Source organism: Lissotriton helveticus, chromosome 7 (assembly GCF_964261635.1).
Source record: "Lissotriton helveticus chromosome 7, aLisHel1.1, whole genome shotgun sequence".
NCBI classification, from domain to species: Eukaryota; Metazoa; Chordata; class Amphibia; order Caudata; family Salamandridae; genus Lissotriton; species Lissotriton helveticus.
Genome location: NC_136068.1, coordinates 1,461,414,849 through 1,461,991,564, shown reverse-complemented (window position 1 = coordinate 1,461,991,564; position 576,716 = coordinate 1,461,414,849). Strand labels below are relative to the sequence as shown.

The 576,716-nt window shown below is 44.8% G+C and overlaps 1 protein-coding gene and 1 non-coding gene across 3 annotated transcripts; both read left to right on the top strand.

Moving 5' to 3' along the window:
• The first annotated feature begins 182,671 nt into the window (after positions 1-182,671).
• On the top strand, positions 182,672-539,644 carry LOC144767472 (CD209 antigen-like protein C). 2 transcript variants are annotated; one of them, XM_078650889.1, is made up of 7 exons: positions 182,672-182,982; positions 387,450-387,503; positions 390,086-390,196; positions 390,745-390,807; positions 436,178-436,329; positions 476,393-476,493; positions 538,103-539,644. In XM_078650889.1, the coding sequence occupies exons 1-7, from the start codon at positions 182,865-182,867 to the stop codon at positions 538,272-538,274; spliced, it is 771 nt and encodes a 256-aa protein (XP_078507015.1). In that variant the 5' UTR covers positions 182,672-182,864; the 3' UTR covers positions 538,275-539,644. The 2 variants fall into 2 exon arrangements, with proteins under 2 accessions (XP_078507015.1, XP_078507017.1); XM_078650891.1 differs by lacking the exon at positions 390,086-390,196.
• Positions 279,471-279,832, top strand: LOC144771293 (small Cajal body-specific RNA 2). Its single transcript, XR_013599236.1, has one exon.
• Positions 539,645-576,716: the final 37,072 nt, after the last annotated feature.

Here is a 576,716-nt window from a genome sequence, read left to right as displayed (position 1 = left end):
CGCACTGGCTATGGCTGCTGAGGCACCTGGCTCCTTACAGTGTAAACGCCCTGTATTATTACTAATTTCAATGCACGCAGGGGAATGGGGCAGCAAGCTTATCCTTGTGAAGTGTGAGTGGTTGATTGGTGAACGCACTGTGAAATTAGTAGGACCTGTTTCTCCGCAGGTTAGCCTAAAAAGCCCTTTTAAATGTGGACTTCACCTGCAACAAACACACTAAAAAATGTGTGCTACTGTGACAGCAATATTTGACAAATTGAATGGTGCCAAAAACGAGAAACATTTTTGGAAGGTGCGTGAGTCAAGAATGTAATAATTTAAAGAGAATGACAAAGACAATGTAAAAACATATAAAGAGCAGATTTGCATAAAATGCATGCTGCTGAATGACAATATTTGACAGAATGCCTGGTACAAAAAATGAAATAATTAGTTTAAAGTTTTCTGAGTGAAAAAAGTGAAAAACAACATAATATGTAAGCCTGGGCAAAGCACTACGCTATGCTCGCAAAGTTTGCACTACTTCGCACTACGCGAATGGCACGTAGCACAGTGCAAACACGCGTAGCGTAGTGCAGTGGTCATTTTTTGCTTGCTCGCAGTCCTCAACGTCAAGTTGCCGACCGCGAGCAAGCAAAATGACATCCTAGCGAGACTTTTTCCTCGCTCGCGATCAGCAATATCAAGTTGTCGATTGCAAGTGTGGAAAATAAACCTCCCGGCGAGCTTCTCAACGCGGGAAGGTCAGGTTTCTCATTGCAAGTGGACTTGTATGCTTGTGACCGCTCGCGATGAGAAACTACCAGTCCGAGTGAGACAGCTGCCGCTCAAGTAAAAATCTACTCGAGCGGCAGTAAAAAACTGCTCGCACTGTACAAGATGCCGTTTTCAATGATTGCACAGTGCAGACAATCATCCAGCACTGTGCAATCATCGTGAACAGCACACTACGCAGTTCGCGTAGAGCTATGCGTAGCTCACGAAGTGCACTTCGTGTAGCTACGCATAGCACTACTTCACAAACTACGCCCAGGGTTAATAATATGTGGACAGCCAATATGCTTAAAATGTGTGGTGCTGTCCCAACAATATTTCACAGAATTGTTTGGTAAAGAACGAAATAAGTACTTTAAAGGCATTGGAGGAAAATATTTGGAAAAGACCATGCAATCAGCAAACACACATAAAATGTGTGCTCCTGCCATGACAATTTTTCACAAAATGAAAGTACCAAAAAATGAAAATAATATTTGAAAGGCGTCTGAGGCATGAATGCAATAAATTAAAGAAAGGCTCAAAGTTAAAGCAAAAAACAGGCATAAATTAAGTGCTGCTTCCACGAAAATATTTCACAAAATGTGTTGTAAAAGGACCAGAGGGCGCATTTTTTTAAAGAAACCAAAATATACAGTCAGCACCCATGAAATGCATGATGCTGCCACAACAATGTTTCACAGATTACTTAGTGGAAAAATTAGATAAGTAGTTTAAAGGCATAAATGCATGGTTCAAAAAATTACATTACTAGTTGAAAGACGTCGGAGGCCAAGAACGTAACAAGCTGATTCAAAATGCGTGCAGACAGGACAAGAGAAATAACAAAATACAAGCACGCTCTAAATGCATGCAGCCAGGGAAAAATAACAAAATAGTAAACAGAAAACGCTATGCAACCTTAACCAAAAGAAAAAAAGTTCAAGTCTTCAAAGTGGATGGGAATGAGTATGTGGGCATCAAGAAACTGATAATAGAAATACAGAAGAGAGAAAAGGATACAACTAATAAAACGTAGGAAAATTAAAGCGGCAAGCACACTGACCAGTAAGGAAGAGAAGGTATATTTATTTTATTTTATTTTATTTATAAAGTTTTATATAGCACAAACAAGATCTCTACAATAGGTTTCCTAAGAACAGCACAAGCGCTGTGCAGGTGAAACCTAATGAGAGACCTAATTTGACAATTTTTGTGTACAATGTAGATTAAACAAATCTTAACAAAGATGAACATTGCAAAAAAGGTAATTTACTTTAATAAAATGTTATATGAGCATGTAATTGTTCATTTCACTCACTTCTGCATTTGTCGTGCTTTGATATTCAAGCCGCTTCATTAAGTAATTCTGTTAAGTTTTGTAAGGAAGCTCATGAAATCTTCCCAATTGCTCTATTAAGAACAAATCAGGAGACAAGACAACTGTGTGAAAAAAAATTCAACCTTATTATATGGCACAAATGTTGTGGCCCAGTGACACAATCTTTATTCAGGAGTTTTCTATGTTTTGCTGCCTGCCTTATTATTTACCATTCGTTGTGTCAACAAGCAGTGTGCGGTCTCTCTCTCTATCTTGGAAGGTTTGTCTTGCTCTAGCAGTATGTAGGAAAGTCTAGCTACATCTGCCAGCCTTGAGCATTGATCCTTTTGGATGTATGTCAGTACAACGCGATCTTTTGATCGCGGTACTTTACAACGCGGTTTTCACAACGCAAGTCGTTACAACGACTTGCGTAGGAGGGCGCTGGATTGAGTATTAATTTAATTTTCTATTCCAACTCCAGCCCACGTAACATTAGGGAAGGTGTTGGAATAGAAAATCAAACTATTCCTTAACCAAGAGGGCCATCCAGCGCAAGTCGTAGTAATGACTTGCGTTGTAGTGGCTGCGTCGTAAAGGTCGCAGGGTGTAAACACCGCGTTGTAAAGGATGTTTCCCATCCTTTCTGTCATCTAGTCATCGAAAGATAACCACCCAGTCAGGATTTCCCAACCAGGAGCAGCACCCCTGCTCTCCTACCCAGGATCAATTTTAAGCCTATTCCATTCCATCCTAACTACAAAGAACATGAGTCATTGCGTTCCTCTGCCCTCACGTTAAGCTACAGATCATGTCTTTTAGACCAGAAGAAAACACTAATTGGGGGTCTAAATATACCAGTTGTATTCGTGTGTGGCAATTATGTCCATTCATGCACAAATACCAAAATTCAGTAGCTGGTGTGAGTTGCTAAACCACATTGAAGCAATAAGGTGCTGAAGCCTTCTACAAACAAAAATACACCTGCAGATTCTGAGGCCATTAAGGAGTACAAAATGATGTACTGCAAGAAGGAGATGCACAGGCGGTGTGGCCTTTAAATGGGATGATATTAAGGGGCTACAGCTCCCCAGTAAATAAGATAATGCCCCAGAATAAGTGATGTATATTTATACAAATGGACAAAAATTACAAAGGGTGGTTGCACTGCTCAGCTTTAGTCCAAAAAGTCATATAATTTGACAAATAAATATATGAGAAGTTGTTGCAGTATGGTTCCGACCTGATTGGGTGTGCTGTGCTGCAGCTCTTGCGGGGACTGCTATTATGATCTGTCCGAATTGAGGAGATATCTGTTTAAACAGGACTATAGTAAATGCTCAGGACAGTGTAGTGAGGCTGACAGTGTAATGCATCACGTAGGCCACTGCTTGAGGTCACTGGGAAACGGCTGATCAAAGGTATGCACCCTTCCACTCACCTGACAAGATGACACCTTCTTCACACAAAATCGTGCACCTTAAGAAACTTAAGTGCTTATTTATGAGCCCCCTGCGCCCCTGGAGCCTCGCTTTTTTGTAACGTTCTGGCTTATCAGATTACAAAATCTTATCTGTCAGGTCACACAAGCACACTATATTTGGATATCGCTGGCCTCAAAGATATGGAGTAAGACAAGGCAGCGCAAATCGCTGTGTTTCCTTACTCTGTGCTCGGGAGGTATTACATGGGCGTTGCAGTGGGTTTTGCCACGGAACACCCATGGATTTTTACGCTGCCCCAGATTTACAAGATCATGTAAACATGAAAAGCAGTGATTTCTTGTCCCTTTTAAAATTCTTATCTTCAGAACCCTCTGGTGCATTTGTTGTTTACGTGTTCATAGATAAAAGATAAAAATACAATGGATTTTTATTGGGTTTTGTTTCTTTATTATTTGGTTGTTTTGGTACTTTTTAAGGCTTTCTACTTGTTCATTTGATAGACCCCGCTGCTCAGAGCCACAACTACCCAGGGTTGAACTAAGATTTTTCTTACGAATCTGATAATAATAAACCCACGACCCAGTACAGTTAGAGGGTTTATTATTTTGCCATTTATCTGTATGTGTACATATTTATTTTGTTATTTGTGAAAACATGAAGTTGTGAGGTATTTTCACATTTATGTAATCAATAAATGTGCAGTTATTCTTTGATACCTGATGGGTTTTAGCACTTTAAGCAGTCAAACATAACAAAATAATGCACCAACGTGAAAATATTAGCATTATAATACAAATATGTGTAAAAATATTGAGGAAATATCCTGCCATTTTCTAACTATTTAGACTGTCAGTCAGCTGAGCTGTTGGCTATAATTCATAAATGAGAGATAGGAGAGGCATTGGAAGGTAGCCCAATTTCCTGTATTTTTCCCCTAATAAAAATAAATACATTATTGTATCTGTATTTATCTGTACAAATCTGTAAAAATGGAAAACTGGGAGCCCTACATATAATAAACTGGTTTCCTCTCAGATGCACATTGCTTCAGCCAGGGGGACCAGTTGAACATTGCTTTGGGTGTGGAATCCTCTGATTGATAGGACTCTCCTTGCTGGGAACGACTAGGCTGCTTGGCTGGATGGCGTACATCTCCCCTATTCCCCTAGTGGCTGGTTAAAGGCACTTCCATTCAGTGATTGCGAGTGGCACCGATGCCCTGCTGGCCGGGACTGATGTCACTCCATCCTTCTTTTACTCCCCTCTCTAGAACTTCATATTATTGTGCATAACTGGGGACCATAGGCACAGTTGTGTTGCTGCCTTCCTAGAAGGGGTTGAGTAGTGAGATTACCTGCATCACTGGTTGTTGTTGGGGAGAACTTGACTGACAGTGGAGTAGGCACCTCTGAGAGCATATGATGTTTTTTTGTAGTGGACTTCAGTTGCTCTGCTATGCTCCAAAGCTCGAGATTTCCACTCCATTACAGCTTCCATATACAGTGGGGTAAACGCACAAAGACAGGGAGGAGGTACAGTTGGGAATGCCAACTGCAACAAGAACTACTAACCAGAATCTCGTCTGGTTGTTGTGTTTCCCTGCCTTTCTCAGCACCTTCCAACCCCAAATGGGCGCCTATCTCCACTCGCACAGTTCCTTTAATCCCAGCTCCGTTTGCAAGCATCCAGTTGAGATTGGCCATCTTACTCCTGTTTCCTCTTTTTACCCTTCTTTTTGCCGCTCTTGCTTATTTTCGTGCCGGTGCAGCCTATATCATTTCACCTTTCGTCCAACGGGCGCAAGTGTCTGCGAGAGGAGATCCACTGGGACGTGCTAGTGACTGGGGAATACGAGGCGAGCAAACAGCCCGGGGTTAAGACCCACTTGAAGGTAAGACCCTATGGGGTGGAGTGTTCTAGGTTCATGCAGAATTAGTTCATCAGACTCCAGAATGTGTATCCCAAATCGTGACAAGTTGTGGACGACTGAGCGCAACTGAGCCCATGGTATTATACTTCAGGAGGCCGAAAAAGCCTCAGCTCACATACCTGATTATTGTCAAATGCTTTTCTATCCTCAGTTAGGGCTAACGAACAGCTGGAGGGTCGAAGGGTTGAAATCAACAAGGGAAGAAGATATAAGTTTCTTAACTTCAACCTTATGATAACACCAGACTTTCTGTCCTTGCAAAGTTGACGATCTTTGCATAAACAACCATTCCAAGTGGTGCCTCTGTTCCCTAGTTGTGCCCGTTTATTTCTTGCTCTGTTCCCTGGTTGTGCCCGTTTTTTTCTTGCCTCTGTTCCCTGGTTGTGCCCGTTTTTTTCTTGTCTCTGTTCCCTGGTTGTGCCCGTTTTTTTCTTGCCTCTGTTCCCTGGTTGTGATAGTTTTTTCTTGCCTCTGTTCCCTGGGGCGTTACTGGGCAGAGGTGTGCGTGTGGTGAGGGGCAGTGGGTGCCCAGGGCATGGACGCCAGTGCACCGACTGGCCTGTGTCGCAGGGTTTCTGTTCTCACACAGAACTGTGCACAGAGGATTGGAACCTCGGCGAATTAGGGTGACCCAAAACTCACCTTAGTACCCAACAAACCCCATACCGAGCTAGCTACAGTGTCTCATTGGTCATATCAAACTCCCAATGTTTAGACAAACCAGAACATGAACGTACAGTACCTCAGGATACGTGGAACTCATGAACACTCTTTCGTTACTATCATTACAAACCAGAACATGGAGTAAAGAAGAACACATGTGCATTTGAAGTGTTCATTTACTAATGCAGTCTTCTCAGGCGCAGTCTCTTAGATAATACAAGCAAACATATTATCAGTAGCAAAATTACCAGCATAGTTACTAATCCATAAAAAGCGAATGGTGACAGCATGTTAACATGCTGTAAACGAATAAGAGTTAACAACACTTATATCTCACCCTCCCTAACACACATATTATATTATTTGCTAAGAAGGTCTCTTTGGGTTGGATTAGGGCAGGCCCATACCTTAGTTTCCTAGCATGAAGGAATCACATCAGCATACACCAGCTCTCTCTGCATGCGAACCGCATCAAGTGTGTGTTATGTGTTTTGAGCAAAGCAATATAAAACCCGCCTCAAGCCCAGAGTTGGCAGAAGCTGCACTTATGTTGTGACTATGAAGTCGTGAAGATCAGACCTCATAACAATTCTGTATCGTGTTGTTCTTGAAGCTTCAGCACTCTCTGTACAGACATAGTTTATCAAGTAAAGCTGATAGCGGAGCAATAACATATTATTCTCATGTAAACCACAATGAACTACTAGGTTGAAAGCTAAATCAACAATTAAGTATCGTGTGCAGAAGTTGCAAAAAGGAAAAATGGCGTTTAAACCTCTAATGAGCCTATGCTAACTTAACATGGTATAAAGATATCCAGGAGCTACATGACACCCCCCCATGATCCGGGAACGGACTGAATAAGATAACAGAAGTGCCATCTCATGAGAGCAGACTGCAACATTATATGAGCATGGTTCTCAAACTAATACATTAAAAAAAATTGCAAAACTTGCGAACAAAATTTAATGCTAAACAAATAGCCAAAAACTTTATAGTGGCTCAAGCCAATAGGCAAACGAAGATTAAAAAAAAACTCGACAGATAAGTCAATAAATGTCAATGATATGCTAGCACTCAGCACGTCAATAAACGAAAGTGTCTAGGACATAACTGTGTATGCAAAATAAGCAGCAACAGCCTCCAACAGGAAATCACCGTCTTCATCCGAAAACAGTTCAGCCATCCAATTTAAAAGTGGAAAAGAACATACGTGTTCTCCCAGCACCGGATCCTCTATCACCATCAGAGGACAGCTCGGTGGGTTTTCAAGAAAGCTCAGTTCCAAGAAATCCTGTGCTGCCGCCAGCATATTCCAGGGACCAATTAGTCCATGCATCACTGCTAAGGCCATAATCCTTTCGCCAGGACAAACCAACTCGTGAGTAATGATAGGACTCATCAGCTGATTAAAATCGACGTCAGGAGAAACCGGTCCGCAGAGACACAAATCAATGGCCCAATCGAAATCACAGGTCAGGCAGTGAAATACAGGCTGGACACAGGTGAAGTAGGAGAATCGAAAAGGTAATCCATATGCCGTGCTCAATATCGCTAACGGCAGTGTGCCATAATATTCAAACAGCGTCAGCAGCTGCTGGTCGGGGCCTTGCACAGGAAGGACATCCATATTTAAAGTTACAAAAAAACACTAGAGCGCCCGCTGCTAATGCAAGTAAAAATGGGAATCCACCAAACAAAGCTGAAAAAATAGAATGAAAGAAAGCAGGGACGACTCCAAAATCTTTTCAAAGGAAGTCACGAGACCACTGCTCACAGTTTTAAAAAAATGTGCCAGGCCCTTTGTGGAGGACGCGTTAAAGATAGTACGAACCATCTCGCTGAAATGCAAAGGCAAATCAGTATTCAAAAGGGCCTGAACCTCTGTACGGGTGTTGGCTATGTGAAGAACGAAAGTTTCACAAGCCGAACTCAAGGCCACCTCTTTCTGGGACAAAAGAGCCCTTATTCTTGCCATGCCGCTGAATTCTGCTCCCAAGGTTGGTATTTGTGGCCAGATGGAATACTCCCTATGTTCATGTGTGGGAGGATATAGAACATTTCTGCAGCAAATAACACGTTCACTTACTGTTACGATAAAAGGTATACCTTTTACTAACCCGCAACAGTCTTCATTATTTAGCATTAAATAACTACCATTCTCTAATAATGTAAACGTGGGGATGATAGCAGGAACTGGTGTGCCCTGCAAAACACAAGCCATATTCGGTCGGTCTTTGTTGCATGAACCGTGTAACTGTATGTGTCTACACATTAATGAATGATCTGGCGTCTCAGTACACTCCTCCCCATTCAGATAAACTTCTTGATCATCTTTGAAACATCTGTATGTGTATGGAAGCGACCAGATTTCATGAAGAAAACCGCTACCTAATGGTTCATAACGACCAATGGGTACATATTTCATACAATTTGAAAACTTATATAAAGCAAAAGGCAGCGTTATTAAACCGTGGATAAGCCACGTTGCAGCAGTGGCCTCTGCCACGGAAAAAGGTAAAGATTCTAACCTTTCGATATGTAACATAGAAAAGGAAGCATCACGCATTGAAAGCAAGCGTTGTTTGTCAGTCAAATTAAACGGTGCAAATAAAGAAGAAACGTTCATGTACGTCCAGGGAACCTTACCATTCTTCAGAGTCTGAAGGGTCCATGCAAATTGCATGATTGACCGTAATTGATTCTGACCATGGTACAATACTGACACTTCATCATGCACAATATCCACAACGGATGACACAATATTATCTAAAGTGTAAATTCGGGAGGAAAGCACGTTAATACTATTATCAACCACAGCAAGCACTTTCTCAAGATTTGCCTGATCAATAGCCCTAAGGCGTGTAGCAGCCTCAATCTGTGATGTTTTCCAAATTTCATTGTAAACTGCATATATCCACCTTTTTGACCTACCACTAGCCGGGCCTTTAATGAAATCATTTAAATCCACGTCTGCATTCAGCTTAGAAAGGTGACTTTTAACTGCAGGTAAAGTTGAATGTTTTAGCCAATTTTGACATAATTTGCCTACAGAATAAATTGTGACAGTGTGGACTAAGTCAAAACGGGGATCCGATCTAACACTTGTAAATCCGTCAGATAAACCTAAGAATCGATGCTGGCAAGAATCAGCACCACGGTGCCAAAGCAGCCAACCTTTTGGATCCAAACTGGAAACGTTAAAGGAAGAATTAAGGAGTAGGGTCTGTAATTCTCTAATGGACAACTGAGTAAAATTACTCCAACCATCATATTCCTCCAAATCCGGGATAGTAGGGGTGTTTAATTTTTTAGAAGTAGCCAATCCAAAGTATGTGGTCTGGGAAATTGTTTCATTCAAAAACAACATATGATTCGGGATGAGACATGCACGGTGCAACGCCTCAGTGCCTTGTACCTGCCAGGCTCTTGAACCCCAAACTGATTTAAGGTCTATTGTTTCTTTCCATAACTCGTAGCCTCCAGTAACTAATTGATCAAGGAAGGCCTTCGAATACAACAATTTAGTATCGGTAAGTCTAACCTTGGACATTGGCATTTTTATAAACTTAAAATAAAAGGACTCGGGATTGGATTGGTTAAAGTCAGTGAAATAAGTATACCTTTTCAGAAATGTTTCAGAACTGCCTTGCGCAGGCGCTGGGCAATGTTCCCACTGTGTAAAATTAACAGTATCCCTTCGGGATGATGTTTTGTGTAAGAAGTGATTGCCATAATGTTGGTAGCAAAATAAATCACCATAATTAGCAGATTCTAAATATAAATCCTCAGCATCAAAGGCAGCAAAGGCAGCATAGTATTGCAAATCAGAAAATAAACTTTCTACTGCATTAACATCCCAGTCATCAGAACGAATGTTTTGTTGCACCACATCCCCCATATTCACTCTAAGTACATTAGGAACATTAACGACTTCTGTTGGGCCATGAATTTGAAACCTAACTGCATCCCACACAATTCCATCAAGGACAGGCCATGCTGTGATGTTAACCAAAGTCAAGTCTCTTTTCACTCTGTGTGTAGAATGTGACGAGGAAAGTGGGGCCAATGTTCCATTCAGATGTGTAATGCATGTTCTTTCCTCGACATAGTGTCCATTGATGAGTCGAAAAAAATAAAACACAAAACCAATTGACATAAAAAGGTAAACTGAAAAAAGGACCAGCCAAATGTATGTCCAAGGGGGAATCAAAAAATGTTTTTTAAACAAGCTGGCATAAACTGCAATACGAGAGGGTTTCTTCGAGGCAAGGGAAACAGAGTCAAATGAAAATCTGGATTCCGTGGCTAAACGTGCTTGCAGGTCAGGCATGGACAAATCAGTGGGGTAGGTATAGTCTATCTCATCATTGTTAGTTCCGGGTAAAGTATTTAACAAAGGACTGGAAACAGCAGGTAACTCGATGGCCACTTCAGGTTCAATATTAGAAGCAGTGGGCATAACTGAATTTCTCACAATGGAAGGACAGGAAACAGCCGGTGTCATGCTAAGAAGAATCGGCCACTCTGTGTATCTTGACATTGTCAATTGAAATAAATCTGTTTTCCTTACGACCAGGAAGTGGTTGTAAAATGACTGTTCTTGTGCCCTTCACTCCAAGGACTGGAACCGGAGCTCGATAGGAAGGACCAAATTCTTTCTTGTTATCGATCTTCTCTCGAACCAGTTCTCCAACTTGGGGTAGCCAGCCGACTACCGGGATCTGCAACGCATCATCCGATGTGGAGGGCAAATGTTCCTTTGCAAGACTGTCTCTGGTCTTTTGTAGATTCTGTAAAACATTGCAATGTTCATCTGCGTCAAAGGAAGTGGCGCGAACCACACAGTCTAGACCGTCAAGGTCAGGGACGTACATCTTGATGCCAAAGAGCATTTCGTATGGGGTCCGCCCACCCAGAGACCTTCTAGGGAGATTATTAAGAGCACGCTGCACGCCATTGAGGTGGGCCAGCCAGTTTCTGCCAGTGCCTATAACTCGAGCTGTCAAAGACTGCTTTAAATCACGGTTCATTCGCTCCACTACACTGTTACCCTCAGGTCTGTAGGGAGACGAAAACTTGACTTGGACCCCCAACAAAGTCATGGCATCCTTATACGCCTTAGAGGCGAAAGCTGGACCCTGATCCGAATGGAAGGTACCACAGGCAAAAATCCCTATAAAGACACGCAAATCTCTAATGACAGTCCGTGAATCAGCGCTGCGATGGGGCCACACCCACACATAGCGTGTGCATGAGTCAACTGCTACTAAGATGTACTTATACGCAGTATCAGATGAAAAAGGACCGCAGTGATCTAAATAAACACAGCCCAGTGGTTTATTAGAAATGTACAACTGTGTCTGTGGCGGACGCGTAGCAGTTGAAGGTTTAATCTGCTGGCAAATGTCACAAAGAAGAACATAATCACGCGTCTGTTTGTACAGTCCCCGCCACCAGAAACATTGTTGTAATTGAGATACAGTGGCCGAGACGCCCGCATGCGCAGACGCCACACCTTCATGTGCCGCTGTAATCAAGTCTGCCCTGCGATCCGAGTTGGGAATCAGCCATTCCCCAACATCAGGAATTGTCACAAAAGGAACCTTTTCAGGACTTAAGTGGTATTTGTACTTTGAAGGGAATCCCGAAGGATGTTTACCTCCCTTCTCAGAGGCAGCAACTGCTGCCAAGATGTCGCTATCAATCTTGGTTTTGGATCTAGTAACTGCTGCAACTAAGTATGTAGATACTGCTGATTTCGCCGCTTCATCTGCAAGCGAGTTACCGACAGCGTGAACTCCCACGCGCTGGTGGCCAAGAGTATGAATTACATAAACGAGTGGTAACTTATCCTTAAGTTCCGCCACTCGAACCCAGATCATCTTATGTTTTATTGTGCTACCCTTGGAATCACGAAATTCATTCTGAATCCAAAAGAACAAGTTTTCATTGTAAGACTGGACACAGTAGTATGAATCACTTACAATGAGAGTAGTAACACTTGGATCTGCGTACTCCAACGCTAGTAAAAGAGCACGAAGCTCTGCCAATTGTGCGGTGCAGTCGCCCAGGGGCAAGGTGTGCACCTCACTGGAAACAAACTCATAGTTCAACATAGCACCGACCACAATGGCGCATGCGGAAACGTAGGCATGTTTAGAGCCATGCGCAACCTGCGCCGAACCATCAGTGTAAATGATGCAATGGAAGTCCTCCAAAAGCCGCATAGATAGAGGAGCAGGATGAACAAACTCATACTGCAAGTACTCTTGCGACCGTAATGAGGCGTCAAAAATAAACGTGACATCCGTAGACGTCAAGGACACAGCCCATTGAATCCACCGAGGGTGCAAAGCTTTTGAATTTGGTACACTGGCTTTCGTGACTGCCTCCAAATGAGGACAGGGTGTTACCACTAACATGCGTTTCCCCTGTGACAGAGCTCGTTCCTTAAGAATCGCCATCTGTACAGCAGTTAAAACCTTCTCCACAGTGGGAAACCGCAATTCAGCCGAAGTGTACAAGTGTGACTTGTAAGCAATAGGTACTGTGTCTCCTTCATTAAAAGTGAGGTACGTGAAACCCACCGTCCCAGGAATTATTCTTATTACCAGGTTGGTGTGGTTATCACGAGTCAGTAAGTATTTAGAAGCGAGCAGATCAGCCTGCAAGGACTGCAAGATGGCTGAGTGCTCAGGCAGCCAGCATGATTTTGAGAAAGTAGGTTGTATCAATGCATACAACGGCTTGATACGCTGGGCATATTCCGGAATGTATGTCCTTCCGAAATTTAAAAAGCCCAGTAAAGACTGTAATTTTTTCAGTGTCGTAGGAGCGCGCAACTGTGCGCATTTCTCCAAGAAGTGAGGAGCCAAACCTCTACCTTCATTGTTCAGCTCATAGCCGAGGAACAACACTGTGTGTTCTGCAATGTGCGATTTTGCAAAATTAAATTTGTAACCCATATCTGCAAAGTTACAAATAATCGAATTCACTCGACACAGATGCATCCAAATTTCGTCGTCTGTGAGATAAATGTCATCCACATACGAACAAGCATCTGGGTCGACTCTCTCTAATAGAGTGACTATTCGGGAGGTGAAAACACCAGGACTATTCTTGTAGCCCATCGGAAGACGCCGGAAGTGTTTTTGCACACCAGCGCTCGTAAAACTTGTCCATTGGGAGCTGAAGCTATCCAATCTGTGGGCATAGAAACCGTTGGAAATGTCAAGCGTTGTTTTGAAACGCTTACGCACGAGACTATCCACTAGGGCAGAGCTGTGAGTATTCTGTACTGCACAGTTACGGCAATGCGAGTTTAAATGCCGGTAATCCAATACCAAACGATATGATCCGTCAGGCTTGGTCACAGTAAAAAGAGGATTATTCATCGGTGACACACATGTTTCAATAACTCCCTGATATTCCAATTGTTCAAGGATCTCTGCGACGGAAGCTTTTGCCTCACGCCGAATGGGATATTGAGGTTGAGGCTGCGGCTGAGACCGCAACGGTATTTCGTGGCAGGGTGACAATTTATCCCAACCACATTGGTTACGGTACAGAGCCGGTGCGAGAGCCCGAGCCCACTCTTCTGCAAAATGCTGCGCATGCTCTTTCGAGACAGTGTTCGCGAAACTGGGGAGGATTACCTCCTCCCCTCGCGGCGCCGCGAGCACAAAAGGTGGGGGCCAGTCAGCCTCTGAAAGCAAAATATCATATGTAGAAGAAAGATTCTCCCAAAATACCCCTTTGACGGTACGCTGTATGTCACCTTCAATTAACAGGACAATTTCATAAAGTCTTTCAGGGGGAGCAAGTCTTGTATTGGCTGTTTCTATTACAACGTAGACATCAGTCGCTGTCACCCTCAGTAGTGGACGCAGCGCCTCTCTCACTATGGTAATCTCCGCCGCGCTGTCCAGCAAGGTCAGAGCCCACGTCAGATTCCGAAGCCGCGTTCTCACTATCTGTGGCATATCTATGCGCTGTTAAGGCCGCTACCTTCTTTTTCGCAAACTGTGGTCGCTTTTGCGCAGAATCCTCCTGCTTCGCTGCGCCGTCTGTCTGTCGGGGCTGGCCACGTCCTTGCTGGCCACCACGTCCCCGTCCGCCTCCTCCACCACCGGTCTTCGGGGCCGATGAGTCCTGAAAGGAATGAGGAGAGCGTTGATCAGAACGCTGAAATCGATCAGGTGATTTAATCATTGCGCGATCGCGCAAATCATAAACTTTCTCAGTCGGCGCAGGAACTTGTGGCGCAGGATAAGAATCCTGTGTCTGCTGTTGTTGCTTCCCCTGTTTCTGTTTCTGAGGCCAATTTTTTTTTGGGGACTTGGGTTGTACATCTGCCGCAGCAGACTGCACTTGTGGTTGTTTCTTCTCCTTGACCGCGAAATACTTCAAACCTTTACTTGTGCGACCAATCGTTTTATAAGCGGCCACTACAATTTTCGCCAACTGGCGGGGTTTTTCGGCATCGGGTATAGCTGCTAAAGCATTAAACACACTGAAAGTTCACTGCATCTCCTTTAACATTGGAGAGAATGAGGTCGCATACAATATCAAACGACCCACACAGGCGCATACCCAATTCAACAGCCGCCTCCGGTCCGTGATCATCCTGAACACGTTTTACGATCGCAGGCAACTGCGTCATCGAAGGGGTGCCAAAGCACCTCGTAAAGACTGCCGCAAATGTTTTCCCCCAGCTTTCACAGTCGACTAGTTCGGGAGCTAAATCCTTAGGTAAAGTAATCGTTAACATCCTATGTTTATCAGCAGGAGTAGAATTTGGGAACACAGCCTCCAGCTGGTCAAACTTCTCGGCAAGCCAAAAAGGAAAGTCATCCCTATCATCGGGACGCTTACCAAAAACCGAATTGACCATAACTGGATTCAATTTTAAACCGCCACGTTCCGTCTGAACGGCCGCACCCCCGGGTGGACCAGCCGGGAGATGACGACCTATGTATTGCACTAACGCTCGAATCACAGCAATCGCGACCACATGTAGTCTACGAACATCCACTAGGGGACAAGCGCCGTGATTCGGGTGCGGGGTAAAGCCCCCCCAAAGCAGGCCAATCAGTACCTGGAATGGAGAGTGGGCCTAACCTCGCAGCTGACAAAGAGTGGGGGAGGGCGCCATCAAACCAAACGCGATGCTGCCATTGATTAATAGGTATTTCCAGAGCCCTGTACGGAGTATATTCAGCCGGTACAGCGGCGGGTGTGTAGTGGAGGAACACTTGAGAATTTGCATCCACTTCCGGAAACGTAACCCAAGAGTAAAAGAGCTCATAGGGGAACGCCGGATCTGCACACACCACAAAAATCACAGCCATGCCCTCCAATGGGACAAGATAAGTCTGCAAGTGGTTGCGCACCGCAATACGACTATGTTGCGCAATGGCCACTGCCGCCATGATATCACCGGAAATACGGAAAAACAAAGAATACTTTGTAGCACAACTTGGTAGTAATTCAAAGAAACCGTTTTAGAAAGAATCAAGCTTGAAAAAGACCTATTTCCATAAATAGGTAGGTTTCACCGACACCCCGTTTTCCGGAAACGGAAGTGAAGGGGTTAAGGTTTGAACAATATACTACTCGAGTGTCATGATATAAGACCACCGAAAACGTTGGGCGCCATGTCGCAGGGTTTCTGTTCTCACACAGAACTGTGCACAGAGGATTGGAACCTCGGCGAATTAGGGTGACCCAAAACTCACCTTAGTACCCAACAAACCCCATACCGAGCTAGCTACAGTGTCTCATTGGTCATATCAAACTCCCAATGTTTAGACAAACCAGAACATGAACTTACAGTACCTCAGGATACGCGGAACTCATGAACACTCTTTCGTTACTATCATTACAAACCAGAACATGGAGTAAAGAAGAACACATGTGCATTTGAAATGTTTATTTACTAATGCAGTCTTCTCAGGCGCAGTATCTTAGATAATACAAGCAAACATATTATCAGTAGCAAAATTACCAGCATAGTTACTAATCCATAAAAAGCGAATGGTGACAGCATGTTAACATGCTGTAAACGAATAAGAGTTAACAACACTTATATCTCACCCTCCCTAACACACATATTATATTATTTGCTAAGAAGGTCTCTTTGGGTTGGAGTAGGGCGGGCCCATACCTTAGTTTCCTAGCATGAAGGAATCACATCAGCATACACCAGCTCTCTCTGCATGCGAACCGCATCAAGTGTGTGTTATGTGTTTTGAGCAAAGCAATATAAAACCCGCCTCAAGCCCAGAGTTGGCAGAAGCTGCACTTATGTTGTGACTATGAAGTTGTGAAGATCAGACCTCATAACAATTCTGTATCGTGTTGTTCTTGAAGCTTCAGCACTCTCTGTACAGACATAGTTTATCAAGTAAAGCTGATAGCGGAGCAATAACATATTATTCTCATGTAAACCACAATGAACTACTAGGTTGAAAGCTAAATCAACAATTAAGTATCGTGTGCAGAAGTTGCAAAAAGGAAAAATGGCGTTTAAACCTCTAATGAGCCTATGCTAACTTAACACGGTATAAAGATATCCAGGAGCTACATGACACCTGGACTGAGGGAAGCAAATGGTGAACTCTGGGAGTTGGTGGGGGCCTCGAATAACTCTGTGGCTTTGTGTGTGTGTGTGTGGCTCTTTGTGTGTGTTGGGCTCTGTGTGTGTGTTGGGCTCTGTGTGGCTTTGTGTGTATGTGTGGCTCTGTCTGTGTGTGTGTGGCTATGTCTGTGTGTGTGTGTTTGTGTGGCTCTGTCTGTGTGTGTGGCTTTGTGTGTGTGTGTGGCTCTGTCTGTGTGTGTGTGTGTGGCTCTGTCTGTGTGTGTGTGTGGCTCTGTCTGTGTGTGTGTGTGGCTCTGTCTGTGTGCCTCTGTGTGTGGCTCTGTGTCTGTGTGTGGCTCTGTGTGTGTGGCTCTGTGTGTGTGTGTGGCTGTGTGTGTGTGTGTGTGTGGCTCTGTGTTTGTGTGTGTGTGGCTCTGTCTGTGTGTGTGGCTCTGTCTGTGTGTGTGTGGCTCTGTGTGTGTGGGTGTGTGTGGCTCTGTGTGTTGCTCTGTGTGTGGGTGCATGTGGCTCTGTGTGTGGGTGGCTCTGTGTATGGGTGGCTCTGTGTGTGGCTCTGTGTGTGCGTGTGTGCAAATGCAATAGGTCTCGCATTTGCGAGAGATTAAGCTATTGGCATTGTAAATGACAATGCCATTGATTTATATGTTGTTTTTTTTTTAAATGTCGGGAGCAATGCCAATAGCTCTAACTTTAACAAAGACGAGACCATTGCATTGTAAATGCTTGTTGGGTCTTGTATTGAACTGATTAGCCAGGGCAGTCTATGTACATTATACTGTTGATTCGACCTTCTGAGTTGGCTGGGGGCTGTGTGGCATCTTGGCTCTTGTTTTCCCTGTCCTCCAAATCCCCCTGTTCTTTAGCATCATTAGACATAGGCACAAAGCAGGACACACCTGAGATGCAAATACCATATGCTGTTAAACTGTTTGGATTGTGTGCGACAGTGTGTTTGTCCTGGGTAGGATAAATTGGGTTATCTTGTTTGTCTTTATCTTGTTTTTGTGCTGACACAAATGTTTACCACTGGAGATAGCAGAACATTCCTAAAAGTGTTGGTGTGAGGGTGAAAAGCTGGTGAGTGTCGGTCGAGTTACACACGTGTCTTTCCATCGTAAGGATTAGTAGTAGCCCTAAACTTAGAGGGGCAGATTTACAAGCCCCTTGCGCCACGTTTACGCCGCCTTGCGTCACGCAACAGGGGCGTAAAGGTGGCGCATCCCTGCGAGGCATTTACAACGTGACGCATCTAGGGAGATGCGTCACCTCATAAAGCCCAGCGCCACAATGGGGGCGTTCCCACGCAGGGTGGGCGTTCCGGCGCCTGTGTGCCTCGCAAAAGTGCCTGCGTGAAATCTACAAGATTTCACGCAAGCACTTCTGCGACGCTGCTACGTCAATTCCTTACGCCTGCTTGAAGCAGGCGTAAGAACTGACGCAGCATGTTAAGTATTGGGCGGCCCTGAGCATTGCTGGAGTTGCGTCGTGCTTGCGACGCGACTCCAGCAATGCGCCGTCCGTACACCACATGATGCGTCACGCATCTGCCATTCCTTGCACCATGGTGTGCCGCATTGTAAATGCGGCGCATCTGTGGTGACGCAAGGAGGGAATTGCATGACGCATCGGTTCTGGCGCATCCCTGCTGATTTGCAGAGATGCGCCAGAAGATGTAAATATGCCACAGAGTATTTACCTGGAATGCTGGAGGGCTTAATTCCATGAGAAAGAGATTAAAGGGGCAAACTTACCTTATGTGTTGAAGGGTACATGTGACTTTTTTTGTAGAAGAAACACCTACAAAAGCTGAGAAACAGGCCTTACAAAAGTAGTGGCAAGGGTAGATATATTATACTGCGAATTTGGATCCTTCCTCATACTCTAATTCAGCCCGATCTCGAGATTGTTGACATGGAAGGTAGGTACATAGGAGCATATTTACAAGAAATGACACATTGCAGCACCAAGGCAGAGATGCGTCAACATTTCTTGTGTCTACATGAAAAATCCTTATGACGTCATGGATGCACCGTATTTACAATACGGGGTTCCACGGCGCAAAGTCCGAAGGATGCGTCAGATATTCTGACCTATTCATGGGAAGGATGCCGCAAGGTATCCAGCCCAGAAATAGTGCATTGCTGTAGTTGGTCAAAAAAGTTTCTTAACTACAGCAATGCATCAAAAAACAAGAGTTTTGACTGCCGCAAGCAGCCGACTGTATGGGGACCAATGTAATAGAATGTGAAAAAATGAAAAACTTGCCTTGCACTCGATTATGTTGGTCCTAGATGTTGCACATACAAGTGTGAATAGTGCACTTATGTTTTCTGACTATGTCTACATATGTGTGATTTGTCATTAATGGAATCTAATGTGCGATTTACTGTGTTACCTCCCTTATGTGTGCATTCACCTGTTCAGGGGATGTGACTTGATTGCAGATTACATTGTTTCATGTCACTTCAACTGGTCAAATTCCTCTGAAACAGCCAATGCGTGATTCCCACGCCTGGGTTTTGGAGACATAGGGGTATATTAAAAGAAAATAAGCATCACTGAACCAAGGCAGCGATGCGTCAAAATTTCATTCAACTGCATGAAAAATCCTTACAACACCATGGATGCGCCGCATTTACAATATAGGGCTCCAAGGTCCCAATGTTGCGTCAGAAATTGTGACATATACGTTTGATGAATGCCGCAAGGCATCCTGCTCAAAAGTGGCGTATTGCTGTAGTTGGGTTATAAAACGGATTCAACTACAACAATGCAGCAAAAAACAGAGGCGAGGCATCAGTTTTGACTGACGCATGTAGCCTACTGTATGGGGACCAATGTAATAGAATGAGAAAAGGTGAAAACTCACCTTTCACTCTATTACATTGGTCCTGGATGTCACACATATAAGTGGGTAGAGTGTACCATTTTGCCTATGTATGGGTGACATAAGTCGTTAATGGTCTTTATATTGTGATTTACTATGTTACTTACCTTATGTGTGAACTTACCTGTTGAGGGGATGTGACTTGATAGCAGATTACATTGTTTCAAGTCACTTCAGCCGGTCAAATTCCTCTGAAACAGCACATACATTATTCCTATGCCTGGGTTTTAGAGGCGTAGGAATTTTGACAAGTCTCAAGCGCAGCGGACCGCCTCCCTAAGATGTATCACTTTGCGAAAAGTCATTTTAGGCTGGGACATCTACCTTACATATATTAAAACAAACATGACACAGCCGATTACGAAGAAGGAGAAAACCAACGCAGACCAGCAAAAAATGAATAATGATGCAGCGGCAGTGCAAGCTCCTTGTCAATATTCCCCATAGTACTGGGGCACATTAGAGGGGAGGGAACCTCGCAGTTGTCAATATTTATGGGCGAACATTGAACAGCGGGCTTTTCTTAAGGTTTGGCACCTCCTATTATGGCCATAATGCATTACCTGCTGATTCAGGGGAGTGATTTTAATTGTATTGAGGATATTGCTTTGAATAGTTCACATCATCCCTCGTCCGCCTCTCTATTCCAGGGTCTGGCCCGGTTGTTTAGGGGTTGGATGTACTCGTTTTACTTGGGAATGCCTGACTTGCATGGACGGCTAGATGAGTTGTTATGTAATAACCGCTTCCATGGTAGAGTTATGCAAGTCGAGTTTCTTGCCAGAGCTCACTCCAACCATATCCTTCTTCTACTTGAAATAAAACATAGAAGCTCGTGATGACCCGGGTTTTCTAGCTTCCTTGGGTGACTACATACCTAACTTAGGGCCAGATGTAGGTAGGATTCATTTACCGATTTTTAATTACCGAATTTTACCGATTCGGTAATTAAGAATCGGTAAATATGAAGGGGGGACATGTAGGACCATCCACATGTTTTTTTTACCGAATCGGTAAAAATATGTATTTACCGATTCGGTAAATACCGACCGGTAATGCCTATTCATTCCTATGGGCTTTGAAGCCCATAGGAATGAATGGGCATTACCGATTCGGTATGTACCGAATCGGTAAATACCGAATTTCACAAGGGTGCAGGGGGTGTCACTTTGACACCCACTAGCACCCCCAAAACAGGTTTGGGTGCCATGTGGCAGGCAGACCTGCCCTAAGGGCAGGTCTGCCTGTCATATGGCACAGGTGTGCATGCACACATGTGCATGCACACCAGAATCAGTATTTTACCATCAAATTGATTTGATGGTAAAATACCGATTCTGTAAGGCTTGTGGGACTCAGAAGAGTCCCACCTACATATCAAATTTACCGAATCGGTAAAAATACTGATTCAGTATTTTACAGAATCGGTAAATTTACCGATCGGTAAATTTACCGAATCTGTAAAATATGTGGCCCTACATACCATTTCTCAAATACCGGTCAGTAACGGCCGAAAATACCGATTTTCGGCCGTTACCGACCGACCTACATCTGGCCCTATGTTACTGAAAATAGAGACACAGCTAAGGGCCCGATGTAGGTAAATCCCATTTACCGATTTTGAAATACCGAATTTTACCGATTCGGTATTTCAAAATCGGTAAATGGGATGTAGGTCCCAACATCTGGATTTGTTACCGAATCCTTAACAATTCTTTGATTACCGATTCGGTAAATACCGAATCGGTAATGCCCATTCATTCCTATGGGCTTTGAAGCCCATAGGAATGATTAGGCATTACCGATTCGGTATTTACCGAATCGGTAATTAAAGAATTCACAAGGGTGCAGGGGGTGTCACTTTGACACCCTCTAGCACCCCCAAAACGGGCATGTGTGCAATGTGGCACACAGACATGCCCTAAGGGCACGTCTGTCTGTCACATGGCACATGTGTACATGCACAGATGTGCATGTACACAGGAATCGGTTTTTTACCATGGATTTGTATTCCATGGTAAAATACCGATTCTGTAAGCCATGTGCTGATGGAACATAGGCTACCTACATTGCATTTTCGGTAATTTTACCGAATCGTTATCATTACCGAATCGGTAAATATTACCGATTCGGTAATGATAACGATTCGGTAAAATTACCGAAAATGTGCCCCTACATCTCGATAGCCCTTTACCGATCGGAAACGGCCGAAAATCGGTATTTTCGGCCGATTCCGATCGGTAAAGGGCTACCTACATCGGGCCCTTAGTCACTACTAATTGAATTGCAAGCATTTAAGAAAATAATTCTGGGTCACTCTATCTTTACATCAACGGAATTCCGGGCACAATTTAGTGATGAGATAATTAGCTAAGAAAAGCTCTTGAAGGAGTTGGAGAGAAAAAGGCAGTAACTGATCCAGATATGAGTAGTGGGTTGCAGAAGGAGAAAGAAAAAAAACCTATTTGAATTGACAGACCTGTTGAAAGGCTATGACTACCGCACTTACAATGCAAAGACACACGATGAGGGAGACAAAACTGGAAGTTGCTTGCATGGTCAGTTAAACCAGACAGGAAATGGTCCCCAATCCTCAAAATACACAGTGAGAAAGGTCAATTGGTTTACCAGGATGCTGAAATAAAAGAGATGTTTAAGGCTAACTACACACAATCATATACTTGGAGGGACATCTCAGTCGAATAATACATAAAAATGTGTTGGCTGTAAGACACGTAGACGACCAGACGACCAGACGCTTTGCCTAGGAGGGAATAGTAATCTTCAGGGAGTATGCGGTGCTACTATACAAGCCTTAGCGAGGGGGGAAGGTTACTAGTGGAGACGGCTGCCCATGCATGTTGGATGCAGTGTATGGGGCGGGGGTGTGGGGTTACCAAAGAAGCCGCCCGTTGCAAGTGGTGGATAACAAGTTTATAAAACGCCTGTTGATGATTCCTAGCAGTGCAGCCACCTCATTTTCTCACGAGACGTGGGGATGCAATATATAGATCACATCGGCGCTGTCCCCTTGCTTTTGTGGGCCAAAATCTGGGCCTCAGAAGAGTTACAGTTTTCCAGGGAGATCATCGAAGACTGTATTAACTGGGACAAGTCTCTGAGGATGCCTTGGCTTCGGTTTGTGAGGGATAGAGTACTTTGACACCTCGTCAAGCATCCCCATTAATGCGAAGGGCAAAATTAAAGAGGAGTATAGTGTCTGGGCGAAAATGCGCCATTTACAACTGGAAGTACTTGTCCCTAGCTGCCCTTTTATGAATAAAGAGCAATGTTACCTTTCCTTCACCATGAACAGCCAGATTTGTTTTCTTTTAACAAGATTCTGTCTTAGCACGTTGCACTTTTTGGTAGGGTTTCCTAAACAATCCGGGTGGACAGACAACCTTATTACTTGCCCATGCGACAATAGTACTACCTGGAGCACTTCGCACTTTATTCTTTTTTGTGCACTTTATAAAGAACCAAGGAGCAGATTTTTGGTGTCCTTGTTAAAGAACATTCACACATGTACATATTTAGAGGGCTTCAGATATTTGCAATCTTTGACTAATCCTGTTATTTGCACTGCAGTATTCAATTTTATCAAATCAGCAATGGGCATTAGGAAACAATGTGAAGTACGGTAACTAAGGAGGAATGAGGAAATTCATTTGATTTCTTTTATGTTAAATAGGAACTAAACTTGATGGTCATTACTTCATCTATGTACAATCATGTTTTAGCTTGTATAGGAACTTTTATCTTTTTTATAATATTTTTAAAGGACACAAGAATGTATTTTAAACTTGAATTGTGTATTTGAAATTTGAATTGTTTGTTTGTTGACACTTTTATGGCTGTGTGCCGAATAAAGTTAATTTGATTGATTGAGATGGCTGCCCATTGACTTCTATGCTACCTACAAAAACGATTTGACTCCAGTGCTGACCACAATATATAATGCAGCCAGAGACCATAGGGTCTCTCCTGACAATGGTGAATGAATCGCTAATTTGTATCTTATCAATAAACAAAATAGAGATGGAGATCTGGTAATGTCCTACAGGCCCTTAACTATCCTTATTGTGGATTACAAGATACTCAGCAAAATCCTGGTGCATCAAATGCCCCCTATCATTGGTGGGCTCATTCACCCCAATCAATCAGGCATTATCCCAAACTGTTGCAGGTACTAAGCGACCCTTCGGGGGGATTATCCCAAAACATTGGCATTGTTAATAAATATTGAAAAAGATTTTGATTCATTCCAGTGGGAATTTGTATATACAGTCATGGCCAACTTGGGTTTGGGCAGCAGATTTTTGCAATGGAAACATTTATTGTACACGGGCACAATAGCTCATATCAAAACTAGTAAGGTTATTTCAGAAAGGTGTCCAGTGAGTAGAGATATTGGTCAGTGCTGGCCACACTGACCTGTTTTGTTTGCCTCATGGCATGGACACTTTCTCCATAGAGAAGTAAGAATGTTGCCCCCCTGCCTGCGAGACATTATATCCCACATATACACTCTTTATTTATCCCAAGACCATTACAGTATGTGGTGCCATTCATTTAATTGTTTGTCTCCTATGGGGTGGGCCACCCCAGAGCTGTCTCTCCTAGCTGACAATGGGCATAATCGTAGGCGTGGTTTATTGCAGTGAACAGCTGGAGCTATTTAACTAAACTGTGCATATCAGATTGACTGGTATTTTGCATGTGACCAACCCAACATAAGCAAAACAGGCTTCCACAGTCATCGCTGTCAAGGAGCTGGGGAACCTGAGATACAGTTGCATCGGTCTCCGACGGAGTGCTGTGTTCAGCTATCCCAGCCAATCCTCACACTGCTTTTATGCTGTTTACTTTTATAAACAGCATAGAAGCTGTGAATGTATTGGCTAAGACGTGTGGCGCTCAGTTTCAGCGGACCTGGCATTCTCAAATGTTCAATACAGCCAAGCAGCACGGTGCAGATGGATTTTAAAGCAATGGCCCTCGGTGTGTAAAGGTGAAGATCAAACATCGACGTGAAATGGTTAGCCAGGGTATCTGTAATTGACACATTTCTCCTTTCCCATCCCCTTGTTTTAAATGACAGGCCAGTAATTTGTGATTTACCCGTAAAGCACTGCAGAAAGGCCCTGCTAAAAATCCACTTTACCTTCTATGTCTGCCTGAATCATGTGTTAAAAGGGCATCAAGGGGGGCATGGTCTCGACGCGAATGGCGTGAGACTTGTCTCGGGTGAGCTCCTGCAAGTTGCCCCCTTCAGCTGCTTGGAAAGCGGAGCCAGGGCATTATTGGTGTCGTAAATCGGGGCTGAGGCACCCCTGGAGAATGGGCGTGGATCGGGACTGATTTTATGAGGAGATGTGGCTCTTCCTCCACTTCTGCCAGCACTCGGCGATGGCCGCCGCCATCTTGTTGCCTGTGACCCAGGCTGCCTGCGCCTCTACCCACTAACGTCTGCCCCCCTGGCCTTACCGAGGTTGATGCAGCTCCACGGCGGACATCGGATCCTGAGTGGGACACCCTCGGAGCGGACTCAAGGCTGCCCTGGTGGTTACTTCAACGCCTGGGACTGCGACAGCCGCCATCTTGGGCCAGCTCTTTCTCCCGGAGTGAGCGGGGCGTGCTGACTTGCGGCCGCACCCGCTCATCATCGTAGCCCCTCATCGCCTGGGCTAGCAGACCCGGGGACCTTGAGGCGACCTGGAGAAGGGTCTGGCAACTTTTGGCCCTCAGAGGTGCTGAAAAGGGCCTGCAAGCCGCGGACCCCCTGGCCTAGTGGACTTGTGGCTGGGGGCGGAGAGGCTCTACACACTGCCTCATTTATGCCGCCTTTATCCTGGATCCTGGAGTGGCAGACTTACTGTGCAGGTGAGGGGCGGGGCTGCCCCTGCGCACTGTAGCCCGCCTGGCCTGGCTTGATTGGGCTGGGCCCTGCGCACCATCTCTCGGTCCTTTCCCCCTGCATGTGTTGCCGGCCACGTTGGTGCTGCCTGCGGCCCACCTTGCTGACACCCTGGGCCCCACTGTAGAAAGATCCCTGGGCGTTTGATCACTCGACGACCTTTGGGGGCTGGGGCCCATAGTGACTATACCCCCTATTGTTGGCGTGCCCTCCCCCAGCTCTTGCGCCCTGAGGCCGGACTCCCCTGGGCTTTTGTGCACCATCCTGTAACTTGTTGGACCCTCAGCCTGAGTGGGGGATACCGGGCCTGTGGGACTCCCCCGCTGGAGACCACTGCACAGGGGCAGACCCTCCCAGCAACCCCCCCTCTTTTGGAGGCCGAAATTGCCGGCTGTGGGTGTCTTTGCCGCCCATCACCATTTAGTGGCCCTGACGCCGCTACCTTCCTGCCATCTAACATACGGTGGCTTGTCATGGACCCCTAAACTATGGCCGTCTTCTTTGCGGCCCGCCTGTGATTGGGATCTCGGCGGCACCAGCCCCTGTGCGCAGGTTCTGTAGCAGCTGGCACACATGGTGTCAATATTTACAACAAGGGGTGGTGAGGAACAGAGTCTCTGAATTAAGCAGAATACTCTCACCCAGTCAAGAGATCAGGGCTAGATCCAACACCGTTTTTTTAGCTCATTGCACCATCCCAGTTTCAGAACCTGGCTGTATGCAAATTAGTCTGTCCCTGGCCCAGTGCATCATGGGCACAGGGCAGACCAGACTACAAAAGCCAATTCTTACACTGGGAAGGAAACAAGCTTCCGGGGACCGGTTTCTGGCATTACAGCCGTCTTCGGCCCGGCTTGCTTGAATCCTGATGGTGCAATGAGCAAGGGACTCATGTCTGAGTATACCCTTCCACGCTTAGGGTGGACAAAAATATTTACAACAAGGGGTGGTGAGGGACAGAGTCTCTGAATTAAGCAGAATACTCTCACCCAGTCAAGAGATCAGGGCTAGATCCAACACCGTTTTTTAGCTCATTGCACCATCCCAGTTTCAGAACCTGGCTGTATGCAAATTAGTCTGTCCCTGGCCCAGTGCATCATGGGAACAGGGCAGACCAGACTACAAAAGCCAATTTTTACACTGGGAAGGAAACAAGCTTCCGGGGACCGGTTTCTGGCATTACAGCCGTCTTCGGCCCGGCTTGCTTGAATCCTGATGGTGCAATGAGCAAGGGACTCATGTCTGAGTATACCCTTCCACGCTTAGGGTGGACAAAAATATTTACAACAAGGGGTGGTGAGGGACAGAGTCTCTGAATTAAGCAGAATACTCTCACCCAGTCAAGAGATCAGGGCTAGATCCAACACAGTTTTTTAGCTCATTGCACCATCCCAGTTTCAGAACCTGGCTGTATGCAAATTAGTCTGTCCCTGGCCCAGTGCATCATGGGAACAGGGCAGACCAGACTACAAAAGCCCATTCTTACACTGGGGAAGGAAACAAGCTTCCGGGGACCAGTTTCTGGCATTACAGCCGTCTTCGGCCCGGCTTGCTTGAATCCTGATGGTGCAATGAGCAAGGGACTCATGTCTGAGTATACCCTTCCACGCTTAGGGTGGACAAAAATATTTACAACAAGGGGTGGTGAGGGACAGAGTCTCTGAATTAAGCAGAATACTCTCACCCAGTCAAGAGATCAGGGCTAGATCCAACACCGTTTTTTAGCTCTTTGCACCATCCCAGTTTCAGAACCTGGCTGTATGCAAATTAGTCTGTCCCTGGCCCAGTGCATCATGGGAACAGGGCAGACCAGACTACAAAAGCCAATTCTTACACTGGGAAGGAAACAAGCTTCCGGGGACTGGTTTCTGGCATTACAGCCGTCTTCGGCTCGGCTTGCTTGAATCCTGATGGTGCAATGAGCAAGGGACTCTTGTCTGAGTATACCCTTCCACGCTTAGGGTGGACAAAAATATTTACAACAAGGGGTGGTGAGGGACAGAGTCTCTGAATTAAGCAGAATACTCCCACCCAGTCAAGAGATCAGGGCTAGATCCAACACCGTTTTTTAGCTCATTGCACCATCCCAGTTTCAGAACCTGGCTGTATGCAAATTAGTCTGTCCCTGGCCCAGTGCATCATGGGAACAGGGCAGACCAGACTACAAAAGCCAATTCTTACACCGGGAAGGAAACAAGCTTCCGGGGACCGGTTTCTGGCATTACAGCCGTCTTCGGCCCGGCTTGCTTGAATCCTGATGGTGCAATGAGCAAGGGACTCACATCTGAGTATACCCTTCCACGCTTAGGGTGGACAAAATTATTTACAAAAAGGGGTGGTGCCCTGTTCCCATGATGCACTGGGCCAGAGACAGACTAATTTGCATACAGCCAGGTTCTGAAACTGGGATGGTGCAATGAGATAAAAAAACGGTGTTGGATCTAGCCCTGATCTCTTGACTGGGTGAGAGTACTCTGCTTAATTCAGAGACTCTGTCCATCACCACCCCTTTTTGTAAATAATTTTGTCCACCCTAAGCGTGGAAGGGTATACTCAGATGTGAGTCCCTTGCTCATTGCACCATCAGGATTCAAGCAAGCCGGGACGAAGACGGCTGTAATGCCAGAAATCGGTCCCCGGAAGCTTGTTTCCTTCCCGGTGTAAGAATTGGCTTTTGTAGTCTGGTCTGCCCTGTTCCCATGATGCCCTGGGCCAGGGACAGACTAATTTGCATACAGCCAGGTTCTGAAACTGGGATGGTGCAATGAGATATAAAACGGTGTTGGATCTAGCCCTGATCTCTTGACTGGGTGAGAGTACTCTGCTTAATTCAGAGACTCTGTCCATCACCACCCCTTTTTGTAAATAATTTTGTCCACCCTAAGCGTGGAAGGGTATACTCAGATGTGAGTCCCTTGCTCATTGCACCATCAGGATTCAAGCAAGCCGGGCCGAAGACGGCTGTAATGCCAGAAACCAGTCCCCGGAAGCTTGTTTCCTTCCCGGTGTAAGAATTGGCTTTTGTAGTCTGGTCTGCCCTGTTCCCATGATGCACTGGGCCAGAGACAGACTAATTTGCATACAGCCAGGTTCTGAAACTGGGATGGTGCAATGAGATAAAAAACGGTGTTGGATCTAGCCCTGATCTCTTGACTGGGTGAGAGTACTCTGCTTAATTCAGAGACTCTGTCCATCACCACCCCTTTTTGTAAATACACATGGTGTCAAGGCACCTGTGGTGATACTGCCCTCTACAACACTGACTGTCTGCCTCCCCCCCATAGCCTATGGATTGCTGATTGCAGCGCCTTCTGCATTAGTTTGCACCTCATCGCCTGGAGGCCTCAGATACCCTTGGCTGATCCTCAACCCTACCCTCCACCTGCCTCTGCTTCTTCGACATGGCTCTGTCGGTGCTCTGAATTGAGAGGCAATGACGTGCACCAAACCGGGAAAGGAGCCTGTGGCGCCCCAGAAGGACAACCCGGTCGCTGCACTCTGGAACAAAATGAGCCCCATCGCCCCTGGTGCAATGGCGTCCCCGGCTGGTGACAATTCGGCACCAATCACACAATCCTTCATGGCAAACTTCATGGCTAAGCTCAAATCTGAAATCGTCTCCCTAAGCTCAGAAGTCCACTCCTGTGTCCGGGAACTCAGGAAGGAGGTCACAGACCTTGGAGAGAGAGTTGATGACCTTGAAAAGACAGTTTACACTCGAACAGTGGACCAAGAGCACCTCTGGCAGTGACTGGCCACCCTGGAGGAACAGCACATCGACATGCAATTAAAACAGGAAGATTTGGAAAACCGGAGCCACCGCAACAACCTCCACATAAGGGGGTTCCGGTTGGGGCGGAGGGTCCCGACATCATGACATTCGTGGCAAAACTCCTACAAGCATCTGGGACGATGATGACGCCTCCCCGGTGGCCCTCGACCAGGCACTCCGAGTCTTCCCGACATCCTGACCCGGGTCCACTTTTTTACAGAGAAGGAGGCGATCCTCAGGGCAGCGCACTCCAAACCTGAACTCGCCTATAAAGGGGCCACCATACAGATCTTTCAAGACCTTGCTCCTACCACATTGTGCAGACGTTGTGACTTTAAAACGGTAACAGACAAGTTGCCGAGCCTCAACATTCAGTACCAATGGGGTCATCCCTTTGCAATCTTTTTCCAGTGGGACTCTAAGCATCGGATGTTGCGATCCCTCCAAAAAGCAGCACAATTCCTGCACATCTCCCTCTCGCCATCATCAAGTCCGGCACGTTCATCCTCACGTGCCCCGGAACCGGCTAAACCATCTTGGTCCCAGGTGCATCGCCACAGGAGGGCATCACACGCAGGGGGGCAATCGGCTTCCCAAGCCAAACAGGAAATCATTCAGCATATCCGCTCCATGGAGGAGATGCCTTCCTCAGCGGACTCTCGCCCTTCCACACCATGACTGAACGTGCGTACATCCCAGCCTGCTATACTGTGACGCACCTTCGATATCCGAAGCCTGGAATTGATGGACTGCTGCCCCGTTCCATGTCTAGCGACCTCCCAGCTCCATACTTCAAAGGTCAGTGACACGGGCTCACCCTCTTTGCCCTCATGCTCTGAGTTTGAAAGATACCCCCCTGCTCCTGGGAGAGTGACTTCTCTGGAATGATCTGTGTCCTCTGGCCGCAATTACCCCCATACTGGAACAGGACACTGTTGCCCTGTTGGCCAACATTGTATTTTTTTACAGTATGTTGATACCTGACCTTCTTTGCCTCTTCCTCTCCTGTCTTTTCTTTTGTGCTTATCTTCCATCTCTCTCTCTACTCTCCTTGGTGGGCGGGGTGCACTTTATGGCCCTTCTCCTATTCTCAGGCTCTCTTTTCCCCTCTTTCCTCGCGACTCCTCTGTACGTCAGGTGGGGGTTTCCCCCATGACGGTCCCCCCTATTTAATGGAAGCAACATCCCTCTGCCCTTCTCACCTCATGCACCACAGCACTTTCTACATTGACGTGCTGGGGTGCTTCTGTCCCGACACAGACATGACTACTGTCCCTTGCCTGAAGAGCCTGTCCCTTAATGTTAAGGGACTTAACTCCCCTAACAAACGATGCCAGATTTGGAGCTACCTCCTGCAGCAAAACCCGGACGTCATCCTCCTGCAGGAAACTCACCTGTTGAAGGCTGATGTCCCCCGCATGATTCACACGTGCTATCCTCTCCAATTTTGGGCTACACCCTCACTAAAATGGCTGGAGTGGCTATACTTAGTAGAGCTGGTGTTAGACAGGGGCGTAAGACAGGGGGAATCCAAGGAAGCTCTGATGGTCGCTTTATTAAGGTAGGGGTCAAGATCGGGCATTGCTCCCATACAGTGTGTAATCTCTATACGCCCAATCAGGCACAGGACCCACATATACGGGCACTCTTGCGGGAACACACACAACCAGTGGACCCTTCATTAATCTTGGGGGGCGATTTTAGCATGGTGTGGGATGCTGCAATTGACCGCAGCGAGGCTTCATTTCAGGGGACGGGAGCTATATCCTCGGCCCTCAAAAGACAAATCTCGGATCTCGGTCTGCTACATTCTTGGTGCTACCACTCTCCTGACTTGCACAATTATTCTTACTATTTGCATGTACACTGCTACTTCTCGCGCATAGACCACATTTTTATCTCCCACGCCTTGATTGGTGAATCGCTCTCGGCCTCCATGTTCGACATATCTGTCTCAAATCATGCCCAACTTGAACTTCTCCTACGAGATCCGGCAACTTGCACCCCCGGGGCCCCACGTTGGCGTCTACCTCCGCATATCATTCGGGACCCAGTGGATGTAGAAAGCTTGTGAGATGCCATTAAATCCTATTTCACAACCAATGACATTCCCGAAACCTCTTTCCCTATAGTGTGGGACGCATTCAAGGCCAAGATCTGAGGCCACATCACATCCCTTGCCATTGCATGGGCATGGGAGGCGCGCCTCCTGGAATTCAACCTGTCTAGGGACATTAAGGGCCTTGAGCGGAAGGACAGGAGCACCCCTCTCTTGCAAGCAATCTTGGCTAAACGACTTGATCCTCTTTTACCCGGCCCTATCAAACCGGATTAGGTTGGCTTCATCCGCAACTGTCAGGGAGCGAACAATGTGCGTCGTGTTGCGCATCTTGTGGAGAAGGCCCACCACTGGAACATACTGGCATGTTTATTGTCGCTCGATGCGGAAAAAGAGTTTGACCGAGTGGACTGGGCCTTCCTCCGAGTGGTGTTGCATAAAATAGGTCTGGTTCCGCTCATGATAACTCGGATTATGTCTCCCTATATTTCCCCGCAGGCATCAGTACGGGTTAACGGTCAACTCACAAAACCCATACCTATACACAGAGGCACGCAGCAGGGATGTCCCCTCTCCCCCCTGTTGTTCGCCCTCATGGTAGAACCTCTGGCCATGATGATCCGACAGGCCCCTGAAGTTCATGGCATCCCTCTTGGGGGACAACAAAACAAAGTGGCACTCTATGCAGATGAGTTGATCCTTACGCTGTCCCGCCCACACACGTCTCTCCCGGCCTTAATCTCTCTGTTGCGATCCTTTGAACTGGCATCTGGCCTTCAAATTAACCATGAGAAGTCTTTGGCCTTGAACCTTACGATCCCAAGGGAGGAAATCCCTACACTCTAATCTCTCATTCCTTACAAGTGGGCTACCAGCTCCATTCGCTACCTGGGACTCAACTGACCCCATTCACTTGCTACTAGTCCAAAGTCACCTGCCGTGAATGCAGGCGGGCGAACTTAGAGGACATACGCACTTGGAAACGCCTTCACCCTCTTGTGGCTGGGCCGCCTGAACACCATCAAAATGACAGTACTCCGGAAACTTTTATATCTCTTTCAATGCCTCCCCAGTCCCAACCCACAACTTCAGATTCAAACTCTTCAGCGAGAAATCACAAGCTTTATATAGGGTGGACACATACCTCGTTTTTCCAACAATATCCTCATTTTCCCAAGGGACAGGGGCACCCTTGCGTGCCCTAACTTATTAGAATACTACTGGGCCTCCCACCTTCACTTCATCTCTGAGTGGACGGCGAGGGAAAGCAAAAAAGTATGGTTCCATATGGACAGGGTGGTAACTGGGTGAACCATTTGGGACCTCCCCTGGCTCCCGCTGGCCTCCCGTTTCCGCAGTGCCTATATTGCCCTTCCCAGCAGGACGAATCTGGACATATGGGTCAAAGTTACTGCTTCTAAAGGACTCACTACCTTTCCTTCCCCCCATCCCCCCATCGCGGGGAACGCATCTTTCCCGCCGGCTGTTAATCCCCTGGTGTTCTCGGCCTGGCTGGAGGGTGGATGCAGAACGATTTGGGGCCTGTTTTTAGGCGATATCTTCAAAACCTTTGAGCAATGCAAGGAAGAGTTCCGACTCTCAGAAGGAGCAAGACTCCAATACGCACAACTTCGCCACTGGATATTCACGTCCTCTCTAGCACAGGCTGCCACCGGGCGTTCACTCCTTTCGAACGCTTAGTGCGCTACTTTGATGAATCTAAGGGACTCATATCTCGGACCTACTAGATTTTACAGCATCCCCCACTCATGCATCTCCATCCGTACCAACGTCGCTGGCAATCGACAGCTCCCTCTGACATCACCTCAGCCCAATGGAGCCGCCTATGGCAAAATATCCTGAAGGTGTTCTGCAGCGTCTCTCAATGGGAAACGGCATATAAGCTAATGACGCAGTGGTATTATACCCCCCTTCGACTGCACAAGATGTTTCCGACCTCCTCCCCATATGCTCGAGATGGTGGGCCTGCACGCTCTTAACCCTATTTTGGAAAGAAGTCCGTAGTCATATTAGGACGGTGCTTGGCTTCCCCCTGCCTGACACCCCGGTCACAATTCTCCTTGGCATCAACAACCTTGGCCTGACAATCTGCACGCGCGCACCTGTAGTGATTGGCATATCGCTCTCCACAGGCTCGGTGCTGCAAAACAGCTCGTAGCCTTGTACAGGAAAAAAAACGGAATCTCTTTCCATTACCATTTAGTACATGCGTCTGTGGCACATAGTAACTATGGAAATACTTACTGTGCTCTTGCAATCTCGCGACACACACTTCACACAAATATAGCAGCCGTTGGTCACCTACCTTGGTAAAATGGAGCACGCACGCCTTCTGCCCCCAAAGCTCAGGGCTCCACACCTCTTTGAAGATGCTGTGTGCCCACCTGACTCTGATAGAGCTTCCACATATTCAGCCTGGTCCACTTCCTCGACCATCACAACACACCCTGACGGACAAGTTGACTGCCCTGCGCCTCGCCCTCGCCCCCACCCCGCCGTCCTACCTCTTTCTGCTACTATCTTGGGTCGCAACTCTTGGACCTCATGATTATTATGGTCGCCACCACTTGACCCTCCTTGCGTATTCTCAAACCCCCCCCCGCCCCCACAATAGCTACTTCTCGCTCTCTATTCTGTACGTCCGCTTTACTCTCATCCCAGCTACCTATCTCTTCTCTCTGTCATTCCTCGGGTTTTTCTTTCTTTTTCTTTTCTAAGTTGGGTTTGGGTCTTCTTGTTCTTACTGCCTAGAAGCTTCCTTGCTCACCATGTCTATTTTCAGACGCGGCCGGCCCGTCATGGGTTGTAGGCGACTTGCTGTGTAACATCTGCTTTGGTATTTAACATCTGCACTCTATATACCTCCCCTAAATTACGCGGCCGGCCCTGTAAAGGGTTGTAGGCAATGAGCTGTGGACAGGTAGACCCTCCCACTGGTTTTTCTCTCCAAAATAAAACCGACTTCAAACAAAAAGGCATCAAACCTGCACTCAGCTCTGTACATAAACTGCAACAAGAAATTATTGAAAGGAAAATGGATACAACTGTAACAACTCAGACAACAAACTTGTAGTTGTGTTGCACATCACCTCACAAGATGATTTCCAATTAAAAATGATTTTGAAATGTAACTGATGCTAATGTAAAGTTCTCCAATACCATTGTATCGAGTTAGCGCTCTATAAAAACTGTAAATGTTAAATGTCGTATACTTGTAAAGCGCACAGCTGCCCCAGCAAAGGGGCGTCCCGGCGCTGTATACCGCTGGGGAACCCGTCCTGGCTTTCCCTGTGGGATGGTCCCTACTGGGAATCCCAAAGGTGGAGCCAGGCATCCCCGGCGTTGATGGGGCCGTTGTGGAGATTAGGCAAGCTAATGCCCAGAGTTGCCGAGTGGGACCCCAGGTTAGAGAAGGCACCAAGGCGAGAATTGTCAAGTCCGCTGACCCTGGTCCACGACCCTGCCGCGTCGGGAATTGAACCCTGGTCCCGGGCCGACTTCTGCTCCCGGGTCTGCCGCTTCTAACCAGTGAGCCACACCACTCCACTATAATACTGTATAGTGTATAACACTGTAATAATGAGGCATGTTATTGCAGCAGCAGCACACATAGTATGCATGCCCCCTCACCATTTTCCAGAGTCAACAGCCACAATGCGTCACAGTGGAATGAGCCATTGGCCCTATGCTCCGACATGGGGAACTGTTATCAGGACCTCAATATGAATGGTTCACCACTGTATGTTTCACTTTACGCAGACAATATGTTACTTTATCTAGGGAGGAGCACTGACATAGAGGGAGATTTTGCTTCCCTGGAATAATTTGATAAAATATTAGGCCTCTGGGTGATCTGGGGCTAGTCCAATGCCAATCCACTGCATGCTGTCAAATGGGAGTCTAGCCCTCTTGAGAATGGGGCGATCTTCAATGGGAGCTGATTACGTTCAGATACATGGAGGTTGGTGTCTTTCACACTCGGGCAATATTAGACCAACTCTGTCCCCCCTATGTCAGTCGGTAGGTTTTTGTGCTCACACTTCCCTGGTCTGTGATCAGCAGAAGATTGCTCTCAAAAATGGAGTTTCTCCTATGACTGTTTTATTTCCTTGCTGCTCTTCCAATCCAGATACCCAGAACTGAGACATTGACGACGTGCTCCTAACTTTAATATGGGGACGCAGAGGTATAGAGCTGCAGTGGGGAAACTTAGACTCCCATCGGATGAGGGAGAGTTGGCGGTCCCTGATGTGTAGTTACATTACACTGAAACATAACGGTTAGCAAGATGGAGAGACATGGTGGGGTGTTACAGCATCGCTGGGATGGAAGCACACTTCTAGGACGTCCTTCTGAACTCTTTAAGTAGACCATTTAAGAAAGCGCAATTTGGTGGTGAGGAACTTTTAGTTGGGACAATACGATAAGTATCGGCTAAAGACCTACAGAGAATACATACAAGATTTCTTCACAGGTGAATTACCAATGACAGTTTGCTTGAAGTTACCTCATGAGGGTAGCTGGAGTGAAATGCCTAACTGGGGAGAGAGGGTTGACATTGGTAGGTGTCAAGTTTGAGAATGGACTGCTAGTAGTCTTTCAGAACTTGCAGGGTCTATGGGAATCCGGCGCAACATTTCCTCTTATATGGGGCACTGGTGGCTACAGTATGTAGATGGTGTAAGAGTGGGTTTTAGTCCCCATCACATAGCTGTTTGAAAGAACTTTGTGTGATTAACGCTGAACATAAAGCAATAACATGTGTATATAAAGCATTGCTCACACTATCTAAATGCGAGCTGTGTTACTGCTGGAACAGTGGGCTTCGGATATGCAGATACATATCACAGAGGAGGACTGGGGCTCTGACTGACCTTTGGGCTGTTCCTTGCACCTCCAGGAATGGCAGAAAGCTTATTCAGTATTATTATTTACACAGAATATATCAGTTGCGGCCGCCACAATAAAAATGTGGTGGAGTGGATGGAGGGAGCGTCGGAGGTGGAGAGTGAGGGGGTGGTTGGGGGGTTCTAATATAAAATTAATTCAAAATAAAAACTTACCTGGAGCTGCCTCCCGTGTCCTGCTCAGTCTCACCCTTCCTGGTCCCAGCAAGCACTGGACCATGTCACGGACTCCCACAATCCCCGCGCTGCTCTAACATGAGAGCAGCACAGGGATTAGTCTGAGCAGGCAGGAAAGACACCCTGCTCTTACCAGGGAGTCTGTGGGTTTTCTACTGCCCAGCTGCTCAATGCATCGCTTCAGTGTAATGTGAGGATTCTAACTTTTTTTGACATGGACTAGGACTGTCCTGAACTCACATCGAATTGGGAAACATTGATACGCTTTGTTAATGAATTCACTGCTAGAAGAAACCTTGCTAGAACCTCAGGGACCTGTCTTCTTGGTCTTTTTCCCCGTGTAAAGTGGAATGCTGTTTCTTCTAAATTTCTAGATTTAGCACTTCTATTGGCGCAAAATTGCCATGTGTTGGAAAGCCACTGGTGGGCTTCGTCTATGCGAAGAGCGCAAGGAGCTGATATAGTGGGCAGAATGAGAGGGGTCCATACTGAGACAAGAGGTAAAACATGGGCTGAGGTAGAAAGACTTTACACAGGCTTGGGACACGATGTTACAGAACTGCCCTCTGAAGGACGAAGATGTTCGGCACCTCCCGTCTGTTGAAAAGGTGGTAAGTGACTGACAACAAAAATGGATGACTTGCTCTCTAGCTGGCCGTTTGTGCTGCTCAGGGCAATAGTATACCTTGATGTGTAGTTTTGTAGCTCTCTGCCCTTCTTTCTCTGCACTGTTATTGCGATATAATAATACCGATGGACCTCCAGTGGCGTTTGGTTGTTGACAGTTGAAGTTATTTTCCCGTTATTTTTTGATTTTACTTCTTCCTTTTTAGGTCGAGCTTCCACGGCAGCGTGCAGGTAGGAGAGTATGGGAAACAAGCTGCCCCCACTCTCCGCCCATATTTTATATTGGTTTGTGTGTGTGTCCTTTGTAAATGCTGGCTTCTAATTCATAAGGAGGCTGGTTAGTCCCTCCTTAGTAAGGCTGTGTCGTCATTTGTAACCTCTCATGGCTACTGGCCCCTATACTTCCGTTCTTGCACGGTAAGCACTATGGGGCATATTAGCAAGAACGTCGTTAAAATTATCACCGTTTTAGTGGCAGGAAACTACCGCTAAAACGGCGATAATGGGCTTGCTAATATGCGTTATAGAATTCCAATAGAAGCCCAGGTTGGATGTGCAGAACATCTAACCTGGGCTTCTATTGGAAGCCCCGCTTAAACGGCGATAATTTTAACGATGTTCTTGCTAATATGCCCCTATGTTCTTTATTAAGTTTGTGGTTCTTGAGGCAACATGACGTGCTTTGTTTAGATTCAGCGCCCACAGCGCGCTTTCACTTTAAGCTGCCGGGTCGAGATGACCGTTTGTTTTCTCAGGAGCCCCCAGTCGGAAGGTAATTTTCGCCATGGTTTAGTGGGAAGTAAACTACAGCAGTACAGGGAAACGATTGGAGACACTTTCCAAATACAGTAGTTAAGAAATAAATAGTTGGATCGTCTGATTAGCAAGAATATGAGTAATTGTGACAGTAACCAACCAAGCTTTTTATCGAGTGCTTGGACCCTATTTCTAAGCTAATTCTGTGAAGTGGGGCTGCCTGATAAAATGCGGCTAACACAAGGGAAGCGGCCTGGGACTGTGAAACACATCAAAAGAGAATGTATATAGAAGTTATCTTTTTAGCTCAGCACAGCCACTTTGCGGCACTGGGGATTTAGTTGTTCCGCAGCAGGCACACTCTTGGAAGAAGGGGGAAGGTGCAGGGCGTCGGTTGGGTGGGGCTGTTGTGAGGATCTTTGCCAGAAGAAGTATGTAGTGCTTTCCTTATGCTTCTAGGAGCCAGCCCCTTCTTGAAGGTGCAGGTGGCGTATTCAGTGACACCTTTGTGTGAGATAAAAGCCTCATCAAAAAGGCCCAAATTGAGCTTTCTTTTAGAGGCTGCCAAAGTGAAAAGGCGAAGCACTAGCATAGTGCGCGCCGCCCTTATGGCGGTCGAGCCCGTCCCCGGGAGAAGGGAGGGGGAGTACCCCCTCCCCTATTTGCTTACAGCGGGGTGAACCGGAAGCACTTTAGTGCTTCCGGCTCACCCGGGCACATAACAGCAGGGACAGACCAGTTGAGACTGGTCTGGTCAGTGCCCCCTGTTAAAAGGGGGTGTGGGGAGCGGAACGTTCTCTTGTACCTACGCTCCCCACGGAAGCAGCACCCGGGCCCCCAGCGGCCCGTAATTCACTTCATTATAGCTATCCCAGGAGTTATTCAATGTCAATGCGATGTTTTGGTGAATTGATAATAAAAGTGTCAATATGTGTGAACTTGTCAAGAGCAGAATCAAGTAGGACGAAGTTATCCATTTGACGTATGTAAGGTTGTATACAAGTCAGTACATGTTATGTGATATCAGTTAAAAATGTCGTATTTAGTTGTGTCTCCGGTCAGGCGGTAAGGTCATGATTGGAAAGCACAGTCTTCGGTCCTTAGCGGTCAAACATGTAACTCCAGGGGCAGTGACAGCCGGTAGGTAGGCTGTCGGGGTGCGGGGACCGGGGGGAGTCTTTCTTCCCAGTGGGCCTGGGGCCACCCCCGCACGCGCATGCGCATCAGGGTGCAAGTATGCAGAGTTTCTGCAGCCCCCGTTATGGAGTTTAAGGCACTGGGCACAGGGGGAGCCCGGTGGAAAATATCTGTCCGATGAGCTGTACCCCCTGCGCAAGCCATGCAGAGTTTCTGCAGCCCCCGTTATGGAGTTTAAGGCACAGGGCGTAGGGGGGGCCGGTGGAAAAAGATCTGTCCGATAAGCTGTACCCTCTGCGCAAGCCGACTCCGACATAGTAATTTCTCGTAGTTTGCGGGGATCCGGAGGCTGCCAGTCATTGACCTTGCCGTAGGCTCTAGAGGGGACACGCAGAAAGTGTATATATGCATTGTTAGATTTACAGTAGGAGTGTCATGTGTATTAAAGTTGAGGTTAGCCATGTGACATCATCGGCTTAACAATGTATCTGGCCTTTCTGCGTAATTGAAAACAATGTAATAAATAATGTTTTTAATCTTGTAATAAATACGGCCGGGGGGGTTACTCCCCCCTACTCCAATAATTCCCAAATTGGTGTGGTCTCAATACTTAACTTGAAAGGGAGAGGGAGACTTCATCCGGGCACGGGATGGCCGTAGGTAACACAAGTAAAAAGAGGGGAATTGGGGGAGTGCCAGGCCATATGGTTAATTTCTCAGGTCTGGCCTCAAACGGTGTGAACTCAGTACACAGATAGATCCCATAATGTCTCCTCTGGTTTAATCTGTTTCTTGGCCATCAGTAGACATTTAAGAAGGTTTGTGAGGGTGAGGAGGGTCATTATTCATGGACCTCGATCACCAAAACGTCATGGTTAACGGAACTGAACTTATAGGCCCTTCGACCCCTGAATCACATAACATGAAATGACATCATATGGCCATTCAAGCCGATTACATAACTGGAAGCAGCATTGGGTGACCTTTTTTGCAAAACTAGATTGCAGCAAGTGCCATCATTAAGTAAGTGGAGGGTGGAACATTACTACCAGAGCATCTCACTGAAGTAGGAGGGATTCATTAAAAGCCTATACCACACAAAAAATACCACATATCCGGCTAAAACTGCATCTACGGATGCAATCAGCACTACAGGGAAAATAACTCTGTTTGATTTAGCAAGATTTACATTGAGTGATGACTATGAGTGTTTTCAACTTTTTTAATTCTTTCGTGAAATAGTTTATAATGTTTTATGAATGTCCAGCAGTGGGGTTATGTAAAAGTTACAGTTTTATTGTTTCAAACTGTTGATCTTAGCCAATGAGACTCGGAGATGTCTAGAGGCATGGTATGGTAAAATCCATATAATCTTTGACAGCTCATTACGTAAGGCACATTCGGACATGGCCAGGGTTGCCACTGGTAACCACTGCCAATTATCATAACAAGGAGCAGAGAAAGAGAACAGGTTCCATTGTCCAAAGCAAGACTTCGGTGTTCTCGTTACAGCTTTGACTAGACACCTATATCTCAGACAGGGGTTAATAGTGACTCCCTGTGCAACACTTTCTTTACTTAACTGCACTACATAACAAGGGCAATACACAGGGCTCAACTCTGACAACTGGTACCCTTTATTATGCGGAGCAACAATGCAGAACAAAACATGAAATATGTCTGCTAATCTAATTAGCAAGGACATACCCCTTCATCAGCTGGAGGCATGATTCCATGGCATATAAAGCCATAATGTGCCTTATTACTACTCCAGGGAGCTTTGTTTAATTTCTGAAATGGTTAGAGTGAGAACGAGATGTAAATTCATCTTTTGAAGTGAAATGCCTGCACTAAGAAACAAGGCCAAAGCAGAACTGTGTTTAAATCAATGGACATGATGTGTCACATAAGACATATGGGTTACAATGTGTAGGAGTCAGATGCCTTGATATCACTTGCATACTGTCTTACTTGGCTAGTCCCCCACTTCTTTTTTTTAGGACTTGTACCCTGATTATATCAGCAATTAGGAAAGTTCAAATGAAGCACTTTTTTGTAATTCTAAAGTGTGATGGAAACAAAGATTTTATTAGGTTCAAAACAATTCTGGACACTTACATAGGTGATGTGCAAATGATAAATATTTGCTGAAAACCTCCCGCCACACATTATCATTTTTGCACCAATTTTTTTTGCCTAGAGATGCAGTTTTACTGGTAAAAAAAAAATTGGTGCGATAAAAATCCCCGCAGCTCAGCGGTAAAATTTTGTCTCTAACCAAGTAATAGCGATAATTATCGCTATTGCTTGGTAATATGCCCCTACATTTCCCATTGAAATGGCCACTAAATGAGACAACATTTTACCGCTGAGCTGCGGGGATTTTTATCGCAAATCTTGGTATTACCAAGGTTTATCGCAAATGCGATAAAAAACGGCCGCAATGCATGAATATCGCTGAAAAGTCCACAATATTCATGCATTACCGAGCTAATGCTCTTAGCCATGTTATCCACCTCCCATTGGATAACATGGCTAAGAACTGCTCAGGGCAGGTGTTAGCTTTTGGAGATATTCGCGCTTAGCGCGAATATCTCCAAAAGTTGGTAATAGGAGATAGCAATGTTAGCGACTGTTTCCAGTCGCTAACATCTTGGCACGCCCACTTTGCATATCATTAGTGATAAATATCACTGACATGCAAAGTGGGGCCCAAGATGGTCGCTATCTCCTACTAGCTGTCGCTAACTGGTGTTAGCGACAGCTAGGTAATAGGGAGATAATTTTATCTCCGCTTTCTTGGCTTTTAAAGCCAAAAAAGCGGAGATATACCCCCTTGATAATATGCCCCATACTCTGTAAATGAGTGTGCTACCTCACCAATGCTCCTAAATGCACCACCAGCTATATACCACACCCTTACCCCTCTCCTGCTGATTGGAAATAGCACATTTACTACACTTTTTATTTTGTCTGACACTTGGATTTTTCACAGTCCCTATGACTGGTGATTTTACATTAATGGCAGCAACCCCACTCAGAAATTTTTACCAACACCTCTAGAGTAGAGTGTTGTTGAGCAGAGCTGAGAGAGCTAGGGTGGAGTGGCATAGAGTAGAGTGATGTAGAGCAGATAGGCATAGTGTAGTGGCGTAGAGTGAAATGGAGTGGCGTAGAGTAGAGTGGTGTAGAGTAGAGTGTCCTAGAGTGCTGTGGAGCGGCATAGAGTGGAGTGGAGTGGAGTAGAGTAGAGTGGCATAGAGTGAAGTGGTATAGAGTGGCATAGACTGGTGTGGAGCGGCATAGACTGGTGTGGAGCGGCATAGAGTGGTGTGAAGTAGAGTGGCATAGAGTACAGTGGTGTAGAGTCAATTGGTATAGAGGGGAGTGACATAAAGTCAAGAGATACAGTATGGTGTTGAGTGGCGTCGAGTGGAGTAGATCGCTATTAAGTGACATTGGGGCATATTAGCAAGAACCTCAATAAAATTATTGCCGTTTTAGCGGCGGGAAATTGCAGCTAAAACGGCGATAAGACGCCCAGGTTAGACGTCCTGCACATCTAACCTGGGCTTCTATTGGAATTGTATAACGCATATTAGCAAGTCCATTATCGCCGTTTTAGCGGCAGTTTTCTGCCGCTAAAATGGTGATAATTTTAATGAGGTTCTTGCTAATATGCCCCATTGTGTGGAGTCGAGTGGCATGGCATAGAGTAAAGTGGTGTAGAGGTGAGTGGTGTGGAGTGGTGTAGAGTAGAGTCGCATAGAGTAGAGTGCCGTAGAGTGGAATGGCATAGAGTAGAGTGGCTTAGAGTGGAGTATGGGGGTGTAGAGTAAAGAGGCATGGAGTTGAGTGGTGTAAAGTGGAGTATCATAGAACAGAGGGGAGTGGCATATAGCAGAGTGGCATTGAGTAGAGTAGTGTAGAGTGGAATGGAGTGGAGTGGCTTAGGGGCACATGCATCAACATTTCATTTTGCGATTCCTTATTTGCGAAAAATAAGAAATCGCAATTAAGGAATCGCAAAATTAAATGCATCAATAAAATCGCAATTTTTTAGCGAATCGGTAATATTCGCAATTTCTAACCGATTCGCATGAATTTCGAGAATCTTTATTTGCGAATTTTCACTTTGCGAATTCGCAAATTGCGAGTTACCCATATTGCTGCATTCCATGACATCACAACCTGGAAGCAAGGCCACTGATTGTACACACCTGTTCCCAGGGAGAGCTGGAGGAGAGGCAGTTGGCAGTTGGAGCACAGCTAGGAGCAACTGGAGCTGAGTCTGAGCCAGCAGCAAAAGGGGAAATGGCTTCAGAAAATGTTGGAGAAGAACTACAGGCTAGGAAAAGAAAGATTACATTTAGTGACCAGGAACTTGACATTTTGATTGAGGAAGTAACTATGAGGCAGGACCAGCTTTTTGGAAAACAATCATTGAAAGTGCCTGAAGCAGTGAAAAGAAAACTATGGCTTGCAATCCAAGCAAAAGTAAATGCTGTTGGGGTTGCCCACCATGACATTAACTGGTATGATCTGCGCAGCCGTGCAAAGGAAAGGATTGCCAAAAGGATGAAGGCAGCCAAGAGGACCGGCGGTGGACCATCCAGGGATAGGCCTAATACCCCCTTGAGGACTTGGTGAAAGGCACCCCTGCAGCAGAGGCAGTTGGTGTCATAGAAATTGACACCTCAGAGCATGTCGGCACATCTAAAGGTAAGAACACAACATGTGTTTTGCATGTAAATGTGAGTTTGAGTGACCGCTAAGGATGTCGTAGTTGCTAAGAAATTATCCCCCTTATGTAGAAATTGATATGTCTGAAATTGCAGTAACTAGAAACCCTTGTACTCACTGTGCTAATGCATCGTGGGAATTGTAGTCATTTAAAAATTTTAGTCTGAAGTACTTTGGCAATGAGTTTAAAAGTGAATATTGCACATTATTAATGTAAGATTAGGAGACATGTCATGCTGAATGTAGGTATTTATTTGTAATGTACTTGATTTTACACAGTCATAAGTGCAAATGAAAAAGTAACAGACTGTTTGCACTATTTCAATCATAGATACAGAACAGGACAGAAATGCAAATGAAGGGGCAGAGTTTCACAGTCAGGACTTTCAAGACACAGATGATTCAAATGCAGCCACATCTTCACCCACAATTGCACGTAGAAGTCATAGAAGCAGAGTGCGCCAACTGCAACAGTCAGAGAGTGAGGATGATGAAAATGTATCTGTCCTAGAACAACAGGCTGCTCCAACCCCAGCAACCCTAAACACACAGCAGAGCAGGCGGAGTAGGTTGCAACAGTTCTATAGGCGCAGGCCACGACCTTCACAGAATCAAACAGCAGAAGAAGATGAGAGGAACGCCAGTGTTGTAGAGGTTAAAATCCTTAAAGTCCAGCGCCTGAAAGTCAAAGACATACGTGTCATGAAGGGCAAAATTGTTAAAATCAGTCATGACATTGGTGCCATACACAACTGTCTACAGCACATGTCAAATGTGATTGAGAAAGGACAGAGAGCAACAGCTGAGAAACTGGACCGTGTGGCAACAGCAATGGAGACACTGTATACAACAGTACCTGCGCAGCAATTAGCAAGTGACCGTAGGCATCATAGGGCAATGAACCGTTTTTGCAACACTACAGATCAGCTTTCCAAATGTACAGTTGCCATGCAATTGGAGATATCACAATGTTGTAGAGATGTTGCCAGGGGCATGATGAAACTCATGAATGTAGTAGAGGGTATGCAAAGTCAAGTTGCAAGTGGGAGCCTACTACATGTTAGTGAGAGTGATGGGGGCTCAAATGTAAGTAGCCTACTTGTACCTTCTGTGCCTGGGGGATGCCGAAGCACCAGAAGACATGACATTGCAGAAAGCCCAACTTTGTTTGATGGAAAAAACACAGGAAAGGCACTAGGTGTGCGTGGACGCAAGAAGTAGGATATGACTTAATAACCTACATAGCTTTTGTACAAAGGACGTCTGAAGAAAATGAATTGCTATGGCTATGAACAGTAAATGAATTTAAATTTGCTGTCAACACACTGCATGCACTAAGATGTTCTAAGTACCCTGAATCCATGCTGAAAATTAAAAAATAAAAAGATTACATTTATGCAGAAAAATGTGTTGTGTCGTTCTTACCTCTATTAAAAGTAATGTTGAGTTATCTCTGCCCTTCTTCTTCTCCCCTCTGCTGCATCAGGTCCACGTAGTCTTGGTTGTGGTTGTTGAGGCTGGTTATCAATGTAAGGCAGTACATCCTCCTCCTCCAGTTCTATGCCTCTTCTAGTAGCTAAGTTGTGCAACATGGCACATGTTGCAACTATTTTGCAGCAAATATCAGGACAATATTGTAAAGCACCGCCAGTCTTATGTAGTATGCGAAACCGAGATTTAAGTACACCAAATGTTCTCTCAATCACGTTGCGGGTTGCTATGTGTGCATGGTTGTAGTGGTGTTCTTTCCGTGTTGCTGGATTCAGATAGGGTGTAAGAATGAATGACCTCACAGCGTATGCACTGTCACCTATGGAATAGGATGGAAGATACAAATTAGGAGCCCAATATGACAACATAGTACATAGATGTATAATAATTAAAGGGAATATATTTACCAAGCAAATATCCATCTCCAAATTCTCCAGCAAGCAGTCGTGTGTGGATGCCACTATGCCTAAAAATGTAAGAATCATGGGCACTCGCAGGGTAACTTGCAAATAAGTCAGTGATTATAGTTTTTGAATTGCATATTACCTGAATGTTAAGTGAATGGTAACATTTCCGGTTGCGGTAAATGTACTCATTTTCAGATGGAGGACAAATGGGGACATGCGTGCCATCTATACAGCCAATCACATGGGGAAAATGTGCCATGTTGTAAAAATCTAATTTTGTTTGTAGCAATTCCTGTGGTGTGCTGGGAAATGTAATGTGATGCCTTATCCTTTGCAACATGGCATTGAGGAAAGCATTAAAGAAACGCAAAAGGGAACTCTGGGACACACCTCCAGCACTAGCTATGACTCCCTGGAAGGACCCCGACGCAAGGAGGTGCAGGGAACACAAGACCTGTACATGGGTTGGTATGGCTTGTGTCCTGCGTGTATGTCTCTGCAAGATTGGGTCTAATTTATCTATCAAATCCAAGATTGAGTCAGCATTGAGTCTATACTTATCATATATTTCAGCTTCTGTCTGCCCTAGTAAGGTGACGCGAACTCTAAAAATCCTCTCATGTATCCTCCTTCTCCTCCTTGCTGCTGCTCTCAGCCTCAGCCTCCGTGCCACGACAAAGAGTGCTGCCATTGTGAGACATTTTTGGAGCCATTCTGGGGTCCCTTAAATACTATCCTGATGACTTTCACCTTCATTGATTTTTTCTCACATTTTACCACCTGGTCTGAGTTCTTCTAAATTTAAGAATTCTAATTTGCGAATTTTTAAGGAATCGCAAATTTCGAATTTTCATGCATGTACTTTTTTTGCCACAATTTGCGATTCCTTAAATTAGGAAAATTTTAAGAGATCGCAAAAATATTTGCGATTCCTTATATTGCAAAAACAAACAAAAATTATGATGCATCCCAAAATTTGAAACTGCACTCGCAAACAGGCGAATTTTGCGAATCGCACCATTTGCGAATGCAATTTACAATGATGCATGTGCCCCTTGGAGTTTAGTAGCACAGAGTGGAGTGGCATAGACTCGAGTGGAGTTGCATAGGGGGACGTGAAGTAGAGTGGCATAGAGTGGTGTAGAGTAAATTGGTATAGAGGGGAGTGACATCGAGTGAAGTTATACAGAGTGGTGTAGAGTAGAGTGGTGTAGAGCAAAGTGGTGTAGAGTGGCATAGAGTAGAGTGGCATTGAGTGGAGTGACGTGGAGTAGATTAGAGTCGCATAATGTAGAGTTGAGTGGTGTAGCATGGTCTAAAGTAGAGTGGCATAGAGTAGAGTACCATAAAGTAGAGTAGCATAAGGTAGAGCGGCTTGGAGTGACGAGGCATGGAGTAGCATAGAGTGGCATCATGTGAAATTGACCTGCATAGAGTGGCAAAGAGTAGAATCATGTAGAATTGCACTGAGAGGCATGGAGTGGAATGGAATAGAGCAGAGTGGCATAGAGTGGGGTAACGTTAAGCAAAGAGGAGTGGCATAGTGTAGAATAGAGTCGAGTGGCACAGAGTGGCATAGAGTAGAGTAGGTTGGGGTATGGAGTATAATAGAGTGGCATTGTGTGAAATGGAGTAGCGTAGGTTAGACTGGCATAGAGCGGAGTTGTGCAGAGTGGCATTCTGTGGAGTGGAATGGAGTAGAGGCGAGTGGAGTGGTGTATAGTGGCGCACAGTAAAGGGACATTGAGTATGAAGGGATGGAGTAGAGTGGCACAGAGTAGAGTGGTGAGGAGTAGAGTGGAGCGGCATAGAGGGACATAGAGTAGAGTGCTGTGGAGTTGCATGGAGTGGAATGGAGTAGTGTGGTGTAAGGTAGAGTGGCATAAAGTGGAGTGGCATAGTGTGGAGTGCTCTACAGTGACATTTTGTGGAGTCGATTGGCTGACGTAGAGTAGAGCGGTGAAGAGATGAGTGGTGTGGAGTGGTGAAGAGTAGAGTGGCTTAGAGTAGAGTAGTGTAGAGATGAGTGGGGGACATGAAGTAGCATAGAGTGGCATTATGTGGAATGGAGCACTGCAGAGTAGATTGGATTAACATAGACGGTCATTCGTTGGAGTGGAATGGAGTAGAGTTGAGTGGAGTGGCGTGGTGTGGAGTAGAGTGGCATAGACAAAATGTAAAATGTAAATGTAAATCCAGTATTTGTAAAGCGCGAACAGCTACCCGAAGATATCCCGGCGCTGGGGGCCGTCGGGAAGTTTAAGCAAGCTATTGCCCAGAGTCACATGGTGCTGGGCTGACCTGCAGCTGGTGCATGAACCATGAGCCCCAGATTCCAGCGTAAGTCGCATAGGCCGCCGCGCCACACCTCTTCCCTAGACAGGGGTTGAGTGGCGTAGAGTGGCATGGAGTAGAGTTGTGAGGAGCACAGTAGAGTGGCATAGAGTGCTGTAGAGTAGTGTAGAGTGGCGTTGAGTGGCATGGAGTTTAGTGGAGTGGCTTAGAGTGGTGTGTAGCATAGTGACATAAGGTGGAATGGCATAGAGTTGAGTAGAGTGAAGGGCTCTAGAGTGACATTGCGTGGAATTGAGTGGCTGTTGTAGAGTGATGTAGAGTTGAGTGGTTTGGAGTGGCATAGAGTGGAGTGGCTTAGAGTGGAGTGCTCTGGAGTGACATTGTGTGAAGTTGAATAGAGTGGCATACAGTAGAGTGGCGTAAAGTGGAGTGACATAGATTAGAGTGGATTAGAGTGGTGTAAATAAAGTGGCATAGAGTAGAGTGGCAGAAAGTAGAGTGGTGTGGCATAAAGAAGAGTGGGTGGGAGTGTCGTAGAGTGGAGTGGCGTAGAGTAGAGTAGTGTAAAGTGGAGGGAAGTGGTGTAGAGTGGTACAGAGTAGCATGGTATGGAGTAGCGTGGAATAGAGTGCCGCAGAATGGCATAGAGTAGAGAATCGCAGAGCAGAGTGGTGTAAAATAGAGCGGTATGGAATGGAATGGCGTGGAGTTGAGTGGGTTATAATGGAATAGCATAGAATGGAGTTTGAGGAGCTTAGAGTAGAGTGAAGTGGCTTTGAGTAGAGTGGAGTGGCATTGAGTGGCGTAGAGTAGAGTTAAGTGGCGTAGAGTGACAGAGCAGAGAGTAGAGTGGTATAGAGTGGCATAAAGTGGAGTGGAGTGGAGCAGAGTTGAATAGTGTAGAGTAAAATGGGGTAGAGTAGAACAGTTGTGGGTGAAAGTAACTAAAGTGTCAACGGAGAGAGCATATAGGGTGAAAGCAACATAAATAAGAAGCTTTATGGCTGGGTTAAAGGTAAAAATCACGTTGCACATCCAGTATTAATACTGAAACAGTTACACAATTTATAAAATACTGTGTTGTAAAAAGACGAGAAATAACACACATACTTGTTCCATACTCCAGTTTGGAGCTGACATAAGAAAGAAAAGGAAGCTTATGGGAGCTAAGCAATTGAAAGATTACAAATGACAGTGACAACAAAATCAACAACAAAATCAACCTATGGTGTACTGAGAGCGGGTTGTAAGCCCACTAAATTGTAAACAATAGGTCTTGCAGCACAACAAATGCACTGTGTAGACAAGATATAAACAATCAGGTCACTTGTTTTGGAGCAAGGCCTTACTGCTAGTGAACCATTAAATCTTCTAATGTGAAAGCACCTGCAGGTTGTACTAGTAAGGATAGGGGTGGAAGAGCCATGCGCACAAGTGGGCGAAAACTTTTCTCTGCAACTACAGAGGTCGCAAGCGAATTCCTCAGCGTCTGTGGTAGTTCTAACTATTTCTTTACTAAGAGGTGCACGGCAGAGCCGGCAGCATCGCCTCCTACACAAGGGCCGCGTTTGCTTGCTTTATCTGTGGTTTTGTGCTCAGTCAGGTACCACAGTCAGAAGGAGTTGCCACCACTTTTGCTTAGTGACACCCTTCCTGTGGCAGGAGCCTTTTCTTGGATAAGCCGCCGAGAGATTTCCTGGAGCCCCCCTGGTGTCCCCTGGTGTCCCCGGTGTTCCAGAGCTGCACTAGATGCTCTGTGCTTCAACTCAACCACAAAGCCACAAAGTGAGGTGAGTCCCGGGCCCTGAGATCGCGGGACCGTGAGCATGGCTGTCGTTAGAGGCAGCTGTTAAGTAAGAGCCGGGGGGCGGTAAGCCAGGAAGGGCTGACAAGGTCCGACTCTGCCCGAGGCCCGCTCCCGTGCGCTCTGCTCGCCTCATACCCCGCTTCTACTGTCTATCAGTGTCCCCCCATTTGAAGGGCCCAGGTCCCCCACAAAAGCTCCTTCTCAAAAGTGCAAGAAGCACTAGAACATTAGACCAGAAATCCTCAAAACTGCGGGCAGCAACACTACTTTAACTTCCTAACATTTCTTAACTCCTCCAACAACTAGAAGTGACACCTCTCCCTAAGAAATTAATCGCATCCCAGAATAGCCATTTATATACATAGATACAATTGCACATCGACAAAGCCATTTTAACATCTAGGACATTATTTTGCTGCTTTGTGGACTTTAAAGCTGCATTTGACAGGGTTCCCAGGGTGCAACTCTGGGAAAACCTGAGGCAGTGGGGAATTCCAGGCAAAATCCTGAACCCTATTATCCAATTACACACAAGTACCTGGGTTCGAGTGAAGTTAGGGTCCGGCACGCATCTCTCGCGAAAAATCATGACCTCAAGAGGAGTCAAGCAGGGATGCGTGCTGGCCCCCCTTCTCTTCAATCTTTTCATAGCAGACTTGCCAAGCACCCTAGACAAAGTGAACAGTCACCCGCCTAGGGTAGGAGGCACGCCACTATGTAACCTTTTATATGCCGACGACCTGGCCCTGTTTAGCCTCACAAGGGTAGGGTTACAAAGGCTTCTTGACTCACTGTTCCAATACACGACGACTAACCAACTAGAAGTAAATAAGAAAAAGACCCTGATTGTTCCCTTTGGCAAGAAACGTTATGGAGGTGGCGGCTGGTCACTAAACAAAACAAACCTCAGCACGGGTCAATCATACAAATACCTAGGCGTCTACATGGACTCTAGGGGTAATTTTGTAAAGCAGAGTAATGTGATTACAGCCAAAGCTACGGCACTAATGGTATCATTGACCAAGCTGTCGACGAAACTCTCAGGCCTAACTCTTCCCCCCCTATTAGAAGTTCTAAGAGCAAAGATTGGCCCCACATTATCATATGGTATAGAGACCTTCAAAGGTAAAATGAACACCGCCTTAAACAAAAACACAACAAGAATTTACAAAAAAGTACTGCATTTGCCAAGTTCTGCATCCCCTGCGCAGATCAGACTACAGTTGGGGCTAACAAATTACGATGCCCATAATCTTGGCACTTATCTAAAGCTCTGCCACAGACTAAGACAGGCCGAATCTGGCACACTAGAATTTCTAGTCTGGAAAGAGATTAACGAGAGTAACCCAGGAGGATCATTTGGCCGTCTTTTGAAGGATTATATCCACCAAATGTCAGCCGCTGACCTCTGGGCCCTCAACCCTAGCCAATCTGCCTTCAAAATTGCAATTAAAAAATGTGTGAGATCGATATCTCTCGCAACTGACAAAGCCCTCCTCACGAAACGCAGCCATTCTTGGGCAGTAGTTAACTCCTACAAACAAGTATCTGTAGCAACGTATTTTTCCACCACTTTTTCACTCCATCTAAAGCGCAGTTTCTTCGCCCTAAGAATGGGGGACTGGCGATTTCTTCAAAATCTACCCATCTGGCGATGTACGGAGGAGGACACAACCTGTAGAGGATGTGGGTCAGCGATAGAATCAATTTTGCACGTGGTCTGCATCTGCCCCACCTTTAACTCTCAACGCAGGCGCATGCTTAGGTCAGAATGGATCAGGTTGGGGGTTCGGACCTGTAGGCATGCCATCATTGCTGCTTTGTCCATGGACAATACTGTTTTAAACATAAAATTTGCTAAATTTATTCAACAAGCGTATCGCTGCCTTAATACAAAGAAAACAGCCACGGCCTTGCCACTGACTTTTTAGATTAAACAATGTACTGTAACAGAATCCCCAACGACCTGGAGGGTCGTAACACTAATCGAAACCCTGCAGCATGTACCCTTTATGGTTTGATTTTATAATTGAATACGATGGGAGATGTTTGAGACACCCCAGGTCATGTTTAACACAACAGTTTACATTTTTATTTTTTTTGCTCTTTATGTGTGCATTGGTTTCTCTTTTCAACTATTTTTCTCACAAAACTGTACACAATGTGATTTGGGAAACTTTTAAAGATATTGTTGTATATCTAAATAAAGATTATTATTATTATTATTATTATTATTACATGGAATGAGACTAATACATTTTTGTGTTTCAGATGTGGTAGTAACTCGTATTTTAAGGGTCACAAACATTATCAAGCTAAGAATGTTACACGTAGAATGTGCAGAAAGATAAATCATTTTGACAAAATGTGCTAGAGTGACAAGCGCAAACTTAATGTTTGTGAAAATGAGCGTTCTGAAAATGAAGTAGACAGGGTTTGTGGTGATCACCAAAATATGTTAATGGTTGTGTCAGAGATTGGAATTGTGAGTGGTGGTGCTGCTGAATATGCCAATCGTGGCATTGATGTAGGTGTTGGAGAAACAATTAAGCTACTGGGAGATTTAGGAGCCAGGATTACAATGATCATCACTGAAGAGCTGTTTTTGGAAACATAAAAGAACAGGCAGTTGGAGCCACCAGATAGATCTTGTGTGTCATATGAAGGACGTACGATTGAGCTTGCTGGTTATTTTGAGGACATTTTTAAATTCAAGGGAAAGAAGATCTCTGGTAATATGCATGTTGCTATGAAGGGCCTATGCATTCTGGGGTGGTTTCATCAAGGATTATTTAAAATGGTGTTGAGACCTGGTACTAGGGACCAAATTTCAGTAGTTTCCTTCAATACGGTTACTGAAGATTTGATCAAACTGTACACTGGTGTGTTTTCTAAGGATCTGGGCACCATCAAAGGATTTACCCATGAGATTATGGTGAAGGAAGGTGCCATATAGGTTAGGCATAAGTTACAGAGTGCACCTTTCAGCATCCGTAAGGATTTAGATAAAGAGCTTATAGGTTTGTGTGAAAAAATTGCCATTGAATTCCTAGAGTCTTCATTGTGGTTATATCTCTTGGTAATAGCACACAAAAGAAATGTTGAGCAAAGAATCTTTGTGGATCTTCGTCATCTTAAAAAGAGAATATGGGTTGATTTTCCTCACCTTGCCAAGATTACAGAACTGTTGACCATGGTAGCCTCAAAGTGGTTTCCTAAGTTGGATTTAGCAGCTGCATATCATCAAGTTGTACTTGAACCTTCATCCAGACATCTCCAGCATTTCTATCTCCCATTGATACATTTTAATACTGCAGAATGCCTTTTGGGTTGGCATTGGCAGCTGCAATCTTCCAAAGAATTATGGGACTGACTACAATGACTGAGACCGCCACCAACAGCCTGTCAGTGGAGGTCTCACCGCCATCGTAACAATGTTTTCCGCTCCCACATTAGGATGGCGGAAGGATAGTTGGTGGTCGGGAAGACTGACTGCCAAGCATCCGATGGGATCCTTGAGCACGCTGGTGCGTCGGAGGGGAATCATATCCCTACAACATTAGCAGTGTCTTCCAGGCACTACCAAAGAAATGATGATGTCCCTTTCTGCCTGCCTTTTCATGGCGGTTAACCCGCCATGAAAATGCAGATGATCAGGGAGTTTGGCAGCCCCTTGCTGGCCCCCTTCCCCTCTGGCCCTCTGATATTGGCACAGGGGTCACCTTTGGTGCCCCCCTACATATCCCTGTACCTTGTGGCAGGCACTGATTGGTGCCTGGTACCTAGTGCACGGATATGTCCGGTGTCCCTGTTTTGCATTACAGCGGGTGCTGCAGCCAGCAGCACCCGCCACAATGCAAAGTATAGGCATTGTGACCGCCGTGTTGGCAGTCGCATCATAATGCCTCTTAAGGGACCTCTGTAGTTTTTCAAGATGATATTTTTATCTATGCTACCTCTAGAGAACAGCTTTATTCCATTATAAAAAGGGGTTTAGGGATTATGCAAGAATGAGGCATAGTCTTAAAAGCAGAGAAGTGTCAATTTTGAGGGAAAATGGTTGAATATCTGGGACATCTTGTGTCTGAGAATGGTTGATGCCATTTTGGATGCTCCACCACCTGTTGACAAACAAGGTCTCAAGTTATTTCTTTGTCTTAGTGAATTCTATTCTAGGTTTATCACTGAGTATGTAACACATATTAAACCTTTGACGATGTTGTTGTAGAAAAATAATGTCTTAGCTTGGGACAAATCCTGTCAATGTGTCCTTGAATGGATCAAATCGCAATAGGCGGGGTCAAGAATTCTTAAACCGTATGATCCGGACCTTCCTTGTAGATGCGAACAATGTTGGTCTTGGTGCTTTGATAATGCCTGGTTTTGAGGGACACTGAAGTTAATTTTTCTGTGAATGAGGCTTCGACTTCATTACTTTTTATGGTTATAAAACTCCTTGATGACTTGCCTTATCCTTTTAATGTACAGCAGGGGGTACTTTATCCCTAATTTCCCACATACACTGCTCTCACGCTACTATTTCACTTGTTCTTTATTATACTCCCCACCTCTCTCTATCATCTGACACCTGCGACTCTCACTTTCCCTTTTATCTCTCTTTCCTGCAGTTCCCATCTCATGCACTCTACTGCTTGTCTTAACATCCTCAATCATATCTTATCTCTTAGACTTCTTTTCACACATATAGCCTCACCTTCTCAAACCCCTCTATCCTTAATATCCTCCTCTCTCTCACACACCCTCCCACCAACTAAGTATTTTTCTTTCATGTTCATATTTTCTCACTCTTTCTTCACTCACTCACTCTTCCCACCACAAATCCTTGCCTTTAACACATCTTTTGTCCCTTTCAATTTCTCTTCTTACTTACCCTGCCTTCAAACACTTTTTAGGTCGAGCATAAGCATACGCCCTCTTGTATACTTTAGTATACATCTCTGTGGGCCTAACGCCATTCCCAGGCTTCTCGTTTGTTGGTTTCAATGTCCTTTAAAAATCCTTGCTTTCTATTGGCCAGTCCGGCCTCTTTGTCCCTCCTTTTTCCTCCAAGGAGCAGAGACTTATTACAAAATTACTACCCTTTGTTCTATTGTTCTGCTCATGGGAGGGACTATTTTATTATGTTTTCAACCTCTTGTTACACTGTGGCTGCTCAGACCAGTAGCTGCTTACATTGTACAGACCCTCCAGGATATCGCGATTTCGCGGTTTGCCGCGAAATCGGCACTTTTGAAAAAATGCCGCGATTTTTACTAAGTGACCGCGAAATCGGCACTTATGTAGAAATCGCAGCATGTTTTCAAAAGATAATGAATGCCGCTTTATCCTGGAGGATCTGCAGAGCGATTAGCAAGCGAAATAATGCGCAGACGTGTGTTTATCTTCACCTGTCTCATATGATGGGTTATCTTCTACCAGCCCTGGGGGCTCATTGGCTGGTGACGGCTCTGGCGGGGTGTTGTCTCACTTCCAAGCGTTCGAGGAAGTGAAAGGTCAAAGGTTATTGGCCAGGAAAACTAAGCTGAAAGCACCGAAAAAACGTAGGTGGGTTTGGGGCACGAAAAGTTTTCCAAAAGACGGCTGAAAATCTCTGTTCATATTCCCGCAGCTCAGTCTGAGACAGAGACAGATGCTGTAGTTTTGTGAAAGAAAGGTTGCATTTAATGGTGGAAAACACAGGGGCTACAAACAGCAAACTCAGAAAAAAAACTCCCTCCATTAAACACCCGAACGCCCTCCCACTCCCACGCTTAGGCTTCAGAGCCCCTCACCCCTCCAGCTGCAACAAACCCTCAGACCTCAGTCTCCATTTGAACTTTCTCGGACCTCGTGGTCCCTCACTGATCAATTTCCCACTCAACCCCAGTGCTTAATTTGCGAAAAAATATGTGGAGAGGCTCTCGTCAGTAGGCTACTCCAGTTTGCACCCCACATTGCCCTCCCAGGCAGGACTAACACAATTACTAACACTCCTAACATTGTGACAATTCAATCTATTCCAGGCCGCCACTAGGGTGACCAACTGGCATGGGTGTAAATTCAGGACAGTGAGTGCAAAAATTCAGAATAAAGGGTCAAAATTCAGGACAAAAAGTCAGGACAGAAGGTCAGAAGTCAGGATGAAAATTTGGGACAAATTGTACGTTTTGCATACATCAGAGGAAGTCGAGCAATAGTGCATAAGTAAATAGGCAACCCACAAAAGCACAAGTGAAAATAAGTTTATATTAGGTTGAGAGAGCCTTGCACTCACTGCGTCTGTTGTGTATGCGAGTGTGTCACACCTACGTTTGAATGTTGTTAAATAACTTAAAAAAATAAGATATCTGTGTTTGTTGTAGGAAAAATGGCCAAATAAAATGCCGCAAAATTGCCGCTAAATTTCCATATTTGTGCTGCTAAATTTCCATTTTTGTGCCGCTAAATTTGCTAATCCATGCCGCTATATCCTGGGGGGTCTGATTGTATTGCAGCATTTATCCCTCCCACTTCCTTCCACGTGGCTGACATTCTTTTGTTCTCTGTCCAAAGACAGCTCAGAGGCTGGCTCGTTTACAGTTTGCTGGTAAACTGTGGAGTTAATGGGGCAGTTAATTTTCTCCTGTGGATGCTCAGCAATGCTTTTTCATGTGGGAGCACTTTTATTTTTGTCATGTGCAGCTTACAGAGGCAGTTCTGCTCTCTGCATGCGTATTTGGTTCTGCTCTTCTAGAAAAAAGACACACAGTGTTGCACGCGCTTCGTCAGAAGCATAAACTTGTTGTAACTTCCTTCTGTGTTTTGGTTTTCCTCCTGCAGGGTGCGGATGAACTGGTTTAATGTGACCCAGAGCACCATTTGTCATGTGTTTGCGCCTCAGAGGGAGGGCTCGGTTTTTGTATGCCTTTCTAGGATCTGCATGCTGCTAACTTCCTAAAGGAGGTTAACAAGAGGTCAAATGAAAGTGTACATCCAGTAGGACAATGACAACACACACTGCAGTGAGTAACACTGGGACCGTTAATTGTATGATATCTCGTGGGTGGAGTAAGAATAGTTCAGAAATCAGCTGCTCATTAGCACGTTGCGTTATATATTTAACATGCTCGGGTTTCAGCTGCCACTAGCCCAATGAGTTTGCATGATGTATTAAAAATTCTGTATAAAGATTGAAGATTTGCGTACATGTTAGCATCCCTCCATTTGTCCTTTTGCCTTCTCTCCATTCTGCCAGCCATCTCCTCCTCCATATCCCTTTTCCCATCTGCATCCCCCGCCTTGTCAATATGCGATCTCTTATTTCATCTCATCATCCTTGCTTTCTAAACCCCTCTCTTCCCTGATCGCATAGGAATGCTTGAATGCGGAGCAGACCTTGGAGGTGCAGTCTCTGTTTGCCTACAACAAGGTTGGCATTTGTTTAGAGCACCCTTACAAATCAGCATGAAGCCTGTTTTTTTCTCTTCTGTCCAAACAAAGTTTTCTTTTAGTTATAAACACTGGGCAAACGCAGTGAATAAAATGCCTTTCTGTGCTAGAAACCAAAGTTACAGACTGTTTTTACGCTCTCACATTTCAATGTTCCCTCTCTAAAAAAAAAAATTTAAATACAGTATTTGTAAAGCGCACAGCTACCGGGAGGTATCCCGGCACTGGGGGCCGTTGGGAAGATTGAGCGAGCTATTGCCCAGAGTCACATGGTGCTGGGCAGACCCCTGCCACCGACCCGGGGATCGAACCGTGATCCCCAGCGTCTAGTGTCAGTCGCCCTGGCCGCGGACCCACTCCTCTTCCCTATCATCAAAACGTTCTAAACAGGGGGCATATTATCAAGACAGGCGATAAAATTATCGCTGTTTTAGCTGCAGAAAACTGCCGCTAAAATGGTGATAATGGGCTTGATAATATGCTCTATGGAATTCCAATTGAAGCCCATGTTAAATGTGAAGGACATTTAACATGGGCTTCAATTGGAATTCCATAGAGCATAATATGCCCCATAGTTTTAAAAACAGCATTTTAGGCTACTTTGAAAGTGCAAGATCGGGGTAACTTTGCCATGCTGTTTTCCTTGTAATTTATTGCTATTCATGAGCAGGGTTGCTTTGTCTTGACGGATTTAATGGGTGCATCTCTGGATTAAGTGATTTCTGTTGTCTTCAGAGTCTGTTTGAAGGTTCCAATGGACAGAGCAAAATTTGATTATAGTTACCTCTATGGGATCGACTCAGCTATTTTGGCTTGGGGACATCGCACCCTACATGTTTTGCAAATACAATACTGCTGTTCAATTTTTTAGAAGTTTTTTTGGTATTACATAAGGTGCTAAACCATATGGGACTTCCAAATATCCTGCCTAAATGTTTCTTTTGAACACAGTCTACAAAACATGTTGAAGTCTATGTTCCACTGGTGTAATATTGTAGCAGTTTTAAATGTTTCTCATTATGTTACACTACATGGATGATGGGTGCCCAACAAGGGGCCTAAACGGCTGGATTCACCACAGAATTTCTGAACAACCACTATGTAAATGAAAGATGTTTTCAGTTTTTACATGCACTGAGAGAAGGTATTCAAGGAACTTCTGCTGTTTGAGTGTCTCCGAATATAACTCTGCACATGGCCATTCTTACCAAGTAAGTCCCTGTGTTGCAATAATTGTGACTTTCAAGACCACTTTTTGTGGACATGCACAGTGGATGTCAAATGATCACTCATATAGTACAATATTAAGCTAGTACTTTATGAGCCCCACCTCAGTATCACTCAGCACCAGTGCAGCTCCCCCAAACCACCACCTCAACACCACTTTAGCACCACCTTAGCACTCACCGCAGCACCAAGTCACCATCTGCTCATCACCTCTTCAGCGTCTCTCAGCACTACTTCAGCACCACTGCCGCACCACCTGAGCATCACTCAGCAGCACCTCGGCACCACCACAGCACCACCTCAGCACCAGTGCATCAGTTCAACACCTCCTCAGTCCCAACTCAGCACTACTGCAGCACCACCTCATCATCAGCAGAGCACCACTTCAGCACCATACAGCATCAATCCACACCACTTCAGCAGCACCACCTAAGCATTCCTCAGCAGCACCTGAGCAACATCACAATACCACCACAGCACCACCTCAGAACCAGCACAGTAACCACCTCTGCGTCACTCAGCCCCAGGGCAGCACCACCTCGGCACCAGAGCACCACCACCTCAAGGACTACTTCAGCACCAGCACAGCACCACCTCACAATCAGTGCAGCACCGCCTCAGCATCAGCTCACCAGCACAGAATCACTCAGAGTCAACACAGCATCACTCAGCATCAGCACAGCACGATCTCAGCACAGCACCACCTAGTATCAGTACGCCACTAACTCAGCACCAACGCAGCCCCACCACAGCATCAGCACAGCCCCACCTCAGTACAAGCGCAGCATCACCTCAGCAGCAACTCAGCACCAATACAGCACCACTTTTGCATTAGCACAACGCCACCTCAGCACCGTTGCAGAATCACCTCAGCGCCAGTGCAGCAGCAACTCAGCCTCACTCAACACCACCATAGCACGTGCACAGCACCATCTGAGCACCACCAAAGCATCACTCATCACCACCTTACAATCACTCAGTACCACATCCGCACATGCACACTACCACCTCAGTATCACTCAGTACCACCTTAGCACCAGTGCAGAACCACCTCAGCACCACTGCACTACAAAATGAAAAATTTCCTAGTAGTCACAACGGAAAGTTTCAATTCTATTAAGGACTCGGAGGCGAGGATTATGCTCTGCTTTCTTTATTTTCCAACACCAGCAGCTTTAACATTACAACAAAAAACTCTCTTTCCCAGGAGTGTTCACTGTTCTGGGGGCACTCTGCACACTGCACTGCTGAGGTTCTTACCTGAAGGCAGGCAGTTGCAGTAACGGTAAAAAGAAGTGCTGGACTCGTCTCTCCTTCCCGCCTCGTTCTGACGCCAGTGACTAGCACCGTTCGAGCAGAGGGCGTGGAAGGTCCGAGCCAGCTACTTCCGGTAGCTACGTGCAGCGCTCTAGTGGTTTGGATGCTGGGGGGGATATAAGGCACTGGATTCTGAGCTCCTGTGTGGTAAGTGGACAGTGGCAGTGTCCCTGCCGCTTTTACGGCGCGTTTACCGGCGCATGGGTGATTTTAATACCTTTTAAACTGCGAGAGCGGCGGAGCTCATTTTAAATCATTTCGGGGCACTGTGTGAGTGAGAGCGTGTTCGATCCCCCGTGTGCTGCTTCATTCTAACTCTCACTGGTGTTCACTGTTCTGGGGGCACTCTGCACACTGCACTGCTGAGGTTCTTACCTGAAGGCAGGCAGTTGCAGTAATGGTACAAAGAAGTGCTGGACTCGTCTCTCCTTCCCGCCTCGTTCTGACGCCGGTGACTAGCACAGTTCGAGCAGAGGGCGTGGAAGGTCCGAGCCAGCTACTTCCGGTAGCTACGTGCAGCGCTCTAGTGGTTTGGACCCTGGGGGCGATTTAAGGCGGATGTGCTATCGGCAGCGCAGCGAACGAGCGCAGCGGGCGTGACGAAGGCGCGCCAAAGTTGGTCCTAAGTTAAGCCCATCTGCGCCCGTCCGCGGCCGGTCGTGGACCAGGGCGATGCCCCCTGCCCCTTCGACGGGTCATCTACGCTGGAGCAGAGAGGACTTGCTGTCCCTCCGCAATTCATGCCGCAGCAGCGCATGCCTACATGGCATGAGGGCTGAGGAAAACACTGGCTGCAGGCACTGCCATTATACATATAATTGGGCCAATGCAGAAACTAATGAGTCTCACGATCTGGTCTGTGGTCTATTGAATGTTCGGTCCTTACGTAAACACAAACTAGACATATACGATCTCCTCAGTGAGAAGCAATGGGATCTAGTCTTCCTCACGGAAACATGGTTAGACTCGGACTGTACTCCAGAGGCCACTGAAGCCATTCCGGAAGGCTACTCCCTGCTGAGGCAAGACAGATTGATAGGGAAAGGTGGTGAGATAGCTATTGTAGCTAAACAGGGGCTTCATTGCCAGATGGAGCAGATTATGATTAAGGATAGTGAGGCGGGCGCATTCTCCATTTTGGTGAATGGAGGCTGTACAGTGAAGGGCCTTTTGATATACAGGCCGCCTGGCCCGGCTGCGAGATTTAGCGAAAGCCTGGTAGAAGGCATCACAGAGGCCGCATTGCGCACAGACAAGTTTCTGGTATTGGGTGACCTCAACCTACATCTAGATGACCCTGCGGACAGGACGGCCGGGGATTTCTGTCAAGAGATGAATGCACTTCAGCTTGAGCAGAAAGTTAACGATCCCACCCATCAACGGGGCCATTTACTGGACCCTATATTCGCCAACTGGGGACAGGTGGAGGCCCTGACCCCTGTACCTATCCCTTGGTCAGACCATCACCTGGTTCCCTTTCTGATTCATATTCAGGGAGCCAGGTTATTGGAGCAGTCTGTACCAAAACATCCTAGGCGTAGATGGGCTGCCTTCTCCCAAGCAAGGTTCAGCGAGGCACTTGTTTTGGGGGGCAACCCTGGGGGGGGGGGGGATGTGGAGGAAGCCAATACGAATTTAGATCAGCGTATTGCTGAGGCCCTGGACCATGTTGCCCCGCTAGTCCCGGCTGGAACGGGGGGCCGCGCTCAGAGAACGGCTCCTTGGTACAGCGAGGAAGTGCGGGCGGCCAAGGTCGCGTGTAAATGCGCAGAAAGACAGTGGAGGGTAGCCTTTGCCACTCAAGCTAAAGCTGAGTATGTAACCAGCAGCCGCATCTATCACAGACTTATTATGAAGGCTAAGACAACGTATTATGACATCAGGATTAAGGAAGCAGAAAACTCCATGAAGGAACTGTTTTTAATTTATAAAACACTTTCGACTGGGAAGCCTGTGGCAGTTCCAGAAGAACTCTGCACGGTGGACAGCTGCAATCGAATAGCAGAGTTTTTCGCTAATAATGGTGCAAAGATCTACTCTGCCTTTCCTAGCCAAGCTAGCAAAGGCCCTGAGTTTAAGGAGGAAGCTAGGATGAGGGGGGATCAACGGATGCTGACCACATTCACCACCCCGCCTACTGAGGCACTCATCCAACTTTGTCGGTCTATTAAGTCAGGCTCCCCTAGGGACCCCACTACGCCTAAACGTTTGGTGGGCAGTCTGCATGTACTAGAGCTGTACATCCGTCATCTCCTTGACATTTCTTTTGAGACCCATACTGTACCAAGTGCCTGGAAACGGGCGGTGGTCCTTCCCTTGCAAAAAAAAACTAATATTAGTTATGATAGATTAGAAAAACTCCGTCCCATCTCTCCCCTGCCATATTTGGCGAAGGTTGCGGAGAAAACTGTAAACCTTCAACTGATGAATTTTGTAGAAGAGGCTTCTCTGCTCCACGATTCTCAGTTTGGCTTCCGTCCTCGACACTCGACGGAGTCAGCACTTCTTATGGCAGTAGAGGCTTTACGACAGGGTGTGGATGAGGGCCAGACTATGGCTGTGATTCTTTTGGACCTAAGCGCTGCATTCGACACTGTAGCACATTCCATCTTGCTACAGTGTCTGAATGATGGAGGGGTATCAGGAGCAGCGCTTGGTTGGATCCAGTCTTTCCTAACAAGCAGATGCTATCAAGTCCGCCTAGGAGAATGCTACTCTAGGGAGATTACTTTGGGCCAGGGCGTGCCACAGGGCTCGTCCCTGAGCCCAACTTTGTTCAATCTTTATGTCTCCCCGCTGGCGGCGATAGTTGAAAGTCATGGTCTGTGCCTACTGTCCTATGCCGACAACACGCAGCTGGTCATCTCCCTCTCACGTAGGCCTGGTCTTGCGGCGGACAGTTTCAGAGTGTGCATGCAAGAACTGGCAACCTGGATGTCCGCCAACTGTCTGAAACTTAACGGTAGCAAGACCGAGGTACTCGTGGTGGGGGGTGAACCATCTGTTTGGTCGTCGGCATGGTGGCCGCTCTGTCTGGGAGAAACCCCTGTCCCCTGTCAGGAAGCAAGGAATCTCGGAGTGTGGCTTGAAGTTGACCTTGCCTTTGGCCCTCAGATTGGCCGGGTGGTGGGGGTATGCTTTGGAGTTCTGAAAACCCTGAGGAAGGTCTTGGACCTCCTACCCATCACAGCACGTCAGACACTTGTGCATGCCCTTGTCACCTCGCGCCTAGATTATGGCAATTTGCTGTATCTGGGGGCCACGGGAAAGGTCATTAATCGCCTTCAGGTGCTGCAAAATGCAGCTGCTCGCTTAGTTCTGAGGCTCCCTAGGAGATCTCCTTCTAAAGCAGCGCTCCAGGCCTTACATTGGCTTCCTGTTAGAAGAAGGGTGGAGTTTAAGGCTCTGTCTACGTGTCACCGTATTTTGAGTGGTAAAGCCCCTGCTCCGCTACAGAGTCTGGTCACTCGTTATGTGTCTCTACGGGAGCTGCGATCATCCCGTACAGGGCTATTGAAAGTTCCAAAAATAAAGAAGGCTCGCATGGGGGGGGGGGGGCAGGTCTTTTAGATATCTGGTCGCCAAGCAGTGGAATGCCCTGACGACAGAGCTACGTTTGGAATTATCAGAGTCCATTTTCAGAAGAAAACTTAAGACCTACTTATACAGGAGGTAGGCGACTGTGATGGCGGCTTGGACTGTTGACTCCATTTACCATAGCGCGGGGACACGCCGCGGCGCGTAACCAGGCGCTCTATAAATCTTCCTAATAATAATAATAATAATAGGAACCCCCGGGAAAGGGCAGTCCGATAGGTCAACCAATCAGCATCCACTCATGTCCTCAAGGTCCGGGAAATGCTGGGATATCTCCTCTTTCTTGACTGCGAACCACTCAGCTGTCAACGAAGTCCATTAGTCTGTTTTAGATGTTTCTGGTCCGGAAAGAGGTAAGAGAACAATGAATGAACCAGAACTTAAGCAACGTAAGGCTCACAAAGGTAAAATACCGACAAGGAGCAACATGATCAGAAAACACAAGAATAATACAGTTATACTTTGAATAGACAATAATTTTAACAGTAATATTGAGACCAATACTTATACCTTATGGCGTAATTGACACATAGGCCGGGTGGGAGAGAGTGACTGACTCCTCAGGAAAAAACTCTGGGAGGGAATAATCCTCGCCTCCGAGTCCTTAATAGAATTGAAACTTTCTGTCGTGACTACTAGGAAATTTTTCATTCTATGGCCGGACTGGAGGTGAGGATTATGCTCGTTCAAAGCTTGTCCACCACCAGGGAAGCCATGTCAACGACTGGTTTAAAATAAAATCTTTTAAACATTGAGTCTGAAGACCAGTCAGCGGCATTGAGAATATCCTCGAGACGAGCTCCGAGGGTAAATGCTTTGGAGGCCATCGTTTCCCTCACTAAGTGAGCACCGAAATGGTGGCAAAGAAGACACAGCCTTGAATGGTTTCCTGAGAGAGATCAGCAACTGGGTAACACCGTGAGGGAGATGTTCATCCGTCATGCTCTCATAAGCCTTGAGACAACGCACCACACATAACTTTGGGTGTTTATCAAAAGCTGGGTATGAAATTACCCTGGAGTCCGACTTGTTACGCCGAGAAACATGAAAAGTAACCCCTTGGGGGGAAAAAACCCGACCGGATAGGCCAAGAACCCGCACATCAGAAACCCTCCTGCAAGAGACCAAACAAAGTAGCATGGCCAACTTGGCGGAGAGTTGCTTGCGAGACAGGTATCTATTGGAAGGCCAGGACTTGAAGAGATGCAAAACTTTGTTAACATCCCACAGTTGTGAGTACCTAGGAAGGAGATGTAGGGATAGACAAATACCCCTTAACAATTTACACACAAAAGGGTGTTCCCCACGGCAGCACCCTGCACCGGGTCATGACCCGCCGAGATGGCTGATCGGTACGAATTTATGGTGTGATAAGCCAAGCCCTCTGTGGCGAGGGAAGCCAGGAAGTTCAGGACGTGGACCAGTTCGCACCCCAAGGGATCCTGACCCCGGCTAAGGCACCAACACACCCATCTGGACCAAGCCGAACGGTATCGCTTGTTGGTGCCGTCAGCCCATGCCGCTACCAAGATAGTCTGAGCTTCTTCCGATAAGCCTCTGAGTCTCCAACATTGCCGGAAATCCTCCAGGCCATGAGGGGCATCCGATTCTGCAGGACTAGCGGATGAGGCCCTCCTTGGGGATACCGAAGAATCATCTGATTGAGGGGTAAAAGGATTGGAGAATCCCAAGAAAGTTCCAGAAGAACGAAACCAAACTTGTGACCTCCAAAAAGGCGTGATCAGTACCACCGTCGCCTGCTGGCGGCGAACCTGCGCTGTGAGGAAAAGCGTACCCCGTCTCCAGGGACCAGTCCTGAAGGAAAGCGTCCGTCGCCGCCGCTAGAGGATCCGGTTTCCAACTGAAGAAACAGGGAAGTTGGTGGTCCAGGCGGGAAGCAAAGAGGTCCACGGAGAAGGGGCCCCAAAGTGCATTGAGCCTTTGGAAGACCCTGGGATCCAGAGGCTGACGTCCGACCATTCTTGGGAGCACCACATTGGCTGCTCCCGGAAGATACTCTGCCGTCATCGAGACACTGTTGTCCAAGCAAAAGGTCCAAAACTCCTTGGCCATGTCCGCCAGGACCTTGGACTTCGTGCCCCCAGGTGATTTATATAGCGGACTGCGGACACATTGTCCATTTTGAGAAGGACATGGCAGCTGATCCTGTCTTTGGTCCAGCATTTGGTGGCGAAAGAGCCGCAAGAAGTTCTAAACAATTGATGTGAAGGCGCTGTTCGGCCGCGGACCATTTTCCTCCGGTAAAGGAGTCCCCGCAATGAGCTCCCCAGCCCGGCCTGCTGGCGTCCGATTCTATAACGATGTCCGGGACTGAGCTAAAAATGGCCCTCCCGTTCCAGGCCTCCATATGGTCCAGCCACCACTGCATTTCCTGCCGCACCTCGTCCATAAGGGGAACGAGTTCCGAGTACTGCAAACCCCTCCTGAGGTGTGTGGCCTTCTACCGCTGGAGGGCCCTGTAATGCAGGGGCCCCGGAAAGATGGCCTGTATGGATGAGGAAAGAAGGCCCACCACTCTGACCACTTGCCGGAGAGAGGTGGCGGGACGAGCTAGCGTGCGCCTGAGCTCCCTGCGAATCTTAGAAACTTTCCTGGAGGGGAGACTTAACGTCGTTTTGACCAAGTCTATCACGAATCCCAGAAATTTCGTTTGCTGGGCAGGATGTTAGAGGGATATTTTCTCATTGATGACAAAACCTAAACTCTGCCGGAGATGCAATGTCGTCCGCAGTTGCTCCGCGAGCAAGGTGGGTGACTGAGCCAAGAGAAGGATGTCGTAGAGATAGATCGGGAGCGGACGCCCCGAGCCCTGAGGTATTCCACCACAGGCTTGAGTACCTTGGTGAAGCACCAAGGGGCTGAGGAGAGACCGAAAGATAGCATTGCGAACTCGTAAACCTGACCCTTCCACAGAAATTGCAGGAACCTGAGATGCGGGGGGGAAATCGGGACGGAAATGTAAGCGTCCTTTCGATCGAGGCACACCCTCCAGTCGTTTGGGCGCAGGAGGTCGCGCAGCAGGTGGATTTCCTCCATTTTGAAATGGCGGTAAACCAACCAGCTGTTGAACTCCTTTAGATGATAACCGGTCGCTGGCCGCTGGCCGCCTTGTCCACCAAAAAGACATTGCTCAAAAAACCGATGGGATGGAGGGAGGAGCACACTATCGCTCCCTTGCGGAGGAGGTCTTGAACTTCTGCGTCCACCAGAGCCGACTGAGCGGACGATAAAACCAGGGGCCGTGGACGGAAATCCTGTCTTGGGGTCCCGTAGGACTCTATGTGAAACCCTTTTATGGTCTGAAGCACCCACGAATCCGAAGTGATAGTTTCCTAATTGTGAGCGAACAAAGCCAACCTGCCCCCCACCCGCAAATGGGGGTAAGGAGAGAGACTCACCTGATTGATTTTGGCACTGGCCTCTGCCTCCTCCCCTGGCGCCTCAGCCTCTTCTGTTTCTGCGCGACTGGAAGAATTTCTGCTTTGGTTGGTCACCCACCTTCTTGAATCCTTTGTTGGGAGCTTGAGTGTAGAAGCGGCCGGTCGAGCGCCCCCGGCCACGACTGACCCCGACGAAAACCATTGGATTGAATACTCTTTTAATAGTGGCCTGCGCCTTGTCGAGGGAAGTGAAGGTGGCCACAAATTTTGTGAGCTCCTTCACAAAGGGCTCGCCGAAAAGCCCCCATCCGCTACTGCTTCCGCCTCCGAGGAGGCTAAGTCCCCTAACTTCGGGTCCACCTTAAGCAACAAGGAGCAATGCCTCTCTGTGGCCAGGGTGCAGTTTGCATTCCCCAGGAAGACAATAGCGCGCTGAGCCCAGCCAGAGACTGACTCTGGGGAAAGGGTAGTACCAGAGGCATTTGCCTCCTCCGCAAGAGCTAACATTTTTGTAAGAGGGCCACAGGCATCCAGGAGCTTGTCCTGACAAGCTTTCCAGGATCTAGTATCGATCCCCTTTTTGGGACCACATATATATTTCTAAAGAAAAGTGGCCATCCTAGCATCTATCTCGGGGGTGACCGCCACCTTGCCCGGTAGGGCATTCCGCCCGCAAGCAAGCCCTAACTTCTTTCTCTAAAGGCTTCCTCATTCTGCCAGCAACGAACTGCGTTATCTTCTCGCTCGGTGTCCACATAGATGAGCGAGGATGGACCAAATCCTCTGGGACAAGCATGTCAGCAGGACCTTCAGGGACATTCTGCCATGGGCGCCCGGGCTTGGAAGGGCCCGGTTCTTCAAGAGATTCATCAGGCGACTCATCGCCATCCTCATCGTCACCCTCCGGGGACACAGGACTTCCCTCATCTAAGGGCTCTACTTGCCACGGTCTCTTCTGCTTTACGTTTACGTGGTGGGGGTTGGCGTTCCCCAGAGGCGTAGGCACAAGCCACCTTCATTATGCGCTTTTCAAAAGGTCCCATGGCTGCAGCGACAGCTTGGTGGATGGAAGCATCCATAGCGACGCAAAAGGCATCATCCACTGGGAGAACCTGTAAGGTTTCCTCCTCGTAAAATTCCCCTTCCATGACAAAGATATTAAGCCAAACCAGCAAGCTAGGGGTATTTGGCGAACCTGAGGCTCTTACACTTTGGCAGAATGAAAAACGTCAAGAATTTTGGCCTTGTAGCAAGGATTTCTGGGTAATCAACCCCGGGGCCTCCACCCTCTAAATCAAAGGGGTCGCACTGCTGATGGAGCTCTTCTCCCCAAAGCAGTCACGTAGAGAAACAACCTGGGCTGGCCCCTGAAGATATCGACAGCCTTTAGATTTATTGCTGGCTCACTGGGCTAGAGTCCGACCCTCGTGCGGGCGTCAGGCTGCACTTCCAACACTGCTCCAGGTTCTGAGGGCTTTACGCTCGGTGGTGAGGCGGTGACAGGAACTTCCTGACAGAGAGCATTCCCGCCAAGCGAACAAGAGGAAAGAGACGAGCTGCGCGAGCGCCATCTAGCGGCCGCTGCCCACACAGAAACAAAAACGCAAATGGAGCAATGAGGACGCTCCCGCGGTAACCACGAGAAAACAACGATCGTGCTACTCAGGCGCAACAAACAAAATGAAGCTTAAAGCGGAATCGACACAGTACTCGCGCTGCGCACTCGCGCCTGGAATCACTCACAAGGCAATATGCATCGCGGCATAGCGCAAACAAGCAGACACATGGAAGGGAACACTGTGGGGCGCTATGACAGCAAAAAAAATACCATATAGCAATCAACAAATACCCACACACTGCCACAACTATAGAGGAGCAATGGGAGTTACTTATCTGCTGGTGAGCAGGAAAAGAAAGAGGAGATATCCCAGCATTCCCCAGACCTTGTGGACATGAGTGGATGCTGATTGGTTGACCTATCGGACTGCCCTTTCCGGGGGGGTTCCTGAGAAAGAGAGTTTTTGTTGTAATGTTAAAACTGCTGGTGTTGGAAAATAAAGAAAGCAGAGCATAATCCTCGCCTCCGGTCCTGTTATAGAATTCTGTTACACTTAATACAATTAAATTACTTCCCACATACTTCTACAGCACACCATTACACATATTCCCACTACACAACCCCACAACACACAATTCGCTATACATTTCCACAAAAAACAATTCCAGAACAACCCATCTCTGTGTCGCACTTCCACCAACCTTGTCATCTCTCCACAACACACCCGCTACCCCTCTCATCTCTCCCTCACACTCCCACTACCCCTTTCATTCTTGCAATCCCACTGCCCCTCTCATCCCTCCCTCACACTCCCTGTCTCTTGTCTGTAATGCCTGCTCACACATGCTGCCTTACGGTACCTCATTGCGCTGTGCACTAATCCAGAACTTGCCTCCTCCCAGCTGCCCCTCCCACTTGTCCCTCTCTCTCGTACCATCTCTCACCCCTCTCTCTTTCTCTATCACACACTCTTCTCATCCCGCCTCTCTCATGGCTTTAGGTCTTTGAGCACAATCTCTTTCCCAAGCCTTTTTAAGGTTTCAGTCCCTCAAATCCACTTCTCCTTCAAATGTCTTCTGTGTACACAGATGCTCCCTGTTTATGCACCTATAGACTGCTGTCCACTTTTTTCTCTCTTTCTCACACACTTTTTCTGCTCCTCTGTCTGGAGTTTATTTACCACTTCATATACAAACTACATATCCCTCTCTATCTCATTTTCTATCTATTCTCTCACCCCTATCTATTCACCATGCCACAAATTCCCCAAATTCTACCACACAATACCACCCCACACAATTCCACAACTAAGAATTTCAATCCAACCCACATAATTCCCCTCCACTTCATACCACACCACATACATCCACAACAGTCAAAACAAAAACACAAACGTAAAAGACATTGGCATTTACACAATGCCAATAGCTCAAAATCTCGCACAGGAGAGACCTATTGCATTGCAAATCCTTGTTTCCTTTCTGATAAACTAACCTTCTTTTCATGCTGACTTTCTTCTTTCATACCCCCATTTTCTTTCCCACACACTTTTATTGTCCTGTTCTCCTGTACTTACTTTTATTCATAAAGACATACCTATGCCAATGACAGCTGTGTTTCTTATGATGCCTATTACTAATACAAAAAATGCAAATGTTGACTGATCATTTTGAAACTGTCATTGCTGAAAGCAAAGCTATGATCCCCAATGAAGCAGTAGTGACTAGAGGCAACGCCAATGATGACTGTGGAGCAATGCCTATGCAGGAAAGTAGACATATGAGTGCTTTCAAGTGACGTCAAATAGTTTATTGAATGCCATACACCCTGGGGTTTTCCTGAAGCAAGCATGTGCATAACAGAAAGAGTTACCAGAGCCTAACCAATCATTAGAAAAAACAGTAGGTCTGGCATTGATAGGTTGACAATGTTTGTTTTTGTTTTGTTTTGAAAAGATATGTAATAGGCATTAAAAGCTCAAAAGTAATACAAAGGGAAAAAGCTGCATATGCATATGTTTCCTTAAATAAAATACAAATTGACCCAGAATTGTTTTTTAAAATAAAATACAAACACAAATAAAAGCAGAGATTGGCCTTACAGCCCTGGCATTAAAGTGGACTATGTTAATTGAGATGTGCACATGTACACAATTAAAATACGTGAGCTACATATAAATGAGCCACGGGCTCAAGTGGGATTTGAATTTATTTCTCACCAAAGAATGCCATAAACCCTACCCGACCATTTAAATGATTCCCAAAAGTCGCACCTATCAAATAAAATGCTAATTCATCTCAACAGCATTCATTGCAGACCCCATTGGGCTGGTAGTTCAGAAATTATGTCAACCTTGTCTGCAGATTCACACTACAAGGTGCTCTCACTGTCTTATGCCTCTGAAAGCAGAGCTGTCACTCTGGCCAGAAAGACCACACATTCCACAGGGTATGCACCCCAGGCATCTTTCACGTTACTCTGATCCTGCAGTTGTTTTCCTCTGAAAGCAGAGGGGATGTTGGAAAAACCACACGAGTTCACACCATTGGCAACACAGCCCGGGGTGAAATGCTAGCGCCTCCCAGGTGCAGCCCTTCAGGGGGCTCCTATTCATCCAGAGGCCTAGAAACCTACATAAGATCTAAGGGCCTCATTTATGAAAAGTGACGCATCGCTGCGTGAAAACAGCGATGCGTCACTTTTCACTGCGCTCTCCCTGCGACATGATTGATGCATCATATTTATAATATGACGCATCATGTCGCAAGGAGTTACAGAAACGTCAGTATTTCTGACGTATCTGTAGGCGCAAAAGTGACGCATTGCTGGAGTGTGTCTCAAAAGTGACGCAACTTCAGCAATGCTTCCTTTCACATGGGGAAAGCCCCATTTGAAAGGGCTTGCGTCAGTCTTACGCCTGCTGTGAGGCAGGCGCAAGATTTTGACGCAACAGCGTCCTAAATGTGACGCAGTAAAATCTCATAGATTTCACTGTGTCACTATTACGAGGCTTTTTGCGGGTGAACGCCCCCTCTTTACTTTACTTTACTTTATTTGCATTTGTATAGCGCATAAATCACCCGAAGGTCTCAGAGCGCTTGCAGAAGAAAAAGATAGAAAGCTCCCGGTTGCATAACCATGTAGCAGAGATACAGGGCTAGAACAGCCACGTCTTTAGTAGTTTTCGAAACCTGAGGTAGTCATGCTCAGTCCTAATCTGAAGGGGAAGGGAATTCCAGGTTTCAGGGGTTGCCTTACTGAAAGCCCTGTCACCATTCCTGACTGTGCGCACCCTCGGAATGGCGAGAAGAGATTTGCCGGAAGATCTTAGCATTCTTGCTGGTTTGTGGGCTTTTAGCTTATGTTCCAGGTATGCTGGACCGTGTCCATTGATGGATTTATGGACCAGGCAGCATAGTTTGAACTTGATGCGCTTTTGTACTGGGAGCCAGTGTAACACATGCAGGTATAATGTAGCGCAGGGGTTTACAAAGTGACGCATCTGCTTAGATGCGTCACTTTTGTAAATAGTGCGCATCAGGAGGCATGTTTTACGCCGACGATGCGTCACAAAAAGTGACGCATCGGAAGCGCAAAACTCACTCAAGGCCTCATAAATGAGGCCCTAAGCGTCTCAGGATCCCCTCGCCACCTACTGAAAGAGGGCCCCGTCAATTTGTGTTACTCTACTGGCACATCCATCATTCGGGTTAGTCTGATCCTGCAGTTTATGCTTCTCACAGCAGAGCTATCCCGCATGTTACAAAGGAGTGGCTCACATTTTTGTACAGACTTAGAAGCATCCCTCGAGAAGCACCCAGAATCGAATCACAACAAAAGGGGGTTTCCTCTATTTTCCATCCACCCACTTGTTGTGATGTTCTTGCAGCATGACCACAAGGAAGTGAAATAGGAAAGGTTGTGACAATATCTCCGTTGTGGTCTGACAGAGCGGCCAGGAGAACTGACAGCTTTCACGAAGTGCAGAGTCAGTCCTACAGATGTTTTCTAAACCATGCATTCCAGCATTTCCTGAGCGCTAAACTAACCAAGTGCAGTCTGCTCAGTGGCTCCCATGTCTCAGATGAACCAGTTACTTACTTCAGACCATTTACATGATAAAGGACATAAGATGGTGGCCCAATTCTCAAATTTACACATGGAACTCAAACTTACACATACAAATGTTTGCTTTTCAAGTGCAAATCACTTTTCCAATTCTGGGATGTTGGTTTTACGCTCCTTGATTTACTCACACTTAAATTTTCGTGAGTTGGCAGGGAATGGGCGATGTAAGTGGAAATGTAAGTGAGCTCTTGCACACCCACAAATGTAGATCCAGGCTTCCGAACCTGAACAGGGTTAGACAGGGCTTTAAGTGGGAAGAAAACCTGGGGGTTGCTCTAAAAGGAACGTGGCAACCCCCTTAAAGGAGTGTGCCCTACCCAATTAGGGGCGTGGTCTAACTCATGGCTAAAACACATTGCCAAATCTAATAGCTGTCGCATAGGTGTGAGCTATTGGCTTCACCAATGCTTGTTTGTTATACCACCATGTGTATTGGACTAACTATGCTCATGTGTGCAGTGAGTTTGCATGCATATTTAGGACTCCTTCTTGAAAGATATCATAGCAATCTGGGAGTTCAGCCAAATGGCACAAGTTCATGTATTCCTGGAAATGACTGATATGTGTTTGCCAGGCGTTCCTATCTGCTCTTAGCTATGTGACCGTTTGAATTAGTAACCAGGTCTTACTGCTGATAGGCAGGTGTTGTATACTGTCTACCAATGCCATCCTGCCTCTCCCGTAGAATGGTATGCTCCCAGAGGCAGTGATGATGCATTAGAATCTTCAAGAGAGCTTTGACAGTTGAAGAGTCGTCGTTGGTGAAGGTGCTTAATAAAGTGTACCTCTTACCTCAAGTGGACTTCGGCTCATCCTTAAGAAGACACTACAATTTTGACAGCAAACTAGTTGTGATGTGTTTTCAAGTAGCACCTTAACAAAGAAACAGCGTACTGTGATGTTTTTCCAGGCACTTTGGTATTTGTGGAGCGAGGCTGAAGCGAGGCTGTAGAAACACCTCATGCTTGTCCGAGGAGGATCTTTGGTGCTTTTTCTGCCTACAACCCTTTCCTACCTATTGCGGTCTGGGTCGTTACCGCTTTCTTGTGTCTCAAGTTGACAGAGGTTGTGGAGAACACCTGATGCAGCTTGGATCCTGAGGTGCTGTTCCATTTTACGGTTCTTAGGGCTAGCGGCTGTGTCTTGTGAACCTCCTGTGAAAAGCAGCCTCAAGCGAGCAGCACACTGGCAGAAAGCGTCTTCCAGTGAGCAGTTGAGTGCTTTCTCCTTCCCCGTTTGCTCGCATTGTGAAGTTCCCAGTAGGGAAGCAGCTTCCCGTGAGGAACTGTAGTGCTGCCTTTCCCTCTTGGTAACCTGTTGCATGAAGTGTTACGTCATTGTTGGAGGAGGATCTTCACCCACAAAGCTGTGTTGGTTTGTAAAAGCAGTTTGTTTGTTTTTCTTCACATAGTTGTGTAGGTTGAGTCAGCAGTTTCTTTACGGTGAGGCTGCACAGTAGTTGACTTATTGTAAGTGAAATTGCTCTCCCTCCCTTGCAGCTCCACCATTAAGTGAGGCCTTCCCCAGAGCCCCTGCACTCTCGAGTGTTGGTGTTCGAGGCCCTCCTCCACCTGCAGGTTTCACCTGCACCTCGTCCTTTGTGGTACAGTGGACCTCTGTCTCCATTCTCTTGCTCCACTTTTTCTCTCCTTTTTTTACTTTTTTTCCCTCACTTCTATCTCCCCCCTTCACTCTCCTTCTGGGTTTTAACCTCCATTTTCTGTTGTTTTTCCCTCATGTTAAGATCCCCCCTTTATTCTCCTGAGTCTTTCCTCCGTTTTTTACTCGCTTTGTACCCTCATCTCAATCTTCCCCTTTCACTCTCCTGTGTCCTCTGTGTCTTTCCTCCACTCTTTCTTGCACTTTTGCTGCTTTATTTGCTCTTTTCTGTCTCTTTTTGCCTTTTTCCTTTTGCCTTTTTTAGCCCGTTTTTCCCCGCGGCTGCTGCCCCACAGCCCCTCCTCCCAGCATGACCAGTGCGACTGGCCCAACCCAGCTCCCCTCCCCGCTCCCGCCTCCCAGCTGTCTAGCCCTCCCCAACCCCTACTTAATGAGGACCAATGAGGCGAGCAAGACCACAGACTCACTGTCAGTGAAATTGCTCTCCCTCCCTTGCAGCTCCACCATTAAGTGAGGCCTTCCCCTGAGCCCCTGCACTCTCGAGTGTTGGTGTTCGAGGCCCTCCTCCAACTGCAGGTTTCACCTGCGCCTCATCCTTGGTGGTCCAGTGGACCTTTGTCTCCATTCTCTTGCTCCGCTTTGTTTCTCCTTTTTTATTCGTTTTTTCCTTCACTTCTATCTCCCCCCTTCACTCTCCTTCTGGGTCTTAACCTCCATTTTCTGTCGTTTTCCCCTCATTTCAAGCTTCCCCCTTCATTCTCCTGTGTCTTTCCTCCGTTTTTCACTCTCATCTCTATCTCCCCTTTCACTCTCCTGTGTCCTCTCTGTCTTTCCTCCACTCTTTCTTGCACTTTTGCTGCCTTATTTGCACTTTTCTCTCTCTTTTTGCCTTTTTCCTTTTGCCTTTCTTAGCCCGTTTTTTCCTCGCAGCTGCTGCCCCCGTGGCCCCTCCGCCCCAGCACAAGCAGTACGACCGGCCCAAACCAACTTACCTCCCCACTCCTGCCTCCCAGCTGTCCAGCTCTCCCCGACCCCTACTTAATGGCGGCCACGGCGGGGACAGCCGAGCAAGACCACTGTCTCATTGTCAGTGAAATTGCTCTCCCTCACTTCCAGCTCCACCATTAAGTCAGGCCTTCCCCCAGCCCCTGCACTCGCGAGTGTTGGTGTTCGAGGCCCTCCTTCACCCGCAGGTTTCACCTGCGCCTCACCCTAGTGGTCCAGTGGACCACTGTCTCCATTCTCTTGCTCTCCTTTTTTACTTGTTTTTTCCCTCACTTCTATCTCCCCCCTTCACTCTCCTTCTGGGTCTTAATCTCCATTTCTGTTGTTTTCCCCTCATTTCAAGGTCCCCCTTCACTCTCCTGTGTCTTTCCTCCGTTTTTCACTTGTTTTGCTGCCTTATTTGCACTTTTCTCTCTCTTTTTGCCTTGTTCCTTTTGCCTTTTTTAGCCTGTTTTTCCCCGCCGCTGCTGCCCCCGCGGCCCCTCCCCCCCAGCACGACCAGCGCGACCGGCCCAATCCAGCTACCCTCCCCGGTCCCGCCTCCCAGCTGTCCAGCCCTCCCCGACCCCTACTTAATGGTGGACACTGCGGGGACAGGCGAGCAAGACCACTGACTCATTGTCAGTGAAATTGCTCTCCCTCCCTAGCAGCTCCACCATTAAGTGAGGCCTTCCCCCGAGCCCCTGCACTCTCGAGTATTGGTGTTTGAGGCCCTCCTCCACCCGTAGGTTTCACCTGCGCCTCATCCCTAGTGTTCCAGTGGACCTCTGTCTCCATTCTCTTGCTCCCCTTTTTCTCTCCCTTTTTACTCGTTTTTTCCCTCACTTCTATCGCCCCCCTTCACTCTCCTTCTGGGTCTTAACCTCCATTTTCTGTCGTTATCCCCTCATTTAAAGCTCCCCTCTTCACTCTCCTGTGTCTTTCCTCTGTTTTTCACTTGTTTTTTACCCTCATCTCAATCTCCCCCTTTCACTCTCCTGTGTCCTCTGTGTCTTTCCTCCACTCGTTCTTGCATTTTTGCTGCCTTATTTACACTTTTCTCTCTCTTTTTGCCTTTTTCCTTTTGTCTTTTTAGCCCGTTTTTCCCCGCCGCTGCTGCCCCTGATTCCCCTCCCCCCCCCCAGCACGAACAGTGGGACCGGCACAATCCAGCTCCCCTCCCCGCTCCCACCTCCCAGCTGTCGAGCCTTCCCCACACCCTACTTAATGGTGGCCGCCGCCGGGGCGCTAAAGACAAGTCTGTCTGCGCCCGTCTGCGACTCGACTGCGACCAGCGGCGGGAACCCTGGATCTCTGCACCGCCAACATTACGACCCAGCAGCACTCCACGCTCTCAACCCAGGCCGCAACAACAATGGCAAGCTACCATTACCAGCCGACACCCACGGACCCTTCAGCTGTCATCGCTGCCGGCACACCTGCAGCACCGCCAAGACCACTGACCCAGCGCAATCCGCCCGGAAGAACAAAACCGAACCGAAGACCCTGCAATGCATCCTCCTCAACGTCCGATCCCTCCAAAAACACCCCACTAAAATCTGGGACCTCCTCGACAGCACTACCCCCGGACGTAGCATTCTTTACTGAAACCTGTACCAACACCACCTATGGACCGGACATCGCCATCGCCATTCCCCAAGGATACAAGATCTCCAGGAAGGAGCACCCCGCCCACCCTGGAGGAGGAATCCCCATTGTCCACAAATCCATCCTCCGCCTGAGCACACTCCCCGGCGAGCCCACAGACCTGATGGAATACCTTCACTTCAAGATACTGGCCAGCCCTACCTCCACCCTCCATGGAACCCTCATCTACCGACCCTCTGGACCCCGTGGACTTTTCGCAAACTCCATCACAGACATCATCTCCCCGCATACCATCGGGACCACCAACTATACCCTTCTGGGAGACCTCAACTTCCACCTCGACAACCAACTGGACCAAAGCACCACATCCCTCCTGGACAACCTCCACAACATTGGGCTCCGCCAGATCATGATCAAGCCCACACACTCAGCAGGACACACCCTCGACCCCTTCTTCACAACAGGAAACTCCATCACCTTCAGCCCCACCATCGAACTCCCATGGACTGACCATCGATGCGTCTACTTCACCTTCAGAACACCCACCATCCACAGACACCAGCACCTGCTCCCACGAAGAAACTGGACCAGAATCACCAACGACCAGCTAACCTCATCACTCAGCAACTCCACCCCAACCATCGCAGAAAACGACGACGCCAACACCTCAGCCTGAAACCTGCACAGATGGATCTCCGACAGCGCCAACACCATAGCCCCCCTCAAGAAAAACAACAACACCCACGCCAAGAAAGCTAGATGGTTCACCACCGAACTTCGAGAGTCCAGACACACTTGCCGCCGCCTTGAAAAGGCCTGGAGTAACACCAAATCCACAGAAGCCCACAACAACTTCAGCGCAGCCTCCAACGCCCACCACCAACTCATCAGAAAAACGAGGAAAAAAGCGATTGAAGACGGTGGGCCAGATTCACAGAACTAATTTAAGACAAAATCCTAAACTTATTACCATTTTAGTATTCACAGAAGGCACATACTAATTTTGGTATTCACAGAAGGCACTTACTCGTTTTGGTATTCACAGAAGTTAGGAGTCCTAACTTTAGAAATCTTAAATGCCTTCTGAGAATACAGAAAGTCTTAAAGTTGTGATTTTTCTCAGTTTAGGAGTAGTAAAGTTAGGAGCCCTAACTTTAGGACTCCTAAATGGCTTCTGTGAATACCGAAAGTCTTAAAGTAACTCCTAAACTGAGAAAAATCCTAACTTTACGACTTTCGGTGTTGACTCTTTAATGGCGCTGTATTACTGTTTTAATGTTGACATGAGTCTTTGTACATTTTAGGATATCAACAGTGCAGGAATGTTACATTATTGACCTTGTAATTTGCTTTTAGACAAATGTTAAGAAATTCTAACTGGAGTGGGGTTTGTTCAAGTTGGTTGACAATTGTTTAATTGCCTTACATCTTATTTGCTATTGTACTATTTAAAACCTAGGAGGTGATACGAAATGCAGAATGTTACATCGCCAACGTTTTTTCTACCCTCTCCAGGAGAACCTTTGATTGGGTGGCCTAAATGGAAAAAGGTTTTTGGGAACTATGCACATTTGTGTGGCACTAATCTGAGTGTGGAGAGAACACATGTATTATTATTACATTATTTGGGGGTGGAAGGTCAGGAGGTCTTAGAAAATGTACCTGAGCTTTCGCATGCAGAAGCGTGTGATTTGAATTAGTTTAAAATATCTATAGCTACATTACATCGTCAATTTTTTCCATCGGTGAGTACTATTTTAGAATAGTACGATTTTGGTTTGAGGGGTCAGGGTCAGAATGAATCTGTAGAGGAGTTTGTTACCGCATTAAGGAAATTGGCTTCAAAATGCAATTTTGGGAGTGCAGTTGAAGAGAGCATTAGAGACCAGTTTGTGTTACGACAGTGACAACATATAAGAGGAATTATGGATGAAAAATGAACCTCCTCTTGAGGAAGTACTTATTGTTGCAAAACAGGTGGAGCACATGATGAAGTGTGTGGGAGAACTCAAGGCTGGGAAAGAGGTGAATACTTCAGAAAAAGGAAAACGTGACAGTACTTAATGCAGTCAAGTCTCAGAGTGTTCCTGAGGTGAAACAGTATTTTGAAGCCAAAAGTGTCAGGAGAGCACAGCAGAGCTTCAAAGTAACTTGTTTCAGATGTGGGTTTGAAAGTCATAGAGCTAATGATGAATCCTGTCCTGCTTTATCTGAAGTATGCAACTCATGTGGGATCAAGGGACACTTTAGTAAATGTTACAGAAACAAGTATAGAAAATACAACAGGAGCAGAAGCAAAAAATATGTCAGAAAATAGTGCTGCACTTTGAGGAATCTGACAAGTTGTTTCCTTCTGAAGTTGTAAGCTTTGATGGTAAGGACAGGTTAATTAAATTTGACTTATGTTCACATATCATTATTATATCTGAACAAATGTTCCTAAGGAAGTTTTTCAACAAAAAGGCACTCAATAAAATGGACATACAACCTAGAGATTATGGTGGATGCAAGATAAATATGTTAGGGTATTTAGAAACTGATATAGGTGTGTGTGGGAAATGTACATGTGGGAAAATATATGTTTCTTGCCATGGTGATGATCTCTTGGGTTGGGGCCATCAGAAACAATTGGGGGTTAGTTTACATCCAAATTAAATTCCACAAGTGGAAATTGATGAGATTGAATGTGGTCAACACAAATTTGTGAATGAATTTAATGAATTGTTTCAAAACAAACTTGGTAAGGTAGTTGGCTATAAACACAGGATCAAACTAAGACAATATGCAACTCCAGTGGTGGCTAAAGTGAGAAGGATTCCCATGCATTTACAGAAGGCTGTAGTTAATCAACTCAAGACATTGGTAGAGTGTGGGTACATTGAAGGAGTTGAAGCAACAGAATGGTTGGCTCCCATTGCTATTGCACGCAAGGGGAATGGTGACATTCACCTTTGTGTGGATTTGAGGGCAGTAAACAGGGATTTCCCTTGCCTAATATTCAGGAAATGATCACTACTTTTTCCGGTGCAAGAGTATTTAGCACGCTATATCTAATGTCTGCTTACCACCATATTGAATTACATGAGTGCTCACAGGATCTCACTACCTTTACAACTTCTTTTGGCATCTTTTGCTTCAAGATAATGTTTGGTTTAATTTTTGCTGCAGCAGTTTTTCAAAGGAGTATGTCGGATATCTTGCAAAAATAAACTGGCATTAAATGTTATCAGGATGACATAATTATTTTTGGATCTAACAATGATCAGCGAGTTTGTCAAGTGTTAAACACACTTCAAATGGCAGGTCTGACACTGAAAGCTGACAAGTGCAAGTTTGGGGTTAGTGAAGCCAGTTACTTAGGGTGCAAAGTTACTTCAACAAAGATCAGACCAAAAAAAGAACTCAAGGACACAATTAAAAGCTCTGCAGGAACCCAAATCCAAGGAGGACCTTTCTTCTTTTCTGGGAATGGTTGAATATTACAGTCGTTTCATCAAAGACTTTGCAAGTAAGACATTTAACATCAGGAAACTGTCAAAGAAAATGCTGATTTTGTGTGGGGAATTGAATGTTCTCAGGAATTTGCAAATGTTAAACAGGAGTTGAGCAATGCTCCTTCTCTTCAGTCTTTTAAAGCTTAGATTGTGATGTCGGGTTGGGAGCACTACTTATTCAAATGAAGGATGTCAAGGAGAATTTAATTGCATGCATTTCAATAACTCTCAGAGATGCAGAATGTAACTATTCTGTTATTGAGAGAGAATATTTTGCCTTGTTTTGGTCTGTTATGAGGTTTACACAATTTCTTTGGGGTATCAAATTTGGTGTACAGACAGACCTTAAATCTTTAGTTGAGGTTTTCACCAAGAAAGGTCTAGATTACATTTTGTCTTGTATACTGCAATGGATTGTGAGTTTGAAAGATTTTTGTTTTACTCTTCAGTACGTTCCAGGAGCAAGCAACTATTCAGCTGATTGTATGTCTAGACCTGTGGATAAGATTGATTTGCAGATTGACGGTGGTGATGAGTTGGATGAGGAATATGAAGTGAGTGCGTTTGAAGTGAGAGAAGTTACCACAGGTGAAGAAGAGTGGTGAACTGAGCTGGCGAAAGATGAAATCTTGTGTAAGGTTAGAAATATAGTGAACTTAGGAAGGAGGTGTAGAACGGAACTCAAGGACTGTGAGGAAGGATGGGAGAAAATTGTGGATGAACTTGCAGTGGATAAAGGATTTTTACTGAGAGGTAAAAGATTAATTCCACCTGACAAGTTTAGATCATGGATTTTACATTAGCTAATGAAGGCCACATGGGTATTGTTAAAACAAAAGGGAGACTTTGCAGAGATTTTTGGTGGCCTGGCCTTGATCATGATGTGGAACACATGGTCAGGGATTACACGCAGTTAATTTGTTGTGATAAAGGGTTGAAAACCAGTCAGGTGTCCATGGTCTGTAGAACACTCCCAAAATATCCGTGGGAGGAGGTAAAGATGGATATTATGGGACCAGTGAGAGGAGAGCATGCCACACCCTATGTTCTAGTTCTCATTGATCTGTACTCCAGATGGGTGAAAGTGTTGCATATTCATGACATTTCTTCCTCAACTGTGATAACAATTTTGGAATACATTTTTAGACAGGAACATTTTCCACGTTACATTTTAACAGAGAATGGTGTCGTTTTTTCATGAGAAATTGATTTTTTTTAAAGGTTGTGGTATCGTTCACAAAACATCTTCCTTGTATCATCCAGAGACCAATGGTGCTATTGAGAGTGTGATCAAAACACTTAAGGAAGGCATTCCATTGGCAAGTGTGAACAATTTAGACTGGAAGAATGAATTATCCTAGAGGTTATCTGGGTATTGCATGTCATCATACACAACCACCGGCAAATCCCCATTTGAATTGTTCAAAGGAAGGGCAACTCCTAGTGACAATAGATGTCATCTCGCTTTACACATCAATAGACCACGAAATTGGCATTAAGGCTATCCAATACTTCCTCCAACAACGTCCAATATCTGAATATCTGAATACCAACATTCGAAAATGCTGATACAAATGATCACAATGTGTCTCTACAACAACGTTTTCATATTTGACAAGAAGGTGTATGCGCAGTGCTGCGGGACCGCTATGGGCGTCTCTTTTTCCCCGAGCTACGCAAACCTCGTGATGGGGTGGTGGGAGAGATGCGTGGCTTGGGGAGAGGAGAACGACCACTACATGGCGGACGTAGCGCTGTGGCTGCGCTTCATTGATGACTTATTTCTCCTATGGAAGGGCACTGAAGATGGATTCAAGAAATTCACAACAATAATGTGGGCCTAAGATTTACATACAACTTAAGCGCAAAAGAAGTGGAATTCTTGGATACTAAAGTGTATGTCAAAAACAATAAAATCCAGACAACTACCCACCGGAAGAAAACTGCCACAAACAGTATACTACACGGCCAAAGCTTTCACCCGGTCAATTTGAAGAAAAGCATACCATATGGTGAACTCTTACGAATGAAAAGGAACTGTTCGGAAGAAAATGAAATGGAGAAAAAATTCTCAGAGACAAAAAAACGATTCATACAAAGAGGATCCAAGAAAATGGATATTGTGAGAGGAGAAGCCGCAGCCAGAAACTAAAATAGAACGGATTTACTAATGAAGAAAACAGATAACAAAAGTGACGATGAATCAACAACTACAGAAACTAAAAAACAAAAGAACAAGCACAAAGGAAAAAACACAACTAATGATGAACAACTACGCATGATAATAAGATACACCAGGGTAGAGGCAAGAAGTGCTGTGAATGCTGCGCTCTGCATGACTCTCCAGTAATCCCCCCTCATTAGTCTTTTTCTGCACCTCGTACCTGTTGGATGGCGGCGTTGGTGGTAGCGCATTGAGGACGCCGATATTGCTGCTTTTCTTCCGTGCGCAGAGCTCGGTGTCCTAGACAAGCGGTTTTCTGGCGTGGAGCGTGGCGTACGGGGCTCCTGGGGCTGTCGGCTGTCGGCAAAGTGGAGAGGCGGCCGGTGGCTGGAGTTGCTGAGGAGGCGGTCCTCGGAGTAAGCTGGGAGGGCTCGCCCGGTAACCGGCCAATACGCTGCAGCTGTGCGAGAATCAAGAGTCGAGTAGACTGGAAAGCTCGGCACACGCAAAGACGGGACATTGTTTGAAGGAGAGTTTTACCATTTGAAAATTACCAGTGGTAGCTGCTTGGTATTACATGGGCGGTGGTTAACGGACCTACAGAATACGGTGAGCTACGCTGGAGGGGGTGAAAAGAGACTTATTGCTGCTGCGGTAGTACATCCGCTAGATATGTTTAAAGCATAGGACTTCTTTGAAATTTACAAGTAGTGGAAACGCCCAACTGCTTTGAGGTTTAAGGAGAGTGCCCCTGCAGCCTCATTCGCATTTTCCCATTTCTGGCAGATTTAAATATAATGGCGAGGGGTAGAGGTGGCACGAGAAACCGAGGAGCAGCCGCTGCTTCATTCTCTATGAATACTCCAATAGTGGGGAACGCAGCAGGGAATGTCACAGAGAATACTGCTGATGATTCATTGCAGTGCTCCAGCGGAGATGAAACGCTGGGGTCAGCACCTAATGGTGGACAACCGAAGGGGATAAATAATATGCGACAGGGTGCTTCACCCATAGTAACAATCCCCAGTGCTCAACCGTCCCAAAAAAATGCCGCAACACTCTCAAGTAAAGGCCCACAAGACGGGGCAGTGAGACAGCGAGTTGTCCTGGCAATTTTTAATAAAAAAAATAACAAATCCAAGGTAGACGTATCTAATGTGGAATCTCATAATGTTCAAATGATGGCTGGACTCCAGAATGATCCGCAACAAACCCCGCTGCCAGATAATGATCTACTTGTAATTTCCCAGCTCGAAACAACAGAGGAAATTGAAATAGAAATAGTTAACATTGAAGATGGCGTTGTGAACATCATAGAGCCAAATATTAATCTGGAAGTTGAGGGTGGCAATGGTTCTGAATATGCTGGCTCGGACAGAAAGTTTTATTCAATGTCGGATCTGACCTCTCCATCAGACAAGGAAAATGAAGGAAATGATGAGGACAGCCTAAGCAATCTAGGAGATTGGGGGACAACGCCAGATGAAGAAGAACAGGATGGCTATGGACATGGTGTTACATGTGAGACAGTCAGGAAAATGCCAGAAGAGGCAGGAAATGAAAGCCAGAATCAAGGTTCCCCATGTGCCCAGTTCAATTTGGAGGAAGAGGAGATAAATGAAGATGCAGTCACCTTGGGTCTGATATATAAAAGCGTAATGGCTCATCGGAATTAGTCTAGGGCTGAAGGGCTGCGGACACAAGGAGCGGTGAAAAAGCTGCAGAATACTGTAAGGCGCCTAGTGAAAACTTGTACTGAGGTAACTACCAGGGTGACGGAGGTGGAACAACGAGTCTCCTCAGCTGAAGATAGCCTGGGAAAACATCAGTCAGCTATTGAAATACTACAAAAATCAAATTCGGACATAGACTGGAAACTTACTGACCTTGAGAATCGCGCTAGGCACAATAATTTACGCGTCCTGGGCATTCCGGAAGGTAAAGAGGGATCGGATCCCCGTAGGTTAATTATACAGCTGTTCAGTGAGGCCTTTCCGGAATTGAAATCCTGGAATTTTGAAATTGAAATCATTCGCGCACATAGATTTCCTTTTGTGAATCGTCGGCGGGACAATGGACAGAAAGCATACCCAAGGGCCATCTTGATCTGCTTAAATAACTTTCTTCTGAGAGAGGCTTTATATGATCTTGCACGTCCAGTGAAAAGGTGGAAGGCGGCTGGGTGTGAGTTTTTTGTTCGCCCAGACTTTTGCCCAACAACCGTTAATGAGAGATGGCAGATGCGGAAGTTAATGGCATCATTCCAGGCAAAAGGTGCTCAATGCTTTTTACTCAACCCAGCCAAATTGAAGACTATCTTTAGAGATCAAACGAGATACTTTACTTCTGGGTCTGAGGCTCAGGTATACTTGAACCAAATGGACAAACAAGCGAAAACCTAATCTCAAATAGAGAACCTTCTGAAATAGACTATAAAGGCTATAAAGGATATATCGCAAGTTTGAGAGGGAATTCAATTTGAGCCAAAAATGTAGGGGGGTGAACATGGGTGGTCAGGGGTGTAGGTGATATAACGTAATGTTGTTCTGCTCCTAAACTATAGGCTATAGCACATTAGGAGTTGTGTCCTCACATAGAAATTTTTTTTTTGTTTGTTTTTTTGGGGGTTTTTTCTTTTCTTTTAGGAGTCAGCATTGGGAATTTCAAATTGGTGTATTAAGTAGGCCATCGGTGCCCTGGGTTTAAGGCCCTTGACATTACTGAATACTACAAAGAAAAATATAAAGATAATTGAATGAGCAGATAGAGGTCGAGGACCTTTGATCATACATGTACGAGAGAAATACACTCATCTATGATAAGTCACAGACTCTTGCTGGCTCTAGAATGGTTATTTATGGAGGACATCCTAATGTGGTTACAAACAGCCTGAAGCAAGGCTGCTGATTATGAGTTTGGGAGGGGGAAAAAAAAGGGGGGGAGAGAAGGGGAGTCATGACACGCAGTGTAGGCACTTCTGCATCACTGAGGACACGGTCCTTAAGCCTCATGAAGGGTGGTGGCGAGGGTGGGAGGGTGGGTTCTGGTGGGGAGGGGTTAAGTGGGGGAGTGTGGAATTGGGGAGAAAAAAGAAAATAACACATGAGTTAGGGTTGAGAAGAAATTTGGATTTTGGTGATGTTGGGGAGCAATTGGTGAAATTTATTTGGAGCAAAGATGCAAAATCTGAAGCGGCGAAATGGCAGGTAGGGGTTTAAGGTTGGTACATTGAATTTCAGGGGGCTGAATGCACTGGAGAAAAGACGGAGAGTTACACAAGAGATACGGGCTCTACAATGTGACATCATATGCTTACAAGAGACCCATGTGGCTTGGTCAAAGAGACACCTGTTAACAGAACTTGGGCTCAATGTAATAGCTTGCACTAAATATCCAGGAGCGGCCAGAGGGGTCGCAATCCTTGCCAAGACTCATATAGTTACCACAGGGAGGGTGCAATCTGATAGGTTGGGACGCTGGGCGATAGCAGAATGTTTGGTTGGTAACATTAAAGTTACTGTGTGTGTTGTATATGGAGCAAACTTAGACGAAGCAGAAACTCTTAAGTTTTTTAAATGTGGAATTGGCAACTTGGCCCACACCACTGATTATGTGCGGTGATTTTAATATAAATCTAGCACCTAATGTGCTAAATAACGAGAAGGCGAGATATACAGGCAGGAAACCGAAAGTATTTAAAGCCTTACAGTCACTTCTGGGAGCACATGGATTGGTGGATGCTTGGTCCGCTCTGAGAAGCGGGTTGCCTGGGTATACTTTTTTTTCTTTTCCACATCGCATATTGGTTCGATTAGACTACTTTTTTGTTTCTATTTTTATGTTGAATGAGGCGGCAATCCAAGTTTATCCTAGAGTGACATCAGACCATGGGCCAGTCGTATTGACGCTCTCCAGTATCATTTCTAGTGAACGCCCACGACAGTTTTCTTTTGATCGCAAATTATTGTTTGAACAACTCTTTATTGAACATATGAAGGAGTGGATTGTATCTTTTTTCAACATTAATCGGGGGAGTAGTAATGTAGGGTGTGTGTGGGATTGTTTTAAGGCTGCTTTTCGTGGGGAGGCATTGAGTTGGGGTCTGTACAATCAAAAAATACAAGCGGCAGAAATAAAGTCATTGTATCAAGAGCTGATCACGGCCGAAGAGGCGCTTATGGCAGGGATACAGGCAGGGAGTAATATTGATGCAGAGATCAATGAAGTAGCGCGTCTGAAGGCAAGAATAAATCTGAGGTGGTCTCAGGAAGCAGCTAAAAAATTTCTTTCTAAAAGACAAAGTCACTATGAATATGGCGAGGCAAGTGGAAGATGCCTCGCCCAAAGATTAAGAGCAAAAGCGGCAGCCCAGCGGATTGATGAGATACTAGATCATAAAGGTGACCCTGTTAAGGATGAACAGGGCATCTTGGAGATATTTAGACAGTTTTATGAGCTACTTTATCAGGCGGATGTGTATAACAGTGATAATTCTGCATCTTTGACTAGTCAATATTGTATGAAAGATCTTTCGGAAGATGATAGGGTAATGTTAGATGCGCCTATTACTTTGGAGGAATTAGAATCAGCGGTAAACGGATTGGCACTGGGCAAGGCCACTGGCCCAGATAAATTACCCTTAGAAATATATTAAATGTTTTTCGCGCTCCTAAAAGGCGACCTTTTGGCAACGATGCTCGCAGCACAGAAAGGCTCTGCCCCCAAAACTTGGCAAGAAGCGACTATAGTGGTATTTCACAAAAAGGGCAAGCCACTTAATCTACCCGGATCATATCGCCCTATATCGCTACTAAATGTAGACGGTAACATTTACTCGAAGCTTTTAGCAAATAGGCTTTCTGGGATCATTTCGGGTCTTGTTTCAAAAATACAGCATGGGTTTATTCCTCAACGTAGTACAACGAATCATGTTAGAAGAGTGATAACATTACTTGATTATGCCACGGTAACCAGGGAACCCTTTTGTTTAATTTTATTGGACGCTGAAAAGGCTTTCGACCGTGTGGCTTGGTCTTTTTTGTGGGATAACTTGACGAGTCGCGGTTTCGGTCCTGGATTTATCAAATCAGTACAGGTTTTGTATCAGCAACCGGTAGCCCGGATCAGTACTATGGGCCTGGAATCGGCGGTAGTACAAATAGGTAGGGGGACTAGACAGGGGTGTCCCTGTTCCCCCTTACTATTTGCGCTATATATTGAGCCTTTTTTAAGAATGCTGGACTCCAGTGTTAATATAACTCCATTAAAGGTACATATATATCATGTTAAGGTGCTAGCATATGCTGACGACGTGGCAGTGGTCACGTCTAAACCCATCATGGCAATGCATGCTATAGAGCATCTGGCCCTAGAATTTGGTAAATCATCGGGTTATAAATTAAACTCAGCAAAAACCCAGCTACTTAGTATAAATATACCAAGCTACACTGATGTTAGATTATGTCAGGAGGTGGTATATCTGGGAGTCACGTTGCGAGCTAGTACAACTGCTTTAGTTAAAGGTAATTGGGATCAGCTCTTAGTTAGTGTTCGGAAAAAACTAGATCAGGCAGAATGTTTACATCTTTCATTAGTAGGTCGTTGTAACCTATTAAAAATGCTGATTCTGCCTCAAATTTTATATTTCTTCCGATGTATACCCCTAGAAGTCCCGAAGACCAGTTTGGAACAACTGCAGACAGTATGTATGCGTTTTATGTGGTCTGGAGGGAAGGCTAGAAGGGCTAGGCGTTTCATGATTCTCCCAAGAAATGTGGGAGGTTGGTCGGTTCCGGATTTCACACTTTATTATTATGCGTGTATGTTGCAAGGAATGGGAATTTTATTAACCGGCGAAGATCCAGCAATACCCGCAGATTCTCCATAGATCTATCAAATGTTGCTGGGGGTAAAAGTTAAAAACTGTTTATTTAAGTATCTTGAACAAAGCTACTACAAACGTACACGTTTTAAGACTATGACAGCTGCATATAAGGCTTGGCATACAGTTAGGAGGCTATTGGGTCTTGGGAGAATAACGTGGTACACCCCATTCTTATCGTTGTTTTTCCTACCTTTAGATGTCTGGGATAGAATTGTACTTAATTGGAGGGAGAAAGGCATTAGAGTGGTGGGGGATCTGTATGACGCTAGTTATTGTAAATCTTTTGAACAATTACGAGAACAATATTCTCTCCCTAGAGACCATTTTGCAAAATACCTACAGATTCGTAACTATTTAATGGGTTTGGGAGGTAACTTTAAGCCAAATTCTTTGATTGAAGACATTATGAAAGGGGTAAGAATTGGAGCATTATTTAAACAATTGTTAGACACTAAAAAAATAATCTAGAGCAGCAGAACAGTAAATGGTGTGCTAAACTAGGCAGACAGGACATTCAATTAGAAACTTCAATAGTTATGGCTAAAGAACTATTCTTGCCGGCAAAGTTGGTGGCTCAACATTTTAAATCAATCTATAATCTATATTATACCCCAGATAAGGTGTCTAAATGGTCGGGAGATGCAATAGGTAAATGCTTTCAGTGTGGGTTCACCTCAGCGGATGATGTTCATATCTTTTGTACATGCACTATGTTAGCTCCCTTGTTGTCTCAGATAGAAAAATGTGTCTCGGCAATTGTGGGTAGTCAGATACAATTATCAGCAACGCAGATATTATTGGGTGTTGAAATGGGCACAGTGAATACTAGCATCCCAAAGAAACATGCTAAACTCATTTTTTTAGTAACTGCAGTGTACAGGCTATGTATTGCATCTGCATGGTTGCAACAAGAACCGCCCGCTTTTGAAGCCTGGCGGGCTCGCTTTTTTTCGATACACAACATGGAGCATAGTCTCTATGCCTTAAAGAGCTCCCGCAGAAAGAAGATCGGGGAACAGATTTGGGGGTTAGTCACAAACTATCTCGAGATGTAAATGGGGGACCTATCTTAATTTTGTATAATCTCCTGATGGATTTAATGAAGATTGCCTCGTATATAATTCTGTTTATTCATATTTTTTTTCATGCTTCAAAATGTCAAGTGTTGGAGATCTACTGGATCGAAAAAAAAAAATGGTTTTCCCCTTTCGCCGTTTTTTTTTTTTGTGTTTCTGTATCAACCGACTCATGTGTTTCTGCATAAATAAATTAAAAAAAAAAGATAATAAGATACACCAAAGAAAGCAACAAAATCAGACAAATCATGATGAAGTACTGGCATGTATTGAGAAAAGACCCAGACATTGGAAAAAACATAGGAACATACCCTAAAATAACATACACAAGAGCACCAAACCTTGCTGATCATTTGGTTCAAAGCCACTACCAAAACAAAAAAACGAATTCTTGGCTAGATAACAGGCGGAGTGGTTTTACAAAAGGCCAAACATGCAAAGCGTGTAAAATCGGAAGGAATCTAAAGAATCTGCAAGATGCCGCTGGCAAGAACTTCATCATTAGGGAAACTATTACATGTGAGACATCATTTGTTGTATATTTGTTACAATGCAAATGCGGAAAAAGGTACATAGGAAGTACGACTTGTCCCCTGAAGAAGCGAATTTTGGAGCACGTCCGTGCCATAACGAATAGAGACCAAACATATGCCATGGCCAAACACATAGCGAGCCATGAAGGACAAACATGGCTGGACATAACATATTCGGGACTGGCAGCTGTCCCCGAACATGTACGAGGGGGTGACAGAAAACTCAAATTGAGGAGGTTGGAGTCCAAACTCATCATGAAATTCAAAACAAAACAACCGCTGGGACTGAATGGGGACGAGGAACTGTATGTTCATCTATGAACATGATGTGAAAATGTATTAGAAAGTCATTAATTTTTGTAAAAATTATTTTTTGTAGAAATATTTTCTGTAAGGATAATTCCGTTGAAAATTGAACTAACAGAGAATGAAAAGAAACAAAGGTGATAAAAGATGTGTAGTATGTTCAAAAATGATTAACTGCCAGAAATTCGAATTGTCTTTTCATAAAAATACCCTCATGAAAAAATGCTTGCTTGGTCAGCGGTGCAAAGGGCACTTAGCCCTAGAAACGAAAAAAAAACCAACACACAACATATGGCATAAAATGTAAATCACACAAGCCAATTAAATTGCTTAACATTATTTATCACATCTGATAAATAAAGTGCGAGGGGGCCACACACCGCGTAGCCAAATAAGCATCGAGTACATGGGGACACTCATCAAATAGGATGAAACATAGTCACAAAACATCTAATCATACAGTTGTAAATACACGAAATTAATATGGATCAATGTATGATGTAAATAGGACGGTGAACCAATATGTCCAATTGATTAAGTCTTCTAAATTCAAAATATCGATGAATTAGACTTGTAAATATCGAATTGTAAAATATGATACAAACACTAGAAACTACGTATCCCAGAATGCACTGTATGCCTGTTAGAGCTCTCCCTAGAGGGAGGACTAGGGCTGCGAGCTAGCTATCAGCAGCAGTGAGCTTTTGTTGAACCTGTGTGGTGAATAATTGATTTTAGATCGCGTTTTTTAAATCTGATCGATTTTAGTTCTGGGGGGGATTTTATTCTCAGAATAACGTGGGAATTTATTCAGGCACTCTGACACCCCTACACACGCTTTAATCTGCGCTCTCAGCCTCGCCCAGCCGTTTTACTCACCGGTTGAGGCGGCGGCGGGCGCCATCTTGGGTGTGGGCAGGGGCTGCGCTCTAGTCGCGCCGGCCTCCCGCCCTCCCAGATTATTTAACAAGGCTCCTCGCGCTGCTCGCTGCCTGTTAGAGCTCTCCCTAGAGGGAGGACTAGGGCTGCGAGCTAGCTATCAGCAGCAGTGAGCTTTTGTTGAACCTGTGTGGTGAATAATTGATTTTAGATCGCGTTTTTTAAATCTGATCGATTTTAGTTCTGGGGGGGATTTTATTCTCAGAATAACGTGGGAATTTATTCAGGCACTCTGACACCCCTACACACGCTTTAATCTGCGCTCTCAGCCTCGCCCAGCCGTTTTACTCACCGGTTGAGGCGGCGGCGGGCGCCATCTTGGGTGTGGGCAGGGGCTGCGCTCTAGTCGCGCCGGCCTCACGCCCTCCTCTTCACCTATAAAATGTGTGTAGGGACCAGACGGCGCAGCGGGCTGGCGCAGCGGGCGCGCCGGATGCGCGCCGAAGCCGCGCCTAAGCCAAGCCCGTCTGCGCCCGTCCGCGGCCGAACGGGGCCAGGGGCCTTGACCCCTGCATCTCGCGCGGGCTGCAGTCTGTCCTACACAAGTAAGAGGCTGAGAGACCTCTATCCCCCTGCTTGCACCGTATGTCCCCACACGATGGAGCCACTGGACCTAGGGCCGTGTCCTCATTGTTCATTTAGAGGAAGATGTGTAGTGCCCGAGGTCCCTGACCCGGAAGCGATTATTGCTAATGGGGGTCTTTTAAATTGTAGATCCATCAGCAAACATGCCCTCCAGCTGTGGGATCTCCTACAGGATGAGAACATGCATATACTATTCCTAACTGAAACCTGGTTAGGAGAACATTCGGACCCAGATATAGTGGCGACCATTCCGCCAGGCTATACACTTCACAGACTTGATAGAGGGAAAGGAAGAGGAGGTGGCATCGCCATCATTGTGAAACACCCTTTTGAGTGTGTCTTAAAACCAGTAATAACTGAAGACTGCGAAGCTGGCGAATTTACTATCAAACTGACTAAACATTAATCAATCTCGGGCATCCTTATATATCGACCTCCAGGTTCTCTGGGCAACTTCCGTAGTAGTCTACTAGAAGGGGTTGCTCAGACTGCAATTAAACACAACAAAGTGTTAGTGTTGGGTGATCTGAACCTCCACCTAGAGGATCCCTTACAGAAGGAGGCAGAAGATGTTCGTCTTGTTCTACAAGAACTACAGCTCAGTTTGTTAAGTGTTGCAGCTACACATCAAAGGGGTCATTGTCTGGACCCTATTTTTGCTAGCTGGGACACGATTAAAGCACTTACCCCTTGTCAGCTCCCCTGGACCGACCACTTCCTGGTTCCTTTCCAATGTTTTTACCAGCCTGGTGGGGCTATTGAGAAGGGGATGGGAAATATTATGAGACGCAAATGGAGACAGTACTCTCAGGAAAAATTCATAAACGCCATCCGCAAAGCACAACCATGGTGTGCTACGGATAGTGATCAGGCGAACAAGGAATTTAACCTACTTGTGACTGCCACCTTGGATGAGATAGCTCCCATGAGTAAGGGTAAAGCCAGAGAAGGCAGACAACGCACTGCCCTGTGGTTCACCCCTGAACTTCAGCAAATCAAGTCCAAGTTCAAAAAACTTGAAAGGAGCTGGAGGAGGAACCCGACTATACTAGCTAAGAACACCTACAGCTCTTCTCACCGAAGCTATCAGTATGCGGTACGTAGAGCCAAAGCCAAATATTTTCTTACACGCATTGAGGCGGCCGAGAGCTCCTCGCGTGAATTGTACAAAATATATAAAGAAATTTCCTCAGTCGCGGGCTCTAGTACCCTCACAAAGGTCTCCGTGGAAGGATGTAACAAAGTCGCGCACTTTTTTTCCAATAAAGTGAAAGCGATTTATGCCTCCTTCTCTCAACCCCCAGACAAGGGCACAGATTTTGAAGTGGGTAGCTCATTGGTATCCTTTGAGTCCCCACTACAAACTTTCAAGGTTCCCACAGCGGACAAGCTTATAAAGATATGCCGAAGAGTGAAGTCCGGTTCCCCCAACGATCCGGCCCCGGCCTGGGTCATCTCAGAGGGAGTGGCAGCCCTGGAACCTCACATTAGGCAGGTCCTTAAAACCTCCTTTTGCACTCAACAAGTCCCCAGGGAGTGGAAGAAGGCCATAGTACTGCCAATAAGGAAAAAACCTAATGTTAGCTTGGAGGTGCTGGAAAACCTCAGACCTATTTCCTTATTGCCGTACGTGGCGAAGGTGGCGGAGAAAGTGGTTAATGCTCAGCTCACGGAACACCTGGAGAGATGGAATCTACTTCATCCATCTCAGTCAGGGTTTAGGGTGGGCTATTCCACGGAGACTGCTCTCCTCCGAGCCACTGAGACGCTAAGAGCAGGGGCTGACGCAGGTCATACAATGGCCCTGATCATGCTCGACCTTAGTGCAGCTTTCGACACCGTAGCACATTCCATCTTGCTGCGGTGTCTGAAGGAAGCTGGGGTCGCTGGTCATGCGCTGTGCTGGCTACAGTCATTCCTCACGGAGAGATGTTTTCAGGTTCAGCATGGGACATGTCGTTCGGCGGAGATGCCATTAGATCAGGGAGTGCCTCAGGGCTCTGCTTTGAGCCCCACTCTTTTTAATCTTTATATGGCCTCTCTGGCTAAAGTGGTACAATCATTTGGGGTGGAATTGGTGTCGTACGCTGACGACACCCAGCTGTTGATCTCCCTATCGCAGAACACCTCCAACACCCCTACCAACTTCAAATCCTGCATGCAGGCACTGGGAGAGTGGATGGACTCCCATTGCTTAAAACTCAATGGTTCTAAAACAGAGGTGCTGGTGGTGGGGGGAAAAAGAGATAATTGGTCAGCTGAGTGGTGGCCTTCATGCTTGGGTCCCACTCCTACCCCCTGTGAGGAAGCGAAGAACTTGGGAATTTGGATGAATCCCTCCCTCACGTATGATGGCCACATTAGGCGTCTTGTGGGCAAATGTTTTGGAGTCCTAAAGACCCTAAATAAAACTTTAGACCTACTGCCCCTAGCGGCCAGAAGGACTTTAACACAGGCACTGGTGACCTCGCGGTTGGACTATGGAAACGTTCTGTTCCTGGGGGCAACCGAGGGCAGCCTGGGTCACCTCCAAGTCATCCAGAACTCCGCCGCCAGGCTGGTGTTGAGAAGACCTAGGAGAGCCAACTCGCAGAAGGCGCTGGATGCGCTTCATTGGCTGCCTGTGAAGAAACGGGTGCGGTTCAAGTGCCTCCTTTTCTGTCATCGAATTGTCTGGGATAGGTCGCCCGAATATTTAAAGGATCTAGTTAGCCGTTATGAACCCTCCAGGACCCTCCGGTCAGAGGGGACCGGACTGTTGACAGTCCCCAGGATTAGGAAGGCGAGAGTAGGTGGACGTTCTTTTGCGCTCCACGCAGCTCAACAATGGAATAAACTTCCTTTGGCCATGAGACTGGAGAGCAGTGAAGTTCGGTTTAGGGCCTTGCTGAAAACACACTTATACACTGATTTCAGAGTACCTGGAGTCTAACCACCTCCTCAGTGATTCTCAGACTGGCTTTCGCCCGGGTCAGGGCACAGACACCGCCCTTTTGGCGGTGACTGAAGAGGTGAGATGCATCTTGGATTCAGGGGGATCGGTAGCTCTGATCCTCCTGGATCTGAGTGCTGCATTCGATACCGTAGATCATGCAGTCCTGGCCCAACGCTTGGCCTTGCTGGGCTTTACAGGATCAGCCCTCAAATGGTTGCAGTCTTACCTGGAGGAGAGATCCTTCAGGATCTGGGAAAATGGGTCCATGTCTAAGGCCATCCCTCTCCAGTGTGGGGTGCCGCAGGGCTCCTCCCTCAGCCCCACACTGTTTAATGTCTACATGGCCCCGTTAGAGAAGGTGGTAGCCCCATTCGGGATTAAATCCATTAGCTACGCAGACGACACCCAGCTCGTCGTCTCGCTGTCACAACAAGGGGGCCGCCCGGCCGACCTCCCGGATTGTCTCACAGCCATTTCCTCCTGGATGTCTAGCTCGAAACTTAAGCTAAATGGAACTAAGACTGAGATCATGTTCCTAGGCAATAAATTCACCTCTCTGCCCCCTGAGATGTGGCCCGCTTGTATGGGAGATCTTCCTCCCCCCAAGCAAGAAATCAAAAGCCTAGGGATCTGGTTCGAACCCCAACTGACCTTCAAGACCCATGCGCAGAAGGTTGTAGGAGGGTGCTTCGGCCTGTTACGTGCAGCTCGGAAGGTTCTCCCCCTCCTTCCATTTCAATCCAGAAGGCTGCTAATCCAGGGTCTGATCCTGTCTAAACTGGATTATGGCAACTCCCTTTTCCTTGCTGCCCCCGTGCCACTATTAATACTCTTCAGCGAGCCCAGAACGCCGCAGCCAGGCTGCTGATGGGGGCGCCGAGACGGGCCTCAGCCAAACCACTGCTGAAAGCCCTGCACTGGCTCCCCATCCAAGAGCGGATCACTTTTAAGTCACTCTGCATCGCCCATAAAACTCTGCAGGGCTTGAGAGGACTGATCCGCCCCTACAAGCCGACCAGGGCCCTTCGCTCAGATAGAGAAAATCTGGCCATCATTCCAAGAGTGAGGAAGGCACGCACAGGAGGCCGCCGGTTCTCACTGAATGTGTCAAACAAATGGAATTCCCTTCCTAGAGAACTCCGAATGGAACCGAGTTACCTGAAATTCAGAAGAGCACTCAAAACCTTTCTCTTCCCTACCATCCCTTAACTCTGCCTCTCGCTTCAGTTCATTAAGTTCAGATTAGGATCAGCGCTGGGACGCTCCAGGGAAGCCATGCGCTCTATAAATCCAAATCAAATCAAATCAAATCACTGCATAGTCCACAGGATCTCTTTCATGCTGTTTCATTGTTAGCTTCAGCGCGGGGACATGCCGCGATGGCATTACTGAGCGCTTTACAAGCTCTTTATTATTATTATTATTATTATAAATACAGAAAGAGACAAGGGACAAACTGTAAAAAACTGCCGTGATCAAGAACTCATAGTTGGAAACGCGTAGGCGAACACAGTTTGAATAAACAACTTTGTAAATGGACTGCTGACTGGAGTGCCTTCACTTGTTTACTTGTGGAAAAATTTAAACGGGACATTGCCCTGGTCCCGGTGACGGCACCGACTGAAAAAGTGCTCCTTCTGTAAACAGGGCAATTTGTGGAACAATATATATATATATATATATATATATATATATATATATATATATATATATATATATATATATATAGGAGCAAATGAACATGGTGGGAACCACCACTTTACATCAAAAATATCTAAAATTAGAGATGTTGATGAGGAAAGAAATTTCTAAGTGGTGGGAGGCAGTCAAACTGGAGAAATCAGGAGGAAAGGAGAGTCCCACAGGGACTTAGAATCCTCATAGCCCCGTCGTATGAAGACCCAGATTCTGCATTAGCAGATGAATGGGCTGAAAACCTGATGGAATGTTCAAACTGGATGTTATCTATATTGATCAAATTTGCTTGAAAGGAGAGAGCATTGCTATTGAAAAGTATTGCGGATCTCAGGAATGAAATGGAAAAAGAAGAGACATATTTTCCAGTAAAATGGAGGAAATCTGCAAAAAGAGTGACAAGCATGAGGAAGAAATTGTGGCAAAGAAGGAGAGGAAGAGAAAATTGACTATCAAGCAGGAAGGGTGTTTACTTTTAGTCGCAAATATGACAATGTGAGACGAGGAGGAATACAGGGAAGTATAGATACTATCCAAACCATTGGAGAGGCTGATAGTGAATTAAGTGAGAGTGATATTTCTGAGGATGGCACACCATTAAGAAGCAGGAAGACGACAAAATCGACACATTTTTTGGAGGAATTCAGAATAATGAATGCAACATCAAATCAGCAGAATTGGCAGATTGACAGGGGTCGGGGAAAAGGGAGAGGCTGTGCAGGACGAGGAAGAGGAAGAAGAAAAGCTACAGGAGAAACAACATCATCCGCAAGCAAGTCAGGAGGGGCAAATGGTGGAAGAGAAGCAACAACCCCGGTGGGAGTAGAAACAAGGGGCCAGAAAAAACGTGGAAAATGACTGACTGCAGAAATGTGGTAAATCTCTCTTCACGTACTCTTAATAATGTGGAAAATTCTGTTTTACAGTTTGGCCTTTCTTTTTGTCCTACTTCTACCTTTTCTTACCCCCAGGAAAGAATTGATTTATTTTATTTCACTCGCAAATTGCGGTTACACAAGTGGAATAAGCTGAAAGTTAAAAATGTCTCAAAAGCAATGGAGGCTAAGGGGGCTTTTCCTGCAAATGAAACCATTAATGAGATTAACACCTTGATTGCATTAAAAGAGTTAGAATGTGACAGTATGGACCCTGGCCCCATTACTGCTCAAAGTCTAGGGTTTGCAGTTGGTTTAAGTTGTCCCGATAACTTTAAACCCAAATCTATATTTAACCCTATGTTGCCTCCATGCGGCATAGACACATTTGAAAACACTTGTCATTAATGATTTGAAAAGGTTGGCTAAAAAGAAGAAATGGTTTTCTGATAACTTGACCAAAGAACAGAGATTGGCCGTAAAGTCATTAAAATCTGATATGAATATATGAATATTGTTATCCACCAGTCGGATAAAGGTGGCAATGTTGTTTTAATGAATGTGACTGATTACATACAAGAAGGGTTAAGGCAATTGAATTCTGAGGACTGCTATGAACGGGTGACCAAAGATTCTGTTGATAGTTGTAATACCATCTTTTACAATATGTTGAAGGAGTGGCATTCCCAAGGTATTCTGGAGTGGGACGAGTATTCATTTCTGCTGAATCGTAACCCGAAAGTGGCCATCTTATACTTATTACCCAAATTGCATAAACATGCCACCTCCCCTCCTGGGAGACCTATTGTGTCTTCAATGGGTTCTCTCTTAGAGAAAACTTCCAAATACATTGACTATTATCTGCGACCTTATGTGGAAACCGTACCATCATATATTCAATATAGTAGGGATGTCTTAAGAAAGATCCAGAATGTACTATGGCAGAAAGGTCTCCTTTTGATCACGCTGGATGTCTGCAGCTTGTATACATCAATCAGACATACTGTGTGCAGGCTTGCAGACAGTTCCTTAGCTCTTGCTCCATTTAATTTTTTAATCAGAATGAAATGGTCTTGCAAATGATTCAATTTTGTCTGGAGGATAATTATTTTATTTGTAATGATGTTTTCTACAGATAGAAACAGGGGTCAGCTATGGGCACCTGTTTTGCTCCCAGTTACGCCAATCTTTTAATGGGTAGCTGGGAGTAGCAGGTTTCCAGAGTGCAGGAACAATACCGCAGCCATGTACAGTTATGGCTGTGGTATATTAATCATTTGGGAAGGGTCACAAAGGCAGGCTGAGGAATTCATTTCTGAACTCAATATGAATGATTACAATCTTAAATTTTAGGGAACAGTAAGCGATTGGAGGATTGAGTTCTTGGACGTTTGTGTGGAAGTAGTAGTTTATAAGCTGATCTCAAAACTTTACCGTAAAAGAACTGCGGTGAATACTCTTCTGCATGCAGAAAGTAACCATCCTAGCACTTTGATACACTGTAATCCCTATGGGGAATTTCTCCAGGCTCAGAGAAACTGTAGTACGGAAGTGGATTTTAATGCTGAATGTGAATGCATGACTAGAAGATTCTTGGAGCGGGGCTATGATTCTAATGTAATTGCACAAGCTCAGATCAAAGCGCCAAGCTCACACAGAATGAGCTATTAGATCCTGTGGAGAGGATAGAACCAGAAGATGACAGGGTCGTTAGATTTAGTTTTTACTTTTAACTCAGGCTCCTGGCAGGTACGACAATGTCTTAATAGGCATTGGAAAGTCTCCAAACAGACCCTGCACTAGAAGATGTGATCGGGGACTTTCCTAAGATCACATATAGAAAGGCAGACTCACTAAAGGACAAATTGTGTAGTAATGATATCTCATGCACAAAAGGCCCTGACAGAGGTGTGCAGGTTTTTTTTACTTGCATGTCATGCAAAGCTTGCAAATACAGCACAAACATCAAAAATGTGCACTATCCAATCACTGATACTGAAAGCCTGATAGACAAACATCTTACCTGCCTTTCAGATGACTGAGTTTATGTGCTGATATGTACATGCACAAAGAAATATGTGGGCAACACAATGTTTGCTGCAAAAAAATGTGTCCTAGAGCATATGAGGGCTATCCACAGTAAAGATAAGTTGTCTCTGGCGGCGAGGCACTTTGAAGAATTTCATAAAAGTAATCGCAACTTGTTGCGATTTTTTATCATTGATAGAGTGACTCCATCTACATGGGGTGGTGACAGAATCCGTAAATTACGCCAACTTGGTACATTATGGAACTGGACACTAAAATCCTAGGGGGGCTTAATTCAGAGGAAGAATTGTCCTGGCATTTAGGGGAATAGTTTACCTATATGATTGGGAAATCGATCAGGTCACCCCTAAGGATGTGTTTTTGGTCATCATGTATATAATGTGAATCTTCTATCTCCCTTTACAATGTTTCGAAACTGTAATTTAGATACTGTGTAAATAGTTATGAATTGTAAATAGTCTCTGACTTTGATGGCTCCGTATGGTTTTTAATTTGATTTTATTTCACTTGCACCAGTGTCACTAGTTGTAGTTTGTGGAAACTGTTTTGGCACTGTAAATTGAGTACAATATTTGTGTTTTCCATTTCTTTCTTTTTCCTGTCCAGGTGGAAGTACCGTGTGGAGATGAAGTCTAGTACATGATTATAAATTGTGAATAGAACCAGATTGCGGATCTGGATATGTAATAGATTTATGGATTAATCGATGGTTGAACATTGTGTTTGATATTTCCTTTTTTTTGTATTGAGAACATGTCTCCCCTTACCCATTTGGGAAATACTATATGTATATTATGGAGATAATTTATATTTCAGTTGTACCCTCTAGGGTTGAAATCTCTATATAATAGAATGAACCATGGTTCAATGCCTTCATTTTAAGGGAATGTGGCATGTTGAGGAATGTACATTTGGTTTTTTCAATCAACTTTATTAATTCGACAAATTTACCTTGCAAACACGATGGTACGAATTGTTTGAAGAAAATAATTCTTTTTACGCACTGGCAGTTCTTTTATGGAATAAGAAAGAGAACTATAAAAAGATTAATAGTATTGTGCCTTCATGCCTGAAGGGAAGAATCCGACTGTTTGGAGGTTGCCGAAGTAACCACTAGGTAATAAAATAAGGGTGAGAAAACGAGTTTTAAATAATTGACAATGTATGAGTTATCCATGAAGAGGATTTAATTTTCCCTACAATTGAATGTGATCCCTTCATGTTGTTGAAAATACGCATATACTTAGACAACTTCATGAAATGTATATAGTAAATTTGAGAACTTTCTACTTCTGATAAACTATAAGTATGTAGCTTACCACTCTAAGATGACCGACAGTTTCTTGTGTCACAATCCACTTTTTATGTTTACTTTTGCACTTTGCACGTAATCTGTAATGTTTGTTTATAAACTACTTTATATGTTGAGAATGTTACCCGTGAGCAAGGCGGTCCACGCCGAAACGCGTAGGGAATTTTCCTGGCTTGATGTGAAATAAATCTTTTGGAAGCAAAATCCTGATTGATGGTGGTTCTTCAAAAGGAGTGCACGTGTGCTGTTTGTGACATGGTGAAGCTTCACATATATATATATATATATATATATATATATATATATATCCATCACATTTTGCCCAAAAGTGAGAACGAGCCAGCAGCAGGGTAGCTTACGCCATGAATTTATTTCTAAATAGATTGCTCAGTCAGGGGTAACAGTTAGAATCCCAACGCATTTCAAAGTCTTGCAACTCCTTCTTCAGGGGAAAAGCACAGTGAAAGGGAACAACACTGCCCACAAACCTTTAAACGAATGCACTGATAAATACCACCCAGGTAGGCTCCATGAAAGGCATGCCGGTATTTGTAGTCCTGATAACGGGCTCAGTATTCCCCCAGTGGGGTCCGTAAACATTGTGCCAATAAAATAAATCCATAAAACTCCCAAGTGGGCCCCAGGCCGATACTGCCATTCATTTAGTTTTTCATTCTGCTGTGCCTTTACACCGACGTGAAGTTTCTTTCCGTCGACAGGCCCCACTCCACAGGTAGTGGCAAGTTCTCTGCGGCTGGACCACCGCATATGAATCCATCACATTTTGCCCAGTTAAAGAGTTGTCGTTGGTGAATTTGCATAATAAAGGGTACCTCTTACCTCAAGTTGACTCCGCTCATCCTTAAAAAGACACTACATCAGGTTTGTCATACAAACTTTGTTTGTAAGTGTTGTATAAGCGCTAGGTCCATGTATTTCTTCCAAATATTTGGGGAACGTGATAGTATTAGAGATGTCTTGTTAATGTGTTGTCCCACTTCCAGAATGTCTACACATTACACAATCCTGACACTTTGGCGTCAGTATAGTGCCATAGGTTCATTCTTCAGTATTAGAGCTGTCATTAGTTCACACGTGTGTAAATGGACTTGAGAAGCGCAGACCTATTTGCAGATTAGTGCTGGCCATAGGCAGGGCCCTGAGAGTGAGCTTCTTCACAATGAACTTGGAAACTGGGTGCTAGTGGGCTGAGTGCCGAAATGCACTACTGAGAAGTGAGCAAAATGAGCATGCATACATCCATGTGTATGCTCTCACTACAGTCCGCAAAAAAAACCCGACTGCCTAGGTCATAAAACAGAGCCTGATAGGGATCCGTTTCCCTTTTAAAAACTGCTGGTGCACAGCACTGGCAGGACCCGTCCCACTTAAAACCCTAGGTTTAGAGCTTCACTCATGTCAGTGGTGGGACTATATCGTTCGACATGGGAAAGGTGAAAGAAGCACCCCAATGTGGGGTGCAGAGAGAGGTGTGTATTCACAAGGAAGTGTTTTTCCCATGGGGATAAAAAAAGTTAGTAAACCCATTTGTACTGGGGCTGACAGTTTTCTCATGAAATCATTAGGCATACTTTCTAATGAGAACATGGAATTTCCTAAAGATATCTACGAAAATGCCTGGATTTCGAGACTTAGGCAGAGTTATCTAAATTACAAAAAGTCAGAGATGTGCTCCCACTCACTATCGGAAAGCTGCAGGTGAGAAATCCTGTCTTTTTTTGTGAATGAGTCTCATGAATGTGGTGCAGTCCCTAATTTCCTTTCTTTTTTGAGCCCCATTATTCTTTCTCTACATAGCTGCCCTCCAAGCCAGGAGGCAGATGGCCCTGTAAGTAAGACAATTTGTGCAAGGACCTAACCTAGCACCAGGGTTTGGTGTGGGACTAAGCTCTCATTCAGTGACAAATAAAGGTTGCATCACAATGACATGGTGGACAAAACAAAACCTTCATTAAAATGCATTGGGTTGGATGGATGAAAATGCATTAAGTTCCTGCATAAAATAAGTTTGGACCCTAAATGGGGTCTGTTAGACCTGGCATTTTTTGGGGTGGTTTCCCCTGACTTTTGGCCTTCTGACTTCCTGTTTTTACTGTATGCTGAACTTTGGTTTTGCTAGTTTTAGGACTCTGGCACTTTGTCACTGCTGACCATTGCTAAAGTGCATGTGCTCTGTCTCTAAAATGTAATAGCATTTGATTTATCCATGGTTGTCATATTTGAGTTACTAATATGTCCCTGGTACAGTGCACTACATGTGCCCAGGGCCTGCAAATCAAATGCTACTAGTGGGCCTGCAGCACTGATTGTGCCACCCATACGTGCAGCCCTTCAAACCTGTCTGAAGGCTGGCACTGCAGAGCCAATGTGTGCAGTTTTAAATTGCCATTTCGACCTAGCAAGTTGACCTACTTGTCAGGCCCAAACCTTCCCTTTTATTACAAATAGGTCAACCCTAAGGAAGGCTCTAGGTAGCCACATGGGCAGGGTGCAGTGTATTTGAAAGGTAGGACATGTACTGTGGAGTTTTACATGTCCTGGTAGTGAAAAACTGTTACATTTATTTTTCACTACAGCAATGCCTATCTTTCACATAGGTTAGCATTGGTGCTGCCTTGTAGCACTTTACAAGTGTAACTTCCAATTGGGAAAACATCGGAAGAGTAAGTTTGATGTCTCTGGACTCACAATTTAAAAACACATCTTTTGGTGAAGTTGGTTTTTAAATTGCAGGTCTGAAAATGGATGACACTTTTACAAAGTTGGCATTTTCAGTTTTTAACAATTCTGTGCCTCTGACTTTCCATAGAATACATGTCTGGGTTGAGTGACAGCTGGGCTTTGGGCATTCCCTCTAGGCAGTCACCCACAAAGGGAGCTGAGATGTGCCTTGCACATCTTGATGGCCCTACACCAGGCTGATGGGTCATCCTGAGCTAGAGTGAGAAGGAGGAGCTGACACTTACACCTGAATAGGGCTGTGCCTGTTCCAACACAAAGAGTTGCATACCGCACTGTAGTGTGTCTGGAGCAGGGCCTTGGGCATTATAAAAGACCTTTCTTTGAAGTATGCCTACTTCAACGGCAAAAATGGGTGTAGGTACTGGACCTCTGCACCGTATACTCAGAACACTGCTGGACTGAGAACATTCTGCAAGGAAGGAGAGATGTTGTGCTACCAGGAGAGACTCCCACTTTGTCGCTAGTTTTGATCTGTTGGTCTGCTGCCTGCTACTTCTTGCCTGGGAGAGTACGGGCTGGACTCTGTACATCCTGCATCTCTAAAGGTTCTCCAAAGGTTTGTTTCGGCTTGCCTCCTGTTAATCAAGCCTCAGAGACATCAAAGACTTCACCTGAATCTTGTTACCAGCACCTGGGCTCATTTGCTGAGAGTCCTGCTCTGCCATGTAGTGCCATGAGCATTTGGTGCTGCAACCAAAGAAACCAATGCATCAACACTGAAGCATAGTTCAGAATAGGCACATTCCTTGCAATCGGCGCATTGCCACTGATTGCATCGAAGCTCTCAAATCACTTCAGGTGCGTGGTTGTAGACACACATAGAACACTGACCAATTCCCAAAGAAGTATTCGTTGGGCACGGTCTTTTCAGCCATGGATACTACAAATCCCAGGCAACCTTGCGGGATTATGTTGATGTTGGGGCGACCAGAAGGAGCATTAACAGGCGTCCGTCTCCCTCACATTGTCTTTTTTTTTTTTATTAACATTTTACAACAATTTTACCCCCCACCCCGCGCCAGACAATGACTGTCATTTCTCGTTTACAGATGGTACATAATAAAATAATTTCATTTCTTACAAAATATGATATAAAATAACAGAATAGAAAAAAAGGATCCTGACTGGACATACCAACTAACACATTTAGACATTTGAAAAAGAAGGAAAAAAGAGGAACCTTAGACATAACATTAAGTATAACAGTCCATAAACCCAAAACCCCGACCACCCAACAAGGAAAAGGAAAAAGGGACCGATATGCACCTCTTCAGGACCTGCTACCTTACATTACCCCCTTATACATTTAACATCCTATCTTTCCAGTCGGCAATCGGCTTCCACAGCTGTAACCCAAATACTCTCCTTTTTTTCCCTTTCTCGCGTAGATAGCCTTCTCAAGGTTATGCATATGCAATAGCCTAGCCAGCCACTGCTGGAAAAGGGGAGCCAATTTATCTTTCCATGCAGTCGCTATAAAAAGACGTAGCACGCCCATTGCCACAAATATGAAGCCTCCTGCAGTGTGTTGTTGTACATTACAATCCTCTAGGCCTAATATTATTACATCAGGTGTTAGTTTCACTTTAAAAGCCAGAGATTTATCACAAAACATTTCGATACTATTTATGAGTGGTGAAAGGATTGGGCACCCTGCGAACATATGAATTATGTCCGCCTCCGAGCTATCACATCTCGGGCACCTTACCCCCTGTGTTCCTCCCCACTGGGCAATCCTAGCTGGGGTGTAGTAAAGTCTGTACAGAGTTTTGTAGTGTTGTGCTTGTAGTGACGCCTGACATAAGGTCTCATGCCCTAAGGTTAGTGATTGTGTGAATGTCCCCTCTGAAATTCCTAACGCCTCCATCCATTTAGTCTCATACTTCACTAGATCATCCCCTCTATGTTGTATCAATTCTGCGTACAGCCATTTAATTGTGCATGGCCGCTCTGCTTCGATCATCTGTAATATTGGGTTCCCCTTGAATCCCGCCTGGCCCCCACGTTTATTACCTAGAAAGCTTCTTACTTGTAAATACTTAAAGAAAGTCCTATTGCTGACCCCGAATTCCTGTTGAAGCTCCGTGAATTGGCGTACCCCTGATTCTCCCATTAAGTCTCCCATATTTCTAATACCTTGTCTGACCCATTCTTTAAAAATTACATCCGAGAAAATATCCGAAGGTAACGTTAAGTCCCCCGCTAATCTTGTATGTCCGTGAAGTCTCCCCAGACCAAAGCTTTTCTTAAATGCCTTCCAGATTTTATCGGTGGCTTCTAGTGTCTTAAACCTAGTTCGCTTGAAGTAACTTGGCTCCGAGTATCTCAAGAAAGCATTGTTGGTTTCGTCTCCCAAAATTAAACCATACACTTTAAAGACCCTGTGTGTAATTCCCCCTCTCCTTCCGTCCCTCCCAGCAAGCAGGTCATTTGTTGTAAAGCCGCAGCCCAATAATACATCCTGAGGTCTGGTAGAGTCCACCCGCCCTTATCGTGTGGTAGTGACATATATTTTAGTGCCCTTCTAGTCTTCCCTTGCGCCCACACGAAACGATTTACCAAATTTTCTAATTTCTTAAACCAGATCCAACTAAAGAACAGCGGGATTGTTCTAAACAAGTATAGCATTTTGGGCAACAGGTTCATTTTCACGTAGTTGACCCTACCAACAAGTGTCATGTGCAGATTGTGTACCCTATCCAGGTCTTTTTTCGTTTTTGTAATAATAGGGTTGATGTTAATTTCCACCAATTTTCCTAAATCTGATGTAATAGTGATACCCAAATATTTCCCTTCGTTAACCACCCGTGTGTCTGTACAATCCGTGTGTATATTTTTGATAATTTGCGTCTTACTTTTGTTCAATGCATATCCCGCTATTCGCCCAAACTGCTCCGCCTCTGATTCGATTTCCCTTATCGCCTCCATTGGGTTGGGTGTGATAACCGCTATATCGTCTGCGTATGCTAGAACCTTTATATCTCCCATCCTAGTGATTAGTGGTTCGATTTGTGCGTTTTGTTCTAACTTATGTATCAATGGGTCTATATACATTGCAAACAACAATGGTGAACAGGGACACCCCTGTCTTGTGCCCCTGGTGATGTTGAAGGGTTTCGTACGGCCTCTATTTATCCTGACACACGCTGTTGGGTTTGTATAAAGAGCTTGTATTACTTTAATAAACGTTTCGCCCACTCCCCCTCTTCTCAGAACAGCCCATAAGTACTCCCATGCCACCCTGTCGAATGCTTTCTCAGCGTCGAGTAGCAGGGTGGCCATTGGGTTTCCTTCCCCTTCCTGAATATCAAACAGTGTGATAATTTTCCTTACATGTATTGTGGTGTCTCTATGAGGTATAAACCCGTGTTGATTGACGCTAACCAATTGAGTAATTACCCTAGCGAATCTGACTGCCTGTATTTTTGAGAATATTTTTGTGTCAGCGTTGATTAGTGTAATGGGTCGATATGAACCAGGTTCTGTCGGGTCCTTCCCTTTTTTTAGTAAAATTACTATGTCTGCTCCCGCCCAACTACCTGGAATCGCCTGCCCTTGGTGTACTCCTTTGAAGGTTCTTGCTATCTCTTTGAATATTGAAGATAAGAATACTTTATAAAATTCTCCTGGAATCTGATCGGGTCCAGTTGCTTTCCCGTTTGGTAACCCCAATATGGCATTGTTTATCTCCTCATCGCTTATATCATTGTCCGGATACTCTCTGTCCTCTTCGCTGAGTGCTTTACCCGGGATGTTCTCTAGATAAAGCTCTATTTCCTCCCTATCTCGATCTAACTCCTCCTTATATAGCATGCTGTAGTAAACCCTGAATACCTCCGCTATTCCTTTATCATCAGTGATTATCTGGCCTGTTCCATCTTTAATTTCCTTGATTTCGCCTTTAGCTACTCTTTGTCTTGTCCGTGCTGCTAACGTGCGTCCTATTCTTTCACTAAATTCATAACTCCTTTCTCTCTGCACATCGAACAGTCTGGCGGCTTTGATCGCCACCTCTTCAAGAGCCGCTGCCCTAGCTACTGCTGCTTCTAATAGTCGTTCAGTGAGTCCCCGCTGCTCTATGGTAGCTAGCTCGAGGCGCATTTCTGCCAAAATCAGGGCGTTGTTCAGACGATCTCTCTCTATTTTTTCCCTCCTCTGTTTAGCAATGGAATAGCTAAGCGTCTCCCCTCTAACACAAGCCTTAAATGCGTCCCAAGCGTCCCAAGCGTTCCTGATGTTGGTACTCCCTCTATTAATATCCCAGAACGGTTTAATCCATGAATGCATATATGTAATATAATCATCATCCTTCAACAGCCCCCTTTCGAACGTCCATGGTCCCGCCACCTTCTTAAACCATTCTCCTTCTATTGTTAATTTTAAAGGGTTATGTTCTGATAGTATACGCGGTAATCTCTCAATTTCTGCATTGTTTAATAGTACCCGGGAAATAAAAAAATAATCTAGCCTGACGCATTTGCGGTGAGGCGCTGAAAAGAATGTATATCCGAGATCTGACGGTTTCTTGGCCCCCCACACATCGTACATTCCATTGTTTCTTGCTAAGCTCTGTATTGCCCTGCAGACTCTCTTCTTTCTTCCCTGATATTGCCCTGTTATATCTATATCTAGCCCCTTGGCCCCGTCGATATTAAAATCTCCTGCCAAGATAACCCGCTGCGCCCAGGATGGTAATTCAGTATCCAAAAAAAGAAACAACTCTGGGTCATCCTCGGTCGACCCGTAAACAGATCCTATAGTAACCCACTCCTCCCCTATAAAGCACTCAATCAGGGCACATCTCCCCCACTCATCCTCAAACTTCTTCCTCGTTTTAATGTCTGCGTGTTTGGTTAGTACAGCCACTCCTCTAATTCTCGCCCCTTGTTTTGAACGCGCTAAGACCCTTAAACCCAGTTGTTCCAGTAAAAATGACCTATTCCCTTCTACATGCGTCTCTTGTATACAGACAAAATCAGCCCCAGTATTTTTTAGCAGCAGTGCCAACCGCTGTCTTTTTAATCTGTCATTCAACCCACACACATTCATGGTAATAGTTTTTACGCTCACACTCATGGAGAACTATACAAACTTTCCCTACAACCTCTTACTCCTGTTATATTTTCTTTGCGAATATTAGAATCATTATGCAAGTTCACTTGTTTCAACTCTTCCCACTGTATTTGGTATGTATTTACACCTTCTTCTCCTTCTGCCTGTACTACAAGGACTTGCTGTGCTACTTGTACCATCTGTATTACCTGTTTCGTCTTTACCTGTTTCATCTTTATCTCTCCCTCACTGGCGCCCCCCTCCCCTGTCCACAGGCAACTAGGTCAATCCTGACCTATGTATGACTGGTTCCCAATCCCCTTGAGCGAAGCTGTCCCCCCCCACCCCCTGCCTATATAATAGATGCAGATGCAAAAAAGAACAACAAAGAGAAAGAAAGTGCATTTTAAAGAAGAAATCCCTCCAGGCTCCACCCAATCCCCTCTAGGAACTCCTTGCATAAAACATAACAGTATACCTCACAGAGCTAAATCCTGCTGAGCCTATACAAAGTGATATAGCCCTTCACCTCTTTAGATTCTCTTTAGCCCTATTCCCTATCCCCTATTCAATCCCTGTTCAATCCATATTCAATCCATATCAGTTACAGCCGTAAGCCCCCCATTTTTTTTTTGTCTTATCTATTTTCTCCTTTTCTCCTTTAACTCAGTCAGGAAGCTCTGTGCTTTAATTTCCGAGAAGAACATTCTCGTATGGCCCTCTAGTATTACTTTCAGCCTTGCGGGGAACAGGAGATATGCCTCGCATCCAACTTTCTGGAATGGATCTATCATTTGTCGCAATCTCCATCTCCTCTCCACCGTGGCGTGACAGAAATCCGGCCGGGCGAAAAAAGAGTTTCCTTTAAAAGCCCGATGGTCTTGTGGCCTAGCATTGTCCATAATTTCTTGTCTTGCCAGAAAGTTCCCTATGTATACCAACATACCTCTTGGTCTCTCACTCTGAGGGGCACCATAGGACTTCTTGATTGTCAGCGGAAATCTGTGTGCCCGTTGTACCTCGACGTCCCAGTTCCAAGTAGTGATTTCTGGAAATGATTCCTTTAATAACATGGCCACATAGGCCCTGGGATTCTGTTCCTCTACCCCCTCCGGAATCCCTAGAAACCTTATGTTGTTCCTCCTCTGCCTATTTTCCGCATCCTCTGCCTTCCATTGTAAGTCCTCATTGAATTTTTCCTGCGCCGTCTTAAACTCTTTCCACTGTGAGACCTCGTCCTCCAATTGTCCAGTTCTCTCCTCTACTTCCGTCATTCTACTAGCCATCTCTGCATATAACTTGTTTACTTTACACAATGACCCCTCAATTTTCTTACTTGTCCGTTTTGCTCTCTTAGCTTCGGCCCTCACCTCTTCCTGCATTTGCCTAAGAGTGGCATAAAGCATCTCCATGGTGGGGCCCTGACCTTGAGATTGAGATTGAGAGCCTGAGGGTCCATTATGTCGAGACCTAGCTCCCCCTTCATCCTGATACATCCTCGAGGTGGCCGAGTAGTCCCACACCAGTTTATTAGACCTCTCGGTAGACCTGGGACTAAGCCTTCTTTGCGTTTTCCTAGTGTTCTGTTGCTTTCTTCTTACAACTGTTTGCTTCTGAACACTATCGTCCGTGGAGGATCGGGTGTGACCTGTCTGACCTGACTCGGACTCGGTATCTGTCTCGGTTCCCTGTTCTGAGGTAGACACCTCCGTCTCTTCTATACTTGCATCTAAATCAGTTGTTTCAGAGCCAAGCAGATCCCCCTTATTTTTATGCACGTCCGTTACTTTGTCTGTTTCATCAGTTTCCTCATTCAGTGAAAAGAAAATGTCCTCTCCTGGAGTCCCTGGTAGTAGACTTGGCATTGGGTCTAGTATGCCCCCTGCCAGTGCTGGTGCCTTACCCCTTCCTTCAGGACTTTTGTTACTTAGAAGCGACTTGCTCTGCTCTCCTTTATCCAAGTTTATACCACTTGCAATGGCGTGGACATTCTCCCCCGTAGTGATTTCCGCAGCGCTATCTACACCCCCCCTCTGGTCATCTGCTTTCTCGTCATGGGGCATGATACAAGGATGAAGATCTACTGGATTGACTGCGGCTGCCAGGGTTTGACTGAGGGTGACCCCTGGGATAGTAGCGAGATTGTTGATCAGGGGTGCACTATTAGTATTAATAGGAGTGATCTCTCCTGAAGGACCTGATCCTGTTCCGCTGTTGTTTAAAGTATTGTTCTGATTATCAGGCCCAATCATGTTGCCATCAGGCTCCCTCACCCCAGTTATGCCGCCTGAGTTCTTGCCCTGTGTTGATAGTGTACTCGCCAATGCCAATGCCGGGTTTCCCCCCTCCAGACCTGCTCTTCCACACTCCACACTTGCCTCCACATTGGCAGCAATATCGGGCATGTCCTTACCGGGCTCTATTCCAAGCTGGATACCAGGTACACTTAACAGAGCTCCTGAGCCTGGCTCTGTAACGCCCTCCGACCTTTGTTCGCCCGCGCAGGGCCCGGCTTCTCTCGGAGCTTGCACTGGCCCGACTTGTTCTGTCTCTGCCGTCTCCTTCACCGCCTCCCCGGGAGCTGGATCTCGTGGCGATGGCGTCCTGTTGCCCTCCGCTTCAGCTGGGATTGGGGCCCTGCTTCTATCCGTTGATGCCTCCCTGCTAAAAGATTCAGCCAAGGTAGGCTGCCTTAGACCCCCTCTTCCTGCTCTGGGTGTAGACTCCTTCGCTGCCGTTTCTTTAGCCGCTGTCTCCGCTCTGAGTGCTTTCTTCTCAGCGCGTCCTGCATTAGCTGCTGCTGTCATCGCCTGGCGCTCTGCTCTCTGCTCAGCTTTGATTTCAGCCTCACGTTCCTTTTCTCTCCGTCTCAGCTCCCTCTTCTTGGTGGCTGAGTCCATCTCGGCGTCTGTGTCCAGGTTCTTGGTTCTGGCAGTTTGCTTTCTCGTCGCAATCTGCGAGGGCATTCTCTGTTCACGTTTTCCTGGTAGCGTTTTCCTTATATCCTCTGCCACAACCTCGGATCTCAGGTATATGGTAATGAACTTTAGCAGCCGTTCTACCAAGACCACTCGGTTGTAGATCCTCTGTTCCAACTGTAATAAGGTTACAGTGGTGGCCCCGTTATTTCCTATCTTAATCAGCATCTATGTAGGATTCAAAAACTCTCCGTCTGCATCTGCATATCCCTAATGTCTTTTCAAGGGAGGGGAGAGAGAAACCAGCCTCTCACTCAGCAGATCGGTCCGCGGCCATCTTGCCTCCTGTTCCTGATAGCATCATTTTTCGAAGCTCTCAAATCACTTCACATGCGTGGTTGTAGACACACATAGAACACTGACCAATTCCCAAAGAAGTATTCGTTGGGCACGGTCTTTTCAGCCATGGATACTACAAATCCCAGGCAACCTTGCGGGATTATGTTGATGTTGGGGCGACCAGAAGGAGCATTAACAGGCGTCCGTCTCCCTCACATTGTCAATCATTCCGTGACTTGGAGATTAGCGTGTTTGAAGGCTTTCTTGTTCCGCAGTCGTTGAAAGGGCTGGTAACGGTGCGGTTGCACCGCCATTGTTTATTCCAGATGCTGCAAACATACAAACCCACAAAGAGTTTGGGGGATTCACCGTGATGAACTTTGTTCGGCTTGTTCTCTTTCACCATCCAGCAGGAGAGGTCTTAACTTTGGTAATCTGCTGACTATTGAGATTTATTAAACAACTGAGTTCCTTCCTGCTGGTAAAATACACGTTGTTGTCTATTGCAGGTAGCAGGGGCTCAGTTGTCTTGTCAATTACATCTTTGAAATATTCCTTTTCCCATTGGCGAGTATTCATCCTTTACTCATGCGGGGAGAGGTAACTCTTAATTGCCTTTGATACCAGTATTCTAAAACTTCATGCCATTTTGAGAATCACTCCAGAAACGGCGTTTATAAGACGTGTAGTGTGTTATGAAGCAATAACACCCTACGCATTGTCATGTATGGTGTATTTAACTTGGTCTCCTTTACTTTCTATCGCCTTACTAACTAGGAAATGTAATTGAAATGTGGATGACTACCTCTGCCAGTCCCTGTGAAGCATGGCTAAGGCATTATTGGGTAGGTAGAAGTTAAGCACAAAGTTTCCAATATTGTGGTTAAACGAATGCTAATTGTATATTTTGAAAAGAACACCTATCCTAAGAGTAACAGTTATATACCTTTATTATTGTTGTTACAGCGTATACATTTCTCAGTGACATCTGAAACCCAACTGGTCACATCACTATGCTGCAGTGAGAGTGTATGTGTTCATGGTGTGCACCACTGTAAAGTTATTTTCCTATACAGGTAAATCAGGGATATGTGTACATTCCTATTCTTGAGAGTGAGAGAGATAGAGAGAGAGAGAGAGAGAGGAACAGATATAGAATAGTATACTTATGGTAAGTTTATCTTTTGTCTTATTTAGGTCAACTCCCCGCTGTCCCCATACTTCCCTTCTTTTGCTTGATCGCTTTACTGATCTGTGCTAATATAGCCTACTGACTTGATGCTATCAAGAGGTGGACATGTTTGAGCATCAATCTGACCCTGAGGAGGAAGTGAATCCAACAGAAGCCGTGGGCATGGCTCGTATAGTGCACGACCTTGACGTACAACGCAGCGCTGACCTTGCTGAACACAGTGCCTCTGCATCACCACTCCTGTGTGAGTCTAGAACAATGCATTGCCGACATCAGTGACACCCCGTCCCCAACTCTGATGCATTCCCAGCCCTGTGTGGCTTTGTGTTAATGACACAAAGCACTCTTGACCTCAATGCATCAATGACTTTGCCTGACTTCGGAACCGACGCATCGCCTGCGAAAGTGATGCATCACCTCGGTATTTCAAGGAATCGTCCCTGAGCATCGACACATCCAAGGTACTGTCAATGGGTCTGTATGACTCCTGTATGCATCCCACACTCCAACGCGGTTGCACTGAACTTTTTGATTTTCCCCAGTCAAGCGCAACCAGTTGGAGCTACATTTGTGAGCATTGCGAGCATTATTAAAAAATTATTTCTATACAGGATTTCTAAAGCACATTAGACTGCAAGGTATCAAAGCGCTATCAAACGAGAACAACAGGAGGACCAGTGTTAGCCCAGACCCTGCAAACCCTCAGTAATAGTCCCTAGGTGTGAGCCCAACCTGTAAAAAGCCAAGTTTTGAGTTGCTTCCAAAATGGTAGGTGCGAGCTCAGGCTCCTGATCTGTTCAGGAAGGGAGTCCCGCAGCCTGGCGGCTGCCACCGTGATAACGTTTTGCATTAAAAGTTGGCACACCTTTTATTTGCAAAACCTGATCTGCTTCCATATTCTAAAGGATCCTTTTCAGTGCTGCTTTGCTGTACACCAGTCATGCCACTCAATATTTGGCAGTGTGAGTAGAATTGAGGCTGGTGGGCACTGTGCAAGTCTAGGTCTGGTTGACAGTCTCAGGTGTGGGCATTGGTGGGCTTTGGAGGGCTTGAGAAATCACCACATTGTCAGTATACTTTTTAGGTTGAGTAACTTAACCCTATCCATGCTGATGATGGAACCGCTCCGTCATCAGCCGCGATGGCGCTGTGCTGATGACGGAGCGGTTCCGTCATGGCCCGGCCGCCGCGCCTGCGCGGCGCTGATTTCGTGCCTGCGCGGCACGTTCTATTAAGCGGGCGGTTCCATAACGGAACCGCTCCGTCATGAGCACAGCTCAACCGCGGCTGGTGACGGAGCGGTTCCGTCACCAGCATGCGCCCGCCGCGCGGCCCTCCCGCCCCCCTTAGCGCTGCGGCGGAATAGCCGCCGCAGCGATGTGGTTAATAAAGTTACTAGACCCACAAGGTTTCAAATTAACACTGTTTTCTTAAAGTAGAAGTAAACCATCTTAAGTATAGTTTTGAATTCATCAAAGGTATAGCAGACTTAACTTTCATTCTGTGGTGTAGTGGTGCTAAAATGGAGTCAGTGCCATGTACTGGGGTGCTTGGGACATTCAGTGCTAATATTTGACGGATTCTGCACCAGCAAAGCTGGGCTTTTAGAGGTGATTCTGACATTGCTTAGTTTGAAGTTGCCTGTGAAAGCCACCAGCACTCATGTTTTTGCACTCATGGTCTGCACTTATTTTACGCATCAGACATTTACGAGACAAGAGAAGGGAAAATACACAAAGCAGAAAGACAGAAAAAAATTCACCCAGGGAGATGGCATGAAACTGCGAGAGTAAAACAAAGGGGCAGGGAGTGCCTTGTCGTGAATTAAAGGGCATGAAGTGGATTTAAGTCCGAGCACCATGTAATACCACTGGCCGCGGGCTTCTGAGCAGAGTTTTGGGCACCGGCACTCACACTTGTAGAAATTAAGTCCTGAATCCTGACATGAAACTAAATGTGTATCAAAAAGAAGGACAGGAAGATTTTAGGTCCACTATACACTCTCCTAATGCACTCTCCTAATGCGTGAAACAAAAAACGAAAGTATACTGGTCTGTGTGTGATTCTAGAGAAACAATCTCTCTAGCTTTTAACAGGTCACTGGGGGAAAGTGCTCTTAGGGACAATTACCCTCACTCACTCTAGGTGACATGCTTCATCATCGGGCTTTGCTCCACGTCTGCCTGGTACTACAATGCCCTACGGGAACCACGAGAGGGCACTTTACGGAGGAAATTTTCGTAATTCACCAGATAGAGTGACCAGACATAAAAAGGTAAATCCAGTAAATGTGTTTGAAGATTGGAAAATAAGTGGGTTTTGTTTCATGTGACTAATTGTGCCTGGTGCAATTCATTTTCTTGAGTTTGTAGTCAGACATGTGACGTAATTGGAACCAGCAAAGCTGGCCTTTCAGAGGAACATTTGTCATATGGCAGATAGCTTCTTGCCTTCTACAGGAGTTCATGGCATGCGACGGCACCTAGCCTGCAAGTCTGTCAGAGATGTTACTGGCAGTTCTCTAGAGTCCATCCATTTTACCCCATGCAGATGTAAGTCCAACCAATCTAGACTTAAAGCCAGCAACACTTTGCCTACGGGGAATTATAGTTTTCATGCTAGTTGTGTGCCCACAAATCTCAGCATGTACAGTGCTAATAAGCCACCACTGGCTGCTTGTCACACTGGATATAGCATTACTGTCTAAGTAAATGTACTTTCTACTAATTTATACCTATTGTACAACTTGGAGATTTGCATTTTGCTGATTTCATCCGTGGAGTGATTTAATGTCTTCTCGGTGGATGTAACACAACTATACACAGGTATAAAGAGGTCAGTGATAGGCCACGGGCAGGTGGGTTTCAACATTTAGAAATCTGCATAATTTGTAGAAATTCAAAACGACACAGTCCTTGGTAAAGTAATTTACTCACCAATGGGGCTGTGAGAAGATGGGGACAGTTTTTGAAGCTTTTGGAATGAATAATCATGACTAGTGTGAGGAGTAGACATGGTCAGCAAAATCAGAAGCAGACAGTCGTGGGCTTTGAGGTGTAGGCAGGGATGGGCAGTGAGGATTGACAGTGGAGGGCAGTGTGAGTAGTAGGCATTGGCGTGCAGAAAGCTAGCTCGCCAGAAAAGAAAATGCACTCAATCTGTACAAACTAAACAAAAGGAACCATTGTTATGAGCAAGGGTCTCCCTTAACCTACCTCAGTCACGGGCCTCCTCACTTCCTCAGATGATCCCTTTGCCTCACTCACTATTCACCAACCTCATGCACGGACTTCTCTGCCTCTTTCACTAGAGTAGCTGCCTCACTCATTGCTATGTATGGACCGTTCCCTGATCTGACTGTCGCACTACGGGCCATCAAGATCCATATTTACTGCCACAAATATGCTGGTCAAAGCTGGTTAGTAGGCCTCGAATTTTTAAGTTGCATTGGCCTCCACTTTTACTAGTACTGTACAGCTGGGCATTGCCACGTATTCTACTTTTGTTTACTTGTTCCAGACACGTGCTCAATTAAGTGGAGCATATACTATTAACTGTGTGCATCTCTTAAAAATGCAACGTAGCTGTATGCATTATAACTTATGCCTTATAAGGCATTTTAATGTATTAGCATGTAACAGCCATACTTAATTTAAGAAAACGATCCCTTTAAAAACGAAGCTCTTCTCAAATCCTACAGTAACATGAAGCCAAAGAAGGGCTTGTTCGCATTTGCATTTTACAAACTAACCTGTAGCATGAAGTGAAAATTGGTTATTTACGAAATATATTATTATCTCCTGCATAACAAATCCATCACAGGCCCAGAAGAGGCAGGACTGCAACACCTTTAAATGATCCTCTCATCAGCAGAGCTCAGAGAGGGTAGTACCATCGCAGGTGGTTTCTGGGGCGAGAGGGAACAGGTAAGGACTGTCCGCAGAGCATCCACCTTTGGAGTGGCGTAGTCTTTCCTTTGTGTCGATGGTCCTCTCTCCTCGGGTGTATTTGACACTTTAGTGCTTCCATGCCTCTTTCACACGGTCGGATCACACCTCGGAGATGCTGTGGGAGGATGCACAATAGGGCCAGCACGATGGCCTACACACCGGAACAGGCCGATAAAATTTATGCCATGATACAGGAAGTAAGGACAATGGATGCTCATGGGGGCTCCATCAGCCAGCAATTAAAGCAATTAGAATACCTCACAAGACGTCAGTTGAATCAGAAAATGCACGCATCAACATTGGTGCAATACCATAAAGCTCAGCGAATTCCCCGGGGACTACGACTGTCAATTAAACCAATGTTGTTTAGGTTTAATTTGAATGCAAAATTCATGGAGAAGTGGTACAATATTCTCAATAAATGCTCACTAGACTTAATTCTCTTGATAGTCGAGGAACTTTCAAAGACAATTCGGGAGCTTGAAGAAGAGATTTCAATTCTGAAAACAGAACTTGAAACTAGGATGGAAGGTGATTCATGGCAAATGAGTATTGATGGATTAACACAGAAACTGGAGAAATACAGTAGGGAACTTCAGGAAGGTAAACTCAGGAAATACAAGCGTGACACCATTGACTATAAACTTAACGAAGTGTACACCTGGGCGGAGATCTATGCTCGTCGACAATATCATCCGAAGAAAGCTCGAACAATGGTGCATTCTTCAGAGGAGAGTTTAGTCACTGATAAGGAGACATCAATTACCCGAGGACCAGTTCAACTTACTGATCAAACCTTGGCAACAACAAGAGAAGGTATCCAACAACCTACTACCAGTGACAATGTGGCTTTTTTGTCCCAAACCCAGAATCAAGGATTACAGCCTACGGATCAACTAGGAGTTCTAGCATCAAGCGGAAAACCAGACGAGGAAACAATAGGAAAATCCCTAAGGAGCGGGAGGACAGTAATTTGATCATAAATATATCCTCAACAACTCTTACTCAACAACAAATAAGAGTTTTAAACAAGGGCATATCCTTTGTTCCTACAGTGAGAGCAAGTGAAATGGAATTGGAAGGAGCATTCTATCGCTTCATGAGAACATTAAGATTGAGACATTTTTTCAACAACATAGTGCCATCAGTAGCCACAGGGTACCAAGCTCCAGATAGATTTAGGTAAGCGGTCCCCTTATTTATCCATCTCTGATGGACTACATAATCTTATTCCGATGCTTATAATTTTCTATTTTTTCAGTTCACTGAACAGACTTACTTCCATTAGAGGTATGAAGAAACATCCCTTTATTACACACACCCCCATGACACATGATCAAGACAAAAAAACTTATTTGTTTCATTGTTTCTATTTCATTACAGATTAGCTCCTGATGAAGGCACAACTGTGTGCCGAAATGCATTGGGCATGAATATGTAAATTTAGTGCTATGAATTTTGTGTGGTCATAACATGAATTTGAGATGTTGATTTTCCTTAAAGCATTGAGTATAAAAAGATGATGCGTTCAATTGAATTTGGACTGTACTAAATTATATTACTGTGATGATTATGAATGAATCAGTATATGAATTAAATAACTGAAGTATAATTATGTCATTGTGTTAATATTGATTATTGTTTAAAGTGTTGGATAACACGTGGTGAACAGTGCGCAACTAGATGAGATTCATCTCACCTAAACTAGCGTGGGAGGATGGAAGGCACAAGATGGCTATGGTCACCCAAGAGTGTATCTCCTTCCTTCACCCAAACTTTCATAGTTCCTGTTCCTTTCACAGCCCATCAGCGCTATGCCCTCTTTTCACAACATCACAGCAAATCTGCATCAGAGGGCGGCAGAAAAGCTCCAAGGCCACCTCCATGCCAGTCATGCCTGAACCTAGTACCTCTATGCGTTCCCCTTGTTGTCCTAATTCCCCCCCACCCACCAGCCCTCCTGCTACCGTCAGACGTCTTCCGGTCAGTTCTGAGAGCTGCGTCATGAGACTCTTTGCCAGGTGCTCCAGTGACCTTGCCAGTTGCGAGGCCCTGGAGCTCAGTTCCCCTCTTGATGAGGTAGGCAGGATTGGTCCTGCCACCAAGTGGGTAGCGGACTGAGGCCAACAGCTGCCAGCTCTGCAGGCCACTTGCTGCTGCAGTCCCCAACTCAGACTATATAGCCAAGGACCTCTCGCTGATGCTCGGAGTCCAGCTGGCTGGAGAAGCCGCCCATTAGAAGGGACTATGACTTGCCACAGGAGAGCAGGTCTCTAGGCAGGGTAGAAGGTGGGCTGTGAGCAAGAGAGTTCTTCTGCGGTTTCGGATGAGAACTGATCTCCATCCATTCTTCCACCCATTGACACACTCCTCCATCATCATTCACGGATCTACAGACACTGATGCATTCTTATATCCAGTGGTGACCACGCACTCAGCAACATCCTTGCCACATTCATCAACTGCGCCCCTACCCGAATCCATCTATCAACTTACAAATGGACAAACCATGCATTCGTCCATGCAGCTATGTGCACACACTCAAATAGTCCCAACATCCACAGATCCATCTATCCACCCATCCATTGACCTGCCGAGCAATGTTGAAATATCTTGTCTGTGGCTCTTTCAATGTTGTTATTTGTGTATTGTGTTTTTATGTATCTTCTGCCTTTGTGTGCAGGGGTGTCTGTATGCTTGCTGCTCTGTGCCTTTGTAATCGTCCCTTGAAAATATTTCTTTTGAAAATATTTCTTGTATAAAAGAAGACGAAAGAAAAAATGCAATATATTGTTCATCGTGTTTATATATTTTAAGGGACGACACCGCCCCTCCTTTATTTTCCAATTGGGCCTCAAAACTTTCAACCCCGGACTTCCAAAAACATTCTATACTTTGGTAATCTCTCCATCTTGTGGTCTCGTGTCCTAGCTGAGGGTCTCCAACCTTTTCTGTACTGAGAGCTACTTATGTTCAATGAAACACATTGAGAACTACTTATATTATTAATGTGGTATAACGTCAATTCTTTTATTTGTCTGTTAACTCAACCAAGCAAAAGCTTTCTAATTTAATAAGCTGGGCTGCACACAGGTGAGCTACTCAGAGGTATCTGGAGAGCTACGGTCTATCATGAGCTACTGGTTGGAGACTCCAGTGGAGCAAACCGTACCGGAAATTCTAGCTCCATTGCTGGCTGCTTTAAATTTCAAAATGTTTATCACACTGCATCTTGTTACCCGGTGGTTTCCTGCATCTTTCTGTTAAGGTGGTTGTGTCATTTTCCAGCAAGTATACACCCTGCTAGTTAACTCGGGTTGGGGCGTTGGTTTTGCTTCTCTGTACCAGTTTCCATAGGTCCATTGAGAAGAGACTAGTTCTTGCATGAGACAAAGGAGATTTTAGCTGACTTTTTAACTAGAGTGCACTTGAACATAAGTCATGCGTCGCATGGAAGTCGGGCAAACAGGCAGTCGGTGCGTTGCTCTTGAATGGTCATCTTTCCCTGCATTGCTGCCCAGGAGGTGAAAGAGAAAGATGTCGGCTGCCTCCATTTACCAGGACCTAAAGTACCAAGACGGCAACGTCTACTCTGTGTTAGAAGATGTACCTCAAAAGCAGCAGCAGCCTTCTGGGAATGGGCCAACTTTTCAAGGTAAGACACTTGTGCTCAGAGTTGCTGCATTTCCTGCAAGGGAGCACTGAATGAAAAATGTGAGCGTCGTTTTGTGAGATGGGCAGTAAATAGTACAGCACCAGATTCATAGGAGTACCTGCCTATGGCAAAATCGGTAGGGTTTGAGCTAAATCTGGATGTGCAGCAGAACGCAGAGCCTCGTGCTGTGGCACATAGGATATTCTGGCTGTCCTAAGTAGACTGTGCACATTAGGTACATAGTTCAACATAAACTCCTATGGCCTTATTTACAAGCCCCTTGTGACACCAGTGATTCACTTTTTATGATGCTCCTGCAGAGCAGACAGCAGACCCGTGGCTTTTCATGCCCTCGTAGTTATAGTGTAAGGCAACGCAGCACAAGTGGCTACGTTGGCTTAAACTGCATCAGGGAGGGATTCCATGGGCATTGATGGATGGTCTCACGCAACCCTCATGGGTTGTGATGCATTCCCAGATTTACAAGGATCTGTAATTCTGGAAATGAATCAAAACTGTACCCCTCCCCAGGGCATACCGTTTTGACTCATTCCCAGGTGCACCACCCAGGTGCATACAGTAGGGTGGTGTTATGTGGTTCCAGTGGAGCAGTGCCACCCACACAACCACCAAGTGTATATTACTGTGTAAAAAGCAGGTCTCAAATGTACAAGGTGCTCCCCACCTCTGTGTCAGCAGTCCAGCTCTCTGAGCATCGCCTGCGACTCAGTGACGAGAAGCGGAAAAGGATTGCTAGGAAGGTTCGAAGAATTAATGAGGACCCAAGGTCATAGACTCCGCCCTCTTGTTGGAGGTAGTCCTGTGTTCCATGCAAGGAATGGAGGGTGTTGGAGCTTTACAGACACATATTGCCCTGCTATTGCCATTGCACATCTCCTCTTCTTGAGGGGAGTTGCAGCTTCTGACTGAAACTTGAAACCCCTTACTGCAGAAACCAATGGACTTTTATGAGTCTACCAAAGACCTGGGAGGGCCGATGCAGTATTGTTGGCCAGGACGGGCCTTGGGCTCCAGAGGCTATTAGACTCGTTAGGCACATTTATGGGTTCCCTGGATCTTAGGGTCAATAATTCAAAGTCACATGCCATGATTGTGGGTAAAAACCGGAGGGGCCTTAAATCTAAACGTTTTACTTGTAATGGTATGGAAATTTCCGGGGTATCTGTTTTTACATACCTTGGGGTTTTATTTGATGATAGAGGAACATGGGGCCCTCAACAGAAGCAAAAGGCTAATGTGGTGACGAGGTCAACATGTGCATTTATGGCCTTTGCAAAACGGCTGGGAGCGAGGCCTATGGAGGCCCTTTTAAATACATACAAGTCAAAATGCCTGGCCATAGCCTCATATGGTGCCTCACTATGGGGCTATATACCCCAGGAAAAGATTCAGGTGGCTGAGAATACATTTTTAAGATCCCTCCTGGCGGTCCCCAACTCAACCCCCACTTTTTCCATTCATTCTGAGGTGGGATAGGGTTATGTGAGTGATCAACTGAAGGTGGCCCCGTTGATTACCTGGGTTAGGACCTGGCTGAACCAGGAGATTACATTGAACCACCTAATTTTCAGAGAATGTGTGGCCCTAGAGAGGTTAGATAGGATACCTTGGTTAGTTTATATAAAGGCAATGTTTAGGAAACTTGGGCGCCCTGAACTTTATTGGTCCCCGGAGCTCATTAAGAAGGAAGATATAGTATGGACAAAGAAGAATGCTTTGGGTATGCTAGTTTTAGAACGAGAGGAAAGGGAATTGTTAAAACCCTGTGTCAGATCAAATTATGCTCTGCTGACAACCATGTCCCTAGAACCATATTTAAAAACTGTTACAATTCCGTTCCATCGGCATCTCCTAATTAGGTTTAGGTTTAACCTGATCCACTATTCTTTAGGACATTTTCCAGTGTGGGGTAAACCGGATTCCTCCCCACCATGCAGCTGTGATAACTTCTCCCAAAATACGTTGCATTTCATTATGTTCTGTGATCATTATGCTGAACCCCGTAAAACCTTTTTAAAGCCGCTACTGAGGGAGGCTGGGTTTATACAAGTTAGACCCGCACTGACTTATTTGCAACTATTAAGTAGCAGCCGAGTAATGTTTGGTGTTGCAAACTTTCTTGGAGCTGCAGTACGGAAGAAGGCTAAGAGAACAGTTATTTGTAATCCGCACGAATGAATTTGCCTTTTTAAGCTATTTACAAACTGTTTTTATATTTGTTTATTTTTTAACTGGTGAACCTTTTTAACTGTTCTTAAATTTACACATGTGTTGTATCTACAGGAATAAATGAATTGTTACATATTTGCTTTTACGATTTTAAATAATCGAATAAAGTATTTTTGACTGACTGACTGACTGACCTGGGAGGGCTCAATATTTAGACAAGATTTAACATTGCCCTCCATGGTGACTGCAAATCTGGAACTAAATATGGGCCAACCATATATTTCTGGGAACTGGGTAATCAATATTCTTAAATAACAATGGTTCTCTTGGAGGAAGCCTAAGCTCCCTTGGAAAAACTAAACAAAAAACACACACACACACACACACACCCACACACACACACACACAAACACACACACACACACACACACACACACATGAATGTAATAGCATTTAGCAGCATGTAGTAAAAAGAACCAAATCTAAAATATATATTTTAATGATTATACACTGAATGCTACAGTGAATGACAACATGAACGTGACATGTGAATAAAGGTGCACTAGGTGTATCTATAAAAAAAAAAGGTAGACATATTTCCAATACAATTTCAAATCATGACTCTTTTAGAGTAGAGTTTGAGTGAATGGCAATAAATAACAGTCTACATGTCAGAGTTTGTATATACAAAATATTTCAAAGGGGTCTTCATCAGGACTAGATGGCAACACCATGGAGCAAAAAAGAACTGGATCAATTATTTGGGTGAAATGACCACTGATACCTCAGTTCACAAACAATTCTCCTATTTTTAAGGATCTGTGCTAGGAACACTGATATTAATTGATAGGTCATGTTAAACCTAACAGCCTTTGGTGGTCAATATTTTGCTTTCCTCCTCCAATTTGCCTGACCTTGTTTTTGCTGGTTATGACTGCACACTTTGCCAGTGCTATAGTGCTTGTGCTCTCTCCCCTAAAACATGGCTCATTCCCAATTGGCATATTTAATTTACTTATAAGTACCTAGTAAAGTGCACTACATGTGCAAAGGGTCTGTAAATTAAATACTACTAGTGGGCCTGCAGAACATATTGTGCCATCCACCTAAGTAGCCCTCTAACCATAGCTCAGGCCTGCCATTGTAGAGCCTCAGTGTACAGTTCACACTGTCAGTTCTATTTGGCAAAATAAACTTCTTGTCAGGCCCAAATGTTCCCTCTTTATACACATATGTTATCTGTAAGAGAGACCCTGGACAACTTAGAGGGCAGGATGCTGTGTATTTAAAAGGCAAAACAACAGTTGATGGACAGAATGCAGAACAATGTCATACATTCACCACAGTACAGAGATCTGGGCCTAAATCCATCTTTTTTTGCACTCCACACCACCCCAGTTCAGACATGTGCGTCCGAGGAGCACATTGAGGTAGAGTGGTTCCGAGGTAGTTTCGATCAGTGGGTAAAGTCCTGAGCTCCGTCTCCCTCTGGGAGTGGAGGAGAGTAGGGGGTAGAGGGTGTGGATGAGGATGGGAATGTTGGAGCAATTGTCTGTTGGCAGCAAGGTGTCAGCTTGTGCACTTCGGATTTCAGTTTGGGAAGGTACGGTTGAGGTTTAAGTCTTTTAGGAGTCTTTTGAATTTTATGAAGGAGGAAGTAGTCCTGATGTCAACCGGGATGGAGTTCCATATTTTGGGTGCATTTCCTGCGAAAGAACGAGCTGCAGTTTTTTGCTTGCATGCTTTTGGAGGGATTAGTAGGAGGGTGTTGGAACTCCTAAGGTTTCTTGACTGGCCGGCTTTCTTGAGCTTGGAGGCCAGGTATTCTGGTTTCCCTGTGTGTAAGGCTTTGTAAGTAAGGCAGGCAGTTCTGAAGCTGGCACACAATTCCACTGGGAGCCATTTTTGTTCTCAGAGTGCGAGAGATAGGGGGTCATACTTTTTGACTCCGGTGACCATTCTGGCAGCCGCGTTGAGAGTTGTTTTCAGTGGGGCAAGGCGGGAGAGAGCTGTACCGGAGAGAACTGCATTCCAATAGTCCAGTCTAGATAACACGTGATTGGGTGGCTTGTTTGAGGTCCGTGGGCGGGATTAAAGGTTTGATTTTGTTGAGGAGCTTCAAATTAAGGAAGGCACTCTTGGCAGAGGTCTTAATGTGATTTGTCATGGTTAGTTTTTGGTCGAGGGTATTCCTAGCGATTTTACTGAGTTAGCCAGGGTGAGATTGCCGTTGAGAGCATCGATAGCTTTCAGCCACTCTGTGATTTGCGGGTTTTTATCTTTGTTGGAGATAAGGAGGATTTCGTTTTTTTCTTGATTGAGTTTAAGGTGGTTTGTGGCAAGCCATTGTTGAACTTCTTTGAGAGTGTTGTTGAGTCTTAGAATGTCATTAATGGAGGAGGTTTCCAGGTAGATCTGGGTGTCGTCAGCATATAGGTGGAAGGGTATGTTGGCTTTTTTTAGGATGATTGTGAGGGGTTCCATGTATATGTTGAACAGCTGAGGAGAGAGTACTGAGCCTTGGGGGACACCTCTGTTGACGGGGAGTGGGTCGGACATAAAGGATTTGATTTTTATCCTTTGGGAGCGACCGTGAAAGAAGGAAGAGAACCATTGAAGGACCACCTCGTCTGCACCTACTCGGTCTTTGAGAGTCCTGATGAGAAGATTGTGATCCACAGTGTCAAAGGCTGCCGAGAGGTCTAGGAGAATGAGCAGGCAACATTGGTCAGTGTCAAGGGATTTGAGGATCTCATCAACGATGTTAAGGATCGCAGTTTCAGTGCAACAGCCTTTTCTGAAGCCTGATTGGTGTTGGTCTAGCAGGTTGATATTGTCCAAGTGCCGATTCAGTTGCTGGAGAACGCATTTTTCGAAGAGTTTGGCTAGGAAGGGGAGATTGGAAACCGGTCTGAAGTTGTTCAGGTCGTTAGGGTCTAGGCCAGGCTTTTTGAGTACTGGTGTGACTTGGCCGACTTTGAGACAATCTGGTATGATGCCAGTTTTTAAGGAACTGTTTATGATTTTGCACCATCATGGTGCGAGGGAGAATTTCAGCTTTTTGGTCAGTTGAGAGGGTACAGGGTCGAGGATGTGTGAAGAGGGTTTGGAGGAGGAGATTAGATTGAGAATCTCAGCTTCAGGTACGAGGTCGAAGGTTCTCCAGGTTTTAGTGGGACGCGAGCTAGAGGTGATTTTGATTGCTGGGGCTGAGTTTTTAGAGGCGTGATTGAGGATGGTGCAGAGTGATTGCTCGATCTTGTTGATTTTTTCGTTGAAGAAGGTTGCGAAGTTGTCACATAGAACTTTGGAGGCCTGGACTGGGGTTGAAGAGGGTTTGGAGGTTTGCTGCTTGATGATGTTGAAGAGTTCTTTTGGCCTGTTTTTCGCATTGTCGAGGGCGGTGCAGAAGAAACTGTTTTTTTCCTTAATGATATGTTTTTTGTACACTCTTCTTGCAGTTTTGAGTTTTTCGCAGAGGTTAGAAGAGGGATCCTTTCTCCATAGACGTTCTGTGGCTCTAAGCTGCCTCCTTGCATTGTTAATGTCCTTGTTGAACCAGGATCTGGAGGGGATGTTCCTGGGTTTTTTCAGTTTCAGGGGGGCAAGTTGGTCTAGGATAGAGGACATGGTTGTGTTGAAGTGGGATGTGAGGTCTGTTGTGGAGAGACCAACCTGGGGGATGGGGAGGAGAGTGGTTATTTTTTCTTCCAGGTCAGCTATGTTGATCTGTGTTAGGTTTCTTGTCCATGTGTGGGGGTCTTGGATGGGAGGTTGGCGCATGATCGGTTGGGAGATGCGGAATAAGATTAAGTGGTGGTCTGACCAGTCGACAGGTAGGATGCGGTCTAATGTGATTAGGTTATGTTGGGCAATGATGACATCCAGAATTGCACCTTTGTTGTGGGTTTCTTCTGAGCAGTGCTGGGTGAGGTTGTTGCTCTGTAATAGTTCATTCAGGTTTTGTATTGGTGTGCTGTTTAAATCATTCCAGTTCATGTTGAGGTCTCCCAGAATTAGGTTGTTGCTGTCTCGGAGAGAGCAGTGGGCGACCAGGTCTGAGAAGTGTTCCATGAACGAGGGGGTGTTGCCAGGAGGTGGTATAGGAGATGACAGAGTAGTGAATTATTGTTACTGGTGATAATGTTGGTGGCTAGGCATTTGAATGAGTTGTAATTGAACATGTCATTTTCCTTCACAGATAGGTTGTTGTTGTGGATGATTGCTTGTCCCCGAACTTTCCGGTCTGACCTATCTTTGTTGATGATAGAGAAGCCTGGGGGTACAAGCATATCCATGATTGGAGGAGAGGTGTCGTTCAGCCAAGTCTCTGTGATGAAGGCTATATCAATGTCATGGTTGAGGATGGATTCTGCCACCTCTGTGGCATGTTTAGTAGCTGACCTGCAGTTAATGAGCATGCAGTTGGTATGGGGTGACTCTTCTTTTGGTTCCTTCGTGAGGGGGGTAGTCGGGATGTTGATGAGGGAGGGTGGGGGTCTAGGGGGTTTCCGGATGGGGTGATCACTTCTCAGACCAGTGATTACTTGGATCGAGGACTGGGGGATGTGCGAAGATGGGGTGGTGTACGAGGAGGCCAGCTCGGTCGCTTCGACAGACGACATGGCTTCCATAGTTCTATTGGGTCTTGCAGTTCGATTCGGGAGGGGAAGTGAGGTCCAGCTGGGCCGTGGAACCTTCAGAGTGGTTTTGGAAGAGAGGTTGGGGGTGAAAGGGGTCAAGTGGGGGTTTAAGGACGGCTTATGGCATGTGGCCAGGTTGCTTAGGATGACTTTCAGGTCCCGTATTATAGTAGCCACTTGGCTTTCAATCAGGGAGAGTCGGCGCCCTTTCTCTTCTTGAGGAGGAGTGGGGGGGATTTTGGTTTGGTCTTCACGGAGGGGTGAAGATCTGACAGCGTTTTGCTGACTTTTGGTGGTTGTTGTGTTGTCGGTCGGGGTTGTGGGATTGGAGGCAGGGTGGGTGGGGTCATGATGTGGTGGTTGGTTTCTTATAAGGGTGGGGGGTGCTTGGGAGACTTAGTTTGGGTATTGTGGTCGCCCGGTAATGCTCGAAGTGGGTTATGGCTGGGGGGGAGTTCAAGGTGCCGGACCAGTGGAGGAGGGGGCGTCTTGTTCTTGAGGGTAGAGGAGTGGGAGGTGTATCGAGATGGAGCGTGGGGGTTAGTGGAGGCGGGTGGGGGTATGGCATGGATGTTCTGGTGGGGGGACTGGTTGTCGAGGAAGGGGGGGTCGAGGAAGGGGGGGATCGATGGGAGGGGAGGCTGTGTGTGGGTGAGGGTTGTCCTCACAGAGGGAAAGAGGACATCGAATATCTCCAGGTTGATATTGTTGGCTTGAATCAAGACTGTGCCATTGGAGTAAATGGTCACAAAGGTGTTCCCACAGCGTGCCTTGCGGTTAGGGGTAGAGAAAGATAGTTTGCAGCTATGGGGAGTACTAATGGTTTTGGAGATGTGGAGTTGTGCTCTCAGGATGGAATTCCACTTGTCGGGGCTTTCCGTGTGAAAGATGTGGTCCATTTTTACTTGGCCTTTGGTGGAACAATGGTAAAGGTCAGCAAAGAGTGATTCGGGGAATTGCCTGATCAGTTTGTGTTTGAGGTTTTTTTCGCTTTGGGAGAGGTTGGGGGGGAGACTGATCAGGAAGGAGTTTGGGCTGTACGGTTTAACGTAGGGTGAGGTAAGGGGGTTGGGGAAGGTTGACATGGTGAAAGGCATGTCGTTTAAGACGTCGGTTGGGCTGATTCCTGTCGGGGTCTTTGCGAACTAGCGGCCACATGCATCAACCTATTTAGGAAGTGCAAACGGTGCGAATCGGTAAATTCGGCCGTTTGCACTTCCTAAATACGTTTTTGGGATGCATGAAACAATTTTTCCAAATTCGCTTTTTTTTTGCATTTCCTAAAAATGCAAATGCATTTAAGGAATCGCATTTGTGCGATTCCTTAAATGCAATGGATCCATTTTTAAAAAAATGCGAATTTTGAAATAGGAAGTGCAAATTAACACGAGGTTGACCCTCGTGTTAATTTGCGAAAATGTTTAAAAAAGCACAAAAATGCATTTTGGAAAGTGTCATGTTACACTGTGTGAAACATGCACTTTAAAATACATTTCAGGGGTGCAGGGGGTGTCCTTTGGACCCCCCCTCTGCACCCTTGCAATGCATCAACAAATTGCGAATTCCCAAAAAAAGAAATGCAAAACGGCATTGATTCCTAGGACCTCTAGGCCCATAGGAATCAATGTAATGCCATTCCTTAATTGCGATTCGCAATTAAGGAATCGCAAATTCTGAAAATTGAGAAATCCTAAAAAATGTTAGGATTTCTTGATGCATAGGATTTTGCAATTCCTAAATTGCGATTCCTTAATTTTCGCAATTTAGGAAATGCAAAATCCTACAATGATGCATGTGGGGGTAGGTGTGTTATGGTAGCAAAGGGGATAAGGGGTTGTAGTGGGGGACGGGGCTACCAGCGAGGTCGGACCGCTTCTGTGTGAGTTGTGTTGGGTGGATGCTCAATATGAGGCCCGAGGGGGTAGGGAGAGAGAGAAACGGAGAGGCTTGAGATGACCTGGTTTCTGATGTTGGAGTCTGAGATTATGGGCACCACCAGCCTTTAATAGGTGAGTGGATGAGAACTGAGCTGCAGCGGGGGGATGCAGCGGGCTGCCTTAATATCAATGCTGGCACTGGTGTTAGATGATTATGCGCCTGGCCGCAGTTAAGGGTTGGTCGGTGGCTTGTCTGAGGAGTTTACATGGGCGGGGGAGGTGCGATGTCTAAGTGGAAAGAAGTATCAGACAGGGGGGGGGCAATTTTTGGAGAAAGCGTAACTCTGGAGCGGCTTGCACTCCGGTTTTCTAATAGCTATTCCAAATTGTTGGCCGCTAGGAGGGGAATGATTTGTGCCTGGGGCTGTCTGGATACTTAGAGGCTGAGAGGTTACCTTAGGGAGTGTGCCTTTCGAATCCTTGGTTTCCTTGCTCATGAACTCAGAAGCTGTGTCTGCGGGGTGGCCATTTTAAGGGCAAGCAGTGCAGAGCTCTGAGGTGGCTCCCATCCAACTGGCAGCGGTCACCGTCATGCCAGCTTATTGGTTCTGGTCCAAAGCAGGATGCTCTTGAGTTAGATTGCAGTCCGTTCGCTGTGGGGGTATCTTCCACTCAGGAACTCGGGTGCTGTGTCGGCGAGGCGGTCATTTTAGGGGCAGGCAGTGAATAACTCAGCAGTGTCTACTATGCTGCTGCATGCGGACTCCATTATGTCAGCTATTGTGTCCTGGAGGGTTGGGGCTCTTTCTGGCCTGCAGCAGGATGCCTTTGCGCTCTTTGGAGAACGTTCGTAGGGAGTTATATCCAGCTCTGTCCTGAGTGCGTGGCCATTTCAGGGTCAGGCACTACGTGGCTTCGGTGCGAGCGGGGCGGCCATTTCAAGGGCAGGCAGTGCTGAGCTCTGCAGTGGCTCCGATGAGGCTGCCTGCGGTGCCCATTATGGCAGAATGAGTATTAGGAGGGGTCGAGGCTTTCTCTGGAGCATTGCAGGGAGATCCTGAGATGTCTGGAGTCCGTTATCAACAGCTTCCCATTAGCGCTGTCTCGAAAGGAGAGCATGGGACTCACGTCTGAGCATACCCATCCCACTCGGGGTGACAAATGCAAAAACAACAATTGATGAACAGAATGCCGAACAATGTCATACATTCACCCCAGTACAGAGATCTGGGCCTAAATCCATCGTTTTTTTGCACTCCACACCACCCCAGGTCTGACATGGCCATATGCAAATCAGCCTTGACCCTGTGCCTCATGGGAACAGTCCAGCCCGAACTGCCAAGCCATGTCTTTCCTGGACCGGAATCAAGCATCCAAGGACCGGTTCCTGGCTATCAGCCGGCATCAGCCTGGATAGCTTGACTCCAGTGGTGTGGAGAGCATGGGACTCACGTCTGAGCATACCCATCCCACTCGGGGTGACAAATGCAAAAACAACAATTGATGGACAGAATGCAGAACAATGTCATACATTCACCCCAGTACAGAGATCTGGGCCTAAATCCATCTTTTTTTGCACTCCACACCACTCCAGGCCAGACATGGCCATATGCAAATCAGCCTTGACCCTGTGCCTCATGGGAACAGTCCAGCCCGAACTGCCAAGCCATGTCTTTCCTGGACCGGAATCAAGCATCCAAGGACCGGTTTCTGGCTATCAGCCGTCATCAGCCTGGATAGCTTGACTCCAGTGGTGTGGAGAGCATGGGACTCACGTCTGAGCATACCCATCCCACTTGGGGTGACAAATGCAAAAACAACAATTGATGGACAGAATGCAGAACAATGTCATACATTCACCCCAGTACAGAGATCTGGGCCTAAATCCATCGTTTTTTTGCACTCCACACCACCCCAGGTCAGACATGGCCATAGGCAAATCAGCCTTGACCCCATGCCTCATGGGTCTCATGGGAACAGTCCAGCCCGAACCGCCAAGCCATGTATTTCCTGGACCGGAATCAAGCATCCAAGGACCGGTTTCTGGCTATCAGCCATCATCAGCCTGGATAGCTTGACTCCAGTGGTGTGGAGAGCGTGGGACTCACATCTGAGCATACCTATCCCACTCGGGGTGACAAATGCAAAAACAACAATTGATGGACAGAATGCAGAACAATGTCATACATTCACCCCAGTACAGAGATCTGGGCCTAAATCCATCGTTTTTTTGCACTCCACACCACCCCAGGTCTGACATGGCCATATGCAAATCAGCCTTGACCCTGTGCCTCATGGGAACAGTCCAGCCTGAACTGCCAAGCCATGTCTTTCCTGGACCGGAATCAAGCATCCAAGGACCGGTTTCTGGCTATCAGCCGTCATCAGCCTGGATAGTTTGACTCCAGTGGTGTGGAGAGCATGGGACTCACGTCTGAGCATACCCATCCCACTCGGGGTGACAAATGCAAAAACAACAATTGATGGACAGAATGCAGAACAATGTCATACATTCACCCCAGTACAGAGATCTGGGCCTAAATCCATCGTTTATTTGCACTCCACAACACCCCAGGTCAGACATGGCCATATGCAAATCAGCCTTGACCCTGTGCCTCATGGGAACAGTCCAGCCCGAACTGCCAAGCCATGTCTTTCCTGGACCGGAATCAAGCATCCAAGGACCGGTTTCTGGCTATCAGCCGTCATCAGCCTAGATAGCTTGACTCCAGTGGTTTGGAGAGCATGGGACTCACGTCTGAGCATACCCATCCCACTCGGGGTGACAAATGCAAAAACAACAATTGATGGACAGAATGCAGAACAATGTCATACATTCACCCCAGTACAGAGATCTGGACCTAAATCCATCTTTTTTTTGCACTCCACACCACCCCAGGTCAGACATGGCCATATGCAAATCAGCCTTGATCCTGTGCCTCATGGGAACAGTCCAGCCCGAACTGCCAAGCCATGTCTTTCCTGGACCGGAATCAAGCATCCAAGGACCGGTTTCTGGCTATCAGCCATCATCAGCCTGGATATCTTGACTCCAGTGGTGTGGAGAGCATGGGACTCACGTCTGAGCAGCTATTGCCTCCTGTTTTCCGGGCACCAGCTTCATACCACCGAGATTTTAAACTGTTCAGAAATATTTCAATGAATCGTTATAAGAGGACAGTAAGAATTGATGATGTGGACCAAACAGACACTAGTCTGCAGCAATATGTTGATTTTAATTTAGGTTTGTTTCCTTTTGTGGGTGTTGCATTAAATAGCAGGAAAATACAACGATTGACTAGAGTCGTGGAAGCTGTAACTAATCAAACTGCTATAGCTCTTGGAAATATTACTGAAGAGTTACAAATTGCTTGAATTGTAACTCTCCAAAATAGGATGGCATTAGATGTTATGTTAGCAGATAGAGGAGGTGCATGTAAAGTTATCGGTAGTAGTTGCTGTGTTTTTATCCCTGATAATTTGCCCTCAGTGTATGACGCATTTCTTAAACCGCATAAGATAGCTGCAGATATTCATACTAAAAATGGCACCTGGACTTTTGCTGGTTGGTTTTGGGCTCTAGTTTCTGCCTGGGGTTGGAAATTACTGACTATTCTCTGTATTGCAATTGCAGTGATTTTCACCTGTTGTATGTGTATCCACTGTGGCCCAATGCTATGTTCTATGTGCATAACTGCTTGTATACCATCCAAGAAGAATACTGTGAAAGCACAACACACGTTAGATAAAGAAATAGCTGATATGATGCGCATAGATGTACGGGATGAATGTTTAGATTATCCCAAAAGAGTTTATGTCTTTAGCTAATGCTAAAAGGGTCATCTGTTGTAATTTAACAGCGATTAGATTGAGCATTAGCGAAAGACATCTTAGTTTTAGCCGATATCTTGACATTTAACAGACTCCATTTTGTGTTCATGGCAGCCATTTTGTCTGCTGCATGCTACCTCATGCCGACCATGTGCTCTGTCCTATCTTCCTGTACATGGCACTTGAATCTGCCCAGCAACAGGCTATTATTAGCGTCCCTTTGCTGCTGACCGTTAGGGTGCACACCTGGTAGCGATTAGCTTTAGATTGGAATGTGTTAGTTGAACCCCCAAGACTGTTGGCTCCTCCCACTGATCGATTGTGCCTCTCAATATTACCTTATATGTACACAAAATGTGCTCTTATGCTTTGTACCGCCTTCTTCTGAGCCCCTGTGTGGGTATAAATAAACCATGCATTCTTAGCTCGATGTGCTACTTCTTGCAATGCCGAAGGGTACTGTTTGAACCGTAGCACCACCTCCTGAGGTGTAATAAATGTTACGTTTTCTATTTCCAGTTTCTGTGCCAACTTCTTTCTATTAGGTCTGAGGACTTCGTGCGGAGATGGGCGAACCCCTGGCACTAGCGGGTCTGGCTGAGGCCTGCACGACAGGACAAAGACTGTCTGTAAAGTAGTCCATTATGAAAATCCTTACTAGCTTGCCAGATACTTTCCAGTCTCCTACATTTAGATTTTTCCATCTTTAGCTCCAGCGTAAACCAGGGGGTTGAAGGCCGCCGTTGAGAAGTACCATACTTTTTTTATGGGATTACGGCGTCTAAAGCTGTTCCTAAGGCAGCATTGAAGGCCTCCAACATTTTGGAAACTTCCGTATTGTTCTTTACTGGTTCCATGGAGAAAGCCTTGTTAAAGGCTTCTAAAGAGATATTACGCCATGGCATGCGCAACTCTAGTTTTTGTCCTGCATATATAGCTGAGCTCATCTGACACGGCTGTTGGATGGAAAAATTAATCATGGAATGATCTGTCCATATGAGTGGGTCAGGATGGCTACAACTCAGCTGATCTGTGTCGGAAAAAATTAAGTCTAATGAGTGACCAGCCCAATGGGTTGGCCTTCGACTCTTTGAGTGAGTCCCATTAAGTCAAGGGAGAAGAGAAATGTATTTACTTCAGTGTTAGGAAGAGTTTCGCCATGAAAGTTAAAGTCCCCCATTAGAAGAAATGTATTTGATGCAAGCACATGTAAGGCTATATGTTCCACTAAAAGATCCATAAAATTGGCTCTGGGTCCTGGAGGACGATAAATTAGTGCTCCATACCAGCTATCTGTAGGAGATAGAGTGATCTTAAAAATTCTCAATTCTAAGCAATTGTTACTTAAAGTGGAGACCCGGTTCAATGAGAGATGATTTTTAAAAGCTATGGCTATGCCCCCTCCTGTTCCGTCCCTATCCAGATGTAGGAATTTATAATTCTCTGGGATAGCCACGTTTATCAGAAGATGATTTGAGGGATTTAGCCATGTTTCTGTGAAGAAAAATAATGACAGGGAGTGGAAAGTAATCATATCCCATATTTCAAAAGGATGTTCAGCTTGTGATCTTACATTACATAATATGCTGTTTAGACCGATAGTATACGGGTCGAAGCCCTTCCTTGGATCCAGGGTGCCAGCTACTATCAAATCACTTTGAAATCGGCAATGTTTACAGGCTACCAGGCCCTCCAACATACTTGGAAACTTCAGATTACAACATATATGGGTTTGGCGCTTGGCTTGTTCAAGAGTGAGTAGAGATTCAGCAGAGTATGATATGGAGGCTAGGTGACAGGTCTGCTCAGTACCTCTTCAGCGTCACTCAGCACTACCTCAGCACCACTCCAGCACCACCTGAGCATCACTCAGCAGCTGCTTGACACCAGTGCAGCACCACCTCAGCACCAGTTCATCAGTTCAACACCTCCTCAGCCCCAACCCAGCAGCACAGCAGCACCACCTCATCATCAGCAGAGCACCATTTCAGCACTAGTCAGCGTCAATCAGCAGCACTTCAGCTGCATTACTCAGCAGCACCATCACAATACCACCACAGCACCATCTCAGCACCAGCACATTAACCACCTCTACGTCACTCAGCCATAGCACAACACCACCTCAGCACCAAAGCACCACCACCTCAAAGACTACTGCAGCACCAGCACAGCACCACCTCACAACCAATACAGCACCACCTCAGCATCAGCACACAAGTACAGCATCACTCAGCGCCACCACAGCATCACAAAGAAAAACCTCAGCACCAGTGCAGCATCTCCTGAGCATCATGCAACATTGCCACAGCACCAAGTCAGCATCAGCACGGTCTCAGCACAGCACCACCTCGTTTCAGTGCACCACTAACTCAGCACCAACGCAGCCCCACCACAGCATCAGCACAGGCCCACCTCAGTACCAGCACAGCACCACCTCAGCAGCAGTGCGGCACCACCTCAGCAGCAACTCAGCACTAATACAGCACCACTTTAGCATTAGCGCAACACCACCTCAGCACCATTGCAACAACACCTCAGCACCAGTGCAGCACCAACTCAGCTTTAGTCACCACCACATGACCATGGGCACAGTACCACCTGAGCACCACCAAAGCATCACTCAGCACCACCTTATCCGCACAAGCACACCACCACCTCAGTATCACTCAGTACCACCTTAGCACCAGTGCAGAACCACCTCAGCACCAATGCACGTCAATATTCTGTTACAACTAACACAATTTAGTTACTATCCACATAATTCTACAGCACACCATCCCACACATTCCCACTTTACAACTCCATTCCACACAATTCCACGCCACACATTTCCAGAAAAAAACAATTCCAAAACAACCCCTCTCTCTGTCACACTTCCACCTTTCCTGTCATCTTTCCACAACACACCCACTACCTCTCTCATCTATCCCTCACACTCCCACTACTCCTTTCATCTCGCATTCCCACTGCCCCTCTCATCCCTCCATCAGACTCCCTGTCTCTTGTCTATAATACCTTCTCACACATGCTGCCTTCCGGTATCTCATTGCCCTGTGCACTAGTCTACATCATGGTTCCTCCCGGCTGCCTCTCCCACTTGTCCCTCTCTCTCGTACCATCTCTCACCCCTCTCTCTTGCTCACTTACACACTCTTCCCGCCTCTCTCATGTGGTTCACTTAAGGTCTTTGAGCACAATCTCTTTCCGGAACCTTTTCAAGGTTTCAGTCCTTCAAACCCAAGTTCTCCTCTTCTCCTTCTGGTGTCTTCTGTGTGCACAGATGCTCCCTCTTTATGTGTCAATGGCCTGCTGTCCACTTCTTTCTCTCTTTCTCAAAAACGCATTCTGCTCCTCTGTCTGGAGTTTATTAACCACTTCACACACAAATTTCCTATCCCTTTCTATCTCCTTTTCTATCTAGTCTCCCACCCCTATCTATTCACCATGCCACAAATTCCCCAAATTCCACCACACAAATACACTATACACCACACAATACCACCCCACACAATTCAAACACTAAGAATTTCAATCCAACCCACATAATTCCACTCCACTCCATACCACACCACATACATCCACAACGCTCCAAACAAAAACACATAGGTAAAAGACGTTACCATTTACTACGCAAATAGCTCTAACTCTCGCAAAGGTGAGACCTATTGCATTGCAAATGTTTATTTCCTTTCTGATAAGTTAACCTTCTTTTCATGCTGACTTGCTTCTTTCATACCCCCTTTTTCTTTCCCAAACACTTTTATTCTCCTGTTCTCCCGTACTTACTTTCATTTACAAAAACATACCTGTGCCAATGACAGCTTTGTTTCTTATGATGCCTCTTACTAATTTAAAAAAAAAAATGCAAATGTTGACCGATTATTTTCAAATGGCATTGCTGCAGTGATGGCTGGTGACATTTGAAAGTGGTGGGGGCATAAAAGGATTGCCGCACTGCACTGCGGCAAGTGAGCGAGCTTTAAAAAGGTGGTTCGGGGGGTTCTCCCCCTGAGAAAATTTTGAAAAAAGAGTGGACAAATGGTGCATTTGTAAGCAAATTTGAGGAAGCAGGAAGGTTGATAGAGCAATGCTGTTGTTTAAGTATTTATCATTTAAGGGGAGATGGGCGATGAATGGTCCGGGGAACCCACCTCTCAGATCGGAATAGAGTGATCAGTATGCCCAGACCTTGCACAACATGGTGGAATTCTGCCGAGTGTGATTGAGCATTTCTGGGTTTCTCGCATGGCTGATCGCTGTGCAAAGAAGTTGCTCGCTATGCCAGGGGGCTGCTCGCATGACTTCACATGATCCGCATGATAGGGCTGAGACCAGTGTGCCTGGAAGCTGCTGTGTTTTAGAGCGCTGCCTGTGCACAACATCCAGAGGCTATGAGATATGGCTAGAGTGTGCCCATGCCATGCTCGATTCACAAGCGTTCTACTGGATGTGCCAGAGTGTATCTTAGTGTGCAAGGAGATTACTCAGTAAGGGTGAACTTTCACAATTTTTCAAACTGCACCACTCACAGGCTAAACGGTGAACCCTCACAATATTCCAATACCATCTCTCACAAGATAAAGGATGAACTCTTACAATGTTCCACGTCCGTCTCTTATGCTAAAGGGTGAGACGTCATACCATTCCAGCTTCTCTCAGAACATTTCAATTCAAGTAACATCACACAGCCGTGCCCACTCCAAGGCTGCACACCCAACGCCTTAAAATATGACAATCTGCATAAACCAGAATCATTGAAGGAAAACAAAGCATATGACGGTACCACGTTAATCTTTGAATAAGTCTTTCTCTGGCAGCATCAATGGTGGTGTGGCACACACCCACACCATCAGTAACACTGCAGTATTCTCAGGCACAGAAAGAAATACAGACTGCTGTTCGCCAGCACATGCAGTAATGTCGCACACAGACACAGATCGTGCGGCAACCGTGTCAGTGGTGTGGCAGTGTCAACACAGCCAAAGGTGAAATGCCAGCCCCTCGAGGGGGCAGCCTCTCAGGAGGCTCCTATTTATTCAGAGGCCTAGAAACCTGCACCAGATATAAGCATCTCAGGGTCCCCTCGCCACCTCCTTCATTCGGGTTAGTCTGATCTTACAGTTTATGCTTCTGACAGCTGAGCTATCCGCGAGTTACACAAACATGGCCCCATTTTTGAACAGGCTTAGAAGCATCACTCGAGAAGCACCTAGAATCGAATCACAACAAAAGAGGATTTCCTCTATTTTCCATCCACCCACTTGTCTTAATGTTTTGCTTCATGACCAAAAGGATGTGAAATAGGAACTGTTGTGAAAATGTCTCCATTGTGGCCTGACAGAGCGACCAGGAGAACTGACAGCTTTCACGAAGTTCGGAGTCAGTCCTATAGATATTTTCTAAACCATACATTACAGCAGTTTGTGAGCGCTTAACTAACCGAGTGGAGTCTGCTCAGTGGCTCCCATGTCTCAGATGGACCAGTTACTTGCTTCAGATTATTTACGTGATAAAGCACATAAGATGGTGGCCCAATTCTCAAATTTTCGCATGGAGCTCAAACTTAGACATGCAAATGTTTGCTTTTCAAGTGCAAATCACGTTTCCAATTCAGGGTCGTTGGTTTTACGCTCCTTGAGTTACTCACTCAAACGTAGATCCCGTCTTCCCACCCTGGACAGGGTTAGCCAGGGCTTAAGGTGGGAAGTTGGTGCTCTAAAAGGGACGTGGCAATCCTTCTAAAGGAGTGTGGCCTACCCAATTAGTGGCGTGGTCTAACTCATGGTTAAAACACATTGCCAAATCCAATAGCTCTAGCATAGGTGTGAGCTTTTGGCTTTGCCAATGCTCTTTTGTTATACTACCATGTGTATTGGACTAACTATGCTTGTGTGTACAGTGAGCTTTCATGCTAATTTAGGACTCCTTCTTGGAAGATATCATAGCAATCTGGGAGTTCAGCCAAATGGCACATGTCCCTGTATTCCTGGAAATGACTGATAGGCGTGCCTCTGTGCTCTCATCTAGATGAACGTTTGCAATAGTAACCAGGTGTATTGCTGATAGGCAGGTTAGTCAAATAAACTTTGTAAGTGTTGTATAAGTGCGAGGCCCATGGATTTATTCAAAATATTTGGTGAATGTGATAGTAGTGGCGACGTTTTGTTCATGGTTTGTCCCACCTCCAGAATGTCTGCACATTCCTGACACTTTGGCGACAGTATATTGACATAAATGTATTCTTCAGTATTAGAGCTGCCATTACTTCACACGTGTGTAAATGGACTTGTGAAGCGCAGACCTATTTGCAGATGAGTGCTGGCCATGGGCAGGGCCCAGGGAGTGAGCTCCTTCACAATGAACGTGGGAACTGGGTGTTAGTGGGCTGAGTGCCAAAGTGCACTACTGAGGAGTGAACAAAATGAGCATGTGCACATTGATATGCATGCTCTCACTACACTCCGCAAAAAGAATGGACTGCCTGTGCTAGGCCATAAAACAGAGCCGGATAGGGATGCGATTTGAGGCCCCCTTTTAAAAATTACTGGTGCACACCACTGGCGGCACCTGGCCCACTTAAAGCCCTGGGGTTAGAGCTTCACTCATGTCAACGGTGGGAATACATCCCTCGACATGGGAAAAGTGAAAGAAGCACCCCATAACTGGTGGTGTGCAGAGAGAGGTGTGTCTTCACAAGGCAGTTTTCTTTCCATGGGGATGAAAAAAGTTAGTAAACACATTTGTACTGGGGCTGACAGTTTTCTCATGAAATCATTAGGGATAATTTCTAATGAGAGCATGGAATTTCCTAAATATATCTAGTAGAATGCCTGAAATCTGAGACTTAGGCAGAGTTATCTAAATTACAAAAAGTCGAACGTGTGCTCCCAGGCTCTGCCGGAAAGCTGCAGGTTCGGAATCTTGACTTTTTTTTTTTGAATGAGTTTCATGAATGTGGTGCAGTCCCCAATTTCCTTTCTTCATTGAGACCCATTATTCTTTATCTACATAGCTGTCCCACAGCCCAGGAGGAAGATGGCCCTGTATGTACGACGAGTTTAAATTTGCGCACGAAACAGTGGTGACAAATGAAGGTCACATCACAATGACATGGTGGACAATACAAAACCTTCATTAAAATGCATGGGGTTGGATGGATGAAAGTGTATTAGGTTCCTGAATAAAATAAGTTTGGACCCTAAATTGGGTCTTTTGGACCTGGCATTTTTTGGGATGGTTTCCCCTGACTTTTGGCCTTCTGACTTCCTGTTTTTACTGTATGCTGAATTTTGTTTTTGCTAGTTTTAGGACTCTGGCCCTTTTTCACTGCTGATCAGTGCTAAAGTACATGTGCTCTGACTCTACAATGTAAGGGCATTTGATTTCTCATTGATTGTATTATTTGTTTTACTAATAAATCCCTAATACAGTGCACTATATGTGCCTAGGCCCTGCAAATCAAATGTTACTAGTGGGCTTGCAGCACTGATTGTGCCACCCATATGAGTAGCCCTTCAAACCTTTCTCAAGTCTGCCACTGCAGAGCCTATCTGTGCAGTTTTAAACTGCCATTTCGACCTATCAAGTTGACCTACTCATCAGGCCCAAACCTTCCCGTTCATTACATATAAGTGAACCCTAAAGTATACCTTAGGTAGCCACTTGGAGGTCTTGTATCTCTCTCTCAGGACTCGATCTCCCAGCAACCCGCAAGGGTGACTGGAAACACTGGAGCTGGATTTCTCGGCAGGAGAAAAGACAGCGTCTCTCACAGTGCGTCAATGGGAGGGTTGGCTTCCTTCGGCACTCGTTACAGCAGGGCGTCGGGTAAGTAGATAGTCGATCTGCTCCAAACCACCGTGTGTTTTGCTAGGGCAGATGCTGGTATATTTATACCTGGAAGGTGCCGAGTTTGACGTAAGGTTGGACATAAGTCGTCACTAAGAACTCGCAGTTCTTTTAGGACTCCAGGAGTTCTTGGACAAATCAAAACAAAAGCAGGGGGAATTCCCGGGCTGCTGGAGGCTTGGTTTGTTTAAAGAACGCGTTGTACTTTCTAGGAGTCTATGGGAGTAGCCTTGCCGTATTTGGACTGTATTGGCTATGACTAAATATGGATACGATTCTTATGCCTTTATAAGGATATGATTTGTTATAACCACATAAGGGCATAAATCGGGAATATTTAAATAGGGTCCTAGATACGTTCACAACACCCACTCCACGTATAATGTCCATCATTACTAAATACTAAGCAATATTAAACATATAACTATGCATGTGTTTTCCATCCCACCCCAAAATACATAAAATGCACTTGAAATGGTATATACACGAAAAATTAGTAATATACTGTACGTTTTTAAGCAGTGATATCATTCTGATAATGCAAATATAGTACGTTTAAAACATTGGCTGAATGAATCACGAAAATTACATTCATGAAATGGCTCTTAATACAGAAGAGAAGGTCGAGACCATTTCATCACATATTTATACAAGATTGTACATGTGCTAGAGGCTGAATCAAAATATTGTCTCTAGAGTTTCAAAATAGAAGTCTTGTTTTCTAAGAATAGTTCTACTTTAAGCAGAGTATTGCGTGCCAAACAAAAGTAAATATTTTGGGAACAGGAACATTTTTTTTCGCTTTCAGGGCAAAAAATAGTTCCACAGATTTCTAGAAGCTCTGTTTTTAAAAATTGAAGGTCGAATTCAGTGTTCAGGGAACGCTGTGTGCTCAAAGTTATTCTCGTTGTTAGGAGAGAACATTAACTCAGATAGGGCTGCAAAGAATTCGTCTACAACAGTAGGGGAAAGTTTGACCAAGTTCGAAAAGGCAGAAATAGTGCAGACATGAGAGGCATTACTGTCGTCGGTGTTCAGATCAGCAATGGTCACAGAAGGTGGTACCTGTGTGCCGCTTTCATTTCGTACCTCACCGTCACCTAATCGTCATAATGAAGTCTCAACGAATGCCGTCATCAGAATAGGTAGCCGCTGGGGACAACACGTTGCATGAGCCGTTACCAAACCAAGCAAAGTATCGATATCCAAAGGTACTGCTGATGGTAGTGTGAGACAGATGTCCAACACGCATTCTTCTCCACAGAGCAGGCATTGTAGAACAGGTAGGATGCAATCTTGCCAGATTGGTCTGAACGAAAGAAACCAGGTAGTATTCAGATCTCTTAGCCGAGCCAAGCCGAGTACTTTAGTTATTCTTTCTCGGCATCTCATCGCAAGGATCGTTTCTTCCATGGTAGCCTGAGTTTTGTTTGTGGCTGGATTTGCCATATCGGAGCAGAAGGAACAAAAATACAATTCCTGCTACGAGTCCCAAGATGAGAGGCAGGCCGCCAAACACAGAGTGCACGAAATTCGGGAAGATGCTCAGGACTGCTTCAAAGGGTGCTAATAGTCCAGAAAAAACTGTCTTAAATACATGTGCGATGCCACTGGTATCAGACATGTTTAAAATTTGACCTAACATTTCTGCGAAATGCACGGGGCAATTGGTTGATAATAATGTATGTATCTCTGCCACTGTCCTTGCAACTTGCAGATCATACGTCTCTTTGGACGAGGTTAAAGGTACAGTTGTTTGTAAAAGAATGGATTTCATTCTGCTTAAAATATCAATTTGAATAGAAGAGATATTCAGAGAAGGCCATATTAGTGCCTCCTTGTCTGGTTTGCTGTTTGGATACAATACTTGCATACAGCAAATGACCCTGGAATTAACGCTCACGAGATAGGGTATGCCTGGCACCATGCCACAACAGCTGCGGTCACTTATTATAACGTAGCTGCCGTTGGAAAGCTGTCTGAAAAAAGGCTCGATTTGTGTTGCAGGGGTGCCGTGCAGTTGACATGAAAGGTTGTTTGATGAACCTTCGCAGGCTCCATGCAAGTTAATACCTTGACACAGAAGTGTACCGCTTAGTGATTTTTTTACAATTGTTGCCACTAAGAAATTCACTATAACATCTATGTGTATAAGGTAATTTCCAGGATGACTTGATGTATCCTTTACCCAACCTTTCATACAGGCCTACTGGTATATACTTTTGGCAATATTGAAACTGAAAAGTTGTTATCGAAATTGTAATTGTACCATGTATTATCCATTCAATGACAGGTCGTTCTGACATTGTCAATGGCAATTTTTCTAGTTTTTCAATGCTCAGTATCGTATAATCTGCTCCTTTTTGTGCCAAATAGATTTGTTTATCAGTAACGTTAAAGATAGAAAATAATGACGTTTTGTTGATTAGATGCCATGGCACGTAACCTGAACGCAGATTTTGCAACGTCCAGCCTAACTGTACAATAGAACATAATTGGGACTGGTCATGTTGTAACATTAGCATATCCTGTTCTATTATATCAATAGCAGATGATACAATGCTGTCCAGTGATAAATTCTGGAGGACAGAGTCGTTAACCCATTGTCCACTACAGACAGTGATTTTTCCAAATGAATACGATCAATTTCTCGTATTTTTTCAGCAGTTTCAATTTGCATTACTTTCGAAGCTTCGTTGTAAGCAGCGTATATACCGGCGTATATGAAACGTTTTTGACGCTGTTTGCGAGGTCCCAATATGAAATCTCGCAAGTCAGCACCTTCTTTAAGTAAAGTTAAGTGTTGCTTAATTTCAGGCAGTGTGGATCTCTGTAGCCATTCGAGGCAGAGTTTCCCTACACTGTATGTTGGAATTATCCCTGGATGTTGTCTCTGAGAATATCTTGGGTCTGGCCTGTTCTGTTTGAACCCCTGTCTTTTATTCAGGAATCTATCTTGACAGTTATTAGTGTCTGTGGGCCAGATCAACCATTTTCTCCAATCAGGATTTGTTCTGATTTGGTGTAAAATATGGGATACGTCTATCTCCGCATCTGTAGTGCTATTACTATCAGGCATTGGTTTTGGAATAGACGGTTTGTTTAAGTCTTTTATCTTGGCTAGGCCAAGATAGGTTGTTTGTTGAATGGTGTCATTCAGGAACATTATTTGTTCTGGGATCATGCAGGCTCTAAATAATGATTCTAGACCTTGTACCTGCCAATCTTTTGTACCCCAAATGGTTTTTGTTTCAATGTTGTTTTTCCAAAATTCAAAACCAAATGTAGACATTTTTTCATAACATTTTGTGGAATATATCAATTTAGTGTTTGTCAACATGTTTTTCATTCCTGTCTTATTTAACATTTTAAAATGAAACGTTTCTGGATCAGTGATGTTAAACTCTGAGAAGTATTGGAATTTCTCATAAAATGTTTTCGAGCTGTCCTTTGGCGGTGTGGGACAATGTTCCCATTGATTATAAGCAAAAACAATTCTAGGATTAGCAGATGTATGCAAATAGTGATGCCCATAATGGTTAAAGCAATACATTTCTTCATACTTTGATGAGCCTTCTAAATAATCATGTTCTGTAAATGTTGCTGACATTTCTAAATCTGACATCATATTATTAATATTTTCAAAGTTCCCAATCATCAGAGAAAGTACTTGGTGATAAAAAGTCACTTAATGAAACCTTGAACTGATGTGGATATTTCAAAATTTCATGCTACACCACCTGGTATAGGAATGGCTGTGATGTTCACTGATGATAGTTCTCTTTTTTCGATATGAGAAGATCTGTGAGGCTTTAGGACCAAGTTGATGTTCTGACTTGCTGTGTGCATTGTACTATATTATCCTTCAATGAATTTTCCCCAAATTAAAACAAAAATGAGCCATAGTAGGAGGAAAAGTACACCTAACACAATCCATAATTCAATCCATGGTGAAATCAGATATGTTTCTTTGAGTTGATGAAAGAGTTCAGTCATTTTTTCTTTGAAAGTTTTAGTTGCTGGCGTTTCTTCATGTTCACTTGGATCATCAGAAAAGTCATCGAAATTGATGAAGTAGCCAGATGCAGTTCTGTTAATTGTTGGAATTGCTTCTGGATTTTCATTTATCTTTGGATATGTATGTTCAGATGCTACATCATTGTAGACAGGTGTTTCTTGACGAACTGTTGCAATTTGGGTTTCAAGAGGCACAAGTTCCATGGCTTTGTTGCATAGTCCTTTTTTATTCACTGCAGATTGATCAAATGTGATTAGTCTCTCAATATGAACCTCTTGGATTGTAGCAAGGTTTGGTCTTCTGCTACTTCTTGGGAGTCCACTGGGCCTACTACTTATTATTGGCCACATGATTGTCGTTTTACCAGGTCGATTGATACAACTCTGTTCTCCTTTTTTACCAGCAAGGGGCGGTAGTACTACTCATCTTGTTCCGCTGATAGCTAAGACAGGTACTGCTTTTCTGTAAGAAGGGCCAAATTCTTTCTTCACCGCGATCTTTTCTCTGACCAGATCCCAAATCTTTGAAATCCAGACAGGTCTTGCTGGCACAGGTGTTTTTTCTTCAGTGGCCGTTGGCTTTAGCTTTATGTTACTTAGACTTCTTGTTTCATTCATGTCCTGTAAAACAGCCAAACGATCATTGATATCAAAGTTTTTTTGTTCTACCACTGAAGTCTGACAATCGAGGTCATGAATGATCATTTTAGTACCAAACAAAAGTTTGTACGGAGTGATAGCTCCTAGAGAATTTCTTGGCAGATTATTAAGACTACGTTGGACACTTGTTAGATGTTTGACCCACCCGTCACCCGAACCTAATACCCTCGCTGTTATAGATTGCTTAATGTCACGTTTTTTCTCTCCACTACCGCATCCACTACCGCATTTCCCTCAGGATGGAATGGACTAGAGTACCGCAATGCAATGCCCATGCTGGCCATGGCCTCCTTGTAAGCTCGAGAGCTAAACGCAGGACCCTGGTAAGAATGTAGCATGCCAATTGCGTATGTGCCGATAAAGACTCGCAAATATTTTAATACAGTTCTGGCATCAGCCGAGCGCTGGGGCCACATCTAATTGAATCTCGTCTTAATAATTATGGGATCGCATTTTTCCGTCTGGATGTTTGCGTATAGATAGCCTAATGCTTTCTAATAGAGGTGTCTGGGCTGGTGTCTGGTCCGGTTCACAACTGTGATCTCTGTTGCAGTCCTGACAATTCATTGCAAAGTTGTAAATTTGCACGCTCATCCCCGGCCACCAGTATTGTGATTGTACTTCTATTAGAGATTTCAAGATCTCTTGGTGCCTCAGACCCATTCCCATGTGTGCTTCTTGAATCAAGTAAGCTCACCGGTTCATGTTTGGAATTACCCTATCCCCCACTCCAGGGATTCGAGCAAACGGAACGGAGTTTGCATCAATTATGTATATATTTCCGAGTGGATAATTTAGAGGTAACGCCGCATAGTTGCCTTCCATTGAGGCTTTTACTGCTAGTGGCGTTTCTCCATCTATTTGTGTTTTAGAACGCTTTTTTGTAGCTACGGAAGCCGGTTTGACCACTGCCGCTGTGGCTCTGTTAGCCAATGAATTCCCCGCAACGTGAACGCCATCACGTTGATGACTCAGTGTATGTATCACGTGAGTCTTTTGTAGTTTTTTCTGCAAAATAACTACTTGTTCCCAAAGTTTTTTATGCTTTATTGTGGCACCTGTCTCATCTTTGTAACCATTTTTGATCCAGGTCTGCATGTCATTATTGTAAGACTGGACGCAGTAATGCAGATCGCACACTATTAGTGTGGGGAATTCGCGATCGGCATTTTCAAGCGCCATCTTTAAAGATCTTATTTCAGCTCGCTGAGCTGTACAGTTTCTGAGTGATTCAGTTTTAGTGACCATTGGTCTGAATTTACCTAAGCGCCAGGGACCTTTAACAATCACGCATGCTGCATTGTAAACTTGCTTTTTCACAACGTAGTGTTGTGCAAATCTGTCCATGTAGATTACACAGGTGTATTGTTCGAGAGGCAGAATTTCGATTGACAGAGGACATTCATGTTCGTATTCCAGATCTTTTAGTTTTTTCATTTTCGGATCAAATGCGTGTTTCACGTCTGTTGCAGCAAGAGAATTTTCCCATTGTATCCATTTTGGATCTAAAGCTTTAGCATTTGGAATGCTTGGTCCTGTTACTGCCTCAAGGGTTGATACTGCTGTTAAAACAGATATACTCTTCCCTTGGGCTAGGGCTCTTTCTTTTGCTATAGCAGTTTGAACCACAGTCAGATTTTTTTCAGTAGAACTGAATTTCATTTCAGCTTGTGTGTACAAGTGTGATTTATAAGCTATTGGCACCGTATTTTTTCCGCACGATGTTATTCATTAGTGCTGCACTGTGTGAGTTTTGTACTGCAAATGTTTTGCAACAGGAGTTTAGGTGTCTGTAGTCCAAAACTAGACGATATGAATCGTCTGGCTTGGAGACAGGAAACAAAGGATTGTTCATTTGTGAGGTGCATGTTTCAATCACCCCCTGATATTCAAGTTTATCTAAGATCTCCCTGACTTGTTTTTTAGCTTCTTGCTTAACAGGATACTGTCTTTGTGCAGTAGGTTGATTTTTTAACTGAATTTTATGGTGAGGAGAATCATCATCCCATTCTACATGATTTTTATATAATGCAGGTGCTTGGGCCACCTCCCATTTTCTAGCATATGTGTATTTTTTATGAATTGGAATGTGATTTAAGAAGGCAGGCATAATCATTTGTTCGCCATGTGGGCACTCCCTGACAAACTCTGGTGGCCAGTCTTTTTCTGCTAGTAGGATATCATATCCTTTGGATAGGTTATCCCAAAAGAGACCTTTTATTTTCCTAGTTTTGTCACCTTCTATACGTAATGTTATTTCATATAATTTATGGGGCACACTAACTCTGGTGTCTGCAGTTTCCACCTGAATGTATTTATTCGTGTCCACTGTCTCCAGAAGATTCATCAGGATCTTGCGAGCTATGGTCACTTCTGCTGCACTGTCTAGCATTGTCTGGGCCCATTCTCCGTTTTTCAGTTGTGTCCTCAGAATCCTCTGCATGTTTTATTTTAATACTAGCTACCTTCTTTTTGGGAAATTGTACGTTTTTACTTTGATGAGCAGGTTTCTTGTCTTTGGACTTGTCTCGCTCTTCTTTATGTTCTGACCGTCCTCTTCTTTCCGATTTCTGTGAGGAAGTCTGAAAAGATCGAGAGGGACGAGTATCATTATCTTGATATCTGTCAGGTTTTCTTAATTTATCCCTATCTCTAAGGTTGTAGCTTTTTTCAGAGGGCTCCCGTTGTGGAGACCTGCCCCCCGTTCTGGAGATCTATTTCTCCGTTGGGGAGACCTCCCTCTGGACTGGTACTGTTTTTCTCTGGGAGTGGTTTGTTTATTACCCTCCCACCTCTTTTTTGGAGTATTCAGATTATTCTTAATAAACATTTTTTCAGGATTTTCAGTTAGTTCTGGTTTTAGTGGTTTCCCACCCAAACTATCTCTACCTAATTCTTCATAGGATTTTTCAATTATTCTGGCAAGTTCAAAAGGTTGTTCTGCTATATCTGTTTCTTTCAATTTCTGGTGGATCGCCACAGATGCTGCTTCTCCTTTTATGTTGGCTAATAGTATAGCCGAGACCTGCTTAAAGTCTTTCAGTAATTTCATACCTAGAGTTAAAGCAGGCTCTGGACCATATTCATTTTGAATCTGTCTTAGTACGTCTGGTATAACCGCCATAGACGGAACACCATGTGTTTTTGTGTATATTGAAGCAAAGACTGTGCCCCAAGTGTCACAGTCCTCCACATGTGGTGCGATCCCCATTGGAAGGCAGATAGTCAGAATTCTGTGTTTCTCATTAGGTGTAGTATCAGGAAATACTGCTTCTATCTGAGTAATTTTTTGAGCTAACCAGAATGGAATTTGTTCCCGTTTTGCGGGTGATTTGCCAATGACTGATTGTATAGTCTGTGGTGTCATTTTATTTGTGTTCCCCTGGTGAGGGGTTTGCTGTGGAATTCTTTATGTTGGTTGGACTGTTAAAGTCCGCATGACATATTGGACCAATTGTCTATGTATTTTAATTAGTTGTTTTAGCTGAACTAAAAGTTCTCCGCTTGACATTCCATCAATGTCAGGATGTGGTGTGTAGCTGGCTAGAACCGGCCATGTGGCTCCTGGTCTACCTAGTGGACCGAGCCTGGTGAAGTGATTTTGATGTTTTAGGGCGCCATTAAACCAGAGCTGGTGCTCTTGGTATGTTAGTGGAATTTCAATGTCCTCGAAAGGAACTTATTCCGTTGGAGATTCCCCTATTTTGTAGTAGTGGAACTCGTGTGTCACAGCATGTGCTGCTGGAAAATGTATCCAGGAATAGAATACCTCTTTCTGCCGATATTCATGGGCCTCTATCACAAATATGACTTTACCACCTCTTGATGATACTCCATTTTTTATAAGTTTGTAAGTTACACTCTTCCTTACATTGACTGGGATGAGTATAGCCTCCGGGTCATCTTCCCGGAGACTTGTGTCTTCCACTAAAAGATGAGTTGCTAACGCTTCTCTTTCTCTTTCTTCTTCACTTTCCGTCATTTTGCTGACAGAAAGTTTGCAGATCAAGTTTCAAGGAAACAAAGATTAGGTGCACAATATTTTGGAATACTGTATCCTTCAACGTTGACTAAACCAAAAACTAATACATAGAATTCTCATCCTACTAAGTTTCAGGGGATATTACCCTTTCACCCACTCCAGACGTCTATTGGAGTATTTACGGGAGAAAGGGGTCTGTGTGAAAAAGCACGACTGAGTTACTCTAGCATCTAGCGTTAAATTATCGCCTTACCAAATGTTGGGCGCCATGTAGTGTAGTTCCCAATAGGCTCTGCGCATTGGAATAACATAAACGATAGTTTAGACGTAGGACTGAGGTCGACTAGGTCTCTATTGAATATGTTAGACTTAATTATGAATGCCAGCTAGCTCAGAGGTCACTAGAAACTTTCTCGAGTAAACAGGAAGGAGTTAACTTTCCTGAATAGACAAGAAGGGATTCGTTTCTGACAACCGCATAAACATGACAACTTTGCTCCCTCCAGAATAAGGAGTATATCTCCAGAGTCGCGGAAACAATAGATAACTATTTCACTCAGTCAATGATGCATACTAAGTTACACCAGAAGCGCCGAGAAATAGAGAGGCGGGCGTTTTCAATAAAAGTGGTTATTTATTAAACAGTCTTCTTTCCCATGCAAGAGAAGTGAGTTGCCACAATTGCAATACTTGTTATAAAGTAAAGTGCGTACAGTAAAAGGAGTATTATGAAATAATACTGTAAAAGCCTGGTACAGTTTCTAAGCCATACCATGTTTAAAATAGATAAAATATATACATTTATAAAACCATGACTAAACGTACTCAACAGGTGCTTCTAAGATACGCCTATCCGGGTGTACCTAACCTAAGCCTAGTATGTGGGAAGGAGTATATGAGCTGCAGTTTAAGTTAAGATAGTTTTGCCAAGAATCTGAATCAAGAATTCTCTGAGGATCTAATCAGCTCCGTACCTTGGTTAGAGAATGAAGGAGGTCTTGTATCTCGTTTCTCAGGACTCGATCTCCCAGCAACCTGCAAGGGTGACTGGAAACACTGGAGCAGGAGAAAAGACAGCGTCTCTCTCAGTGCGTCAATGGGATGGTCGGCTTCCTTCGGCACTTGCCACAGCAGGGCGTCGGGCAAGTGGATAGCTGATCTGCTCCAAACCACCGTGTGTTTGTTAGGGCAGCTGTTGGTATATTTATACCTGGAAGGTGCCAAGTTTGACGTAAGGTTGGACATAAGACGTCACTAAGAACTTACAGTTCTTTCAGGACTCCAGGAGTTCTTGGACAAATCAAAACAAAAGCAGGGGGAATTCCCAGGCTGGTGGAGGCTTGGTTTGTTTAAAGAATGCGTTGTACTTTCTAGGAGTCTATGGGAGTAGCCTTGCCGTATTTGGACTGCATTGGCTATGACTAAATATGGATACGATTCTTATGCCTTTATAAGGATATGATTTGTTATAACCACATAAGGGCATAAATCGGGAATGTTTAAATAGGGTCCTTGATACGTTCACAACAGTATTTTTGTCGTTTTGGTCTTGTTTTAATCAGATAAATATTGGCTATTTTTCTAAACTGGGTGTAGAGAAAGTTTTTGTTGTTTTCACTGTGTTACTATGTGCGCGTGCACAAATACTTTACACATTGCCTCGTTAGTTTAGCCAGACTGCTCTGTGCCAAGCTACCAGATGGTGAGCACAGGTACATTTTTAGTGTGTACTCCACTTACCCTTACTAGGACTGTAATTCCTGCTTGGACAGGGTACATATCCCTGCCAACCAGAAACCCAATTTCTAACAGGGTTACTTGAGAGCTCTGAATGTAGGACTTGGCAGCATAGCCCACTTCCTTACCCAGAAATTCTTTATTGCACCACTTCCCGAATACTGGAATCTACTGTGAATGGTAACCAGCAGGGCTGTCAGGCAGGACTTTGAGTGGGCTGCGTTTCTCCAGGTCTCATGCCAGTAGTAATATAAAATGGACTTTGGAACAGGTCCCTATATGGCCCTATATTCCTGTCCCTAACTTTGCTGGTAAAACATTGAGGATTTCTGAACAATTACTGTAAAAATGTTTAAGGTAATCTGTGTCAGTGATTTAGTTCCTGTTTATGTTTTGCATGTTCTACTTAGTTTTGCAACCTTTAAGAGTGTATGTTAGCTGTTACCAGGATGTTGTGTTTCTGTATTTCTTTGGGTAGCATATTACTCTTGTAGAGTACATACTTTCAACTTAGTGGCCTCAAGGTGTTTATAACAGACCATGAGTGAGAGCTCTGGAGTTGAAGCTGAAGGCACTGCAAGTTTCTCACAGTGCCTGCCAGTGGGTCAAAAAGGAGTACAGAATACATGGTCATCCAATCCTTGGACTCTCTGCAGAGCACACAGAGACAACCATTGACAAATCCAATAGTCCTGGCTCGTTTTAGGTGTATGTCAGTTATTGTGTTGCTTATCTGGATGCAATAAGAGACAACTTAGAGAGGCACCAACATACCGGTCTGGTGGCACTCTTGGAACTTAAAGAAATGTAGTTTACATTATAAGCCATGTCTATAATCACACAGACCACGCCCGTTTTAGAGACCCCCCTCCACCACCACTTTTTTCATCCCACCTACAGCCCTGCTGTCAGGCATGCACTTGAAGTGAAACGGAAGGCAGGCAGAGGGCAGCTGAGGATGTAGAGCCAATGCCCTAACAGGAACATAGCATGAAGAGAGAAAGAGATCTTAGAAGAGGAGGGATGAAGGAGAAAATGGAAAAAGAGAACAAAAATATGAGAGGGCTGAACAGAGTGAGAGTGGAAATATTGGAATATTGGAGTGAGAAAGAGAGGAAAGAGGGGAGGATAGAGGAAGTATAAATAAAATGGTAGTCCGAAATGATAAGCAGGGTAGGGAATAAGTTTATGTAGCTAGAGGGGAATGAGAGAGAGAGCAAATGAAAAGAAAAAAGTTTTATTATTATATAATGCAAGGGAAATTACTAGTTAGCTGTAAATGTTTTGCTCAAAATGACAATCTCAATTGGTGCATTGATTCCACACCAGATGAGAGGCCAAAGACAGACTAGCCAAAGTGTCTATGCTCTATCGTCAGCCTTTACACCACCTTAATGTATGTGTGAAAGCTGAGTGAGTAGGCATCAGTGCATTGTGTGAGGGGCATGCAAAAGTTGGCAGTGTGAGGAAAAGGCACTGGTGGACAGTGTAAGGGGCTGGTGCAGATGGCTGGTGATAAGAGCATGGCTGGCAGAAAGAGAGCAGTGCCAACTGTGTGGAAAGATGGCATTGGTGGCTAGGGTAAGGAGCAGGAATGGACAGTCGACAATGTGATGAGCATACATTTGTGAGCATTGCGAGCATTATTACAAAATTATTTCTATTTTAATATTTCTAAAGCACATTAGACCACAAGGTATCAAGCCGCTATCAAAGGAGGACAACAGGAGGACCAGTGTTAGTCCAGACCATGCAAACCCACCGTAATACTCCCTCGTCTTCAGCCCAACCTGTAAAAAGCCAAGTTTTGAGTTGCTTCCAAAACGGTAGGTGCGAGCTCAGGCTCCTGATCTGTTTAGGAAGGGAGTTCCACAGCCTGGTGGCTGGCACCATGATAATGTTTTACATTAAAGTTTGGACACCTTTTATTGGCAAAACCTGATCTGCTTCCTCACACGAAAGGATCCTTCTTCGGTGTTGCTTTGCTGTACACCAGTCATGCCACTCAATATTTGGCAGTGTGAGTAGAATTGCGGCTAGTGGGCACTGTGCGACTCTAGGTCCGGTTGCCGGTTGAAGACTGTTATATGTTGACAGTCTCAGGTGTGGGCATTGGGGGGCTTTGGAGGGCTTGAGATATCAGCACATTGTCTGTATACTTTCAGTTTGAGTAACTTAGTAAAGTTACTAGACCCACAAAGTTTCAAATGAACATTTTGTTCTTAAAGTAGGAGTAAACCATACATCTTAAGTATAGTTTTTAATTCATCAAAGGTTTTGCAGACTTATTTTTCATCATGCGGTGTAGTGGTGCTAAAATTGAGTCAGTGAGTTGTATGGGGGTGCATGGGACATTACTGACATTAGTAAACTCTTTTGTCCTATCAGATTCAGTGCTAACATTTGATGGATTCTGCCCCAGCAAAGCTGGGCATTTAGAGGTGATTCTGACTTTGCTTAATTTGAGCAGGAGGTTGCTGGTGAAGGCCACTAGCACTCGTGCTTTTGCACTCATGGTCTGCATTTATTTTACCACATAAGATGTTTACGAGACAAGAGAGCGGAAAATACACAAAGCAGAAACACAGAAAAAACGTCACACAGGGAGAAAGCATCAAACTGCAAGAGTAAGACAAAGGGGCAGGGAGTGCCTGGTCGTGAATTAAAGGGCATGAAGTGGATTTAAGACCAAGCACCCTGCAATATCACCAGCCACGGGCTTCTGAGTGGAGTTTTGGGCACTAGCACTTACTCATGTTGAAATGAAATCCTGAATCCTGACATGAGACTAAGGGGTATATTCTCAGGGACCGGCGATACCTACCGCAAACACCAGTTAGCAGCAGTTTTTTTATCGTCGCCTAACCCTGAATACTATCGACATGTTAGCGATGTATTACCAAGCTGTCGCTACATGGCAATAGTATCAGGGAACGGCGGTGAAAGCTGCAATGGCGATAGGAAATCCGGCGTTAGTGGGTGAAAACTACTGAAAGGCACATTAGCAGCAAAAAACTCATATTAGTCAGCCCAACATGAGTTTATTTTGTCTCTAATGCATAAAATAGCCTTCCATTGTAAAATAGGCATACAAACCAATAAACTGCAGAATGGAGCAGCCAGGGGCAAGTGCAGCACACATCAACAACCCCCTCAAGCCACACAACATCCAGGATGACCAGGGTGAGAGCCTGGATGCCTCGCAGGACCTGCACCTTGAGCCTGGATGCTTCGCTGGACCTGCAACTGCAGCCTGGATGCCTTGGTGGACCTGCGTCTGGAGCCTGGATGCCTCGCTGGACCTGCGTCTTGAGCCAGTCTTCCTCGCTGGTCCGGAGTCTGGAGGCTGGATGCCTCACTGAACCTGCGCCTGGAGGTTGGATGCCTCGCTGGACCTGCGTCTGGAGCCTCGATGCCTCGCTGGACGTGCATCTGGAGCCTGGAGTGAGATGTGGAGAAGCTATGGAGTCGATGAGCCGTGGCGGTAGATATTGAGGCACGACGATCGTTCGTACCTGGTAGGGAAGTCTGGCAGGTCGCATGGAGACACGATGCTGACCTGTGTGAGAAGACAACCTTGCGCACCTTGGAGCTGTCACTAGTAGAGGCACTCCTGCTCCCTAGCGTAGGGAAGTCTGCATCGCATACTATGATCCACCACTACAACGGGGTACACGGAGGGGATTATCAGTGGTGGGTGCCGCCTCTCTTCATCACAGGCCGGATGATGTCGCACTGGCCGGATGCTGTGGAAGGTGAGGCCCTAGAGCTGCACCGAACTTTTGTGGCGTGAGCACTGCAACTTCACGCCTAAGGGGGACCTGCTGCATCAACTGCATCGGGAGGTTCACCATTGGACTTGGTGGTGACTGCTGTACCCAGGCTCGTGAAATTGCTCCTGGCTGAGGCTCCTGCTGGCTGAGGCACAGATTTGGAGAGAGTGCAGTGGATGGTGCCACGTTGTCAATTTCCATGTAAAGACAAGGTGGGATGCATAGCGCAGCAGGCCTAGGGGTCGAGTCCCCCAGGCCTAGCACACGTAGATGATGCACCCCCAAGGTCAGCTCATCCGCTATGGCAGAAGAGGGTCGCCCCACTGCTTCCAAGCAGTGCAGAGGAGGAAAAATCATCACATGATGTAACCGAGCTATGTTTCCCTTGTGAGTGGGTGGGTAGGACTGCTCTAAGCACGGGGCAAGACATGGGTGGATTGGAATGCCCACTCAAGTGCGCAATGACTGTTTGGTCAGCCCACTCAGGCCACCCAAAGCAGTCATGCACACTTCCCTATTTCTAATGCAGGCTGCAATACAGTTTGCATGGAGAACATGTCCACCCCTCCAACCCCTGGCTGCATTTTGTCCCTTTGCCAAATACCAATCCCACCGCCGCATCGCAGTGTTGTGATTGGCTCAGGGGAGGGAGCCTGGCTACCTACTTCCTGTTCCTGGAAGCAGACGCTGGAGAGCAGAAACAACGAAGACACGGGACCTGGCTTCGAGGTAAGACTTCCCGTATTAAAATTTTTACAACACCCTCTCTCACACATATACCCACATCCACGCCCCATCCAGTTTTATTTCCAGCGTTTACCACCTCACAGTTATCCAGCCCCCCCAGAACTTCTCAATGGTGGCCGCTGTGCGCCTATGCACAGTGGGCATACCACCCGTGTGCCAGAGGCACATACGTGGTTACGAAGCATGCCATAACATCGCATTCCATTCCCATGAATACTAATACTAGGCACATTGCAACAGTGGAGTAGGGGTTGCTTAGCGGAGACATCAATATCACTATTCCCACATCAGTGAGTGCAACCCAAAATTAACCTTTGCACCTCAAGCCCATCCATGAACCCTGGAATTCCTGTTTGAGCCCCATAACACACCCAAAAATCACTTTCGACTCACCTGCATACCCCAATTTCAATATTATACCTCAAATGCACACCCCAATTTTAATATTATACGCCAAACACACCCCAAATTCCATATTTTACCCCGATACACACACCAATTTTCATATTTTACATCTGAAACCCATACCGAACAGAAAAAAAAATTACCCCATTTCTGACCTCACAATGCGTTGTAATCAAATGCCATGTAAAGGCACCTGTTTTGTCAGAGTTACGTTGTTGACGTTGTACTGCCTGCGTTGTAATGGTCGTCTCCCATGCCAAAGGCAACTCATAGGCTATGCCGTTTGCATTTGTCTGCCCCTGGACTGCGCTCTGCACTAATGAGCCTTACTCTTGGACACTCCACCACTAAGACGCCAGCACCCTCCTCGCCATCAGCCTTGGACTGCACCTCGCCCGCCAGTACCAAGCTCTGCTCCGGACCGGACATCGCCATCACCATCACTGACGGCTGCAGTATCGCCCACAAGGAGCACCCCGACCATCAAGAAGGAGGAATTGCCATCACCTACAGAAGCACATTCTGACAGACCACGCACTCTAATGGCCCAAGGGTGACCATGGACCTCCTCAACTCCCAGATTCAGACCAAGCCCAAGCACATCCTCTGCGGTACCCTCATGTGCTGGTCCCTCAGGCCATGGCCCCCCATTCTCCAACACCATTGTAGACCTCATTGCACCCCAGGGTCTACCATCCACTAACGACATCCTCTTCGGTGAACTCAAGTTCCACCTGGACAACCCCAGTGACCAGGACACCACCCCGTCCTGGGGAAGGTCCCCTACATCAATTGCAAGCAGCAAGTCACCTCAACAAGCCACATAGCAGGACACACGGTGGAGCACGTCACCTCCACCAGCGGGAACTTCAACTACAGCCACAAAACCGGAGTCTCCTGGTCGGACCATAATTGGTTACATTACGTCTTCAACTTGCCCACTGGATGCCACTGCCATCATCAGACCCCCTCGTAGAATTATCAAGGCCACCGAAGAATGTCTCGTCCACTCCCTTCACAAAAACACTCCACCAATGCTTCCAAACAATGATACTGCAGCATGCAACGGCCACTGATGGATCTCCAACAGTGCCGACATTTGAGCACCTCTTGTGAACGGCACTGCGTCAGTACCTTCCACCTGCCTGATGGCAGGCGTGAGGGTGATGCAGAGCCACAGAGATAGGCTGGCCCCATGCATTTCTGGAGTTGTATCATGGCTGTGACACGACTGCAGCAATGCGTGACTTTAGCGCAGACAGATACGCCAGGATTCCTGATGTATTTGTCATTAGTTGCATCATGAAGCTCTGTCCAGTGAATACAGTGCATCCATGCTGACACAGAAGGGCATAGTGAGAAGTTTTGCAACGCTGTCTTGTTGCAGCACTGCCACACTTTTCATGACTGGGGCCCAGGAATTCCCACTATCTTGTTGATGGTGCGCTTTCCTGCACTGTAGTTTTGTCTCAGGGCAGCGCTGCAACATTGCTTGCAGAGCTGTCCAGCACCAAAACATGCTGTGAAGTGGCCCCAAGCGTTATCCCCATTTTTAAGACCAGCTATTTTCTGGTCTTAAGTAACTGGCTCTAACTGCAGTTATAGCCATTTTTTTTGGTCTTCAGAAGTTCAAGGATCCCTCTGTGAATATGGAGTAGTGTTGTTTACGGACGTTTTTGCACGGCTCTTATGAACATTGGGGTGTGTGTTGGGGTAAAATATAGAATTTGGGGTGTGTTTGGGGTTTTTGAATGCCTCTCCTGCATATAATTATCGATAACAGTGGTAGCGATCTTTATAACGGACGTTTTCACCTAAAACCTGTTGCTAACAGCTGTTCGCAACTGCTTGGTTATAGGGCGAAAAATTATCGCCGCATTAGCGGTAGAAAAGTGCTGCTAACACGGCGATAAGACCTTGTCAATATGCCCCTAAATGTGTATCAAAAATAGGGACAGGGAGATTTAGATTTGAGGTCCAGTATACACTCCCCTAATGCATGCAACAAAAACTAAAGAATACTGTTCCGTGTGTGATTCTAGAGTAACAGTCTCACTAGCTTCTAATAGGTCACTGGGAGCAAGTGCTCTTAGAAATGCTTACCCTCACTCACCCTAGGCCTAGGGTGACATGCTTCATCATCGGGCTTTGTGCCTCATCGGCCTGGCACTGCAATGCCCCACAGAACCTGCGAGGGGGCACTTTACAGGAGATCTTTTTGTAATTCGCCAGATAAAGAGACCGGACATAAAAAGGTAAATCCAGTACATGTGTGTGAAGATTGGAAAATAAGTGGTTTTTGTTTCATGTGACTAATTGTGCCTGGTACAATTCATTTTCTTGAGCTTCTAGTCTGACATGTGATGTAATTTGATCCAGCATAGCTGGCCTTTCAGACGACAATTTGTCATATGGCAGATAGTTGCTTGCCTTCTACAGGAGTTCATGGCATGCGACAGCACCTAGCCAGAAAGTCTTTCAGAGATGGTCCTGACAGTTCACTACTGTACGGCCATTTTACCCCATGCAGATGTAAGCCCAACTAATCTAGACTTAAAGCCAACAACACTTTGCCTACAGGGAATTGTAGTTTTCATGCTAGTTTTGTGCCCATAAACCTCAGCATGTGCAGTACTAATAAACCACCACTGGCTGCGAGTCACACGGGACATGGCGTTATTGTCTAAGCAAATGCACTTTCTACTAACCTACACCTAATTTACAACTAGGAGATTTGAATTTTGCTGGTTTTATCCAGGGATTGATTTAATTTCTTCTTGGTGGATGTAACACAACTATACAGCGGTATACAGAGGCCAGTGCTAGGCCACGGGCAGGTGTGTCTCAGCATTTAAAAGTCTGCATAATTTGTAGAATTCAAAACGACGCAGTCTTTGGTAATGTAGTTTACTCAGCACTGGGGCTGTGAGAAGATGAGGACAATTTTTGAAACTTTTGGATTGAAAAATCATGAATAGCGTGAGGAGTAGACATGGTCAGCAGAATCAGAAGTAGACAGTGGTGGGCAGTGAGGAGTAGGCAGGTATGGGCAGTGAGGATTGACAGTGGAGGGCAGTGAGGAGTAGGCAGGGATGAGCATTGAGGAGCTGACAGTGGAGGGCAGTGAGGAGTAGGCAAGGATGTGCGTGAGGAGCTGACAGTGGAGGGCAGTGTGAGTAGTAGGCGTTGGCGTGCAGACAGTTAGCTCGCCAGAAATAAAATTGCACACAATCTGTACATACTGAACAAAAGGAACCATTGTTATGAGCAAGCGACCCATTCATTGGTCACACTGCATCAGTCATGGGTCACCTCGCTTCCTCAAATATCACCACACCTCACTCACTATTCACCTACCTCGCGTACAGACTATCCTGCCTCGTTCACTAGAGTAGCTGCCTCACTCATTGCTAAGTATGGACCACTCCCTGGACAGACTGTCTTACGGGCCATCAAGATTCAAATTTACTGCCACAAATATGCTGGTCAAGACTGGTTACTAGGCCTCATATTTTTAGGTTGCATTGGCCTCCACGTTTACTAGACCTGTACAGCCGGACATTGCCACGTATTCTACATTTGTTTACTTGTTCCAGGCACGTGCTCAATTAAGTGGCACATATACTATTAACTGTGTGCATTTCTTCTTATCTGGTTGTAGTAAGTTGTTGACGTGCAGGAAACTAACCTGAAGCATGCAGTGAAAATTGCTTTTGTACGAAACATATTATTATCTTCTACATACAAAATCCTCCACAAGCCCAGAGGAGGCAGGACTGCAACACCTTTAAATGATCCTCTCATCAGCAGAGCTCAGAGAGGGTAGTACCATCGCAGGTAGTTTCTGGGGCGGGAGGGAACAGGTAAGGACTGTCCACAGAGCATCCACCTTTGGAGTGGCGTAGTCTTTCCTTAGTGTCGATGGTCCTCTCTCCTCAGGTGTATTTGACACTTTATCGGTTCAATGCCTCTTTCACACTGTCCGATCACAGCTTGGAGATGCTGTGGGAGGATGGAAGGCTCAAGATGGCTTTAGTAACCTAGGAGTATATCTCTTTCCTTCACCCAAGGGGGGTTTAGGGGGCAGCCGAGCATCGCGAGGTCTGCCCCCGGGGCAGATTGGGAGGGGGTGGGGGCGAGATGGCAGCAGCCATTTTGTGGGTTTGGGCTGTCTGGGGAGTAGCCCAAAGGCAGCCCAATTTGAAATGCTAGCCCAAAGGTAGTTTAGGGTCCCCTGCGCTTGCCCAGCCACCATTTTAGGTTCTGGTGACCTGGTGGCTGGGAGCGCAGTAGCGCATGCTTTTTTGTCTCGCTTTATTGTGGGCCTTTGTCGTGTTTTTGCGGAGCGTAGTGATGGCTGCTGAAGATTTTATAGTATTGGAGGCCATCCGCCTGCTCAGTGAGACAGGGCGGATGGACTTACTGGTGGGCCCCCAGGGGGGGCGCGACCCGTGAGGAGCGCATCGGCGGGGTTGGCTGCGGCCAAGTTGGCCTGCTCGCCGCACCGTAAAAGTGCACGAGTGCAGGTGAGGGGGCAGGGCCATGCGGATGTCAGGAGCGCGGCCCTGGAAGTGGGGGAAGATGACTCGGGGAGGGCAGGGGTCCGTGGGAGAAAGTTGTGGAGGGGGAGCGCCAGGGGCGTCTCCCCGCAGGTGTCGCTCGCAGTAAATGACCGCCCAGCTGCTTCGGGGATGGTCGTGAGGGTGCCGGCAGTGGGGCCCGGGGCCGGCAGGGAGCATTCGTCGGACATCCGGGGGAGTGTGGGAGGCTGGCGGGCACGAGTCTGCGGCGGGGAGGCGCTAGGATCGCTTCCCCGTCCGGTGAGCAGAGTGCGGCTGGGGCGCGTTGGGGGCCGGGAACAGTGGCTGGCGGTATGTGCCGGGGGGGCGGAGAGCAGTCCCCCCCCCGGGCGCGAGGTGAGCGGGCGGGCCTGTCCTGTGCCGGGTTGGTGTCGGGCGGGGGAGTGGGGCCCACAGGGGGGGAGGGAGCTGCGAGCGGTCCCCAGGGAGGGAAAGCAGGAGGAAAGAGTGGACAAAAGGGGCGGAAGGAGAGCCCCTCCCCACCTGGTAGGCTGGCAGGCAGGGTGAGTGGCACTGGCGCGGGGTGGCAGTTGGGCCAGGCAGCTAGGGGGGCGGTGGGGGAGTGGTCACAAGGCCATAGCTGGATGGGGGGGCTCAAAGAGGTTTCCTTGGCAGAGGTGGGGGTGCAGGGGATAGGGAGTGGGGAAGCTGGGACGGGGGGTCGGGAGACAGGGCGGGCTGGAGCAGTCAGGGCTGGAGCAGTCAGGGGATTGGTCGCCACTGCGTCTTTCGGAGGGGAGTTTCTGGGACTGGGATGGCCTGGATGTTTTTGACTCCTGGACAGAGGGGGTCAGGGAGGCACAGGCCAGGGTACAGCAGGGGTGCAGGGGGTTGGAGTCCCTGGTGATAGGGGTGGGGATGGGGGTTGCGTAGGGGAGGTTGAAGGCTGGGGGATGGGGGGCTATGTCTGATGACGATAGGGTGGGAATTGGGGGGTTGGCTTGGAGCGATGTCGAGGAGGAGGATGAGATGCGGGGGAAGATATAGAGGTGGTTGGGGGGACTTGAGTGCCAGTGGCACGGGGGGTGGGGTGGCGGCAGGGGGGGGGGCAGGTGGCAGGCTGAGTGAGGGACCCAGCACACCAGTCTGGCCCTTTATTGTGCAGGAGGAGACGCGGTGCGGGGTTCCTGACTTGGCAGGGCTGAGGACAGCCCACCAGCACCAAGGCAAATGTAGGGCAGAGCCTCCTGTGATGAGCCCGGTACCGGCGGCGGATACCATCATGGCCGGCAGATGAAGGCCCGAGGCGAGTTCGCCAACCCCCACACCCACAGGGCCCCAGCGGCCTGGGGAGCATCGCCAGAGGAGGAGCGACGCGCATGTTGTTTTTAATCTTTCTGGCAGGGTGCAGTCGGCCCCGCGACAGGAAGGGGCTATGTGGCTAGTACTGTGCAGCTAGTCGAGGATGATGACAGCTTGGAGGATGGTGAGGGTGGAGGGGGGCCGAATAATGGTGTTACTAGTGTGTTTCAGATGTCACGGGGCCAGTGGGAGAGGATGGGCCGGACATCGTGCTGGAAGCTGAGAACAGCGTCCTTGGATCCGCGCAGTGGAGAGCGTCGTGTGGCCTCCTTGGTGTCAGGTACGCAAGCAGCGGCTGCCGCGGTGCGCTTGGTTTCGGTGGGGGTGGGGGATGGCGGATGGGGGAAGGGGCGGAATGGCTGCAATAGGGGAAGTATGTGTCCGACAAAGGGGTGGGGCCAGATGAGGTATTGGTGGAACCTTTGGGGAAGGAGCCGGGGGATGCCAAGAAGGCGGGCCCCAGGGGTCTGGGTTGGATGGAGCTAAAGGGAGTGTGGCTGCCGGGGCTGTGGGCGGGGCTGGAACGACAGGGATGGGCATGACGGGGGAGGATGTGGTGAAACCTGAAAGTAAAGAGCTAAAGATCAAGCAGCGGCTGTACATAGGGGTGACAAAGCCGTTGGGCACCCATTAGATGCTGGCGACAAAGGATCGCATTTGGAAGGGGGAGTACGTGGAGATCCTAAAACTCCTTCACCGGGAAGTGCGGGCGAAGGAGGGTTCGAAAAAAGAGGAGCATGAACTCCAGAAGAGGCCGAAGGTGCCTCTTACGATTGAAAATTGGACGGCAGTCTTTTTAATATTCGCTAGCTTATTTGCAAAAAGTTCCCAGAGCGGTCGGTGTCCTTGTTTAAAGACATGGACGTTATCAGGAAGGCCCAAATCACGGGAGGTGGATATGCATGGGCTCAGTACGATGAGGAGTTCAGGGCACGAATGGCTTGGGACCCGGAGGCGAAAAGGGGGGAGCTGGACACCGATTCATGGCAGCATACAATGGGGTGTTGGGGTTCAAGGGGGCCTGGTTTCTTCTGTCTAGTTCCCCGTTAGCGGTTTTTCTTAAAAGTGCCAAGTGCATATGCGAATTTATGGATGCTCCCTAGAGCTCGCTTTAAAAGGGGGCTGCCAACAGGAAACAGGTGCTTGGTTTCTTTATTGTTCCCTGGCCGTGTGTTTCCTGTTCCTGTGGTTCTACCTTGTTTCCCTTCCTTCGAGCTCCTTTCCAGCGGTCTTTTCTAGTGCTGGGTTTTGATCCCCTTTTTCCCCTGCTCCCTTGTTTTCCTATTCCCTTGGGCATTTCAGAACCCTTTATTGGGGACCTGTTTTTGATCTTCGGTGACGTTCTGGGATTCCCGGCTGCGTTTCTGTTGGAAGTTGAGAAGTACTGATGACACAGGACACAGCTGAAGCAAATACAACTCGTTTATTGGTCATCCACTCTCCTCACTGGAGAGCACCTCAACATTCTACAGTAAGCTTCACAGTGGGAGAACCCAACAGGGGTCAGGGAGGAGGGGTGGATGGAATGTACCAAACCAAGTTCTAACACATCTCCCTTCCTTATAATGAGTTCCACCAAGCATGCCAAAAGGTTACAGGTTCACAAAACAACTAGTCGTCTCCCCGAGGGGGATACCATTATTTACCTGCAGAGAAAAAGTTATGGCAGTACTTTTGCAATGTTGTCACAACTCCACCATTGACCATTTTCAAACTGAACAACATTTTTTAACACTTTGACAATCTTGCTAGGCGAATAGAACTTGCTGATATCAGTTCCCAATTTATTGTTCCTTCTGGCTTGCGCCATGTCCCCTACTTCCCACCTTTGGAACTTCACACCATGTTTCTTGTCATACCATTGTTTGTATTTAATTTGATGTTGTTTAACCTTCTCTCCTGCCTCCTCCCTGTCCACATTCCTGACTTCGCCCCAATTTAACCAACAGGGGTTAAACTTGGTACTAGGCTCCCTCCCACGTAAAGACACAAAAGGAGAGACCCCAGTTATTCTATTGGGCGACGTGTGGTAGGCCCACAGGCATTCCCTCAAACAATCCTCAACATCATGTCCATTTATGGTAGCCAGCTGGATATTCTCTTTGATAACCCTATTTGCCCTCTCCACCATGCCATTGGCTTTGGGGCAATAAAGCGCTGTGGTCTCATGTCTGATGCCAGACATTTCCAGAAAATTCTGCATTTCTTCGGAGGTGAATTGTACCCCATTGTCGGTAACTAAAGTGGAGGGGATACCCTCTTCACAAAACACCTCCTTGAGGAAAAGGATCACTGCTCTGGTGTTGATGTTATGCACAAATTTTTGCTTCACCAAGTGGGAGGTATAATCAATCAGAACTAACATGAACCTCTTTTGCGCCCCAAGGTTTTGCATAGGTCCGATGATGTCTAATGCTAGCTTATTCCATGGCTTGGTTGGAACCTCCACTGGAGACAAAGGTGACTTGTGTACTACTTTAGCCTTGTCACTTTTAGCGCATGCTCCACTCTCCTTGACAGTTTCCTCTGTCATGTTGTCCATTTTAGGAAACCAAAAGTTCGTTCTTACTCTTCCTTTTGTGGCGCTTCGCCCAAGGTGACCTTCGTGCGCCAAGTCTATGACTCTCTTCCGCAATCCCTTTGGTGGAATTACTCTGTTATTTCGGTAGACCTTTCCTTTAATGGCACTCAATTCATTCCGTACCTCCCAGTACCCTTCCAGCTCTGCTTCAACATCTCTTTTATTTTTGGGCCATCCTTTCTTGATCTGCTCCACTAACACCTTAAGTTCATTGTCTTCCTTCATACTCTCTTCCAACTCTTTCTCTGTGATGGCAGGAAAATCCATCATCATTATGGGGCTGTCCAGTGCTTCCTCAGGTCCCTCCTCCTCCGGTAACGGTGACCTCGAGAGGAAATCAGCAATGATATTTTCCTTGCCCGGCACGTGCTCGATTTTGAAATTATAATGTTCCAACCCCAAGATCCACCTGCTAATGCGTGGGGTGCAATTCTCCAACCCTTTCACAGAGAACACATACATGAGGGGCTTGTGATCCGTCCGTATAGTGAACCTCACACCCCATAGAAAAAACTTAAAATGCCTGACCGCCCAAAAACACGCCAGGGCTTCTCGTTCTATTACAGAGTAGTTTTTCTCTGGTGGAGAAAGGCTCCTAGACGCATAGGCAATCACCTTTTCTTCACTTCCATCCTTCTGGACTAGGGTGGCCCCCAATCCATAGTTCGATGCATCCGTTGCGAGGATGTTTCTTTTGGTCGGATCAAACGTACCTAGTGCTGGGGAGTTAATTAGATCATCCTTCAAAGTGTTGGCAACAGCTTCCTGCTCCTCGCTCCACGCAAATTCTTTGTCTTTTTTTAGCATTTCTCTCATGGGCTCGCACTTTGTCGCAAAATTGTCCACGTACTTTGACATGTACTCCATGAGTCCCAAAAAGGATTTGAGTTCTTCTTTGTTGCGCGGACTCGGCACTTCCTTCACTGCACGAATCAAACTTCCTTTAGGTCTGAAACCTTGTTCTGTGATGGAATGGCCCAGGTATTCGACTTGCTTCACCTTAATCCTGCACTTTTCTTTTTTTACAGTTAGGCCTGCATCCATGAGTTTTTTGAAAACCTGCCTTAGTACCTTGTCGTGCTCTTCTGAGTCTTTTCCATATACCAAGATGTCGTCTTGGAAGCACATAGTGTGTTCTACTCCTTCGAGGATCTTCTGCATGACTCTCTGAAAAATGGCCGCCGCTGACGCAAGGCCCAACGGCATTCTTTTAAACATAAAGGCTCCAAAAGGCGTAATAAACGCTGTGAGGGGCCTTGAGTCCGGATGCAATTCGATCTGGTGGTACGCCATGGATAGATCTACTACACTAAAATATCTTGCAGGGCCCATTGTGCTTAGCATCTCGTTTATGACTGGCAAAGGGTGTCTCTCCACCCAGATGCAGTCATTTAAACTGCGCAAATCCACACAGAGGCGGATGCCATCGCCACTGGATTTGGCCGCGAGAACAATAGGGGCCAACCACTCAGAGCACTCAACCGGTTGAATAATGTCCAAGTCGCACAACTTGCGCAGTTCGTTTTCTAGAGGCTCTTTCAGTTTGAGGGGCACGGTGCGCAAACCGTGCACCACAGGTTTGGCATTTTGTTTTAGCTTGATCCTATGTTGGAAGTTGTGCAGGCATCCTAGCTCCTCTATGAAAAGCTGGTTGAATTCCTCGTAGATTTTATCACTTCCCGGGAACTTTTCAGTAAGCAACACCTGTACTGCACTATTGGGGTCCAGAATAATCCCCAACTCCTTTTGATGAATCCATCCCAAAAGGTTTGAACCAGACTTGACCACATATATAGTTCCATGTGTTTTCCTATCTTTAAATTGTAGTTGCACCTCCTTCATCCCCAGTAGGGGTATACTGCCCTTATTGTATCCTGAAGGAGAGATATCAGGGTTCTTTAGATCACTAATCTTATTTTCCCCCATGGACACATAGTCATCTTTATTTATCAAGGTGAACGGAGAACAAGAATCAGCAAACATTTCAATGTGTTCATCGTCAATTAATACATCGCATTCAGGATAGATGGAATTCACAGTGTCATCAACATCTTTCACCTGTAAAATAAACTTTTCCAGTTTCTGTTCAATACATTTCACTTCCCTATTAGCACCTCTTTCAGTACATCTTTCATTCTCTCTAGAGTGTAATTCACCATCGCGGCACACCCTGGCAAAATGCCCCCTTCTATTGCATTTCTTGCAAGTGACATATCTGGCTGGGCATTGGAGAAAAGTGGCAAAATGGTTGTTACTGCCACACCGGTAACACTTTGGACCCTTCTCTCTGTGCTCTACCTTGGTACTGGCACCTTCCCTAAACTTCATCTTGTACACATCTATTCTCTCCTCTGCATCACTTATGGTAGCTACTATCTCCCCCTCTGGTTTCATTTCCTTAACACACCTTGCTGTATGTTCCACAGACTTCGCTATCTCAACAGCTTCCTTTAGCCCTGGATTCTTAGCCAACAGTTTCTCCTGGATGCGTGGATTATTAGTACACCTTACCAATTGATCTCTTATTAAAGAGTAAGTGAGATCCCCAAATTCGCAAAGCTGAGTCAGCCCCCACAATACTGCAATATAATTTTGTACTGACTCCTGTTTCCCCTGACATCTTTTAAAGAACTTATGGCGCTCCAGGACCACATTTATTCTATCCCCAAAATGCTTCTCTAATTTTTCCATGGTCTGCACAAACACATCCACTTCCCCCACCGCATTCTCATCTCGCTCTGGTACAGGTAAATTCTCATATACTTTACGCCCTTGCACACCCAGATTGTGTAGTAAGATATGCTGTTTCCTTATGGAGTTAAACCTCTGTCCCCCAATCGCTATAAGATAGGACTCAAACAGCTTCACCCATTCTTTCCAGCTTATCTCGGGTTCCCCTATGTCATTTAGGAAGGGCGGGGTTGGTTCATGCTTGCTGCTGCCATGGTGGGCCAGGAAAGTAGACAAAAATTCTTGCCACAACAGAGGAAATGCGGAGCAGAAACCCAAGAATTACTATGTGTCTTCCTTCTCTATTATGAATCAAACTTGACAGAAAAAGCACTGCACAACAAGTAAGTAGAATATATTGGTGAACTGAACACAGTCTGACCCTCGAACAACAGGGCGGAAATCTCAGTCAGAAACAAGCGCGGACAGTGCGTAGCTGTCACTGAAATCCTTTTCCTCACCTGACTCCTGTGGGAAAATTATTGCAGACTAAAATAATGGCAAGTCACTAAATTACCTCAGTTTACCAGCGGAAGGTTACACAAGTGTAGGCGCGCTCACAGCCTTGAAACCCGGCCCTCTGCGCAGGGTGCGCCGGTGAGACACAACACTTGGATGTTTACCTCAGGAAATGCGAGCTGACGGATAACATTGCTGGGCCCCGAATGTAAGTCTGTCTTGATGCTTCTGACAGGAAAGGGCAGGCTGTTATGCTCTGAGGCGTCGCGGATGTGAGACACTGCTCACGATACTTCCCGCTTTCCCACACAAGACGCAGGCGCTGAAGAAAAACACTGCTGGGCCCCGGAAACACTCTGTCACGGTGACTCACACAGGGTAGACGGGCTGGTACCCTCTGAGGCGTCGCTGGGCTGAGACACTGCTCGCGGATTCCGATCCCTCGCACAGCGTCTCTCCGCACTAGGCTGAAGGAGTAAAAGCTTTCAAGGCGCAGCAACTGTCCAGGCGCGCACAGCAGGCAAATTCCCTCACAGGCTCGCAGCACAGGTTTCAAAGAGCTTGATCGTGTGGAAAGCACCTTGGCAAGGATCACCGCCGGGAAGCTGCAGCGGTCACCACTAGACCTCTTCTGCCTACTCGAACACAGCTCGCACAGCCCTCTTCACCAACGAGGTACACATTAGGACAGGGCTTTATGAGGGTATACGCGTCAGGATACAGTTCATGCTCCCCTAAAAGCGACTTAGAGAGAGGCCCCCCTTCCCTCTTTTCTTGAACGATAGACTTAAAATCACAGGGAGAGTCAATTCCATTCACTGCTTCTTCACGATCCCACTCCAGGAATATAGATCGCTTTATCACTTGCCACTAAGCCTTACTTCCAAATTCTTTATTTCTTCTGTGGGAGAGAGCACACAAAGGGGAGATGACCACCACTGCCCCCTGCACAGTTCCGTCGCCAGTGTTGGAAGTTGAGAAGTACTGAGGACACAGGACACAGCTGAAGCGAGTACAACTCGTTTATTGGTCATCCACTCTCCTCACTGGAGAGCACCTCAACATTCTACAGTAAGCTTCACAGTGGGAGAACCCAACAGGGGTCAGGGAGGAGGGGTGGATGGAATGTACCAAACCAGGTTCTAACAGTTTCCTTTGAGTTTTAACGTCCCGTTATTATCCCTTTTTTGTATCTAAATCATCTTGTTATACGCTGTGTTTGGGTGGTTTCACGAAGGAGCTGAATAACGGCCGTTTTTGTGCTACCTTCGTGTTCTTTTTTAGATTCCACGGGTTTTTTGGGTGTCTTTCGTATTCCCTTTGATACCATTTTTCCCCTGTCCTTTTTGTCCTAAGAATTGTGAATTCCACCCCCTTAGTCATTCTTGGTGTTTCCCGAGGGGGCGTGGTTGGTCTGGGGTTACGCAAGAAACAACCAATACGATTGCAGTGGAAGAATTCGTGTTTCGTATCAAGCCACTCCCGTTTGTTATCTGGGGTAAGCAGGGAGGTCGGTGGTTCGTGTGTGTACTTGGCACTGGTAATAGTAGTAGGGGTGTGTTAAATCTTGTCTTTTTCTTTCATTTGAGCGGTCTCGTCTGTGTCAAGCTGTCAGCTGCCAGGAAGCCAGAGGAGACGAGTTGTGTTCCCCAAGACCTTGGGTTCCCTTGTTTGGTTACTCACCTTCTCCCGGTGTCGTGTTCTCCGCCATCCATTTTGATTGCGGGTGTTGGGGGTCACGGTGAGGGTAGAGGATTGGGACGTTCTTCACTCCTGCGGTGTTGGGCCGGTCGGCATCGGAACATGGAGCTGGCAGGGTCGGGTAGGACCATCTTTACAGCAAGCGGACTGCCTATAATTTACCAGCCCTTTCAGGGCCGCCCCACCCGAGGAGTGGTGGGGGCAGGGGCTAAGAACCAGTCCGGCGCCTCGGGAGCATGTTGGGACTAAAACAAAGGGGCGTGCACACGGGAACGTTGTTGTTTCCGCCACGAGTGTTCCAGCTGTGGGAAATATGGACATCTCCTGGTCAAGTGCTGTGGAGCTTCAGGGCAACAAAAAGGGGGACAACAGGGTCCGGCAGGTGGTGCGAGGACGGGGGAACAACAGCCAGCAGGGGCAGGTAGAGGTGATAAGGGGCCTGGGCACAAGAGCTCATACTCCGGTTAGGGTGGACTGGTTGGTGGCCGCTCTGCAGGATTATCCGGATGTGAGGGCCACCGCGCGGTTGCGGTCGGGGTTTCAGGAGGGGTTTCATCTGGGTTACGAGGGGCCGAGGCTGCAGAGGTGGGCAGACAATTTGAAGTCTGCCATAGAGCACCCAGAGGTGGTGCAGAGCAAGCTGGAAAAGGAGGTGTGCGAGGTCCACATGGCGGGACCCTTTGCGGATTGTCCATTGGCGGATCTAATTGTGTCTCCCATTGGGGTTGTGCCAAAAATGGAGAAAGGGCAGTTTCGCCTCATTCAGCATTTGTCATTGCCCGAAATTGGCTCTGTAAACGATAACATTGATGAGCGGGAGACCACGGTGTCTTATTCTTCCGTTGATTGTCCTTGGTGGTGATGACCGGCGCAACGGCACGGATTGCGAAGTGCGACATCAAGTCAGCTTTCCGGCTGCTTCCAGTTCATCGAGAGGATTGGGGCCTACTGGGGATACAGTTTGATGGGCGCTGGTATGTGGACAAAGCTTTGCCGATGGGCTGCTCTATGTCTTCCACACTACCTGGATGACTTCTTCTTGGTTGGCACCCCAGGCTCCGTGGCCTGCCAGGAGGCACTGGACAGGTTTCCGGAGCTCATGGGGGAGTTGGAGTGCCATTGGCACCGGAGAAGACAGTGGGGCCGTGCACGGTGCTGTCGTTCTTGGGGATTGAGCTGGACTCGGTGGCAATGGAGGCCCGTTTACCAGCGGAGAAAAAGCAGCATATGGTCGAGCTGCTGAGGTTATATTGGCACGACCCATAGTTACGGTGTTGGAAATCCAGGTGCTATTGGGCCACCTCAATCTTGCTTGCAGAGTGTTGCATGTGGTGAGGACTTTTTGTAGGAGGTTGGTCAGGGACTTGGCGGGGCGGAAGCCGCCGCATCATCACATACTGCTGCCTGCGGGGGTCCGGGAAGCCTTGCGGATGTGACAGTTCTTCTTGCAGAATTTCAACGGGATCCCCATGCAGAGGGGGGAAGACCTGGTCTGGGATGTCCAAATCTTTTTGGATGCAGCGGGGAGCGACGGTTTTGGACTGTACTGGCAGGGGAAATGGTGCGCGGAGAAGTGGCCCCCAGAATGGGCGGGGGGCAGGAGCATTGCGTTTCTCGAACTCTTCCCTTTGGTGGTGGCGGTCTCAATTTGGGGGGAACTGCTGGCCCACAGACGAGTGACTTTTCATGTGGACAACGTGGCGGTGGTGGAGGTGGTCAATCGGCAGTCACCCAGGGATGCGCAGGTGCTGAAGCTGCTGCGAGTGTTTGTGCTGGGCTGCTTGTGCTATGATATTGCTTTTAGCGCGGTGCATGTGCCTGGGGTCGACAATGACATAGCGGATGGTTTGTCTCGTTCGCAGTGGGGGAGATTCCATGGGTTAGCCAAGGACGTGGATCAGGACCCGACCGGCATCCCACCGCAGCTGTGGTGCGTAGGCAACTCAGGATGTTGCATCTGGTTTTAGGGTCTTGGCAGCTTCAACGAAGGTGACGTACATGGCAGCATGGGAGGATTTCTTGCCATCCGGGGCTAGATGGCGGGCCCTGGGGAGGGGGAGACAGGAGAAAGTGATACAGTTCATCCTGGGTTTAATCGACAAGGGGCTCACGCGGGTGACGATAGTGGGGAAACTGGCTGGGATCGCGTTTAAGGATAGACTCCTGTGGGGGTACGCACTATCGGCAGGGGAGCTCAGCTCTTGTATGTTGGAGGGTTGGGCACGAGAGTGTGGGAGAGGGTGCCGGGCCCGACAGTCTTATCTGCTGGAGTTTCTGGAAGGGGTCTTGGGGGCGTTGCCGGGGGTGTGCACTGATGAAGGGGAAACCTGCTTGTTTGCCACTTTGATGTCTTGGATGTTTGTGGGGGAATTTCGGGTATCTGAATTGCTGGGAGCAAATGGGGATGCTGGGGTTTTGTGGTGAGAGGTCTCTTTCCTAGAGTCCGAAGTGCACCTGTGGCTGAGGAAGTCTAAAGCGGACCAGAGGGGAGTAGGTCATTGGGTGTCATTGCTTTCGGTTGCCTCAGGAAGGAGATGCCCCGTGAGATGGGGGTTAAGGCTGAGGTCTGTGGCGCAGGTGGACGGGGCAGTTTTTAGGCATGCGGATGGGCGAAAGGTGTTGAGTACACTGCTGCTGGCGATATTGCGCAAGACATTAGATCGGCTGGGTTTGGATGGGGAGGCGCTTTGGCACCCATTCATTCCGGATTGGCCCGGCATAGGAGGCGCACAGACAAGGGTGGGGGAGAGGGTACATCATGCGGTTGGGCAGATGGTCGTCTGATTGCAACCGGCACTACGTGCATTGCGTTCCAAGCCAATGATCGCGCGCGCTGGATGTGTTGCTCCTGTACTTACTTTTGTTTCCCGTTTCAGGTTCGGTGGCGGGTCCCCTCGCCAGGGATACGGCAGTATGGATCGTGACAGATAAGTGTGTTCTGAGCACTCCAAATTAAACTAACGTTAATCTAGTTCTAATGATCCTTGTGCTGCACCTAATAGAGTATACCCTAATACTTTAAATTAAATATTGGAAATGTGGCTAGTCAACTGAACGTTAACTTAGGCTTAGCTGCGCACAACATAAATGAATTTTTTAATGATCTACCATTTATATTTCTTTCACTAATACAATTTTATTCCTGTTGATTCACAGTAAATTCCATCATGTTCTGCATGATACAGTTTGTTTTTTCAAACTTACATGTACAAAAACATTTTTTGAAAACACATCATTATGTACAGAAAACATCAATAATAGCTTAAGTTGTCAATTGCCTAATGCATTTCGGGACACGTAGGAGGTCCCTTCATCAGGGGCAACACTGGAAATAAAAGATAATATACAGGCAAATCAGTTAATGTAAAAACAATGGTAACATTTTAACATGTTCAAAAATAATGCATACTCAAAAAAAGGAGAATGGCCTTCACCAAAAGACCACCACAAGTGCAAAGTGTAAAAAAGGCAATACCTCACACCACTAATTTGAGGGCCACTCCCTCTGAAGGATCCTTAAGTCCTTTTCTCAACCGAGAGCGATGTCTGTATCCTACAACATGTATGTGAGTGTCTCTTAAGTTAACATGTTGAACTCACGAACAAAATCACAATGTGGCACTAATAAATTCTGTAATAATCATACCGTGTGTTTGTAACAGCAAGACACCTTTGTGATTTGCTGCGCCAGATTTTTTCACGTGTACTCTGTGTATTAAAAAGCTAATTAAACTCTATAATCCTCCCCAAACTACAAGGATAACATCACTGATTAATCATGCCACGCTTACCTGTTCGTTCTCACCCGTAACTCAAGAGCAACATTGTTTACTATAAGATCTTTTTACAAGTAACTGCTCAGTTCAATACGGTCATTGAGACCCCCCTGGGGTCAGAGTGCCCAACAGAGTACCCAACATATTTATCCAATATGTTTCTCTCTGCAGTAATTTTTTATTCATGTCAGTGCCTTCTTGGGTTGACACTACCTCATGTATTTGGAATCTCAGCTGTGCTATAGTATGATGTGTTTCTTGCCAATGTATTGCTAAACAATCACTCATAGAGAAGGCAATTGAAGAAGATTGGATAACGGATAGCATGGCGAAATATCTCATGGTTAAAAATCCAAAAAGACCAAAAATCTATATGTTGCCAAAAGTGCACAAGTCATTCCCGAGTGAAGCTAAAGTCGAGTCAGCACAAGTTAGGTCGGCATTCTGACAGCAGCAGAATTAAGAGAAGCAAAAATTAACAATAAAACGAAATTGTTAAGGCACAAAGCTAGAGTGATATAACTACTAGGGTATTGCCTTATGTACAGAGACACTATGAATAAGGAATAGTGGCAAAAGAAAGATAAAGAGTTAAAGAAAAGATAAGAAGGCAGTTTATGGGTGAAGCAATACTGAGACAGCACATGTAAATACTTACTCGCTCGAGGTTAGAGACTTTGGTTGCTGCTACTACAGGTCGCCTGCCACACCAGGAGGAAACGCTGACTAGGGGCAAAAAAACGGACCGGACAGCGGGACAGCGGGACTGCGAGGACCAGGTTGCTTAGCGACAGAGTCACCGGCCGCACCTGGGTCCTCTTCCCGCCTCGCCCCCCCTATTTAGACACGCCCACTGATGCACACGCGGGACGCGCGAGAGTGCGTCGGGCTAAGCCTGGGCAAAGGGCGGGCCGTCTGTGGCCGTCCGGGGCTGTCCAGAGCTGGGCTGGGCCACCCCCCTTACGTTTGTATTTTGTTTTACATTAATTTCACCTTGGACTCAGTAGTAAGACCTGTCGTGAACAATTAAGTTCATTACCGTGCCACAACATTGCTGTATTTAATATGACCATGAAATCAGCCAGGGTGGGAAATCGTTGGCGGGGGTACATCCACTTCTTTTAAAGATACTCTGGACAATTACATCACCAGGGCCGTCTCAGTCGTAGAATGAGAAATAGAGCAGGCTGAACGGCGTATATCCTCAGAGTGGCAAAACAAACGTTCCTCCCTTGGTGCCATACAGAAAGCTCTGTCCCCTTCTTTCCCACCCTCTGGCTCTGTATTACCACCAATAATTGGTATTCCGCGCCAACTCCAAGACCTTACTGAAAGTCTGGACAGTACGGGAGTTAGCACTTCTACCAATATCATAATTGATTCACCTACGGACAGCTCTTTTGAAGAGCAGCAAACGAGGTCCTAATAAACAAAAAGGTTCCAGAGCAAAAAATTCGAAACCATCATTACCCTTCAAAACTCCTAACAATGCCCCGCAAAGTAAGATGGAACTAAATCCCCTGCACACGTTACTGCCAGACGTTCCCATACAAAAACATTGAGCATTTGATGAAATCGTTACTGTTCCCCTCGTAAAGAGGGTCAAGCGCATAGCAGACCAATTAGAGTCCGTCCAAGCCACAGGTATTTCTAACATGAACTTACTCAGAGATCTATCTAAAAATAGGTATCCCCAGATCGCCTCGGACCTGGGGGATAAACCTAACTTTTGTGACCCTCCGTCTAGGGGACTGCCTCATCCAATAGACAAAGGTCCTACTCCTATTAGTCAACCCTTAAAGCAAGCTCCCCCTATCCCCATACCCAGAAAACCCCGGGAACCAGAGCAGCCTAACAAAAGTGCTCAGGTGCGTGATAATTTGGGGGGGAGGCGAACGGCGGTTAAAAACTATCGAGGGCACGTGCAACACGTAAACCTACCGCCGGAAGCAGAACCCTATATAATAGTATTAACCGGGGTTCCTGAGTTGAAGCAGGGTCAATTCGAAAACTACCAGATCCTGAAGAATAAGGTCACGCATTGGCTAAGTACCTACAGGCCATTACCCACAAGTATCGATGGTAAAATACTACATGTTAGGAGGTTACCATGGTTGGGCCAAAGACCTAAAGATGTACAAGGGGACTGCGTAATAATTAATTTTAAAGATTACAGGGCCACAAGCTTTATCAGAGACTGGTATAGTGATAGCTATGAGGAAGGTATATCAACAAGACCTCTAAGTTATTTTTAACCAAGACCTTTGGTCAAAATGAATCCCAAGAATGACACGGGCCTCACCTTTAACATAGCTACTACCAACCGCTTTATGGCTCTTTCGAGTTTAGAGGGGGTAGACTGACTTAATGTCAAGCCCAATAAGACCCAAAAGGTCCCTGCACCTGTACCTAGTGTAGGCACTGACGCTGTAGATGCACCTATATTGGATGTTCCTATCCTGGAAGTTTTTTCTTATAATCCCCCTTTAGTGTACAGCTCTAAATTACAGACTCGGGACCCAGGCATACTGGCGGCCAGTTCTCTTAACCCCTCACACAACCGCCCCTTCCGTGACAGTTCTCCAGCAACTGAAGCCCCTCAAGTTCCTTCCCCTTCCCTCACCACCGAACCACCAAGTTCTTTAATTATGCATGTGATATACTGGAACGTAGCAGGGTTGCGTGCAAAGATCGATCAACGCTCCTGGCTCGAATTAATTCATAAACACAACATAGTATGTCTTCAGGAGACTTGGTCGATCTCTCCTATTCACTTACAGGGTTACAAGACGTTTCACTCAAGTGCCCGTCCTTCCCCTTCAGGTAGACCGAAAGGAGGCCTTATTATTTATCTATCGAATGACCTCCCTCTAAATGAAATATCCGAATTGAAAGTAGCCGAGAACTACCAAATCATTAGAATTACGGTATATAAAGGGTCCCCGTACCTATTGGTTAACTTCTACAACAATTTGTCTCTACCAGAATCTATAATTATTCTTAACGAAATATCAGTGATTTTAACGGAATACCGTGCTAGATACCCTGTATCTTCCTTTAACGTGATTTGGGGCGGTGTTTTTAATATTTCTTTGTGTACAAATTATGAAAATGTAAAATGTGGCATTACTGACGAATGTGGGTGTCCTCTGACGCATTTCTCCCATTCTAGCCCTGGGAATAGTTTGAACGAACATCTTTTCTCCTTAGATCTGGGTTTTGCAAACGACCTGGTAGTCCCCTCTGTAGCTTTTTCTCCTACTTTCCATGGGAGAGGCTTAACGAGTGTTATAGACTTCATATTGTGTACCCATAACTCAAGAGCACAATTGTCTAATTTTGCAACGGCAGTGGATATTAGTAGCGACCATTATCCGATCAGTCTCACTGTTACAGGTCAGAGAACTTGTCAACAACCTAGGTTCCCTAGTCTGCTTAACCAGCAAGCTCTGACCATAGCCAAGTTGAATGGCTATTCAGTTAAATGGTCGAAAGTAGATCCGAACGTCCTGTCTGCCAGTATAATAAAAAGAGCACTCCCCCTATTACAAACATGTTTAGACCCAGAATCATCGAAGGATCTGATTCTTACCAGTTTTGCCGAAATTACCAAAATAATTAGAGAAGAATTATTCCGTAAGCAAAACTCAGATAAATCCCAAGTGATAAATTGGTTTAATCCCCAATGTCGAAAGGCGCTCTCATCCATAAAGGAGGCTCTTTGCAACCCTGTAAGAAATCCACTTGTAGTAAGAAAACTAAGGAAAGACTACAATCTGGCCATCAAGAACTGTAGACGGGAGATCAAAAAGAACCTCTGGGAAGAGCTCCATGAGAGTTGTCGCTCTAAAGTCTGCTCAGCTTTCTGGCGAGTAGTCAAATCCCCCTTTCTTTCAGATTCAGGTTCTACTCCCAGGTTAGAGGTGGCAGTGACAGCAGAGAGCTGGGTTAACCACTTCGCAAAAATCTTTACTGCAGATAAACTGAACGAGAACGTCAGCGGGAAAGCTGGCGATGGCGTCCCCCATAACTCTAATATTTACCCCATCCAGCTAACTTTTGAGCACAATGACATCATTACCGCTCTGTTAGCTTCTAAATCTGGAAAGGCGCCTGGTCCTGACGGGGTACCGTTAGATCTCTTTACTCATAACCAGGAGCTATGGTCCCCAGTTTTGACCCCGTTCTTGATGCTGCCATGTCCTTGGGGTTAATTGACTCATGGTCTACATCTATCCTGTTCCCCATTTTTAAAAAGGGAGATCATAACAACCCTGCATGCTATAGGCCCATATCCCTCCTTGATTCCCTAGGCAAAGTTGCAGGTCGGCTGGTCCTTGAGCGTCTGCAGGATTGGGCCATTGCCAACGAAATCATGACTGACTTGCAATATGGGTTCAGGGAGGGACTGGGAACCGTAGAGCAGGCGCTAAATCTCTCCCTTCTTATTGGAAAATACGTTGGGGCAAAGAATGGTAATCTACATCTAGTATATGTAGATTTGTCCGCAGCGTTTGACTGCGTGTCTCACTCAAAACTGTGGTTGATTCTCGCTGAACTGGGAGTTGACCCTCCTTTGGTCACCTTCCTGCGGGAGCTTTACTCTGACGCCTCGGCGAGAGTGAGATACGGGGTGTCCGGCGAACTCACTCCATCGTTTGCCGTCACTAGGGGAGTTAGACAGGGTTGTGTCCTGGCTCCCTTCCTTTTTACCTTATACACCAATGGCCTTGAGTCGGCCATGTTGGAAGGGAGCCAGGATTTACCCAGAATCGCCCATCGCCCTATACCCGCACTATTGTATGCGGACGATTCAGTGATCATGGCAAGAACCCCAATACAGCTGCAGCTCCTCCTTAATAACTACTGCACGTTCATGTCATCTTTGGACCTGATGGTCAATATTAAAAAGACCTTCGTAATGCACCTCGGCAAGCGGGTTAAGAACCCGAAATCGATTTTTATCACCAAAGACAAGCTAGAGTGCACTAGTACGTACCCTTATTTAGGTATCTTGTTTGATAATAAAATGTCCTGGAAAGAAGCCATGTGTAGTAAGTAATTACTGTTCTTACGTGCAACAACTGCTCTGGTAGCTTTCTCACGAAAGCTTGGTAAGCCCCCTCCCGAAGAACTTCTGAAAATATATTTTGCCAAATGCCACAGCGTGGCTGTTTATGGCGCGGGGGTGTGGGGCGATGCTGCTGCTGAAGCTCTTCAGCTGGTAGAGAACAGTTTTATTAGGTATATGCTGGCTATACCGAAAAGTGCCCCAACCTACGGTTGCCATATTGAGCTGGGCATGGACTACATTATGGATAACCTCAAAATCCAGCCCATCCTCTTATGGCACCGAGTTTGGATCACGGAACAGTGCAATTTGACCCGCTCACTCATTGTGGACTGTCTGGGCTTGGTCAATTGGAGAAAAATCCCTTGGTTGGCTTATGTGAGCAACTTTTTTAAGCATATAAATATGTCTATGTATTTCTCTGAGCCTTCATCACACTTAAGGGAACTGCGTTCATCTCAGGAAATCACTAAATCCACCAACATCCAGATCCTAAGCGTCCAAACTACAACAGGCGGTCCACCCTACCTGAAATATCATTTGAACGCATACGAAAAATACCTGTTGACTAGGTTTCGCTTTAATGTGTTCTTTCGTATTGTTTCTTTCCCGAAAAAACAAGATTGGTCAAAATCTATTACTAAGTGCCCATGTGACGAAACTTCGGAACAATCAACAATCCATGTTACGTTATTTTGCAGATTTTATGTGTTGCCTCGTAAGCGTTGGATTATCCCATTATTGTCATCTATGGGCTTGAGATCGTGTCGTCCAGCCTTTCTTGCCTTGCAATACTTAGATTCTAAATTTGTTGCCAAATCCGTAGCCTGTTTTCTTAAAGCATGTATAAAACATCGGCGCAATTTTGACTAAATCCGTCTTTGAATGCATTTGCACTTTATCAACAGTTTGTTTAAGATCCCGCCCCATTTCTTTTTTTAAAATGTATTCTCTTATAATGTCAATCATGTATTGTGGTATAACTTTTTCTGCTATATTACCCTTTCTTTTGAACTGTTTGTTGTTAATGTACTTTTTATGGTTCCTAAAAAATTATGGAAACCGAATAAAAGATATATGACTGACTGACTGACACTCACATACATGTTGTAGGATACGGACATCGCTCTCGGTTGATAAAAGGACTTAAGGATCATTCCGTGGGAGTGGCCCTCAAATTAGTGGTGTGAGTTATTGCCTTTTTTACACTTTGCACTTGTGGTGGTCTTTTGGTGAAGGCCATTCTCCTTTTTTTGAGTATGCATTATTTTTGAACATGTTAAAATGTTACCATCGTTTTTACATTAACTGATGTGCCTGTATATTATCTTTTATTTCAAGTGTTTCCCCTGATGAAGGGACCTCCTACGTGTCCCAAAATGCATTGGGCTATTGACAACTTAAGCTATTATTGATGTTTTCTGTACATAATGATGTGTTTTCAAAAACTGTTTTTGTACATGTAAGTTTGAAAAAACAAACTGTATCATGCAAAACATGATGGAATTTACTGTGAATCAACAGGAATGAAATTGTAATGGTAGATCATTAAAAAATTCATTTATGTTGTGCACAGCTAAGCCTAAGTTAACGTTCAGTTGACTAGCCACATTTCCAATATGGATCGTGAGCCATTCGTTTGTTAGAAGGGCCCAGGTGCAGGCACACTCCAGCTATTTTGGTGAAAATTTGTGTTTTAATCGTAATGTTTTTAATGTATGTTGGAAAGGGAAAGGGGGCATGCTTTGGCGAGAATTGATGGCAACACTCAATGGAATGTTGGAGGGGGGCAGGTGTCCTGATGTTTTAGTACTCCATTTAGGGGAAAACGACATGGTTCGAAAGACAGGGTTGGTATTGATGACGGCCATGAAGCCGGATTTGGAGGAGATCAAAAGGCAGTGGGCTGGTTGCACGGTGGTCTGGACCGAGTTTATGCCGCGCCAGGTGTGGAGAGGTGCAGTAAATCCTTGGGCGAGTGATAAAGCCCAGAAAAAGGTCAATGTCGAAATGGTTAGGTTTTGCAGGCATCTAGGTTTCTCGAGGATAAGGCATAGGGACATCCGGTACGATGCACCGGAGCTGTTTAGGGGTGACGGGGTTCACCTGTCACACCTTGGCATGGATCTTTACCTGTTGGAATTGAGGGAGGTGTTGTCCAGACTATTAGGAGTACTTTAGAGAGTGAGAGGTGTGTTACAGAATTGATGGGGCAATGACGGGGGGCAGGAAAAGAGGGAGGTGGTGTAGCCACCTATCCTCCCGCCTTTTCCTGGGTGGCGGAGTTGTTTTGGAAGTTGGCCAAGTTTGGCTGGAATTTGGTAGTTTAGCGTTAAGTTTGGAGAGTTGGTGAACAGGAGCGGGGAAATGTTAAGCAGGTTGGATGTTCACATTGGAGTTCGTTAGTTACAGTTGCAGGAAGACTGATAGGATGTTAGGTCTTTGGGAGGTTAGGAATTTCAAAGGTTATGGGATAAGATTGTGTGTTATTGTGTATTATTTAATGTATTGAAATGTATGTATTGTATGTTGCAGGGTGTTTTTTTTTTTATCATGTTGGGATCATAGGGGTAGGGGGAGGAAAAGGCAAGGGGTCAGGTAACTCGATGTTTAGAGAGGATTTCATTTTGTAAAGCAAAGTGCCAGTTTAAATAAAATTGTGATGTGCACCTGTTTCAATAAAGCGGCCTTTTACACATACAAATGGTTTTCGGTGTGGCTTGCCCCCTCATCCCTCCCAAACCTTCATAGTTCCTGTTCCTTTCACCGCCCATCAGCACTATGCCCTCTTTTCACAGCATCACAGCAAATCTGCAGAAGAGGGCGGCAGAAAAGCTCCAAGGCCACCTGCGTGCCAGTCATGACTCGCTGAGCCTCGTTCCTCTATTTTTCCCCTTGTTGCCCTAAGCCCTCCGCCATCCCCCCTCCATTGCAGTCAGATGTCTTACAGTTCAGTTATGAGAGCTGCGTCATGAGACTCTTTACCAGGTGCCCCAGGGACCTTGCTAGTTGCAATGCCCTGGAGCTCAGTTCCCCTCTTGATGAAGTGGGCAGGATTGGTCTTGCCACCAGGTGGGTAGCAGGCTGTGGCCAGTAGCTGCTGCAGCCCCGTAATCAGACTATATAGCCAAGAACCTCTAGCTGATGCTCGGAGTCCAGCTAGCTGGAGAAGCCACCCATTAGAAGAGACTAGACTTGCCATAGGAGAGCAGGTCTCTAGGCAGGGTAGAAGGTGGGCTGTGAGCAAGAAAGTTCTTCTGCGGTCACGGATGAGAACGGACATCCATCCATCCTTACACCCATTGACACACTCATCCATGATCATTCACGGATCCACAGACACTGATGCATTCTTGTATCCAGTGAAGAACACCCATTTATCCACCCAGCAGCATCCTTGCCACATTCATCAATTGCGCCCCTACCCGAATCCAACTATCAACTTAAAAACTGGACAAACCATGCATTCACGCATTCACCCATTCAACTATGTGCACACACTCAAATATTCAGTTTTTCATCAAGCATCGATAGTTGTCTACCCCCACACCCATACAATCGTCCATCTATTCACCCATCTCTTCCTATTAGTGCAACAGCCCACACGATGAATTCATTTCACTATCCACCCATATGTACCTGAACTATATATTAACCTATCTCATCAAAACATGCATCTAATCATATCTATGCATCATTTCATTCTACCCCGATGCATCTATCTACCCACACACATGTATTCACCAATCATTCCATTCACCTAAACCCAGATATTCATCCACTCTCATTAACACATTCATTCATTTACTTGGACGACCTATTTACCTATCCATACCTCCTTGTATGAACGTACATAAATCCCTCCGTCCCAACATCCATAGATCCATCCAACAACCCATCCATCGACCTGGCCAGCAATGTGGAAATATATTGTCTTTGCCTCTTTCAATGTTGCCATTTGTGTTTGTGTTTTTATGTATGTAGTTATGTCTTTGTGTGCAGGGGTGTCTGTATGCTCTCTTCTCTGTGCCTTGAAAATATGTATTGTATTAAAGAAGACGAAAGATAACATGCAATATATTGTTCATTGCGTTTACATATTTAAGCGCTCGTCACCGCTCCTCCTTTATTTTCCAATTGGTACTCAAAACTTTCTACCCCGGACTCCCCAAAACATTCTTTACTTTGCGAATCTCTCCATCTTGTGAGCTTCTGTCCTCGGGTTTAGACCGGAGCAACCCTGACAGATAATTCTGGCTCCACAGCTGGTGCTTCCTGGAAAGAGGGAAAACATACTGTTGCATGAGGCCGTGGCTCCAAATTTCGAGATGTTTACCGCACTGCATCTCGTTGCCCGGTGGTTTCCGGCATCCTTCCTCGTTAGGGTGGTTGTGTAATTTTTCAGCAAGCACACACCCTGCTATTTAACCGAGGTTTGGGGCTTTGGGTTTGCCTATCTGTGCCAAATTTTGACAGGTCGACTGAGAAGCGCCTATTGCCGCTGAGACATGGACATTTAACCTGACTTTTTAACGCGAGAGCATTTGAACTTAAGTCGTGCTTCGCTTTGGAGTCGGCACAGAGGCAGTCGGTGCGTTGCTTTTGAAGGATCCTCTTTCCCTGCATTGCTGCCCAAGAGTTGAAAGATGTCGGCTCCCTCCATTTACCAGGACTTAAACTACGAAGACAGCAACGTCTACTCCATGTTAGAAGATGTACCGCGAAAGCCGCAGCAGCCTTGCAGGAATGTGCCAACTTTACAAGGTAAGATTTGCTGCATTTCCTGCAAGGGAGCGCTGCATGAAAAATTGAAGCGCTGTGATGTGAGACGGGCAGACCATAGCGCAGCACCAGATTCATAGGAGTACCTGTCGATGGCAACATCTGCCGGGTTTGCGCTAAATATGGATGTGCCGCAGAACGCAGACTCTCGTGCTGTGGCACATATGAGATTCTGCGCTGTCCTGTGTAGACTATACACAGGAGGTACATAATTCAGCATAAACTCCTATGGCCTCATTTACAAGCCCCTTGCGCTGCTGGTGAGTCACTTTTTATGATGCTCCGCCAGAGCAGAGTGCAGACCCTGGCTTTTCATGGCCTTGTAGATATGGTATTAGGCAACGCAGGACAAGTGGCAACACAGCCTTACACTGGGCCAGGGAGACATTCCATGGGCATTTTGGTGGGTGTTCCCATGCAACACCCATGGGTTTTGACGCATTCCTAAATTTACAAGGGATCTTTACACCTGGGAATGCGTCAAACCTGTACTCCTCCCCAGGGGAGACATAACAAGGAGAAATATCATTATTTCTCCTAGTTATTTCCTCTTTCTATGTAAGCTGCCTTTTATATACACCTAGAAAGAGGAAAATGCCTCAATGGATTGTTTTTGGCAAGGAAAGCATCCCTTCCGGCACAAAAACAATCCTGCCTTCAACGTAGACACCACACCCTTGCACCAGGTGCAAGGGTTCCTGCATTGGCGCGCGGATGCTAATTGTGCACTGGCTAAAAGCACAGGAATGTTCTGTATCTTGTAAATAAGGTGCATTCCTGACCTTTTGATTTGACGTAGGGCAGCACAGCAAAAAGATTGGTCAATGTAAATGAGGCCCCTAGTTTAGGCACAAGCTCACGGATAAAATAAGTGCGATATGTGCTTTAGGTTAAAGCATCCATGTTTGTCTAACCTTTGAACAGGACGTACACCTTTCATCACAAATTCCTAGTGTAGGCACACGCTCAGGAACAAATATGTAAGATATGTGCTTTTCATGTTACATGTTAAGTATCGGGTGATATCCCACTTGACCCTACACTTGTGCCTACTCTTCTTTGACGCTAGGATTTGAGGCAACGCCAGGTCACGCTATTTTAGTAAATGTGCCTTTTCCTCCAAACCTAAGGTCTTTGCTTTGTCCAGCAGGCCCCATTGCATACGTTAGTGAGCGGTCAACTTTCAGTAGGAATTAACGTTTGAGCTTGAAAGCCAAATCTTTGCTGGCTCCAGTGGCTTGGTGGACTGATCCATCCACTCTAGGAGCCAATGTTTGATCTCATTGTCAGATCAAATCCCAGTGGTTCCACTTAGCCTTTCATCCTTCTGAAATTGATAAAATGAGTACTGTACTGTTATTCAGCACCAAGATACCCTTCTGGGTGAACGTGTGATTTACAAATTCACATGTGATGTTGCTGTTCTTTGGATGCTTTCTATTGCTGGGCGCCAGTGCAAACTCTTAGTAAATTGGGCTCTTCATTTTTTCATTTTTCATTTCTTTCCTAATTCTATATATTGGGAATATTTTGATGGTATTAAACAATTTGTAAATTAATTGAAAGCAGATCTCCTCGAACACATAGTTTCTGAATCACAGTGTTGAATGAAAACACTTTTCATATGAATGTTTTTATTGGAGATTGAATAAACGAATTAGGAAATAAATAATTTTAATGGTGCATGGGAAACCGCAGAAAAGTAGTGAGTAAAGGGGCATGGGAAGTTTAATAGTTAGTCTACTTCAACCCAGAACCATGCGCGCATTTTTAATGGATGGAAAAAAGTGGTCACGCACACAGAAATGTACAACTTGGGGCCTGATTCCGATGTCGGATGGAGCGGAGTCTAACACGTTTCACTCAGATTAATGAGTTTACTGAAGGCTTTGATTCAGTTGGAGTTGGACATATGAGAGAGGATACCCTTGCCAATAAATCAGTTAGTACACGAACAAATACATCTAAGACATATTAACATATTAATATTGGCTAACCTTTGCACATTATTCTCTCGGTAGCAGGCCTTTTCTGGACCAGCTGCTCCGTAAAGCAAATTTCAGTGTTACTAATCGGTTTTAACCTCCCTTTTGAAATCCAATCTTTTTCCAATCTTTTTCTTCGGTCCCTATAAGGAATTCTCAATGATCATATTTTGCCCTACTTCTAATTTCAGCCATCCATGGGCCCTCGCATCAAAAAGAAGCATTTTTCAACCAACCCAATTCAACCAACCCAAAACACCTGTTATTCTTCCAAAACTGTTTTGCCATATCTTCTTTAAGGTGGGCTCAATAAACACAATCTTTTCTGCTAGCGAGACGCCTATTTTCAAAGAAGATTAATCATCTATTCGATTCTAATTTACTGTTTTCAAATAGCCAATGTAAACACAAACATGTATTACACAATACATAGTACAGACGTGTATTGGGTGATGTTATGCCAAATGCGGTTCAAGGGGGAACAACACCACCCACAAAACTGCCAAGTTCGGGTTTCTGTGTAAAAAGCAGGCATCAAATGAACGCGGTGCTCTCCGCGTCTGTGCCAGCGTGCAGCCATCTTAGCAGTGCCTGGGACTCTGAGATGAGAAGCAGCACTTGGCTTGTCTAGGAAGGCTCGAAGGGTTCATGAGGACCCAAGGTCCTAGACTCCACCCGCTTGTTGTGGGTAGTCCTGTGTTCCATACAAAGAGAGTGTTGGAGCTGTGCGGATACATATTGCCCTGCTATTCCCACTGCAGTTCTCCACTACTTGAGGGAAGATGCAGCTTCTGAATAAAACTTGAAACCCCTTCCTGCAGGAACCAGTGGACTTTTTTGAGCCTACCAAGGACCTGGAAGGGGGGAGGGGGGTATCTCAATATTTAGGCAACATTTAACATTGACCTCCATGGTGACTGTGGGCCCAGAACTAAGGGGTCCATAACGATGTCAGGCGGATTGCCTCCGCCAGGCTGGCGGTGGCCACCGCCGGCCTGGCGGAGGCAATCCGCCCGACATCGCAAGCCCAAATGCCCCCAGCCATATTAGCGGTGAAAAACACCACCTGCCTATTTTCCGCCCCGGTCGCCTTGCGACCGCAGCGGGAAGGGAATAATATGGAGGCGGTTTCCAATGGACACCGCCAGCCATATTACGATGCTGAGGGAAAGGTGCCTTTCCGCGGCGGCAATGCCGCCACAGAAAGGCAGGTGGCGTTTGCTGTGGGGGCCCCCTGCGGGCTCCCCTGGTGTAGGCAGAGGTGGGGGATGACAGGGGGGGTACCTATGGTACCCCCCCACATTTGCATATGCAAAGCAACAGGCACCGCGCGGTGCCTGCCGCTTTGCATATGCAAATGCGAAAAAGCATTTTTAGCATTGTGGCGGGCGGTGCAGAGTGCACCGCCCACCACAATGCTAAAACTACAGGATGTGTCCGCCACTGTGGCGGGCACATCCTAATTCCCCCCACGGGACCCCCGCCCTTATGGCGGGCGGTCCCGTTCTCCGATAGGGTGGCGGGCGGACAATGTCCGCCCGTCATCCTAATGGGGCCCATAATATGAGGCAACCCTGTACTCCTGGGAACCTGTTTAATCAATATTCTGAAATAGCAATGGTTCCCTTGGAGGAAGCCTAAAACCTAAGCTCGCTTGGTGTAAACAATCAACAACACCCGAATATATGAAAATAATAGCATTTAGCAACACGTAGTTTAATGAACCAAATCCAAAATATATATCTCAATGATTATATATTGGGTGCTACAGTGAATGACACAGTGAACGTGGCACGTGAGTGATGGTGCACTAGGTGTAGATATCAAAAAGATAAAAGAAACACTGAAGACATATTTCCAATACAATTTTAAATCATGACTCTTTTAGAGTACAGTTTGAGTGAATGGCAATAAATAACAGTACATGTCATAACATCGATATATAAAATATTTCAAATGGGTCTTCATCATGACTAGATGGTAGCACCTTGAAGCAAAAAAGAACCAGATCAATTATTTGGGTGAATTAACCACTGGGTCCTCAGTTTACAGACAAGTATCCTCCTTTTAAGGATCAGTACTAGGAACACTGAGATTAATTGATAGGTCCTCTTAGACCTGACAGCCTCTAGTAGTCTTTGCCTCAATTTTTTGCCTTCCTCATCCAATTTTCCTGACCTTGTGTTTGCTGTTTAGAACGCTGCCCACTTTGCTAGTGGTACAGTGCTTGTGCTCTCTCACCTAAAATATAGCAACATTGGCTCATCCCAATTAGCATATTTAATTTACTTATAAGTCCCTAGTAAAGTGCACTACATGTGCACATGGTCTGTAAATTAAATACTATTAGTTGGCTTGCAGCACATATTGTGCCACCCACCTACATAGCCCTCTAACCATGGCTCAAGCCTAACATTGCAGAGCCCTGGTATAGAATTAACACTGCCAGTTCAACCTGGTAAAAAAACGTATTTCCAGGCCCAACCATTCTCTCTTTATACACATAAGTTATCCGTAAGGTAGGCCCTAGACAATCCAGAGGGCAGGAGGCAATGTATTTAAATAGCAGAACATGTGTTTCACATTTCCTGGTAGGGAAAAGCAGATCAAATTTGTTTACACTACTGCAAGGCCTATCTCTCCTAGAGGATATCAATGGGATTTCCTTATTACATTCAATAAGTGTAATTCCCAATTGGGAAGAGTTGATTCTTCAAGTTTGGTGTCCCTGGAATCACAATTTAAAATCCAAACTTATGATGAAGTCAGATTTTATATTGGAATTCTAAAAATGCCACTTTTAGCAAGTTGGCGTTTCTTACTTTAGCCATTTGGAGCCTGCTGCCTGTCTCTGATCCCAGTGACATCTGGCGACAGTTGGGTTAGTGTATTCCCCTAGACAGCCACTCACAATGGGAGCTTAGGTGTGACTTGATGGGCCATTCTGGCGAGATGGGAGGGAGGAGCTGCATCCAGCCTCAGTTGCACTTGAATAGGCTGTGTCCTGTCCTCACAAAAGATGCAGTGAAACTGGAGCCAGAGCAGGAAAGGATGACCTCTGTGCACTTCAAAGGAATGTTGTTGAAGTCTCCCACACTTCTGAGGCACAACTGAGCATAAGTAATGGACCTCAGACACTACCACTTGAATGAATGAATGAAAAAGACATTTATACAGCGCACGTTCCCCAGCGGCTTCTTGGCGCTTTGAGACTTACTGGCACAGACAATAGAGCAGGAGGAATTTAGTCAAATGCCTGTATAAAGAGCCACATCTTCAGGGCTCTCCTGAACACCTGGTAAGAGGTGATGTGGTGTAGGTCGGGCGGAAGGGAGTTCCACAGGCGAGGGGCTTGTGATGCGAATCTTAGGCCCCCAGTTCTCTTACGCTTGAACGCGCAGGGGGAGAGGAGATTGAGTCCAGCCGACCAAAGTGTTCGGGAGGGAGTGCATCGGTGAAGCAGAGCGCCAATGAAGGAGGGACCCTGATCGGTAAGGGCTAGGTAGGTGGTGCAGCCAATTTTAAAGAGACTGCGCTGAGCTACCGGCAGCCAATGTAGGCTTTTCAGGAGCGGTTTCACAGAGCAAGATTTGGGCTGCCGAAAGATCAGTCTGGCCGCCTGATTCTGGACAAGTTGGAGTTGCTGGGACTGGTAGAGGGGAATCCCGATGTAGAGGGAATTCGCATAATCAATGCGGGAGACTACTAACCCCAGAACGATATGGATCAGGGCCTCATGGGTAAGGGATCTGCTAATCTTCCTGATGCTGCGCAGAAGGAAGAAGCAAGCCGACAACACAGATTTGATTTGGTGCTTCATGGACAGATCATTACTGATGGTAACTCCGAGACTCTTAGCCATGTTCGCCGGGCAGGGGGCTCCTCCCAACGCGGAGGGCCAGAAACTGGGATTCCATGGATTATTCGAAGGTCCAGTGAGCACCAGCTCAGTCTTGTCTGGATTAAGCTTAAGCTGATAAGCATTCATCCAGCTGCTGATGAACACCATTGTGCTCGGAAAGTTCTCTATTGAGGAAGGGGAGGAGTCAATGTCGAAGATGAGCTGCATGTCATCTGCATAATTGAAAATGACCACTGATTTTTCCCTGAGTTTGGCAATCAGCAGGAGGATGTAAAGATTAAATAATAAGGGGGACAGGGAAGAGCCCTGGGGAACCCCACAAGTCCGGTCCTTCACCTTCGACATGAAGGAACCAAGACGAACTGCTTGCTTGCGGTCTTGCAGGAATGAGGTAAGCCACCTAAGCGGGGTGCCCCTGATGCCGGCGTTCTCGATCTGCTGAATAAGGATGGAATGATCAACGATATCGAACGCCGCCGACAAGTCCAGGAGCACCAGAGCCTGAGAGATGTTCCGGTCCGCTCCCTTCCTGAGTTCGTCATGGACTGCTACCATGACCGACTCCGTAGAGTGCTGAGGTCTAAATCCTGCCTGGTGCTGGTCCAGAAACCCGGAGCCTTCGATGAATGAGCCAAGACAACTGGAGACATGGGCCTCCAGTAGTTTGCCCAGGAAAGGAAGCAGGGATATCGGCCGAAAATTGCTGAGGGTGGCCGGGTACGCCCCTGGTTTTTTCAGAATAGGTGTGACAATGGCTGATTTGAAGGGGCTAGGAGCCATACCCTGGTTAAGAGAGTTATTAAGTAGGGAGAGAGGGACCGCAGGGAGGTCGACAAAGACCTTCCGAGCCGCATGGGCTGGGCAGCTATCAGAGGGAGAGCCAGAGCGGACTCTACAAAGGAGCGGGGGAAAGGTATCAGTGGTAACAGGGGGAAACTCCAACAGTGAAAGGGGGTTGCTAGGGGGGCTGCCTATGTTAAATCCTGGATCAGGGCTAGGGATCGTTGCTTTGATCAGATCTATCTTCTCAACAAAGTAATTGTTGAGAGAGTCGCAGAGGATCTGAGAGAGCAAAGGGGGCATTGTGACCCGGTCAGGTTTTACGAGCTCGTTAACTATTGTGAAAATCTCCCTTGATTTGTTAGAGGAGTTAAGAATTTTCTGCGAGAAATATTCCATTTTAGCAACGAGGAAGGCAGCTTTGTATTCGTTCAGTGCTGCCAAAAAGGTCAGCTTCCTGTCAGGACAGTAGTGAGCCCTCCACTTGCGCTCTGCTTGGCGTAGTGCAAGTTTCATGCTAGAGAGGTCAGAGGTGAACCAACGCTGAGCGTCGTGGGGGCGATTAGTCCTAAGTTTCTTTAATGGGGCAAAAGTGTCCCGGGCATCTGCCAACCAGTTGTGAATGTTCTCTGCCTGGACGTTGACAGACAGGGGAAGACCAGCCTCCCCCGTCAAAGGAGGAGTCGTAGTGGCAAGCGAAAGGGAGAGCAGAGGGAGGTCGCCTCGGCCCCAATTGCGAATTAGTGGATGGTTGCAGGGGCGTGTAATCATAGTAGAGGACTTGGGGACCGTAAAGGAAATGGAAAAATGGTCCGACCATACACATGGGGAGATCTGCACATCGAAGATGTCCTGATTCAGTGTCCAGACTTGGTCGAGAATATGTTCCTTAACATGGGTAGGTGCGTGAATAAACTGAGAGAAGTTGAGACCAACTAACAGGTCGGTAAACTCCCTAGAGTGGGCAATTTCGCGCAAAGCATTAGGCCAGAAGTTAAAGTCCCCAATTATGAGGATGATGGCGTGATTTATTGCAAGTTCAGCTATCATGCTACCAAAGTGATGCATGAAGTTGGGTGACTGACCTGGGGGACGGTAAAATAGAGCGATAGTAAGGGGGAGGGTTTCCAACTCTAGTTTAAAGAGAACATAGTCAGATGCAGGGATAGGAAGCATAGAAAGTGATTTGGATTTAAGGGAGTGAGAAATAATAGCAGCTACCCCCCTCCGATTTTACCCTGGGGACGATTCCAGGAGGATATAATAGCCGCCAGGGACCGCTGCCAAGATATCCGGAGAGGACTCTGACGTAAGCCAAGTCTCAGACAAAAGTATGTCAGGCCTAACTGTGTCGAGGAGATAGAATATCTCGACCTGATGTCTCACTAGAGATCTGGTATTGAGGTACCAGATAGACAGATGGTCCCGACTAGCACCCGGCCTGTCTGGAGGCAGAGTGATCGGTGAGGGGTCCTGGTCAGAGTCTCCAAGGGGCAGGGTGACAGTAACAGGGGAGTGAGGGGAGGGTTGCGCTGAGCTAGAACATGCAAGATTGTCTAGACCCAGCATAGGCATGGAAGGGTACACTTTGCCACGGAGAGCGAGCAATTCATCCGCCGACTACACCCAGGTAGAGGGCCGTCGAGCAGGGGGACTGGCCCCTGGACCCGGCCGTGCGCGGACGGGTGAAGACGGGCTTGCCTTAGGCACGCCCGCTGCGCGTCGTGGCCTGCATCGGGTTATAAGGAGGAGGAGGAGGTCAGAGCGCTAGACCGCTCACCTCCTTGCCCCGGAAGTGTGTAACCCCAGAGAGTGTCGCGGCCAATGGGCTCCCTCCACAACAATCGAGCTAGTAGTCAGCTCGTGGTGGAACGGGGAGTCCAGCGGCACAGGAAGGTAATGAGCAAATGCGGGCAAAGATTAATAATAGAGAACCAGCTCTAGGTCAGCTGCGAGCATCAAGTAAAAATACAGAGAGTCATTTTTAAATCAATTAAACCCAGATTCCCGAGCTAAGAATGGCAAGGCAGCTCTTAGTCAGCTGTGGACAGGCAATAAAATAGTTAAAATAGCAAGGCAGCTCTAAGTCAGCTGTGGACACGCAAGTTAAATACGACGAGCGATTTTTAAAAACAATTATTTCAAAATGCAAAATTCACATCACCACACTGCCGCAGCAGCAGCACTTCAGTGCACTTCTGAACCTGTGGATACTTTGCCAGAAAGAACGACGGCTGTGCTGTTGAAGGGCTGCCACTCTGCTGGACTCTTGCTTCGCTGGACTCCTGCTTTGTTGTGCTGATCTGTTGGCCTGCTGCCCTCCTGCTTTGGTAAAAAGGACTGGACCTGCATTACTTGTACCCGGAACCCAAAGTGACTGCAAGGGCTTGCTGGCTGGCCTCCTGATCTGAAATCTTAGGGTCATGAAAGACTTCCAATCAATCTGCTTCGGCACCCATACTCTGCCTTCTAAGTCTGCCGTGCCAAAGGTGCTGTCCCAGTCCTGTACCTTTGGAACTGGGCCTAAGGTTTATCTCCAGTGGGACCGAGGCATCCTCTGCAAAGCGATGCATCCCCAAGCAGAACCAACTCATCTACTCGGCTGAACGGTGCATTTTCGAGCAGAGCCAACACTTCGCCACTGTTGCGCGGATTGGACTTACCGCAAAAGGCTTGCATCACCGCAGCTTCCTGCATCTGGGACAGGCACATCGCCTCGAAAACCACAGGTGAGCGAAGATCTACCTGGTGCAACCTCCTCTCATACCTTGTCGATGGCAGCCTCAACAACAGTCTCCACATTGCAGCTTCACTGCTCATCAGAACCAACGTTGCACCTCGCATCCTCAGTACCAGAATTCACATCACTAGCCCTCCCGACAAGATCCTCGATGATGATGCATCAGCACTTTGCATCACAGTCTTGCTGCATCTTGGAACCGACGCATCGCCTTGGCTGCAAGAGGCACCTTCGATGCGGATCCATGTAAGTGCAACACACCCAGGTTAAGGTACTTTGTTTCAGTGGGCCTAAATGGACCCCTGTATCCAGACCACGGTCCATCACAGTAGGCTTGAGCGTTTGACTTTGTCCCGGTCTGGCGTGATATCCCACATAGTGCTTTGTGCTTCTAGGTTCTATTTTTACCTAAACCTTTGAAATTCAATATCTCAGTTTCTACTTGTTGGATGTTTGTTGTTTTGGTCTTGTTTTATTTATTACAGTACAATCTTACATTTTAATCTGGTGTGGAATCTTTATGTGTGTTGTTTTCATTGTTTTACTTTTTGAGGTGTTGCACAAATACTTTACACATTGCCTCTAAGATATGCCTGACTGCTCTGTACCAACCTACCAGAGAGTGAGCACAGGTTAATTTAGGATTTGCCTGCTTCTTACCCTGACTAGGATTGTGGTTGTTGCCCCAGTCAACCACCAACCCAATTTCTAACAGGTCCCAAGTTAAAACCACTGTCAAAATGATCAGTGTGAATATCGGGCACCAACACTGCCTCTTCAATCCACTACTAGACCTATGTCTTCATCCATCTTTACGATATGTGTATTTTTTCCTCTCTTGCTCTTGGTAAATAGCTGATGTGGAAAAATAAGTACTAGTCCCCAAAAATAAGTTCTGGTGACCCCCAACGGCAACCACCAACTCCAATTAAGCACTGCACATTACTGAAGCAAGAAAGGGAAAATAGAGAGAGAGCATTGATCAACGGCTCTCTTCTCTATCCTCGAAAAGCTATGATTTGGGCAAATACATACCTTCGTGCATATTCACTAGTTTTTGTTGCCTTATATTATCAGGTGCCGCTTGGTATTCTAATACTTTTCTGATATCTCATTTCACATACCAGGATTCTTTTAATTTGGTTTTCAGGTCATTCTATATATGCCTACCTCAATACAATTTACATATTTTATTTGTTCATGGGATTTTTTTTTTATTTTGTTGTTTTCTATTTAATAAAGCAGGGCTTTAAGAGTATGATGTTCTTACCCTTGGCATTGCTCATTTTGAAGGTTGTGACTCATGGATGAAGAGCCTTAAATATATGAAAGGTTATGTAAGAATGTGATCCTAAAGTTGGATCAAACATGAATAGGCACTATAATTCAATGTATTCTGACAGGCAGATAGACATCTCCTTTAACCTAATCTCACTGAAGCCACAGGATCATTCTTCATCTGTGTTCTGCTGCATGGCTTCAAAGTCATCAGTGATGACATATGTAATGGCGGAGGGCCTGTTCCAGAACCTTTTAATCAATCATACTGTGTTGTAGACAACCCCCCAATGCAGCTATTCTCGTGCATGTAAGGAAGTATTTAGAAAGCCACTTCAAATTCGAAGCTGAAAAACTGCAGTATACATAAATGCAACTATGCAGACACAAGAAAACACCTACAGACATCAGGTACACACAGACCAACACATCTATAAATATCCATGTCAAAATAACACACATACATGTACCCAGGTCCACAGGCCTACATGCATTTACACACACAAAACTAAAGGCAACCATTCCCATAGTTCACATGACATACTGTCACCTATACACACAGACCAAGGGAGGTGATATGTTATATTGGTTGCTTGTTAAGTGGTCCACTCTGCATGAAGGCTGTATAAAAATGCAATACATGATAGGAGAATGAAAATTAGGTTGTTAGAAATGGGGTTTCTGGTTGGCTAGGGTATACACCGAAGCTAGGCAGAATCCACCACTCTAGTCAGGATAAGAGAGTAACACACACAAAATAACCCCTGCTCATCCCCTTGGTAGCTTGACAGAGCAGTCAGGTTTATTCCAGAAGCAATATGTAAAGCATTTGCACAACACACACACACACACCAGTGACACACTAGGCTCAACACAAAAAGAGACTCCACATAAAGCGATATGAAAATATCCTTTGAATTATACACGAAACACATTAGCCACACTTTAGTTCACTTTGCCCTCAGGCAATGGTCATCACATCACATGTAATGCACTGGTCACAAATCACTTACATAAATTACTGTGCCACTAGGCATGTGTCATATTACATGTAGAATGCAAACAGAACAATTGATGGACAGAATGCACCCCAGTACTGGGCCTAAATTCATTGTTTTATTCCTCCCCATGCCATTCCAGTTGAACCCAGCCATATGAAAATCAGTCTTGACCCTGCACCCAATAAGAACAGTCCAGCCCAAACTGCCAGGTCAGGTTCTCCCTGGACTGGGAACATCAGCCAGGACAGCTTGACTGCAGTGGCATGGAGAGCGCTCCATCCATCATCTCTTTGTGTTTTCTTTGTTCACCCCAATTTGGCAGGGTATGCCCAGACGTGGGTGTCTTGCTCACTTTGCCACAGGATTCAAGGAAGCCTGGATGGTAAGGGGTTTTATCCTAAAACCGGTCCCAGGATGCTTGTTTCAGGTCCAGGGAAGACCTGATTTGACAGTTCGGGCTGGACTGTTCCCATGAGGCACAGGGTCAAGACTGATTTGCATATAGCTGGGTCTGAACTGGGGTGGCAAAGTGGGCTAAAGAACGATGATGGATTCCACCCAGATCTGTGACTGAGGGTGAGTGTTTGTTGAGTTCAGCACTCCGTCCATCATCTCTTTGTGTTTGCATAATATATGTAGATCGTATAAATCACTTTGCCATAAGGCAATTGTCATAAACACCACAATCAGTGCAGTACAGCACATACTTAGAAGTTGCACATGTCCTAAAACAGAAGTCACTTTGTTCAACATATGAGGCCCAAGATCACTTTGTTCCTCCATTCTTGTCCCAATATTATTTTGCCTGCGACAACCAGGCTGGTCTGGCTACCATGAAATTTGTCCACCTGGATTTTTCAGGAGCAGGAAAATGGCAGGAATTACTAAAAGACAAAGGAGGGGACAGAAAACTGCCTATATCTCCCTCTTGGGATTAGCCCCTCTGTGCTACAGACTCGGTAGCACACTGACCTGGTGCGCTAGAACTGGTTGGCAGATGTGGGTCAACGACCCATACATTACACATGGGTGTGGCGAGCCTACAGTGACCACGATGCCCACAGTGGTGTAATCATGGAGGAAACCTTCCTGTGCCCCTCCGTCATCAATACATGATATAGCCAGCTGCCCGCAATGGCACAGACCACTGCTCACCACGCCTGTGGTCTTCCTTTAGTTCGGTCCTTGCACTGCTTTGTTTTGAAACATCAGCTCCTCTGGAACAGCAACGGTACCTGGAATGAAGTGCCAGTTGATCCGCTCCCTGCTGGTCTTGTGCCCGTGGGGGAAAGGGGCTGGCCCAGCCTTCTTCATCAGCCCCGCCTCCCCAAAAGTCACTGGCAGAGCTCCTCTGCTGTTCCTGTGCGTCCTGCCCGGCTCTTAAGCGGCTGGGGCATGCACTACCAGTGCTTCAGTGTTGCCAGGGAAACCGAGATGGTCGCTCTGCTACTCTCAGCTCCTGCTGTGCTCAACGCCCATCCGGCAGCACCACAACCCCTTTACAGGTCTTCAGAAGCTCTTTTCCCTGTACTGTGAGTAGGATCCTGGTCAGCAGGTCTGGTTTCTCCTGCAAGACTGCGGCACCACACGCCGTGTAGTTCTCCCGTGCCGCCTCAGCAGCCCTCTCCCAGCACTCCATATTCAAGCTCTCCCCTCCCATGGCAACTTACAGCACACGCCCCCCTTATGTGTGGCACCAGGCAGTGATAAAAGTGTGCTTGAAAAGTCCTTTGGTATTACTCAACGGGAGTTAACAATTGTGAAACAGTTGGGACACACAGCAAGCATTAGCCACTTAAAAACAACACATTTTGAATGACACTGACAAAAGCAAATCAAAAGCAGGAGGTGGGTTGTGAGCCAACTGAGTGAATACAGCATGTCTGAAAGACATTGGAGTTGCCTTTGGCTCTCGGGGGAACCGACTGTGGTCCAGGACGAGTAGTAGTTCCAAGAAGGTTGCCACAGGTGCAGAGTATGATGCCTTTGCTTTGTGCAGATCTTGTTCTCACAAACACAGGTCTCTTCTTTGTCCTTTGTTGCAAGTCAGATCTGAACTTAGGTTATGGTGTCAGGGGTAGCCATACATATTATATTTAAAAGCATTAGCGGCATGTGTGTAAGTGGCCAATGGGCTGCTCGTCTCAGCAGCTAATTTGCCCCTGAGGTGAACACATCGGGGTGCGTGTCTACCCAGAACCCATTATTCTATCACTTTTACAAATGGGAGATGTCTTCCTCAGGCGTACAAACGAGGTAGCCCACCCTAGACGTGGGGTTAGCCTTCAGGTGCTTTACATCTCCTGCATAGCTAATTTTCCAGCCTGTCCAGGTGCAAATAAACCTGGCGCAGGGAAACACTGTTTCCTCCTTTGGTAGGAAGCCTGGTTGCATATCACAGGTGGTGAAGGTTTTGAGTCTCACCGCCTTGATGTGCCACTTCACTAACCATTCTGTCAGGGAGGTAGGTGTGACCTCCTTCCCGTCCAGGCCATTGTTTTTGATTCCTTGGAAAGTTGACATTTCATGGCAGGGAGTTAGATTCCTGTCTTGGCCAGCAGGTTCCAGTACACTCTCAGATTCATAACCATCAGCATTGGAGCAAAAAGTTGGGGGTGACCATACAAAAAGGGCACCTCAACAAACCGATATCAAATAAGCAGGTACACATGGGGGAAATGAAAGAATGCACAAATATATAGAAGGATATAGATGTTTATTTACATTTATTATATCTTTGTACTCTTCACTGCTAAAGTCAAATTTGAAGTAGAAGAGGGATTTGTGTCAATACCTAATCAATCCTTAGCCTCTTCTTAAAGAAAGCCCATTCTTAAAGAAATTCCATCTACAAGGTGTTGGAAAGCTTCACTGTCTGTGCCTATTCAATCACTGTCCTCTTTAGAATGATCACCTGTTTTAACAATCTACGTATATGTGTGGGGATTCATATACAGAGCACACGTAGCTGGGAAACAAAGTAACATTGAATGGAACAAACATGTCTTCAGTTTCCTCCTGAATAGCAGTATGGTTATAGCAAATCAGATAACAATAGGGGTTGTTTTAGCAGATCCTGGGTGAATAGATAGAGAAGGCCTGCCTTCAGGTCTTATATTTCCTTTTTTTCTTGTTTCCCATCTGGCAATGTCTAGGCTCCTAAAGCAACAATGTTTTCCAAAGTTGGCTAGTTTCTCTACTAGGTATGCTGTGAATTTGGTACTGAAGGCCTGCTCAGGTGAGGCAGCAGGTATTGGTAATGAAATGGCCTGAAAGGGGGAGACAGCAAAGTTCATTCACTATTGGAGTTTGAAAATTGTTTCTCCTTTTACTTGCAATTCACTCTACAATCAAATGGAAATGACTGGGTTAATATTTTGGAGGTACAAGCAGGTGACTGGTCATGCCAAGAATAAAAGTGCTCTAGTAGGTATTATTTATTTAAACCGATGCTGTTTACATGGCTAACATGCCTCCACTTAACTATTAATACATTTTCACCCAAATCCTCTGGGAAGTATACATTATAATAAAAAATATACATAAAATGCATTGTCTACATTCAAATCACATTAATACAGCAGACATGTTTCAAACTTTCATCCACCAAGGTCTGAAACTTTTTCTCATGTTGCCATTACCGGGGGGCCATGCCCCTCCCCCTCCCCCTCCCCCTCAAATAGTCTAGGTTGCAGGTCTACTCTAAAACACCTATAGTTTCAACAGAAACACTTTCTGCCCAGTGTGTGTAATTTTCACATTGTTTCAATCAGAAACACTGAATCATAACATAAATATTGAGCTAGGAGAAGTAGTGACCTCCAAAATTGTTATCTTGTTATAAAATTTAAAAAACTGTGCCAACATCTGAACATTATATCACTCAGAATATTAGGACGATGGTAAGAAAAAAGCATATTGTGTTAGACAGAGGTTCTAACTAAGCAGATTTTTCTGTCCTTTCTGTATGTCCTTACCTAAGTTGCCAAACTGCTATGTGGCAGCAGGACATCATATTTTCAGTGTTTCCCTTTTGCAAAACATGATGTCAAGTGTTTTGGTTCATGTGGTTTCAATGAAAAGAAGCCAGTACTACAAAAACAGGGGGCATATCTACAATAAAATGTTGGAACGTGGTGTTATTCCAAAATTGGTAATGGCCCGCTACGACATTTTTTAAATGCAGGGTTGCGCCGTATTTACAAAAATATGGCGCACCCCTGCGCTTCCCCTAGCGCTGACATTAAAAAAGCAGCCTAGCACCAGCACTGGCACCCTTGTGCCATGTTGCAAGGGTGCCTGTGCTGCAGGAGTGATTGTTTTTGTGCTTTAAGGGATACCTTCCTGCACATAAACAATCTTTAAAGGTGATTTGCTGTTTCTATGTGTGCTGCTGCAGCACACATAGAGAGAACAAAATATGCAGAGAAGCTAATAATTTCTGCTTGTATCGCCATCTGAAGACCAGGTGTTAACTGGTCTTAGTTTTTGGCACGGCTCCATCCTTGTAAATATGGGGCAGCATCAAAAAACAATGGGTGTTGTGGTGGAACACCCACAGTAACACCCATTGCCCGCCCCTTTGCCACAGCGAACTGCTGTAATAAGGGGCATACTTACAAGGTGGTGTTAAGCCAATTTAAGTGGCTTAATACCGCCTTGTAATTATGGGGTATACAGCAACGCCACAGGAGCATCAGAAAAAGTGATGCTCAGGTGGTTTTAGAGGCTTGTAGATATGCCCCAGGGTCCCTACTTTCATGGTTTGATATCTATTAACCGTAATACTGCGAAACATGGACAAAGCTGTTGCCATGCCTATCTTTTGCTGCAGAGCGCAATTGCTTAATGCACACTAACCAGGACTGGTTCCTGCAAATGTCAGGGTGAATATACCACGGTGCAAATTCCAGTGTGGTAACATATGCTGAACTCAGCCGGTCACTTATTAACTCATTGAGCCTTCCTTTATCCTAAATGAGTTGTGATAAATTCACATTTATTTGTTGATGCAATTTTATGTAGGTTGCAATCTATGCAAAGGGTTTGCTAATTATTATTTAGTATTATACATTTGGAAAACTGTAGTACTCTTATATTTGTTGCGTGACTTCTCTACGTACTAAAGAATATGGTATTTATTTTGTTTTATTTTTTGTAGCAGCTAACAACGTGTTGTAGAGTTTGGTAAGCACAAGTATTCTTACAACCTACTTACAACAAAAACGTCAGGTCATTTGAAAATAGTTAATTTGGTGAATGCATCTGCTGCACACCACACACTCAAACGGAAGGAAAAGATTAAAAAAAATAAGTACAAAAAGATTATACAATAGGATGAAAACAAACAATATGGAACATTAAAAATTAGAAAGTTATTTGAAACGCAATGGTGATCATGTACTGCATAGTGCCAAAACAGAAGGAAAAAGCATCTAGCGGCGTAATATTTGGTGGATTTTACCTTCAATTTAAACATTTTTGGAGTACAAATGAGGCATAACATACAATAGCACAGTACACAATTTTACACAGCTCTAATTCCACATTTACCACCACTATTTGCAAGTGGTAATGGTGATGTTTGTTTTGCTATCATTAGGGGTGTGCTATATTCGCTTAATTTGTTTTCATGTAATTTTGCAAAATGTAAACAAAATACATGAAATTGCGTACAGTTACGCAAAATGGAAATCCATTATTTAGTGCTATATTTTAGCCCAAAATGCATCCTACCGACACCAGGCCCTCCAGCAGACTGAACTACGGCAATGCTCTCTAAACAACGACAGCTCACCTCCTCTGACTTCAGTCCATGCAGAATGTTGCAGCCATACTCATCCTGATTCGCCCTAGATGAACCCACCTGACCCCTACCTCAGAGAACTCCATTGGCTCCCTGTAGAGAAAATATGCCGGTTCAAGCTGCTGACCCATGCATACAAGGGCCTACACAACTATGAGCTCGCACACTTGAACGCCCGCCTGAACTTCCATCAGCCCACCATACGCCTCCGCTCATCGTCCCTTCTCTAAACCTCACTCCCGCATCTGATGTAGCAGATGCGGAGGTTGCTTCTTCCCCTATCTAGCAGCAAAGACATGGAACGAGCTACCCTACGTACCTCAATAAGGACCTCCCCATCTCTTACAGAGTTCCAAAAGACCTAGATTTTGGCTAATCAATTGGACCCTGCCAGGGCCTGGGTACCCTTACAGGTGACATGAAGCGCTCTACAAATCTACTGTGTCATTAAATGTTTATTTTGTTTGTTTTCAAGGTTTGACGTTCCGATAACACATTGATGTCAAAATGCTATTAAGAATCTTAGTACTTAGTATAATATGGTAATGGGTGGATTTAGCTGAAGAAAACATTCATTGTACTGTGGTGGGTGAAAAATGAATAAAATAAATAGTTGATCACTGATACAAGCTGGAGTGGTTGATTGATGACCCTTCTGGAAGGGCAGGAAGGAATATTTAGGAGGATTAAATACAATGAATCCACCTATTAGTAGGCAGTCCTATTGAATGTTAAGGTGTTCAGACTATTGCTATCCTGCTGGAAGGAAAACATAATTCCCAAAATGGGATCCTGAAAGAAGTATGAGACTAGAGAATTTTATTTGCTGGCTAAGTGTTGGCAACATATGTGTGTAAAGCTAGAACATCTGGATGAGGGTGTCGGAAAAGTATTTCTGCGTGTTGCCATGATCTGGCATAGGTTGATTTTAAATGTAATGGTCACTCTTATTTAAAGTATTCAAGCTGGAAAGGACCTCAACAAAATGACGGACAACTCTCCAGACTGTTCGGTTTCTATTACAGGGCAGCAAGGCGAAAATTTGAAAAATAGGAAGAGAGTGGTTTCAACTCTTGAAACCTCATTATTATGTCGGATGGAATTCACCGACATGCCATTGGTGGCTGCCCACCCTACATCCATGGCAACAGTCCAACTGCTGGATTAAGATACCGATGGTCGGAGAGCAGCGGGTGAGAGGAAACACAGCCATCTCCGACAGGCTCATGAAGCCTGTCGGGGCAGCAGTCAGACAGTAATCCCTACAATGAAGGCAGTGGCTGTGCAGTCACCGCTGTTGGGATTACAATGTCCATTTGCCACAGCCTTTTCATGGTGGTCTCATCACCATGGAAAGGCTGTCAGAAAGGGATTTGGGGGCCCCTAACAGGGCCTCTGTCCCCCGTGGGACACCGCTATCTGGCCAGGGGACCACATGCGGTGCCCACCCCAAACATCCATGTGCCAGGCACCGCATGGTGTCTAGCACATGACACATGGATCTTTGCAAACATGTCTTTCTCTACTGTGGCTTGTGCTGCAGCCCTTCCCCGAGCCACAGCACAAGCTGCAATAGAAAACTGCATGTTTCCAACCGCCTTCTCAGCGGTTGTATCATAAAATGGCAGCTGTAACCGCCAACTACATGTCGGTGGGCCTTATCCCACAGCAATGGTGGTCAGACACTCGTCTGACCCCTATCGTAATAAGGCCTTGGGTCTGGAAAGCCAAACACCCTGACATGCAGGGTTACTCATATTTCTCTGCAGCTCACAAGACATATGTAAAGGTTGACCTCTTCCTTTTATGCTCATCAATTCCCAAGCCACATTCTCACCTCCCTAAACACTAGAGCAAACAGGAACACACCGCCCCAGCAAGAAAACAAACTCACCAGGATACAACTCACATTCTTAACCTACGGACATTCAGTAGAGCCTCTGTGATCGCTGAATTAGAAGGAACACCCTCTGGCAGTCTGCAGTACATTGTTACTATGTTGCATGTTCAGTTGCCCGTGTGAAACTGGGGGAAGTTTCTTCAGCTGCTGGATCCCAACAGTCAATTTAAACAGCCTCTAAGCAGTCAATCCTGGTGCTCGACCTTAGAACAGCCTAAATCGTATTACTCAGGGCACCCTTTAGCCCAGATTTCTGCTGCATCCTCCTTCTGCTAGATCAATTAGAACAGTTGAAACTGACACTAAAAAAAATAACAACTCCTCCCACATATAATAGGTGCTGGTTCCTTTCTCTATCTAATTATACCTGTAACAAACCATTTAGCGCACATAAATTCCATCATTTTCCCTCTCCCAACTAACTCACCCCTCTTTGTCTATAAACACACAGCCCTAGCACTCCAATACAGTCCTACACAGCACCGTCATGGTAAGATATGGTCCCAACTCACACTGCATACTATTTCCTCGGAATCTCTCCAAACATGCCATTAAAAACTGCAAACACAAACCAGTCAAATAATACCCATCAACACAAATAACTAACATGTATTACAGTCCAACACCCAAGGCCTTACTACGGACTTCATCTTCTACTCCAAGAAACCTGCCAAATAAAAATTAATTTTCCTACAGCAACTACACATAACCAACAAAATTACCATCCCATACTGATCCAAACTCACTATAGCCCCATCCCAAATGTTTGACAGTGAACTGTCCATATCCATAAATAGAAATGGAAACATCCCAAACCAAGCCACAGATCAGAACCTCTCCATTGTTGACCATCATTTCCCTATTCTCAGTTCCGCCATGACGTCCGCTCACAATCCCTTGTTACCTCCCCCTGTGGCGGATCCTCTGCTAAGGTGAAGGATCATCGCCCCTCTGCCATAGAGCAGCAAAAGAAAGGAAAAAATAAAATGCTAATAACTTTATGTTAATATCATTTTATCTTGTCCTGCTGCAGCAGCTTACGTGATGGGCGGGCCGGCGCTGCAGAGTGGTGGAAAACTCCTAAGTGCACAGTAACGGTTTGGTCAGTCCAGTCAAGCGGACTTTCCTGTTCTCCATGTAGGCTGCATTACAGCCTGCATAGAGAAAATGCCTACCCCTCCAGCCCCTTGCTGAACACCGTGTCACGGCGCTCAGGCTAATCACAATGTTGCATTGCAGTGTTGTGATTGACTGCAGGGAGCGTGGGAGCCCTGGTGTTTCCTGTTTTTCAAAAGAAGCCAGGAATAGGACGCAGGGGAAGTAGTGGCAGCCAGCCACAGGTCGGCTGGGAGGTAAGTATTTCTTAAAAAAATGTAATCATTCCCCCCACCCACCCCGCTGCTGCTTCTAGGCAGCAGTTGTGACTGTTCCCCTCCACAGAACACACTCTCTTCACCCAGTAGAACTTACCTCTTCCCACTCTCCTCACACCAACCCTAACTACACCCCTACATCTCCTTCATGTCTAATAACCACATTCCAAGAACTATCAGCCACCCCAAGGCCCACTTACCCTGCTCAATCAGACCAATCAATCACACCTGACTCTTCCCTATCCTAGAACCACATCAGGCAAGACCTAAACATAGACTTCATCTAGCCTATGATGATCGCCAGTCTACTCCGCTCTCTGTCACAGACCCTACTGCATCTCAACTGACCCCTTTAATGACCTCACTGGAACTTAAAATTAACACTATACTGCAAGAAATCACTTCAAAACAAAAGGACACTAAGATCCACACCAACTCACTTACAAATCACACATCTATGGGAACATGGATCATGCACCAAACTCTCACATAGACTCTTCTCATCCTACCTCCTGGTCAACTATCAGCTTCAGTTACTATCACCTCAAGCCTAGATGCACTACCTATGGCATGTTGCAGTTGGAAGCAGAAATGCTTAGCAACATATACGAGAATGTACCCAGCCAACACTGCTACCCCAGGATTTTGGTTATCCTTTGCACCAGTAGGGTCCCTCTACTAATTACCCTCCCAGGCCACCTGCCCAACTAACTACTATCCACCCCAATCAATCTGAACCGAGAACAGCACCCATGTTAAACTGCATGCTTATCAATTGTTGATCAGCAGTCAAGCATTCCAATGACTTAGCAGAAATTATTATACTACACAAAATTGAAATTTGCTTTCTAAATGAAACCTGTCTAAACGATCACTCATCCCCCATCACCGATCTCCTCACCAGGCTTCTCATTCATTCTCTGAGACCAGAAAGATAGGTAAATTAGCTATCATACACAAAAAAGATCTGAGCCTCAAACCCTTTAACACATCTGAATACTTTACCTTTAAATACTTAGGAGTCAATCATGCCTCCAAAGACTCTAACTCTATTAAATTCCATGCCATATATCACTCACCAGGTGAAAAAACAACAATTCATCGAGGATTTAACAGACAAATAACGCAAAACTTCCTGAAGGCCACCACTCACATTATACTCAACACTGCAAAAAGCAAGCTCACAATAAAGCTTCCACCCTCAATGTAGTCATTACTAATGGCAATACCATATCCCTCAATTCCATCCTAACTATCAACTGGACTGACCACCACCTAATACTATTGGATTTCAATGTCAACCAACCTAAGTTCCTTACCCAAACTACTCGTCCTAAGGGCTGGTAGAGGAACATGCACCGTATCCACTAATCACAGCTTGAATCCTTAATCAGCTACCAGATTCTACCCCCACCTGACCTCACCTCGCAGACGATCTCACCTTCCAAACATAACTGAAAAATAACTGAATTTCTTGACACTGTCGCCTGTTTAAAACTAAAAGCATCAAAAAGTATTGCTTCCAATTCCTGGGTCAATAAAGACCTTAACAAGGAGAGACGGCAACTTAGGCTGACTGAAAGAACCTGGACCCATCTCACTCTCCTCCGAGCTGAATGTTTAAAATGCAAAAAGCACATCTACAGAGAGAAATCCTCTTTCTTACAAGCCCGACTTGATCACTCTAGAAACAAATAAAAATGTTTTCAAAATCATCTAATTGAAAACCTCCTCTTTCCCACAACATTTCACAGATGACCCTGACAAGTGCTGTGAAGAGTTTGCCAAATTCTTCTCAGAATTAATGACAAACATCAAACTCTATCTAGACTTCTCCACTTCACCAATAATGGCCCTTCTTCCAAAAATGGTCCCCTCATAACCACACCTCCAACTATTGTTGATCTCCCAAATTCACCCCCTCAGTGAACCAATATACCAACAACATCCACATACAACTGAAAAACAATGCAACCTGGACCAAGTTTGAAATGATCCCAGAAAAAGAAGACACTGACATATTCTTATCCACAAAGCCAACATCACACCTCTCTGACCATCTTCCCTCCCCTCTTGTCAAAACGTACAGACACATCATCTCCCCAACATGGACTAAAATCATCAAATCCTCTTTATCCAATGGCTTTATGCCGGCCTCCCTTAAACTCTGCCAAGTCACCCCCCATCATCAAAAAAACAGATGACCTTAACAACTACAGATCTATAACTAATCTTCCTTTCCTTACCAAAACAATTGAAAAATGTGTGCTCTCCCAACTTAACAACCACATTGAAAAATTCGAACTTCACAACACCTTCAATCTGATTTCAGGAAAGGCTGCAGCACTGAAACTGCAATCGTAAACATCATTGATGTCTTACACAGAGTTGTAGAAGATTCCTAGATGTCTCAGTGGCCCTTGATACACTCAACCACAACATTCTCCTAAACACCGTCTCACAGCATGCAGGCATCAATGGTACTTCTTCAGTTGTTCGCCTCATACTTCGATCAACGATCCTGCCTAATCAAATTAAACAAATTGCACCTCATCAGCAGTATCTGTCCCACAAGGAGTTCCTCAAGGCTCAAATCTGCCCCCGTTTTGTTCAACCTCTATAATGGAACCCCTTACAGTGATCTTGAAACAGGCCAGAATTCCCTACCATCATTATGCAGATGACAGCCAACTCTACTTCAAAATCGCATCATCTATAGACTTTCAACACCTAAACAACACTCTCTCTGTGGTTCAATCCAGGCTGACCAACAATCACTTAAATCTCAACCCCAACAAAACAAAACCCCTCATATAACCAAAAGTAAAGTCCTACCCTATCCACAACTGGCTTAAATCATTTCTCCATAACAAACACCTGAACATGCAATCATAAAATAATTGACTTGCTCTGATGCACTTCTCTCAACCATCGAAGAGCCCAAATATCTCTATATCAGGAGATTTTTCTCACCTAATACTCCAATCTCTAAATCAACACTCCATCGCTGTCACCAAACATTTTCAACCATCTATGTTATATTATTTCTTGTATTACTACTATGTTTTTTACTTGTGTACTCCGTGTAAATGTTCTTGATGCAAACTGATTAAAGCAAGCACACTAATCAATTTGGGTCAAACTCCAAATAAAAAAAAAATAGGTTGCTGGTGACATGTCATGCTTTCCGAGTTATAATAACTGAGCAAATAAGCAATTTCTGTTGAATATTTATCTGTTTAATACTCACACAAATTTTACAAAGATTTCTAAAACTGTGTATCATATCCTATTTCGTTACAATAAAAACAATCTTTTACTAAAATAATGGTAGAACATAACATATATTTTAAATTCATTCTCCCATACATACACTCACAAAAATAATTTATGTACTTTTTTTTTTAAACCTGTAAATTCACTGACACAACAAAGGCTAAAGTAACACTATAGTTAGGTGAATTTGTCAGTTTGAACATTGGCATTCACTATTTTGTCTTTCTCTGAACAGTTGTGTACAGATTTAACACCATACTAATTGAGGGCTTCCTATATATCTGTGGTTGATTGGCAATGTGAACTATGCTACGTGCCATAGCAATTTATATAGCACTATGCGGTCAAACACATTTTGGTTGTGTATCAATGAAGTGATTTGAGATGTCAGCGATGGCATAGAACATGTGTATGTGTATATATATATATATATATATATATATATATATATATATATATATATATATATATATATATATACATATATTCACTGAAAAAAACATAGGTTTCAGGCCTTATATAGTTAGGATTTAGCATTTAAAAAACCTTTGAAATTCACTGAAAAAACCATAGGTTTCAGGCCTTATATAGTTAGGAATTAGCATTTAAAAAACCTTTAAAATTCACTCCAAAAACTATACGTTTTAGGGGTGTTATAGTTAGCTGGACATTTCACTCATACAAAACCATTGAAATTGCTCCTATAAAGTTAGTTGTACTAACTATATTTCGCGCACTCGCAATCCACTGCTGATAATGTCACATATTACATCATTCATGAAATGGTCAGTGACATCACTGATGACATCTCTGATGACATCATCCAGTGAATGTGGTTTGCTTCGTTATTTAAATATGCATTATATATATAGCAATTTGCATTGAAGAATGAGTGGATATATAAAAATAAATATTTGGATGGAGGAATTAGTATCAGTGTAATTGACTGTTTACTTGACCAATTTATAGTGTCTCACTAAATATAGTGGATAGTGACTAAACTGTTTGAATATCTGTATCACTTTGTCAGTTATTGTGTAAACTGGTCCTCCAGTTGGTTACTAGCTATGTGAAAGTCTATATTAGTTATTGATTAGTTAACTGAGTATTTGTATGGGAGAGTGAATGTGTGTGTGGTTCGGTGGGGGGTGTGTGACTGCCCAAAGATGTGTGAATAGTTGATTCACTAGATATATGAAGTTAAAACTACATGTTCTAACAGTTGTTTGGGTGAGTGAATATCTTTATGGGTGTGGTGATGAGCAAATATATTTCTCAATGGTACATGTCCTATAAACTAGAAAAATAAAAGGCAGTGAATGTGTCAGTTGTTCTATATAAATAAGTATACATAAGACTCAATGATTGTGTGAGTGACTGTATGGATAACTTTATACTTGTAATAATGATTTTATAATTCACTAAGTATGACTTACTATCTAAATGAATAGATGAAGTTGTGTTTGTATAAGTGTGTAGCTAAGTAAATATGTAAGTATGATTCATTGTTTGCATAAGTGAGTAGGATGACTTCATATGTGAATAGGATGTGTGCTGGTGTGTAATGTCGATTTAGATGTATAAGTATTTTTGATAGTGTTCTATTGTTCATTGACAGCATGTATGAGTGAATCTACAGGTAAGTGATTAGATGTGTGTATACATCTATGAATCACTGAGTGGGTTTTTAGATACTTGTATTGCTGTAACAATGGATTCAAATATGATACTCTGTATTTTACAAAGAGTGATGAAAGATTTTACTAGTGTATGAAAAGGTGTATGTGATTGTCACGTGGATGATGTCATCAGTGATGTCATCAGTGATGTCATTTGAGATGTCATCAGTGATGTCACTGACCATGTCATGAATGATGTAATATGTGACATCATCAGCAGTGGATTGCGGGTGCGCAAAATATAGTGAGTACAACTAACTATATAGGAGCAATTTTGATGGTTTTGTATGAGTGAAATGTCCAACTAACTAGAACACCCCTAAAACTTATAGTTTTTTGAGTAAATTTTAAAGGTTTTTTAAATGCTAATTCCTAACTATATAAGGCCTGAAACCTATGGTTTTTTCAGTGAATTTCAAAGGTTTTTTAAATGCTAATTCCTAACTATATAAGGCCTGAAACCTATGGTTTTTTCAGTGAATTTGCAAGGTTTTTTAAATGCTAATTCCTAACTATATAAGGCCTGAAACCTATGTTTTTTTCAGTGAATTTCAAAGGTTTTTTTAATGCTAATTCCTAACTATATAAGACCTGAAAGCCCACCAGGAATCTCCAGTATGCGCCAGGGGACTGCATTGCAGAGAGGTGTAATGAAGCCATGCCCCTTTTTACACCTCTCTACAACGCAGCCCCCGTGCATGTTTGAAGAGGGGGAACTAATTCCCCTTGCATACTGGGGGCCCCTGGGGGCCAACTAGCCCACCTGGAACCTCCAGTATGTGCCAGGGGCTGCTTTGCAGAGGTGTAATGAGGCTATGCCCTTTGTTACACCTCTCTGCAACACAGCCCCCTGCCGCGTTTGCAGAGGGGGAACTAATTCCCCTTGCATGCTGGGGGTCCCTGGGGGCCAACTAGCCCACCAGGAGCCTCCAGTATGCGCCAGGGGGCTGCATTGTAGAGAGGTGTAATGAGGCCACACCCTTTTTTACACCTCTGTGCAACGCAGTCCCCGTGCATGTTTGAAGAGGAGTAACTAATTCCCCTTGCATACTAGGGGTCCCTGTGGGCCAACTCGCCCACCTGGAACCTCCGGTATGCGCCAGGGGGCTGCATTGCACAAAGGGGGAATGAGGCTATGCCCCTTTTTACACCTCTCTGGAACGCAGGCCACTGGCGCGTTTGCAGAGGGGAGACTAATTCCCCTTGCATACTGGGGGTCCCTGGGTCATGTCTGCCCAAACGCCGATATTTCGAACGATTGAAAATGACTTTTCTTGAGAAACATTTGGATTTGGATTATCATGTCCTATTCTATGGAAGTTTTGAAAGACTGACTTTGAGGATGCTATAAATTACTCAAATCTGCCCGAATTGTGTGGGTAAAATTGATACCTAGTCACTTTGAATAAGAATGTACTTACGTCTCGTCTAACATTCGGAAGAAATATCTAGTTATATGACAACAGGATACCGACATAACTTGAAGGAAATAAGAACGCCCTGAAGAAGTTCTGTTGTACAGAACGAAACGTGTCGGCTGGCTGTGGTACATAAGCTTAAGGAAAATAAAAGCATTTGAATATACACCAAGATTCAGCGCTTCAATAAGGACTATAAATGATATGATTTGATTGGACTTATGGTGCAAGTGGTGCTGTGCCAAACTTTAGAATATTCTCCACTATTCTCTACTACTTACTCTCTACTACTCCACTACTCTCTAATACTCAATCTCTACTACTCATTCTCAACTACTCTACTACTCTCTACTACTCTCTCTCTACTACTCACTCCCTACTACTCACTCCCTACTAATCACTATCTACTACTCTCTACTACTCACTCTCTAGTACTCTCTACTACTCACTCTCTACTACTCTCTCTCTACTACTCACTCTTTACTACTCACTCTTTACTACTCACTTTCTACTTCTCACTCTCTACTACTCTACTACTCACTCTCTACTACTCTCTCTCTACTACTCACTCTCTACTACTCACTCTACTATTCACTCTCTACAACTCTCTACTACTCACTCTACTACTCACTCTACTACTCTCTACTACTCACTGTACTACTCACTCTCTACTACTCTCTACTATTCTCTCTCTCTGCTACTCACTCTCTACTACTCTCTACTACTCACTCGCTACTACTCAGTCTCTATTACTCTCTACTACTCACTCTTTACTACTCTCTACTACTCACTCTCTACAGCTCTCTACTACTCACTCTACTACTTACTCTCTACTACTCTCTATCACTCACTCTCTACTACTCACTCTCTACTACTCATTCTCAACTACTCTACTACTCTCTACTACTCTCTCTCTGCTACTCACTCCCTACTACTCACTCCCTACTAATCACTATCTACTACTCTCTACTACTCACTCTCTAGTACTCTCTACTACTCACTCTCTACTACTCTCTCTCTACTACTCACTCTTTACTACTCACTCTTTACTACTCACTTTCTACTTCTCACTCTCTACTACTCTACTACTCACTCTCTACTACTCTCTCTCTACTACTCTCTACTACTCACTCTCTACTACTCACTCTACTATTCACTCTCTACAACTCTCTACTACTCACTCTACTACTCACTCTACTACTCTCTACTACTCACTGTACTACTCACTCTCTACTACTCTCTACTATTCTCTCTCTCTGCTACTCACTCTCTACTACTCTCTACTACTCACTCGCTACTACTCAGTCTCTATTACTCTCTACTACTCACTCTTTACTACTCTCTACTACTCACTCTCTACAGCTCTCTACTACTCACTCTACTATTCACTCTACTACTCTCTACTACTCACTCTCTGCTACTCTCTCTACTGCTCTCTACTACTCTCTACTACTCACTCTCTACTCTCTATTACTCACTCTCTACCTCTAACTCTCTACCTCTACCTCTCTACCTCTACACCTCTACCTCTCTACCTCTCTCTACACGCACACTTATACACATATATATGCATATATATGCATATGCATATATATATATGTATGTGTATATATATATATACATACATATATAAACATATATAATCTGCATATCTATATAAATGCAAATATAAATGCATGCATACATATACATATATGCATACATATGCATGTTATTTACATGAAAGTTTTAAAAACACTAATAAAAGCAAAGCTAAAAAGCCACCTCATTACAAACAGAATGGCTTTAACTTAAACGAGGGCGAGATCTATTGCATTTTCAATGCTTGTTTACTTTGGTTCCATCAAGAAGGCATTCAGATGTGTCACACATTTGCCATAAATTCTGAATGTTAGCACTCTAGTTGATCATTAGATCACTGTAGTAAAGCTACTGCTCACCAAGGAAGTCTGCTGCTGGTATTCAAAGTGCATGTTTCAGTCTGCATGTCAGAATTTTTTTATGAAATAGAAGAAGATTTGAGAAGTCATTCAAAATGTGCCCTAATTTTTCTTTTTGAAGCACTAATCATACTTTCTATGGCAAAATGAACCCCCTCATTTTGTTCCTTTTTAAATTAAATGTTTTCAGACTTACCACTTTATTCCAATCAAGATGACTTCAGGTGTGCCATACCTTGCAATAAGTAGGACTGTTAGCACTCTAGTAGTTCTTTAGAACACTCTGGGACATTCTGTCATTGGGCTATACTTGGGCTACATTTGGTGATATTTGGGCTACATTTGGGCTCTTTTGTCTCTAGTGGCCATCTTGGGAGACTGCATGTCAGAATTTTTTAATGAAATTGAAGAGGATTTGAGAAGTCACTCAAAATGTGCCCTAATTTTTCTTTCTGCAGCCCTAATCATACTTTCTATGGCAAAATATACCCCCTCATTTTGTTCCTTGTTAAATTAAATGTTTTAAGAGTTACCACTTTATTCCAATCAAGATGGCTTCAGGTGTGCCATACCTTTGTAATAAGTAGGACTGTTAGCGCTCTAGTTGTTCTTTAGAACACTCTAGGAGGCTGCAGTAGAACACAAAGGAATCAACTGACAGTCTCTGTCCTTGTTGGATGTACATGTTTTACTGAGAATGTCAGACTTCATTCTCACATGACTGAGAAAGATAATGTGAATTTACAGAAAATATGCTTTCAGTTTAGCTTATAGATCCCCTTCCAAACCACTGTGGGAAAAGCATGAGATAATAGTTTTCTTTCAAAAATGATTCATGATTTCTCAGCAGAAGGCTTTTTCACATGGTAAAATCACCTTAGAACACACCACAATTCCTAAAATGAGTATGGTACCATCAACAAATGAGTTATAATGTAACTAAAGTCCTAAAACCCTCTATTAACTACAATGCTTTTTAATGAGGTGCTATCATGTATATTGGTCCCAAGATGGCTGCCAACACTTCTTGGATGAAGTGCTGACCACCAATCAGATCTCACGATTAGATGTGTGGTTAGGCTCCGCCCAGATATATATGTGTTTTTGAAGTAAATTTTCATAAAAACCACTGGAGCAATTATCACCAAATATAGCAAAGGCACTTCTGGGTACTAGTCCCTACAATTTTGCCAAGTTTGGTGTAACTCCGTTCAGCGGTTCGGGCTGTAGACTTGTCAGAACGTTCTATGGAAATTAACATGGGGAAAACATGTTTTGGGACCCCCCTTTTTTCTCAGCCCCCACTTCACGAATCCCCCCGAAACTTTCAAGGAAGGAGCACAGCGGAGCTGGCCACAATTTGGGAAAATTACACGCAAATTCCTCAACCGGCGCCAAAGTTATTCCCAATAGAATGTTGCGGATTTCCTATGGTAGCCAATCCTAACTTATATACCTACTGGCTATCGCCATATATATATATATATTAAAGCTCCAAGTTTGTCAGGCTGCAGCAAATCCCCTCAGACCTCCACACACTGCGGGATGTAGCCGACGCGTTTCGGAGAAAATTCATTTTTCACAGGCTGGTACCCGACCTGTGCCTTAGATGTGTAAGCTCGCTCGACTTTGGCAGAGAGTTTGAAATTTGGCAACTGCAAGTTTATTTTTAGCGAAGCCCCACCTCTGCTTTTGGACTGTGAAGCACGATGTATTATGGGACTAGTAGTCCCCAAAACATATGGTATGCTGCAACAATCCGGAGCAGGTGAGCCCGCCACCACTTGGAGGAGGAGCTATAAAGGAATCCCTGGGTGGGTCAAACGCTGCTAACGGACTAGGCATCTGAAGAAGGCATGAGCTGAAACCGGTAGTGCCACTGTCCTTTTAATAAATGAAGAATTACCTGCCAAACTTCGCTGTTGTCTCTAGTCTTCTTCGACACGGAGGGGTAAAGGCTTCCGAGGAGTGGAGAGGTTTTCACTGTGTATTAGCGCGGTTTCCTGTGACGCGCACTAGAGACCCTCTCGCAAGTGGCTGCAGATTGCACTGGAAAATCTTCGTTGGTGACTACGAGTCGTTAAAAGCCGCGGCCCGCCATTCAGTCGATCGAGGCTGAGGACACACCCGTGACATCAGCATGGAAGGTACGGATGGACGCCTGTACCCGACCTGTGCCTTAGATGCGTAAGCTCGCTCGACTTTGGCAGAGAGTTTGAAATTTGGCAACTGCAAGTTTATTTTTAGTGAAGCACCACCACTGCTTTTGGAATGTGAAGCACGATGTATTATGGGACTAGTAGTCCCCAAAACATATGGTATGCTGCAACAATCCGGAGCAGGTGAGCCCGCCACCACTTGGAGGAGGAGCTATAAAGGAATCCCTGGGTGGGTCAAACGCTGCTAACGGACTAGGCATCTGAAGAAGGCATGAGCTGAAACCGGTAGTGCCACTGTCCTTTTAATAAATGAAGAATTACCTGCCAAACTTCGCTGTTGTCTCTAGTCTTCTTCGACACGAAGGGGTAAAGGCTTCCGAGGAGTGGAGAGGTTTTGACTGTGTATTAGCGCGGTTTCCTGTGACGCGCACTAGAGACCCTCTCGCAAGTGGCTGCAGATTGCACTGGAAAATCTTGGTTGGTGACTACGAGTCGTTAAAAGCCGCGGCCCGCCATTCAGTCGATCAAGGCTGAGGACACACCCGTGACATCAGGCATGGAAGGTACGGATGGACGCCTGTACCCGACCTGTGCCTTAGATGTGTAAGCTCGCTCGACTTTGGCAGAGAGTTTGAAATTTGGCAACTGCAAGTTTATTTTTAGCTAAGCCCCACCACTGCTTTTGGACTGTGAAGCACGATGTATTATGGGACTAGTAGTCCCCAAAACTTATGGTATGCTGCAACAATCCGGAGCAGGTGAGCCCGCCACCACTTGGAGGAGGAGCTATAAAGGAATCCCTGGGTGGGTCAAACGCTGCTAACGGACTAGGCATCTGAAGAAGGCATGCGCTGAAACCGGTAGTGCCACTGTCCTTTTAATAAATGAAGAATTACCTGCCAAACTTCGCTGTTGTCTCTAGTCTTCTTCGACACGGAGGGGTAAAGGCTTCCGAGGAGTGGAGAGGTTTTGACTGTGTATTAGCGCGGTTTCCTGTGACGCGCACTAGAGACCCTCTCGCAAGTGGCTGCAGATTGCACTGGAAAATCTTGGTTGGTGACTACGAGTCGTTAAAAGCCGCGGCCCGCCATTCAGTCGATCGAGGCTGAGGACACACCCGTGACATCAGGCATGGAAGGTACGGATGGACGGCTGTACCCGACCTGTGCCTTAGATGTGTAAGCTCGCTCGACTTTGGCAGAGAGTTTGAAATTTGGCAACTGCAAGTTTATTTTTAGCGAAGCCCCACCACTGCTTTTGGACTGTGAAGCACGATGTATTATGGGACTAGTAGTCCCCAAAACTTATGGTATGCTGCAACAATCCGGAACAGGTGAGCCCGCCACCACTTGGAGGAGGAGCTATAAAGGAATCCCTGGGTGGGTCAAACGCTGCTAACGGACTACGCATCTGAAGAAGGCATGAGCTGAAACCGGTAGTGCCACTGTCGTTTTAATAAATGAAGAATTACCTGCCAAACTTCGACGTTGTCTCTAGTCTTCTTCGACACGGAGGGGTAAAGGCTTCCGAGGAGTGGAGAGGTTTTGACTGTGTATTAGCGCGGTTTCCTGTGACGCGCACTAGAGACCCTCTCGCAAGTGGCTGCAGATTGCACTGGAAAATCTTGGTTGGTGACTACGAGTCGTTAAAAGCCGCGGCCCGCCATTCAGTCGATCGAGGCTGAGGACACACCCGTGACATCCGGCATGGAAGGTACGGATGGACGCCTGTACCCGACCTGTGCCTTAGATGTGTAAGCTCGCTCGACTTTGGCAGAGAGTTTGAAATTTGGCAACTGCAAGTTTATTTTTAGCGAAGCCCCACCACTGCTTTTGGACTGTGAAGCACGATGTATTATGGGACTAGTAGTCCCCAAAACTTATGGTATGCTGCAACAATCCGGAGCAGGTGAGCCCGCCACCACTTGGAGGAGGAGCTATAAAGGAATCCCTGGGTGGGTCAAACGCTGCTAACGGACTAGGCATCTGAAGAAGGCATGAGCTGAAACCGGTAGTGCCACTGTCCTTTTAATAAATGAAGAATTACCTGCAAAACTTCGCTGTTGTCTCTAGTCTTCTTCGACACGGAGGGGTAAAGGCTTCCGAGGAGTGGAGAGGTTTTGACTATATATATATATATATATATATATATATATATATCACCTACTGGCAGCCGCCAGTAGGTAGTTATAGTTGGGACCTAGTTTCCAATGGACATCTGCAACATTCTATTTGGAATAACTTTGGCGCCGGTCGACGAATCTTCACGAAATTCTCCAAGAGAATGGCCTGCTCTGCTCCGCTCCGAAAGTTTGGGGGCGATTTGTCAAGCAGGGGCCGAGAAAAAAGGGGGGGTCACAAAATGTGTTTTCCCCATGCACTTTTTCAGTAGGGACCTTTAGACACGGCTACAGCCCGAACTGCTGAATGGAATTACACCAAATTTGGCAAAAATGTAGAGTGCGATTCGCAGATTACGCTTTTTGTTAAATGGTGTAAATCTGTTCAGTAGTTCCTGAGAAAATCAAAATCATAGATATATCTAGAGCTGAAGTACCATACTCTGTACCGTATTCTGTACCTTCCCGAGCACGAGCTGCATGCTAATTGGCTGTCAACTGTCTGTCAACACTCCAAACCAGGAAGTGTTAGCAGCCATCTTGTGCCTCGGTAGAACCGAGGCACAAGGAAAGCAGTGAAACAAACAAGCAAAACACGCAAAGGGGGCAGGGTAAAACACTCTGACCCCCTAGACCTGCTCAGGGGGTCCCACAAGGACCCCCAAGGCCCAAAAAATAATATTTTTTTAAAAAAATTATTGCGTATCCCCATAAAAAAAAACCCGGTCTGATTTTTTTTGTAATTAGCCCCCGGGGGGACCAAATACCGGGAGCATAATAAAAAAAGTGTGGGGGGGCCCCAAACCCCCCCACACTGCCACAGGGGCTGCCACCCCCCAGGGCACAGTAATTATATTAGCGGGGGCACATGGCCCCCCGCAGCCCCGGGGACCCCCACCCCCCGGGGCTTTGATACGAATGATGGGGGGCCCATGGCTTTATTACGAAGTATGCGGGGGGTCATGGCCCCCCGCAGCCCCGGGGACTTCCACCCCCCGGGGCTTCGATTTAAACTAAATTAAATTAAATTTAAATTAAAAAATCCTGTGTGTGGGGGGCTCAAGCCCCGCCCACATGCCCCGGGGCACTAATATTTAAAAAAGGGGGATCCGTGACGGAACCCCTAGCCCTGGGGACCACCACCCCCGGGGCTTTTAACAGGTGGGAGGTGATGTCATGAGTGATGTCACTGACCATGTCATAAGTGATATAATATGTGATGTCATCAGCAGTGCATTGCGGGCGCGCGAGTTATACTTAGCTGAACTAACTATAACGGGGGAATTTCAATGGTTTTGTATGAGTGAAATGTTCGGCTAACTATAACATGTATGAAACCTATGTTTTTTCAGTGAATTTCTAAGGTTTTTTAAAGGCTAATTCCTAACTCTAACGTGACTGAAACCTATGGTTTTTTCAGTGAATATATATATATATATATCGGAAAAATTCAACTCCCGCTACTTCCAACCTCCACACAGCGGTGGCGGTGGCGAAGAAGGAGACTCGGACCCCACAGGACTTCTGGCAAGATGTTTTTCTTACTTGCAACAACCCACGCACAAAGCGTTTCGGGTCACAGGAGACCTTGTTCACCTGCGGTTTTGCATTTCGCCATTGCATTTTTTTATATGTTTGGTAACCACCCACCTTCACCTCTCCAAGTCACATGATCATGGTAATGAAAAACAGACTCACTGTGTACTGCAGCTTTGTATAAAGGCCAAATACAGGTGTACCATGCCGGGTGTTTTAACAATCTTGTCAGTAAAAACACAGATTTAATATACACATTGGTGAAATCTTTGTTCACGAATACTAATTGTGTATATATAAATACATATATTATTCAGCTGAATAAATATTACCGGATCAATCCACATAAAATGTATATTTCCTTAGTTTTGAGTCTCTGTTATCATTGATAAAAAAGCTCATTCCTGGATTAATCTAGTATATAACATTGAAGTGAAGTGCATATGTGATAAACAGCAGAAGATTGGAAAATATTCCAATGTGCAAACTAGTGCCTAATGTGCAAAAAAAGCAAATATAAAATGCAAAACCATGTATACATAAAGACCAAGTTTTAGTATAATTACAATGCAAACATTTAAAAATATTGAGAACAGTAAAATTCCACTCAAGAAAAATACTATTAAAATAAATATTTTATAAAAAATTGCTTGCTTTAAAACTTCATTATACATAAAAACAGGTCTAAGTTGGGAACAAAAATGTTATTCTTAGTGGCGACAGATGGTACTAGACCAGTGCACTTATTTAATTATTTCAATATTATTGTGTTTTGCTGGTCTAGGGTTGCCAGAGAGAATCCTGAATAAATGTTTTTTCTTTATACTAATAACCTTCAGAGTATAACGCAATCGAATACAGGAAAACAAGAATGCACAAAATAGAAAGATCTTTACAAAAAGGTTGTGCATATCTTCTGTGTTGTTTAACCCATTAGGCTACTTCCTATCAAACTCCAGGATGATCTTAGTTTCTAATTGTCTCAGTTGGCGTTCCCTTTTACCACCCATTCTGGATTTTGGGATAGCATTGATCACGTAATAGGAAAGACAATTAATATCATTTGCATGAGTTTGTTTAAAATGCCGTGCCACTGGGTACGCGGGGTCACTGTGGAGAATAGCCCTTATATGCTGCAAAATTCTGACATGCACCTGCAGCTTCGTACTACCAATGTAATTAAGGCTGCAGGTGCATGTCAGAACCTATACAGCATATTCAGTTTCACAATTGTAGTTGCCCTGGATTGGAATTGGCGACTCACTAAATGGGGTGGAATAATATGTCATATTGCAGCCAAATTTACATGCTCTGCATGTTGCACATTTTCTAAATCCTTTCAGTGGTTGCAACCAGGTAGCAGCTTTTCGGATCTCAGGGGAGATCTTATCAAGAATAGTACCCATGGACTTCCCTTTTCTAAACGTAATCGTTGGGGTCTCTGCTAACACGGAACACACTGTCAGTCAGCACTATCGGCCAATGTTTGTTAATAATGACTCGTATTTTTCGTTCTTCATTACAAAAAGTTGTGATAAGTCTAAGGGTATCGATGTTTTTTGACCCAACAGTAGATTCTACTTCTTTCTCATTGTTATCATTTTTAAAGAGAGTGTGTCTGGGTCGTGAAATAGCTTTTGTAATTGCATCACTGATTATTTTGTGAGTGTACCCTCTGACTTTTAATCTTTCCACCATCTCGGTCTGGCACCTATTGAAATCTGCCTCATTGCTCATTGCTACATATACGCTTAAGTCTAAGTATTTCACCATAAGGTGTACTCGCAATCAGGTGTCTGGGGTGTGAACTGTTTACATGCAACGTAATGTTGCCAGTTATAGGTTTTCTATATAGGGTGCTTTTGAGTCTTCCTTCAATAATGTGAAGCCTCACATCTAAAAACTCAATCTGTGTCTTAGGAATGTGGGATGTAAATAATAACTTCATAGAGTTTTTGTTAATATCCTCAATGAATTGAAGGTCATCGATCTCATTACCTCTCCACAACATAAAGACATTATCTATGTATCTCAGGTATGTCACCACATGTGACTCAAATGATGCTTGGTTTGTTTTTTTGAGGGCCTGTTCCTCCCACCAGCCTACATGCAAGCATGCATAACTGGGAGAGAAACAGGCCCCCATCGCCACACCCCTCAGTTGTTTAAAAATATCTTTGTTAAAAAGAAAAAAGTTGTTATTAAGGCACCATGTGATGAGCTCTAAAATAACCTTTTTGTTTTCATAGAATTCACTGGTCCTGGTATCCAAAAAATGTTTCACTGCCCTTAATCCGTGAATATGGTCTATACTGGTGTATAATGATTCTATATCGATCAGATATAGATCATCTGTCCATGTCAAATGTTCTATTTTCTTAAGAAAATCACCAGTATCTCTGACATAACTAGGAAGGTCCTTTACTAGGTTCTGTAACAAGTAGTCAATATATTGACCAACCTGCTCACCTGCACTATTGATGGCAGATATAATTGGCCTGTCAGGGACAGGCATGACATTTTTATGTATTTAGGAATTAAGTATAACACAGGTAACACTGGAAATTCATTATACATAAACTTGTACTCTTCATTAGATATGAGGCCTTCCCTTCTCCATTGTGCCAACTGTTTTTGTAATATTATTTTAGCTGTATCGTATTCTTTTGTGCTGGATTTTATATAACAGTTTTCTTCATTTAATTGCCTTTGTGCTTCTTGAATGTAATCTTTTTTTGGCCACAGTAATAAGTTGCCCCCTTATCTGATTTCTTTATAACAACATCATGGTTTTCAACTAATTTTTTCATCGAATTATCATATACTTTTTTTCTAAAAAACACATTTCTCTGCTTTCTGTTTTTATTCACAGTATGATTTAATTTTTTCAAGTCATTGGTTACCATGTCATGGTATGTATCGATAGAGTCCTTAGGCATTAGCGGTACAAAACAAGATTTAGGTTTAAAGGGACTGATCCCAGCCCCTTTCTGTACATTATTGATTTTCCTCAGTCTTTCTTGTGTAGACACATCTATATCATTATGCGATATTTCAGAATCAGTTTGCTCATTTAACTCATGTAGTATGAGCAAATTTGGAATGTCAGAGTCTGCCAACATCGGGCCAATTTCGTCCTCTTGCCCTGCCATTTTTTCAACTGTTGTTTGCAAGTTTTTAACGCAAAGAATTTCTTCAGTTTAAGTTTCCTGATAAAGCAATACACAATAAATACGTGTGCGCGCGTAATTAAAACCGTCCCCTGGACAGAAATTCAACCCCAGGGCTAATAGCTGTTCCTCTGCTTTAGTTAGCTCCACTGTTGATAAATTGATGACACTACTATCATTTAGCGATGTTTTTCTGTCGTTGCGGTTTCTTTTTTATATTTTTGTTTCCACCTTTTGCGCATGTCCCGTCTACTGGCCTCTTTTGCTGCCTCGGCCGTAGTGTTTGCAGTCTTTCCTCCACTAAAAAATCAATGAAGCTCCTGACCCACACTCAGGTTTTCCTTGCAATGGGTCGGTCCAATTCCACACTTGATTCACTTGTTAACGATACTCTCTCTACACTGGAGGAATCATCGTTGACAACTGCATGAGTGGGTACATTGATTGTATTGCTCTTTATTTTCTCGCTGTATTGTTGCCTCCTTGCTATGTCAAACTTGCGGGCAAAAGTAAAAATGTGTCCGCCAGATCTCTAGCGAACTTGTGGGCCTTTCTAGACTTGATTTTGTCTTCATCTTTTTTTAATCTTTCTTTTATAGCCCTATACATATATATATATAGAAACAAATCCTGCCCATCCCAGTCCGGGAACAGCAGCAAACAGCTTGCAGGCACGGACCTCTTGCTTCCAGGCAAATGAATAACGACCTCCAAACAGTTTGTAGATTCAAAGCAGGAACGACAGTTTATTGCGGCATAAAATGTCTCAGGCAAGTGCCTTCCATAATGTGTTTCACTCCTCTAGGGAGCTTGGTCACATGATGTGTCCATTAACTTTGACCTTTTTAAAGTGAAAGCAGTGAATAACTTGCACTCCCGCCCTTAGAAACAGGGTACAGTTACAATATATGTATATATATGTATATATATATATATATACATATATATATATATATATATTACCTACTGGCGGTCGCCAGTAGGTATATATAGTTAGGATTTTTTCTCTATGGGTTTTTTGAAAATTCTATGTCTAATAACTTTGGCGTTTGTGGACGGAATTGGCTGAAATTTTCAGGAAAATGGCACATTTTGTTTCTGAGCAGCCCCTGGAAATTTGGGGGGGGTTCATCAAGGGGGGGCCGAGAAAAAAGGGGGGTCCCAAAACGTGTTTTTAACATTGAGTTTTCCATAGGGCGGTTGGCCTCACTTTTAGGCCGAACGGCTGAATGGATTTCCACGAAACTTGGCAAAATTGTAGGGACTGGTAGCCCGATGTGCCTTTGCTAGGTCTCAATATATGTGCTTCAGTGGATTTTGAGAAATTAACGTTCAAAAAAAGATATATATCTGTAACAGCGGACCAGGCAGCGCTCCGGTTCGCGGACTTTACGCGTTACGGAGCTTTGTGAAGCGAAGCTGATTGGTTCTCCGGCGTCTGTAAACATTCCAAACAGTCCGTAGCGGCCGCCATCTTGTCTCTCGGTAGGATCGAGAGACAAGAGGAGGCCAAAGCGAAGGGGCAAATGACCATAAGGGGGCATAGTAGATCCTCCCTGACCCTCTAGGTTTGATGTGGAGGTTTTAAAAGGGCCCGCGAGGCAAAAAAAAAATAAATAATAATAATCGAACGGCTGAATGGATTTGCACGAAACTTGGCAAAATTGTAGGGACTGGTAGCCCGATGTGCCTTTGCTAGGTCTCAATATATGTGCTTCAGTGGATTTTGAGAAATTAACGTTCAAAAAAAGATATATATCTGTAACAGCGCTCCGCTTCGCGTACTTTTCGCGTTACGGAGCTTTGCGAAGCTGATTGGTTCTCCGGCGTCTGTAAACATTGCAAACAGTCCGTAGCGGCCGCCATCTTGTCTCTCGGTAGGATCGAGAGACAAGAGGAGGCCAAAGCGAAGGGGCAAATGACCATAAGGGGGCATATTAGATCCTCCTTGACCTCTTAGGTTTGATGTGGAGGTTTTAAAAGGGCCCCGCGGGGCAAAAAAAATAATAATAATAATAATCGAACGGCTGAATGGATTTGCACGAAACTTGGCAAAATTGTAGGGACTGGTAGCTCGATGTGCCTTTGCTAGGTCTCAATATATGTGCTTCAGTGGATTTTGAGAAATTAACGTTCAAAAAAAGATATATATCTGTAACAGCGCTCCGCTTCGCGGAGATAAAATTATCTCTGTATTACCTAGCTGTTGCTAACACCAGTTAGCGACCGCTAGTAGGAGATAGCGACCATCTTGGGCCCCACTTTGCATGTGAGTGATATTTATCACTAATGACATGCAAAGTGGGCATGCCAAGATGTTAGCGACTGGAAACAGTCGCTAACATCGCTATCTCCTATTACCAACTTTTGGAAATATTCGCGATAAGCGCGAATATCTCCAAAAGCTACCACCTGCCCTGAGCAGTTCTTAGCCATGTTATCCAAAGGGAGGTGGATAACATGGCTAAGAGCATTAGCTCGGTAATGCATGAATATCGCTGAGTTTTCAGCGATATTAATGCATTGTGGTCGTTTTTTATCGTATTTGCGATAAACCTTGATAATAGCAAGGTTTATCTGCGATAATTTCTGACGATGCTTAGCAGTAAAAAATTCGTTGCTAAGCATCGTTAGGGATAAATATCGCTTAACTTTGGTAATATGCCCCAACGTCTGTTAACGTTCGATTCGAAGGAAATCAGGAAGTGTTGAAAAACATTGTCTGCGCCATCTTGCCTTTTTTCAAATGCCACACTTTTGTCGTGCACGGCAGTCATTTTAGATGCCTTGACCATACCCACTCCCTGCACGCTGTCGATCCTTAGCATGGCTCCCCACCCTCGCAAGCATCTCCCCCAGGCAGTGGTCACCCCCACTCTCTGTCTTATGCATGGGTAATAAACCTCCCCCCATCTGCGCTGCTCTTCCCTGAGAATCACACCCTGTGCCCGCCCGACACCTCCCTTTCTCCCTATTCACTACCGCACCCTCTGACACTCCTTTTCCTCTGTGTCCGATTGTCCAGGCCGGTCCTAGGCTATCAGCTAGCCCTGCAGATGTAGTTTATGGCCCCAGCTGTAAAGAATCACCCCTCTTCAAAGGAGTTATAGTAGATCAAGGCCCACACTTGATGAGATCCGTCACAGCAGACGCGTTCCTATTATCTGAAAACCATCCTGTATTGTGATTGGGGAGGGGACCGAGCCTGAAGCGGAAGATTCCAGGGATGACTCTTTGTACATCAAAGTTTTTACAATTATGTGTCACATTAAAAATATATAGCACTCCAACAAAGTAGTAAGATTATAAAACTTTAATAACTTATAAATATATACAACAAAACAAAAACAGTAATAACATATAAACATTTTTAGGGAAAAACAACGAAGTAGCGGTCGGCTGTGCGAATAGTCCCAACGCAGCACAACGTCCAGATTTCTGGACGGCACCCAGGTGATGTTGCCTGGGTGCCGCACTGATTTCGGCATCCGGCGTGGGGCGTCGCGGGGGGTGGGTCATCAGTAGCAAACTGTTGTGCGAATAGTTCCAAGGCAGCAGAACGATGGCACCAAGGTGATGTCCAGTAAGTTGCCGCACTGGTTTTGGTATCCTACAATGCTGCTCCGAATAACGGCGTGGGGCGCCCCGGGGGGGCGTGGGGGGGAGGCGGCGTGAACGGGCCTCTCCAGGTGGAGTCTCGTCTGTTGTAGTGGGGCGCCCCTTTACCGTTTCAGTTGCCATTCCGTCCGCTTTTGGTCCACTGTGTCAAAAGCCGCAATTCAGCTGAGTTGCGCCCACTCTTGCGGTGCAGCGATAGGCGGCTGTCACAGGACTCTCAAAATGGCGGCAGGCTGTTTCCTTTTTGGGCCTGGTCCACTGAAATGGCCCTGGGACACCTTGGAAATCGGACGCTTGTCTGCTAGGTCTTGGACCCCATTCTCGAAAGCGTCCCCTCCGCCTTGAGGATTCATCAAAAGATTTGGGGGCCCCCGACTCCTGCAGGCTTCTGGTGGGGAGCGGCTGCCATGATTGCTCGCGGAATGACCACGACGGAGCCACGAGATGGTGGTGCTTTCATGGTGACGCCAGCTTCAGTCTGAAACATCCAGAAACAAGGTGGGGCTTTCATCGTTTGGGAAAAAAAAAAAGTTTTCATCCAATGAAAAGTGTTATTTTTAGGTCATATGATCAAGCCTTCCATCATTAGGAAACCAAAAGTAAAATGAACCAATGAAAAGTTTTATAAACAAGTCACATGACCTGTTATGCGGCATAGGGTATAAAATGCGGAGAAAATACGTTGGCACGTGAGGCGGCGTCAGTAGCGGACCGATGTGCGAATAGGCCGAAGGCAACACAACGCGCCAAGATCCGGATGGCACCGAGGTGGTGTCCAGCAAGTTGCAGCACTGGTGTGGCCATCCTACAATGCTGAAAGTCGGCGTGGGGCGCCCCGTTGGCCTGTGAGTTCGCGTCAGTAGCGGACCGATGTGCGAATAGGCCGAAGGCAGCACAACGCGCCAAGATCCGGATGGCACCGAGGTGGTGTCTAGTAAGTTGCCGCACTGGTGTGGCCATCCTACAATGTTGAAAGTCGGCGTGGGGCGCCCCGTTGGCCTGTGAGATGGCGTCAGTAGCGGACCGATGTGCGAATGGGGCCAAAGGCAGCGCAACAATATTTTCTGAATAGAAGACACCACAAGGCGCTGAGATGCCAAGATCTGGATGGCACCGAGGTGCTGTCTAGCAAGTTGTGGCACTGGTGTGGCCATCCTACAATGGTAAAAGTCGGCGTGGGGCGCCCTGTTGGCCTGTGAGATGGTGTCAGTAGCGGACCGATGTGCGAATGGGGCCAAAGGCAGCGCAACAATATTTTCTGACTAGAAGACACCACAAGGCGCTGAGATGCCAAGATCCGGATGGCACCGAGGTGATGTCTAGCAAGTTGCTGTACTGGTGTGGCCATCCTACAATGCTGAAACTTGGCGTGGGGCGCCCCATTAGCCTGTGAGATGGCGTCAGTAGCGGACCGATGTGCGAATGGGGCCAAAGGCAGCGCAACAATATTTTCTGAAGAGAAGACACCACAAGGCGCTGAGATTCGGTTACCACCGAGGTGATGTCTAGCAAGTTGCCGCACTGGTGTGGCCATCCTACAATACTGCTCCGACTAACGGCGTGGGGTGCCCGAAGGGGGGGGGGGAGGCGGCGTGAACGGGCCTTCCTAGGTGGAGGCTAGTCTGCTGTAGTGGGGCGCCCCTTTACCGTTTCAGTTGCCATTCAGCTGAGTTTTGGCTGCTCTTGATGCTACAGCGACAGGCGGCTGCAACAGGACTCTCAAAATGGCGGCCTGTTCCTTGGATTTGGGCCTGGTCCACTAAAATGGCCCTGGGACACCTTAGAACTCGGACGCTCGATTTTTTTTTCCTTTCCTCTACATGCAAAAAAAGGTAAATGCCCGGTACGTTACACGCTTCGTCTGCCACGATGTACTCTCCAGAGGAACCGAACTATACCATGCATCGTCATATGGAGAGGTGGCACCAATTAATTATAGTGCTGCATAAAAGAGAGATTTGGAGGAGAACCCCCGACCTGCCAGTACATTCATCAAAGAAGTGGCACTGACAGCATCAGAGGCAAGGGAAACGGTCCCAAATATTTAGAAGAACTTTGGAAAGATTAAAATGACATGTTTAGATTGTGGCAAATTAATTTCATGTGGACAGATGAATGTTACTCTAATAAATACAGCATATGAACATCATCATAGTCGATGGTTGGTAGAGACATTTTGACTATATCCTGGACCTGCCCGTCCTCGCCCAAAATGGCGCCGGAATAAATGGGACTCGTAACTCCTTGTTGTGTACTGGTTGCAGAACCTTGAAATCACGAGATACGTATGCAGTTTTGAAGCACATGGCGGGCGGGGACGAGAATTGATTGAATATTTCGACATCCCTATTGATATTAAGTTCTGATGTGTTATTGATTACTGTACTATTGAAAGTTCGAATTAATGTCACCCATGGTACTTGCCCGCAAATGTATATCTAGATAATTTTATTGTAACTGGCCCTGTCGTATTTTAATTATAAAATGTACGTCCACCAATTCCGCAACTGTTAGACACCTTAGTTCTTGCAACCTAATGGCCCGCCCGTTACGTTCCTCTACAGTGTAAATGTCTACTCATCATATACGATTACAGTTTGCTCCGTGGCCGGCCCACGTGGTTATAGGCTCGTATTTGTATAATGAAATTTTCACAATAAAGGTTTTTAAAAGAAAACATGGTAGTAGTATATACATTGGTAAAGTTTTTAATAATAGTCACTGTTTTAGAATCATTAAAAGGCAAGTGAAATAAAGCAGACCAATTACATGAAGGGTAAAAGGTATAATACGCAGGAACGCAGTAAAGATAAATGGTCAAGGGCTGTTGTGTTTTCTACTCCTGCAACATGAAGTGATCGATAAGAATCTCATATTCAGGCGTATCGGCGACTAAGACAGTAGGTCGACCCTCTTTTGCTCAACGGCTCCGTCATGGGACGAAGAAACGCTCTTTTTCTCGAAAAAAGAATATATTTTACTTGCAGGACAGTTGTAAATTTTCCGGGAAAGTACATTAGCCTGGAACATTATAACATATATTTAAGAAAAAATAATGTTCGGAAGTAATAAAAAGCGTAATTATTAGGTGATATGACCAAGCCTTTCATCATTAGAATAAGAAAAGTAAAATGAACCAATGAAAAGTTTTATTAACAAGTCACATGACTTGTTATGCTTACGTTACGCGCTGCGCGTTGCGCCCCGGATGACTTCCGGATGCGCTAACGCGGCGCGTCATATGACGCATTACGCGACAACGCAGGTCCAGAATATAGTCAAAATGTCTCCACCAACCAGCGGTCGGAACACAACCCCTTTCAGCAGGCTAAATAGTTATGTTAAATGACAACAGAAGGGACAGGCAACAAGAACCATCAGTCAAAGAGGGGAGGGCTAGTTCTTCTCTACCGGGTTACATTGGGGCGCTACCGGAACTGATCGAATTGGTAGTCTACAGTGTTTCTGGATGTTTCAGACTGAAGCTGGGGTTAGCATGAGAGCACCACCATTTCGTAGCTCCGTCGTGGCCATTCCGCAACCAATCATGGCAGCCGCTCTTTATCGTTATTTTGGGCGGGGTGGGTGGCGGAGCCGAGCTGTTTTGCAGCCATCATTGTGTGGAGTTCAGTTCATCTCACTAGTTTCGTATTTGTCATGAGGGGTTGTTCCTAATGTTTCTATTTTAGCGAGGTCAAAAAGAGATCCCATTAGTGGCCTACTGATTTTGCTCGATTCCTTTTGCTTTTTTACACGATTTTTCGTTATCTGCAAAGACTAAACAGAGTATTGCGACTCTGTGTTTGTTTGTAAATAGAGAATGAACCAAAGAGAACCAATTCAAAAACAGTAAATGCTTGGATAACAATCAATCAAATGGAGAGAGAAGAAGGCACAACGTATTACAACGGGGGCAAAGGCCTGCGTTAACTACCTTTCACTATCTGCAAAGGGAGAGTACTCCTAATAGAAATGAGGGGGGGGGGCAGCATTCAAAGCAGATCAGTGTGCATAAACACGAAAATGTTTTTACTTACCACGTACTTGACATTCGACAGCTTATGATATTTGCTATTAAAAAACCATTGAAATTCACTGAAAAAACCATAGGTTATAGACCATATATAGTTAGGAATTAGCATTTACAAAACCTTGAAAATTCACTGAAAAAACCATAGGTTATAGACCATATATAGTTAGGAATTAGCATTTACAAAACCTTGAAAATTCACTGAAAAAACCATAGGTTATAGACCATATATCGTTAGGAATTAGCATTTACAAAACCTTATTTTACTCACACAAAACCATTGCAATTCCATATATAGTTAGTTGCACTAACTATATATCGCGCACCCGCAATCCACTGCTGATGATGTCACATATTACATCATTCATGACATGGTCAGTGACATCACTGATGACATCACTGATGACATCTCAAATGACATATATATATATATATATATATATATATATATTCAAAACAAAACCAGTGCATTACCTCCTCACACCAGAATACGACAAAGCAGTCCAAGGTGAGTTTCTCCAATTTCACTTTATTGCAGATTTGAGGGCTATGACTTGTTTCGGAAGGATCCCCTGCCTTGATCACATGTGGAGCCAGACTCCGAACCTGAATATAAGTGCTTTACAATCACCACGTGATACACATAGACATAAACAAAACACTTCATCATATAGATGGCTGTCACTACAAAATTCTTTGTACACTTCACTTTTTTGTTTTTTTGACTTGACACAGGTTGAAGTATTTTGGTGTTTGAAATAGCATTGCATTGAAATGTATGAAGTTTCAGTTAAATTTATCCACACATATTCTCTCTCCCTGTTCCATTACTCGTTTTTCAGATTCATTACTGTTGGAAGTGGAGGGCCCTGTCGCTTACTGCCGCCACCAAATGCTGGAGGCGTGCGTCCCCAACCCCTCGCTTCAAAGTTAGGCTAAGTAAGGACACCCTCTGAGATAGCCCTGCTCACCCCCTTAGTAGCTTGGCACGAGCAGCAAGGCTTATCTCCAAGGCACGAGTGTTCAGTATGTGCACCCACGCTCACAGTAACCCCATGATGTCATCACAAATAGACTCCACACGACTATTGATATAATGAGTATAATCTATATACAAGCAATTATATGATACAACCACACCGTACAAAATATACATATAAGAATGGGTAGTATTCTTTCCGGTGGGTTGGTAGGTTCTAATCCCAACCACTGCTTCTAACCAACAGGTAAGCTCACATCTAACCATTTCCCAAAAGGTTAGGCAAGTCGTATTGCTAGAATCACACACGTTGCAAAAGGAAACAATACTGCAATGCGTAATGATGTTCTCTTATACTGTGCAACAGAGAAACAATGCCATATGTAGCGCCACAGTCATTTAATTTGCAATTGAAGGAATAATGCAATGCGTATCACCACCAGCATGCCCGTTACCAGGAAGAAACAAAGCAATGCATCATGCTACAATCCTGTATGGTGCAATGAAGACATAATACACTGTGCCACGTTATACTCAGATACTGTGCACTGAAGAAATATTGCAATGCACCACGTTACAATCAGGTAATATGTACGGGAGAAAATAACGCAGTGCGTAGCGCACCAAGCATAAAGTTTGTCAGGCACACATGAGGTCCTTCCTCAAGCTGAATGGGGAAAAAACGGAGGTCCTCATTTTTGGGGGCAAAAGTGAGACCTGGTCTATGGAATGGTGGCCTTCTGTCCTGGGAGCCTGCCCCTCACCGTCCCTTTTCGCCCGCAACCTCGGGGTCATTCTGGACACTACTCTCTCGCTAGACAAGCAGGTCAGCAGGACTGTGTCCACCTGTTGCAATGCTCTCAGGATTTTAAGAAAACTCATTCATTATCTCTCCCCTGAGGCACGCAAACAGGTAAAAATGGCGCTTATTGTCTCCAGACTGGACTATTTCAATGCACTATATTTTGGCATTAGCAATGGTCTGGTCCAGCGCCTCCAGACTGTGCAGAATGCGGCTGCCCGGTTTGTTGTGGGTGCTCCCAAACGCTCCTCGGGTACAGCCATCAGGAAAAACCTGCACTGGCTCCCCATGCAGGCGAGGATTAATTTTAAGGCCTTATGCCTTACACACAGTGCCCTTAATGAGTCCGGCCCGGAGGCTATTCGCGCTCTTGTGGCCTACTATACCCCTGGTAGAGCACTTCGCTCTTCCAGTAAAAGCTTACTAGCTGTCCCTCGTATATGCAAGGCCAGATGGGGTGGAAGGTCCTTTCATTTCCTTGCACCCAGACTCTGGAATACGCTCCCCAACGACCTGAAGGTGATCTCTTCCCACACTCTGTTCCATAAAGCACTCAAGACCTGGCTATTTCAAGAAGCTTATCTCTAATTCTTCCTTGGGTGATTTTTGAGTTTTCAGCCTACCATCTTCCAGCGCCTTGATGCCTACGGGTTTAGTTGTGCTATCTACAAATTTCTTTTAATAATAATAATAATAAGGTCAGGCGTCATACGACAGTTCGATAGTTCGTTAGCAACAATAATGCAAAGTGTAATACGACAGTTTTACGCTCTCGATTAACAGTGCCCTAGCTATGGATCAAATGATGACACAAAAAGTACTGCTTCCCACTCTGGCCCCAGTACTGCCCAGTCTTGGTTTAGCATGGGCCCCGATCCGGGCCAAAGAAATGGCTCATGCAGCTGACTGAAGTGGGAGGCCGAGAGAGTGTCCCTCCGGTCCTGCACCCCACCCAACCCCAGGTGTTGATTCACGTTACCTGGGGAGGCGTGATCCCAATCTCCTCCCCGACGTCAGTGACTTGGGCCTTGATCCAGAACTCCGTCACGGGATGCGGCGGACTCGGTCCGACAGCTTAGCTCTTCCGTGGTTACCGTCCGAGCTGCTGCTGATTGACTTAGAGTGCCCCAATGACTTGGCCCTCACTTCGGCGGTCTCAGTCCATACCAAGATCCGCCCTCAGCACTGTGGAGACTTTACGCCAAATCGGTGCACACCCTAACCAGGCACTCCTCACTAGCACCTCAGGTTGCAATTCTACACGCACACTATGCGTCCGAGACTCGCCTCTTCTCTGGTGCTCTCGATGATCCGGCGCTCCTCACCAATACTCCGCTTACACCTCAACAGACACCCTGCGGGTTGGAGCCTCTCTTCTTCTCCCGGTGCATACGATGTCCAGCCGCTCTTCATCAACACCCTGGCTGCACCACTTTATTTTATTTTTATTTCTGGTTTTTGTAAAGCGCGACACTCGTCCCATGGGACATCACGGCGCTGTAAATAAAAGGAGACTGCTGACGACACACACTCTTGCGCGTCTGAGTCTCACGTCTTCGCCCGGTGCACACAATGTCCAGGCGCTCTTCTCTAACGCCCTGGCTGCACCACAACACGCACTCTTGCACGTCGGAGACTCAATTCTTCTTTTGGTGCCTACGAGTGGTGGAGTGGTGTGGCTCACTGGTTAGAGGCGGCAGACCCGGGAGCAGAAGTCGGCCCGGGACCAGGGTTCAATTCCCGACGCGGCAGGGTTGTGGACCAGGGTCAGCGGACTCGACAATTCTCACCTCGGTGCCTACTCTAACCTGGGGTCCCACTCGGCAACTCTGGGCATTAGCATGCCAAATCTCCACAACGGCCCAATCAACGTCGGGGATGCCTGGCTCCACCTTGGGGATTCCCAGTAGGAACCATCCCACAGGGAAAGCCAGGACGGGTTCCCCAGCGGTATACAGCGCCGGGACGCCCCTTTGCTGGGGCAGCTGTGCGCTTTACAAGTATACAACATTTAACATTTAATATTTACGAGGGCCCGGCGCCTTTCACCAACACCGGGGCTGCACCACGACACGCAACCTTGAGCGTCTGAGTCTCATTTCTTCCATTGGTGCACATGATATCCAGGTGCTCCTCACCAATGTCCTGGCTGCACCATGACACGCACACTGCACGTCTGAGTCGCGCTTCATTTTTTGGTGCACACGAGGCCCGGGCGCTATTCACCAACACCCGGGTAGCACCATGACATGCACCCTTGCACGTCCTTGCCTCATCTCCCTGTGCACGCCACGACCATACGCTCCTCACCAACGCCTTGGCCTGCACAACACCACGCACTCAGGCATGTCCAAATCCCACCTCTTCTCCCGGTGCACACGATGTTGAGGCACTCTTCCCAAACACCCAGGCTGCACCAGAACATGCACTCTTGCACATCAGAGACTCACTTCTTCTTTTGGTGCCTGTGAGGCCCAGGTGCTCTTGACTAATGCCCGGGCTGCACCATGGCACACACCTTTGCGTGTCCGAGACTCACTTCTTCCGTTGGTGAACACGATGTCCAGGCGCTCCCCACCAATGCCCTGGCTGTACCATGACATGCACACTGCATGTCCGAGTCTCACTTCTTCGTTTGGTGCACACGAGGTCCAGGCGCTCTTCACCAACACCCGAGCTGCACCACGCTACGCACCCTTGTGCATCCGAGCTTCACCTCATCTCCCTGTGCACACCACGACCAGACGCTCCTCACCACTGCCTTGGCCTGCATCACGACACGCACTCTGAGGCTTAGCTTACTCCTGCGTGCCCATGATCATAAGGCACAAATTCTGAGCGTCTCAAGTGGCAAAAAGCAGGGGCACACGCGTTGCTTGGGACTTCTCCGGAAACTTTTATGATCCTGTATTTCCAAACAGGGAGCCAGCTCACCTCGGGCCCTTGGGGTTACAAGACACAGCACAAAGCACAGTCTTCTTCAAGCAGGGGGACCCAGCGCCTCCAGGCACAGTCCCAAGAGCCTCTTCCTTAATTAGAACAACAAACTGCAAACCAGCCCCAGATCATTAAGCAAGGATTTGTCTATCCACAGCAGTCTCTTCAGTTGTTCCTTTTTTAGCAGAGGTTCCTTTTGACCACAGAATGGGTCCAAGCATTTTCATTCTCAATCCATATCTGTTTCATTCCAAAATTCAGGGGCTTCAGCTCTCATTGTTATACCCATTAAAGTCTTTGAATTATGTATAAGCTCAGGGGTCCCTGCCCTTCCCTAAATCAGTTCTGGGTGTCTTCCTCCCAGTGTCACCTCTCTCCCTTTGATACTGGGGGTCTAGATCCTCCAGTTGCAGGGCAGACTGGTGCCATCTCAACGCCTCCCTGGGTCAAGACCTCTCACAGCTCCTCTCACCTTTCAGTTCCAGACAGACAATCCACATTTCAGAGACACACAGAAATGCTCAAAGCACAAAACTCAGCCACTTTCTAAAAGAGTGGTTTATAAACACACAGGGACATATCTACAACTGCTGGCACATCCCTGCAAATCAGCAGGGATGCACCAAGAAATATGCAGCATGCAAAACTACCCGTGCTCCACCATGGATGCGCCGCATTTACAATACAGCGCACTTTGGCGCACGGATAATGCGTGACGTATCTGCCTGCGTAATGTTGGCGCAGTGCGATAGTCGTTTTGTGGGCGTGACACAACTCCAGCACTGTTCCAACCCGGCCTATCTGCAACATGCTGCATCATGCCTTGCGCCTGCTTCAAGCAGGCACAAGGTTTTGACGCAGCGGCGTCGGAAAAGTGACTGAGTGAAATAGTCAGATTTCACTGCGTCACTTTTCCGAGGCTTTCCTCCAATGGAACGCCCACACTGCGAGGGAACGCCCACATGAAACCTGTCTAGATGCGTCACGTTGTAAATAAGGCGCAACATGGTGCATGGTTTACTCTGCAGTGGCGTAGAAGTGTCGCAAGGGGCTTGTAAATCTGTCCCCCCAGTGACAAAACCACCTTCACAAAAAGATGCATTCTGACACTGTGAGTCCATACATTCTAAACTTCACCTCTCCATTATAAACTGACAGGAAACTCGGCTAACAAACACAACACCCAACTTCCCCCTTTCTGTCCTCTTGGCAGAAAGGCCTTTCATCAGTGAAAAACTAAATGGAGTGTTTCTCACTGTCAGAACATAACAGGCACCTCAGTTTATGTTCTGCTTTTTACCTACATGGCACCTTGCCCAGGGGTTACCTAGTACCTACCACAGGGGTGCCCCATGTGTATGTAAAAGGGTAAGTCAGGCCTGATAAGTGGTTGCACTTGGAAGGACTACATGCTAACTTAGCATTCTGCGCGCAGACCCTACACTGAAGGCCTGAGTTCCCTTCTCTGCGCACCCTTGCATTACTAGCCCTTGCACACACAGTGCACATCACTAGGGACTATTACTAGTAAGGCAAACACACCAATCATGGCCAACCAATCACCATTACATTTTAAACAGGGAACTCTGGGGCATATTACCAAGCAATATCGATAATTATCGCTATTGCTTGGTTAGCGGGAAAAAATATCGCCGAGCACCGAGGATTTGTTACCGCTGAGATACCTTGATATTATCAAGGTTTATCTCAAAGGCGGTAAAAATCCTGCGAAATGCATGAATATCGCTGAAAAATCAGCGATATTCATGCATTATCGTGACAATGCTCTTAGCCATGTTATCCACCTTCCATTGGATAACATGGCTAAGAACTGCTTTTAGCAGGCGTTAGCTTTTGGAGATATTCGCGCTTAGCGCGAATATTTCCAAAAATTGTTAATAGGAGTTAGCGATGTTAGCGACTGTTTTCAGTCGCTAACATCTTGGCACGCCCACTTTGCATGTCATTAGCGATAATTATCGCTGACATGCAAAGTGGGACCCTAAATGCCCGCTATCGCCTACAAGCTGTCGCTAACTGGTGTTAGCGACAGCTTGGTAATAGGGCGATAAAATTATCGCCGCATTAGCGGGAAAAAGTCCCACTAATGCGGCAATAATGCTCTTGGTAATATGCCCCTCTGTTACTTTGTCACTGATCAGCAGTGGCAGAGTACCCACAGCATCCAAATTGGCTACTCTATGTCAGGAAAACGTTCTAGGCAGAAAGAAAAAAGTTTAGGGACCTTTTTTTTAGTTCAATATGTTTATTAAGATTTTAAAAGGATAAAAACAGTTAGGTACAGTTCATAATGATACCGATAGGAAAAATAAGGAAAAAAACCACAGGTGCATCAGAGTATGTCATTAATAACAGAGAAATTGCCACAACTTATACTTCTTAAAAGTAAAATAAAAATCAGAGAACAGAGTGGCATTAGGGAATCAGAGGAACTCATAAACGGCATCATTATATACAAAATAGAAAAAGGAAGGAGAAAGAGAAAAGGGAACAGAACAGAAGAAAGGAAAAAAAGAAGAAGAAAGAAGAGAGAGGAAAAAAGAAGAAGGATCTCTCCTGATGGCGCAACAGGACAAAACACTACAGACAACAGTTAGTCAGGCGTCACAAAGGGGTATTGGTCGACCAACCCCCTAGAGGCCAATCCATATAAGTATCTAAAGTTCTCCAGACATTAGAAGAGATAGAGGGAGTGAGATGAGCACTATCCTCAGAAGAGTGTGCGCTTCTCAAGAAGGATACCCATGCCCACCATGTGTGATAGGAAATGGAAGCAAAAGACTTCCAATCCATAAGAATCACCTTGACAGCGACAGTTAATAAAAGATCCAACAATTGCATATCTAATGTATCTAACGGCAGAGGATTCTGGGAAGCCAAGGGTCCCAATAAGACCATAGGAAAGGAAAGAGGAAACTTAATTTGAAAGATTAACATAAGATGTTTATGAATAATAGCCCAAAAAGGTTGGAGAAGTGAGCAATGATAGAACATATGTGGATAGTCACCAACCTCCAAGCCTCAACTCCAACATAAATCATCATCCTTTAAATGGAGAGAACAAAGCCGCTTAGGAGTCCAGTGAAGAAGGTTGATGGAGAAGAATTTGGATTGAAATAAAGAAGAGAGAACGTACCTATAAGTTGCCAGGTGTCTGACGACACATGCTCCATTAGCGCGGCACCAAAATGTCGGGACCATTTGAGCTGCGCAATGGTACAAGAATCTGAAGATGTTGAGGTCAAAAATTTATAAATGCGAGAAGCAACATGACCAGTCTTGAGCCACAGAGAAAGCAAAGAAATCAATGGGGCGTCAGGGACAAGACGCACTTTGGCAAGGGCAACTTTAATGTTCAAGAAAGTGTAAAAATTCAGATTGGAAAGTGAAAATTGTCTAGCTAAAGAAGAAAAGGGTAGCGGGTCACCAGTGGAGTCATAAAGATGACGCACCAACGTGATACCTTTGTCAGACCAATATTGAATTAGCGGGGGATCAACAAGAACTTTTATGCGGGGGATTACGCCACAACGATGACCACCTGGATTTATGAATCGGAGTAGCCATTTTCCGATCAAGCAATTTAACAGCGGCAACCGTATCCAAAATAATAGCTCGAGAGAAAAGAATAGATAATGAAGATGTGGTTAAAAACGAAGAGACCGGAAGAGAAGAAGAGAGGGTCTGTTCGATGACCAACCAAGAAGGTGAATGACCAGGAAGTGAGGAAAACCATAATGCTCCTTGAGAAGCTAAAAAAGCCACCTGATACTTCCCCCAATCCGGGAAATTGCAGCCACCCATATCGTAGGGTTTCCTTAAGATTTATATGCGATACAAGCCCTCTTATCATTCCAGAGAAACGAAGAGGTGATGGAATCAATCTCCCGAAAAAAGGAAGCGGATAGATTTAACGAAGCATGGATGAAATAAAGTTGATAATAGGAGTAATCATCATTTTTAAAGTTTGAACACGACCCCACCAGGAAATGTGTTTAGGAGACCAGGTATCCAAGAGGTGACGAACTTTAGTTAAGGTTTGTGCCTCATTGTACGCCACTGTATCAGACAAAGTACTACAAAACCAGACCCCTAAATATTTAAGTTGCTTAGACTGCCATTTGAAACCAGCAGAACCCATATGGGCCGGAAAACAATAAGCATTAAGGGGAAATATCTCCGTCTTGTCTCTGTTTAACGTGTAATTAGAGACCGTAGAAAAAAGAGCAATTGTGTCTGTGATCGCAGGAATAGCTGAGACAATGTCATCAGAAAAAATAAGGACATCATCCGCATAGGCCGCTAACTTCATGCACTGTGAACCAAACGTAAACCCTTTAATGTCTGGATGAAGATCAATTAACCTAAGTAGCGGATCAATCGCTAATAAAAACAAAAGCAAAAGGATAGGGGGCAACCCTCACGAGTACCTTGACGGAGACAAAAAAACTCAGAAGTAGCCTCATTTACTCTTATATTCGCTCGAGGCTGGGCATAAAGAGACATCACCATGTTGACAAAGGAATCCCCAAGATTATGAGCAGGAAGAACAGCTCGCAAAAAAGGCCAAGAGACCTTGTCAAAAGCCTTCTCGGCGTCAAGGGCTAAAGCTGCAGCAGGAAGCGTAGAGCGTTTAGCTGCCCCCAAAATATGGCAAAAGGTACGAATGTTATCTCTAGCCAGCCTTCCTTTAACAAACCCCGTCTGTGATGGATGAACTAGAGAAGGGATATAGGACTCCAGACGTTTAGCAAGAATCTTGGCAAAAATATTCGCCTCCATATTAAGGAGGGAAATAGGACGAAAATTTTTAGGATCCGTGATATCCCTCCCTTCCTTCGGAATGACCACAATAGTAGCATCCGCCGCCGTACCCGAAACCGCACTTTGCTGAATAAACACATCAAAAAGGAGTTTCAGCAGAGGGACCATAGAAGGGAGAAAAGTTTTATAGAACAAAATGGGAAATCCATCGGGCCCCGGAGCTTTGCCAGATCGAGTAGCCTTGATAGCAAGAGTAATTTCCTCAGTTGTGATCGAGGCACCTAGTTTCTCCCCATCCGCCTCAGAAACTGAATGAATAGAAATAGTTTCCAAGAATTCTTGGCAAGCTTCAAAATATGGTGGACTAGTAGGAGTATACAAAGTATCATAAAAATCGCGAAAGACCTCAAGGATTTCCTTAGTTTCAGAGATAGAAGAAATTTGAGATGACTTAAAACTGGAATCTTGAAACTTTAACGTGGCTGCTAAAATCTTACCAGCACGATTCTTCAATAGCAACCGTTTAGATTTTTGTGCTTGAACACCAATATGAGCCCTCTTAGTAACAAGTAACTGGGGATTCAACGGAACCTTCATTGATAGAGAAAAACTGTTCAATTTCTGTTTGCAAAGCACTGACCACAGCGTCATCATAAAGAATCTCCGTATTTAATTTCCACGAAGGGGAGGATTTCTTAGGAGTAAGTCCCAAAAGGGAGAAGGAAACCGCAGCATGGTCTGAAACAAGAATAGGATACATGTACGGCGAGGATGAAGATTGTAGTAGAGATGAATGAACCAATAAGTAATCAATACGGGAAAAACTAGTGAGGAGAGGAAAAAAAAGAAAATTCACTGCCAGTAGGGTTATGAAGGCACGAAAGATCATGAAGATTAGCAGAGGAGCACATATTTAACAAATGCTTGTGAGGTCTAGGAGGGCGAAAAGAAAAAGCAGAACTCCTATCCAACAGAGGATCCAACGGCAAATTAAAATCACCCCCCACTATTAGGTTACCCTTATGAGGCATGCAAGAAAGTAATTTAGTGATCTTCTGCCAGAAAAGAGGATCATCATTATTGGGAGCATAAATATTCAAAGCATAAAGATCATTAATTCCATCAGATACTCTTGATAACACCCAACGGCCCTCAGAATCATGATCAGAAGAAAGTATCGTCAGACCAGAATTCTTAGAAACAAGGGTGATCACGCCATTACGTTTACCAAGAGCATCAGAGCATGCCACATCCAGAACCCAGCCCTTACGCAACCACAGCGCCTCTTTATGAGACAGTTTTTCGTCTCCTGCAGAAATACCAGATCCGAAGACAAAGATTTACAATAATCAAAAATGTTAGCCCTTTTGACCGGATGATTCAATCCCTTAACATTAAGGGAAACAATATTTAAACCAGGCATAGATGGACCAGGAAAACAAACAAATTAAGAATGAACGTAAGAACAGAACAGAACCATCTGACACAAAAAAGAAAAGCACCACCAGGAGATCCAAGGGGGAAGAGAAAAAAGCAAGAAGAGAAGAAAAGAACAGAAAAAGAAAAAAAGAGATAGAAAAAGAGAAAGAGGAGAATGAAAAAAGAAAGAAAAAGAGACCCGTTAGGGTAGGTCTGTAAGAGACCCAGCTCATACCAGGGGGGACATGGAGAGGGAAACAGAGAACCGTCAGGAAAAACAGTAGTGATAGCGAAAGATCCCAGACGAGAGAGAAGGAAGCAATAAGCTAGGGCAGTAAAACAATTAAAGCAGACCTCACAATATATTTGAAACCGAGGGAAGAAGAACTACAATATGTAAATACAGAATAGTCAACTCGGTCAAAAATTGAAAAAAGAAAAGAACAAGAGATGCAATAGGAGGCATATCAAATACAATTTCATAAATAGAAGAAGCCACTGACGATAACTATAAATGCTATACACAGAGCAAAAAAAAAGGATATTAAGAAAGTGTAAAATGGCGTAAATTCAGAAATTGCAAATATATAAACACATAGGCAATAATACATGGTACATAGTTAGAGAGAAGAAACCAATATTTGTGAAAAATAAATGCATCAAAATATCAAACAATATGAAACAGCAGTTGGGATAAAGCTTGCAAATTTAAGAACAGTGCGAAGGTATGAAGAAATCATTACTAGGTGACAAGAGGAAAAAACGTGGAAGGGAACCATAACATAGTAACAGTATAAGTAAATAAAGAAACACAAACCAAGAGAATAAACATCAAGAGAACAATTGACCATAACAGACCGAACTTCTGACAGAAATATACATAGAAGCCGACGCCAAGAAGGAAAGAATAAAGAACCGCCAAAGTGGGAAAACAGAAAAGTACAACATGAACAAGGGTCAGCCAATATGATACGCACGAACAATGAGCTAAAAATCAACCATAACATGGAGAATAGTCGTGAAAGACAAAATGGCCACAACCTAATACCGGGAAAAAGTGGAAGAAAGACCAATAGCAAGTCAGGCTAAAGCCGACAAGTGACAGACAAATCACATGGAAACCAAAGAGCAACCTGCGACCAACATATGAGACGAAAAAACCAAGACAGATGGCAACCAGCAAGACGCACTAAGCCACGAGAAATAAAAAAGACAAAAGAACACTAAAAAACCAAAAGAGCCAAGCAAATATCAATGGTGGGAAAAATACAATATTAAACAGATAACGGAAAAAATAAGACTGATAAACAAAAAGCCAAAAAAACGCCCATAACAAATAGAACAAACAGGAGAAACAAAATGACCACAAAGAAATGGCGGAAAGAATGGAAAAATCCGATGAAAGTCAAGCTAAAACGGACAAGAGACAAACAAAGCCGTAGGAAAACAAGAAACAACCAGCAAACAACATATGGAGTAAGAGAACAAAGGTATATGCTACACAGAAAAAATCAGTAAACCACGTGAAATAACAAAGACAAAAAACTCAAGTCCCAGAAGAACCAGGAGCTGAAGAGGAATCCATCTGAGATTCAAGTTGATTGTCCAAAAATGAGGAAAGATCAGCAGGTTCATCAAAAATCCGATAGCGCCCCTTGAAAGTGATCCGAAGCTTGGATGGACCAGCAAAGAAAAAAGGAATTTGCATGTCCAACAGACGTTTCCGCAGATTGAGTAAACCTTTCCTGCGAATTAAAGTGTCTCTGGCAAAGTCCTGGGAAATATTAATCCGATGGCCCTCCCAAGACATCGACTTGACTTTCCTCATATGGGCCAAAATTTGTTCTGAGTGCTGATGGCGCAGAGGTTTAAGGATAACCGCTCTGGGCGAAGTGGAATTTTTAGGCTTGAACGTAGGCACCCGATGAGCTCTATCAATTTCAAAGTCTTTTTGAAAGGAGATTTGAAGAGTAGCAGGAATCCATTTGGAGAGGAATTCGATCATTGAGGAAGCGTACTGCTCTGCATTTTCAGGAAGGCCAAAAATACGCAGGTTGCTTCTCCTATTACGATCCTCCTGCTCTGTAAGGTCTCTGCGTAAGGCCGCCATTGAGCGTCCCAGTTGAAGAAAAGATCTTGAATGTTGGTGTGAAGAGTCTTCTACCACACTGATACGAGATTCAGCATTCGTAACCCTGACAGACAAGGCTTTAAAGTCATTCCTGATAGCAGCCACCTCAACTTGTAGTAAGTCGGTATTTGTTTTAGTAGACTGCGCAATATCATGGACGGCATTAAGGCGTGACAGGATGACATCCAAAGTGGAATTAGTATCCTTCTGAGAGGATTCAGGAGAGGGGGACTGTTGCTTAGAACGTTTCAAAGTCCCTTTAGAGTCTTTCGCAGTAGGGGAAGGCCCCATGGTGTCCGCCATAAGAATAGACCACAGTAGACAGCTCAAAAACTCCCCCACCAAAATTACTTGACTTAAATATAGTGGAGCAAGGACCAAAAAACAGCAAAAAAACAAACAAAAAGTTACCAGGTGCCACGAAGAAAAAGCCCCATAGGCGTAGATTATAGCCAGGAAATCAGTGCACAAAATGGCGGACCATAGCAGGTGAAGGATACAAGAAAAGAAGCCAAAGAGACCTTAGAGCGCCAAAAACAAATTGTGTCACATAATAAGCAACATCGCAGTCAGGTCAGAAGGCACGAATCCCTCAGGGAAGGCAGAGAACCATCATAAAGGAATCGAGTGAAGTGAGAAAAGCAGCCAAAAAACCATGGAAGATAGTAAGCAGAAATAACTCCAGGTAATATAGACTGACTGCAGAGGGCCATCAAAATGAAAATATAAAAAATGTCACCTCAATGTTCTGCCTGAACATGTTGCTCTGAAAGTCCAGAGCCCTGTCTCTCAGAAAACGAGCGACGCCACCGCACAAACAAAATGGCGGCCGCTCATTGAAGAGCTGTCATTGAGGACTACGAGGGAAAAGAAAGGCAGATTCAGCCGTCGTGCACGGTGACAGGAGAGCGTTCACGGCACCTTCCGCCACTGCATGGCCGTAGCTGGGGAGAAAAACGGTCACGAACGGGATCGTAAATCAACCCGACCGTCTCCGTCTCCCTGGAGCTTAAGCGCGGCACGCCATCTCGTAGCGGCGCGCAAGCCACGCCTCCAAGTTTAGGGACCTTTAACCAAAAGGCCAAGTCCTACAATTACAATGAACTTTATTTTCCCTTGACAGACATGCTGTTATTTCGTGTTAAATAAAGACACCTCACTGCGCAGAGATTTTGAGCGTTATGCTGGTTTTAAGTATTGGAAGGGGGTCCTTAGCTTGTTTACCACCTCTCACTTGAGGGCAGCTTGCGCCATACAATTACACCATATTCAATTAACGTTTTGCATGAAATAACATGACCTATCTAATTTCCAAAATTGATCATGCCACTGTCCAAGCAGGCGGGGTAAAGGGCTAGTGCTTTCTGTACCCATAGGTCTAAAAATTGTTTAAGTGCAAAAGAACAAATCTTTAGAAACAATGTGCAAATTGCGGGATAAAGCTGACCATAAGGATAATGTGCGAGTGCTAAGTTAGGAAGCTGCAACTACAGTTTTAGGTATAAAGTGCAAGTGTTTTTATCTTCAACATAAAATCGCCCATGTGCAAAATAGCATCTATGAGACCCTGGGGTCTGACTTTCGATGTGCAAAATGGCAATTTTTTGGGCAAATTGTGCAAATTTTAATAGCAGCTGCCAATGAAGATAAAGTGCATGTGCAAATGTACAATCTACTGTACTAACTGTAGTCGTAACTACGGTTCAGTGATAAAGTATAAGTGCTTTTTCCCGTCCTCAGACTAAAATCGCCCATGTGCATAACAACCTCTATAAGACCCTGGGGTCTAAATATCATTAATGTGCACAATGGCAATTAATTTGACGAGTTAGGCAGATTTAAATAACAGCTGCCAATGAAAATAAGGTGGTAGTGCACATTTAGAATTTATAGTACTGACTGTATTGATTTGTAAAGTGTGAGTGCTCTCTCCCTAACCGTAAAGTGCATATTTGCAAATTCGCAAACTTTCCCTTCTTTAAACACACTAGTTAATTAAGGTGGATGTGTACCTAACTATACCTAGTTAAAACAATAGCGAGGATTCTAACGCGGCGCTCTAGCAAAATGTAACTTTTGAAACACTTCATGGATTTTCATGCTACTTGTGAACATATACATGTCTATATACAATATACACATTACACACATTCATTACCAAAAATCATATAAAAGCATTTGACAAATTCACATTACCAAGTGCGTTTTTCACTGGGGCTGATCGTAATCACTGCCACTACTCTGTCACTATGAGGTCAAAGGAGCCTAACTCAGTACAGCCAATCATAATAAATTGACATGTAATCCTTCATCGTATTTCTGGCCATTTGGACTTTTACAATCGAGCATTAGAATGTAACGCAACTCCAGCTTTCCCAGCTCGGCCTCCTCTTCTGTTTTTGGGTACTGAGTCTACCACAAAATAAGTAAAATCCTCCACCCTGCCTCTGTGGACTTCATTAATGTGGCAAGCAACACATATATATATATATATATATATATATATATATATATATATATATATATATATATATATATATATATATATTCACTGAAAAAACCATAGGTTATAGACCATATATAGTTAGGAATTAGCATTTAAAAAACCTTATTTTACTCACACAAAACCACTGAAATTCCATATATAGTTAGTTGCACTAACTATATATCGCGCACCCGCAATCCACTGCTGATGATGTCACATATTACATCATTCATGACATGGTCAGTGACATCACTGATGACATCACTGATGACATCTCAAATGACATCACTGATGACATCACTGATGACATCTCATTTGACATCAATGACCACATCACTGATGATATCATTCATGTGACAATACAATGCATCTCCTCACATTTTAATATAACCTCTGTTTCACCCAGTGTTAAATACAGAGTATAATTTTTGAAACCATTGACACACCAATACTAGTTACTACATACGCACTCACTGATTCCTACGTCTACATACACATTCACTCATTCACCCATACAATCATTCATACATACAATCACTCATCTTTACAACACTATCATATGCACTCATACACCTATACAGACACTCACACTCTGCCACTCATCCATGGAGTTACTCACACACCTAGTCAGTCCTGTAAAGAATCAATCACACTTCCATTTTCTTGTCTATACAGTTAAACATAGAGCACCTTACATTTTCAAACATATACTAACACATACTTACTTTCTTATACAATCATTAATACAAGTACACATTGATCTGCACAGAGTCACACACCTCCCAGCCAGCCACACACACACTCAGTCTCCCATACAAATACTTGGACAATCAATCAATAACCCATATAGTTAATCATATAGCTACTGATCAACACATGCAGCAGTTTACAGAACAACAGACATAATGATGCACAAATTAAGACAGTTTAGTCACTAACCCATGCACTCAGTGAGACACATTTAATCACTCACTCATACATTCAGTCATGCACCTACTAAATCCTTCGTCCAGACACTTATACATCTACTCATTCTTCAATATGTAAAACATATTTAAACTTTACAGAAACACACAGTCACTGGATGATGTCATCAGTGATGTCATCAGTGATGTCATTTGAGATGTCATCAGTGATGTCATCAGTGATGTCACTGACCATGTCATGAATGATGTAATATGTGACATCATCAGCAGTGGATTGCGGGTGCGCGATATATAGTTAGTGCAACTAACTATATATGGAATTTCAATGGTTTTGTGTGAGTAAAATAAGGTTTTTTAAATGCTAATTCCTAACTATATATGGTCTATAACCTATGGTTTTTTCAGTGAATTTCAATGGTTTTTTAATAGCAAATATCATAAGCTGTCGAATGTCAAGTACGTGGTAAGTGAAAACATTTTCGTGTTTATGCACACTGATCTGCTTTGAATGGTGCCCCCCCCCCCTCATTTCTATTAGGAGTACTCTCTCTTTGCAGATAGTGAAAGGTAGTTAACGCAGGCCTTTGCCCCCGTTGTAATCCGTCGTGCCTGCTTCTCTCTCCATTTGATTGATTGTTATCCAAGTATTTACTGTTTTAGAATTAGTTCTCTTTGGTTCATTTTCTATTTACAAACAAACACAGAGTCGCAATACTCTGTTTAGTCTTTGCAGATAACGAAAAATCGTGTAAAAAAAAAAGAAAAGGAATCGAGTAAAATCAGTAGGCCACTAATGGGATCTCTTTTTGACCTCGCTAAAATAGAAACATTAGGAACAACCCCTCATGACAAATACAAAACTAGTGAGATGAACTGAACTCCACACAATGATGGCTGCAAAACAGCTCGGCTCCGCCACCCACCCCGCCCAAAATAACGATAAAGAGCGGCTGCCATGATTGGTTGCGGAATGGCCACAACGGAGCTACGAAATGGTGGTGCTCTCATGCTAACCCCAGCTTCAGTCTGAAACATCCAGAAACACTGTAGACTACCAATTCGATCAGTTCCGGTAGCGCCCCAATGTAACCCGGTAGAGAAGAACTAGCCCTCCCCTCTTTGACTGATGGTTCTTGTTGCCTGTCCCTTCTGTTGTCATTTAACAGAACTATTTAGCCTGCTGAAAGGGGTTGTGTTTCGACCGCTGGTTGGTGGAGACATTTTTACTATATTCTGGATCTGCGTTGTCGCGTAATGCGTCATATGACGCGCCGCGTTAGCGCATCCGGAAGTCATCCGGGGCGCGCAGCGCGTAACGTAAGCATAACAAGTCATGTGACTTGTTAATAAAACTTTTCATTGGTTCATTTTACTTTTCTTATTCTAATGATGAAAGCCTTGGTCATATCACCTAAAAATTACGCTTTTAATTACTTCCGAACATTATTTTTTCTTAAATATATGTTATAATGTTCCAGGCTAATGTACTTTCCCGGAAATTTTACAACTGTCCTGCAAGTAAAATATATTCTTTTTTCGAGAAAAAGAGCGTTTCTTCGTCCCATGACGGAGCCGTTGAGCAAAAGAGGGTCGACCTGCTGTCTTAGTCGCCGATACGCCTGAATATGAGATTCTTATCGATCACTTTATGTTGCAGGAATAGAAAACACAACAGCCCTTGACCATTTATCTTTACTGCGTTCCTTCGTATTATACCTTTTACCCTTCATGTAATTGGTCTGCTTTATTTCACTTGCCTTTTAATGATTCTAAAACAGTGACTATTATTAAAAACTTTACCAATGTATATACTACTACCATGTTTTCTTTTAAAAACCTTTATTGTGAAAATTTCATTATACAAATACGAGCCTATAACCACGTGGGCCTGCCACGGAGCAAACTGTAATCGTATATGATGAATAGACATTTACACTGTAGAGGAACGTAACGGGCGGGCCATTAGGTTGCAAGAACTAAGGTGTCTAACAGTTACGGAATCGGTGGACGTACATTTTATAATTAAAATACGACAGGGCCAGTTACAATAAAATTATCTAGATATACATTTGCGGGCAAGTACCATGGGTGACGTTAATTCGAATTTTCAACAGTACAGTAATCAATAACACATCAGAACTTAATATCAATAGGGATGTCGAAATATTCAATCAATTCTCGTCCCCGCCCGCCATGTGCTTCACAACTGCATACGTATCTCGTGATTTCAAGGTTCTGCAACCAGTACACAACAAGGAGTTACGAGTCCCATTTATTCCGGCGCCATTTTGGGCGAGGACGGGCAGGTCCAGGATATAGTCAAAATGTCTCTACCAACCATCGACTATGATGATGTTCATATGCTGTATTTATTAGAGTAACACTCATCTGTCCACATGAAATTAATTTACCACAATCTAAACATGTCATTTTAATCTTTCCAAAGTTCTTCTAAATATTTGGGACCGTTTCCCTTGCCTCTGAAGCTCTCAGTGCCACTTCTTTGATGAATGTACTAGCAGGTCAGGGGTTCTCCTCCAAATCTCTCTTTTATGCAGCACTATAATTAATTGGTGCCACCTCTCCATATGACGATGCATGGTATAGTTACCACAACTATATTTTTTTTCGGTTCCTCTGGAGAGTTCATCGTGGCAGATGAAGCGTGTAACGTACCGGGCATTTACCTTTTTTTGCATGTACAGGAAAGGAAAAAAAAATCGAGCGTCCGAGTTCTAAGGTGTCCCAGGGCCATTTTAGTGGACCAGGCCCAAATCCAAAGAACAGGCCGCCATTTTGAGAGTCCTCTTGCAGCCGCCTGTCGCTGTAGCATCAAGAGCAGCCGAAACTCAGCTGAATGGCAACTGAAACGGTAAATGGGCGCCCCACTACATTTCAGCATTGTAGGATGACCACACCAGTACAGCAACTTGCTAGACATCACCTCGGTGCCATCCGGATCTCGGCGCCCCACTGCAGATGAAGTGCCTCTCAACTATGAAACCACCACGGTGACATCCGGATCTTGGCGCGTTGTGCTGCCTTCGGCCTATTCGCACATCGGTCCGCTACTGACGCCATCTCACAGGCTAATGGGGTGACCCACGCCGAGTTTCAGCATTGTAGGATGACCACACCAACTTGCTAGACATCACCTCGGTGCCATCCGAATCTTGGCATCTCAACGCCTAGTGGTATCTTCCATACAGAAAATATTGTTACGCTGCCTTTGGCCCCATTCGCACATCAGTCCGCAACTTAGACATCACCTCGGTGCCATCCGGATCTTGGCATCTCAACGCCTTGTGGTGTCAGTCAGAAAATATTATTGCGCTGCCTTTGGCCCCATTCGCACATCAGTCCGCTACTGACACCATCTCACAGGCCAATAGGGCGCCCCACGCCGACTTTTACCATTGTACGATGGCCACACCAGTGGCACAACTTGCTAGACATCACCTCGGTGCCATCCGAATCTTGGCATCTCAACGCCTAGTGGTATCTTCCATACAGAAAATCTTGTTACGCTACCTTTGGCCCCATTCGCACATCGGTCCGCAACTTAGACATCACCTCGGTGCCATCCGGATCTTGGCATCTCAGCGCCTTGTGGTGTCTTCTACTCCGAAAATATTGTAGAAAATATTGTTGCGCTGCCTTTGGCCCCATTCACACATCAGTCCGCTACTGACACCATCTCACAGACCAACAGGGCGCCCCACGCCGACTTTTACCATTGTACGATGGCCACACCAGTGCCACAACTTGCTAGACACCACCTCGGTGCCATCCGGATCTTGGCATCTCAGCGCCTTGTGGTGTCTTCATATCAGAAAATATTGTTGCGCTGCCTTTGGCCCCATTCGCACATCGGTCCGCTACTGACGCCATCTCACAGGCCAACGGGGCGCCCCACGCCGACTTTCAACATTGTAGGATGGCCACAGAAGTGCGACAACTTACTAGACACCACCTCGGTGCCATCCGGATCTTGGCGCGTTGTGCTGCCTTCGGCCTATTCGCACATCGGTCCGCTACTGACGCAAACTCACAGGCCAACGGGGCGCCCCACGCCGACTTTCAGCATTGTAGGATGGCCACACCAGTGTGGCAACTTGCTACACACCACCTCGGTGCCATCCGGATCTTCGCATCTCAGCGCCTAGTGGTGTCTTCTATTCCGAAAATATTGTTGCGCTGCCTTCGGCCCCATTCACACATCGGTCCGCTACTGACGCCATCTCACAGGCCAACGGGGCGCCCCACGCCGACTTTCAGCATTGTAGGATGGCCACACCAGTGCGGCAACTTACTAGACACCACCTCGGTGCCATCCGGATCTTGGCACGTTGTGCTGCCTTCGGCCTATTCGCACATCGGTCCGCTACTGACGCAAACTCACAGGCCAACGGGGCGCCCCACGCCGACTTTCAGCATTGTTGGATGGCCACACCAGTGCGGCAACTTACTAGACACCACCTCGGTGCCATCCGGACCTTGGCGCGTTGTGCTGCCTTCGGCCTATTCGCACATCGGTCCGCTACTGACGCAAACTCACAGGCCAACGGGGCGCCCCACGCCGACTTTCAGCATTGTAGGATGGCCACACCAGTGCTGCAACTTGCTGGACACCACCTCGGTGCCATCCGGATCTTGGCGCGTTGTATTGCCTTCGGCCTATTCGCACATCGGTCCGCTACTGACGCCGCCTCACGTGCCAACGTATTTTCTCCGCATTTTACACCCTATGCCGCATAACAGGTCATGTGACTTGTTTATAAAACTTTTCATTGGTTCATTTTACTTTTGGTTTCCTAATGATGGAAGGCTTGATCATGTGACCTAAAAACAACACTTTTCATTGGATGAAAACTTTTTTTTTTTCCCCAAACGATGAAAGCCGCACCTTGTTTCTGGATGTTTCAGACTGAAGCTGGCGTCAGCATGAGAGCACCACCATCTCGTAGCTCAGTCGTGGTCATTCCGCGAGCAATCATGGCAGCCGCTCCCCACCAGAAGCCTGCAGGAGTCGGAGCCCCCAAAACTTTTGATGAATTCTCAAGGCGGAGGGGACGCTTTCGAGAATGGGGTCCAATACCTAGCAGACAAGCGTCCGATTTCCAAGGTGTCCCAGGGCCATTTCAGTGGACCAGGCCCAAAAAGGAAACAGCCTGCCGCCATTTTGAGACTCCTGTGACAGCCGCCTATCGCTGCACCGCAAGAGTGGGCGCAACTCAGCTGAATTGCGGCATTTGACACAGTGGACCAAAAACGGACGGAATGGCAACTGAAACGGTAAAGGGGCGCCCCACTACAACAGATGACACTCCACCTGGAGAGGCCCGTTCACGCCGCCTCCCCCGGGGCGCCCCACGCCGTTATTCGGAGCAGCATTGTAGGATACCAAAACCAGTGCGGCAACTTACTGGACATCACCTTGGTGCCATCGTTCTGCTGCCTTGGAACTATTCGCGCAACAGTTTGCTACTGATGACCCACCCCCCGCGACGCCCCATGCCGTTATTTGCTGGGTGGCAACTTACTAGACATCACTTTCGTGTCATCTAGATTTCGGCGCGTTCTGCTGCCTTGGAACTATTCGCACAACAGTTTGCTACTGATGACCCACCCCCCGCGACGCCCCACGCCGGAAATCTGGACGTTGTGCTGCGTTGGGACTATTCGCATAGCCGACCGCTACTTCGTTGTTTTTCCCTAAAAATGTTTATATGTTATTACTATTTTTGTTTTCTTGTATATATTTATAAATTATTAAAGTTTTATAATCTTACTACTTTGTCGGAGTGCTATATATTTTTAATGTGACACATAATTGTAAAAACTTTGATGTACAAAGAGTCATCCCTGGAATCTTCCGCTTCAGGCTCGGTCCCCTCCCCAATCACAATACAGGATGGTTTTCAGATAATAGCAACGCTTCTGCTGTGACGGATCTCATCGAGTGTGGGCCTTGATCTACTATAACTCCTTTGAAGAGGGGTGATTCTTTACAGCTGTGGCCATAAACTACATCTGCAGGGCTAGCTGATACCCTAGGACCAGCCTGGACAATCGGACACAGAGGAAAAGGAGTGTCAGAGGGTGCGGTAGTGAATAGGGCGAAAGGGAGGTGTCGGGCGGGCACAGGGTGTGATTCTCAGGGAAGAGCAGCGCAGATAGGGGGAGGTTTATTACCCATGCATAAGACAGAGAGCGGGGGTGACCACTGCCTGGGGGAGATGCTTGCGAGGGTGGGGAGCCATGCTAAGGATCGACAGCGTGCACAGAGTGGGTCTGGTCAAGGCATCTAAAATGGCTGCCGTGCACGACAAAAGTGTGGCATTTGAAAAAAGACAAGATGGCGCAGACAATGTTTTTCAACACTTCCTGATTTCCTTCGAATCGAACGTTAACAGACGTTGGGGCATATTACCAAAGTTAAGCGATATTTATCCCTAACGATGCTTAGCAACGATTTTTTTACCGTCAGAAATTATCGCAGATAAACCTTGCTATTATCAAGGTTTATCGGAAATACGATAAAAAACGACCGCAATGCATTAATATCGCTGAAAACTCAGCGATATTCATGCATTACCGAGCTAATGCTCTTAGCCATGTTATCCACCTCCCATTGGATAACATGGCTAAGAACTGCTCAGGGCAGGTGGTAGCTTTTGGAGATATTCACGCTTATCTCGAATATTTCCAAAAGTTGATAATAGGAGATAGCGATGTTAGCGACTGTTTCCAGTCGCTAACATCTTGGCATGCCCACTTTGCATGTCATTAGTGATAAATATCACTCACATGCAAAGTGGAGCCCAAGATGGTCGCTATCTTCTACTAGCCGTCGCTAACTGGTGTTAGCAACAGCTAGGTAATACACATATAATTTTATCTCCGCGAAGCGGAGCGCTGTTACAGATATATATCTTGTTTTTGAACGTTAATTTCTCAAAATGCACTGAAGCACATATATTGAGACCAAGCAAAGGCACATCGGGCTACCAGTCCCTACAATTTTGCCAAGTTTCGTGCAAATCCATTCAGCTGTTCGATCCTACCGAGAGACAAGATGGCGGCCGCTACGGACTGTTTGGAATGTTTACAGACACCGGAGAGCCAATCAGCTTCGCTTCGCAAAGCTCCGTAACGCGAAAAGTACGCGAAGCGGTGCGGTGTTACAGATATATATCTTTTTTTGAACAATAATTTCTCAAAATCCACTGGAGCACATATATTGAGATCTAGCAAAGGCACATCGGGCTACCAGTCCCTACAATTTTGCCAAGTTTCGTGCAAATCCATTCAGCTGTTCGATTATTATTATTTTTATTTTTTTTTGCCCCGCGGGGCCCTTTTAAAACCTCCACATCAAACCTAGGGGGTCAGCGACAATGTACTATGCCCCCTTATGGTCATTTGCCCCTTCGCTTTCGCCTCCTCTTGTCTCTCGATCCTACCGAGAGACAAGATGGCGGCCGCTACGGACTGTTTGGAATGTTGACAGACGCCGGAGAACCAATCAGCTTCGCTTCACAAAGCTCCGTTGCGCGAAAAGTACGCGTCCTGGGACGCTGCCAGGTCCGCTGTTACAGATATATATCTTTTTTTAAACGTTAATTTCTCAAAATCCACTGGAGCACATATATTGAGACCTACAAAAGGCACATCGGGCTACCAGTCCCTACAATTTTGCCAAGTTTCGTGCAAATCCATTCAGCCGTTCGCGCTAAAAGTGAGGCCAACCGCCCTATGGAAATTAACATGGGAAAAACGCGTTTTGGGACCCCCCTTTTTTCTCGGCCCCCCCTTGACGAACCCCCCCAAAATTTTCAGGGGCTGCTCAGAAACAAAATGTGCCATTTTCCTGAAAATTTCAGCCAATTCCGTCCACAAACGCCAAAGTTATTAGACATAGAATTTTCAAAAATCCCATAGAGAAAAAATCCTAACTATATATACCTACTGGCGACCGCCAGTAGGTAATATATATATATATATATATATATATATATATATATGTATATATATATATATATATATATATATATATATATACATTTATATATATATACATATATTTATATATATATATGTGTGTGTGTAAACACATATATAGATTTATATGTGTGTATATACATACAGACACACACAAATACACTGCTTGTTTCCTCGCATATTACAACACTTCTGACTGACATGTTCTATGATATCAGTGATAATATCAATGAGACATCTGAATTTACATCATTAATGACAACACTGATCATGGCTAAGCACAAGTTATAATTGCTTCAGTTAACTATCATTGGTGAATTTCAGTGTCTTTTAGAGATTAAAATGTAGTATTTTAACTGACATTTTTACCCGTTTTTTTATGTACAGAAAAATATTATAACTATACCTGACTATAACGTCTCTATAACCTTTGTTTTTTTCAGTGAGTAAAAGACACACACAAATACACAAACATAGATATACATATAAGGGGGGACCTGCCAATCTCCCCTTTTTAGGTTTCGCCTGCACATCACTTGCGCTGTGCTTGCGAAATCTCGTCTATTTAATATATGTTAAAAGGGTGCTCTTATCAGTTCCTGTGGCCAAAATACTGTGTCCTTACACTTTTGTGTGGAACTTTTTTATGTTTAGTTTCCCTGGCTGCATGCATTAAAACTGTGCTTTTGAAGATGTATCCGGCACAGGTACATTGATGCTCATAAGGTCAAGCTAGAATTATAAACCCCTTGGAAGAAACAAACTTGTTTTCTCGCACAGAGAAATGCATGTTGGTTCTTTCTTCCTTAGATTTCATCCGCTGCCACTGAAAAAAAACTGAATTGCCATCACCTTGTCTCCCCAAGGAAATCAATTACTCGTTCCTAAAATTAGAGTAAAGACGTGTGGTTAGTTTTATAGGTGAGCCAACTAAATATAATGAAAATTCTTTCTCACCAACAAAAGTCTTTAGAAAAGAAAACATGGAGCCACATTACCATCGAGTGGTTAATGATTCACATTCCGCCTGCGGCTGGAAATCTGCATTATCTCTACGTGAGATTCAGAGGGAAAGCAAATGGAAATCTTACTATTCTTGTTCAACTACAGGCGGAAAAGGTAAAAAGCATGTGAGGCACTACTTTCAGTTCAGTAAAGAGAAAATTAAATCTTAACGCTGATAAGACGCAAAATGCGAAAGATGCAATAAGGCACCAACATTTTTAACTGAATGAGTTGTGTGTAATTGCTGGAGCTTGCTCAAAAATATATCTTTGAATCCAGAAATGTGGACTAGAGTGGATGTGTACCAGTTCTCTGGCCACCTTCCTCCATCCTTGCGATGGAGCTGCTAGGAGCAGTAATGGAACACCAGCTTTTAACAATTTGGACACCATGTAATGCTGGAGATGCGCTGCGGTGCACCAGTGTCTTCAAGTTCACAAGAAGTGAGTGGCACAAATCATTGAAGGAAAGGCCACCAACCAGCACTAGATTCCAAACATTGTATCACATACGGAGTCACTTGCTTCAAATGGATATGCACAACAAAAGTAAAAACATACCACCGGGCCAATATGCACGTGCTCTATACTGCTCATTTAACTGTTGGACGCAGCACATTTTCCTTACACGTCTGTATAGTTTACTACCACGGATTAAAGGCTTACAATAAACATGCACAACGTTGTCACCTACATTTCATTTGCAAAACATCCTATGCCCTTCAAGTTACCTCTCAGGGCTCCAATTTTCAAATGTATGTTTTTATGGCTATGTTTAACTTCTATATGTAAACATGTGTGTTCTGAATGTCAAAACACATCACCAAGCTCGCACTCAATTGTCAATATTCAAGAGATATATGCACTCTTTTTATCATCAAGTTGCATTTATTTGTTCTTTGACTATTTAAATCATAGTCCATTCATTATTTTCTTCATTAATTTGTGATTCAGATTTGAGCCCAATGCATTTCGGGCACACTGCCCTTCATCGGGGGACTTTTTAGCATCTAAAAAGTATATAATACATATAGTCACTCGTACATTTATGTATCAAAAATGTTGTTGCCACTCCACCCAGTGTGAACGTGTGTACAGTGTGTGAACGTAATGTATAAATAATGATAAATATTGCAAACAATTGTGTTTATGCTAATACGTGTTGAGGCATGCGCCGGCTTTGTGATCTAATGTGCTCGTATTTACAAAGAATCAGTGCAATCATGGTGATATAGCCGAATCTCATTCACAAAAGTTATTTAAATACCCTAGATCCAAAACTGCAAATCTATCACAAAAGGAAAGACAAGCATTACAGGATTTGGCGAACAACAAGCAAATTACCATACGCCAAGCGGATAAAGGTGGAGCTCTAATAATAATGGATACTGACTACTATGAATTCAGTGTTGATACACACGTACAAGACACAAATACATACATGGAAATGACCACTGACCCCACCAATGAATTTCTTAAAATCCTGATAAGCCTCATAAATGTGAGCATTGACAAAGGTGTCATAGGACAGAAAGAAAACGAATACTTGATTAAAAGCAATCCAGCGATCCCATACATCTATATGACACCTAAAATACATAAACACCCAACGTTACCACCTTTCCGTCCAATTGTGTCTACAATCGGTTCTATACATGAACCAGTGGGAAAATATATTGACCGGCACTTACAAGAAATTGTACAAAACATGTCGACATATATAAAAGACACAACCCATTTTTTGAATATTCTAGAAGAACACAAGGACCTATTTACGGAGGATATGATCATGGCTACCATATACGTAAAGTCATTATTTACCTCTATCCCTCATGATCTAGGATTGACAGCCGTGGAAAGCTTTTTAGTACAGGACGACAAAAGAGAAGACCAAAAAATTTTCCTGATGGAACTAATCCATTTCACGTTATTTCACAGCTATTTCACATGGAAGAACAAGTTTTATGTGCAGTCATCAGGCACATCGATGGGAAATTGTGCTGCTCCCACATACGCAAATATTTTCATGCACAGAGTCGAGTTGGGCAATATTTTGAACAAAACTGAATGGACACAAAATTTAATATTGTATAAACGATATATCGATGACATTTTCATCCTGTGGAAGGGATCAGAAAACAACTTACAAAGAGCTTTACAGCAATTAAATTCCATAAATGAGAGAATACAATTTACATCAACCATCCACAGACATCAGATATCCTACCTGGATGTAATAATATCAAACCATGAAAGAACAATAGAAACAAGTGTATTTACCAAGACAACAGATAGAAACAACTTACTCCACTACCGGAGCTTCCACCAAATGTCACTTAAGAAACATTTACCGTTTTCACAGTTGTTAAGAATTAAAAGGATCGCATCGACAGAAGAATTATATAACAGACACAAAATTAATACTTTTAACAAGTTCAAACAAAGAGGATATCCCCAAGACCTACTGGACGCCGCCTCAGAAAGAGCAGACAAGCTGCAAAGGAAACATTTGTTGACTACAAGCGTGAAGAGTGAAGAACAAAGAACTGTATTCATTTCCAAATTCTCTACCAGAAATTATCAAATTAAAAAAACAATCATAAAGCATTCGCCACTCTTGGCATTGGAAGAAGATTTCAAAGGAATTTTTAGCAATCAGCCAAGGTTTGCATATGAACTAACTAAAAATCTCAGGGAACTCATCAAAGAAAAAAAGACTACAGATGGAACTAAACACAGGGGTACATTACCCTGTCACAACTGTGGATATTGCAGTGCAATAATCAAAGGGAACATCATCAATCATCCAACAAAGGGAACACCAGTAAAATTACCTCCAGAACTTGTGATAGTAGCAATGCAATTTACATGCTGAGATGCCCTTGTGGCTTATCATGTGTTGGAAAAACCCAAAGAAAGATTAAAACAAGAATAATCGAACATAAAAGTAACATTAGATTAAAAAATATGAAATCCACAATAGCAGTGCAATTCAATGAGGCAAAACACAACCCAAGTCAATTGAAATTTTGTATCCTTTAAAACGTCGATACAATACCAGGAAGATATAACACCAGCCAATTACTGAGAAGGGAAATATTTTGGATCAACTACTTATGCACTCTTCACCCGATGGGGTTAAATGAGCGGATGGACTTAAGCTGCTTTTTATAAAGCGGTACATTAATTGAACATGGACTTCCATCATTATTTATATTGTTTATATTGGTTATACTGTTTACGATGAATATAACAGCATTAATGAATGAATGAAGTGGGATTTACACATGCGCAACTTAGCCCCATGGGCGTCAAGGCGCCTAACAATAATCTAGCTGAGTCGACGGTTGTAAAGAGCTTACTGATATGCATCATCTAAAAACCAAGTTTTTAGAGCCTTCCTAAAGAGATCCAATGAGGGTTGTGACTTAATCTCAAAGGGAAGTGAGTTCCATACTTGGGGTGCCAGAATGGAAAAGGCCCTGCCCCCCCATCTAACCCTCATAGAACGAGGAACTACCAGGTGATTAAGCTCAGAAGAGCGTAGGCACCTACTCGGAACATATCGAGTGAGCCGAGATCCCAGAGCATCAGTAGGACCAGCCATGAGAGCACGATATGTAAGGCACAGAAGTTTAAAGGATACTCTCGAGATGATAGGGAGCCAATGAAGACTCTTCCTTGCCATGGTCACAGACGAGATCCAGGGCAAGGCCAAAACAAACCGTGCCGCCGCATTCTGTACGACCTGTAGGCGCTGTAGGAGGCCCTTATTAGCTCCGGCATAGAGGGAGTTACAGTAGTCAAGCCTTGAGCCAACAAGGGCAACCACAACCTGCTTACGTGCCTGTAGGGGGAGATAGTGAAGGATCCTCTTGAGAGTCCTAATAACACCCCAACAGGTGGCCACAGTTTTGTTAACCTGGGCTTCCATAGAAAGCCGAGTATCAAAGATGACCCCAAGGTTCCTCGCCGATTGAGTGGGAGTAGGGCAATTGCCTAAAGATGGAGGCCACCAGGCACCAGACCATATGTCCTGGTCTTTACCAAAGACCAGGACCTCTGTTTTGTCACCGTTCAACTTTAGGGAGTTGAGAATCATCCACTCTGCAACAAGTTGCATACAGGACCTAAAGTTAGAAGCGGTGACAGTCACAGAGTGGGTCAGGGAGACCATGATCTGCGTGTCATCAGTGTACGATACTACCTCCATCCCCTGAGATCTTACAAGTCTAGCAAGGGGGGCCACGTAGATATTAAACAGGGTCGGACTCAATGCCGACCCCTGTGGCACCCCACATTGCAAGAGCTTAGCAGGGGAGAGGAGATCACCCAGCATCACACGCTGCTCTCTTTGCTGTAAGAAGGAGCTCAGGATACTGAGGGCAGGTCCTGTTACTCCTGCCTCCCTTAACCTAGATGTTAATATAATGGGAGACAGGGTATCGAAAGCTGCTGTTAGATCTAACAATACTAGCACGGTGGTATGGCCCAAGTCTACTTTCCTACGTATGTTGTCCGTAACCATAGTCAGGGCAGACTCAGTGGTATGCAGCTTTCTAAAACCATGCTGAGACCCATCCAAGAATCCCGAGCCATCCAAAAAGCGAGAGAGATGTCGATTTAGGTGGGCTTCAAGCATCTTAGCAGGAGCCGGCAGGAGAGATATGGGTCTAAAGTTCTGTAGCATTCCTGGGTCCAGAGTAGGTTTCTTGAGCAGGGGTTTTACTATGGCTTTCTTCCAAGCTGCGGGGAAAATGCCATGTTCCATCGCATTATTCATGATTTTCAACATGGGAGGAAGAATAGTATCCCTGCAGGCCTTAAGCACTTTCAGAGGGACCGGATCTAAGGGAGAGGCAGATTTAATTCCATCCAGCAGGCAGTTCAGCCCCTCCAGAGAAAGCTCAGGAAAGTGGTTAAACACCTGGGAAGGGTTATCGACCGCAGCTTCAAGATGTCTAACTCGAGCGGAGTCCTCTTCACTCAGGACACTCCTCTGAGTTTGCAGTGCCAAATAGATATCATCTATTTTTTTTAAAAAGAAGTCCGAGATGTTGTTGCAAAGCTCCTGTGTGACTACCACGGGGTCAGGGGCCTGAAGAGAGCAGAGAGTGCTCACGATCTTAAAGAGCTCTTTAGAAGAAGTGGGAGAACGAATTAAGTTGGTAAAATAATCCTGTTTCTCCTTGATGACTCTACTTTTGTACTCTCGTATCAGGCGCCTGTATACTTCCCGGTCAGTTGGATCCCAGGATTTACGCCAACACCTTTCCTTCCTTCTACATTTCTGTCTGAGGAGCCTCAGAGTTTCCGTAAACCAGGGGGCTGTGGGTTTTTGTCGCACAACATACTTGAGAGAGGCAGGGGCTAGCTCATCCACCGCTGTGGAGAGAGAGTCAGCCAGCTCTTGAGCTGCATCATCTACTTTCAGCTGAGATGTCCTATTTACAGTCGGGACAAAAGGTACAAGTCCCTCGTTCGTAATGTTTCCAAAATTTCTTTTAAGGCATTTCTTAGTGATAACCAAGTTACCTTCCATATTGGGCATATTCAGATATAGTGGTACTGCCAGATGATCAGACCAGACTATCGGCAAAGGAATGCCGACCGTTAGCCTGGAATCATTAGAGGACACACCGTCAAGGGTGTGACCCGCCTTGTGCGTCGGGAAGGACACCCTTTGGACCAGCTCACCTGCGTCCAGGGCATTAACCAAAGAGCATGTCTCCAAGGATAACCGATCATCTAAATGGAAGTTCATATCACCAAGGACTGTAAAGGAAGATCTCCCAAGATAGGGTTCCATAATTCTGAATAGTTCAGGGCAGAAATTAGCCCTGGGTCCCGGGGGTCTATATACCAAAATTCCGGTAAAAGAGATCGAAGAAGCACATATAATGCAAAAGTATATAGCCTCAAAGGGATCCGAGGGAATTGACAGAGGTTTGATAGTGCAAGAGAGGGTGGTTTTATAAAGGACTGCTAGCCCCCCCCCACGTCGCACTCTATCTAACCTTTGAAGAGAATATCCTTCCGGTATAGCCAGAAGAAGATCATGACCCGAAGAGTCAGAGGCCCATGTCTCGGTTACAAAAACCCAATCCGGTTGCCTGTCGCTAACAAAATCATGGAACTCAATATTGTGTTTGATGAGGGAACGTGCATTAATCAGAAAGCCCTGCCTAAGTTGAGAGGGTCTGCCTCCATCATGGGAAGGAGGAAGAAAATTAGTAGCCACCCGTGAAGTAGTATTACAACAGGATTTACATGAGGAACATACCCAAGTCTGACGCAGAATCTCAGGGCGCAGCCGATGGTGGCAGGGAAGCACAGAGGGTCTGTAACGCAGTAGATCACGCAATAGATTTTCCCGAGGTAACGGTACCGGGCCGACAGGAGTCCCAGGGTCCAGCCCGTCCTGCAGCGCGTCCTCAGCTCGGACGGGCGCAGACGGGCTGAACTCTGGCGTAACTCCAGCGTCAGTCCGGCGTCCCCGCAGCGCGTAACCGCTGCGCGTCAACATGACTCTCTTGTTATGCCCGCCTAGCGTCCTTGTGACGGCTAGAGCGAGTGGGCTGCAACAATGCACCGGAAAGCGGCACCGCCTACCCCCAAGATGGCGCAGCTGCAGGGAGAGACGCCGGGAAGCGGACCCGCCCAACAGCGGTGTAACTCACCAAGTTATCGTGCAGGTAAGGGCCAGCAGATTAAAATCAGGGACAAATAACAAATACAAAATAAAATATTCTAAACAGGCTAAAGTTAAAATATGTCAGCAGCTCGGCACCAGCGCTACAATAGCGTGCGCACGCGAGTAAAGACAGCTAGAGAGGGAGCATTAAGCATTTACCTCTCCTTTTATGCCCGCCTAGCGTCCTTGTGACGGCTAGAGCGAGTGGGCTGCAACAATGCGCCGGAAAGCGGCACCGCCTACCCTCAAGATGGCGCAGCTGCAGGGAGAGACGCCGGGAAGCGGACCCGCCCAACAGCGGTGTAACTCCCCAAGTTATCGTGCAGGTAAGGGCCAGCAGATTAAAATCAGGGACAAATAACAAATACAAAATAAAATATTCTAAACAGGCTAAAGTTAAAATATGTCAGCAGCTCCGCACCAGCGCTACAATAGCGTGCGCACGCGAGTAAAGACAGCTAGAGAGGGAGCATTAAGCATTTACCTCTCCTTTTATGCCCGCCTAGCGTCCTTGTGACGGCTAGAGCGAGTGGGCTGCAACAATGTGCCGGAAAGCGGCACCGCCTACCCCCAAGATGGCGCAGCTGCAGGGAGAGACGCCGGGAAGCGGACCCGCCCAACAGCGGTGTAACTCCCCAAGTTATCGTGCAGGTAAGGGCCAGCAGATTAAAATCAGGGACAAATAACAAATACAAAATAAAATATTCTAAACAGGCTAAAGTTAAAATATGTCAGCAGCTCGGCACCAGCGCTACAATAGCGTGCGCACACGAGTAAAGACAGCTAGAGAGGGAGCATTAAGCATTTACCTCTCCTTTTATGCCCGCCTAGCGTCCTTGTGACGGCTAGAGCGAGTGGGCTGCAACAATGCGCCGGAAAGCGGCACCGCCTACCCCCAAGATGGCGCAGCTGCAGGGAGAGACGCCGGGAAGCGGACCCACCCAACAGCGGTGTAACTCACCAAGTTATCGTGCAGGTAAGGGCCAGCAGATTAAAATCAGGGACAAATAACAAATACAAAATAAAATATTCTAAACAGGCTAAAGTTAAAATATGTCAGCAGCTCGGCACCAGCGCTACAATAGCGTGCGCACGCGAGTAAATACAGCTAGAGAGGGAGCATTAAGCATTTACCTCTCCTTTTATGCCCGCCTAGCGTCCTTGTGACGGCTAGAGCGAGTGGGCTGCAACAATGCGCCGGAAAGCGGCACCGCCTACCCCCAAGATGGCGCAGCTGCAGGGAGAGACGCCGGGAAGCGGACCCGCCCAACAGCGGTGTAACTCACCAAGTTATCGTGCAGGTAAGGGCCAGCAGATTAAAATCAGGGACAAATAACAAATACAAAATAAAATATTCTAAACAGGCTAAAGTTAAAATATGTCAGCAGCTCCGCACCAGCGCTACAATAGCGTGCGCACACGAGTAAAGACAGAGTGAATAGAATTCACAATGAGTTTTTCATGTACAAATATGCGAATGTCAATGTGAGAGTTGCCCTCACCATCCACATACATTTCAGTTGCCATATACATGTTTTCTACCTCACATCATACATATTTTATTCTTTCGTATCTCACTATATATTGCGCCGACATAGATTGTAAGTCGCGGTTTCATTATCGCGTTTTATCTACATCCATAGTCTTTTTTCATGAAACAGACTTAACCTTAGTCTGTTCTTTAGTTCTAACTGTGACCGGACTGATCACATCATAGGAACGTAAAGTGAGAACCCGCAAATACCGGAAGACGCGCACTAATAAAAGACACAGCCGCGATTTGTCCAAATAATCGGTAAGACTCTGCAGCGAGCTCTGATCTTTATACCAGTTAGCAAATGCGCATCACGTGTGTACTAACATGAATATTTGTGTTCATTCCTATTTAGAACAAGCACACTTAGAGTTCAACAACAGGTCAGCTTCCTATGTGAATGAGCTTCGGCTATATCACCATGATTGCACTGATTCTTGTAAATACGAGCACATTAGATCACAAAGCTGGCGCATGCCTCCACACGTATTAGCATAAACACAATCGTTTGCATTATTTATCATTAATTAAACATTACGGTCACACACTGTACACACGTTCACACTGGGTGGAGTGGCAACAATATTTTTGATACATAAATGTACGAGTGACTATATGTATTATATACTTTTTAGATGCTACAAAGTCCCCCGATGAAGGGCAGTGTGCCTGAAATGCATTGGGCTCAAATCTGAATCACAAATTAATGAAGAAAATAATGAAAGGACTATGATTTAAATAGTCAAAGAACAAATAAATGCAACTTGATGATAAAAAGAGTACATATATCTTTTGAAAATTGACAATTGAGTGCGAGCTTGGTGATGTGTTTTGACGTTCAGAACACAAATGTTTACATATGAATATATAATCCTCGTGCCCAGAAGGATTTCCAGCCCAGCACCACCCACCTTGACTAACGGGAGACATTCAGACAAGGGAGAGTGCGACCCCACATACCAATTGGCTTAACATTATGTTTAACTTCTAAACATGCAGTCAGAATTGCAGTTACCTTGCAGGTACTAGGGCCATGACTTCAATTGTGCAGCAGGTGCAGTTAAACCAGGGCCCAAAGCTCTAGAAACCCCTAAAACACCAAATATAGGAATATTTTACTACTAATTAGGCAGTCACAAGTGCAGTTACACTACAGGTAATAGGGTCATGATTTGAATGGTGCTGCAGGTACAGTGGCACTGGGCCAAACGTTTTCAGAACTCCTCTAAACACATACTATTGCTACTACATCAACTCATTCGATTATGTCCCTCTTTCTTTTCATTTTTCAACATTTTGCTAGTACTTACCAGCACTATACCACTAGTAACAGCACATTAATATTGTCTTTTTGTACATAAACAAGTCATAACACTTTAACAGATTTTCTGTAACTTCTATTGTATAATTACTCAGCAAGCTACAACTTACAACAAGATACCCCATTAACCTCTTTCCACCCCTGTACCCTAAAAGCCCTTACCGTGCTTTACTCCCTTTACCTAAACCCATATCTGAATTATTAACCATAATTCTCCACCTTCTTTTACTCCTAACCTCCGTGGCACCATAACAATACCTTACCTCCACTCACGTCTAACTGCTGCAAAGCACTAACATCTTATCTTTCTTTATCTCTATCCTCCATTAACCTTAGCCATTCCTTAATCCTTAGCCATCCCTTTATCCTTAAATTCAATGTGTTTATTACACAATATTTGTGTCATGTAAAACTAAAAATAACTTATCTGTGTGATAAAGTACAGTGAAATAAAGTCCCATAGATGGGCCTGTGTAGTATTTACCTGCATGGTACCTACATGCACTGCGATGCCCTACGGGCTAAAGACCACATGATACAAATTGCGTACTGCCCAAATATCTCCATAGTTATGGATTTATGGATTTATGGGACCAGATTTCTTCAAATAGAAACAATTACTCTATTCGAAGGATAAATAAATCTGCAATTCCACATTAACTCCATACATCTGCATTTCCAGTTGCTGACATCCATAGGCATGGGGCTCTGAGTGACAGATGCCTGTATGTATTGGTATTTATATAGTGTTAATCTAACTAGGAAGCAACAGAGGGCATCACATTACATCAAGCTGGGATTCCATAAATACATTTCACATTTGTCCTTCGATAATTTGTCCTCGGAGATTCCTACCTTGAAACCCCTAGAATCAAAGTTAACTAGGTCTTTAGGTATTGCAGTGTATTATTTATAATAGTGACTTATCCTAAAAAGGAATGTAGTTAAGTTTAAATCAGTTTGTTTCAATAGTTCTGATAGTTTTAATTGGCATTTTATACAACCAATATAAATAATCCTTCATGGACAGTGTGGAATATAAAAAACAAAAGTATTGTTACCTGTGTATTCATATGGGTAAGCAGTCAGATTCCATTTTTTTTAATCCCCACAAACTGATATGGAAATGTTATTAAATAATAAGTGGCATTGCTGTAGCTTTACTAATTCATCTAACATAGAGAAAGGACAAATCATATATCTATTCCGGCTCTCTTTGCTTCAGAAATAATGTCACTCTCTTCTTATTCTGGTGGCTGGGCTCAGTCTATTGCAAACAATTTCAACCCATATGTTTTCTTTTTTTCACCTCCATGAGGTGTAGGATAGTTGCATTTTTGCAGTCCCTATTTAATAATCAAGATATGTTCTGTATTTGCAGGTTGGGAATTGTGCTACCAGCATGTTATTTACACACCTTATGACTTTGGGAAAACTACACAATCTAGAAGATTTTCTGACATTGAGCAATTTTACTTCTCGAAAAATGTACAAAAAAACTTGGTTGCCCCTCTAGCAAATAGCTTCTATGCAGGTGGCCACTTTATAATATGTAATTATGTGTCACATTAAAAAAAATATCTTTTAGATTTGCATGGAGTCTGAAAATGGATTTTACTATAATGTTCCTTATTTTTTTTATTTTAATTTTCCAGCCCATCCTGGGTCACATGACTGGGTGTAGCTAACAGGTAGACTTTTTGAATTCCTTCAAGACAGTCACACAATAGAGGGATTAATTAGGTGTGTCTGAACGGGCCATCTGCTGGCAGGATGGGGGAGCTGGGCACAGCGCCATTTGCAACTGAAGAGGCTATCCACTGCCTTCAAACAAAGGGATCAACACCTCCATGTTGTCACTGCAGCCAGCTTGGAGCCAGGGAAGGTAATTCAGGAAATTCTAGGCACTTCAAAGAAACTTCTCCCATCTTCAAAGAAAGAACCAAGTATAAAAATACATCCTCAGACCCTCTCTTCAGTTCCCTTCTGAACCTGCGCAAGGACGATTAGAGGACTGCTTGCTTCTGTGCACTCTGCAAGACTGCTTGCTTTGCTGTACTTGGAAGGACTGCTAAGCTGCCTTTTGCTTGCCTTGAACCCTCTTAGGCTAGCCCTGCTATTGAGCCCTGGACTACCAAAGTGACTTAAATGGCTAGTTTGCTGGCATCCTGTAAAGAGCCACAGGGTCACAAAAAGCTCCCATCATCACGAACCTGCACCTGGACCTAACCTGAGTGAGGCCTGAACCCCCTGTGCTGTGTTTACTTTGAGGGTCCAGTTAGTTTGCTCGTATTTTAGTTTGTTTGACCATTTAGGCTGCTTTTCCTTTTACACGTTACGCTTGGCACATTGATTTTTGTGGAATGACATTATTTTAGAAAAGCACTGCACATGTTTTTGTTTTTGTTTCAGACTGTCTGATCATCTTGTACAAGGTCATACAACACGGTGCCTGTCTTCTTGTGATTGGTTAGCGAACGTAACTTGGCACCTAGACACAACAAACATTCACGTCTGCTCTTTTTAACGAAGAAACCTCAAGACGTGCTATTTTGAAAACAGAGAGAAGACATTCTACCAGATCAAAGGTCCTGACTAGAGAGAAATCCACTGCCTGAGATGTAGAACAACTACCTATGCATAACATGTATGGGGTTTGCTACTGCCTTTCCCTAGTGGGAGTAGGCTGAGTCAGATAAAAAATTCACCATGGTAGGGCTTCTTATTGTTTATAGTTTGCTTGTAACGCTCCTCACTCTGTTGGAATGCATATGTTTTCTAGTTGCAGCGCAGATTGTTCATAATAGGGCATGCTAGGTTTCACTAAACATTGTAAACTGTTCTAGTGTCTTTTTTGTTTATTAATGACATGCATGAGTCAAAAATAGAAATAAACTAACATTTTAAATAATATAATTTGAAGAATCGTAAATAACATAATATTATCAAAAATATATGTAAACATATTTAAATATACTAAAAACTTAACATATTAAAAAAGGGAATACATTTAATTTAAATGAAAAATTAAGCAATACACATATTTTACAATGTTATTAAAAATAGGTTACAAACAAAAAATATTGTAAATATTATTATAATAAATCAAACACATAATTATATAATTAAAAATAAAATAAATTATTGCATGTTGAAATATATATATATATATATAAATAAACAGCACTGTTTGGATGTGGTGACTACCTCGTTTTGTCCTGAGAGTGCGTTCTACGAACTTTTGGTGCATGAGAGCATAATACTGTCGGAACTACTCCGCCGACGTACACGCCACCTTTCACGGGTCGCGGAGATCCAGAAGGAGTTACTGACTTTGTGGATATATATATATATATATATATATGTATATATGTATGTATATATATATATATATACATACATATATACATATATACATATATATACATCTGCCACTACATTAAAAAGAACATACATCTGCCACTACATAAAAAAGAACACATTTTTATACTAAATAAATATAGAAATAATTACTCCCACCTAACACAACAGCAACAATATGTTTTATATCACACAAAAATAAGATTTAATATTTTAACTCCAATAAAAATAAAATGACATAAAATATAACATTGCAGAATTCTACACTTTACTATTCCCACTACACTTAACACAATAATAACATTTATTATTAACAAAAAAATGTCACACTCCAGTCAGTGCAACAGTAGGGAAAGTGTTGGATTGCAGAGGGGTCAAATTTACTATTCGCACTCCAGTCAGTGCGACAGTAGGGAAAGTGCTGGATTGTGGGTGGATAAAATGTACTTTTGCCACTCCAGTCAGTACAAAAGTAGGGAAAGTGTTGGATTGAGGAGGGATAAAATGTACTAGTCCCACTCCAGTCAGTGCATCATTAAAAACAAATAAAATATCTGGGACAAAATTAATATATGTATCATGTGACCAAGGCCCCACATGTGAGCTGAAACGCGTCATGCCGATCTGCACTAAATAAATGAAAATAAGCACTTACTTTGTGGTCCGGTTCAGTTTTTGGAGTATCCAGTGAGAGGACGGAGACGAATGGATATATATATACATATATATATATTATCTACTGGCGGTCCTCAGTAGATAGTTATAGTTAGGACCTAGTTTCCATAGGAAAAGCGTTTTTTTGTTTCCCCAATAACTTTGGCGCCGGGTGATGAACCTTTGTGAAATTTTCAAACTTGTGGGGCGCTCCGGTCAGCTCCTGTCTTGAAAGTCTCAGGGTGATTTTGCAAGTGGGAGCCGAGAAAAAAGGGGGGGTCCCAAAACGTGTTTTCTCCATGTCATTATCCATAGGAAACTTTGGACACGGCTACAGCTCAAACTGCTGAACAAAATTAGACCCAATCTGACAAAAAGGTAGCCCTTGGTTCAGAAAGAGACCTTTTTGTTAAATGGTGTAAATCTGTTCAGTAGTTCCTGACATATTCAAAAAATAAAACGTTTTGATGTCTGGGCAGAGCCTAACCTACCCATCACAAGCTTGGCTCTAATTGGCTGCCAACACTTCAACCAGGAAGTGTTGGCATCTTGTGCTCAGACCGAGGGAGAAAGAAAAGCTGAGGAAAAAGATTAAAAAAACAATAAAGGGGGGGCAGGGTGAAAACTCCCTGACCCCCTAGGCCTGCCCAAAAAAGCATTAAAAAAAAAATTCAGGCGGGGTCGCGATGGTGCGGGAATCCATCCGAAAATTTTAAAAAACGTAGCGTGGTCTTCCGCGCTTCGTTTTCAAAGCCCCCTGGTGGACCATGTCCCTGGGGCAATTTATTTACGTAGGGGGGAGCGAGTATCCCGAGTATTTTTCTTTGGTGTACTCTTGTGTCAAAAGTCAGCCTCTTCCGTGAGAACGTTCATGATCACATCTTCGACTCTGCAGTTATTCTATCCTGAAATCCTTCACCAGTGTGCAGGGGGGGCATCATGTGCAGTGGGCCGTGGGAGTTGGACAGGTCCGGCACTTGTGGGTGTTTACATGTTATGCAATCAGTGTTTGTGAGACACAAGACTTGTGGTTCTGAAAAATCTGGGTCCGTAATAGTTCTGGACTCAAGAATAAAAACTTCGTCGAAATAGGACGAATTTGGTATCAAAAGACCGAGAATGACGAGTACATCAAGTACATGTATTTTCGGCATATTCGAGTAACGATTTCACCTCGAAATCGTCACTTACCTTCTAAACCCTTAGCTGCATGTTGCCCTTTACATAAGCCTTAATCCAGTCGAATTTGATTCCACAAGGACACATACTCCTTAATCGACTTCTCTCTGACCCCAGTGCAAGTTAGAACCATTGCCCCAGGCCGAACTCGTTAGGTCGGTTCCCTCCCAGTGGCCGAGCAAGATAGCATCTAGGCCCAACCAGCCATAAAACCATTTCAGCGCGCACACCTGCCATATCTCGCTCACATCTTTCTCCACTCCTTTTCTTCACTTACTTTATGATGGGGAGGTGACCATTTTTATTAGGGGTCCAGCGATATCTGATGAAATGTTGGGCCTTGCCGGATGATTTGTTATGGGCAGCACGACGTGAAATATGTACATGTCATCATGACTCTGCTTTTCTTTTGTAATCAGTAACCATAAATGAAATACCACGAATCCAAGGAATGTTTTGCCCAAGGCTGAATATTACGTATAAGAAGAGAAGCCTAACTTCGTGAAAGTGTGCAGTCTCCTGAATATACTCGTATTGTACTTCTAGGACCCTGTCACCTTGGTTGCAGCCAATAAACTAATCTTTGACTTCACCTGGAAGACTCTGAAGTTTCTGTAGGTCTGACTCAGGAGAACCCGAGGTCTCTGGGTGTTGATCCCCTGGCACCGCTGGGTTACCGGTTCTGTACCGGTTCTTGAAAACCCAGTACCTCAATTGGCGCCCAGCGTTTGGGGCGATTCCAGTGGTACCAATCAGCCTGAAGATCGTGAGGAGCTTCGTGTGAAAATTCCGGAGGAGGGCCCACCACCTCATCGACCCCTGCATGTCGACGTGGTCCGAAGGTCTTTACTGCGAGGTTCCCCGCTTCCCGACGGCTACAAGGACTGCTGCCCTGGCTATCGCCCTGATGTTGGACCCTTGACATTTTCGGTAGAGCGAAACGCTGAGACGAGTCTTCTGGTGAAGCCATCGATATTTTTCAGTTAAGTATAAGTGGAGCGTCTCCCAGTCGTTAGTTGGACTTACTTTGTGGTATCTTGGAGATACATAAGGTTTTTATTGGTTCTTGCAAGCACCATAACCGAAGGACTAGTGTATTCACGAGAAATATCGTAATCGATAAATCCTTTGAAGTTTTGGAACTAGACTAGAGAGCGAGGATGCCTAGTCTTAGACTCGGGAATTGGTTTTGTCTTGGTAGTAATAATAGGGACTCCCGATTGGAGGACTCATGTCCGGTTCCTCCAGTTGGAACTCCGACTTACGAGCTGTACGTTAAACATGGGGTAGGCCCCATCGTTTACAACGAGGTATGGATTAAATACACTAGGAAAGATGGTGTTTTAAAATGGCCCCAATATGGTAGCTTCGATTCTGAAATCTTAGACAACCTTGAAGTTAAACTCTTCAAAAAGAAAGCCCGGCCGGCGATGTTTGACTCTTTCCGCTTATGGCGCAAAGAAGCCAAACAAAAAGAAATTAAGTTAGCTAAGAAAAATAAGAGAGAAGGGGGACTTTCAGTAATGCAAGCTGCCGTGCAGTTTAAAGATAATGAGGAAGAGCAGATAAATGAGCAGTTGCACAGGCAACGTAAAATGGCAATAGATAAGTGTTATCCAGTTTTGCCGTCTCTTCAGCAAGGGACAGCAAAAGAGCGTGAAAAAGACCAATTAATGTCGCAATTATTAACTTCGCCACCCCCCTATGCGCAGAATGCTACAGCACCCCCGCAACCTTTAGTTGCACAAGCTGCGCCTCTGGCTCTTCCACAGCACCCACCAGCTGTTCTTCAGCTGGCTCCTACTTCTTCGGTGCAGCCTCCTCCAGGCCCACCGACCACTTCTGTTTCATTTATGTTTTCTACGATTTTGCCTACTGTACTTTCTACATCTCCTAATGCCCCCTCTATGATTTCGCCTACTACCACATCTATTATTCCTGATACCTCTTCTGCCATTTCTACCCCCGCCTTATCTCACCCCGTTTTTTCGTCTGTTTGTCCTTCAGTTTCACCTTCCCTTCGGCAGAAAATGGCCAGCACTGTTACTAATCTTCTTTTACCTCTTTTCGGGTCGCCTGCTACGACCCCTAACATAAGTAGAAGACAGTTGCGAAGTCAACTGCCTGATTATCAAGAGAGAGATTCCCTGTATAATTTAGCTCGGAAATGGGTCATGGACACTGCGAAATATGATTTACAGTCTGTCATGGAAGTCTTCCATCAATGGGAAGCAGCGACACAGAGATATGTGTTCGAACAGATGTGTGTCTTTCTTGGCGAGGATTTAGAAGACAATGATCAAGAATGCATCCCGCTAGAAATGTGTCGTGTACGATTTAGGTTTGGAGAGGGTATGATTGTAGGTCCCAATGTGGAAAAAGCAGTTGAAATGCTATTATCATATCGAAGTAAGGGAAGCAGTTCTGGGTCACCATCGGAATCCAGTGCATCTAGTAGGAAAAAGGCACGACAATACCCTATGAGAGAAGTTCCCCCACAATGGAGAGAGGGTGACGCAACAGCTGTCCCACCTGTCCTGCCCCACTTTCACCGCGTATGGGTACATGTCCCATGGAAGCGAGCTGAAGTTTTAGCACTCAAACAAACACTACCAGATCCGCGTAAAAATCCTGCAGGGTACTATAAAGAATTGTCGCAAACTGCTGGGTCATGTATAATGAATTTGGCCGATATAGATATGTTATTCGGGAACGTTGTTCCACAGCCGTTATGGGGAAAAATTCGTCATGTAGATCATGACCAGGAATTAGGTGACACATGGGCTAATATTACTACTGCAGACGCGCGACAAGTTGGTGGTGCCAAGCCTGAGCCTCTGATAGCGGAACTACCTGGTAGGATAGTAGAGTACATGAAAACGATAATGCCTGCAATACGCGTAAATTGGGATAAGTTATCTGCATGCAAGCAAAAGAAAGAAGAAACTGTGTCAGATTTCTTCACCAGATTTGAAGAAACGTTCATTGACCACAGCGGTCAAGATATGACCACAGAAGGTGGTCAGAGATTGTTTGTCGATAAATTTTTGCACAATCTACTTCCAGAGTTGTGTAGAAAATTGAAAGATTCGGAAAGTTCTTGGGCAGTCTCATCTTCAGCCCAGATATTAGCTACCGCACAGTACTACGAGAATAGAGACAAAGATGAGAAAGATAAAGTAGAAAAGAAAACTAGAGAACTCAAAACGAAGGTTTTGCTACAGCAAGCCTATCCGCCACGTGGTGGTGGTAATAAAAATAATAATGGTCCGAATCACTACCAGTACACTTTTCATCAGCCTCAGAGAAACTTGCAGAGATTCGATTACAATCAAAACCGCGTAGGTCCCAATCAGTGTTTATACTGCAAACAAGAGGGTCATTACAAATATGACTGTCCTGCCCTGCCACAACGTGCAAATGGATTTTCTGGCGTAAGAGGTCGTGGTAGTCAGCAAGCGCCTAGAGGTAGAGGGCGTGGAAACGCCCCTCAGGACGCACGTCCCCTTCCACCACAAAACTCTATGAACAGGTTTGACCAGCAAAATAACGTATCTGACAGGACAGCTCAATACTACGTTGATGAGTATTACACAGAAAATGAGCAGTGGGAGAATAATGATTGCTAGGACAGCCTTAGACAAGGAGAGGGAGTTGTTTCAGTTCCAGTAGATCAGAGTGGACCTTACGTTGAGGTGGTTACATCGGGTGTGTCAGAACCTTTTCTGTTGGATACTGGTGCTACAAAGAGTTCTATTATGCACTCCAAACTCCCTGGCGCACCTTTGTCTGGCGAAATAAACGTTTCCGTAGGTTTTTCTGGCGCCCCGGTTAGAAATCCAATTTCTGACCCTTTATCTCTTTCTGTTGGTCCTTGTGAATTCGAAGCACCCCTTATTTTGACAACAGGTTGTGGTGAAAATTTGCTAGGATTAGATCTGCTAAAAAGATTGTATGCGACTTTGTACTGTTCTCCCTCAGGAGTACAACTTACTTTAGGTAAGAAAGTGGTTTCTCCCATGTATTTGTCGAGAAATGCACTTCCAGCAGAATTGGCACTTCTTCCAGATATTCTTTGGGCTACTGGTCCGAATGATGTAGGTCTTTTAGAAATTCCACCGTATGTTGTAACATTGAAGCCGAATGTCAAAATGCCACGAATTCCCCAATACAGGATATCCAATGAGGGCGAAAAAGCTTTGCTAGCGATTGTTTACGAGTTGATTGAAAAAGACGTAATTGAAGAAACACGAGGCAATGTTTGCAATAGTCCTGTTCTGCCTGTTTTAAAACGAACTGACCCTTCTCAGCCACCTGTGTTTAGATTCGTGATTGATCTTAGAGAAGTAAATAAGATAGTGGTGCCACAATTCCCAGTTGTCCCCGACATTACAACATTATTGACTATGATTCCAGCCTCTGCCTCCTGGTTTTCGGTGATTGACCTGAAGAATGCTTTCTTCAGTATCCCGATTGCTGAGGAAAGCAGGGATATTTTTTCCTTTAGTTTAGGTGGTCGCAGCTTCCGCTTTAAACGCGCTCCTCAAGGCTACTGTGAAAGCCCCTCAATATACAGTCAAGCTCTGAAAAGTCAGCTTGACGCAATGGTTTTGCCCAAAGGTTCCACTCTCGTACAGTACGTGGACGATTTGCTCATAGCTGCGGATACTGAGAAAATATGTAAAAAGGCCACGTTGGAATTACTGCGTCATCTATGTGATCTGCACCACAAGGTGTCACTTTCCAAGCTTCAATATTGCCGACAAGAAGTGACCTACTTAGGTCATCTCTTATCGAAGGAGGGGAGGAAACTGACCCCAGAAAGAATTCAGGCAATAGCGAAATTGAATGTGCCAAGAACGCAGAGAGAAGTACGCGCTTTCTTGGGCATTACATCGTACTGTAGACAGTGGATTCCAAATTTTTCGTTATTAGCCAAACCCTTATTGGCACTAACGTGTACAAATACACCCAGTCCCATTCCTTGGTCTGATGAATGTCAGAAAAGTTTTCTCGAATTACGCACAGCATTATGTTCGGCCCCTGTGTTAGGTAACCCCAACTACAGTAAGCCTTTCACATTATATGTCCACGAGAAGGAGGGCTGTGCATTGTCTGTGCTGACTCAGTTATACGGAGATAGACAACGGCCATGCGCCTATTTTTCGTCAACTTTGGATCCGGTAGCACGAGCATTGCCAAGTTGTTTAAGGGCCACAGCAGCAGCAGCTGTTTCTATTCGACAGTCTGCAGGTCTAGTAATGAATAATACACTAATCGTGATGGTCCCACATGCAGTAGACACATTGTTAAATAGGACCAAGACACAGCATTTAACTAGTGCTCGACTGTCCAGTTATGAATTGACACTACTAGCAAGCCATGTGCACATAAAAAGGTGCAGTACCTTGAACATAGCCACATTGTTACCAATTATAGAGGAATCGGATGCTTCAGAGCAGCACGATTGTTTCCTCAGAACAGAGGAAGAGACGAAAGGGAGAGTTGATTTATTCGACACTCCTCTTGCCGAATGTGATGGTACATTATGGGTGGATGGTTCATGCTTTAAACTCCCAAATGGTAATGTGACTACAGCATATGCTGTCACAACTTTGCACACAATCGTTGAAACTGCGCGAATCCCACATGGTTCAGCTCAAACCGCTGAACTCGTGGCACTGACGAGAGCATGTGTGTTATCCAAAGGAATGAAAGTGACTGTCTATACCGACAGTCAGTATGCTTTTGGAGTGGCTCACAGTTTTGGACGATTGTGGAGAGAACGTGGGTTCCTGACTTCGCATGGAGCTAAGATTCAGCATGGTCAGTTGGTGAATGAGCTCCTTGAATCACTGACGTTGCCCCTGAAAGTAGCGATCGTGAAATGTAGTGCACACAAGAAAGTGATTGATGATGATGGTCGTGGAAATGCATTCGCTGATGAAACTGCTAAGGAAACTGCAAAGAATATGATGAGCCGAATGTATGTTGCGAGCCCAGAAAGATGGACTGGTGATGTTGGAATATGTGAAGACACAATAGAAAGTGTGAAGTCCATCCAAGCTGAGGCCGCGGAGAAAGAGTTAAGCATGTGGAGAGAAAGTGCAGGGAGAATGGATGCAAATGGTTGTTGGATTGAATCGACAGAGCAACAGAGATGGTTGTTACCCGATGCATATGTGCCTGCAGTGGTTACAATGGCTCATGGGATGGCCCATATCAGCGCGAAAGGGATTTGCGAGTTGTTGGCCCCAGTGTGGAAGAATTCAGGGATTCCCAAGTGTGCAGAGAATGTTGTCAAGAATTGCATGGTATGTCTGAAGCACAATCCTGGTAGGGGAACCCCAACTCCAGCTGGTCATTTTGCACCTCCTACGTATCCGTTCGAGGTTTTGCAGCTAGATTTCATACACATGGAGAGGTGCAACAACTTAAAATATGTGCTCGTGGTTGTTTGTGCCTTCTCAAGATGGGTAGAAGCCTATCCCCCAAGGGACAATACTGCCTTGTCCACAGCGAAAGCCCTTGTGAAAGAGTTCTTCCCCAGGTTCGGAATGCCTAGAATGGTCTGGTCGGACAACGGAAGTGAATTTGTGGGTTGTGTGATGAAAAGAGTGTGTGAAGGGCTAGGCATTAGGCAGAAGTTTCACGCTGCAAATCACCCCCAATCAGCTGGATTAGTGGAATGTTACAATGGCACGCTTAAACTTAAATTGGCCAAAATCCAAGCGAGCACAGGTCTTAAATGGCCTGACGCTCTACCCTTAGCACTCCTATCCACCAGAATGACTGTGCATTCGCGAATGAAACTCAGCCCCTATGAAATAATCTTTGGTCGGCCAGCCAACATATGGGGAGTGCCTAGGCCCACGAAGTTTAGCGAGCTGCAACACCCCATTTTGCTTGACTATTTGTATGAATTGACGGCTAAATTGCGTGTTTTATATCAACAGGTCCACAACACCTTGCCTCCGGTCTCTGAGACACCGGGTCACTCCATTGACCCCGGTTCCTGGGTACTTGTAAAGAATTTCCGAAGAACCAGAAACGACCAGCCCAGATGGACCGGGCCTCACCTCGTCCTCCTGTCTACAAGGTCGACCGTTAGGGTGGAGGGGAAGGCAAATTGGGTCCACGGGATCCATTGTAAGAAGATACCCTTCCCTCTGCCATATGACCAATGGGTCCGGAAAGGAGGCACTGACTCAGAGCGCACAACTTATGAACGTGTAAAAGAAGCTAATCCTGATTGTGACAGTGAGAACATTTTTCAAGAAACTGCGCAACCACCAGAACAATTGAACTCTGTGGAACCTGAACTACTATTTCTGGACCAGACAGTACCCGGGAAAAGACGCTACAATTTACGACCAAGAAAAACAGACTAAAGTAAAAGTGATTTATTTTATGATCCGGGAGAAAAACCTGTGGACTAATAAAATGTGTGTTTTTCCCCAAATCCTATTTTTGAAAGTGCAGATTCTCCCATCTAGGTAACTTGCTTATTTTTGTTTTTTTTTTAACCGCCATCCGGGTTCCGCTGCTAGGGTCGCGGTTGATTAAAGACTTTTGGGTGCAGCTGACGACGATAGGTCGCTGGTTCCAGTTGGTCCAAGGGAGCTGCCCTAGACTGACGGAAGCATCCTTTAGCAGAAACAACCTACCGCCGCGGGCAGCACCTTAGAGAGGATGGAGTTTCCTGATGTGGAGAGGCCTGCCAAACAAATGAACTTTAAGCAGAGACTTTTGAAAACAATGACGAAGAAATTTTTTATAATAATGAGTATTTTTATGCTATTTAGCGTAATGGTCTTTTTGATAAGCTATGTTTTATTCTCTTTTCATGTGACATTTGCGCCCACTACATCACCCATACCTCCTCCTACTGTTTCCTCTCATTCTTTCCATCCTTTGCCTGACCACGAATCAAATAGGAGATTAGAGTTCATTAATAACTCTTTCGTTCAGTTATTACACCAACACCAACTTGTAATGAACACAACCAACTGTTGGGTGTGTGGTCTCATGCCCCACACCACGGATAGAGGTATCCCCTATTTGGTCCTGCCATTTAGTCACAATGGGTCAGTATGGGCATATAGGACAATGTTCATATATGCACGAGAAATTCAACCCCTACGTTCTGTAAAAGACAACCTCAAGACTAGCGCCCTAGTCAAAGGTATAGTTGACATGATCAAGGAAGTAACTTCTTACGAAGATACCCCAGATGATGAGATACTTGCATATGTAGGTTGGAATGTGACCGGATATGGCACTACATTAAGTGAGAAACAGCAAGCCAAGAGATCGTCCCCTATCTGGATCGTACCCCATCAAGGTCACCTGTGTCTGCAAGGTTTTGGTAGGAATCCCAGAGCTCAGCTAGGGAAGAGTGTCTGTACAGAAACGTACGTTTTTGGATCTCAGACTTCCCCTGCCTTTTTAGCCGCTAAGGGTACTTATTTCATCTGCCATGATAGAGCCTATACATGGTTGCCCCCTGACTTCTCGGGCTCATGTTTTGTTTCATTCCTGTTACCTCCCACCTACACAGCAGCGGCGGATTACCATCGGACAAGGGTAGTTAGAGGTGTTTTGAGTAAAGAAGACACTGCAGGTCAAGAATTTGGTGACTTTGCAATGGGTGTTCTGCCGTTCTGGGGAGCCATGGCTAACAGCAGAAACATAAGGCAATTGACAAGGGTAGTTGAATCCACCGTGATTGAAACTGCTGGTGCCCTTAGTAACCTGACTGCTGAGCTCCAGTCGGATCGACTTATGACCCTTCAGAACCGGGTCGCTTTGGATGTAATACTTGCGGACCGAGGTGGAGTATGCAAATTGATCCAGTCCAGTTGTTGCATCTTTATTCCAGATAATGCTCCAACAGTATACGGGGCCATCTCCAAACTACATAAAATTTCCGACTCTATTCATGTGGATAAAGAAGATTGGTCATTAATGGGATGGTTCTGGGGACTGATATCCGCCTGGGGATGGAAAATTCTGATGGTCATTGGGATGGTCTTAGCCATTCTTTTCCTGTTCTGTCTATGCATACAGTGTGCTCCTGCAATATGTGGCCTCTGCGTTACATCATGTGTAAGGAAGCCTGTGTCAAGACATGAGCCCAGCACTAGAATGATGTTGCAGCAACATCTCAATGACTTTAGGAATATAGATCTGGACTCAGATTAACATGAGGATAGATTAATTGCCTATGTAAGGGCAAAAGGAGGGTCTGTGGTTCTGAAAAATCTGGGTCCGTAATAGTTCTGGACTCGAGAATAAAAACTTTGTCGAAATAGGACGAATTTGGTATCAAAAGACCGAGAATGACGAGTACATCAAGTACATGTATTTTCGGCATATTCGAGTAACGATTTCACCTCGAAATCGTCACTTACCTTCTAAACCCTTAGCTGCATGTTGCCCTTTACATAAGCCTTAATCCAGTCGAATTTGATTCCACAAGGACACATACTCCTTAATCGACTTCTCTCTGACCCCAGTACAAGTTAGAACCATTGCCCCAGGCCGAACTCGTTAGGTCGGTTCCCTCCCAGTGGCCGAGCAAGATAGCATCTAGGCCCAACCAGCCATAAAACCATTTCAGCGCGCACACCTGCCATATCTCGCTCACATCTTTCTCCACTCCTTTTCTTCACTTACTTTATGATGGGGAGGTGACCATTTTTATTAGGGGTCCAGCGATATCTGATGAAATGTTGGGCCTTGCCGGATGATTTGTTATGGGCAGCACGACGTGAAATATGTACATGTCATCATGACTCTACTTTTCTTTTGTAATCAGTAACCATAAATGAAATACCACGAATCCAAGGAATGTTTTGCCCAAGGCTGAATATTACGTATAAGAAGAGAAGCCTAACTTCGTGAAAGTGTGCAGTCTCCTGAATATACTCGTATTGTACTTCTAGGACCCTGTCACCTTGGTTGCAGCCAATAAACTAATCTTTGACTTCACCTGGAAGACTCTGAAGTTTCTGTAGGTCTGACTCAGGAGAACCCGAGGTCTCTGGGTGTTGATCCCCTGGCACCGCTGGGTTACCGGTTCTGTACCGGTTCTTGAAAACCCAGTACCTCAGACTGCCGACCTGCATTACCCAAAATTCCAAGATAACCAAATGAGATGCCAAATCCATCTTCTGCCAGAGTGTAAAACGCGTTATCTGGGCACCCGCCGAGCTTTGCCTTAGTGTGCAGTGCAGAAAGTGAGCGCGTCTTTGCTGCACGTGCTACAGCAAAGCTGCGTGCAGGAGGGACAACTCACTGACTGAGTGGTCGCTAAAACCGTACATACCCGTTTATCCTTGAGAGGGACCCAGAAGTTTACTCGTGTTTAATATACTCATGCATCCTAAGCATCTGGTTGCCCGAGACGGGAGTATTTGGTATTGTATGATTGGAGAAAAGAGTTTAAGGCAAGATTACTAGATGGGTGCTTGTTTTCAGGAAAGTCATGGCCAGTCCCGAATTTTGTTTGAACAACCCAATGGATTCTGTCGGCTGTAGTTTTGTTAACCTCAACTGGACTAAATTGCTAGATTGCAGTGGTTTGTAACAGGAAAGACTGAATTCATGGGAGAGATGTTTGATTGAGAGGATGTGTAACGCGTGTCTCCGTGTGCGGTGGTTGCAGTTTGTGTGTTTATAATTGGTGCGCATGATGTGTGCTTGCTTCCCCCTCCTCCCTTTATACACATTGATCTTATTTGATCTGCCCTTGGTTCTCTGCTCCTGGACCCGGGCTGGGATGAGAAGACTTCCTGGGTCGCTAGCCCCGTTGTTGGGCACTGCGCGCAGAGGCTTTCAGAATCAGGCATTGGATCCCATCCCCTCGGGCTCAGACATGATGATTCGATCAGATATACTAGGCCGGGGTTGCAAGGCTTCGGCCCAGAGAATTCGAATAAGGTGTTCACTGGGAGAAAAGGAAGCCCGGAATGCTTAACAAAGTTTAATTTCCAAACAAGATGATGATTAATCGGCGAATATTAGCATTTGACCTTGAGCCAGTACGGGGTTTCAGCCGACTGTAGAATGCACAGCCCCTTTCTTCCTTCAAGTGTATGGGCCTCAAGGTCTTATCAGGCTTAGTTCTGTTGGACTGATCTCCCCAATATTTGGTGTTCATTGACAGTGCTAAGTTTGCTCAGGAGCACCTCCTCAACTCCATTCCACCCAAGGCGATAGTTATGTACCTCTCGGGAGGGCCTGTGGTGGATGGGGCTGGTGAGGGGCAGATACTGTGTACTCCTGGTGCTACTGGTGAGCGGCGGTGGCACAAAAAAACAACCTTGCTTCTGTATGCATTAATTTGCAACGGCGAGTGGCGACGCTTCCATGTTAATTTGTAGTGGGTGTGGCATCTCGGAGCCCTGACTGGCTACACTATATGCATTAGGGTGCATCTGCACTGACTACCTGTCTTTGCACTGGTGGGGATACTGCAGCTCCTTTGGGACAGTTTTTCGAAGCACTAGTTCACAAGTGGGACTGTCAAGCTTAATTTTAGGCACGTTACACAGTTGGCGTGACTGAAGGACGAGATGCCTCTAAGACCTGGACATCAGTGGCCTCATTTATGAAAAATGACGCATCGCTGCGTGAAAGCAGCGATGCGTCACTTTTTACTGCGCCCTCCATGCGACACCAATGATGCGTCATATTTACAGTATGACGCATCATTGCGCAAGGAGTTACAGATATGTCAGTATTTCTGACGTATCTGTATGGCGCAAAAGTGATGCATTGCTCGAGTGTGTCACAAAAGTGACGCAACTCCAGCAATGTATCCTTTCACATGGGCCAAGCCCCATGTGAAAGGGCCTGTGCCAGTCTTACGCCTGCTGTGATGCAGGCGTAAGAAATTGACGCATTTGTGTCCTAGAAGTGGCGCAGTGAAATCACATAGATTTCACTGCGTCACTTCTAAGACCCTTTCTTGCGTCAATACGCCCCCTTTGCATACATTATACCTGGCGCAGGTATAATGTGGCGCAGGGGTTTACAAAGTGATGCATCTACCTAGATGCGTCACTTTGTAAATATGGCGCAACATGGCGCATTTTTTATGCCACTGTTGCGTCACAAAAAGTGACGCACCAGTGGCGTAAAAGTGACGCATAGCCTCATAAATGAGGCCCACGGAGGCTAAGAAGTGACGAAAGTGACTGCATGTTTGGCAGTCCCGTCACTCTATTAATGCAGTCACAGCTCCTAGCTAAAAAGCATACATAGGGGCCTATTATGATTGCGGTTTTTCCGCATCCACCGGGCCGGCGGAAGCCACCATCGGCCCGGAGGATGCGGGAAAACCGCCGCGGAGCCTAGAAAGGCCCACCGCCATATTAGGATGTCTGGTGGGTCTGGCATTCTGTCCGCAGCTTTTCGGCCACAGTCGCCTTCCACGGCGCTTGTGATTTTCTGGTTTTACTCAGCAAAAGCTGACTGATACTATATCCGTAGTTGCCCCATAGCTATTACATTATGTCTGCCCAAGGCGCTCCACAGCCCCCACAACAAGCAGCATCAACCATGGAAGCAGACGGCGGGGCTCATCCCAGCAACACCAAATAAGACATGGAATGGCGCACTAAGTCAAAAAGAAAGGGGCGCGACTCAATTCCAAGCTCACCGGAAAAATTTGCAGAGCTAGCCCGCGCACCTCTCATTAGCCCTGCAATTGTAACCTCAAACCGCTATCTGGTTCTCCAACATACCCAGAACCGTGACACCCACCTCCAGGATCACGAGGCAACTGAATCAGAAACCTCTTCAGGCCCCACTAAGCGACTAAGTATCTCACCCACCCTCCTGAAGAACTTAGCCACTCACAAGGACCTCGTGGAGCTACTGGATGAACACTGCAGCTCCCCATTCACAATCAAGCCCAGGCAGGAAAACGCGAAGATCATGCTCACCACACCAGAGGACTATAGGAGGGTGACCAGCATGCTTACAGAGCAGAAACTGGAGTACCACACCTTCTCACTGACCACCGCGAAAGCCCAGCGCTTTGTAATACGGGGACTCCCAGCAAACGCATCCCTCGGGCACATCACCGAGGACTTATCGGAACTTGGACTTCCAGTCAAAAACATAACACAGATCGCCTCTCCAGCAGACAAGAACAAGAAGTTTCCCCTCTTTGTAGTAACCCTGTCAGCAAGCCATGATGGGAAGCCAGCAGACCTCTCAGCAGTCACACGGCTCTGCAGCTGCACCGTCACTACAGAAGCGCCTAGAGGGAAACGAGGACCTGTCATGTGCTACAACTGCCAGCGCTTGGGGCACACCTCGGTTTTCTGCCATCAGATGCCAAGGTGCGTATGCTGTGGAGGCGAGCACACTTCTAACCAATGCACAAGGAACCGGGAAACCGAACCAGCAATATGCGCCACCTGCACAGGACCCCACCCAGCAAGCTATTGCGGCTGTCCCTACCTGCAGAAGGCAAAGAAGGATGAAAAACGCAAGCCACCCCCACAACCACAAAGGTCTTCCCAACACTCATCAGCAACAGACCAGCATCAAAGGAAGACTTACAACCGCAGACCTGCATTGGCACACAGGATCCCAACCCCCAATGCAACCGACAGCTATAGTGATGACCACATGGATGGAAGGACATATGCGAATGTTACAGGACCAAAGCAGGTCAGCCCACCTCCAACAACCACACCGGGACCAACCGCTGGAAAAGGCTCAACCATCAACTGGCAGGAACTCATCGTGAAGATTGCGAAAGTAGTCGCAGACATGGACATCGACCCTGTGGTGACCATGGTAGCAAAAACAAAAAAAAACTCTCTCTTCTTGATGTGGAATGCTAACAGCATTCAGAGGAAAACAGATGAACTCCTACACCTGATGGAAACTAAGGATGTGAGTGTTGCGCTCATCTCCGAGACTCACCTCCAAGGAAGCCAGAAGCTTAACCAAGCAAACCACAGGGTATACCGCACAGATTGCCCCAATGGAGCCAAGGGCGGAGGAACAGCAGTCAATGTCAGCACAAAAGTGAAGCACCACGAGATTGTACTACCACCAGTGGGGAGCATTGAAACAACTGGTATACAGATCGAGACACCAGCAGGCCCTCTACGGTTGATTGCTGCCTACTCACCCCCAGAAAAGCTACACCCAAAAGACCTAGATGCCTTACTAGATCCCAACATCCCAATATTAATTGGAGGAGACCTTAATGCCAAGCACCAGTGCTGGAACTCTCGCACTGCAAACAGGAAAGGACATGCTCTACTTGCCCACTCAAAGAAGAAGGACTTTGTAGTGGCAGGCCCAACTTGCCCAACACACTACCCAGGTGCTGCACGGTACAATCCCGATGTCCTGGACATAGTTGTCATGAAGAACGTATCACAATCTATGGAGCTTGAGACTTTGACAGCGCTGACATCTGATCACAACCCAGTATTGATCACAGTTGGAGATGTGATTGAAAACCAACAACAGGGCACCAGGCACAACTACAAGAAGGCGGACTGGAGTCTCTACAAGAGAAACCTGGAGGAGACACTGGTCCCTGGCCCCATTCGCTGTATTGAAGAAATTGATCAGGCGGTCCACCACTTCACAGCTGCTGTCCATACTGCTATCGAACACAGTATTCCCCAGCAAGAGCCCAAACGCTGCACCATCTACGACCTCCCGAATGGCATCAAGAAGTCGATAGCTGTCAAAAACAAAGCCCGGAGAGAGTGGCAAAAGTACCGCACCCCTGATCTGCTGAAAAAATACAACGAACTGACAAGACAGCTGAAGATGCAAATAAGTCAGCACAAAGGTGAGAAATGGGAAGCAGCAACAGCCAATCTGAAGGATTCGGACAACTCTCTCTGGAGAATGACCCGACGCTTGACTGGAAAGAAAGAACTAAACCCACCCATACAAGGAAAGACACACCTGGCATGCAGCAACAGGGACAAGGCTGAGATCCTCGCCGCGACACTGGAGGCATCCTTCAGGCCCAACCAGGCAAGCAAAATGGCAGCAGAAGTCAAACAAGAGGTCACAAAGCACCACCTGGAGCACCCGCCAGAAACCAAAGCCTCAACCATTGAGGAATGCTCAACATGTGAAGTCCTAGCCTTAATAAAGAAACTAAAACAAGGCAAGGCTCCAGGAAAGGATGGAATAACAAACCAAGCCATCAAGATGGTCCCAGATGCTGCAGTGGATAAACTCACAGAGATATTCAATGCGTGTACAGCAGCAGTACTTCTCTAAAGCCTGGAAAGAGGCAAGAGTCATTGCTTTCCCTAAAGCTGGAAAACCACTATGAGGCCCTGTAAACTACTGACCCATAAGTCTGCTATTAGGCCTATCGAAGCTCTTTGAAAAAGTCATTCTCGTTCGCTTCATGGACTTTGCCTCAAGTGAAAACCTCCTCTCCAAAGAACAGTTTGGGTTCCGGAAAGACCATTCAACAAATCACCAACTTCTCAGAGTTGTGGACATCATTAGCCATGGATTCAACATCCACAAGTCTACAGGAGTAGTCTTTCTAGATGTAGCCAAAGCATTTGACCGAGTATGGCACAAGAGACTGCTCTACAAACTCATCAAGCTCAAGTATGCAAGCTACCTGGTTAAGCTGCTGTCTAGCTACTTGTTAGAACGGATCTTCCACGTGGTGGTACGGGAGGAATGCTCAACAACACGCCCTATCCTCGCTGGAGTATCTCAGGGATCAATCCTTGGACCTTTTCTCTTTAATATATTTACCAATGATATCCCCACGGACTTAAAGAAGACTGATCTTGTTCTTTATGCCGACGATGTTGCAGTCATCTCCCAATCCTTCAGCGAAATAGATGTGGCCAAGAACCTTGAGGCATCACTCAGCAGACTCTCTGAATGGTACAGCGACTTGCAGATCACCCTGAACACAAGCAAAACCACAGCAACACTATTCACAAGAAAGCTAAACAGGATCAGAAATCAGAAAGATGGCGGATTGAAGCCGCAGCAGCGAGGCTGCTCCCCCGAGATCTCCCTTGAGATGTGAGGAGTGAACGAGAAAGATAACGACCTGTTAACCCGACTGCAGATTAATATAGAACAGGAGAAAGAAAGAGGTTAACTGCTAATGTTTTCGTGGCTTACGGCTTACGGCTGATGCAGACCCAGACGGAGACCCCTTCGCATTACTTACCCGGACCGCTTGTTTGTTTGGTGCTCACCACCGCTTGGCTCGGCTCGGCTTGGGCTCTGTGCTCAGCTGGGCTCGGCTGGGCGGATTGCAGTGAGGGCGGTATCCAGGCGAGGTGAGGCAAGAGCGAGGAGCGGAGAGCAGCGGAGAACAGCGTGGCTCGGATTACTTCTGCTGCGGGCTTGGGCATTTTCTTTTCTATAAAGTTTATTTCGACTTTTCACACAATGTTGAATGCCCCCACAGTGAAAAGCTACTTCTGCTACTCGGCTACTCGGCTACTCGGCGAGAAATATAATAATAACAATAACTATATCAGGTCTACCGGGCCTTTCAACGATAATTGGTGGTATTGTAATACGAGGAGCACCGTCTTGCACCATTTGCATTTGCACCTGCATTCTGCATTCTGTACTGACGAATCTAGCGGTACAGGCTTGGGCTGATCTACTGCCAACACACAGGATCAAACGGGCGTGAAGGACTATTCTTATGGCTCTTATGGCTCCCGTGGCTCCCAAAAATTCGAGGCATAATAAGGCTCTGCTGAAAGGCACCCCCTTGAAGGAAGGGTCAGAAGAGCAGAGGAGAGGAGCGTATGACGGGAAAGTACAGCTGCTCAGACCTATCTCACCTGCAGTGGTCGGCCGAACGCCTGGCTTCAGACAACCTGAGGATCAAGCCGGTAAGCCACAGCTTAATCTCCCCCCTAATTTCCCCCCTAATAATCAGTATGCAAAGGAGAAAGTAACTTTGTCGAAACTAAAAATTAAAATCAAAGAAGACGACCTTTCTGCTGATAAGGTTGTTCATAAAAACAAGAAGAACACTAACTCTACTAATAAAACTACTCTGCAAGGGGAACTAAATAATGATGTAACAACAAGTGGGGAGATAGACTTTAACTCACCCGCGGAGAACAATTCAAATAAAGGGGTGGACGCGGACGCGGATGTGCGATCCACGCCGAACACTATAATTGAGCAGGCGGCTCTGAACAGAGGGGTTGAATCAGAGGTACAAACACAAGCTCAAGCTCAAGCTCTGGTGCCGCCACCGAATACAACTCTGGAAGAGATAGGTTCCGATATTGATATAGTGAACACTGAGGCTAACTTTGAGGCTAACTCATTACAGGAAAACAACTCTAATGATGAGTACGAGGATTATGTGGAAGGAGTAGAGGAAGGGGAAGATAGATCTGAGATCGCCCGAGTTCAAACAAGAAGGGAGAAATCATCTGCTGTCAAGAGAAGGGGGAAATGAAAAGGTAGAGCTAAGAAGGGGAAGAGTAAAGACACAGTAACACTGCTTAGAACTCTAATATCAACAGCTACAGGAGCTACAGGAGGGAACATAATAAGAGATCAAAGCCCCTTACTTAAGTGGATGCAGGTTAAGGGGGGTTCACAAAAGCTATCTATTGCTCTACCAAGAAACCACTCCCTAGAAGCTGATAATTTACAAGACTATACCTCTAAGACCTCTCCTAGTAAAGGGGGTGTACCATGTTCAGATCTAACTCTGGGCCTAATATCCAACTCTGCTTCTATTACTGTGGTCTCACCGGATCTCACACCTGCTAGGCTCCACGTTGGATTAGACGGGTGTGCCACACCTAGCCATAGGGACATTTTCTTTACATCTACTACCCCTTGTAAAGAGGCAATGGCACTACTGGACATATCATCGACAATGGCTACACCCGCTACATCTCTCATTTTCTCTCCTACCCCAACTGAAACTTCTTCTTCCTCTCTGGATCTAATCATGAAAACATTAATGATACATCATGAAGAGTCTCAGCAACACTTCCGCCAACTAAAGGAAGCGTGGCTCAGTGGTTAGAGGCGGCAGACCCGGATGCTGAGATCGGCCGTGGACCAGGGTTCGATTCCCCGCCTCGGCGGGTCTCGGGCTCAAAAATTCCACGGACTCGACAATTCTCGCTCCGGTGCCTACTCGACTCACGGGGTCACACTCTGCGACTCTGGGCAATAGCTTGCTTAATCTCCACTATGGGCCCCTCGCGGCGGGATGCCTGGCTTTCACCTTGTGGATACCCTGCCGGGGTATCTCACAGGGGAATACCAGGACGGGTTCTCTAAGCAATCGCCTTGATACCTTCGGGTGATACGTGCGCTATATAAGTCTCAATACATTTACATACATTTACAAGATACATAATTGTTTACAGTAAGTTAAGTGGAGTCACTAAAGATATTGAAGAGCTACAGAAAAGGGTAGTTGGTGTTGAAGAAACATTGGCCATTACCACGGCCTCAATAGAAGAACATAAAGAAGATATAGAGATCTTGAAGAATAAAGTCGAGGATCTTGAGAACCGACAGCGACGCCAGAATTTGAGAATTTTCGGAATCCCCGAAGGGTCTGAAGGCTCTGACGCAAGGGCCTATTTGGTCCGACTATTTCAAAAGGCTTTTCCGGACCTTGGGGATTGGGACTGGGACTGCCAGCTTCAACAGGTACATAGACTACCAATCATTTCTAAAAATAGAGAGAGCAAATACCCTCGCCCTATTCTCGCTTATTTTGGCAACTACCTGCTAAGGCAGGCAATCTCAAATAAAGCTCGACCGAATACACCAGTGACCTGTGATAATGTAACTTTTTTTGCCAAATCAGATCTCAGTAAGGCTACCATGGACAAAAGATGGGGGCTTCGGAAACTAATAGACTCTTTCAAGTCCAGGGGGGCCACAGTATATCTTCAAGAACCCGCCCGTCTCAAAGTTATTAATGCAGGGCATACCTACTTTCATAATAATGTTACCGAAGCAGAGAAACTTTTGGCAAAAATGGACTTTAAAATCTAGGTAGTTAACCCTACAGAAATCTAGAATCTGTATGTTATGAATAACTCCCTTTTTTCTTTTAGGCTAATTATAAAAGCTTATTATTTGGGTTGGGTCTGTTCGGGATCTTATATACGAGTTTAATAGGGAGGGGGAGATCTCGGGGAGACCTCTCTGGCTAACTGCCCTTACAGCGGCAGCAGAAGTTAGAGGGAGGCTTCTGGGTAGGTACTTGGGGTGGGACCTCTAGAGCAGGGGGAGAAGCTCAAGGGGGAAAGGTTGGGTGGGAAGGGTAAGGGAAAATGAGGGAGAAACTGACAGCACAAGCATATGTACAGACTTACATAATGATTTAAAGAATAAACGTAATGAGTACTGTTTACAGAGTTTAAAATTGATTAAATGTATCAAATAAACTGCCTAGCATGGAACGTTTCGGGCTTAACAATAGAATCAAAAGACAAATAGTTTTCGAAGAGCTGAAAATGTATAACCCTCATTTTGCATTTTTAAATGAGACCCATATTCGTTTTCAGGACCGTAAAATGACGGAACAAGGGGGATTTGAACTAATTACTTGCACTGCCTTGAATGCACCAATTAGAGGGGTCGCTATTCTTAAGAGGAAAACTTTTAAGGTTGAGGTACTTAGAACTGCTGCAGACAGAGCCAGTAGATGAGCATTTGTACAAATTAATTTAATGAATTCAAAATATGTACTATGTGCCTTGTACGGATCAAACATCGACGATGCGTGGGTTTTTGACCGTCTTAATATTGAACTTTTGGATTGGGAAGGGGACATAATAATGATGGGTGACTTCAACTGTGTCATGAACTATGCCAAGGATACGACAAAGATGAGTCCTTCACAACGTATGCGTAAAACTAGGGCAGCTATTTTAGAGTTATCGCGCATTCATAACTTAAAAGATGCTTGGAGGAATCTATATCCGAAACTTGCAGGATATACACATTACTCTGCTCCCCACCAAATGTGCTCCCGCATTGACATTGACATGGCATGGACGACAGATCGTGTCTTGGAGGGTTGCAAAATGGAGATTTGTCCAAAAATAACCTCGGACCACAATCCCATTATATTACGGTTTAATATTCTATCTACTAATCCGGCTGCTAGGTTAGTTTCTTTTCCAAGATATTTGGTAACAGACACTTTATTTGTTTCTCAATTGAAGAAAAATATCAAAGAATTCTTGGAATTTAACTTAGAATCAGCTCACCCCATTTATGTATGGGATGCATGCAAAGCTAGCATTAGGGGGTTCGCACAGCAGTACATTATAAGACAAAACAAAGAACGAAAAAATGAGATTTTGGAAATGACTTCTAGAATACGGTCACTGGAAGAATATTTGGCTGAGGCTATGAGACAAGAAAACTTAGGGGGACGGATTTTAACCTTTACTGGAACTTAAATTGAACACCCTCCGATCCAAAACTAAAACATTTTTAAGAGAGAAAGTTAGTTTGAAATTACATAAATATAAACAGTCGCAATATGAAAGCGGTGACAGGGTTGGTAAGATTCTTGCTTATAAAGTTGCTGAAGATAAGGTTAGCTATAACCAACCGGAACAGATATTACATAAATTTGTAACATACTATGGCAACCTTTATACACCCGAATCTACCCCTACCGAAGAAAACATGCAAAATTATATAATAAAGAATTGGACATTAGATAGGGAAACTGATTTAATGGAACCACTTGAAAGACATTTTTCACTTTCCGAATTACAATTAGCTATCTCTTCTCTCCCATCGGGGAAATCCGCCGGTGACGATACACGTCCAATTGAAACTTATAAATGTTGCAGTGAGGAACTGTTACCTACACTTTGGTCAGTGATTAATCAATTTGGAGATACAGGCAAAGCCCCAACTCCTGGAAAACTGCCAAAATTATATTTTTTCTAAAAAAGGATAAGTTACCATCAGAGTGCGGGTCTTACAGGCCCATCTCCTTGATAAACGCCGATGCCAAGGTTTACTCGATGTTACTAGCCATGAGATTGGCCCCGCTAATGCCTAAATTAGTAAGTCAACACCAACACGGTTTTGTAACGGGCAGAGACACAACAGCACATATTAATACTGCTATTACTGCATTTGACGTTGCCACCACTAATTCCTCTCCACTCGGTATGGTGTTATTAGATGCAGAAAAAGCATTCGACCGAGTGGGGTGGGATTATCTTTTGGCTATACTAAGGAAGATGGGCTTTGGGAAACAGTTTTTAACCAGGATTCAAGCACTGTACGATTCCCCCAATGCAAAAATAGGATATGCCAATTTAATTTCTAACACTTTTCCGGTTTTAAGAGGTACACGCCAAGGGTGTCCCTTATCACCACTTTTGTTTGCTCTTTCAATGGAGCCTTTCATTAATGCGATACTGACTCAAGAATGTATTAAACCATTTATTTATGGCAATAACTCTCTTAAAATTACTGCGTACGCAGACGATCTGGCAATTTTTTCAACTGACATACCGGAAGCCATAGCTGCTATCGTTAAGGAAGCTGACGAATTTGGCTCGGTTTCGGGATACAAACTAAATTTGAATAAAACGCAAATCATTGTTAACTACAAGTTGCCAGCCCCAGTCTTGGGGGTATGTCATACAGCAAACTACTTAGGTATTAAAATAACATCTAATTTAAAAGAAAGGATGGCTCTAAACTATGATACTTTATTGAAAGATACAACAAGGCTTCGTAAAAAATGGCATACGGTTCCTTTAAATCTGCTTGGCCGAATCAACCTTATAAAAATGAATATCCTACCTAAATTTTTGTATTTATTTAGGTCCATCCCTCTTTTTATTAACAACTTATTCTTTAAAAAACTGGATAGTATTCTCGGCAGCTATATTTGGGGCTATAATAAAAACCGAAGAGCTCTTTCTTTTCTTAAATTAGCAGCTAGTAAGGGTGGCCTTGAATTCCCTGATGATTTTAAATTTTACTTTTACGCTTCTTTTTTGGGTCGGATACGCAGCCTTTTTTCTTCTAGCTATCCTTATTTTTTTCACCAATTTATGCTTGGGGCAAACTCTGTACAATTTCTAGCTAGAAGCAACGACCCGAATTATTTCAAACGAGTCAAGTTCAAGACCGCTAAAGACGCGGTTCATATATGGAATATCATCATGGCTATCAACAAAACTACGTTCTTTCACCCTAAGCTAAGCATGTGGAACAACCCGGGCTTACCTGAGATTTTTAGCGACCCAATAGTTAGAATATGGGCTAATCACGGTATAAATCATCTCCGTGATCTATACGGTGCATCAGGTGTTTTTATATTTGATACCCTAAGAATACTCTATAAACTTCCCGAAAATGCTCTATTTAAGTATATACAGATACGTGAATATTTTGTGAATAAAATGAAATTAAAGGAAATTTTAGATTCAGAAATATGGACCTGCATTTACGGGGAAACAAATAAAGATATAATTAGCTTAGGGTATAAATGTTTATGTCAACACAAACCTGATGACTGTATTAAACTTGCACAAAAATGGACTACTTATTTGGGTACGCTTATCCCCCCGTATAACATATCCACTTTTTTTCATAACAGTAACTCTTTAACCCACTCTTCTAGCTTAAAACTCCAATCGTATAAAACAGTATGTCAGCTATACTATACGCCACTTCACTTTTATAAATGGTCTGGGAATAACGCATCTTCTGAACGCACAAAATGCCCAAAATGTGACTTACTAGCTGCTGATTTAGTACATATAATTTTTTCATGCCCGGTGTTGCAAAAATTTTGTGTTGACGTAGAAAATGTGTTGAAATTGAAAAAAATGATCTTCGCTAAACTAACTACCGAGATGATATTTCTGGGAATAGAACCAAATATCACCGCCTACAAAGACTTAATGTTTATTTTAATTTCCTGTGCTAGATTGATAATTGCTAGGGCTTGGATCTCAGATAAACCACCACTGGTAACTGAATGGTGGCTCTTGATAAATGAGATACACAATATGGAATTTTCCACTGCAAAATTCCGTGGGAAACGATCCCTGAAGAAAGTGAACAAAACATGGGATATTTTGTTTCCTCCTACCGAATGAACGATTTTTCTTTGTTATATAAGATTTTGGAAAAGTTTCTATTTCTTCATTTTATTATTTAAGGATCTGGACTTATATTCTTTTCGCACAAGACTTTAATTGTCTGGCACTAAACTGATTATGTTGCTTAGTAAACCTGATGGATGATATTTGCCGACTAAGGTCTTTTTTCCGCTAGGAAAACAATGTACTTGGCTACTAATATTGGGGAACCCCTATTCAGTTGCATGACTTTTTGGTTTGGAAGCTAGCTGCGAGCACACTTGATGATTCTTTAAAATGAAAATGATATATTTTTTTCTGACCTATTGTATATTCCTTGTCTATTGCTATTCGATTAAGTCTTCAAGGAATTGTATGTACTATAACTTTTTTGAAAGTGCTTTATTTCTGTAATGAATGATTGCTTGTGCTGTCAATAAAAAAAATATAAAAAAAAAAAAAAGCTAAACAGGAAACACCCACATATCCTCCTCAATGGGGATGAGATCAAATGGGAAACAAGCAGCTCCTACCTAGGGGTGACTCTGGACTGAAAACTCAGCTGGAGAAACCACGTCGAGAAGAGCTGCCAGAAAGCAGCAACCAAACTGGCTGCATTGTACCCACTCCTGAAGACCAAGTCGATGCCCATACAGAGCAAGGTGCGAGCAATCAACGCAATAATACGACCAACAATGACGTATGCTTCACCAATTTGGAGTGGCTGCCATCCGAGGTATCGACAAGACTTGCAGAAAGTGCAGAGCAAGGCCTTACGTATTGCAGCAGGGGCTTCTAACTTCACAAGAATAGCAGACCTCCACAGAGTCCTGGGCGTTGAGATGCTGGATGACCATCTTCACAAACTCAACAAAAATCTCTACAAAGGACTGAATCAAAAAAGAAACCCACTGATCAGCAATCTTGCCAAAATCACTGCAAACCCATTTGACCACTACCCGCGACCCATCAAAGCACTATCCTTGTGAAACTGAAACAGCAACACAGCATCCAAAAAATCATCACTGCCTGATGGCATAATCGCCTCGGCAGTCAACCAAAACCCTTACACTGCCTTACGGCATAATCTCCTCGGCAGGCAACCAAAACCCTCTCACTGTCTGACGGCATAATCGCCTCGGCAGGCAGCCAAAACTCAACACTATCAGAAGGTACTAGATAGACAAAGACGAGACTCTTTGAGGAAACATGCTGACAATTCTGCAAACCCAACTGACCGCTTCCCACAGCCCATCACCGAGCTGACCTTGTGAACCAACTTCAACTGTGACAAAGTACCACAGATCAATAAGAAAATCGAAAACAGCTACTATAAAACTCAAAAAAGAATGTGGAGTAATGAAGCAACTGCCTCGGTATCCAAAACACACTACTGTTAGAAGGAATCTGACAAACGAAGAGAATAACCAGACGGGCAGCTCACCTTTAAATCAGGGAGCTGAGGGAGCGGCGCCAAGGAATTTAGAGGGCACTTGTCAGCTTTGTTTTGGCTTAGCTCTCCCCAGGCTCCACGTGGATTGAGTTTCCCATTTGTGGCTGCCGCCCGGTGTTCATACCCCCTGTGTCCGGGTACCGCCTCTCATCTTGATGGCATCAAGGTGCACTTCCCAGGCTGGTGGAATGGCTAGGGGCGAAGTTAGAGTGGCCGAGGGCATTGAGGGAAGGCCGGGCAGTTGTCCAGGAGAGGAGACGTACAAGGCAGCCCGGGACTGGGAGGCACTCACTCGGGAAGCGGGGCAGAGGTGCACGGGACGGCAGGCAAGAGTCAGCGGCACCGACAGTGAAGCTACTGCTGGTGGCACCTAACGCTTGCTACCCAACACATCTTCGTGACCAGAGAAGCATGCAATCTCGGGTGGAGCCGGAGCCAGGTTGTAGAAAAGAAAAGGCTACATACGAGGTGCATAAGGTGCTGTGACAATAAGGGAAGTGTAAGGTTGTAGCATTTACATTTGTTTTTAAAAAGCAATTTGCTCACCTGTGCAGTCTGCCTGCACACCCGGTGATTTTAACCTCTTCGATGCTCATGACGGAACAGTTCCATCATGGGCATCGGTTGAGCTGTGCTCATGACGGAACCGTTCCGTCATGACCACAACCGCGATTGGACTGTTCAGCACCGGGGGAGAATCGGCACCGCAGGCAAGGTGTTAAGTGGCCTTTCTCTCATCCGTTAAAGTGGAGCTTGCGGTCGTCCTGGCTGTGGGGATTTAATCCAGCAGTAACACCCATTATGGAAAAGACCTGTGCCTGCAAATTATCGGTCACTTGGTTTGTGTATCTGTGACCCATGCAAGTGCATAGTGGTTAGAATCGCGTCAGTGGTTTTATTTGCCGCATAGTGTTAAACGGGCATCAGGACCGCACCGGCGTGCATCCTCGACGTAAACTCTTTGAAAGAGATAGAATGGGCGGCATATAACCACACATATGAAATATAAGGGGGAGCACAGAATTAAGGTTTTGCACAAGGCTACCCGTCATGGTGGCCACCAGGCAGGTGAAATGAGGTACGGCATCTTGTATAGTCAGTCTCATTACGGAGGAACCTCTAAGCTCAGCAGGGCCTGTTGCGTGTTGTGGGCCCTGTATGTTTTATTTCACCAAGCAAGCTACGAGGAGTAGTATAGCCTGGTACTACGTATAGGTAGGCCAGGGGGTTGTAGATAACCCCCTGGCCGTATTTTTTAACATTTAAAAAACAAACAAAAATCTATTATTTACAAATAATACGCAGAAAAACATAACAGTTGACATTGATTACATGGATAAGTATAGATGTCAGATGGCTAACCTTAACATACCTCTAATATAAGTTATTCCTATCCAAATCTAAAAATATCATATCAATGATCATAATACAGTTACTTTTCTGCGTATCCCTATTTGAGCCTACGGCTAGGTCAATAACTGGTGTCAGATCCTTATCAAAAAGTTAAGCCCGCCCTCCCGCCGGAGTGCACATGCGCAGAGGGCCCGTTCACCGTGAAGGTACTTACCCCACCCCGGTTACCCTCCGTATGCTATGTATCCTATCTCCATAAGGGGCCCTTGCAGTTCTGCACCCTTTACAGGTGCCATTGTGCACATGCGGGGTGGCCATCTAGCCTAGGTAAGCGTAACTCCCCACTCCCCTGCACCCATCCAGCCAACCGGCTGTAACTGCCCCTGGAGGTCTAGGAGAGACCACTTGTCCCTCCCCTTGGGCGACCCCATTCAAGAAAGGTGCGGCCCTCTAAGGACCTTAAATTTACTGCTCACCAATCATGACCTTGCCGCCTGACCAAGGAATAGCACTATGTACGACGATAGATGACCTGTAAAGGGAAAACACCTTATCTAACTTAACATAATATACAACAAATCATAAACTCCAAACCATTGCTCTAGGGGATGGTGGGTGGGGAAAGAAAGTTAAAGCCTCCTAGCGAGGCTGGACTGGTAGGCTGGGGAGCGTGAGGAGCAAAGAGGGTGATTCCTCTGCTCCCCAGCCTTTTATGTGCATTACCAGCCAGACCAGTCTAACTGGCCTGGCGTTCCACACGTGTGACCCGGAAGTTATTCTCATAACTTCCGGGTCACGCCTGTGACCCCTGACCTATCGTGAGCGAGGTGCGCCCGTCGCGTCCTTACTGACTGCGACAGGCCCGCCCCTAAGGTCATCGGGGGCCGGCACGACCGCCATACTTTCGGCGGGTCCGATGCCGGCCCCGCCTTTTTGTCTATGGCCTGGTACTACCTATACCTACTCCTCCCTTGTCAAGACCCACATAATATCAAAACAAGAATTGCTTGTTGGAAAAGGGAGTCATAGATAACCCCCTGGCTGTATTTATTATTATTTAAAAAACAAACTTGAAAATGTTATATTTACAAATAATACGCAGAAAAACTTAACAGTTGACATTGATTACATGGATAAGTACAGAGGTCAGATGACTAACCTTAACTTAACTCTATTACAAGTTACTCCTATCTGATCCTAAACATATCATATCAATATTCATAATACAGTTACTTTTCTGCGTATCCCTATTTGAGCCTACGGCAAGGTCAATAACTGGTGTCAGATCCTTATCAAAAAGTTAAGTCCACCCTCCCGCTGGAGTGCGCATGCGCAGAGGGCCCGTTCACCGTGAGGGTACTTCCCCCACCGGTTACCCCAGTATGCTATGTATCCTACCTCGATTAGGGGCCCTTGCAGTTCTGCGCCCTTTACTGGTGCCATTGTGCACGTGCGGGGTGGCCAACCAGCCTAGGAAAGTGTAACTCCCCACACCCCCGCACCCATCCAGCCAACCGGCTGTAACTGCCCCAGGAGATCTAGGAGAGACCACTTGTCCCTCCCCTTGGGCAACCCAATTCCAGAATGGCGCCACCCTCTAAGGATCTTAAATTTACTGCTCACCAATCATGACCTTACCGCCACAGGACAGTGAGGTTGCCCAACTATCTGGCCCCCCTAAAATGCTAGCTAGCAGGTCATATCCTGCTTGTGAAGCCCCTTAACCATGCCAGTAGATTTTCTAGAAGGATTTGATTTCCTACTTTTGACAAGTGAACAACGTCTTTTAAGAAGCACAGCTCCCCGCTGATACACCCGTGGGCGATCGTCTGTAAGTGAGGAGACCTAAACAACTTCTCTATCTTATTATTGATCCTCATTAGTGAGTGATTCAATGCCCTCACAGACTCCCCTCCTCTCCACTGAAATCTAGATAACATCTGAGACCAAACTGTTGTGCATCCTGGGAATGTCTTTGCTAACCAACCCACCTCTGTGATCATGGTTTCAACTTCTACCCAGATTAACCAAGCCATTGCCTCCCAGGTGCAAGATAACTATACTAGGAGGACCCCCCCCCTTATTTAACAAGCCTGTTACAAATCCTCTTAACTGAATGAAGCGGAGACCCCCCCCTTCCATGAAATGACACCCTAAAACCAGCCTGCTCATCTCTGGATTTGTAATTTCCTGAAAAGAAAAATGCATTTAAAAGTCTCACATGTGAATGGCCGATGATCCAAACTACATGTGGTCCTGCATCCTACGGATGTGCTTGTCCTTGTGTTGATGATAGCTGCTGTTGTGCCTCTGCCAGTTTCCCCTCCTGGGTGACAGGCTTGAGAAACTGTAAGTGAAAGCAGATAAAACAAAACAATTGGGACATGCATCAGTACCAGGCTAATGTCCTATTCACAGCATGTGCAGCCGCACGTATCATTTATACCAGTTGGAGTACCACCTTCCAATCTGTTTCACATTGTTACTATGAAAATCTCTTGCTGTGCCCTCAGTAGCAGCACCTATTCTAAAAGAATGAGTTCCAAAGCAGCTAGGATCCAAACCTGTTTTCTGTACTGCCATATTCATAACTCTTTTAAACTGAAACATAGTGAGTGGGGTATCGTCAGCGTGTATTAATGTCCCTCCGCTCGTATTTGGTCTATGCAGTAAGAATGCTTTTAGCTGTGTTACGGGGCAGCAAGGGCTACCATGTGTCTGATGTAATACTACCCCCTCACCACGGGCTTCTTGGTCTGTTTTGGATTTCCTAATAGGGTGTCACCCTGTATCTTTGCATGTTCTAACTGCAGACCACCCTTGATATCTTGTCCATTCTGAGCCACCAATTCACCTACCCTAAAGGCCCCATAGACGGCTAGTGCAAAGGCTGCTCAGAAAAGCAGAGCTTCTTTTTGGGGTGCTGCAAATAATATCCAGAGCGCCTAGTAAAGATGTTAGCAACTCCACCCCTATCGGACGTCTTGTGTCCGGTGCTGACCCCTGTATGCGTTGCCACCCTTTTATGGCCTTCCTAACTATGAAGCTGTTGGTGGGAACTCCCCTGTCTCTAGTTTGTGCGAAGAAAGAGATTGCTGCCACATGTTGCCTGGTTGCTGTTGCTGAGCCCCACTCTGCGCTTAAAACACCTAAGTAACGTATAAGTGACCCTGCTCTGGGAAGGGTGTCGGATTCGCCTCTGCCAATGGAAGATGTGCCCTGAAAACCTGCATCTTGAAGCGAGAGAGTGCGTCAGCAGCATGATTCAATACCCCTGGCACATGTTTAGCTTTGAATTGCATGTTCAATTTCATACATAACAACACTATCTCCTTCAACAGGCGGAGAATATGCATTCAACCACGTCATGTTGTCTGACGAGAACACCACAGATTGATTGCGCAGGCGTTCAAGCCAAACTAATTCCAAGAAACCAATAGTCTGTCAAGCCATTCTCTACCCACCAAGCTGGCCAATGCTGATCCACCCAATCACTACTAAGTATGGCACCGAATCCCACACTACCCGCACCATCAGTCCATAAACCTAACACCACAGAAGTAGTGGGCGGACCGGGCCACACTACTCTGCCATTGAAGTCCTGCAGGAATGCCATCCAAATCAGCATGTCCTGCCTAACCTCAGCCAACAGTCTTGTGTGGTGGTGTTTTTCTTGGAGACTTGTCATGGCCTGGATTCTGGAGAGGGAAAATGGTTGTGCCATTGGTATGACCCTTAGAGCAAAATTCAACTGTCCTACCATCTGCTGTAGATGATGTAAGATCACCTTATCTTTTGCCAGGCATTGTTGTAATGCTGTCCTGAATTTCATAATCTTTTCTGCTGGCAACCGAAAACACCCTTGGACTGAGTCTAACTCGATACGAAGGAATTCTATCGTGGTTGTTGTCCCTACTGTCTTTCCTGGTGCCAGAGGAACTCCAAAAGTCCGCACGAACACGCAAAATTCCTGCAGTGCCCATGCACACTCCCGGGTGCCCACTGAACCCAAGATTAAAAAATCATCCAGATAATGCATGACCAACTGATGCCTGTTTAAAAACCCATTCCAAATAGGAACTGAATTTCTCAAAATATGCGCAGGAGACAGGACACCACATGGACATGCACATATCCATGTAGAATTTGTCTTGAAATTTAAAACCTAGTAGATGAAAATCCAATGCGTGAACTGACAGCAAGCAAAATGCAGACCAAAGAGGTCGTGGGTTCGGGCCCGACTGGGTAATGAAAAAAAATAAATACAGTTGGTATTAAAATATATTTGCAAAAAGGAAAGTGCACATGCTATTTTAAAAAAAAGTGCAAACAGTTGTTGCCATTCCCAGGCCCCTACTACAACAGACTAAAGCTTATTTATGACGACATGGCATTAGGATTGACCTTCACTTGGCTAACCTGCATTTATTGACATTCTTTTCATAATGCAGATTCAATATTTACTTGCAACTAATAATAAAAAGCGTGCGTAGAAAGGAAGCCCGTGTCATCATGGGAACAATGACTATAAAAACGACATGCACTTGTATATGGCATTTCTAGGACCTACGGGCTTCCACACTATTTATCTTTTGAACAACAAAAATAGATTTTCAGTTTACATAAGAACAGTATGTATCTAGCCTTAAATACAGCCTAAAGTCTTTCTGTGCAGCCCACAGTCCTAGAGCGTGCATGGCAAGTTACAGAGAAAGCGTGCTTAGGCATGATCGGATCGAGTGTGTCAGAAAAGGGGTCTCAGCTTTTGAAGCCATGCAGCTAGTCGGCCTGAGAGTGAATTGATGATCAGGGAGCACTTCAGTTGTGTGCGGGTCAGGCCCTTATGCAGACAGACCAGCCCACAACGCCTTGCTCATGGTAGGCCCGGTAATGCTCTTATGTTAGGTTTTGCTGCTAGGTGCGAGCACCATGGCAGGACTGTTCCGAGCTTACGGGTTTCTATCCTGAGCCCCTTGGAGCAGACCGATGGCTGTTAGTTTTGTCACGCGCATGGGAATTGTGCCAGTTGGGCTGCAATTTGTTTGTCAAATAGAGTGATAGTGAGGGAGCCTTTACCCAGTTGCAGTGGGGAAATGGCTATTCCGAACCTCCGAGTTATAGATAAAAGCAAAAAATAAAAATAATACTAATAATTGTTGTAAGCCGGAATGGAGCAGCTAAATGTTGGCTTTGCAGCAGATGGGACGAGGAAAGACTAAATGCGCATCTCTGAATCAGTGTAGTGCTTTTTCTAGCCATTTTAATACATGTAGTTGCAAAAGGGGCAGCAAAGGGCTCTGGGGTGTTTCTTGAATTCTAACAAAAAAGCCCCCAGTTCGGCCATTAGGGCAACCTAGATACACATGCCCAAATAATAAGCGGGCCAAGGGAATGATACGAGTTTGTTGCAGTGACATTTCCTGCAGAAATCTAGATTTTCCCATCTGCCGAACAAGCCGTCATCTGCATCTGTATAACTTGCCCCCTGCAGTAGCCATTACTGCCAATTGAACAAAGGGGTTCCTCAGCCAGAAGCATGGATGAGGGGGAGGATGTTACGTAAGTAATGTAGGTTGTTGTGATGCCGGGGGGATCATTTAGGCTCCCTGGGCCCACCAAAATAATGAATCGGTCCTTGTGTAACGTAACTGGTGCTCAAGTAAAGCGCTCCAACACCTCCAGGCCAAATTCATTTACACTTCATGGGGCGCACCTCCAAAAATGTTTAGCTAGGAATTTCCTATACAATAGGAGGAAAAGACATACTGCAAACCCCATGGCGGAAAAAAAAACGAAGTTGTGGTCCCACAAGGACGTCTCATCCAAATTTGTAGGAACAAATGAATAATCTCTTGCATATACATGGGCCGGGTGCCCTGCGCCGACAGCGCAATCTGGGGATTTCTTCCTGCCAGAATAAGAAAAATACAGGGGAGTGGGTAGTACACCCAGGTGAATACCAATCAGGGTTACTAGTTTCTCGAGGGGTACTCAAGTGGGGGGAGGCCACCAGGCGCAGGGGTGAGGTAGAGTTTGTATTTAAGTAATGTATGCTGGAACGCGCTGCCACAAGCTGTATCTGACCATCTCCCAATTTTGATTTCATGTATGACCCATGGTGAGAGGAAACAGTGCTGTAAGACTCCGAACAGGACACATGCCTTCCACGACATAATGACACAAACGGAGCTGAGCACACCATGGCATTGGTGGAAAGATTGTCATCAGAGCTTACCAGGCATCAGCCTTCTGGAGACACAGCTAGAGGTTGCTTTCCCAGCGCTCGAGTGGAGCAACGGCATGAGCAGGTCCACATAAAGAGCAGCGGGAGGAGCAAAGGGACGACACAGGGTAGGGGGAGCCGCAGGAAGACAGAAGCCTCCCTGGCGGCATGGCGGAAACAAGAGGTGTATTGGTTTGGTTATGGAAACACACCGACAGCGCCGTGTGTAGAAGGAGGGCCACTCACTCCAGGATGCCTCACGGCTGGGAGAGTACACATGACAAAATTCGGATTAGCAAACGGAGACGGCACTCACAGCCCAGCGCCCGCCAGATGGCAGGGCGCAGGATAGACTAGCAAGACAGCAAGTCGGGGCCTGGCCCTGGGAAAGGATACCCCCACACACAAAGGGCCATGGAAAACAAACAAGAACAATCTACTAGCTGTCAGGGTGATTTACGACCCTAGGAGATGCAAATGAGCAAAAGACAAACCAGTGATTTATGGCCAGACGATGATTTATGGCTGATGATTTATGATGCCCATGTGGAATGATTTATGACAACAAAATGATGACAGATTTGTGACAGAATGATTTATGACATCCCGATGACCATGATTTATGGCTACTGATTTATGATGATGAGACAGTGATTTATGACAACAAAATAATGGCCGATTGTGGCAGAATGATGCATGATACCCGATGAATTATCACCAATGATTTATGATGTCCAAATAACACTGAGCGATACACAAATTGTGATAATGTATGATAATGATTTATGACCCCGGCCCGAGAAGGTGTCCCTGGTAGTTGTACAAATATGAAGTATGTAATGAGTAATCAAACTGGCGCCAACAACCACCACAAAATACAACGACTGTTGGCTGTGTGTAGTAATACAGATACCCAAGTATGATACAGTTCCTGGAAGGGGCACAGTGCGGCTGTTATAGCAGAGGCCGACCCCGAAGGGGGCCTTGAGGACCGGTGCCATAACAGCCACCACAGCCCACAAGGAAGGATCCAGTTGGCGCTGGCTTGCGTTGGCGGGAAATGCTGAACGGCGAAAAGCACCCGATGCCCTCTCCTCCCCCTTCCCAAGAACAAAGGGAAGAGAGAAAGGGGGAGTGGAATATAAGGCGACGGTCCCCCTGAGCAGCTCACCTTTACATAAGGGAACTGGGGGAGCGGCGCCAAGGAATTTCGAGTCCCACCTACAACAGCAGCATCGCAGTGCTGACTGGGATGAAAGGAACGAATGGGGCAATGATCGCAATGGAGACACACTGGGTGGCGTGTGGGAGTAAACCACTCCCTTAGGGATGCCTCACGGTTGAGTGAAGAGGCTTAACAAAAAGGGGCAGCAAATGGAGACAGCACTCACTGCGAAGCCCCCTCGGACGGCAGGGCGCAAAAAGTATAACAAGGTAGCGAGCTGTGGCCTAACTCCAGGAAAAAGCTTCCCCCGTGAGAACAGAGGGCAAAGAGAGCGTAAATCCAACCAAAAAGGGCAGAAACAAGAGGTGTATTGGTTTGGTTATGAAAGCACACCGACAGGGCCGTGTGTAGAAGGAGGGTCCCTCACTCTGAGATGCCTCATGGCTGGGTGAGAATGCCTGACAAAAAATTGGGGTAGCAAACGGAGATGGCACTCGCAGCACAGCCCCTGCCAGAGGGCAGGGCGCAGGAGAGACTAGCTAGGCAGCGAGTTGGGGCCTGGCTCCGGGGAAAGGCGTCCCCCCACACACAAAGGGGCATGGAAAACAACAAAGAACAATATACGAGCTGTCATGGTGATTTACGACCCTAGGAGATGCAAATGAGCAAAAGACAACCCAGTGATTTATGGCCAGCCGATGATTTATGGCTGATGATTTATGATGCCCATGTGGAATGATTTATGACAACAAAATGATGACAGATTTGTGACAGAATGATTTATGACATCCCGATGATTTATCACCATGATTTATGGCTACTGATTTATGATGATCAGGCAGAGTGATTTATTACAACAAAATAAGGGCGATTGCGCCAGAATAGTTTATGATACCCGATGATTTATGACCAATGATTTATGATGTCCAAATGACACTGAGCGATACCCAAATTGTGATAATGTATGATAATGATTTATGACCCCGGCCCGAGAAGGTGTCCAGGGGACTTGTAAAAATATGATGTATGTAATGAGTAATAAAACTGCGGCCAACAACCACCACAAAATACGACTGTTGGCTGTGTGTAGTAATACAGATACCCAAGTATGGTACAGTTCCTGGAATGCAAAAACAACAGTTGATGGACAGAAGGCAGAACAATATCATACATCCACCCCAGTGCAGAGATCTGGGCCTAAATCCATCGTTTTTTTGCACTCCACACCACCCCAGTTCAGACATGGCCATATGCAAATCAGCCTTGACTCTGTGCCTCATGGGAACAGTCCAGCCCGAACTGCCAAGCCATGTATTTCCTGGACCGGAATCAAGCATCCTAGGACCATTTTCTGGCTATCAGCGGTCTTCAGCCAGGATAGCTTGACTCCAGTGGTGTGGAGAGCATGGGACTCACGCCTGAGCATACCCATCCCACTCGGGGTGACAAATGCAAAAACAACAGTTGATGGACAGAAGGCAGAAAAATGTCATACATTCACTCCAGTACAGAGATCTGGGCCTAAATCCATCGTTTTTTGCACTCTACACCACCCCGGTTCAGACATGGCCATATGCAAATCAGCCTTGACCCTGTGCCTCATGGGAACAGTCCAGCCCGAACTGCCAAGCCATGTCTTTCCTGGACCAGAATCAAGCATCCTAGGACCGGTTTCTGGCTATCAGCCGTCTTCAGCCAGGATAGCTTGACTCCAGTGGTGTGGAGAGCATGGGACTCACATCTGAGCATACCCATCCCACTCTGGGTGACAAATACAAAAATAAGTTGATGGACAGAAGGCAGAACAATGTCATACATTCACCCCAGTACAGAGATCTGGACCTAAATCCATTGTTTTTTGCACTCCACACCACCCCAGTTCAGACATGGCCATATGCTAATCAGCCTTGACCCTGTGCCTCATGGGAACAGTCCAGCCCGAACTGCCAAGCCATGTCTTTCCTGGACCGGAATCAAGCATCCTAGGACTGGTTTCTGGCTATCAGCCGTCTTCAGCCAGGATAGCTTGACTCCAATGGGGGACTCACGTCTGAGCATACCCATACCACTCTGGCTGAAGACGGCTGATGGCCAGAAACCGGTCATAGGATGCTTGAATCCGGTCCAGGAAAGACATGGCTAAGCAGTTCGGGCTGGACTGTTCACATGAGGCACAGGGTCAAGGCTGATTTGCATATGGCCATGTCTGAACTGGGGTGGTGTGGAGTGCAAAAGAACAATGGATTTAGGCCCAGATCTCTGTACTGGGGTGAATGTATGACATTGTTCTGCATTCTGTCCATCAACTGTTGTTTTTGCACAGTTCCTGGAATGGGCACAGTGCGGCTGTTATGAGACATCTCCTTTGGTTGTCTTGGAATTTCGGGTGATGCAGATCAGCAGTCTTGTGTCATTAAACTTCTTGAAACTTTCTCAAGATGCATGTTCTTCACCATCTTGGCATTGTGCGCCAACAACACCACAAGCCCAATGGGCCACTATACTCATGCCCTTTGGGATTCTGTGCTCAAATCCTACCTGCTATGCCTTATGACTTTCATCCCACTCTTTAAGACATTCTGGATGGCAGAAATGCAGCACAATTCACTAGTCATTGTGGGTTGGACACTATAGATTGGCTTGATTGGGCAGTAGGTACCAGTGTACACTCGGGGGACATGCCTGGATGATGTCTATGGTCTTATTGAGGCATGTATAATCTCTCCTAATGGATATGCCATTGATGTGTCTTGCTTCGTTGGAGAAAAAGGCCGATTCTCCTCTAGAGCGCTTTAAAAACTGCAGGGCTACAGAAAGCTCATTAACTTGTCTGCTCAAATGCGTCAGTTCCACCAGCACTTCAGTCCATTTCCCTGGCTATGGTTGGGGTTCTCAATATTGCCAGCACCCACCCATGTGACCTGCCTTTTTGTGACAGAGGCCGTGGTACCTACAGACAAAATGGACAACATGTGCAGTGTGCACCCCTTCCCTTCTCTTCTCCAACTCCTGCAGGCACGAACCCTCTGTAGTGTGTCTGATGTTTCAGTCTGCCCTGGAACTTGGTGAAGACGACATCGTATTTTATTTTTAACCTGGCCTTTCTGTCTCTCTACTTTAATCTTGAGTCAAGGATCATTAGGTTGATTTTTCTATGACATTTATAGTTTGAAGTATGCACTGATTAGTGGGGAAATACCGACTTTAGTTGATTTTCCATATTTTTAAACTGGTGGGACAATAAAATACTGGACGGGTTGGTATAAAACCTGCCAGGTGATCACCCTATTTGTGAACAGGGTAAAGGCAGCGGAAAATGAATACAACTAATTTAAATCAGCACGCTCCTTGCAAGCCTTTTATGGCATCCATTAACTGATCATTGTATGTGCTTGTGGCAGAATACTAAAACCATCTACATCGCAGGTAAATACAGCGATGATGAAACCGCATTCCGTAGGCACCGCACATGATGGCCCTGTGGTGTGCTGCAGCGGGTTCCTTCCCTGCTCCGACTAGCGTCTGATAACCTTGTGCAGTATTGGAGAAGGCAACGTATACCTACTTGCAACATAGCGTTTGAACAAAAGATGCATGACCCAGCGCACCTATTCATCGCATGGTCTTGGACTGCCGGCCACCTCCCCCCTTGAACACCGACTGAATTACCCAATTCAACCAGTCAACACATGGGGGTCTTTGGAAGTCAAGGGGGGGGTACGGGCCCCCCCCCCCTGGCCGTATTTATTAAAATATAAAAACAAATCAAAAATTTTAATCAAATAAACATTTCTGACAATTATTAAAATGCACACTTTTCAGAATATTAGATTGACATCCGTTTCGACATGGTATGATGGGCTAACCTTAACAAATAGCTAATACAGCGTGTCTCCTAACGTAATCTAATCATCCTGAAAATTAAACTGCATTCTAATATTTCCAATACTTTTAATAACTTTTTAATAACTTTAATAAAGGCCTACGGCAAGGTCGCCAACCGGTGTCAGATCCTTTTACAGCTGCGCTCTCGCGTTGAAGATGCGCCTGCGCAACCCAGGGCACGTTACACCCACGTGCGCTCCCCGAACTCCATTTAACCATAACAGGAGGGCCCAGACACTCGCGCACCTTAGTGACGTCATAGTGTTGTGAGGGGTGGCTACCAGCCTGAGGAAAGCGTAGACTCCCTCCCCCGCACCCTTTAAATTAATGGAGACCATCTCCTGCCCCTGAAGTTCTGAGAGAGACCAAATGGCCCCTCCCGCGGGCGGCCCCTTTCGTGAATGGGTCCGCCCCCCCCGTAAGGACCTTAAAATGCTGCTCACCGATTAATGACCTTACCGCCAGACACACATAATAAATACGACAATGATATTCTAAAAGGAAAAAAGGCCTAAGGATAAAATTGTTAACACACAGCAAAGCATAAACATCTACATATATAATTACTCCTGTAAGCGGGAAAAAGGGGCCTAAGGAAAGAATTGGTTAAAATCACGGCACTGCACCAACGTTTAAATTCTGTACTTCCTTCCAGTAAACAGGAGGTTCAAAGCCTCTGGATCAAGTCTCCCTTACATCTATGTTCCGGCACATTGACAAAACCTGATACTCACCATTTGCCAAGCCCCAAGGTCTGCTAATAAGGGATGGAGGGTGGGGAAAATTAAACGGCCCCACGGTGGGGCGAGGAGCGAGCCTGGGGAGCGCGGGCACAAAGAGGCCGCTTCCCGCGCTCCCCAGGCTCTTAACCCCTTCGCCGCCGTGACCCCGCCCCCTCGCCCCGGAAGCACACCAGTACTTCCGGGGCGAGGGGGCGGGGAACGCGGCCCCGAAGGGGACGGGTTATGGGAGGGACCGGGCCCCGCCATGCTTGCGTGGGGGCCTATTGGCCCCCCCTTGTATCATGGTCTTGGACTGCCGGCCACCTCCCCCCTTGAACACCGACTGAATTACCCAATTCAACCAGTCAACACATGGGGGTCTTTGGAAGTCAAGGGGGGGGTACGGGCCCCCCCCCCTGGCCGTATTTATTAAAATATAAAAACAAATCAAAAATTTTAATCAAATAAACATTTCTGACAATTATTAAAATGCACACTTTTCAGAATATTAGATTGACATCCGTTTCGACATGGTATGATGGGCTAACCTTAACAAATAGCTAATACAGCGTGTCTCCTAACGTAATCTAATCATCCTGAAAATTAAACTGCATTCTAATATTTCCAATACTTTTTAATAACTTTTTAATAACTTTAATAAAGGCCTACGGCAAGGTCGCCAACCGGTGTCAGATCCTTTTACAGCTGCGCTCTCGCGTTGAAGATGCGCATGCGCAACCCAGGGCACGTTACACCCACGTGCGCTCCCCGAACTCCATTTAACCATAACAGGAGGGCCCAGACACTCGCGCACCTTAGTGACGTCATAGTGTTGTGAGGGGTGGCTACCAGCCTGAGGAAAGCGTAGACTCCCTCCCCCGCACCCTTTAAATTAATGGAGACCATCTCCTGCCCCTGAAGTTCTGAGAGAGACCAAATGGCCCCTCCCGCGGGCGGCCCCTTTCGTGAATGGGTCCGCCCCCCCCGTAAGGACCTTAAAATGCTGCTCACCGATTAATGACCTTACCGCCACAGGCCAGGTAGTTAACCGACTATCTGGCCCCCCCCAGAACTCCCCCCTTCTAGAAAGGTCATACTCCTCCTGCAAATATTTCCACCCATGCCAGGATGTTTCTTATAAAAAGGGCATTCCCTTCCTCTGTTAAGTGCACCCCATCCCGCAAATAGAAGTGTTCCCCCCAAATGCAACCGTGAGGGATGGTCTGTAAGACCGGAGTCCTAAATAACCTGTCCAGCTTGTTGTTGACCCTCTTTAACGAGCTGTTCAACGCGCTGACTGAGTTTCCCCCCCTCCATTGCATCCTTGGTATCAGTTGTGACCATACTACAACACTACCTGGTAACCGCTTTGCTAGCCAACCCGCTGCAGATATAATTTCTTCCAGGAGGACCCTTCTGCCCAGACCTGCCAGATCATTCCCCCCTAAGTGAAGTATTACCGCCGAGGGTGGTGTAGTATGTCGCGCTAGTAAGTCCGACATATAGTCCCTGAACTGATTGAGGCGGAGCCCCCCCTGCCATGGAAGGAGACCCTGCACCCCCTACTTTCCACCCTTTGTTTGCCTGAACCTGCAAGAAAAATTTTGTTAGCACGTTTGACATACGAATGCCCCACTACCCAAATGACTACGGTCTTCTGTCTGTCCTCCTGGTCCCTCCATGCTGTAGTAAAGTTGCCTTGATGCTCCATGGGTAGTTTCCGTCCTGCGTCACAGGCCCGTGAAACTGTAAATAACCAGAAAAACAGCAGGTATTAGCAATACTCCCCATGGCGGCAGCTCTCACAACATGTGCAACCGCACGTAGCGTTTATAAGCGCTTGAGGACCATCTCCCAATTCTTTGCACACTCTTTGTGGTCAAACCCCTAGCTGTTGCTTCTGTGGCTGCCCCTATCCGGAAGGAGTGTGTCCCAAACTCTTTGTGATTATAACCCGCTTTTGCCATGCTCATGGCTAGTACCCTCTGGAACTGAAACCTGGTAAGAGGAGTCCCATCCCCATGCATTAGCAGTGACCCCACACACTCCTGTGCCCGCTGTCTTATTAGTTCCTCCACATGTGTCACCGGGCAGCAGGGATTGTTCCTTGCCCGATGTAACGCCAAACTTTGGCCCCTAGCGTCCTGATCAGTTTTAGATTTCCTGATGCTGATCCACATAGTGTCGCCCCTTATGCTGATATCCTGCAGCTGAAGGCCGCCTATCTTATCACCTTTGTTGGCCGCCACGAGTTCACCTACCCTGAATGCCCCATAGAAGGCTAACGAAAAAGCCGCTTTAAATAGGCCCACCTCAGATGTAGAGCTACATGTGTCCGGCAGCGCGAGGAGAACAGCTGACAGACGTTCAAAACCTATGGGTTTCCTGGAATCTATGGAGGGGGGCTGCATGCGCCGCCACCCTTTTAATGCCCTGTGGGCCTGGAAGCTGTGTGTAGGGTCCCTGCCCCCCCGTGCCCGTGCGAAAAATGAGATAGCGGCCTTGTGCCTGTTGGCTGTTGCCGCCGTGCGCCCTTCCTTGTGTAGGCTGCCTAAATACTCATTGAAGCTAGCCTCCATAGTCCAACTACTCTCCCAGCCCTGTCCCAGAAAGTGACAGTAAGACCTGAACGCCCCTTCGTATGCCGTCCTGGTCTTGGGTGCTAGGCTGGCTGCCACGAGGTCATGTAGTTGGGGGCACCAATTTGCCAAAGAATCGCCGGGAATTGGGCTGGCGCTGTCTCTGCCTCCGGCAAGTGATCTCTGAACACCTGCATCTTAAAGCGAGAAAGGGCATCAGCTGCATTGTTTAACACCCCTGGGACATGTTTCGCTCTGAAAAGTACATTCCTTGTCATGCAACACAGTACAATCTCTTTTATCAAGCGTAAAATGAGTGGACACCTTGCAGCTTGTTGGTTGATGCATTCAACCACTGACATATTGTCTGACCAGAATATTACCGATCTGTTGGCCAGCTCCTCTGGCCAGACTTTCAGTGCCACCCAGATTGGGAAGAGCTCGAGGAAACCAATGTTCACCGTCAGCCCGTTCTCCTCCCACCAGGCGGGCCACTTCTGCGCCACCCATTTCTTGCCAAGGATGGCACCAAACCCAACACTGCCCGCCGCATCTGTCCATAAACCAATGTCCTCTGAAGACACCGTGGGTGCACCCCACAGCACTCTTCCATTGAAATCCACCAGGAATGCCATCCATATCCGCATGTCCTGGCGCACCTCAGCAGACAGCCGTGTCCGGTGATGTTTTTCACGAAGACCCCTCATGGCCTGTGCAATTGAGCGTGAAAATGGGCGAGCCATAGGAATTACTCTCAACGCAAAATTCAACTGTCCCACTGTCTGCTGCAACAGCCCTAAATTCACCTTCCTCGCTTGTAAGCACAGTCCTAGAGTCTGTTTGAATTTTTGGATCTTTTCTGCTGGTAATCTAAAACACCCCTCAACAGAATCCAGTTCAATGCCTAAAAATTCCAGGCATGTCACTGGTCCAACTGTCTTCCCCTGTGCCAACGGGACCCCGAAAGAGCGCATGAGCACGCAAAATTCCTGCAATGCCGACGCACACTCCCGTGAACCCGCCGGGCCCAGAAAAAGAAAGTCATCCAGGTAGTGCATCACCCACTGGTGACCCGTATGTTGTCTTAATGCCCATTCCAAAAAGGAGCTAAACTGTTCAAAATAAGCACATGAAATTGAGCAACCCATGGGCATACACTTATCCATGTAGTACTTTCCCTTAAAGGAGAAACCCAGCAGGTGCTGGTCCTGTGGGTGAACCGGGAGTAGTCTAAAGGCTGACTCAATGTCTGACTTAGCCATCAGTGTACCTGCGCCCAAACTCCTCAGCATGCCCGCTGCCTGATCGAAGGACGCATACTTCACTGAGCAAATTGTATCATCAATAGCATCGTTTAATGATGCCCCCCTTGGTGCGGATAAGTTGTGGATGAGCCTAAATTCCCCTAGTTCTTTCTTAGGCACCACCCCCAGAGGAGAGCACACAAAATTCTGCGTGGGAATGGCGTGAAATGGACCTGCTACCCTCCCCAAACGCACTTCTTTAGCTATTTTTGTTGACACCACTGTTGGATTGGCAAGGACTGATAGCTGATTCCTACACTGTGGTCTCCCGACATACCCCCCAGCAGGAATTCGAAAACCATGTGTGAAACCCTCTTGTAATAATCTAGCAGACGTGTGATTCGGGTACCTGTTCAACCAGGGGATCAATGCTGACAGCTGGATGGGTGAATGTGCTATTAGCGGGTGGATCTTACTATTCAGGTTTCCTCCTACCCCTGCTTCCTGCACCACTATTTTTATTTCGGCATGTTGTTTCGGGGTGGGAAGTGTGGCCACACACGCTACATGCGTGCCTGAACTTACAGGTACCTGGTGCCCTGTTGCATGTCCGCCTATTGAAGTCCCAACATACCCCTTTCGCCCCTCCATTCGCTCTCTGCTTTTGGGCCGTCTCCCCTGCCGGTGCAGATCGAAAGGGCTGTTGAAACGCCTGCTGCGGCCTGGGGAAATAACCTCTACCCGCATTTGTGCTTGTGCTTGCCCCCTGACCCTTCTCGAATTGATTGTGCCATGAGATAGAGTCTACCTTGTCCCATGATAAAGTCTTATCAAATTCTTTGGACTTTCTGAAAGCGACATCATATTCCTTCCATACATCCCCTGCATGATTCTCATGGAACATTGTTATCCTACTTTGGTAGCAGTTCATGGCTGGTTGCATCCCCTTAAAACGTTTGCCCATTACTGCGCCGAACACTGCAAAAGCCCTCAGCCAGTTGATGAGGTTTTCTTCCACCCTAAACTTGTACAACTTCGCTCTCCATTCACTGGGCAACAACATTTCCTTCTGTGATTTTGCATATTCCCACTCCCTGTTATCTATCAGCAAAGAAAACATGTTCACATACTTGTCGGCCCATATCATTTCCTTTACACACTGTGACACATGCTGTGCTAAGCACTCACCCCTAGAGGGCAATGTTCCTTCGCCCAGCAAAGGCAGGGCAATCTCCTTACCATTCCCATTGTCGTTGGGTAACATTGCGTCCGCGGTCTTGGCACTGCCTCCATCATTCGCTGGACCTGTTTGGGGAGAAACCGGTGCAGGCGGCGTTGCGCCCCTACCACTAGCCAACAATATCTGATTCACCAATGTTTGTTGCTCCATTGTCAGAGCAGTATTGACCGGCAACGCACCCCCCCCTAACCAAGGGAGAATAGCTGCCACCTGAGCTGCCAGGTCTATTGGCACGGGCCCTGGCGCGGGGGTGGGAGTAGGGCCCGCACCTAGGGGCACCGGAGCCTGTGGTGGCGCGACGGGTGGCACTGGTGCCGCCGCTGGCATCACTGGCACATTTGGTGCTGCCACTGGCAACTGGGGCACCGGGGCTGGAACGGGCACCGGGACCTGAGGTGGCGGGAGTGGGGCAGCAGGGGGTACCTGTGGTGGCAGAATTGGTGCAGCAGGAGGTAGGATGGGAGCAATATTCTGTGGCTGCCCCCCCACCCTCTTATTTCTTGCTCTCCTGGGTGGTGTCACAAAAACGCCCCTTGGCTTGGGCGGTACTATCGTCCGCTTGGGTCTACCAGACGGACCGGCCTGGGCATCTACCTTGGCCCCCAGAACCGCTAAAGCCTTATCCATTTTATCAACTTTCCCCAGTCTCTTATCCATTGCAGACATTCTGCGCATCATTTTCTGTAACATTACACCCACATTTGGATTGACACGCCCCCTTCTTTGAGACATATTTATGAGCACACCGTGCTCCGTACCTGACTCAGTTGGCGCTGCACGACCTGTAATACCTGACCTGATCCCAAAGCGCCTGTGCTGATGTATGGCGACCACCTAGTCTCGCAGTCCTGAAAAACAAAGAGCGTTACCCTCCAACTAGTGACCATGAACTAGAGTAACCTTGTACTGGTAAAACAATATTAGTAAATTCCAGTTAGCTTCCTCACCAATTCGCATAGATACACAAAGCCTTAACAGGTAGAAATGCAAATTCCTCTGTTGCCCTGGAGGTCCTTCCCCTCTCCGGATATTTAACTGCTTGATCGACAATACTTAATTTCAAGATCTTGACTCAGTTTGCCAGCATATAGAAATTATCACAGCCTAAAGATGCACTGCTAAAACCCCCCTCAGTACGATCAAGCCCAGTGCCCCCACAAACCGAATTATGCGTTTTTCGAAAATCACACGTATTGCACAGACAGAGCACACACTTAATTTCAGATCGTTCTGTCCCTTATGCCAATGTTGATGCGAGGGACAGGCCCCCTGCCCCCGCAGTCCCTGCTTAACTTTCCTGTAATACACGTATTGTACAGAGAGATACAAAACCCTTACTTTCCAAATGTTCTGTCCCTATCGGTCTATGCTAATATTGACGCGAGGCACAGGCAGGAAAAAACATGCACCACCGACCAGACTGCAATCACCGAAAGACGCTCCGCCCTCCCGAAATACTGGCAGTAAAGTGACCCACTTATCGTTAAGTATACTTGCACCTCTTATCGTACGAGAAACAGGCAGGCAAATTAGACCAAGGACTTAATTACGCTCCGCTTCCTTACTTATTGGCGGGAACTTGACTCGGGTGCCGTTTAGTGGTACCACCGCTGTTTGGGGCAATTTGGCACCGGCTCTTTGCACGTCCGCCCCGCCTTCTTGCCGCAGCCCACCCGCCCCGAAAAATACCTCGTGTTACGCTGCTCCGTCTAACCGCTTTGCGCTGTACGCCGTGTGGGCTCTTCCCGCTCTATGGCCAGCCGCTTTGTCCCAACGCCTCTCCGCTGCAACCGCTCTCCCGGTTCCGCGACCGCCCGACACGTTCTCCAGCTCCTTCCCACCAGCTCTCGTGATCCCGGAAACAGTTCGAAAAAACTCCGCCGCAATTCCGAAATCCTCCGGCGACACCTATCGACTCCGGGACCTGCAAAAGAAAAGAGAAAATTAAACGGCCCCACGGTGGGGCGAGGAGCGAGCCTGGGGAGCGCGGGCACAAAGAGGCCGCTTCCCGCGCTCCCCAGGCTCTTAACCCCTTCGCCGCCGCGACCCCGCCCCCTCGCCCCGGAAGCACACCAGTACTTCCGGGGCGAGGGGGCGGGGAACGCGGCCCCGAAGGGGACGGGTTATGGGAGGGACCGGGCCCCGCCATGCTTGCGTGGGGGCCTATTGGCCCCCCCTTGTATTTCTACTCTGCACGAGAGAGCTGTGGTACTGTACATGGCATGCAAATACTTTATTGTACTGGAATTCATACTGAGTAGCAGGGGACGGCAACATGTGCTCTGTTTTCTGTACATTAGTCATGTGGCAGAGTTAATGTGCTGTTGACTTGCACCCTACTCTCTTTGCAGGCAGGCTCCTACACAGATTACCTCCATGTTGAGGTGTGCACACGTCAGTGAGTGCCTACAGCAGGGAGATCCTACCAGTGTGCTGGACAGGAAGGAGCACAGGTCCAGGTGGACACGCTGAGGTCAGAACAGATTTCCTACATATAGGTACATGCACACTGGTGGCATGCATGCTGCTTTCTGTAACAAGGGAAAGACGTGTGCAGTTAGAGAAAAGAAATGGCGTAAAAACATTCATGCGCACGCTCGGCAGGGGATTCAATCTGAAGAGGGGTGTGCGTGCAATGTCCTGGTGATTTGCGTTATACCTCACTCCTTTTTGTCGTGAATAACCCATTGCTTTGAAGTGATTCCACTTTTGACAGCTAAGAGAAACGAGGTGAGAGACTTGACCACGATAACAGAAGTTGCAGCCATAACCCAGTAATTACTACCTGACAAACACACCAGGTTTGCTGTTTATATGTAATGCATAGAAATAACATACAGGTTACAAGCACATGCATATTGTGTTGTGTCAAATACTTCTTGTATCATGTGCTTTAATATTATTCCTGTAATACATGAACATACATTCTTCACGATTAATCCTTTAATCCTCCCCAGCATTTCATAATGGCTCTCATTTGTTTGGAGAAAGGTGTAGATTACGTAGGGTCAGCAGACCAGGAAAGAGTCCTTTGTGGGAGCGAGATTTAGATCATACTGGGAACCGGCGAGCACCCAGAGGGAAGAGGGGCGACCAGGTAAACTAGACTAGGCACATCCCAGCCCATCCCACCCAAGCGAGTCCTCTGGCTCTGCTCAAGGCCCACTTCCAACTGGATATAAATGTATATCTGTCTATATTACCTACTGGCGGTCGCCAGTAGGTAGTTATAGTTAGGCCCTGATTTCTATTCAAAAAGCGTTTTTTCTTTTGCCAATATCTTTGGCGCCGGTTGATGAATCTTTGTGAAATTTTCCAAACTTTTGGCCAGCACCAGTCAGCTCCTTTGGGGTGAATCGTGAAGTGGGGGTGAAGAAAAAATGGGGGTCCCAAAACGCGTTTTCCCCATGTTCATTTCCACAGGAATTTTGGAACAGGTTACAGCCCCAACTGCTAAACAAATTTACACCAAATTGGGCAAAAATGTAGGTCTTGGTCCAGAAAACTACCTTTTTTTAAATGGTGTAAGTCCGTTCAGTAGTTCCTGAGCAATTTAAAGAAAGAAAAATTTCGATATCTGGGCAGAGACTAACCACACATCTCCTCCTGAGCAGAAGCCTGCCTCTGATTGGCTGACAACACTTCAAACCAGGAAGTGTTGGCAGCCATCTTGTGCCTCGGACCGAGGAAGAATGAAAAAGGTAAGAGAACGATTACAAATAAGAAAACGGGGCTGGGTAAAAACACCCTGACACCTGAGGCCTGCTCAGGGGGTACCACAGGAACCCCAAGCCACAAAAAAGCATATTTGTTTTATTTTGTGGGCAGGTCGCACTGGGTGCGTGAATCCATCCAAATTTATTTTTTTAAATGAAGTGCGGTCTCCCGCACTTCATTTTCAAGTCCCTGGGGCAATTTATTTATGTAGCAGGGCCCCCCGCAGCCTCGGGGACCACCACCTCCCCAGGGCTTTATTGATAATAGAGAGGGGGACTCATGGCCCCCCCAAGCCCCAGGGACCACCGCCTTTGCAAACAATGGGATGGGGACCGCGTGGCCCCCCTCCTGGAGCCTTTAATGGCCCAGGGCACCACCACCTTCCAGGGCAGGCTCTTGCAATGTCCCATTGTGCCCACCCCCGGGACATTGCTGTTTGCTATGGTAGGGTGGGAGCACGGCTCTCGCCCTATCCTAGGAAACACTGCTTTGGTTTTGGGAAGCAACAGCAGAGCTTCCAAAAACCAAAGCACAAATGCTTTTGGACAGGGGAAACTGCATGTCCGCAGCCCCCCTTGTGCAAAAGCAATGCCAGCTCCCGTAGGAGGCGGGGAGCCAGCAGGACTGTGGGAGCATTGGGGCTCCCCCCACAGTCTCCAACAGTGAGGCCGGGCCCGCCCCCTCCCTGCACCACTCACCAAACATGCCCCATGGCACGTTGTGAGTTGGGGAATTAATTTCCCTTGAATTGTGGTAAATAAATAATTAATTACCGGTACTATTTTTGAATACAGTGAATAAAACAGATAGCTCAATAAATAAGAGACAGGATTCGAGGTATCTTGAGTCTTACAGGCTTTAATCAGGCATAAGGGAAGGGACAGGAACGGGATAGCCTGCACGGAAACAGAATGGATGGCAGCTGCCAGGGAATGGGAATGGCATGGGGATGGGTAGCTTTCAGTAACAGTACACAGTATATATACTAAAACAATTACATTACATTCAATACAGTAGGCGTAGCAGTAGGCGTAACTCGTAGCAGTCGCGAAAGATAAGGACAAAATGGTGTAACAAGAAGGCGTGTACAGGGCGTATACATAGACATGTGATGTAAACGTCACAGAAGTGTCATAAATGGGGCGGAAACATGGAGGGGGCTACCTGAGCAGCTGGGACCTTTAACCTAGTGGTGCGCGCAAACGGGCAATGACGTGTTACCAGGGAGGACTGGGGCTATGACTTCTGCGCTAGAAGAAGAGACTAAAAGTCTGCGGTGTCAGAACGACATGTACCTATGGCATATCTAGTATCTGGTGTTTGAAGTACATGTTGATAGAATCCAAAAGTTATCAGGGCAAAGGATACTTGACACTAAGACTGGTGCATGCATAATTCTACATGTATTGCGTGTGCTAGGAATATTCTATGAATATTAATACAGTATTTCTCTTACATGGAGACAGAAAGGCTAGACCATGGCTGAAACTATTGATGCGATTCAGTAGCTTAGGAATGCAGAGAAGGAGGGCTGGACTGATAACTAGAAGCATAACATACTCTTGGCAGACTGGCAGGCAGAGCCAGGCCGGGCCGAGCACTGTGAGGCAGGAAGTAAGTGAAGGGTCAGGGATGCAGGTGGGGGCTGTATCGCTCCTCGGAGTGGGTTCAGGAGACTGGAGCTGAATCTGGTGTCCGGGCCCTTTTGAGGCCTAGAAACGGGGACAATTCAATGAATTAACGTGCACACTGTAAAATGTGGCAACATAGGCCTAATACTCGTTGCTTTCACGAGAACTGGAAACTGGCATACTAGAGTTGGACACAACTATAATTGCGTCTTTAATCTATTATAGGGGATAATGCATATCGATCATGCACATATAGCATAGGATGGGGAACACGTAGGCACATATAACATGGCAAAATTTACTTTTCCACATTCCCTCCTTGTGCCCTACGTTTCCATCAGGAAACATCAATATTCATGATACCATCTATCTGTTCATATAGCATCATTTGCTCGTCTCGAATTGTCTTGGAACGGGATTTAGGACTAGGAATACAAGAGGTAGCACACATGCCGCAAATCGCATGGCCACATTGTAAACAGAGGCAGCAACTGAATATGATCATTACTGCTATACCTAGGAATGACAATACTTTCCATCCCCATGCAGATATGATACTCCAGAGCCAACCGGACCATGTCCAGGTGCCTGGATTCTGGTGTAACTGATGGGCAATTTTATGGAGTCTGGTTATAGCTGAATAAACAGACGGCGCGTTATTAGGAATGAAAATGCAGCAACTAGATCCGATGACTCTACATGCTCCTCCTCTATCGGCCAGTATGACGTCAAGAACGAGACGGTTTTGGAGCACAACAAAACGCATTGCAGATTGTTCTTCGGTTAAGTTACCTAGAGCGGAAGTAGTTTCATTCACTACTGCTTCAAGGGTTCTGGTTAGCCTACGTATTAACTTACTATTCTGGACAGGACCTATAAAGAAAAAGAAACCTTTATTGAAGTCTTGATATTTTTCTAGAGCAGTTTCAGTTTGATCGACAATTGGGGACTCAGTCTCCCTTCTATGTCTAACGTGTACTAGATGTGTGTTTCTATGATAATCGGATGGGGCTAGAAAAACTGGTGGCAGTAGGAAGGCAATGTAACATGTTCCATCCCAATCGAGGGGCAGACGAACATATGCGGTCTGACCACAAACAAAATAAGAATGACGTGAGGCTTTAAAAATAGATTTCCCACTGTCACTATACTCGACAATAGTAGTACAATCACTATGTCCTACATGTGTGGAACCATTCTTTCTGACACATAATTCGCCTTTGACTGGTAGTACTGAAATAGCAGGCAAATCTGGAGTAGTATCGGACTGAACATTCAGGACCATGAAATTCGAGGAGTAATTACCTAAATCATATACTTCATTTTCTAGATCTAACCCTGTTCTATGGGAAAGACCTTGCTTGTCTGGGAAACATATTTGATTCAGAAGGGACATATCAGTAGAGGATGATGTTAACGTGGACCATGCTCCACACGAACCATTATGTGAAAACGGATAAGGAAAGAGTGGCAGAACTCCCTTCGGTGTCTGGAAAGGGGGGAGTTGACCACACACCCAACAATTAGTGGCATTGCTGGTCTGGTGTGAATAGTGCAACATTCGGATGAATGTGTTGTTACGCATAGCAAGACGATAGGATAGCTCGTGAGGAGGCAGATCACTAAATGTGTGCTCTACTGTAACATTAGAAAACATATGTACATGTGAAATTGGAAAACATAAATGTAAAGCATAACTTATGCATGTAACCATAAGACTCAAAAATAACAAAAAGAATAGAACGATAATACATCTTTTAGAGTTTTGACTAACTCTCTCACTGTGTGGGTCTATCTCATACATGTCAGGAACCTGTCTAACCGTTTCACCCGAGAGGGACTTAGACAATTAAACTGGCTGACTTATTTTACTAGACCGTAGTTTGACTTTATACTCCTGCTGCGGAGTTTTCTCTAACAGGGGAAGTTTGAATTCAGAGTCTGTGTTTGGGCAGTCCTTAAGAATAGGGCAGTCTTTGATAAATGTCTTTTGTCGCAATCCATGGAATTTCTTTATATGACTGGTATGCACCAAGCCCTTGCGGCCCTCGAGCTTGACGGCGGTCCTTGTTGTCAATAACACCAGCTGGGGCTCCTTCCAACGGGGCTCCAACGGACTTGAACGATCAAAATTTCGCACCAGGACAAATTCTCCCGGAACGACTTCATGCGGTTTCACCTCAGTGTTGTCTGGAAATGCAGCGGCAACCTGTGAACGACAAGAGTGTAGGGCAGACATCAAGGAAGCTAGGTAATCTGTCAGCATATTACTGGAAACATCTGTAATCTTTCGGGGCATAGGTGTACCCCACATGTTTGGAGGGCGGCCGAATACGCCCTCATACGGGGACAGACCTGATCTGGAATGTGCAACCATTCTCATGTAGAAGAGAGCAACTGGCAGAGCTATTAACCAATCTACACCCTTTTCAGTACACACTTTAGCAATGCGGATTTTCAAAGTCTGGTTATGTCTCTCTACGAGACCGGCTGCTTCAGGATGGCGTACACAATGGAACTTCCACTGGTACCCTAACAGAAGGGAAACTTGTTTCATGAGCTCGGATGAGAATGGCTGGCCGTTATCTGAATACACGACCCTAGGTAATCCATAGCGGGGAAAGAACTCACGAACCAACTGCCTGGCAGTGGTCGCAGCTGTGTAATCTGGAACTGGATATGCTTCTGTCCACCTGGACAAAGCGCATACAACTACGAGGACATACTTGAAACCTCGACATCGCTCCATCTGAATATAATCCATCTGGAGGACTTCAAAAGGGTGGTCAGGAGGTTGGAATCCTCCTTGTTCCACCGGGACACTTTTACCTGGATTGAACTGACAACATATCATACAGGTACGTACTTTCTGCTTGGCCGCTGCTCGTAAATGCTTGTTGAACCAAAGGTTCTGGATACTGTCTAACATAGCTTTTTCTCCTAGATGTGCTGGACTATGTGCGGTATTAATAATGACTTGAACCATAGAGTCGGGGAGAAACCATGTGGCTTTTCCCTTCGTCAACCATCCTTGATCTGTCTGGACCCCTCCTTGTTCGGACCATTTCTTTATTTCTTCGGGAGTAGCATGTGACTGTATGTCTATGACATCTTGTGTAGGGTCCTTGACTGTCATACAAGTAGTCTGTTCTGGAATGAGTGTCTGTGTCGTGTTAACTGGAATGTCTGGAGTCTGAGCTGTGAGCTTGGCTGTTCGATCTGCTAGATCGTTACCTTGGGAAATAATGTCAGTGACTTTCGTATGTGCCTTGCACTTCATGATAGCAATAGCTGTCGGTAAATGTATTGCATCTAACAGAGCTTGGATGAGGAGACCATGCTGGATCTTGGTTCCATGAGAAGTCATAAAACCTCGTTCCTGCCAGAGCACTCCAAAGTCGTGTACGACTCCGAATGCATAACGTGAATCTGTGTATATGTTTACTTTCATGTTCTTGGCACGTATGCAGGCTTGTGTCAGAGCGACTAGCTCTGCTGCTTGAGCAGACAGGGTGTCAATACGATGTGTTTCAATAACTTCGGTGTCAGTAGTCACTGCATACGCGGCTACTAGTTCTCCTGTACTTGTTCTCATACATTAACCATCCACATAAAGTGTCAGGTCGGGGTCAGGTAATGCAATATCTGTCAGATCTTGTCTTGGCTTTGTCATGGTGTTAACAACTTCCACACAGTCATGCGTGGCAGGATTTGAAGTAACTGACGGTAACAGTGTAGCAGGATTTAGAATGTTGCAGCGTCTGACTTCTATGTGTGGCTGAAACAGTGTTAGTTCATAACCTGTTAAACGTGCAATTGTCAAGTGCTGAGTCTGGGTTCGGTTTAAAAGAACTTCCACGAAGTGTGGAACTTGTACTGTCAGGGAATGTCCTAACACTATGGAATCACTTTGTCTGATAGCTAGAGCTGTGGCTGCAACTGACTTGAGGCATGCAGGCAGAGCCTGGGCCACTGGATCTAATGTGCTCGAAAAATAAGCACAGGGCTTGTATTGTCCTGCTTGATCTTGTGTAAGAACAGATAATGCAGTACCATCGCGTTCAGTGACAAAAAGTGTAAAAGGCTTACTGTAGTTCGGTGTTGCTAGAACTGGTGCTTGACATAAGGCTTTCTTTAACTCATTAAAAACACGTGTATGTTCCTGGGTCCAAGGGAGGACAGTCGATACGGCTGCCTCCTGTGTCGTTAACTGTATCAGTGGCTTGGCTAGAAATGCATACTGAGGAATCCATTGTCTGCAGTAAGAAGTGAGGCCGATAAAAGCTCGCACCTCCTTCCGCGTCTTGGGCTGTGGAAGACGTGCTATTAACTGGATACGGTCAGGTGTCAACTGCCTACCCCTCTTGGACAGTAAGTGTCCTAAGTAGACCACTTGCTGGACACAGAATTGCAATTTGGAAGGGGACACCTTGTGCCCCATCTCGGCCAGAAAATATAGAACTGTAAGTGACGCACGCTCGCAGTCACGTTCAGAACGGGCTGTGATCAGTAGATCATCGACATACTGGAGCAGGGCAGTGTCAGTTGGCATGTGAATATTGTCTAGTTGTCTCTTAAGTGCTTGACTGTAAATACTACGGCTTTCTGTAAAACCTTGAGGAGCTCGTGTGAATTTATAGCTTCTTCCATTTAAACAGAAACCGAAAAGGAACTGGCTGTCTGGATGAATGGGGACACTGAAAAATGCGTTCTTGAGATCGATAACTGTGAAGAACGTAGCTTCAGAATCAATAGCTGTCAAGAGGGAAGAAATATCTGGGACTACTGGGTACTGTGGTATAATACATTTATTAAGTTCTCGAAGGTCAATCACTAATCGATATACTGGAGGTGCATTTGGATCAGTACGTTTCAGGACTGGAATGATAGGAGAATTACATACGTTGGAGTCAGTTTCTACAACCACTCCTTGGGCAATAAGTTCGTCAATAATTTTAGATAAGGCTGCTACAGCCTCAGGTGGCAATTTGTACTGTCTGATTCGGGGTAAAACCACACCTTGCTTTAGAGTCACACGATGGGGTGTGATATGCATACAACCTACATCAGTTGGACCTTGCGCCCATAAATGCTGTGGTACATTCAATAATCTTGGATCAAAATCTCGTAATACATAATGACCTTTAAAGTCTCGCAAGAACAGGCGGACCCCTTCTGGGGAACAACAAATAACTGCTCCTAATTCTTTCAATGTCTTAATGCCTAACAGATTTTCTGGACAAGATTTCGTGAGTAACAAATCAGTAGTTCGGGACAATGGACCGACTTCTAGAGTAACTGGTTTCGATATTTCATTAACAATAGGCTTTCCTGAAAATCCAAGGGAAACATTTCTAGAGCCTGAGAGCGGAGCCCCTGGAACCTCGTCATGACTAATGGTAGTCCTACTTGCCCCTGTATCAATCAGAAACTTTCTGTCTTTCCCTAATACTTGACTGTGTACATAGGGACCCTCTTGATCTACAGGTATCTCGATGAGAGGCAAGCCTACCTCCCTCTCTAGGCTGTTTCATGAATACGGCTGATAATCTGGATACTCTGACTGTGCATACTGGTACATCTGTTGTGTAACATGCTGTGTTGCAGCGATAGGCTGCGGTGCTGTAACTGTCTGTTGTGCATTCTGTGGTGGCTGAGAAGTCTGTGAAACTTGTTCTTGTCTAGGCGGACGTGGTCTCTCTTTAGTTTTACCAGTAGCTATGTTGTGTTTCAGAACTGCACACTCGTTTATAAAATGACCTGGCTGTTTACAGTAATTGCAGGTCCCTTTAACGGGAGCTGTAGGATGACTGGCTTGATTCGGACCCCTCTTCTGACTGTCTTGTGGAACAGATTGTGCAACTAATACTTTCATTTTCGTGTCTTTCATACGTCTCCTTTCGTGTTCCTGCTCTTCCCTGATTCTGTTCTGGTGATACTGGAGCATTTGAAGCATCTGTGACGGAGTATTAGCTTGCCAGGTGCTTTCGACTTTTAATACTCGATTTTTAACTTGTGGACTTGAATTCTCGACTAGTTTGGTAACAAAAAGATGAGGGTATGATTCACTACTTGTTTTCAGACCACTATTAATAATAAAACATTTCTCAAATCTAGAATAGAAATCACTAGTGTCTTCATCTTGTTTCTGTTTACAAGCTGAAATGGCATCCCAATCTTCCTTTTTCGTGGCTAGTAATCTTGGCAAAACTTGTATCAATAACTCGGGTAATTCTTTAGCTTTCCCCCCAAGGCCGGTACCTGGTACTCGTGTATTATCTTCAGCTTCTAGAGCTGTTCAATCTATCTTTTTCTCTCCCACCTCCCATTCTTTTTCCTTGAGTTTTTCATATATGCCCGCGGGCAACAGGACCTTTAACATTTTAATGATATCAGGATACGTGTATTCTCCCATACGGAGCATGTCTTTTAATTCACGGTGGAACCCTGCTGGATCTTTATCGTGACTGGGAATTAGCTTCTTCATTTCTAAGAGTTCCATCTTTGTCATAGGGGTGTAAACAAATACTCGTTCTAGATCACCACCCGTTGTCCTAACTGGGTGTACTTCTCGTAACGGATTCTGTCTATCTATGTAAAATGATTTACTTTCTGGGGGTGAGACGTGAACAAAATGTGGATTCAGAAACGCTCGATATTTGTGGCGCTGTTCTAGAATGACACTAATTAAATCGGTACCTAGACCTCTCCATCTGTACTGGAGTAACTCGTTCAATACATCATGTAACGGACCTGGATCAGAATGCTGTTCCTCATACAGTGTAATGAGGTGCTGGATCATATACATACCCACCAGTCGCTGCTCGGCTGGGGGCAGTTTCAGAAACATTTGTGCCACTATTTCGTCTGGAAAAGTGGTAGAATCAGTAGTCCATCGGACTGCTGATCGGGCTAGTTCTTGTTCATGCATTGTACTGAGCTCACTATAACCTATTTGTGATTTCAGAATATGATCGGTAGCTTGGAATACTTGCTCAAGAGAACCCTGTTCTGGTGCTGGAGGAGGAAAAACTTTCTTGTGATCTAGGCGTGAATGTCGGTCGGAAAGTCTAGTTCTACCTACATACGCTATTCTGGAGGGATTCTCGTCGTCTACCTCTTCAGTAAAAGAGTCGTCTTCTTTCTCGGTTACTTGTATTGCTTCGCGTTTTTCGTGTAACTTTATTATTTCCCTACGAATTTTCTTGTACATACTCTCTATACAATTTTGTGTCTTGTGTCTTCCCTCGGCTATATGGTCACTCCACCTGGTCAGGACTTTCATTTCTTCTTGATCTTTTTCCGGACAATCTTGTTCTTTTATTAAACAGTTAATTAAAAACTTTAAAATCATGATCTGAGTCTCGACTTTTCTTTGAGCCATGGCGTCGCGAATACTTTCTGGATTCACTCCTGTACGGATAAAACGATATATTCTGTCTAGATGTTCTCTCATATCGGGCAGGGTGTCCAAATAGTCGGTCACCCGTCTTAAACGTAATGAATATATGACCATAGTACCATCGCCTGGAACTGGATCATAACGACATTCGGTAAGTGCTCGCTTGATATCTGTGAATGTAGTCACTTTTGGCGTACGCTGTAACGCTAGTTCATGTAGCGTCATACGTCTGTGTGGAGGCGGGGTACCAGGAGAATCTCCCCCCGCGGCTCCTAAACTGGAATCGTCGGTGGGTACTGTACGTGCTGGTAGAGTGACTGATGTAGCGGGTACATGTACTGTAGGCTGGGCCGGGGGTGCTGTAACGGATGCTGTAACGGGTGCTGTAACGGGTGCTGTAACGTGAACTGTACCCACGGCCCCGGTGGCTGGAGGAACAGGAATTACATTATTTACGGGAGCAGGCGGAACAGGATTTGCATATTCTGGGACTGTATCGTCCAAATAGGACGAGAGAAAAATATCAGCTGCGGTATGTTTGTGACGTAGCTTAATCGGGACTAATGGTGGCGGAAAATTACATGGTGCTTCCGGGGTTGCTTTTGGCAAGCCCTCGGCAAGAAGAGGATACATACCCTTAATAAGGGCATTTCTCTGTCTGTCTGACTGTTCTACTTTAACTCGTTCACCTACTTCGATTAATTCCCTTTCTTGGGCTCTTTCTGAGGATTCCCTACTTAATTCTGTTTTTCTGATTTCTTTTTCGGTTCTTTTATGAGATTCTTTGCGCCATAACTCGATGGCATCTTTCTGGGACTGTCTGGCTTTCTTTTTCCATAATGCTTCTTCTACTCGCATGATGCACTCGGCATCCCATGTACCTGATACAGGCCATCTATATTTCTCTTCCAGACCTTTGGTATAATCGACCCATAAATCTAAATACAATATGGCACTTAAGCCATGCTTATGATACATAAAATGTCCTGGACTGTCCCTAGGCGGGACAGGAACTGCTTCCTCGAGTAACCCTTTTCGGGTTTTTAACTGACATAACTTGGAGAACAGAGGCATTCTAGACTTGAATCCGAACAAAATACAATACACGATAAACACAGTAATGACTAGAAAAACAAATCACTCATACCACGACATTGAAAACACATTAAATAACATTTAGAATAACAGTTCGGACAGAAATATTACCTGGTATACTGAAAACAGAGACATGAATTTCTCGAGAACGGAACTTACTAGAATTACTAGATGCACTGCTAAAACAGTACGAAACATACCGGTCCCATAAAGAGACACGTCAGGACCCGTGTCCACCTAGGTGAACACTTCGGACTGGATCTGTGTACCCAAACCCACTGGACCAGAGACAAATTAATTGACCCTGTCTAGATACTACCCCAGCAACGGTACTCACCGGGCAGCAAGAACGGAAGGCCTCGGACTGGACGGGACTGCTACGACGTCGGACTACGAACTTCGAACTTCAGTTACAGGTGGGCCTCCGGATACCTCGGACCTTGTACTCTCGGCTTGGGCTCTGGTCGGGACTCGCCGCGTTCCTCACCGCCTCGTCTGGATGCTGGACCGCAACCTCCGTCTCCTCCGTGGGCCTGAGGGATACTTGAAGCAGAAATATCTGCACGTGCACGGTATGGTTCCGTCACGGCTGCAGAGGGTCAGGGGGCCTGCGTGGCTTCGCCGGCGCGTAGGGAAAGGGCAAGTCCCTATTCGGGCGCCATTATGTGGTAAATAAATAATTAATTACCGGTACTATTTTTGAATACAGTGAATAAAACAGATAGCTCAATAAATAAGAGACAGGATTCAAGGTATCTTGAGTCTTACAGGCTTTAATCAGGCATAAGGGAAGGGACAGGAACGGGATAGCCTGCACGGAAACAGAATGGATGGCAGCTGCCAGGGAATGGGAATGGCATGGGGATGGGTAGCTTTCAGTAACAGTACACAGTATATATACTAAAACAATTACATTACATTCAATACAGTAGGCATAGCAGTAGGCGTAACTTGTAGCAGTCGCGAAAGATAAGGACAAAATGGTGTAACAAGAAGGCGTGTACAGGGCGTATACATAGACATGTGATGTAAACGTCACAGAAGTGTCATAAATGGGGCGGAAACATGGAGGGGGCTACCTGAGCAGCTGGGACCTTTAACCTAGTGGTGCTCGCAAACGGGCAATGACGTGTTACCAGGGAGGACTGGGGCTATGACTTCTGCGCTAGAAGAAGAGACTAAAAGTCTGCGGTGTCAGAACGACATGTACCTATGGCATATCTAGTATCTGGTGTTTGGAGTACATGTTGATAGAATCCAAAAGTTATCAGGGCAAAGGATACTTGACACTAAGACTGGTGCATGCATAATTCTACATGTATTGCGTGTGCTAGGAATATTCTATGAATATTAATACAGTATTTCTCTTACATGGAGACAGAAAGGCTAGACCATGGCTGAAACTATTGATGCGATTCAGTAGCTTAGGAATGCAGAGAAGGAGGGCTGGACTGATAACTAGAAGCATAACATACTCTTGGCAGACTGGCAGGCAGAGCCAGGCCGGGCCGAGCACTGTGAGGCAGGAAGTAAGTGAAGGGTCAGGGATGCAGGTGGGGGCTGTATCGCTCCTCGGAGTGGGTTCAGGAGACTGGAGCTGAATCTGGTGTCCGGGCCCTTTTGAGGCCTAGAAACGGGGACAATTCAATGAATTAACGTGCACACTGTAAAATGTGGCAACATAGGCCTAATACTCGTTGCTTTCACGAGAACTGGAAACTGGCATACTAGAGTTGGACACAACTATAATTGCGTCTTTAATCTATTATAGGGGATACATGCATATCGATCATGCACATATAGCATAGGATGGGGAACACGTAGGCACATATAACATGGCAAAATTTACTTTTCCACATTGCAAACAATGGGATGGGGACCGCGTGGCCCCCCTCCTGGAGCCTTTAATGGCCCAGGGGACCACCACCTTCCAGGGCAGGCTCTTGCAATGTCCCATTGTGCCCACCCCCGGGACATTGCTGTTTGCTATGGTAGGGTTGGAGCACGGCTCTCGCCCTATCCTAGCAAACACTGCTTTGGTTTTGGGAAGCAACAGCAGAGCTTCCAAAAACCAAAGCACAAATGCTTTTGGACAGGGGAAACTGCATGTCCGCAGCCCCCCTTGTGCAAAAGCAATGCCAGCTCCCGTAGGAGGCGGGGAGCCAGCAGGACTGTGGGAGCATTGGGGCTCCCCCCACAGTCTCCAACAGTGAGGCCGGGCCCGCCCCCTCCCTGCACCACTCACCAAACATGCCCCATGGCACGTTGTGAGTTGGGGAATTAATTTCCCTTGAATGCTGAAGGTCCTTGGATGCCAACTAGTGCACCAGGTACTTCCAAAAAGCACCACAGATCTGGATTGCAGAGAGGTGGTCCGAGGCCACGCCCCTTTTTATACAACTCTGCAAACACACTTCTTGGCGCACTACTGGTGGGGCGGTGAGGTCCTCTTGTGTGCTGAGGACCTCAGGACACAAGTGGACTTCATCCTCCGAGCAGCAGTGTGCTAGGAGCCTTGTTTGCAGAGTGGTGTAAAAAGGGGCCTGGCCTCGGACCACCTCTCTGCAGCCCAGCTGTGTGGTGCTTACTGGAGGTACCTGGTGGGCTAGTTGGCCCCCAGGGATTCTCAGTATTCAAGGGCGCTTAATCCCCCAACTTAAAAAGCAGCAGGGGGCATGCTTGCAGAGTGGGAGAAAGGGGGCATGGCCTGTGTCCACCTCTCAGCAATCCCATTGTGTGGGGCTTACTGGAGGTAAGAGGTAGGCTAGTTGGCCCCTAAAGGACCCAAACAGCAAAGGGGACTTCATTCCCCAACCAAGAGCTTGCCATGAGCACGGTTGCAGAGTGGTGGGCAAAGGGGGAGTGGCATGTTATGAAAACCAAGCAATAGGAGGGGTGTTGGCCCATAAGGATGCCCTTGGGGGCAAGTACCCCTCTACTTACCTCCAGTAAGTCCTACACAGTAGGATTTCTAAGACGTCTTCAGAGGCCATGCCCCCCTTCTCCACCACTCTGCAAAAGTGGGGGATGAAGTCCACTTTACTCTTGAGGGACTTTGAGGGCCAAGATGCCCTCCTGCTGCCTCCTGTAAGTCCTACACAGCAGAATTCCTGAGTGCTGGTCGGAGGCGCAGCACCCTTTCTCCACCACTCTGCAAATGTTTGTACTAGTTAAATGCAATGCAATAGGTTTCGCATTTGCGAGAGTTAGCGCTTTTGGCGTTGTAAATGTAAATGTTTTTTACTAATGTTATTTGGAGTGTAGTGGATGTACGTTGTGTATAGTGGAAATATGTGGTTAGTTGAGCAGTAAAATTATGTGGATAGAAAGTATGTGGTATTTAGTGTGAAGGAATTACATATTCCTTCACACTATTATGTGTTATGGAGAGTATATAAGTGGTATGCTAGTCTTTGTTGTGGAGTGGTGATCTCAAGTTTAGTCTTCCTCATTTCCATAGAAGCCCAACTATGAACTCAATGAGACAAAAAATAAGGAATCACTGAGGAGCACTTCTGGACCTAGTCAGAGGTATGAGCAGGGCCACTGGAATTATGCGACTGGTTGCACAGACTTTTGCACAATTGTACATTTTCTGCATTAGCCTCACAATCCATTTTCTGATCCCTAATCTGCAGTTTTGAACAAAAAAAGCCTTGTTCTAGCTCAAATGTTATCAATAATGCAGCAACAAGTGTTAGAGCGTGGTGGAAGGCCCTTTGCACACCTAGAACTTGTTGCAAAATATAGGTGTTAAACTGGTACTAATGGCATGCAAGCCACTCGTGCTTCCTTCTGCACCTCTCTTGCCTCTTTCTGCATTTCTGTTGTTTCCTTCTGCACATTTCTTTCTTTTTCTGCACTTCTCTTGCCTCTTTTGGCAAATCTCTTCTACTTTCTATACCTATCTTGACTCTTTCTGCTCCTGTTACCTCTTTCTGCACCTAACCTGCTTCTTTCTGCACACTTTTTGCCTCATTCTGCACGCTTCTTGTCTCTTTCGGCACCTCTGTTGTTTCTTTCTGCACTTCTCTTCCTTCTTTCTGCATCCCTCTTGCCTCTTTCTGCACCCCTCTTGCCTCTTTCTGCACCTCTGATGGTTCTTTATGCCCTGCTCTTGCTTCTTTCTGCACCTCTTTTGCAAATTTCTGTATCCCTGTTGCCTCTGTCCGCACCTTTCCTGCCTCTTCCTGCACCTTTCTTGCCTCTTTCTGTACCTCTCTAGCCTCGTTCTGCACCTCTGTTGCTTCTTTCAGCAATTCTCTTGCCTCTTTCTGCACCTCTCTTGCCTCGTTCTGCACCTCTGTTGCTTCTTTCAGCAATTCTCTTGCCTCTTTCTGCACTTCTCTTGCTTGTTTTTGCACCTCTGTTGCCTCTTTCTGCACCTCACTTGCTTGTTTCTGCACCCCCCTTTTCTCTTTCTGCACCTCTCTTGCCTTTTTCTGAAGATCTCTTGCCTCTTTCTGTACCTCGTTTGCTTCTTTCTGCACTTCGCTTGCCTCTTTCTGTACCCGTTTTGCCTCTTTCTGCACTACTTTTGCTTCTTTCTGCACCTCACTTGTTTCTTTTTGCACCTCTCTTGCTTCTTTCTACAACTTGGTTGCTTCTTTCAGCAATTCTCTTGCCTCTTTCTGCACTTCTCTTCCTTATTTTTGCACCCCTACTGCCTCTTTATGTAGCTCTCGTGCCTCTTTGTGCAACTCTCCACCTCTTTCTGGAACCCTTTGCACCTCTTTCAGCACCTCTATTGGTTCTTTCTCCACTGCTCTTGCTTCTTTCTGTACCTTACTTGCCTCTTTCTGCACTTCTCTAGCATCTTTCTGCACCTCTATTGGCTCTTTATACATTTCACTTGCTTCATTCTGCACCTCTCTTACCTCTTTATGAACCTCAGTTGCTTCTTTCTGCACCCATCTGGCCACTTTCTGCACCCCTCTTCCCTATTTGTCCAACTCTCTTGCCTTTTTCTACACCTCTCTTCCCCCAATCTGCACCACTCTAGCCTCTTTCTGTACCTATGTTGCCTCAGTCTGCACTTCTCTTGCTCTTTTTGGACCATTCACCCCTATGTCAGCACCTTTGTTGGTTTTGTATGTACTGCTCTTGCATTTTTCTGCACCTCACTTGTCTCTTTCTGCACTTTTCTTTCTTCTTCCTACACCTCTGTTGCTTCTTTCAGAAATTCTCTTGCCTCTTTCTGCACTTCCCTTCCTTCTGTGTGTACCCCTCCTACCTTTTTCTGCACCCTCTTACCTCTTTTTGCACCTCTTTTGGTTCTTTCTGCTCTGCTCTTGCTTCTTTCTGCACCTCTCGTGTCTCTTTCTGCACTTCTCTTGCTTCTTTCTACACCTCTGTTGCTTCTTTCAGCAATTCTTTAGCCTCTTTCTGCACGTCTCTTCCTTCTTTTTGTACCGCTCCTGCCTCTTTCTGTACCTTTCTTGCCTCTTTGTGCACCCCTACCCTTTTCTGTGCCCCTCTTGCCTCTTTTTGTGCCTCTGTTGGTTCTTTCTGCACCCCTGTTACTTTTTTCTGCACCTTTCCTGCATGTTTCTGCACATCTCTTGCCTCTTTCTGTACCTCTGTTACCTCTTTCTGTTTTTCTCTTGCTCTTTCCAAACACTTTGCACCTTTTTCAGCGCCTCTGTTGGTTCTTTCTACACTGTTCTTGCTTCGTTCTGCACCTCACTTGCCTCTTTCTGCATTTCTCTTGCTTCTTTCTAAACCTCTTTTGCTTCTTTCAGCAATTCTCTTAGCTCTTTCTGCACTTCTCTTGCTTGTTTCTGCACATCACTTGCATCTTTTTACACCTCGGTGCCTCTTTCTGCACTTCACTTGCTTTTTCTGTACCTCTCTTGCCTTTTTTGGCACCTCTGTTGCTTCTTTCTGCATCCCTCCTGCCTCTTTCTGCACCCACTTCCCTATTTGTGTACCTCTCTTCCCACTTTCTACACCTCTCTTCACTCTTGCCTCTTTCTGCACCCCTACTGCCTCCTTTTGCACCTCTTTTGGTTCTTTCTGCTCTGCTCTTGCTTCTTTCTGCACCTCTCGTGTCTCTTTCTTTACTTCTCTTGCTTCTTTATACACCTCTGTTGCTTCTTTCAGCAATTCTTTAGCCTCTTTCTGCATGTCTCTTCCTTCTTTTTGTACCCCTCCTGCCTCTTTCTGTACCTCTCTTGCCTCTTTGTGCACCCCTACCTTTTTCTGTGCCCCTCTTGCCTCTTTTTGTGCCTCTGTTGGTTCTTTCTGAACCCCTGTTACTTTTTTCTGCACCTTTCCTACTTGTTTCTGCACATCTCTTGCCTCTTTCTGTACCTCTGTTAGCTCTTTCTGTTTTTCTCTTGCTCTTTCCAAACCCTTTGCACCTCTTTCAGCACCTCTGTTGGTTCTTTCTACAATGTTCTTGCTTTGTTCTGCATCTCACTTGCCTCTTTCTGCATTTCTCTTGCTTCTTTCTAAACCTCTTTTGCTTCTTTCAGCAATTCTATTAGCTCTTTCTGCACTTCTCTTGCTTGTTTCCGCACATCACTTGCATCTTTTTACACCTCTGTGCCTCTTTCTGCACTTCACTTGCTTTTTTTGTACCTCTCTTGCCTTTTTTGGCACCTCTGTTGCTTCTTTCTGCATCCCTTCTGCCTCTTTCTACACCCACTTCCCTATTTGTGTACCTCTCTTCCCACTTTCTATACATCTCTTCACTCTTTCTGCACCACTCTTGCCTCTTTCTGCACCCCTACTGCCTCCTTCTGCACCTCTGTTGCCTCTTTCTGCACTTCTCTTCCTTCTTTGTGCACCCTCCTACCCTTTTCTGCACCCTCTTGCCTCTTTTTGCACCTCTTTTGGTTCTTTCTGTTCTGCTCTTGCTTCTGTCTGCACCTCTTGTGTCTCTGCACTTGTCTTGCTTCTTTCTACACCTCTGTTGCTTCTTTCAGGAATTCTTTAGCATCTTTCTGCGTGTCTCTTCCTTCTTTTTGTACCCCTCCTGCCTCTTTCTGTACCTCTCTTGCCTCTGTGTGCACCCCTACCTTTTTCTGTGCCCCTCTTGCCTCTTTTTGTGCCTCTGTTGGTTCTTTCTGAACCCCTGTTACTTTTTTCTGCACCTTTCCTACTTGTTTCTGCACATCTCTTGCCTCTTTCTATACCTCTGTTACCTCTTTCTGTTTTTCTCTTGCTCTTTCCAAACCCTTTGCACCTCTTTCAGCACCTCTGTTGGTTCTTTCTACACTGTTCTTGCTTTGTTCTGCATCTCACTTGCCTCTTTCTGCATTTCTCTTGCTTCTTTCTAAACCTCTTTTGCTTCTTTCAGCAATTCTATTGGCTCTTTCTGCAATTCTCTTGCTTGTTTCTGAACATCACTTGCATCTTTTTACACCTCTGTGCCTCTTTCTGCACTTCACTTGCTTTTTTGTACCTCTCTTGCCTTTTTTGGCACCTCTGTTGCTTCTTTCTGCATCCCTCCTGCCTCTTTCTACACCCACTTCCCTATTTGTGTAACTCTCTTCCCACTTTCTATACCTCTCTTCACTCTTTCTGCACCACTCCTGCCTCTTTCTGCACCCCTACTGCCTCCTTTTGCACCTCTGTTGCCTCTTTCTGTACTTCTCTTCCTTCTTTGTGCACCCTCCTACCTTTTTCTGCACCCTCTTGCCTCTTTTTGAACCTCTTTTGGTTCTTTCTGTTCTGCTCTTGCTTCTTTCTGCACCTCTCGTGTCTCTTTCTGCACTTCTCTTGCTTCTTTCTACACCTCTGTTGCTTCTTTCAGCAATTCTTTAGCCTCTTTCTGCATGTCTCTTCCTTATTTTTGAACCCCTCATGCCTCTTTCTGTACCTCTCTTGCCTCTTTGTGCACCCCTACCTTTTTCTGCGCCCCTCTTTCCTCTTTTTGTGCCTCTGTTGGTTCTTTCTGCACCCTTGTTACTTTATTCTGCACCTTTCCTGCTTGTTTCTGCACATCTCTTGCCTCTTTCTGTACCTCTGTTACCCCTTTCTGTTTTTCTCTTGCTCTTTTCCAAACCCTTTGCACCTCTTTCAGCACCTCTGTTGGTTCTTTTTACACTGTTCTTGCTACGTTCTGCACCTCACTTGCCTCTTTCTGCATTTCTCTTGATTCTTTCAAAACCTCTTTTGCTTCTTTGAGCAATTCTCTTAGCTCTTTCTGCACTTCTCTTGCTTGTTTCTGCACATCACTTGCATCTTTTTACACCTCTGTGCCTCTTTCTGCACTTCACTTGCTTTTTCTGTACCTCTCTTGCTTTTTTGGCACCTCTGTTGTTTCTTTCTGCATCCCTCCTGCCTCTTTCTGCACCCATTTCCCTATTTGTGTACCTCTCTTCCCACTTTCTACACCTCTCTTCTCTCTTTCTGCACCACTCTTGCCTCTTTCTGCACCCCTACTGGCTCCTTTTGCACATCTGTTGCTTCTTTCTGCAATTCTCTTGGTTCCTCCTGCACTTCTCTCTCCTCTTTCTGCACCCCTATTGCCTATTTCTGCACCTCTGTTGCTTCTTCCTGCACTCCTATGGCATCTTTCTGCACCTCTCTTGCTTTGTTTCATACTTCACTTGCCTCTTTCAGAAACCCTGTACCACTTTCTGCACCCCTTTTTCTGCACCTTTCTTGCCAGTTTCTGCATATATATTGCCTCTTTCTGTACCTCTGTTTATCTCTTTCAGTACTTTTTTTTGCTCTTTCTGCATCCTTCGTGCCTCTTTCAGCACTTCTGTTGGTTCTTTCTGCACTGATCTTGCTTTTTTCTGCACCTTACTTGCCTCTTTCTGCATTTCTCTTGCTTCTTTCTACACCTCTGTTGCTTCTTTCAGCAATTCGTTTGCCTCTGTCTGCACTTCTCTTCATTCTGTCTGCATCCCACCGGCCTCTTTATGTACCTCTCTTGCCTCTTTGTGCACCCCTCTTGCCTCTTTGTGCACCCCTCCTACCTTTTTTGCACCCCTCTTGCCTCTTTTTGCTCCCCTGTTGGTTCTTTCTACACTGCTCTTGCTTCTTTCTGTACCTTACTTACCTCTTTCTGCACTTCTCTTGCATCTTTCTGCACCTCTGTTGATTTTTTCTGCACCCATCCTGCCTCTTTCCTCAACCCTCTTCCCTATTTGTATCGTTCGGTACCCATCCAGCATCTTTCTGTACCTCTCTTGACTCTTTTTGCACCCCGTTTCCCTTTTTCTGCACACCTCTTGCCTATTTTTGCACCTCTGTTGGTTCTTGCTGCACTGCTCTTGCTTCTTTCTGCACCTCACTTGTCTTTGTCTGTACTTCTTTTGCTTGCTTCTACTCATCTGATGCTTCTGTCAGCAATTCTCTTGCCTCTTTCTGCACTTCTCTTCCTTCTTTTTTCACCACTTCTGCCTATTTCATTACCTCTCCTGCTTCTTTGTGTACCTCTCCTACCTCTTTTTACACCCCTCTTGCCTCTTGTTGCACCTCTGTTGGGTCTTTCTGCAACACTCTTCCTTCTTTCTCCACCTCACTTGCCTCTTTCTGCACTTCTCTTGCTTCTTTCTACACCTCTGTTGCTTCTCTCAGCAATTCTTTTGCTTCTTTCTGTACTTCTCTTCCTTCTGTCTGCATCCCACCAGCCTCAATATGTACCTCTCTTGCCTCTTTGTGCACCCCTCCTACCTTTTTTGCACCCCTCTTGCCTCTTTTTGCTCCTCTGTTGGGTCTTTCTAGACTCCTCTTGTCTCTTTTTGCACCTCTGTTGGTTCTTTCTGCACTGCTCTTGTTTCTTTCTGTACCTTATTTACCTCTTTCTGCACTTCTCTTGTGTCTTTCTGCACCTCTGTTGATTCTTTCGGCACCCATCCTGTCTCTTTCCTCACCTCTCTTCCCTATTTGTCCAACTCTCTTGCCTGTTTCTACACCTATCGACCCTCGTTCTGTACCACGTTTGCCTCTTTCATGACCTTTTTTGCCTCTTTCTGCAATTCTCTTGCTCTTTCTGCACCCTTCACACCTCTTTCAACACCTCTGTTGGTTATTTTTGCACTGATCTTGCTTCTTTCTGCACTGATCTTGTCTTTTTCTGCACTTCTCTTCTTTCTACCTGTTCTGCCTGGTTTTTCTGATTAGATAGGACCAGCTCACCAGAGCCTTACCAACTCAGCCAGAACGTTACCACCTCCCCCTCCCTAGGGCCTATTTACAAGGTTTTCAACATATATCTACCACCTAAGGACAGGGAATTCCTAAGATACATACCCAGACCTCTTATAATATCAGCAATTGGCGGCCTCGCGGTCCCATTCGAACCCAGACCTCTCTACCCAGACGGCAGTATCAGAATCGGCGGCCTCGCGGTCCCATTCGAACCCAGACCTCTCTACCCAGACGGCAGTATCAGAATCGGCGATCTCGCGGTCTCATACAGACCCAGACAACCTACCCAGACGGCAGCATATCCTATGATTACCATTACATAAAGGGATCAGTCTCACTATTCATCAGGGGTATAGTACTACAATATTCTGGATCACACCATAGTTGCCAAATTAGATGATGTACAACTTATCCTTCAATCCAAGAGCTCCTCTCTCCCTTATTCAGTTATCACTTACCTGATCTGGGGTAGCATCTGTTCACAGTAACATCTGACTAGAAGAACAGGTTACCTTTTCATACAAGAATAAGAAGCACACTGGTTCACTATGCAAAGGTTATTATCAAATATAAGCTCTCCTCTACCCCCTTGCTCAGACCCACATGGACGGGAGATGCATCCGTTCACCTGCACCTGACTAGAAGAAAGGTTAGCCTCACTAATAATAATAATTTCTGCACAATGGTTCACTAAGAACTGGGGTATCTTTATTACACAACAATAACAACATTAGCAACACATAATAGACACATACACAGATCTGCAGGGTCTCTGTAAAGACCACATCCACATCTAACTAACAGGGACTGTAAATAGACTGCACACCGCTGAAAGGAAAAGGATTAGTAATAATGTTTCATGGGCACTAACATAACAGGACAGATATCACCTGATTAGTATGGAGTCTTGATCTAGCTGTCATCTGGATTCCTCCCTCGTCTGTGATTCTCCTCTGCACTCTTGGACATGCATCTGCGCTGATCACTCTGCACTGGACACCTCTCCCCCACGAACTGTCTCCGCCTTCCAGCTTCAGTCTAATTGTTTCTGCCGCTCTGATAACCGTTCGCTCCACTAGCTTCTTCATTCTGTCTGATTATCTCTGTTCAAATGTCCAATTCACTCCAGCTGCTCTCACAGATTAGTATAACTTCAGTCTCTTCCAAAAGGCATCACCTCATCACCTGGGCCCGGTTCTGGGGTGGTGAGGGAGCGCCATGTTGGTGTAGCCTGCGAAGCCTGACGCCGCCATCTTGGTGCGGGTCGTGGCGCCTGGGTTGCTCTACTTCCGCCGGCCTACTTAAGGCGGAACCTTCGGACGATCCTTCTTGGCAAATTGGTGCCTGCAAGGGTAGGAGGTAGACGCTGTGATAAAGGGCTGCGCGATTTTGCGCTAACGCGCTTATTTTTTTAAATGTAACATAACGTTTCATTTTTTGTGTGTATAATTTGTGATTTTACTACAAATACTATCCATCTGCCTTAGCGCTTGTTCTGGCCCCTCACCTGCATTTAAAACATTATTTTGCACCGCCGTTTGGTGGGCCCGGTTCTGGGGTGGTGAGGGAGCGCCATGTTGGTGTAGCCTGCGAAGCCTGACGCCGCCATCTTGGTGCGGGTCGTGGCGCCTGGGTTGCTCTACTTCCGCCGGCCTACTTAAAGCTCCACCCTATTCAACGCGCAGCGGTGACGCGCAAGGTGGCGCCTTCCCTGCGCCTGAGTCGTGCCAGAGTCCTGCCCGTCTGCGCCCGTCAGCGTTCCGGCAGCGGACGGTGCAGGACGGCTGGCAGGCTCTTTTTAAGTAGCTGGTACTGTACGTTTCTTAAAGTCTTATAATGTGCTATTTTTATTCTTCTGAGACTCTTTCTGATCTCCGTCCGCCGCTAGGGCGCTGCCACTCGGTTTTTCCGGGACATCGAACCTTAAGGAAAGGGTGTCAGGTTTGTGGTTGGCGAGCCCCTTCATGTAATAGACCAAAACATATTTCCTCGGAAACTACTATTACTTGTTTACTCCTTAATACACGTTCATTAGGCTGTCATGCCTTAGATATATGGAATTTACTTGATAACTCCGACATATCTTGTCTTTTTCTCACGGAGACATGGTTGAGTGATACCTCGGCCCCAGACTTAGCCAACGCCATCCCACCTAATTATTCCATCTTTAGGAGAGATAGAACATCTGGGCGTGGGGGCGGTGTAGCAATTATTGTCAACAATAAGCTGCACTGCACCACTTTTACGGTAGATAACATCCAGAACACCGAGGTGCTGGGTTTCACTCTCCATTTGTCTCCTCATTATGCTTGTACTGGCATTTTGGTATATCGTGCCCCTGGTCCATTAGGTTCTTTTCTGGACGAGCTACAGGTTGCTCTTTCAGTCCCATGTCTCAAATCTAAACATTGTTTATTTTTGGGTGATTTGAATATACATATGGATGAGGCTGTAAACCCCGACACGATGAAACTTCTGGAGGTTACGGCTACATTAGGACTTACTCCTTTCATTCATGATCCTACTCACAATAAGGGTCATACTTTGGACCAAGTATTTTCCACTGTTTCGATTAATGTACTCGCCCCCCAACCCGTATTATGGTCAGACCATTCCTTAATCACTTTTAGTCTTTCAAGTGTCTCTTCTGCCAGATTGAACCCCGTTAGTTCTGCCAAACGTTTGTTTAAGCCTTTTCATCTGCTATCTAGTGACACGTTACTCCAGGTCTTGGCTCGTTCACCCTGCACTTTGTCCGGTGAGGTGGAAGTTGACCTACCCCGTTATACGGAGTGGCTCACGGCCATACTGGCGGATCTCGTGCCTGAGAAAGTTGTCAAACCTGGAATGAAACGTTCTTCTGCTCCTTGGTTCTCATCTAAGCTTAGAGAATTACGTCAAAATTGCAAGAGAGCCGAAAGAACTTGGAGGAAAGACTATAACCCTCGTGAGAGAGAAAAATTTAAAGATCTGACCAAATCCTATCATAGGATGATCTGGAGTGAAAAAAAATCCTTTCTTGAACGGCGGATAGATGAATCGGATAATTCCTGTAAGGAAATTTTTAAAATTGTTAGAGACTTCACTTCCCCATCCTTAGCCACGTATGTGCAGTGTCATTCAGAATCTTGGCTGAATGAACTTGCACGTTATTTTGTTGAGAAAATAACCACTATTCAAGCCGACCTTGCCACTCATTCCATTCAGCCTCGGGCTGTGGATCCTGATGCTATCTCTCTTGCTATTCCCACTCTTTGGGAATTTCCGCAGCTAAGCCTTACTGCTTCACTGGATCATTTGACAAGCTTGAAATCGGGCTCTCCCCTTGATCCTTGCCCGGTCTCGTGTCTTAACAAAATAGCCTCTGTGCTAAATAGTCCCATTAATTCCATTCTAAATTCCTCATTGTCCGCCGGCATTGTGCCACAGGCCTGGAAGAGCGCCTGTATTATTCCTTTAATAAAAAAACCAACTTTGGATCCCATCATACATGCCAACTATAGGCCTATTTCCCTACTCCCTGCTTTGGCAAAGGTGGCGGAAAGACATGTGCATCGATCCATCTCCGATTTTATCGAGATTAACAACTTATTGCACAGTACTCAATCTGGGTTTCGTGCGAATTATAGCACCGAGACCACATTACTGGAAGTCACCACTGCCATTAGGGAGGTTTTAGACTCAGGAGGAAAGGCCATGTTGGTTATGTTAGACTTGTCGGCGGCGTTCGACACCGTTCCCCATGACACTCTCCTAATTCGACTCTGGGATTGTGGTCTAAGGGGGACGGTGTGGAAATGGCTTAAATCATTTCTAGCCAACCGTCGACAAACGATCTGGGCGCCACCTCACTCCGCAGCTATGTCAGCCCTGGAAGTGGGGGTCCCTCAGGGGTCTATTCTTAGCCCCCTGCTTTTTAACATCTTTATGGCCCCCCTTGCAGAGGTTGCGGAGTTGTTTGGCGCCCAGATCGTGTCTTATGCTGATGACACCCAGCTCTTGTTCACTCAGAATAAGAACGAGGTGTTTGATGGGACCCGCATCAGAGGCTGCTTAGAGGCAGTCTTTGATTGGTTCAGGAGGCATGGCCTGAAATGCAACTCCGATAAATCGGAGCTGCTCTTTTTCGGGTGTGTCTCCGAACCAAACTGGAAGAACTGGTGGCCTCAGGATCTTTTTCCCCCTGCCAATGCCAGTACCAAGGCTAAAAACCTTGGTATTATTGTTGACAACGAGTTGACTTTTGGACCTCAAATAGCCTGTCTTGCAGGGAAGTGCTTTGGTATCCTACGGATGCTTAGGAAATTCCTCCCTTTGGTTTCTGTGAATCATCGAAGGGTTATTGTCCAGGCATTGGTAGGGTCGCGCCTGGACTATGTTAATGTCCTTTATTTAGGTCTTCCTAAGTATCTTGTAAGAAGACTTCAGGTCGTGCAAAACTCAGCTGCTCGGGCCATTTATGGTCTACCTAGACGAGCTAGTGCTTCCAATCTGCTGAAGGAATTGCATTGGCTTCCTATAGCCAAAAGGGTGCTGTTTAAAAGCCTGACGCTTACCTATAAGGCCCTCCATGATTTGGGCCCTAGGTATATTAGAAAGCGCCTTGCTTTGTACCAACCGAGCAGAGCTCTTCGCTCCGCCTCCTTGTCTACAATGCGCGTTCCATCCATCAAACGAGCCAGACAAGGGGGGCGTTCGTTTCATTACCTGGCCCCACGTGCTTGGAATGAACTTCCAATTGCTCTTAGACAGGCCCCTAGTCTGTTGTCTTTTAGAAAGGCATTAAAAACATGGCTTTTTATTTAGGAATCGTGTTGTCTTTTATTTTCAGTTATGTTTCCTTTCCATTAAAGGTCCTCTTCGCCAAAGCGCCGGGACACTCCATTGTGAGTAGCCGTTGCGCTATAGAAGAGCCAATTAACATAACATAACATAACATAACCTCAGACTCCAGCTGATCACAACTCCTCCAGATAAGTAACTACTTCTAACTGCTGTCTTCAGCTCCAAACATTGCTTCATCTCTCTCTGTTCAGAACACCATCTACTCACAACTGCTTCTAGTTTCTCTCTCTCTGGTTCCAGCTCACTGGCTGTCTGTCTTCCCTCTGTTCCAAGCATCCACTGTCTCTTCTCCCCTGCTCCATCTCCTCTCCTTCTGCACTCTAACGCTATCCGTTCCAATCCACGACTGCACTCCTTCCAACCCAAAGTCCTTCTCTCTGACTCCGCCTCTGCACTTTACTAATATGGAATGCTGTCTCCTCATGGAAAGTTCCAGCCATCAGCCTGCCGCCCTCCAAATTCCTGTACCACTCCGTGCCAAGGACGCACCCCCAGCTGGCCAGCCCGATGTTGCGTCTTCAACATAGAGAAAAATACAATCCTTCGACAAGGGCCGGCCTGAACCGGTTCTCTCCAAGCGAACAACACCTCATAACTAAAACATCACCTTTACCCTGCAAGCATCTCAGTCTGCAGGGACAGAAAGCAAAATTGAGTCTCTCTAGTTCTGGGCCTTGTAGGCCTGAGAAGGATGAAATAACACCTAGCTCTGTCAGAGTACATACACAAACCATACCAATATGTAATATAAAGTCAAGACAACAGGATCCACCCTCTACTATAGGTAGAATCATGAAAGGACACATAATTATGTCAAAGCCAATAGGCAATAGATGGATTAGAGTCCACAATAAGGGATCTATCATCATATTAAGCAGCTATCCTCTAGTTTATGCTTCTAGGTATGGCAAAAAGGCCTTAAAAGGACCAACACAAGGCAAGAATAGAGATTCAGGATGGTAGCAAGCTTAAAGTCACCATCACTCATAAATAGAGCCCAAAAATCGAGCAGAACATTGCACCCTTGACTTTAACTTGCTAACATCTATAAACAACAACAACCAAATAAACAAACATCGACATGATCTATCAACAAAATCAAAAACTAAAAGACTCCCTAAAATGAATGACAACCAAGGAAATACCACCTAAAGCTTGATATAGAGAACAAATCAAAATATCTGATAACCACAAAAACTAACCTAAGCACCCTTGAACTAAATGTGCCTCAACTTCTAGTACTAACTCATGAAATCTATTAATGTAGGGACATGTCTGTGAAGTAAAAATAACAAAGGGCCTAAATGAGGCCTACCTACTTCGGTCAACTTAAGAAAGGATTTGGTAAAGTCTGACAAATAAACATAACAAAGGGTCCTCAATGTCTGGGCAACTATTACTAGTAAATCTAGGACATGACCTAACTAAATGACACACCTCCCGGGACAACTTAAAGTCTAGGGTGACCACCCTTGGAACTAATCCCACTGCTCCAATTAAAAGTTGATGGATCAAAGTAAAAGTGTAATAACAGGAAAACAAGGATAACCCCATTCCTACAAAATAGCTGGTGTAGCACTATGCATATCAAGCAAGAGATCAGAAACAGTGATCTAAGTGTGGTGCATATACTCTTCTAAAAGATAATTCAGACATAGTCTGTCCAGAAATCCCTATAGCTAAAATAGCTGAATCAGAAACTTAAACTTGAAAAACTAAGTGATAGGAGACCATGCCAAAGTCAATAGGCAAAGGTCATAAGTCATCTAACTCAGGAAACAGTGTGCACCTAAACCCTCTGTATCAATCTGTGGACCACATGTGTGCACCATCATACAGAACACTACTTTCCCTTCATTGGCAAAACTGTTTTACAGAAAACAGGAAGACTATCCAATAGGTGAAAGATAGACAAGTGTAAAGTCAATCTGTAATAGCATAGCATACTAAGATCAAAACATCATGTATCACAGGGCATCAGATTACTAAAGCAGCTCACTAATTATATACTGCACCCTATGACTTTCAAACAAAAACATTTGCATTAAACCAAAGGCCAAATTATGAATGTGGCACTGCATCTTTCAAACTGGAAAATCAAAAGCATAAACAGGACTGAAAATTTTACATTATCATTGGGGCCTGTTTGTGGTAACTGCAAAAAGTGGCATCATGTCCATCTGAAATAGAAACATGGGAAAAAATGCAAGACTCAAGAATGCAGGCCAAGGAATTACATTATAGACTCCTTTCATAAAGGAGCATCATTATAATCAAATACCAATGAGTTCTTTTAGATCATCACTTTCAAAAGTCAATAAAAAAAATTGTTTTTTCACACCTAGGGCTATTGACTTTGTCACCCCAAAAAAAAAATTTAGGGGGGGGAATCCAAACATGATTATCAAAAGTTCAGTTAATGTACAAGTTCTCTTCTGTAGGAATCCATCGTTGGTTTCTTCTTAGGAAAACAGTTCATTCTTGTAGGCCATAATTCTCCATCTTCATCTGTATCCGGTGCCAAGGAAGCACACCCTCCAGTCTGGTCAGCCTGGTACGTCTGCTTCTAATCCTGGATTCAGCCTCGGGGGAGGGTTGGGAAGGGCAACACCCATCCGAAAATAACAAAGCCCATCACTCCAAAATAAGAAAGTCACACTCATACAGGGCCCCCATAGATCAGCAATCTGGAACGAAAAACAAGTATCATCAATCTTGCAAAAACAGATTTTCCATTCAAAAAAGCACCCCAAGTGCTTTTCATTTCTGTAAGAAGAAAACCTCCTAATTCCTGAAAAGAACTCTATTCTTTAAATTTGTTTGGGCAAAATCCCAAATTTTTTACACAAGTCAGAAGGGCTGGGGCCTAGTCACTCCTCACTCCTTTGAGAAACAGCCCTTCCCTCTAGACTCCTTGCTCGCCTACCCCTCCCTTCAGAGACATCCGCGCTCAGGAGCTGGCTCGGTTTCAATCATAACAAAATAGGAGACAGCTCTCTCTCTCTCTCCTCTGCTTCTCTAAAATTGGGTTATGGCCAAAGGGAGCCTTCACTCGCACAAGGCCCCCACCATCTGGTCTGAGGACGGGCCTGAGTTATCTTGTTCAAGGTTAAAACAACAACTTCTGCTTTGTGGAGTTTCTCACACATTTTTAAATGAAACTCCATGCAGCTGGTATTCTACCTTTCTCCTCTCAGACAAGCACCGTATTTCTCTAACTAATGTAATCAAGTTCTTAAGCTATTATTTTTCTATAGCCATATGAAAAGTTAACCAACATTCAAAAGACGGCATTCTGCACTAAAGCAATTTTAAACTGATGTAAGGGATGTGAGTGTATTAAAGTCAAAATCAAAATAGAACCTCATATCCACCCTTGACTGTATACACAAACATCAAAATGTTTCAGAAACATAGTCACATGCGCAAAACAATTCTGTCATAACGGTTCACTACTTGCTGAAAGGGAAAAAATATTAGAACAACAATGCATGCAGACACATTTCATTTTTTTTTTCATAACATGTGAAACACCATCAAATTAAACAAGGGGCAACATATAATTTTGCATTGCATAACCAAGAATTCATAATTAAGTGTGCAAGCTTTTCCATTCTACGTATAAAAAGGGCCAGATTCATCACTTCATTTAAAAGCACACGGTTGCATTGCACCAATTAAAGCACATTCTACATTGAAATAATTTCATTTCCACAACCGAAGATTGCACCATCTGTGCACAGCTGAAATCCACCAAAACACCCCCTCGCAGTCCGACAGTTTGATTTACACCTCTGAGTCAGACTCATTAAATCATGTGTTCAAAGGCAAAACCCACAGAAATCCGTGGACGCATTCCAAACAGTACGTAAAATGAATACTGCTTCTACTCAATTCAAGATATTAACCCTTTGGCAGCTGAAACCTAAGCCTTCCCCGAGCGCAGCAGACACAAGGGAAATTCCTAGGACTTATCTCTCACGTTCTCACATAACGGTCGAGCTCCTTTTAAAAACACATTTTCTCCCCGAACAGACAGAAAGGATCCAACCCTTCCCTGCTCAATGGAACAAGTCATTCATAAACCAAATTCACAAGGCGCTATCCACAAGCAACTACAAGCTACTCACAAGGTGCTATACACACAGATTTAACAAGCTATTCACAAATCTCAAGCACAAAGCGCTACACACAAGGCACACAAGCCTTAGTTAGAAGGCGCTATGCACAAGATCCTTAAAAAGCTACTCACAAGTCAGAAGCACAAGGCGCAATTCACAAATAATTCAACTAGTCACTCACAAAGCGCTATGCACATGGATTCAACAAACTATTCACAAGTCTCAAGCACAAAGCGCAATTCACAAATAATTCAACTAGTCACTCACAAGGCGCTATGCACATGGATTGAACAAGCTATTCACAAATCTGAAGCACAAAGCGCTATGCACATGGTCTTAAGAAGCCACTCATACATGTTAAGCACAAGGCGCTATTCACAAGAAACACAATGATAACACGCTATTCACAGGCCAAATATACAAGGCACTACAGACCATATTTACAAGGCGCTACAGACCACATTTACAAGATTCAAAAGCCTTAATCACAAGGCGCTATCTACAAAGTTTCAAAAGCCTTAATCACAAGGCGCTATCTACAAAGTTTCAAAATCCTTAATCACAAGGCGCTATTTACAAGATTTTCAGCAAGTTATATCACAGAATACATTTCACACTTCACAGCATAAGTAAATGCAGCAAGCCATGTGATAAGCAATGTACAAGCCTTTTTCATACACAAATGTACAATCTCATCAACACCAAAATGTAATTGGCTCCCTCACACACAGTCACCCTTCCAGCCTGACAGTTCAAACACCAAGATGAAAAGCATTTCTCCTACACTCCATAAGTCAGATGCCATGATGTACTGCAATCTCCTTACACTCCAACTGTTCAAGCCAATAGGTCAGGGACCACACCTCACCATGCAATTCACAGACTGTTCACAGATGTCAAATTTTCAAAGGGTTTTCACACAGGTTTACGTAAACGGTTCAGTGACGCCAAATGTTCTGCCTGGTTTTTCTGATTAGATAGGACCAGCTCACCAGAGCCTTACCAACTCAGCCAGAACGTTACCACCTCCCCCTCCCTAGGGCCTATTTACAAGGTTTTCAACATATATCTACCACCTAAGAACAGGGAATTCCTAAGATAAATACCCAGACCTCTTATAATATCAGCAATTGGCGGCCTCGCGGTCCCATTCGAACCCAGACCTCTCTACACAGACGGCAGTATCAGAATCGGCGGCCTCGCGGTCCCATTCGAACCCAGACCTCTCTACCCAGACGGCAGTATCAGAATCGGCGATCTCGCGGTCTCATACAGACCCAGACAACCTACCCAGACGGCAGCATATCCTATGATTACCATTACATAAAGGGATCAGTCTCACTATTCATCAGGGGTATAGTACTACAATATTCTGGATCACACCATAGTTGCCAAATTAGATGATAAACAACTTATCCTTCAATCCAAGAGCTCCTCTCTCCCTTATTCAGTTATCGCTTACCTGATCAGGGGTAGCATCTGTTCACAGTAACATCTGACTAGAAGAACAGGTTACCTTTTCATACAAGAATAAGAAGCACACTGGTTCACTATGCAAAGGTTATTTTCAAATATAAGCTCTCCTCTAACCCCTTGCTCAGACCCACATGGACGGGAGATGCATCCGTTCACCTGCACCTGACTAGAAGAAAGGTTAGCCTCACTAATAATAATAATTTCTGCACAATGGTTCACTAAGAACTGGGGTATCTTTATTACACAACAATAACAACATTAGCAACACATAATAGACACATACACAGATCTGCAGGGTCTCTGTAAAGACCACATCCACATCTAACTAACAGGGACTGTAAATAGACTGCACACCGCTGAAAGGAAAAGGATTAGTAATAATGTTTCATGGGCACTAACATAACAGGACAGATATCACCTGATTAGTATGGAGTCTTGTTCTAGCTGTCATCTGGATTCCTCCCTCGTCTGTGATTCTCCTCTGCACTCTTGGACATGCATCCTCCAGATAAGTAACTACTTCTAACTGCTGTCTTCAGCTCCAAACATTGCTTCATCTCTCTCTGTTCAGAACACCATCTACTCACAACTGCTTCTAGTTTCTCTCTCTCTGGTTCCAGCTCACTGGCTGTCTGTCTTCCCTCTGTTCCAAGCATCCACTGTCTCTTCTCCCCTGCTCCATCTCCTCTCCTTCTGCACTCTAACGCTCTCCGTTCCAATCCACGACTGCACTCCTTCCAACCCAAAGTCCTTCTCTCTAACTCCGCCTCTGCACTTCACTAATATGGAATGCTGTCTCCTCATGGAAAGTTCCAGCCATCAGCCTGCCGCCCTCCAAATTCCTGTACCACTCCGTGCCAAGGACGCACCCCCAGCTGGCCAGCCCGATGTTGCGTCTTCAACATAGAGAAAAATACAATCCTTCGACAAGGGCCGGCCTGAACCGGTTCTCTCCAAGCGAACAACACCTCATAACTAAAACATCACCTTTACCCTGCAAGCATCTCAGTCTGCAGGGACAGAAAGCAAAATGGAGTCTCTCTAGTTCTGGGCCTTGTAGGCCTGAGAAGGATGAAATAACACCTAGCTCTGTCAGAGTACATACACAAACCATACCAATATGTAATATAAAGTCAAGACAACAGGATCCACCCTCTACTATAGGTAGAATCATGAAAGGACACATAATTATGTCAAAGCCAATAGGCAATAGATGGATTAGAGTCAACAATAAGGGATCTATCATCATATTATGCAGCTATCCTCTAGTTTATGCTTCTAGGTATGGCAAAAAGGCCTTAAAAGGACCAACACAAGGCAAGAATAGAGATTCAGGATGGTAGCAAGCTTAAAGTCACCATCACTCATAAATAGAGCCCAAAAATCAAGCAGAACACTACCCCTCTGTTGCTTCTTTCAGCACTTCTCTTGCCTCTTTCTGCACTTCTTTTCCCTCGTTCAGTACCCATCCAGCATCTTTCTGTACCTCTCTAGACTCTTTTTGCACCCCATCTACCTTTTTCTGCACACCTCTTGCCTATTTTTGCACCTCTGTTGGTTCTTGCTGCACTGCTCTTGCTTCTTTCTGCACCTCACTGGTCTCTGTCTGCACTTCTATTGCTTGCTTCTACTCATCTGATGCTTCTATCAGCAATTCTCTTGCCTTTTTCTGCACTTATATTCCTTCTTTTTACACCCCCCCCTGCCTCTTTCTTTACCTCTCTTGCCTCTTTGTATACCTCTCCTACCTCTTTCTGCACCCTTCCTGCCTCTTGTTGTACCTCTGTTTCGGTCTTTCTGTACCCCTCTTACTTCTTTCTGCACCTCACTGCTCTTGCTTCTTTCTGCACCTCACTTGTCTCTGTCTGCACTTCTATTGCTTGCTTCTACTCATCTGATGCTTCTTTCAGCAATTCTCTTGCCCCTTTCTGCACTTCCCTTCCTTCTTTTTGCACCCCTCCTGCCTCTTTCTTTACCTCTCTTGCCTCTTTGTGTACCTCTCCTACTTCTCTGGCTTCTTTCTAAACCTCTGTTGCATCTTTCAGCAATTCTCTTAGCTCTTTCTACACCTCTCTCGCCTCTTTCATCACCTCTGTTAATTCTTTCTGCACCCCTCCTTCCTCCTTCTGTACCACTCCTTTCTCTTTCTGCACCTCCTTTGCCTCTTTCTTCGTCTCTTTTACCTCTTAATGCAGTTCGCTTGCTCTTTCTGCACCCTTTGCGCTTCTTTCAGCACCTCTGTTGGTTCTTTCTGCGCTGATCTTGCTTTTTCTGCACCTCACCTCTTTCTGCACTTCTCTTTCTTTTTTTATACCTCTATTGCTTCTTTCACAATTCTCTTGCCTCTTTCTGCACTTCTCTTCTCTCTTTCTGCACTCCTCCAGCCTCTTTCTGTACCTCTCTTGCCTCTTTGTGCAACCCTCCTAGCTTTTTCTACACCCCTCTTGCCTCTTTTTGCACCGCTGTTGGTTCTTTCTGCACTCCTCTTGGTTCTTTCTGCACCTCACTTGTCTCTGTCTGCCTTGAGCATGCCATAACACCTGGGACCTGTTTGTTTTTTCCCTGCCACTTTGCCTGACGTGTTTGTTGTCACCGGATAGTCCCCCCCGCCGCCGCCTACTTCATCTACGAGCGGCCGCAGAGCGGGGGGACTACATGCCTCAGGAGTCTTTGCGGGGTACTCCCGCCCACTGACGAGCACCACCGCGCCCGGAGGCGCATAAATTAACGGCACTCCCTCCGCTTCACAGACGCGCGCTGACGGTGCAGGGCGAAGCCCGTGCAAAGGGAGGGCCGTCTGTGGCCGTCAGGGGCCAAATGAGGCTGGGCTGGGCCTACCCTCTTATCCTTAGGCCAGGACTCTTTGAACTTTATTACAGTAAGCCGCAATTTTCCGCTATATTCCCACATTTGACATTATTCATTGCAAACGCTGTTTGAGCAGCTAACTGCTTGATACTAATGAAGTAGTCTATAGTGGTTTAACTAGACTTGTATCAACACCCGCACGCACCATGACTTCATGTGTGTCTAAAGGAAAATCCTCATTAACAGGAGGGACAAAAAGAGGAACTTTAGATAATTATATCACCAGGGCTACCTCAAAAATAGACAGAGAAATCGCACTGGCCGAGCGACACGCCGAGCAACGTCTATCTGTGGTAAATAAATAAATAATACCCTATTTTTGAGTGCATGAATGAATAAATAACAGATAGCTCAATAAATAAGAGTCAAGATTCGAGGTAGTAGGAGTTTCTGCAGGTTTATTACAGCATAAGGACAGGATCAGGACAACCTGCATAGGATGAGCAGAACGACAGGGCCCAGCAGGACAACTGGGACCCAGTAGGGGAAAAAGATGCCCAGCAGCTGCTGGGGCTTGGTCTGGGATGAGCGCGCTAACATTCAATAATAAAACACAGGCATATATACATAGCGCAAACACATAGCATTACATTGCAGTAGGCGTAACAGTGGGTGGAGCAGAAGGCGTGACGTGTAACAGTCGCGAGAGATAACAGTAATAAGAGGTGTAACTGGGAGTTTACTTAGACATGTGATGCAAAACGTAACAGAATATGTCATGAATGGGCGGACACATAGGAGGGGGCTACCTAAGGAGCCGGGACCTCTAACCTAATGGTGCGCGAAAACTGGCAATGACGTGTTACTAGGAGAAGTTGGGGGCTACGAACTCTGTGCTAGGAGCAGAGACTAAAGTCTGGAGGGTCGGAGCGACATGTACCTAAACCCTATCTGGTATCTAATGTTTAGGGAACATGTTGATATAAACTAGAAGCCATGAGGGGAAAGGCTAACTTGATTCTAAGACTGGACCATGCATTATTCTACATGTAGTGCGTGAAGAATATTAAATGACCATTAAATACAGTATTTCTCTAACGTGGAGCCGAGAAGGCTAGACAATGACGGAAACTATTGATGCAGTTCAGTAGCTTAGGAATGCAGAAGAGGAGGACTGAACTGATAGCAGGAACTATAACATACTTTTGGCAGACTCAGAGGCACCGGGCACTGCGAGGCAGGAAGTAAGTGAAAGGTCGAGGATACAGGTGGGGGCTGTATCGCTCCTCAGCGAGGCTTTCAGGAGACAGGAGCTGAATCTGTGGTCCGGGCCCTTTTGAGGCCTAGAAACGGGGACTTTATAATTGAATAACGTGCACACTGAGAAACGTGGCAACATTACTTACATAGGCCTGATATTCGTAGTATTCACGAGGACTGGAAAATAGCATACCAGAGGTGGACACAACTGTAATTGCGTCTTTAATCAGAAATGGGGAATAACATATGCATATTGGTCATGCATACATAACATATGATGGATGAGGCGTAGGGACACAGAACATGGCAAAATTTACTTTTCCACATTCCCTCCTTGTCACTACGTTTACATCAGGAAACATCAATATTCATGATACCGTCTATCATTTCATACAGTACCATTTGCTCGTCTCGAATTGTCTTGGAACGGGATTTAGAACGGGGCTTGGGACTAGGAATACAAGAGGTAGCACACATGCTGCAAATCGCAGGGCCACATTGTATACAGAGGCAGCAGCTAAATATGATCGCTACTGCAATACCTAGGAAGGACAGGACTTTCCATCCCCATGCGGAAATGATATTCCAGAACCAACCGGACCATGTCCAGGTGCCTGGATCTTGATGTAACAGATGGGCAATTTTATGAAGTCTGGTTATAGCTGAATAAACAGACGGCGCGTTATTTGGAATAAAAATGCAACAACTGGATCCGAGAATTCTACAGGCCCCGCCCCTATCGGCCAGTATGACGTCAAGGACGAGACGATTCTGTAAAACGACAAATCTCATAGCAGATTGTTCTTCGGTTAAGTTACCTAGAGCAGAGGCAGTCTCATTTACTACAGCTTCGAGGGTTCTTGTTAACCTACGGATTAGTTTACTATTCTGGACAGGTCCTATAAAGAAAAAGAAACCTTTATTGAAATCTGTATACTGTTCTAGAGCAGTTTCAGTTTGATCGACAATTGGGGACTCCCTTCTAGGTCTAGTGTGTACTAAGAAAGAATTCCTATGATAATCAGGTGGAGCTAGAAAAACAGGTGGCAGTAGGAAGGCAATGTAACAGGTTCCCTCCCAATCGAGGGGCAGACGGACATATGCAGTTTGACCACAAACAAAATAAGAATGACGTGAAGCTTTGAAAATAGATTTCCCACTGTCACCATACTTGACAACAGTAGTACATTCACTATGACCTATATGTACAGAACCATAACTACGGATACATAATTCGCCTTTGACTGGTAGTACTGAAATAGCAGGTAAGTCTGGAGTATTATCAGACTGAACATTCAGAACCATGAAATTCGACGAATAATTTCCTAAATTATATACCTCATTTTCTAAATCTAAACCTGTTCTGTGGGGAAAACCTTGCTTGTCTGGAAAACATGTACTGTTAAGAAAAGACATATCTGTTGAGGATGACGTTAACGTGGACCATGCTCCACACGAACCATTGTGTGAGAATGGATAAGGAAAGAGTGGCAGAACTCCCTTCGATGTCTGGAAAGGGGGGAGTCGACCACACACCCAACAATTAGTGGCATTGCTGGTCTGGTGTGAATAATGTAACATACGGATGAATGTGTTATTACGCATGGCAAGGCGGTATGCATATTCGTGAGGAGGCAGATCACTAAACGTGTGCTCTACTGTAGCATTAGCAGACATATTTACATGAGGAACTGGTAAATACAGAAAAAATGCGTAGCTGGTGCAGGAAATCATTAGGCTGAGAAATAATATGAAACTCAGAAAAACGATGCATTGTAGTGAACTGCGACTGACTCTCTCACTATGGGGGTCTATTTTATACATGTCAGAAACAGTCTAACCGTTTCACCTAGGGGAGGACTTATACAATCAAACTGGCTGACTTATTAGACCTGAGCTTTAACTTATACTCCTGTTGCGGAGTTTTTTCTAACAAGGGAGGGGTTGTAACAAAGTCTGGTGCGGGACAGTCCTTTAAAACGATGTTCTGGCAATCCTTCGAATCCTGGGAAATGTTCTTGGCAATGTCTTTGACGACTGGCTTTGGTCCTTTAAAAAGTTTTACATGAGAAAGGTGGACCCACCCCTTCCTGCCTTCTAACTTGACGGCAGTTCGGGTGGTCAAGAGGACTTGACGTGGCTCTTTCCAACGTGGTTCCAGCGGACTTGACCTGTCAAAGTTGCGGATCATCACCAACGACCCTGGAACGATCTCGTGCGGTGCCACCTCGGTATTGTCTGGAAATGTGGCGGCAACCTGTGAACGACATGAGTTGAGGGCAGACATCAAGGAAGCTAGGTAATCTGTCAGCATATTACATGAAACATCGGTAATACTTCGGGGTCTAGGAGTACCCCACATGTTAGGGGGGCGGCCGAAAACGACCTCATACGGGGACAGACCTGATCTGGAATGTGCGACCATACGCATGTAAAACAGAGCAACTGGCAAAGCTACTAACCAGTCTACACCTTTGTCTTTACAGACTTTTGCTATACGGATTTTCAGAGTCTGATTATGTCTTTCTACTAGTCCAGCTGCTTCTGGATGGCGTACACAATGGAACTTCCACTGGTACCCTAACAACAGGGAAACGTGCTTCATGAGTTCGGATGAGAATGGCTGACCGTTATCAGAATATACGACTCTAGGGAGTCCGTATCTAGGGAAAAATTCACAAACCAACTGTTTGGCAGTGGTCGCGGCTGTGTAATCTGGGACTGGATATGCTTCTGTCCACCTGGACAAAGCGCATACTACTACAAGGACATACTTGAAACCTCGACATCGCTCCATCTGAATATAATCCATCTGGAGGACCTCAAAAGGGTGGTCAGGGGGCTGGAAACCACCTTGTTCCACCGGGACACTTTTACCTGGATTAAACTGACAACATATCATACAGGTACGGACTTTCTGCTTGGCTGCAGCTCGTAAATGCTTGTTGAACCAAATGTTCTGGATACTGTCTAACATAGCTTTTTCTCCTAAATGTGCTGGACTATGTGCGGTATTGATAATGACTTGAACCATAGAATCGGGGAGAAACCATGTGGCTCTACCCTTCGTTAACCATCCTTGATCTGTCTGGACCCCTCCTTGTACAGACCATTTCTTGATTTCATCGGGAGTAGCATGTAACTGGATATCTATGACATCTTGTGTAGGGTCCTTAACTGTCATGCATGTAATCAGATCTGGAGTATGTGTCTGATTAACTGGAACGTCTGGAGTCTGTGCTGTAAGCTTGGCTGTGCGGTCTGCTAGATCATTACCTTGGGAAATAATGTCTGTGACTTTCGTATGTGCTTTGCACTTCATGATAGCAATAGATGTCGGTGAATGTATGGCATCTAACAGGGCTTGAATAAGGAGACCATGCTGAATCTTGGTTCCATGAGAAGTCATAAAACCTCTCTCCTGCCAGAGCACTCCGAAGTCGTGTACAACTCCGAATGCGTAACGTGAATCCGTGTAAACATTAACCTTCAGGTTCTTGGCATGTATACAGGCTTGTGTCAGAGCAACTAGCTCTGCTGCTTGAGCGGACAGAGTATCAATACGGTGTGTTTCAATAACTTCAGTGTCAGTAGTCACTGCATACGCGGCGACTAGTTCTCCTGTACTAGTTCTCATACATGAACCATCCACATAAAGTGTCAGGTCAGGATCTAGTAACGGAATGTCTGTCAGATCTTGTCTTGGCTTTGTCGTAATGTTAACTACTTCCACACAATCATGTGGGCCTGGATTTGAATTAACTGATGGTAACAGTGTAGCAGGATTCAGGACGTTGCAGCGTCTAATTTCTATGTGTGGCTGGAACAGTGTCAATTCATAACCTGTTAAACGTGCAATTGTCAAGTGCTGAGTCTGTGTTCGGTTTAAAAGAACTTCTACTGAATGTGGAACTTGTACTGTCAGGGAATGTCCTAAAACTATGGAATCACTTTGTCTGATAGCTAGTGCTGTGGCTGCAACTGACTTGAGGCACGCAGGCAACGCCTGGGCGACTGGATCTAATGTGCTCGAAAAATAAGCACAGGGCTTGTATTGACCTGCTTGATCTTGTGTGAGAACAGATAATGCTGTACCTTCGCGTTCTGTAACGAAAAGTGTAAAAGGCTTACTGTAGTTCGGTGTAGCTAGAACTGGAGCTTGACATAGGGCTTTCTTTAACTCGTTGAAACTAAGTGTATGTTCAGATGTCCAAGGGAGGACAGTCGATACGGCTGCCTCCTGTGTCGTTAACTGTATCAATGGCTTGGCTAGAAATGCATACTGGGGAATCCATTGTCTACAATAAGAAGTAAGGCCGATAAAAGCACGTACCTCCTTCTGGGTTCTGGGCTGGGGAAGACTCGCTATTAACTGGATACGGTCGGGTGTCAACTGCCTACCCCTCTTGGACAGCAAGTGTCCTAAGTATACCACTTGCTGGACACAGAATTGAAGCTTCGAAGGTGACACCTTGTGCCCCATCTCGGCTAGAAAATACAGAACTGTAAGTGATGCTCGCTCGCAAGCACGTTCAGAACGGGCTGTGATCAGTAGATCATCGACATACTGGAGCAGGGCAGTGTCAGTTGGCATGTGAATGTTGTCTAGTTGTCTCTTGAGTGCTTGACTGTAAATACTAGGGCTTTCTGTGAAACCTTGAGGAGCGCGTGTAAACATATAGCTCCTTCCATTTAAACAGAATCCGAAAAGAAACTGGCTGTCTGGATGAATTGGAACACTAAAAAATGCATTCTTGAGGTCAATAACAGTGAAAAACATGGCTTCGGAATCAATGGCAGTTAACAGAGAAGAAATGTCTGGAACAACTGGGTACTGAGGAATAATACATTTGTTAAGCTCTCGTAAATCAATCACTAATCGATATACTGGGGGTGCATTCGGATCAGTACGTTTCATGACTGGAATGATCGGAGAATTGCATACATTGGAGTCAGTTTCTACAACTACCCCTTGAGCCATGAGCTCGTCAATAATTTTGGATAAGGCTGCTACAGCCTCAGGTGGCAATCTGTACTGTCTGATTCGGGGTAACACTACACCTGGTTTGAGAGTCACACGATAGGGTGTGATTTGCATGTAACCTACATCAGTTGGACCTTGCGCCCATAACTGCTGCGGAACATTAGACAATCTTGAATCAAAATCTCGTAATACATAGTGACCCTTAAAGTCACGTAGGAACAGACGTATTCCCTCTGGGGAACAACAAATAATTGCACCTAATTCTTTCAATGTCTTAATACCCAATAGATTTTCTGGACATGACTTAGTAAGTAACAGATCAGTAGTACGGGACAATGGACCTACTTCTAGAGTAACTGGCTGAGATATTTCATTAACTATGGGTTTTCCTGAAAATCCAAGGGAAACATTTCTTGAGCCTGAGAGCGGAGCCCCTGGAACTTCGGCATGACTAATTGTGGTCCTACTTGCCCCTGTATCGATCAGAAATTTTCTGTCTTTCCCTAATACTTGACTATGAACATAGGGACCTTCTTGGTCTACAGGTATCTCGATGAGAGGCACGCCTACCTCCCTCTCTAGGCTGTTTCATGAATATGACTGGTACTCTGGATACTCAGACTGTGCATACTGGTACATCTGCGATGTAACGTGCTGTGTTGCAGCAATAGGCTGCGGTACTGTAACTGTCTGCGGTGCATTCTGTGACTGAGGAGCCTGTGAAACTTGTTCTTGTCTAGGCGGACGTGGTCTTTCTTTAGTCTTACCAGTAGCTATGTTGTGCTTCAGAACTGCACAATCGTTTATAAAATGACCTGGCTGTTTACAATAATTGCAGTTCCCTTTAACGGGAGCTGCAGGATGACTGGCTTGATTCGGACCCCTCTTCTGACTGTCTTGGGGAATAGATTGTGCAACTAGCACTTTCATTTTCGTGTCTTTCATACGTTTTCTCTCGTGTTCTTGCTCTTCTCTGATTCTATTCTGGTGGTACTGGAGCATCTGGAGCATCTGGGACGGACTATTTGCTTGCCAGGTGCTTTCGACTTTCAAAACTCGGTTTTTAATCTGTGGACTTGAATTCTCGACCAATTTGGTAACGAAAAGATGAGGGTATGACTCACTACTTGTCTTGAGACCACTGTTAATACTGAAACATTTCTCGAATCTAGAATAAAAATCACTAATATCTTCTTCTTGTTTCTGTTTGCAGGCTGAGATTGCATCCCAGTCTTCTTTCCTAGTTGTCAATAATCTGGGTAAAACTTGAATCAATAATTCTGGTAATTCTTTACATTTATCTCCAAGACCGGTACCTGGTACTCGTGCCTTGTCTTCAGCTTCTAGAGCTGTCCAATCGATCTTTTTCTCTCCCACCTCCCATTCTTTTTCCTTTAACTTTTCATACACCCCTGCGGGTAGCAGAACCTTTAACATTTTAATGATATCTGGGTAGGTGTATTCTCCCATACGGAGCATGTCTTTTAATTCTCGATGGAACCCTGCTGGATCTTTGTCATGACAGGGAATTAATTTCTTCATCTCGAGGAGTTCCATCTTTGATATCGGAGTGTATACAAACACTCGTTGCATGTCGCCACCCGCCCCTTGGACTGGGTGGACTTCTCGTAACGGATTCTGTCTGTCTATGTAAAACGGTTTACTTTCTGGGGGTGAGACATGAACAAAATGCGGGTTCAGGAACGTTCTATACTTGTGGCGCTGTTCTAGAATGACACTAATTAAATCGGTACCTAGACCTCTCCATCTATACTGGAGTAACTCGTTCAGGATATCATGTAACGGACCTGGATCAGAATGTTGACCCTCATACAGGGTAATGAGGTGCTGGATCATATACATACCCACCAGTCGTTGCTCGGCTGGGGGCAGTTTCAGAAACATTTGTGCCACTATTTCGTCTGGAAAAGTGGTAGAATCAGTAATCCATCGGACTGCTGATCGGGCTAGTTCTTGTTCGTGCATAGTACTTAATTCGCTATAACCGACTCGTGATTTCAGAATGTGATCGGTAGCTTGAAATACTTGTTCGAGAGAGCGAGGCTCTCGTGCTGGATGATGAAAAATAGACTTAGGTTCTGGACGTAAATGGCGATCTGGAAATCTGGATTTTCCTACATACGCTATTCTGACGGGATTCTCGTCTTCCTCTTCAGGATCAGAGGCACTTTCTTTCTCGCTTACTTGTGCTGCTTTACGCTGTTCGTGTAACTTTATTATTTCTTTACGAATTTTCTTGTACATACTTTCCATGGCACTAATGGTCTTGTGCTTACCCTCGGCTATATTATCACTCCACCTTGTTAGGATTCTCATGTCGGCGGGATCTTTAGTCGGGTAATCTTGTTCTCTTATTAGACAATTGATCAGGAACTTTAATATCATGAGCTGAATCTCGGCTTTCCTTTGGGACATAATCTCGCCAATACTTTCTGGATCATCCCCTGTACGGATGAAACGATATATTCTGTCTAGATCTTCTTTCATATTCGGCAAGGTGACTAGATACTCGGTCACTCTTCTTACACGCAAGGAATATAAAACCATAGTATTTTCGCCTGGAACTGGATCATAACTACATTCGTTAAGGGCTTGCCTGATTTCTGCGACAGACTTATTACTCTTGGGAGTACGCTGTGATGCTTGAGCATGTAATTCGAGTGCTGATAAACGCTTGTGTGGCGGCGGGGTTTGAGGAGGACCTCCTCCTGCGGCCCCTAGACTAGAATCGTCGACTGACATTCTTCGTGCTTGCAGGGTCGGTAATTGTAACGTGGGCTGAACTTGTATGGCGGGCTGACCCGGAGGTACCGTAACAGGTACTCCGGTGCCTGGAAGAGCGGGAAGTGCCTGATTTACAGGGACAGGTGGAGCGCGAACTGGATTTGCATATTCTGGGACGGTGTCATCCAAATAGGACGAAATGAAAATATCAGCTGCGGTCGGTTTGTGACGTAGCTTGGTCGGAACTAATGGTGGCGGGAAATTACTGGATGCCTCCGGGGTCGCTTTTGGCACACCTTCGGCAAGAAGAGGATACATACCCTTAATAAGGGCATGCCTCTGTCTGTCTGACTGTTCGGCTTTGACTTGTTCACCTATCTCGATTAATTCTCTTTCTTGGGCTCGTTCTTGGGATTCTCTACTTAACTCTGACTTTCTGACTTCCTTTTCCGTTCTTCTATGCGCTTCCTTACGCCATAACTCGATGGCATCTTTCTGTGACTGTCTGGCTTTCTTTTTCCATAATGCTTCTTCTACTCGCATGATACATTCGGCATCCCATGTACCCGATACGGGCCATCTATACTTTTCTTCTAACTGTTTGGTATACTCTACCCATAAATCTAAATACAATATGGCGCTTATGCCATGTTTCTGATACATAAAGTGACCTGGACTGTCCCTTGGCGGAACAGGAACTGCTGCTTCCAGCAGACCCTTTCTAGTTTTTAACTGACGTAACTTTGAAAAGAGCGGCATTCTAAACTTGAATCGGAACACAATACAATACACGAAAAACAATAACAATTGGGAAAACAATTCAGGCATACCACGACATTGAAAATACATTAAACAACATCATAAATAACAGTTCGAACAGAATACTACCTGAAAAATACTGAAAACAGAAACAGAACAGAATTCTCGAGAACGGAACAGACTAGAGTTACTGGATGCACTGCTGTAACAGTACGGAACATACCGGTCCCCTAAAGGAACACATCAAGACCCGTATCCACCTAGGTGGACACTTCGTTTGCGGGCTTGGGTACCACCAACCCACGGACCAGAGTCAATTTAGACTGACCCTGTCTAGACACTACCCCAGCAATGGTACTCACCGGGCAGCACGGAACGGAAGGCCTCGGACGGGACTGGACTACGACGACGAACTTCGGACTTCGGACTTCAGTTACGGGTGGACCTCCGGATACCTCGGACCTTGGACTCTCGGCTTGGGCTCTGGTCGGGACTCGCCGCGTTCCTCCACCGTCTCGTTCGGATGCTGGACCGCCTCCTCCGTCTCCTCCGTGGGCCTGAGGGATACTTAAAGCAGAAATATCTGCACTTGGCCAGAAGAGTTCCGTCACGACTGCAGGGGGTCAGGGGGTCGGCGTGGCTTCACCGACGCGTGGGGAAAGGGCAAGTCCCTGTTCGGGCGCCATTATGTGGTAAATAAATAAATAATACCCTATTTTTGAGTGCATGAATGAATAAATAACAGATAGCTCAATAAATAAGAGTCAAGATTCGAGGTAGTAGGAGTTTCTGCAGGTTTATTACAGCATAAGGACAGGATCAGGACAACCTGCATAGGATGAGCAGAACGACAGGGCCCAGCAGGACAACTGGGACCCAGTAGGGGAAAAAGATGCCCAGCAGCTGCTGGGGCTTGGTCTGGGATGAGCGCACTAACATTCAATAATAAAACACAGGCATATATACATAGCGCAAACACATAGCATTACATTGCAGTAGGCGTAACAGTGGGTGGAGCAGAAGGCGTGACGTGTAACAGTCGCGAGAGATAACAGTAATAAGAGGTGTAACTGGGAGTTTACTTAGACATGTGATGCAAAACGTAACAGAATATGTCATGAATGGGCGGACACATAGGAGGGGGCTACCTAAGGAGCCGGGACCTCTAACCTAATGGTGCGCGAAAACTGGCAATGACGTGTTACTAGGAGAAGTTGGGGGCTACGAACTCTGTGCTAGGAGCAGAGACTAAAGTCTGGAGGGTCGGAGCGACATGTACCTAAACCCTATCTGGTATCTAATGTTTAGGGAACATGTTGATATAAACTAGAAGCCATGAGGGGAAAGGCTAACTTGATTCTAAGACTGGACCATGCATTATTCTACATGTAGTGCGTGAAGAATATTAAATGACCATTAAATACAGTATTTCTCTAACGTGGAGCCGAGAAGGCTAGACAATGACGGAAACTATTGATGCAGTTCAGTAGCTTAGGAATGCAGAAGAGGAGGACTGAACTGATAGCAGGAACTATAACATACTTTTGGCAGACTCAGAGGCAGAGCCGGGCTGCACCGGGCACTGCGAGGCAGGAAGTAAGTGAAAGGTCGAGGATACAGGTGGGGGCTGTATCGCTCCTCAGCGAGGCTTTCAGGAGACAGGAGCTGAATCTGTGGTCCGGGCCCTTTTGAGGCCTAGAAACGGGGACTTTATAATTGAATAACGTGCACACTGAGAAACGTGGCAACATTACTTACATAGGCCTGATATTCGTAGTATTCACGAGGACTGGAAAATAGCATACCAGAGGTGGACACAACTGTAATTGCGTCTTTAATCAGAAATGGGGAATAACATATGCATATTGGTCATGCATACATAACATATGATGGATGAGGCGTAGGGACACAGAACATGGCAAAATTTACTTTTCCACAATCTGTCGACCTTCTTAAATACAAGCGCTCATCTTTGGGTCCAACACAATTAGTCACCTCACCACATAACAGCAAACAAATAGAAAATGAGGGGCATGACCTATCTAGCAATGATAGCATTCCACTACTCCTGCAAGATAGAACTCCCACAACTGATATAAACAGCGAATCAAATATAAATGCCTCAGCTTCCTCTCCTAACTCGTTACTAGAGGTGGAAGTATTAGCAGAGACGCTCTCACCCACAGTAGAGATTGTCCAAAAAGAGAATAAACGTTGTAAGAATCAAACACGAGCCCAAGGTCCACCACCAAAAAAAAGAAGGAAGAGGGGTGGGAACCGACACGTAGGTAAATGTGCAAAAATATTTATACCATCTATGGAATTAACTAAGAACCAAGCTATGAGGGATACATCACCTGGTCATAAAAACTTACTTCCGGAGGGTTCCTCATCAGAAGGACAAATGGAGGCTATGGAACACCTCCTAAAATCCCTCTTGCTACCTCTTATAGAGAAAGTTAAGAGGCTGGGAGATCAAATGACTCACTTATTGGAAGCCTCCCACTTAAATGAAGAGGCTTTAAAGCAACTTACTTCTCAGAAAAACCAAACTGCATCCCAGTGCCGGACACTGAGACCAATTAAGTCCCACGGGGAATGCCCTCCACTAAAACCAGGGCTCGCCCAGACTGCCCCTGTCAGATCGGAGCCGCCCGACAGCCACCCAGAGAGAAAACTTTAATAGGACCCTTAAACATCCCTAACACTAAAAATACAGTACCAACGAAGGCACCCCGATCACACACGGCCCAAAACAACAGTGCACACTATATAGATTTACCCCGTGAAGTAGCTAATTATGCCCTCATTCTGGCCGGAGTCCCAGTTTTGGCCGAAGGTAGGACAGAACCCCATGCCAACCTTAAAAACAAATTAATTTCAAAAAGGGGGTGGTGATGGACAGAGTATCTGAGTTAATCAGAACACTCCTACCCAGTCAACAGATCAGGGCTTGATCCATCACCGTCTTTTAGCTCACTGCACCATCCCAGTTCAGAACCTGGCTATATGCAAATTAGTCTGTCCCTGGCCCAGTGCATCATGGGAACAGGGCAGACCAAACTACCAAGCCAATTCTTCACTGGAAAGGAAACAGGCTTCCGGGGACCGGTTTCTGGCATTACAGCCGTCTTCGGCCCGGCTTGCTTGAATCCTGATGGTGCAGTGAGCAAGGGACTCACGTCTGAGCATACCCTTCCACACTTGTGGTGGCCAAAATAATTTCAAAAAGGGGGTGGTGATGGACAGAGTATCTGAGTTAATCAGAACACTCCTCCCCAGTCAACAGATCAGGGCTTGATCCATCACCGTTTTTTAGCTCACTGCAGTTCAGAACCTGGCTATATGCAAATTAGTCTGTCCCTGGCCCAGTGCATCATGGGAACAGGGCAGACCAAACTACCAAGCCAATTCTTCACTGGAAAGGAAACAAGCTTCCGGGGACCGGTTTCTGGCATTACAGCCGTCTTCGGCCCGGCTTGCTTGAATCCTGATGGTGCAGTGAGCAAGGGACTCATGTCTGAGCATACCCTTCCACACTTGTGGTGGCCAAAATAATTTCAAAAAGGGGGTGGTGATGGACAGAGTATCTGAGTTAATCAGAACACTCCTACCCAGTCAACAGATCAGGGCTTGATCCATCACCGTTTTTTAGCTCACTGCACCATCCCAGTTCAGAACCTGGCTATATGCAAATTAGTCTGTCCCTGGCCCAGTGCATCATGGGAACAGGGCAGACCAAACTACCAAGCCAATTCTTCACTGGAAAGGAAACAAGCTTCCGGGGACCGGTTTCTGGCATTACAGCCGTCTTCGGCCCGGCTTGCTTGAATCCTGATGGTGCAGTGAGCAAGGGACTCACGTCTGAGCATACCCTTCCACACTTGTGGTGGCCAAAATAATTCAAAAAGGGGGTGGTGATGGACAGAGTATCTGAGTTAATCAGAACACTCCTACCCAGTCATCAGATCAGGGCTTGATCCATCACCGTTTTTTAGCTCACTGCACCATCCCAGTTCAGAACCTGGCTATATGCAAATTAGTCTGTCCCTGGCCCAGTGCATCATGGGAACAGGGCAGGCCAAACTACCAAGCCAATTCTTCACTGGAAAGGAAACAAGCTTCCGGGGACCGGTTTCTGGCAGTACAGCCGTCTTCGGCCCGGCTTGCTTGAATCCTGATGGTGCAGTGAGCAAGGGACTCACGTCTGAGCATACCCTTCCACACTTGTGGTGGCCAAAATATTTTCAAAAAAGGGGTGATGATGGACATAGTATTTGAGTTAATCAGAACACTCCTACCCAGTCAACAGATCAGGGCTTGATCCATCACCGTTTTTTAGCTCACTGCACCATCCCAGTTCAGAACCTGGCTATATGCAAACAAGTCTGTCCCTGGCCCAGTGCATCATGGGAACAGGGCAGACCAAACTACCAAGCCAATTCTTCACTGGTAAGGAAACAAGCTTCCGGGGACCGGTTTCTGGCATTACAGCCGTCTTCGGCCCGGCTTGCTTGAATCCTGATGGTGCAGTGAGCAAGGGACTCACGTCTGAGCATACCCTTCCACACTTGTGGTGGCCAAAATAATTTCAAAAAAGGGGGTGGTGATGGACAGAGTATCTGAGTTAATCAGAACACTCCTACCCAGTCAACAGATCAGGGCTTGATCCATCACCGTTTTTTAGCTCACTGCACCATCCCAGTTCAGAACCTGGCTATATGCAAATTAGTCTGTCCCTGGCCCAGTGCATCATGGGAACAGGGCAGACCACACTACCAAGCCAATTCTTCACTGGAAAGGAAACAAGCTTCCGGGGACCGGTTTCTGGCATTACAGCCGTCTTCGGCCCGGCTTGCTTGAATCCTGATGGTGCAGTGAGCAAGGGACTCACGTCTGAGCATACCCTTCCACACTTGTGGTGGCCAAAATAATTTCAAAAAGGGGGTGGTGATGGACAGAGTATCTGAGTTAATCAGAACACTCCTACCCAGTCAACAGATCAGGGCTTGATCCATCACCGTTTTTTAGCTCACTGCACCATCCCAGTTCAGAACCTGGCTATATGCAAATTAGTCTGTCCCTGGCCCAGTGCATCATGGGAACAGGGCAGACCAAACTACCAAGCCAATTCTTCACTGGAAAGGAAACAAGCTTCCGGGGACCGGTTTCTGGCATTACAGCCGTCTTCGGCCCGGCTTGCTTGAATCCTGATGGTGCAGTGAGCAAGGGACTCACGTCTGAGCATACCCTTCCACACTTGTGGTGGCCAAAATAATTTCAAAAAGGGGGTGGTGATGGACAGAGTATCTGAGTTGATCAGAACACTCCTACCCAGTCAACAGATCAGGGCTTGATCCATCACCGTTTTTTAGCTCACTGCACCATCCCTGTTCAGTACCTGGCTATATGCAAATTAGTCTGTCCCTGGCCCAGTGCATCATGGGAACAGGGCAGACCAAACTACCAAGCCAATTCTTCACTGGAAAGGAAACAAGCTTCCGGGGACCGGTTTCTGGCATTACAGCCGTCTTCGGCCCGGCTTGCTTGAATCCTGATGGTGCAGTGAGCAAGGGACTCACGTCTGAGCATACCCTTCCACACTTGTGGTGGCCAAAATAATTAAAAACAAAGTCATACATTGGCTGTGTACTAACAGACCTCTCCCACCACACATAAATGGAGACATAGATCTAATTGGGTGGGTGCCCGACAAAAAGATATCGAGGGGGATGTTGTGATATTTAACTTTAGGGACCATAGAGTTGTTACTCATATCACTGATTGGTTCCCGGGGAGAGATGAAGGCGGCATTTCATCCCTCAATTTGAGCTATTTCTATCCTAAAGCTCTGCTTACTGTAAGAATCACACCTCCAGATTGAAGTTTAGAAGTTGTTTATTCCAGATATAGGGAAATCCTCAGCACAGCAGTCTCTCCTTCAGCGCTGCCCAACAGTAATGTCCTTAAAGAACCTCTGGGACAATACATTCCATACCTTACTTGGACATTCCAATTCACAAGCCAATCACTGTATAATGTATTTATAACATGCTAAAGTCACATTAACCCTACTTTTCTTCCCCATTATAAAATAAATAGAAATAAATGAAATCAACACCATAACATTAAATAAAATAGAAAACAAATTCAGTGGTGACATTTGAACAATCAATAAATAACATTTGTATTATTGAACATTGGAAACTTTGCAAACATTTCCTATACTCCAAACTGTCCCATTCTCTAACACGACCACATTTCTCCTAACTTCAAATACTTTAAGGGGACAGAGAACTTACTGTCTCCTTTAATGATCACACCACTTTTTTTGGTAACAACCCAATCTCCAACTCTAATATTCAGTATTTTCACACCTTTCCTCAAATTGTAATACTTTTCAGCATCTTTTTGTTTTTCAGAAACAGTTGCTTTGATAGCATGGTGATCAACCCATAAACGATCTTTAGCAACCAGCCAATTGAGATTGTCTTTCCTACCTGGCTCTCTCCCTTTGAGAGATACAAAAGGAGAAACACCCGTAATAGCATGAGGAGTAGTTCTATGAGCCCACACCAATTTCTTTAACTCCTCCTTCCAAGACAATCCATTAGCTAATGATAATTGGATGTTATCCATTATAAGACGATTTATCCTCTCTACCATTCCATTAGCTTGTGGACTATATAAGGCTACTTTTTCATGAGTAACTCCCCATCTTACCATAAACTCCTTCATTTCCCTTGATACAAATTGTACACCATTGTCCGACACAATGGTTTTTGGAACACCTTCCTCTAGAAAAATCTCTTCTAAAAATTCAGTTACAGTTTTTGTGTTGATTGCATTTGTTGTTTTATACACAAACCACTTTATGTGATAATCTGCAAGAACAAAGATAAATCTATTTGCACCACCTAACTTGTTTATAGGACCCAAAAAATTCAGTGCTAACTTTTCCCAAGGTCTGACCGGTAACTCAACACACTTAAGTGGTGGTTCTCTTAATGTTTTCACTTTATCACTGTTCGCACATGCATAACAATGTTTAATCACTTCTTCAACCATACTATCCAATTTTGGCCACCAATATGTTTGTCTAATTCTTCTTTTCGTCATGCTCCTACCGGATGTCCTTCATGAGCTAATTCAATGATCTGACTCCAAAGACTTACTGGAGGTACAATACGATCTCTTCTCATTACTTTGTTATCATTTATACTCAACTCCTCTCTGATGTTCCAATACTCTTTTATATCCCCATCACAATTTACATAGGTTTCCCATCCATTCCTAATGTATTCTTTTATCTTCACTAAAATAGGATCGCTCTCCATCGCAACATCCCATATTTCTTTTCTCAATGCTGCACATTCATGAATTATGCTTTCTTTATTCTCATTAGTTCCAAAATCACTATTCTCATTAACTTCATTTCTTATAGGGAGACGGGATAGACAATCTGCTACTACATTTTTTAATCATTTTAAATATTCTACTTCAAAGTTATATTCTAAGACTGACAACAACCATCTCGAAATTCTAGGACTAACTCCACCTTCAAGACCTCTTCCTCCCTTGAATAAATGTGTTAGTGGTTTGTGATCTGTCCTAACCTTGAACGGCAAACCCCAAAGAAAATATTTAAAATGTCTGATTCCCCAGCAACATGCAAGGGCTTCTCTTTCAATTGTCGAGTAACATTTTTCAGCACCTTGCAGTCTCCTGGATGCAAATCCAATAATCCTCTCCTTTCCTTCTACAATTTGGGATAGCACTGCTCCTAATCCTACGCCACTCGCATCAGTGGTTAGATAAGTCTTCCCATTAATTTCAAAATGTCCCAATAAAGGAGCTTTCATGATACAATCTTTTACCTGCTCAAAGGCAATCTTACACATCTCGTTCCATTCAAATGTCACATCCTTCTTCATTTGTAACCTCAAAGGTTCTACAATTTCAGTAAAGTTCTTTACAAACTTCGAACAATACTCAGCTAACCCAAGGAAGGACTTCAACTGATCTTTACTTTCTGGTCGTGGTGCTTCTTTTATGCCTTGAACAATGCTCTGTTTGGGTTTTATTCCATCTCATCTCCTGAAATGGTATGACCAAGATAAGTTACAGATCTTTTCCTAAATTGGCATTTTTCACGTTTGACAGTCAACCCATAATCCTCCAAACGCTTCATCACTTTATCCAAAAGATCATCATGATGATTTTCATCCTTCCCTGCTATCATAATGTCATCTTGAAAATACCAGACATTTTCCAGACCTTCAAATACCTTCGTCATTACCCTCTGAAAGACTGCAGCAGCAGATGCTAACCCAAAAGGCATCCTCAAATAACGAAATGCTCCTAGGGGAGTGACAAAGGAAGTCAAATGCCTAGAATCCATTTGAAGATTAATCTGATGGTAAGCTGACGTCATATCTACAACCGAAAAAACTTTCCCACCAGTCATAGCTGATAGCTTTTCTGAAATATTGGGGAGTGGTTGTCTGTCAACCCAAATATTCCGGTTCAAATCTCTTAAGTCAATGCATAATCTAATTTTCCCTCCGTCCTTGGGAGCCACAACAATTGGAGCCAACCACTCAGATGATTCTATTGGCTCAATTATGCCCTGACTCAAAAGCTTGTCTAATTTTTTTTGCAAAGACTCTCTCATCATAAGGGGTACATTCCGTACTTTGTGCACAATTGGCACAGCATTTTATTTTTTTAAATTATCTTGTGACAAAAACCTTTTAATAAACCTAACTCATCATTAAGAACTCGTGGAAATTTTTTAGCAATACATTCTCCAAATGTATCCACAGAATTCACATAGCGATTTTCTGGTATCGATACAATAATGGGATTCTTTGCATTTGGGTCTAATTTTATCCCAAGTTCTTTTTGGTGGCGCCAACCTAAAAGATTGGATCCATAATTGGTTAGATAAACCCGTCCATAGACTACTTGTTTCATAAAGGAAATGTTTATCCACTTCATTGCAAGTATGTCAATTTTCTTACCTCCATACCCTACAGCTTTTATATCAGGATCTGACCAATTATCATTTTGCTCACCAAATAATGCATCTTTAGATATCAAAGTGTACAAGCTCCCAGAACCAACCAACACTTTTACCTGAAAATCATTTAGATTGATAATACAATGTGGTTTTTCAAGTTTTTAATCACTCTCCATTTTTGCCCCTTCTGCCATCCCGTCTTTTTTCAACTCAACCTTACAAATACAAGTACATACTTCTCCATCAATAGGTACAACTACTTCAGTTACATTTTCACATGGTGCTTCACTTATACACTTAACACCACTTTGAGTATATCTTGATCTGCGCATTTTAGAAAAATTTCCTTTTCTCCCACAATTACGACATATAACACCTCTGGCCGCACATTTAACACTCGTAGCAATATGTCCTGGAGCACCACAACGAAAACACTTTATTTCTCTGGTATCTTTCCTTTTGCCATCATCTACTAAAGTTTTCTTCACCCCCGCAGAGTCTTTATTTATAGTGTCATTAGAAGGAGACTTATGAACAAGGCAAATAGGAGACACTTCATTGATGGAACTCGTAGACTTTGTTTCAGTTTTCAACGAAGTATAAATTTATTTTAACCATTTCGAAGCATGTTCCATTCCCTTTACCACTTGAATGGTCGCCTCAAGGTCAAGATCTTTCGTCAGAAACTTTTCCCTTACTCTTTTATCAGTAGTGCATCTCACAATCTGATCTCTAATGAGAGAATCACTCAAGTTTTCAAATTTACAAGTTAAAGACAACCCACGTAGAGCTCCCACATATGTATCTATATCTTCCTCATGTTGTTGTGCCCTTGTGAAAAACGTATTCCGTTCCATAACAATACTAACTTTTGTAATAAATCTCAAATCAAGCATTTTTATAGACATTTCATAAACATTATGTCAGGTTCACTCCACGGGATCCAGTCGCTGCAATTATGGTTCCACCTCCAAATGTCACCAACACCCTGAAGTGTAAGCACAGGGTGTTCGAGCCATTAGGCAAGGGAGAAAAATAACAAACTAAAATAAAAAATGTGGGATGGGTAAGGGTAGGGTCAGCAGGGAAAGGATGCCTGTAACAAAAAACAAGACAGGCATCAGATAGGTGCTTGCTTACATGAACTACTACTCTCATGTATTCTCACTAATAAATCACGAAACATAAACAAGTACCTGAGCAGAAAGAAAACCCGACCTTGGATAGGAGAGTACTACAGCCCTTCTGCCACAATCTGTGAGGAAGGCCTAAGGAGCACATAGATATACTGTTAACAAAAAACAGCCCTGTCATACCACACACACACTCGTTGTACTGAGGCACACATCCCACCACTCATAACATACCACAGATGAGCCAGAGGACCCAATGTACAAGGGATGTCCAATGTATCCAAGGAAGGATGAAAGGTCCAACTCAAAGTAAAAGAGAGAGACGGTAGTGTGTAGGAAGCAAAAACTACAACACTCTGCTCAATAAAGAACGAACACACAGTAAATGTTTGGGTTATGCCACACAGCAAATCGTAGTTGCGACCACCACAGAATTCTGCCAACAATAACCCCCCCAGAAAGAGAACACACAATAAAAGACTGGGTGACCTGTAGTTGCCTCACTACATGCCCAGCTCTTTCTTGTCTTTGTAAGTACACAGTTATATAATGGAGACGCGTAGTTGCCTCACTACCGCGCCCCGCTATTTTAGTTCCACAATAGACTCCGGGTTTACGGTAACACGTGGTATCGACCGCCACCGTGTTCCGCCACACCCAACGTAGCCAGGAATAACAACAAAGCTTTTCTCCGAGAGTAAACAGACTCCGTTCTACTCCCCGGTCTTTACCACAGAAAAGTAAACAGATGACCGCAAGAGCGGCCGGGATGCTAGCACGGCAATACCTGTAATGAGCAGAGGCTCGTCACCAGCCGAGACATGAGCACAGGAGGTCTCCAACCGCAGAGAGGACAGGGGAGATCAGAATTCTCGAAGGGGGCGCGCAGAGCAGCCGCTCCCACGCCAGACGCCAACAGGACCAGAATAACGCGCACACAGATGCGCGTCAGCGTTGATGAAGTACTTCCTGCGCGACCCCGCCTGCTCATGGGAATTGTAGTTCCTGAGCTTTGGCAGGCGCGAGCGCGTTACGGGATCTGACACATTAATAGGTTGTCCATCCCCAACCCCCAGAGATATTTCTGGCAAATTCTCATATAATCTCCTCCCTTCAAATTCTAGGTGATGTAATAATATAGCTTGACGTCTAACTGGACCATACTTATCTCCTCCAATAGCTAACATATACGTAAAAAATATTTTTTTCCATTGTTCCCAAGGTATAGGAGGTGAACCAGGAGTAGGTAAACATTTTGGTGGTGAATCCATGACTTGGTCAGACATTCTTGCTTTTCCCTTGTGAGGAAAACAAAACAAGAAATTAAAGGAAGAAACTAAAATAAATAATTAATATAATAAATTAACAAAACAGACTAACACAAGAAAGTGTATGTCCATAGAGTCATAAATATTATATTTCCGTGAGTAATTGTAATTCAAAAATATAGGAGTGAAGGTAGTTCCGTTGTGTTATCTCATGTACTTAAAGTTGAAATAATTTCTAAAAATAATCTTGTTATATCCACACTTGTTGTATGTTTTGGAACCAATAAATGTACAGTAATTTCCAGTATTATGTCCAATTCACTGTATATAGTTGTCTTCAGAGTTCATACTAATGCTCACTGTGTATTTTCCACACTGTGTAAAGCTTCAAGATAAACAAAGGATGTACTCATTATTTAACCACTTCCATGCGTCGGACGGCCGGCGGCCAGCCGACGTCACGGTGGGCATGTGCGGAGGACGGCCGGGGGCCGCCCGAACCACGCCCACATCGTAAATCACCCGCACCGCGGCTGAATTTTCGCCGCGGTCAAGGGGTTAATGAGCAAAAAGTCAAATCTCTACTTGTTTATTTTGTTCTGTCTTCATGCCCCAATCCACAGTTGTGATAATAAAAAGCCTTTAACTCACAGCGCTAATTTCAGGCTGTTTAAGCTAATGGAAAATATCTAGCAGCTTCCTTTGAATTATCTTCATAGCGCAGGATGAGCGTCACTATTGAACTAGGTTTACTGACATTAGCTTCTCACAGAGATAATGAGTCACACGCTTGCAGTGTCACAATCCAATGTGCCTCGTGGTGAAGCTCGAGATTGTTATCTTGTCTTGGCTTCCACAGAGATAATGAATTAATTGTTTCCAGCTTCTATTCAATTCTCTTCATAGCACGTGTGAAGCTCGAGATTGTACTTCAGAATGTTAGCGCGCGCAGACTTTCTACTGGTATAATTGTAGTCTGCCTCGAGCTGAAGCTCGAGATAATTCACTCGGGGCTGATCCTGTGTTTACTTTTAAATGTTCTCACTCACAACGAAGAAAAATTAACTAAAACTGGGTCAATTATTACAAAAACGAGGTGAACGTAGACAATTGAATCACTTCAGGCATTTTTCATCTCTCGAAGTATCCTTTAAAATGCAGTACAATTAAGCAATAAAAACGATCTTACCAGAGTGTAGATCGGTATTAAACAATGTTTTAGTCCAAGGGTGAGGAAATCCGTAGCCTGTCCCTTGCACAGACACAGCCCGTCGCCAAATATGTAAGAATCACACCTCCAGATTGAAGTTTAGAAGTTGTTTATTCCAGATATAGGGAAATCCTCAGCACAGCAGTCTCTCCTTCAGCGCTGCCCAACAGTAATGTCCTTACAGAACCTCTTGGACAATACATTCCATACCTTACTTGGACATTCCAATTCACAAGCCAATCACTGTATAATGTATTTATAACATGCTAAAGTCACATTAACCCTACACTTACCCTCCCAAATTTTCCATCAATTCCGAATAGATTCAACACCTCACAATCCCCCAGTTGTAATACCCAAAATGTAACATCGAGACCCGGCTTCACTGAACTTCCCTCATTCTTCCCACTCAAACGCACCCACAGGCCCCCTTTTCCTCATTTTAGCAGGCACCATCATATAAATCATAACGGGCGATGGAATATTCCTTTATACAACCCATTTGAACCACTGTCAAGTCTAGAGGACCTGGATTGACAGCTGATGGTTACACAGGGGCCCCAGAAACTAGTTCTTCCCCCTGGGATCCTAGAAAATCAAAATGGGCGTTGGCGTGACCCCTCATCTGACAGCTCTAGCAATACTATTGCATCCGGTGAATCTAAGGAAACTACTGAAACAGGAAGGCTTCTTCCCACGCCTCATGGGGAACTAACTACGATCACCGGACGCCAGGGTACAGCCGGACCTTCTATATATTACACCATCTTCCACTCCCAGGGAAGAGGAAATTAGAGACATTGTGATACACAAGGTACCAAATCCACTTACTTTGTCCCACTCAGTTCTGTCCTGGAACGTGGCAGGCCTGGTAAATAAACTTGCTCAACAGTCTTGGCGGGACTTGGTTGATAAATACACCATCTTGTGTTTACAGGAAACTTGGGCCATAGATCCTGCACACTTACTGAGGTATCGGACCTTTCACTCTCCAGCTTTACCATCCCCTCATGGTAGAAACAGTGGGGGTTTATGTATATATCTGATTACTGTGAGCGGGCTTACTGTTTTAAAAGATTTTTTGACTGAAAATTTGCAGATTTGAATTCTTAGATGAATCTTGAATCCAGTGGCAAAGTGAGCAAGGGACTGATTTGCATATAGCCATGTCTGAACTGGGGTGGCTGAGTGAACTAAAGAATGGTGATAGATTAAACCCAGATCAGTTGACTGGGGGTGAGTGTTTGATTTGTTCAAACGCTCCGTCCATCATCCCCTTTTGTATCGCTTTGTTCGCCCTAAGTGTGGCAGGGTATGCTCAGACGTGAGTCCCTTGTTCACTTGGCCACTGGATTCAAGATAGCCTGGCTGATGAGGATTATGAATCCGAAACCGGTCCCAGGATGCTTGTTTCCGGTCCAGGGAAGATATGGCATGGCAGTTCGGGCTGGACTGTTCCCATGAGGCACAGGGTCAGACTGATTTGCATATAGCCATGTTTGAACTGGGGTGGCTGAGTGAACTAAAGAATGGTGAGGGATTAAACCCAGATCAGTTGACTGGGGGTGAGTGTTTGATTTGTTCAAACGCTCCGTCCATCATCCCCTTTTGTATCGCTTTGTTCGCCCTAAGTGTGGCAGGGTATGCTCAGACGTGAGTCCCTTGTTCACTTGGCCACTGGATTCAAGATAGCCTGGCTGATGAGGATTATGAATCCGAAACCGGTCCCAGGATGCTTGTTTCCGGTCCAGGGAAGACATGGCTTGGCAGTTCGGGCTGGACTGTTCCCATGAGGCACAGGGTCAGACTGATTTGCATATAGCCATGTCTGAACTTGGGTGGCTGAGTGAACTAAAGAATGGTGATGGATTAAACCCAGATCAGTTGACTGGGGTGAGTGTTTGATTTGTTCAAACGCTCCGTCCATCATCCCCTTTTGTATCGCTTTGTTCGCCCTAAGTGTGGCAGTGTATGCTCAGACGTGAGTCCCTTGTTCACTTGGCCACTGGATTCAAGATAGCCTGGCTGATGAGGATTATGAATCCGAAACCGGTCCCAGGATGCTTGTTTCCGGTCCAGGGAAGACATGGCTTGGCAGTTCGGGCTGGACTGTTCCCATGAGGCACAAGGTAAAACTGATTTGCATATAGCCATGTCTGAACTGGGGTGGCTGAGTGAACTAAAGAATGGTGATGGATTAAACCCAGATCAGTTGATTGGGGGTGAGTGTTTGATTTGTTCAAACGCTCCGTCCATCATCCCCTTTTGTATCGCTTTGTTCGCCCTAAGTGTGGCAGGGTATGCTCAGACGTGAGTCCCTTGTTCACTTGGCCACTGGATTCAAGATAGCCTGGCTGATGAGGATTATGAATCCGAAACCGGTCCCAGGATGCTTGTTTCCGGTCCCGGGAAGACATGGCTTGGTAGTTCGGGCTGGACTCTTCCTATGAGGAACAGGGTCAGGCTTATTTGCATATAGCCATGTCTGAACTGGGGTGGCTGAGTGAACAAAAGAATGGTGATGGATTAAACCCAGATCAGTTGATTGGGGGTGAGTGTTTTATTTGTTCAAACGCTCCGTCCATCATCCCCTTTTGTATCGCTTTGTTCACCCTAAGTGTGGCAGGGTATGCTCAGACGTGAGTCCCTTGTTCACTTGGCCACTAGATTCAAGATAGCCTGGCTGATGAGGATTATGAATCCGAAACCGGTCCCAGGATGCTTGTTTCCGGTCAAGGGAAGACATGGCTTGGCAGTTCGGGCTGGACTGTTCCCATGAGGCTCAGGGTCAGACTGATTTGCATAAAGCCATGTCTGCACTGGGGTGGATGAGTGAACTAAAGAATGGTGATGGATTAAACCCAGATCAGTTGACTGGGGGTGAGTGTTTGATTTGTTCAAACGCTCCGTCCATCATCCCCTTTTGTATCGCTTTGTTCACCCTAAGTGTGGCAGGGTATGCTCAGACGTGAGTCCCTTGTTCACTTGGCCACTGGATTCAAGATAGCCTGGCTGATGAGGATTATGAATCCGCAACCGGTCCCAGGATGCTTGTTTCCGGTCCAGGGAAGACATGGCTTGGCAGTTCGGGCTGGACTGTTCCCATGAGGCACAGGGTCAGACTGATTTGCATATAGCCATGTCTGAACTGGGGTGGCTGAGTGAACTAAAGAATGGTGATGGATTAAACCCAGATCAGTTGATTGGGGGTGAGTGTTTTATTTGTTCAAACGCTCCGTCCATCATCCCCTTTTGTATCGCTTTGTTCGCCCTAAGTGTGGCAGGGTATGCTCAGACGTGAGTCCCTTGTTCACTTGGCCACTAGATTCAAGATAGCCTGGCTGATGAGGATTATGAATCCGAAACCGGTCCCAGGATGCTTGTTTCCGGTCCAGGGAAGACATGGCTTGGCAGTTCGGGCTGGACTGTTCCCATGAGGCTCAGGGTCAGACTGATTTGCATAAAGCCATGTCTGCACTGGGGTGGATGAGTGAACTAAAGAATGGTGATGGATTAAACCCAGATCAGTTGACTGGGGGTGAGTGTTTGATTTGTTCAAACGCTCCGTCCATCATCCCCTTTTGTATCGCTTTGTTCGCCCTAAGTGTGGCAGGGTATGCTCAGACGTGAGTCCCTTGTTCACTTGGCCAATGGATTCAAGATAGCCTGGCTGATGAGGATTATGAATCCGAAACCGGTCCCAGGATGCTTGTTTCCAGTCCAGGGAAGACATGGCTTGGCAGTTTGGGCTGGACTGTTCCCATGAGGCACAGAGTCAGACTGATTTGCATATAGCCATGTCTGAACTGGGGTGGCTGAGTGAACTAAAGAATGGTGATGAATTAAACCCAGATCAGTTGACTGGGGGTGAGTGTTTGATTTGTTCAAACGCTCCGTCCATCATCCCCTTTTGTATCGCTTTGTTCGCCCTAAGTGTGGCAGGGTATGCTCAGACGTGAGTCCCTTGTTCACTTGGCCACTGGATTCAAGATAGCCTGGCTGATGAGGATTATGAATCCGCAACCGGTCCCAGGATGCTTGTTTCCGGTCCAGGGAAGACATGGCTTGGCAGTTCGGGCTGGACTGTTCCCATGAGGCACAGGGTCAGACTGATTTGCATATAGCCATGTTTGAACTGGGGTGGCTGGGTGAACTAAAGAATGGTGATGGATTTAACCCAGATCAGTTGACTGGGGTTGAGTGTTTGATTTGTTCAAACGCTCCGTCCATCATCCCCTTTTGTATCGCTTTGTTCGCCCTAAGTGTGGCAGGGTATGCTCAGACGTGAGTCCCTTGTTACTTGGCCACTGGATTCATGATAGCCTGGCTGATGAGGATTATGAATCCGAACCGGTCCCAGGATGGTTGTTTCCGGTCCAGGGAAGACATGGCTTGGCAGTTCGGGCTGGACTGTTCCCTTGAGGCACAGGGTCAGACTGATTTGCATATACCCATTTCTGAACTGGGGTGGCTGAGTGAACTAAAGAATGGTGATGGATTAAACCCAGATCAGTTGACTGGGGGTGAGTGTTTGATTTGTTCAAACGCTCCGTCCATCATCCCCTTTTGTATCGCTTTGTTCGCCCTAAGTGTGGCAGGGTATGCTCAGACGTGAGTCCCTTGTTCACTTGGCCACTGGATTCAAGATAGCCTGGCTGATGAGGTTTATGAATCCGTAACCGGTCCCAGGATGCTTGTTTCCGGTCCAAGGAAGACATGGCTTGGCAGTTCGGGCTGGACTGTTCCCATGAGGAACAGGGTCAGACTGATTTGCATATAGCCATGTCTGAACTGGGGTGGCTGAGTGAACTAAAGATTGGTGATGGATTAAACCCAGATCAGTTGACTGGGGGTGAGTGTTTGATTTGTTCAAACGCTCCGTCCATCATCCCCTTTTGTATCGCTTTGTTCGCCCTAAGTGTGGCAGGGTATGCTCAGACGTGAGTCCCTTGTTCACTTGGCCACTGGATTCAAGATCGCCTGGCTGATGAGGATTATGAATCCGAAACCGGTCCCAGGGTTGCTTGTTTCCGGTCCAGGGAAGACATGGCTTGGCAGTTCGGGTTTGGCAGTTCCCATGAGGCACAGGGTCAGACTGATTTGCATATAGCCATGTCTGAACTGGGGTGGCTGAGTGAACTAAAGAATGGTGATGGATTAAACCCAGATCAGTGGACTGGGGGTGAGTATTTGATTTGTTCAAACGCTCCATCCATCATCCCCTTTTGTATCGCTTTGTTTGCCCTAAGTGTGGCAGGGTATGCTCAGGCGTGAGTCCCTTGTTCACTTGGCCACTGGATTCAAGATAGCCTGGCTGATGAGGATTATGAATCCGAAACCGGTCCCAGGATGCTTGTTTCCGGTCCAAGGAAGACATGGCTTGACTGGGGGTGAGTGTTTGATTTGTTCAAACGCTCCGTCCATCATCCCCTTTTGTATCGCTTTACTCTGGATGGCGAAATATTAAATGGTTGTCCCACGTGCAAGCCCTGATGATCGAGCTTGGCCATCCTGAGTTTTTCTCTAGACCACCTAGCATGGAAATGATCACTAGAATATCATTGAAACAACTGGCCATGAATCATCTAGCCAATAAAAGATGGTCCATAGAAAAACTTAAAAACACAGTTTTTGCCTTTCAGGAAATTACTATTAATCCAGGGCCTCAATTGTACCTCTTAAGTGATCTAACCTGTTACTCAAGAATGTTATTAACACGGTTTAGGTTTGGAACTTTCTTTCATATTATTACTTTTCCATCTTGTAACAATTGGTCGAGGGATTTGCCTACCCGCCCCTGTGATGATTTATCCCCTCAATCAAATTTACATTGCATTTTATTTTGTAAATTTTATGTTGTTCCACGGAGGACCATTTAGAAACCAATCCTTAAAGCAAGGGGCCATAGCTCTTGCAGAATAGCCTATGTTAGATTGCAACAGCTGTAAAATGATTCTGTGGCTCAGGCTACATCTAGTTTTTTAAAATATTGATTAGGTTTAGAAACTCTATGTAAAGCATTTTTACTCTCGTACACATTAGCATTCATACAGCTTTTAAAGCATTTGTCTTCATCTAATCGGACTTCTTCGCTCTTTAATTAACAATGATTTTAATTTTTTGTATTTCTGTGATATGTTGCGATTGTATGTTTCTTTTTAACTTGTATACTTTTATTAATTCATTTTCGAATATCGAATAAAGCTTTTTTGAACTTGAACTCTGTCTGCACTTCTTTTGCTTCCTCCTACACCTCTTTTGCTCCTTTCAGCAATTCTCTTGCCCCTTTCTGCACTTCTCTTCCTTCTGTCTGCACCTCTCCTGCCTCTGGTTATATCTCTCTTGGCTCTTTGTGCACCTCTCCTTCCTCTTTCGGTACCGCTCTTGCCTCTTTTTGCACCTCTGTTGGGTCTTTCTGTACCCCTCTTGCTACTTTCTGTACTTCATTTGCCTCTTTTTGCACTTTTCTTGCTTATTTCTAAACCTCTGTTGCTTCTTTCAGCAATTCTCTTAGCTCTTTCTGCACCTCTCTTGCCTCTTTCGTCACCCTTGTTAATCCTTTCTGCACCCATCCTGCCTCTTTCTGCACCCCTCTTCTCTATTTGTGCAACTCTCCTGCCTCTTTCTACACCTCTCATCCCTCTTTCTGCACTTCTCTTGCCTCTTTCTGTACCCTTAATCCCTCTTTCAGCACCTCTATTGCTTCTTTCTGCACTGCTCTTCCTTCTTTCTGCACCCCTCATGACTCCTTAAGCACCTGTTGCTTCTTTCTGTCTACCTCTTATTTCTTTCTATACCTACCATGCCTCCTTCTGCACCTCTGTTGCCTCTTTCAGCACCTCTGTTGGTTCTTTCTACACCTCTCTTGCTACTTTCTGCACCTCCCATGCCTCTTTCTGCACTTCTCTTGCTTTTTTCTACACCTCTGTTGATTCTTTCTGTATCTCTTTTGCTTTTTTCTACACCTCTCTTGCCTCTTTCAGCACCTCTTTTGCTTTTTTCTGTACCCCTCCTTCATCTTTCTGTACCCCTCTATTCTTTCTGCACCTCTCTTGCCTCTTTCTGCACCCCTGTTCCCTGTTTCTGCACCTTTCTTGGCTGTTTCTGTACCTCTGTTGCCTCTTTCTGTACCTCTGTTGCCTCTTTTTGCACTCCTCTTGCTCTTTCTGCGCCGTTCACACCTGTTTCAGCACTTCTGTTGGTTCTTGCTGCACCTCACTTGACTCTTTCTTGCCCCTCCTGCCTCTTTCTATAACACTCTTGGCTCTTTGTGCATCCCTCCTACCTTTTCTGCACCCCTATTGCCTCTTTTTGCACCTCTATTGGTTCTGTCTGCACTACTCTCACTTCTTCCTGTACTTCACTTGCCTCTTTCTGCACCCCTGTTCCCTGTTTCTGTACCTTTCCTACCTCTTGCCTCTATCTGCACCTCTGAGTTAGAGGTACTTTTAATCCCCCTGCCCTATTACGTACTAGGGGCTTACAGGGGAGGTCATGCCAATCACAGGGATACCCCAACCCATAGTGTACCCTAGTGTATATAATTGTTTTTCCTGTATTTCAAGTGTCTTTCAGCATAGCACCGGCTCCGGGGTAGGTTAGTCAGTCAGTTACCACTAGTTCCAGTCAGTAAAAAGTTGGGCACACCGGATGACTTTGAAACAAGGCCTCTTTCTGCACCTCTGTTGGTTCTTTCTGCATTTCTCTTGCTTCTTTCTGCGCCTTTCTTACTCTTTCTTCACATGTCCTACCTCTGTAGGCATAGTCAGAAATTATAATTAAAAAAACTTTAGAAATGCACTAAAAAAAAAACCTAGGTTTCAGAGACGTTATAGTTAGAAATTATCAAATAAAAAAACCTTTGAAATTCACTGAAAAAATCATAGGTTTCAGGGACGTTATAGTTAGAAATTAGCATTTAAAAAAACTTTAGAAATTCACTGAAAAAAGCACAGGTTTCAGGGACATTATAGTTAGATGGACATTTCACTCATACAAAACCAGAGAAATTCAGCTGTTATAGTTAGTTGGGCTAACTATTACGCGCGGGCCAGCAATGCCCTGCTGATGACCTCCAAGTTTATAGACTTTATTCAGTGCCCAGTCTAACACCAATGCATTTCAGCCTTGCGGCCTTGTTCATATGTATGTATGTATATATACTGCGCTTAAGAGGCCCCTGCAGCATCTAGTTGGCCCTGGTTTTGCTGGACACTGCTTCGGCGGATTTTCGTTTGTATCCAGGTTGCTGGAATTGCCAAGGCCCACCTCCAGGCACGGGAGGAGATGGGGCGGTGTTGTGGTCAGTGACTGCACGGTGGGCAAGGTGTACTTACACACTTGCCCCCGCCGAAAGGATCCCTGCAGTCTGGGGGTTGCTGCAGTTTGGGGACTGGAGAAGAAAGCAGAGTTCGGGGACACACGGACTTGGGAGCTTTGTGGTAAACTACGACGCTGATCCACCCCCGCAATACCAACTCGCCAAGAATCAAGCATTCTGGGACTTGTAGGCGCCATACACCGGGCGGCCTACGTAAGGTATAGGCACATGGTACTTACCTTAGGGGAGGAGCAGCTTAACACCAATCAGGATGGGGCAGGGTAATTTTTAAACCCGTGAGATGCGCTTACATCCTGACTACACTCCTGGCGCTGAAGAAGGCTATGACGCCAAAATGCATCTGCCATTCTATGTGAACTCCGAATAAAGCTGGCTTCAAAATGTCCCCTGTGTGGCCTCTTCTCTTTCTGTGAAGGAGTTTTTTTAACATTTATTCGCGCAGTTCCAGTACTGCGCTTAAGAGGGCCCTGCAGCATAGAGTTGGCCCTGGTTTTGCTGGACACTGCTTCGGCGGATTTTCGTTTGTATCCAGGTTGCTGGAATTGCCAAGGCCCACCTCCAGGCACAGGAGGAGATGGGGCGGTGTTGTGGTCAGTGACTGCACGCTGGGCGAGGTGTACTTACACACTTGCCCCCGCCGAAAGTATCCCTGCAGTCTGGGGGTTGCTGCAGTTTGGGGACTGGAGGAGAAAGCAGAGTTCGGGGACACACGGACTTGGGAGCTTTGTGGTAAACTACGACGCTGATCCACCCCTGCAATACCAACTCGCCAAGAATCAAGCATTCTGGGACTTGTAGGCGCCATCCACCGGGCGGCCTACGTAAGGTATAGGCACATGGTACTTACCTTAGGGGAGGAGCATCTTAACACCAATCAGGATGGGGCAGGGTAATTTTTAAACCCGTGAGATGCGCCTACATCCTGACTACACTCCTGGCGCTGAAGAAGGCTATGACGCCGAAATGCATCCGCCATTCTATGTGAGCTCCGAATAAAGCTGGCTTCAAAATGTCCCCTGTGTGGCCTCTTCTCTTTCTGTGAAGGAGTTTTTTTAACATTTATTCGCGCAGTTCCAGTACTGCGCTTAAGAGGCCGCTGCAGCATCTAGTTGGCCCTGGTTTTGCTGGACACTGTTTCGGCGGATTTTCGTTTGTATCCAGGTTGCTGGAATTGCCAAGGCCCACCTCCAGGCACGGGAGGAGATGGGGCGGTGTTGTGGTCAGTGACTGCACGCTGGGCGAGGTGTACTTACACACTTGCCCCCGCCGAAAGGATCCCTGCAGTCTGGGGGTTGCTGCAGTTTGGGGACTGGAGGAGAAAGCAGAGTTCGGGGACACACGGACTTGGGAGCTTTGTGGTAAACTACGACGCTGATCCACCCCCGCAATACCAACTCGCCAAGAATCAAGCATTCTGGGACTTGTAGGCGCCATCCACCGGGCGGCCTACGTAAGGTATAGGCCCATGGTACTTACCTTAGGGGAGGAGCAGCTTAACACCAATCTGGATGGGGCAGGGTAATTTTTAAACCCGTGAGATGAGCCTACATCCTGACTACACTCCTGGCGCTGAAGAAGGATATGACGCCGAAATGCATCCGCCATTCTATGTGAGCTCTGAATAAAGCTGGCTTCAAAATGTCCCCTGTGTGGCCTCTTCTCTTTCTGTAAAGGAGTTTTTTGGACATTTATTCGCGCAGTTCCAGTACTGCCCTTAAGATGCCCCTGCAGCATCTAGTTGGCCCTGATTTTGCTGGACACTGCTTCGGCGGATTTTCGTTTGTATCCAGGTTGCTGGAATTGTCAAGGCCCACCTCCAGGCATGAGAGGAGATGGGGCGGTGTTGTGGTCAGTGACTGCACGCTGGGCGAGGTGTACTTACACACTTGCCCCCGCCGAAAGGATCCCTGCAGTCTGGGGGTTGTTGCAGTTTGGGGACTGGAGGAGAAAGCAGAGTTCGGGGACACACGGACTAGGAAGCTTTGTGGTAAACTACGACGCTGATCCACACCCGCAATACCAACGCGCCAAGAATCAAGCATTCTTAACTATCAAACCTGGACCATGTCTCTTTATACCCTATGTGCTATAAATTGAAAAAGATATCCTCTTATCTTGAACAAAGGTGATAACAAGTGTGCTTGTAAATACTGTTGTGGCCAGGTTGTTAAGGACGGTGATCTTCAACCGATCCCCTGCTTGTAAAATATTGTAAATATGCTCCATGTCACTATCCTGAAGACCTTTCCTCTCCTATCACTAAATCACCCAAACACTCCCTACCCTTCTTCTGCACGTTCCTCTCTTGGGGCAATTCATCATTTTCTACAATTGTGATTTGTTCACAATCTATGTCTAAAAAGCAATGAATTAAAATTGCATTTTGTCCTTGAAAGTGGTGCTGTTGCATTTTACATTTTTCATTTGTGAAAGTATCTAATACTATGAGCTGACTGTTGTTCTCCAAGTATGCTCAAAATGTTCTTTATTAATTTAACTTTTATGCAGATCTTGTCTGATAATTAATACTTTCTAGTCAGCGCCGTTGCTTGTCAGGTGAGCCGCTCACAGAGAAGAAGGCTTTTTAGATGTCATCTGAGCAGCTTGCATAGTAACCGAATCAGGCCGAGGGTGAACAATAAGGCACGCTGAAGAGTCTTGGGACGCCCTATATTTCTTGCCAAATTTCGCTTCTACAGCCGGGATAGAAGTTGGCGCCTTCATCAACTTCAGGCCCTCTTGCCACACGAAGTATACTATGGGAATGGATCATGTGGAGGGCTACATTGTAGGCTTAAAATTTATTAAGAAACATTTCTTCTGCTTGGCAGGTATATGGAGGTTAAACCGCCTAGAAGCGTGTTCCATCAGATCATGGAACCTGCCGATATCTGCAGGCGGGGAGTCAGCTAGAGGCGGAGTAGGAGAAGGTGGAGTAGAGCCACATATTCATCCCACACATCATGGACATCTGTGTCCAACTTCAATTCCCCTTCCTCTAGTTGCTGGTCATCATCATCCTGAAATTGTATAGGAATTTCCACAGGTGGTGGAACGGTCTTGCTTTTTGGCAATGGGGGCGCAACCAGGGAGAAAGAAATAGGAGCCTCCTGAACATAAGTAAGGGTGATGCTACTGAAATGCGTCTAAACGCTGAGCACTGGAAAAAAGGATAATCCCCCTCCTAAAAAGTAGATGGGTCATTCATTTCCTCTTCTTCCTCTGAGTCGTGACACCTAGCCCTGAGTTGTGAGGGACTTTCAGCAGGGCCAAAAGGACCATCATCTTCAGATTCCTTGAAATCCAGGAGATGTGTAGGAGGTAATGGAGATATCTTCAAAAAATCCTGCACAAGGTGAGGAACCAGCTTTATAAGCAGACTGTCTTTCTCCCCCGTCGACGGAGTGGTCGACAAGATCATTGATGGCATAACCGACTGAGGTGGTTAAAAAGTTGCTGAACCATCAATGGTGAAGGCCTCGTCAACGGTGATGGTCTAACTGCAGCCTACAACGGTGACACCACCACTGGCGTTGTTGACGAAGCCGCCGTTGTCATCTTGACCGTCGGTGTAGTCCCTAAAGAATCCATCAACAGAGCGCCAGCTCCTGTGGAGACGGAGATTGTAGACGCTAATTTCTTTGTCGACGGGACCGTGGCACACAAGCAGGTTTTCTCCACTGAGGATTCCCTGGAAGAAGTATGAGGCATCGACTGTGGAGCAGAAGCAGACCTCTGGTGAGAAGAAGAGGAACCGGGCTGCTCTTTTTTTTCCTTTTTTTCCTCAACCCTCTCTTTACTCTGAGACCTGGATTTTTTTACGATCCTTACCTGAAGAGGAAGACCATACTTTCTTTCTTTTTCTGAAGGAGGTATGGGGCTTCTCCTCAGCCTCAGAGTCAGAGCCTTTTGCCGCTTTTTTGTTTTGCAACCAGAGAAGCAACTTACCCTCACGGTGTTTGAGAGTTTTTGTGGAGAAAGTGCAACAGTACTTGCATCCTCTGTGCTTGTGATCTGGATAAAGACACTCCTTATATAGGTCCTCACTATACAGTGAACTTTCCACAAGTCTTACAGGGCCTAAACAGTCCTTTTTTAGACCCCGACATAATGAAAAAAAATAGGTACTAACACTACTGGACTGTACCTCAGAAGAAGAAATGAACTGATAGCTGGAAGTTCAAATGGGCAACAGTAGAAACGCTGTGACTGAGCAGAGCTCAGAGAGACCCCCAAACACATGACATGTGGTAAGAAATCTGAGGTATATTGGCCCTGCTGGGCAAGGAGACTCTATGGTCTACACTCTGATTGGCTGGAGTTCGGATGTTTTAAAACAATGGTAATAGGTTGCTAAAAGCTAGTGAATGTCTATGGGCATTTGAATGCCGAGTTTTAATACTGCTATTTTACTGTTACCATGGGGCTTCCACCGTGACGACGAGGAAGTTTCAAGCATGTGAATCTATAAAAGAAACAATATTGGAGAAGTATTGCTCCATTTGATATATACTATTCATTAAGAATCAATTAGTATTTGTTATCACTGGGTTGGCTTCTGGTATATATTATTTAATTTTTGCCATGAATCTATTTATTGTCATTATTTGGGAAACAGATGTTAGCACACGGTTGTTACCATGCGTTACCATAACAATGTGCGCCTTACATCGCGGTTACCTTTACCACGCATAGCCTTTATCACACAGGGTTTAACAATGAGTATGCCTTACCACTCATGCTGTTACAGTGAAAATCAGTGTAAAGGTGATAAAAGCATATACATGGCAAAGATAGTCAGCACTCTAAACACTGAGCTAATGGGGGGATGGGAGGTGTTGGAGACACTTGGAGGGGCTTCCTGCTTATTGCCTGTGCAGTGCCCAAGGGGAAGCTTTGAAGCGTCTTTGTCTGCTGCCTTCCTGTGCAGGGCAGCGGGTGGGAAGCAGGGGTGTTTGTATGGTTGGGAGGCCGGTTTTAAGGCTCAGGGATGGGGGAGGATAGTTTTCAGGGCTGGGGGCATGTTTTAGGATTCTGGTCGTGGGGCTGGAGTGTTTTAAGGTCTGGGAGGCCGGTTTTAGTGCTCAGGGCTGGAGTAAGGGTAGTTCTCATGGCTGTTGGACGGATTTTAGGGCTCAGGATGGGGGGAGAGTCTGTTTTAGAGCTAGGATGCTGGTTTAAGATTTATTGGCTTGAGGCGGGATGGTTTTCAGGGCTGGGTGAGAGGGGAGGAGTGTTGCATAGGGCTCAGGCATGGGAGGGGCTGTGGCAGATGCCAGCAGCACAAAGTAGGTCCGTTGACAACACGTAACCTTTAGCACCCATATGCCTTTACCAATCATGCCTTTACAACAACATTTGTTGTAAAGGCATGTGCAGTAGAGGCATATCTAAGGTAAAGACATGAGTGAAAATGGTAATGCATGTTAATGGAACCAGGTTGTAACTACCACATAGTAAAGGCATGCTTGGTAAATGCATGCATGATTCCATCATTCAACCTCATTTTTTAATGAGTTTTTGTCATTAATCAATTAGTGTTTGCAAGGAATTGATTCTTTTTTTGCCCATAATCAATTCAATTTTGCATGGCTTAAAATGTTTTTCCTCTAAATAATAAATTATGCCGCAAATTATCTCAATGTTATCATAAACCAATTAGCTTCTGTAATAAATCATCTTTTTGTCACTAATAAATTTGATTTTGCCAGGAATCAATCTGCTTTAGCAGTTTAAATAGTACTTAATTAACTATTGTTAATTTAGTTAATTAGTTTTGTTACAAAGCTTATTATATTTAAATTCAAATAGTTTTTGTCAGGAGAGAAATTCGTTTTTTCATCAATCAGTTTGCTATTTTTATCAGCGAAATTTTTTTCATAAATGTGCTAGTGTGTTTGAATTTTATTAATTGCCGTTTTGTGAATTAGCACACTCATAAGTAATCAGTTACAGTGTGTCAGGGGTTCAGTTCTTATTGCGGTGCTTCAATTCTCCTATGACTCAATTTAATTTTTTCACAAATAAATTACAATTTGACAGAAAACAATTTGGTTTTCCAATAACCAATGCTATATTTTTACACATGATACATTATGTCAGAAATCAAGTCCTTTTTTTAAACTGAGATTTAGAGGCAGATGTACGACCCGTTTTTTCATGCGCAATTGGGCCTGTGACCTGTTTGTGCATTTAAAAACCCCACAGGGCCATGTACAAATTCTATTTAGTGTGTCGCAATTTATTTGCGACTCGCTAAATAGCGTTTGCGACTCGCAATTAGGAAGGTGCGTTTCAAGGGCGTCCCTTCCTAATTGCGACCCTGAGCCCTATGTATGACAGTTTTGCGACCGCAATTGTGGTCGCAAAAGAGTCACAATTTACCACCTACTTCAAGTAGTTGGTAATGCAGTTCCAAAGGGGAAGGGATCCCCAGGGGACACCTTGCCCTTTGCAAATGCATATGAAAATATTTTTTAAGGGCAGGCCTTAAAAAATTAATTGAAAAAGTTTCATTTGTTTTTTTTTTTATGCAAACCGTTTTCCTTTAAGGAAAATGGGCTGCATTTTTGAAAAAAAGCTGCTTAATTTAAAAGCAGTCCGAGACATAGTGGCCTGCTGAGCCCAACAGGCCACCACCCCTGGGAGGGCCAGCCATTCTCAATGGGGTCACAAAATGCGAGTGTCTCATGAATATTGATGAGCCTCGCATTTTGCGACCCCATTGGAAATCGCTCACAGTGTCTCTGACACTGCTGGAATTGCGACTCGCAAATTGCAACTCGCTATTTTTCGCAATTTGCGAGTCACAGTTCCAAATGGTCATACATCTGGCCCATGATTATTTTGATTGAGACTCCATTCGTTTTAGTAACAAATTATTTGTGTTTTGTCAGGTAGTTTTTTTTCATGAATAACTGATTTTTTTATTCATCTGTTAGTGTTTGTCATGAACGGATTGTTTCTCCCTCACAAACCTATCCTTTATTTTAACAAATGGGTGAGAAGTAGTAATGAATTGAGTAGTATTAGTGACAAAATAATTTACCTTCCTTGGGTTTATTTTGGGCAGACATGAAGTAATTTAATGTGTCAGGAAATTTAGCAGCAAAATATTCGATTTGGCTCACTATTAATCACTTCCTCTTTGTTTCATATTCAGTCTTTTGTCATGTAAAACTCATGTTATGAATCAGTTTTTGATTAATTCGAAGGGATATCTTTCCACGATCTTCTTCATCTCTACATAGCAGTTTTACAAATCGGATGTGAATCTTACTAAACTCATGTTCCTACACAGTGAAAAAAGAGGTTGACATCAAATGGTATCTCAGATGCTGAAAATGCTCACGTCTCAGGAGTAATGTGACTTGATGTTGCTAAGTGGTTCTGGTCACCTGTGTTTTTACAGTTTTCAGCTCAGCACCAGTATTGATCATGTGTAAGTTGAAATAAAAACAATCATGCACCCTTTCTTAAGCTTGTATTGTTTGGAAAATTACTTCTAATGCAATGAATGATTTGGGGAAAAAGATCACACAGATGTGGCGAATGAATACATTCAAATAAGTGGTTATGTGTTGAGTTAAAGAATTGTTGGACTATTCATTGTACAGTAAGATACAGTTCAAACATTAAAAAAACTCTGTTACAGATAAACCAAAGGGAGGCATACAGAAGTCCTCACAGGATCGACAGATTTTAAGAGGTAAGACTTAAGCCTTATGCACAAATTCATTGTTTCGCTTATAATTTTCAAACAACCTTTTATTTTCCAAATGCTCACTACTTTTACTACTACTGTCTTCTACGTATTGGGAAGCAAGTAACAACGGAATCAGTACATGCAAAAAAATGAAAATAAGCAGGAAATACATAAAGCAAGGCATCCATTTAGAACTACCCACTAGTGCAGAAGATATGCCAACACCAAAATAGATGCTGCACCATGGAGATTAAATTCAAAATGGATATTGGATCTGTACATTCTGCAAATAGTTTGCGTCATGTGACTATGAGAACTGCACATTAAAAAACTGAAGTGCAACAGTATTCGTGTCCCTATGACCAAACATTAACAACAAGGCTTGTTGTGCCACTGCTGCTGTATTCTATGACTGCGAGGGAAACAGCATTTACAACGCAGGCCTAACCACACGTGCCATTTCAATGCAAGCCGAACCACGCTTGTCTTAACCATGTATATGCCTTAACCACGTATCAGTGTGGATAAGGCAGTCAGCGCTCTAGATTCAAAGCGGATGAGCAGGGAGAGGAACAGGAAGGATGGGGACAGTAAGGACCAGGACGTGGCTTGGCAATTAGGTACAGGGGGGGGGGGAGGGGGCCAGAGGTTAGAGGTAAATATTGGGCTGGGGGGGCTGCTTTAGGGCTCAGGACAATGGGGCTGAGGTCAAGGTAGTTTGAGGACTGGGGCCCAAGTTTGGGGGCTCATGGTGGAAGGGGTAAAAGGGGCATTTTTCAGAGCTGGAGGCCAGTTTTAGGCCTCTGGGGCTGGACTAGTTCTTTGCGCTGGGACTGGGGGTTAGGGCTCAGTGTGGGGAGTCAGTGTAGTTTTTAGGGCTGGGTGGGTAGATTGTAGGGCTCAGGGCTGAGTTTCAGGGCTCAGGGCAGGGAGTGCTGGGGTTTGATCTTTACCAAGCATACACCTAATCATGCCTTTACAACGAAATTTGTTGTAAAGGCATGTGTGGTTAATACGCAGTCATTGTTAAGACTGCATTGTTCAGGCATGCATGCTTTAGGGAGTCATTGTTCATACAATCTGCCTACACAGTTAAGTGACAAAGGCGTGCATCCAGTTTTGCTTCTGTGATCCACACAGCAGCCTCCTTATAATAAAGTGTTTGGCAAACAAGGAAGAACCTAGGCCTGGTCTGTTTCACGACAAGATGATTGGTGGCTTCATGTAGATTGTTTTCTTGCATCCAATTTAGTCTAAGGAACCTTAGGCTAAGGAACACCAGACGGATGTTGTACGAGAGGATTGGTAGAGTGGCTGCTCTTTGTATGTGCCAGAGAATGAGGCCATATAAGGCCAGGCTTGAATACTATAAAATTAGGAGTTTCGAAACAAAAACTAGGTAATGTAAATTAATCAATTTGGCAAGTCTAAAAATCATTAAGTGGTTAAAGATCTGTAATTATGGATTGTTTACAACAACGTTTTTACAACATGCCCACGTTTACACGCGGAAAAAAATCTCATTAGTGTTAAGTGGAGAAAAAGTTCTGGATCAGCAGAGCAGCAGGTTTACTGCAGGGCAAAGGGCCACTTGCCGCATTGTGTACAATTGACTTTAAACATGGGAATTCTATAGCTAACATGCACTGCCGCATCCATCTTGCAACAATATCCCCATAGCTGTGTTTCTGGGTTTCAAGAATGGAATAAACAAGGACGTGTTCGGATCTGGGCACTTCTCTGGCACCTTCTCCTCCTCTTGGCTGGGAAGATACAGAAAGCTGATGACTTAGGTATTGCTCAAGAATAGGAAGGTCCCCGGTGATTTAACAGGACGGAGCATGCCATATTAGAGGTTTGAAAGCAATGAAAGACTTTGGATATAGGAGTCTAAGATAAGGCCGGCCTTTGAGGCTTTACAGTACTTTGAAAATACCGGTTAAGATGCTGCTCCCAGCATTGAAATTTACCAGAGAGCAGTTGCATGGTTTGACTGAAAGAATATGGGTAGAGGAAGATGTATCAGCTGCCCATTGATCCAAGGTGATACCTCAATCTCTATTGAAAACTGGAGGCTTCTGCATTTTATGGAACGAAAGCTAATAAAAGCCATGTAAAGCCAGGTGCAAAAAGCTAAAGGCATACCTACTTCTAAAAGATCATTATTCTGAATGTTCAAGTCACATGGACTGCCATGGCACCCAAAGAGATTGCAACTAGCAACCCAGAGGAGTGGCCTCTCATATCCACGCCTAATTATTACCCCTTCTGCAGAAGGAATGGGGTGCTGGGCTGACCATTGGGTATATGAAGCACTTAGTGCAATGAAAGTGACTGGGCACTGTAACCCGGGAGCGCTGGGGGAAAGGTTTATCTGTAAGGATGGGGCAAATGCTGCTTCATACTGAAGGCAGAGTTCAGTGGTAAATCTGGCGATTAAGGCTATCATTCCATATTACTTGCAATGAATGATATGCCTGGTAAAAGGAGTTAAAACATACATCACAATATGAACGATTAATGAGCTGATAGTTGATGCAAAGATGGTCGGAGATTGATATATGCCAATTCTTACTTTTTTACAGAAGTGAAGGACCTTGAAGAAAAGCTTCGCTTCTGGAGGATAATAGCCATCACTTTGTCCCTACTAATTATTTCTGTTATCATGCTTGTAGTTGCCATCTTCTTTACACAATGTAAGTGCCTTTAACATGCGCATATCTAAATACAAAAACAAAAATGCTGAAAGATGATGCTGACATCATCATTGCAATTTGTAACAGTGTTATAATTCCTAAGAAAATCGCACACGTTCCAACCTCTTGTCAGGAAAATATATATTTCTTAACATTTCCATACATAGGGGCAAGAATGTCTAACTGGTGTTTCATGAAGTATAAAGACATTTGGTGTGTAAGCATGTAATATCTATGGTTGACCTAGTCTTTTCTTGGTCAATGGTTCAAGAGTAGAAATAGCTAAGCTACCTTCTAACCTCATCATTATGGCCATCCACATCGGCTGGAACATTTGACCTGGACCAGAGCTGGGAAAAACTGAACACAAATACACATTCCTTTGTCTCTCTGCACCAACATCATACCTACATAATAAAGTGTCACTTGATAGTCCAAATGAGGACCAAACCATAATAGAAGGAACTTTGGTTAAGGTCATTTAAGGAAGCGATGCTCACTGTCACTATATATACTTGTCAATTTACATCCATATTTTTTTCTTACAGGTAAAAAAGGGATCGCCAATGCAGAAGTACAAACATTGAAGACGAATATCAGTATGAACAATGGTAATTGATTGCGTGTACTACACACCCTACTACCACTTATACTCCTACTAATAGGAATAAAGCAAATTAAAGTGTATTCTAATAGCGTACTCCTAACCAAACTGCTCATGGTAACCACGCTGTAATTTATTGAGATAAGGTTTTAGATTTAGTTGTCTCACCAGACTATTGTTGTTAAAAAAATATATACAAAATATAGATACATATGGACATTTTGATTTAAAGGCTTCCTCGTTTGACCTGTTAAACTGTCATTCACAATTTGGTTCCGCCCAACACAGCATATAACAGGCAGATCCACTTCAGCCCTTAGCTCCCCTTACTCTGAGTGCCAGCATTTTTCCCTTGCACATATGCACATCCTCATTTTAATTAGTGCATTCAGTTCCGGGCAGGTTGGCAAGCATCCTCCTTGCATTTTATTGCATTACTTAATGTATTGGGCGTTTGACTCCAATACTCCTACAAAAAAGCAGCTCGTTCCTGTGGTTCATAGAAGAATAACTGCTACTGGTTTCATTTCACTTCCTTTAGCATTTGTTCTTCCAAAACATGTACCGGTGCTCCTGCTGCTCGTGAAGGCATTGCTCATCAGTGAGGGAGCAGCTTTGAATTACATTTCATTGCTAGGATGGCCTTCTGTTCTTTATTTTGGCCAAACATTTGTTGTCCGATAACTGCTGCTGTTACGGACGCATTGTGTACGGATGAAGTAGGAGGCATCACAAGTATCCAAGGTAAACTTCTTAATTTCCGCATGTAGGTACGTTGGTGAGTCACCACCAGCAGCTCCTTCTCCAGCCACGGTCAGTAGTGGGATGACCTGCAGGGCGGTGACATGGGGAGGGGGAGGGGTAGGGTGGGGGGTAGTAATATATGGATCACGGTGTTTTACAGGTAAGTAAACATATAAATAAATGAAGCGAATTTTGTTGCGCGCACTGCATCGCATTTGGTGATGCCGTGCACGCAGCGAAATTCATTTTATATATTTATATGTTTACTTACCTGTAAAACTCCGTAATCCATACATTACTACCCCCCACCCTGCCCCTCCACCTACCCACGTCACCGCCCTGCAGGTCATCCCACTACCGACCGCGGCTGTCCTTCTCCTTCCGCCATAATCTACCGTCCTTCGCCAAATACTCCCTCGAGCGTGGAACACACGAACCTGTGTTCCTTGCTCGACAACCTACACGGCTCACAGAGGTGGAATACCACATGCCTTTTCCCTTTAAGGAAAAAATACTTATTATAACTAAACAACAACAAATACATCAAAAGAAAGACACAGCATGTACTTATATTTATATATGGGACTGAGAACAACAGAGGCACAAATGAATACTATATGGGCATTGAAAAAGGATCACTCCGAAACGCGTCTGCCCGAATTCTCAATAAATGGTGTTGTAAAAAAGCCCGACGTGCTGCCTCTAATCTGTCTTACTGAAGAAAGATTGCCTTGGAATATATATATATATATATATATATATATATATATATATATATATATATATATATATATATATATATATATATATATATATGAACCACATTTCCGACTGTTCCCGGTTTAAGCTTGCGGCGAGCCTGTGTGGGTGCCGGTCACCCTGAAATCTTGATCCAAATCTCTCCCTTTCACGAAGAAAACCACAGGCTGCTTTCTGGATGCTCAAATGGTGTTTATTTAAGGCACAAAATCAAGTAGCTGCCTACCAGGTTTTCTTCGTGAAAGGGAGAGATTTGGATCAATATATATATATATATATATATATATATATATATATATATGAAGAAAAATGTTACTAGCATCGAGCAAAACGAGCTGCAAGCCCATGCTAAATAAAAAGACTAATCACAAAAGAAAATAAAGTATTACTATACAAAAGAAACACCATAACTCATACAAGTGAAAAACTGAGGAAAAAATAGAAGAAATACAAAAACAGTATTTTCAGAAAAATTGTAACAAATAAATGTATATCTCTGGAGCCGCAAAGTTACCATTCTTGTCCTGGCGCTGCATCTCTCCTCTCCTCCATCACTCTCTCAGTACCAAGATCAATCTATACATCGTATGGAGAAGTGTGTGGGCAGTAAACCTGACAATAACTTGTGTTTAGTTAAAGAAACCTATGAGCCCACGGTCTGTCGCTATACGTTGCGCAACAGACCTCCTAGTAGCCTGGCTGTGATCTCTAAACCTGGGGTTGTTTCACCTCCAGTAGTGGTAGTAAAGGCTAGCACTAGGCAGGTGACAGGAGCCTCTATAACTGAGGGATCTCCCCTAGGTAAGGGAAAAGGTCGTAAAAAAAATCAGGGGAGGCACTACAGTCAAAATTACGCCCTCTCTGAAATCATTTTACAAGGTCATCTCCACTAACACTGTGGTCTGTGGGCAGAATACTAGCACGAAGGACAAGGATAAAGTGGCGGCTCTGAATATGACGACCATCTCTATTCCCCTTGATATCCCCGCTACAACCGGTATACAGCCTTTACAACGAAACTTTTACAACGAACTACCATTACAACGCAACTTTTACAACGCAAACCATTACAACGCATAGCGCTGGGGGGGGCGCTCAAGGATAGGGAATAGGTTTAATTTACTATCCAACACCTTCCCTACTATCCACGGGGACTGGAGTTGGAATAGTAAATTAAACTATTCACTATCCAGCGCCTGAAAGCATTATGCGTTGTAATGGTATGCGTTGTAAAACTTGCGATGTAAAGGTAGGCGTTGTAAAAGTATGCGTTGTAACATCATACATCCCTACAACCACTACAACTGTAACTACTGTCACAGCAGCAAGCCTGGTGGCTAGTGATCTGAACCCCCACCACTCCACTGTTCCCACTGGTATTATGAAGAATCTGTCCACACAGGGCCATTTTGCACCTATCCACTTGTCAGTGGAACTATAAAATAGTTTTTCGACATTGGAGATTCATAACACAGATCAGGAGGACACCTCTATTGCAATTTCAGTGAAAGGGCTGGAATCTCAGTCTCGGCCTCAGACGCTTGGAACCCCTGAGCCACTCCAGCAGTCTTCTCTGTTATCGTCACCATCCTCGCCATCTGTCTAGCCCGCACCTGGGCCTGTAGGTACTTCTGAGTCTCCTGGGTCATTGGCTGATATCCTGTTAAGTCTGAGAGATGATGTCGGTAGGAGGTTCACGGTATCAGAGACGAATCAGGCAGCTATTCAGGCCTCCTGTGAGGCACTTGCTCAGAAAGTGGAGGAGGTTTAAAAAAGAACGGACGCACTCGAGGCAGAACTACCAAAAATTAAGGATGATTTGAATGTGTCTGCGGCTTGAATAAGTAAAATGGCCAAGCAGAATCAGGACTTGAAAGACGACATAGAGCGGTTAGAAAATCATTCCAGGAAGAATAACCTCAAGAACTTTGTCGTCTCCCTTCTGAAAGCTACTATTCTGAAGGACTCTGAAGATGTAGGCCTGGACCTGAGCATGGACATCCAGAGGGTACATCGAGACTGATTTAGGAGGGTTCAAGGGAGAGAGCACCCTAGAAAAATCCTGGTGAACTTCCTAACATATACCATTAAGGAGAAGTTCTTGTCTCTCGCTCTGAAAGCTGGTCAGCTAAAGTGCAGCTCTTTATCTACTGGTTTCTCTTTCTCAATCCGTTCAGATGTCTCCCATATCACCGCCACTAAGCAGTGGGAACTGGGGAAAAGAATGACGATACTGAATGCGCTGGGAGCTAAGTCGCATTTGAGATTCCCTGCGTCACTGCGCATCATGTGGAATAATCACATGTATAACTTGAGACATATTGATGAGGTTGATTCCTTAATAGAGAAAATTAAAGAGGAATGCCGGGGTGGAAGTAGTAGTGGAAGTGGATGTGTCAGCAAGGTGTAACTAGCGGGTATAACCAGTGTAGTGCACGTTCATCATCGAATATTGAAAAGGAAAAGGGAAAAGGATACCATAAGGAGGATAAAACAAAATAGGGCAAGTCGAATTGGAATAGTAAGTGGAAGTATGCTCCGCAGGAGAGAAGTCAGTCTATTAAATTTAGGAGTATTTGTGTACAGTCACATCCGGGGTGCTCCTGCCCAAGGGCATATGCCCGGGAAAAAAAGAGAGGGTTCCCCTTGGGTGTAGATGGTTGAGAGGGGTCACGGGGGGGGAGGCGGGTGGTTGTTAGGGGGAGCACGGGTGGCGCTGCAGGGGGAAAATATTTATACAAAAATTCCTCTTTTTCACTATAAGCTTAAGTGTAGATGCCTCTCTAGTCTGTCTAATTTTGGAGGGAAACCTGGTATTGAATGACATCCAATAACATAAAGTCCCTATCTTGGAATGTTAATGGACTGCGATGCCCCCGTAGACAGATGTTAATTATGAAACATCTGGAGCAATCCTCTGCACAGGTTATCCTGTTACAAGAAACCCACCTGAGCAATTCCGAATCTAGAGTTACTTTTAGTAAATATAAGTGGGTGGAGAGCTTCTTTTTTCTCCGACCAAACAATACACAGTAAGGGTGTAGCGGTTCTGTTTAGATCTAACCTAGGAAGCACCATAAAGGCTACGTTAACTGATCAATCTGGGCAGTGGATCTTGGTGCAGGCAGTGATAGGGGGGGCGGAACTCGCCATAGTGTCCTACTATGGCCCTAACACTGACGATCCGACATATCTTCTCAGAGTACAGGCCAAACTAGCAGAAGTCACTGTCCCAATAATAATAGGTGGGCACTTTAATGTCCTCCTGAATCCCTCTAAAGATAGGTCCAACCTTAGCCGGTATGTGTCAGCTCAGCGTACACGCCAGACAATGATTAACCTGATGCACGAGCTTGGATTAATAGACCTATGGAGTTTGAAGATGGAGGACGAACCAGGTTTCACTTTTTTTAGTAAAAAGCATGGCCACTCTTCTAGACTTGATTACATTCTTACAGATAGGTAAGGGGGGTTCCTTGTTGTTTCTTGTTGTTGGGGGCACTGATAGCGGACTCCTACCTGTGGGGGCCCAGAAAACACCTCTTGCCTTCAAACGCTCTCCCACGCCGCCGCTGCTGACATCCCGGCCGCCGAGAGGGGAGAGCGACTACACTACCCAGCGTCCCCTGCCTGACTATGGGGGCGCCGACTTGCCGCATCATACTGCTGCACCCGGAGGCGCATAAGAACCAGCTGACCCTCCCGCCTCACGGGACGCGCGCGGACGGCGCCGGGCTGAGCCCGGGCAGAGGGTGGGCCGTCTGTGGTCGTCAGGGGTCGACAGTGGTCGGGCGGGCCACCCTACTAAGCAGCGACAAAGGTGAGCCACCCTTATATTATCATGGGGAAACGGAATAACACCACCTCGAGTAGGCCACTAAAACTCCCTCGGTGATACCTGCTTCAATTGAAAGCATGCTGGAAAATGCTTTCAATTTAGTCACCACTGAAATTGCAAATACTGAAAGAAGAATGTCTATGGGATTGTCAAGCTCATATTTGGAACCGCCTGAAACCCAGCTAGCTTGTATGTCCAACATTTTGCCACTTTCCCCAGTGGTCACAATCACTAAGACCGTTCTGCCGGCACCTACACCTCCTGTCTTATCAGCGGAGAGTAATATTATTACCATCACTGACTCACAACAAGATCCCACGGACCTCACTGCCATCCTCTCCATGGCTCAGAGTGATAAGACAGTAGGGGAGAAAAGGAAGAGAGGCCCCGTCAAACCAACATTAAACAAGAGGAAACAACCTGCACGTAATAAAGGGCAACCTACCCCACAGAGCATGTGGTCCCGTGGGAAAACGACACCCAGTGGTGGTCCTGACACGGAGTCCGCACCCTTGCTTGTAACCAACATCGCCACTGTTTCTGTATGTTGCGAGCGAAACTCTGCTTGCACACAGACTGAGCCAAACATGGGAAATGCCTCACAGGACAAACCAAATGGGAATTTTATTGAAACTATCGTAGACTCAATTTTTAACCAAATGAAAAGTCAAATGGATAAACAGTTTAATATGATTTTTAAAAGGATGGATAGATTAGAGAGCCTGGTGAAAAGGGAAGACGCAAAAAGGAAAAGTTCTATTAGTATTGATAAGCTAAGGGGAGACCGATTCCTGAAAGATATGGAGACAGCCAACAGGGGCATTATGGGGAAAGTACCACCCGTGTTACATCTGATATCAGGAGTGTGATTAGGGAGAGCCCCACAGGGAGCAATCAACCTTTGCCATCACAGGGTGCCACTTTGGTCAAACCATCTCAACCTGGGCCACGAGTACCAGACAGGCAGCCCTGTCCTGCCGGAGGGGTGCTCGGAGTTGTAACGGGGCCTGTCTCCGGGAAAGCGGGGAAACCAGGAAAGGTCTCCTCCGAAATTGGGCTAACTAATGTCTCACGGCCCAAAAAACAAACAGGGCCGGTCCTCCACTTGCCCCCTGAAGCTTGCCCTTATGTTTTAGTTTTAGCAGGAGTCCCCCCCTTGAAGGAGGATCAAAGAGAGTCTTGGGTCCAGTTAAAAAATAAGTCCATTAACTGGCTGTTTAGGCACAAAGGTGTAGGGTTGCAGATTTCTAGCGACATCTTGACAGCACGACGGGTAGATTGGGTGGGTCCCTCGTCTAAGAACATTAACGGAGACTGTATTGTCTTGAATTTCAGGCATCCCGCAACAGTAAATCACTTGCTAAATTGTAACAACACCTATTTCAGCCCATCTACTGCTGTGACCCCTTTATCTCTGAGATATTTTTATAGACCCCCACTGAGACCATCCAACCCAGTTACACCAATTTATCCTTTATTTAACAGATTTAGTGCCCTATCCGATCTAGAGAGCCAAGGTTGACCATCAACGGTTGACCCAGATGTTACAGAAAGGCCCATGACCAATGATGGAGCTTTCCAGCATAACAACAATTTAAGCACTACTACCACCACGCCCAAGCCTTGCATGGAGGTTACACCATTAGGGAACTCAAATACAACTGATCTTGTCCCCCTTGCTGTCACGCCTAATGATGGTTTAACTGTACTAAGCTGGAATATTGCTGGTTTAAAAACAAAAACGGAATCTATCGATTGGTCTGATTGGATTAAGACCTTTGATATCCTAATGTTTCAGGAAACATGGTGTACTAGTGGTCTTCTCTTTGAAGGGTATATTTGCCATAATCATATTGTACCATGCCCGGCGGTGGGATGACCCAGCGAAGGTTTATCATTATGGGTAAAGATCACCGCAGGTGGAAAGACTAAAACTTTGGAGACACATGATGAACATTTCCAGGCTTTAATCTATTCAGGTAGAATTAAGTTATGTTTAATTAATTTTTATAATAATGATTTTTCATCCCAACCCAATAATAATTTTATAAGGTTGTTTGATTTTATCGATAAAATTGTGGATGGACATACTTATGGTAAATTTGATGGGATCATCCTGGGAGGCGATTTTAATGCCCACATCCACAAGGGAAACTCCAACCTAGTTGCCCCTTCTAGTCGGGTGCCACCTTGTAAAAGAGGAGAGGAATTGCTTAACCACATAGCTATTCGTGACTTAGTCAATGTTATGGAGATAGCCAGCCGTACCACGGGCGAAGGTCCCTTGGCTACATACATAGGGCGTGGCTGTTCTTCCACTATCGACTATGTATTAATTTCCTCTCTACTTGTGGACTGTTTAATAAAGGCCGACGTCCCCAGCACTGTATATAGCGATCGCAATCCAATCCTGACTATTTTTAACTCTATTAAAAGAGTGGATAAGCGACAGGAAATAGGGGCAACTAACCTAACAGCATCAACTGGTAAACTCAGAGTAATTTGGAAGGGGATTGATAATAAGGGGCTTTTATCATGCATTTTGAACAAGCATCCCCAATTGATCGATACTTGTTTATCCATCGACCTCCAGGGCCCTGAAATTATAGCGGCTTTTGTACGACTGTGCGTGGCTTGTAAAGAGGAGATCTCTAAACCAGTCAAACGCCCCAACAATGATCCCAGGTGGTTTGACAGCTCCTGTTCTAAAGCAAATCGGGAATTAAGGGGGCTCTCGTAGCAGAACCTCGAGACCTGCCCCTGGTAAGACTATTAAGAGCACGCTATAAGCATGCCACAAAAACCCAGGCCGAAGAAATTTTGAAGGATAAGTGGGATTCTCTTGCCCGGACAGCCGCTCTAAAAGATGTTGCCGGGTTTTGGGGTGAGGTTAAATCTCTGAGGTCCTTAGGATCAAATATTACCCCTATTAACTGCAATATATCAAGTAAAACGTGGGAAGATCATTTCTCACATATTTATGCAGCACCCTGTGCATCAGTCGACACTTACCCAGTCATGGCACTTAATTTTACGATAACGGAGGTGGAAGATGCCATAAATCAAAGCGCTGGTAACAAGGCACCTGGCCCTGATGGGCTATCCAACGACCAAATCAAATCAGAGCCCGAATTTTGGTCACCCCTGTTGTGTAACGTTTTTAATAACCTGTCCGACTCCCCCGCCCCGGAAACCTGGTCCAATAGCATCATCGTCCCCCTCTTTAAGAAGGGTGACAGACTCAACCCCAGTTGTTATCGACCTATATCTTTAATTGATAACACCTTGAAGATTTTAGGCAGAGTCATTTTTAATAAGATCAGGGCCTGGGGGGAGGAGAACAGGATTTTACACCCATGCCAGTTAGGCTTTAGAAGCAACGTTGGGTATTTAGGATTTATGGATTTAAGTTCAGCTTTTGATTTTGTTAACCGCTTCAAACTATGGGTGGTTCTTTTAAATTATGGGTTGGACAAAGCACTTGTATATTTTCTGGCCCACTTGCACAGTGACTTAAAAGCCCGCGTCAGAGTAAATAATGAAGGGGAGGTCTCAGAGGACATTTTCATAGGCAGGGGGGTCAGACAAGGTTGTGTCTTGGCACCCTGCTTTTTATCCTGTATATAAATGAATTAAGCAACTCATTGTCCAATCTAACTAGTGATGTGCCTAGTATCAATGGAACTTTACTCCCCTGTCTCTTATACGCAGACGATGCGGTCCTTATGGGCCGCACCCGGAAAGGACTGCGCACTTTAATAACGGGCTTTGTCTCTTATATGGCGGATCTTGGGCTATGCACCAATTTTAACAAATCGTATATAATGTTGTGCGGGCCTAAAAGATATAACATCCAGCGCATCGTCTCTGGGAACGATGCCCTAAAAAGCAGTAGCACTTTCACTTATCTAGGTCTGATGTTCTCTAACACATGTTCTTGGCAGCCCCATGTGGTTCAGGGGAGGAACAAACTGGGCAAGGCAATTAACTCCATAATCAGCCTTCAGCAACCCAAACGTGCTGAGGTATTAAACCCACTACTTCAAATCTACAGAACCCAATGCCTACCAACGGCAACCTATGGTGCAGAGGTATGGGGGTACTATAACAGCACCAATATTCAGATTGAAGAGAATAGATTTTGCAGAAAGATTTTGGGGGCTTCTATCTCAGCACCCACTTACATTTGTCATAGGGAGCTGAATCTTTTTTATGTGGAGGATTTCATCAGGTCAAGACCAGCATTTTTCTGGCTAAAAATATGGCTTTGACCCAAGAAATAATCCTGGATTGCCTACGGTGTGACAGGGCACATCACATACCTTGGCTTGGGGCAGTAAAAAGCAGTTTATCAAGTGTGGGCATGGAGCACTTATTTTTTTCCTTTCAAGACACCGAACAAGTACAACATAAACTAGTAAGAGGGGCATTGTATAACCTATACCAGAAAGAGAGAGAAACATCTGAGAAATATAAACCTGCCATCATAAGATACATTCCCCTCCTGGTACAGGGTAGCAGGCTTAATAACATGCTGCAGAGATACCTTACAAAAAAAATGGGGAGGTGGAACAGACGTTTGCTCTTTCGTCTTAGGGATGGAAGTATTAGATTTTCCTTATCATTTCCATTGGGCTTTAATAAAAACTTAGAAACCTTGCAATGTCCCTGTAATCGAGGGTGTAAGCAAACCTTGTTACACTTTTTGTTCTTTTGTGGTTTTTATGCTAGATATACAAAACTTTATTTAATTCCATATTTTAAAGATCATGCCATGGTGGATTTTAATCTAGCATTTAAGGAAATATTACTGTTGAATTGTGATGAAGTAATTTTTAGAGTAAGTTGCTTCCTCCTATCAGCGACACGTTCTCGAGCAACTATGAATATGCCTTGATAAACTGAATTACTTGTATAATATTGTGGCTTGCACTAGTGTCTGAATATCTTCTTTTGCACTCTCGCACTTTATAGTTGTCCGCACAGCACATCGGCGATATTTTGCATATAGCCATTTGGCTTATATACTGTTTACATTTTGGACATAGCCAATTAGTTTATACATTGTCTACAATTACTGAGTGCCAGCATAGTTATAAAGTGATGTATTTACAACGTTATGATTGATGGTCCCTATCAAATACAATTGCTATGCATCCAATGCACAAATTGACTGCATATTTTTAAATTGTTTTATACTGTTTTAATCATTTATTATGTGGATTGTGTGATAATTCTGTACATTTATGGATGTTTTATATATCCGAATAAAGATCTTTTGACTTGACTTTACTTGAGGTAATCTTTAGAGTATTTAGTAGATATCTCTATCCTGCCTTCTATTTTATCCGACCATGCCACAATAACTTTTTCGTACCAAAGTGGGAATCCGAGAGTTGTCCCAAGGTGGACTTTGAAAAGGGCAATGTTATTAAACGAGGAGTTAATTAGATTCATCAAAACGTCGACTATGGAGTACTTCACCGAGAATTTGGGCTCAACATCCCTTGAGTTTGTTTGGGATGGATTTACGGCCCATATTCGGGGAGTGCTTCATAGCTGGATATGCTCCAAAAACAGGGTAGAGATGTCGGAATTTAAGAGGGTGGAGAAGGAGATATCTAGACTAGAGAAGGCAAGATCCAGCTGCTTACCTGACCAATTGCCACAAATTCCTAAGGATTTAGAGCACCATCGCTTGGCATATAGGGATAAATTAGATCAAAAACTGAGGGCCCAATGGGCAGTTCATAAAATGGAAAATTATGAATATGGCGAAAAGGCAGGAGAAACCCTTGCACGGAAGATCAAAGTCGGTAGAGCAAGAAATAACATCAACAAGTCATATATAGATGAGAGTAGTACGACATCTTGCCTTCAGGAAGATATGCAGAGGTGCCTTCTGTCCTTATTTTCAAAGCTATATAAGGAAAATACGCCCCCCCCCCACAGATTCGATTCATGATTGGCTCAAAACCAAGGCCCTATCTAGTTTGTCAAGGGAAGGCCAGGACCTGTTAGAAGCCCCAATTTCTGATAAAGAAATACAAAGCTGTCTTAAGAAGATTAAAAATAATAAGGCAGCAGGGACAGATGCACTTCCGGGGGAGGTGTATAAGATTTTGGAAGATGTGATAGTGCCTAGACTCAGAGAGCTGTTTAATTTTATCTATAGCTCTGAAGGTAGGATCCCCTATCATGGAAGGAAGCAATAATAGTGCTAATTTTGAAGCCGGGTAAAGACCCCCTCCGAGCAGACTCGTATAGACCTATATCCCTGCTGAATGCAGACTATAAGATCTTCACTAGCATTCTGGCAGGGAGGCTGGCAAGGGTAGCGCCCCAATTGATTAATGAAGACCAAAAGGGCTTCATGCCGGGAACGTACATTCAGGAGCAAACCTTACAGTAAATTGGGTGTATCGATCTGGCGATGGCATGGTCGAAACGGGGAACATCGTTTACGACGCGGTTTTTGCACCGCAGTGCCTTTACCCCACAGCTATTACAACGCAAGTCGTTACTACGACTTGTGCTGGATGGCGCTGTGGGATAAGGAATCTTGCAATTTTATATTCCAACACCTTCCCTACTGTTACGGGGACTGGCGTTGGAATATAAAATTATAAGATTCCTAAATCCACGCCCTCCAATGCAAGTCGTTGTAACGACTTGCGTTGTAAGACTTGCGTGGTAAAGGCATGCGTTGTTACAACATGCGTTGTAACAACGTACATCCGGTCGGAACCCTTGGCGGTGGCTGCTTATGACGCCGCCAAGGCATTTGATCCTGTTAATTGGTTGTTTCTCTGGGAGACCTTAAAAGTAATGGGCTTTGGCCCTCTGTTTATCAATACTCTTACTAGATGTTATGTGGGGGACTCCGCTGTTATTCTTCTTAATGGCTTATTGACTCCAAGTTTTAGTATTGAAAGGGGAACACGGCAGGGGTGCCCTATTTCACCCCCGCTGTTTGACATCTATATCGAGCCCCTGGCTCAAGCTTTGAGACTCAATGAACAGATCACCCCATTTCAGATATCTGACTATAAATGTAAGCTGGCCCTATACGCTGAAGACCTGCTGGTTTATACCAACAACCCAGCAGAGGTATTTCCCAGGGTGGAGGACACTTTGGTTGAGTTTGGCCTTTACTCTGGATACTCGGTCAATCCATCTAAGACCGAGATTATGTGTTGGGGCGTCGAGGGCTATTCCTTGGGGCACTGTGGGGAGTTTAAGTATTTGGGGATTACTATAACACATGATATCGATGATATCCCCATGACTAACTTGAAGAAAGTGTCTAAGGAAATTGATCATCTCCTCTTGAAATGGCAGAATCTCCCCCTTACTATCTTCGGCCGGGTCAATCTGGTCAAAATGGCTATACTGCCAAAGTTGACATATCTGTTTGGGGCTGTCCCACTAGACTTTCCAGGAAAATTATTGAGTAAAATCCAAAGTAAGATTGGGAGCTTTATATGGGCCAATAAAAATTCCAGGTTATCTTGGAAGAAGTAAAACGGAGGCTAGTTAAGGCAGGCCTTGCGCTCCCTGATATCTTCCTTTATTCTATGGCCTTTCAGTTTAAAAGCATTCGCTGCCTTCTCTCTAGTCCCCCCGGCTCTAATTGGGGGAAGATCTTGAATACCATGGTCCAACTCGAGGGAGGCAATACAGGGTTTTTATATTAATTTGGCGCTCCCAGATTCTTCAAAAAGGTACGATTAAAAGTAATAAAGTCAGCTCTCATGATATGGCAAAACCTGAAGAAGAAGTGGGGAATTAGATATTACTCTGATTTATCCCCTATTTGGGACTCCCCAGGGCTGCCTGCCTGCCTGAATGATATCTTAGCAATCCCTATTAGGAGGGCAGGAATTACTACCTGGTCCGATTTGATATCCTCAGATGGAGTTCACCCATGGGAGGTGTTAAAGGGGAGAATAGGGGACAACTTTTCCCGCTTCAAATATTTGCAAATATGTTCCTGGTTTTCTGCTGAAAGTGACCTTATAGGTGGAAACTGGGAGATCTAAAACAAACTACAAAATGTAAACCCCATAAAAAAGGAGGTAGGGTTATGGTATAGGGCCTTAATAGATGCCGAGGTTCTAGATCTTCCCCCTCCTTACGCAGTATGGAATTTATCAACCCTTGAAAATGCCTCTGTTGATTTGTTTTTTTCTTCCCTTCGCAATTTATATTAATAAGTAAAGTCAGCTTCTTTAAAGAAAAATCACTTATTTGTGGTTAACAGATTATACTATACACCACAGAAGATTGCTAGGTTTGCTCCAAATTCAGTTGCGAAGTGACCGAGGTGTGGTCTGAGGGAGGCCGACGACCTACATATGTTTTTTGAATGTTTACACCTCAAGGTCTTCTGGGAGAATGTTGAGAGGGCATTGGAGGGAATCGTTAAAGTTCAAATTAGTCTTACTTTGTCTTTAGTTGTATTTGGTATTGAAAATAACCCTACAAATCAACTCTCTAATAGATCAATTCGGTTACTTCTCTGCTTGATAATAGTGGCCCGTAGAGAGATTTGCAGGTTGTGGAAAGACCCTGAGCCTCCGCTCTATGAGATCTGGCTGAGAGCAGTATTGAGTATGGCAAGACTGGACCAAGGGGAGGGGAACATCTGGGTACCTTTAACCAGCTGGGGTACAGAAATGAGGTTGGTTTAACTTCCTACGGTCCAATGATTACACCAAGCCTCACACGAAGAAGCTGGCTTGGTCGGCCTAACAGCGAATACAAGAGCATGGATCCAGGGCGCCTAGCTTGGAAGTTGATCCTTATGCGAAAATTGCAGATGCTTAAGGTGAAATGAGGAAAAATAAAAAAAAGTACCAAGATCACTCCAAACGCCCCCATCATGATTGTCCACAAACACTCTGCTCAATCTACTGCCATTCCACCATTGGCCTCCCCCAATGTTTACACAGTTTCCATTCACCTTCATAACCCTCACATGTGGTACAAACTTGCATTACCCTTTCCTCATGTGAACAGGTTTCTTGATGCACACAAGATCCCCAACATTTACTTCAAATCTTCTGACCCTTTTCTCAGCACCAAATGATGTTTTCGTTTGATTTGGGCCAGCTCTACATGCTCACGCACAGTGCCATCCGACTATTTCCCTAATTTGACCCACTTATTCATCCAATCAGGACAAAAACTTATGGTGGCTCGACAGCCTCGTAACAACTCAAACGGTGACACACCATTAGAGTCATGACGCTTTGTGCGATAGAACCACAACATGGTTCTCACGGAATTAGTCACAACGGATTTATTCTTGACTGTCCACTGTATGCACTCCCCCAACACTCGATTCATCCTCTCCACAAGACTGTTAGTTTAGGGATGATACAGTGAGCTTTTTAGATGTATCACCCCACTGGATTTAACCTCCACTTCACTAGAGTCAAACTGGGTAATATTGTCCGAGACCAGCATAGCTGGAAAGCCTTCTTTTAGAAAAACATCTTTCAAAAATTCAACAACTGTTCCCGAAGTGACCTCTCTCACAAACTTGATCTCTGGCCATTCTGTGTAATAGTCCATCATGACTAATGCAAATTTTGGTGAAGGTGCTAATTCATGAAAAGGTCCTTCAATGTCTATTCCAACTTTCTCCTATGGTTCAGCAGGCAGTTCAAGGGGGCACAGAGGTGGGGTGCGCATTTTGATGGTCTTATCACTGCCAGCTCATGTCACACACTCTTTAACCACTTCATCAATTTTCCTGTCCATTGCAGGCCACCAAAAGGACAATCTCACCTGTTTCTTTGTCATTGTTGCCCCAAGGTGACCTTCATGGGCATGAACTATGATTTTATTTCTCAACATTACTGGCAGAACCAACTTGTCCGCCCTCATCAACAATCCATCCTCAGCCGACAAGTCATCTGCTACCTTCACAAACGTTTTGAAATGGTAATCAAGATTTCATTCCCACAACCACCCTTATTCCACATATTTCATAACTAACATGATGGAAGTCACTTCCATCAAGGACTTTCTCCACTCCTTTTCAGAAATGGCACACAACTCTGGTAGGTCAATTGCTGCAACTAAACAATCAATCTTATCATCATCTGTTGCCTCAATTTCATCCTCAACACACTCAGAATTACCTGACAAATAGTCTGCACATCCATTCCTACTACCTGGGATGTACTCTGGTATAAAACCATATTGGAGAAGCTTAGATGACAGCTATGCTATGCGTGGTGTAAATCCTCTAGCATTCCTTCCATTTAAAATGTAAATCAAAGGTTTGTGATCAATTTGCATTCTGAACTTCCTTCCCCACACGTAATTCTGGAACTTCATACCTGTCCAACAACAGGCTAAGAGCTCTTTCTCAGCTGAGTGCTGTTTTTCAGACGATGTTAAGACATTTGAAGCATAACCAATAGTTTTGATCTCACCACCTTCCTCTTGACTAAATACAGCCCCACACCTGTGTTGCTCGCATACATGGTCAAAATGAATTGCAGAGCAGGATCATAATGTTTTAGGATTTTGGGTGAAAAAAGTTGGTCTTTCACCCAATCGAAAATGTCCTGACACTCTGCATTCCACACAAAAGCTATCCCCTGCATAAGTAAGGATAATAATGGTCTCAACCTTGCAGAAAACTTTTGGATTCACCTTGAATAAAATTCACATAGCCCCAAGAACGACTTCAGACCAGGCTTATCTACAGGTGGCTTTGTTTGCTTAATACTGTCCACCAGACTAGACTTCAGGGTAACTCTTTCTCTGCTGATAGAATGTCCAAGATATTCAACCTTATAAGTTAGGAAAACCCATTTATCTCTTCTCAGTACTACTCCTTTCTTTTGGAATCTGTCTAACACTTCTTCTAGAACCTTATCATGTGTCTGCCTATCTGGTGCAAAGATTAACACATGGTCTTAAAATGCAGATAACCCATTGATCTCTTTCAGTATATCTGCCATTGTATGTTGAAAAACTGAGGCCGCTGATGCTAGTCCAAAAGGCATGCAGCAATACTGAAAGGTACCAAACCGGGACACAAAAGCTGTTATATGTCTTGATTCTGGCTCCAATTCAATTTGATGAAAGGTCGATGCTAGGTCGAGCTTGGTAAAGACTCTGGCCCCATTCAAACTAGCGAGTAGTTCATTCAAGGAGGTGGAATACTACACATTGTTTGTAACGTTACCCCTGCATGACTGTTAAATGATGACAGCTAATCAGATGGTGGAATATATCCACTCATTACCATGTGTCGTGTACTCTCTGGTACATTGTAAGATGATCTAAGATTGGCTCATCTCGCAGTGCTCAGCCAATTGTGGAGCTCACCTTACAGTATGCACGGTCATTTGTTGTACCACTTACACTGAGGAAGTGATTTATCCCAAGCCTGCCACTACACTGACGCCGGCATTGTATCTCACCAGGACCAGAGTTTCGTTAGGCCCTATGTAAAGTACACTTCATCAAGCGCTGCTGTTTATTTTAGCAGGAACACTGTATTATTTGCAGGCATCAAGGACATCAAGCCATATTTTAGGTTAATGGGATTACTTGTATATTCTTGAGAAAATGTATATATTGCAAAAGGGGTGAAAGCCGTATGATAAAAATAGATGTTGCTGTCTCTACTGATAACTACATCTGATATCCGGACAGACTGTGGCTAGCTATTCTGTCCCATTTGTTCACCTTTTATATAAGGAGGTGGTGAGGAGGGGTGAAATAGCACAGCACAGCCATTACACTTTTTAACTAGTATCAAGTATTTTCTTGTATCAGAAGGTGTATATGTGTCATTCCTCTCTGAGACAATTTTAGGTGGAAATTCTCCTTAAATGCATTCATCACCTTATACATTCATCATACAAAGATCAAATTATTTCTTTGCAGCAATGTGTGTTGCTTTATGATGCACTCGAATAAGAACACCAGTGAGCAAAACTAATGTTCTGCAGACATAAGAATTTGCTAATACGTTATAATGCTATAGATTTACGTCCTACATTGCTTGTGGTCATATAACGCCACAAGAAAACTGCTCCAATTATGAGAACAGGAAGTCAAAGCAGTACCATATGCATTTCAGGAAATATGAAAAGACAGCTACCAGAAGAAAATTAATATAAGCATAACATAAAGTAACATTGATTTCAGATAAGACACAAACTATGGGGGTCTGCCTTGAGTCATGTATAGCCAAACTCATGAATATAATATGAACTTACAGGTTAATCTTGTAATGGTAGCTCTGCTTGCCTTTTGGGCTACTTTCAGTGTGGAGGAACTGGTAACATTGTAAATTAATTTTCCTAAAGGTGCAGGGGGCTGCCAACTGGAGGTACCCACCTACCACCCATATAATTTGCAATTATCTGTTGAAATCAAGACTAAATCACAGGTAGAAATAGAATCAAACAATCAATCAATCATTTGCAAAGTGTGGCAAACAAAACGTGACGTTCTTGCGGTGCTGAAGATGTTGGCTGCTGTGTGGTGGGTTGTTCATTTCAACATCCATGTCTTGAGTTGAGTTCTCTCGTGAATTGTTGGAGCAAGACAGTGCGGTCCTGCGGGGCAGACGAAGGTTGTTCCATTGCCTGGCCATCAGGTGTGAGAAGGAGCTTCCTCTGCTGTTGATTAGGCAGATCCATAGGGTGTTTGCGAGGGAGAGGGAAGCAGATCGCATGTGTCTGATCGGTTGGTGGAATGTTAGGTGTTTGTTGATGTAAACTCATCCTTCGTTGTTCAAGGCTTTGTAAGGGTGGGTCACCATCTTGAACTGGCATTGCTTCTAGGTCGGGAGCCAGTGTTATTCCTTGAGGTGGGATGTGATGTGGGTCCTTCTTGGGTGGTCAAGGATAAGTCTTGCAGCTGGGTTTTGTATAGTCTGGAGTCTCTTCAGGAGGTTTGCAGCGATTGCTACGTAGAGTATATTTCCGTAATCCAGTCTGCTGGTGATGAGGGCCTGCATGATGGAGCTTCTAGTGTTGACTGGGAGCCACCTGAAGATCTTGCAGAGCATGTAAAGGAGGTGGAAGCAGGCAGATGAGACTTTGTTGACTTGCTTCTTCATAGTTAGCATACTGACCAGGATGAAGCCAAGGATGCGGGCAGGATGTAGGCTGAGTTCCTTGTGCCACCTTGCATCGTTCCATGCCGAGGTGTTGTTCTCAAAGATGAGGACTTTCGTCTTAACTGTATTGAATTTGAGGCAGTTTTCCTTCATTCAGTCAGCAACGTTCTTCATGCATCTGTGGGAGTTGGCTCTGGTGGTGGATGGGTCTTTGCACAATGAGAGGATGAGCTGGGTGTCATTGTTGTAGGAGATGATGTTGAGTCAGTGTGATCTGACAGTGTTAGCTAGGGGGGTCATGTAGGTTTTGTTGAGGGTGGGGCTGAGGGACAATCTTTGGGGGGCTCCGTAGATTATCTTCTTGGGCCCTGAGGTGAACGGTGGGAGACGGATCCACTGGGTTCTACCTGTGCGGTATGAGGCTATACATTTGAGGGTGTTCCCCTGGATCCTCAAGTGTTGGAGTCTGTTGATCAGGATGTGTTGGGACACGGTGTCAAATGCGACTGACAGGTCCAGGAGGATGAGGGCTGCCATTTCTGTGTGGCCGAGGACGGCCCTGATGTACACAGTGGCTGCAATAAGGTCAGTCTCTGTGCTGTTGTTGACTCGAAATCCAGATTGGGAGGGGTCAAGGAAGTTGTGGTATTCTAGATGTTGGGTCTACTGCTGGTTGATTGCTTTGTTGAGGACCTTTACTGATAGGTGAGCGCAGAGATGGACCAGTAGCTCTTCAGTTTGGCTGGGTCAGCAGATGTTTTTTTCAGGAGGGGCTTCACTTCAGCATGTTTCCAGTCATCAGGGAAGGAGACCGAGTTGATGGAGGTGTTCAGGACTTCCCTGAGCTCATCGTCCATTGTCTTGCTTCCGAGGTTTAAGACGTGGTGGAGGCGGGGATTCATGGGTGCTATTAGTGCATGGAGTTCATGATGGCGATAGTGTCTTGAGTCGTGAGGCTGTCCCGGTAAGTGAGCAGGTGTTCTGGGTTAGTGTTCGTGGGTGTGAGCTGGATGATACTGTCGGTGGCGGAGGGGTTGGCATTCAAAGTTTTTGCAGATTGCCGAGATCATGCCGTGGAAGAAGTCAGCAAGGTTGTCGCTCAGTTCCTAGGTGGTAGCGGGATTGGAGAACTCCTTCATGGTGGCAAAGAGCTCCTTGCTGTGGATTGTGCTGCCTTCAATGTAGTCTGCTAGGGCGTTCTTCTTAGTTTCTTTTAGGGGCGGTGGTATTGATTCAGTGCTGCTCTGACGGTGGTGCGGTCTTCTATCTTTTTGCTGATGTGCCACTTCCTTTTTCGTTGAAGGCAGTGTAACTTAGTAGACTGCAGTTCTTCGGTGAACCCGCTGGTTTGTTTAGTTGGTCCTTAAGCTTGGCTATCTTGGTGGGAGATATAGTTTTGGCACATTCTTTGATCAACTGGGCAAAGTTTTTTAATACTTGTTCTGGGTCGTGTTTAGAGGCTGGTAGGTGGAAGCAGATAGCATTGTTCCATTGGTCTTCTGATATCTTTTTCCCGTCTCTGCGCGTGGATCCAGGGGGGAGCGACAGTAGAGTTGGTGTGTCCTGAGATGGTGAAGTGGAAGCTGTAGTGGTCAGACCTGGTGAATTGTGTGGCGTAGTTGTAATTGACTCTGTTGTTGAAGGTGAAGATGGGGTTGAGCGTGTGTCCTGCGTTGTAGGTAGTGTCAATACCCAACTACTTGAAGCCGATGTTACTCATGCTCTTCAGTATGTCAGTGGTGTTGCCATTGCTGGGATCATCGAGGTGGAAGTTGAGGTCCCCTAGTAAGATGTAATTCTTGGAGACTATTGCGATTGGGATGATGAGGACTGGGAAGGCATTGATATGGAATACTGGTTCACCTCTGAGCAGCTTCTAGACAGCCTACATGGCAGATGACTTGTCAGTCTTATTTTGCAGCAGGCTCAGGTCACACAATACAATGAGATGTATAGTGTATATTAATATTTGTTGAAATAGAAAATTAGTGAAATAATACTGTCACAAAATGTTTGGTATTATGCCACATCCATTGTTTGTTCTTACTTTAGAAATTAGTTAAACTGCAGCATAATTTGATCTTCTATTACCTTATAATTCCAGTTGCCTGGTTCATAGTTTATGCTGTACTGATGATGCCAGAACTCCCTACCCAGGCGCAAGAAAGATTTCATATCAGCGGACATGTTCAAAATACAATTATGAAAGTACAACCTCCATGTAAATTAATCTGCCGTGCCAAAAGATGCATTGTTAACTAACAATATGCAAATTAAACTTTTTTTTAATTAGTCAGGTACACCTTTTTTTCCATCTCGTTCATTTTTTTATTTGTTGCACATACTGGCAACTCCCAGCAACCTGTCTCATACTACCAGTAGTTAGTGACATTAGGAACAATGGCCATCATATGCTGCGCAGTTTACATATAAGCCTCCACTTATTAGCAGACCCCCTCATATAACCTTGACTCTGTCCTCATCTTTGTCATTTGACCCTCTGGCAAAGTACATGGGTGACAATGGAAATGATCATAGTTACTCTACGTAAAAACTAGGTATTGACCGGTTCAGGAAATCCCAACGTTAGACATTTTTATAAATCTATGCAAGCTCCGTAAATGCAAAGCTGGCAAACTTGTAATAAAAAAGTGCCCGTTTTTTGTCATTTTCGCTACATCAGGAAGCTGTTCCTGTTACAGGAAAGAGCCAGAGGTAAGGACAGTTTCATTTGTTCTGCTACAAGCCACATCCACAGGAAAGTCATTAGTTCTATCCTCAGCCCTTGTGCTTGCCAACTCTGGATAGACGAGGTGCAGCTTGCCTGCTCACCTTTTCCTGCTGTATTGCCTGCCCATGGACATTGTGGGGCAGATTTACGAGCCCTTTGCGCCACTTTAGCGTCATTTTTAACATGAGAAATATGATGCAAAAGTGGCGCAAGAGGCTTGTAAATCTATCCCTGTGTGTTACAGTGGCGTAGCAAGGGGGGAAAGGGGGATGGGGGGAGGGCACGGGTTTTGGGGGCGGCAGTCTCCTCCCATGCTTGCTTGTCATCTCGGGGCAGCAATCCCACCCACCCACCCCCACTGCACAAAGCGGCCATCGCAGGCGGCAATCATTGGCCGAATCTCACCAGCACTCCCCCGCACTTCAATGGTGCTATGGGGCGGCACTGGCGCCCAAAGAGTTAGCTACGCCGCTGTGTGTGTTGGCAAATTAGGGTGGCCTTCTGTCCATTAGTCACACTGACTGTCATGTTTGATAATTTCAGTCCGTCTTAATTTTCTGACTAACAGTTCTTCATCTTTTTGGTACTTGCATGCCTTAAGTCCCCAGAATGCAAAGTTAAATGATGTTACTTTAAAAGCTAGAACTGTCTCAGTGTCCTGGATCATATGACACAGTCAGATAAAAAAAATTCCACGGGCAAAATGTACATATAAAACAAAATGTACATATAACACATGGTCAAGATTAATAACGACTATACAAACAGAGGAACAGTAAATAAGACATGCTCTACACCCATTGAAGTAATGGGACCGTTTTCATGCAACAACTGTAAATTCCAAAGCTTACTAGCTCAGCCTCAGAGAGCCAATACAGCCACTGAGCAGGGCATTAGACTTGATCACTATCTTACTGAAAGTATGCGCCCTCCTAGATCAGACAGTAGCGAAGGCTGGAACTGCTTTCTGGCCAATGTAAGGTCTCAGCCAAAACATGCATTTCATATATGGGACCTGCTGTCCTCCACCAACCCTCATTTAGGGTTCGTGACAGAAACCTGAACTAAACCACACTCCAACCCAGCAATCGCAGTGGCACTCCCAGATGGCTACCGCATACAAAAACTAGATAGACCAACCAGGACAGGAGGAGGAATAGCCATAATTTACAAACACCCCATTACATTCTCCATTCTAGACCAAGTATGCAACGACCTGCTTGAAATACTGGTATTTATAATGAAATTACACCATAGTCTTAGCTGGAAAGGAGCTATACTATGTCGCCCACCGGGACCACTATCCAACACCACTACACAGCTTATGGAACTCAATGTTCCACAAGTCATATCTGCCAGGGATGTTCTACTTCTTGGAGATGTTAACATACACAGTGAACTCCTAGACAACCCATTTGAGTCTTTGTCTCTTTTGACAGAACTGTCTGCACTCAATCTAACCATAATAAACAAAGCCCCTACCCATCAAGTTGGACATACATTGGATATAAGACTTACTAACTCACCTGATATATCCTATGGAGCTACGCTCCCCGTGACATGGTCCAACCACTTTGTGGTTGATTTCCGTATCAATAGCCCCAAAGCACAGACTGCTCCCAAATATTATCCCAAGAAAAACTACCGACACTGGCATAAACTTACCCCAGCACACTTTGAAGCCACCTTTTGTCCACCTCAACACTCTGAATTGGAAAATGTAGAACAACACCTAGCTTCCTTCAATGATAGCCTACTATCCACCATGGACAGCCTAGCCCCTTTGAAACAATGCCCTATGAACATAAAACAATGCCAGGCACTGTGGTACTCTGCCTCCCTGTGGCTAGTAAAAAGTCAATGTAAAAAACACGAGCGCCTGTGCCGGCACTCACATGACCCTACAGATGAAGAAAAATTTAAGCTTGCACTCACTCATTACCGCCATAATTTAAAAAAAACCAAGAAAAACACACATCACAACCACACTTGAACAAGCAGGGAGCTCTACGAAAGTTCCTCAGACTGATCCCGAGTTTGACCTCCCACCAGCCTTGCCTATCTCTCACATGTTAGAGAACTTCCTGTTACTCACGACAGAGGTGACATAAGCTCTATTAAGGTGCGCTAAATCAGGGTCCCCACTTAACCTCATTTCAGTGAAAATAGCTGCTACTCTGTCCAAAAAACTAGCCGGCCCCATTTGCTCTATTCTAAACTGTTCCATGAAGGAAGGGACCCTCCCCCTGGACTGGAAAGCTGTGCAGATCCTCCCAATCAAAAAGAATCCTAAAATGTCTACGGAATACGTAACTAACTATCGCCCCATTTCTCTTCTTCCCCTTCATACCAAAATTTTGGAAAAGCACATTAATAAACACCTTTCTGACTTTTCTGAATCCACTAACTGCCTAGACCCCTCACAATCAGGATTCCGTCCCAGATACAGCACAGAATCCACACTGGTGGCAATCACGGACAACATCAGGATGTTGCTGGATAATGGTCAAGCAGTGCTTTTGGTGCTGCTTGACCTTTCCACAGCATTCAATACCATCTCCCATCAAACTCCACTTAGAAGATTATGAGGCATAGGCATGACAGGAAATGCACTGAAATGGTTGTCCAACTTTCTGTCTGACAGAACTCAAACGGTCAACCTAGGCCCATTCCACTCGTAGACTACCAAGGTGACCAAGGGAGTACCCCAGGGCTCATGCCTGAGACCTACCTTGTTTAACATTTACATTACTCCCTTGGCGAGACTGTTGATGAAATTGGGATTTAACCCCAAATCCTACGCTGATGACACCCAATTACTCCTCTCATTTGACAAATCCAACTCTAATATTCAGAACATCTTTGCTGAAGGAATGAAGGCCATAGCAGAGTGGATGAGGTGTGGCGCCGCGGCCAGGGCGACTGACTCCGGAATCTGGGGATCACGGTTCGATCCCCGGCACCGGCGGCAGATTAGCCCAGCACCATGTGACTCTGGGCAATAGCTTGCTTAATCTTCCCGACAGCCCCCAGCGCCTAGAGACCCTAACGGGTGATTGTGCGCTTTACAAATGTGGATATTATTATTATTATTATTATTATTATAAAGTCAATTTCTAACTAAAAGCAGCTCAATCGGAGATAATGCTATTTGGCAAAGCCACTGTGAAATGGTCCCCAAGCTGGTGGCCTGAGGAATTAGGTCATACCCCATGTCCCAAACAGGGGGTAAAAAACCTTGGAGTTCGGTTGGACCACAAACTCATTCTGGGAGACCATGCTTCTTCCACCGTTGGAGCTTATTTCCATAGCCTCAGCATGCTCAAAAGAGTCTTCCCCTTCCTACCACTATCAACCAGGAAAATCTTGATCCAGGCTCTAATCTTAAGCCGCCTGGACTACTGTAATGCACTGCTGATTTCAGCCAATGAAAGTGCCTTAAACAGACTCCAAGTGGTCCAGAACACTGTGGCCCGACTGGTAACCAATGCCCCCCCAAGAGCCGCCTCCATCCCTTTGCTTCAAAAACTACCCTGGCTACTAATACGGAAAAGGATCAAATGTAAGATCTGTTGTATGGCATACAAAGCCATAAACAGCCTAGGTCCCAGCTACCTAAATGATAAATGTGTTAACTATGTTCCCTCCAGACCGCTCCGCTCCGGAACCAAAGCCCTGCTCCAAGTCCCGGCTTTAAAAAATCCCGCCAAGGTGGTAGGGCCTTTTACCATCTGGCCCCACACTACTGGAACTTGCGTCAATGCACAGATTACCTGGCATTCAGAAAACTGTTGAAAACCTCGCTGTTCTGATCATCCCTCATCAGCTCTTTTAGGTGGTCCTAGCGCAGCAATACCCTTATGGGGTGATTCGGGGGCTATATAAGCAAATACATTGAAATAAATACAAATACATAAGGGGCTCTCCATCAACTCTCTTACTTAACTGGTCTGCTCTAGTGGCATTAATGTTTTTGCTAATGCTGACCACAACATATTTATTTATTTTATTACTGTAATGCAGTTTTATACGGCGCAAACTTTACCCAAAAGTGTGAGAGCACTTTATAAAAGAACCAGGTAAGTTACAAAAGCTACACAAGATAGACTAAACACGCTAACAAGTTACATATATACAGTTACAACGATACACAAGATAGGCCGAGCACGCTAATAAGTTACATATATGCAGTTACAATGCTAACAAGTTGCATATTTATATTGTAAAAAAATAAAAGATGTCAGTGTTAGGTTAAAACAGGAGTAAAATACATATTTACAAAGTTGACCTCATGTGAGTGCTAGATGGCCGTAAGGGTCAAGAATTGGGTTGAATTATTCCTGGAAGTGCCTTTGGAGGAGGAGAGTTTTAAGATCTGTTTTGAAGGACCAGAAAGAGGTGGTGGTTCGGAGGTAAAGCATAGGGCATAAAACATACAGCATAGGGCAGTGGGCTATCCCACTTCAGCCATTGTCTTCCTTGCCTTATGATTGTTAGCATTATGCCAAGAGGCTCTGAGCCACTTGGGCTACTAGAAGCTTTATTTTATTGTATGTTTCCAACACAATTTCCATTTGCACATAACATATATTCCCCCCCCCGCAAAAAAAAGAAAATCATTACATATAAACTTTGCACACATGCCAAGCCCAGACATGTTTGCTTTGCCAGTGCTTGTTGTTAAAGCTACACCCTGCCATTAAGCCACCTGAGAGCTTTATAACACAGAAAGAAGACAACATTGATTTTATTAAGCACTTGGAACAGAAACCGCCAGCTTATTGGGTCAAATGTTTTTTTTTTTATTAATAAGGGCATATTATCAAGAACCTCGTTAAAATTATCGCCGTTTTAGCAGCAGGAAACTGCCGCTAAAACGGCGATAATGGGCTTGCTAATATGCGTTATAGAATTCCAATAGATGCCCAGGTTAGATGTCCTGCACATCTAACCTGGGCTTCTATTAGAATTCTATAACGCATATTGGCAAGCCCATTATCGCCGTTTTATCAGCAGTTTCCTTCCGCTAAAACGGCGGAAAGCCAGGTGCAGTTGTCTGAGATTGTGTCTGGTTCCTTGCCTAAGCATGAAGTTACTTTGGTCTTGATGGTACTTCTGCTGGTGTGTGTTGCTTTTAGCCCTGGGACGCCCAGTTGGGAAATAATGAGCTTTACAAAAAATATTAGAATAGAATAGAACAGAATGCACTAATCGTGTGTTGACTTTAACAAGACAAATCGGTCCAGAGGAAGACGGAAATTCAGATGGACTACCATGGTTTGGGATCACCACTACCTTTGCCTCCCACTCCCCTCTAAAAACGCCCCCCATAAATCTATTGATAAGGAGCCCTCATATATCCCTTCGTTAAGTAATGATAAGAGCTACGGACTGGTGAGAGAAACACACTTTTTCAAAAAATGCAAAAGGGAAGCCATTTGGTGTGGTCTCATATCTGACTGCATGCCAGTATTAGCCTCTGAGATTTCTTCTTTTGCAATAGAAGAGTCCACACTGTCAGCGGGACCGAGAGCCCTGACTCGGAGGTCTTCAATGAAAGGTCGGAGTTGCCCGGCCTCTGATTGCAGGACAAAGTGTATAGTTAAATATAATAATCTGTGAACACGTTGGCTGTGTCTCTGGTTAGAGAAACCGTCTCACCCTGAACAATACCGAGGCTGTGTAGGATCCTGTCTGACAGCTCTTGAGTTGCCAATGGCAACCAAACAGTGGCTTCTGAGATGTAGCCCCTGGATCTTAGATGCTCTTCTGGGTGGCCGTCCATATCTGAAGATATGTAGTCAGATCTTTTAATGGCTGCTGAGGAGAGGCCAACTGCCTCAGCCATGACTCCTGTTCGGACAACTGTATTTCTTTCTCTAGCTCCCTCACTTTAGTTTCAAGAGCGAGGTCCCTTCACTCAAGCACTTCCTTTCTCCGCTTGATTTGGCCAACGGCTTTGTCTCTATTCGTCACTTTAAGTGCTTCCTATGGAATCCTCAATGATTTCACCGATGAGACAGCATCATTGAGGTAGTTGGCAATATCGCCCCTAAAGGAGGTGAACATGTCATTAACCAGAAGCCTCAAGGCACTAAGGTGCCAGTTGCCACTGCTTTGTCTGTTCAGATGAGCAAGGTAGAGCAATGCAGACGAAGGATCGGATATTCCCAGTTGAAGCATTTTTATTCCCACTACGTACTGATCTTCACATGAATATATGGGGATTGGAAAAGAGAGTGAATCCATAGGCTCCCAGGTACCAGGCAGCGCCACTCTTAATTTTGTTATTTGGTCCATTAGCATTCTGTTGTATTCTATGTCGCCCTGCCTCGGGCCGTGGAACGTGGAATCTGGAATCATGCATTGCATGCAGTTGGTTCCAGATTCCCCCCATTCCGACTAGGCGGTTGCTGAGGCAGGAGATTGTGTACTTTGTTCCAAGCTTAAATAAATCCTGCCTTTCTTCACTTACCTGGCCTCCGGTGTCCGATCCATCCACAATATTTTGGCGACGATCCTACGAACCCCGCCTCCTGTTACCTGCCATCGCCCTCTGCCATCGCGTTTTCCTTGCGGCTGGCGCTGAACTCAAGAGTGCTTTGGGGGCTCCTTCTGCGACTCGGCGCTCATCCCTGAACCTTCTCGCTGCTGTCCGGATGGTGCCGTGAGTCTGCTCTTGTTTTTCTGTTTCTCGAGAAAAGAAATAAATTTTGCCGGTCAACGGTCCGTTGCGGCCTTCCTCGAGCCCTCGTTGCTAGGCACCGCGAGGCATCGCGCGCACCTTTACTCGAGCTGTGGCTCCTTGGTCGCGCGCGCATCACGTCATCACGTCTCCACGTCTCTTGACTGCATGCACGGCGGCCATTTCCGACAACTTTCCTTTTGCCAACCACGACGTGTGCTTTTCTTGCCAACCACGTCGAAATTCTTAATTTGAACCATTCCAATGGCAACTGGAAGTTAAAAGACACACCGCAGGATACTTTGATCACCAGTCTTCGCGTTTTGTTTTTGGGAGTATCAAAACATTTACTGTTTTATGAGAAATAGGAAATAAATAAAAGAAAAAAAAAAATACAATTAAATTTTTTTATTCAAATATTTCCTTTTGCTTACAAGGAACCAGTTCATCACAATCCGTACATTATATTGACCTGCCAACTTATCTATTGAACTTCTAACTTTTCCTGCCTCAGCCTAATTCCGCATTGATTACCTTACAAATTCTTATTACTATGGCCACGACAGCAAATTCCACCATTGCACCACCTCCCCCATTTCTGGCCGAAGGAGATACACCTATCTTAGAATGGGAAGAATGGATTGGTGTCTTTGAAAATTACCTTGAAGCCATTGATGGCCTTAGATTTCCCTTGTCTCGGAAAAAAGCAATCCTACTAAACTCTCTAGGCAAGGGAGGTCAACATGCATTCAAGTTTTTACCTGAATTACGTGGTGCAGATGGTGAGCTGGTTGATAATCCGTATATGGAAGCGAAAATGAGACTTGAGAAGTACTTCGGAAAGAAGGTGAACATTGTCATGCAGAGACATACTATGCCTCAAAAGGACAAAGAATCTGTTGACCAAATGGTTACACGACTTAGGGAACTTTCGCTGAAGTGTGATTTTGGGCCCATGACCGATCAGATGATCAGGGATCAATTAATCGTCCAATGCAAGAACAAAAGGATGCAACAAAAACTTTGGGCTGCGAAAAATCCAAGCTTAATGGAAGCCATAGCAATTGTAAAGGTGGTAGAAGAATCCGACAAATGCATGGAAGAAATGCACAGTTTGGAAGTGAAGAAGGATGACTCCATCTATGTCATGAACAAAGTGGATAAGAGTCTCACTTCCACGGATGTCAAGCCTAAAAACTTCGTTTCAAGTGATGTTAAACCCAAGTTCTCGAATTTTAGACAGAGAAACAGAAATACCGTTTCGGTTGGGAAAAGTAAATTTATGGGTTGCTTTCGCTGCGGTAGCATGGCTCACGCAGCTGATTTTGCAGGTTGTTTTGCCAGAGACAAAACCTGTATGAAATGTGGAAGGAAGGGCCATATTAGCAAGGCCTGCAGGTCACCTTCTATTAATAAGGTTGCTTTTGTTGATGATGACTATGTTCCTAATGAAATGTCTTTATGCATTGAAGGTTGTGATGATGTGGGAGCATGCCTTTGCGTTGGTCTTCAGAGGCCAAAAGCCAATTTTGTTGTAAATGGGGTTACCATAACGTTACTTGTTGATCCGGGATCTATGCACTCCATATTTCCTATGTCTTTATTCAAAAAACACTGGCCCGATGTGACACTTCATGTGAGTGACATCATTCCGAAAGGGTACAGTGGGCAAATTATCAACATTATGGGCGTTATGGATGCTTCTTTTGAATTTAAAGGCAGATGTTCTTCTGGTAAGGTATACATTTCAAATGACGGTCCGGCAATTTTAGGCTGGATACAACAGTACGATTTACACATTATTTTAGACCCGCGTTCAGCAGAAAGTGTCTTAGTTATTGATGAATTCCACAGTATTGATGTCATTTTGTGGAGAAGTGTGGCTCACTGGTTAGAGGAGGCAGACCCTGAAGTAGAGGTCAGACCCGGGACCAGGGTTCAATTCCCGACGCGGCAGGGTCTTTAGCCCAATTATCCACGGACTTGACAATTCTCGCTTCGGTGCCTACTTGAATCACGGGTTCACACTCTGCAGCTCTGGGCATTAGCCTGCTTAATCTCCACTACGGCCCCCCTGCGGCGGGATGCCTGGCTTTCACCTTGGGGATGCCCAGTACGGGTATCTCACAGGGAAAAAGCCAGGACGGGTTCCCAAGGCAAGCGCCGAGATGCCTACGGGTAATCGAGCGCTATATAAGAACGCATAATAATAATAATAATTTAGATAAGTTTGCTGATGTTTTTCGCACAGATTTAGGCAAGTTGGATGGTTACATGCATGTTATAAAGCTAGGAAAGATGCCTCTCCTGTAAGACACGCTCTCAGGAGAATTCCCATTGCCATTCGTAAGGAGGTGAAGGATATGTTGGATGACATGCAAAAGCAGGATATTATAGAGCCTGTAGAAATTTCAGAGTGGCTTTCGCCTGTTGTTATCACAAAAAAAAAAGATGGAAAACTGCGTTTTTGTGTGGACCTTAGGTCCCTCTACCAGAATATTGTAGTGGATAAGTTCCCGCTCCCTATCATTTCTGAGATGGTACTTTTAATGGACAAGGCGAAATTCTTTAGTAAGCTAGATCTCCGCTGAGCGTACCACCAAGTAGTTCTACATCCTAAGTCCAGGGAACTTACTGCCTTTGTCACCGTTGAGGGAGTATTCCAATTTAAAAGGTTACCCTTTGGGTTGGCTTCCGCAGCCAGCGTGTTTCAGCGCATGATGCATTCCTTGTTTGGAGACTTAAAGCAAGTCCATTATTTTCAGGATGATGTATTGATAACAGGGATTAGTGAATCTGAACACAACGATAATTTAGCCAAGGTGTTTTTTCTGATGCGGGCCTTACCCTTAGAAAAGATAAGTGCCAATTCCTGTTAACAGAAGTAGATTATCTAGGATACACTATATCACATTCAGGTGTCAAACCCAAGGAGGACTTATTAAAAGCCATCAGATGTGCTCCCCTTCCCTCAAACAAGGAACAATTGAAATCATTTCTGGGGCGAGTGGAGTATTATTCCAAGTTTGTTCATAATTTTTCTCACAAAACTGAGGCATTGAGACAACTTCTCAAGAAAGGTGTGCAATTTGACTGGGGTCCACGACAATCTGATTCGTTTGAAACAATCAAGTTAGAGATTGTCAATGCAGGTATTCTTTCCACATTTGAACCGGGCAGAGATACATTCGTGACTGTTGATGCAAGTGCTTATGGCATTGGTGCTATCCTGTCTCGGAGGAAGTGTGACACAGAGAAAACGGTGGCTTTCGCTTCACGCACCCTTACGGTTTCAGAACGCAATTATGCGGTCATAGAACGTGAGGCGTTAGCTGCTGTTTGGGGTGTGTCGCACTTTCGTACATACGTATGGGGCACGCACTTTTCACTGAGAACAGATCACAAGCCCCTCCTCAAAATACTTTCACCCGGGGGTGCCAGCAAAGGTTCTCCTCGCCTCATGAGGTTTGCTGCAAAGTTACAGGAGTATGATTTTTCATTACAGCACATCTCTGGTTGGAAGAATGTCCAAGCGGATTGCTTGTCTCGCCTCCCTGTTGATTGTGAAGAGTGCTATGACTTTGATAATGAGACTGTGTGTTTGGTTGCTGGTTTCAATGATGCTTGTTCAAATGGTTTTAATTCCATCTCTAGAGAGGAGTAGCATCGAGCTGTTTTAGCCGATTCAGATTTTGCAGAACTGATCATCGCCATTCGCCTGGGGTGGAAACGTGTAGGTGACATTAAACCTTCTTTATGTAGTTTTGTACAAGTACAGGAGGAGCTCAGTGTAGGTAGTTCTGACGATTTTGTCTTGCGAGGTGAACGGTTTGTACCTCCCAATCCCCTGAAAAAGAGGTTGTTTACTCTAGCCCATGAAGGTCACCTCGGTCAGAACATGACTAGTAAACGTCTCAAGACTAACTTTTGGTGGCCAGGTCTAGATGATGATGTAAGGCGTTGGGTTGAGAACTGCCTGATGTGCAAAGAGAGTGAAAAGAGATTAAAGGTGCATTCACGTCCCTTAGGGTCCATTTCCAGCTGTGAAGATCTGCCTTGGAGCAAAGTTTGTTTGGACTTTATTGGTCCCATGGACTACTTGTCTGCTGATTGTCGGTTTGCGACTGTTTTAGTGGATGTGTGTTCACGATGGTTGTGTGTTGAGTTCATGAAAAACCTAACCACTGAAAGTGTGATTGGGTACCTTAGGTCTGTTTTTATGAAAGAAAGTTTTCCTTGTATATTGTTGACAGACAACGGGACGCATTTGACATCCTCCTCCACGCAGATTTTTCTATCCAACCACGGCATTAGACACATGCATACCTCCTTATACAATCCACAGGGGAACGGCATTGTGGAGCGCATGAACAGACTAATCAAGGGTGTCATTCAACTGGCTGTGCAAGGTCAACGCAATGTTCGTAGTGCTGTGGAAGAAGCTGTTTGGTCCTATAATACCACTGTTCATAGTGTGACTAATAGAGTTCCCTTTGAAAGCATGCGAGGTAGAATTCCCAAGACTAAGTTGGTCCCTCAGTGGTTGTTAGAACTTAAGTCTCAAGAGTTTGAATGCCCTAGTATCAACCCCATGAATGACGGATGTTGCTTCAAAGGGAAGGTTGGTAGAGTCGATGTTGGTGACTACGTCAAAATAAAGTTGGGTAGGAAGGAGTCCGGGGTGAACAAATTTTCAGACCCTCTTAAAGTCAAAGAGGTGCACAAGTGGCATGTTGTTCTTGAGAATGGCCAGAATTGGAACTTCAGAAGAATTGCTCTATTTGCGAAAGGGAGTGGTGGTGTTGCCAAGGACGCCTCTAGTTGCAAGGTAGCTGATGCTGTGTCTGGTTCTGAGAGTGCTTCCTGTTCCAATGGTTCCGGAGCCGTTGTCAATCCCAAAATCATCCCTAGTGGGTCTGGACGAGTTAATGAGCGAGTCAGTGTGCCTGCACAAGAAGATCCTCGCTCCTTAAGACAGCGTAGTACCCCCAGGAAGTACGATAACTTTGTGTTGTATTAATCATACCTCACATTTCTCTTTGTTTCTTCTGATTGCTCTTCTTGATTGATTTTACGCACGTTATATTACAGGTTTATGATTTTGTAATGTATTAATTATTCTTCTTTCTTGTTATTGTTTGCCTTCCTTGTATTGGTTATGTGCACGCTCTTCCAGTGTGCTTCCGCCCTACAATGTACCCCTGTTCCAAGTGTGAAGTTTACATGCTCCTTTCTCATGTCATTGCTTCATAACTACATGGTTTGTTCTTTGTTCATTAAGAAGAGAGGATATGTTGTATTCTATGTCGCCCTGCCTCGGGCCGTGGAACGTGGAATCTGGAATCATGCATTGCATGCAGTTGGTTCCAGATTCCCCACATTCCGACTAGGCGGTTGCTGAGGCAGGAGATTGTGTACTTTGTTCCAAGCTTGAATAAATCCTGCCTTTCTTCACTTACCTGGCCTCCGGTGTCCGATCCATCCACAATACATTCCATGTTAGTCTTCGTATGCACAAGCAGTGCTGAAACCACTATCTGATGCAATATGTCGTGCCATATAGGGGAAAGGACCGCAAGTTCTAGCCGTGTGATCAGAACAGGACGTACAGAACATAAGCAAGTTCTCCAACCCTCCAACGTCCCCTTTCCCACACTTTTACTATTGAAGCATCTGTCAAATCACTTATTGAACATTATAAAATCAAGTCAAAGAAATACTATATGGACTAAAAAATGCTAGGCTTATGTGGATCCCTGGAACAGAAAGGGTGAGCTGCTCACAATCCCCTTTATGATGCGCATTAGCAGGTTAAGTACATTGTCACATCTGAGATGGGGAAGCAGGTTAGACTGACATCTCTGGCCGCATTTAGGCACAACCCTAGCTTCATCATGGTTGAGGGTCAGATGCTTCAGATGAATCTTCATCCACTACAGATACACCCTACAGCTCCACAGATGTCTGAATCTTCATCCACTGCAGATACACCCTGCTGCTCCCCTAATGTCTGTCTGCTTTTTCTCTTCCAGCACCTAGGCTGCTGTTCCTTCGGATGTTAGCTGCATTTGAGGAACTGTTCATTCTCAGCTTATCATTCAAGGCCCAGGCAAGAGTCCGGGGTTGGCACCGCAAATCCAGCCACCCCTAGGAGTCATCTGATGTTTCAAAGAAGTGAGATTTCCCTTGGTGGGTTCCCTTGGCGGGGAATAGCAACATAAACTTCAGTTGCATGCCATGCGGTTTCTGCTTAACATCGTGTACTTTTTCCACTGTTTCTGGACTTTAAGGGTGTGATCAGGGAAGGCCATTAGATACTTCATGATAGACAGTTCCCTTATGTTATGTTATGTTATGTTAATAACTTTTATTAGGCGCACAGCTGCCCCAGCGAAGGGGCGTCCTGGCTCCTGATCAGATACCACAACACAACAGGTCAGAACTGAAAAGAAGAAAGATCAATTAACCGAAGCGAACAGGTGAGTTTTAATGGCGCGTCTAAAAAGAGTAAGGCTGTCCAGGGCACGGATGTGTACCGGGAGGGAGTTCCATAAATCCGCCGCCAGGACACGAAAAGAGCGCCCTCCCATCCTACTCAGTCTGAACCTAGGCTTGATCGTCAGATGGAGAGATTCAGACCTGAGGGACCGTGTAGGAAGATACAGAGAAATGAGGCCCGTAAGAGCAGGAGGGGAGGAAAGCTTCAGAATCTTAAATGTCAGACAGAGAGCTTTAAATTTAATTCTCTGTCTGACCGGAAGCCAGTGAAGGGAGGTCAGGACCGAGGAGACAGAACAACGTCTCGGGAGGCCCACGATGGCGCGTGCCGCAGCGTTCTGCACAATCTGAAGCCTTGAAGCCTCAGCCTGGTTCACTCCAAGTAGCAAAGCACTCCCGTAGTCCAATCGTGACAAAATGGAGGCCTGAACCACCAGTTGCCGCGTGGGGGGGTCGAAGAACTTAAGGACAGGTCGCAGTCCTCGCAGGATACCGAAACAGGTAGCTGCTGTCTTCTTTGTGTGACTGGCAAAAGAAAGATGGGAATCCAGCCATACCCCCAAATTCTTAACCTCGGCCGCTGGAGTAGGAGAAGCGCCCAATTCGGGAGGCCACCACTGGTCTCCCCAGAGTTCCGTCTGCTTCCCTAAAATCAGGACCTCGGTTTTTTTAGCGTTAAGCTGTAAGCAGTTGCTGCGCATCCACTTAGCCACAGCTATAAGTCCTGCCCGGAATCTGGGAGCATTCACCTCAGGGTCCCCGCTAAGTGTCACCGCCAGCTGCGTGTCGTCGGCGTACGATGTCATGGTAAGGCCACATTCCCTGACGACAGCAGCCAGCGGTTTCACATACAGGTTGAACAATGTAGGGCTTAAAGCGGAGCCCTGAGGGACTCCCAGAGAGTGGAACGAGGACTGGCCTGGTGGAATGGCTACTTTAAAAAAACGGTCTGAAAGGAAGGAGCGGAACCACTCAAGAGCTTTCCCACTAATACCCACCTCCTCCAGACGTCGCAACAAAATGTCATGAGACACCGTGTCGAATGCGGCGCTCAGATCTAACAACAGGAGCGCCGCAGTCTGCCCAGCATCCAGCACTGACCGCAAATGCTCGATCATAAAGAGCAGAGCTGTTTCAGTGCTGTGTTGAGAGCGGAACCCATTTTGACTCTCGTCAAGAATGTTATTACGAGAGAGATGGGTAGACAGGATGGTATTCACGTATGCCTCAGTGACCTTAGCGGTCCAAGGCAGGAGGGAAATGGGCCGGTAATTTTCCGGAAGCAAGGGGTCAAGATTGGGTTTCTTCAAAATAGGGCTGACCACAGCTTGCTTCCAGGAGGGAGGAACCACGCCCTCAGTAAGGGAAAGATTGATAAGATCCAGGATGGGCTCACGGCATAAAGGCGGGAGCAGCGTAAAAAGCTCCGGCTTCAACGGGTCTAAGGGAGACCCCGATTTAACTTTGAGGCTCAGAGTATCAAATACCTCAGTAGACATGGCCGGCAAGGAGGACAGAGTTTCCACAACCAAAGTCTTCACAACCACTAGTAGCCTCCTCGGGAACGGAGGATGTAAAACCTCGGTAGATTGCCTGCACCTTCTCCACGAAGAAGGATGCCAGACTCTCACAGTGTGAGTCCGTGCAAATTTCTATCGAGGTAGTCCGTTTCCCCATCAGATCTTTAAGTACCTTGAAGACAAGTTTGGAAGGATTAGGACTATTGGAGAACTCAGTTGCATAATAAGCAGCCCGAGTTTGACAGATGGCTCTATGATAGTTCTTGAGCTGGGCAAAATACAGCGATTTTAGCACGGGATCCATGGCAGTTCTGAGTAGTGCATCCCCATCAGCATAGGCAGGAGATGCACTATGAGAGGCATGGGTGTGGCTGCTACCGGAGACATTGGGCCCAAGAGTGAAGAACCCTCTCAACCACAAAGCTACAGGAGAAGCCTTTTGCATGGACCAAGAACTGCAGCCAATGCAATAAGAATTTTGTGGATTTAGGACCCTCCACCACCTTCGAAACCCTCATGATTCTGATGTTGGCGAGTATCAGTCAGCCTTCCATTCATATTACTTTGTGTTCTAGGATCTTGGTAGGTTTCTGCAGTCATGCAACTTTGGGTAGGAGGCCAAGAATGACCTCCTCCACTCCTGCGAGTTTACCTTTTGTCTCAGTAACACAGCCCACCATATTTTGTAATTGGTTTTGCAGCAGTTAGATGTCAATACACTTTTCTTCAGTTTTGTTCTCCAGAAACAATATAGTATTGTGGATTACTTGAAAGAGGACCCCAATTTCTGAGGCATCACACTCCACTTCCTTGCCTTCCAACCCCTACCAGTGAAAGAGACAGGACTGCAGGACTGAGAGGCCTTTCAAATGTATCTATCTTCCCTTGGGAGGGAGGAGGATAATTTTTCTCTTTTACTATTATGCTAGAAGCGATAAATGGTGTCAGCTGGGCTGAGGATGCAGGTTCGCTGTGTCTCTTCCAGATGATAGTTGGAGATGTCTATGAAGTAGAAAAAAATCTTCTGAGTGCCTTGACTCCCTCAGGATGGGGCAGTCCCTCTACACAACTTCGATCCTAACATTCGCTTGCCCCGTGGTGTCTGTTCAGGCACACAATGGCGTCTTCAGGACTGGCATCATGACATCAGGGGGCATAACATCCACAAGCCAGGGTTATGGCTGTGGCCCTCTGGTGAAAGATGGTGAGGGTCCACCTGACATCTGTCTGATATGACCACCATAGGTGGGAGAGAGAGCAAAAGACAAACAGACGATGGACGGAATGCAGAACAAATTAAGCATTCACCCGAGTCAAGAGATCTGGGTTAAATCCATAATTCTTTTGCTCACCATGCCACCCCAGTTTAGACCCAGCCATTTGCAAATCAGTCTTGACCCTGTGCCAGAACTGCTAAGCCAGGTTCTCCCTCGACCGTAAACAAGCATCCTGGGACTAGTTTTGGGGCATCACCCCTCAGCAGCCAGGCTAGCTTGAATCCAGAGGCACAGTGAGCCTGAGATCCACGTCTGGGCATACCTGGCGCACTTAGGGCAAGAAAGCAAAAGACAACAGATGATGGACGGAATGCAGACCAAATCAAACATTCACCCCCAGTCAAGAGATCTGGGTTAAATCCATTGTTCTTTTGCTCACCATGCCTCCCCAGTTTAGGCCCAGCCATATGCAAATCAGTCTTGACCCTGTGCCTCATGGGAGCAGTCCAGCCTGAACTGCCACGCCAGGTCCTCCCTGGACCGGAACCAAGTCTCCTTAGACCGGTTTCGAGGCATCATCCCTTATCAGCCAGGCTAGCTTGAATCCAGTGGCACCCAGAGCCCGGGACCCACGTCTGGGCATACCCCGTGCACTTAGGGCAAGGAAGCAAAAGACACACAGATGATGGACGGAATGCAGAACAAATCAAACATTCACCCCCAGTCAAGAGATCTGGCTTAAATCCATCATTCTTTTGCTCACCATGCCACCCCAGTTTAGACCCAGCCATATGCAAATCAGTCTTGACCCTGTGCCTAATGGGCAAGTTCAGGTTGAACTGCCAAGCAAGGTACTCCCTGCATATTGCTGGGTCTGAACAGGAATAGCATGAGGAGAAAATAAACAATGGATTTAGGCCCAGGGGAGAATGTTTGACATTGTGCAGCATTCGGCCCATCAACTATTCTGTTTGCATTTGTCACCCGTGTGGGAAGGGTATGCCCAAACATTGGTCCTGTGCTCTCCATGCCACTGGAGTCAACCTAGCCTGGCTGATGAGGGGTGATGCCCCGAAACCAGTCCCAGGATGCTTTTTTCCAGTCCACGGAAGGCCTGCCCTGGCAGTTCGAGCTGGACTCTTCCCATAAGGAGCAGGGTCAAGACTGATTTGCATATGGCTGGGTCTGAACTGGAATGGAATGGGTAGCAAACAAATGATGGATTTAGGCCCACATCTCTGTATTGGGGTGAATGTTTGACATTGTACAGCATTCTGTCCATTATTTGTTCTTTTTGCATTTCTCACCCCAAGTGGGACAGGTATGCCTAGACGTAGGCCCCATGCTCTCCATGTCACTGGAGTCACTGGAGTCAAGCTAACCTGGCTGATATGGGGTGATGCCCCAAAACCAGTCCCAAGATGCTTGCTTCCAGTCCACAGAAGACCTGGCATGGCAGTTCCGGCTGGATTGTTCCCATAGAGAGCAGGGTCAAGACTGATTTGCATATGGCTGTGTCCGAACTGGAATGACATGGGAAGAAAACAATAAAATTATGGATTTAGACCCAGATCTCTGTACTAGGGTGAATGTTTGACACTGTGCTGCATTCTGTCCATCAATTGCTTTTTTTTGCACCTTAGGTGGGAGGGCACGAGCAGCCCCTAATGTCTAGATATTTCACCTCGCCCTGGTCACAAGTTCACATCTTGCTGATGCCAGTATTCAGGTGCGTGCAATGTCTTCAGTCCACAGATCCTTCAAGGGGAAACTAAATACACCCCCTGCTGAGCCACTGAGCATGTTAGTTAATGGTCCTCTGGTCACCCCAGCCTAAAGGCCTTTTTATAAATTTGGCGGAGCGGTAGTGGTACCACCTGCTCCCATACCGTCAAACCCATGTATGAACCATCACCAGTTCAGGAGTTTTCTTCTGTCTGGTGGGTGGTTCTTTGGAAATCCCAGTGCGGTGCCTTTTAACTAGGCTTCGCAATGGGAACATCAAAGTCATTGCCTGCACGGCATAGACTGCTGCAGTCCAGGCTGTGCCGGTACTGGTGTGCATGCACACAGGGGGGCACAACATTTGCCCCCCTGGGTTCATCCACATCATGTGAGGCACCACCTAATTGGATTGGGGTGGATTGGAGTAGAATGGAATGTGGTAGAGTAGAGTAGGGTAGAGTGGGGTGGGGTAGGTTGGGGTAGAGTGGAGTGGGGTTGATTTGGGTAGATTGTAGTTGAGTGGAGTGAGGTAGTTTGGAGTGGGTTAGGTTGGGTAGATTGGCATGAGGTAGAATGTAGTGAAGTAGATTGGGGTAGTTTAGCATACAGTGGAGGGGTTTAATAGTGGATGGGTGGAATGGGGCTGAGTTGAGTGTGGTTGGAATGAATGGGGTAGATTTGGGTAGAGTGGAATGAGATAGAGTGAGGTAGAGAGGGGTAGTTTGGAGTAAGGTAGAGTTGGGGAGATCGGAGTGAGCTAAATTAGGCTACATTTTAGGGGGTTGTAGTGGAGTAGATTGGAGTGGAGTAGATTGGGGTAGAGTGGCATGGGGTAGATGGGGGTTGAGTGGGTTGTGGTTGTGTGGAGGTAAAGTGGGGTAGTTTGGGGTGGAGTAGATTGGTGTTGGGGAGATTGAGGTAGAGTGGGGCAGATGGCCATGGAGTAGGGTAGAGTGGGGTTGACAGGAGTAGGGTAGATTGGGATTGAATGGAGTGGAGTAGAGTAGATGGGGTAGAGTGGAGTGTGGTAGAGTAAGGATAAAGCAGGGTAGAATGGGGTGAGGTAGATTGGAGTAGAGTAGGGTAGATTGGGGTTGAACCGAGGGAGGTAGAGAGGGGTAGATTGAAGTGAGGTAGAGTGGGGTATATCAGAGTGAGGTAAATTAGGCTAGATTGTAGGGGGTTGTAGTGGAGTAGATTGGAGTGGGGTGGATTGGGGTAGATTGGAGTGGAGTAAATTGGGGTAGAGTGGAATGGGGTAAATGGGGTTGAATGGAGTGGGATAGTTTGGGGTGTATTGAGGTGGAAAGGGGTAAGCTGTCGTAGAGTAGGGTAGATTGGGGTTGACTGGAGTGGGGTAGATTGGGGTTGACTGGAGTGGAGTAGATGGGTTAGGGCGGAATGTGGCAGAGTGGGGTACGGTAAGGATAACGCTGGGTAGAATGGGGTGAGGTAGATTGGGGTCGAGTTGGGTAGATAGTAAAGCAGTGGGGTAGATTGAGGTTGAACCAAGTGGGGTAGATTGAGGTTGAGTGGAGTGGAGTATATTGGGGTAGAATGGAATAGGATATATTGGGGTAGCGTGGAGCACGGTGGAGTGGGGTAGATTGGAGCGGGGTTGATTGGGATAGAGTGGAGTAGATTAGAGTGGGGTAGATTGGATTGGAGACAAGTGGAGTGGGGCAGACTGGGGCAGAGTGGGCTGGTTGGAAGTGGGGTAGATTGGAGTAGAGTGGAGTAGGGATGAGTGAAATGGGGTACATTGGGGTAGAGTGAAGTGGGGTAGAATAGGGAGGGGTATAATGGGGTAGATTCGAGTGGGTTAGATTGGGGTGGAGCTGAGTGGGGTAGAGTGGAATGGGGTAGACTGGGGTAGAGTAGTATAGGGTAGAGTGGGGTAGATTGGAATGAGGTAGTTTTATTGGAATGAGGTACTTTGGATTAGACTGTAATGGAATGAGCTAGGGTAGAGAGAAGTGGGTTAGATTGGAGTAGAATGGAGTGGGGTAGATTAGGATTGAGTCGAGTGCGGTAGGTAGATTGGAATGGGATAGAGTAGTTGAGAGGGGTAGATTGTAGTGGGATAGATAGGAGTAGGGTACATTAGGGCAGATTGCTGTGGATTGATGTAGTTTGGGGTACGGTCGATTGGGGTAGAGTGTAATGGGGTAGATTGAGGCAGAGTGGAGTGGGGTGGAGTTGGACAGAGTGAGGTAGATTGGGATAGACTGGGATGGGGAAGATTGCTATGTAGTGGGATAGATTAGAATGGGGTAGATTGAGGCAGATTAGCGTGGGATAGATTGGAGCTGAGTGGAGTGAGGTAGATTAGGCTAAAGTGGAGGAGTAGATTGGGGTAGGGTGGAGTGGGGTAGAATTGGGTAGATTGGGGTAAAATGGAGTGGGATAGAGGGTATTGGGATAGATTGTGTTAGGGTGAGTAGAGGTAGATTGGAGTGGGGTAGATCGGAGAGGGGTAGATAGGACTGGAGATGGGTAGATCATAGTAGAGTGGAGTTGGGTAGACTGAGGTAGAGTAAAGTGAGGTAGATTGTGTTAGGATGGAATGGGGTAGAGTGAGAAAGAGAGGGGCAGAGTGGTGGGGTTGATTGAGGTTAAGTAGGGTGGGGTAGAGTTGGGTAGATTGGAGTACATTTGAGTGGGGTAGATTGTGGTAGATTGTAGTGGAGTAGATTAGAGTAGAGTAGGCTGGAGTAAGGTAGATTGGGGTAAATTGAAGTGGGGTTGATAGGAGTGAGGTCGAATGAGGTAGGGTGCAGTGGGTAGATTTGAGTAGAGTGGGGTAGACTGGGGTAGACTGGGGTAGTGTGGAGTTGGATAGATTGGAGTGGGGTATAGTGGGGTAGAGCGGGGTACATTGCAGGGGCATGGGCTAGATTGGGGTAGAGTGGAATGGTATAGATTGGGATAGGATAGATTGGGGACGACTGGAGTTGGGGTAGAGGGGCACAGTGGCTTAGGATAGAGTATAGTGGGATCGATTAGAGTGGGTTAGATTGGAGTGGTGTGGGGTAAACTGGAGTGGGCAGATTCGAGTGGGGTACATTATGGTAGATAGGAGTGGAGTGGGGTAGACTTGGGTAGAGTGGAGTGGGTTAGATTGGGGTAGAGTAAAGTGGTGTAGATTGGGGTGGGGTGGGGTGGAATGGGGAACAGTGGGGAAAAAGGGTAGAGTGGGGTGGGGTTGATTGGGGTTCAGTGGAGTGGGTAGAGTGGAGTAGAATGGAGTTGGGTAGATTGGGGTAGATTGGAGTTGGGTTGATTGGGGTAGCTTCGAGAGAGGTACATTGGGGTAGATTGTAGTTGAGTAGATTAGATTGGAGTAGATTGATGTGGGGAAGATTGGGGTAAATTGGAGTTGGGTATATTGGGGTAGACTGAAGTGAGATAGATTGGGGTAGGTTGGAGTCGGGTAGGATGGGATAGATTGTAGTAGAATAGAGTAGGGAAGATTTGAATGTGGTAGATTGAGAACAAAGGTAGCGACTGAGCTCCGTATATATGAGCTCAAGCACACGGAAGCCGTTCCTATATGTTCTTTTTTTTCTGCACAGGAGCAAAATTGAGAACTACTCTGTGATTATGGAGTGGGACTTGATCTTGTCACAAGGGATTTATTGATGCAGTGAATTTCCTAGTGACCTTCTTCATGTCTATTATGAAGGGGAGGAGCGTTGATCAAGGGAAATAGAATTAGAAGAGGGGATAATAATTTGTTGGCAGCTTGATCATTCGTGCTTTAAAAAAAAATGCTATGGAGAGAGCAGCAGGCAGGGTGAGTGGGGGGTGGTGGTGATAGTACTAGCGTAGCAGCAGATGGGCACTGATTTTGTTTTATTGATCTGTGCTTGATCCCTGCTCCATGAAGAAGATCGGAAATTATATCTGGCCATCACTGACCAATTAAGGTGGCTTCAAAAGAGGAAGATGGTGCAGCCAACAAATGGCAAGCAATGGGAGGGCACCAAGCCCTTTTTGTAAACAACAGTGTCTCAAAAGACAGACAGAACCCCCAGCTCATGCTCTCGAAGTTTCGACCCTAAAAATGAATGAAATATTGCACTGATTATCACACTGAAAGGAGAACAGAGGCAACTGTGTTGTTTTGTCTCAGTTACTGAAGATGAACATTGATGTATCCAAAGCTGCACTTTCCATCAACTGAGAATTTGCAGCATTGTTTCCCTTGGGGTGGGAGGGTGTCAGGCAACTTCTTCTGCTCTCAGGAACCAAAGAGAGCCAACGGTTAAAGGGTAGGCTGTAGCCCTTATCACCGGCTATGACAGAAGATGTGTATCATTGAGAACTGAACCTGCACTCAAAATGGGGACTCACATCCTCATTTATACTTTGTTCTTTGGTGGATACGCGATGGACAATGTAAGGAAAAACCTTGGTTGCAACTGGCAGGTTTTCTTCATATTCCCAGTCACTCCACATTTGCAGTGAATGTGCTGTCTTTTATCTCCAAACAATGGGCCCGATTTACAGAGCTAACTTATGATAAAATGATAAACCTACTACCATTTTGGTATTCACAGAAGGCGCTTACTCATTTTGGTATTCACAGAAGGCACTTGCTCATTTTGGTATTCAAAGAAGGCACTGTAAATGGTAGTAAGCGTTTCTACGCACATTAACCTCTTCCTGCCTATTTAGGGAATATCCAAAGTCTTCCATGAAGCAAAGCCACCTCATTTTTACTCCGTATGCTTCGAGCTCGAAGAAACAATGAGCAGTGCATGGTGGCTGCAATGCAGTGGCAGCAAATACATATTGACAGTGGTGAGCAGGTGGAGGCAGCACACGGGGAGGAGGGGGCGCACAGGGAAGGAGGGAGCGCACAGAGGTGGGAGCGCTGGGGGGGGGAATAAACAAAACTTACCTCATGCTGCTTCTGACATCTCACGCCTCAGAGATCCTCTGCTTCCTGGTCCCAGCAGAAACTGGGAAAGCAGCAGACTCCCCATCCAATCCCTGTGCTGCTCTCCTGCTGCATGAGAGCAGCTCAGGGATTGGACTGAGCCGGTTGCTTTGATGCTCCGCTCAGGTCAGGGAGTCTGTGCTGTTTCTCCAACCTGGTTGTGCAATTCAGCTAGGTTTGAGAAATCTAACTGTGCATGTCTGTTTGGCCGGCCTAAGACAGCCGGACAAACAGACATGCACAGTTAGCAGTGCACATCACTTTGCCACCCTCCCATTGCCTGGCCCGTCCCACCCATCCCCACACAATCTGGCTCAGCCAGCAGCAAAAAAATAAATCAATATTGTTTTATTTTGGCTGCTGGCTGAGCCAGTGGGGCGGCGCTCCTTGACCACTGCAGAGGAGCTGCCGCTGCTGCAATAGCAACGTTTATATTTGGATGTGATAGCGCTTCCTGTGCCCTAAAGTTATCACTGCCATGAACTGTACATGGGGGAGGGTGTAGTCTCCTTCTCACCTTACCTGGGATGGTTGAGAAGTTCAGGCTCCAGGCACATCGCAGGGCCCGAGAAGGTCTGGACTGTGAACAGAAACCGGCCATGGCAAACTGCTCAGCCGGCCCACCCTGGGGTGAGCGGGAGTGCAGCTGAGCAGTTTACAAGGGCCGGTTTCAGCTGATTTTGTTACAGGGGGCCGATATTGCCGACCCCAATAACAAAAATGGCCCCCCAGGGGCCCAAAACCATCCCCCACCCTAGCACCCTACCGGGGAAATGCCCGGTGCCCTCTATGGCCAGTCCGGCCCTGGGCCAGAGGCCTGTCACTAGCACTGTAGAGGGAACGTGGTCACTAAAGGCTGTCAAATTGGTTTTATTGCTGGGTTCAGGGTGGAGGTCAATATATTTTTAACAGGGTTGCCATTGATAGTGTGTTGGCATTACAACAGAGTGACGGTCCTGTGCCTCACCACACATGCACAAACAAGCTCGATGTGAAGTGAGGAAGCAAAGGTATGCTTCCACCTTCTGTGCATCAACCACAAAGAAACGTGCATGCGCACAGCACATGTTGTGGTGATTATCTGTCAACATAACTCGCCAATGTTTGTATCTGAAAACCTCAATTAATGCTCATTCTTTAAAAGGACGGCAATTTTCTTGAAATATTACAGAAAACCATTGTGCGCACATGTGGAATCCTTAACTCAGTATGAGTGAACTAAAAGAGATAAAAGACCCCACTTGTGGTTAAGTATAAATGAGGGTGTCCCTCTTGCAGATGAGCAATAGGTTGACATGATGTGCCAGATGGTAGAGCTGGAAGACCTATGGAGAGGTAGCCTGAGGCGCCACCATGCAGCATCTTTAGCACGATGCAACTGTGATTGCGCTTTGATCGCCAACCGTTGAAGGCCTTGAGACGCTTGATTGGTTTGATATGGGTGTTATATGGTCATAGAATCTCAGACATTGATTCAATTCTCTGCTAAATTTCATCCTTCTGAGATATATTAAACAGCGATGAATTACAATTAAAATGCATAGGTGTTATGCAGAAATAAATGAATAATTCATGTGTTATGCCGGTTAACGTGTTAATATTTTTTGTATTCACAGCATCGTCCAGCACTTCGTGTCCCGTTAACTGGATCTACCACTCTGGAAATTGTTATTTCTTTTCTACTGACACACTCAATTGGACAGACAGCAGAGATAACTGCAGACGTATGGATTCTCAGCTTGCAGTAATTAAAAACGGAGATGAAGAGGTAAAGAAAACTGAAGACGAAATGTGGCATATATTTTAAAGCCAATGCACAATTTGTGAAGACTTGTTTATCGTCATTATGTTCTTTAGGCAAGGGCCGTGGCTGGTCGTGTCACAGTGCAACAAAAGATTCAGTGATGACATGGCAATACAGAAAAAATAAATATTCATTGCCATTAAACTTACGCCATTAACTGTGATGTAAAGTTGCGCTGTGCTGAAATAGCAATAAATATAATTAAAGGATGCAGCATTCTAAGTTGGGATCTTTTCCCTGCTTTGTTACTGTAGATCCAGTTTCAGAAGAGAGCAGGCGGATGCAACACAGATTAACTCAACATACTTGCACAGGATTGTGGGCATGTGCTTGAAGCAGAATCTGCTTCACCTGTAATATCTTGAACTGCATAGATGCTAATGACAGTTCAAAGGTCGTTCCAAAAGATTACATTTCATGTGAGTGGTCGACAGGTGGTGGAATCTTCTCTCAAGGCTAGTCAACTACCCACCATTTGCTGGTGTCATCTGCATTCCCTTGGACACACCGGCCGATTCACAGAACTAATCTAAGATAAAATCCTAAACTTACTACTTTTGGTATTCACAGAAGGCATTTAGTAGTAGTAAAGTTAGGACTACTAACTTTACTACTACTAAATGCCGTCTGTGAATACCGAAAGTAGTAAGCTTAGGATTTTGTCTCCGATTAGTTCTGTGACTCAGCCCCCATTATTTCTACAAATGTAAATATACACTCACAAACTATCTGGATTGAAATGAGGTATTTTGGTATAAATTGAATTGTGGTCTTAAATTTAATTTTCTCGAACCTACCCAAAATAATGTATGGGTTCTCTTGAACTTTTGGGCTAAATTAAATGTTTGGACTGTATTGACAACAAGAAAATAGTAGATTTCTTTATTTTTATTACTTCAGTAAATCACCTGGACGTATTTGATCATTCTTTTGCCTTTTATCAATTAAATACACGTTATTGGTAAGATCTTTTATATTAGATCCTATTTTTACTTCTGCTTCTCTGTTTCTCACTTTCATCCGATTCTTTTTTTGATATAATTTCGTTTGCAGCTTAATTTGTATTGATGGCCAGAATGTATTTATCATGTATATTTTAATGATTTTGTTTATAAAAACAGCTGTTTATCTTTGTTGATAAGCCTGTTTAGTCTGTGTCAATTTTACGATTACCTTAACATTTATGCAATGGCCTCCTCGATGCTGATATTTCATCTGAACATTTTACTAAAATTGTTCTACCAAAAAGAGGCCTTTTAAAAAATCTGCTGAAATTGAGACCCCAACAAGAAAGCAAGCAGTTAAGACTCCCCTGCTTTACACTGTTAGTAGGAGGATCTGTATTGTTCCACCAAAAGGACAGCATGAAGTGCAGAAGCCACTGTTTAAACCAGCTTTTTCTTGCCGCTATATGTGTCTTGACCAGTAAAAACATTGACCTGACCAGTGATACAATGATGTCATATAGCAGGAAATCAGCATATATCTCAAATCACGTTCAAGTTATGGTTTCGATGGACACAAATTGAGTTAGGCTACAGCAACTCAAGTCAGTGGGTGATTACTCTGAGACATAGATGGAACAGCATTTAAGGTAGCAGATCAAGTTGAAAATATCGTTTTTTTTATATACTTCTGCAAGCAGGCTGTCTACAGTGGGCATAAGAAAATCTCTGACACACCACTGGAACTAAAAGGTTGGTGGGACTCGAGCAGAGGTGTTTGGCAGGTAATTTGCATGGTGCAATTTGATTACAGCTAAACTCTGCTGTAATCTAAAGGTAACAAGTTTGAATCCTGGCAAGTCAGACTAAGACCTCCATCATTCCACATATATTAAATTGTATATTTACTAATATTATAGTGAAGGCCTATAGTATATAGACGTTTTCATTATTACACGATTGACTATTCTAGCAGCCCTCTGTTAAAGAACGCCTTGATAGGAACAAACATGATTCCCCTTAAATTTACCTTGCTTGTGGTTTGTCTTGGAAGTGTTGGTGCACAGTGGGAATGTCTGAGGTTCATGATTCTAAAAGGCAGTCAAAATGCTATACGAGAAAGGCTTTACTTCACAGCCTGGGGAAAGCACTACCAGCTATAATGAAACGTGTTTACTGGACAGGCTGCGGGATTAGGGTGAGGGCGATATGAGGATGGAACAACGATTGTGAACCATTACAAGTAAACCGCATGTGAATATATGTATATATGTATTTGTGTGGAAGCAAAGAAGTGCAGAATAATATTTGTGTATGTTAAAAAGTCAGGTGATAGTTGCACTGTCAAGCCAGACCTACAAATCCATGTACGTTAATGACCGTTCCCCTCCCATCTGAGTTGTTGCCAGAGGAAAACAACATAAATTATCTAATTATCTAAGAAATGTGTTGAAAATGGGGGTATCTAGTTGGCAGTGGTTTGGACCTTTGTCCAAGTAGGGGCCCTTGCTTCTAGTTAGGGTAAGGGAGTTATGCCCTCAGACACCTGCTCATCCCCTTGGTAGCTTGGCACAAGCAGACAGGCTTATCTCAGCGGTAGTGTGTAAAGCATTTGTGTGCACATACAATAATACAGTGAAAACACTACAAATGGACACCACACCTGTAGAAAATAAGTATTCTTTATCAAAAACAAACAAGACCAAAACTACAAAAATTGTCAATACATATATTCAGTTATCACCAAAAATAGGTTATTTACACAAATCAAGCTTATATCAACAAATAACTCCACCTGGAGGTATTACGACATCGTGACAGAAGAAGATCCAAAAGTCTGGCCCTGACTGCGAGGTGCGTGGCGTCGGGCCCTGGGTCAAATGGACCCCAAAGAACCAAATCTTGGAAAATGATGAATGCAAAGATGGTGCACGGCCTCAGGGAGGTGATGCTTTGTTGGCGCTCGGCGGCATTGGTTCCTTACGACCCCAAGGGAGGTGAAGCCTCAGTTCCTCACTGCGACACAGGGGAGGTGAGGCATTGGTTCCTTACTGTAGTTGGGGAGGTGAAGCGTTGGTTCCTTACTGTTGCCGGGGAGGTGGCGTGACAGTGGTGGTGAGACAGCGGTTCCTTACTACGGTGCGGTGTCGATGGATTCAGGAAGTCACCCACGTCCAGTATTGGCTCCACGATGATGAAGCACCAGCATGGATGAGGCTGGGGCTGCGGTGCGTCATGAGCAGTGCCCTCGGCTCCAGTGAAGGAAGTGGCCTCAGAGTCTTATGGTGCTGCATCGGCAGGCATCAGGGCTGCAGTGCAAGTCAGGGCAGTTTTTTTGAGGTTTCGTGAGTAGTGTCCACTGCTGCGTTGCAGATCGAGGCATCGCTCGCCAGCGTTGGTGTTGCAATTTCCTTCTGTGGCAGCTGAAACAGCAGTTCCAGATGCAGAAGGCCAGAGGAAATTAAGCCTTTGTGTCCCCAAGACTTCAGAACAGGAGGCAAGCTCTACACTAAGTCCTTGGAGATCTTTTTCAAGCAGGATACACAGCACACAGCAAAGTCTTGGTCCTCTCCATGGCAGAAACGGCAACTGCAGGCCAACCCCAGACAGCGCACAACAAAGGGGCAGTACTTCTCCTTCAGCTTTCCCAGCTCTTCTCCTTGCAGAGGTTCCTCTTGAGTCCAGAAGTAATCTAAAGTTCTGGGGTCTGTGCCCCAATATATGTATATTCCATTTCTCTTTGTTCTCTTGTGGCAGAAAGGCTTTCTGCTTAGTCAAAACCAGTTCCGTTCTCTCTGGCTGAGCTTCCCGCCAGGAGGTGGAGACTGCATTTTGTAAGGCAGACCAGGCCCATTCAGGTACAAGGACATCTCCTCACCCTACTCTAAATGCAGCCGAGGTCTATTCAGCCCAGCCCTGACACATACAGGAAAGGTCGGACACACCTCAACCCCCCCAGTGGCTGTCTACACTGAATGCACATCCCCAGCCCTTGTCTCTCTAAAGCCAGACAGTCAATCCACAAACCAACAGAGGCACACAGGATGGCTAAGCAAGAAAATACCCACTTTCTAAAAGTGGTATTTTCAAATACACAATGTAAAAATCATCTTTATTAAAATATGTATTTGCATATTCTGACTTCAGGCATACTAAAGTCCATCTTTTTACCTTGTCCCAATGGGAAGTTATACTTATAAGATGTTATAAATAAACTCGGGACAGATAGGCTTTCAATATTGAAAACCCACACATAAGTCAATGTCCTACCTTTCACATACACTCATCCTGCCCACAAAGGTACCGTGTGCCTACCTTAGAGGTGACTCACATGCAATAAGAAGGTAGGTTAGGGCCTGGTAAGTAGGTGCACTTGCCATATCAACATGGCAGTAGAGACTGCGCGCTGACACTGCAATGGCAGGTCTGGGACCCTTTTGAAAGGCTGCTTGGGTTAGTGGCTGTCAGGCGAAGTCTTCCTCAGGATCTGTCGTGAAGTTATAAGGACCCACCTCTCGATACCTCCAATTCCGAATGTAGTAAATACACAGAATCTTGGAGTGATCAAGCGGGGGGGAAAAGGGAATTAGGAAGGGAACAGCAGGGAAGGAGATCTGGAAAGGAAAAGTTAGTAACAAATATCCTAGAATCCAAAGTAATCTAAAGTTCCTTTAAACCAGAGTGAGAATGTTCTGGAACACAAGCCTCTAAAATAACACTCTATGAATCCAATAGACTTCTTGTACTTTTGCATTCATTAACCACACTCTTATTCACAAGGTTGTTTAATCTCACGTCTTGTGAATTGCGACAGATTCTTCCTTAACAGGAAATAACATTACAACTCAGTAAATAACCCCTTTACCAAAGTTCGAAAAGAAGCCTCTGAAAACAATGTGCGGATTATTACATTAACTTCTGTAACATCTCTTTTGGCCAATTCGCCAAAAGTTCCAACAAAGAATTGCGCCAAAATATCTCTGCAATTGACATATCATTTACGCGCCTTTAATTAGCGTTACTCTCCTCATAATAAGTTACACAACCTTTTCCATTAATGAGAAAGCCTTGCATAGTTCAAAGCAAAAAAACACATGAAGAGAATCAGAATTTCTGTGCATTTAAATCATCTTTGTAAATAGCAGTTAAAATAAGTACCTTTTGATAATTTGCGCCATGAACACAGATTTAGTATTCCCTACCTGTAGAGCACGACCTGCTCTACTTCACTGAAGGTCAATACGTCACCTCTGGACTCTCAAAAACGACTCTGCTCGTCAGGAAACCTGTAAGCTGAGGAAGCTGGAACCTGCCACGCCCCCTGGAACGATCTCCGAAAGCCTCCGGAGTATTTACAGCCAAAATCCAGGATCTGCTACAAAACAGGATGGGGAGCAAGAAGAATCCACAGCCACACCTCAGAAGCAACCAGAATAGTGAGCACAGGAGACAGGGCGCGGTCGCGTAGGTTAGCGTGCCTACGGCGCTGACGTACGCGACCAGTCTCCTAAAGCTCACGCATTAGGCGGACGCTTTCTACATGCCAAACCTCACGCATTAGGCGGAACGCTATTAGGCAGCGTTTTAAAGGAAGGCAACCAATACAGATAGCCTAACAAGGATGCAGGGCAGAAGAACAAGCAGGCCTAGAACACATCAGCCACCAACGCCCTCCCAAGGATGGCAGATGCATCTTGCCACACGGGTACCCCTGAAAGCTGCGTGGGGCGGGCCCTAGACCGCAAGCCACCCGAGCCCTGACAGTACTCCCCCCTCCCAAGAGCGGTCTAGGGCCCGGCTTCAGAGGGTGAAGGAGGTGGAAACGGCGTAATAACACCACCCCCATCGTCGGGTAGAGTCAAAGGAATGGTGTTAGGTTCATAGCCATAAAGAGCCTCAAACGGAGAGGATCCGGTCGAGGAATGAGGCGAAGTATTGTATGCAAACTCAGCGATCCAAAGTAAATCTAACCAAGAGTTTTTAGAGTCCGTAACATAACATCTCAAGTATTGCTTCAAAGTTTGATTCAGTCTTTCAGTCTGCCCATCAGTTTGAGGATGATAACTTGTGGACATATTGGAAGTAATCTGTAGATTCTTACACCATTGTTGCCAGAATTTGGAAGAAAACTGAGAACCACGATCTGAAAGCAGAACTGAAGGCAAGCCATGTAAGCGCACAACATGTTGCAAGAATAACTGCGCTAATTGTCCAGCAGAAGGTAACTGCTTACAAGCAATGAAATGTGCATATTTGGTTAAACTGTCTACAACTACTAAAATCACAGTATGCTGATTGATTGGTGGCAAGTCAGTAATGAAATCCAATGAAATATGTTTCCATGGCTCAGTTGGTGTTGGTAAAACCTGCAAAAAACCTTTTGGTTTCGTGTGATCGGATTTGAATCTTGCGCAGACTTCACAATCATTAGCCATCTTTATTACATCCTTCTGCAGTGTAGGCCACCAAAACATCTTTTGTATTTTTTCCACCGTCTTTCTGGGGCCTGGGTGTCCTGCCATAGGATGTGAATGTAACCAGTTGAACACAGTTTCCTGTAATTTCAAAGAGGGCAGATATACTTTATTTTTATGGAAAGGTATTCCTTCTTTGATAGTTTGATCTTTTTCGGGGCTCAACCATAGTTTCCATTGAGAAGGAGGAAAACTTTCATGAATATTTTCTAGAAACTGATCTGCTGAGAGCACACTGATTACCTTGCCAGGATCGATTATAGGTTGTGGAGTTCCTTCAAAGCGATGCAAAGAAGAGTCTTTTCTGGACAAGGCATCAGCTTTTTTGTTGTCTTGTCCTGGGCGAAAAGTTACTATGAAATCATACTCGGCGAAGAACATCATCCATCGGAGTTGTCGCGGGGTTAACATTCTAGCTGAACTCATGAACTGTATATTTCTATGATCTGTATAGACTGTAACTGTAAATTTCGCTCCCATTATGTAGTGTCTCCATTCTTTGAAGGCCTCGAGTATAGCAAGCAATTCTTTCTCAGCTATAACATAGTTTTGCTCTGCGGGATTTAGTTTCCGAGACATGTAAGCAACTGGATGCATTTGACCAGTAGTGTGATGCCTTTGAGAGAGAATGGCTGCAATGGCTACATCCGAAGCATCAGCTTCAACGATGAAAGGTTCTTCTACGTTGGGATGCATGAGGACGGGAGCTTCAGTAAAGGCTTTTTTTAGTTTTTGGAACGCGTTTTCAGCTTCAGAGGTCCATTCAAATTTCACCTTCTTCCTCAACAAACATGTAATTGGAGCCACCACAGCAGAAAAGTGATCAATGAAGCGCCGGTAAAAATTTGCAAAGCCCAAGAAGCATTGTATATCTCGAACCGATGTTGGAGTAGGCCATTCAGCAACTGCTTTAATCTTTCTGTCAGTCATTTTCATTCCAGTTGGTGTGAGGAGAACTCCCAAAAATTCAACTTCTCGAACATGAAAATCACACTTAGATAGTTTGCAATACAAGTTGTGAGACTGAAGAGTTCTCAAAACCTTTTTGACGTGGACTTCATGTTGAGCTTCAGAATCGGAATAAATCAAAATATCGTCTATATAAACGATAACAAAAAGATCCAAAAATTCTTTCAAAGCATCATTCAGAAAAAACTGGAAAGCCGCTGGTGCATTGCACAGCCCGAAAGGCATTACCATGTATTCAAACAATCCATATCGAGTTTTGAAAGCAGTCTTCCATTCATCACCTTGCCTGATACGCACCAAATGGTAGGCCCCTCTAAGGTCCAATTTGGTGTAAATTTTGGCCTTTTTAACTTGGTCCAACAGTACTGGGATGAGTGGTAATGGATATTTATTTTTTATAGTGATTTTATTCAACGCCCTATAGTCGATACAGGTTCTTAATTCTCCATTTGCTTTTGGAATGAAAAACAACGGAGATGCTGCCGGGGACTTGGAGGGGCGGATGAAACCATTCTCTAAATATTGATCAAGATACTGTCGTAAATGTTGGTTCTCTTTTTCAGACAGTGCATAGATGCGGCAATTTGGAACACTAGAACCTGGTACGAGATCGATTTGACAATCATAGCTACGATGAGGAGGGAGGAGGGCTGCTTTAGCTTCACTGAAAACCTCTGCGTATTCCTTGTAAATTTTTGGTAAGAGTGTTTCTTTCTCTTCTGCTGTGGCCAATTGACTTAAAGTTGGTTTTGAGGTGCTTAGACAAGAAGAATGGCAAAAATCAGACAGGAAAACCAGTTCTCTCTTCCGCCAATCTATGGTTGGATTATGTAAACAAAGCCAAGGCATTCCAAGAATGAAACCATATTGAGGTGCCTGAATAACATCAAATTGAAGCTCTTCCTTATGTAATTGCCGTTTAGCATCTTCACAAAACATTATGACTTTAGAAATTTGCATGGTTACTGGCCCTCCAGCTAATATCTTTCCATCCACAGCTTGGACAATTTCTGGGGTTTCCTTTTGTTCACAAATGATTCCCAGGCGTTGGGCAGTTTCTAAGTCCACAAAATTACCTGTAGCCCCGGAATCAACTAACACTTCCATTTGGCATGTTTCCCGAGTTAGCCTGATTTGCACTGCTAATCTAAAATGTGCTTTGTAGTTAGAGACACATGAATTCACAGAAGGGAAGGCAATGGTTCCCAAGAGATCTCCCTTCAAACATCTTGGGCCAGCTAGTTTTCCGACTTTTGATCTGTTTTTTCCAGAGCTGCTGACTTGCTTGGGTTAGAAAATTTTCCTTTAGGTTTAGTTAAGCAGTCCTTTACAAAATGACCTTTTCGTCCGCAATAAAGACATTGACCATTTTTACGTCGACTTTCTTTTTCTTCTTTAGACAAAGGTTGTCTTAAAGTCCCAATTTCCATAGGTTCAGCCCCAGCTTCAGAGTTTGTGAATTGAGACCTGGATTTTGTTTCTGATCTCCAAGTAGGTTTGTCTATTCTTCTTTTATCAGACCTTCGTTCAGAGAGTCTATGATCTAAACGCAGAGTCAGATTAATCAACTCAGAACACACTGTTGGTTGAGGGTCTATTTGTGCCAAAACATCTTTTAGGTCATCTTTCAAACCCTGATAAAAAAGAGCTGCCCTTTTTTCCTCAGGCCAGGAAGTTTCGGCAATCAGTCTGTTGAAGTGTGATAAATAAGAAACAAGGTCCCTGTTTCCTTGCTTTAACTGAAGCAATTCTCGATCTGCTGATAAGGTCACAGTCCGTCGATCAAAAACCTTTTCGAATTCTTCCACAAAACGTTTCCAATTATATAACAAAGTGTCATCTTGTCTGACCAAAGGAACTGCCCAGTTTGCGGCATCTCCGGTTAAATAAGAAATCAGGAACGCAATTTTAGACTGAGGGGTTGGAAACGCTGCTGGTCTACAAGCAAAATGTAATTCAATTTGGGTCAAAAAGATTTGGACCTTGGAGGAATCCTCAGAAAATCGTTCAGGAGCTGCAAGAGGAATCTGGGGAGGAACAGTGACTGCTATATTCGTAGTTCCCCTACCAGCACCAGTTTCCTGTACATCTTCAGGAAGAGGAGTACTCTGTAGTTGAATATTGTCTACCTTAGCCTCTAACAAGGCGGTTGCATTCATTGTTTCTTTTAAATCGGCTTGCATACGCATAAGGGCCGACATTAAATCATTAATGGTAGTCATTATGACTTCACGTACAGATCAGGAGGAATATAATTCGTGGGCTCACTATTCTGTCAGGCGAAGTCTTCCTCAGGATCTGTCGTGAAGTTATAAGGACCCACCTCTCGATACCTCCAATTCCGAATGTAGTAAATACACAGAATCTTGGAGTGATCAAGCGGGGGGGAAAAGGGAATTAGGAAGGGAACAGCAGGGAAGGAGATCTGGAAAGGAAAAGTTAGTAACAAATATCCTAGAATCCAAAGTAATCTAAAGTTCCTTTAAACCAGAGTGAGAATGTTCTGGAACACAAGCCTCTAAAATAACACTCTATGAATCCAATAGACTTCTTGTACTTTTGCATTCATTAACCACACTCTTATTCACAAGGTTGTTTAATCTCACGTCTTGTGAATTGCGACAGATTCTTCCTTAACAGGAAATAACATTACAACTCAGTAAATAACCCCTTTACCAAAGTTCGAAAAGAAGCCTCTGAAAACAATGTGCGGATTATTACATTAACTTCTGTAACATCTCTTTTGGCCAATTCGCCAAAAGTTCCAACAAAGAATTGCGCCAAAATATCTCTGCAATTGACATATCATTTACGCGCCTTTAATTAGCGTTACTCTCCTCATAATAAGTTACACAACCTTTTCCATTAATGAGAAAGCCTTGCATAGTTCAAAGCAAAAAAACACATGAAGAGAATCAGAATTTCTGTGCATTTAAATCATCTTTGTAAATAGCAGTTAAAATAAGTACCTTTTGATAATTTGCGCCATGAACACAGATTTAGTATTCCCTACCTGTAGAGCACGACCTACTCTACTTCACTGAAGGTCAATACGTCACCTCTGGACTCTCAAAAACGACTCTGCTCGTCAGGAAACCTGTAAGCTGAGGAAGCTGGAACCTGCCACGCCCCCTGGAACGATCTCCGAAAGCCTCCGGAGTATTTACAGCCAAAATCCAGGATCTGCTACAAAACAGGATGGGGAGCAAGAAGAATCCACAGCCACACCTCAGAAGCAACCAGAATAGTGAGCACAGGAGACAGGGCGCGGTCGCGTAGGTTAGCGTGCCTACGGCGCTGACGTACGCGACCAGTCTACTAAAGCTCACGCATTAGGCGGACGCTTTCTACATGCCAAACCTCACGCATTAGGCGGAACGCTATTAGGCAGCGTTTTAAAGGAAGGCAACCAATACAGATAGCCTAACAAGGATGCAGGGCAGAAGAACAAGCAGGCCTAGAACACATCAGCCACCAACGCCCTCCCAAGGATGGCAGATGCATCTTGCCACACGGGTACCCCTGAAAGCTGCGTGGGGCGGGCCCTAGACCGCAAGCCACCCGAGCCCTGACAGTGGCACAATCAGTGCTACAGGCCCACTAGCAGCATTTGAATTACAGGCCTTGGGCACACACAGTGCACTGTAATAGGAACTTAGTAGTAAGGCAAACAAGCCAGTCATGGAAACACCAATCCATATTCACAATTTACGTAGGGAGCACTTGCACTTTGGCACTGATCAGCAGCTACAAAGTGCCCACAGCATCTAGACTAGCAAAAACGAAATTCAGCACACAGAAAAAATCTAGGAAACAGAGTCAAAAAGGCAGGGGAAAACCATGCCAAAGATACCAGATCTAACAACACTTAAATAGCATCCCAATGTCATTGTGTGCCCCTGTAAGTTCAAGGTTAAGCAGCTGGATAAATAGACAAATTAGCACATTTGTGTGGCAGGTAAGCACTTTTTTGTGGAAGCTCACAACTTTTGCTCAATCAAAACATGTACTCCTAGCTCGCAACATGTGGGCGAAGCCAATGCCCCTTGCTAGTGATCCTCACATAAGTGTCTGGTGACAGTTATGCTATGAATCCAGGCCATACAAATGCTGCTGCTCATCCAACTACAGGCTAAAGGCAGAGTGAGAGCAAGCACAACTAGATCAGGTTTCCAGATTTTCAATGATTGTACGTTAACTAAAGATAACCCTCCATTCTCCCAAGATTTCTCTGCTCAAGGATGTACATTACCCTTGTAGAATTGGATCACACAACAGGTCTCTCCAACAGTTCACGATTGCATAGACTGCACTCACAGATCAGTATTATCAGTGTAGGATAGCCTACCATGCAAGAGAGGGAACAGGAATTTCATCCATAAAGCAGTACGAGTACTGATTTGCTCAGTTTGCCCTTTTTAATTCAGCTGCCTGGAGAAGTGAGACTCACAGCTTTCTGCTGCTAACTCCAAGTCCATGTCCAATAAAAGGTTTCTTCAGCCGGGCGGCGCGTTCCATTTTGGAAAATCATATTGTCTCCTTTCTCAATATGTCATTGTTGAAGGGGTATCTTCCACCTAGTCTTAAGGAGGCTCGGGTTAGACCTTTGATAAAAAAATCGGGAGCGGATTCAGCTATCCTGAAAAATTATCGACTGATTTCCCAATTACCATTTATATCAAAAATCTTAGAACAACATGTGCTACAAAACCTTTCTGTTTTTTTGGAGTCTCACAACCTCCTTCATGGGCGTCAGGCAGGCTTTCGTGCACACCATAGCACCGAGTTAGTGATGCTCTCGGTGCTGGACGAGCTTAGAGGCATGGCTGACAGTAGGAAACCAAGCGCCCTGATACTTTTAGATCTGTCAGCGGCGTTTGATACTGTCAGCCATGTCCTGCTCCTCAAAAGAGTGGCCAGCTCGGGAATAAGTGGCGTAGCTTATAAGGGGCTAGAATCCTTCCTAAGGGGGGGGGGCAACAGAGGATTCAACAGGGAGATGATCTCTCCGATGTAGGTATGGTGGAGTGTGGAGTCCCGCAGGGCTCAGCACTATCGCCACTACTTTTTAATCTGTACCTACAACCTCTGATTGAGTCTTTAGTGCACATGGGTTGTCGAGTGTTCAATTACGCCGACGACACTCAGTTGCTGTTTAGCATTGAGAACTCTACTATGGCTCAGGCGCATGTGTTAGAAGTTCTTAGGTACACAGTTAGTTGGATGACGGTCAACTTACTGAAAATTAATCCCGAAAAGACGGAAGTCTTGGTGGTATCTACTGGCACATCACCTTGGGGTGATTTGTATTGGCCGCAAGAACTTGGTCCGACTCCAACACCAGCAGCAAATGTAAAAAGTCTTGCCATAAAAATTGACCACGACCTGTCAATGTCCGCCCAGATTTCTATGGTAGTTGGCGTATGTACTGGTCTAATCAGGCAATTGCGTAAGCTTGTTCCTCTGCTCTCTCAATCGATGCTTCGCACTGCAGTTTCAACCACAATTATATCACGATTGGACTATGGCAATGTCCTGTATTTAGGCCTGCCAAATAGCCTGATCAAGAGATTGCAGGTTGTCATGAATGATGCGGCACGTTTAATCTTTAAACTCCCCATAAGAGCTCATGCCTCCCCCCTATTGCTTAAACTTCACTGGCTCCCCGTGAAGCAGAGGGTGGAGTTTAAGAGCTTGTGTGTTGCACATAAGGCAATATATGGACAAGCACCGGTCTATATAAAGGATCGTTTGATGCCTTATAATCCTACACGATCGCTTAGATCTTCGGATGCTCAGCTGTTGGTTTGCCCTTGCTTCAAACTGGCAACAAAGGGTGGAAGATCCTTTTCCACACTAATTCCACAGCTGTGGAACAAGCTGCCAGACGTGCTTCACAAAGAAGCCAACCTTCTAAAGTTTAGAAAGCAGCTGAAAACAACTTTATTCAGGGAAGCCTTTGGCCCCTGCTAATCATAGGGTATTCTATTCCTTTTCTAGCTGGGAATTGTTGGGTTTCTTGGTCTGAAAGCGTCTTGAGACCTGTCGGTGAGTTGGCGCTATACAAACTAAAGTAACAATAACAAAGTAACAATAAATTTTGTAGGATTTAGGATTTGGTATATGCAGTCGTCACCAAAATGATATACCAAATATAATTTGGCTAGAAACATACATATCTGTAATCATGTTTGCGGTTCCCATTCTAGTATTGTGAAATTTGAGATACAGCATAATGCATGCCAAATTCAAATACAGTGTAATAAGAAGGTGTATACTTTAGCTAAAGCCATTTCACAACATTTTAGCCTGTTTGCGTAAGAGAAAATGTAATATCACATCTCTTGAAAGCCTTCCTAATAGAACCCAAGCACCAAGCCTCCAGAATCAGATAGAGTTGACTGGTGATTGTTAGAAATTGGGGTCTCTAGTTGGCAGAGGTAGGTACCTTTTTCCAAATGAGGACCCTTGCTTCTAGTCAGGGTCAGAGGGATACCTCCTAAAATAACCCCTGCTCACCCCCTTGGTAGCGAATCTATGACATAATATCGAAAGACACAATATCGTAGTACAAAAATATCGACACAAATATATCGACATCAAAAATATCGACATCCTATACTTAATTAATAACATACACTTATATCGGAATTTAAATATCGCACAACATAAACATCGATATCACTAATATCGACAACATTTATATCGCTAAACTTAAATATCGACTATTAAAAATTATAAACACTTAGTAAAAAATATCGAGAGTAAAATTATCGCCAACAATAATATCTTTTTTTTAGGAATATCGAACATATTTATTAATATTCTATAACACTTTTTAACATTAAAAATATACTATAAACACTAAATAAACTTTTCACGACAAACTATAAATATAAATATTTTCAGAATTAAAATAAAATGAATTAGAAATTGAAACAATTATTATGAAACATATTATATAAAAATATGTATGCAAAACATTAATTAGCGTTAACCTTATATGGAAAATAATTACACAAACTGTTTTTCAAAAATACAAACGAACCAATTAAAACACTACTAACATAAATTAACCAATAGCAAAGTATTTACTAACTCCAAAACACTATATAACCAATTAAATCCGACTAACAAACAACCTGACAAAAATAGAAGACAGGAGAGAATACTGCAGATACATTCGACAACACCTACAAGAAAATCAAGATTCAACCTACAAATCTAAGGATTGAAAGTAAGTAACTAAAATTAACTTAAGTAAAGTAACTGCTTAGATAAAAAAATGACTAAAATATAAACATAACTGATACATATGAAATGGATATTATCTCCTAGCACTACAGAAAACATCACTACTAAAGAACAGAAAAAAAATAAGAAAACTAAGAAACAACTTACAAAGTAAGCATGTTCATATATCTCTCGAACTACATTAAATAAGTTAAGCATAAAACAAAAAGCATAAAACATGACTGCAAGCTTAAAAAAATGTCTATACACTGAACATAATTACATTTTTTTTTACAGATAAAGAAACCAAAGAAAATACAAGCAACAACTGAAAATTGGACAGATTGGACTACACCTACAAGAACATTAAAACTCAACATAAAAAGCAGCTCATAAAAAGTAAGTCAATGAAATGATGTAACTAAAACTAACTGTTACAAACACAAAATTTACTAACATATTTTATTAATTAATGCAAATACCTTTTTATATTGTAGCACCACTACTACATACTCTACCCACAAATCTCAAAGAACTGAATTCTACAAACAAAGATACAACTAACAAAGTAAGTATATCCAAACACTTTTCAAAAAGCTAAACTAAGAGTACGCTAAAAACTAAAGCCAAACCTGTAAAAGCAACCCAAAAACATATAACTGAACAATTAACACAAATAAAAGTTTTTTTTTCTCCAGAAAAAGAGAATACAGAAAATACAGACCACAAGTAAAACACTAAAGAACATCAAAATAACAGACTAAACTCCAACCAAAGGTAAGCAAGCACAAAATAAATGTTTACTATTCCAACATAAAATACAGATAACTATATTTAAAATAACTATAACATATATTTCTTATAGATTAAAAAATAACAAAATGACAGAAGGAGCTGAATTTGTTACCAGCCAAAAAGGGAAACTATTACTCTGCTACATGGGTTACACTTATACCCAAGAAAAACAATTTGGGATGAAAGTAAATTGGAAATGTTGCAAATATTACTCCAACAAATGTTATGGAAGAGGAACAACTAGAGAAGCAACTGTCCTTTACACCAGGGAACACAACCACCCACCAAATGTAACAGAAATAGAAGTCAGAAAAGCATTAGAAAACATTAAAGAAGCAAGTACAGGTTCCCAAAAACCAACAAGCCTAATCTTAAAAGAACAAATTCCACAAATCCCTAAAACAGCCACTACCCAAATGCCTAATATAATTTCTCTCAAAAGAACAATATCACGTACCAAAAGAACTACTACCACTACCACTCCACCTCCTAAAACATATAGCGATATCAATTTAACTCCTGACCAAACTATAACTTTAAATAAAATTCCTTTTAATATTTACGACAATGAAAACAACGAGAAAAGACTAATAATCTTTGGTACAGCCCTAAACCTAATAAAACTCCAACAATGCAAATATTGGATGATGGACGGTACTTTTAACATCTGTCCCAGACCTTTCTACCAACTTTACACAATACATGGCTTATATCAAAACTGTGATATTCCTCTACTCTATGCACTGCTTCCAAATAAAACTAATTCAACATATATGGAATTATTAAACATTAGCAAACAAAAACCAAATGACTATTCCCCAGAAAAAATAATACTTGATTTTGAACAAGCAATGCTCTCAACTATTTTAAAAATACACCCCCAAACCTGTATCCAAGGCTGCTATTATCATTTCAATCAGTGTCTTTGGAGACATTTACAAAAAACAACCCTAAGTATAGAATATGCAACAAGCTCAGCTTTTGCATATCAAATAAAAAAACTGATAGCACTAGCTTACGTTCCAGAAACAGATGTGGCCGAACACTACAACCTTTTAATAGACAGCCAATTTTACAAAGACAATGAGGCAAAATTAAGTCCCCTCTTAGACTACTTTGAGGATACTTGGATAGGTAGACTCCATAGATCTGGCCACAGGTGAAATCCTAAATTCTTAATACCCTGGTGGAATGTTTACAGAAGCACCTTAAAAGGAGAATCTAAAACCAACAACGTCGTTGAAGGTTGGCACAATGCCTTCCTCCAATCAACAGGCAGAACTAAACCAACATTAGAAAAATTTATTAAATGCCTCCAGAAAGAGCAAAGTTATCAGGAATTCAGAATGGAACAATCCATTACTGAACTAACTCCAAAAACATCCAAACAAACAAAGCAAATGCACAAATACCTAGAGCAACATGTAAAGCTATACCCTAGCACAACAGGCATTGAATACCTCAATATAATAGCCAAAACACTACTGTAAACTACTCTAAGCCACAAACAATTCCTTTAGATACATCTAAAAATACTATATAATTACAATCATACATTTTATCTCGAAAATAATTAATGTATGCAATATATATTTTAATATAAAATATATATACACGCATTAATAATCTTTGAAATAAATCAAACAAAACAATATTCTTTAAAACATTACCCACCCACAATAAGTAAAATGTAAAACACTTACCAAACATATTCCAAATGCTGTAGAATCCATTGTCGGAAAAAAAATACCCCCCAAAAAAAAGAAAAAATACAACTGTCCCAAAACATATAAATCCACTCCACGAAGGTACTTCGAAATACCATACAAAACCCGAAAAATGTTAAAATATGGAATAAACGCTCCAGGAAAACCGAAAAATGTGAAAAAGTGTCTAGAAAAGATTTGCTAATAAAACTAACAAACACTTCAGACAAAAAAAACGCTTCCTTCCGACATCACGAACTCCTGCAAGAGAAATACATAAAACAAATATTCCCACCCACATAAAATAACACACAAAGTCCTACTAAAAGTAATACTAACATAATATTCTATAATGACACTTTAAACATCGAAACACTAACTCTACACACAAGCCGATACAACACTAAAAACTACGTTAAATCAACATCCGCTAATACAACACATCACAATACCTAATACAACAACCTTACTTCTAACAACACTAAATACTACCAAACTACTCTCAAAATTACTTTAAAACAAACTTAAAACATATAAAACAAACCTTACCTTCAGAGACGTGAAGTGTTTCCCAACCGCGAGCTGAACTTCTTCCAAATGATACAAAATGACCTAAAGCGGTTACCAAATAAACGACCCAAAACTAAATAAAAAGATAGAAATGACAAACTTATTATTTAAGGTAAACAAATTAATAATTAAGCAAATAAACAAAGAAATACTATTTGTAAAATAATGTTTATTTTTATTTGTATTAAAATCATTACCAAAATGTACAAAGTTTGTAGAATTATAAAAATAAATATTATAAAATACATAATATTTATTATTATAATTCTAAAAATCTCTAAATGGTGTATAAACATGTTTAAAAAATGTTTGTGAAATTGTATATCAAAAAGAGCTGTAATAAAAAAAATTCCATTTAAAATGCTTGTTAAAAATATTAATATTAAAAATTTTATAATAATATTAATAGAAAACTATTATGTACAAACAACATGATTTTCAATATATACATTGTGCATTTATTGTTCAAACATTATTTTTAATTTACTTCTAACAATACTTATGTCTATTAAATATGTTTTCTTTGGAAAAAACAATATTTAAAAACTATGTAGAAATGTAAAATGAAAAATAACAAAATTGTACAAATATATAAATAAATATATTTGTTAAAAATAAAAATGTCATACTAATGTTTCTTTTATTTTTTGTGACAATAATATAAAAATAAAAATTTACAACAACACAAAAACTGTATGGATTTTTTTAATTTTCCTAAATATTTTTCTAATGACATTTCAAACTACATTATTTTACTCTTCCCACTCCAATTTACATTAAATTGTGGTAGGTGCTGGACACTAATTACATCTAAATTACTATTCCCACTCCAGTCTACATTAATTTGGGGTAGGTGCTGGACACTAATTACATATAAATTACTATTCCCAATCCAATCTACATTAATTTAGTGTAGGTGCTGGACACTAATTATATATAATTTACTATTCCCACTCCACTCTACATTAATTTTGGGTAGGTGCTGGACACTAATTACATATAAATTACTATTCCCACTCCAGTCTACATTAATTTGGGGTAGTTGCTGGACACTGATTACATATAGATTACTATTCCCACTCCACTCTACATTAGTTTGGGGTAGGTGCTGGATACTAATTAATACAAATTACTATTCCCACTCCAGTCTACATTAATTTGGGGTAGGTGCTGGACACTAATTAAAAATAAATTACTATTCCCACTCTAGTCTACATTAATTTGGGGTAGGTGCTGGACACTAATTACATAGAAATTACTATTCCCACTCCAGTCTACATTAATTTGAGATATTTGCTGGACACTAATTAATTATAATTAACTATTCCCACTCCAGTCTACATTAATTTGGGGTAGGTGCTGGACACTAATTACATATAAATTACTATTCCCACTCCAGTCTACATTAAGTTTGGGTAGGTGCTGGACACTAATTACATATAAATTACTATTCCCACTCCAGTCTACATTAATTTGGGGTAGTTGCTGGACACTAATTACATATAAATTACTATTCCCACTCCAGTCTACATTAATTTGGGGTAGGTGCTGGATACTAATTAATAAAAATTACTATTCCCACTCCAGTCTACATTAATTTGGGGTAGGTGCTGGACACTAAATAATAAAAATTACTATTCCCACTCCAGTCTACATTAATTTGGAGTAGGTCCTGGACACTAATTACATATAAATTAATATTCCCACTCCAGTCTACATTAATTTGGGGTAGGTGCTGGATACTAAATAATAAATATTACTATTCCCACTCCAGTCCACATTAATTTGGGGTAGGGGCTGGACACTAATTACAAATAAATTACTATTCCCACTCCAGTCTACATTAATTTGGGGTAGGTGCTGGACACTAATTACATATAATTTACTATTCCCACTCCAGTCTGCATTAATTTTGGGTAGGTGCTGGACACTAATTACATATAAATTACTATTCCCACTCCAGTCTACATTAATTTGGGTAGTTGCTGGACACTGATTACATATAAATTACTATTCCCACTCCAGTATACCTTAATTTGGGGTAGGTGCTGGATACTAATTAATAAAAATTGCTATTCCCACTCCAGTCTACATTAATTTGGGGTAGGTGCTGGACACTAATTACAAATAAATTACTATTCCCACTCCAGTCTACATTAATTTGGGGTAGGTGCTGGACACTAATTACATAGAAATTACTATTCCCACTCCAGTCTACATTAATTTGAGGTAGTTGTGGACACTAATTAATTATAATTAACTATTCCCACTCCAGTCTACATTAATTTGGGGTAGGTGCTGGACACTAATTACATATAAATTACTATTCCCACTCCAGTCTACATTAATTTGGGTAGGTGCTGGACACTAATTACATATAAATTACTATTCCCACTCCAATCTACATTAATTTAGGGTAGGTGCTGGACAATAATTACATAAAATTTACTATTCCCACTCCAGTCTACATTAATTTTGGGTAGGTGCTGGACACTAATTACATATAAATTACTATTCCCACTCCAGTCTACATTAATTTGGGGTAGTTGCTGGACACTGATTACATATAAATTACTATTCCCACTCCAGTCTACATTAATTTGGGGTAGATGCTGGATACTAATTAATAAAAATTACTATTCCCACTCCAGTCTACATTAATTTGGGGTAGGTGCTGGACACTAAATATTAAAAATTACTATTCCCACTCCAGTCTACATTTATTTGGAGTAGGTCCTGGACACTAATTACATATAAATGACTATTCCCACTCCAGTCTACATTAATTTGGGGTAGGGGCTGGACACTAATTACATATAAATTACTATTCCCACTCCAGTCTACATTAATTTGGGGTAGGTGCTAGACACTAATTACATATAAATTACTATTCCCACTCCAATCTACATTAATTTAGTGTAGGTGCTGGACACTAATTACATATAATTTATTATTCCCACTCCAGTCTACATTAATTTGGGGTAGGTGCTGGACTTAAATTTATTATAATTAACTATTCCCACTCCAGTATACATTAATTGGGGTAGATGCTGGACACTAAATAATAAAAATGACTATTCCCACTCCAGTCTACATTAATTTGAGGTAGGTGTTGGACACTAATTAATAAAAATTACTATTCCCAGCTCCAGTCTACATTAATTTTGGGTAGTGCTGGAAAATAATTAATTATAATTAACTATTCCCACTCCAGTCTACATTCATTTGGGGTAGGTGCAGGACACTAAATAATAAAAATTATTATTCCCACTCCAGTCAACATTAATTATGGGTAGGTGCTGGAGACTAATTACATATAATTAACTATTCACACTCCATTCTACATTAATTATGGGTAGGTGCTGGATACTAAATAAATATAATATTTTAATCCCACTCCAATGTACATGAAATTGATGTAGGTACCTATAATATATATTTTGATTAATAAAAAAAGCCTTAAACACTATATACAATACTACAGTATCCTATTGTTTTTATTTAAAATAATAAATTAAAAATTTACATTTTATATTGAGTAAAATGTGTAGAATTTAAATCATTATCGATGTTTTACAAAAAAATCAGTCCTTACACTCTATAAATATTTCAACGAAATAATATTTTATGTTAATTATCTAATAAATTTATTAAATATCATTTTAAAACTTTTACAATTTCCATTTTTTTTTTAAAGTAATTATTTTACATTATTCAGATTAATTTTTATAAATTAAAAAAATTGACAATTATTAAGAATATTACAATAATATTTTCACAAATATTTAGAATATTAAAAAATTGCTAAATTTTTGTAGAAAATGTTACAAATCATAAATATAAATAACAAATAGATTACTTTTTGTCAAATTAATTTTAAAAATTCAAAATTTAAAAAATGTATAAAATGTTTAGATTTTTTTATTTAAAAAAAAACTTTTTTAAAACAATTTTAAAATTTTTATAATTTTTTAAAAATGTTATAAAAAAATTTCATTTCTAATTTTTAAATATTTTAAATTATTAAAATGTTATATATTTTTTTTAAATCTAAATATATTTCAAAACGTTGCAATATTTTAACATCTTAAATATTTTTGACTAAATAAATTCACAATTTTGTTTTGTAATTTGTTTTTTTAAGTAAATATATTTTTTAAAACACTCCCCACCCTTATCCCCTATAAACCCAACATCCCACTCCTAAAATTATATGTGATTTTTTTTTCAATATAATCAATTTTTTAATATTATTATTACATATAATAACTATTTTTTTAGTTTTTTATTTTTCTAAAATGTTCTACATTTTTAAGTAAATGTATTTTTTAAAACACTCCCCACCCTTATCCCCTATAAACCCAACATCCCGCTCCTAAAATTATATATGATTTTTTTTAAAACATATTAAAAATTTTATTATATATACACATTTATTTTACTAAATTTATATATTTTACTGAAATAAATAAACATATTGCAGATTTGTATTTGGATTTTTTAACACATTATCGATATTTAAACACAACGATATTTTGTCTTCGATATTTTTCATTCCGATATTTAAACACACATACTAATTACGATATTTTTGTTGTCGATATTTATATTTTCGATATTTTTTACCATTTGATATTATGTCTACATACCCTTGGTAGTTTGGCATGAGCAGACAGGCTTGTCTCAGAGGCAGTGTGTAAAGCATTTGTGAACACATACAGTAAGATAGTAAAAACTCTACAAATGGACACCACACCAGTTTAGGCAAATAAGTAATCTTTATCTAAACGTAAACAAGACCACACAACAAAAATCCACAATACAGTATTAAAAATAAGGCTTTCAAATGGTAGAAATAGTTTAGTTTAATGCAAGTTGTAAATGCAACACTTTTCTCAAAAGTACCTTAGATGCGTCACGCAAAGCAAACAAAGTGGCCGCTGGGAAGGTGCGTCTCTTTCTTACACTCAGGGGAGGTGATGCATCTGTCCCTTACTGCGGCGCAGGGGAGGTGAAGCATCAGTTCCTTACTGCATGGGGAGTTGATGCGTCTGTTTCTTACTGCACACCCCAAATAGGACAGTCTTTGGCACGTCGATGCGATGTGTCGATCCAGTACGATGCATGTCTTTGTGCAGCTGCACAGCAGGCTTGCATCGGGATCAGTGGGGCGGCAGCGATTTCTCGAGCCGCAGCAGGCACTGCAACAGTTTCTTCGGCGATGCTCGGGAAACCAGTGCGGATGCGACACACTTCTTCGATGTTGCGTCGATTTCCCAACTCCAAGCAGTCTCCAGAGGTCGTAAACAGCAGCAGGCATCTCTTTGCAGGTTGGAATTCCCAGCATGGAAATTCAGGGGAGCTGGTGGTGAAGTCTTTGTCTCCCTGAGACTTCAGAACAGGAGACAAGCTCAGTTTCAAGCCCTTGGAGATCTTTTCTTCAAGTAGGTGACAAAGCAAACAGCAAATTCCTTTTCTTCCTTTCCTTTGCATCAAGCAGCCACTGCAGGCCAATCCCAGACAGCAAACAGCACAGGGGCAGGATTCCTCCCCAGCTTATCCAGCTCTTCTCGTTGGCAAAGGTTCCTCTTGATTCCCCAGAACTGATCTAAAGTTCTGGGACCTAGGCCCCAGCATTTATACTACAAAATCCTTTATTCTCTGACGGCAGATGGTGTCTGTACCCTGCCAAAACCAGTCCTGTGGGGCACTTGGTAAGTGCACAGCAACCTCTGTTGTCAGTGTGAGCCCTGGCTTTAGGCACACCACAGGGGGGCTGAGCCATCAATGTTGAAGGCAGGCACAATCCTATTCAGGTTTCAGGTTTTAAAGTCTTTATTTCGATCCAAAAAAAATCATAAAAGACAGATAATAACAAACATTGCTTAAATAAAAATACATATTCTTTAAATTCATAAAAGCTAGTATTAAATAACATGAAAGACAATCCTGAAGAAAAATTACTAAAATTAAAACAAAAGAGAAAAAACGGTAAAGCTTACAAATAAATTCCAAACAGTATTTTGAAGCATAAACAGAGATGGACAATCCAATTATGTGATGTCAAATGGGTCATAGGGGAGTATTTACATGATCAAGAAAAAATAAATCACAGCAATCACATTGGTTATGCTAAGGGTTTGACCTTAATATCCAGGCCCACCCCAGATATTTAGCCAGGCACACTGAAATGACCTCTGAGGTATTAGTTTTTAATACATAGATGGCCTCGTCAGATTTTCTTATGGGCAGGTGCTGGAACATTGGTTTTAACCATTTAGCTCTCGGCGCCAAATATCTAGGGCAGGCAAACAGAAAATGACCTACTGTTTCCTTGTGGCCGGGACACCATCTACAATGATCCGTGGTACTAGTTGACCAACTTTTCGTGAATGTATTCAGTGGCAGAGCACCCACCCGAAACTGGTGGTAGAGTTTCCTGTCCAATGATTTGGAGATAGTATCCCAGTATTGTTCGCGGGATGGGTCCAACTTAAAAGACAGGAACCTACCCGTGAGGTTGGTGGAGCTTGAAGCATTAACTCTAGTCTGACGGATCGTGGCCCAGTACAGTTCTTTGAATGCTGGTTTGGATGGAAAGATGCTAGTATTGGGAAATGTCCAAAGCTGCTCTAGCCCCATGTCCGTCAAAGTAGATTTTACCATTTTGAACCATTGGATTTTTCCTGAGCCCCCTATTGACCTAACTTCTGCTACCTCATTTGCAAATGAGGTTAGTTCAGGGGTTGTCTATATGCGCCTCCAGAGAGCAACCAATCTGAACCTGGCCATCTCGTTGATCGGGGGACAACCCATGTCCAAACAGAGAGGGATAGAAGGGGCCGACGGTGGCAGGCCCACCAGGTTTCGTAGAAATTTGCATTGTATTTTAAACAGACCCGTAAGGTCCATATAACCCCACAGATCTGCACCATATAAAATTGCTGGATTAATTTTGGCATCATAAATCTTAAGCACAGGGGAAACCCGCTTGGTGATGGATCTTTTTTGTTCGCTTAGTAGACAGCCGGTGAGACGGGCAAGCTTGAGATGTTGTGCGCTGACTTGGGCTTTCCATCTCAGGCGGCTGTCCAAAGTGACCCCCAGATATATCATGTTCTCCACTTGATCCAATTTAACACCACCCATGCTAACTGTGGACCGGACAGGGCGGTTCTTGGTTAGGACCATAAACTTGGTTTTCCCGACGTTCACCTTGAGGTCGCTGATGACACAGAACTCCTCAAAGCGGTCCAAAGCCTGCTGTAGACCGCAGCGTGTTCGGGAGAGGAGAAGGGTGTCATCAGCGAAGAGGAGCATCGGGAATCGCTGTCCTGCAAGCATCGGGGCGTCCGTCGGAGTATCCTTAAAAAATTTAACCACTTGGTCAATAAACAATAAAAAAAGAGTTGGTGCGAGGACACACCCCTGGCGGACACCTCGGGTTACTGGAAAGTGTTCCGTTACTTGACCCTGGCCTCCCCATCTCACCCTCGCAAAATTGTCCTCATGCAATTTGATTATTAGGACAAGTAACTCCTCGGGCATTCCCAAACTCCTCAAAACTCCCCACAGTTTGACCCTCGGGACTAGATCGAAGGCGGACTTCAGATCAATGAACGCTGCGTAGATGGTGCCACCGCCAAGCTGGACCACCTTCCAGTAGATCAGACAGAATCTGAGCACCTGGTCGATGGTGCTCGTTCCCGATCTGAAGCCCGCCTGCATTGGAGATAGTATGTCCTCTAGTTCGATCCATCCTTGGACCTTACCCAGGATCATACGTGCAATGAGTTTTTGTATTGAGTCGATGAGGCTAATCGGGCGGTAATTACCAGGGTTAGACCTACGGCCCTTTTTGTAGATGGGTAATATCTCAGCCCCCTTCCAGGATTTGGGTATGCTTGCACCAGCAGCTATGGAGTTGGCCACCTTGGTGATATAGGGCGTCCACAGGGCGGGGTTGGCTTTGAACAGGTCGGCTGGTATAAGATCCATGCCCGGTGCTTTCCCTCGCATGGTTAAGCCTAAGGCCAACTCGACCTCTTTTTCTGAGAAGGTGATATTCTCAATTTGCGTGGATGGGTGGGGTACCATCGCCAGGAAGCTGGGAGGGTTGGGATTCTCGGCTCAGAACTGGGCCGAATAAAATTTTACCCATTCCGCGGGGGACACATGGTTTACAGGGATGCGTGCATCCGGGTCCTTCCCCCACTTGACTATTTCCCAAAATTTGATGGGGTTGTTTGATGTGGAAGCCTCCAATAAATCCAACCAGTACTTGTCCTCCCACTCCCGTTTGGCTTCCCACTGCGTTTTCCTATAGCTTGATCTAGCCTCCTTCACTGAACCCATGATCCGAGACTTAACTGCTCTAATAAGTTGGGTATGGGCTTCCCTACATTTGTTGTTGTACCATTTCTTTGGACGGATAGGTATTTTAGGGGTTCCCTGGTGGCGTGGTTGTGAGAGCAGGGATTTAAGGTCATCAAAGCAACGGTCATGGAGGTTTATGATGTTGTTAGCCATTTCGGAATTATCCCCCAACTGATCATGAATCAACATTTCATTGTATGTGTTGCTAACCTTAGAGATGACCTTATCCCTAATATATCATCCTCCACGATTTTGGACCATTTTAATCTCTTCCTATCGTTGGTTAGGAAGGCGTCCCCAGTCTGTGTGGTACCGAGGTTCTCGGATCTCACAAGACCTGGTATCTTTAGTTTTAGGGACAAAGGGTTATGGTCACTTTCTGGGCGAGGAAGTACTGCCATGTCCACCAGCAGAGGCCAGTCTCCTAGCTTTAACAGGATATAATCGATACGGCTTTTTCTTAACCCGTTATCGAATGTAAAATTCGCTTCCTGGTCTGATTTTGCACGGCCATTAACGGCCCGAAGACCCCTGTTAAGACAAAGAGCCGTCCAGTTCACCGCTGCCTCAGTTGTAATTACCGGTTTGATGGGCAACAGATCAGGGATACCCCATACTGCATCTTCCGCGGAGCCCCAACTGTCCCCTGAGTCAAGTAATGGCTCAAAGGTACAGTTTAAGTCTCCTGCTAGGAGGGTGACATGATCACTATCTAGGCCAGCCAAAATGGTGTCCAATGTTTCTATCAGGGGAGGGGGGCGGCCTCCTGGCAAACCTCGGGCATATATGTTAATCAGGATCAGTTCCCCACATCCAGTCTTACTCAGTTTAATGATGAGGAGGTCGGGGTCTTGTACTGTGAGTTCTGTGGAATAGTATCCCAGAGATTGTTTCACCCAGATCAGTAAACCCCCTGAGGCTCTCCCTTTGACACTTCTAATTGCAGGTTTAAAGAAGTTTATGTATCCCTGCCTGAAAGTAGGTTCGGTTGCCCAAGTTTCCTGGAGTAGGATAATATCGTATTTATCCATAAACTCCAGCCAGTCGTCAGAGTGGATACGACTTTTAACCCCCGCAACATTCCAGGACACAAGAGTGAGTATTTCTGGGGCGGGGACCACAGGGGGTACCACCAAATCCAGAACTGCAAGGGTGCCCTGTCCAATCTCACCGTCCCACCCAATTTCGATGCACCCAGTGGTGCTCTGGTTTTCCCCAGTCCCCACGGAGACTTCCACTTCCCTCAAAGGTGATATGGGAATTCCTGCTATTACTGAGGCCCCCATACGCTCTACCTCTGAGGTTACAAACTGCAGGGACTCCTCGCTCGGCCCAACTGCCAGAAACCCAGAATTTACTATGGGTTCGGTTATGCAAGACCGAGATTGGAGTCAATCATTGGCCTCATGATCAGATAATGGGCCAAAATGATTGAAAAGGAATGGGGAGTGCGTGGGTTGAGGTGTCCTCATCGTGGGGTAGCTCCTGATGGTAGGTTGACCATATCTAGATCCCTTTAAGATAGAACTCTGCCTATGTGGATAAAAATATGATAGGCCCAGTGTCTGAACATCCCCCTGTCTGGCAAACCTAGCTTTTCTGCAGATCATTTCCACCACCCAAGGGTCCTTAAACGAAATTAAAATACAATCACCCTCCAGGTCTTTTGTGCCATGGCCCACCCAATCAACCCTTCTTACATACAAAATTTCAGTTGGCAAAGAGGGGGGTAGCGGTCGGTTTTTGTTTAACCAATAGGTCACCTTATTGCGCAGGTCACCGAAAGTCTCCCTCTTGCCAGGTTGGAGGGGGGCTACGCCAGTCAAAACTATTGTGTATGATGCAGCCTCGATAGGGAGGTCAGCCCGCGGGGTGATATGCCTAGGATGTTTTTCTACCAAAGGTTTAGTGGTATTACGGTGGTTAGCTAAAGGCCCTTGGGGGGGATGCCGGGAAGTATTTGAACTAGGCTTAGCCAGAGAAAGTGGCTTGGTTGGGCGGGATCTAGCAAAGTTTAAGCTATCCGATTTGTCCATGGGCTTCGTCTCATGCGCAAGTTGAGACGAAACCTCAGATGTTTTTTTTAATGTAGTCTTAGGATCTCCACCCCTCGTTGGTCTGTTGGTTACTGCCCCTGGGAGATTGTGATTAAGAGTGGTGGGAATGTTAGTTGACTTTGGGGCTGGATGTATGGGTTTGACCCCCCCTTGACTCAAGCCGGTTAGAGATAATAGCAGGGCTGAGTTCGTATTAACTACTGTCTCCAGGGTATCTATTTTTAAGGTCATTAACCTGGTCCGCTCCAGATCAGGTAATAAAAGATTTTTCATTAAGGCCTCAATTTTTACCAACAGCGATTCATCACTGTTTTGACAGGTAGGACAAGGGTCAGAGGATCCTAAAGAGGTGAGGGAGGGGCATAAGACATTGGGATATGCGCTGGGACGTTGTTCTTCACTAAGATGACCCATAGCTGGTGGTATGGGATTGCCAATGGGATTACCGGTGGTATCTTTTAATTTTAATTTAGGCATTTTGCGTTCTCTCCCCCCCATATGGCTCAGGTCGTGCTTTCTCTTCCTTGTTACCATATCGGTGCCTACAGAATCTATATGGGTCAGTTTGGTGGGCACAGTCTTAGGAGAGTCGGGAGATGAGTGGGGGGATTCTGAGGTATGTTCGGACCCAAAACTATCCTGGGATGCAGTTTCCCCACTTGCCTCAAGGTCGTCCAGGTGATGTTCAACATGAACTGGTGTGTGTACAAGATAATCTACCCCCTCGCTATCCATATGGACTAAGGCCTCAGTGGTATCTGTGTAGATACAATTAAAAGCTGCATGTGCTTGTGCCACGGGGCTGGGGATCGTGGCCAACCTACCCAATGAGGAGCGTTTTCCACTGAGTAGGTCAATGGAAAGGCGTTTTTCTACCATGGCAATTTCTTTTTCAAGTATTCCTGTGGCGCGTGTGATAAAGGCATCCAATGGCCCCGATACCACACCTTTGGGTGTTTGGACTTGGACTATGCGTGTTTTGCCTGATCGTAAAGACATAATTTCTAAGTGGCACCAGTAGTGGTAATGCCAACTAGACACACTATTTACACAAGAAATGTTTATAATAACGTAAAAGCCCTCACAGTCAATGAAATGTTTTTTAAGTCCAGGCACTTAGGGCTATGAAAGACGTAGGTAGAGGTTGACTATTCCGCCTACCTTAGGTGTGTCGAGACACCGATACAGGGGTTGTGGGCCAGGGCCGTCCTCTGCCGTCCTCGAACGGCCTCAAACGGCCCGCTCTTAGCCCGGTCTTCGCTCCGGGCTGCGTCCCGCGCTGCGGGAGGAGTAACCCCAGATATGGCAATGTCTGAGGGCAGTGGGCGGGCCGGCAGGGAGAGCGGACCGGAAGTTGTCGACGGTCTATCAGGGACTCCTGGGAATTGGAGTCCCTGGCACGCTCGCAGCCCTGCAGCCCTCTGCCGAGGTTAGTTCCTGGTCCCTGGGGGGTCTCTCGCTCAGCTCCTCCTCACAATGGCCGACGAAGCGGCACCCGCGGAGCGGGTGCGGCGAGGTTTAACAGCGGTCCACACGGTGTCCAGTCAAGGGTAAGCGCGACCCAGCAATGCGCTTCTGCAAATGTAAAAAATGTTGTCCCAATGAAGGTAGTGCTGCTGAGGGTTTAAGAAGCCCTCCGGTGGGCGGTGGGCGGGCCGGCAGGGAGAGCGGACCGGAAGTTGTCAACGGTCTATCAGGGACTCCTGGGAATTGGAGTCCCTGGCACGCTCGCAGCCCTGCAGCCCTCTGCCGAGGTTAGTTCCTGGTCCCTGGGGGGTCTCTCGCTCAGCTCCTCCTCACAATGGCCGACGAAGCGGCACCCGCGGAGCGGGTGCGGCGAGGTTTAACAGCGGTCCACACGGTGTCCAGTCAAGGGTAAGCGCGACCCAGCAATGCGCTTCTGCAAATGTAAAAAATGTTGTCCCAATGAAGGTAGTGCTGCTGAGGGTTTAAGAAGCCCTCCGGTGGGCGGTGGGCGGGCCGGCAGGGAGAGCGGACCGGAACTTGTCAACGGTCTATCAGGGACTCCTGGGAATTGGAGTCCCTGGCACGCTCGCAGCCCTGCAGCCCTCTGCCGAGGTTAGTTCCTGGTCCCTGGGGGGTCTCTCGCTCAGCTCCTCCTCACAATGGCCGACGAAGCGGCACCCGCGGAGCGGGTGCGGCAGGTTTAACAGTGGTCCACACGGTGTCCAGTCAAGTGTAAGCGCGACCCAGCAATGCGCTTCTGCAAATGTAAAAAATGTTGTCCCAATGAAGGTAGTGCTGCTGAGGGTTTAAGAAGCCCTCCGGTGGGCGGTGGGCGGGCCGGCAGGGAGAGCGGACCGGAAGTTGTCAACGGTCTATCAGGGACTCCTGGGAATTGGAGTCCCTGGCACGCTCGCAGCCCTGCAGCCCTCTGCCGAGGTTAGTTCCTGGTCCCTGGGGGGTCTCTCGCTCAGCTCCTCCTCACAATGGCCGACGAAGCGGCACCCGCGGAGCGGGTGCGGCGAGGTTTAACAGCGGTCCACACGGTGTCCAGTCAAGGGTAAGCGCGACCCAGCAATGCGCTCCTGCAAATGTAAAAAATGTGAAGATGCTACTCTTCTCACCACTCTAAATGCAGACCAAGCCTATTCAGCCCAGCCCTGACTCATCAGACTTCTGGAGCCACTGCCCTGCTCCAGCCACTGTCATCCAAAAGCCTGAAATACAATCCACAAACCTAGCAGAGGCACACTGGAGGGTTAGGCAAGAAAATACCTACTTTCTAAAAGTGGTATTTTCAAACACAGAATGTAAAAATCATTCTCACTAAAATATGCATTTTAACACTCTGAGTTCAGGCATACTATAATTAATTTTCCTATCTTGTTCCCGGGATCAGTTATGTTTATAAGATGTTATAAACTAACTCCCCATTCTGGCCTATGGGAACAAATAGCCTTGCAATAGTGAAAAACGAAATTGCCAGTATTTCACTATCAGGATATGCCACACACATCAGGACATGTCCTACCTCTCACATACAATGCACCCTGCCCACTGGGGTACCTTGGACCTATCTGAGGGGTGACTAACATGCAGAAAACTGAATGTTTGGAGACCGACAAGTGTGAGCACTTGCCAAATCGACATGAAAGTCCCAAACTGCACACAGGCTGCTTCTATGGGTGGCACAATTAGTGCTTCCAGCCCACCAGCAGCATATGATTTACAGGTCCCGGGCACACATAGTGCACTGTACTAGGGTCTGACAAGTAAATCAAATATGCCAATCATGGAATTACTAATCCATAAACACAATTTACTAAAGGGAACATATGCACTTTAGCACTGAACAGCAGTGGTAAAGTGCCCATTGTCATAAATCCACCAACAACAGGCCAGAAAAAATAAAGGAGGAAGGCAAAATGTTCTGGGATGACTCTGCAAAAAGGGCCAAGTCCAACAGTGAAGGATTTGCACTTGTGGCTAAATAGTACAGGACACACTTGTTTATTTATGAGAAGGACCTTAATAGCTCCAGCACTTCCTGAAATAATGTTTTCAGATGTTGCTTCAGTTCCTTTCAAGTGGACCAGCATTGAATATGCGGTAGCAGTTAGTGTTACGAGAGGCAAGGGAAACACTTGGCTCTTCAAGGACACTCTGGGTGAACTCTTGCTGGCAGCAGAGTAGAGTACTCTGCTGGGGAGGTCTACCTATAAACAAGCAGATCAGTTGGCAGGGGACTTTTGGCACAAGTCTCCAGTGCAAGTTCTCAAGACTTCCTACACCAGCGACTTCTGACCCTGAAGCCACATTTCCATATTTTAAGACTGTTTGAACCTAGTGACCTGGGTCTTTCAGAATCTTGCATAGTTCATCTTTCTTTTAAGGTTAGTCGCTAACACGTTTCGTACTAGTTTTTTGGTCTTCAGTGAGAAATGGGCAGAATGATTGTATGCCTCAATTTATCTTTGGCCTAGTTCCACAAAAAGGTTTTACATCATCCATGAACATAGGGTCGTCCCAGACCAAAACCAACTGAAATAAGTGAATAAAACGGTGGTGTGTGGCCACACTTTAACTAGAGCCTTACACCACTGCAAGTCCAGATAACTCAGAACACCTGGAAAGTCAAAACAGTCAGCTTTGTTGTACCAAGGAAGTCAAGTACTAGAAGTCAAGTATTCTTCCAAGTAAAGAGACTTTATTTAAGTCAGTCAGTCAGTCAAAAACAACTTTATTTGGTTTGTTACAACCATAAAAGTACAATTTACCTCTTATCTTACTAAAACAGGAGAAAATAAAAACACAATAATACATAGCACGGCGGTATCAATAGCATCTTACCACTTGATATACGTATACTTTAACTATCATTTTAAAATAGGAGTATTATAACAATTAATTTAAATAAAAACACTTAATTCATACCTATACAACACCTCCTTAATCGTGCAGCACTATTTTAAACACTAGTTGTTTCACACTTGTTTAATGTCGAGGACTTATATTGTTAGATCTTACTCTGTGCAATTGAGGAGCACCTTAACTTTTCTCATATCTTTCCCCGAAGCACAGGCTATATCTAAGTTCCCCATTTCCATCAACAATTTAGCGGCTTTCATCCTATTTGTAACATTATAATTTTTAAAAATCGGACATAAAAACTCATTTCGTAAATCTAAAAACCACATACAATCCAATAAAATGTGTATAATATTACAGGTAGTGCCTAAAGTGCAAGTGCAGATCCCGTTACAACTTATCATTTGATTTCGAGCTCCATTATTAGCGTAACATGGGTTTATTCCAATTCTCATTTTTAGGACTTCGCGCCTTAAGTCATGACTTGGTAGTCGGTCCACATACGGAAAATGTTGGTCAAGCTCCCATGCAGCTGTCATGTGGGCTACCGAGCTTTTTTGTGAAAGGTACTCCCGGTCATAAGTGCGGGACATATCGGTTCCTTGAAGCCTCAGTTCTTTCTTACCTATTATTGTATGCTCTTGTAGCGGGCAGACCTTTAAATCAAGCACCCTGTAAGCATTCCTTATTGATGCTCTTGTCTCTTTTGCCCAGGGTAAGTCGCTTTTTGTAATTTCCACTTTGGTCCACTGGGAGATTTTGAGGAGCTCATCTGCTCCCAATCGCTGCCAGAACCATACAAGGGCCATACAGGCGGTTATCGCCCACGAGGTAATTCCCAGCTCAAGTCTGGCCGCCTGTACCATAGAAGATTTGGGCAGTACAAATAGGCTTTTTAATATATTTCCCTCCTCTCTATCCCAGGAGGTCTTACCGCTTAAATAAATAACTTCGGCTCCATACAAGAACTGAGGGGGCACCATTGCTTGATAGGCTTTCAGGACCGGTCTGTCCGACATTTCTCCATAAGTATTGTTAAATCTTTTTAAACCTTTCACTGAAGCCAATGCCCTCATTTTTAAAGCTTTTAAATGAGTATACCATTTCAGCGTACCAGAGAACCACATTCCCAGATATCTATAATCAGCTACCCTCTAGAGCAATACTGTGCCCAGGTACCAAGAGAACTTTGTTTTTCTCCTGCCAAAGCAAACAAATGTTGTTTTCTCCATGTTTACTACAAGTTTTTTGGTAGTACAGTATTCTTTGAATCGATTTAGTTTTCTTTGGAGCCCAATCTCCGTCTGATCCGTGATTACCAGATCATCAGCATAGAGGAGGCATGATATCTGGTTTCCTCCTAATTTTGGGTTTGCCCCACTAACCTCTCTTAATTTTTGGGGTAGGTCAGCTAAAAACAGAGAGAATAGTAGGGGGGCAAGTACACATCCCTGCCTTAAACCGTTCCCAATTGGTATTCTCTTCGTCAATCCTCCCTCCTTATCCAGAATTATCTGTGCCCAGTTTTCTGTATGCAGTTCTTTGATTAGAGCTAGCAGGTCACCCTGTATTTCATACCCAACCAATGTTGACCACAGTTGCTCCCGGTCCACCAGATCTTAAGTCTTAAGAAGAGAGAAAAACGGACCCACAGCAGAGCAGGCTAGCGCAGCAGAAGGAGAGCAGGAGAATGAATCCAAGCGGGATTCTAGAATGAGAAGAGAGAAAGAATAAGGATAGAAATAGAAGAAAGAGATAAGGAGAAATAAGAACAGAACATTACACATCTTCCCCTTTTACGGAGAACAAGAAAAACATCTCAAAGATATATTAAACTACATGACATAATAATAGCACAATATTTTCTCTTTAAGAATGAAACGTACATTACATTTTTAGGATAAAACAAAATCCTTAAAATGCACAGGTAACCTACAAATTCTTTTTGAAGGCAAATTGGAAACAATACAAGGAGAATTGACAATCTTATCTGAAGACTTGGTGATAACAACATTTTCTTGCGACGTAGAAGGTGTAGAAGTGACAACATTATTATGCAGTGTCTGAAGATGAACATGCAACATCTGAGAATGAACAAGAACCTTCAAACAAAACATAATCATCCAAATCATGAGTAACAGCAGTTTTGACATGACTTGCAGCTTGTTCATCAGATATAGGAACAAGTCTATTCTTGTTCCACCATTTCCCATCATGAAGTAAACAAGAACTGAGACCAACTTTAGAAATCTTGTAAGGAGAAGAGAAAGAAGATTCTCATTTTTTGACAAAAAAGGGTTTTTCGATAAGAACATATGAACCAGAATTAAATTCTGTAGATTGAACATTTTTGCGACTGTCAAAATGATACTTTTGTTTACTCTGTGCTAAAGCAACAGATTGATGTAAAATAGCATCTCTATTAGAATTGACAACATATCTTGAAGAGGAATTAGAAGAATGACGCTCCAACCAAGAAGGGAGAAGTAAAGAGCAACATTTTCTGCCTCTTAACAATTCAAAAAGAGTGAAATTAGTCGTAGAGTGAGGTGAGTTGTGATATGCATTGACTTTGTTTTTAAGAAAGAGGTTAACATCTAAACCAGTGGATAGAGCAGTTTGAACCCCTTCTTTAAGAAAACAGTTCGCTCTTTCAACAAGTCCATTGGCAGCAGGACTATATAAAGCTACCTGAACATATTTAATGTCCATGGATTTTAAGAAATCTTGCATGGCATTCGATACAAAATGAGTACCGTTGTCCGTAACAAGTTCTCTTGGAGGACCTTCACAGGAACATTTTTTTTTGAGGAATTGCAAAACAGAATTGGTTGAGCTGATTCAACAAAAGAAAAATATATCCATTTGGAAAAATAATCAATCAAGACCAATAAAAATGTTGACGAAGTGGGTAAGAGATTGAAAGGTCCAGCAAAATCCAAGGCAACTTTCGTCCATGGACCTTCAGGTAAAGGAGCTGGACGTAGGGGATTCTGTGTCGTCTTCCAATGTTTATCAGAGACAATACATTGAGGACACAAATCAACAAAAGAAGAAACCTGAGCATTTAAAGAAGACCACCAGTAATTTTCCCTGAGTTTCTTACAAGTAGCAGTGACCCCTAAATGTCCCGTATGTGCAATCAATATGAGTTTATTCCTAAGAGAAATTGGGGGAATAACACAACCATTCCTATGCCATTTTCTAGGGATAATTCTGAAGAAATCTGAGCAAAAGGTCTTAAATTTTGAGGAACATTGCGAATGGGAGGCCAACCCTTGACAATAAATTTGAAATTTTCTTTAAATCATGATCTGTAGAAGTAGCCTCAAGCCAATCTTTTTCAGATATAGCACCATTAGATGGAGAAGAAGCATCAATGGAATCCACAACACAGTCAAACTCATCAATGATATCATCAGTTGAAGGTAAGGGAAGCCGAGAAAGGCAATCCGCCCTGAAATTCTTACCACCTTGTATATATTTGATGGTAAAATTGTGCTCTTGCAATTTTGATAGAATACGTACAAGGCGAGCAGAAGCTTTGCCCAAGCCATCTCCCTGCAAAAGATAAACAAGCGGTTTATGATCCGTGAATAAAGTGAAAGAATTACCCCAAAGATAAGTTTTGAATTTGGAGACAGCCCAAACACAGGCTAAAGCCTCCCTTTCAATTGTTGAGTATTTGGACTCTGCATCAGACAAATATCTTGATGCAAAAGAAATTGTGTGATCTTTTCCCAAATTTTGTTGGCCGAAAACTGCACCAAGACCATTTAGACTGGCATCAGCAGTTACTGTGCAATGATGACCATGAACAAATGGACTGAGTGCAGGGGCATTGACCACTAACTTTTTGATATTTTCAGAAGCAGCACTAGCATCATTGGACCAAACAAAGTTGGTACCTTTTTTGAGAAGAGTTCTCAAGGGTTGGACACAAGTAGAATACTCAGGTACAAAACGAGCATAGTACTCGCAAAGACCTAAAAAAGATCTAAGAGTATCTTTATCATTAGGAGGCGGAGCTTTAAGAATAGCCTCAACATTGCAAAATGTAGGTTTAATACCTTTTGGTATGATAGTATGACCTAAATACTCAATTTGTTCCACAAAAAATTTACATTTCTCAGGTTGAACAGTAACACCTCTTGAATTTAAAATAGAAAAGACCTTATGTAATGTGTCCAAATGTGCCTTCTTTGTCTCGGTAAAAACAAGAATGCCATCTTGATATGCCTGAACATTTTCAATATCTCTAAAAAGAACACCCATGACCTTTTGAAAAACCGAGGCTGCCGAATCTAAGCCAAACGGCAGCCTCAAAAATTTGTAAGCTCCGAAAGGAGTAACAGATGTGGTAAGTTCTTGAGAATCATTATTAAAAGATATCTGGTGATATACAGAACGGAGGTCGATGCTAGAAAAATATTAAGCATGACCAATGTTAGTAAACATTTGTTGTATATGTGGAAGGGGTTGACAGTCAACAATGATGTTGCGATTAAGAGACCTGAGGTCCACACAAAGCCGAAGATTTCCATTTTTATTTTTTTTGCAAGAACAATGTGAGATACTCACTGAGAGGAATCAGTAGGGGTGATAACACCATCTTCAGTGAGTCTCTCTAATAGTTTTTTTAAGGTCATTCCTGACACTGAGGGGAACAGGTCTGACCTTGTGAGTAACTGGTGTAGCATTAGATTTTAACCCGATAACATGTTCAAAACCTTTAATAGTACCAATTTTATCACCAAAGACAGAAGGAAATTCCTTTTTAAGTAAATCATTAGGAGAATAATCATTGTCAATAGTAAAAATCGGAAGGTCTCCTAAAACAATTGGATTTTTGTGACCAGGCTTTAAAGTAATACCCAGTCTAGCTAAATCTCTCCAACCAACCAAATCTCTGCCTTTGAGTGCAACATAAATCTTAGTTTCAGTAGATCTACCAAGGATTTCAAGGGACCCAATAAAGAAACCAAGAAGATCAATGTCCTTTTCTCCAAAGGCTTTTGGAGAAATATCAGGGGCTTGCAAGAGTATGGCATGACCCCAAACACTGAAAAAGGTGGTATCAGCCAATACAGTAATGGGAGCACCCGAATCGGCCATAACCTGAAAGGATTTGTCATTGATGAGAGCTTGGCATAATGGTTTTTCATAATCAGATGGTTCATCAATAGACAAAAGCATATTTGAAAACATGTTAGTGCACTCAGGAACGGAATGAGTAGAAACTGGGTGGGAAGAAGACTGTGAAGGAGACTGTACTTCAACACTATGTATTCTAACATTTTGATTAGCATTTTGAAAAGAGCGACGAGATTTACAAAATTCCTGAAAATGACCTGACCTTTTGCATTTACCACATTTTTTACCTAAGGCAGGCATGAAGGAAAATTGGCAATGTGATTTTTGGAACCACACCTAAAGCAAAAGGCACGTTTAGAATCCTTATTAACCTTAATGGCCGAAATAGAAGCAAACTCAGCCTTCTCAGAGATATATGAAATAGGTGAATGGCCTTCCTGTCCAGCTAAGGCTTGAGATGAAATTATAGAGCGTTCAATGTTTTTCTCAATGTCAATAACCTCAGAGAGAGAGGGATTGCAGCATGTCAATAGTCGTTCCTGCATTAAAAACAAACTGATCTCTTACAGAAGTGTCAGTGTAGTTGTCAAATTCACAAATTAAAGCAAGAACTCGAGAGCGGCAATATACTCTCCTACAGATTCATCACTCCCTTGTTTTCTCTTGAAGAAGCTATGTCTTTCCAGCATAACATTTGGCTCATCAGAAAATTGTTTTTTGAGTTTAGCTTTGGATTCAATGTATAAATTCCATGTACCATAACCAGAAGGTCTAGGAAAAGGTGGTAAATTATTTTTAAAAAATTGTGCCGCAATACCCAAATGATTGTAAAGCAGAGCATTTTTCCTTTCTGATGAAAAATCAACCTCATAGATAGCAACAAAATAGTTCTCAAAAATATTGATCCATTGTTTCCAAAAAATGTCAGGTTTGCCTGGTTTCTGAAGGAACGGTGGAGGATGTAGAGCACTTTCTGAAGAGGACATAGTAAAATGGTAGTACAACTAGAGCCAAATTATGATGTCACAAAGTATGTTCATGAAGTTCCAGAAATAAGTGGAATGTGGAAACAATATGAAGAATGTTGACAGTCAGGCAGATATGTAGAATGAAGGAAATAATCCCTTTTGTAATTAAAATTCTTCAATGGAGTCTTTTCTAACAATCATGCATGAAAAGGTTCCAAAAGAACACAAGCTGTCCATCAATCTGGCAGAATATTGAGCACGAGTAAAAAACCTGCAGAGAATGTCAATAACGCACTGGAAAATGACGCGCGTGTAAGCCAAAGTAGAAAGCGCTGCAGTTGCTAGGATACAGGAACAACAAGAAGACAATCCCACACGCTGAAGAAGTGTTACAAAGACGCATTTGAACAATGCTTGACAGCGGAAGGAAGGCTCGCGCTGATTACACTATTAGCGTTGGCTTGTTTTCAAAGTTAAAATCCTTAATGTTACAAAAATTAAAATGCGACAAATTTCTTTTTGAAGTATAATGCGCAAATAATATAAGCGCTGTAGGCGCGATAAAACAAATGTTCAAAACAGACCTGCTCCGAAGGAAACTGTCAGCGAGCGCGAATGTGCGCTGTGGGTTCAACGAAACAAAGTATCAGGGCAGCTAGTCAGAAGCTCAGGAATGTATCAAAAACGTTTCCGAAAGAAACGCGTTCGAAGAGGCGATCCAGGCAGGGAGCTTCAAACGTCAGCTGGGCAGAAATCCTCGAAGCACAATGAAGAATGCGAATGAGAAGGGACGCGTTATCTCTTCACCCCACTCCTGGTACCAAGATATGTACCGAGGAAGGAATGCCAGAAGTCAAGTATTCTTCCAAGTAAAGAGACTTTATTTAAGTCTTAAGAAGAGAGAATAATGGACCTACAGCAGAGAAGGAGAGCAGGAGAACGAATCCAAGCGGTATTCTAGAATGAGAAGAGAGAAGGAATAAGGATAGAAATAGAAGAAAGAGATAAGGAGAGATAAGAACAGAACATTACATTTGTGCTCAGTGCTAAGTACAAACAGGCTAACTTCAAGCACTACATACGAGTTTGAGTGCAGTGTATTGTAAATTAAAAGGATATCATAACGGAGGTTTGTGGTTCGGCGCGCTTTCATTCATAACAGCAAAGTTTCTCACAGTGTATATATTTAGAGAAGCTGAGCTTGGCCGTTCAGTTTGTACCCTGGTATTTGTAGTACAGGCCACTTAGCAAATGTAGCCATAAGCCTGGGATTCCGCCAAGAACACCTCCTAGTAAATTAGGTCTCTTCGTGAGCTATGACATTAATCAAGGGGTGCGACCAGCATCAGATTCACTTCAAATTGTAAGTTCTGCAAAGACTGGTTGTAAGTGATGTTCTGTTGGGATAAGCTCTCTTAGGGGAAGTTACTATTTTCCAAAAAAGCATTTTCTCGACTGATGTTTATAAACATGTGATGAATAAAATGATCTTTCCTGTTTAATTTTCAGACATTTATAGAACACAGAGGCAAAGATCGTATTTGGATCGGTCTGTCCAAGCAGCAGAATGGTCAATGGATCTGGGAGGATGGGACCTTGTTATGTGACAGGTATGTAAGGAGATGTTTTTAGACAGTGAGCCAGATGAGACCATACCCAACAGGCTGTTTGGAATAGGAGGGGCTTGAGGGTAACACTAAACAGCATTGGCATGGCCAATGGGCTTCAGGGAAAGGAGGACTGGGTGAAGTCTATGGCCACAGACCACACCACGCACCAAGAGTTCAGTGTGCCAGGCTGCTGAAGTTTGTGGCCTGCATTCTGCAATGTGGGGATACGGGGTCGCCAAAAGGTATCCCCCTGCACCCAGAGCCACTTGTTTCCTGCAAGCTTTAATGACATGGGAACTGGGAGCAGAGGTGGATATAGAACAGTACTTAATTTGAGCTGGATGCTGCGGCGGGAGCCACCAGCACACATTGTTGGGATCGACACTTTGTTTTCCTCATCAGACTTTGACCCAGAACAAGAGAGAGAAAAACAAAAAAAGGGGAAAGAAGGAGAAAGAGAAATCTGAAAAAACAGTAACAAAGGAAGAAGACAGGAACCTGCAGGAGTGAGAAAAAGGAGCTGGGAGTGTCTGTGGTGAGTGAGAGAGGGATGAGGTGGAATCAATTTTATTCACTCCATTATTGGCGCCTGCCACTGGCTTCTGAGCAAAACCTTGGGCCACTTATCTTTTTTAAAATGAAGCACTGTTAAAGAACCCCTTGTGCTTCGAGTACACTTGACTTCGTCTTAGGCCATAGCTTAAAGGCTTAGGTGTCAGGTGTGGTTGGCACAGGGCAAGGACCATGGCCACGCCCTTTGCCCAAAGCACAATGGTCATGGAAGAATGTGGTACCCAGAGTGCTCTTCGGGCAATGTGGAGTTGGGATCCAAGTGTGTGAATCCCAAAATATGTATACACAAAATAGCCGTCACTAGAGGCACAGAATAAATAAAGTAAGTGAACGACAGATAGACGAGTGTTCCGGAAATATATGAGGAACGATTACAAATTAGAGATGATTTCAGTCCCATACGGAGATTATCAGCAGAATGATAAATGAATAAACAACACCCTCGATAACAGTCTATATGTCGCCTTGTTAAAAAGGAACGTGCATAAATATGTATTTCAAAATGCATTATTATGCTGTATAGTAACAATATTTTATAATTATCAAAACAAAATTGCATATCTGAAAGAGACAATTAGTTATAGACCCCTTACCTTAGAATTACCCCCAGGCTTCAGACTGGATCTAGAGATTTTTTTGTCAGCAGTACCCCTGCACGTCGAAAGGTGGCGTCGGTTGACTCAGCATTCGTCGTTGGCGTTGTGGTCACCGGGATGATGTCGCGGTAGCTACTTAGACGTCGTCCTCGCGCACTGACATCAGTTCTTTCTTTTTCCGCACCAGCCAGCGCAGATCCGGAGAGAGCGGTACCTCCAGCCACTTTTTTACTGACTATTTGCTTACTTTTTTCTACATTGATTTTGAGTCTAGGACTCCTGGTGCACGTCAGGAAAGCCCAGTTTCAAGGCTTGTGGCTCCTGCAGCTGGCTGATGTTGGTAACGGATCCGCACCGCTTGTGCCTATTTTCCTTGGAGTGCAACCACGACCCCAAGTCATGCTCCTACTGCCGCACCATGAATCCAAAGTCTTTGCGGGAGCGGTGGCCAAAGATTCTTGAGGCCTGGCAGTCGGCTCCATGCCATTCAAGGTCCTGGTCACGTGGGAGGTTGAGGGACCGGTCACGGAGCCACCACCACCAGTCCTCTTCAAAGTCTTCGTACTCCTCAGGTAAGTCAAAGCACAAGAAGTCGTCGAAGAAGCACCATCGCTCTTCGACTTCTCCCTGGCCGACACGGCGAGGGATATGGGTGAGTCCACTCCCGTGTTCCGCGTGCAGTCGACTCTGAGTTTCCCTCCCTTCCCGGGACCCGCAGCGAACCCATTCCAGCTTCACACCTTTTACAAAGCCATGCATACCATCTTTGGGAGCCCAACTCTGCCAGTGTGCCTTCGGACCCCTTGAACTCGGCTGGGGCCCCTGGGCCTTCGATGCCGGCGCCTCTGGCCCTTGCACCGCAGGGTCCCCTTGGATCCAGGCCTGGATCTGGATCAGCACCGGTCTACCTGATTTCCTGATTTCACCTCCCCCGGCGCTGATTCCACTGACACCACATCTGCAGATGGCGCTGGTTGTGTCACCAGCCGGCATCGACCCTAGCCACCACCCCGATGTAGACACGGATCTGGTGCAGACAGGCACTTTTGTGCCCCTGTTCTACCCTGGGTCTTTAAGACCAGATTGGCAACCAGAGGAAGGTGAGGAGGACTGGGAGGGTTCTGGAGACCCTTGGGCTGACAAGCTGAGTTACAAACTGGACTGGAGAGAGGAACTGGGGGATACCTCACCAGACCTTGGCATGTTCATCCAGACATTCCTTTCTTCCCAAGGTGGTTACTATTTCCACATTGGTCAAACCATCACTTTGCCCACTTTCTTTCCACCTCTGCATCCTTCTAAGGAGGAAGAGAGGCTCCACCGTCTGGATCCAAAATGTGCGCTTTCCTTTTATTTGGATCGCACTAAGCAATTCTGGGTTGATGACCAGCTCTTTGCTGGCTACGTGCTGCGCTCCAAAATCACCCCTCTTTTACTTATATTCACAACTGAAGACACCCCCCTTACCATTTAAAAGGCATCAGTGCTTCACTCCTCTAAGTTTCCTGTTCGTTTTTTTGTTTAAAGAGTCAATCTGGGAATTTTTCTAAGAACTAGACATAATGTGTGTGGGGTCTGTTAATATGAACTATTCTTTTTTCTCCTTTCCCTTTTGTTTGGAACAAATGCACATGTCTGTGTTATTGGTTTAGGGTAGCAGAGTTCTGGGGTACCTTGTTGGGAGTGGCAGATGTCCGTGCACCAAATAATGACATGAGACAACATGCTTGTTTTACATCCTGACCAATGATTGTACTGCCTTAAAACAGAGAGCAGTGATTTGCCACAATTTTTCAAGGCCGTACGATGGCAGAATATTAAACACAATGTTTGGGATGCTAAGCAGAGTCGGCCTTTGTTAATGCCATGGGGCTGAATTGAATCTGGCACCCTCGGTTCTGCTGGTGAATACAATGAGACAGTAAAATAAATAAACTTTATTGTTTCACCTTTACATGCGTAACCCATGAAAATGGACATAGTTTTAATATAGAGAATAAAAAACTCAAGCTCAAAATGAGATAGTAAAGATGGGTGAACCAACAAATTAAAAATGAGAGCTGAGCCAGAGCCTCCGCGGCCAAAGGACTGGTTTAGCTTTAGAGCTTGTTCATGAGTCCAGGCTTGAAAATCGCTGAAATAACTCCTCAAAAACAACTTGAGGTAAGGAAGATTATTGGAACAAGATCCTCACACATCCAACAGTTTAGGTGGCTCACACCAACATTCTAACGTGAGCTTCACCAGAACGTTTTATGGAATAAGCAAAACAATAAGAGGAAGAAGAGGAGAGTGGAAAAGGTAGAGAGGGGAGGACGAGGAATATACCATTTACCTAGATTCCAACACATCTCCCTTTATCAATAGAAACAATACTCTTTAACAAAACCCCAAAGGAATCATAGGAGAGGAAATTCAAGAAAAGAAAGCACAGGAATACAATTGTCAACAATGAAGTTGGCATTACATTGCATTTCATAATCTGATTGCCAACGAGGGGACGTCGAACTCTTACATCCTTAGACCCATTTGAGTCCAACACTGTGCCATCCTCCACCCCACCATCATCTAAGGATGGAATTAACACACCTGGACAATGAGCTACATTGTCCATACTCCATGTACATCCATCCTCTAAAACTACAGAGTTGCGATTTATATGCTTGATTCTCACAGGTTTAAAGAACGAAGATATTTTTGAGAAATTAGGGTTAGGTCACTTGATTGTGACCCACTGACCTTCTCTTCAATCTCTGATGACATTACCCCGTTTCCAGTCAAATCTAGTTTTATAATCATTATGGTGACGAACAATCTTGTCAATCAATCAATCAATCAAGGACATTTATAGAGCGCACTACTTACCCGTAGGGTCTCAAGGCGCTGGGGGGGGGGGTGCCGCTACTGCTCAAACAGCCATGTCTTCAGCTTCTTCCTGAAGGAGAGGTGGTCCTGGGTCAGGCGCAGGTCGGTCGGGAGGGAGTTCCAGGTCTTGGCGGCCAGGTAGGAGAAGGACCTTCCTCCTGTAGTCGCTCTTCGGATGTGGGGGACGGCGGCGAGGGCGTGGTTGGCTGATCGGAGGTGGCGTTTGGGAGCGTAGAAGTTGACTCGGTTGTTGAGGTAGCTCGGGCCCTGGTCGTGTAGGGCTTTGTGTGCGTGGGTGAGGAGGCGGAAGGTGATTCTTTTGTTGACGGGGAGCCAATGCAGGTCTCTCAGATGTCCGGAGATGTGGCTGGTTCGTGGGATGTCGAGGATGAGTCTGGCTGAGGCGTTCTGGATCCGCTGGAGTCTCTTCTGGAGCTTGGCGGTGGTACCGGCGTAGAGGGCGTTGCCGTAGTCCAGTCGACTGGTGACGAGGGCCTGGGTGACGGTCTTCCTGGTCTCTGTGGGGATCCACCAGAAGATCTTCCGTAGCATGCGTAGGATGTTGAAGCACGCCGAGGAGACGTTGTTGACTTGTCTGGTCATGGAGAGGGAGGAGTCCAGGATGAAGCCCAGGTTTCGTGCGTGGTCTGTTGGTTTGGGTGCGGTGCCCAGGGCGGGAGGCCACCAGGAGTCGTCCCAGGCGGAGGGTGAGGAGCCCAGGATGAGGACCTCCGTCTTGTCCGAGTTCAGTTTCAGGCGGCTGGTCGTCATCCACTCGGCTACCTCTTTCATCCCTTCGTGTAGGTTGGCTCTGGCGGCGGCGGGGTCGTTGGTCAGGGAGAGGATCAGCTGGGTGTCGTCGGCGTAGGAGATTATGCTGAGGTTGTGTTGTCGTGCGATGGCCACGAGGGGGCTCATGTAGATGTTGAAGAGGGTGGGGCTCAGCGAGGATCCTTGAGGGACGCCGCAGATGACTTTGGTGGCCTCTGACTTGTACGGTGGTAGGCGGACTCTCTGTGTTCTTCCGTCGAGGAAGGAGATGATCCATTCCAGAGCCTTCTCCTGGATTCCGACGTTGCTGAGGCGCTGTACTAGGGTGCGGTGGCAGACAGTGTTGAATGCCGCGGAGAGGTCTAGGAGGATGAGGGCCGCTGTTTCTCCTTTGTCCATCAGGGCTCGGATGTCATCGGTGGCGGCGATGAGGGCGGTCTCGGTGCTGTGGTTGGCTCGGAAGCCAGACTGTGAGGGGTCGAGGGATCCATTCGTCTCCAGGAAGGCGGCCAGCTGCTTGTTGACGGTCTTCTCGATGACTTTGGCTGGAAACGGGAGGAGCGAGATGGGGCGGTAGTTCTTGAGTTCGGTGGGGTCCGCTGTGGGTTTCTTGAGTAGAGCGCTGAGTTCGGCGTGCTTCCAGCTCTCAGGGAAGGTGGCGGTGTCGAAGGATGTGTTGATGATGTCTCGCAGGTGGGGTGCGATGACAGCGTCGGCCTTGTTGAAGACGTGGTGAGGGCAGGGGTCGGTCGGTGAACCGGAGTGGATGGAGTTCATCGTGCGGATGGTGTCTTCGGTGCTGATCGGAGTCCAGGCGTGGAGGGTGGTGGTGGGGGGTGGTTGTTCGGTCTTGGTGTGCGTTGGTTGGTTGTTGAAGCTGTTGTGTATGTCCGCGATCTTGTTGTGGAAGTATGAGGCGAGGGAGTTGCAGAGGTCTTGCGATGGGGTGATGTCGTTGTTTCCTGCGCTGGGGTTGGAAAGCTCTTTCACGATGTTGAAGAGTTCCTTGCAGTTGTGTGCGTTGTTGTCCAGCCGGTCCTTGAATGCAGTTTTCTTGGCGGCGCGGATCAGCTGGTGGTGCTTCCGGGTGGCAAGCTTGAAGGTGGTCATGTTGTCCGGTGTTGGTTCCCTTCTCCAGACTTTCTCGAGGGCACGGCAGTTCTTCTTGGAGCTCTTGAGTTTGTCGGTGAACCATGGGGCTTTCTTGCTGCCGGGTCTGCTGGGCGGGGTCCTCAGCGGGGCGAGCTCGTCTGCGCAGTTGCTGATCCACTTTGTGAGGTTGACGGCGGCCTGGCTGGGGTTCGCTGAGCTGGCAGGCGGGTGCTGGCTCAGTGAGGAGGCGAGCTGGTCGGCTGTGATCTTGTTCCAGCTTCTGCGGGCAGCCTGTTGCTGGTAGTGGTGGGTCGTCATTCTTTTGAAGGTGAAGTGGACGCAGCTGTGGTCCGTCCATTGAAGCTCTGTGGCGTGGCTGAAGTCGATGTCTGTGCTGGATGAGAAGACTGCGTCGAGTGTGTGTCCGGCGAGGTGGGTGGGGGTGGACACCAGTTGCTTGAGTCCAAGATTGGCGAGGTTGTCGAGCAGGGTGCTGGTGTTGCGGTCGTTGTTGTTCTCCAGGTGGAAGTTGAGGTCCCCCAGGAGGATGTAGTCAGCGGAGGGGAGGGCATGCGGGCTGATGAAGTTGGCGATGTCCTCGCTGAATTGGGAGCGTGGTCCCGGAGGTCGGTAGATCAGGGTGCCTCTGAGGGTGGTCTTCGGGTCGGTGTGGATCTGGAAATGCAGGTGTTCGGCGGTGGTCAGGGTGTTGTCGGTGCTGGTCGTGAGACGGATGGTGTTCCTGTGGATGATGGCGATGCCTCCTCCCATCTGGTTGGCGGTGCGGTCCCTCCGGGTGATCTTGTAGCCCTTTGGGATGGCGATGGCGATGTCGGGAGCTGAAGAGGCGTTCATCCAGGTCTCCGTGAGGAAGGCAACGTCAGGAGCTGTGGTGTCGAGGAGGTTCCAGAGTTCGATGGCGTGTCTGTGGACGGAGCAGGTGTTGAGCAGGATGCACTTGAGGTGGGTGCTGATGGTGTTCGACTTGGCTGGTGCTGGTGCGAGGCAGGTCCGGATGCAGGTGAACTTGCATGCGTGGCAGCTGAAGGGTCCGTGGGTGTGCTTCGGAGTGGCTCGGTAGCAACCTGGGAATCGGCCGGTGTTGAGAGCGGTGAGGGTGGCGGCGGAGTACGTCAGGCGGGTCGGTCGGGGTCTTCGTGGGCCAGGGGTCCTGGCGCTGGGCGCGGTCCGGTCGCGGACGGGCGCAGACGGGCTTACCTTTGGCGCGCCTTCGGCGCACAATCGGCGCACCCGCTGCGCGTGACCGCTGCGCGTGACCGCTGCGCGTTCGCACGGTCGCCATATATGGCGAAGTGCACGTGGGGGCGGAGCAGCTGGGAGGCGGGAGCGGGGAGGGTACAGAAGGCAAAAGGGGCGGGGTAAGCGGCGGTGGCGGGAAGCGGGGAGGGAGGGAGGGCGAACGGCGGCAGGTAACAGGGGGAAAACAAATTACAAATAAACAAGCTATACTAAACGTTTAAACTGTCTAAAGACGGCAGAAAACAGCAGGGGCAGGGAAATACGATCACAGAGCAACAAGCAATAAGGAACGACAAAACAAGACAAAAAACGGCAAAAAGCGACAGGGGCATGGAATTACGATCACAGAGAAACAAGTAATAAAGAACGACAAAAACAGACAGAAACGGCAAAAAAACAGCAGGGGCAGGTCAGCTGGTCACGGACCACGCCGCTCGGGGGCAGGGGGCGTGGTCACGCGGCGGCAGGCAGCAGCGAGGCAGTCAGGCAGGGGAGGCACTCGCAGCAGCTGGTGGCCGTGCGGCGCGGGGGTGTCCTAGAGCTAGTCCTCTTGTCCATTACAAAGCTTCTTTACACCCAAACCGGGCAACCTCCATTAAATTGGGAGTCAACTTGGAGCCTGGATTTCTCCCTTTAAGAGAAACGAATAGAGATACTCCTGAGATTGCATCTGGAGTGATATGATATGACCATAATATTTTCCTCAAAGCTTCATCAATGGGTTCATGTGAGGTGAGGGTCAACTGAATGGTGTCTTTAATCATTCTGTTCGTCCTTTCTATTAACCCATAGACCTCTAGGCAATAAAGGTGGGATTTAACATTTGTAATGGACAAATTCTCCATAAACTGCATCATCTCATCGGAAGTTAACTGTACTCTGTTGTCAGTGACCACTATGTTGGGTATACCTTCTTTCGAAAATATTTCTTTAAGAACTCAATAAGAGATGAAGTGTTAATGGTAGTGACTAACTTAGTAGATATCCAATGAGAATATTAGTCTATCAGCACAAACATGAATCTCTGGGAATTGTTGAGAATATTTAACGGTCCTTTGATGTCATTGCCTTATTTGTCCCTGGGCTTTGAAGGTACTTACACAGGAAGGAGAGGAGTCTTATGTGTTACTGGAGCTGCAAGCAAAGCATTCCTTCAGTGTCTTCTCCACCATAATGTCCATTCTGGGAAACCAGTAATCATTACGGATTTCCCTTTGGTCATACTTCTACCTGGATGGCCTTCATGTGCTATCTCTGTGATGCATTCTTGCATGTCCTTGGGGGGGGACAGTCTTGCATGTATACATGTTATTATTGATGATAGATATCTCATCTTTCACTTTCCAGTAAAGCCGGAGTGTGGTGTCCTCTTGCATAAATAAATGAGGAAGAACTTATAAGTTTGAAGAGTAGCTTTAATTAAAGCCTCAGCCACAGGAGAAATCTTCAACTGACTCCAGAGCAGAGATACATTCCAGAATCTCACATGAGAATGGAATAGGAACATTAACAATTCCAATACATTAAAGGTACAGATACAAACATTAAATACACAGCAATATCACACATCTCCCTCCTAAAGAAAGTTTGAACAACAATATTAAAAATGCATACTACAGATACCCAAACAATTGGAGAGGTATGAATCTATGGTAAATAATCTCTTAAATAAATAGGAGGTCTACGTATTCTTTGACTTCTAAGGGAAGATGAGGATAAATTTGAACCATTGACAAAACTAGAAGTTGAAGGATGTAATCCTTGTCTTCCACACAAAGAGTCACGTAAAGGAATTCTTGACTTAACCACAACCACCCTGCTCCTGTTCCAAATTCTCCCATCCTCTGTTTTAATGGCATTTCTAAATACTTTCACTACTGCTCTCACCTCAGTATATTTTGACCAAGATCTACAACCAACAGGAGCTTTTATTCGAACAAGATCACCCACTAGTACCTTCTGTACACTCACACAATTTCTTTTATCAAAATACAACTTTCTTTCATCCAACTTCCTCTCTTCCTTCTTACGCCACTCACCAATTCCATTATCAATCAAACCCTTATTGAGATCCATCCAACCAGGACACAACCAAGTGTTGGGAGCCCTCCCTTTGAACAACACAAATGGAGATTTCCCAGTTGTCGAGTGGGGTGCAAAGCGATAAGCAGTTATTCTTTCCTGTAGAACTGATTTCCAATTTAAATTAGATGACCTTGCCAATTGTATAGCCTCCTTCAAGGTTTTATTAACTCTCTCAACTGCACCATTAGTCTCGGGATGATACAAAGAACACTTTTTATGTAGTATACCAGACTTCTTCATGTATTCTTCAAAGATCCTAGAACAAAATTGTGGACCATTATCAGAAAGAAGACTATTGGGAAAACTCTCTTTCTTAAAAAGAGCATCAAGAAATTTTATTACTTCTTCCGAAGTGATCTCTCTAACAGCACCCCCCTCAATCCACCTAGAGTACAAATCCATCAAGACTAATAGATAAGGGGTATCACTCACACCTGACAGAGGGCCAACTATATCAATAGCTACTTCATCCCAAGGATGCCTTGGTAACAATCTCTTAACCATGGGCATCTGCTTAGTTTTCAATATTTTATCACTAGCACAGCACTCTGGGCAATCTCTCACTAACCTCTCAATCTCCAAATCCATGCCAGGCCACCAAAACTGCATGCGTAAAATTTCTTTAGTTTTAACAATGCCTAGATGACCAGAATGGGCATGAGACAAAAGTTTCTTCCTAATACCCAGAGGTGGTACCATCTTTGTACCACGAGTTAAAAACCCAGAATTTGTAGAGAGCTCATCAGAAACTAAAGTCCAGGGTTTCTCTAAACGAGAGTTACTACTCAAAGACAACATCACCCTTTTTATCTCTTCATCCTTCTCAAGCTCATCTCTCCATTCTTTCTCTTCAATAGCTCCTTCTGTAATCTCACATACATTTATGAAATCATCAGAACAACCGCATTCATCCCCTTCTACAAAATTTTCCTTACCTACCATTCTTGAGAGACAATCAGCAGATTTGTTTGATACTCCTGGAATATAATCAACAGAGAAATCAAACTCCTGTAAAGATACAATCCATTTCCTAATTCTTGAGGAGATCGCATCTAAACCCTTTTTATCAAAAACCTCCTTCAATGGTTTATGATCTGAAAGAACACACACCTTTGTCCCCCAAATCAGGTTCTTCAATTTCCTCAGAGCCCAATAGATGGCAAGAGCCTCCTTCTCTATTACAGAATAGTTTAATTCTGAACCTCTCAAACACCTGGAAGAGCAACAAATCAAACAATCCTTTCCATTTCTTTTCTGTATCAAAACAGCACCAAGACCTTTCTCACTCGCATCAGTGAATAAAACAGTGGGTAACCCTGGTATGAATGCCTGAAGAGAGGGAGCCTTATTCAATTCAGATTTGATACCATCAAATTCCTTCTTGCACACCTCAGTCCATACATACTCAACATTTCTTGCTGTCAACTTTCTCAACGACTGAGTTTTATCTGCAAAATTACAAATAAATTTGCCATAAAACTCTACCATACCAAGGAAGGAAATTAATTCTTCTTTATTCACGGGCTCCTTAACCTTATTAATAGTCTCCACTAATTCCTTTTTTGGAAAGATTCCTCGATCAGTTATTCTATGACCTAAGTAATTTACTTCTTTTACACCAAATTTGCACTTACTTTTTTTAAGTGTCATACCCGCATCTTCCAAACGTCTGAGAGCAGCACATACACGACCATAATGTTCTTCCATACTGTTGCCATAAATAAGTAAGTCATCTTGATAGCACCTGACACTGGTAACCCTTTTAAGATTCTAGCCATAATTCTCTGGAAAACAGAAGCCGCAGATACAAGGCCAAACGGCATCCTCTTATATCTGTAGGTGCCCATAGGAGTGATGAAAGCTGTTAAGTCTTGGGAATACTCATCTAATACAACCTGGTGGTAGGCTGATGCCAAATCTAAAGTGGTGAAAAAAGTGGTAAATAACCACTCAGTAGCTTCCACCTGTTCAATCACACCACTCTTCAACAATTTTTCAATCTCCTCTTTCACCTTCTCTTGTTCCATTAACGGTATTCTTCTTACTTTTGCTACTATGGGTATGGCACCTTCTCTTAATCTGATGCGATGCTTATAACCCTTCAAGCAGCCCAAGCCTTCTCTAAATACATTAGGAAATTTATTTGTCAAGTCTTCACACAAGTCTTTTCCTATATTCTTCATATCCACAGTATCTATCTGATGAATTTGAACTTGAGGATTAGCATTGGGATTCAAAGTTACACCAAGTTGACCCTGATGTACCCAACCCAATAAAGTATCCCCTTTTTTGGCAACATAAATTTTACCCACAATGGTCCTACTCCCAAGTTCTATCTCAGCCATGAAACAACCAACCATTTTAATCGGATTGTCTGAATACCCAAGAGGTCTCACATCTGATCTCATCATTCTTACTTTACCAGCAAAATGTGTGTTAAATAATTCTTCATCTATTAAAGTTATACGAGAACATGAATCAAATTTGAAATTAATCATGACATTTCCTACTTTTACATCATGTTTTGGATGATCAGATACTTCACATTTTATCTCAAAAGTAATGGTTCTAACTTGTGGTTGTGATTGACTCCAACGTTTCCTTGTCAAGTCAGGTCTAAATATTTTTGTTTTACAACATTTTCCATAATGCCCTCTCTTCCCACACACATTACATGAAATCTTTAATGCGGGACAAATTGGAGAGTTGGCTAAGTGACCTATTTGTCCACATCTGAAACATGAAAATCTGTTACTCTGTTGTGTAAAATTGTTCTGGTTTGCCGAACCTGATGCCAAATTCTCTTTTCCAAAACCAGTTTGAGTTTCATTTGTCTCATTCTTCTTAACTTGACAAACAATTTCTTCAACTTTTTTTTCTTCTTTTTTTTCATTCAATGACCCTTTATCTTTTTCTTTTTTTTAACTCACCAACACACTTTGTCATATGTTCTACCTGTTTTGCTATGGCCAATACTTCCTCAAGAGGTGGTTCATCTTTTAACCAAAGCTCTTTTCTAATCTCACCATGTGCACGCCTAAGTACAAACTGATCCCTTATTCTTTCATCAAGGGTTAAACCAATGTTACAAGAGGACGCTAACTTTCTCAACGAAGAAACATAATCTTCCACAGTCTCATCTCCTTTCTGTTCTCTTAAACCAAAATGGTAACGCTCCATAATGGTACTGATCCTCGGGAGATAATGTTTGTCAAGTTGAGCAATCGCAATTTCATATTCATTTAAATTGCGTTGTTCTCCAGCAGATAAGTCAGGAAGATGTTCTAGCACATCCTGTCCTTCCCCCCCCAAACAATGGAGAAGAAGGGAAAGCTTCCTTTCTGCACTCAAGTTAGTTCCACATACCCTCGCATAGTTTGCAAAAATTTTCTTCCATTTTTTCCACTTTGTTTGGTTCTCCTGGGGTATTTAAAAAGAAAGCAGGCTGAGTTACATTTTGCATTTTTTCACTATGTATGTATTTTCCTTTTTCTCTTTTCTTTCTCAGGCTTCTTAACAGTGTGAAACCTCTTAATAACACCAAATGAATGGGAGTGTCAAAATTCTACTAGTTCTTGCAGACCAGCACCTTTTCAGTAATTATGATGTAAGTCCTGCTTTGTGATGTCAAAAAGGAGCCTTCAGGTTATGCAGGATAATTGAGAAGAATGTTCTTTCTTGTGAACATTCCTTTAGTGTTCAGAGCATCTCAAATCTAGATAATTGCCATGCATGGAATCCACTAACAAAGAGCAGAATGTCAGCAGTCTTTACGTTCTTTCCTTCTTTGATGCACGCACAGACAGATTCAGCGCGAGCAAGGCTTCAGCGCGAGCAATGACAGCTTCAGCGCGAGCAATGTTTCAGCGCGAGCAAAGAACACCGCGCGTCTTCTTAAGACAGAGCGCAAGAGAAACACGTTGCTTCACTCAAACGTTTCCGCTCCCTTATTTATGCTAAAAATATAATTCCAAGCAATCCGCCCGCCAAACTCCTCACCGCAATTGTCCCTGAAACAGCTACCGCCGCTGGGAAGTCTCTGCTTCCTTTCTTATTCACATAATTAACACAGCCGCTGGAGGAGTGTGCGAGTCGTCTTTTCTTTTCCTTTTTCCCGTGTTGAGGCGAAGTCTTGGGTTCACCCGATCGTCGCCATAATAATGTGGTGTCCTCTTGCATAAATAAATGAGGAAGAACTTATAAGTTTGAAGAGTAGCTTTAATTAAAGCCTCAGCCACAGGAGAAATCTTCAACTGACTCCAGAGCAGAGATACATTCCAGAATCTCACATGAGAATGGAATAGGAACATTAACAATTCCAATACATTAAAGGTACAGATACAAACATTAAATACACAGCAATATCACACGGAGCACTTCCAGTAATTCGTTAAGTTTCTTGGGCCAAGAGACCTGAGGCTATTATCATCTTCTACACACATCTCCCATTAATCATTTTTTAATGCTGGAATGTCAATGGATTGTTGTGTATCGATTTAGATTCCGTATGAATTTCCAGATTCATGCTCTTATATAGGTACAAATCACATTGTCCTTATTTAGGCATAGAAATCCTGCCGTTATTTAGGCATTGTCCATGCTAACCAAATACAGGCATGGCTACTTACATCCATTCATCTACGTCACAATGAGTTCTTGGAACACCAGACTCTTAAGCCTTTAAGACTTCTCCTTGCCTGGATATTGATTTCTCCAAGAACTCATTCCTTAATCATGAACATCTATTCCTTAGGGGTTCATTCATGACGTTCTAATGCCCGACTTTTACGTCAAATCTGGCATTCCTAAACACCTTCAAGGTACAAATATACCTTCACTTGCTATGGCAAGGCACGATGCGGTTCGGCTACCTACTTGCACAATGCGGCTCACCACAGCAAGCCCCAAAGAAAGTCAAGTCCTCAACTGACCAGACTCTGTCATCCTCCTTGCCGAGAATCCATCTCAAGTGTTTCTGACTCCCCATGCGGGGTGTTAGAGATCGAGTCCCGGGAAAGAGATACCAACCTCTCTCATTCTAAGGTATGGAGCTGTTTAGAACCTAGAGTAACTTTTGGCGACTCTTGGCATAACTAAACCAGACTAAGACAGTACCTACTTCTTCCCTCATACTAGATTAGGTTAGGTACACTGGGGTAGGATAATTTTAGAAGCACCTGTTGATTTTAGCCTGTGTATTTATGTATGTATTTTAATGACTATGGGCCATATGTATGAAAGTTTGGTTTTGCGATTCTCAAATAGCGATTTTTGGGGAATCGCTATTTGAGAATCGCAAAACGCTATGTATGTAGGATTTGCAAATAATTTTGCGAATCCTACATATTCCTTAATTTCAAATTGCAAATTGCAATTCACAATTAAGGAATACCTCCCCATTCATTCCTATGGGCCTAAAGTCCCATAGGAATGAATGGGAAGACATTCTCAATTTGCGATTCTCAATTAGAGAATCGCAAATTGAGAATGCTAATTCAAGGGTGCCAGGGTGTCAAAAGGACACCCTGTTACATCCCTGAATTGTGTATGTGTGCACAAGTGGCACACATACATGCCCTGAGGGCATGTATGTGCTTCACATGGCACTTAGAAAAATTAAAAAAAAGCTCATTTTTCTGAGAAATCGCAAATTACTACCAACTTGAAGTTGGTGGTAATTTGCCATTCCTTAAGCCCAAATTGCACTTTTTCTGTGCCTCTTACATTGCATTTAAGGAATCCCAAAATTTGTGATTCCTTAAATGCAATCGCAAAATAAGGAATCACAAATTTTGCGATTCTTTATTTTGGGAGGCAGTTTTACCTTACTACAGCCCACTTAGCTAAATTGCGGTCGCAAAAGCCGAAATTCTGCGAATTACGGCATTTGCGATCGCAATTTTGAATGATACACATGGCCCTATATGTCATAGCTACAAGACATGCTATTACAATTTTATTTCATCTTACTGTTAACGCTGTAAATTTTATACTTTGCATTCTGTCTTACGATTGTAGCAGTTCATATATCTTGCTTGAGAAATAAGACTGTTCCTTAAACCCTTTTTATTGAATCGCCCGTCTATCTATTTCTTTGCAACTCTGTAGAAACAAAGCACGACTCTGAAGATATTGTTCCGACACTAAAGGGAAACAAAGTTGTCATGTATATATGGTTTTCAGAAACCAATCCCTTCTTGTTCATTTGAGTAAGTTTCTATTGACCTCTGAGTTAATGGGCACACACAAGTAATTAATGTACTCGATAGAGACATACTGACCTCAGTCCAATGTCAAAACTGTAGTGTATAATATTACAATGCGCAGAGCCTATCAGGGATATAGGAACTACACTACAGGATAGGATAGCTTCCTCAGATGCACTGACCGGGGAAGATTCACTTGTGATGGGGAACCTTGAGAGACAATCAGCAATTTGATTCTTGATACCTGGTACAAATACAATGATAAAGTTAAATCCTTGCAACCCTAGTACCCATTTGGAGATATGAGGAGCAGCTTTCTCATTTCATTTGGTAGAGAACATAGGAAGTAGGGGTTTATGGTTGGTTCTCAAAACAAATGGTATGTCCCACAGGTAAAATTTGAAGTGATTGATTGTGCAATAACAGTCAAGAGCCTCTTTTTCAATGGTAATACAATGACATTCAGATTCTTTTAATGTTCTAGATGCGAAAGCAATTACCCTCTCTTTATCATCAGCAACCTGTGGAAGGGATGCACCTAACCCCTTTACACTGGAATCTGGGGTGAGAGTGGTTTTAGCACTATAGTAAAAATGCCTCATAAATTGCTTGTTTTATCTGGGTAAATTCATCCTGACATTGACTATTCCATCTAAAAAGGAAACCTTTCTTGAGTGAAGCCCTAAGTAATTGTACTCTATCCGCAAAGATTTGGATGTATTTAGACATATACTCCACAAAGGTTAAGAAACAACTTCAGTTCTTCCTTATCGAGGGTGCAGGTGCCATTCTGACTGAGTCTACTAAGCTAGTCTTGAGACTTTTGCCTTCTTCAGAAATGGCCTGTCCCAAATATGTAACTGAATTTATCCAAATTTTGCATTTATCTTTTTGTGTTGTCAACCAAGCCTTGCTTAGCTTCCCCAGAACTTCCTCCAACACCTCATTATGTTTTCTTCTGAGCAGCCATACATTGGGATATCATCCTGAAAGCAGAGGACCTTCTTGGTCCCTTGCTAGAAATGTTGCATGACTCTTTGGAAAACAGCCTTGGCAGACGCTAGACCGAACGGCATCCTAATGAACTGGTATGTTCCAAATAGAGTTATGAAAAGGTTAGGGACCAAGAGTCAGTAGGAAGGGCTACTTGGTGGTAGGCTGATGAGAGATCTAGGACACTAAAATATTTGGCTTCCTGAAAGACACTTAGAAGTGGATTCCTATCCACCCAGATGTTGGCATTGAGGTATCTAAGGTCAACACACAGACGGATACCTTTTCCTTCCTCTTTGGATGCTATTACAATGGGAGCCAGCCATTCAGAACTTTCTGTCTTCTCTAAGACCCCATTGGCATCCAACGTGTCCAATTCTTTCCTCAGAAGATCTCTCATTAGCAATGGAGTAAATCTTGCTGTGTGAGTTACCGGTTTAACCTGACCCTTCACTTTTATTTTATGAAGAAATATTTTAAGTAAGCCTAGTTTCTCTGAAAAAACATCAGGAAATTTACCACATATATGCTTGCCAACAATAGATCAGTCAATCAAATGTACTTGTTCTGATGCATTGGGATCCAATTTAATCCCCAGATCCCTTTGGTGTTTCCAACCTAATAGGTTTGAGCCATTTTTGGTAACATAGACCTTCTCCATAGTGGATCTTCCCTTGAAATCTATTTGCATTAGTAACATCGCTTTCAAGGGGTATATGATCTTTAATATACCCCCAGGGTTAATATCACAGGGTAACAATGAGTAAACTTTGCCTTGAGAGTTCCTCTTCAATGTGTTCTCATTTATCAAGGTATATGAGGAACATGAGTCAACATATACAGTGTAAGAAACTCCATCCAAAAGAATGTGACATATGGAGTAAAAATTTCCTGAATTCCCAATACCATCTGCAATCTGAAAGACAATGTCCTCTCTCTGAATCCCGTCATTATTGACCATACGTGTAACAGTGCTTCTCATGTCTTTACACACCATGGCAAAGTGTTCATGTTTGTTACATTTCTTGCATACCACCACTCTTGCAGGACGCTTGAGGTTGTTAGCCAGATGACCGATATGACCACATCTGTAACATTTGAATTTCCCACTCTCCCCTTTCTGTTTTTGCATATTAGTAATCACTAATTTCAGTTTCATCAACTTTTATTCGATTATAAAATTGAATTTACTTTTGTCTTTTCACCAAATTGCATTTCAAATTTTCGAAGTGTATTTTGATGCACATCATGTTGTACGTCTCCCTGCACATCCTCTCCCTCTTCCTGTCCTTCAGTAATTACATGGAAAGATCATCAAATATATCTCTTGCATGCTTTCCTTAATTATGTAGTAGAATGTGCTGCTTATGCACTGAGGAAAATCTATTCCCACCTATAGCTATCAAATAAGATTCAAAAAGATTTACCCATCTTTTCCAAGGAATAAGTGGTTACTCAACATCATTTAAAAATGCAGGAGTTTGGGACATTGCAAACAACGACATGCTAAAATATAGATGACATTAGGAATGATGAAGGGTACCAAGTAACCCAGTAGTGTGCTTGAAAAAAGAAGTAGAATAAAGAAAGAAAATAACGATAATGAGAAGAAATATAGAAGAGAAAAATGCAGAGTAAGGATAGAAGATGATAGGACCTACCCACATAGAATGAGAAAAATATATATATATATACAGCCACAAAATGTTCATAGAAAAACAAGTCTTATATCACTGAATATGGCACTACTGAGAAGAAGGTAAGTCTATCAGCCCTTTCAAGAAGGAAGGAAAAGTTCTTCAGGCTGAAGTAGAATCCTAGTCAATGGAGTTGAGAATAAAAAAGAAATCCATTGCAAGAGGAGCACAAAGGTCTGAGTTAAAATGACATCCAGATGGGTCAATTAAATTCAAGCAGAGCAGAAGGAATCACTAACTATAGGGCTGCCTGCTGAGATATTTGCAGTGAACACTGGCTGCACTGGACTGCCTGCTGAAATAATTGCACCAAACAGCACCGGACTGCCTGCTGTGATAATTGCACACAGATGAAAAGTACAGATAAGGAGCTGAGTGCCAGCCTTAAGAAAGACACGAAGCTCCACTGCCTCAATTCTTTGAAGTGTGACCATGGCGGTAGATTAGATACTAGGCTAGATAGTTTATCACAACAATTACTTGAAAGAAAGGTGATCAATTGAGGAGAACGCTGCCTATAAAATGGAGAATTGCTCACCATGACAAAATGTCTGCACAGCTGACACAATGAGGAGGAAGCAGGGCAGTAAAGCAAAAGCAGGAGGGACTGGTTAATTTAGCAATTTTTCAGAAACTTCGTCTGGAACACTTAACAAAGCGAAGGCAGCTGACAAGCACAGCCTCCCGGAAACAGACTGATGAGAGGCAGGGAGTCCACCGACAGAGCCGAAGCGTCAGGCGAGCCACTGCCCCTCAGAAACAGCAAACAGAGCACTCCAGTCCAGAGAACAATGCTGGCAATCACCTGAGTGTGGTTGAAAGGGGAGCCAAACAAGCAGTAATGCCAACTCATCAAGAAGAGATGAGGACTCCAGGGGAGTGATAATAAATCGTGGGAGCTGTCACGAACAACTGGAAAAACTGCTCCAGGAAGCAAACAGCAGTCAGACAGAAGCAGGACCAGGGGAGAGGATCTCTAGCTGCCCCCTCCACAGTGCAGATTATCGCCAAATTGTTGCAACTTAAGGTAAGAACGTTTTTTGGAACGAGATCCTCACACATTCAACAGTTCAGAAGGCTCACACCAACATTCTAACATGAGCTTCACCTGAACTTTCAATGGAATGAGCAAAACAATAGGAGGAAGGAGAAGTGGGTGGACAGGTGGAGAGGGAGGACAAAGAATATACCATTTACCTAGATTACAGCAAACATATTTGGCATGTAAATCATGCACCAAACATTAAGTAAACATGCTATAAAATCTTTTTCTTTAAAGGATATTTATTTAACACACAGAATCGTTTCACCTTAGGACATCTGATTATATCACCTCTTTTGGCAGTATTGGTCAAAAATCATGGTTTTGTGGTGATGCATTCTACAGAATGTAGTTATTTCATGGAATACAATTGGCATCATGGCATTCGAAGCATAGCAGTTGATTCCTGGCCCCTGTTAAAGGATTCCTGACACTCCTGTACAGATAATAAACACTTGACACATCCTCAGAGTGTACAGTCTTCACTTCAAGAAAATGGCGACGACTCACTCATGATGTGTGAAGCAAAGAAGATTACACAAAGCAACAGGGGCCAGGAAGTGTTTTCCTCTGAGATTTCTGGACCAACTAAGTGAGTTGCTCTTCGCCATGACTCGTGGGTGAGAAGCGCAAATCATATGTTGCCTAACGGCGCCTGCTCGTTTTTGTCTACCCTATTAATTAGCCTGGGAGATAACGACAAATGGGTCTTCAACTGAGCTTTAATGCGCAAGGTGGTAGAAGGCGTAACCCACTTTACAATTACTTTAAATACTGTGCACTGTGAAAGGAAGTAAAAGGAGCATACTTTGTTCTACTTGAGCAGTCTCAATCTCCTGGTGAGAACAAGCCTCAACGTGTAAAAGCAGTCCCGATCTTCACGTGCTAATGAGCCTCGATGAGTCAGTGCAGTGAACTTCCTGCATGGACACAAAGGTAGGACTTCTCTTACCAAAATTCCTATAGAACAAGAAATAGGACTCATCATACTCTGATTATGGGTACCCCAGGAAGTCAAAACACTTATGGTTTCTTTCACAGTGGACCATAAATTTCCATAAAGAAAATGATATTTCTTCTTTAGTGCATCTTACTGCAACTAATTCGGTATTAATCAATAAGAATCCTCCAGCAGTGTCAGGCGATAAGCGATCAACCACTGTAGACAATTTACAAATGCTTTGAGTATTCAGAATTACTCCCACTGAAGGTATCAATGCACTAAATATATCTCCTACAATTTCTAAAAAACTAGCTCTTTTCTGTTGTGTAAGTCCATATTTGTCTTCATTGCTTCCAGTGATTCTTACATGATATGCCTTTGGGAATACTATCCCGAAATAGCAACTCCCATACTAATGATCAGGCAGCTTAAAATAAGCTTTGTTCCCGCAAATATAATAGACTCCAGGAAATACTGGATCAGTTCCCCCTTTTAGTCCCAACCCCTAATTATCAGGAAATTGTGTTAACATTCACTGGAACCAATGAATACAGTGTTATACTCTGTTTTCAACCTATATAGACAGATTTCCCCTTCTTTTCAAGATCCAAAGACATAGCAGCATGAGTCTTGCCAGTTGCAATAAAATCTTCCCTCTCAGTCCGCTTCGGTATTTTGAGGTTTCGGTTCAGTAGCCCTTCTATGGAAATCCTGTCTCCTTTTCTCTATAAAATTCAAAAATATATTCTCTTCTTCGTGTAATCTACATGTTAAGTTGTCTTTATGTGCTTCATCTATATCTATTGTTTTCATGGTTAGAAAATATTCACCCATAAACTGTGAATCTCTACTGCTAAGGACAGGGTTCCTGTTTCTGTGTAAAGGAATTTCAGAAAAAACACATCTATGTTAGAATAGTAATATAGTAATTTTCCAGTTCTATAGAATAAACTAGCTAAAATACTACATGAAACACCATATGTCAGTGGTAAATGATGATAGGTCACTCCTTCTACTACTGATGTCGGTAATTTCATACAGACGTAGCAATCACTAACTTCCATAGTTGCTACATAGTGCACTAACAGGTTTGCGAAAACATTTAAATCTGTTTCATTTCTATTTATACTGTGGTGTAAATCTGTCTCAACTGGTGCTTCTAATTCTACTCTTCCTTGCTTAAGGTTAGCCACCTTTCCATGTATACTAGTGACATTCTGTTTATTTGCTGTCAGTAAATAGTGTATCGCTATTGTCAATCCTAGCCATGCTATGAGCACTATCAAAACGCTACGTATGCATATTCTAAAACATGTTTTATGCAAAAAAAATCGGGTTTCCAGTAGCTCTAATATAGGCCATTTCTGACTAAGGAGAATCAATCCCCTCTTTGAAAGTTTCACAATATGTATACTTTGAATTAATTTTCAAGTTGGTCTCACTTCTTCATCAATTTGATCAGCAATCAATGTGTGATCACTGTCTCCACTTATTTCCAAATTCTTGAAATATTCAAGAATTATATATGTCCATTCCGGACCTTTGAACTTATTATTCAGTCTTTTCAAAAGTGGACTTCTCCTTTTTGGTTTCTCTGTGGATGGTCCAGACTGACTTGTTATTTCATCTACTTGGTCTGGTTCTTCATTTATTGTCTTAAGGCGATATTTCAGTCTCTTGATAACACTAGGCGAAGTATCACCTTTTCTGAGTCTTTTAGCTGGCACTGTGCTCTTATTTTCTTCAAAAGCTCTTTTGTTTTCGTTTTGTTGTGGCACATTGGTTTTATTTTCGTCTTCAGTTTTCCTCTCTATCTGACCTTGTCCAGGGCTTATTTCCTCTGCCACTTCTGCCTGGATGCGTTCTTCTACACTAATCTGACCCTGTTCAGGAGTTTGTTTGAATTGACTTTGTTCTCCTTCTTCTTCCTGAACTCGTTTTTCTTTACCTATCTGGTCTTGCTGAGGTCTTATAATTTCTTGATTGTCTTCTGCCTGTGCGTTTTCTCTAGTACCTATCTATCCCTCCTCAGACTCAGGAGTACAGCTGCTGTTTTCTTCTGTCTCAGTACATTGCTCTTTCCTTATCTAGTCCTCCTCACATTTTATATTTGTTTGTGTTTCTGTGATCTGAGTGTGTTCTTCTATTCCTGTCTCATTCTCACTATCACTCTGACTGTCTAAATATGTTTAGCTTCTTGTTCTTTCTGTTACTTCAGGTATGTATACTATTGGAATCCATTCATCCTGACTGGTGCTTGGTCGTTCTTCATCAGCCACGTCAGGATCAATCACTTGAGATCCTTCAGCTGTGCAATCTTCAGCCTCTGCTTCGTCAGGTTCTGTCACTCTTTTGGTATGGCTGGCATGAATCCAATTAGTTAAACCTGTACACTTTATAGCTGTGGTGGTAACCAATATGACTTGATGTAGTTTTCCCCTCCTTCGTGCTAGTCCCGATTCTCGGGTGTGATCTTTTATCACTACTCAATCACCTGGATTCAAATCATGTGCTTGAGTCGACTGTCTGGCCACAGTGTCTTCCCCAACCTGGTGAGAGATAGAACGCACTTGGTCTGCCAACTCTTTGCAATACTCCAATACCAAATCATCAGATATATTTAACAGCTTGTGTCCTGGTACACATGCTTGCCTCATTGCCCTTCCCATGAGTATCTCATGAGGACTCAAGCCTGTATTTTTGTCTTGTATACTTCTGAGTCCCATCAGATTAAGAGGTAAAGCATCAGGCCACTCCAATGGGGTGGATTCACATACTTTTCCTAGCCTTGATTTGATTGTGCCATTCAGGGGCCAGATGTAGGTAAATCTATTTTACCGATTCGGTATTTATGAATCGGTAAAATAGAAGGAGGGAGATTTAGGTAAAATCGGTAATTGAATTACCGATTCTGTAAAAATCGGTATTTACCGAATCGGTAAATAACGATTCGGTGTTGCCCATTGATTCCTATAATCCAACAAGGGTGCAGGGGGTGTCACTTTGACACCCTCTAGCACCCCGAATACAGGCATGTGTGCCATGTGGCACACAGACATGCCCTAAGGGCATGTCTGTCTTTCACATGGCATAGGTGTGCATGCACACATGTGTATGCACACCTGGATTCGGTATTTTACCACCCAATTGGATTGGGTGGTAAAATACTGAATCTGAAAGGCCTTTGGGACTCAGAAGAGTCCCACCTACATCTGGAAGTTACCGAATCGGTAAACATACCGATTCGGTATTTTACCGATTCAGTAAATTTACCGATTCGGTAAATTTACCGAATCGGTAAAATTGGCCCCCTACATGCCAATTCTTAAATACCGGTCCGTAACGGCCGGCCGTTACCGTCCAATTTGGGCTCCTACATCTGGCCCCAGTTGTTCTACCACTCCAAAAGTCTCTGAGCAGTATGCACAGTGCATCTTTTGCTCAATTTTGAATGCTTCACAATTTAATCGAGTTATTTCATTATTAAAATGAGACCCTCGGTCTGATTTAATCGTCACTGGAAATCCAAATTCAGGAATGAGTTCCCTCAATAAGAGTTTGGCCACTGTTATACTGTATTTCTCCTAGTTGGGTACTCTTCCACCTACTTTGAAAATAAGCAAACAATAACAAGGACATATTTTAATCCTCAATAAGCTGGTAACTGAATGAAGTCAATCTGAAGTCTTATGAACGGACTCTCTGCTTTTCCAATTTTTCCAGGGCAAACTACAGTTTTCCTGCCTGGATTTATTTGTTGACAAATGAAGCATCTCTGGCAAAGACTCTCTGCTACATTCCTGAACCTTGTGTTAAACTCATCCTGTCTAAACAGTATTATCATTGCATCTCTGCCTATGTGTGTGTCCCCGTGGTACATTCTGGCCATAGGTGCACGCTTACAGCCAGGTAAAACAGGTCTTCCATCTAGGTAAACTATTACACCATCTCCAGTTCTTCTCTGACACCCTATTTTCTCCCATCCTCCCTTCTCTTTGGGTTCTGCTTCATTTTGTAAATCTCTCACTTCTTCCCATGTTCTCATACCCCCTAGTAGCGTAAGTTGGCAGCTGATTCCACATCCATCAATTTTCCTGTTTACTGCTATTTTGTATTATGACAATGTTGGGTAACTTGGTCAGCATAACGATTACCAGCTGTCACTTTGTCGTTTCCAGATAGGTGAGCAGCACACTTGACCACGGCCACTTCTTTTGGTAATTGAATTGCTTAATTTAATTCTTTTACAAAATGTCAATTTTTAATAGGGGTTCGTGAAGAAGTCATGAAATCCCCTTTGCATGCAGAGTTGGCCAAATTCATGCACCACCCCGTAACCATACCGACTATCAGTGTAAATGTTTCCTCTCCAATTTTTCCCAACTTTTCAAGCTTTGATTAAGGCTATCAATTTGGCTATTTGTGCAGACTTGACTCCTGCCAAATAGGATGCTTCGACTATTCCAGCCAATGTACACACAGCATACGCAGCACTCAAACCTCCTTCCTCATGACACATACATGAACCATCTACAAACAGCTTAAGTTCTGGATCTTTTAAAGGTTCTGCCTGTATGTCTGGGCGTGGTTTGATACTGTATTCAGTGAGGTCGATACAATCATTTTCCTCCTTTACCTCTTCCAAATGTGAATTAGGTAACAAGGTTTCCGAGTTCAAAACAGTACATCTGACTATTGTCACATTTTCTGCACCTAGAATAACTCTCTCATAATTAGTGAGCCAACTAGGAGTAAGGTACTGTGTGTGAGTTTGCGTCAACAAAATTATGACTGCATGTGGGACGTACACAGTTACAGGGTGTCCCATTACAATGGATTCACTTTGTTCATGACTCATGCAAGTTGCAGCTACAGACTTTAAGCACCCTGGTAATGCGGATGCCACTGGGTCCAAAGTGGCAGAGAAATATGCCACAGGATGTCGCAATAGGCCATGTGTCTCTTTTAGGACTGAAAGAGCAGAATTGTCTCTTGCATCACAGAATAATGCGAATTCTTTGGAATAATCTGGCCTACCTAATGCAGGGGCTTGACATAGACTGTTGCGTAATTTTAGAAAAGATGTCATGCTTTCATAATCCCATTCGACTGGATCTTTTGCTCGTTTCTTTGTCATTTGAATAAAGGGTTTTGCTAGTACTGCGAATCCCAAAGCCACTTCCTGCAATGGGGTAGTTTCATATTTCTGATTATTTTGATTCTTTCTGAAGTCACTCTCCTAACCCCTCTTTCTATTTGGTGTCCCAAATATTTGACTGAATTGGTACAGAATTGCAATTTTTCAGATGACACCTTATGTCCACCTTCAGCCAAATGATTCACTAATGCAATGGAATCAACAATGCAGTCATTTCAAGTTTTAGACGCGACTAATGAGTCATCGATACACTGCACCAAGACAGACTGTCTGGGCAGCACCTGAGATTCAAGAATTTTTTTCAAAATCTGATTAAAGATCGATGGACTTTCTGTGTACCCTTGAGGAACAAGATTCCACACGTAAACATGTTTGTCAAATTTAAACGAAAATAAAAAATTGACTGCCTGGTTGTAATGGAATGGAGAAGAAGGCATGGCACAAATCAATCACAGTGAACCATCCTGCACTCCATGGTATCTGATATAGGATCACAGCTGGATTCAGTACTACTGGACAACATGGGACAATTTTATTTATTTTTCTCAGATCCTGCAGTACTCTCTACTTGCCCTTTGGTTTCTTTATGCCAATTATAGGTGAATTACATGGACTGCTCATTATTTCCTTTCATTTGCCTTGTTCAACCAAATGTTCAATTTCTGCGGCAACACCTGCTTTTATTTCCGGGCTCATTTTGTATTGTCATTTGTTTGGGTAAACTGCACCTTCCTTTACAGTTACCTTTACTGGGTCTACATTTGTCATTAAACCTACTTCTTTTCCGGTAAAATCCCACACTTCAGGATTTACAGTATGTCGTATTTCTTCTGGTAATTCATTTAGGGTCATCTTTTTAGTTGTCTCATTTACTGCAGTTCCCTGTCTGGCTAACATGATTTTATACTCTTCATTTTCATCAGGAGTCTAAATTGCGTCACCATCTAGTGTGCAAAAGACTGCGCAGTTCATTTTTCACAATAAATCTCTTCCTAACAAGTTTACAGGACTCGAGTCACACACAACAAACTTGTGCATTTCTATAAAGTTGCCAATACATACTTCCATTGGTTCGGTAATAGGGGTCCAAATCTGTTTATTAGAAACACCCACTACTTGGATCGCTTCTCCTGAGAGGGGTAAGTTTGGAACGTCTGCTGTTCTCACAGTAGAACGGGTAGCACCAGTGTTTAGAAAGCAGATGATATAGTTTCCGTCAACCTTAACTTCAATGAAAGGCCCCGACTGATCTACCGGTAAGGATGCGCCAAGTACGCATTACTTTCCCCCCCCTGTCACGCACTGTCAATAATCACCCTCCTCAAAAAATGGGTCCTGTAAAAGAAACTGGGTTTCCGAGTTTTTCTTACCACTTCCCTTCCGGAATCCGGTGTCCACACTGTACTTGGCTTGACTCACAAAATCTGGCATAGGGGCAGGTGACAACTGATTCTGTATTACCTGTTGCGGCTGTCTTGTTGACACCTCATTCTGCATCTGTGGATTTAAATTTTGAGTTTGGACATTATTAGTCTGTATAAGTTTACAGTCTTTTTTCCAATGCCCCAATTTTCTGCACACTTGACAAGGAAACTTTTTCTTAGCCTCCTCTTTGCTCATTCTGCTTCTACGATTGCCCCCACTGTTGTCACTTTGACCGTCCCCTCGTCCTTGATTATTTGCCAGTTGATTTAACTGAAGTTCCTGTTGTTCTGCTAATTTAACTTGAGGCCACATTACTTTTTCTTCTAATTTCTTCTGCCTGTTATCAATTTCATCCCCACAGTATTTTGCATATGTGAGGACTTCAGCTATAGGCTTTGCCTGCCAGCATATCGTATGCTCCTTAATCATTTGGGCTATTTCTGGTTTTAGTCCAGACACAAAACGATATATAAAATGTGTCATGTCCTTATTATCAATGTTTTCTAACTCACTGTATTGTTTAAATACCTGCAAGAGATGTTCATAATTTGCATGTACAGATTCATCTTTATTTTGGGTAGTTCTGTCTATTTTTGTCCAATCTGTTTCTTTTGGGGCGACCTTTCCCTTCAAATAAGTTATTACTTGATGATACTTTTTCATCACATCATATGATGGGGCTCCTGTTTTTGCATCTCTTGGATACTCGTTAGGCCAATCTACTGTAATTTTACATTTGGTCCATAAGTCAGCAGGAACAACTATATGAAATAAACCATCTAAATCTTTTAGCAGTACTTTCGCCTTTTAACTTGCCTGTACCATTCTACCGGTTTTTCTCTATGCTTCCGTAAGTCATTTGTAAATGATAAAATATCCTGTCGGGACCATGGGACATGTACATAACCACCTCCTGGAATTTCTCTCATTGGGCACAACCTTTCAACCTTTTATATTTCTTTCATTACATATTCAGATGTAATTTGAATCGCCAGTGCTTCTTCCTTTTTCTTTGACCATCGGGCTGTCCATCTATATAAATCTCCCCATTTCTGTAGCAATGTCAATGATTCTTTTATCTGCAATTTTCTTCCTGACACATTCATGTTCTCTAAATCTTTGTTGGAAAATTCTGCTCTATATGACTTCTGCAATTCTATTGATTTGCCTATGTCAATTCCCATTTCTGAAGCCAAATTCATTAGTTTCTCATCAAATATTTTTGTATTTCGGGTAATGCTTCTACAAAAGAATAGTAACTCTTCTTCACTAAAAGAATTCAATCTTTCTAACCCTACATTTCCAGCTACTATTTCTTCCAATGCTGCCCTTACTTTAAAAAATATCTAATACTTTTGGCTGAGATTTTGGCTTTTCTATGTCTTGTGTCCATCTTTCTATTTCTTCAGGGATTACCTCAGTGGCACTTCACGTTCCAGTAGATGTTTCAATCTGTACCTCTCTTGAGCTACCAGGGGTAACTTTTCTAAATAAATCATTTGTTGGCTCTCTTATGGGCAAATCATTTAATGAAATTACTGACTCACACTCACTTGCCTGGTCATCAACTATTATGTTTTCTTTTCTGGGTTGTATAATTGGTGTAGTCAGGACGGGAGTTTTAGGTCTGGTTTGTTTATCTCCTTACAAAGGAACAACCAGACCTATTGTTACTGGTATTGTTAGTGCCTCAGGACTTTAATTTATTTGCGTTATTATCTGAAATAACTCATTTCTCCGTTTATTTATTGCTTCTCTTTCTTTTTCTTGCAACATTTTTCCTATAATAGTCTCATGAACAATCTGTGGAACCAAGGGTGTTTTTTTAAGATTGGAGCACTAGGGGTAATTCTATTTGTCTCTTCCTGATAAGATCTAAAAGATAATTGTCTTCAAAATCCCCATTTCGAGTCCCTAAATACTTTGTTTTCTCTGTACACTTACTTCCTGTCTGTTCTTCTGTGGAAAATACAGGATATAATCCTTCCACTATCATAGACCGGCTCCATTGTTTCATCTGCTTATCTCGGGTCTCTCTGGGAAATCTAGGATGAAATTTATTAGGTTCCTGTCACATCGATATCTGTCTCGCTCAAGAGCCTCAGTCTCCCACTCTTCTAAAATTTCATACTGCGTTCATCTAGGTTTGGGTTCTAATTCGTTAATGCTAGTTCGTAAATTGTGTAAAATTCTTCCATTGAATGTTCTGTACTCTGGGAATGCCAATATTCCATCATCCTTTGTGTACTCTATCTAATTTTCTAATCACACACAAGTATGGTAGCCTCTTTCTATCATCATGTATGATGCAGGCGTTTTTGGAGGTGGAATAATAATAATAATACCTTCTCTTGTTTCTCTAAGTATCTTCTATCTGGGCGAGTACCTATAATGGTTGGATCAAAGCTCCACATATAATCACCACTATCTATTAACACATAAAATTCTATTTTTGCAATTTATTCAATTCTTTACTTTCCAGAAATGCTTCTCCAATAACAGCGCATCTTTCTATTTAATGACCAATCAACATTTAACTTACAGAACTGCGTTATCGTATGCTTACGCAGCTTTTCTGTGACGTGAGTTTTAGCTCTTTGAACTCACTCCTCCTTTGCAAGATTACCTCAGCAACACACCTGCTGTCTCAACCAATCCCAGCGCGGCTCTCTGTGACGTCAGTGCAGGACACGCGACTGACCCCTCCTTCACAAGGTAATACGACAACTCAATTTGCTTACAATTTGCAATTACATATTTCATTAATTAACAACATAAAAACATTCACTACTGTGCCTGATTGACTAAATTCAAAGAAAAGATAATTCTTTTACGCAAGTAAAACTTTTCCGTTTACCCTTCACTCAAGCATCAAAGTGCTGCAGAGATTCTGCTCACACACAGAACTGTGCACAGAGACCCAGGACATCAGTGAATTGTGGTGGACCAAAAACTCACCTCAGTACCTAGAACCCCTAACCGACTAGCATCAGTGTCACATCAGCTCTTCGTCCTATAGCAAAGTTACCAATGATTAGACAACCCAGAACATGCAACTTAGGTACTCTCGGGAATGGTGGGAATCAATAACACTCTCTCGTTATATTCTCATACCAGTCCACAACATGGGTAAAGAAAGAGACACGATCAAGTTTAAAATATTTATTTTAATGAACGCCGTGCTCTAGGATGCAGTATTTTTGCTAGCATAAGCAGATATATGATTAAAAATAATACGATCAGCATTGTTACAACTCCATAAAACACAAAAAGAGAAATCATATTATAATGATCGTGGGAACAGGTTATATAGCAGGTTATATAGCACTTAGTATGCCACCCTCCTTAGCTTAGAACTAAGGGGCATATTTTCAAGGTGGCGCTATGAAATTATCGGCGCTTTTGCAGCCGTTATTTGGCCAAAAAGCGGCGATAATTTTATTGCCTTATCAGCAAAGAATCGCGTGTTTTGCTGATTTAGCGCCCCTTTCAACAAAGCCCAGCTTTGCCTCTCTAATGAGATGCAAAGTGGGAGTTCTGTGCCAAAATAACTGGAGAAATGTTGCTAACCGACATTTCTCCAATTATCAAGCTGCACGCAAACAAGCAGAGCGTTAAGAAAAGTAACTCTAACCACAGTTAACGCTACTTTCCTAACGCTTGCTTGTAACCTGACGTAGCCATGTAATCCAATAGGAGGTGGATTACACGGCTAAGATCACCCTGCCCTATCATCAAGGTTTCGCTGGTTGTTGTGTGATTATCGCTGGATTTCCAGCGATAATCACACTATTTTCCAGCTAACGCAGCATTAGCCTGCGATAATTATCCTCGCACTAAAAGCGCTGAGCGATAATTATCGCAGGACCTTGCTAATATGCCCCATACCTCCAAGATCAGCAGAAGTGAATAACAGGATCTGCAATAGCTCTCTGTCTATCTGGAAACGGGCTTCCTTTCAGAGTGTGTAAAACATACATGCAGTGTGATATTAAAGAGGCCAGGATTTTCAGTTAGCTGCAGCTGAGTGCATGTTATGTCTAGTGCATGAGACAATCAGCCTGAACAACAGCAAACATTGTTTTGATAACCTTGGAGGCTTCAGCACTCAGTGTGCAGACTAAGGTCGAGCTGTAAGTCTAGGGAAGTTGAAAACAAGCCATTCTCATGTGAAGGAATTCAAGCAGCCTAACTTACAGCAACAGTTACATATAGTGTTGTGTGCAAAAGCAGCAAAAAGTTAAAATGGCATTTAAACTTGTTATAAGCCTATGCTAACATAGCAATCTGTGCAAGTAAGGCCCAGGCCACACTACACCCTCCCTTGATCGGAACACGAACAGAACGGGGGGCAATTAGAAACGCAGAGTTCAAGTTTGAGTGAGACAGAACTAAGTTCAAATTTTGCCAAACAGAAGAATTGGGAGTAATATTACGAATTAGCAAATACAAAATGTTTTTACTCTACACGAAGCAGGGGCTGTATAGTGTGCAAGGCGCAGAATGTGAATTGAGCCAAAAACAAACAAATAGATAAAAATCATGAGTCACAAATGCGTCTGAAGTAGAAACCACTTCAATCCAAAAGTGTATAAGCACAGTACGTTGCAACTGCTTCCAAGAGGAAGTCATTGTTCTCATCCAAAAACATTTCAGCCATCCAATTCAATAAAGGGAAAGAACACACATGTTCTTTGATAGCCGGAGCCTCTAGCGCCATCAGAGGACAACTTAGGTGTTCTTCAAGATAACTGCGTGCCACAAAATCATGGGCTGCAGACCATATGTTCCAATTACCTCGGACTCCTGATGCCGCTGCGCAGACCATTATTCCAACACCAGAACAGTCTAACTCATGAGCAACTAAGGGACTCATTAGTAGATCATAATTTGGGTTAGGAGACACCGTGTTGCAGAGACACAAATCCAGAGCCCATTCGAAACCGCAATCCAGGCAATGGAAGACAGGCTGAACGCGTGTAAAATACGGGAACCGGAAAGATAATGCAAACGTCACACTCAATGTAGCCAGCTGGAGCGTTCCATAGTAATCAAGCACCTGGTTACGAAGCTGGAGGAGCCGGGGCATGTTGTTGTGGGGCACAGATTGTGCAGCCATTTTTGAGCATGCAAATCAACAGCAGTATATCAGCAGCCAAGGCAAGAATTAATGGTAATGCGCCGAACAGGCTGGAAAAAATAAAATGAAAAAATGCTGGTATCACACCAAATATAGTTTGGAATGAAGTCTCAAGGCCAGAACTTACAATTTAAAAAAAAGTGTGCCAAGCCAGTGGTCGATGATCAGTGTAACAAAACAGGGTCTTGGCTCCTACCACAGCAAGGCTAAGCCAGGGATATCAAAGTAAACAAAAACACGTGCCAGTACTGTTCCTTGTTTTCTACAGTCAACTAGAACCCATATGAATAAAACATATTGGTCTGTTTCATATAACGTCACTCATTTAATGGTTTATTAATTCCACAAATTTTTTACATTCTTTTGAATTTTTTAGAAAAACCTATTTAGTGCATATACAAAACTGTACAATTGAAAACAATCGATAGATGTGACAGAAGATAATTATATATATACAGTTCACCCCCTCACTATTTACAATCTCATTCATTCCACAGCCATACCATTCTAACATATAAAAATGAAACAATAAAACAGGAAAATGAAAAATTGAAAATGGCTTTGTGTCAAAACAAATTTTTTTTTACACTTGATGTTTCATAGTACCTTTTACATTATAACAATGTTGAATCCTAATGTACCACTGTCCAGGCTAATCTAATTTTTTGGAAATAGCGTCCTTCTAACCCTAGTTAATGACACTAAGCCACCAACAGTCGACGCGTTTCGAACTCCCTGATTGCGGAGTTCTCCTCAGGACCATATATGAATCTCTAAACTAACAGGGTGCCATTCCCAATCAAGAAGTCATTTGATGAAGTTCTTCAATTCTTTCTAACCGTGAACTGATTGCAATAAGTCTTTTTGGAGTGCGGGGTTTAGTTCCTGGTGTCAGTCACAATCACTTTTGCCCGAGCTCCGGAATGAGTTTCGTCGGCGGCCGTTTTTTTCGGTAATCAGTTCGCCAAGGTTTCCTCGCGGTGAATAGTTCCCGGCCCGTGGTCGATGAGGCATTAAAGATTGTGTGAATCAAAGCCCCGAAATGCAGGGGAAGATCAGTTTTTAAGAGGGTATGTACCTCGTTGTGAGTGTTTGCCACCTGAAGGGCGGAAGTTTCACGCCAAGATGTAAGGGCGATGTAAGGGCGACTTCTTTTTGAGACAAAAGAGCCCTTATTCCACTCATCTTGTTGAACTCTGCTTTCAAGGTTGGAATGGAATTCCAGATGGATACATCGAGCTTCCCATGTGGAGGAGAAAACAGCACATTTTTGCAGCAGACTACACATTGGGAAACAGTCACAATGTACGGTATTCCTGCCAGCATACCACAGCAGTTTTCATTATTTAAAAGAAAATAACTACCTTTGCTAGCAACGTGAAAGTCAGGGTCATTGCTGGTACAGGGTTTCCTTTTAAAATGCATGCTAGATTCAGGGCGTTTGAACTACAAGAACCATGCACTTGGATATTCCTGCAGACTAATGAGTGATCAGGTGTGGAATTGCAGTCCTCACCTTTCAAATAAACTTCTTTACCCTCCCTTAGGCACCTATAAGTAAATGGCAGAGACCAAGCTTCATGGAGATAAGCGCTACCTAAAGGTTCAAACCTGCCTATGACATAGTACTTCATACATGAATCACATTTGAAAAGTGGAAAAGGCAACGCTCTTAAACCATGAATTAGCCACCCGGCTGAATTAGAATCGGCAACAGAAAAAGGCAATGGTTCTAACTTGCAAAAATGAATATGCTGCATCCTTCATTGACATGAATTGTTGCTTTACAGTCAAATGAAATGGTAAAAATAAAGAAGTATTCATATAGTCCCAAGGCACTTTACCGGCCTTCAACGTTTGTAATGTCCAAGCAAATTGCATAATGGAACGCAATTGATTTTGACCATGATACAAAACAGATACTTCATCCTGGACAATATTGTCCAATGTGTAAATTCGAGAAGAAAGAGTGTTAATGCTGTTATCAACAACTGCAAATACTTTTCTAAATTTGCTTGATCTATTTCACGTAATCTAGAAGCTGCTTCAATTTGAGATCGTTTCCAAACTCCTTTGTAAACAGCATATACCCATTGTTTTGCCCTGCCTCCCACAGGGCCCTTAACAAAGGCATTCAGCTCAACATCTTCAGTTAATTTGGATAGATGGTGTTTGACTGACGCTAAGGTGGAATGTTTGAGCCAGTTCTGACATAACTTGCCTACCCATTAGGTAGTAACAGAATGCTCTCTTTGAAAACGGGGATTGACCCTCACCTAACCAGGGGTCAGACCCAGAAAATGATGCTGGCATAAATCAGAACTTTTCTGCCATAATAACCAACCTCGAGAATCGAAACTGGAAAAGTTAAAAGATTAATTGAGCAACAGAGACTGTATGTCACTAAGGGACCAAGCTGTATGATTGTACCATGTTGGGTATTCTCCTAAATCAGGAAGAGAGGGAGCATTTAATTTTTTAGAGGTAGCCAATCCAAAGCAGGTTGTCTGAGAATTTGTCGAATTCAAAAACAACATATGGTTCGGGATGAGACATGCACGATGCAAAGCCTCAGTGTCGTTTACCTGACAGTCTTTAGAACCCCAAACGGATTTAAAATCAATAGTATCTTTCCACAGTTCATAGCCCCCAACTGCCAATTGGTCAAGAAAGGACTTAGAATGTAATAATTTAGTGTGGGTAAGTCTAACTTTGGAAGAGGACTCGCCAGTCATCTTAAAATAAAATGTGTCAGGATTTGAGCGATTAAAATCAGTAAAATATGTAAATTTGTTCAAAAAAGTTTTTGAGCTGCCTTCAATGGGAGCTGGACAACAGGAGCTCCCATTGCGTATAATTAACCATATTCCTAAATCTGTTAGCTTTGTGCAGAAAATAATTGCCATAGTGCTGGTAACAAAATAAATCAGCATACTTTGCTGAGTCCAAATATAAATCTTCAGCATCAAAAGCAGCATAATATTTTAAATCAGAAAAAAGAGCCTCTATGGCCTGGACATCCCAATCATCAGAGTGTATATTTTGTTTGACCACATCCTCCATTGAAACACATTGTACATTTGGAACATTAATAACCTCTGTGGGGCCATGGATTTGAAATCTAACAGCACCCCATACAATCCCATCTAAACCAGGCCAAGCAGTGATATTAACAAAAGTCTGGTCCCTGTTCATGATGTGAGATGAGGAGTGGGGTGCCAAAGTTCCATCAATTAAACTAATTGAAGTTCTTTCTTTAACAGTGTCCATTCACCAAACGGAAAAAAATATATCACAAATCCAATCGAAATGAACAAAAAAAACTGAAAAAAGCACCAGCCAAATGTAAGTTCAAGGGGGTATCAAAAAGTGTTTCTTAAACCAAACAGCAAAAATCTAAATTTTTGATGAGGACTTTGATGCAACAGAGTCAGTGTCAAATGAAAAGCGTGACTGGTTATCTGCAGATTTTGCAAATCAGGCTTCGACAAGTCTGTAGGGTAGGTATACTCTGTCTCATCAAGGGGATCACCAGCCGTGGAGTCAATAAAGGATCAGTAACAATAGGCATCTCAATGGCAATGTCAGGCCTGGTGAAACTCGCCGGAGTCAAAACAGAATTTCTCAGCATTGCTGGACAAGAGACCGCAGGAGTCATACTAAGAAGAATCGGCCACTCGCTGTAATTTGACATGGTCAGTGGAGATGTACCTGTTTTCTTTGCGACCAGGGAGTGGTGGTAAAATGACTGTTCTTGTACCCTGCATGCCAAGCACAGGAACCGGTGCAGGATATGAGGGGCTGAACTCCTTCTTGTTCTTCACCTTCTCTCAGGCCAGATCACTAACTCGGGGAAGCCAGCCAAGTACCGGAATCTGAAGAGCAGCATCAGATGCGGAGAGCAAATGTTCCTTTGCAAGACTGTCTCTGGTCTTTTGTAGGTCCTGTAACACAGTACAATGTTCATCTACGTCAAAGGATGCGGTTGACGCCGCCATGTCTAGACCCTATTGGTCCAGAACAAACATTTTGATGCCAAACAGCATTTCGTATGGGGTTCGCCCACCCAGAGGCCTTCATGGGAGATTATTAAGTGCACACTGCATGCTAAAGAGATGGGCTAGCCAGTTCCGGTTGTACCTAAAACCTTAGCTGTCAAGGATTGCTATAAGTCATGGTTCATTCACTCCACAACACTATTGCCCTCAGGCCTGTATGGAGACGAAAATTTGACCTGGACCCCCAATGAACGCATGGTATCCTTGTATGCCTTGGGGGCGAACGCTGGACCCTGGTCCGAGTGAAAGATACCACATGCAAAAATTCCCACAAAGACACGCAAATCCCTGATGACAGTGCGGGCATCAGTACTCCCTTGTGGTCACACCCAAACAAAGCATGTGCACGAATCAACTGCAACTAAGATGTACTTATATGCAGTATCAGAGGTGAAAGGAACGCAGTGATCTAAATAAACACACCCAAGTGGTTCAGAGGGGTCGCGCTTGACTGGTTCCGCTCCTACCTGACGGACAGGTGGCAGGCAGTATCCATCCCTCCCTATCAATCCGAGTTCACGAAAGTCCCGCACGGAGTCCCACAGGGGTCGGCCATCAGCCCCATACTCTTTAATATTTACATGCAACCCCTGATGCGGATCATCAAAAGCCATGGCATCAGCGTGACAAACTACGCAGACGATATCCAGCTGATAATCTCGCTGGACGGAACCCGAGCAAGCTCAATGGAAACCTTCCACACCTGTATGCTGGACATGTCTCTCTGGCTCAGTCAGAACTCACTAAAATTCAACAGTGAGAAAACTGAAATACTACACTGCACAGTAGGAAAAATCTCCAAAAGTTTACCGCCAGATTTCTGGCCTCAATCGCTAGGGGACTCGCCCACCCCAGTGAGTTCTGTAAAAAACCTTGGAGTAACTATCAATAATAAACTAAGCCTAGAGACCAACGTCAACAAGCAGGTTAGCTGCTGTTTCGCCTTATTAAGAGGACTCCGAAGACTGCTACCTCTCCTGCCCCCACAGACCAGAGCCGACATAGTCAGGAGCACTATCCTCAGCCGCCTGGACTACTGCAATGCCCTCCTGCTGGAATCCCCTGCCTACCTCATCTCCAGACTCCAGAGTGTCCAGGCAGCTGCAGCCAAACTGGCACTCTCCCGTGAACGCAGATCTTCCACCACTCTTGCCCTGGCTGATCTACATTGGTTGCCTATACACCAAAGGATCTGTTTCAAATCCCTATGTATTGTCTTCAGGGCAGTTCATGGGCTAGGCCCCCGACCACTCCAGTACAAACTTAAGTGGTATGAGCCCAGCCGGCCTCTTCGATCCTCATCCTTGAACTTCATCAGTATCCCCAGGATCAAGAAAGCCACCTGTGGCGGACGAGCTTTCAGCATTGCTGCAGCCCACTTATGGAACAAACTCCCCTTGGACATCAGAAAAACTAATGATCTTCTGACCTTTCGGAAAAAGGTTAAAACTTGGCTTTTCCCAAAAAATCCTCCTCAAACCCTTCGCAATAAATAAAACCCACCCGGTTTAGCATATCGTTCATGCTCCTGCCCCCACAAAGCTTAGCTATGTACCCAAGCGCCAGGATGCCCGTAGGGTTACAGAGCGCTCTATAAATGCTATAAATAAAAATAAATAAATATTAGATATGCACAACTGTGTCTGGGGCGCGCGCGCAACAGTTGAAGGGTTAATATGCTGGCATATGTCACAATGAAGGACATAATCACACGTCTGTTTGTACAATCCACGCCACCAGTAACGCTGTGGAAGGAGAGATTCAGTAGCTGACACGCCGGCGTGAGCCAAGGCCATTACCTCGCGAGCTGCTGTTATCAAGCCTTGCCAACGGTCCTCGTTGTGAATCAACCTGTCACCAACGTCGTTAATTCTCACATAAGGAACTTTATCAGGACTTAAAAGATAAAAGTATTTAGAAGGGATACCTCTAGGGTAATTTCCTCCCTTCTCTGTTGTGGCAATAGATGCCAAGATGTCATCATCAATCTTACTTTTGTAGTGTGTAACTGCTGCTACTAAGTATGTCGCAACTGTGGTCTTCACTGCTACATCAGTACCCCCACGTGTTGGTGACCAAGAGTATGAATTACCAGCCGCGGCCGGTAGTGGGCGTACCGGCCGGGCGGTGACGTGGGGAGGGGCAGGGTGGGGGTAGTAATGTATGGATTACGAACTTTAACAGGTAAGTAAACATAAAAATTTAAAAAAACTAATTTCGTTGCGTGCACTGCATCGCATTTGGTGATGCAGTGCGCGCAACGAAATTCATTTATTTTTTTATATGTCAAGTGTGGTCTAAAAACGATTATGCACAAGACTATCCACAAGGCGCAGAACTGTGAGTATTTTGTACAGTGCAGGTCAGACAATGAGATTTCAAATGCCGGTAATCCAAAACCAAACGGTACGAGCCATCAGGCTTAGTCACAGTAAAAAGAGTATTATTCATCGGAGACACACAAGTTTTAATCACGCCTTGTTATTCCAATTGTTCAAGGATTTCTGCCACGGGAGCTTTCGCTTCACGTCGTATGGGATATTGGGGTTGTGGCTGTGGCATAGACCGCAATGGTATCTCATGTCTTGGGGAAAATTTGTCCAATCCACATTGAGTACGGTACAAACTTTGGTGCAAGCACCTTAGCCCACTCTTCCGCAAAATTCAAGGCCTGCTCCTTCGGCACTGTGTGTGCAAAAGCAGGGAGGATTACCCCCTCCCCTCGCAGAGTGGACAGAACGAAGGGTGGGGGCCAGTCAGCCTCAGCAAACAAAATGTCATAGGTAGTAGTCAGATTTTCCCAAAATACCCCTTTTAATAGTACGTTGTATGTCACCTTGAATTAAAAGGACAATTTCATAAAGTCTTTCAGGGGGAGCCACTCTAGTGTCAGCTTTCTCAACAGTCACAAACGTGTCAGTTGCTGTCACCTTCAGAAATGGACGCAATGCTTCCCGCACTAATGTAATTTTTGCGATGCTGTCTAACAGCGTCAACTCCCATGTCAGGTTCCGAAGCTGTGTTCTCACTATCCGTGGCAAACCACGCTCTTAAGGTGGCAACTTTCTTCTTCTGAAACTGGGGTATTTGATGCGGTGAGTTGTCTCACTTGCCTTTACCGTCGGTCTTGCCAGGCTGCTCTCTGCTTTGCTGGGAACCCCGACCTTTTCCACTATCTCCTCCACTGGTGGGTGAGACCAATGTATCCTGGAAAGTGCGAGGAGAACGTTGATCAGGAACCTGAAAACGATCAGATGACTTAATACTAGCGTGGTGGCGCAAATCAGATCTGCTTTCAGTAGACTCAGGTATTGGCGATGCAGGATGTGACCCGTGTTTCTGTTGCTTTTTACCCTGTTTTTTATTCTAATTCCAATTCTATTTTTGGAAAAGAAGGGCACACACCTTTATCAGAGGAGTCCACCATAGGTTGCTTCTGCACTGCTGTTTTAGCAAAAGGATTAACACCCAAACTACTGCGGCCAATGGTTTTATAAGCATCAGCAATGATTTTCGGTAACTGCCGGGGTTTATCGGCTTCGGCGATGCACGTAGAGCATTAGACACCTGGAAGCTCACATCACCCCACTTAACATTAGCAAGGACAAGATTGGAAACAACCTCAAACGCTCTAATGAGTCTCATTCCCTATTCAACAGCCGCCTCCGCCCGTGTTAATCTTGGACACGCTTAATGACGGAGGGCAGGACAGCCATAAATGGAGTGCTGAAGCACTTAGTATAGACCGTCTCAAATATCTTACTGCCAAACAGATGAGAGGGGCCCCTTAAACACCAAAGGAGTTGGGCACTAAATAGACCGTAGTCAGAAACAAATCCCCTTTGGGTTAACTTAATACAAAAAACTCAAAACACTCATCACATCCAAAATATCACCAGAACATAATACCACCAACATCAAAGACCAAAGTATGATTACAGTATAAAAATTGTTCAGTGCTACTCAAAAGCAAGAGCCCATTTTTCAGAATTGAAAATTATTTTTAAAAACATGCACACAATACAATTTACACTGTTGATCAAGCAAAGGGGGAGATTTAGCAAGGAAGATATTTTCTAATCATAAACAAGGCAATAAATTAGATCCAGATCATTTGTTCCAGGTGTAATAAATCTGCATTCAGTTTTAACAATACAACATTACAAATGTCCACACAATCTACAGTATGCCTTTATACAATGTACATCGACGCGTTTCGGTGGTTATCACTGTTCAGACCACCACCTTCTTCAGGACAAGAAGTAATACCTCCCACATAGATTACGCAAATCTGTATCTGTTTCAGACTCTACGTCCAACAATAACTGCAGTAAATAGTATCATCAGGCCCATACATGAGGATTAACTATTCACTCCGTAGGTCATCTGTCTCGGAATTTACGCTTGGTCTTCAAATCGTGTATTCATGGTACTTCCAGTATTGTAGATAAGCAGTTATAATGAGTACCATGCCCTGCCTCTTAAAATCGTGTTGAGAATATATCTTCTTGTATGTTCATAGTCAAGAGAGATTGTCCTCATTTAATTAGAGCTTTCAATCGACTCCGGAGGTGTTATTCGCCGGGTTATTGTGGCGAATAAGAATTTAAATAATCGACCAGAAACTGGTGAAAACTCACCTAGTTACACAGAGTGTTTTTAACAATTAAATGAGGACAATCTCTCTTGACTACGAACATACAAGAAGATTTATTCTCAACACGATTTTAAGAGGCAGGGCATGGTACTCATTATAACTGCTTATCTACAAAATATTGTTATACTGTACACATGCTTTGGCCTTTGATGGTGGTGGTATTATGTTCTGGTGATATTTTGGATGTGATGAGTGTTTTGAGGTTTTTGTATTAAGTTAACCCAAAGGGGATTTGTTTCTGACTACAGAAAATATCTTACCGCAGGTCTCACAATCAGCAACGTCTGGTATTAAGGGCCAGATGTAGGTAATTCGTATTTACCGATTCATAAATACAGAATTTTACCGATTCGGTATTTATGAATCGGTAAATATGAAGGAGGGAGATTTAGGTAGATTCGGTAATTGAATTACCGAATCTGTAAAAATCGGTATTTACCGAATCGGTAAATACCGATGCGGTATTGCCCATTGATTCCTATGGGCCTTGAAGCCCATAGGAATCAATGGGCAATACCGAATCGGTATTTACCGATTCGGTAAATACCGATTCCAGCAAGGATGCAGGGGGTGACACTTTGACACCCTCTAGCACCCCGAATACAGGTATGTGTGCCATGTGGCACACAGACATGCCCTAAGGGCATGTCTGTCTGTCACATGGCATAGGTGTGCATGCACCGAATCTGAAAGGCCTTTGGGACTCAGAAGAGTCCCACCTACATCTGCAAGTTACCGAATCGGTAAAAAAACTATTCGGTATTTTACCGATTCGGTAAATTTACCGATTCGGTAAATTTACCGAATCGGTAAAATTGGCCCCCTACATGCCAATTCTTAAATACCGGTCGGTAACGGCCGAAATCGGTAGTTACTGACCGGTATTTGGGCTCCTACATCTGGCCCTTAGTCTTTCTGCAAACTAATTGTTAGAATCCTGTGTTTCTCAACAGGAGACATATTAGGAAATACTGCTTCCAGCTGGTCAAATTTCCCAGGAGGCAAAAAAGGTAAATCATCCTTTTCTTGGGGCTGCTTGCCCATAACTGAATTAACCACGACGGGATTCATTTTCATTCCATCCGGTCCAGCTGGTTGCCTGGACGTGACGGGAAACGTATTGCACTAAAGCCCTAATAACTCCTACAGCAGAGGTATAAAGGACTCTTAGTTCCCCAACAGGAACCGTCATGTAAAGCGGATGCGGAGTAAACCCGGCCAAGACCGGCCAAGTAGCTCCAGGGATGGACAAAGGGCCTAATCTCACCGCCGATACTAAGTGGGTACGGTCGCCATTAAATCAAACTCGATGCTACAAAGCAGAAATCGGAATCTCCTGTGTCCTATATGGAGTATACTCCATAGGCACGGCAGTGTGAGTGTAAACATGAAACGTATTGCTATCTGCATTCACCGCAGGGAATGTAACCCATGAGTAGAAAATCTCAAATGGGTAAGCTGCCTCAGCACACACCACAAAAACAACCGCTATGCCCTCCAAGGGGACGGCATACGTCTGCAAATGATTGCGGACAGCCATCCGACTATGCTGGGGTATTTCAACATCACCCATAGCGACACAGTAGAGAAAAAGTACAATGCGAAAAAATGTAGCACTAGGGGTAGTAACTCAAGTAAGAACCTTTTTAAATTATCAAGTCTGAAAGAACCTATTTAACTATAGGTAGGTTAAACCATCACCACTGTCAACCGGAAACAATAGGAGGGTGTCGTGGACTGATATAAGCACTACTCGAGTGTCTCAAAAATAAGACCACTACATTGGTTGCGCCATGTTTCAGGGATTCTGCTCACACACAGAACTGTGCACAGAGACCCAGGACATCAGTGAATTGTGAGGGGCCAAAAACTCACCTCAGTACCTAGAACCCCCTAACTGACTAGAATCAGTGTCACATCAGCTCTTCGTCCTATAGCAAAGTTACCAATGATTAGACAACCTAGAACATGTGACTTAGGTTACTCTCAGGAATGGTGGAAATTAAGAACACTCTTTCATTATATTCTCATACAAGTTCACAACATGGGTAAAGAAAGAGACACGATAAAGTTTAAAATATTTATTTTAACGCCGTGCTCTAAGATGCAGTATTTTTGCGCGCATAAGCAGACATATGATTAAAAATAATACGATCAGCATTGTTACAACTCTATAAAACACAAAAGGAGAAATCATATTATAATGATGGTGGCGACAGGCTATATGGCACCTAGTATGCCACCCTCCCTAGCTAGGAACTATGTTTATAAAATATAGAAGGTCTCTTAGGCTTGAATAGGGGAACCCCATACCTCCAAGATCAGCCAAAGTGAAGCACATCAGGATCAGCAATAGCTCTCTGTCTCTCTGGAAACAGGCTTTGTTTCAGAGTGTGTAAAACATGCATGAAGTGTGATATTAAAGACGCCAGGATTTTCAGTTAGCTACAGCTGCGTGCATGTTATGTCTAGTGCATGAGACGATCAGCCTGAACCACACCGAACATTGTTTTGATAACCTTTGAGGCTTCAGCACTCACTGTGCAGACTAAGGTTGGGCTGTAAGTCTAGGGACGTTGAAAACAAGCCATTCTCATGTGAAGCAATTCACGCAGCCTAATTTACAACAACAATTACATATAGTGTTGTGTGCAAAATCAGCAAAAAGGTAAAATGGTGTTTAAACTTGTAATAAGCCTATGCTAACATAGCAATGTGCGCAAGTAAGGTCCAGGCCACACTACAAAAGAACCTGCTAGTCCTTCAGACTTACCCTTACCAGGTGAAATAAGACCAACGTTTCACCAGCGAACTCCTTTGCTATCAATCACTCTCACATTTACATGAAAAATAATCCCTAACCAGTGCTTCAAGTTCTACCTAACTTTACGCACATCAAGGCAAGTACCCTCACTGCAGTGTGGCTTCCGTTTACCACCCGCTATTCAATATCCCCGGGGAATTCCAGGCAACGAATAACAATACAAACAGGTTTTGGTTAATACATAAAATCTGTCTCATTCGAAGACCCTAATACAGTACACCATATATGCTCTTGGAATAACTACGGGGGGAACTCGCCTATTGAAGCTAGACCTCTTACCTACTTTTATCCACCGCGAACACGCTCTAACCACGGGGGGAATTGGGCATGGGCTAGCAATTATGCTCGGGGTGAGACAGTAGACGGTTGGCAGGGCGGCCATGGCTGGTGGAAAGGGGCACCCACCTATAATAGATTTGGCTGCCTTGAAGAAGTAGATTGACTCACCCCAAGGGTAGCTGCCACAACCTGCCTTGATGACATATTCTATATATACCGCCCTATCCCCATGTTAAACTCATGCATCCCTGAAAATAGCAATCTACCGGCTAGTATGGTCTCGACCATAGGGGGGGGAGCATCCAATTATCTAGATACTGTCACAGTCCCCCAGTTCTCCATTGATAAGATCGGCCTGGACGTCCCAGTTGAACATGGCGTGAGGGGCTACTCCTTTCAAGGGGAGACGTACGAATTATGTAGGCTCCCCCATGACGGGTTGACTTTTCCGGAGCCACCCTTATCGGATGTAGCCACCCGAGGTGAAGGATCTCCTGGCAGCAGTCCCGACCCTTTGTTGCCGCTGGCTATGGAGGAGGGGAGCTTGCCCGGTCCCCCGTGGAGGCTTCTGGGGGGGAAGCATTATCCCCGACTATGATTGAGGCCCCTAGCTTTGTCTCTGACCCTCTTATGAGTGATTGTGTGCCGGGTCTGGAGGGAGCTGGTGGCGAAGCGCTGAAGGTGCTTAGTTGGAACATAGCAGGCCTTGCACGGAATATTGACCTACCCGATTGGAATTCATTTGTTGAATCCTTCGGGATTTGTCTATTCCAGGAAACCTGGTGCTTGGAACCACGCCACAAGGTGGGCTTTACCACCTACTTTGTGCCTGTGTTACAATCACCCGGAGAGAAGGGCCGCCCTTTGGGCGGCATAATAATTTGGGCAAGTATTTTGGTGGGTCTCTCTATCAGGCCTATTGCCACTAAATTGCCTGACCTACAGAGAATCTTAGTTAGAGGGCCATGTGGGGGGAGGAAGCTTGAAATGTTTAACATCTATGTTAGAGGAACAAGGGGCGGGTCCTCCACACTTTCTCTTACGGGCATTGAGTAGGTATCCCCTCTCTTACATTGGCCCCAATCAGAAGCTGGTCACAAAATGCCATCGACCTTAATGCTCTCTGCTTGGAACATGGCCTTAGGGCGACCAACGGTAGATCGAACTCAGATCCCACAGGAGCACACACGTTCAATAGAGTGGGTCATTCTTCGCGAATCGACTACATTCTTTTGAACTACAGTCTTTGGGCACACCTGGTAGATATGGAGGTCTTACAGTCTTCTGCTCATGATCATAACCCTTTATTTCTGCCCTTGTCCTCCCTGTGGACGGGCGCGACCCTAGCCAAAACCCCACACGTGTGGAAATCAACGCATGAAGTAATCCCCTCTAATTGTGGCAGGCATTTAAAATGGAATACCATTGCGGCAAACGAGGAAAAGAACCTAGGTGTTAAATCTATAATGTCTAATACTGTGTTGCGTCTAGACTCTCTTGGAGCCAGTACGCTTGAGGTCCCAATTTTGTTTGCCGAAACAATAAACGCGCTAGGCGAATTGTCTATGGCTCAACCTACAGGCTCAAGGGGCAATGCAAGAGGTAGACAGATTGGCAATGCGGGCTGGTTCTCCCGTGCCTGCCAAAAGGGAGCTAATTAAGACAGTGAAAGCAAAGGATAGGGCCCAGATTAGCTTCGCTAGGCGCAACTACAGAAAGACTATATCGAAGGCAAGGGCCGATCATGAGAATCAGTTTTGGCACGATTTGACGGCGGCTAGCTCAAGGAAGGACTCCAAGGGTTTCTGGGACCTAATAAGAACTAGGGACAAACCCGCGGACTGCCTTATAACATGCAACATTACTGAGGGAGTGTGGTTTGATAATTTTTCCAAGCTTTATGCAATGGTCACGGGCCCGAGGCTACCCCGATGGAACTGTACCCCTTGGTTCGCACAGAGCCCAGTGAGGAATTCCTGTTTACACCTAAGGAAGTAGTAGGGGCGATTAAGTGTCTTGTACCCAATAAGGCAGCGGGCCCTGATGGCCTTCCGGGAGATTTGCTTCGTGTCAACCCGGTCGAGTGGGGGAGACTTATTGCCTCCCTAATGAAGGGCGCAGAGGTCGTCCCGATCTTTAAGAAAGGGAGTCGGGATGACCCTTCTAACTATCGCCCTATAAGCCTCCTGGATTCCACGCAGAAGGTGGCAGGCAAAGTGGTCCTAGGAAGGGTCTTGCAGTGGGTCGAGGAGAATCATATCCTTTCAGACTTTCAGGCCGGTTTTAGAACTGGTATGGGGACGATCGAGCAAGCATTTTGGTTGATGATGCTTTTTTGGAAAGTGGTTGTACTGGGCAAAGGCAGTTTGTACCTTGCATTCATAGATCTAAGGACTGCCTTTGACCTGGTCCCACGTAACCACCTCTGGAGTGTACTCGATGCGTTAGGTATTCCCCCATATTTACTGGACATGCTGATAAGGTTCCATGCAGACAATTTTGCACAGATCAGGTGGGGTAATCAGGGACAAAAAACACCACGAATACCTGTAAATAGAGGTGTCCGCCAGGGTTGTGTGCTAGCGCCCACTTTGTTTTCATTGTATGTCAACGGAGTGGTGGAGCACCTGCAGCAACATCCTGCAGATGCACCATCCCTGGCTGGCAGGAGAATACCTACCCTCTTATTTGCGGACGATACCCTCCTGATCTCAAAGTCACCAGCAGGTCTGCAGAGCCTCCTAAGCAGCTTTAAGACCTTCTGTGACTCAAGGGGATTAGTTATAAACACAGGGAAGACTAAGTTCCTGGTTTTAAACCCCCCGAAGAAGTCAGTCAAACCACCTACCTTAGATTCTGTCCCACTCGAGAGGGTCAAGGAGTTTGATTACCTTGGCATCCGTCTCTGTGACTCCATGAGCTGGAAATTCCATCACCAAAAGATGCTGCTGACCCACAAGAGGGTGGTGGGGGCCCTTCTCAAGGAACAACGTGCCTCCTCCCTCAAACCAATTGCACCGGTTCTTGATATTTACAGGGCACGAGGTATTAGTGCAGCTCTCTATGGGGCAGAACTATGGGGTGTGCAGAACATGGACCAGTTGACCCGCTCCGAAAGTAAATTCCATAAGGACCTAATGGGCCTCCCTCATAGCACCCCAACTCTTCCTCTTCTTCTAGACATGGGCACCCGCCCCATTAGCGATCAGGCGAGGCTGCGGCCACTCCTTTTGTGGGCACGTGTTTGGAGAGTCCCTGAAATGTCCAGCTATGCAGATGGTTTAAAAGAGATCCTCCTAATGCCTGGCTGGGCGAAGATTCAGTGGCTAAGGGAAGTCAAGCGCCTTCTTATTGATCTGGGCCTTGAAGATGTCTGGATTACTAGATCTGCCCCGCACAAGTCAATTCTGAAGAAACTATTTTGGAGTTGGGTGATCGACGGCAGAAACAGTAATGCCAATCTGTGTAGGTCAACGGTGGACTTTCTTTTGGCTAAGGAGGTGCATTTCTGCGAGCCGTACCTGGATACTATCCTAGCCACCTGGGACAGGGCTCTCTATTTTAAATTTAGGGTAGGCATACTTCCAGTGGGAAAACTGACTGCCAGTTGGAAGGTCCCGGCGCAGACAACCCCTTTCTGCCCTTGTTGGTCGGACAGATTAGAGTCAGTCTTGCACTTATTGTTCGAATGCCCAGCCTATGCAGTCCCTCGCCGCAGATGGCTAAAGCCACTCTGTAGAGAACTCGGGACCAGATCCCACAAGGAGGCCTTAAGAATTCTAAAAATGGACCCTCTGCCCCTGTTTGCAAGTGGACTGGCTAAATTTCTAGGCTGGGCATGGCGTATTAGATCTAACAGACTCTCGTACCTTACCTGAGATGTATTTTAGATTGCTTTTATGTAATTTCATATGTAAATTGTTGTTTAAATAATATGTCATTACCTATGCACTGGTTTTTACTGTCTTTTAATGTACATGTATTGCTTTTTATGATATGAATTATATCGAAATAAAGCTATTTACTACTAAAATACATAAAATCAATATAAATTCAACACACAACTAACTACCTATCTTAACTAAACCCTAACCATAGCTCTGCTTACAAAGAAATACTGATGGCACAAGATTGCCAGTTCAGGGCTAACATACTCACCTGGGCCCATAAAACATTCACACCTCTAAACCGGTAATCTATTTCTCCTGCCTATCAGGATTTTAATTCCTTTTTATGATATGTGCCTGTACACCATGATTTACCAAAATCCGTGTCACTTTATTTTCACTAATGCTTTAAATGTGATGGATCAAAAGGAGTTAGAATAGTAGGTATGGAAAACAAGTTTTACCTTTCTCATGGAAATAACCACAAACTCTGGGAAGTTTTAAACACTTTATCTAAGCAATATTTTGTGAGCCAAGTACCAGTATTATGCAGCCATAGACTTTTCAAGTAGAAAAATGACGATTAAAGAAAAAATATTCAAAGATTTAGCAAACTTTTTTCTAGACGTTGGTACCTGGGAAGGGTGAGAAAGGAACAAGGATATACTACACCGATTATATTTACATGGAATGGTGTGTAGACCAATCCCTGGCCAAAGGCTGGAAAGAAAGGGATCCCGACTAATCAGAAGTCAATAGGTCAGGACAGATGCAGGACAGGACAGGTAACCTCCGCTAAGTGCAAAACCAGCGTCACACCCCTCTCTGCAGCTACTCTTGTTTCCTATTCTAGGTCTCCCACAGCAATCTCCCGATTCTTCTTTCAGAGCAATGTTCCCTCTAATTTTTTTCTTCTGTATGCGGCAGTTCAAGGTCTCTGTGCACTTCAACCAAAGCTATGTGCACCTAGCAACTGATCATGCATTACAGTGCTTCGCTCAGCAATATAAATCTATGGCAATCACCACTCCAAACCTTTGTTTACAATGAGTGTGGAACAGGTGCATTACACACACATACAGCTCTATTTACTATTTAATAAAGTCTTGAAACTGTTTTGCAATGCAATTTTAGGAAAGGACAGGACACAGAATGTGCTACCGTTATAAATATTTACTGAACAGCAGGGTTGATGTAAGCAGTCAGAAGAATAAGGCTTGAACTTGAACCAGGATCTGGGCTGCACCAAGTCAAATATGCTAACACTTATCCCAGTGTAACTTTCCAACACCAGAACACATTGAGCAGGGCCCACAGGTTGTCTGCTTTCAGTTCAGAGAAGAAACTTGCATGCAGTGAAGGGTATTTCTTATTTACAATTTAAGTTGGCCCAAAACACAGGCCTCATTTGAGGGGCCAGCAGCCCTACTTTAGTTTAAGAATGATCCTGGCTGGGAGCCACCTGGAGCCTAATACCTAGATTCCAACATAATGGAGGATAAACAAAGGCACACACATATAACTTTACAAGTCAAGTACATAAAAGAAACATTTGAAGCAGGTTTTTGACTTTGTTCACCCTTACTACATAAGCTACATGCATTTACTCTAAGAGGTTAGGCATATGTTAAGAGTACATAACTGGTAGAAACAAAAAGTATGGATATAAAATGAAACAGTGCTGGGGCTGTCTGTATTTATAAAAATGTATTATTACACAAAGGAATCCTTTTGAGCAGCTACATATGACCGATATAGTAAGAAAACAATAAGGTTCTCAACACATGACTTGCAGTTTGCAAGAGACTTGTTGACGCTGGCATATAGCTCACTTTGCTACATTAGGATTGCAATTTATGTACTGCAAGACGTAAAGGATATGTGTCAAAAGTAGTAGCCTACTTACCTATCTAAAAAAATGTGATTTGCATGTTACAGGATGTGCTTTACAGGAGATGCACTAACCCTCTATGCAGCATTATGAGTCAAAACCGGAACTAGACAAAACACATATCTCTCCAGCAACTGCATTAACCACCAGAGTTATATGGCCATTCCTATTAACCCCTAAGGTATCCATGGCACACAAATATCTCTGCAGAGGGTGTCTTAACCACATGAGATATTTTAAAATGCAGTCTTTTTGCAATCAAATAATTGGGATGGGCTAGGAGGTGGGCGTGGCGCTCCCGTACTTATGACGGCTCAACGCCGTCAAGAGTCACAGGGGGCGTGTGCTCATGACGGCGCGGAACCATCATGACCCCGCCCACTCACTAATTCGCCAACACAGGCGGAGAATTAGTCCCGCGTGGGCGGAGTGGCAGCGGCAAGACGGCTCCACGTCGTCATGAGCACACGCCGCTCGTGACTCATGACAGAGTGGAGCCGCCATGAGCATGCAACGGGTTAAACTAGAACAGATTTACTATCACAATTGTGCTTGTTGCCAAATCCTTTGCTGCAGAGTTTAAAACAAGTTTAAGTTGACAGCCAGAGACTCTGCTTTCCATGACTCTGTGACTGCACCCCCTTTCTGAGTTTGCACATCAATGAGGTCTCTGTGGTGGTTTCATGGCAAATTGGCAATAAAGTGCATGTGGTTCTAAGATCAGGTCCCACTTGAAAAAAACAGACAAAGCTGTTCATTCCCCTAACTGCCCAAATTCTAACAGCACCATAGGTAAAGGGCTGCACTCTTATTTGTAAGAGCTGACCCCTGAAAATATTTGAAACGTATAACATTCAACAAACATGTTAGAATATGATAAAGTTGCATTCAATATTCAAGAAAGTGCATTTCTTTAGCATGTGGAAGTATTTCCCTTTAATGCATCCAAATATTTGGAAAGTATTTATTAAAAGTGAATGGTTTTGAAAATGCGCTTAGGAACAATCTTATCACATAACAGGGGCAGCTACTCTTCTGCGGATTAAATGCAGGCCAGTTCCACGCCAATAAATAAATATATGCTGTCTCCAATACTTTCATTCCTTTGTTGTGCCGCCAAATGTTGCTAGTTTTTTTCTGTTTTATATAGCGCTAACTTGGTACAGACACTGGAGCACTTTGCATGAGTACCAGTTGCGTTACACAAAGAATCATTAGGATTTCTTTTTTATGATACGGGGAGATAACATGATTTGCCCGGGGTCAAGGTATGTTGAAAATGCACAGCTTGGAAAAATTTTCCCTTGAGGGTTAACACTGCCTCTTTCCCCCCTCAATGAGAGAGCAGGAAAAGTTCTACGTGCATAGCCAGCTGCCCCTGGGTTTACTTTTCGGAGTGCCCTCAAATTACAGCCTGATCGCAGCCTCTCATCCAGAACCATGAAGTTTAATACAGAATCGCTGAATGAACATCTCCGTATATTAGTATGCAATTTCAGAATCTTTTCTGGGGTCCGAAAAAATAATATATATTTTTACATTCAGTCGAACACAGCTCCTCCATTCCAAAGTAAGCAGTGCTGACTTTACACCACGCCACCACTGCAAAGCTTTTCTGGCTCCTGACATCAACAGAGCAAGTAGCAAGTGTAGAAGCTGTGAGCTTTGTAATCTGCAGCATACCTGGAGTGTCTGTGGCAGAATAGCTGCTCTTCCGTCTGGTCTTGCAAAAGCACCGCCACTGCTCCTCTCACTGTGCCCAGAAAGTGACCGTTTTACCCCGCTCGTCTGCATATGTATATCTACATGTGGTTGAGGAATGGACTCATGGTAATATGTATGCGTGCTTTGCAAGTGTTTGTGCGTGCTGGAGGAATACTTGTGCGCGCACGCTCACTCACGCATATTAGAGGGAACTATGTTTCAGAGTGCTCGACTAGCCCTCTGAAGTCTTCGGCATCCATGATCTCCTTCAGCATACGTTGGGTCTGTGACAGGTCTGTGAGAAGTCGGACAATCTAACTGACTAAGCCTACCTTAGTTATACGCCTTCATAGTATGTACCACCCCCCTACCCTAATGTTGCAAATTCAAAGTGTTCTCTTCATTTGATTGGTCAAAAAGACGGGGAGAGGTCATCTCACCATACCAGTATCACACCATACCAGTATGAAGTCATTTTCATTCAATGTAATTGATCAATGTTCCCGCCCATAATTTACTTTCCCATGATTTTTATTCCACCCAGCAATATTTAGTTTTAATTCATATACAATGTATAGGATGCAGTCAGTATTTCCTTCTTTCTTTGGGTCAAAGGATGAGGTTCCGAGGAACATCGCGGGTAGGATGAGAATTTGCTGCAGTTCAATGACAGAGATTCAGTGATTCAGTGTTCTTATGCGCACGCATAATATTTTCAAAATGGAGTTTGCGACACCCGTCAGGCCCAAATACGAGCATTCAATAAAGTCAAAGAAAACCATATTAGAATACAAAAATAAATGAATGCACTGTATACCACTTATTTCTACTCTAACCCGATTACTTTATTTTAACTATAGCATTAAGGGTTTAGCAGAACACACAAGGTTTAATTAAAACATGAGCATTTGCATTAGTATGTGAAGTTTGAAGTGCCCATCTTTGCCACTACTGCGCAGCTGCAAGAAATTCCCACCAAAAGCAAAAGTACGTCACACGATCTTCCAGCCGGAAAGCAAATAAAGATTGGATTTCCTCATGCAGGGGTATTGAAAAGAAGGCTTGACACAAGTCAATTACCTTAAACCACTCAGCTTTGCATGGAATCAGAACTAGTATCACTGATGGATTCGATACCACTGGACAACATGGAACAACAATTGTGTTGACCTTTTGAAGGTCTTGCACAATCCTGAACTTCCCACTCGGCCTCTGTAATCCCATAATGGGCGAATTGCATGGACTGCCCATTCTCTCCTTCAGAATTCCTTGCCTGATCATGGACTCGATTACGGGTTTAATCCCTGCAAGTGTCTCTGCTGACAAATTGTACTGAGGCATTCTTGGGAACTACACATTTTGCTTGACCTGGATCTTAACTGGCTCAACACCCTTAATCAGTCCAATCTCTTCTCCTGTGAAATCCCACACATTCTGAGACAGAGTCTCACAAATCCAGTGAAAGTTCTTCCACTGTCAACACGGGGTAAATCGCTATACACAAGTGTTGATTTGCAATCTTAAAAAGTAGCATCATCATCATTGGTCTGCAATTCAACTCCCTTAGGGGTGCAATAGATGGTACAATTTAGCTTGCACAAGAGGTATTGTCCTAACAGGCAGACAACACTTCGCACACCACGAACTGGTGTTGATCTCGACAAGTCCCTATCCTTACAGGAATTGGTTCAATCAGTGGGTTAGTCATTTTCTTGTTAGCTACTCCTACAACTTGGATAGATTGTCCCGAGAGGGGTAGGTTGGGTACTACTGCAGATCTGCCAGTAGAACGGGTAGCACCAGTATCAACCAAAAAGGAGGTAGGATGACCGCCAACATCCGCCTCTACAAACAGTCCCCCCTGGTCTACCTCTAAGACTGTGCCAAGAGTGCAGTCCTCCTCCTACCTCAGGCACCGTCATTGTAACAGGACTGACTGTACTCATCGAAATCTTCAAACAGTGGCATCTGTCCATACGTCCTAGCTCCCTGTAGAATCCTCGGAAGTTGCGGAACTTGCACCTGTGGTGCCAGTGTCCCCCATTGCATGGACCTGGGTCTCATCAAGGTATTCACAACTGCAGGCATCTGCACCACCTCCTCTTCCTCCTGCTGGACCTGATTCAGTCTACACTCACATTTCCAGTGCCCGGTTTTGTGACAGAGATGATAGGCAGTAGTCTTTTTCAGTGTCGCCACATCCACCCCTGTCTTGTGATCTACAGGCTTTCCCTTTCCTTGGCCCTGGGCATTCTGAGCTCCTGCCTGATTGTTCCCCTGTCTTCTTCATAGCGTTCCTCCACTTGGCTGCACCTGGAGCTCCCTGTTGGCACTTTGCATTCGGACAAGCATCAGCTTATCTTTAAGCTTTCTTGCTTCGAGTCCACCTTGTCACTGCAATACCTGGCATATCGCACTTTTTCATCTACTGAATTATTCTGCCAGCAGATCAGATGATGCTGAATCATGAAGCTAATTTCTGGTCTCAAGCCTAAGACAAACATTGATACAAACTGTCCCATATCTTTGGGGTCTAAGGTGTCTAAGGTGTCTAGCCCACTTTACAACTTAAAGGCCTTTAAGAGCCTATCATAATACTCATACACAGTTTCCTTTGGTTCCTGAACGGTTCGATCTTTCTTGACCCAATCAATATCCTGTGGCGATATCAGCCATGTGATTACATGCTAAAACATTTTCATGACAATAGATGAAGGACCATTCATAACAGGATCCCTATCTGGTTCAGAAGTCGGCCAATCAACTGCAACCTTACAGGCTGCCCACAAGTTGCCTGGTACTACAATGTCAAACAATGTGTTCAAGTCAACCCACAACACCTTTGAGATCTTAAAAACCGATCAACCTGCTTGTACCATTCAACAGGTTTCCCCCTCAGCCGAGGAAACTAACATTCGTAAAAGATGCTAGGTCACCTCTACTCCAAGGCACATGTATATACCCTTCATTGGATACCTCTCGCAAAAGGTAATTCTCCACTCCTATCATTCTCCCTCCTGGATGCGGTGTCTCTCCTACGCTCTTTTTGGTGCTCTTCTTTTTGGACCATCTCTCCTCCCATTTGTAAAGCATACTCCATGCATGTATCCCTATGATCAACTCCCAAATGTGAGCCTTCAGGCCTATAACGCTTTTCTCTTCTAATTCCTGGTCAATGTACTGCAATCTATGACTTCCCTGCAACATCTTGATTTTGGACAGTTCTACCTCGTACCTTTTTGCCAAATCTGTTAACTTCTCATGTGCTGACCTTGCCTTGCGAGTCACACCCTTTGCCACAAACAACAACTCGTCAGGTTCGTAAAGATCCACACTCTCCAAAGGCCAGTTCCCATGTATGATCTCATCTACCTTAGCCTTCAACCTTATCACATCCAACATCTTTGCTCTTATGGCAACTTTCAGGGCCAGATGCTCAGTTTACTTCTTCTTTGTCATTTCTCTGAACCCCACATCGGTTCCCTTCCGCAATGTCCCTAAGAGCTGGTCTATTCCCTGAATTTCCGTGATCCCAACCTCCTGTCACCCTGCCATTCTGATTCCTCACGGGTGGTTCCCATATCCTTAGATCAGATCTTGAGTCAGCAAGTGACCTTGGTCTCACTGTCCTTCCATCCACTTGTCCTCTTGTGGAGTCCGCAGTGGCTGGCAATGGGGTACTCGAATCTTTGGGCCTCGGTAGGTGAGCTATTTCACTTACTGTACCATTTCCTCCTGAGCCATTTCCTTCTCCTGCTAATGACTGTGCTAAACTCCCATTCTTCACCTGATCTGGATCATACACTGACACTATGGGGCCAATGGTAACCGGCACTGTAAGAGCATCCGGTAACCTCGTAACACTTGCAACTCCATGAGTCTCTGATCTGGTCTGTGTTCCCATCCCTTCAGTACCTGTTGAAATTCTCCCAACCACTGTCGCACTAGGCTGAGTCTGTGACCCTCCATTTCCCTCTGTTGTTGTTGCCTTTCCCTCTACTGAATCTGGATTGTATGGAGGTGGTCTCTCTATCAAGCTGTCATCAGTATCATTATCATCCTCCTCCACACACTTCTTTTGGGCATCTCCTACCTTTCCCAACTAACGAAAACAGCCTATCTCCCTCAATAGATTTTACTCTCCATCTTTTCTCCAATGCATCCCATCTCGCATCTTGAAATGCCCTGATCGACTTTTTCACTTTTTATTGATTTTGATCTCTTTTCCTGTCATGAGCTGCTCTAATCCACGCATGGAGCGACTCACACTGAGTTTGTCTGGGCAGATGTCGTAAAGAAGACATCACTGTTTTCAATTGGTACAACACCTCCAACCTAAAAGGACCACAGCGGGGAAAAGTCAATTCTTCATTTCCTTCAGTCATTTTATGCCAATTCTCGAGCCAAAGTATGGTACGTAACCCCACATTCATCGCCATGTAATGGGCTGGGGTATCCTTTGGTAGAGCTTCTTCTCCTCCTCGAGTAACCAACCTTCTATCTCCTCTACACATATCTCGTAAAACTTTAAAACTATTCATGGAGGAATCAACTTTTACTCTTTTCACCGCGTTCGTTTACTTCCTGATGAGAATTCACCAATACCAGCCCGGCTTCACACCAACCGACCTATCGCAGTGCAGCACTCTCTGACGTCACTCTTCTTGCAGCAGTTCCCCTCCTTTAAAATTTGTCTATCACACACTCACGCGTCGCTTTCATACAATGAAATAACTGTTTGTCCGCGAAACCACCGAACAGTCACTTCTCTGACTGTCTGTCCACCAAACGACCGGACAGTTTCTCACAATTGTTAACCTCAACTCTGGCAACCGTCTGTCCGCGAAACAACCGGACAGCTGCCACAGACTATCTGCCCACCAACGGCCAGACAGTCCTGTACTTAATCGATAGGATCCAATCACTCTGCTTTCCACTACAGTAACCTTCAACCTGCGTTGGTTACTCACGCATTCACACATACATTTTCCTATCACCAGTGGGCTACTCAACTACGTCTCATTACTCCCACAATCTCTGGTCAGACAATTTCAACTCTGGGTGTCTTCTACACCACAATCTATTATCCCGGGATATCAAAATCAAATCTCATGGACCGGACGCGTTCGGCCCCAAAGGGCAATCACTCAACTCTCATTCCAACTCCGCCAGACATCACACAACCGAAACAAAAGCACAATCTAACAGACACTCAACCCTGTTCATACTCACTCTCTCACGAACTGCTGCTTTCGTCGCACTGTCACTCTCCGTAGATTTCCATCCGTCGTCTTCTGCTCGCGATCCGCCGGACAACCATCACCTTCGGCTCTACAACTATAGGGACTTAATGACTACCTCCCTCTAAATCTCCCCTTACTCCAGAGATAACCATCCTATTCTGCTACCAACTAAATATGCCAGATCCTTATCTCATCTCAATGTTATCAGATCTTACCACTTATAAGGATCTTCGGTCGACTGGACCTTTTTATCTGCTGGGAAGTGTAAAGGTGAGAAAACCAATACAATTGCCTTCATCAATTTTGACTCGGAAATATCACTGACTCCAATTTACGATTTAAGGGTTTTATTACAAAGCCAAAAATTATTTAACATACAAGCACCTCATTACGAGTTTGAAAAAATACATAGGCACCAACACAAATTCATTCTACGAATTAAACTAATTCGGTGCAACGTAAAAAGGATAAGCAATTCCAAAAAGATTAAACAAGCAACAACTGCTCCAATATCAAATTAGTCTTAATCAGATTACAGAAAAAGAAATATTAATTGGTTAATTCTGTCCCTAGGCTAACACTAAGGTGACATCCCTACATAACATCCTTCAGGCAAAGTCGAGAAAAGGTGTCAGCTTGTGAAGACTTCCTAAGAAGTACATTCACATTGAAGAGGGTCAGAAACTATCTAAGTCTTCATCCTAGAATCAATCCCTTCTCTTACCCTCCTAATGGTTCTCTGCTCTCATCAGCCCTCTCTGCCTCATCAGCCTCTCTTTTACTCCGGAGCACTGTCCCTAATACAAAATGAACAACTCCTAGAACAAGCCCCAACACACCTCCTCTGGATGCACATCTTCACAGCAGGTGATTATCCACAGTTTGTGCTTTGTCCAATAACAGTTGAGTTGTCCTTGGGTCCCAGGCTTCTCCAGCGAGCTTCCAATCATTACATTCCACTCCTACTTTGTTACAGGTCTCCTCCAGATCACTGACATAATATCGAGGGACATAATATCGAGTTAAAAAAATATCGTTGACAAAATATCGACAGACAGAATATCGAGTTTGTATCTACAAACAGGTAAGTGCGAAAATATCGACTACAAAATATCATTTACAAAAATATAGTTAATTAAAATATCGACTTTATTAAAAACAGTGTTAAATTAAATTAATATTAAAAATTATTTACTAAAATATACTTAAAAATACTTAAATTACCTTATAATAATGAAATAATTAATGAAAGTTATAAAAAAAATTACAATAATATTTTTTAATATATATATATATATATATATAGTAACATAATATAATTAAATAATAATCAATATTATTACCGTAGGATAGCGGAAGTGTAAAAATTACTATTCCCACTCCAGAGAGTGCAACAGTAGGGAAAGCGTTGGATAGCGTAGGGGTAAAAATTACTATTCCCACTCCAGTGAGTGCAACAGTAGGGATAGCGTTGGATAGCGTAGGGGTAAAAATTACTATTCCACCTCCAAAGAGTGCAACAGTAGGAAAAGCGTTGGATAGCGTAGGGGTAAAAATTACTATTCCCACTCCAGTGGGTGCAACAGTAGGGAAAGCGTTGGATAGCGTAGAGGTAAAAAGTACTATTCCCACTCCAGTGGGTGCAACAGTAGGGAAAGCGTTGGATAGCGTAGAGGTAAAAATTACTATTCCCACTCCAGTGGGTGCAACAGTAGGGAAAGCGTTGGATAGCGTAGAGGTAAAAATTACTATTCCCACTCCAGTGGGTGCAACAGTAGGGAAAGCGTAGGATAGCGTAGAGGTAAAAATTACTATTCCCACTCCAGTGGGTGCAACAGTAGGGAAAGCGTTGGATAGCGTAGGGGAAAAAATTACTATTCCCACTCCAAAGAGTGCAACAGTAGGGAAAGCGTTGGAAAGCGTAGAGGTAAAAATTACTATTCCCACTCCAGTGGGTGCAACAGTAGGGAAAGCGTTGGATAGCGTAGAGGTAAAAATTACTATTCCCACTCCAGTGGGTGCAACAGTAGGGAAAGCGTTGGATAGAGTAGGGGTAAAAATTACTATTCCCACTCCAGTGAGTGCAACAGTAGAGAAAGCGTTGGATAGCGTAGGGGTAAAAATTAATATTCCCACTCCAAAGAGTGTAACAGTAGGGAAAGCTTTGTATAGCGTAGGGGTAAAAAATTACTATTCCCACTCCAAAGAGTGCAACAGTAGGGAAAGCATTGGATAGCGTAGGGGTTAACATTACTATTCCCACTCCAAAGAGTGCAACAGTAGGGAAAGCGTTGGATAGCGTAGAGGTAAAAATTTCTATTCCCACTCCAGTGGGTGTAACAGTAGGGAAAGCGTTGGATAGCGTAGGGGTAAAAATTACTATTCCCACTCCAGTGGGTGAAACAGTAGGGAAAGCGTTGGATAGCGTAGGGGTTAAAATTACTATTCCCACTCCTGAGAGTGCAACAGTAGGGAAAGCGTTGGATAGTGTAGGGGTAAAAATTACTAGTCCCACTCCAAAGAGTGCAACAGTAGGGAAAGCATTGAATAGCGTAGGAGTTAAAATTACTATTCCCACTCCAGTGAGTGGAACAGTAGGGAAAGCGTTGGATAGCGTAGGGGTAAAAATTACTATTCCCACTCCAAAGAGTGCAATAGTAGGGAAAGCGTTGGATAGCGTAGGGGTAAAAAATTACTATTCCCACTCCAAAGAGTGCAACAGTAGGGAAAGCATTGGATAGCGTAGGGGTTAAAATTACTATTCCCACTCCAAAGAGTGCAACAGTAGGGAAAGCGTTGGATAGCGTAGAGGTAAAAATTACTATTCCCACTCCGGTGGGTGAAACAGTAGGGAAAGCGTTGGATAGCGTAGGGGTTAAAATTACTATTCCCACTCCTGTGAGTGCAACAGTAGGGAAAGCGTTGGATAGCATAGGGGTAAAAATTACTATTCCCACTCCAAAGAGTGCAACAGTAGGGAAAGCATTGGATAGCGTAGGAGTTAAAATTACTATTCCCACTCCAGTGAGTGGAACAGTAGGGAAAGCGTTGGATAGCGTAGGGGTAAAAAATACTATTCCCACTCCAAAGAGTGCAATAGTAGAGAAAGCGTTGGATAGAGTAGGGGTTAAAATTACTAATCCCACTCCAAAGAGTGCAACAGTAGGGAAAGCATTGGATAGCGTAGGGGTAAAAATTACTATTCCCACTCCAAAGAGTGCAACAGTAGGGAAAGCGTTGGATAGCGTGGGGGTAAAAATTACTATTCCCACTCCAGAGAGTGCAACAGTAGGGAAAGTAAACACTTCATATATTATTTAAAAAAATATAAATTAATATCTATAACAAATTATTTTAAAGTAATTACCAATTTAATATAATATAACAAATAATCAATTTAAATAACAAATTAAAATTAATTATTACTATTTGTTACCTATTAATCCAAATTAATAACAAATTAAAAATTAATTAATTAACAATTAAAACTTATTTGTCAATTATTTCAAATTAAATACAATTAAATAAATTGAATTATTTAATTAATCATACATAAATTACTTCCCACCCTATTCCCCGATAAACACACAACCCGCTACAGAAAATAAATTAGTAAAATGTACATAATTAGCAATTAATCAATTAAATAAAATTAATTGCCAATTAAAATTTAATTGATTACCCATAAAAATGTAATTAACAATTAATTCTAAAAAAATACCAATAAATATTTTTACATATTTAATTAATTATAATTAAATTACTTCCCACTCAATTCCCCTATAAACCCACAACCCGCTACAGAAAATAAATTATTAAAATTAACATAATTAGCAATTATTCAATTAATTAAAATGTATTGCCAATTAAAATTTAATTAATTACCAAATATAAATTAATTAACAATTAATTAAAAAATAATGCCAATAAATAAATTTACATATTTAATTAATTATAATTAAATTACTTCCCACCCTATTCCCCTATAAACCCACAACCCGCTACAGAATTTAATTACGCAAAAATTAAAAAAACAAATGTCATTATTTAAAATTAATTATAACATAAATACACAATTTTCAAACATATAATAACATAAACACACTATAAAAAATTCGATACTATTAAAAATTAGATAATTTTATTTACCTATATTATATACTTCGATATTTTAAATTTCTATATTTTTAACATTCGATATTACATTACTTACCTTAAAAACAATATTTTTGCTGTCTATATCCTGTCCAGTCGATATTTTGTCCAGTCTATATTTTGAACTCGATATTATGTCCAGTCAATATTTTGTAGTCGATATTATGTCTGTTTACCGTCTCCTCCATACCTAACTTCTAACACAAAGAGCATCATTCTAGCTAGCGAGGAAAATGTCCTTGCACCTGCAACAGAAGGCATGTGAACAAATCAACCTTGCACATACATATCTGCTGACTACATTCAATTGAGAGCCTTCCCAAGGAAAAATAAATTTCAGGCCTTCTTGACTCTGCTAACATAAGAAATCACGAACAAGCCTTCCATGACAAAACGTGAATATTAATTTAATTCAGGCCTTTACACATCCAAACCTACACGAAATCAATAACATTGCATTTCTAAGCATTACATTTCTTTACTTCAAGGCACAATTTTCATCCCTACATTTGCAGATTCTTATAGTGCACGTTTAAATCTAATGCATTACACACACAAACTGATTCATGAAGCACAAGCAATAGGTAGTTACATTTTAACACAAACACATTTTCTAGCATTACACGTATATTGTTTGTTATTACATCACATGTTCTAACAATTAAATGCTTAGTTCAACCCAGATTACATATGGATGCGGAATAACAGTGATTATGAAGCAACCCTACAAATTTCAGGTTAACATGATGCTCTATCAGTGGCAGTTTTTCAGAAGGCAATGGGAGGGCATGGAATGTGGTGGACGGGGTGTTAAAAACACCTGCAGTATGCTATTAATTAAAAGCACTTTAACTGAGTCACTGGAGCCGAGTGAGAAGGGCGCTGCTGTTTACATGATCTTAATGCATAGAGCTCTGTGCGCCCCTCTGAAGATTGCCCACCTTGGTCTGGACCCAGCACCCTCTTGCCAAACGCCAGTCTTGATGCCAAACATTAGCCAGCATTGTGAGACAAGCTTATGCTCCCGTGGATTGTGGTCTAAAAATAACTTTCTCTTCTTTGCAGGTTTTGGCAGTGTGGTGAGCCTAACAACACAGAGGGATCGGAGAGCTGTGTAGAATTATTTACTGTGTCCTCCACCTCATTGGGATGGAATGATGACGAATGCCAGAAATTTAAATTCAGCTTGTGCAAACGACCAGCAGACATGTTATCGGCTTACAAGCCAGGGGTTTAAGGACACCAACCGCACATCTCTCGTGGAGCGGAAGTTGAGTCAACAAAAATCCAATGAAGGGTCATGGTTTGGACTCAAAATACTTGTGGGCCTGAGTTGTACAATAGATTCATTTAACCCGTGTTTACGATTGTTATTATAAACTAATCTGTGCTCTTCCCAACCGGCATAAAGGCAGTGTATGGACCCATTTTATATTATAATATTTCACCAGATACATCCTAATTCGAAGATAACTCAGTGGGTTAATGTGACTACTGAACACGTATCCATACAGAGTACTTCCATGCGCTTTCCCGCTGCGGCCATTTATTTATTTTATGCGTTTTATATAGCTGCATGAAGCAGCACACATGAAAGTTACAAAATGGCATTTTAGGATTGTTTATGTGCAGGAAGGGACACCTTCCTACACATGACCAATTCTTCCCTACACACAGACACCCTTGCACTCTTGTGCAAGGGTGCCTGCGTTGGTGCTAAGTTGTGAAACTTAGCGACAATGCAGGGGGAAACCCATAAAACTCTACCAAAAAAAAAAAAGGCTGCACCACATCCTTGTAACTGTTGCGCAGCCTTGCGTTTCCAAAATGGCAGAGCATGTCGTTAAGCCCAGGAGACTAACAACACGCTCCGCCACTTCATGGCCCTATATTTCCATAGAAAGCGCTCTTCAGTCACCTGACTTACAGCATGACCAGTCAACCATTTTAGAACGTCTTTTTGCTTCTGACCAAGGCATTGGTAGGGTCTATTTGTGTGTGTACATGCATTTTGTGTGTGTGTGTGTCTGTTCGTGCACGTGCGTGCCCTTTGCTTTGATACTGAGAAGTGCATGTACCTCATAAAGTAACATTTGCCATGCTGAAAAACAGCAGTTGACCATGCCGTCTTCTCCAAGTGTCCCGACAACAACAACAAAAACAAGCATTTGCAATGCAATATGTCTCGCCTTTGGGACCTTATATGTATTTAGCTATGCAGCACATTAGCCTGGGTGCTGAAACATCTACTATTCTTTAACATGAAGGGAAAGTAAGCACCAAACTGTGTGAGATGCCAGGTATGGGAACACATGGAGAGAAATATTGCCTTTCAGCTGGAAATGGTATAGTCCAAAGCTCTGTGTTTAATAGGAAATAAGGACCTTCGATGGTCATATCACTGAAAATACAAGAATTGGAAAAAAAATTATTGTCTACGGGTGCTTGTGGAAGACAATTTTCATAGACTGGAATCTAGAGAATGCTAAAGTGATTCTAGTATTTACTGACCATTTTTGGTAATTTTCTATCAAGAAAGTTCGATAGAGCCAGTTGACAGGCAAAAAAAATATTGAGCGATACAAAAGGGGATGATGGACGGAGCGTTTGAGCAAATCAAACACTCACCCCCAGTCAACTGATCTGGGTTTAATCCATCACCATTCTTTAGCCCACTCAGCCACCCCATTTCAGACATGGCTATATGCAAATCAGTCTGACCCTGTGCCTCATGAGATAGCCTGGCTGATGAGGATTATGAATCCGAAACCGGTCCCAGGATGCTTGTTTCCGGTTCATGGAAGACATGGCTTGGCAGTTCGGGCTGGACTGTTCCCATGAGGCACAGGGTCAGACTGATTTGCATATAGCCATGTCTGAAATGGGGTGGCTGAGTGGGCTAAAGAATGGTGATGGATTAAACCCAGATCAGTTGACTGGGGGTGAGTGTTTGATTTGCTCAAACGCTCCGTCCATCATCCCCTTTTGTATCGAAAAAAAATATTGAGGCAGTTGAACAAGCAGAAAGCAATTGTGTTTTTTTTCTGACTTCTACTGGTTGTTTTCAATCAAGACAGTTAAATAGAGGCAGTGGAACAGAAAAAAAGTCCATAAACGGAAGCAGACAAGTCCTAGGGATGATCTCCAGAGCCCACACAATACATTCACATATAAGTTTATACTAAAGAATATACAAGAGGTCTCAAATGCTCGACCTAAAAACAGGGAAGATGGCCAATGGAGAGCATCATTCCTCAACAATTGAAGTTGAAATCAAATAGCAAAGGGTGATTTCAGTATCTCTTATTATGGGTCATTCACTGGCAAAATGATGTCCAAGATGGCTCCCTTTAGCTGTCCTTAGAACTGATCTATCACAGCAGCCATCAGGTAGCAGCAGGGAGAGATTCGGAAAAGCATTTGTCAACAGTGTTCCAAGCACTCATCAACTAAATAAGTGCACCCCACCCACACATTAGGTTCACCCTTCAAAGGAACTCTATAACTTTAAACCAATGCCTCAGAAAATATCCCATCAACAAACTAAAATAAAAGTTGTTTTTTACAATTATTATTTTTTTATGCAGGAATCTTTTATATGTGTCCTGTTTTTTTAAACTATAATAATCGTATCATTTTTTTGATGGAACTGGCATTGGATGTTTGTATTGTCATTTATTGTCATTTAAATGTGAAGCTATGTTAAAATTGGCAAAGAATGTTTTTTTAAATTTTGGGCCCGATTTATATCTTGGCATAAGCATAGTCTGTGAATAAAAGGTGAATAACTATGCTTATCTCCAAGATAATGGTTCGCCCACCTGATTTAGATGCGGACAGACCATAGTTTTAATCACATTGGAGATTACTCAGTCTCTGCTGTGATTAAACCCCTCCGGCGGCCCTGTGGAGTCAGGGGAATTGGAGGCAGACCTGTAGTTTCACCCACCTGATTTATATGGGTGGAATTGGAGGTCACTTTTCACTTCCCGTCACCGCCAGTTAAACCGCGGCCGTAAGGGACAGAGAAAACTACTAAATGTTTCCTTCGCCATGGGAGACGGAACCCTGCTCCAAACAGAGAAATACATTGACATGAACCACTACAATGTATGTTGGGCAGTCCCATTACCTGGGCAACAGAGTAATTTAAGTATTTATGCTCTTCAAAAAGTGTGCATTTCGAGCTTTACATTGGGAACATGATTTACTACTACTGAGGATGTTTCATGTAAACTTCGTGCCTCAGAAAAAGGCTTGGATTAGCATATCTGACGCATTAGAAACTTTCCTTGCATGAACAATCGTCTCCCTTGTGACAGGAGAAGGATTTTGTAATTGATTGAAACGATGGAATATCAACAATAAAAACACTCTTGAACATGAAAATGTTGTGGTATATTGAAGAGCATCACAATGAATCAGCTGTGCGTCCGGTTAGAGTGATACTTCGCTCTAAGCTTATCATCTCGGTGAGTAGACAGAAGCATACTATTTAATATTGATGTACCTCCGAGTCCAGCACTGGTCTCATCCTATTAAAATACTATGGAGCATATTCACAAGGAGCCATCGCCGAATTAACGGCACTTTATCACAGTCAAAGTCATGATAAATCTACCTCCCCATTCACAAGCTGGTGCTAACAGCCCACAGCACCAGTTTTCCCACGATAGGAGCCGCAAAAATCATAGCCACAGAGGACCCCCTCAACTATTGCTAATGAGATGCAGAGTAGGCATTCCTGTGCAGAAAGCCGAGACAACACAACACCTCAACATGCAAAACGACCAACCAGATTGGCGATAAGAACACAAAACACGCGATAAGGCACGTTAGCAGCAGGAAATGAACACCATTGAACCAATGAACCAACATCCCACCCCACACCAAGCTGGCTGTGCTGCCCCTGTTGGCCCCTGGCACACCCCAACCAACACCCGCCAAAGTTGGCGGAGTCTCACAGCCAGCCACATCCAAGTCACCCACACATGTCTTGGACATCACCATCACTCTGGCACCCCAGTCCCCATAGGCCCAACACAATGTGCAGGAACCGCTGGAGGCCAAGTAAGGACCATACACCATAGCCGGATGCACGCACATGTTGGGGCAATCCACTGCACACATGTCCCACCTGTGCCCCTGGTGACACAGCACACAATCAGCGCAACAGGAAGCACATGTCACACATCAATGTGCAGGCAACATCAGAACACTGTGGGACCTTCACCAATGTCTCCTCCAAATACACAGCCAGTGTGCATGATCCCTTCACCCTCCGACAGTCCATCAGCAACCAGCGGTCCCAGGATGGCATTAAGGGAAATGCACAGCCTCTTGGCAAGTTCAAAATTAACACCCCACTCACCTCAACTCCACAACCATGCAATCCACAACTAAGGCAATGCACACATCACAAATTCACAACCAACATGCACAAAAACATGCCCACCCACCAGACACAATAGAACAACTTACAACGGTAACCTGGGCAAGCCGTGAACATGACCAATCAACGGCATGGCACCTCAATCACACAATAGCCAAATATGGGGAGAGGTGGCAACCAGGCATGTGTGAATAATGCAGTAGAACCATGATTGGGAAAGTATATAATGCCAAGAGTGGCGGCGATGTGCTGGACAGACCACAGTATGCAGAACACACCCATATCCACGCCAACATACACCTCTGGTGTATGGAGTGTAGTGGACAGTGGACACAACCATGTCACCCCAGCCAGTGGGGGTCCACCAGGGCTCACACACCAAAGTGAGCCCAGACTGGCCCCGATGTTGCATCACCGCAGGAGGCACACGACACCACCGCAAGGACAACCTCCAACCGTCACCTTCCAGAGTTGAAAAGGTGGTCCTGACAGACTTATGGAGTTGCTCAGACCTGTCGTGGATGCCATCATCGGCCTGATACCCTGCTCTGCACTCCAGGTACCTGTGACTCTGTGCACCGCAGAACATTGTCTATTGCTGATTGTTTCTTGTGCTGTGGAGCGGTTGCGCAGCTATGTCACCTCAAACAGTATTGGGGCCCTGAGTTTGATGGGGAAGATGATGCAGGTCTAACACACCCCACTGCATCTGCATCAGGAATATAGTGAAGGGACACAATCCGAGACTTTTTCTTCACATGAGCGCGCTCATCTCTAGTGTCCCAGCCCCAGTGCACTGCAGCTCACGGACACTTCTGTTTGCATGTTGGCTGTCCTCTGGACTTTCTCTGGCTCACACCATGTTGGAGGCAGTTGACTCTGTTATGCATGTGTTTTCTGTTTCTGTTGCACTGGTGTCCAATGTTCAAGTGGTTGCCAGCACCAGACATTCCGTGCCGAATGGCTTACACTCATACGACAGACATCCAACACAGGCGTCACTGTACATGTGGCTCTGTCAGTAAAGGGGTCAGATGCATGTGCCCGTAGCCAGTTCAACATGATATCTGCATGTGTCCCTGTGGTCTTGTTATATGCATGAGGGCCCTGGGCCCTATGACATTACATTGTGCAGTGTACATCGGATGCAGACATGTCACCGCAGGCAGCGGGTTGGAGCTTGGACATGTAGCCTTGTCGTGACCCACTCAATTCATAAGGCGAATGGCCAGGGCCATCGTACGCAGAGCCAACATGGGTGTGTGTCTGCTATTTGAGTGCCCCTGGGCTTGGTTCTGTACTGTGAATGTGCATCTGCAAGTGTCTCAATGGCAGTGTGGGTCTCCTTAGTGGGATGGGCACTGAAGGGTGATAGATACCTACGTACGTGTCCTGGTTCGCATTCCATGGGTTCGGCCCCCACCAACACTTGTTGGGCCACCTCCTTTTAGTGTGTTGACACATGGCATTGGGGTGCCATGTGTGAGTGGGTGAAGTGTTGTGAGCCAGATGTGCTTGCGGGTGCTTCCGGCTGTGTGGTCTGCTGCAGGCTCGATGTTCTCCTCTTAGTAGCTTGGCTGGCCGGGTCCTGGTGGGGGATTGCATTTGATATCCATGTGCTGTTGTAGGGCGTCGGTGTCTCCAGCATCACTGATGTTTCGTATTCTGTGCTCTGCTGAAGGTGTTGTGTGCCCCTCTGTGATTTGAAGGGGAGGTGCGTGTTGACTTTGTGGTGACATATATGTTGGCGCGTTGTGCTGCTTGGCATGCAGACTGTATGGCAATGTACATTGTGACTGGGGGGTGCTGGATTCTTCTGCGGGACAGTGTACATTTGGACTACATGACGGATGTGAGGTCATGCGCGTACATTTCCATTTCACAGTTTCCGGGTCCGTCAGATGGAGTAGGCATGTTTCTGTGCATGTGCGGAGCCAGTTGTGTCCTCCGTTCTGCAGTGTAGGCTATGCGCGTTGTTCCACGTTGTTGTCAATGTGGTTGTGCTGTTCGTGCTATGTGTGTGTGCTGCAGTATGCCAAGGGGATCTGGGACATGATCCTGGGTGATTGTGGGTGTGCAGTGTGCTACACCTCGTTGTGCATGTATGCCATTGTGCCCATCTGCCCCGTCCCCCAGTCCGTGTTTGTTGCACTCCCTGTTGATGTTGTGTCAGGTCCTCTCGAGCTGTGTCCGTACTCCCTACTCCTTGCATCATCTCCACACTGATGACTGTGGCTGCCTTCTCCTGTCGCTGTTGCTGCCTTCCTGTTGGCAGCGGGTTGGTGCCTGGTTTAGGTAGTCACGTCATGCCGGCGCCTATTTGCCTCCTGGATTGGCCTCCTCGGCACTCCAACTGCAATCCAGGTGGTCTGCTAGTATGTAAGTTGCTGGTAGGGTTCGGTCACCTCCGTGACGCTAGTCTTGTTTTCCTGCGGTCTGCACCCCGTCTTCCTCTCTCTCTTCTCCATGGCCTTCCCCGACCCTGTTTTTCCTTGCTGGTAGTCTGTGGGGGTTATGGGGTTCATGTTGGCCTCTGCGCTGAGTCAGGGTGCATCCATGTTGCTACGTGCTTTGGCTTGTATTTTTTCAGTGGGTTTTATGGTGCATTGTCCCGCCAGACGCGTGGGATTTGCAGGCCTGTAGCTGGTTTTCGCTACTTTTTGTATGGCGGTTGCCTCATCGCATGTTTTTAACGTTCGCGTATCTCATATTTGCAGCATGGCGTTGATTTTCACGCGGACATTTGACGCATTATCTGGTGTCTATCACATGCTACCGCCGCGTTGTGAATTCCACGTTAACACAGTGTTATTTTCCCGCGATAGGCTGCTATGTTGAAAGTTGCGTTACGCTACTCTTGCGGTAGTTATCACACGTTCTTGTGAATAAACCCCTACATGTCTTTACATGTGTGTGCACTCATACACAGAGAAACACCCTTTATATTTCAGCATACACTTTACATTTTCACCTATTTAAGTTAGTAGGCTAGAGGGTAAAGATGATTTTTTCGTAGAGACAAAAAAATGACAGTTTCATGCAATACACAAACATACATAAATGTTCTCATCAACTTAAAATTGGCAACCAATTCATCTTTACACTGCTCCAGCCACCTTCGTCTTCTATTAAGTGAATCTCTATTTGGATGCCTTTGAATTGCTGGTAGGTGTTTTACTGCAGGAAGCCAAGCAATTTGATGAATTAAGGAACGGTGGTCCTCTACTCACAGAATAATCCAATAAAAAGCTATCAATGTCTCAATGAATCTTGTAGTATATTGATTAAAAGGAGGACTATAAAAAAGCATTGGTAAATGCATTAGGTTTCGTGTATGTGATTAATAAGGTGTTTTTTGTTGTAAGTTGTAGTTCGGTGAAGAGCTGTGCAATATAAGTTATTAAAACGGAGCTGAAGTGTTAGGACTTGTTTTTAAGGAAGGTGATTTATTGTGTTGTTACTTGTTTTATTATAAATTTGGGAGATAAAAAAGTTTTAAAAAGTCGTACCTACAGGCAAGAAGCACGCATATAATGCGTGCTGCTGCCACAACAATTTTCCACAAAATGCAAGGCCCTAAAAACAAGATAATAAGTTGATAGGCATTGGAGGCAAGAATGTTTAAAAGAAATATACGTCTAACAAGCAGATTAGAAATGCATGCATACAGGATGATACAAACAACCCAAAAAAAGATATTAGACATGCTGCAGACAGGACGAGGCAAACAACATAAAATAAATGGTGCTAGCAAGCACACTCTAAATGCTCAGTGATAGCGACCTGAAAAATTAGCAAATGTCCTCTTTTATAAACCATAGCTATCGTCTTTTTTAATTAAAGCACAAACTAATCACACATCTTCCGGGACTTCAGACTCTTTGGGGCATATTCACAAGGAGCTATCGCCAAATTAACGGCACTTTATCACAGCCAAAGTTGTGATAAATTTACCCCACCATTCACAAGCAGGTGCTAACAGCCCACAGCACCAGTTTTCCCATGATAGCAGCCGCAAAAAACATCTCCACGGAGGACCCCCGCAACTATCGCTAATGAGATGCAGAGTAGGCGTTCCCGTGCAAAAAGCCGCGACAACTCCACACCTCAACATTCAGAACGACCAGACAGATCGGCTATAAGAACACAAAACACCTGATAAGGAGCAGGAAATTTACACCTGCTCTGACCTGGTGTAAAGTCGGATTGCAGCCTGCCCCACAAAAGGGAGCCCAGCCCAGGGCACCATCAGAAGGGCAACAGATGCCATCGAGCAACTGATCATGCAGGCCGGACACCTAAGAGGGCCACAGCACCCACTGCCACCACCCCCAGGACCCCTCCCCGGCCCCCCTAGGCAAAGACAAAGACATGCCACATCAGCTACACCTAAACATGTACGAAATAATCCACCTGATGTTGCACAATCACAACTGATGACATGCATGTGTCATCACAGAAATGAGCATCACACATTCACTTTCGATTGACCACCAGCCCGTAATAGCCAGGATAGTACAGATCCCTCCCTCTTCGAGTCTAAATTATTGCAACCAGCTGTCTGCTCCTTGAGATCACATCATACAAATGGTATCTTAGTTACGACGGCAGAGTCCAGATTATTATCAACATCCTCTTCTGTAGAAATGGCCTATGAATCACTAATGCCCTCAGATGTAATACCATCTACTGAGCTCCTTGACAATTCCAGGCAAGCAGTTCTCGCAAGTCCAACAGACCTAGATCTATTGCATGATAATCTTGTCAATTGTGACGACCATTCTGATCCACACTCTACCGTCTGTCTCAATGTCACACTCACCCCCATGGTCAGGTATTTCAGTTTCTGATGCCCCCTCTAATACAAGTAATCTGGTAAACCTTAATCAGATGCTTTCTGTCTTATTTTGGAACGTAGCAGGTCTCCGCTCCAAGATAAACCACAAACCATGGTTAGACATAGTAAATGCACACCAAATAGTATGCTTACAGGAAACTTGGGCCACTGAGCCCATACACATCCAGGGTTACAAAACATACTATGTCCCAGCTAGTACTACAACTCATGGTAGATCAAAGCGAGGCCTAGTAGCATATTTCTCAAATAATCTACCACCGCGCGAACTTTCAAATTTTAATGGTCTCATTTAACAAGTGCACGTCGCACTTTTTTATTAATTTCTATAACAATCTTCAGGTCGTCGAATGTGTCAAAACTTTAACTGAAATCACATCTTTTATAAAAGAACAACGTAATAAGTACCACTCTCGTATTTGCTGGATGTATGACGTTATAACGCAAACTTTTACAACGCCTACCTTTACAACGAAACTTTTACAACGCAAAAACCATTACAACGCATACATTTACAACGCATGTTTTTACAACGCATATACGTTTACAACGCATACCATTACAACGTAAGTATTGGTAAGTATATAATAATTTTTTTAATGTAAATTAATTAAAAATATTATAATTTAATTTAATTTAATTTATTTTAATTTAATTAATTTAATTTAATTGTAATTTTTCTTTATTTTTAACCTGTACCCCAGTATCCCAAAAACCCAAACCTAGCCCTGAACCCTAAAAATACCCCTTTACCCAAAAACCCAAACCTAGCCCTGAACCCTAAAAATACCCCTTTACCCAAAAAACCAAACCTAGCCCTGAACCCTAAAAATACCCCTTTACCCAAAAACCCAAACCTAGCCCTGAACCCTAAAAATACCCCTTTATCCAAAAAGCCAAACCAAGCCCTGAACCCTAAAAATACCCTTTTACCCAAAAACCCAAACCTAGCCCTGAACCTTAAAAATACCCCTTTACCCAAAAACCCAAACCTAGCCCTGAACCCTAAAAATACCCCTTTACCCAAAAACCCAAACCTAGTCATGAACCCTAAAAATACCCCTTTACCCAAAAACCCAAACCTAGCCCTGAACCCTAAAAATACCCCTTTACCCAAAAACCCAAACCTAGCCCTGAACCCTAAAAATACCCCTTTACCCAAAAAGCCAAACCAAGCCCTGAACCCTAAAAATACCCCTTTTACCCAAAAACCCAAACCTAGCCCTGAACCTTAAAAATACCCCTTTACCCAAAAACCCAAACCTAGCCCTGAACCCTAAAAATACCCCTTTACCCAAAAACCCAAACCTAGTCCTGAACCCTAAAAATACCCCTTTACCCAAAAACCCAAACCTAGTCCTGAACCCTAAAAATACCCCTTTACCCAAAAACCCAAACCTAGCCCTGAACCCTAAAAATACCCCTTTACCCAAAAACCCAAACCTAGCCCTGAACCCTAAAAATACCCCTTTACCCAAAAAGCCAAACCAAGCCCTGAACCCTAAAAATACCCCTTTTACCCAAAAACCCAAACCTAGCCCTGAACCTTAAAAATACCCCTTTACCCAAAAACCCAAACCTAGCCCTGAACCCTAAAAATACCCCTTTACCCAAAAACCCAAACCTAGTCCTGAACCCTAAAAATACCCATTTACCCAAAAACCCAAACCTAGCCCTGAACCCTAAAAATACCCCTTTACCCAAAAACCCAAACCTGGCCCTGAACCCATAAAATACCCTTTACCCAAAAACCCAAACCTATAACATTTTAAATATAATTATAGGGGCGTGGCCAAGATGGCGGTGTGAGCGGACGCTTCCTCCCGTAGCTCCCCCGGCCCAGCTCAGCTCGAGCCCCGGTTCCTGCGCTTCTCTCCCCCCGCGGCTGCTTTGCGGGCGAGAGAACTGTGCCGGAGTTCCTGGGGCACATTTTGATACTACTTTGACTCCTATCGCCCTGGAGGAAGTGCCCTGAAAGTTTATTCGTAGATCGGCCCACGGAGAAGAGCTTGGATCGGACCACGGAGAGGAGCCTGGGGGCGGAGCGTGTTGCGGCGCTGTCCGGGCGCCTCGGCTGGGCCGAGTGCTGAGTGCGGGTGTTCCCGAGGGATCGGACCCGACGTGCTCTGCAGAGTGCGGGTCCCTCCGGCCGGAGCCTACGTGACCAGAGTCGCCGCTGGACAGCGGACCCTGGACCCTCGCTGGTGCGCTACCCCTTCACCACTGATGTCGGTGAGTGATGCGACGTGGATCCCGAACCTGGAGGCGGGAGACGGAGGCGTTTGAACGGCGGCCGATCTGGGTGTACCCGCCGGTACAACTGTGGGACATTGGCTTTGATCTTTCCTGGCCCATTGCAGCCCGGGGGTCTCCGGCGGTCTTGCCGGCCTGGGCCGCCCTCCCGGGTTCCGCTCTTCCGCCATCTTGTCACTGAGGAGCTGGAGCTGGCGACCCTCCCCGCGCCCTTGCCGAACGAGTGCCTCCTTTCGCCCTGGCTCCCGCACTACCTTCCTTGAGAGTGAACTACTGAAGGACCCTGACTTTGGCCCTGCTTACCGCTCTGGTCGGTACTATGATCGTCTCGCCCTGGCCTGAGCCGCCATTTTGTCGCCTGTGACGCATCACCCTTGTCCCCGGCGGGGCCTTCACATCTGGTGCCCACGAGCGACTGGACGCATCTACAGCGGCCAGCCCTGAGCTTTGCCCACTGCGGAGGCCAGGATGACTGGGAGAGGAGGCGCGAAAAGGGGGGACCGCACTCTGCCAGACATGCTCAGCAGGGCCCAGCAGCAGCGGGACAGGACGCAACCATCCCCGGGGCCCTCTCGGGCCTCGGCGGACGCCACTGGAGGCGAGCCACCGGTCACGAGGTCCTTCATGGAGGACTTATTCAGCTCCCTCAGGGAGGACTTCCAGACGCTCAAGAGCGAGGTGGCCAGCGAGGTCCGAGAGGTGCGCAGAGAGGTCGAGGGCCTTGGCGAACGTGTTGACACGGTGGAAACGGCAGCCCAGCGCCGCGATGAGGAGATAGTCCATCTCCAGCACGACGTTCTCCGCCTACGGGAGCAATGCGTCGAGCTCCAGGCCCACTCTGAGGACCTCGAGAACAGGTCCAGGCGGAACAATATCCGGGTGCGGGGTGTTTCATCCACAGATGAGGGATCGGACCTGGTGGCCTATTTGCAGGACCTGTTCCGGGAGATTTTGGGAGAAGACACGGACTTTCCGATTCGCATAGACAGAGCGCACAGAGTGGGCCGCCAGCGCCAGTCATCGGCACCCCCCCCTGATATTCTGGCGTTCCTGCCGGACTTCCCTTTGAAGGAGCGCATTATGACAGAAGCCCGCAGGAAGCAGCCTTTAACCTTCAGAGAGCGGCCCGTGGCGCTCTACCAGGACCTGTCCGCCATCACGCTGCAGAAGCGTAGGTCCTTCCGGATCGCTACGGACTTTCTGCGGGAACATGAGACGCCCTACTCTTGGGGTCACCCCTTCCGTCTAATCTTCCGATGGAATGGAGTGTTACACCAGCTGCGCTCCCTCCAAGACATCTGCGGGGTGTTGGGACTCACAGCCACGGAAGAAGACGGAGCGACACCCGCATGGAGACGTCCCGAGAGACGGGGCCGGCGAAGATCGAGGAGACGACAATCGCCGGCGACTGCGAGTCGCCCTGATTCCCCTACCGTCAGGGCGGATATGGCGGAGGCCCTGAGAGCGGCGGCCGGGACCTTGCCTGAATCCAGCGGTGTGGCCATGACGGCCTAACTTCACTCCGGGGGGAGAGATTCTTAGCCTCTACGATGCTGGGTTGGGGCTGGGGGGTTGGGGGGGGACGGTTGGAGGTGAGTGGCTGAACGTCCACTTGATTTATTTCTGCAGACTTGCCCGTTCGGGCTGGACTGAGACAATGGGGTGTTTTTCTTTGTTTATGGTTTTGGCTAGTTGCCGTGGGTTGGTTCAGGGAGGGTTTAGGAGTTGGTTTGTTGTTGGTGGGGTCCCGTCCGATACTGCCCATGCACGCGCGAGGCCGGTTCTGGCCTTCCCTGCACCCCTGCCCCGCGCGCCCCCTCCGCTGATCCCTCACTTGCTGCATAGCGCTTCGATCCCCTGGGAGCGATGCCGTCCTTGAAGGTGGTGACCCTTAATGTTAAGGGTCTGAACAACCCTGTGAAGCGTAGGGCGATCCTTTCCCTGCTGGAGGGGACGCAGGCGGACATTTGCCTTTTGCAGGAAACCCATTTACTTTCCAATGATTGTCATAGGTTGCGCTCTGCCAAGTTCCCCACCCAATTCTTCTCTTCGGCGGCGACCAAGACTGCGGGTGTAGCCATTCTTTTAGCCAGCTCCTTCAGGGGCGAGGTGTTGTATAAATATGCCGAGCAGAAGGGGAGGCTCCTAGTGTATCGCATGCGGCTTGGAGGTATCGCCTTCACGGTTGGCTCCGTTTACAGCCCGAATGACCACCAGGATCGTTTCCTGGCATCAGTGTTGGTGGACGTCACTGCCTCGCCCGATCGCCATGTTGTCCTGGGGGGAGACCTAAATATGGTCTTCGACTCAGCTTTGGATAGGTCTGCCCAACGCTTCCCGCAGACGGGGGAGCTTTCTCGAGCGGTGCGAGACCAGATTGCTGAGATGGATCTGCATGACCTCTGGCGCACTATGCACCCCACCGATAGGGACTATTCATACTTCTCCCATGCGCACCGCACTTATTCGCGGTTGGACTACCTCTTGGTGAGCGGACCGCTTCGCTCGGCCGCCACGGCGGCAGACATCGGGGTCTTGTCCCTGTCCGATCATGCACCGGTTTCCGGAGTCTTTGCTTGGCCGGCAGTCCCCCCCTCTAGAGGGATGTGGCGGCTTCGGGATACGCTTCTACATAGGAAGTCGGTGGTGACGCGAGTGGGGGAGGTCATTCAGGAGTACCTGGTCCACAATAGCAACTCCGACACGTCTCTAGCGACGCAGTGGGCAGCCTTGAAGGCGGTCCTCAGGGGGGAATTTATTTCCATTTCCTCGGCGGAGAACAGAGAGCGGCAATGTAAGAGAGACGAACTGACGGCGCAAGTCAGGGAACTTGAGCAGGTTCACCGCCGCACGGGGGCTCCTCGGGTCTGGAGGCAGCTGAAAGCGGCGAGGAAACTCCTCTCTGCGCTAGATCTAGATCGGGCGGAATACGCAGCGTTGCGTCTGAAGCATGCCTTTTATACGGGCGGAGACAGATGCGGTAAGCTCCTGGCCCATCGGCTCAGGGCTGCGCGGCAACGCAATGTGGTGAAGGAGCTAGTGGGCGCGGATGGGGTCCCGGTTTCCGGTGACGCGGATGTGGCGGATTCTTTCCGTAGCTTTTACGAGGCGCTATACGCCGCGGAACCCTCCCCACCGGGAGAAGCTGAGGCCTATCTGGAGTCTGTGACCCTCCCGTCTCTGGAGCCCGCCCAGGCGGACCATCTGGAGAGGGACATCCATGTGGAGGAAGTCATCTCCGCTATCGCACGATTGAAGCACGGTAAGGCCCCGGGCCCGGATGGCTACACGGCCTTGTTCTACAAGACCTTCTGCTCCACTGTGGCGCCTATACTGGCTCGCCTGTTCAACTCCTTCTCTGAGCCGGGGGCCATTCCGCCGGACCTTCTTTCCACGACGGTGTCGGTTATTCCGAAGCCCGGGAAGGATCGGACCCTGTGCGGTTCATATCGGCCTATTTCGCTTCTGAATGTGGACCTTAAGCTCTACACGGGGATCCTGGCGGCCAGACTTGGACTGCACCTACCGGGCCTGGTGGAGGCGGACCAGGCTGGTTTTGTGCCCGGTAGGCAGACAGTCGACAACACCAAGAGGGTGACGCACGTGTTAGAAAAGGCCTCACGCGTCCCGGGGGAACGGATGTTGCTGTCGGTCGATGCGGAGAAGGCCTTTGATAGGGTTCATTGGCCGTACCTTGAGCTGGTTCTCGGGAAACTGGGGATCGGCGAGAAGTTCCGCTCCATGGTCTTCAATTGTTATAGGAGACCGTCAGCATCGGTGCGGGTCAACGGACACAGCTCTAGTAGTTTTGCCATTGAGCGTGGTACGAGACAGGGATGCCCCCTCTCACCGCTTTTGTTCGCCCTCTATATGGAGCCGTTCGCCCAGAGGATTCGCGACAATCCGGACGCTATTGGGGTTGAGATGGGTCAGTATACCCATACTGTTAGCCTATATGCGGATGATGTCCTGCTGACCCTGGATGACCCCAGGCGGTCACTCCCTGCCTGCGTCCGGGAACTGAACGCCTTTGCACGCGTGGCCGGCTTTAAAATGAACATGTCCAAATCGGCTGCCCTGGATGTGTCGCTCTCCGCGGACACCAGGCGAGACCTCCAGCGTCTTTTCCCTATGCAGTGGTCCTCTTCCACGGTGCCGTACCTGGGGATCCTGCTTGCACCTTCGCTGCCCGAGATGGTCAAAGCCAACTATTCTTCCCTTAGCAAGAAGATTAAAGAGGAACTCGGCCGATGGGGCAAGGGCCTGCTCTCGTGGCTGGGCCGTATCGCAGCGGTGAAGATGACGGTACTGCCCCAGATCTTGTATCTTTTTCGCGCTCTACCTCTCCAGCCCCCTGTGGGTTGGATACAGCAAGCGCAAGCTGACATCTCCCGTTTCGTGTGGCAGGGCCGCAAGCCTCGGATGAAGAGGGTTCTTTCCACGCTTGCACCGGAGGCGGGGGGTCTCGGTGTTCCGGACCTCCGGAAGTATTTTCAAGCGGCGCAACTCCGGTATTTGGTGGAATGGAGCAGGTGGGAATCGGACAAGCACTGGCTCTTTCAAGATCAGGCGGTTGCAGGTCGCACCCTTCAAGAGGTTCCATTCCTGCGGCGCGCACACCGCCCGGCTAATCTCTACGCCTCCTTTGTCACCCGGGTTCCACTACGAGTGTGGGATGCGGTTTGTGAGCTCCGCGAGCTAACTACTTTCCCATCACCGTTCACACCCATAGTTGGTAACCCAGACTTTACTCCGGGCCTGGAACCGGGAGCTTTTTCTCACTGGGTGAGTGCGGGTTGCAGGGCGCTCTTTCAGATTTACGGGCCGGAGGGCGTGCTCCCTTTCCAACAACTCCGACAGGACTTTGGTCTGACGGAGGTGGACAGACTGCGTTATATGCAGGTCCGTCACTGGGCTCTCCAACCCCAAGTGCGCGACGTCGCAGCCCGTCAAATCACACCTTACGAGCGATGGCTGGTGACCCGGACCTCGGATGCCAAGCTTATCACTGATCTATATAAATTTCTCCAACCCCCGCCGTTTCATTACCGCAACCCGGGGAGAGAGCGCTGGCACAGAGAGTTGGGCAGAACCCTGAGCCACAAGGAGTGGGACGGGATCGCATATCGGGCGAGGCACTCTGCGTACCACACTGGGCTGACGGAGACTTTTACCAAGGTGTCCACCTACTGGTATTACACCCCGGAGAGGCTCTACGAGATGCACAAACTCACCGACAAGGGTTGCTGGCGAGGCTGCGGACAGGAGGGTACTCTATCGCACATTCTCTGGGGGTGCCCGATACTGTCTGCTTATTGGAAGGAGGTCTTAGATGAGGTGGACAGGCACTTCGAGGTTGAACTCCCGCGCTTCCCGGCATATGTCCTGCTAGGCCTTCCCAACGACTTGATGTACCCGCTGAAGTCCCGCAGGGGTAGGCAGATTGCTATTGCGCTAGGCTCAGCGGTTCAAAATATCCTTGTGCACTGGCGCACCCCCACTGCCCCCTCTATCACTGGCTGGTTACATAGACTCTGGCAGGTACTGGGTATGGAGAAGATGTCGCTCACAGTGGCTGGTAATGTAGACCAGTTCGAGGAGCTCTGGCACCCTTTCTTGGCACTGTTGTCCACGGAATTTCGCGAGATCACATGTCCGAGGTACCTACGCCTTCTTAGGCTGACGCCGCCGGCGGCTCCAGCGGATTAAGAGGGATGGGATCGGGGGGACTGGGGGCTGGGGGTGGGTGGCTGGGGTGAATGTTTCTATAACGGGCTATTGGACGGGGATGTTGGGGTATTGTTTTCTTCTTTTTCTTTTTCTGGGGATGGGGGGCTTGGAGGGACTGTGTTGTTTACGCTGTGTTGCGGGACGCTACTCATGCTTAGCTTTGATTGGGAGGTTGGGGACTATAGGAGGGTTATTCGCACGGCCTTCTTGCCTTACAGCATTTGCCTTTTTTCCCCTCCGGGACTACCGACCTCCCCACTTTCCACCAGAATTGCTGCAACATGCCTCCTTTTGTACTGTATGTAACCTTGACCTCCTAATTCCCTTCCCCGTGTTTTTATGTTTTAATAAAATGCTTTAAACCTAAATATAATTATATACTTACCAATACTTACGTTGTAATGGTATGCATTGTAAAAGTATATGCATTGTAAAAACATGCATTGTAAATGTATGCGTTGTAATGGTTATTACGTTGTAAAAGTTTCGTTGTAATGGTAATGCGTTGTAAAAGTTGCGTTGTAAGTGTTGTATACCGTATTTGCTATGTGCTTTGGGGGGGGATTTTAATGTTCCTCTGTGCAATAATTACAATAATGGTATCTGTGGTCTCCAAGATGAAAAGGGTTGCTCTTTGACCCATTTTACCCATTCGAATTTAGGTAATAACCTGAATGAGTGTCTTTTCTCTTTGGAGCTGGAATATGCAAATGATCTTGTGGACCCACCCGTCGAATTTAAGCCCACATTTCACGGTAGGGGTCTGTCAAGTCTCATTGATTATATTCTATGCTCCCAAATACTAAAGGGTCAACTGCATTCTTTTAAAACAGGTTCTGATATATCCAGTGACCACTTCCCTAATAGCGTCACCCTGTCAATTAACACTGCTCTCCCTCGCCTGACTAGGGTCAGCTTATTAAACCAACAATCTTTGTCCATGGACAAAGTTAATGGTTTTTCCGTAAAATGGTCCAAAGTCGACCCAGAAGTAATCACTGGTAAAGTTATATCGAAAGCCCTTCCCTGGATGATTAACTGTTCAGCAGATGATTCTTCACCTCATCTGATTATATCCAGTTTCCTGGAGATTTTTAAAATTATACGGGCAGAATTATTTCGCCACCATAAACCACGGAAACAGGAATCCAAAGGTTGGTTTAATTCAACCTGTCGTAAAGCCTTATCCGCCCTAAAAAGAGCACTTCATAGTCAAGACAGAGACATTGCCGAGATAGCCAAACGTAGAAGGGTTTATAAATTGGCACAATACAATCGCAAAAAGGAAATAAAGAAAAATCTTTGGGCCCAATTACATGAGAGCTGCCTACGAAAAGATAGCTCTCTGTTTTGGCGCACAGTCAAATCACCCTTTTTGGTAGATGCCACAGCTTCTCAACACCTAGATGTGGCAGTGACAGCTGATGAGTGGGTGGCTCACTACTCAAGGATATTTGGTGGTTCCTCCGTCGACACCATAACTGTGGCTCAGATGGAAAGCGAACGCATCGGGGACCAAATATTTCCGATTGACCTCTGTTTTGACCATAACGAGGTCATTAATGCACTATCATCCTCTAATACTGGTAAGGCACCCGGTCCTGACGGGGTCCCACTAGATATCTTTGTAAGCAATATGGACCTTTGGTCACCCTTCATCACCCAGGTAATGACAGCAGTCACTAAGATAGGTTTAATAACCTCTTGGTCTTCTTCTATTCTGCTCCCAATCTTTAAGAAGGATGAACGCAACAACCAAGCCTGTTACAGGCCCATCTCCCTCCTGGACTCCCTGGGGAAAGTCGCTGGCCGACTGATCTTGGAACGTCTCCAGGACTGGGCGACTGGGAATAACATTCTGACAGATCTCCATATGGATTCCAGGAGGGACTTGGTACTGTTGAGCAGACATTGAATGTAACCCTTCTAATAGGTAAATACGTTGGGGCAAAAAGAGGTAACCTGTATCTAGTTTACGTCGATCTCAGCGCAGCATTTGACTGCGTGATACACTCTAGGCTGTGGTCTATTCTGAGCGAACTGGGGGTAGATCCTCCTCTTATCCAATTTCTCCGCGAACTTTACTCCAACGCCACTGCTTGCGTGAGATATGGGATCGGCGGCGAACTATCGCCATCCTTCCCAGTCAACAAAGGAGTTAGACAGGGCTGTGTCCTGGCCCCTTTCTTATTTAATCTTTATACTAATGGGCTGGAATCGGCCATGTTAGCAGGGAGCCAGGACCTTCCATCTATCAACCACCGCCCTATTCCCGCGCTACTTTATGCGGATGATTCCGTAATCTTAGCAAGAACACTAGTGCAGTTGCAAAGACAGTTGGATAAATACTGTCAGTTTATGCTTTCCTTGGGGTTGAAAGTAAACAAAAATAAAACCTTTGTTATGCACATCGGCCCCAAGGCGAAGAACCCAAAACTTGTTTTTATAGATCAAGTTAGATTGGAACGTACCAGGGAATACCCTTACCTAGGAAACTTAATAGATGACCAACTATCTTGGAAAGAAGCTATGATAAGCAAAAAGTTGCTCTATCAGAGAGCAACTTCAGCTCTTGTTTCCTTTTCGAGAAAATTGGGTAAACCTGCCCCAGCTGAGTTGCTCAAAATTTATCACGCTAAATGCCATAGCGTAGCAACTTATGGCGCAGGTGTCTGGGGCTATGCTCCTCTAGATAACTTACAAAAGGTCCAAAACGGGTTTTTAAAATACATTTTGGCACTTCCTCAAAGTGCCCCAATATACGGTTGCCATATCGAGCTGGGCATCGACTACCTGTCAGATAACCTCAGATGCCAGCCGATCCTTTTATGGCACCGTATTTGGAATAAACCGCAATGCCATCTAACCCGTTCACTAATAACCGATTGCTTATCTCTGGCAAATTGGTGCAAAATTCCTTGGTTATTATATGTCTCCAATTTTCTCAAGGATCTGAACTGCACATCTTACTTCTCTGAGCCTATTTCAATATCAGACATCTCCAGGAAGGCCTTGAAAAATCTCTGTTTAACCCATCTCAGAGATTTGCGTCTTTCCCAAGAAGTAATCAAACCATCCAATGTGCAGATCCTTATGGTCCAATCCTCCCCTGGTATTCAGCCATACTTAACTTTTTTCTTAACCAACTATGAAAAATATGTTTTGACCAGGTTCCGATTTAATTCTTTTTTTCGCCTTGTTACTTTCCCCAATGAATCAGACTGGTCGCATGATTTGATTAAATGTCCCTGCGACGGAATATCATCTCAGTCCACAATACATGTAACCTTGTTCTGCCGATATTACGACCAACCCCGCAAGCGCTGGATCATTCCCCTTCTTCGTGAAATGGGCCTGAGAACCTGTCGGCCTGCTTACTTGGGCCTACAGTTACTAGATTCTCAAAACGTTGCTAAGTGTGTAGCCTGTTTTTTAAAATCGTGTTTGAAAATCCGCTGCACAATTTGAGCTACTGTTTATACGATGCCATGCTTTCTTGTACATCATTTTTAATAATTATTTTTACTAAATGTTTCTAAATGCTTAACAGTTTTTATCTGTGTTATAACATTGTGATGTAAACATGTATTGCAATTGTTTTTATGTACTTTTTATGGTTTCGTCATGTGACAATCGAATAAAAGTTTTTTGATTTGATACACTGAATAAACCAATAGTTAAAGGGATATTATAGTTAGGTAACAATTTCAGTGATAAAAAACGTGATAGTTTACATGTTTACGAAATAAAACTCCGCTGTGCGCCGCACGCGTGATCAATGCTCACACGTGTGCAGTACATACAGCGGGGCAGTTTCAAAATCCCTAAGTGAGCCCAAAAGACTATCTTCAACTGGAGGAAAGTCTGGGCGCTTGCTGGTCACCCTATAACCGGTGGAAGGAAAGACCCTTACTTCTTTGAAGGACCCTCACTCAGCACTAGTTGGTGGCATGCTTCATCATCGGGTCCCCGCTGGGGTGACCGAATGTCTCCCCAGCGTGCTACGACGCCTGGTTACAGCGGAGCAGGATGTGGTGAGTGCAACAGTGCCCAAATTAGGAGGTGACTAACTGTGATTGTGCAAATGTGTATAGAAAATTAAAAAATGCAAAGGTTGTGCCTTTAGAAAAAATTTTAATAATGGCCAACCCGCATTGGTTAAAAACAAAGTGAGCGGACTCCCCAGGTTCTTAATTTAAGGAACCGGAATCCTAAGTCAAAGACAGGAATTTGGTCGACATGTTTCAGCTGTTTGTTTGCGTGTAGCTCAGCTTTCTTCAGGACCTATATCAAAAGTCCTCCGGTGGTGTGCGCGCACTAAGGCGCACCCTCCCGAGAGACTCAAAGTGTGAAAAAGATATATACAGTGTAGATAAACGAAAAAATTATTTCTCCGTCAACACCACGCTACACATTTGGTAGGGATGTATAAAATGACCTGTGGGAGAGAAGGGACAAACAAGACCACAAATACAAAAAACATGAAGAAAAAGAGTTACTTTCTTCGTTTATGAAGTTTTAATCAACAGTGGTTTCACAGTTGGTTAGGTCTAGGCATCATGCATATTTTATGTGCCACCAGTACTGGGGTGGTACCTTAGATTCCATCATTTGGTGCATCTAAATTAGCCACAAGGACCGTCCCTGTAATTGGGTCAGTGTCCAGAAATGCTCGGTATTCATTAGGACCGCGCAATATGCCACTCGATTCATATTCGAAGAGCGGTAGAGTTAGTAAGCCGCAGTGTTAAAAAAGGATTCGCAAGTATGTCCTTAGATGTTTAGGGGACCATGAACCCGCACCAAGAGGAAAACTCCCTCTCACAGCGTGAGAAAACAAGCAACAGAGAAATAACAAACAATAAAGGGTGTGCTCGAAGTTTCTGCAAGGACTCACTTCCTAAGGGACAAGATTACGCCCCTGCGGAAACGACAGCGTGGGGTGTCTTCACGCGGCGTTTTTCTACGAGAATAAGAAAGGTGAGAGACCGTTAAAAAATGTAGTATCACGATGCGAGAGCTCGCCTCGGTGGCAGGGTGGAGTTAGACTTACTTCAACGCCCGCGGCTCCCCTCCGTGTACCTACACGGTCAGCGGCTGTCTCCCGGAAGTGCCGAGACAGTAAGACCGGCCGGTTTAAATGCCTAATGCTCCTGATTGGTTAGGCCGGCCCTCGTGGGTACGTGACGTTGGAGGCTCCAAGGTACGCCCCACGTTTTAAAGTGAAAGGCAGGATTGGTTTAAGGGCCAGTGTGATTGGTTCGATGTTCCCACGTGGATCAACGATTCAGTGCTCGTAGATCTGGGGTTAGGGGTTCGAGTCCCAGTTCTTGTCACAACCCGGATCCCATTATTAATTGCCAGATTGTAGTAAAATCACAAAGCATATTAAATAAACGGCCAGAAAAAATAATAATATTAATAAAATATTCGGGTTGCCAAAGAGGCGGGGGTTGGTTTGAGTCCCTCGCTCAGACGTTATAATCTTTCTCAGGCCAAGCAATATAAGGGTAGGAGTAAGAGGACCCCTAGTAGGGGAGTAATGCACAAAAGGCACCAGACCCTCATCTTGGTAGTGCTAGAGAACAGTAGTGGAAAGGAGGGATTGAATATTGACCTAGTCCCCTGTTTAGATGCAGTGATGGTGTGATCCCCAGCAGCAGTATACAAGAATATTGATAGCTATTTGGGGGAAATAAAAACTGTCCTCACCCAGAGTTAGTAATATATCTACGGACCTAGATGTGTCCTTTCCCACCTGGTGTCGACTGGGTCCCTAACTAGGGGCATGAGCACTCTAGCTGGTATTCAGAAATTTAATCTCATGTTTACACCCATCAGCGTAATGCACTGCCCCACGGTATCTCATCGTTGAGGCCTTTTGAGTTTGTACCCAGACGGTACACCCAACGCTGTTCCTTCTCGAATAGTAAGGACTCTGAACCGTCCTCCAGATGTTCCAAAATAGTCCATTCGAGGTCAAGGAAGCACAGGACCAAGCGGTGTGGAATTTCAACACCACCCGGGATTTTGTAGTTGATTGTGCCACCCTCGCCCTCAAACGTAATTTTTTTGAATACGAAGGCCAACTTTACCTACAAGCAACGGGAACTTCAATGGGCAGCACTTTTGCCCCATCAGTAGCGGGCCTTTACGTTTATGATTTCGAGTCTAAACACATTCTGAATCCTGCGAACCCATACAGCAACAACATCGCCGTATGGCGTCGATACATAGATGATGTGTTTATGATTTGGCAAGGAGACGAATCCACCCTACTCGAGTTCTATGCCTGGATCAACACGTGCGATGACCATCTGAGGTTCACCTATGAACACTCCCGGGATGAACTCAAGTTCCTAGACGTTACCATCAAGAGGGAAGGCAACCGACTGGAGACAAAAACCTTTTCAAAACCGACAGCAAAAAACAACTTGTTGCACTTCACCAGTTACCACCCTCGGGCCCTACGGGTGAATCTCCCGTATGGGCCGTATCTAAGAATACGGCGCAACTGTAGCACTCTGTCCACATATAAACAACAGGCGAATGTGTTGACTAACAAATTGGAGACAAGGGGATACCCGTCGAGGATCCTGAACACCAGCCAAGAGAGAGCACAGAACCAACAAAGGGAGGCTCTGTTGGAAGACAACCCCCCTCTAGAAAGGAGTGAGATCCCCCTAACATGTGTCACTACTTTCAACCCACTATCTAACGCAGTGAGCAAATGCATATCCAGGAACTGGAGAATTATCACCAGTAATAAGGCACATTGGCAAAAACCACTCTTTTCTTATAAAAGGGCCACCAGTTTAAAAGATTCCCTGGTCCATACGCGACCAGGAGACAACAACAGTCACAATCAACCACCGAGCGTTCTCAACGCTTGGGGGCTACCACCAGTAACGGGTAATCACCCATGCGGTAACTGCAGCATTTGCCATCTGACCTCACATACTAAATTTCTGAACTTATCGGATGGCACACGCTGGGTTCAACGCAGCCACACCAATTGTAACACAACAAACGTGGTATATTTGATCACGTGTAGATGCAAGTTACAATACGTTGGGATGACATCCAGACGTGTCAAAACCAGAATATGTGAGCACCGTAGCAACATTCGTTGCAAAAAGTCAACGACGAAACTCACAACACATTTCTTGCAAACCAACCATACACCTAATAACCTCGAATGGACTATTTTGGAACATCTGGAGGGCGGTTCAGAGTCCTTGCTATTCGAGAAGGAACAGCGGTGGGTGTACCGTCTGGGTACAAACTCAAAAGGCCTCAACGATGAGATACCGTGGGGCAGTGCATTACGCTGATGGGTGTAAACATGAGATTACATTTCTGAATACCAGCTAGAGTTCTCATGCCCCTAGTTAGGGACCCAGTCGACACCAGGTGGGAAAGGACACATCTAGGTCCGTAGATATATTACTAACTCTGGGTGAGGACCGTTTTTATTTCCCCCAAATAGCTATCAATATTCTTGTATACTGCTGCTGGGGATCACACCATCACTGCATCTAAACAGGGGACTAGGTCAATATTCAATCCCTCCTTTCCACTACTGTTCTCTAGCACTACCAAGATGAGGGTCTGGTGCCTTTAGTGCATTACTCCCCTACTAGGGGTCATCTTACTCCTACCCTTATATTGCTTGGCCTGAGAAAGATTATAACGTCTGAGCGAGGGACTCAAACCAACCCCCGCCTCTTTGGCAACCCGAATATTTTATTAATATTATTATTTTTTCTGGCCGTTTATTTAATATGCTTTGTGATTTTACTACAATCTGGCAATTAATAATGGGATCCGGGTTGTGACAAGAACTGGGACTCGAACCCCTAACCCCAGATCTACGAGCACTGAATCGTTGATCCACGTGGGAACATCGAACCAATCACACTGGCCCTTAAACCAATCCTGCCTTTCACTTTAAAACGTGGGGCGTACCTTGGAGTCTCCAACGTCACGTACCCACGAGGGCCGGCCTAACCAATCAGGAGCATTAGGCATTTAAACCGGCCGGTCTTACTGTCTCGGCACTTCCGGGAGACAGCCGCTGACCATGTAGGTACACGGAGGGAAGCCGCGGGCGTTGAAGTAAGTCTAACTCCACCCTGCCACCGAGGCAAGCTCTCGCATCGTGATACTACATTTTTTAACGGTCTCTCACCTTTCTTATTCTCGTAGAAAAACGCCGCGTGAAGACACCCCACGCTGTCGTTTCCGCAGGGGCGTAATCTTGTCCCTTAGGAAGTGAGTCCTTGCAGAAACTTCGAGCACACCCTTTATTGTTTGTTATTTCTCTGTTGCTTGTTTTCTCACGCTGTGAGAGGGAGTTTTCCTCTTGGTGTGGGTTCATGGTCCCCTAAACATCTAAGGACATACTTGCGAATCCTTTTTTAACACTGCGGCTTACTAACTCTACCGCTCTTCGAATATGAATCGAGTGGCATATTGCGCGGTCCTAATGAATACCGAGCATTTCTGGACACGGACCCAATTACAGGGACGGTCCTTGTGGCTAATTTAGATGCACCAAATGATGGAATCTAAGGTAGCACCCCAGTACTGGTGGCACATAAAATATGCATGATGCCTAGACCTAACCAACTGTGAAACCACTGTTGATTAAAACTTCATAAATGAAGAAAGTAACTCTTTTTCTTCATGTTTTTTGTATTTGTGGTCTTGTTTGTCCCTTCTCTCCCACAGGTCATTTTATACATCCCTACCAAATGTGTAGCGTGGTGTTGACGGAGAAATAATTTTTTCGTTTATCTACACTGTATATATCTTTTTCACAGTTTGAGCCTCTCGGGAGGGTGCGCCTTAGTGCGCGCACACCACCGGAGGACTTTTGATATAGGTCCTGAAGAAAGCTGAGCTACACGCAAACAAACAGCTAAAACATGTCGACCAAATTCCTGTCTTTGACTTAGGATTCCGGTTCCTTAAATTAAGAACCTGGGGAGTCCGCTCACTTTGTTTTTAACCAGTGCGGGTTGGCCATTATTAAAAAAATTTCTAAAGGCACAACCTTTGCATTTTTTAATTTTCTATACACAGTTGCACAATCACAGTTAGTCACCTCCTAATTTGGGCACTGTTGCACTCACCACATCCTGCTCCGCTGTAACCAGGCGTCGTAGCACGCTGGGGAGACATTTGGTCACCCCAGCGGGGACCCGATGATGAAGCATGTCACCAACTAGTGGTGAGTGAGGGTCCTTCAAAGAAGTAAGGGTCTTTCCTTCCACCCGTTATAGGGTGACCAGCAAGCGCCCAGACTTTCCTCCAGTTGAAGATAGTCTTTTGGGCTCACTTAGGGATTTTGAGACTGCCCCGCTGTATGTACTGCACACGTGTGAGCATTGATCACGCGTGCGGCGCACAGCGGAGTTTTATTTCGTAAACATGTAAACTATCACGTTTTTTATCTTTCCTTTGTATCACAGTCACTCCTTTGTTGTTTATAATACATTTAACCGGGGTACAGGAGTGTCTACGCCCTACCTCTCTTGTTGATATTGAAGACAATTTCAGTGACACTTAACAATTTAAATGTGCAAAACCCTCTGAAATGTACCTGTTATAGTTACCTCTAGTGATCGCCGCCACGTTCAAAATGCGAGACTGCCTTAGGGTAACTGCTCCTCATTCTAATGAGAAATCTCAACATTTACTATATCTATTTGAAGACTGATGCATTATATAAACAAACCTAAAGGAAACTGTTCTTTGACCTCGAAGCCTTGAGAAAGCCCTGGTCCTACTGACCGCCTAGGGCGAAACACGTGTCGGCTGTTGCACCATTTACTGTATAAAACAATATTCTGTAATAAAAAGGATGTAACCACTGTCGAAGCAAACAATGAAACTTTATTGAAACAACACCGAAATTAAATGTAGACACATGGCAGCTCTCCTCGACACAATCCGTAGGTCACAGCCTGCGAGACAAAAAACATGATGAGAAGGTGTGTCCTGCGCACATCAAAGGACAGAGAGAGAGAGAAAAAGAGAGGGGGAGAAAGAGAGAGAGAAGAAGAGAGAGAGAGAGACAGAAGAAGAGAGGGGGAGAGAGAGAGAAGAAGAGAGGGGGAGAGAGAGAGAAGAGTGGGGAAGAGAGATAGAGAGAGAAGAGGAGAAGGGGAGAGAGAGCGAGAGAAGAAGAGAGGGGGAGAGAGAGAGAGAAGAAGAGAGGAGGTGCCAGTGACTCAGTGCACCCTAAGACACCGTCCCGTGGTGGGGTGCCCATGCAGGCCGCAATGCAGCATCTGCCACAAACCCTGTTCAACCCCAGTCAGCGCCACGTGGTGGTATGCCCGTGCTGGCCTAAAGGCCTCGGTTCTGTCATTCAGTCACCACCGGCAGAGGGGTATGTGATATCATCGGCCCCTTATATTTCTGAGGTCACATGGCCTGTGACGCCTGGGCTGGATGGGTGTGGTGTGCGTGCTAACCTGCCCTCAGGGAGTGGCTGTAACATGCTGACAACTAGACCAGTGACCTGCATACCACCAGCGAGTATTCCTGCGACAGGTAGCAATGAGGCCCCACCTGGGAGCGTTAGCGGAGTGGTCTGGCCTGCCGTATGCTGAAGCAGGGCAGGGCTTGCAAAAATTACTCGTGGGCACTGGGCATGGTTCAATCCATGTCCGGATAAGAAAGTGGCTGGCGCGTGTGTCCCTGTTGTGGTGTCCACAGGACCCATGACATAATTTGCTATGTAGCACCCTCTGCCTGGCATCCCACAAGATGAACATCATTGACGCAAGGGAAATCACTGGCCCTACATTCATCCACACATACATACATCAATGATGAAAGACATGACACAGCAGTGCGTCACTGGATGTGTATTGCTTTTCTGCAGCTGGAGTGGTACAGGGCGCTGCCTAATACACCACACTATATGAGACCTTGGAGGGCCAGCCAGAGTCCATACATGGAAGACAAGTACTGCGAAAGAGGAGGGGTGCAGTCCACAGTCTGGTTGCCGTGTCATTGGTCATTAAACGGGATGTGGCGGTCCATGTCGCTGTCCAAGGTGAATGCATCTGAATGAATCGGGGGTCAGTGGAAGGTAATGAGGCCATGTGCGGGACCAACCAGGAACAGACCAGGTGGCGGGAAATTAATGTTACTGAGCCCTTCTGATCACAGGCCCATCTATGTCCTTGTCCCCAGATATGTGTCATGCCCCACCTGTGGGTGTTGCTGTATCGGATGCTGCACTGTGTGACACTAACACCTCAGATGCCAGAGTGGTTAGGCCTGCCACACAGGGTGGCATAGCCATACCATGGGGCGGAGATGTGGATGGTGTAGGGGCAGCAGCATTCAAAATCACAATGCCTTGTGGCAGCAATGCCATGATGAGGTTCTGCAGGGAATGGTAGATCCCAGCTACATTCCGCTGATGTTCAGCGGTTGCTGCCATCCTTTCCGCCTCCATCCCCACAATGTCCTCCATGAGCCTCTGCATCTGTGGCAGCTCACGGCTGGTATCGCTGGAGCCACTCCGAGCGGACAGGAGTTCTTCTCTCTGCGTCATGACTCCAGCGATGTCAGTCAGGGCTCATTGGAGACCATGCAGCATGCCACACACCCAAGGATGGCGTCAAGTTTGGTTGCCATGTTGCCGAAGCCCAACCACACCTGCTCTGCGGCCTCCCTCTGGCACTCCAGCACTCAGAGTTGGAAGGCCATACATTGTTCCTGGGGATTGCCGGTGCTGTGGGTGCCTCCTGCTGGGTGCTTTGGGTAGTGGGTGGGGTCTCCTCGATGCAGCTAACCTGCCCTGATCCTTGCGGATGAAGTCATTGATGTCTTGGATGGCTTGGGTGTTGATGCTGGTGTTGTCCTCCTCGTCATAAGTGAAGAGTGGCTAGGAGTGCTCTGCAGGAGGTGTTTACAGTGCCCCTGCGATGTGAAGGGGAGATGGTGTATTACGATGTGCCCACATGTATGTAGGCGCATGGTACATGTTGACATTCAGACAGCATGGCATTGTGACAGTCTTCAGATCTGGGCGAGGACCAAGAGTCATTGTGGGTGTGCACTGTGCTCTACTTTATTGTGCGTGTGTGCCATTGTGCCTATCTCCACCCGTCCCCCCAGTAGCTGGTGGTCACTCACCCTGTTGCTATTGTGTTGTGTCCTGTCAAGCAGTGTCCGGTCCCCGACTTCGGCTACAGTCTCCACACTGATGACTGTCGACACCTGCTCCTCCATGTCATCCAGCTCGAGCTGTGGTGCTGGGCCCCCACCTCCAGCCTGCGTTGCAGCCTTCCAGTTGGTGGAGAGTTTCTACTTGGTCCGCCTCTTGATGTCATTCCATCACCTCTTGACCTTGTCCATTGTCCTCTTGTGCTCCACGATGGCATTCACCTTGTCCACAATGTCCCGCCATATTCCATTTTCGGTGCCCAATGACACTTTGGAGGTGACAAACAGTTGTTGATGGTGTTCCATCAGTAAACAACCTTTACAATGCAACTTTTACCATGCAGTGCCTTTACAACGCAACTTTTACAACGCTAACCATTACAACGCATTGCGCTGGGGGGCGCTCTAGGATAGGGAATAGGTTTAATGTACTATCCAACACCTTCCCTACTATCCACGGGGACTGGAGTTGGAAAAGTAAATTAAACAATTCACTATCTAGCGCCTAAAAGCACTATGCGTTGTAATGGTATGCGTTGTAAAAACCACGTTGTAAAAGCATGCGATGTAAAAGCATGCGTTGTAATGTCATACATCCATTCCATCACCTCCGTGACTATGATCCTGTTCTCCTGCGGACTGCACTTTGTCTTCCTCTTCTTCTTGTCCTTGCCCTTCCCTGTCCCCGAGGTCCCAGGCTGGTCATCCGGGGTGCTTGTGGCGTTGCGCTCGTCCTTTGCGCCTGCTCCGGCTGCCTCCATGGTGCTTGGGTGTTGGTCAGTTTGTGGTTGGGTGTTTTTTCTACTTTTATGGTGATTTTTCCCACCTGCCAGGTGTGTGTTGCAGATCTGGCGCTGCTTATCGCTGGTTTCCTCATCGCGCTTGTGCCCATCGCAGGATTTTTGTTTTTTTTGTCGCCATCGAGGTAGTTGTATCGCGGACGTTGTCCGCTGTTTCGGCAGACTATTGCATGCTTCCGCCGTGTTGTGAATTTCACGTTGACACAGGGTTATTTTCCCGTGATGGGCTGCGATGTTGAAAGTTGCGTTACGCTACTCTTGCGGTAGTTATCACACGTTCTTGTGAATATACCCCTTTGTCTCATCCTTTTTGTTTTGTAATAAAAAAATGAAGTGTAACTATTGCAAAGTGCAGACGTGCTAAACATAGGCTGAAACATTTTACTAGTCCTACAACAGCAAATTAACAAAACCAAGTCTGGATTAAAGGAAGACAATGAAATCCTTTGAAGATTGCTTTATTTAGAAAACAGACAGCTCTGCTGGTACCTGTGAGATTTTGGGGGGACTGTTCCCTACGCACTGGCTATCGCTGCTGATCGCTGCTGAAGCACCTGGCTCCTTACAGTTTAAACGTACTGTATTATTACTAATTTCATTGTGCACAGGGGATGTGGCTGCAAGCCTATCCTTGTGAAGGGTTGGTGGTTGATTGGTGAATGCACTGTGAAATTATTAGGACCTGTTACTTCACACGTTAGCTCAAAAAAGCCATTTTAAAAATGGATTTAACCTGCAACAAACACACATTACATTTGTGCTTGCTAAAGTGACAACAATATTTGACAAATTGCGTGGTGCCAAAAACGAGAAGCTTTTTCGGAAGGGTTGTGAGGAATGTAATTATTTAAAGAAAATGACAAAGACAAAGCAAAAACATACAGAGAGCAAATACGCATGAAATGCATGATGCTGGGACGACAGTATTTGACCGAATACGTGGTACAAAAAACAAAAGAATTCGTTTAAAGGCTTCTGAGTGAAAAAAGAGCATAATATGTAGACATACAATATGTTTAAAAATGCGTACTGCTGTCCAACAATATTTCACAGAATGCGTGGTAAAGAACAAAATAAGTACTCTAAAGGCACTGGAGGGAAAAATTGGTAAAAAACAAGAACATGCAGGCATCAAACACACATTAAATGTGTGCTCCTGCCATGACAATATTTCACAAAATAAATGTTGCCAAAAGTGAGATAATTATTTGAAAGGCATCGAAGGCACAGGTCCAAAGTTAAAGCAAAAAAACATGCAGCCAGCGACCACACATAAAATGTGTGCTCCTGCCTTTTCAATATTTCACAAAATTGATGTTCCCAAAAAATGAGAACATGATTTGAAAGGCGTCTGAGGCATGAATGTAATAAATTAAAGAAAGGTCCAAAGTTAAAGTAAAAAACATGCAGGCAATGTACAGGCATAAAATGAGCGCTGCTACAAGAAAATATTTCACAGAATGCATGGTAAAAGAAACTTGCTAATTAATACAAATGCATCAGAGGGCAACATTTTTAAAGAAAGCAAAATCTACAATCAGCAAAAACGCATAAAATGTGTGATGCTGCCACAGCAATATTTCACAGGTTACATAGAAGCAAACACGAGATAAGTAGTTCAAAGGCATAAATGCAAGGTCCAAAAAACGACATAATTAGTTGGAAGATGGAGGTCAAGAAAGTAACAAGCTGATTCGAAATGTGTGCCGACAGGATAAGAGAATTAACAAAATACAAGCACGCTCTAAATGCTTGCAGCCAAGGAAAAATAACAAAATGTAAACTGTAAATGCTGTGCAGCCTTAACAAAAAGAAAAAAAAGTTTTAGCCTCTAAAGTGGATGGGAATGAGCATGTGGGCCTCAGGAAACTGATATAAGAAATACAGAAGGGAGAAAATGCTATAACCAATAAAACAGAGGAAAAGTAAAGAGGCAAGCACACCTACCAATAAGAAGAGAAGGAGGTATGGAAGTCCCTTTTAAGATATATTGAATACAATAGGTTTCACAAGTACAGCACAAGCACTCTGCAGACGAAACCTAATGAGCAACCTAATTTGGCCATTTTGGAGTGCGATGTAGATTAAACAAATCTTAACAAACATTGCAAAAAGGGCAATTTACTTTAAAAATGTTTACATGTGTACTGAATTGGTAGACTCAGGCAGTAGAGATCGCCTATATGAGACAGAGGAATTAAAAATCTATATTACAAAAAATGGTAGACAAGTGAAATTTAAGGGGTGTAGCCTGTACCTCTGAAGTATCTCAGGCTCAGTCACTTGGAACAGGGTGATCCTCTGCCTGTACACCTGCTCCTCCCTTCTCCATACCCTCTCACCTGCAGCCTGTAGCCTTTGCCACCTCGCTATCACATAGAATGCCGCCATTCTAGCAACACTGTTGCATTTTAGGCACTTTTATATAGCCTGCACCTGGTTACCACCTGCTTTCAGTCCATGGTAAATACTGACTCTTAAATACCGAATTTCATTGAATTCGGTATTTTTGGCCTTTCCTACATCTCGATGGACATTTTTTACCAATTCTTATTTACCGATTCGGTAAATAAGAACTCGGTAAATAAGGAATCGGTAAATACCGATTCAGAAAATATGGACTCGGTAAATACCGATTCGGTATTTTACTGATTCATATTTGCCGAATCGGTACATTTTTGACACCTACATCTCCTTTTCCAAATACCGGTCGGTAAAGGCCAATTTTACTGATTTTCGGCCGTTACCGACCGGTATTTGCCTACCTACATCTGGCCCTATATCCCTGTTTCCTCTCTATGGAACTCCAAAGAGGAGAGCCAACAATGGAACTGGCTACCTGTTGTCCTGTCAAGCAGATCTAATAATAATCTCCCCCAGCAACCATCCTGTTAGCAATGAATTAAAAATAATATCGTGGAATGCTGCAGGAATAAAGAATAGTAGAGAGAAGTTGCAATATTTATATACATTAGATGCAAATGTGATTTGTCTTCAGGAGACTTGGTGTACAGAGGAATTAATATGTAAGGATTATTTCACTCTAGATGGTATAGCAATTCCATCTAGGAGGGGATATGCAAGGGGGGGGGGGGGGGTGGCATGCCTGCTGTCAAATAAGATAAAATGGAATTATGATTATTACATAGAACCTAGCAACCTTTTTCTGGCAATACCATTTTACAATCCTGATAACATTGCAAAATGTAAACCATTGATCTTGATAAATGCTTATATTCCACCGGACGCCTGTCACAACGTACTCCTGAAGACCGTCTTTTTATACATTAAGAAAGCCAATGAAGTAGAACCTTCCCCTCATATAGTTTTGTTAGGGGATCTTAACTGTAAAGTCTCCAATCTTAATCTGGACATATTCATAAGTAAGGAAAAGGAAGAATCCTTGCAGATTCCACAAGCACTCTTTCCACAAAATATTAGGACGAATAATAAGGGAAATGGCTCCTTGATGAATTACTAAAAGTTGATGGCATTATAGCTAATGGAAGACTGCCCTCAGATACACCGGCGAACTTTACCTGTAAATCGAACAGCAGTGACTCCATTTTAGACTATGTGATAGTGGGAAGTACCTCCTTCTTCCTTTTGAAAGATCTTAAGGTTTCCGATACTCTCCATAGTGACTAACTCTCACTGTAAATTTAAATCCCAAACTGAGCGATCCATGGTCACTAAACAGTGAATCAGTTGGTTTTGGTAAGACATCAGGAGATGCTATTGGGATACAAGGGCAATCAGGGGTTTGGAAAGTATTTTAGAGGTCGCTGTGGAGAATTTGTTTAACTGGAATGGGTCAGAAATCAAATGGTTTGATGACTTTATGAATACGGTGATTGCTATTGCAAAGAAGTCAAACCAAAAAAGTAACACTAAAGTAATTCCCAGATCTCTACGTCTGTTAAATATTGAAATAAATAAATTAACTAGAGAACAGTACTTGACCCACTTCTCTGACAGATATCATGGAATCTCACTATTAAAGAGGAGGAGGACTAGGGCAAAGGTTAAGATGAGAAAAGAGAGGGAAGATAGCATTTGGATCAAACTGGGAGAAGCAGTGTTGAAAGGTCAAGTAAGAACGTTTTGGTCTCTCATCGGGGAGGGATGTGGAGTTAGATCAAGACCACTTCCAGTTGCTATTGAGGAGCATAAATGGGTTGCCCATATTCAGAACCTATATGCAAGTAATGGAACTGTAATTGATTGTAGTAGAGTAAATGAAGACCTCTCATCATATGGATCGCCATCCGAAAAAGATATTGAATTGGCCATCAAGGGGATGCGATCCTCCGGGGCGATGGGCCCGGATGAGCTCCCAATTACAGTTTTGAAACAAAATAGTACAATGTGGAGTAAAATCCTTTACCGGTGTTTAGTTACTGCTATATGAAGAAAACGGTTCTCCCGTCTTGGAAGGGGAGGATATTAGTCCCCCTTTTCAAGAAGGGAGACCGAGATGTTCCACATAACTACCGACAAATTGCACTTTTAGATGCTGTGGGTAAAGTGTTTGCCAAATGCCTCTTGATGCAAATTAATGGTTGGGTTGACACGGGTAAAATCTTACCCTTTGAACAAAACCGGATTTAGGTCAAACATGGAACTATGGATAAATTAACGGCATTATAGGTAATAAATGAAAAATATGTTAAAGTCAGAGGAGGAAAAGTGTACACAGCATTTATAGACTTCTCCACAGCATTTGATAAAGTAGATCGTCTCTTGCTGTGGAGAAAACTGTCGGACCTTGGCATGCCGGCCATCCTCCTGGAGTTAGTCCGTGCTCTCCATACTGATACTTGGTGTAGAGTCTTGATGGGAGGGGAAAGAGGTCTCTCCAAAGCTATCCCTACAATAAACGGCTTAAAACAAGGATGTTTATTGGCCACTCTTTTATTCTCCCTATATATATCTGACCTCCCTTATGCCCTGTCTCTAAGTGAAGGTATCGCCCCACTACTGGGGGGAAAATCGATTGTCTATTTACTTTATGCTGACGACATATTAATATTGGATCTAACACCGAGGGGATTAAATAGTCGTCTACAGGTATTAAATGAATATGCAGAGGCCCATTACCTAAAGATAAATGTATCTAAAAGTAAAGTAATGTGTATGCATGGAAGGAAAAAGTTGAAGTATGGGAATTTTGCTTGGTCTGTAGGTGGACAAGAACTGGAATTGGTAAAATCACACGTCTTCCTGGGAAAAACGGTGTGCGGAAATTTTAGTGATAAAGCTCATATATAAATAATATCCGTAAAGCAATTACACAGGGGAAAAGTCTAGCTTCCCTCCATAGATCCACAGGAAGAAGTCACTTTGCACTCCTATTAGAGGTATTTCGTGCTAAAATTCCCGCTTTCCCTGCTGTATTGTATTGAATTACTTGACTCAGGAAAATGGGGCTTTTTAAATATAACAGAAGGTAAAATTTTACGGAACCTAGCCTGCTTGTCCTGTAGCCACACTCAGGTTGGAATTTGGCTTGCGAAGTAGTTGGGTACAGGGTCTTGCAGGGATAGTGCGATGGGTTACAAGCCTTGTAAAGGGTGATCCTGGTACATTAAGATCTTTTATTCGGAAAGAATTACTAGGAATGAGCAGTCATTAATTGTAAAAAAAATTCTAATTGCGGTTGACTTGCTTCAATTGAACGAATCTGTACTTTTTACTTTGTCACCATATCAATTAAAGGCCATATTGAACAGGCCACCTGGAAATTAAGTTTCACTATGGACAGGGAAGCCCGTACTCTAAAGCGAGGCATTCATCCAGCTATTGACTCTTGTTTGATAAATAAAGTACAATCTTATATCACTTGGAACCTTCCCCGTTGAGGCAGGGTTCTCTTCCACTAAATAATGTGTTATCTAAATGGTACGGTTCCTCGCCAGTCTGTAATTTGTGTAATAATTCCATCAAGGATGTTACCCATGTGCTCTTTATCTGTCCCGCTTTACTATTATATCGACGTAGATGGATGAGGCCAATCTGTCTACAATTATCCATTCTTTCTGCCTCTTCATTAATAGACGCTATCTATAATCCACCAAATGAAATGTTTTGTCATAGGATTTTTTACTTTTTAAAGTATTTTTTAGATATGTATTAAAACTTTATATGGATGTCATGATTATTAATATTGATTTTATATGATATTTTATAATATTTAGTGCATTTGTAAATCATATTTTACTGTTTGAGAATGTATGCTTCACCTTTTTTTTCTCTTCTTTTTATGTGGATCTCTTTTGAGTTCCAAAATCATAAAAATAAAATAAACTGAAAACTGAAACTGTGTACTGAATTGTTCATTTCACTCACTTCTGCATTTGTTGCTCTTTGATATTCAAGCTGCTTCATTAAGTGATCCTGTGATGTTTTGCAAGAGAGCTCATGAAATCTTTCCAATTGATCTATGAAGTACAAATCAGCAGACAATACAACCATGTGATAAAAACAATATTATGATATGGCACAATTTTTGTGGCTCAGTGACTCAATCTTTATTCAGAGTTTTCCATGTTTTGCTGTCTGTTTATTTACCATTTGTTGTGTCAACAAGCAGTGGGCAGACTCTCTCTCTCTTGGAAGGTTTGTCTTTCCCTAGCGGACTGTATGAAAATCTTGCTTCATCTTCCAGCCTTAAACATTGATCCTTTCTGTCATCTAGTCATTTAAAAATAACCACCCAATCAGGATTTCCCAACCAGGATCAGCATCAGCACCCCTACCCAGGATCAATATTAAGCCTATTCCATTCCATTCTGACTACAAGAGACACGAGCTATTGCCTTCCTCTGCCCTCACGTAAAGCCACAGATCATGCCCATTAGAACACTGGAAAATATTAATAGGGAGTCTCAACATACCAGTTGTATTCATGTGTGGCAATTAAGTCCATTCATGCCCAAATATCAGAATGTAGTAGTTGCTGTGAGTTGCTAAACCATTTTGAAGCAATAAGGTACTGAACCTTCTGCAAATAGAAATACGCCTGCAAATTTGAGACCAATATGGAGTGCAAAATGATGTACTGCAAGAAGGAGATGGAGAGCGCTGTGGCAGATACATTGGATGATATTAAGGAGCTACTGCTCCCCACTAAGTAAGATAATGCCCCAGAATAAGTGATGTATATTCATAGAAATGGACTAAAAATACAAAGGTCTGTTGCACTGCTCAGTTGTAGTAAAAAAAATGGCATATGACTTGACAAATAAATATACGGGGGCTTGTGGCCAAATGATTCAGACCTGATTGGGTGTGCTGTGCTGCAGCTTTTGCTTGGACTTCTATTATGATCTGGCCGAATCGAGGAGATATCTGCTTAAACAGGATCATAGGAAATGCCCAAAACAGTGTAGTGAGGCTGACAGTGTAACGCATCACGCAGGCCACTGCTTGGGGTCATTGGGAAACGGCTAATCAAAGGTCTGCACACTGCCACTCACCTGACAAGATGGCACCTTCTTCACATGAATTTGGGCACCTTAAGAGACTTAAGGGCTTATTTACAAGCCCCCTGCGCCGCTCAAGCGAAGCTTTTTGTGATGCTCTGGAATATCACATTGCAAAATCTTATCTATGAGGCAATACAAAGACACTATTTGGCTTTCGCTGGCCTCATAAATATGGAGTAAGGCATGGCAGCTCAAATCACTGTGTTGCCTTACTCTGTGCTTGGGTGGTGTTCCATGGGCATTGAGGTGGGTTTTACAATGCAACACCCATGGATTTTGTCGATAACGATGAAAAATATCTTTATTTCTCCTAATTATTTCCTCTTTCAATGTGTGCTGCATTATGCAGCACACATAGAAAGAGGAACACGCCTCTTAGGATTGTTTCTGTGCAGGAAGGTGGCCCTTACGGCAAAAAACAATTGTGCCAACAACACACACACCCTTGCACCATGGTGCGAGGGTGCCTGTGTTGGTGCTAGGCAGCGGAAACAACACCAGAACAGGGAGAAAGAACAGGAATGCACTGTACTGCATAAATAGGGTGCAATCCTGCTCTTTCACTTTGGCGTAGGGCAGCACAGCCAGATGACTTGCTGCGCTGCCATATGCCAAAACCCTGTAAAGGAGGACCTGACAGCCTGATTTTGGGGGAATTGTTGCAGAGCAGTGCACCAAGTCATGTTGCTGTGCTGCCAAACATCAAAGTGAAAGGGCAGGAATGCACTGTATTTATCCAATATGGTTCATTCCTGTCCTTTCCCCCTGCGCTGGTGCCATTTTGGCAGCCTAGAGCCAACACAGGCATACTTGCACCATGGGTTCAATCCTGAGAGACTTTTTCCTCTTTCTATAGCTGCTGCAGAATGCAGCAGCCATAGAAAGAGAAAGAAATTATCAGAAATAATTTTTTCTCCTCTTTGCTCCTCTCCTGGGGAAGTGTTAAGTTTTGGTGCATCACCAAGTTTTC

Bases quoted from the DNA above. Each gene is read 5' to 3' on its own strand.
- LOC144767472 (XM_078650889.1), top strand. From the start codon at position 182,865: ATGTCGGCTCCCTCCATTTACCAGGACTTAAACTACGAAGACAGCAAC. The intron at 390,808-436,177 runs GTAATTGATTGC...TTGTATTCACAG, and splicing joins GAATATCAGTATGAACAATG to CATCGTCCAGCACTTCGTGT. The intron at 436,330-476,392 runs GTAAAGAAAACT...TTTAATTTTCAG, and splicing joins TTAAAAACGGAGATGAAGAG to ACATTTATAGAACACAGAGG.